General features: G+C 43.4%; 4 protein-coding genes across 10 annotated transcripts; 1 reads left to right on the top strand and 3 right to left on the bottom strand.

Moving 5' to 3' along the window:
* Positions 1 to 10,366: 10,366 nt before the first annotated feature.
* Positions 10,367 to 64,902, bottom strand: MAP3K21 (mitogen-activated protein kinase kinase kinase 21). Of its 4 annotated transcripts, XM_060035055.1 has the most exons (12): positions 63,960 to 64,902; positions 48,907 to 49,087; positions 42,700 to 42,848; positions 41,710 to 41,885; positions 32,831 to 33,071; positions 25,177 to 25,299; positions 23,054 to 23,204; positions 22,352 to 22,449; positions 18,735 to 19,520; positions 17,059 to 17,234; positions 12,722 to 12,816; positions 10,367 to 10,747 (listed from the first exon to the last, which is right to left on the bottom strand). In XM_060035055.1, exons 1-11 carry the CDS (start codon positions 64,795 to 64,797, stop codon positions 12,754 to 12,756), a joined length of 2,982 nt encoding a protein of 993 aa, XP_059891038.1. In that variant the 5' UTR covers positions 64,798 to 64,902; the 3' UTR covers positions 10,367 to 10,747; positions 12,722 to 12,753. The 4 variants fall into 4 exon arrangements, with proteins under 4 accessions (XP_059891038.1, XP_059891035.1, XP_059891034.1 ...); XM_060035052.1 differs by lacking the exon at positions 10,367 to 10,747 and having other exon boundaries at positions 12,077 to 12,816; XM_060035051.1 differs by lacking the exons at positions 10,367 to 10,747; positions 12,722 to 12,816 and having other exon boundaries at positions 14,295 to 17,234.
* A 15,264-nt stretch (positions 64,903 to 80,166) lies between these two features.
* PCNX2 (pecanex 2) lies at positions 80,167 to 354,382 on the top strand. 2 transcript variants are annotated; one of them, XM_060035057.1, is made up of 34 exons: positions 80,167 to 80,548; positions 98,913 to 99,118; positions 100,323 to 100,443; positions 101,122 to 101,158; positions 108,204 to 109,481; positions 116,588 to 116,735; positions 116,861 to 117,006; positions 119,379 to 119,472; positions 132,126 to 132,261; positions 139,701 to 139,846; positions 148,130 to 148,283; positions 148,370 to 148,402; positions 157,084 to 157,255; positions 162,435 to 162,545; positions 163,803 to 163,894; positions 187,607 to 187,716; positions 189,724 to 189,820; positions 203,330 to 203,422; positions 204,220 to 204,370; positions 232,223 to 232,364; positions 236,444 to 236,621; positions 262,283 to 262,391; positions 267,740 to 267,869; positions 294,681 to 294,739; positions 299,013 to 299,228; positions 320,002 to 320,255; positions 327,944 to 328,177; positions 331,307 to 331,419; positions 341,314 to 341,458; positions 341,908 to 342,138; positions 343,084 to 343,358; positions 344,019 to 344,206; positions 351,401 to 351,849; positions 353,361 to 354,382. In XM_060035057.1, the coding sequence occupies exons 1-34, from the start codon at positions 80,396 to 80,398 to the stop codon at positions 353,520 to 353,522; spliced, it is 6,363 nt and encodes a 2,120-aa protein (XP_059891040.1). In that variant the 5' UTR covers positions 80,167 to 80,395; the 3' UTR covers positions 353,523 to 354,382. The 2 variants fall into 2 exon arrangements, with proteins under 2 accessions (XP_059891040.1, XP_059891041.1); XM_060035058.1 differs by lacking the exons at positions 139,701 to 139,846; positions 148,130 to 148,283; positions 148,370 to 148,402 and having other exon boundaries at positions 80,169 to 80,548.
* A 116-nt stretch (positions 354,383 to 354,498) lies between these two features.
* On the bottom strand, positions 354,499 to 393,746 carry NTPCR (nucleoside-triphosphatase, cancer-related). Of its 3 annotated transcripts, none has more exons than XM_060035060.1 (5): positions 393,582 to 393,746; positions 387,505 to 387,673; positions 386,933 to 387,029; positions 367,163 to 367,368; positions 354,499 to 357,878 (listed from the first exon to the last, which is right to left on the bottom strand). In XM_060035060.1, exons 1-4 carry the CDS (start codon positions 393,613 to 393,615, stop codon positions 367,192 to 367,194), a joined length of 477 nt encoding a protein of 158 aa, XP_059891043.1. In that variant the 5' UTR covers positions 393,616 to 393,746; the 3' UTR covers positions 354,499 to 357,878; positions 367,163 to 367,191. The 3 variants fall into 3 exon arrangements, with proteins under 3 accessions (XP_059891043.1, XP_059891042.1, XP_059891044.1); XM_060035059.1 differs by having other exon boundaries at positions 367,163 to 367,372; XM_060035061.1 differs by lacking the exon at positions 367,163 to 367,368.
* A 51,355-nt stretch (positions 393,747 to 445,101) lies between these two features.
* Positions 445,102 to 525,216, bottom strand: MAP10 (microtubule associated protein 10). The gene is given in 3 exon segments (XM_060033784.1): positions 445,102 to 445,182; positions 522,301 to 523,463; positions 523,465 to 525,216. Coding segments are annotated over 2 exon segments (2,682 nt in total). The 5' UTR covers positions 525,189 to 525,216; the 3' UTR covers positions 445,102 to 445,182; positions 522,301 to 522,505.
* Positions 525,217 to 576,716: the final 51,500 nt, after the last annotated feature.

A 576,716-nucleotide genomic window follows, 5' to 3' on the forward strand; every position in this document is an offset into this window, starting at 1 on the left:
TGTCCATTGTAAATGGAAATTTCTAAGTACCTAGAGGTACCCAATAATATAGAAATTTGTTTTAGTAGCAACAGTCTTGTGGATTATTGCTCTCATTAGCCTCTGCTAACTCTTTAAATTGCCTATGTTAAAGACCATAGGCAATACAGACAAGAGTGTAGAGACCAGGGTTATGCTAATCAAGGACTCTGCACACTTGAAGGCTTTCAGGAGTTCTTACATCTTCTTTGAGGAAATGAAGTCTTTTCCCATTTAAAAATATTATGTTCTCTCTCTCTCTTCCTTTCTGTATTTAAATTGGAATAAATCTTCATTCTGAAACTATTTTGTGAATTCTATCCCATTTCTTGAGCCAATTGGAGCCTAGGGACATTTCTTTGTGTGAGTGACATTTCTTTGTGTGAGTGATCTTCTTGTATCTCTTCTTGTATCGCTCAACCTTGCATATGATTATCTTCCCCAGCCTCCTCAATAGGCTCTTCATTGCCAGCAAAGACACAACCAGATTCTCTAACATTATGGGTAATAGCCTGATAAACACCCAGAGATGGTTCTTCCACAAATGACAGCACCTAATGAGGCTCTGGCAAGAGATATTTTTGGTGATGCTGTTTTAAGGAAATGCTAGGAAAATGCCTCCTGTGGTAACTTACTAGTATGAAGAAGGTCAACGGAAAGCTTTCATACGTCATGGCAATTTTCAGATGACTAATTAGATTTTGAAATTTAAAGAAAAATAACCACTTTTGTTCATGCCTTTAACTACATGCTTAAAGCAATTTCAAAACGCCTTCAACTAAAGATCTAATTGTAGTTGTGCACAATTAGTCATCACTAGAGAACTTTTCCATTATTATTCTTTTCTCCAGGTAATTGATTTGAACTACTTGAGTTCATATGCTTGAATAGTGTCGTGAATGGATAGAAGCTTGGGAAAATTTTTGGCCCAAGAGTCAAGGAGCAGGAAAGACTGGGAAATATACTGTTTGAGCAATTCAGTAAACAAAACAGTTGAGAAAGATTTCTGTGTTGGATATTATCTGTTGCAGCCAGCAGCATTCCCACTCCTTCCTATAGTCTCTCCTGTCTTATAGCAGCTGGATGCCTGGGAATTGTATTCTCTAGGCTTCTTGATAGGAAGGTTTTAAATATAATTTTACCAATGAGATAGACTCACGCTAGCTTTAAGAAATAGAAGGGAGTTAGAACCCATTCCACTTTGTCCATCAGACGCTGTGGAAATACGGGTTCTGCATAAGATCAGTGTCTTCGAGACACCTGATCAACACTGTCTCTTGGACATGGGCAGAGGCTTTCTGCAGATTTCTGACCGAAAGGTGACAGAAGCTATGCCCTGGCTGTAACCAAGCCTGCAATGGTGGACCTGAAAGATTGTGTAGATCCCCAACTTTTACTCCTCCTGTCCTTCCAACAGTTTTGTAAGAACCTAATTCCCTATATTAAATCCCTTTCTACTTGAAACACTTATAGTCGTTTATGTTCCTCCCTCATCCTGCAAGAGATCTTATTTAAATTATTTTCAAGGGTCAAATGTTAGCCCCTCTTTTAAAGATTATTTATCATACATTATTGGGACTTCCCTGGTGGTGCTGTGGTTAAGAATCTGCCTGCCAATGCAGGGGACACGGGTTTGAGTCCTGGTCCGGGAAGATCCCACATGCTGTGGAGCAATTAAGCCCATGTGCCACAACTACTGAGCCCACATGCCACAACTACTGAAGAGCACGTGCCTAGAGTCTGTGCTCCACAACAAGAGAAGCCACCGCAATGAGAAGCCCACGCACCACAATGAAGAGTAGACCCCGCTCACCACAGCTAGAGAAAGCCCGCGCGCTGCAACAAAGACCCAACACAGCCAATAATAAATAAATTTATTTTAAAAATTAAAAAAAAAGAATATTTGTCATATATTATTAAAAGACAATCTAAATTGTTTGGAAATAATTTCATGCTGTTTGCTCTTATAAACCAGATGTTTTACTTACAAAAATTAAGCCCTTTTCTATCATTTTACTTTAACTTCATGGTTCATTACAGAATTAAATTCTCCAAGAATTCCTTCCTGACTGGTCGGATCCCTATTTGCTAAGGATGATTAAGTTTAAAGCAGTGATTCCCAAAAGGGGAAGGGAGATTTTGTCACCGCCCCCACTCCGCCTCACCCCACCAGGAGATACCTGGAGACATTTTTGGTTGTCATATTGTGGGAGAGTGTGCTATTGGCGTTTAACGGTACTGCTAAACATCCTACAATGCACAGGACGACCCCCAGCAAAGACTTCTCAGACCCAGAATGTCAATTGTACTGAAGCTGAAAAATCCTAGTTTAAACAAAGGACAACTTCCTGCAATTTTACGCCTATTGATTCTAAGCTAGGACTCTTCCATTGATTTTTTACTGTACCCTCCAAATGACTCATTTCCTTCTTGCTTTGCATCTGATAAAACTCAGCACTTTGGCTCCCACTGATTCCCACAAAGTCTGTTCCTTATCCACTTAGCCTTTCCTCTTGTGGAGACCTAGTTCCCACCAGGTATTCCATGGCCCGTGACTGCATGTTTCGTTGTGACGTGCTAATTGGGCGTGGGCAGCTGTCGTGGTAATCCACGTGGACAAGACAGAAGGAGAACTTCTTCATTCATTTCTGTGTACAGGATCATGGAATTACAGGAGGGAATCCTAGAGAATGTCTAAACATACATTCCCCCTAGGTATGAGGAAACTGAAGCCCAGAGAGGGAAATGTACTCCCCCAGAGCTGTCTATTTCAAGATTGCTAAAATTCTATCTGATAGCATTCGCAGGACTTATAAAAGCTCTCATCTATTCCAAGATAGAATGTTCCTCAATAGAAGACTTAACCAAAGATGGAAGAAATATTCTACTCAATGCCAAGTCCACTTGGGACCTCCCAAGATCATTTATGCTCCCAACACATCTCAACTCAGGATTAATCCAGCTTTGAGAGGGAGGTTCTCCATACTCTTTGGGTTAAATACACCTCTCACCTCAGGACAGAATGACAGAGAACGTGTGTTAGTTCTGAAAGCTCACCATGCCCAATTCAGACCTTGCTGTTCCTTCTCCAGGAAATCTGTAAGAACTCATTAGCTAACATTGCTCCTGCTTGAGTTTCACTCTTCTTGACTATATATATATATATATATATATATATATATATATATATATATTTTTTTTTTTTTTTAATGGAAACAACTTAAACACCTAAGAGTGGGAAAGAGATAAAAATAAGTTTTTTGTTTGTTTTTTTTTTTTGCGGTACGCGGGCCTCTCACTGCTGTGGCCTCTCCCGTTGTGGAGCACAGGCTCCGGACACGCAGGCTCAGCGGCCATGGCTCACGGGCCCAGCCGCTCCGCGGCATGTGGGATCTTCCCGGACCGGGACACGAACCCGTGTCTCCTGCATCGGCAGGCGGACTCTCAACCACTGCACCACCAGGGAAGCCCAAAAATAAGTTTTAATGTATCAATATGATGATCAGATTCGCTGGCATGAAAAAAATTATTGCAGAAGAATATTTATTGGCATGGAGGAATATCCATAATATATTCAACGTAAAAGGAAAACAGATGTTCAAAGGACATGCAGTATGATCACAAATTTGATCTTAAACAGTATGTATACTATGGGAAAAAAATACAGGAAGAAGATGAACCAAAAACACCAACAAGTAGTTATCTCTGAGTATTGTGATTACAGGTGAGGTTTTTCCTCCTCTGCACTTTTCAGAACTTTTCAAATTTCCTGAAAGGAAACTTTTGCAATTTTAAAGGAACCTTTTATTGGCCATGTTAGCACAGAAGAGGCCAACAGAATAAGGACTGAAAAGGGATACAGACCTTTGCAATCCAGAGGTCACTGATTTCCTTCAAGGCTACAGTTTGTGTGGAGAGGGGAGAAGCCAGATTTGTAAGGGATCCAAAAGCCAGCAATTAAGAAGTGGGAGAGCGACCACAGACCACAGATACCTAAGAGAGAAGTTGAAATGGGGAGAAGGAAGATGACTGCCAGAGATGGTGTTGGGGTCCAATAAGATGACAAATTTTATTTTATCTAAGAGGCAACAAGATTCACTCATCTTTCTTTTCGTTTTCTTTTTCTTGTTTTTTAAGATAGAGAAGGATCCTGTATTAGTCAAGATTCTTCAGAGAAACAGAGCCAGTAGAATATATATGTATATATTCTATCTATCTATCTATCATCTATCTATCTATCTATCTATCATCTATCTATCTATCATCTATCTATTGAGAGAAACACCCAGGATAATGTTTGACCAAATATCTGGGCACTTTGTGACCCAATCAGGCTGATGCATATAACATTAACCATTGCAGACTCAACAGATAGAAAGAAACTAAATGTGAAAAGGAAGGACCTGACTGATGGAGCAAAGTCCTGAGAGGGAAGGGGAATCACAGGGTGAGAAGTGAGGGTGAGACTGTTCAGAGGAGGTCTTCACAGAGATAAACAGAGCACAGAGAGGCAAGCTAGGGCACCTTCAAGGAAAATAAGGAGTTTTCAGGCTTCAGAATGAAAAATGTCCTTATTATTATTTTTTAAAATAAATTTATTTATTTATTTTTGGCCACATTGGGTCTTCGTTGCGCACGGGCTTTCTCTAGTTGAGGCAAGCGGGGGCTACGCTTCATTGCGGTGTGCGGGCTTCTCATTGAGGTGGCTTCTCTTGCTGCAGAACACAGGCTCTAGGTACACGGGCTTCAGCAGTTGCGGCACGCAGGCTCAGTAGTTGTGGCTCATGGGCTCTAGAGCGCAGGCTCAGTAGTTGTGGTGCACGAGCTTAGTTGCTCTGCGGCATGTGGGTTCTTCCTGGACCAGATCTTCCCAGACCAGGGCTCGAACCCGTGTCCCCTGCATTGGCAGGCGGATTCTTAACCACTGCACCACCAGGGCAGTCCCAAAAAGTGTCCTTATCTTTAGGGATGTGAACTCACTAAATTCATTTCTATTAAGTATGAAAGAAATGATTTTTTTAACAATTCATTTGCAAATCGGTTATCACAACCACAAATTAACTGTTATATTTCTTAACTGTATTCAATCTCTGAAAATGCTAAAGAAGAAGAAATGAATTATCTGTTTCCTTGAGGCTGTCTTAGATTGTCATTTTCATTAAATTTTATTTTAATTCAATGTATTTATCTAATTAAATATCATTAAAAGAAGCCTGAGTGTTCTGTTGAAATTCATCTCTAGAGCAGACCCAGAGTTCACAAATTATGACTCCAGCTTCGTGACTATTGCTACCACGGGGAAAGTTAACACCTACAAAGAATCTTCAAAGATGAGAAAATCCTTTATTTGGGCGGAGTAACTCTGAAGCATTCCTATGCAAGAGAGAAAGTTAATCAGCAAGATGATCTTATAGAATCCTGTCAAATTATCCACATAGAATATAGCTGAGCATTTTGTGCCAAACCTGCAGAATTTCTTTAGCAATTCGTCTTACTATCTACTAGCCTATAAATATCTAGCATCACTTTAAGACTCCTGCTGCAGCTAATGGGATATCCTGAGCATCTATTTTTCTGAAGAGAATAATTTTGTCACATTTGAACACTTGACCCAAGTTATAAACATAAGCATAACTCACTCCTGCATGTGTATGTTGCCTGTTTACTCTGTCCAGTTTGTTCTCTGTTCATCCCGGTTCATCAGATATAGCCTTGCAAATGGGCTTGCAGTTGCAGAGTACAACACACTCAAGCTGGCTTAAGTGAAAAGGGAACACACTGAATCACACAACTGAAAATTCTTGCTGTAGGGCTAACTTCGGACGTGGTTAGATTCAGACCTCCAACGACATAGTCAGGACTGTGTTATGTTGATACCTTGGCTCCGCTTACACTGAGTGCAGAATTCTGTTTTCAGTGTCTAACGATGGTGGGACGCCTAGTACTCGAGACATTTGATTCAATCCTGCCTATGCTGGAGATTCACATTTGGAGATTTGACCTAGCTTACGGCTCTGAAGCTCCTTGCTTGTCTCCCTCTTTGGAACAGATGTATAAAAAAAGATCCCTTTATAAAGATCATCCTTGTATAGCACAGGGAGCTATAGTCAATGTCCTGTGACAAACGATAATGGAAAAGAATATAAAAAAATATATAATAGAGATATAATAATATATATGTATAACTGAGTCACTTTGCTCTACAGAAGAAATTAACGTAACATTGTAAATCAACTGCACTTCAATAAAATAAAAAAAAGTGAAGATCATCTTCTTGTTTCTCTGTAACTGTTGCTGGAAAATCATTTTCCTCCCCTCTCCTCATCCTTCTAATACTTTCTCAAATCACATCCATTATTTTTCCTTTTTCTCCTAAGGGTATAAATTTGGCTGTAATTCTTCAAATAACCAAGCTAGGTTGGTGGTCCTTGTCTTGTGAAATAATATGTATATAGTACCATCTAGTGTCCAGAAAGCAGAAAGCCCAAAGCAAGCAAGGCAAACAGGATGCTTCAATTTTTGAAACAGCTGAGTTTGGGCAAAATACAGATTGGAGGAAAAATTATGACCAACTCCATTGATTTGACTCATGTTTATACCTCTAGAAATAACGACCTGTTCCAGAGAAAAAGGCCTGGTTGATTGAAAAATTCAATACTTATTAAACCAGAAAATGTAGAGATTTTTCTAGTTTTAGAGCTGTCCCACAACCAAGTCACATGATCAAACTTACTTAAAAAAAAATGTATTCTTGTAGGGGAATCTGTTTTTCTTTCTTCTTTTCTTTTATTTATTTTTGGCTGCATTGGGTCTTCGTTGCTGCGCGAGGGCTTTCTCTAGTTGTGCTGAGCGGGGGCTACTCTTCTTTGCGGTGCCCGGGCTTCTCATTGCAGTGACTTCTCTTATTGCGGAGCACGGGCTCCAGGTGTGCGGGCTTCCGTAGTTGTGGCACACGGGCTCAGTAGTTGTGGCTCACGGGCTTAGTTGCTCCACGGCCTGTGGGATCCTCCTGGACCAGGGCTCGAACCCAAGTCCCCTGCATTGGCAGGTGGATTCTTAACCACTGCGCCACCAGGGAAGCCCTCTTTTTCAAATAACATGTTTTCCTACAGACTTATGTAATAACATTGGGTATGTATTTCCTGTGGAAAACATTCCTTAATAGACTAAGTTAAAACTTCCTGGAGAGACAGTGCTCCAGAACGAGAAAACTACCTCCTACGTACATGTCCTCATCAGCGGTCTGTTTCTGCCTATCTCTACAGATGTGCTCTGGGGCTTTCTCCTGCTACTAAACAAACAGTGCCAGGATGAACTGACACCAGGAGGGAAATGACATTGTAGACACGGGTCCACACGCCACTGGTAAGGGAGTGGCAAGAGGCTAGATGGCCACTGAGGTTAGAAAATTAACCAGAATGTCTAAGATCAGATAATGGCAAAATATAATATTAGTTCCCTGTCCTCTGGTTTTAGGCATATGCAGAACCATGTCTGGTTTGTGCCTTTATGCTGTATCTTCCTTCACACTGTAGCAAAGCACAGAAAGGAGGAAGAGTAATGAGTAGGGGCGTGCTCTAGGTCATGGTCATGCTCATTCCTTTGACTCCTTTGGCGCCCTTGGGATTTCCCAGGGAGGCGGAACTCAATAGGGCTGCTCCTTTGAATAAAATTGTTGAGCATCCACTTCCAGTTAGGAGGGAAAGAAGTGCTGATAGCTCTAGGGAATGGAGTAATTCTGAGACAATATTAGCCTGAAAAGTTTAGCTTTATGTTCTCAAAAAAGTTTTTAGTATTTAGTTCTTTAAAAGTTGTTATTGGGCTTCCCTGGTGGTGCAGTGGTTAAGAATCCACCTGCCAACGCAGGGGACGTGGGTTTGAGCCCTGGTCCGGGAGGATCTCACATGCCGTGGAGCAACTAAACCCGTGTGCCACAATTACTGAGCCTGCGTGCCACAATTACTGAGCCTGTGTGCCACAACTACTGAAGCCCGCGCACCAAGAGCCCATGCTCCGCAACAAGAGAAGCCACCACAATGAGAAGCCCATGCACCACAAAGAAGAGTAGTCTCCGCTCGCCGCAACTAGAGAAAGCCCACACACAGCAACGAAGACCCAACATAGCCAAACATAAATAAATTAATTAAAAAAAATTGTTATGGATTAAGGGAAGATATTTGGGGAGTTTATGTTATCTTCCATTGCCTTGTAATCTTCTGGGTGTTTCTTACCTAGGTGAGCCATCCGTCCTCTTTCCATCACCTTCTGCATTTCTCACTCTTTCCCGGAGAGCCTTCTTCAGGTTTCTTCTCTTTGCCTTCCTCATCTGACCCATCCAGCATCTTTAACTATCACCAGAATTTGAATGACCACAGAATCTCTGTCCAACTCCAACCTCTGCCTCAAATTTCACCTCCACCCGACCGCTGAATGTCTCTAGAATTTTCCATCACTCAGAACTGCAAACTTTGCCTCCCCCCGCCCCGCCACCAAACCCTCATGTTATCTAAGCATCAATTTTCCTCTCAGTGTTTTATTTCTGATTGACCCACAGCTTCCTAATCGGCTAACTCTTCTGTCCTAACTGACCTCTAGCTCTTTTTTGCCAGTTGTCCCTGATTTGGAGATGGTAATCTTCATTTCTTGGGCTTCCTTTCCTCATTATTCTTTCTGTAAGACCTGATAACATCAGTGCCTCTAGTCCCCTCTCTATTTTACACATCACCGTCATATTCAATATTTGGAAGCATTTTCCAGTCTGTTATGGTACAAATTGCGTTGCCTCCACCCCCCGCCTAGATTTGCATGTTGGAGGCCATATGATCAGGCCCCCAAGATGGCTGTACTCTTGCTATCTGTCCATCTCCTGCGCGACCAGTCCCTGCCTCACCCACACCTACACACCGGACTGACCTTCCCTCTTCATCACAGAGCCTGATCGGTGAATGCCTACACACCTGCCCGCTGCTATAATTAGATAATGATAGTTTATCAAAGGGAAGTCATCTGCCCCATGAAGGTTGTTAGCCCGAGGGGCGATGAGGGACGTGCCCCCTGCTGGTTTCCCTGGTAACCGATGAACCAAGCTGACATCAACTCCCCCTGTAACTGGCAATCTCCCCCTCCCCCCGGGGGGGGCAAGGCTGCTGCAGTGTCCTGCCCGCCAGCTGCTGCACATGGTGTGGCATCGCTCCAGGACCTTCCTTCAGACGTGTAAGATGCCCCACATCCATTAAGCCACGGATGTCTCTGTCTCTGACTTCCGGGCTCTTTCTTCAGTCTCGAGGCTGGGCAAGTACAGGCTTGCAGGCCAACGGGTGCAGAAGCCTAATAGCCAGTATCTCAGAATGTGACTGTGTTTGGAGACAGTCCTTCCAGAGGTAATCCAGTTAACCTGAGTCATTGGAGTGGGCTCTAATCCAATATGATTGTGTCCTTACTAGAAGAGGAAATTGGGAAAACAGACATGTACACAGGGAAGGCTACAGGAAGACACAGGAAGAGCTACAAGCCAAGGGGTGAGGCCTCAGAAGAGACCGACCCTGCCAACACCTGGGTCTCAGGATTCTGCCTCTCGACAGCCTTCAGCTGCAGCATCAACTCTTCCCTGGGTCTCCAGCCTGCCAGCCCACCCTGCAGAATTAGAACTTGTCAGCCCCTATGGTCGTGTGAAACAATTCCTTAAAATCAACACCCCTCTCTCTAAAATACGTGTACGCACATCCTATTTGTTTTGGTCCTCTGGAGAACATTGACTAGTACACACTACAAATTAAAACCTATAACTGTTTTTTTTAATGCCAGATTCAGTGCCAGATCTTTAGACTAGTAATCCAAGTTCTTCACAATAATATCCCCAAAGTCCCATTCCAACTATAGTTTATGTTACTTTCTTTCAATTATCCTTTGATCAACCTGCTAACAATAACATTTATTGAAAAACCAACTATTTAACATTTAAGAAACATTTTTTCCTGTGGTCTAAATGCATTGACTGGACTCAGACTGGATTCAAATCCAGCAATTTACTTGATTTTTCTAAGGTTCAGTTTCTTTATCTGTAAAACGGGAATAATTCATCCGATTATTCTGTAACTAGTTATTGAACAACTACGGGTGACACAAATGCATTCATGGTGTTGCTACTTTTTTTTTAAAGCTTTCTATTTTTTAAAATTATTTATTTAAAAAAATATTTATTTATTTTTGGCTGCGTTGGGTCTTCGTTGCTGCGTGCGCGTGTGGAATCTTCCCGGACCGGGACGTGAACCCGTGTCCCCTGCATTGGCAGGTGGACTCTTAACCACTGCACCACCAGGGAATCCTCCATGATGCTGCTACTTTAAAGACTAGTCAGCGGACGTGTCCACCTCCCAGGTGCTGGTGCTGTTTACTAAGAAGAGGACTAGAGAAGAGCAAATTTAGGGAAGGAGATGAATCACGAGTTTTATTTGGACTGTGTTCAGGATGAAATCCCTCTTAAATATCCAAGAGGAGATGATAAGTAAGCAGCAGGATATGTACAAATGGAGCTCTAAGATTAGAACGGGGCTAGAGATGGAAAATGGAGAGTGATTTGCCTTGAAATGCATTTAGAGCCATGAGATAAACGACATGAATTTCGATGAGCCAACAGGAGAAAATGCTTCAGGAGTTAGTCAGCAGCTGTGCAAAATATTGAAGAGGTTCCATTATGGGATGGCTGCTTGAGGAGCTCTGAGGACCCACTCTGCAAGGAAACAAGCACAACTGCTGAAAGCTATCTTAAAATTTATTTTTCTTTTTAAGTCTCTGGAAATTGTCTTAAGGGCATACAGCAAATAACAAAATATTTGTTCAAAAAGAATACACTAGGGCTTCCCTGGTGGCGCAGTGGTTGAGAGTCCGCCTGCCGATGCAGGGGACACGGGTTCGTGCCCCGGTCTGGGAAGATCCCACATGCCGCGGAGCGGCTGGGCCCGTGAGCCATGGCCGCTGAGCCTGCGTGTCCGGAGCCTGTGCTCCACAACAGGAGAGGCCGCAACAGTGAGAGGCCCGCGTACTGGGAAAAAACAAAACAAAACACTAAATCTTGCTAAGAACAGTTGAACCTGGCATCTGAGCTATGACCTGCTCCCTCCCGCCTACTCTTCCACCCTGACCCGAGCTCAGCTTGACAGAAGCTCCGTTCCAATCAGGTTTGGCTAGAAACATAGGACTCCCCCCCCCTCCCCCCTGCCCCCCCATCAGCTCCCAATCAAGGGAAAAGCTATTTCACTGGCAGGCACAGGACAGCAGCATTTCTCATCCCCTCCAACTCTGTATTTAAGAGGCTAAATTCCTGGGAGTGTGTCTAAGAGGTCAAGGGCTCCCTTCTCCATCCAGCCACCCCACACAGGGTGGAGGCTCTCCACCAGTGAGAATGCTGCCTTCTTACATGCCCTCACACCGGTGCACCTGGAGAGCAGAGGTTCTATCTACCCTGCGAGAAGCAAGCCAAGGAGACTACAAGTTACCACTCCACCCAGGGCCCAGAGTATGGCCCAGATACACTGCCCAGAGCAAGACGCATTACACAAGAACAGAACTACCAAGCTTTCATCAAAGGAACTGACTTTATCTGAAACAGAGTGTGGGGAAGTTCAAGCCTAAGGGAACTCTCAAAAAACCCCAGCTCTTAATTAAGAGCAACAAGCGAAATCATAGTCTAGCTAGTCCACCAGATAGAATCAGGCGAAGAGCCAGCTAAAAAGAGCCCACCTGGGGTCAGAACAAGCCTTAAAGACGGCCCCCAAACTGCCCCTGCTTGAAATTAATTGGAATAGGCTGTGGAGGAATTTGTGTCCCAGGGAATAATAAAAAAAATAGAGTCATCAGCCAGCAATTATGGAAGCCTAACAGCTTGCTGTAATACCAAGTGAAGCCAGACAGCTTCACAGAGAGATCACAGGAAGAGACAGTCCAAGAGAGCTGTCCTAAAACTGTGTCATCCCAAGGTAGCTGCGTGCACGTCAAGGCTGCATCTTCTGAGGAGTGACACCAAAGGCTTCATACTGTGGGGGAAGAGATTTCACTGAAGTGGTCCAGCCAGATCACTAAACGAACAAGCAAACAACAACAAAAACAAGACCTGGAGAGAAGGTGAGGGGACTCGTGATACACAGTTGCCGCAATGTATTACCTAAAATGACCGCTTTTCAACAAAAAGTGAGACATACAAAGAGACAGGGAAGTGTGACCCATACACTGGGAGAAACGGAGGCAACAGAGATGGCCTGTGACAGGGTACGGATCTCAGATTTAATACCTTGAAAGCTGCCACTGTACCTCAGTTCAATGAACCAGAGAAAAATATGCTTGAAGGAGGAAGGTATGATGACAATGTCTGGTCAAAAAGAAAATGTCAATAAAGAGATAAAAGTTTTAAAAAAGAATGAAATGGAAATTATGGAGTTGAAAATACAATAACTAAAATGAAAAATGTCACTAGGGGGGCTTGACAGCAGATTGGAACTGAAGAAAGATAAGGGAACCTGAAGAGAAATCAATATAGCATATGTAATCTGAAAAAAAAAAAAGAGAGAAAAGAATGAATAAAAATGAACGGAGCCTCAGAGAAATGTGGGGCACTACTGAGTACACCAATATACGTGTAATGAGAGTCCCAGGAGAGAGGAAAAGCAGCAGAAAAAATACTTGAAGAAATAATGGCTGAAAAGCCTACCTTTGCTGGAAAACATCTACACATCCAAGAAATTAAACAAACTCCAAGTACGATATATGCAGAGATCCACACCAACACAGACCATGGTAAAAATGCTGAAAGGCAAAGAGGAAATCTGGTAAGTTCCAACAGAAACAAGTCACAAGCTAGTGACTCTGCAGGGAGCACTTCTCACCCAGCAGAGGTCCTGACTTCCTCCAGCTGCCTCCTCTGAACCCCCCAGGTTAGATCTGCTCTGCCAGCGCTACCAGAACAGCAACTACTTCACCTTTTATAACCCGCATTTCACGTGTAGTCAGGCTCGGCCACATAATTTGTAGGGCCCAGTGCAAAATAAAAATGAGGGGCCCCGGTCCAAAATTTCTTAAGGATTTCAAGACAGTGTTAGCAGAGCATTAAAATCAAGCTCAGGGACATCCTGAGTGTGAAGCCCAATCCGAACCCATGAAGCTGGCCACGCTTAGCTTCTCAATGTCTTTCTTACTAGATCTTAAGAGCCATGCAGCCAAGTACCCAGGTGGTGTCTCTCTTGCTCATCACTGAACTCCTTTAGTCTTTCCCAGTGGCTATCACAGTAGGCACTTAATGAGTCTGCAGCATATTCAACTTACTTATTTCTTGCTAAACAACAAGAACAACGAGTTTTTGCTCCACTGTATGTGGTACTTATTACATTGTTTCATTCACAAAAGCCTCATCTTTCACTGTGTTTTAGCATGTTGACCTTTTCAGAAGTAAACAGTACATACAGCTTAAGCCCAATTATTTTATATTTATATTGCAGTTCTTAAATAATTTCATCATATTTATAAACCCACTGAACAGAACACTGCTTTTTCTCTGAGTTGATCTGTTGGATATGCAGGTTCTAGTACCTCCTATTTCATTTCACAGTTACTGAGGAAGTATCCCGCCGTATCAGCCAGTTAGCTTCGTTTTTAAGTAAGTACTCAGCCGTTCCAGAATTTTGAACTTTTTGATGTGTAAAACACTATCTTAGCTTCGGATTCCATAGAAGCCTCCATCTTCTATGCTATATGTATGGTTACAACAGGTGTGAACAGGTAAATGGTGGTGCGTCTTTGGAACTTTATCGAACTTCTCTGTGCCCGTTTCACATCTGATGAAACAGGGATACTACTACCTACCTCACAAACTTCACTAAAGAGAATTATAGGAAGTGCCTTATATGGGCACCTAGGAGAGTCCTTAACACTCAGCAGATACACAACAGACGTTAAATTTTTCTCCCTCTTACACGATAGGGTGCTGCCTGGATCTGCACGAAATGCTACCATCTACTTTTCTAATTCACCGAAGTTTTTCTTGCTTACCAAGAATCACCAGATGTTAGGTGGGTTTTGAAATTCTTCTGATTTAAACATGCTAATAATCAACATGTCTCATTAATCACAGTGCTCTAGCATCAACTGAGATTTACTTCATACAGTAATTCACTCTGCGAAAAGGTGCGTTCTGAAAAGCTGGAGTTGCAAAATTCTCACGACGAAATGCAACGTTTCAACGTAACCAAACAACATTTTAAATAAAGTATTTCATTTAATCCCGTGGTTCATATCATGATCCTTCAGTTTAATGAATTTAGCAAGTTAATACCTGACTTACTAATAATCTTCATTAACACATTTTCCTTATTGAATACAAAATGAACCGTTACAAACTACAGCCACAGTCATCAGGAGATCAAAGCCACTGAGCAAGTAGACAAGCTATAAAAAAAACTTTATTAAAAAAATAGACAACATATGTAAACATCTTTTTCAGTCACAAAGCTTCATAATACAGCGTATCAGGCCCAGGCCTCAAATCTCTGCAGCGGGAGCACCTTAACTGTTGACTAATAGTAATCAGCTTAATTTATCTTTCAGTGAGCTATTAAGTCTATGTGAAAATAAATAACCAGATTCCGCTAAGTATACCTATACACATAGAAAATCGCAAATGTACAACAGATCTCAGCAAAAAATAACTATCTGCAGTAACATGTGAGATCGAGTCCTTATATGACAATTATCTTTTTAATGTAACTTCATTTCTAAAGTCATCATAATGTGGAGTTGACTAAAATAAAGCTAAACAGGAACAGAGTAGAGGGACCACACAGACGGACATCCATCACTCCCCTACCCTCACACAGAGTGCCACACACCCACACACACACACACGATGTTTTGGTAGAAGCAAAACTGAAAACACAGTTTCTATATTTCGTGTTTCATGTATTACCGTAGGCGTGTATTTCGTTTACTTTTACCTGGAAGTTATATGCCCTCATATGACTGAGTATGAAGTAGCCAACCACAGTTTCAAATGTGATACGATTTTGAGGAAACCAAATCTCTGTTATGTAATTCAACGACCACCCAAAAGTGAAGCCAAATCATAGAATGGACCGTAACACCACAGAATGTAATTAAGGACCTGAGATTGTGCTTCAAGAATTTCCTTAAGGCAAAATGCGCTTATATTAAAATAATCCTGTCATGCCCTGTTCATCACTTGCAGTGGCATACTTGTTAGATGACTAAGAGCTTCTAAAGTGGCCAAATAATATAATTTTCCTCCTTTTTTTTTTTCCTACTATAGGTAGATACTTTATCACACCGGATTAAATCACTGACCTTCCAGTTATTCAGTAAACCTTAATAAGCAAGGTAAAATTTTAAACGAAATATCAAGTAATGTTTGCAATTACAGTTTTTTACTGTAGGGAAAATTTAAAATGCTTATTGTGTGTCATCTGAATAACCATATTCTAGGGAGAGAAGCATAATAGATTTAACAAAAGAACCCAGGCAAGTTTACCAAGCTCCTGGATAGCCATTTCAGTAGCTTAATAACTCAGTAGTTTATTTGTATCGTAACTCTATGATTTATAAAAGTGACTCATAAAATAATTTAAAATCAACCTGATCTGCTATCCAAAGATTAGCTGTATAAACCCACATCTGAAAATAACTTAATTTCTCCATTCTATCACATCAGCTTGTCCCACCCAACAGATATCTAACATGTATCTACAATTAAGTGAATAACTACTATTCTAAAACACTTAAATTCTAACCGTACTGCTGTTTCTTGACTTTGCAGTGTTTCTAACTGTATTTGAGATTATTAGGATGATTATGCATTTAAACAGAGAAAAATAATATTAAATGACATGAATTTTCTTCGGCACGTAACGCACGCATCGATTGATTTTTAAAAACTCTACGACAAAAGGAAACGCTTTATGCTTCTGGATACCAAATCAATGGCTACTGATGAAGGAAGAAGGAAGATCCTTTCTACAGGGAGAACACACAGGTTAGCACCTCTCAACTGTATACAGTATGGTCGGAGTCAAATGTCAATGACTGGCTTTTTGAAAAATCTACTTTGGAGTTCTAATGGATAAAATTTTTAGAAGTTACATTCATTAAAACTTTTACGAGTTACATTCAGTAAAATTTTCTCAAAGAGAGAAACAGTGCATATTTTAGGTGAGATCTGGACATACTTATGCATTGTAAGCCTACTGCCGAGTTGGTTAGATAGTTCACATAGGACTCTCCACCTGTTCTAGTCATCAAATTTTTTTTACATAAACATCTTTACTTGCTAACATCACATTACTCTTGGCTTCTTGTTGCACAAATAACAAAAAAAAAAAAAAGGAAAGAAATGGAAGAAGGTAAAGGAAAATAGAAAACAAAAGGAAGGAAACAGGAAGGAAGGAAACAAAAATGGTGCACTCATTACAATTTCTGTGTGTACTAATAGACAAGGATATAAATGGGAGCGAACAAAGCATTTAAAATTGTGCTTAAACACAGATGTACACGGTTGCACATTTGTTTTACACGTGTGTAGTGTTTCAAGTTGCTAGGTAAGAATCCAGTGGAATAACAATACAGTCAGCCAACCGCAATCACATATATTTTTGGAGAAGTTAGACATCCATTACTAGTTTAGTAACATGGCCACAGCTTTGAAAACACAGCAGCATAAAACAATTCAAAGGTAGACACACTGTTTTCATTTGTTCACCTTAAAAAAAAAAATGCTTGAACAATATAAGGCACTTAAGACAGAAATTCTTTCTCCAGTTCGTACAGGGATGGTCGGCTCATTCTGCTTCTTAGCCTGCACAGAGGCACCGTGCAGTCCCTGCTCTGGCCTTCCACGTCGGCATCCAGTAAGGAAGGCACGTGGGGCTTAGTTCTCTCCTTGGCACCGAGGGGACAGTCAGGGGCTGGTTCTGGACCGCCCACCACAGGGCAGGCCTGTGCGGGCTGAGACTCTGTTCTCTGCGGGAAGGCCTTCGGGGCACCTACCTGGCTTCTTAGGTGGGGAGGACGGGGCAGAGGCACCATATGGACAGCTCTCTGTTTTTCGGGCGGGACCTCACTTGGCAGGTCACTATGGGGTCCAGGCGGCGAGGGGGACGTCCCCCAAACCCACTCAGGGGGCAGCTGAGAGGCTCCGGGGGCTGAGATGAGAGCTGCACCAGCTGGTTGAAGAGGCAAAGACAGTGTGTGATTAGAAGGACAGTGATGTCGAAATCAATGGATAGCAAGGAAAATAACCAGGATGACTTCCCTTAGGTGACCACCTTAAAGTGAGCTTTCACAAAAGAACCTGAACACAAACCTTACCTTTAAAATTGTTAGGAGAGAATGTTTGTTTTTATGGAAAAGTACTACAAGGTTGGAAAGACTGCTTGAACCCATGGAAACGACACCTATAAAGAGCTAAGTCATCATCATACACTTAGGACAATGATTATTAGAAGTGTTTTATTAACAGGATAGACTTCACAATGGGTTAGACTGGACTAAAGTTAAGACTTAAAAATGACGGTGAATATGACTGAATTCACTCTCAGATGATGATTTGAAAAAATGAATGAAAATAAGAAAGCAGATACAGTTTTACATGTTACAGCCTCCCTTTTTTGTTCTGAAGAACTGACTTACTACCACTGTAGCAAGTAATCATTGGCTTCAAACTAAGAAAAAAAGAATGTTTTTTTATGGGATTCTTGTGCTAGGGTTTCACCGTGTGCAATTATAAATTACTAATACTTTATTGCATCATAAAAGAGCAATAAACCAAATTATCTAAAGACAATGAACAATAATATGAAAAAAAATCTTGTCTAGGCGTAGCACTTAAAGAGATAAACGAAAAGATGACGCAAATGAAAGCAGTTTCAGTTTTAATATACTTTATAACCGATCCTAGCATAACATTTTACAAACTAAAAAGCATTTTTCATATACATTATCTCACTTAATCCTCATGATCTATATCTGAGGTAGTTGTAATTATCTTTATATACAAAAGGAATACTAGTCATTCCCCACACAGCACCTACTGTCCATTCGACTTTTACACCCCCTAAACTCAATCTCAACATAAACCTGGGCAGCAAAGCCAGGTGACACTGTGTCAAACGACTAGTTTTACTGTCAACTCTCCCACTAATTATTTGGTTCAGATTTTGACAAATGACTCTCCTTCCTACCACAAGGGGCTTGGGGCAGTTATTCTCCATGTGCTTTTTCTGTTTTTGTTTTTTTTTTGCGGTACGCGGGCCTCTCACTGCTGTGGCCTCTCCTGTTGCGGAGCACAGGCTCCGGACGCGCAGCCTCAGCGGCCACGGCTCACGGGCCCAGCCGCTCCGCAGCACGTGGGATCTTCCCGGACCGGGGCACAAACCTGCGTCCCCTGCACCGGCAGGAGGACTGTCAACCACTGCGCCACCAGGGAAGCCCCTCTTTCTGTTTTAATATGCTGTTATGTATTTAAGTTACTGAAACTTAATTATACTCCTCCAAGGATCCAAATGATAAAGTCAAACAAAAGAGCAGGGTAAAATTCAAAGATTTATGTGAAAACAAATCTGTAAATGTAATCGCTTGGAGAAGATAAAATCAGAGAGCCATACAATTTTACAGTCTATCCTCTACAGTGGTGTTTGGTACTTTCACCCACGAATGCAGCCTACCTGGGGTCTGAGAAGCACATCCATCAGACATGGTCCGTCGGTGACGTGCTGCTCTTTCTTTTGAAGAAGCAGCGTAAGATGCGTCCGCACGTGCTGGAACTGTGAAGGGAGGAGACAGGTTTCCCCACACACCACGATGGGTCTCCAGTCCTGGCACGGGGGTTGACTCCTGATCCCTCCTTCCAAAGGCAGGGCAAGGATCCGGAATGGGCACCTTGGGGTCACAAGGGACGTGTGTGCTGCTCTCGAAGGAATCTTCGCCATCAGTCTGCAGCAGGCACTTGGTGGAGAGAGAAGGCATGGACAGGAGGTTCGCGGTGCTGGACGGAGGGGGCGGGGATGGGCTGCTGGTGCCCTCGCCTGCGGCTGGCAGCCTAGTGGCAGCGCTGGCACTGCTCCGGGACTTAGGCGCCCGCTGGAAGATGCCCTCGCGTTTCTTCCTTTCTTCCTTGGGCAACGGGTCTTCAGCAGCCTGTGCTTTCGCGAGCTCTCTGATGTCCAGGCCCAGAGCCACCGACGCCAGCAGCACGGTGCAGCCATACAGAGCAGACTCCGTCTTCTTCCTCTGGGGGGATCTGCTCAGACTGTTCGGAGGGGTCCCCTGAGGAATGCTGGTGGCAGGGCTCACCGGGGTTCTCTCCTCCCAGCTTTCGGGTTCCACCAGATTCTCTCTCTGGCCATCTTTCCAAAGGGGGAGATCGATGTAGGCTTGGCTCGGTGATTTTATCTGCTTTGGTTTTCTGTGTTCCAATCCGTCTGGGGCAAGTTGTGGCTCTTCACATGCCCCTACGGAGAAGTACAGATACACACAGGCTAGGACCATTTTACCGTAAAAACCATGCAAGCTATACTGTAAAACGAGGCTGAAATCTAATAAATACATATTCTAAATCAAAACACATGGAGTCCTTTGCAGTTCAGCAAATGGTTCGTCCAGGAGGACCCTAAGGAAGGGGCGTCCAGGGTGCAATGACTCAGCTCCCTGCACAGGAACAGGCGAGCAAGTCCTCTGCTGTTTCCTGTCCTTCAGGAAGTGGATCTTCACTGGCATAGAAAACAGAAACTTCTATAGAAACAAAGTCATCAAGATACAGAAATGCACACGCACAGACAGCAGCAGGAGGACATGTCAGACAAAAGGTGCCCTTGCGCGTGACCTAGATAACTGGGCCACGCCCTGTTGCTACAGGAACCATCCTGCGTAGAGCAGTGAATTCTTGGCACACTTCAGACTATGGTGGTGCCCAGCAGCCTGTTTCAAGAAGCTGCCATTAAAGTGTAGGAGCCCCGCATCAGGAGAAGATTCTCCAGAGGTCAGAGCCCCAAAGGGTAACATATTCTGCTACTGGAGAGGAAGCTGTAATTCTTATCACTTAGGGCTTAACCATGAACGACTGAAACGACAAACTCCCTCTTCTGGTGTCCAGAGCATCCCCGACAGAGACACCCGTGATTTCTGCAGCCTTGTGTCCACTGCACCTAAAATGTGCTCGGTTCGCTAGACCAGCCGGATGCCAGCTTTTCTCCCAACAAGCCCGTGCTCTTCCCAGCTTTTCTCCCTTCAAGCCCAGTATCTTCCTCTGCTATCTTTCTCCCCGTGTCCTCCTCCCACTGTCCCATTTCCCTCAGACAATTCTATCTCAAAATCCTGCCTGGCCCTAAGATGGCCTGACACTGCCCTTCTTCCCACATGTGATCTTGGCTTCCGCTGAAGCCTCTCTGGTGTCGTTCGGTTTCCTCCGTTTTCTACTTTCAGGTCACAGCGGCTGTGAGCATCCCTGCAGGTTTCATCTTGTGAGGGGTCTTCCCCAAGTAGTGCCTTCATCAAGTAGGCACGAACCGCGCTTTGATGGGTTGAATGCACGGTACATGTAACGAATAACAAATTATTAAGCCATCATTTTTTTAAAAAAGAGGGTAAATGCTGTTGGCAAGTAAAAGCCATAGGTTTCGAAGCATCCTGAGCACTTCCTTTCCCACACTTTCCTCCTGAGCGGTCATGAATCTACACGGATCCATCACCATCCTTCCCAGTCTTTCTACGACTGATGGCATGATTTGCAGCCCCCAAACCAAGGTGAATATCATCAATATCTACATCAGATCCAACTGTCCTTTTAGGATTCTCTTAGGCATTCAGGAGATACTGAAGACTTGCTATGCACCAGGCCCTGGGAGTAGAGTGGTGAACAAACCAGATAAAACCTTTGCCTTCGAGGGGCTGACATTCTAATTTGGGGTGACAGAGAACACACACATTACTGGTGCCCATGCAGACCAATATGGATTTCAGGGAAGAGCGATGCATAAGTAAAACTGGGAACTAAGACACAGGGATGGGGTGAGGCACCACTGCAGCTAAGGCGGTCGGGGAGGTTTTCAGGAAACGCTTGGGCTGAGACAGAAACACTTAGAAGGATGAGGCCCCAGAGATGGAAGGTGGGAGGGGGACCGTCAAGCAGGACAGCCTGTGTAAACCTTTTGCTCAGTGGCCCTTCCAATGAACTACAGGGTTAACTTAATGGAGACCCAGCTGAGTCAGCCAAATACATCCTTTTATTTCCTCCAACTGTCCTGTGGAAGAGTTATTCATAGGATCCAAATACTCTTAAGAAAGAATAAAAAAAATTCAGGGAAAAAAAGCAAGAAGACTTTTTTCCAACAGTCACAAATAATGAAACTTGTACTATAGAATTAACAGTTTTATTACTATTAATTGTTCTTCATTAGTCCTCAAACACCATCTGATGATGAATCGTAGTGTATAATGAGAGACCCTCATGCCTTTATAGGCGAGAAAGAGTCAGAATACAGTAATGAATGTGACATCAGAAAGCATCTACCCAGGGATTACACAGCACCTGCCTTGTGTCTACCTGAAAGTACTTATGGAGATATTTACGCTGAAACCACACGCTTGTGATGAACACAGAAGAAGAAAACTAAACATGGGCAGTAGGTGATAAGGTGCTTGTAAAACTGAGCATAGTACCGATCATAAGTTCAAGAAGTTTATACCGTGTTTTGCTAAGACATCTCTAATTTGACCACAGTACCAAAGGGCTGCCTTAAATTGTCAAGGATAAAGACCAATTTGCTTTTCTTCAGAGTTACCCATCATTGAAAATTTCCAGCAACTTCCAAATCTCTTCAACCTTTTAATATCTGAATATTGAATAGGAATACTGAACACTGAAAGCGATGATGGTTCGTTTAAACTAGAGATTCCAGTGTAATACTCTCCAGCAGTAGTCTCCCACAACTAACCCGCCTGACAATATTTCATCAGGTCGTGGGGTGGGAATATAATCTCAGCAGAATTTCAGGGCGCCTACATTTTCATATTTACTATTTCCTATACTACAGTAATTTGGTTCTATATAATAAATTATACTAATTTTTCTGGTGAAGAATAAGAGTTACAAATTCCTAAGAAACAATGTGGAGCCTAATTACTTTCCGCCACGAAGACTGACAGGACAGAAGATAACTTTTGAGCTTAGTGTAGCCACTGCGACTCAGTATATGTGATGCTGCTAACCTTTCCCATGTTACTTCTAGAACTCTCAGAGGCTCAGTCTAACTCAAGCAAATTCTATTTCCTGAAGCACATTTACCTGACTGGTCCACAAATAATGAAGCCAACGGCATGGTTTTCTGATTTTTTATTAAGATGGTTGACCAAGGACTGTTGCCATCTGAGAGAGGTCTTATTCTACAAGAGAAAAATGTTTATTTTGATATAATAGAACCATATGACACACAAATTAGGTTTTGGTGGATACACGCTAACAATATTTTTAGGTAGTAAAGAGAACATATTGGCCTCTATGTTTTAAAGAGCTAACAAAGTACAGATAAAACCTTAACGAGAGACAGAGAATCTTTTTAATTGCTTAACTAAATAATAATTGATTTAGTAGGATAAACCCATCCTAGAAATGAAATTATATTCAGGCATCTCTGTATTACTCTAATTGCTTTTTAAAAGTTAGGTCTGGCCTGGGCTTCCCTGGTGGCACAGTGGTTGAGAGTCCGCCTGCCGATGCAGGGTACACGGGTTCGTGCCCCGGTCCGGGAAGATCCCACACGCCGCGGAGCGGCTGGGCCCGTGAGCCGTGGCCGCTGAGCCTGTGCGTCCGGAGCCTGTGCTCCACAACGGGAGAGGCCACAACAGTGAGAGGCCCACATACCGCAAAAAATAAATTAATTAATTAAAAATAAATAAATAAAAGTTAGGTCTGGCCAGTGCAATATTTAAAACGCACTGCTGTTTATCACAGCACACACCGGAATGCCACCAGATGCCACACAAGTACCTTTCTTTGCAGTCAGTTCTTTCTTTCATTTGAATGGAATTTGGACCCCAGGTACAACCCTTTTTCTTGAAATTCCTTTTTACATCTTCAAATTCTTCTTGTCGACAGACCATGTTCCTGCCCCAAGTTTTATTGCTTTCATCTGAGGTCACTAAACAGAGAACATCATCACTCATTAACCAATTAAAAAATTGTTAAGTTAAAATGAATCAAATCAGTTGTAAAACTACCTTAGTTGAAACGTGTCAACAATTGAGAAACATGAAAACAACGAAGAAATTATTTCTTTCACCCTACTGCTGGCAAAGTTCTATCTCTAATAACAGCAAGAAGAGTGAACTAAATTAAAAGATACAAATTTGAGGTAAATTAGCCATAGAGAGTTATTTATCTATCTATGTATTTAACATTATGCAACAGTTAGGATTTCATTTTATTTGGGGGAAAAAAGGTCAAATTGAACAGTTAACTGAAAACAAACTTAATACTTAATTTTTTAACCAAATCAAAGTTTTGAACCTAAGGAACAAAGGTACATTTTAAAATTGTAATTTAAGCCAATCTTTCATGAGTCATCACAACTGTCTGGCTTCAATTACCTTTAAAAACCTGAATGTATGTAAGTTTCCCCACGTCTTGCCTTATTTCATCCCCTCTTGGGCGGTTTACACTCACGTCTAACGCCCACATGTTGCTGACACACACATATGCCAACCCCCGGCCTCTCTGTGCACTGACAGTTGGCTTGGGAATCACTGGGAGAGTGGCTATTACTACCCACTTAGAAAACAACCCCGTCACACACCAGAGGTTCTAAAAGCACAGCTGAAAACATTATGACATACCTCCACAGGGGGTAAAAACATCCCCTTTGGGTCTAACTGAAACTCTCACAGTGCGAGGATGCCAGATGAATTAGTCTATTTATTTTTTCCACTAGGCTGAACACTCTAAAATCAAAATACTAAGTGGTATTTTGAAGGACAGATCTTCCCCGACTTATGATGGGGTTTCATCCAATAATCTATCCTAAGTTAAAAATATCATAAGGTGAAAACGTGTCTGATACACCTCACCTACGAAACATCGTGGCTTAGCCCCTGCCCACCTTGAATGTGCTCAGAACACTTACACTAGTCTATAGTTGGACAAAATCATCTAATGCAAAGCCTATTTTATAATAAAGTCAAATGTCTCATGTGACCTACCGAATGCTGTACTGAAAGTGAAAAACAGACTGCTTATGTGGGTACACAGTGGTTGTGAGTGTATGGGTTGTTCACCCTTGTGATGGTGCACTGCCCAGCATCACGAGAGAGGATGGTACCCAGTATCACTGCCCAGGAAAAGATCAAAATTCAAAATTCGAGGGCTTCCCTGGTGGCGCAGTGGTTGAGAGTCCGCCTGCCAATGCAGGGGACACGGGTTCGTGCCCCGGTCCGGGAAGATCCCACATGCTGCAGAGCGGCTGGGCCCGTGAGCCATGGCCGCTGAGCCTGCGCGTCGGGAGCCTGTGCTCCGCAACCGGAGAGGCCACAGCAGTGAGAGGCCCGCGTACCGCAAAAAAAATAAAATTAAATTAAAAAAAATTCAAAATTCGAAGTACGGTTTCCACTGAATGTGAATCACTCTGCACCACCATACAGTCAAAAAACCCTAAGTCGAGCCACCCTAAGTGGAGGGCTGTTTGCATCAGGTTGGTCAACACAGACCAAATTCAAGCTAACTTTCAAAAAGCAAAATATTTTTTTCCTTAAAAAACAATGAAACAAATGGAAGTAACCTTGAATTCCTGATTTCAGCTTTCAAAATATCCATAAAGAGGCTACTGATATAACGAGGTCACGCAGGCAGGCGTTTAACAAAATGTCTCACGATACTATTTCACTTTCTACTCTGTGGCCTGGTCACATCACCGATTGCGTGGAATCTAAAAATCATTGATTGTGAGAACAAGAAAGTGAGACTAAGGAAGATAAGACCAAATCTTGCTTTCCAAATAGTCCTGACACCTCCTAAATATCACAGGGTTAGAACCGGCTATGAATGTCTGCTTCAGTTGGATCCCAGTCAGTTAGTGACAGAAAACCGCCCAGAAGCCCCCTGTGGGGGAGAAAGCTCACGCTGTATGGCCCGGAGTCGGGGGATCACCGTGGGGCTGCTCGGTGTACTGAAGCTGCTGCTGTTCAGGCTCCTCCGTTTGTCCAAGTTGGGGGAGGCCTGCACGGTTATTTTGTGCTGGAAATCTGTCAGATACGGGAAAAAAAAAAAAGACAACTGAGAGCCCATGGTTTTCGGTTATTCTCGTAGCCCCAGCTTTCGCACATGGCAATAAAAGCAGGAACAGCCAGACAGTAAGAATACGGTGTATCTCAGAGTCTGTTCCTAGTTTCTTACTTATCTTCCATTCAGGGCTCACGTCCGTAAACAATGACTCAGAGTCATGCCGCATGAGGCACGGTGAGAGACACATGCTCACAAGGAAAGAAACTATTACTGCGTATTGCAGAACTCACGGTTTTCCGGGGAGAGAGAGTTACCTTCGTTCAGTCTGATAGAGTTGAAAACAAAATCGAGATGGGAGACACCCTGGGTTTACATGAGTCCTGGTTCTGTCACTAACGGACTACAGACCCCAAACTAGTCAGGAGCCTCTCGGCGCTGGTCCCTGTGGTTGTTGGCTAGAACAGCAGACACCTCCCAGGGTTGCCGTGGTGATTAGAACAGAAAGCGGACGGTATGCGGGGCTCCGGACATGCTACCCCAACGTTTACTACTTAGCCTGTCACATTTCCACGTGACCATCCACTCTTCATCAACCTTCCTCAACATTCAGGTCTGTTTCTTTGGGTCCTCCTTTCCTGATGCAGGCTCCCACGTCACAGAAACTTACATTAAGTACATTTTTATGCTCTTCCCCTGTGGATCGGGCTTGTGTCGGTTTAATTTTCAGAACCAGCCAGGGTCAAGAGAAACTCCCCCTTGCCTGCAGTTGAAAGCGTTTTGTGGTCACGGTACGTACATACGATGGTTACTATTACCTAACTGTAATACAGGGTAGCTCTCATGCCAGAGATATGCCAAGAACTATGGGAACATATGGAAGAAAAGTCATATTACCAGAGGAAAGAGGAGGGTGTCTGGGAAAACTCTGTTAACTGCCAGAAAAATTATCAGAAACTTGGAAGCAGGTAAAAGAAATTACTGGATGTTCTTTCAGTGCAGTGCTGAGCTTAACCTCTGACTGATGTTCTATTGACTGGGCTATTTTTACAACTCAGTAGGAGCAGAGGTTAACTTGTAGATTTTGTCTGGTGATGATGCAAATAACTGCTGTCTGGTGTAAAAGAAAATCCCAAAGGTTATGATTTACTGCCATATTGGGTTTGTATTTAGCCTAGCAATCTAATCCTAACATTTCTTTACTAAATTGACCATAAACACTTAGGTCCTCAAATTCTCATGTGAACCGATTTTAACTGGTTCCCTCATTAATTAATAAGTTGAATAAAATCATTGACACATGTTCATTTCACATAGGCAAGACAGCTATAATTTGCCTTTTTGAAAATTAAAGAACTTTAAAGAACCACTTGGTATTTGAAATGAGGAGTTCGAATTTGGTAGGCAAGACATCTATCCAATTGCTCATGCTAGGAATTTGAAACTTTTCTTGATATTGTGTTCTCCCTGACCCACCATATCCAGTCAAACACAAAATATCTTGTAAAACTCGTTATATATCCTTCTTAGAGTTATAGCTGAGAAATTTATATTCTAGGTTCTGGAACCAGCAAACTCCAGATGTGAATGAATCCCAGCTTATCACTTACTAGCCACATGAATTTTGGGAAAGTGACTTAATCTCTTTGAAGTCACAGCACCTTCATTGACAAAAATGGAAAAAATAATTATTCCTATTTCACAGGACAGTTAGGAAAAATTAAATACAAATAAATACAGAAAACACTTAAGCACAGGGCTCAGGACATAATAAATGCTCAACACACATGAGTGATGCTTTCTGTTCTCTCCATTTCCGCTGCCACCATCATTTCACGTCGAGGCTGCTACAATCCCTTGGTCGATCTTTCAGCGTCTCTGTTTGGCCCCTCTGGTCTACCTCACAGCAGGCAGATGTCTTTTTAAAAATGCATGGCTGACTATCATTCCCCTGCTTAAAACCCCTCAAAGGCTTTTCATCATTCTTAAAGTTACAGGTCAAAATCATAACATCCTCTCCAGTCCCCTGCAAATCAGAGTCTGGGCTCCTTGTGCCACCCTAGCCTCACTGTGCCCTGCTCTCCCATCAGTCGCCATGGTCTACACCAGGGGTCAGCAAACTTTCCTAAGCAGTGCCACACAGTAAATATTTTAGTTTCTATGAGCCATATGGTCTGACGGAGCGAGAAAGCATTCCCACAAACACATAAATGCGTGTGCTCCAATGAGACTCTATTATGGACGCTGCAGTTTACCTTTCCTGCAATGTTCATGTGTCAGAAAGTCGTTTTTTCTAGTATTTAAATGTTCTTAGCTTGTGAGCTATACAAAACAGGCGGGAGGCTGGATTTGGCCCAGGGGGCAGAGTCAAGCCACACTGGTCTTTTTTCAATTCCTGGAAGAAACCAAGTTTCTTCGCAGGTGTTCCCTGCCTGTTCCCCTCGTGTTTGGTAAATTCCTACTTCGAGTCTCCATTTAAATGTTTCTTTGTGAGGAAGCTGTCTGTGATCTCCTTAGACCAGGAGACATCTCTCTACTAATCACTGTCACTGGACTTTTCCTTCACAGTAGTTCATAATTACAGCAAAAAAAATAAGCATTTGTTTAATTATTAGCTTAAGGCTGCCCCCAATACAATGTCAGCTCTCTATGTTGGGGGGAAGGAGTCAGCTGCCATCACTGTGACCACCCCCAAATGTGCACAGGAAAGGTACGTGGCAAATCTTTGCTGAATCAATGTCTTCTCTGTTTAAGATTACAAGTAACACATATGCGTTAGTATACGGTATTTGTTTTTCTCTTTCTGACTTATTTCACTCTGTACGACAGACTCTAGGTCCCTCCACATCTCTACAAATCTCTGCAAATGACCCAATTTTGTTCCCTTTTATGGCTGAGTAATATTCCATTGTATATACACGTGCCACATCTTCTTTATCCATTCCTCTGTTGAGAGACGCTTAGGTTGTTTCCATGTCCTGGCTATTGTAAATAGTGCTGCTATGAACACTGGGGTGCATGTGTCTTTTTGAATTATGGTTTTCTCTGGGTATATGCCCATATATGTGGAATCTAAAAAAATGGTATAGGTGATCCTATTTGCAAAGCAGAAATAGAGACACAGACATAGAAAACAAATGTATGGATACCAAGGGGGGAGGGGTGGGATGAATTGAGAGATGGGGATTGACATATATACACTATTGATACCATGTATAAAATAGATAACTAATGAGAACCTACTGTATAGCACAGGGAACTCTATTCAATGCTCTGTGGTGACCTAAATGGAAGGAAATCCAAAAAAGAGGGGATATGTGTATACGTATAGCTGATTCACTTTGCTGCACAGCAGAAACTAACACAACATTGTAAAGCAACTGTACTCCAATTAAAAGAAAAGATTACAAGTCACACAGGGGCAGAGATCATGTTGTGAAGACAAAGTGAATGGAAATGACGTGCCAGATGGGAGGCTCTGTCCATCTACCATCTACGTGAGCAAGAAAGACTTGACTGGGCAGAGCAGTTAAGGAAAGGAAAGAATGGATGCAAGAAAGCAGCTCATCAGGGCAGATGACGAACTGAACTGGGGGGAGGGGAAGCAGGTAGGAAAAGAAAGAAATATTCTTATCCAAAGATATGAAACAGCTTAGACCGAAGCGCGTGATAAAGGTTCAACTGGCCCCGTGGTCTGTCTGCACGCTGGGGATGAGCCTCCAGCCCAGAGCAGAAGGAGGGCTGCTCTTGCAGGCCTCCGCACTAGAACACAGAATCAGGCCACGGCATCTGGATGGCAAACCATGGGGAACAAATGATGGGAGGAGAGACGCCAGGCACAGCTCAGGCAAACAGCATGGAAGGTTTTAAGACCAAGGGCGAGTTACAAAGGCACAAGACTGGACTTCCACAATCCCTAAGATCTGGAGTGCTTCCGGTCTTCTGAAAAAATCTAAAGACTTTCAGTCAGGGGGAAAAAAAGGCGCTCTGTGCTTTAGACATAAATAAAATATTCTTTATGATAAACATCCTTGTCCCTATGAAATGGGGAAAGCTTGATTCTGTCCTAGTTACACATTTAGGAAAACTTGGGCTGAACTGTTAAGGGGCCCTGGCCAATGTCCAGTTTTTCTCTGGACCGCTTGCTAGACGTGTTCTCAAGGTATCTGCTCAAGGCAGGTTATCGTGTGGGCCACAGGCTTCTGAGTAAACCTGTACTTGCGTTTCCCCTGGCAATATTTATGGACACTGACGCGGCTCGGTGGGAGCCATCGCTTCTGCAGCGGAAGCTGCAGTGTTCTTTCAAGAGTCCTGGTGGAGCTTTTGTCTTCCCTCCCTATGGGTGTGCACACACTCACTCACACTCACGCATCCCAGGCGGGACTCGGGCACTTCTGAAATGGCTCAAGTGAGAATACCAGGCTTTAGAGACACGCCGGCTTCTGAAAGCTTCAGAACCTCTTTGACCGGTTTTATATGTTCTAAAAACACAACTTTGGTTCAGAATGAACATAATACAGCAGGAGTGATACAAAGAGGTAACAATATAAAAGTATCTGCCACGAGCGTTCTTTTTCGTTCTACAAATTCCAAGGATGCACAAAATATCATTTACAAACTCTTAGATTATGCTGTCTCATTTTATAAGCATTTCTCTTCCTTATTCGCTAGCTATGCAGGATTGCCAGCAGGAAAAATTACACTTGAGTTTTCCGGCAGTAAGTCACCATAGCTATAAGTAGCCATACGATTCAAAGCTACCATCAGTGATTCTGAAGGGCAAAATTACAATACTTAGATAATTATTCACATTTAATAACAAATTTTTGAAAGATCCACAGGCATAAATATTAAGAACCAGTTTGTAGGAGTCTCAAATATGTTTCTGAGAAATTCTTTAAGTTAGTTACACATGGAAGAAAGCCTGCAAAAGGGGTTCAAGTAATTTGGTATGCTGACAGGAAAGTATCACCACCCTTCAATCTATCACCTATCAGCCGTTTCTTCCTTAAAAATGTACCATTAAATAGTACTAAAATCTGGTACCTCAAAGAATTTTCTAGCAGATGATAATATCAGAATCAGCTAACTCCCATGAACTTAATAAGGTACAAATAATTGCTTTCTCTACTCAGCAAGATTCCTGAAGGAGAAAAATAATTATTTTTTTAGTTATCATTCTTTTCTTTGGATCTTTGGGATGTTGGGCAAGTAATCCCTGGGTGTGTATGTGTGTGTATGTGTGTGTGTGGAGAGGGGAGTGTAGAGCTGGGGGATTCGAATGAGAAAAATAGTTTCCCTAGTGGTACCAGTGTCACAACAACGTAGCACCATCTTGTGGGCAGAAGAGGTAACTGCCATCCTAAACTATAGAAGCTGCATTTCATTCCTTCAAAATGGATCAGGATTAGTGGATTTTATGGGTTATGTTTTAACTAGAATCTTTTATTAAGCGGCACAAGGTAAAGTAATGTGTAACTAAAAGGACCCCTCTATTCTCAGAAATAGAAAAGGCAAATAGTACAATCCAGGAATAATATAAATCCAGCAAAAACGGTAAAATATATTCAATTGGCGCTGAATAAATGCAAGGTATTAGGCCAAGCAACATTTGAGAAGAAGAACCTCGGGAATCCTGAGATATTTTATTTAATCACTCTCCCAGGAACATTAAAGAATCACTGGAATGATTTCATTGTTTCCCCCAAGTTTATTTTCCATCAGTTTCTAATTAGCTCCCCCATCCAAAGTTTTGCAAGGCAATCAATAAATATTAATTATGGTAACATAGTCACAGTGCAGATAGAAGAATGCTGATACAGCTCAGGACTGGAGAAGAAAACTCACACTGAGCGCCGCTCTGAATTTTTCTATCGTCTATATTTAAAGCAGAAGCCTCGTCATACAGAAAATATTTTAAATTATGTCTGACATATCAGACCGTCCAGTGAATGGTCCTTCGAGTTACACTTTGGCTAAAAGCAAATATTAGAAAAGAACCTGGAAAAGTACCTTTTTTGTTCCCAGAGAGGGCGAAGGTAAAATGAATTAAGGACCCATTGCCTGTTCTCACCTCATCAAAACACATAATCAATAATGTATACTGTGTACTCCTGGCTACCCCATACCAGCAATTTTCTGATCAGTTGAGGACTTCTGCCATAACCTAAAAGATCACAGTATGCTGGCAAGGCTCCTAGGATTTTGCAGTAAGTATTTTTACAAGACAATTTATACATACTTTATATAAAACAAAACTGTTGTTACTGTTATTTAAGTCAAATTTCCACACCATTATCAAACATCTCAGGAAAACCCTAGAATCCACGAGGAGCAATCTAAGATGTAATACATACAGACAGGGACACAGAGAGAGGTAGAAACAGATATATAGACCCTACTGCACATTCTACACAGGTGCAGCCAGCTCTGAGCTCTGTCACAGTCCTTCCCTGTTAGAAAGAGCTGCAAAACACAGGCAGACATCTGGTGTCCCCTTAAGCAAAGTATAACACATAACATCAAAGAACTTGATTTCGTGAACTAACATATGTTTGCTCTTTTGCATTCTGTTTAGTTTCTCCTAACACGTATTCCTTCTATGTTATTGTCACAATGGTTTAGAAATATTTTTAAAAGTTTCCCTAGAATTACTGGTTCGTTCTCATACCTCAACGATTTTGAACCCTCAGATGAAAGTGGGCGTGTAACCGAGGCACTAGATACACTTTGCTGAGGGTGTGAATAGCAACCTTAGTGCCCCAGATCACAGCCCCGCGATCCTTGTGGAAGCAATAACTTAGTGACAAAACCTAAGTATGTTCAGATTTTAAAAGGTAATTGTAGCCAGACACTTGTGATGACTAATGAAAAGTTGGCTTAAATTACAATTTTAAAATATACATCTGTTCTTTAGGTTCACAACTTTGATCTGGTTAAAAAATTAGGTACTAAGATTGTTTTAAGTTAAATGTTCAATTGGACTTTTTCTCCCCCAAATAAAATAAAATCCTAACTGTTGTATAATGTTAAATACATAGATAAATAATCAGCTCTTTGCTGCTAATTGACCTTGCACTTGTACCTTTTAATTTATTCCACTTTTCTTGCTGTTACGATTAGAGACAAGAAGTTGGCCCTGGGGAGGGTGAAAGAAATCATTTCTTCATGTTTCTTAATTGTTTACACGTTTTGAGTAAGATAGTTCTGGGCTGGATTTTCACCATGCCGAGTGATGCCGGTTCAGTGCAATCAGCTAAAGAGCAATTAATTCTGCTTTGATTTCCAAAGGAGTACATCCATGTCTCCACTACCAGGAGAGGATGCTTGGGGTGGGAGTCCCAGCACCCACTGGCCTGCGGTGCACTCCCTCCCTAGGCTGTTTCACCCGTGAAAACTCATTAGGTCGTTACTATGACCACGAACTGAAGCAAGAGATGAAGATCTCATTCGTCCGATGCTTTAAAAGCTCACTCCCCCAGTTCTGCTGAAACAAAGAAGCGCGCGGGAGGGATGACCACCCGGGTCTTAGGGAACATGGGGATAAGATCGTACCTGAAGGTAAACTGATCCGGCGCCCGTCTTTGAGCTTCAGGCGGCTCCTCTTAAACTTGCCCTTCCTCTTCTTGACGTTGGGCCTCTCCTGGCTCAGCTGGAAGATGAGGATGTTGAGCTCGCGCTCCAGCACGTCGATCTCCCGCGCGGCCAGCTGCTGCTCCCGCCGCCTGAGCAGCTCCTCCTGTGACTTCTGCTGCAGCGCGGCCCGCGTCAGCTCTTCCTCCCGGGACCGCAGCTCCTGCCGCAGGGGACAGCGTCAGCGTCACCTCGGGCTGCCGCGTCCCGCGCAGCTCCGCCGCCCGCCCGCTGCAGGTCCCCCGGACCGCGCCCCCTGCAGCCAAGACGGGCCGCGCTGGACCTCAGCACGTCAGGGACTCGCACGCGCACAAGGCTCCCTCTGGCCCTTCTAGGGTTTTTCTGTTTCATGGTTTTGGGGGTGTTTTTTAGGGGGCGGGGCGGGGGGGGCATCCTGCTTTATTAGGGGCCGTGAGCATCATTAAGTGGCAGGTTTTGAGCCTTACCATGCGGTTTCTCAGATTTGCCCTTCTTCATGGAAGGCTCTTTACGAAATTTTTTGGGGTTTTTTTGGCGGTACGCGGGCCTCTCACTGTTGTGGGCTCTCCCGCTGCGGAGCACAGGCTCCGGACGCGCAGCCTCAGTGGCCATGGCTCACGGGCCCAGCCGCTCCGCGGCACGTGGGATCCTCCCGGACCGGGGCACGAACCCGTGTCCCCTGCATCGGCAGGCGGACGCTCAAACACTGCGCCACCAGGGAAGCCCATGGAAGGTTCTTTATGAGATTTTTACCCACCTTTTTCCAAGCCCAACTCAAAAGAAGGCAGGTAAGCACCCCTGAGGCCGAGGCCCAGCGGGCTCATCCCGGGACACGGGCAGGCTGCACCTCACCCACAGGGACGCACAGGACACCTGGCCGCAGCGTCAGGTGCGAAGAGCGCCAAGCTGTGGGCCCCAGGGCCCACCTGTCTGTGGCCCTTCTGGTTTTATGGCCCGAAAAGGGTCATCACACTTTGTTATCGTCTCTGGCTTGTACAATCACCTGACACGTAAGACGGGCATCAACACACAGCGACCAAGTACCGATGTGAAAGTCCCATTTAAAATGAAAGCCAAAAGGGAAAGCTTGACTAATGAAAGGATAGTTCTTCTCGTCGCAAAGACTGTGGCGGTTCCGATGTCTTTCCTTAGGGTATTTAAGAGTCTGCTTAGGGAATTAACACACCGTGGTGGAGAGGTTAAGGGGAAAAACAAGGTGAACGTGACAGGGGTCAGGTGAAGACCCATGAGAAATGAACACGCAACATCGCTAAAACGATAAGCTGCTGGAAAATACAGTCAGTACACAGAGAACTTATCAGGATCCCACGGATGGGTGGAAACCGTCACTTTATACACAGATATCATGAATTAGCTAACAAAAGTCCCTCTGTCGTGATACTGACTGATTAAAATGTAACTTCCTCTCGGTTTTGGTTTTAGAATGATTGCACTTGTAAGAAATAGAAAATCTATGAAGAATACTTTTATTCCTATTAATTTATTCAGTAGTAAAACTGAGAACTCTATTGTTTTTAATCTACATCCGCATTCTTGTTTCATTTCTGTTAAGTGTTCCGTCCTGTACCAGAGACATAAATATTCCTTTCTGTGCTGAACTGCTTTCTCTTCCCGACTAGCCTGCCATAAATCAAGCACTCCCATAGAAAGCCAGGCATCTGCAAACTTTTAGTTCCACCGCTCCAGACAAAGCTAATCTTAGGATATCCTAATGCCAAACACTTTGTGAGAAACTCCGCCTTCTCAGGTGGAGCTCTGGGCTGTGCGCTTTGAGAGCTATGAGTATGGTGTGAACATGTCACACTCCATTACAAGCAGGCCGCTTTCCAGAGGCCACCTCAAGAGTACTGATGTGTGAAGAGACAGTGCAAGACAGAGGCTCACGGAAGGAACGAGAGCTGGGCCACGGGACTGGAGTCATAAAGGAAAATAAACGTGGAGGGCCATCCTCCCACAGACAAATATGACAATGTCAAGAAGAAAAGGAGAGCCCTAAAAATAAAGGTTCTTTATTCAGATCGAACCAATTCTGAACTTACGGTAATTCGACCAAAGTGGACCGAAAGTCACCTCTGAAGCGTTCTTTATTTTTTCTAAACAACCTTCATAAACGAAATGGCAGGAGAAATGATTTTCTTAAGACCAACTGATATTCAAATTACTTCTGCTAATAAGCATCAGCTGATTTTTATAGAACAGTATTTCTTCATTACATTCTGCCAGATATAAATGACTATTTATTACTTGAAAGGAAAAAAAAGAAAATGTTACCTGTGAAAAAAAATTCTGGAATCCATTATTTAACTGGTGGCTTTCTTCAACCAGTTTGTCCAAATTGGAGATTTTACTGTAGTGTATTTGGGGACAGAGGCTCATTTCCAGTCAGCTTCTAATTTCTAACTCATTACCATCTGCCCTTTTGTTAAGATATTACTTTTCAGTCGTGTAGATAACAATCCAATTAGCTATTGTGAAATGAAATGGCATGAGGAAGAGATAAAGGCAGTAACTTCACTTAGGCTTTTTGTGTTACTGCTACAGTAATTGCATAAGAAACCATTTTAAATTCCAGGTCCCAAACCAAAATGTGAATCTCCTTGCAATGACTTTATAAATTAAAAAAAAAAAAAAAAATCACTTGCCTAAGACTTCATAAGAGAAAAAAATATCATCAAAGAGAAAGCAGCCAAAGGACTCTTCCTTCTGAATGAATTTTAAAACATGCAAAAGTGTGTAAAAAAAAAAAAAGTCTGGGGTGTTAGAAGCCCTTTGGATACTTTGAAATTATGAAGCACACAAAAACATTCTTTTGGTCGCTGAGATCACTCCTCAAGTACTACGTGTTTAATTGCTCGGCACAGGCCACTTAATAATGGAAAATCCAAATTCCTGGCAGTAGGTGTTAATCATTAACAGTGACAGGCCTTCGTACAGTGGTTCAAAGACAGGTGCACGCACCCAGTGCACAGAGACAGACACACAGAGATAAGAAGCCAGGAATCTGGGGAGGAACCGGTATCTATGGAGGCTACAGTTTACTGAATAACACAGAGCACGGCCAAGTCACTGACCATTAATTCCAAGTCTGACGCCTCCTACCTTAAGCAATCAGTGAACAAGAAAGGGAGATAGAGCACGTCTACTGTGCTTTTGACTCCATCAAAAAAGATGCAATTAGAAACCTTGGGGGAAAAAATAAAGGACTATATATTCTTTAATTGTAAATCAAAGGCTCACAAGATACCATAAATGCTGTACTTCAAAAAGCACTGCACAGAAATCACGTAAAAAGAAAAAGAAAAGATACCACTAGAACGAAAATGAATCCAAAGAACAACAAGGAAACTACTTTTAAGACTTCAAAATGGAGAAAGAGGAGGCATCCATTCTTTTCTTTTTTTTTAACATCCTTATTGGAGTATAATTGCTTTACAATGGCGTGTTAGTTTCTGCTGTACAACAAAGCGAATCAGCTGTACAGATACATATGTTCCCGAGTCATCCATTCTTGAAGCATGCTTTTTTTGATTTTTACACCACATATGATAAGAATGAACTCACTGAATGTGCCTCTATCCTACAGTTTCATAAATAATTATCAAGAATTAAAAATAAGAGTTTAAAATAATAATAGTTATTAATAACATTGCTTCCACACTTAAAATTCTGTGATTTCAAGTCTTATCCTTCCTCCAAGTCCTCTCCCATTCCCAAATGTTTTTACTTTGGTTATTAAACATCTAATTTTAGAATTCCCGAAAACCATTTGGGGAGGTGTATAAAAACAAAACGAAACAAAAAACAGACTCTTTCCTCTGTCATTTTAAGTCAACGAAATGTATTAAAGTATCTAAAAGACATATGAACAATATCACTGACAGTAATCCTTCAAAGAACTGCAGGATTTAAAAAGTAACGCGCTCAGCCCTTTTCCAGTATGACTATGGCTCAGAGCCCCGTTTCCCAAACGCCTGGGCCGGGGATGGGGAGGGCGGTGCTGTTGGGGGCCTGCCCGGCTTCCAGCAAAGCCACAGCTTCCTCTGCTGTCAGGCTAGCACTGTTAGCGCCTGTGAAGTGGCGCACAGGCTCTGAGCCCCGGGGGGGGCCTCACTCGTGCAAGCCCACACCACCCCGAGGGACAGAGACAGCATTTCTGTGACACTTCACTGTGGGAGGCGCTGGCAGAACGGTCTTGGTCAGCAAGTGGCAGAGCCCCAAGCCCAACGAGACAGCCTGGCTGGAGCCCTCGGTCTGAACCACTTCTCTAGACTGCTGGAGATTCCGGCATTCCGCTAAAGACGGAATATAACGAGGGGGCAGGGCCGGCCATAGGTTTGTAGACGTCCATACAGTCACCCCTGCGGTCTGCCTGAACTCCTGGAGGGCAGGGAGCAGAACAGCTGAAGCAGAGTCCACTGCGCTGTGGACCACCAGCTCAGCTCCAAGTGCTGGCAAGTTGTTGACTCAGAGACCAGATAGATCTTCATCCCTGGAGCATTCAGCCGAGAGGTCCTCCTACTTCTGGTTCTTCTGAAAACAACCTGAAACACAGTTCCTCCCTCCAAGGTCCTTCCAGCACCGAGGACAGCCCTGCGCTCCCCGCCCCTTTCTGTGTTCACTTCTCTTCTCTGTAGGCTCAGATGTGCAGGCTCCTCTCCCGCCTTCCTGGCCGTCCACCTGGGGAAGCTCTTTAAAACATGGTGCCTATAATCAAACGTGATGCTCAGGATAAGATCTGAAGAGACTCAAACGGGACTGACTATTTTTTATTATATGAACTCTATGTACTTATCAGTGGGGTCAGGGTCTAAGGTTGCATTTGCCAGTTTTGAATTTTTAAACCCACAAAATACTGAAAAATCTAAGGAAGAGAGTGAATTACCTATAAGTCTGCTATTTGAAAAATATGGCTTACCAAAAAAAAAAAAAAAGAAAGAAAAAAAGGATTTTAGCAGCTCACAGATTTCTCCCTAACCTTTATTTTTAATTTTAACTTAGTTAAAATTATGAAATATTTAAAATATACTACGATTAGAGAGAATAGCAAATACCCATGCACTTACTATCAACACCTAATAGATGCGAAATTTTTACCATATCTGTTTCAGGTCTGTTAAAGTCCTAGGCGCATCACATCTAATCCCATCCCCTCCCTCTTCAGATCTGCTGTCCTTAAGTTGGTCTGTATCCTTCCCCTGTCTATACTTTCAGTCTTTTTGTACACTTGAATAATATTATTGGTTTTTTTTAAAGTACTTGATCCATCACTACCATTTTCTTTTTGTTTTTAATTAATTAACTTATTTATTTATTTAGGCTGCGTTGGGTCTTCGTTGCTGCGCGTGGGCCTTCTCTAGTTGCGGCGAGCGGGGGCTACTCTTCGTCGTGGTGCGCGGGCTTCTCATCGCGGTGGCTTCTCTTGTTGCAGAGCATGGGCTCTAGGTGCGTGGGCTTCAGCAATTGTGGCTCGCGGGATGTCATGGAGCACAGGCCTAGTTGCTCTGCGGCATATGGGATCTTCCCGGACTAGGGCTCGAACCCGTGTCCCCTAGGTTGGCAGGCGGATTCTTTTTTTTTGCGGTACGCGGGCCTCTCACTGCTGCGGCCTCTCCCGTTGTGGAGCACAGGCTCCGGACGCGCAGGCTCAGCGGCCATGGCTCACGGGCCCAGCCGCTCCGCGGCATGAGGGATCTTCCCGGACCGGGGCACGAACCCGTGTCGCCTGCATTGGCAGGCGGACTCTCAACCACTGCGCCACCAGGGAAGTCCCTGAATAGTATTGTTTTATGTGGTTTTATAAATTTACATAATGTGATTATCCTTCTGCAACTGCTTTTTCTGCCCAGTATTATGCCTGAGACTTACTCATGTTGAAACATACAGCTGGAGTTTACTTATCTTAAGTACTGTACAGATTTCCACTATATGAATATACAGTCGTTTAGGCACCTATTCCCCTATTAATGGATATTGGGGTTGTTTCCAGTTTTTCACTATTACAAACAATACTTCAGAGTGAATGACCTTAACCTCCTTGTGCATAACGTGTGGGAGTTTCTCAAGATTATATAACCAGAAGTTAAACAGCTGAGTCGTCTGCCTCTTTCATAGCATAAGATTCAAAGAAGGACTCATGGCATTTATCCAATTTTAAATTCCCTTTTCACTTAAAAATGTTCACTTAAAAATATGACAATAAAATAATAATTGCTAATATCTCTTACCTATTAAAATACATATTAGGAACATGTTAAGAAACTTTACTTACGTATTTATTGTATTTACTGAATGTCTACCATGGGCCAAGTACTTTGTTCAGTGCTGTGGATGAACACGACCAAGAATGAAACAGTATAGTTCCTGAACTTAACCAGCAGAAAAGGCAGACCAAGGACACATAAAGACGCAGATAATAATAAAGTATGACTCAGTGTGGGCATGATAAGGGAGGCGCAGGACACTGTGACACACTTTACGTGGTACGAGAGGATAAGGGAAGGGAGCTCTGGGAGCCTGAGAATGAAGAAGCAGCACCTGTGAGGAGGGGATAAAAGCCAGGGTGGGGTCGGAGGAAAGAATATACATGAAGGCTGGAGGTCAGGAGCGTGGCGTTAAGGGAACTTGAAGGAATTCAGTCTGGCTGGAGAAAAAGTGAGGTTCAACACGGAAGGACAAGGAAGTTAATGAGGAAAAGGGATTGGCCACTGAAGTGAGGTGGGCCTGATTTGCGTTTTAGAAGGCTCACTGGTGGCGGCGAGGGGCTCAGTTAGGGGAGCAAGGCTGGATGCGAGGCACCCGGGTAGGATGCTGCTGCAGTACTGCAGGTGATGAGTGGGGACAACAGGGGTGAGGGAGTGAATTACCACTGAAGGTCTCTGTCACAGAGAAGACCACATCTTCAAGACCTTTGAGACTGGGTACCTAAGAGAACGGTAATCTCATTACTACACAAAGGAAGCAGACGGAGGGAAGGCAGAGGTTGGTTGGAAAGTGTTGCCAGTACATCAAGCCCCCTTTTAAAACCCGTCAACAAGATCCAAATCCCGAGCCTGGCCGGCAAGGACCACGCAAGGATACACAGGCTGCCACGTCCATCTGCGTATCCCAGCGCTCTAACACGCTTCCCAGCACACAGCAGACATTTAATACGTTTGCTGGAAGGAAATTCTACTGCTGGAACTCAGAAAAATGTCCCCAAAGACAAGCTCTTAAACTGTATTTTTTTTCCAGTGAACAATTTGCCCTTTGGGGAATACCTATGACATACATTGTATTCGTTCCCAATTCAGCCTGATAACAGAAGCAAGTTGCTCACGGATAGAATCTGGGCATATGATATCTTGGCTTCACGCACAGAAGTATAGACACTAGCTCAAGAAATGTTTATACATATGTATTCAAACCACATCTCTTCATGCCCTCTTTTGCCCTTTCCTCTGCCCTTAGGTTGGCTATAGGCCTTCAGTATTACTGTCAATGTGAGAGTCTAGTGACATAAAGGAGAGCCATACTACATAAGTCAAGGTAATTTAACATGGGAGAAGGACTCAGCTATGTCATAATCCCATGTTTCCATGACGTACACTGGAATAAGCAAATGGACTCTTTATTTAGCAAAGCATTACTGCCTACTGAAAAAGAATTCTATTTTAGAATCACAAATATATGAGGTATAAAAGTTCCTTTCTGGACAATTACATGGCTTTGTAAAGGTTATCAATAACCTGCAATGTTGTATTTTAGCCCAGACATTTGTTGCCAAGTACAAGAAGTTAACCTACTGAACAATTATACACCTCAGACAACCGGAATAAACCTTGAGTCATCAGAATGCTCAAGTACTACAAAACTATCTCCTAAGAAGTAAATACTGCCTAATACTTACTATGCGTGAAGCGTAGTACCATGCCCTGACCTTGGGGGCTTCAGTGACTGCTGACAGTCAGCTGTCACCAGGAGCTCACTGTACAACTACCTGCCTTCCAATCAGGTGTGCTTCTGCTTCTCCTCCTTCACACTTTGTATGTGGTTAATATATATGTAGCTTCAGCACATTTAACATTCAGGTTTACTGTCTTTCTTCTTCTTAAAATACATAAACCAACCAGAGCTTCACTCATCATATTAAGAAATTCAAAAATTACACAATTTCCCAGCTTCTCCAACAAAGCAACGCCTTGGAGATAAAGGGGTGGGGGGAAAGGAGGAGGGACTGGTATAAAAGAAGCTTTAAAAGACCTAACTGAAAACATGAAGCCCTCATTTAAATCCTGATTGGCACCAACCAACTGGAAGAAGACATCTTTGAGGCAAACTGTGACATTTGGGTATGGAGTATCACACGGTATCCAGGAATTACTTATTTTTTTAAGATAATAATGGCAAGAAAGATATTTTAAAAATTCCTACCAGTGAGAGATGCATACTGAAGCATTTAAAGGTAAAATGACGAGAGTCTAGGTTTTAAGTTAAAATACTGCAGTTAAAAAAAATGATAATGGGAAAAAGAAATGAACAAAGTGACAAAATACTGACAATTATTGAAGCTGGTTAATGTATACTAAGTGTTTAGTATGCCACTCTCTCTCCTTTTTAAAAAATTTTTTTACGTTTGAAAATTCCTCTATTGTTTTCCAATTATATGTTTTGAGTACAGTTCTGTTTCGTTTTGTTTTGCCTGGAAGGAAAGAATCAACAAGTCCGAAAATATTTTAACATAATGCTGACAGTGGTTCTTGACTCAGGTTTTCCACAATCTCCGTAAGCGTGAGCACATTATGCAATTAATATATATCACTCACCTTTTCCTTTGTTCTCAACTCATCAAACATCTGTTGAATTTCCAGCTTCCAGTCATCTTGCATGGAATGAAAAGATTCTTGAGGCATTTCAGTCATAACTGCCTTTTCAATTGCAGTCAATTGTTCAAGAATTAAGGCAAATGATGGACGAATATGAGGGTCCTGTTGCCAGCATTCTAAAATAAACAAGAACCACAGTAAGTCCATTTCTCAGCGTAGTTCAGATTATCAGCCCATGTTGACTGTGTCTGCTGAAGATTTTAAACATCAATTGATAATGATTTTGCAAATTTTATTTTATACAGTGTCTGTGTCGGCAGCCTGTGTAATAATTACTATTAGACGAGGCTCTTGTATTCTGCATTATTTGACATTAGTATGTGGATGTGTGTTTTCTCTGCCTTACCATGTACCATGAACTCTGTCCACCTAAGCTGCCCTGGCCACATGACTTACAGATACAGAGTTCTATAACTCAACCCAAGAAAACCAAAGTCTCTAAAATGGTACAGTCACAAGAGAGGTTCTAAGAAATAGTCTAATAAGTAAGGTAACTTGCTGCTTACAAAAAGAGTTACTTAACAATTTTTAAAAAATAAGATCAAAATAGATAAGGTCATGGCAAAACCATGCCAGTTAAGACTGTAAACCATTTCTGATCATTAGGTAGAATTAAAAATAGCACATATGGAGCCAATTCAATATTGTCTTTGAACTCTGCTAGTGTATTTGATGAAAAGTTTATTACCATTCAACTGAATTTTGTATAAATGAGTCACTAGATTGTTTTTAAGTTACTTAGTTCATCAAAACTTTACCTGACATCTTAGATCAAAGACATGGCTTCTAATTCTTAAAATAGTATAATCTAAGATCAACTGAAAATTAGAATCACAGAAGATACCTTTTTGGTTAAAAAAATATACAGATATTCTAATGAGCAATTCCCCTCACCCCCATAGACACACAAAAACAGAGATGCCCAAATACCTTTCATGAGCTTGGCAAACGGCTCAGGGCAGGTGGAAGGAATGGGCAAAGTGAGCTTATTGACTGCCACCCCGTAGGCCACAGCAAGACCGTCAATGCCACGATAGGGGACCTCTCCCGTGAGCAGTTCCCACAGCACCACTCCATAGCTGGAAAGCAGAGTTTTCATAGAGTTAAACGGGGTCTTTTCCTCATGACACGGTTGGCGGGAGAAACGTATCAGAGCCTTCATCCAGCCCCTAACGAGAACCTTCTCTTCCAACAAAGCCCATATGGACCCTTATCCCAACACGAGGGGCGGGTTCTTCCAGTTAACATTCCAGACACATGCAAATACACTCCTTCCCGAAATCGGTTATGCCTTCATTACAGGAAATGAAACTACTCAACGGATAGGAAAGCTTAGGAGCAGTACACGGTTGAATTAAACAGGGTCCAGAAGCAGGACACACTTGAAGAGCAATGTGGTTGTTCCGATGTTTGTCCTTCTGTCTCAATTTTTCCACACCTATTGAGGATCTTCAGGACACTGAAGATTCCAGCCCCATATGACTCACCACAGGACTGAAATCGAATCATGCTACTTTTTTTTTTTTTTAAGATTTTTTTGATGTGGACCATTTTTAAAGTCTTTATTGAGTTTGTTACAGTATTGCTTCTGTTTTATGTTTTGGTTTTTTGGCCTCGAGGCATGTGGGAATCTTAGCTCCACAACCAGGGATCGAACCCGCACCTCCTGCATTGGAAGGCCGAGTCTTAACCACTGGACCGCCAGGGAAGTCCCATGCTAACTGTTTTAAAATAGGTTTTTGAAATTGTTTCTTTCTGCCCCTCCCTTTCTATTTAGGAGATGTGTTACTAATGTTTCTACCTAATGCCTAATAGTAACGGACAAAGAAATCCTGTGGGTTTTCCTGAGCCTGCTGGGAGGACATAACAGGTCTTCTTTGAAATGGAGGAAGGTGAAGTGAAAGGAGAATAAACAAAGAACAACTGCAGCTGCCATGCTCTCCAAAGCATCAGCAGATGCGATGCAGGTTCACTGCTGCTTCAGTTTAAGGGCAAATGCGATCACACACAAGAACGAGAAAACACACAGTACAAAAGGATCTCTAAGTGAACTTTTAAAACGAAGCTAGAAGACCAAATTTCAGTATACGCCTATACTAGACAGTTTCAGACACCCCAGTTCAAGGCAATACAGAGGAGCACAGAAAAAAGCCTTGTACATCATATACGTTTATTCTCTTCTACAAAACCAGTCAGAACCTTGGCTTTCCTTTATCTTCTTCAAAACACAAAGTGCACTCCAATTATCTTTTGACATAAAACATCGGTCACTCCTGACACTCACTTGACTTTAAATTAAAACACATAAGCGTATAAGGAACAGTTATATTTGCTTTATTTTTAAGTTCTGTTAACATAACTAGTATGGTCCTTTTTACTTTTCTGATCTTTTAAAACTTCATTCGCTTTAAGTTAAAAAAAGAGCTTGAAATTTAAAGAAGTAACTTAATTCTCATTTCATATGCCTAAGGAAAGGCAAAACAGCTCAGAATAACCCCAAAAAACCCCACATCATTTAAATTTGCTTTGGAACTGATTTCTGAGTCTCATTTGATTATCTCCCGATCTTAAGAGATGTGGGGATTCACAGCATCACAGATACAATAAGCCCTCCGTGAAGAAGACCTGGCCTGCAACAGGCGTCTCTGGAGCCCAGGTGGTCACCCTGGCCATCATCACTTCATTTTCAGACCTCTCCACTAGTGCCCAGTGGACTCTGCACTACATACTGAAAACATTCAGAAAAGGAAGGCAGAAACAACAGAACGTGCCCTGAATTCAAAGGGGCCTCAGGGATCCTCCCACTGATGTTCCACGGCCCTAAAAGCAGGGGCGCTTCCATCCTGAGGTCCCTGAGCCCAGGGCTCCCTCTCCAGCAGGGGGCGCAGCAGGGCATCACTGAAAGACAACTGGACCTAGAAGCGGCACACCTGAGGCTGAGCTGTGGGACCACTACTACCTGTTGCCTATGTCTCCACTCACACGGCCCTGAAGCCGATCTTGAATCATTGATAAAGTATCAGCGACATTTCCTCTGCCATCTCAAAAGCACTGTTTTATGTTTTGTTAAAAAAGGAATACATAATGCAGAACCTGTAAATTATATAATGCTGTAACTATTAGCAATTAAGGTGCAACCAGGATTTTTCAAAGGCTGTCTGCTTAGTATCTTGAAAATTATCTATGGTATGGTGCATTAGCGAGACACATTCTTTTTTTTTTTTTTTTTTTTTTTTTTTTTGCGGTATGCGGGCCTCTCACTTTTGTGGCCTCTCCCGTTGCGGAGCGTAGGCTCCGGACGCGCAGGCTCAATGGCCATGGCTCACGGGCCCAGCCGCTCCGCAACATGTGGGATCTTCCCAGACCGGGGAACGAACCCGTGTCCCCTGCATCGGCAGGCGGACTCTCAACCACTGCGCCACCAGGGAAGCCCGCGAGACACATTCTTAATTTCAAGAGTAAGTAAACTGAACTCATAGATCAATCAACAAAACTCATCTCAGTGCAGGGGACCAAAAATTATTAGAATAACTGAAAACTGAATAACTTCAAAGAAACCTCCTTGCTATTCTCCTTAGCAAATAACAAAATTAAAACCAACAATAACAACATAACTTTGCCTCTTGGAAGTTTCAGAGAATGAATAATTCAGGATAGGTCATTTTTCCAGAGAGAGGTATTCTGGTAAAAAACAATGTGAAAAAAAAGGGAGCTATTCTGATGGGACAATTTTTAAAGTGTAATGCATATTTTTCTGCTCTCTGAAACTGGGTGGGATATAGTATAAAAAGCCCTCTCCTGGGGACTTCCCTGGTGGCGCAGTGGTTAAGAATCCGCCTGCCAATGCAGGGCACATGGGTTCGAGCCCTGGTCCGGGAAGATCCCACATGCCACAGAGCAACTAAGCCCGCGTGCCCCAGCTACTGAGCCTGAGCTTGAGAGCCCATGAGCCATAACTACTGAAGCCCATATGCCTAGAGCCCGTGCTCCCCAACAAGAGAAGCCACCGCAATGAGAAGCCCACGCACCACAACGAAGAGTAGCCCCCACTTGCCGCAACTAGAGAGAGCCTGTGTGCAGCAACGAAGACCCAACGCAGCCAAAAATAAATAAATAAATTTATTTAAAAAAAAAAAAAGCCCTCTTCTGAGCATACAAGTAGCCTAATGATTAAGGGCTGTGGTAGCAGGAACATGGCTCTTAGGCCAGGGACCAGAGTCTGCTACTCACTCACTAGTTTTACAACCCTGAGGAAATTTCTAAACCTCTCAGTGCCTTGGGTATGTACTCTGTGAAACTGGGGTGATCACAGAAGACATTGCAAAAGTTCAATGATAGCATCTGTCAAAGTTACCTCGTAGGGTAGTAATGGGTAAGGAGGAAGTGGGGCGAGAGAGGATGATCACTAAATACACCAGTATATATAGCAGCCCCCAGCACCACAGACCAGAGCCATGCTTCTTGAATGCAATTATTTCTACGGGAATATTATGAAGGAGGTTCTAAAGCAAAGGTCTGTGCAGTTCAGAGGGACAGCCTTCCCTGCCTTCTGCATCCTGACACCTAGGACTCTGCTGGGCTTTAATATATCCATGCGTTCTGCAGATGTGTGTGGACGTTGGCTCCACAACCAGGTGGTTCTGGAAGCCAGCAGATTCCAGTCCTTTTCATAGCGTTTCGTGCTTTCGTTTGCTCCTAGCGCCCACTCTGTTCTCAGCGGCCTTTTTTTTTTTTACCAGCTTGGCACCCCTCTCCCCTCTTCTGCTTAGATGCTTCTACTGAAAATCAGATAACGGAGCTCATATAACTGAGAAATAGAAATGAACAGATTTTGAGGGAAGGCCTCTCTCCGTGAGTGTCTGGACTTCAAGACCCATATTCTGGCTGATCTTAGAAATCTGTTTTTTCTTACTTTTGATTCTATGTTTACAGTAGGTGAGGTCGCTCTAAAGCATTTATATAGATTGTACAGCGTTCGTATAGCTTATAGTTACAGAGTTTATTTTAAAAGGCACACACAGTAAAATGGTTACAGTCTTAATTATTCCAAATGTAAAACTGATTTATATTTTATTAGTTTTCAGAGTCTTGAAGTATAATTTCTTAAAATAATCACCTATTTCACTGAAGTATTTTGGCATTACATGGTCAGAAAATTATTGTGATTAAGTCAAGGAAAACACATGTAATATTTTATAAAGACACATGTGGCTCAGTCTCCACCAGCAGAGTGTAAGTCATTAAGTCAGGGGTGAGGCACAAGCTTCTGTGTTTTTCAAAACGGCCCTAAGACACTATAGAACCCCTGGCACAGGTGAACAATTTCTTCACAGTCATAAGCAGAACAATTAAATTAGAAGCCTGTATTTATACGCTGCTGGTGGGAACGAGAACTGGTGGAAAACAGTCTGGCAGTTCCTCAAATGATTAACCATATAATTACCATGCGGCCCAGCAATTTCACTCCCAGGTGGAAACCCAAGAGAAATGAAAACTCATGTCCTCACAAAAACTTCTTCATAAATGTTCAGAGCAGCATTATTCAGAATTAGCCAAAATGTGGAAACAACCCACATGCCATCGACTGATAAACGAATAAGCAAAATGTGGTATTATCCACCCAATGGAATATTATTCTGCAATAAATAAGAATGAAATTCTGATACATTCTATGACATGAACTTTGAAAATACGCTAATTGAAAAGCCAGTTGCAGAGGACCGCATATTATTTGATTCCATTTATAGGAAATGTCCAGAATAAGCAAATCTAAAGATACAAAATGTAGATTAGTGCTTGCCTGGGCTGGGAGGGAAGGAGTGTTGGGGTGATGGCCAAGGGGTACATGGTTTCTTCTTTGGATTATCAAAATGTCCTAAACTGACTGTGCTGATGAAGGTAAAAGCCATGGAACTGTAGAGCTTAAATGGGTGAACTGTATGATGTGTGAACTGTATCTCAATAAAGCCGTTAAAAAAACAGAAAAATCCTGGAATTTTAATACGAGTCACACAGCATTTTATGAGCATTAAATGAAGGCAAGTAAGTTCCTGGTGCATTGTAACTATAAACAGAGTGACTTTTCTCTGTTGTTCTGGTAGGGATGGTGTCTTTACCCCCTAATGAGACACAGCCGAATGGAAAACCCAGCTAACCTGGGATTCCATTTTGGTTCAGCTCTCCATCCTCAAACCAGAAGCTTTAATCTTTAGATAATGCAATCCATAAAATGAAGGAGGTTATCTAAATTTTTTTCTCAAACTCCTTCCATGCTAATATTCTGTCTGTGAGTCATGAGGAATCAAAATTTTTGCTTAAAGTGAAATTTATGTTTATTTACCAATTGGCCTTACGAAACAGCATTACTGTTTACTCAAGTTATAACCAGTTTTAATCAAACCTCAGATTTAACAAGTTTCTCTTATCAAATGGAAGTCACAGGACAATCAAAATCTCAAGTTACCCATTCTGCTGTGATTACAACAATCTTGATCCAAACCACAAAACCTTCTTCAAAAAGGCCCATACAGATCTTCCTCAACTTACAATGGGGTTACGTCTGGATAAATCCTTCGTAAGTTGAAAATATCGTAAGCTGAAAACGCATTTGATGCACCTAAACTACTTGAACCTTAGCCTGGTCTTTCTTAAAAGCGCTCAGAACACTTACATTAGCCTGCAGTTGGGCAAAATCATCTAACACAAAGCCTATTTTATAATAAAGTGTTGAATATCTCATGGAATTGATTGCATACGATACCAAAAGCGAAAAACAGAATGGCTGTCTGGGTCCAAAATGGTTGTAAGTGTATCAGTTGTTTCCCCTCGTGATGGCGGGGCTGACCGGGAGCTGCAGCTCAGTGCCTCCGCCCAGCCTCACGAGAGAGGACTGGACCACGAATCACTAGCCTGGGACAGATCCCAGTGCCAAATCCCAAGCACGGTTCCTAGAGAATGCACATTGCTTTTGTGCCATTGTAACGTCAAAAAAACCTGTTAAGTCAAACCACTGCAGACTGGGGACTATCTGTATGGTTATGCTCAGAATTACTGAATATCTGGGGACTCATGTAAAGGATGTGTAGCAACCAGCTTCTGCAGACACCTGCAAAAACAAAATGTGTGGTGCTTACTCACCTCCAGATGTCGCTTCCCTTGGAGAACAAAGAGGACTTGATGACTTCCGGGGCCATCCAGGCATAGGTGCCTGCTGCGCTCATCCTGGTGGTCCTGTGCCACTCTCTCGCTAACCCAAAATCTGTAATCTTCAACGTCTTATTGCAGACGTCATCATGCTCTATCTTCTCCAGCAGCAATACTGAAGAAGAAAATCAAAGGTGGAATACTTTCATATTTGTATAATCTTTCAGTTACAAGTTTTCTTTGGCTTTTAAAACACAATCTTCACTGCAGTTGGCAGAGTACTGAGAACGAACCTACATTTTACCATTTTATCTTACTTACATCTTGTTTTTCATAACCTTTAGTGGGTCGTTTGTGCCTAAAGTTACAAGTTTAAAAAAAATCCACAGGGCTTCCCTGGTGGCGCGGTGGTTGAGAGTCCGCCTGCCGATGCAGGAGACGTGGGTTCATGCCCCGGTCCGGGAAGATCCCACATGCCGCGGAGCGGCTGGGCCCGTGAGCCACGGCCGCTGAGCCTGCGCGTCTGGAGCCTGTGCTCCGCAACGGGAGAGGCCACAATGGTGAGAGGCCCGCGTACCGCAAAAAAAAAATCCACAGACACAGTACAGCTTTAGCACTCTTTATGAGAAAGTAAATGATTTCTAGGGGCAATAAACATTTACTGAGATATCACAGGTAGAATCAGAAGTCTGTGAAAGTTTACCTGATAGGAAGAAAATATTTACATTGTTTTTCTTCCAAGAAATTAGGTCCTGATCTAAATGCAGTCTTTTCTACTGAATGCTTCCGAGAGTACTGCAAATAGATGGCATATTACCATAAATCATTATTATTGAAGATTATCTTATGTTAAATTGCAAATTGCTTATAGATATGTTAACTCATGAAGGTATTTTATGAGATATGATTGCTTTACCAAAGATTGAAATGCAGCAAAAAGTTAAAACTTCAGAGAAACATTATCCAGTTGCTGGTTTCCCCAGCTCCCAGCCTCCTGACAAAATACAGAACGCCCAAGAGCAGCTTTCAGGAACCGAGCTGATGCCGGGACTGCCCTGAGCTCTCTGTGCAGCAGGAGCTAAAACAACGGAGCTTCCCATCACTGCCCACCTGCACCCGCCTGCCCCGCCCTTCCCGGGGCCTTGGGTTCCTCTCTCCACTGGTTGACTTCTCTGCCTATAACGAAGCAGAAATGTCTCCCCGGTTTTCCATGAGGCTCTAATGCAGCTCCACATCCACGCTACTCCTTCCCATTTGCTACAGAAGGAGTGGTTTAAACCTACTGTTTTTTTCTAACTTATCTCCTCACTCCTTCCTTAAAATCCAGCCTTCCAACCTGCAGCGCAGTTGTTCTAGCTCAACCGAATGCCCCGCAGATGGCCCGTCTCCACTTCCCTGCCACCATGTGACTTCTGGCTTCACTGTCCCAAACCTGAATTCCAATCGTTCTCACTGGACTGGGTGCTGTCCCTCTCTCCTCTCTCGCCCACATGCCACCCCGAGCAGATTCATCTTCCTATAGTGTCGTGGCATCCTTTTATTTTTTCAAACCTCTCATGAATAAACTACCGATACATGTCACAACAGGGATGAATCTGAAAACCATTCCGCTAAGAGAAAGAAGCCACACATGAAAGGTTATGTACTATGATCCCGTATGACATCCTGGAAGAGGGACAGAAATCAGACCAGCGGTTTCTGGAGGCTGAGGGGGAAGGTCTGACGGCAGCGCTACACGGGAGAGTTTTTCCGGGTGATGCGAATTCTCTCTTGGTGGTGGTGGTTACAGGGTTATATGCACTTGTCAAAGCTCATCAAACGGAACGCCCTGGGGGGGGTGACTTTTTATATAAATTATACCTCAATAAATCTGCATTAAAAAAAAAGTTCCATGGTTCCCCATAACTCAGGGAGAAGGTTCACACACTCCAAAACCTAGGGCAATCACAGCCCCTAGATTCGCACAGCAACCTACACTTCAAACTACGCCCCGTGCCTCTACGGACGAGCTTGCTCTGCTCAAGGCAGGCCGGCTGCTCATCCAGCCCAAACGATACCTGCTCAGCGACACCTTCCAAATACCCCCAAGCGGGGAACCATCACCTCCTCCACCCTCCCGTGAGCTCTGTGTTTCTGTGACAGTTCTACGAGGCACCAGGTACCAGACTGTGTGCTTTCATCAGACTCCTCCACTGCTGTTAGCTCTGAGACAGTGAGTATGTTAAGTGTGAAACAGGGGGCGTACAAGTGAGGGAGAGACAGTGTGTGTGTGTAGGCGGTGAGATGGCAGGGAGAGGAAGACAATGGTGAGAGAGGCGTGCAATTCACGCTCACCCACGCGCACCCACTCTGTGTCGCGTCTGATTCAGCGCAGGTGCTTAGTGTTTGCAGGTGAAATTAACAAAAGGGGCCCATTCTTATGTTTGTCCTTTGCCCATGCCACTTCCTACGTAATAGAAGTAAGAACCAAGTCCTAAGAGTCACCAGCCATCGTCAGTATCCACTATATTCCTTGTACTTCACAAGTGCTATTTCATTCAAGCCTCACAAAAATCCCAAGAGACAGGTCTTCATTATCAGAGGATAGATAATTTGTACTGAAAAAAATTCAGCAACACTGAATCCAATTGAACAGTAATCCAAACTTCAGTTAACAGAATATATGTCTATGGGGCGGGGGAGAGTTGTTATTCGGGTTTCACCTTGAAAAATAACATAAAAATCAGTTTATTTAACAACATTTTTGTCATCGTTGCAACTATGCACTAACTCTTAGAAGGACAAAAACGAACAAGTGTGGGAGGTTTCTTAGACTAAATTATCCAGACAAAATTGGAGACTAGCATAAGACACTTCATGTTTGATCTGTGGAATGTGACCTTAAGGGGGACCACTTGCCCAAATGTTATAGGAATAATGAGCGCTGACTGAGCACATTCTGTCTGTCAGGTACACTTACAGGTATTTTAATCAGATAATCCCCACCACAGTGCTATAGGTGGATATTATGAATCATCTGTACTTGACAGATGAGGAAACTGAGACACAGAGATGTTGAGTAATCCATCCAAGGTCACGCAGCTGAGGCGCAGTGCCACTCAAGCAGTCTGACCCCTGGGTCCGTGGTCCTAACTACTGCCTGCACTGCTCAGGTGACAGTTTTATCAATTTTTCACAAGCGATTTCTTTATCCTTTGGAAAGCTCTCTGTATGCAGCTGCCCATGCTCTTCCTTTCTGATTTCCTGCCACTGGATACTTATCATCTGATCTAAGTGGAGGCGCTGTGGCACAGTGATGGAAGCACGCACTCCAGGGCCAGACTGCTCGGTTTGGACTCTGTGCTTCTGCTTCCTTGCCTGTCATGGGAATTATGACAGGACATACATCATAACGTTATAGAGAGGAGGAAATGAATACATGTAAAGTGCTCAGAACAAGGTCTGAGACGCAGTAAGCATTTTGTGAGGATGACGCATACGTATACCTACACACACCCTTTATTGATGGGTTTGAAAGTGTGTTTAGCAAACCTTCAAAATCACTTTCACGGATGTCAGGAAATCCTATCACTTTGCAAGGCCTGAAATTTCACTTTGCAATAGATTCACATTCGTATCATCAATTTAGACAGTCACAGAAGTCACAGAGTTAATGCAACTGGAGAGAACCAACAGGAGACAGCTGAGTGGGGACTTATTATAAGTCACCAATACTGAATAAATACTGCTGTGTTGTGCTATTCCTTTCCCCAAGCGATCTTCTAACTGTAAGACTTGGAGAGCAAGCACCTCCTTCTATCCCCCAATCACCTAACGCAGTACCTTCTACATCAAATGGCCAATGGAATAGTTTCTATTAATAATTATCACTAGTTCTAAGAAGATTATTGCCTACCATTTATTAATCCTCTTCTATGTAGAGCTGTTTCCACTCACATAATATCTCATTGGATCCTCATGCCATTCTATGAAATGGAAATTACAGTCTCCAGTTCACAGTTCAGAAATGTTATCCCAGATCATACGGCTACAATCCAGGGCCACGCTTCAGATCCCACCTGCATGACTATCTTTCCAGTCTTCGTGCTACATATAAAGCTACCAGTTATGAAAAGGGGGCAGAACAACCAGAAATCTCATTTTGTTAATTTTTGAATTTTCCTTCCTTCCATTCAGTTTAAGGAATATTTATTTCTCAGTCCTGATGCCTCATGAATATCGAGAAAAATAAATATTTAATCCTTTAAAACCCTATATACTTAAGCCACAGAAACAAAAAATAACAGATAGATTAGCTACTTCATCAGCTGTATTACATTTTTCCCCCTTATAATACATACTAATTTCACTTTTAAACAATGATATCCTTACCACCAAAAAAGACTCCAAATTAATGATCAAGATGGCTTGCAGTTCTATAAAACTTTATTTTCCAAGACACTTTCACATACATGATCTCCTCCTTCTGAAAAACACCCAAATTAGGAAGGCATGAGGAAACACTGATTAAAAGGGGCATTAAAACCACGCTGTGTCCCCAGGCCCCAAGTAAGGCCTGGCAGCCCTTAAGGAACAAAAAGCTCAGAAAGGCAACTCTAAAATAAATACAAACGGAACTCCCAGCGAGAACTAAAAGCTAAATATTTTAAATTGATCGCATTTCTCAAGCAATGCCGCGGCAGAATGCGGTATTAGCAGCCTTTGCGTCGCGGTCTTTAAAACACCTGCCCTCACCCGGAGTCCAAAGTTTCCACGGGAGCTTTCAACTAACAGAAAACAAGTTAAAATAACACTCTGAACGTCAAAAGTTTAGAGTTCCATGAAAGGCCCATTGTTCTGGATTCTATTTCAGAGGTGTTCAGCAGAATTCCTCAAATTCCTTATCTTTGGGGCAAAGTGACCGAAACCAGAAATAGCCAGTGTCCCGACAGGTCACGTAACCGGGCACCTGGCCAGGTTTCAGCCGAGGACAGGCTGGCGGTGCTTCCGCCTCCTGACCTCACCAGGAAGAGGACCTCCGGGAATGACCACGCTCAGAGGGGCACATCCACCTTCTGGGCCACAGAAATGGTCAATTCTCCTTAGCGACCTAGCGACCAGTGTTTCAGCCCCCCGCTTGTGCCACGTCCGTAAAGATTTTTGACCCCCGTCAGCCCCATTCTGTAACAATCAGCCTCTACAGCTTGTGTTTTGTCTACTTATTCAACCATGAGGCACTCGATTTTTCCGGCGCCTTTGAAGTTTCACTGTGGAATTTTCCGAATTATAGTATATAATGTATATTTTAAAAAGCAATTACAATGTGTCCATTCTATTTCCTCAACATTTATGGGAGTGCTGGTCCAAATTCCATTTGAGTCAAATAGGTTCATTTTAATTAACCTTTAACTAGGAATATGTTATCAAAAAAAAAGGTCATAAGAAAGAAATCAGTTGAGAAAAGCAACAATGTGAAAGAGTATACTAACAGAACACCTGTGTCTCAGTCTAAGACAGGAAGGTTACGCTGTGAATTTCAACTCTGAAAACAATCAACCATTCATTTACAGGGAAAAAAAATGATAACTTTCTAAGCGTGCCAAATAGCACCGATTTTCCTCACATTTCTTCCGTCTGTTCCCGCACCTACACCACTCATCTGCTCACCAGTCTCTGGAGGCCTTCATCCTGATCTTCAAGTCCCTTCTCAACCTTGGTCTCCATGATCTTTGCAGCTCTTCCTGGACTCTCCGGAAAAAACCCTACACTCTACGATTCTGTGTATTAAAAGCCACTTCTAAGAAACACAGCATTGTGTCAGTGTCTCTGAGCTCCTGGTGCCTGCTGCATGGACTGCCTTCCCCTTGCATCCTCCGCAAAACCATACCTGGCCTCATTTCCCACGGAAGCAACCGGGCACCAGCCCTGGATTCGCTGCACTGCAGCACTAACTGTGAGACTGCCTTCAAGTCCATTGGCCTTTGGAATCTCATTTTCTCCTTCTAGTAAAAACAAAACAAAACGAACAACAGAAAACAGAATGTGCAGCTTTGTCACTGTCTCCCTGTTCCAATATTATATGAGCCTGTAGATATCAACACCATGTCCCCCTGGGTGCCTTCCTCATAACCTCACTAGAAGTTCTCTGCATTTCTAACGCACTTAAAGCTGTGCCACTCCCATTACTACACTTAAACACTGCCTTATCTCACTTGTGGGTCTCACCTCTCTAACTAAATTGTAAGCAACTGGAGGAAAGAATTTGCACCCGATTAATATTTGTTTAATATTGGTTTATTTCTACTGCACAGCATCTACTTTTTTTTTTTTTTTTGCGGTACATGGGCCTCTCACTGTTTGGCCTCTCCTGTTGCGGAGCACAGGCTCCGGACGCGCAGGCTCAGCGGCCATGGCTCACGGGCCCAGCCACTCCGCGGCATGTGGGATCTTCCCGGACCGGGGCACGAACCCACGTCCCCTGCATCGGCAGGCGGGCTCTCAACCACTGCGCCACCAGGGAAGCCCCATCTACCATTTTTATACACTCAATAAACAGTTGTTACATGAGTGAGTGACTACTGGAAGGGGAAGAATGAGCAGGAAGAAGATGAATTAGTATAAGCCTTTCCATGTCAAGTCAGCTACTGATTATAGAAAACCGACTCACCTGTGCCCTCAACAGTACAGACTGTTTTAGAAATAATGACAACAAAGCAGTTATTTGGATATTGATCCATCAGCAGTGACTGACACAGCTGATCATTCTTCCCTGAATCACATCCTTCTCTGGCTCCCCAGCATCACAACATTCCCCCGTTTTCACTCCTTTTCTAGTTGCTCCTTCTTCTGGTTCCTTCCTGTCTCCGGGGCCTCTAATTGATGGTGACCCTCCAGGACTCAGTCCCTGACCTCTGGTCTTTCCTATGAGCACTCAGTCCCCAGATAATCTCAGCCAATCTCAGGGCTTTCACGCCACAGACATGCTGCCAACTCCCAAGTGATCGCCTTCACCCTGGTTCTCCGTCTGTTCTCAAAACTGCAGCCGTGTGATCTGCTACAATGGCACTCAGAGCCTGGGCCTCAGCCCAAACCTCTCCAGTGGCTGACGAGACCCTGCATGGTCTGACCCCCTTCTGACTCCCTGGTGCCCTGTGATTCCCTTTCATGATTCTCCTGTCACACCGGCCTCCTGCTCTGGGGAGCAATTTCCGTTCCCTCTACGAAGGTTTGTCTCCCCAGAGGACCCACTTTCCCACTTCTTCAGGTGTTGCTTCCTTTTCTGGAAGGCCTTCCTTAGCCATACACTCTAAGCCGTCAACCCCTCACCCTAACATTTTCACCCTCCTTTCAACTTTTAGTTTTTCTACTGAGCACTTACCACCCTCCACCATACTACATCTTTCACCATTTACGCTTTAATGTCCATGTTGCCCGCTGGCATGTAAATTCCACGAGGGGAGGAATTTGCTTCTGCTTTGCTCACCACTGACCACCCAGAGCCTGGAGCGTCCCTGGCACGTAGTACACAGTCACCAAATAACTGTGATGTGAATGAATGAGTCAGCTCGCTAAACACAAGGAGAGAGACTTCTGCAAAGTCCAGAGAGACGCGGTCAGCTAAAACACAGCCTCACGTTGCTCTTAACACCAAAAGCAAACGCCGCGGTACAAACCTTTTCATGGACACACACAACACACAGTTTTAATGAGAAAACTTCCTACATTTCATTGCGTGAAAATCTAGCTCTCTATTTCTATCAGCGGAGTATTTTCAATATTTTGTCAAGGTATGGAACAAAGTAAACTGATGAGGGAGGAATCTTCCATAACATGCTCCATTAACATATTAGTAAACGGAAAGTAATGTAGTTGATGTTAGAGTCAGTATCTGCAGAAAACCTGAAACAAAATAACTCCTGAAAGTCAATTAAGCCAACAATCACTCAAACATCCTATATACAATCAAGATACTTCCCCCAAACGGCAAGTGATTTGCTCTTTTTCAAAGAGCGTAAAAAAATGTCCTAGTAGTGAACTCTGGTAGTGAAACAGTTACAACTGGTAACTCAGTACCTCCTGCCTTCTCCCTGACCCTCAATTTATCAACCCAAGTTACAAGTAGACCTGCCAAAGCGTGCAGATGGCAGTACTCCCTAAAGGAACAAAGCTCAGGCCTGTTTCCTTGTGCCACTGGCTGGCCTGGATCAAGTGAGCCAGATGAACTAAAAGACCCTCACACCCAACCAAGATGAACAGATGTGTGACCACGTGGCACTATATTTTGCAGAATGAATAATAATAAAGTCCTTGGGTTACAAAGAATTGTAGAAAACTTTCAGGTACCAAGGAGTTCACACACACACAAATCAGGAAACATTTAAAGCCCTCAGAGAGCTTCCAAACCATATGTAAAAATGAGTATAGTCACCAGCTTACATTTAGGTTGCATCTTACAGTTTATTAAATACTTTGACAAATACCAGGGGTCAGCAAACTATATCTTATGGGCCAAATAGGAGACTTAAAGAGTTGCAAAAGAGACTAGATGGTCTGCAAAGCAATCATATTTATCATTTATCATCTGGACCTGCAGGGGAAAGTGTGGTGATGCCAGGCATATACTCTCTGACTGATCCTCACATCACCCTATTCAGAAAGTCGGGGCCCATGAGCCCATGGCTGGAGAGTAGTAGAGTCAGAGCCCAAATCTTAGATGCCACAATAGCACCATTTGTCCCCCCAGGTCAGTGGGACAAATGCTTGGATAATCCTTTCCCCAGAGACACAAGCCCCGAATAAGCCACCCGTACCCTCACTTAGTGCCTACTGTGACCCAGCCATCCAATGCCACCAGACAGTTCACTGGATGTGGGATACAGTGTGTGGCCATGGTGGAATTTCTATACCAACCCAGAGAACCATGAGAACGGACCCACACATCTGGTCCCTTGGACAGCAGCTTCCAAACTTGGCTCTGCACCTGAATCACCCAAAAGCTTTTTAAAAAAATATCTTGCTGCATCCCAAGCTCAGGATGGATTGATGGAAGCACAGGGTGAGGTTTGTATTAAAGCAACTTAGTAAAACATTAATGGTAGAATCTAGGTGGTGAGTACACAAGTGTTTACTTAAAAGCTCCTTCAACTCTGTATAGTCCAAGATTTTGAAAATAAAATGTTAGAAAAAAATTCATTGCTTGTTCCCAACTAAGGCAACCAAATCAGAATATCCGAAAGTGAGACAGAGAATTTTATTTTTAGAAGTTTATGGGGAGCTTCTGATGCTACATTAGGTGTGGGAGCAGCTACTCTGGAGTGCCATTCTCCATCAGCAGAACGGGCCATCTGGCCTAGGGGTTCTCAAAGCATGGTCCCGGGACCCGGAGCAGCCCTAAGGTGGCGACAGATTAAATGCAGAAGCAGATGTGAATGTTCATCTGTCTTCCTTTATGTCATCAAAGTGAGCTTCAAAAGAGTAAAGCAATGCCACTCTCCTCACTAAATTTGTTTTGGAAAATAAGGGTTTCCCCCTACATTAACATGTAACGGATCTATCGTTACTTTTATATTAAATACCTTTAGATTTACCATTTTAAATTTCTAATATGGTAAATATCAATAGCTAGAACCCACATCAACAAAAGCTCTTTGGGGTTCTGAGAACAAGCATCTGAGAACTGGTAACCAAGTTCTGGGATTAGAGGCCCTGGATTCAATTCTCTGACAAGTGGAGTGACCCTGATCAAGTCAATTAATCCCTGGCCTCAGTTTCTTCATCTGTAAAATGGGGATACTTAAAGTACCTACCTCAAAAGGTCGCTGTGAGGAATAAATGAGGATAAAGTTTGGACAATAGCCAGCATCTAGTAAGCATTAAACAAATGTCAGCCATTGTTTCTGTTACTACTATTATTTACTTAAAGATAAAGCAATACTTGAAGAAGATGAATTTTTAAAAATAACTAAATTCATACTGATTCAGAGTCAGTTGTACAAATTTGTTTCAGTCTCCAAAATAAAACCAGCACAGTTGGCCCAGCCTCACCAGGAACCGTTCTTCTGGCCCCTAAAACTCCTTCATTCCACCTTTTGGGAGCCCTTCAAGTACCACAGAGGGTTTGGAGACAGTCACACTGAAATTTGGAGTTAATAGTAAATCTGGTCATTATCTTCTAACTCTGGTGCCCTAAATTCGTTCATTAAACAAACAGTGATTATAAAAACTAGGCTCTGGTCATAAATGAGAAATAATTTATGCCAAACCAATGTCCAAGTATTTTATTTTCTACTTCTGCCCTGATAACCTATGATAAATACAGTCATAAAGCAAATTATCCCAAGCTTGTATGTTTTTCTTTGTAGGTGTTTGTCTTACAGCAGATCAGAGCACTTTCCTCCTCAGAACTGTCAATGGCTCGCTTTTGCTGTGAGACAGTCCACACCTCTCAGTGTGGCATTCAAGGCCATGTTGTCTGGCCACTTGTTAAACGCCTGTCTCCTTCCCAGCAAAAGCCCGTCTTGCTTTCTTTCTAGCCACACCTGACTCCTAACTGTCCCCTAAAAAAGCCACCTACTTTCATGCGGAATCTACCCAATTGCCTAGGAAGGGATAAAAAAATATTAAACAGATTTTCCCTGCAGTATCAGCAGTCAAGACTTTCAGGCTCAAGGAGGTTGTATCACTTGCCCAAGGTCACACAGCTTGTAGAGGAAGACACCAATATTCAAACCCAGGTCTGACTTCAAAGCCAAGGCTCCTTCCGGTGCTGCACTATTCTGGAAAAGTTCAACCCTCCCAGGCTAGCGTGGGAAAGCAGGAATTACAGACGGCCTTCTGAAATGATGGCGATTTCCCCTCTCCTCTTTCCATTCCCATACTTTAATGCACTTGACAGTGACTACAAAGTGATCAGAGATGCACAGTGAAAGTGAGCATAACCCAGCACTAAATTACTGCCCCTCCTTTCAACTATAAGAAATGAAAAGTGGACTCTTTATTTTTTAATATGCAAGCATAAAAATGGTAGGGGAAGATGCGGTGACCTGCTCTGCTTGCTCTTCTTTCAAGAATACATCTTTAGCCAATTCTGTTTCACAAGCTGATTAGCTCTCTGTCACCACTGCGCTCTCTGGACTGATCTCCCTGGACCCTTGGAATAGGAAGAGGCTGTGGTATGAAGCTGCACAGACAGGAGAAGGGAGAAGACGCATTTCTCTTAACTGATAGTAGCGTAATTAATAGCTCCTCCGGATCACTCTTATGAGCTTTTTAAGCACCTTATCTGGAGATCACGTTGGCTATAATTTTCTCAAATAGTTCCTTTATTAACACTGCCCTAATGAGAGAAGCTAAAACAGAATTTAGATTCCTTTTGTAGTTTGTTCTAGCAAAAGCTCTAAATTTCATTTCATAATAAGTATAACTATGTCTATTTATAGACTGTAGATGTCCTTGTAGATAATTATATAGATAATAATTACTCTCAGAGGGCTAAAAAAAAAAATCGGGATAAAAAGATGCTTAATCACAAATAAAAAGTACACAAATAAGCAGCTACCAAAGTCTCTGGCTCAGTTTGTCATGGAACGTTTATTTTCAGCTTTAAAAAAAAAAAAAAGGTAGAACACAGTAAGCAACATTAGTAAGAAAGGAACCATAAATCATGCCATGCAATTTTCTTTCAGTCCTGAACTACACCAGAATAAACAAAACACTTAGAACTAAATTCTAATAATTCAAACCCCCTCAGCAATTCACACACTGTACCATTTTCTTTTCACTCCGTCCTGGTAACTTCCCTGAAAACCACTTCCATTGCTACCGCCCTCAGTCAAGTCAGTGTCTTCTCTGGCCTGGAGAACCTCCCCAGCCTTCACTCAGGCCAATTACTAGTCCGTTCACCAGAGCGGCCAGGGTAATCTTGGAGACACAGACATCATCCTTCTCCCCTTCGCTCTCCACCCGTCACCATGCTTTCTTTTCTCTACAGCACTTCCTGATATTTTCATGACTGCCATCCAGCTTCCCTATCAGACTAAGCCCTGTGCTGGAGGGGACACTGTTTGCCATCTGCTTTGCCACTTGTTTCCCGGGGCCCAGAAGTGCCTGGTACAGGGTGGGCCCTCAAAATCTGTTGAATAAATGAGTTCCAGCTCATGATGATTTTTCTCTGCTCTGAGTGCATATAAAACTGGCCCTTTTCACAGTAACTCAAGGTTGCTCCGTCTGGCTCTCTAGTTGTGGTATACAAATTTAGCAAAGCGTTTTCTATTTACTTTGCATCTGGGAGTGACAGGGCCTAGCATATTTAAACGGCATAAATGATGCTTAAAACTTGCTAATGTGGCTCAACTTTCAATCTTTTGCTGTTAGAGAAGGGACAAAGTTGTTTGTACCATCACAAGATCAGCTTTTATTTCAACATAAACACTGTCTCAGACTATATGACAGAAAAAAAAGACCAACGAGAAAAGATAAAAGAAAACATATTGAGAGCCGTATCTTACTTTGATAACTTTAAACATTTGCTTTAAACAATAATTTCTACTAGCTCGGGTCCAAGTAGTCCTATACTGGCTCTTTGTTACAGGAGTAGACTAAAGAATAAAACTAAAATTCAATATTGATTTTTAAAACCTTGTTTACATTACCATTAACTCACTACCACCATTAGCAAATAACCAATGAAGTCAAACAAAATATACTGTAATAGAGTCTCTGCTGTACTCAAACAGTCTGAACAAGAAGTTATGGCTTCAGGTCTTCCCTGGTGGCACCGTGGTTAATAATCCACCTGCCAATGCAGGGGACACGGGTTCGAGCCCTGGTCTGGGAAGATCCCACATGCCGCAGAGCATCTAAGCCCGTGTGCCACAACTACTGAGCCTGGGCTCTAGAGCCTGCGAGCCACAACTATTGAGCCCGCTGTGCCACAACTACTGAAGCCCGCACGCCTAGAGCCTGTGCTCCACAACAAGAGAAGCCACCGCAATCAGAAGCCCGCGCACCGCAACGAAGAGTGGCTCTTGCTCGCTGTAACTAGAGAAAGCCCGCGCGCAGCAACGAAGACCCAACGCCAAAACTAACTAAACAAATTAATTAATTTTAAAAAATTAAAATAAAAGAAGTTATGGCTTCATATATCATAAGAGGGTCCCAAAGTATCTGCATTTATTCATTGAATAAATAACGCCAGATCCAAGATAAGGCAATGTCTAGATGCTGTGATCTGCACCTTTTAGGCCCCATTCAAAATGCTACATTGTAGAAATCAAAAAACTATAAAAGTGGTCATATCGTAACAAACATTTGGCTAGGTGAGTGACCTAGCCAATTAAGTCTTTTTAAAAAGTACGATACTTCAAGTGCAAAGGCAACCCTGCCTGACAATTACAGAAATTAAAATGCTCCAGGAAGTTTGGCAACTTATTCTGAGGGTGAAAAGTCTTTCGAAAACGAAGTTGCAGCATATAATCACCTTCAGATTACATAATATCTCCCAGAGACACAGTAGTCTACTCGTCCCACCCTACAAGTTTTTCTGGTGTCAATAAAAACTATTTAACCACGTTATTATTCCAGGGTCATATTATTTCTTTTCACTATTTAACAGTATTAGTCCTTTTAAAGTTTTTCACTTCTACGTTGGAACATGGATTAATCTAGCCTCCTTATGCTTTTACAAACACTAGCAAACTTGCTCTTCTTTGTGAACAGGTCACATGGACCTCAAGCATTACTATGAAACAGCCTAAGCACAATGCAAAAGTAATAGTTACAGACCCTTTAATTCTTCCATCTAAGGACGAGTCCAACCCAAAGAGTTTGCCTGTGTTGGTGATTTTTTTTGTTTTTGTTTTGGCTGCGCCCCAGGTCATGTGGGATCTTAGTTCCTGGACCAGGACCAGGGATTGAACCCGTGCCCCCTGCAGTGGAAGCTTGGAGTCTTAACCACTACACCACCAGAGAAGTCCCTGTGTTGGTGATTCGATGTCCTGAAACAGAGTAGGTCTGTAAAAGGCCGGGTTCCATGTCTATCACAGAACTGCGGCAACTGCGAACAACCAGAGCAAGCAGAATGCTCCTGCTGTCCTTAAAATACCCGGTTCTACAGCAAGCTTCCAGCAGACAAAGGCTCACAGGACTTCACTGGGGAGAGAGGCTTATGGGATCCATGGACAGGACACTCAGAATGTGAAATGATCTGCAATACTGAAGAACAAACTTTAAGCAGCTAATGCTATTATATCTTCTATACGATGAAACTTAATAGGATTTGTGTTTAGTTCATTTGTCAGTTCCTTACTGACATCTGGAAAATGCACCCTGATTTATAAACAGAGTGAATGATATAGGCCAGGTCTTCAGGATTTCAAGTACCTGCACAAGGACAATGAACTTGCTCTGAAATCCACCCCAAAGTGCATGATGGCACAAATGGTGTTTCTGGGTCTGAAGACTATTCACCCACACTCAAGCCACCGAACCAATAATGAAAACCTACTTCATGGGCAGAGACATCTGAATGAAAACTCTTTGTTAACGTCAAAGGACACGAAGCCATATTTAAAGCGGGAAAGGAGAGACCTCAACACAGTGCTTGTAAAGCTGAAGCGAAGGGCAGTTTGATGTAGGCCACTAGGCAAGACGGGGGGCCATGGGTTCCCGAGGACGGCCTCGGTTTGCAGAGTTCTATCCAAATGAACCACTTATTGTACCCAAAGGCCAAACAGCACCGTGAGGTTTCCAGAAAGCCCCGATATTTTACAACTGTGTCTTAGGCAAGCAAGTCTGATCTGCCTTTCTAAAAAAGGCACCTGAAAGAAACCCGGCAAGGTAAGTGTATCACCTGCCCCAAAGCAAGTAACCAGGGCCCAGAGGGCCCTCTGAGCCCCGGAAGGCCGGCTTAGGAGGGGCTGCCGGCGTCGGGAGGCCGAGCCCCGCCTCCTTCCCCCGAGCACCTGGCCCCGCGGAGCCCGCCCAGCGCCCGCACCGAGGTGGGCTGCGCTGGGCGCGGTTGCGTCCTCCGCTCCCCCTCCACTCCCCCCACCCCACCCGCCCTTACTTACTGTTGCTGGACTTGAGGTCCCGGTGCAGGATGGGCACGACGGCCTCCTCGTGCAGGTAGAGCATGCCCCGCGCGATCTGCACCGCCCAGTTGACCAGCACGTGCGGGGGGATGCGGCGCGCGCGGCGCGGCCCGGGCGCGCGGGGGTCCGGGGCGGCGTTGGCGGCGGCCAGCGCGCGGTTGAGCGCTCCGCCGCGGGCGAACTCGAGCACCAGGCAGAGGTGCGGCTGCCGCAGGCACACGCCGCGCAGCTCGATGATATTGGGGTGCCGCAGCATGGCGAAGAGCCGGGCCTCGCGCCGCACGCTCTCGGCCGCCGCCGCCGCGTCCTGGTCCGGGTCCCGGCGCGCCGCCTTCACCGCCACCTCCTGGCCCTGCCAGGTGGCGCGGTACACCTGCCCAAAGCCCCCAGCGCCGATGAGCTCCTGGAGCTCCAGCCTCTCGAAGTCGACGTGCACAGGCGAGCCGGGCCGCGGCGGCGGCGGCCGGGCGGGCGGCGGCGCGGGGCGGGTGGCCGGGCGGCACGGCGCCACGTAGTTGGCGGGGAAGATGCCGAGGCGCCGCTGCACCTGGCCGGCCCACCAGCCCTCGTCGCCCGAGACGTCGGCGTCCTGGGACAGCACCTCCACCAGCTGGCCGCGTCGCAGGCTCAGCTCGTCCTCGCCGCGCGCCTCGTAGTCGTACAGCGCGGCCCACAGCCCTGCTCCCGCCGAGGCCGAGGCCGAGGCCGAGCCCGAGCCGCCGGAGGAGGCGGACGACGACGACGCGGAGCCGGCGGGGGCGCCCGGCGCCGGCGACCCCGGCCTGTCAGCCGCGACCTCGGCACCCGGCAAGGCCATGGAGGGCAACGGCGAGGGCGAGGGCCGAGCGCGGGGCGGCGGGCTCAGCCCCGGGGGCGGCCGGGGACGCGCATCGTCCGGCAGGGTCACCGCCTGCGCCCGGGAAGGCAGGGAGGAGGAGTCGGGGCTCGGGGACGGCGGGTGTTCACGGGCCCACTACCCGGAGGCCACGGCTTCAGCCCCCGTTCCTCCTCGGATGCCTCTGCTGCTGCAGCGGTCCCAGCGGCCGCCGGGGCTGTCGCTCCATGGTGGCGCGCTGGGCCTACGGACGGCCTGCAGCACGCTCGGCCTAGCCGCCGCCTGAGCCCGCCCCCAGGGTCCGCCCCGGCCCCGCCCCCTGGGTCAGACACAGTCTGCGCCCGTCCCCTCCGGGTCCGCTCCGCCTCGCCCCTCCCCCTGGGCCCGCCCCGCCCCCTGGGCCAGACACCGCCTGCGCTCGCCCCCTCTGGGCCCGCCCCGCATCGCCCCTCCCCCAGGGGCCGCCCCGCCTCCAGGGACAGCCCACCTCACCTGCGCCCACTCCGCCCCCAGGGCCCGCCCCCCGCACCCGCCCCGCCCCGCCCCCAGGGCCTCAGGCAGCCCTCGAGGCTCGCGCTATGCAGCTTTGGGTGTGCCGCGCCCTTGTGTCCCGGGAGGCGGAGTCAGCCCAGGGCTGCGAGAGGTTTCGGGGAAATTGAAATTAAGCCCAAGGTCAGGCTCGGAGACTACTATTCTCCACTCTTCTCTGGAAGCCGGTGGCAGCGGGTGAAGAGGATCTGGTGTCTTAGGCGGGACGGAGAGTGGGCTGAGCGTCGCGGTGCGCCCCGGGACAGGTCCAGAACAGATGGAGAGCGGCTGCGGACCGCTCACTGGGCGGCGTGCAGCCCAGGACTGAGGGGTGACGGAGCACCGGCCAGTGAGCCGCGGGTCGGCGGGGAGCTCATCCTTGGTGACAGATAATCCCGCGTTTGTCTTTACTGTCTGCTCAAAAGGGAAAGGACCTGTGAACCCATAGGTTCGGGTGTAGAAGGCACTGGCAACCACTGAGTGCTCGAGCCCCTGGCCTTACATATTCCCTAGGGAAGGCGAATAAAGCAAGAGAATCTGTTCACAGAAAGTTAAGTCCTCGCCGATGTGCTGACTCTTCGTTTACCGGGTGTACGTCAACATCCTGGGAAGCAGGGCCTCCACCCTCCTCCATTTGCTCTGGGTAGCGATCGATCGCCTTCTGACAGTGTCAGAAAGTGAAGCTTTTATGCTTGGAGGCTAGGACAGTTTCAGGTCTAGGGATAGGAAGGAACTTTGGGATTTTCTTGTATGAACGTGTTTTCTTCTCTGTAATTTTTGCATTCATTAATTTAGAAAAACCTTCATCTTTGAGGGTTTACTGGTGATGAGGTCTGTGGAAGGGAGTACCATAATTAGTTCTGAAACAGACTGCACTGTGAGATGTAGCCAGCCTCTCTTCCTCTGCGGCCGAAAGCAGCAGTGCACAGCCCAGTGTCACAGGGCCTTTCCCTCTCCACCCTGTTATCCCTCCATGCTACCCCTATTTACAGTTCCTGCTACAATCACGACAGGCCACGATATCCACACACCCGTGGATCTCTTCTCTATATTGATGGAGATGTTGGACAAAACCTTCCAGGTGTGAATACATCTAATTTAATTGATATTTATTTAGCACTTACTCTAGCCTAGTCTCTAGGTGTAAGAGACTAGGCTAAGGATTGGAGGTTACAAAGCCCCAGATCTAGAGAGTAAGAGAGAATAAGTAAGTGCCAGGACAAAAGAATAAGCCAAGTGTCCTGGGCTCAAGGCAAAGGAACAATCCATTATGCCTGGGTTCTCTGGGGGATGCTTTGCTGAGTGTCATTTGAGCTGCGTATGACTAGGATTAATAGAAAAAAAGAAGAAGGGAATTCCAGGCAGTGTGAGCAAAGGCATGTGAGTACAAATAAACAGTGGGCTCAGTGAACTGCTAGAGGTCGAGAGTTTCCTGTGGCAGGAGGTGAGGCTACAAAGGTAGAAGAGAGTGCAACTGTAAAAATCCTAAAGAAATGAGAGTGTCCTGTAGGAGGCCAGCGTTTCCTGAAGTGTGGGTCCTTTACTGCCAGAGAACAGAGACACTATCTTGCTTTTATAAAGATAGGACATATAATAACATTGAATTGCATGATAAGAAAGTCATTGCCTTTGCAGTTTTCTTTCAGTCTTTCAAATTGTACCATTTATTGGCTGTGCGACCTTGAACAAGTTACTTCTCTGTGGCTCAGTTTTCTCATCTGTAAAATGGGAATTATATGAAATAGTACCTACCTCATAGGCTGGCTGGGAAGACTAAATAAATTAATAGATGGAAAGGCTTGCGAAGGTGCTTAGCACGTAGTAAGTTCTCAATAAATATTAGCTCTTATTGTGGTATATATATATATACAATGGGATATTAGCCATAAAAAAGAATGCAATAATACCATATGCAGCAACAGGGATGGACCTAGGAAACATCATATTACGTGAAGCAAGCCAGAGAGAGAAAGACAAATACCACATGATATCACTTGTAAGTGGAATCTTAAAAAAAACAAAGAGATACAAATGAATTAATATATAAAACAGAAATAGGCACATAGACATAGAAGACAAACTTGTGGTTGCCTGGGGTGGTGGTAGGGAGGAGGGATAGACTGGGAGCTTGGGATTGGCATATACACATTGCTATATGTGAAGCAGATAACCAGCAGGGACCTACTGTGTAGCACAGAGAACTGTACTCAGTATTTTGTGATTGCCTGTTAGAGAGTCTGAAAGGGAATGTATACATATATATATATGTAAACATATATATATATAGCTCACTTGGCCGCACACCTGAAACTAACACATCATTGTAAATCATACTTCAGTTTAAAAAAAAAAGCTGCCAGGATGAGCCGGTCACCCTGTGTGTAATGATCTAACAGTATCACCACATCAGGGTGTCAGTGACAGGCCATTACGGCAGTAAACTAGGTGTTATTTATCAGGGTATCTTTGGTGCAGATTCTGTGCATTTAACTTTTTAAGCCGCCCTCAAATCATTTGGGGAGTGAGGCTGGGAATGGATAATTACACTGAGAAACAAATATTAGCTCTTATTATTCATACCCTTTCCAATGAAGAGAGCAAGCAGTTCCTCGGATCAGCCCCTTTAGCAAACCTAGTTTCTAATTATTTTGTTTTTCTAGTATTTACATGTATGGTTGGCCACAGATAGCCCCAGGTTGCAAGTTTTGTTACCACATGAGTTTTGGGGCCACCTTACGAGATGAGTTTTGGTTTTCAGAGCTTTTTGGGTTCTAGAATTGTGGATAAGGGTTTGTGGGAAATGTTCAAGATAACCCCACCCAGGTTTCTAGCTTAAGCAATTAGGTGGATGGTAATGATGTTAAATGACCCAGGGAATAGTTTAGGGAGAAGGCTTTTTTTTTGGTCATGTTGTATTTGGGATGATTTGGGGACAACTGGTTATAGAGTAGGAATGTCAGAGAATCAGGAGATCAGAAAGGAGAGCATTTATGGTGGGAACGGAGTTTTGGAAGTAATTCTCTAAGCCAATGTCAAACACTTGACATGAACTATTCGGGCCACATAGAGAGCAGGGGGACCCAGTGTGTGCTTCTGTGTTAGAAGCCCTGTCCACACCTGGCAGACATCCACCCTGGCAGACTCTTCCTGCCCTTCACGGACTCTCTGCTGCCTTCCAGGACCTTAAGCCTCTCAAGTTCCAGAGGGATCCGTCCTCAGGGCCTTCTAAATTAGCTAAACTTGACCCCTTGCTTGACTCACACACCTGATACAAAGAGGGGTACCAAGTGGTTATCACTCGCCACACCACGATTCAGAGACTCATCCTGTGGACCCCCCTTGAACCTCCAGCAGTACGATCCCCTGAGACCTTTTCCCCATCTGGGACCTCTGAGCAGGAAACTGTCCTGGCAGGGAGTCTGTCTGTGCTTGATCCTTCCTAAAATTCATCATTTGTTACTTTCACATCTGTTTCTTTTAACCCTCTGAATCTTACAGCTGGGGAAGTAGCATAGGTGTCCTGGGCTACTCAGAGGTGAGCGCTGTAGCCACGCCCACTCTGTCTGGCCCTGCTCATTCCACCAGGAAGATAGTAACAAAAGAACAGAGTGTGAAGACAGAACTGGAGTGACAAATATATTTAAATAGAAGTTGATAAAAATAAGAACCAAGGGGGAAGACTTTGAAGAATCAGACAAAGAGGGTAACAGGTTGGTGTTAGTGAAAACAGAGGGAATGGCCATATGGATTTGCTCTCTTCAAAGAAAAAAGTTGTGGGGACTTCCCTGGTGACGCAGTGGTTAAGAATCCGCCTGCCAATGTAGGGAACACTGGTTCGAGCCCTGGTCCGGGGAGATCCCACACGCCACGGAGCAACTAAGCCCGTGTGCCACAGCTACTGAGCCTGCATGCCACAACTAATGAAGCCCAAGCGCCTAGAGCCCGTGCTCCCCAACGAGAGAAGCCACTGCAATGAGAAGCCCACGCACCGCAACGAAGAGTAGCCCCCGCTCCCCGCAACTAGAGAAAGCCCGCGTGTAGCAATGAAGACCCAATGCAGCCAAAAATAAATAAATAAAAATAAAGTTTTTTAAAAAATCAGCTTTAGTTGTGCGCAGGGAGACAATTTATAGTGAAAAAAATAAAGAGTAAGAAAGTGGAGATGGGGAAAATTAATCTAGAGCTGCCCTTGCCATCCAGGATCTTAGAGAGTCAAGATTAACAAATAGGACGAAATAGCAATGTGAGAGGGACATACTGCTTGGACTGTGTGGAACAGTAGAGCAGTTGAAAGGCAGTGGGGATCTGTGAGAAAGAGGGTGACGTACAAAGTGACCAACTGTCCCAGGTTCCCGATACAGGCCACTCAGGGCTAAAATCCCAGGATGGTCACCCTCACGGTGAGATGGTGTAACAGAGGAGAGAGAACTTTCAGGGTTGGCGGGGTAAACAAGTGGATGGTAAAGACAGGATCGTAAGAGGAAGAAGAAGAAAGCATAAGGAAGAAAGGACAAGGATTTTGGTGTTCACAGGCTATTGTCATGACTCAACGACAGGAAAGAATATTTTCTGGAGAAAAGCTGAGAAAGGAAGCTGGATTAGAAAGGACTTAAAAAATGAGCGGGGTGTCTGGACATGAGGAGAGATGAGAAACCCTGGAGGGGTGAGAGAGAGGGGTGAGGAAAAATATTCCCTCAAGAGCTATGTGTAAATTCTTTAAGACATGGAACAATCTTCCGGATAAAAAGATGGTTCTTGAATTTTTAGTTACTTTTATCAGACCTTCATACTTCTAGGTGTAAAACAGTATATTAGGAAGATTAACAGTTCAATGGAATTGCTCAAACTTTTTAAGACAAAAAGCATTTTGATTGATGCCCTGGAACTTTGGAAATGCCAGCCGTCATGAATTATTTACCTTGGATTATATTTGGGAAATGGGGTGTGTGTGTGTGTGTGTGTGTGTGTGTGTGTGTGTGTGGTGTTTCACCAATGTGGTATAATTTGGTATAACCGCAAGAGTCTGCAGACAGCCCTGGGTTCCAATCTTGACTTTGTCATTACTTGTTACATGACTTTAAATGTTTTTCCACTGTCTCTGCAAAATGGTAGAACAGTATCTGCCCCGTGGTATTGTTCTGAAGATTCATTGAGCTAGTATATTAAAGCATAGCACTGAATTAATGCTAATAAATGTTAGCTTGTGTTATTTTAATATTCATTACTATTCATAGAGGAGCCATTCGAATGGAAAATTCAACAGAAAGCATGTTTATCCTTTTTTTTTTGGCTTCCATTTGGTATATTTTCCCATCCAAGATCAACTTCACCTGCCAGAAAAATTCTAAAATTTTCACAGGGTGTTCAGAATTAAAAGTTGGGATGGTAATTTCCAAGGGTCTTGGGCATATGACATCATAAAACATAATGCTTTTTTTTTTTTTTGGCGGTACGCGGGCCTCTCACTGTTGTGGCCTCTCCCATTGCGGAGCACAGGCTCCAGAGGCGCGGGCTCAGTGGCCATGGCCCATGGGCCTGGCCGCTCCGCGGCATGTGGGATCCTCCTGGACCAGGGCACGAACCCGCATCCCCTGCATCAGCAGGCGGACTCTCAACCACTGCACCACCAGGGAAGCCCAACTTGATATTCATTCATCATGGACCATGCCACAAGAAAGCCAAGTAATAATAGAGATAGTTTGCAAAGGTAATAGAACAGAATATATACAAAAAGTAGGTTCATCTTTTTTTTTTGTTTTTTGAGTGTCAGGCAGTAATCTAGGTACTTGGGATATTAAGGTGAACAAAACAAAGAAAGTTCTCTTTTATCATGGAACTTGTATTTTAAAGGCAGTAGGTGGGAAATAGAATAAATATGCAAATTACATTGCATATTAGAATTTGATAAATACTGTGTAAAAATAAAAAGGAAAGCAAGAAAATATGCATCAGGAATGGGGGCGAAGGTGGAGTGAACTGGGGCATTTTGTGGTGGTCAACAGAGTAGACAGGATGGCCTCGTTGAGAAGGAGAGATTTGAGCAAAGACTTGAAGGAGAGAAAGGATTGGACAAGCAATTATCTGGAGAAAGATTAAGTGAGCAAATACCACAAAGGAGGTCACAATGTACTTTGACTTTCCCGTCGTCAGGGTAAGGCCCAGCTCATTACCTCAATGTTGTAGCTGCGGAGTTATAAGTGGGTGTGGTGAGCAAAAGGCAGCATGGAGTACTTTTTGTTGCTGTTGTTTTGTTTTTTACTTAGACTACTTTATTTTTTATTGAAGTACAGTTGATTTACAATGTTGTGTTAATTTCTGCTGTACAGCAAAGTGATTCAGTTATACACATATCTATATATATTGCACATGGTTCCCTGTGCTATAATCCGGTTCTCTGGCTTCCTTTTCATGAGTTTAAAGATGTGGGGTTAAATGAATAATAACAGTGATGACAATGACGATGATGATTCATCGATTATAATAAGTTAACACTTATTGGCATGTTCTCTAAGTGCTGAAGCTTTGAATTCAGTCTGTGTGTCCGGTTGCTGTTTATTCCCAAAGTTTCAGCTGGCTTTCAGCTTTGGACAGAGTCATCATGATTTTTAGAATTTCTGTAACTTTAATCACTGGACAGGACTGGCCCCTTGCCTGTTCACGCTTAAAGTTACAGATTCCAGTCAGGGCTACTCAGATGCACAATGAACTACTTCACTGAATAATATAACAATGTAAAAACCTGAGTGGTTTCAGAAAGCCAAGGTCTTTTTAAAACTCTTTACGATACCCCTTCTAAAGGAAAGCTACAAAGCTCATGACCTTGGACCTGAGATAGGAAGGTTGCCATTCCGCTCTGAGTTGCCATTTTTGTACATTCTGTCCTATCGGAATTAGCTTTCTTTTATTTGTAATTTACTAGACTCTTCAAATATAATGACTAATTCTTCATAAACTGCTAGAAAGGTTAAACAGAGGACAAAGATGATTTAAAAAAAAAGAGCAACTCATCCTCCTAAGATTGTAGTGAATAAACCATAGGCTAATGGGTTTATACTTGCTATGTTTCATTTTTATTTAGTGCCATCAGCTTGCTAGTTACATTACAAAACATACAGTAAGTTCATGTTCTTGATCAGAATGTCTAATTCTTGGACTCATGGCTCACAGACTCATGGGTCTGTTTTTGTGAGCTGACTTTTCTACTCTGAACAAATTTACTCTGTTGTGCTCTTTTATGGTATTCATTCTATGGAAATGATGGTTTCCTGCACATCAGATCTATCTTGGGGGTCTAACCTTCCTAAAATAGACTGAGACACATAACAAATTTACACCACTGACCTTTTTAGAGACCTTGAGCTTTGGTTTCAACAGCCCAATTTTTTAATCTACATATAAAATTAGAGGAATATTAACATACTCACTTAAGAATACGAGGAGTACCATGAGAATTAATGATAACAAAATTAAACAGCTCTTTTGAAATTCTTAGAAGAAAAACACTAAATAAATCCAAGAATTTTTTTTCTTAATTACTGCTTTCAGCATATGCTAATTCAGCACTGATCTACATGGTTCAAGGTTCTTTGATGAAGTAATCTCTTTCTCTAAGTCTTTTTAAATCTCTGCTGAAATTTCTTCAGAAATCTTAAATCAACCCAGCTGACCTTTTCTTCCTTTAAACATAAAGGTGGAACATACCAGTTATAAGCACCCTGCTTCCATCCATTCCTGCTGCCACGATTTCTCCTGCCTCAGTGTTAGTTTTAATTTCTGTAAGAATTTCCAGGGCCCAAAGCCACAGCATCTGCGTCATCATGTGAACTTCCTGATTTTCTGGGTGTTATTGTTACCTTTTAGGTTGGTTTTATTAACCTGAAGGAGCTGATGAATGTGAAGTACTTTGAAAACTGAAATGTGTCCTGTAACTGTCAAGTATTGTTTTGTGGTTGCTACGTACGGGATTATTTGAAGTCTTCCTAATCTTTTCTCGAGTCACTTGATAGAGTTGAGGGTTCAGTGAGGGAAATCCTCCAGGGAGTATCTATTTCAGGGAGGATTTTCTTTTCTAATAATGCTCTTGGGCAAACTGGTTTTCTATAATAACAGTAAGAATACCACTAAAAAAACAACAACAACAAATGCAGCCTCTCAAAGATTAGAAATTTAACATCTTAAAAAAATATGAACAATTATGGTATATTCAACAGGTAGAATCTGAGCCCCAGCTTCCACTTATACTGGATATTGATTTTCCTTAATATTAGGTTTGGTACTGGACACCTTATTTTTCCTTCTTTGATGGATTCTAAGTCTGCTTTTTCAAGTGAAACTATATTCTTTTAGCAGTTTATTATTCCCTTGACTAGTTGTCGCCATCTTTTAATATTTTCCATGTTTAGAATCCATCTAGAAAGAAGCTAGAAAATCTGCTATGTGTGTGTGTTCTAATTATTTTTGCAGCCATATTTTAAAAAATATTTTCTTACTGTGACTGAGACTGACATCTTTTCAGACATTTGAGTCATTTGAATTAACTTTTCTGTGAACTGTCTGTTCTTTCCCTTTGTCCATTTTTGGTTGGTCTTGTCTTATTTCTTGTTGATTTTTAGGAGGTCTGTGTGTATTAAATGACTTGTCTATATGACTTAAATATGAGGTGCACATATTTTTACTGGTGTGTCTAGATTTTTTCTCTTTGTGTGATTTTTTTTTTGCTGTTGTTGAACACTTTATTTTTATTTATTTATTTAACTGAAGTATAGTTGATTTACAATGTTGTGTTCATTTCTGTTGTACAGAAAAGTGATTCAGTTATACATATACATGCAGTTTTTTAATATTCTTTTCCATTATGGTTTATCTGTGATTTTTTTTTTTTAATGAAGATATTTCCTTTTCTTTTTCTTTTCACTTCTATGTAGTTGAATCTTTCCTTTATGGATTCCAGGTCATAGTAGAAAAGACTCCCTTAATTCTTAAAAATGATTTTCCATAAGTTTTTGTTTAGTGTTCCCCCCCCAACCCCCCTCCATCCTTCTAGCTCACTGACATTTCTGTCTACTTGTGCCCTAGGAACACAATATTATAGTATTGGTTAGGGCTAATCTTCCTCACTAATATTCGTTTCCAGAATTTTCCTGGCAATTCTTCTTATTTATCTCTACGGGACACAAACTAACATCATATGTGTAAGCAGCTCCCAGATCCAGAAACAGAGCACCAGTAGAAACCCAGGAACTCCTTGCTCTTCCTTCCAGGACTGTCCTGACATCATGAATTAGGTTTCCCTCTCTTCAAATTTTATAGAAATGGAATCATATTGTGTGCACTCTTCTGAGTTTATGGTGCTCAATAAGCTTGTATTCGTTAAGATTCATCCCTGTTGTGGCGTGTATTTTTAGTTCGTTCTTTTGGGTTTCCTAAATTGGGATTATGTTAGGTGTTGCAAACTAATTCACCAAGGCTTTGTAACATTGACTCTTCCAGGCTCACAACTTTCTATGCCCTTCCATTTGTTTAGTATTTTCGTTTGCTTGTGTCCTTTGATAGCTCTTTAAGGTTTTCGTCATGTGGATATCTTCTCTAATACTTTGACCAGTGTTCCCAGACCACATGAAATAATGATTTTGATAATGGACGTCCTAAATTTACCTCCTTTAATGGGTACCCTTTCGGTGATGAATCATCTTTGTATTCCTGGAAAGAATCTCCCTTTGGTTTTTATGTGTTGCTGCATTCACTTTGCTAATACTTAATTTGGATTTTTGCATGAATATTCATACTCATGATTGGGTATAGTTATGACGTTTTATTTGATTTTTGGAATGTATGTTATGTTATCTTCATGTAAAGGATTTGGAAATGTCTTTCTTCTTTTTCAGTGTTCTGAAACAGTTTAAATTACACTGGAATTATAAAAGTTTATGTACAAATCTGCTTTGCAAGAGTTTGGGTCTAGTGCTTCTTGAATGTGTACCATTTTTATAATATTCTCTATTTCTTCCATAAGGTCATTGTTTGCTTTAGATTTTCTCTCTTCTGGGGTGAGATTTGGTAATTTAAGTTTTCTAGATAATTACCCATTTCACCTAGGTTCCCACATTTATTTACATACTCTGTAGCAAAGTATTCCCTTATGATTATTTAAATTTCTTTGTTTTCTCCTTTTTATCTCTTTTTGCCTATTTATGCTTTCTACCTTTGCTTCTGTTCAGATGAGCTACTGATTTATCTATTTTATTGCCCTTCCCCTAACAAAACTTTTGTGGTTTTGTATTTATTTATTAGTTCTATTGTTTTTCTTTTTCCTAATGATTCATCTCTGCATTTATACTCATTACTATTTTCCATCTGCTTTCCTTGGGTTTGTAGTTGTTATTCTTTTCCTTGAGTTCAATGCTTAATTTATTTTCATTGTTTCTTGTGTTAACTAGGGTAGGCTAAGCCGCAGTAGCAAATGGATCCCCCATTTTAGTAACAACGCAATAGAAATTAATTTATTTCTATTGTAATTTATTTCCAAGTAAGAAGCAGGCATTTAGGCTGGTGAATCAGCTACGCCATGCTGAGGCCATTCAGGGCCCTGGTGTTCTGCTTTGAAATCATTCAATTATTTTTTGCTAAATGCAACCGGGAACAGTCAATGTGCACACACATTCTTTCTTTTTTTCTTTCCCGAGTTTTTTCTCCAGAGTCATAGGCTCAGTAGCTGTCGGTAGGTCATCTGAGTCCCTGAAGAGGACACTTTTACGAAATAATTTAATGCTGCATAACTTGGGTCTCCATCTTTCCAGCCTGCAAGATGTTCCTTTGCTCCTCACTTGCTCAACAGCCACTAAGCCAATGACAACTATTTTAGGTTTTATTACATTTGTACACTATTTCAAGGTAATAATTTCTGTATTAGGGTAGGTTGTGCTGCAGTAACAAGTAAACTCCCAAAATTTAGTCCCTTCACAGAATAAAAATGTATATCTTGCTTATTAAAAGAATAACTGGACAGGAATTCTTGCTTTATGCAGTTGTGTTTACAAGCAGATATAAGAATAGAGGGGTTATAAACAAAAATATATTTGTACTTTTTTTATATGTACTTGCGTAGTTACCTTTACGGGTGCTTGTTATTGCTCTGTGTGGATTGGAGTTATTGTCTAGTGTCGTTTAATTTCAGCCTAAAGACGCCCTTTTATCTTTTCATAGGGTTCTGTAGGGTGGGTCACTGAGCTTGGGATGGAGGAGGGGTGAGAATAGCCCCTGTTAAAATGTCACAGACCCTACTGTCTTACCTAAGTTCAATAGTTCCTCTTGGATGGATGATTTGCAGTTCAATCTATGGCTTTGGTTAATTTTTAGGGTTCTGAAATGATTGTTCTTAGTTGCTCTGCCTGTATTTTCATTGCTTTTGTGGGAGAGTGAGTTCACCAAGGTCCTGCTCTGATTGGAGATGTCAGTTGCCCTAGGATCTATCTTAAGGTTCATTTTTTTTTTTTTTGTCATTTTGGGGGTAGGGGCATGATGCACCCTTTTAATGTTTAGGTAAAGTCCTCTTTTATTTCTGAAAAGTTTTAAAATTAGATTTTAGAATATACTTTGGGTCCTATTTCTATTCTGTTCTTCAGGGACACTAATTTGTATATAAGGTTAAAAAATTGTTTTAGATAAATAAAGGCCACAGTGGCCTTCAGAAGACATGCATAAACTAATCAGGTGAAAGAAGAAGTGTCCTTTCGGAGGCAAGCTTTCCAGAGTATTGAATTCCCCCTCGTTTAAAGTCTTTTCTTGCTTTGCTGTGTCAGCCACGGGCTCTATTTTACTGCCTCGGATGCAGCGCTCTGGTGCCACCTAGTGCTACAAATGAGTAAAGGCCACTCTGCTTTTTTTCTTCACTGTTTTCAACAATAACAACAATAATAATAACTGGTGTTTTCTACTTCAAACTTGACTGTTTGAGTTATAATGTGCAGTTAAAAGAACCAAAAATGTGTTTTACATTATATGCTTACTCTTAGGCAGAATGAGGCATATTTGGGAAAATCTCAAGTGATCTTGGAGTGAAGGGTTAGTATTCTATTCATTAGGAATTTTTCCTAAATGCAGTCTTGTCCTTATTTCCATACTTCTTCATGCCTACTGACTGAGGATGAGCCTGTCTTTTCTCTGCTCTCTCCAAATTCTTTATGGATGCTCTATGAAATCCCTGCATCATTATAAATAATCTCTGCTTCACCTCCGACTCCTACACGAAGGACCTACCCTACGCCTGCACTCCTCTGTACTCCTTCTCCACGTGTGTCCTCCACGTCCTGACGTTATCCTCTCTACTGTATAATTCTACCTCCATTAGAAATACCTTACTTTAGGACTTCCCTGGTGGCGCAGTGGTTAAGAATCCACCTGCCAATGCAGGAGACACAGGTTCAAGCCCTGGTCTAGGAAGATCCCACATGCCGTAGAGCAACTAAGCCCATTCGCCACAACTACTGAGCCTGCACTCTAGAGCCTGTGAGCCACAACTACTGAGCCCACACACCACAACTACTGAAGCCCATGTGCCTAGAGCCTGTGCTCCACAGCAAGAGAAGCCACCGCGATGAGAAGCCCACGTACCGCAACGAAGAGAAGCCCCCGCTCATCGCAACTAGAGAGAGCCCACACGCAGCAACAAAGACCCAACGCAGCCAAAAATAAATAAATTAATTAAAAAAAAAGAAATACCTTACTTTATATTTCTGACCTCTTTAAAAAAAAGCTTTACAGGTTTATGACTTTCAAGGTAATATAAAAAGTTTCAATAATAAAACATAATCCATCTAAAAGAAGCCAAGAAAGAGATGAAGAAAGAGGCAGCCACTCCTGATTGGTAGGTGGCAGGTTTAAGAAGCAAGAGAACTTACATACGAGGCTTGTCTTGGGTGGCCACAAGACAGGTAGATCTCCACGCCTGCCCGCCAGAAACTTAAAGAGTTTATATAGAGGCCTTAATGGGGTTCAGTCAGGTATACGGTCCATATGGTCTCAACCACACATTACTCTCTCAAGGCTGCATCCTTGAAGTGGCTCCTAGCATAGGGATGGTGGGCAGGACGTACCTTCCAGCAGTATGCCTTCCATATGGGCATCTCCAGGAGGAGACATGTATTCAATTCCATTGTAGCATACAGCACATTTAATTGCAAGTCTTTGTTGATTTGCCTGTCTCCCCTTGTAGTCTGTGAACTCCTTCATGGTAGGGACTATATATTTTTTATATTCGCTTTCTCTCCTTCAACAAAATGCCCGGCACACAGAAGGTGCTCAATAAATATTCCCATGAATCAGGCATGAATAAAGGATGAATAATCAGAATGAATAAAGGCACTCCTTCAGTGCAAGAATGGACCTATTTCTTCTGGACCCAAGCACGTGAGAGTAATCCTTTAATGTGGGTCTTTTCTGTGGAGTTGATCGATTGATTGATTGATTCATTAAACATGTATAGCGTGCCTGGTAGGTTTCAAGCGATGAGTCCATATAAAACAAGCATCCTCTGTACCTTTGAGAAAATGATTCTTTCAGTACAGAAAGCAGTGTTATTATATTTTGGTTAGTCATTCCTACAGATGAATGCTGAGTGATTAAAGAGCGGTTAAAGCTGAAGGCTTACACACCAGCGTGACATCGGACTTCCACGTCCCAGACCTGCTCCTCAGGATGGCCCTCCCCTTGTTTCATTTCCGCATAAGGAGGCGTATGCCTTTACTGGGCCTGCCTAAGGTGGCCAAGAGCAAAAGCTGCTGCAGACCAGAGCGTGGCCGGGGCATATACAGGTGCACATATCAGGTGAGGTAAGCATGATGCAGAAAAGACATGTTTGGGGATCAGAGCGTCTTTCTCATCCTCCTTCTTCCCCAAAGGCCCTAACTCACACAAGCTAATGCTGCTCACACGTAAGGAAGTCGTGTTCCCTTTTATCTCCACGCGTCCCAAAGCCTGCTCGCTGCAACAACGTGAAGCTCATTTACTTTAGGTTATCAGTGACTAATAATGAGAGCTTCCTCTCCTCGTTCTAAGAAAGCAAGTTCCTCTTTATTTCTTCCCTGTCGAAAACCTGCTTTCAGAAGAGAATCTGAAATTTCTCTACTATAAAAGCTTAAAAATTATTAGTTCAGTGATACCTTCTAGTGGGTCTTCCTATCTAAACAGTATACCCGATTGATGCCTGGGATTATGTTCTAGGAAATATATAAAAAGGCAGGTAGCCTAACTGAAGCTCCTGAAATGATTCCCAAAAGGTGGTTATTTTCGTTATCTGCCAGGGTGGACAACAGCAAGGGAGGAGGAGAAAAGGTCAGGGAGGAAAAGAGATCAGGGTCAAGGGTGCAGGTAGAGCTTAGCTAGTAGAACGTCTGGGGTGAGTGGTCAGTTAAGGAGAATGAAGCTGGGCAGGCAGTGCTCAGGGCAAGAAATTACATTGAGGAATGTGTGACAGGAGCTGGAGTTACATAACTATTTTGGTGCAGGCTGCAAAAAAAGGAAAAGGCAAAGGACCATGTCCTGGTTTGTCTCTTCTGCACGAGAACATCTTTGATTTTTAAGCTTTCCACGCTCCCTTATAGGAAGATGAGGTGAAGAGGTAGGGGGGAGCTGCCAGAGGTAAGAGAAGAGGCTGGAGGGACTCAAGAAATTCTTCTCACCCTCGCGACCCCCTCGCCGCCCTCCCCCAAGGAAGGCCGACGGAGTGACTCTAGGCGGGCGCTGGGAGGAGCCTCTGGAGCATCCTCCCAGCAGCCGCCTCTGAGCACCCTGGGAAAATCCTTCCTCCCTCGGACATGGCGCCCACCTGCCCGGCGGCAGCAGCCGGCTCCGGCGCCGCGGTTCGCGGGTGCGGGCAGAAGAGCAGTTGGAGCTTCGGTCGTGGGGCGGAAGGAGCTGGAGGGGGCGGCAGCGGCGACGGCGGCGGCGGCGGCGTCCGTGACGCCGCGCGAGGGCCCGCGTGTTAAAGCTGAGAGCGTCCGGGCAGCGGACGGCTGGCAGCGGGCCGCGCGGCGCGCGCCGGCCCCGGGGCGCAGGCATGGCGTCCCGGGTGCTGCTGCTGCTTCGGCAGGGCGTGTGGGCCGCACTCACCGGGGGCTGGTACCACGACCCGGACCAGAGCAAGTTCACTAACAGCTGCCACCTCTACCTGTGGCTGTTCTTGCTGCTGCTGCCCCTGGCCCTGCACCTGGTGAGTGGCGGCGTTCAAGCCCTGGGGAAACCTCCGAGTCGGCCTCGGGATGGAAAGGATTGGCAGTGATTCCCTAAGAGGCGGTATGGGGAAGGTCTTCAGGAATTTGGGACAGAGAAAGTAAAGGGAAAGGAGAAGGGGCTCTCCGGCAGGAAAAAGAAGTAGGAAGGACTTTGGGGGCTCTGGGACTCATTAAGAATTGATGCCAGCTGTTCCGATGAGTCAGACTCTGCGTGTTGCTGTGGAAGGTTGAACCTGTTTTGTCTGTGAACAGTCCCAGGCCTCTCAGCTGGGTACCTTGTGGTAATGTTTGGTAGAAGCTGCTGTGCATGATAGCCAAAAGGCAAAAACGAAATGTTAAAAGCAAACCTGTTTCCGTTGTTGATCTTTTACCCCCTTTCCTCCTTTCTTTCTTTCTTTGTTTTTTTTTGCGGTACGCGGGCCTCTCACAGCTGTGGCCCCTCCCGCTGCGGAGCACAGGCTCCGGACGCGGAGGCTCAGCGGCCGTGGCTCACGGACCCAACCGCTCCGCGTCATGTGGGATCTTCCCGGACCGGGGCACGAACCCGCGTCCCCTGCATCAGCAGGAGGACTCCCAACCACTTCGCCACCAGGGAAGCCCCCCACCCTTTCCTCCTTTCTTGTTTTGCTTTGGGAAGGCAGGTTCTATGATTTGTTGCTCAATTTGCAATTTCCACATCACTGTGTAAAGAAATCTGTAGAAAAATGTAATGATGGATAAATCTAATGTAATTTACTTGACCCTTTAGGGAGGTTACACAGTTGAGTGCTTGCTGAGTAACTACACAGATGACCTTCTTAGGTAAACAAACCTTATTGAAACAGTGTTTAACCTTATTTGAAAAGCTCTACAAGCAGGGTGTTCCATGTCATATTAAATGTTAAGAATCTAATTTTGATATGTCTACTGAAGGTCTTTATTCCTAAAACATCATTTGATCATGTTCTCCACAGCAAAAATCTTCAGTGAGTTTGCATAGCTGACAGAGTCCCAGTTTGACATTAGAAGTTGTCTGTGATTTGGCTTGCATTCATTGTTTTTCTGGTGGTTTAGTCACGGGATCAGAATTCTGGCTCTGAAGTCAGGCTGCCTACGTGAAGTTTTGGGTTCACCTCTTACCAGTTCTCTGACCTTGGGCAAGTTACTTTTACCTTATCTGATTTTTTAAATTTTCTTACCTGTGAAATGAGAAAAACACTAGGACCAGCTGTGAAGTGTTGTTTTAGGGATTAAATAAGCACCTAAAGCTATCCATCTTTCTGGCTTGACCTGGGATTGGACTCAGACCTGGTGTAAATTTCCGTTTTGCTACTTATGAGCTGTTTGACCTGATAGTTGACCTATCTAAATCTTCGTTTTGTCATCCTTAAAATAGATGTGATAATGACCGTTTCATGGGAAAAATAAGTAAATTCCATGTAAAAAGCACTTCATACAGCGGCTAATCCATGGAGACCCTTTAATAAATGGTTTCTTTTTAATAAATGTAAGTTTCCTCTTCTGTGACCTTGTTCATCCTGTTTCCTTAGCTTATAGGGCCCAGTTGTTTTCTCTTTGTCTAGAGGGGCAGCGCAGCAGAGAGACACAAGCTTGGGTTCAGTCCTGGTTCTTCTGCTTACTGGTTGTGTGAGCTCAAGCAAGCTTGAGCGTGTAAAGCAGGGCTAAGAGTACCTGCCTTATAGGGTGCCTAGGAGGATTGAATGAATGAATGAATAGAGAACTGAATGAATGAATGAACAGTTGATTGAATGAATGCATGAAAGTACTTCTCAGTACTGACTTTATTTTTTCCCCATCATTCACTTGCCAAAATCGAAAGCCCACTGGAAAGGCCATCTCTGTCTAGGCTTCCCTGATCCCACTTATTTAGAATTAATCTCTCTTCTCTCTTGCCCTAATACCATTCTGTATTTCATGTCAGTACTGTGGCACATTTTGAATTCTGTACTTCGTTGTTGGAACATGTATTTACCTCTGCTCCTGGGTCGTGAGCTTTTTTGAGTTTTTGAGGACATGATTTTTGATTTTGTTGATTCATCTTGGTCTTCCTTGTTGTACCTAGCAAAGTGCCCTGCATTTGCCTCGCAATGATCTCACACATAATAAACTGGTAGAAATAAAATCAACCTGCCTCTCTTTCTCTTCCAACCAGCATTAGGTTGTCTACCTCACAACATATTTTGAGTATTTCCCGATAATGATCTAATCCCACTCCTTAGCAACAACCTGAGTAACATTTCATGTATATCCCTGCAGATGTTTTTTTATGAGTATGGGCTCATTTTTACATAACTCCTTTTAAGATTGGATGTAGGCATATGCTCGGAACCCTTAATTTCTGCCTAATTATGATTCACTGAGTAGCTTGATTTCTACTTTATATTTGTAAATAGGAAATTGTCCTTAGTTAAGGTCCTCTTGAATGATATTTCAAAATAATTTTTGGCTAAATCTCAAGAGTTTAGAAAGCAAAAAGCTGACACCTTAAATACTTTTATTCTTACATCAAACCGGTTATACTAAAATTTCTATATTTTTATGCCAGTGTGCTTTTAACGATTACAGAGTCATTTTATGTGAATGCATTTATGACACGGCTGCTTTTTAATATATAGCCTATCTTATTGGAAAAAATGCAGGTAGTCCTTTTCTTGCTCTGGTCTTCCGGTCTCTGAAAATAACTTTAGAAATAAAAGACCCTTCTTCCCCAAGGCAGGGTTCTGTTCTCTGGGTTTTGATGCCTAAATATATTTTTCTGCACTTCAGTGCTGCCTGTGATTTTTAACATCTTTCTCAGTTTGTTCCACTTATGAGAACTTTGTCCAAAAAGATCCCTGGCTGCTTGCTGAAGCTCTGTTATTTAAGGGGCCCTGAACTTTTCTGGGTTTTGCACAATTCGATTAAACATGTTTAGTCAAGACAGTTCCACTGCAGGGAGAATCCACCCTTTTACTTAATGGGGACCTTGAAATGTAAATTAAAATTTTATTATTAATTACTGAGGCAAACTGATCTCTAAGCCCCAGCATTTACTTAGGTCTGTTTGGAAAATAAGTTATTTATTAGCATTTATAAGCTTTGAGAAATGCTCAAAAGTACGTACCTAAAAACATTAGGTCTATTGAGATAATTTGGAAAGAGTTTTACTTTGTTTTATTATCAGCCTACTTAAAAAAAAATTTTTATTTATTTACTTGGTTGCACTGGGTCTTAGTTGCAGCAGGCGGGCTGCTTAGTTGTGGCAAGCGGGCTCCTTAGTTGTGACTCACTGGCTTCATAGTTGTGGCATGTGAACTCTTAGTTGCAGCATGCATGTGGGATCTAGTTCCCGGACCAGGGATCGAACCTGGGCCCCCTGCATTGGGAGCGCAGAGTCTTAACCACTGTGCCACCAGGGGGGAAGTCCTATATCAGCCTACTTTTAATTTGGACCAACTGAAAGATGCGTTTGTCATTAGAGATGTTTAACCTTTCATTTATTACACATGTTCATGTACTTATTATTTTGAGATAACCAACAGAGATTCATGTAGAGCTTTAGGACAGGCATGATTCTGACCCTTAGGAAGTTCTGACAGCACCAGGCTAGTGTCAGAAGACGTCCCTGCTCTACTACCTATCAATTGTGTGATCTTGTGCAAGTCTCTTCACTTCTCCGGGCCTCAGTTTTCTCATCTGCAAAATGGGGATAGCGAGTTTCGCTTTATAGATTTAAGCAACTGAGATCCAGAGGGAGTGGGTTACTTGCTCAAGGCCATCTAAGTAAGAGTAGTGATATTCAGAATTTTAGCTGAGGTCCTGTCGTCTCCAAGTCTGTGGCCTTGTCAGAGCACTGCACTGCTGACCTGCCGTGCACGAGGGCATCTGAACTCCCTGAAACAGTGACCCCTCATCAAGGGAAGTTCTGATCATACTGGTGGTAGTAAGGTCAACCTGAGTAGTGGAAAAAATGAGGTGGAGCCTTCACATTCTTCAAGGCCCCGTGTGGGGCAACGTTATCTATGATTTTCACACAGAAAACCTGTCCTTTATTTTACGGCTGTAGCTTTTGCTTCCTCTGATTTTCTTGTCTGTTAGCCAGACTTGCTGTGTTTCCAGTTCTGCTTCTTAATTTAGCCTTGGAGACTTTTTTGATGAGAACCACATCACTTCTAATTGCTATAATAATAATAAAATGGGATTATCTGTCATGGGGCCACGTAGCACCAGATATACAGTGGGTGCTCTGCACGCACTAGCTGTCATTGTCACACCTAGTTGGTGACTTTATCACGGTCTGTGGCCACTCACCATTTGGGTACGTAACTATTTTTTTTTGGTCTTGTATGTCTTTGGCCACCCCTTTTTTCACTCCTACTTCTAACACAGAAGATGAGTTTATGTGAATTATGGAAAGGTGGTCTGTCCAAAAAGACACCCTTTCCTGGCTCAGGACCTGGGGACTAGAGTTCAGCCACCATTTGACCCTGTCAGCTGGAGGCCCGTGTGCAGGATGCAACCTGACACAGCAGGCCTGGCTGGTCCGTTTGATTGTTGTTACTTTGTTGGACTGCTTGGTACATTGCGGGTCCCCAAAGCGTATCTCTCACCCTGGGCAATCCTAGCATTCATATTCAGCTTCTTCCTAAGACAGGCTTTTTCTGCTGCTGAATCATGTGGTCTATACTTTGTCTCCTTTGATTCCTAGAAGCTTATTGTCTGGTCCTTCTACTTGTGGGGACCTTAGTTATTCTCACATTGAGATGCACGATGCTCCCCACTTTCCCATAATCCACTTGAATGTCTGAATTTCCTTCCTCCTTCCCTCATCTGTCTGACACAGAGTGGGTTCGCAGCGCAAGGGCTGCAGCTTAGGGATGCTTGAAGGCATTCTTCCCCGGGCCGTGGGCTTCCAGACTCGGGCTGAATGCCATCCCATGCAGTTGTCTTAAATTTTTCCTGCTGCAGTTGGTTGTTTGGACTGTGTGTACGAAGGGCTTGGCTCCGTGGGGACTTTGCTTTCCTGGCGGAGGCACTTGTACCAGGGATGTCCCCCTCCCTAGGGCATCCTAGGGCAGTCGTCTTCAGTCTTCTCACTATGGTCTTTCTTGAGTGATGTCGCCACCCTCCTGCAAAATTCCTTCTGCCTCTCCTCATCTTCTGCCATTTAGACACATGGTTGTCTGCCAGCCAGTTGTGTTTTGTGTCTGTGACAAAAGAACGGGTACCTGCCTTGTTCGAGGATGTCGGCCTCCCCAGCACTCTCCAAAAAGAGTACCCTGTCCCCCTTTCCTTTCCGTTCTAGTATTGCAAGTTCATGACTCATTTTCTGGTGGTTAAATTTATGTCTCTGACCTCACTGGCTCTTCCCTTAATTTCTCCCAGTGAGTGACTAGTTTTATTTTGATGCGGCTGTCCTTAGATATACTGTTATTTTTCCAATCGTAATGTCTAATGCTTTATTTAATAGGCTTGGTGTGATTTATGTATTTACTTAAATTTTTTTAAAAAACGGAAATATAGTTGTTTCATGTTTTGGCTGTTGTGAACAGTGCTGCTGTGAACATAGGGGTGCCTGTGTCTTTTTGAATTATAGTTTTGTCTGGGTATACTCCCAGGAGTGGGATTGCTGGATGGTGGGATTTATTTTATATGGAAGGTGATACTTATCAGGTGATTATTGTTTTCTGATTTTAAGCATTTGGTCTCTCAGATGATTCCTTTTACAAGCCACCCAACTTTATTCCCATTTTATCTACTCTAAATCTCTTTTCTACGTCCCATGAAAGTAAAAACTGGACTAGCTCTTAATGGTATTCAGATTTTTTTCCTTTTCTTCTGATGGACTTTCCCCTTTAACATCATCATCATTATTACTATTACAGGTAATAATAACAGCCAACACTCACTGAGCACAGATAGACTGGCACTGTTAAAAGAGCTTGGCATAGGGGCTTCCCTGGTGGCGCAGTGGTTGAGAGTCCACCTGCCGATGCAGGGGACACGGGTTCATGCCCCGGTCCGGGAAGATCCCACATGCCGCGGAGCGGCTGGGCTCGTGAGCCATGGCTGCTGAGCCTGTGCGTCCGGAGCCTGTGCTTCACAACAGGAGAGGCCACAACAGTGAGAGGCCCGCGTACCGCAAAAAAAAAAAAAAGAAAAAAAAGAGCTTATCATGAACTAAAACATATCTTCCTCACAGTAACCCAGAGAGGCACTGTCATTATTCCCATTTTACAGTTGATGAAACTGGCGTGGAGAGGTTGGGTAAGAAGCTGCAGGATCCATGGCTAGTCGTGACCTAACCAGAATTAGAGGCCAGGCAGTTGGAGCTGGTACCCCTTGGCCATTCCATATTGAATACAGGTAATTTCACAACAGGACCATCTATTTTTTGCACATGGGCTTGAGGAGATCCAGAAACTGAACAGGTGCAAAGAAGTATGTAGGAAAAGTAAACTTTCCTCTCACACTTGTCTCTAGTACCTCATTCAAGAGGCAACCACCACACACAGTCTCTTGTGTGTTCTTCCAGTGACATTTTATACACATGTGAATGGAAGTGTGATGTGGGGCTGCTAGGTTTAATCCCAAAGCAGCCTTCTTTGTCATCCACTGTCCCATTCAATTTGCTCTGTAGAGGAGTTCTTTCTCTACTCTTAGATAAAAAGGTGCAAGCCCCAGGACTTCAGGTCACAGGCAATACAAAGTCTTCTAAGTTGCTTTAAGTAACAAAGCACAGACTTGCTGGGGATTTCAGAATGTCTGTTTCCATATGGTGATCCAAGCAGGAAGGGGTATGAGGATGGCAAGGTCTTTTTTCACTCTTTTCCCTCACACACTGGCTAATGTTCTGATGCCTTTGGCATAGAAGAACAGGAAGGTGCTCTGTTGACAGGCACGGTGGTAAGCTGGCTCCCGGCCCTTGAAGCGTGGCTCACGGTCCCAGCTGACTCCCTCTGGCGAGGTCCTTCCACGTGTCCTGCAGAGACCCAGTTCTCTTTTCCAGGGCTCTCCCGCCCACAGTTTCTTGGAGGAGGGCTGCTGCCTCTTTATCCCGCCTGGTTGCTTATTCTTTTCATAGTTCCTTGGCATGTGGTGGTCCACCCCAGCTTTCCTCTGCTCCAGCGAACTCCTGGGTCCATGCAAACACTCACATATCCTGTCCCCGAACAGACTCTGGGAGAGCAGGTCAACCCCAACATAGCAACTTCTCCTTCAACCCTCCATCCGAGCAGCTAGCCAGCCAGTCTCTTATCTTTTAGCTCTTCTGGGAAGAACCAGACATCAGACTCCCTGCCCAAATTGTCGGGGACCCATAGTAAGTCTTTGAGTGGCCCCACTGACGCCTTCCTCTCGACTGTGGGGGAGGGAGACACAGGGCTCACTGAGCGCCATGGTCCCCTCCAACAGTTTTCACAGGTCCCCTCATTCTGGACTCTATGACATCCTCGCTTTTGGTGAGGGATTTTAGGGTCATCGCACTCATTGTCATAACCCGTGTAGAAGTTTCTGGATGTGGTTTGTCCCGGAAGTCGCACTGAAATCTAATATCTATCCCACATGGGCTCTTTGGTCAACACTTTCGGTTGACTATTTGGTTGTATACGTATGCAACCACGTATCTGTACGTATCCTTGTTTTTTCCACTTTACCTTTTCTACTTTTTCTTGGAGAGCATTACATAAAGGTTTTCTTCATTATTTATTTATTTTTTTTAAAAAATTATTTATTTATTTATTTATTTTTGGCTGTGTTGGGTCTTCGTTTCTGTGCGAGGGCTTTCTCTAGTTGCGGCGAGCGGGGGCCCCTCTTCATCGCGGTGCGCGGGCCTCTCTTGTTGCGGAGCACAGGCTCCAGACGCGCAGGCTCAGTCGTTGTGGCGCACGGGCCTAGTTGCTCCGCGGCATGTGGGATCTTCCCAGACCAGGGCTCGAACCCGTGTCCCCTGCATCGGCAGGCAGATGCTCAACCACTGCGCCACCAGGGAAGCCCCTTCTTCGTTATTTTTAAGGTCAGCATGGTATTCCACTGTGTGAGTAAAGGGTGATTTATTTGACCCGTCCCCTTGAAGAATATTTACGTTTTTCAGATGATTTTAAACCTAATGCTAATATTTGGCTATTTGAATTGTTTCATTCAGTATTTGAACACTTATATATCAGTCAGGATATGCTGATTTGTGCTGATATAACAAAGAGCCTCAAAATCTCCTTGGTTTCCCCAAGTTTATTTTTTTTGTATTCATATTATGTGTCCAACATGGTTAGAGGGGAAGGGGAGCATGGTTAGCAGGGGATCCTGCTCCTCACAGGCATGTAGGTATCTAGGCTGATAGGACCCCCAGTTTGGGTAGTTAGGGGCTCTGCTCCCCACCATCCTCACCCCGTCACCCTGACCATTGCCAGTCACCACGGTGGATGGAGAGAGAGGGTGAAGAGCATGGACTAGCTCTTGAAGCTCCCACCTGGAAACGGCAGATACCTCTTGCACTCAGACATCTTTGTTAGGCCAAGTTGCATGGTCACATCTACCCAAGGGGAGGGGGAAGTACAGTCCTACTGTGTGTCCAGGGAAGAACTGGACCTATTCGTTGGACAACACTTATGTCTACAACAACAGACTGAGTGCCAGGTGTTTGGCTGGATGTTGGGAAAACAACAGGCAAAAGATAGATTGGTATCTCTCCTTATTAAGTTAACAGGTAAAGGTAAACAGGCGTGAATAACACAATGGTTACTGTTATTACAAGGGAAGTACAAGGTGCTATACAGTAAAGACCTTATCCTGGCTTTGGTGTTTAGGAAGGCTTAACAAAGGAAATAACTTCTAATCTGGAACCTGATGAATGATTAGTAGCTTGTCAAGCAAAGATGGTAGACCAAGAGAAGGAGTTTGAGTTTCAGTCTCAGTATGGTAAGACACATTGATGAATTCTTTTTTGGTCAAGTTTGAAGTAGGATATTATTTTTTATATCCCATTTTTTTTTTTTTTTTGCGGTATGCGAGCCTCTCGTTGTGGCCTCTCCCGCTGCGGAGCACAGGCTCTCGACGTGCAGGCTCAGCGGCCATGGCTCACGGGCCCAGCCGCTCCGCGGCATGTGGGATCTTCCCAGACTGGGCACGAACCTGTGTCCCCTGCATCGGCAGGCGGACTCTCAACCACCGCGCCACCAGGGAAGCCCCCCAATTTTTATTTTTCAAAAATTTCTAGTCTACAGAGAAGTTGCAAATATAACACAATGAATACCATATACCCTTCACTTCGATTCACCAGTTCTTAATGTTTTGCCACATTTGCCACATCACTGTCTTATATATTTATACATTTAAAATTTTGCTGAATCATTTGAGAATAAATTGCAAACATCAAGACACTTTCCCCCTAGAAGCTTCATCATGTGTCTCTTAAGGAGAAGGACATTCTCCCACATAATCATCACACTCAAAAAATGAATGTTGATGTAATGCTATTGTCTAATACATAGTTCTCTTGTAGATTTCCCCAGTTATGCTAATGATGTCCAGTGTAGCTGAGCTTTTTGTTTTGTTTTTCTGGATCTAAGATTCAATCGAGGATCATGCATTGCTTTTAGTTGTCAAGTCTCTGAATTGTCCTTTATTCTAGAACACGTTCTTCAAGTTTTATTTTTTTCTTTTGTGGCAATAAAAGTTGTTTTGCAGAAATGTCCCACAATTTGGATTTTTAATTGTATCCTTGAGATTAGGTGTCTGATTATGCATTTTTTGGCATGAATACTACCTAAGTGATGTGTCCTTGTCCTGTATCACATCAGAGGCACCCAATGTCATTGCCCCTTTGGTAGTGCCAATAAGTTTGGTCATTGGTCAAGATGGTGTTGGCCAGATTTCTCTGTTGTAAAGGTACCTAATTTCCTCTTGTATTTAACAAATAATCTGGGAGGAGAAACCTGGAGACTGTACATGTTATTGTATTCCCCCAAAATTTTTACTCATGGTTGTACCAAAAATTGATGATGCTTACCTAAAATAATTACCAAAATGATGGCTGAAAAATGGTGATTTTCTATTTATTCATAGGTATTCTTCTGTGAAGAAAAGCTATCCTTTTCCCCGCCTTGTAGTTTTGTTGTGTTTGTTAGTGTGGTCTCACAGATTCTTTTTTTTTTTTTTTAATTCAATGGATATTATTCATTCCTATCATCATTCTTTTTTTTTAATTTAAATATTTAATTTATCTCCAAACCAGATTTTTAAAAATAGAAGTATAGCTGATTTAAAATTTTATTTTAGTTTCAGGTGTACAGCGTAGTGATTCAGTATTTTTACAGATTATATTCCATTAAAAGTTACTACAAAATAATGGCTGTAATTCCCTATGCCGTACAATATATCCTTGTTACTTATCTATTTTACACATAGTTGTTTGTATCTCTTAATCCCCTACCCTTAACTTGCTCCTTCCCTTCCCTCTCCCCACTGGTAGCCACTAGTTTGTTCTCTATGTCTGTGAGTTTGTTTCTGCTTTGCTTTATACATTCATTGTTTTATTTTTCAGATTCCACATAAAATGATATACAGTATTTGTCTTTCTTTGTCTGACTTATTTCACTAAGCATAGTGCACTCTAGGTCCATCTACCTTATTGCAAATGGCAGAATTTCATTTTTTTATGGCTAATATTCCATTATACACACACACACACACACACACACACACACACACACCCCCCACATCTTCTTTATTCATTTATCTGTCGATGGACATTTAGATTGCTTCCATGTCTTGGCTGTTCTAAACAGTGCTGACATGAACAGTAGACTGCATATATCTTTCGAGTTGTTTTTTTCAGATATATACCCAGGAATTGAATTGCTGGATCATATGGTAGTTCTATTTTTAGTTTTTTGAGGAACCTCCATACTGTTTCCCATAGTGGATGCATGAATTTACATTTTCACCAACAGTGTACAACAGTTCCCTTTTTGTCCACATCCTCTCCAGCATTTGTTATTTGTGGACTTTTTGATGATGGTCATTCTGACAGGTGTGAGGTGATAATCTCTTTATGGTTTTAATTTGTGTTTCTCTAATAAGTAGCAATGACGAGCATCTTTTCATGTGCCTGTTGGCCATCTGTATATCTTCTTTGGAAAAGTGTCTATTTAGGTCTTCTGCCCATTTTTTGATTGGATTGTTTGTTTGTTTTTTGATATTGAATTGTATGAGCTGTTTGTATATTTTGGGATATTAACCCCTTGTCGATCACATTGTTTGCAAATATTTTCTCCCATCCTGTAGGTTGTCTTTTTGTTTTGACAGTGGTTTCTTTTGCTGTGCAAAAGCCTTTAAGTTTAATTTGGTCCCATTTGTTTATTTTTGCTTTTATTTCTTTTGCCTTAGGAGACAGACCCCCAAAATATTGCCACTATTTATGTCAAAGAGTGGTCTGCATATGTTTTCTTCCAGGAGTTTTATGGTTTCAGGTCTTACACTTAGGTTTTTAATCCACTTTGAGTTTTTTGTTTGTTTTTGTTTTGTTATTTTTTGGCTGCACCATGTGGCTTGTGGGATCTCAGTTCCCCTGCCAGGGATTGAACTGGGCCACATCAGTGAAAGCCCGGCATCCTAACCACTAGCCCACCAGGGAACTCCCCATTTGGGGTTTATTTTCACATATGGTGTGAGGAAATGTTCTAATCTCATTCTTAGAACATTTAGCTGTCCAGTTTTCTCAGCAGAAGAGACTGTCTTTTCTCCATTGTGTATTCTTCCCTGTTTTGTCATAGTTCAAGTGTGTAGGTTTACTTCTGGGCTCTCTAGTCTGTTCCATTGATCTATGTGTCTGTTTTTGTGCCAGTACCATGCTGTTTTGATTACTGCAGTTTTGTAGTATAGTCCAAAGTCAGGGAGTGTGATACCTCCAGCTTTGCTCTTTTTTCTCAAGATTGCTTTGGCAATTTGGGGTTTTCATGGTTCCATATGAATTTTAGGATTATCTGTTCTAGTTCTGTGAAAAATGTCATGGGTATTTTGATAGGAATTGCATGAAATCTGTTGATTGCTTTGGGTAGTATGGACATTTTCATAATATGAATTCTTCCAATCCAAGAACACAGACTATCTTTCCATTTCTTTTTATCATTTTCAGATTCCTTCATCAATATTTTATAGTTTCCAGGGTCTAGGTCTTTCACCTCCTTGGTTAAGTTTATTCTTAGGTATTTTATTCTTTTTGATGTGATTGTAAAGGGGATTGTTTCCTTAATTTCTCTTTGTGATAGTTCATTATTAGTGTATAGAAAAGCAGCAGATTTCTGTACATTCATCTTGTATCCTGCAACTCTCCCCAGTCTTTTTGATATTAAGTTTACCCAAAATTTGGCAAGTGGTACCTTTTTCCAGCAGTTTTTGAGTCCTTTGGATATGTCCTCATCAGCTTTTGAGCACTTTCTTGCTTTCTAGCCCAACAAGTTAGTCCACACTTAGCTTATACATTTTCTGCTCCAGCCCTGGAAAAACCAGTCATTACTCTAAGGAGCCCTGATCCTTTTGGTGGGAAGTGGCATTTGGAATCCAAGATTTGGGGAAGCTGTAGTTATATTTATTGCTTTGGGGTTGTCTTTGCTTCTAGGTCCTTTCAGTAGACAGAGCTAGGGGAGCATATCTACCTATCTATCTAGCAGTCGTCTACTGAGAGTTGTTCTGAAACCTTTAAAATCTGATCCAAGTTAAAGGATTTTTCTTTTCCTTCACCTGCTCCACATTTGTATCTCCTTTTTTCCCACAGTGAGAACTCTGGTTGCCAACAATATCATTTTTTCAATCCTAAAATATACACAGGAATTACTACTCCCATACCTCTACCAAAAGAAAATCTTTTGGTTAAGTCCAAGATTGTTTTGTGTTTTTGTTATTATTATTATTTTAAGAATATAGCAATAATGTGCTGTGAGAGTATTGTTTTCTAAAGTTACTTGGATTAATTATTAAAAATTTTTTTTATTGAGATATAATTGACATATAACATCATATTAGATTATGGTTTATGATGTAATGATTCAATATTTGTATAGGATTAAGTCCTTTTTAAAAAATACTTATTTTATTTATTTATTAATTTTGGCTGCACTGGGTCTTGGTTTCAGTATCTTCGTTGTGGCATGTGGACTTCTTAGTTGCGGCACGTGGGATCTTTAGTTGCAGCATGCGGACTTCTTAGTTGCGGCATGCAAACTCTTAGTTGTGGCATGCATGCGGGTTCCAGTTCCCTCACCAGGGATCCAACCCGGGTCCTCTGCATTGGGAGTGCAGAGTCTTACCCACTGGACCACCAGGGAAGTCCCTAATAATTTTTTATATCTAATTTTTGATTTGTCTTTGTTGTTATGCTATCCATTTGCTATATGGTTAGGTTCATCTGTGGGTGTTTAATTTTAGTTTTTTTCCCTCCATCTTTGTTTATTTAATAATTTTGGGAGGTATAAAACAGGTTAAAAAACACATTAAAAAGATATGCCAGTTTACTTTGTCAAAAAATGTCTCTGGCTGCTGGGCGGAGAGTAGATTCGAGAAAGAGCAGGATAGAAGTGGGAGGTTCAGAGGCTATTTTGTTGGTCCAGCCCAGAGGTGATGTTGGCAGTAAAGATGGAGAAATGTGGATCTAGTTTGATAAGATTTAGTGATATGTTCATTTTTGGGGTGGAGAAGTAAGGATGAAATCAAGGGTTATGCCCAGTTACCTGGTTTGAGCAGCAAGTGTTTGGGGTACCGTTGACTGAGGTGGGAAAGGGTATGTAGGAGAGGACAGTTGGTGACAAAGGACATGAAACTAAATACCTAATTTTAGACATGTTAGCTTGGAGTTTCCTTTTAGATGTGAAAGTGGAGATGTTGACTAGGTAGTTGGATATAGGTGTGGGGAGCTTAGATAAGCTGTCTAAGCCAGAGATATGGATTGGAAAATCATCAATATAGGGATTCCATTGACTGCCAAGGGACTGAGTGAGAACGTGTAGGAAGAGAGAAGAGGGCTGAGGCCCCAGGAGCTCTAGACTCAGACGTAAGGCAAAGAGGAGCTGTGAGTGAGGCAGGGACAAAGCTAGGAGAGTGTGGCCTCTTAGAAGCAGAAAGAGGTGAGCATTTCAAGAAGCGAGGAACTGTGTTGAGGGCTGCTGAGAAAATTGGATTGAATTGTTGTCTTTAGAGACGTTGACAAGAACATTTTCAGTGGAGTGTTGGGGAGTAACAGCCAGATTGCTGTTAACATCCATCATCCTTTTCAGAATATAATTCTGAGAAAGGTTGCCTCCTATGGTTAATAAGGTTGTGTTAAAATGCTAAGTTCATGTAAACAAGAAAAAATTGTGATTTACCTTAGAACAAGTAAACCTCTATTCAAGATCTGAATATACCTTATATCGGGGGAAAAATCTGGGATCGAAATTAAATACAAATTTAAAACTGCTCATTCATGACAGATTTCTCCTAAACCCTCTTCCTTTCCTTGCATGCATACTTATAGGAGAGAAAATTCTAGAAGCTGGAGATCTTTTGTTGACTGAGCATAATGAGGTCAGCAGAAAAATGGCCTTGATAGGAATTTTCAGTGATGTTCCTGGGAATGTAGAATTGGGGGAATATGGGCAGAGCTCTAATTATATGGCATAAAAAGGGGACATTTAGAGGATGCTAGATTCCATTTGGAGGGTCTACTGAAGGGGGAGAGGTTTTTAAAGGAATCATGAGAGCAGAGAATTTGGGGAGGAATAATGTGCCATGAGTCACGTGCTGTGAAACCTTTCCTCTCGCCAAGGAAATTTTCAGTAAAATGTCTATCTCTTACTAGGGTCTGGTGCGGTGTAGGGGCTTTTCAGTGGTGCGACAGAGTGCTAAGTGGTCCTTCGTCGAGGATGAGACAGGACCTCTTCTCACCTGGGTTGCAAACTAGTTACTAATGTTCATGTCAACTTCAACTTCAAGCTTCTTGCCTTCTCTTAATTCCAACATTACTAAGCTTATGCTGTAGCCCATATTTATGAGAATAGTGGCAAGTCAGTTTTTTTCCAAATGAATTTCCCCAGTATCCATATATAATCTTTTCTCTCTCCCCCTTCATCCCTAACCTTCTTTTCCCAATGCCTTAGGGTTTTTATCTCTAATCTTGAATGGAAGCTTCCCCATAAAATGGTACCCCCCAATATTAATTTAGGTGAAACCATGCTAGCTGCCATGCCCCAAATCTCAGTGGTTCAGTGAATCAAAGGTTTATTTCTCGCTTCTATTACATGTCCATCTTGGGTCTGTAAGGGCCTTGTCCCATAGAGTCACCCAGGAGCCCAGGCTGAAGGAAGCTCTATTATCTTGTAGATGGATCTGGAAAACGTGGCCTCTGAGATTATCAACTAAAGAGGAGGAGAGTGGCATGGAAGAGGCACCAGCTCATAATTGTTCAGGCTTAGTAGTGACACTGGCCACTTCTGCTCATGGCCCATTGGCCAAAAGTAGGCACATGGGCCCAGCCTGACTGCAAGGTAGGCTGGGAAATGTAGGAGAGCCCGTGGGATATTGAGAGAGCACTTTCCCTGCTACCCCTACTAACTGGAATACTATGAGACACAAGCTACATTATAATTCAAACAACTTATGAATATAATTTGTATATGACAGGGAATTCCTTGGTGGTCCAGTGGTTAGGACTCCGTGCTTATGTTGCAAGGGGCATGGGTTCCATCCCTAGTCGGGGAACTAAGATCCCACTAGCACAGCCAAAAACTAAGAAAATAAATAAAATAAAATAATATAAAATAATTCTCCTTTAAAAAATAATTTGTATATGACAGTTTGCTAATCTATTCTCATAGACGTTTGCTGGGGTTTATTTTTTATTAAAAACTTTTTTATCTGCCTTCTTTTTCTCCCCACTTTCACTAAGAAGTAATTGACACATGACACTGTATAAGTTTAAGGTAGACATCCTGATGGTTTGGTTTACATATATTGTGAAATGATTATCACAGCTAAGCATGGGCTTAGTTAACATCCATCATCTCATATAGATACAGTACAAAGAGAAGAAAAAAATTCTTGCGATGAATTAGAATCTACCCTCTTAACAACTTTCCTGTATATCATACAGCAATGTTAATTATAGTCATCATATACATGGCATCCTTAGTACTTATTACTCTCGTAAGTTTAGACCTTTTCACCACCTTCCTTCAGTTTCCCTCCTCCCACCCCCCCATCTCTGGTAACTACAAATCTGATCTCTTTTTCTATAAGTTTGGTGTTTTTCTTTTTGTTTTAAACTAATATAAATTTGTATTTCACTTATATTTAAATAAATTTCATGTAAGTGAGATCATACAGTATTTGTCTTGTCTTTCTCTGACTTACTTCACTCAGCATCATGTTGGTTTTAGCATTTGCTGGGTTTTATTGCTTCTTTATCAGTTTCTTCAAACTTACTCTCTAGCTTTAGCCTACATTTATTGATATTATTATTTTTTAAATTTATATTTTATTGAAGCACGGTTGATTTACAATGTTGTGTTAATTTCTGGTGTACAGCAAAGTGATTCAGTTATATATACATACATTCTTTTTCATATTCTTTGCCAGTATGGTTTATCACAGGATACTGAATATAGTTTCCTGTGCTCTGCAGTAGGACCTTGTTGTTTATCCATCCTATACATAACAGTTTGCATCTGCTAACCCCAAACTCCCAATCCTTCCCTCCCCGAGCCCCCTCTCCCCTCCTCCCCGGCAGCCACAAATCTGTTCTCTATATCTGTGAGTCTGTTTTGTAAATAAGTTCATTTGTATCATTTTTTTTTTTAGGTCCCACATATAAGTGATGTCATATGGTATTTGTGTTTCTCTTTCTGACTTACTTCGCTTAGTATGGTAATCTCTAGGTCCATCCATTTTGCTGTAAATGGCATTATTTCATTCTTTTTTATTAGCCTACACTTTTTTAGACCTGAAATATACGTACATGTTAAGGAAAAGTGATGGGGGCTATTAATGGCCTCTCCTCTCTGTCTCTCTTCAACTTGGCTATATATTCCTTGAGGTTCTTCACAACTTCTCATGAGGAGGTACATGTGTAAATGTGGAACTTATCTGCTTCCAGGGAGGGGAACTGACTTTATATATTTCTATCCATCTGATATTTATCTTATTTAATCATTCTGTCATTCACTTATTTATGAGTTCATATTTATTTGTGAACTTTTATCCGCATGAAATGAAAACAAGTCAGTGATGGTGAAAATTCTTCACTTCCGCTTTTACTGTAGGTGATCGTTTCCTCTTTCTTGGTTGTTCCTTTGGCTTGGCTATTCTGTTTTAGGAACGGTCTTACCCAGATGGTAAATTGTTAGATAGGACCAGGGCAGGTTGTGCCGGGGCTGCATGGGAGCAGAAGGGGGCCGGGCCATGTGGCCTCTGAGCCTCGCTGTGTTCCAGGTTGCAGCACTGACTGGAATCATTACTGGACTTATGAGATCCTTCTGGGAGATGCATTGCTAAAAGGGTCTCACTGTTTATTGAGGTTGTCCTTAGTATCATCTTGGGACCCTCAGGAATTCATTTCTATCCCAGAAGATAAGAATTTCATTTAGGAAGGACCAGAGAACCTGCCATGGTCCACGGTCTGTGAAAGAAATAGGAAGGGATGTGGGGTATCCTACAGAGTGGGACAATTACGTGGATCCCAGCGATTCATTTTGTTTCTTGAGGGGATTGGACAGAATTGAGCTGACGTTCACCGTGATCTCCATGCAAAGATCCTTTGCCACTTTTGGAAATGTCCCTCTGCCTTTGAGAGGCAGTACACCCTCTTATGGCCCCTGCCTACGTCATGTCACTAGAGAAGTCCATGGCTTGATGATATTAACCCAATGGGAAATCAGGGAGGAAAGCAAGGGGGCGTTATACTAACCTTTCTCCTTCCCTTTGTTCTCTGCAAGGCCGTTTGTGTTTTGTTGAAGAAAACAGCATCTCAAAGGCCCTCCTCTGGCCTTGAAGACCATATGCACGGAAGACCAGACTAGCCTGTAGAAAAGAGCTGGTAGAAATTGGAGACTCTCACTATAACGTATCTTTTGTTCTATGGGGTTCCTGTCTGCAAATCACATGTTGGTCATTGCAGCTAGTACCAGCACCTGAAAAATAAGAAAGACTTTTTAAAAAAATAAAAAGGTAGTAGCTCTTTCTCTTCAGGTATTACGAACAGGAAAAGTCATAAAACTAATAAAATTTGAAATCTCGCCCAATTTATGTTCAATAAATAGTTTTAAAATACTTTCAGATTTAAGACCGGAGGTAATCCTACAAGCAAATACATTTTTTCCTTTCTTTTCTCTTCTCTAGGCTTTTCCTCCAAATGCCATCACTGTATTTTTTTACTGCAGCTCAGTGACGATATTCTTCACAATAATCAAATTGATCAGTTATCGCCTACACCTCATGTTTGATAAAGGAGAAGTGATTCAGCAAAGGCCCTCCAGAAAGAAGGAAAAGCCAAATAAAGACAAAGAGGCCATCAGTGACCACATAACCAATCATAAAAATACAGGGTAACATTTCTCATTAATGCATTAGTTCATAATTTAAAGGTTTTAATTTTGATTAAAATAATTTTTCTCATGTATGAGTTGTTTGTGAAAATATGCCAGGAGAGGCAGACACAAATATGTACATTTTTCTTATATTTAAACATACACTTAGGCATAAAAATAATGCCTAAGTTGATAGGCATTTTATGATAATGCCTTACCGTGGATAATCCAGACGGTTTAACTGACTATTTAATATGACCTTATACCATGCTCTGAAATTCATTTGCATTAGGCTTAGCGTAGCAAAATATTTCACTTCAGTATTTTTATCTCATCATCTCAATGCTTAGTGCACGCCAGAGTATTTTCAGAAAGAACATTTGTGTTTGTTAATATAAAAGTAATACATTGCATAGAACTAAAATATTAAGAGTAATTCTCAAGTGAGCATTCATCACTATTCTTGGTCTTATTTCTGATAGTTCCTTAAGAGAGCATGTCTTATTTTAAAGTAATGTTTATTAGCTTTTAAAAATAAAATTTGTATACCATGAACTCTTCCCCTTTTTTATACATATATATATTTTTTTGAAATATAGTTGACTTACAATGTTGTGTTAGTTTCAGGTGTACAACAAAGTGATTCAGTTATGTGTGTGTGTGTGTGTGTATATGTGTGTGTGTGTGTGTATATATATATATATATATATATATATATATATATATATATATATACTTTTTCAGATTCTTTTCCCATATAGGTTATTACAAAATATTGAGTATAATTCCCTGTGCTATCCAGTAGGTCCCTGTTGTCTATCTCTTTTATACATAGTAGTGTGTATATGTGACTCCCAAATTCCTAATTTATCCCTCCCCGTCCTTTTCCCCTTTGGTAACCATAAGTTTGTTTTCTAAGTCTGTTTCTGTTTTGTATATAAGTTCATTTGTGTCATATCATAGATTCCACATATAAGTGATACCATATGGTATTTGTCTTTCTCTGTCTGACTGACTTAGTATGATAATCTCCAGGTCCATCCATGTTGCTGCAAATGGCATTCTTTCTTTCTTTTTTTATGGCTGAGTAATAGTCCATTGTGTATACCATGAATTGGACAAAGTGGAATCAAGGGAAAAAAATTGTTTAAGGACTAAGGTCAAAAGAGCCATAGTTTTATTTGATAATATCACTGCCCCTGTGTTTCTCATGGTGGCTTAGCAATAATGGGCGGATTAACAACGGTAAAAAGGAAGAGGCCAGTCGAACCCTCTCCACGCCTCCCGTCCACGGCAGCTCCAGAGGACAGAGCATAAACTCTCATCATTCATCCGGGCTCCTGGTTAGTGGTCTGTTTTCTGTTTCACTCTCCTCATGCTGCTGGAGTGTTGATCATGGAAGTGTGCAATGGTGGTGACTGCAACTTACGTGCACTGGTTGTAAATACTGGCCTCTTGGTGGCAATGACCTGAGGGGAGCACATGGACCATGAGATAAACACCCAGTCACCCGTTCCAAGCACACCCACCGGCCTTCTCTGCAGTCTGCCTGCCCTGCCGAGACCGCACCACGACCAGAAGAACCCTTAAGCTCACCTTCACTGCCCTCTCCCTGGTCCTGTCTGTCATTCATCTCAATCATCGTATTTGCAATGCCTTCCCCTGGAATCCACTCCACCACTCCACATGAAATCATACTTAAATCACCTTTATTCTAGATTCACTTTCTTGGGCTCTATTCACTATAGTCTGAAGTAGCCCATTATTTTTTCTCCTTACTTTCTTAATTGCCAAACTCCCTTTTCTCACAGCACCGTGGGCTTGGTTGGATGTCTACACTCTAGATATTTTTGTGTCCATCTTTGCTACCTGTTTTCTAAGTGGACACTCTGTTGTGTCTTTCCCATGTGCCATTGAGAGAAACAGTGGCTGCTGACTGCCTGGAAGTGGGCAGGGAGCTGAGTCATATTGATTGATTTTTTTTTTTATATTGATTGATATTTGTTCTTTAATTTATTTAGGAGCTGCCAGAACAGGAAACAGTGGAAGATCTCAAAGGTAGAGTGCTTATTCTCATCATTTAATATTTTATCACAGCATTATCTTCAGTGAAGCTAAAAATAATTTTCATAGAGCAGAATGCCAGTGAATTCATTCAGAATTAGAACTGTACCCAAGATTGCAGTTATGTTTTACCTTCATTTCTTTAGCTCTTCATTTTCATTATTTCTTATCAGAACTTGTATATCATGTCTACGTTCAGACTGTGATATTGTATTGATTATATTTCATTGTCCTTTCTGTAGTCTGTGACTCCTTTCATACAGCTCATAATAGCAGATATAAAATAGGATAAATTCATCATCGACACAGTATACTTCTTATTATAATGCTTACACTGAAAAATGACAGAGGAAATGACATTGCATTCTGTGTATATGCATTTCTGTCAAGTTACAAATTTTGTTCCTGAAATTTTCTTTTAACCCTCCCACCACAAATATTTGTTTTACTTTTTTACTAAGATTTCATTTTATTGTCTTTTTTTAGTTATTTCTGAGATACATTTTAAAGTAATAACTAGAATTATGACTTATAACATTATACCAGAACATACAAGATTTTTAGAAATTTCATGTAATGTCTGAAACATTTATATTAACATATTTCCATACAAATAATACAAAGAAAGTTTAGTATTAGTTTTTGTTTGTTTGTTTGTTTGTACTGCAGGTTCTTATCAGTCATCAATTTTATACACATCAGTGTATACATGTCAATCCCAATCGTCCAATTCAGCACACCACCATCCCCACCCCACTGCAGTCGTCCCCCCTTGGTGTCTATACGTTTGTTCTCTACATCTGTGTCTCAACTTCTGCCCCGCAAACCGGCTCATCTGTACCATTTTTCTAGGTTCCAAATACATGTGTTAATATACGATATTTGTTTTTCTCTTTCTGACTTACTTCACTTCACTCTGTATGACAGTCTCTAGATCTATCCATGTCTCTATAACTGACTCAATTTCGTTCCTTTTTATGGCTGAGTAATAGTCCATTGTATATATGTACCACAACTTCTTTATCCATTTGTCTGTCGATGGGCATTTAGGCTGCTTCCATGACCTGGCTATTGTAAATAGTGCTGCAACGAACATTGGGGTGCATGTGTCTTTTTGAATTATGGTTTTCTCTAGGTATATGCCCAGTAGTGGGATTGCTGGATCATATGGTAGTTCTATTTTTAGTTTTCTAAGGAACCTCCATACTGTTCTCCATAGTGGCTGTATCAATTTACATTCCCATCAACAGTGCAAGAGGGTTCCCTTTCCTCCACAGCCTCTCCAGCATTTGTTGTTTGTAGATTTTCTGGTGATGCCCATTCTAACTGGTGTGAGGTGATACCTCATTGTAGTTTTGATTTGCATTTCTCTAATAATTAGTGATGTTGAGCATCTTTTCATGTGCTTCTTGGCCATCTGTATGTCTTCTTTGGAGAAATGTCTATTTAGATCTTCTGCCCATTTTTGGATTGGGTTCTTCGTTTTTTTAATATTGAGCTGCATGAGCTGTTTATATATTTTGGAGATTAATCCTTTGTCCATTGATTCGTTTGCAAATATTTTCTCCCATTCTGAGGGTTGTCTTTTTGTCTTGTTTATGGTTTCCTTTGCTGTGCAAAAGCTTTGAAATTTCATTAGGTCCCATTTGTTTATTTTTGTTTTTATTTCCATTACTCTAGGAAGTGGATCAAAAAAGATCTTGCTGTGATTTATGTCAGAGTGTTCTTCCTATGTTTTCCTCTAAGAGTTTTATAGTGTCCGGTCTTACATGTAGGTCTTGGATCCATTTTGAGTTTATTTTTGTGTATGGTGTTAGGGAGTATTCTAATTTCATTCTTTTACATGTAGCTGTCCAGTTTACCCAGCACCACTTATTGAAGAGACTGTCTTTTCTCCATTGTATATCTTTGTCTCCTTTGTCATAGATTAGTTGACCATAGGTGCGTGGGTTTATATCTGGGTTTTCTATCTTGTTCCATTGATCTGTGTTTCTGTTTTTGTGCCAGTACCATATTGTCTTGATTACTGTAGCTTTGTAGTATAGTCGGAAGTCAGGGAGTCTGATTCCTCCAGCTCCGTTTTTTTCCCTCAAGACTGCTTTGGCTATTCGGGGTCTTTTGTGTCTCCATACAAATTTTAAGATGATTTGTTCTAGTTCCGTAAAAAATGCCATTGGTAATTTGATAGGGATTGCTTTGAATCTGTAGATTGCTTTGGGTAGTATAGTCATTTTCACAATATTGATTCTTCCAGTCCAAGAACATGGTATATCAGTCCATCTGTTGGTATCATCTTTAATTTCTTTCATCAGTGTCTTACAGTTTTCTGCATACAGGTCTTTTGTCTCCCTAGGTAGGTTTATTCCTAAGTATTTTACTCTTTTTGTTGCAATGGTAAATGGGAGTGTTTCCATAATTTCTCTTTCAGATTTTTCATCATTAGTGTATAGGAATGCCAGAGATTTCTGTGCATTAATTCTGTATCCTGCTACTTTACCAAATTCATTGATTAGCTCTAGTAGTTTTCTGGTGGCATTTTTAGGATTCTCTATGTATAGTATCACGTCATCTGCAAACAGTGACAGTTTTACTTCTTCTTTTCCAATTTGTATTCCTTTTATTTCTTTTTCTTCTCTGATTGCCGTAGCTAGGACTTCCAAAACTATGTTGAATAATAGTGGCGAGAGTGGACATCTTTGTCTTATTCCTGATCTTAGAGGAAATGCTTTCAGTTTTTCACTGTTGAGAATGATGTTTGCTGTGGGTTTGTCGTATATGGCCTTTATTATGTTGAGGTAGGTTCCCTCTGTGCCCACTTTCTGGAGAGTTTTTATCATTAAATGGGTGATGAATTTTGTCAAAAGCTTTTTCTGCATCTATTGAGATGATCATATATGGTTTTTATTCTTCAATTTGTTAATATGGTGTATCACATTGATTGATTTGCATATATTGAAGAATCCTTGCATCCCTGGGATAAATCCCACTTGATCATGGTGTATGATCCTTTTAACGTGTTGTTGGATTCTGTTTGCTAGTATTTTGTTGAGGATTTTTGCATCTATATTTATCAGTGATATTGGTTTGTAGTTTTCTTTTTTTGTAGTATCTTTGTCTGGTTTTGTTATCAGGGTGATGGTGCCCTCAGAGAATGAGTTTGGGAGTGTTCTTTCCTCTGCAATTTTTTGGAAGAGTTTGAGAAGGATAGGTGTTAGCTCTTCTCTAAATGTTTGATAGAATTCACCTGTGAAGCCATCTTGTCCTGGCCTTTGTTTGTTGGAAGATTTTTAATCACAGTTTCTATTTCATTACTTGTGATTGGTCTTTTCATATTTTCTATTTCTTCCTGGTTCAGTCTTGGAAGGTTATACCTTTCTAAGAATTTGTCCATTTCTTCCAGGTTGTCCATTTTATTGGCATAGAGCTGCTTGTAGTTGTCTCTTAGGATGCTTTGTATTTCTGCGGTGTCTGTTGTAACTTCTTTTTCATTTCTAATTTTATTGATTTGAGTCCTCTCCCTCTTTTTCTTGATGAGTCTGCCTAATGGTTTATCAATTTTGTTTATCTTCTCAAAGAACCAGTTTTTAGTTGTATTGATCTTTGCTATTGTTTTCTTTGTTTCTATTTCATTTATTTCTGCTCGGATCTTTATGATTTCTTTTCTTCTGCTAACTTTGGGTTTTGTTTGTTCTTCTTTCTCTTTCCTTTAGGTGTAAGGTTAGATTGATTACTTGAAATTTTTCTTGTTTCTTTAGATAGGCTTGTATAGCTATAAACTTCCCTCTTAGAACTGCTTTTGCTGCATCCCATAGGGTTTGGATCATCGTGTTTTCATTGTCATTTTTCTCTAGGTATGTTTTGATTTCCTCTTTGATTTCTTCTGTGATCTCTTGGTTATTTAGTAACGTAATGTTTAGCCTCCATGTGTTTGTGTTTTTTATGTTTTTTCCCCTGTAATTCATTTCTAATCTCATAGTGTTGTGGTCAGAAAAGATGCTTCATATGATTTCGATTTTCTTAAATTTACTGAGGCTTGATTTGTGACCCAAGATGTGATATATCCTGGAGAATGTTCCGTGTGCATTTGAGAAGAAAGTGTAATCTGCTGTTTTTGGATGGAATGTCCTACAAATATCAATTAAATCTATCTGGTCTATTGTGTCTTTTAAAACTTGTTTCCTTATTTATTTTCATTTTGGATGATCTGTCCATTGGTGTAAGTGAGGTGTTCAAGTCCCCCACTATTATTGTGTTTCTGTTGATTTCCTCTTTTATAGCTATTAGCAGTTGCCTTATGTATTGAGGTGCTCCTATGTTGGGTGCATATATATTTATAATAGTTATATCTTCTTCTTGGATTGATCCCTTAATCATCATGTAGTGTCCTTCCTTGTCTCTTGTAACATTCTTTATTTTAAAGTCTATTTTATCTGATATGAGTATAGCTACTCCAGCTTTCTTTTGATTTCCATTTGCATGGAATATCTTTTTCCATCCCCTCACTTTCAGTCTGTATGTGTCCCTAGGTCTGAAGTGGGTGTAGACAGTATCTATATGGGTCTTGTTTTTGTATCCATTCAGCAAGCATGTGTCTTTTGGTTGGAGCATTTAATCCATTCACGTTTAAGGTAATTATCGATATGTATGTTCCTGTTACCATTTTCTTATCGTTTTGGGTTTGTTTTTGTAGGTTCTTTTCTTCTCTTGTGTTTCGCACTTAGAGAAGTTCCTTTAACATTTGTTGTAGAGCTGGTTTGGTTGTGCTGAATTCTCTTAGCTTTTGCTTGTCTGTAAAGCTTTTGATTTCTCCATCGAATCTGAATGAGATCCTTGCTGGGTAGAGTAATCTTGGTTGTAGGTTCTTCCCTTTCATCACTTTCAGTATATCATGCCACTCCCTTCTGGCTTGTAGAGTTTCTATTGGGAAATCAGCTGTTAACCTTATGGGAGTTCCTTGTATGTTATTTGTCGTTTTTCCCTTGCTGCTTTCAGTAATTTTTCTTTGTCTTTAATTTTTGCCAATCTGATTAATATGTGTCTTGGCGTGTTTCTCCTTGGTTTTATCCTGTATGGGACTCTCTGCGCTTCCTGGACTTGGGTGGCTATTTCCTTTCCCATGTTAGGGAAGTTTTTGACTATAATCTCTTCACATATTTTCTCAGGTCCTTTCTCTCTCTCTTCTCCCTCTGGGACCCCTATAATGCGAATGTTGTTGCATTTAATGCTGTCCCAGAGGTCTCTTAGGCTGTCTTCATTTCTTTTCATTCTTTTTTCTTTAGTCTGTTCCGCAGCAGTGAATTCCACCATTCTGTCTTCCAGGTCACTTATCCGTTCTTCTGCCTCATTTATTCTGCTATTGATTCCTTCTAATGTATTTTTCATTTCAGTTATTGTATTGTTCATCTCTGTTTGTTTGTTCTTTAATTCTTCTAGGTGTTTGTTCTTTAATTCTTCTAGGTCTTTGTTAAACATTTCTTGCATCTTCTCGATCTTTGCCTCCATTGTTTTTCTGAGGTCCTGGATCATCTTCACTATCATTATTCTGAATTCTTTTTCTGGAAGGTTGCCTATCTCCACTTCATTTAGTTGTTTCTCTGGGGTTTTATCTTGTTCCTTCATCTGGTACATAGCCCTCTGCCTTTCATCTTGTCTATCTTTCTGTGAATGTGGTTTTTGTTCCACAGGCTGCAGGACTGTAGTTTTTCTTGCTTCTGCTGTCTGCCCTCTGGTGGATGAGGCTATCTAAGAGGCTTGATGAGAGGCTCTGGTGGTGGGTAGAGCTGACTGTTGCTGTGGTGTGCAGAGCTCAGTAAAACTTTAATCCACTTGATGGGTGGGGCTGGGTTCCCTCCCTGTTGGTTGTTTTGCTTGAGGCAACCCAACACTGGAGTCTACCTGGGCTCTTTGGTGGGGTTAATGACAGACTCTGGGAGGGCTCTCGCCAAGGAGTACCTCCCAGAAGTTCTGCTGCCACTGTCCTTGTCCCCATGGTGAAACAGAGCCACCCCTCGCCCCTGCAGGAGACCGTCCAGCACTAGCAGGTAGGTCTGGTTCAGTCTCCTATGGGGTCACTGCTCCTTCCCCTGGGTCCTGATGCGCACACTACTTTGTGTGTGCCCTCCAAGAATGGGGTCTCTGTTTCCACCAGTGCTGTTGAAGTCCTGCAATCAATTCCCACTAGGCTTCAAAGTCTGATTCTCTAGGAACTCCTCCTCCCGTTGCCGGGCCCCCAGGTTGTGAAGCCTGACGTGGGGCTCAGAACCTTCACTCCAGTGGGTGGACTTCTTTGGTATAAGTGTTTGCCAGTCTGTGAGTCACCCACCCGTCAGTTATGAGATTTGATTTTACTGTGATTGCGCCCCTCCTACCGTCTCATTGTGGCTTCTCCTTTGTCTTTGGATGTCGGGTATCTTTTTTGGTGAGTTCCAGTGTCTTCCTGTCGATGATTGTCCAGCAGCTAGTTGTGATTCTGGTGCTCTCGTAAGAGGGAGTGAGAGCACGTCCTTCTACTCCACCATCTTGGTTCCTCCTCCCATTTTATTGTCTTTTGATTGTCTTCAGAAGACTTAGAAAAGAACTTTTGGAGGCCAGAATGAACCCCTTCCTTTCCCTGCATTGAAAAACTTCTGCTGAGTTCACATTATTCTTAGCATAAAATCCAAGCTGCTTTTGCTTGTCAAGCCTTATATATCAATATTTTGGACCCTCCCTGCCTTGGTTTAGAAGGATTAAGTAACTTGCCCAATATAACGTAGCTAGTGAATAGCAGAGCCAGGACCTTTCTGATTGCAAATACGTTGTTTAAATCATACTAGTCTGCCTCCCAAGCCCACAAAAGAGGGAAAGCTACAAGCCTGAATTATTTTTTAAATATAGAGATTTCAAGAACAATTTCACAGTGGAGGAGCTATTTTTAGACTAAGCATCTTATCACATTTGTTGCTGGTGTTATTTTTAGTTTGTTATTATTCGGTCTTGCTCCATGACATTATTCATCCATTCTGGATGTGAATCGAGTTGCTGTTGTTGTTGATTTCAGGTGTCATTGTGTCAGATGACCAGCCCGTAGCACCAGTGTCATCTACATCACCTGGGATGAAAACGGAACGCTTACCTGCTTCTAAAGGGCACGTGCCGGAAACCATGACCACATCAGCAATACCAGTGAAACCAGTCGTGGCAGAAACTTGCATCAGTGATAAAGGGAAGGAAAAAGGGGGCCAGGGGCAGTCCCCCTTCTGCCACAGATCCGAGGGTGGCTTGGTGGACAAAGAAGCCGTGAAGAAGGTGCCCTACCTGTCTTTGTCTCAATACGACTTACTGGAGACAGATGTTTCTTTCCAGCCTTGGGGGAGTGAGAATTCCGTCCTGATCCCAGAACCTGGGAATTTTGCCTCTATCAGGGAACAGTTGCAAAGCAAGTCGCCTCAGGACAGCCTGAGCAGTAGCTGCCCTCAGTGTAACACCGTCATCGCCAAACCTGGGCGGGAGCAGGTTTCCCAGCAGGTGGACCCACCCTTGAACCAGGAGGTGGATGACTCAGATAATGAGGTTGCTGTCACTCTTATAGATACTTCTCAACCTGGAGACCTGTTGAGTCTGCACGAGCCCATTAAGATTGTCATCACCATGAGCAGTACCCCCAACTCCATGACAGACTTGGAAAGTTCTCTTCACCTGAAGGTGGTTGGTACTGAGGCAACCGGCTTCACGTGTGATGCCGAGCCAGTTCCCCCAGGGGCCGCTGGTCCTGAGAAACAGATGAGAATTCCCATCATCACCCTTGAGCTGTCTGAGGGTGGAGGAGGAGGCATGGTGTGTCCCGAAGGCAATGGAAGTGACAGGACGCCGGAGAGATTGATGGTGGAGGCGTCTTCCAATCCATGTTCTGGCTATGAATCTGGGGACGGGGGCGATGCCACCCAGGACCACAGTCCTTCCCCAGGAGACCCCTGTACAACCCCGCCACCCACGCCTGATGTGGTCTCCGAGTCTGAGGGGGGCACGGAAGTCCAGGCTAACCTTGACCCATCATCTTGTAGAATCAGCCAGGAAAAGAGACACTCCCAAGTCCTCAGTGTAGACAGCGGGACAGACGTCTTCTTGAGCAAAAGTTCCGCAGAAGTTATTAATGATAAAGAGCAAACAATGCCAACTTCCAAATCTGACCTGGAGGCCAAGGAAGGACAAATACCAAATGAATCCAACTTCCTGGAATTTGTCTCCCTGTTAGAATCAATTAATACTTCCAAGGTGGTGGTATCCAACCAAAAGAATGAGCTGGCAGAGGAGAGCAAAGACAGCGGGCTTCCTGGAGGTGCGGGCTTCTGTGATTTGATTTTGCAAACAGCGGGATAACTGTTGTGTAATTGTTGGGTGCTTGGTGTCGTCACCGATATTTGCTGAGTGTATCAAAACTAAGCTGTGTGATGAGCATGGATTAAACCTGGCTTATTCCACCAGGAAATTTAAGGCATAGTAATGAAGATTTGGCTTCCCTAGGCAAGAACGTTTACTTCTAAGGAAATGAGCAGTTATATTTTACCATGGTGACAAGACCCCTGAAGGTAGCTCTTCCTTAATAGAATAGATGCGGAACTTCCCTGGCGGTCCAGCGGTTGAGACTTCACCTCCCAATGCAGGGGGTGCACGTTCGATCCCTGGTTGGGGAGCTAAGATCCCACGTGACTCGTAGCCAAAAAAACCAAAACATAAAACAGAAGCAATGTTGTAACAAATACAATAAGACTTTAAAAAAAATAAATTAAAAAGTAAAGGTATGAAAAATAATAGAATAGATTCATTCTGGGAAAGCTGATTGTAAAGCAAATTTCTGTGAAAGGAATCCACTTTTCTGTTGAATTCCATTATATAATCTGTGCTGAATTCTCTAATTATCCCAAGTTGTAAACATAATTATAACAACCACACAGCTCTTAATTCACGCCGGCACCATCCTAAGGACTTTACAGATATTAACACGGGTGACCATCCGTGGTGGTTTGTCCAAAAAGGCCCTTATTAATGTGTGTTTTGCCAAAATAATTATTAATAACGCTGCCTTTCACTCTCAAAAGGGTTCCCAGTTTGAGCAATATTTTATACAGTTAGTCTCACTTTCACTCATTTAGTCTTCATGTAACTTTGTGTTATGGGTCCTGTTATCATTCCTTTTTTGCAGCTGGTTTTCACTACCTTTCCCAAGTTAGCCTAGTAAGTCTACAACTCAGCTTTGATTCCAGGCAGTCTGGCTACAGAGTCAACACTCATAAATAATAAACTATATTTCCTGTAGGAATAGAAGATTCATTCTCTTAATATCTCTGGGCTCAGTTTCCTCCCAGGCAAAGGATGTTACTGGACTAGAGTTTTTTTTGTTTTTTTTTTGTGGCCACTCCACATGGGTTGTGGAATCTTAGTTCCCCTACCAGGGATTGAACCTGGGGCCAAGGCAGTGAAAGCGCTGAGTCCTAACCACTGGACCGCCAGGGAAGTCCCATGGACTAGAGTTTTTACAAAGTCTTTTAACTTTATTTATTTATTTTTAATTAATTAATTAATTTTATTTTTGGCTGCGTTGGGTCTTCGTTGCTGAGTGCGGGCTTTCTCTAGTTGCAGCAAGCGGGGACTACTCTTCATTACAGTGCACGGGCTTCTTACTGCGGTGGCTTCTCTTGTTGTGGAGCACGGGCTCTAGGCGCGCGGGCTTCAGTAGTTGTGGCACTTGGGCTCACTAGTTGTGGTGCGCAGGCTTAGTTGTTCCACAGCATGTGGGATCTTCCTGGACCAGGGCTCGAACCCGTGTCCTCTGCCTAGGTCTCTGAGAGCGTGTCTATATGGTAGGATTGCTTGCAGGAAGTTGTGGTTCACGTGGCAGTGGCATATCTTTGTGCTATGATTGTCCCTTTGCTGCTACCTGTTCTCTGCTCTTTGGGCCAGTCAGGGGGACCCTTTGGCTGTATGCAGGCAGCTCCCAGCGACTTGCTCTTTTTTCTTTTGTCTTTCTGTTGCTCTGCCAAAAGGCTTGCCCTGCTTGTGGGTCAGTCCAATCTTGCCTAAAAATTCATTAAGTCTGAATATTGAACTTATGTAAAGTGAATGCATTCTCCGTGTTACTATGTCTGTGTATCCAAGATTTTGCATATGGAGTAACAAGAACAGGAAGGATTCAGCTAAACTTTATAACAGACACATGCAGTACAAGAAAGCATTGGTTACTTTGAGATACTAGACACTTTCTGATACAAGATTTGGATTCTCACCATCTAATTCATATAAAGGTTCACGCATCTTGACCAGCACTGTCTAATAGAACTTTCTGCAGTGATGGAATTATCCCGGATCTGCCGTCCAGGACAGCAGGCACTGGCCACGTGTAGCTATTAAATACTTGAAATGGGGATTGTGCAGCTGAGAAGTGGAATTTTTAATTTTATTGAATTTTACTTCATTTAAGTAGCCACATGTGGCCACTGGCTACTGTATTAGGTAATGCTGATCTGGGTGATGTGTTTCTTTCCGGGAAGCTGTGTGTGGGGAGGACAGAGCTCTGGGTTTGGAACTTGACAGCCCAGGGCCAAATTTTGGTTTTGCCGTCCAGCGGGGTGAGCTTGGACAACTCACCATATCCATCTGAGTCACAGTAGCTTCAGTAAAGCAGGAATAATAATACGTTACAGATTTACTGTGATGATTCAAGTAAGAAAATATGTGAAAAGTCTTGTACTTGATCAATTTCAGACTTCTCTTCTGAGGTTCCCCTCAGGCTATATGTGAGGTTTATTTGGTCTGTCTACTTAAGTTTCTGCTCTTAAACTTTTCAGCCAGCCACGTTCAATCAGAACAGGGTTGAGTTGGAAACCTAGGGGGTGTGCAAAGAGATGTGGATGCTATGAGGTTTTCTATGGAAAGGAACAGGCTTGGTTGTCGGGAACTTGCAGGTACAACAGGGAGGGAGGAGTTGGACTGGATCGTATACCTATTCCAGGCAGGGACAGAGTTTTTTTTTTAATTTAATTTTTTAAAATTACCAAACATTTGCTCTTCTTATTGTCCTGGGAATTACTCTCCTGCCTCCTATTTTTTTTTATTGAAATATAGTTGATTTACAATATTATATTTATTTCCGGTATCTAACAGTGATTTACAGTTTTTAAAGATTGTACTTCATTTAAAGTTCTTATAAAATATTGGCTATATTCCCGGTGCTGTACAATATATCCTTGTAGCTTATTTATTTTAAACATAGTAGTTTGTACCTCTTAACCCCCACCCCTGCCTTGCCCCTCCCCCCTTCCCTCTCCCCACTGGTAACCACTAGTTTGTTCTCTATATCTGTGAGTCTGTTTCTGTTTTGTTATATTCACTAGTTTTATTTTTTAGATTCCACATATATGTGATAACATACAGTATTTGTCTTTCTCTGTCTGACTTATTTCACTAAGCATAATAACTACAAGTCCATCCGTTTTGTTGCAAATGGCAAAAGTTCATTCCTTTTTATGGCTGAGTAGTATTCCATTGGAAATAGCTATACCACATCTTCTTTATCCATTCACCTGTTGATGGACACTTAGGTTGCTTACATATCTTGGCTGTTGTAGACACTGATGCTGTGAATACCTTTTCAAATTAGTGTTTTCCTTTTCTTCAGATATATACCCAGGAGTGGGATTGCTGGATCATATGGTGGTTCTATTTTCAGGTTTTTGAGGAATTTCCATACTGTTCTCCATAGTGGCCGTACCAGTTTACATTCCCACCAACAATTACTAGGGTTCCCTTTTCTCCATATCCTCAACAACATGTATTATCTGTAGACTTTTTGATGATAGCCCTTCTGACAGGTGTGAGGTAACGTCTCATTGTGGTTTTGATTTGCATTTCTCTGATGATTAGCAATGTTGAGCGTCTTTTCATGTGCCTGTTGGCCATCTTTATGTCTTCTTTAGAAAAATGTCTATTCATGTCTTCTGCCCATTTTTTGAATCGGGTTGATTTGTTTTCTTGCTATTGATTTGTATGAACTGTTTATATATTTTGGATATTAACTCCTTATTGGTCATATTATTTGCAAATATTTTCTCCCAATCATTAGGTTGTCTGTTTGTTTTGACAGTGGTTTCCTTTGCTGTACAAAAGCTTTTAAGTTTAATTAGTCCCATTTGTTTGTTTTTGCTTTTGTTTCCTTTACCTTAGGAAACAGAGGCAAACGATAATACTACGATTTATGTCAAAGAGTGTTCTGCCTATGTTTTCTTCTGGGAGTATTTTGTTTTTTGATCTTACATTTAGGTCTTTAATCCATTTTGAGCTTATTTTTGCATATGGTGTGAAGAAATGTTCTAATCTTTTTCTTTTACATGTGGTTGTCCAGGTATCTCTATGGTACTCTTTTTTTTTTTAAATAAATTTATTTATTTATTTTTGGCTACATTGGGTCTTTGTTGCTGCGTGTGGGCTTTCTCTAGTTACGGTGAGCGGGGGCTACTCTTGGCTTTGGTGCGCGGGCTTCTCATTACGGTGGCTTCTCTTGTTGCGGAGCACGGGCTCTAGGTGCATGGGCTCAGTAGTTGTGGCACGTGGGCTCAGTAGTTGTGGCTCATTCAGTAGTCGTGGCGCACGGGCTTAGTGGCTCCGCGGCATGTGGAATCTTCCCGGGCCTGGGCTCAAACCCGTGTCCCCTGTGTTGGCAGGTGGATTCTTAACCACTGTGCCACCAGGGAAGCCCTCTATGGTGCTCTTATTTCCAACCCAGGTCATCTCCACAAAGGCCTTTAAATAATTTTTAGGTCTTGGGGATATTCTAGAATTTGAGGTTATGGAAAACCACACCCTTATCGACAGCCTTTAAAGCCATGTTTTTGTTTTCTTTTGATACAGCTTTATTTTACTTTGTGGAAATAAACAAAGACTGCTCAAATGAGAAGAACTAAGGCTATCATTCAGAGCTTGCTACAGCGAGAGTCAACCACCAGCATTTTGGCAGCAACTCCAAGGCAGGCAGAGGAGTGGGAAAGCTTTGTAGTGGAAGAAAGGAAGGCTTTGGGTGTGATTGCAGGCTGTTGGCCTGGGGAAGCTGGAGGTGGGGTAATTAGAGCACCCTATGCGATTGGTTAGGGGAGCGTATTTGGCTCCTTCTGATTGGTTGGATTTCTCTGGTTGGAAGCAGGGGCAAAAATTAGGGAAGCTCTGTTATTATTCAAGTCTTGGCCATTTGGGACTGATTGTTACAGGGGTTATTATTTGGCTTTCTGAGCTATTTGCTAGAAGCAGTGGTCTGAGTTCCTGCAAGTCTGACTTGTATCGTGTATTGGTTTCTTGGCTGGTTACTGTAGGTTATGGGTTGGTTTTCTGGGCTGGTTGCTGTAGCATGTAGGTCAGAGTTCTGTATTTATATATATTGTCTGGCTATTATCCATTTGTGTACTCAGTTTCTTCTAGACTTTCTAAGAAAATAATCATGATGCACGTGAAGATGATTATTGAAGAATTATCTGGAGTATAGAAAAATTGAAAGACCCTAAATTTATAACAGTAGGGGTCTAGTTTAATAAATTATACTTTTAAATGTAGTATATACTTCAATTTTTGTATACTGTAGAAGAATATCTCATGTAATTAAATATTTATAATACTTTAAGATAAATAGAACAGCTAGAAAACAACATTTGTTTTCTAACTGTTCTATTTAGCTTAGTAAATTATATTAATGTAATATTATATAACTTCCATTTTTAGATGATGTAGATGATGTAGGAGAATGTCTAATGTCATTAAATATTTACAATACTTTAAGTCAAATAGAACAGTTCTAAATCAACATCTGGATTATGACTTAAATCTTGAAAAAAAAATGATGCCTAGAAAAAATACTGGTGTGATATGTCTCATATTGGCTCCTGTAACAGCATGGTGGGGTTAAGAGTAATTTAAGATTTTTTTTCCTTTTCTCTAGTTTTAAATTACATGGCATTCATGTATGTTATTTTTAGAAACAGAGAATTCCTATAAGCGTGTATTTTTAAAGGGAAAAAGAAAAAAATAACCCATAGGTTGACATATGTAATGTGCCCATTTAAGGGAAGGAGAGACTAAGGTATTAGAAGCGAAGCGAATGGATGGGTCCACATACATGTAGTGTCAGAAGGCAGAGCTGTCTAAACATGCCTCCCTGCAGTTTTTACGTGACGTGATCACTGGCTAAAGCTGTTTGTTGTGATAGCACTTTCTCACAAATGTGTTTCTTGAAAACTGTGAAAACTTCTATCCTGACAAGCTGTCAAATGAAAGGCAAACATTTTTGTACCAAAGAAATTCTGATCGTTTCACAGATGCACTGGGAATATTTATCTTCAGGACTCACTTGGAAGTCAGCAGTGTTTCTCTAAGTACTTCAAGTCCAAGGATGAAAAACTTTGTTGTATACATGATGATGTGATTTAGACCCCACTTCATCTTTTGAGACAGATCTTGGTGGGCTTTCTGAATGCCATGTCTTGAAAGAGCCAGTAGGTTCAAACCACTCAATCGTGTTCTTCTCTCAGGCAAAAATTTATGCAGAAGAAGATAGCTATTGGTATCTTTGGTCATGGGAATACAGAGGACATTGTGACCTTAAAAGTGGCCATTGGGTGTGTCTTTAGATAAGGACGGCTGACCCTCAGGGGTCATTCCACTTTGCATAATGGTGTAAACTAAGACCCTTGTTCTGGTCCATTATTTAAAGAGGATTCTAAAACTTCAAAAACCCGATATATACCTATTGATCTTGGAATTCTAATTCATCTTAAAATATTCTCAGGGTAAGGCATAGGCATAGTATCTCACTGAGTCCTCCACAGTGCCAAGGTGTGGTTCAAGGTCAGCTCTACTTAATGAGCACCTACTTTATGAAGAGGCCAATTCTACCTTCAGCTTGAAAATTTAGATTTTGAGAATGAGTGAGAAGGAAAGACTGATAAGGTTTTAAAACGCAAAATGAGACTTTACTCCAAAATCGCCAGGGTATTTATGCCATTATTTTCCTCGATGCTATTCATGTATGAGCTATGAACCTTTCAGGACTAAGTTAGCCAAAAGGGTGATTTTCAACTGGGTAAGCCAGTGGTCACTGGAGTATTACAGGGGAGTCCTTGAATCCATATGTAAAGTGATGGTATTTGTAGATGTCTCAATAACATGTCTCTGACACATACACACTTCTGTTTTTCAAAAATATTTAGGTACTTTCGTAATTAGTAAAATGAAAATTTATCTAAATAAAATGTATTTAATTTATTTTAAATGTATTTATTCTGAATTCATAGGAGCTATTTAGATTTTCTATCTATTCTTGCTTCAGTTTTGGTAACTTGTTTCCAAGTATCTTCCCATTAATTTCTTATTTAATATGATGTTAACACATAAAGCAATGTTTTTCAGATAACCATTCCCAGGAGAAAAAGGAGGAAATCCTAGAAAGTGAGAAGCCCAGTGGACCCAACGCCAAGCAAGGAAAACCAGACGTGCAAAGTCAAGAGCACACCAGCACCAGCCCCGGGCTCACTGAACCTGCCAAGATCCCGACCCTGTAAGGATAACTTACGTCTATAGCTTCATGCTGGTGCAGCCTCACTTACTGGCTGCTTCTTTTAATGCTTTCTTAAGGGTAAGGAGGCGTTCCACATTGTTTCTGAAATTTTTATGTATGTTAAGTTTCCAGGGCAGTAGACAGAGGCAGATAATCTACAGGGTAACTTCCCAACAAGATAGTTCTGTGTTGCAAGTCATCAGTGGACCTGAAACATCTGTGCAAGATGAGATGTCTGTGGATGCGATGCATGTCTTTATTGATGAACATGGTAAGTCTTGAGAGCTCTTTACTCATGACGTAGAAGGGGGAAGGCTGGCAGCTTTCTCAAGGTCCCATGTGGTCTCTTAGCCTGAGGACAGGTTTCCCCTCTATCTGAAAGTAGAGTGGTCCCACGAGATCTTTCCTAAACTGAAAGGGTATGAAGCAAAGAGGCAGTTACCTAAGGATGCAAAAAATACATCAATAAGACACAGATGGTCCTCATTCAAAGCTATGGCAGCTTGATGCTGAGATACTGGGTATAGTACCTGGGGAGGGAGCTTGGTGATGCTACTCTCATTGCTTGGGGTGTGCGCTGGCTGTATAACTCACTCCAAAACAAACGCTGAATGCTCTTTTCACTTTTAGCCCTTTAGAAGCAGAAAAAATTTTCGGATTTCTTTCAGTTAGCAAAAACATGTACTAAGGTAGGTCTTTCGTAAAAAATGAGGTGGCGTGAAGCGAACTTAAAAAAGCGGGGGATACCTGTACTAGACTGGAAGAGGAAGGCTTAGTTCTGCTTGCTCACACATAATGTTCTTAGAACAGAGTGTGCGCCCTCCTGCCTCAGGGCCTTTGCACATAACCGTGTCCCTGTGCCCACATTGTGCCATTTATCCTTCGGATCTCAGTTCTAAAGAAAGTTCTTCAGGAAAACCTTTCCTGGATTTCCCAGGTTTAATCAGGTTCTTCTGCTCTTTTGCTTTCCTAACACCCTATCCTTTTCCTTCTTTGAGACTGTTACAGCTTCTAATTGTTTATTGACTTATAATAATTTGATTAGTGACATTTTCTCCCTCACAGTTGTAAACTTTGGGAAGGTAATGCCCACTACCTAAGAAATATTCATTGGATATATGTTGAAAATCTGACCCTGATATATTTTTAATACCTTGTTATAAAAAAGATTTTAAAAAGTAATAGAAAGGAAGGACGGAAGGAAGAAAGAACAAGAAAGAAAGAAAGAGAAAGAAGGAAAGGAAGGAAGAACCATTAAAAGGCAAATTCAAGGTTCCTTAGATAAGGGATATAGGTCTTAGTTTTTGTAGGTCGGGTCTTGGGTTAAGTCCCTTATAGATCAATGTAAACTTATTATTCTACTCTCACAAGGATCCTGGTTTGGATAATAAATGATATATTACCCTCTCTATATAGATCAGCGGTTTATAGTTTGAAGTGCTTCTGCATCTGCAGAAATACAAAGAGACTTTTACATTATGAAGAACGACAGTAGCACTTCTATCAAAGCCTCCAGAGGGGCCGTTGGTTGTCACTGTGAATGTTTCTTTTGGGGGTACAACCTTGAAGTTGAGGTCCAGCACTACAGCCTACATTGCAGCTGCTCATAACAGACAAGGTTAATTATGCTTCCCTGTCACCCAAAACCTCTTCTGGGGAGAGACCGTTTACATTTACAAAGTGAACTGCTTTTCACACCTCAGTACCCTGAACCACTTTCGCAGGCTAATTTAGCTCCACAAATTAATTCCATCTCTTGCTTTTCCTCATCACCAGGCTGACATACCAGTCAGCAGCTGTGCCAATGCTCATCTGCAAATTCAAAGGTTGGGATGGCCCCTTGTGGTCCACTGATCAAAACCACACCCTTAATAAGCCTCTTCTGCACATGATACAAACAAAACAAAACAAAACCCAGTTACAGCATACACAGATCATCCTGACACGTGAAGAGAATATACAGAAGAAATGCACTGAAAAGAATACGCAGAAGGGGATTAGAAATGGTACAAATAAATCGATGAAAAGCAATTAAGTAATAAGTAACTGAGTCATGTGATATCACTTAGATGTGGAATCTTAAAAAATGGCACAAATGAACAGAAACAAACTCACAGACATAGAAAACAAACTTATGGTTACCAAAGTGGGAAAGCGGGGAGGGATAAATTGGGAGTTTGGGATTAACAGATTCACACTATTATACATAAAATAGATAGACAACAAGGACCTACTGTATAGCACAGGGAACTATATTCAATATCTTGTAATAAGCTATAATGGAAAAGAATCTGAAAAAGAATGTATATATATATATATATATATATATATATATATATATATATATATATAACTGATTCCCTTTGCTGTACACCTGAAACTAACACAACACCGTGAATCAACTATACTTCAATGAAAAGTAAGTAACTGAGTCAAACTTGTCTAAGCATATTATCAGAGAGGTACGTCACGATTTTCTTAGCTAAGTTACACATTCTATGGAGAAATACAAAGAATGGACCTAGTCTACCAACAATTATCATTAAAATAGTCCAAAATGAGTTCTCTCTAACTTGGAAAAAGTATACGCGGAAATGATCATATACGAATAACTGTGTAATCTTCTTTGCCGAAATTTTGCAGGGGAAATTAAATCCTGTTACTTAAAGTCTGGAAATCAGAAAGAAGGCCCTTTCCAGCATCAGCCATCAAATTATGACGGCTTCTCTCACGCTGGGTAAGTGGGGCTTGTTCTCAGGTTGGGGAAGGTGTCGCGTTGCTGCCCCCAGCAACTTACACGCAACTGACTCTGAGTGTAAATGAAGTGAAGATCCTGGTGTAGAATGAAGGTGATAATCCGTCTGTAGGCGGCAAAGCATGTGGGTTTCACGTGAAAGAAAAAGAAAATCAGATATTGTAGAATAATTGAAAATAAACAGAACCACTTTCATAGTAGCCACTTCCAAAAATGAATATAACACGTAGGCATAAATAGAGGGGAGACCTGTGCAAACAATTAAAGGAAAGGTGGTGATGCAGCTCAAGAACACGTTATTAAACTCGTCTCAAGGAACGGACTAGAGATGTGGTTAGTTCTCGTCTGCGCCGACAAGCTCTTTTGTAGATAGATGATCTAAACATCCTTTCTCTTCTCCTTTAGCGTGTGTTGAGTAACTTTCCTGATCACGTTAATTAAGTTGATATTGAATCCGCTTGCGTATCCAGAACGTACGTGGATTCACGGTGGCGTTGGGCAAGCTCTAAATCTCATCATTGGTGGACCGAATTCATCCTTCGTCCTGGACTTCAGGATTCTTTGAGGATAACCCACAGGGCCGTGCCTCAGTGGCTTGCTCTGAGTGAGGGAGGAGACTTTTCATGTACATTTCTCTAGAGGTGTACGCCTATTTGAGGATGTACGGAAGACTTGTGTCATGTCACGGGGATGCCTTAGGCTTCACATCTGGAGAAGGGAGGCGTGTAACTCAAGGGAGTTACAGGAACCCTACTTCCAGATTCTGGGGTGCAGTGTTCCTTCCTAAGGTCAAAGTTTCCTTACCAAAGTTTCCTTTCCTTGCCTGTTCCAGTGTGCCTAGAACAAAGTCTGTTCTTGCCCCTGCAGTCTGGCCTCCAGGTGGGATTCTGGCATGTGGCAGCCTTTTAGGGTGTCCTCTGGTCGCCCCTGCTGCTTCTCACCTTCTCGGGAATGCTGGTGTCAGCCGTCACGGTAGATCTGATGGGTGCGCTAGGTGATAGCTCTCCTGGCCTCACCACCCCACCTGGGCGCCAACCCTGAAGCAGCCTGCTCGGGTCCAGAATCGGGTCCAGTCCTGGGGAGAGACGGGCACCGCCTCCATCACCCACATGCCTTCCACTCTTCCTCTGTCTCCCTCAGGTACCCAAGTTCCAATCAAAACAGACACAACAAAATTCTCCTTCTCCAGCCAGAAAGCATGCAAAGCACTCATGCCAACGGAGACCCAAGAGGAGAGAGCAGGCTGCCACCCCCATCTTAGTTCCAGCCTCTGAGACATTTTGTTACAGTGGTTTGATGAGTTCAGTCATCTAAGGTGGCAGCTTTCTTCACACAAAATAATGACATGAGAGCACAGCTTGAAAAGCTGTCCTGTTATTCTACAATCCTCAGCTGAAAGCTGTAGTGTTTTTAAACTAAATTTGGAACAAAAACACGCCTCCTATTTTATCCCCAAATAAATTTACATGGCTTTTTCATGTTTATTTTCCCAGATAAATGGACTACACTTTTCCCCGAGGAAAATACTTGAACTGCTTTTGCCGGTAATGCCAGTTAGAATAAGACCACATATCCAGAGCCTTAAAAAACGAAAAATACACAGTGTGCAGATAAGAATGAAAGAGAGTGCCTGTAGGGTTTTCAATAAGTCCCGCTTCCTTAGACCGTGCCTCACCAAGAGACACCATTAACTCACTTTCTCCCCTTAATTGCTCTCTCTTTATTAGTTTTCCTCCAACTCTGCTTTCTTTGGTTTCCTCTGCATTTCTTTCCCACGTTAGAGCTCTTTTTCGTTTAACTTGCCCTCCATTTCGAGACCTGCCTGGGCTTGGCTTTGCCACGGTGCATTCACTCTGGTGAAAGAGCTGTTGCCCAGGGTAGGTTTGGGCACTGCTGGACGACACCGAATGTGTTTGTGCCGAGTTTTCCTGTCAAGCCCTGTGGCTTAGAGGAGTCCCAGAATGCCATTACGTCCCTAGATCTGCCTCTTCATGTACATAGAACAGTTAGACCCTTTCTGTTACACACGAGAGAAATCCAAGTCCAACAGGCTTCACCGAAATGGGAATTTGGAGGCCAGGTAACGGAGATGTCTTGGGTAGATGGCTTTCTCTTTCTCCGTCACCCCTCCCGTTGCTCTGTTTTGACATCACTCTCAAACAGTTCACCCTGACAGTCAAAAGATGTCTGCAGCAGCCCCACTTACGTCTTCTCTCAGTCATGTCCACTGGGGATGAGACGCTTCTTTCCCATAAACCCCAATTTAAGTCTCACTCTGTATCTCCTTCGTTCTGACTGGGCCACCTGGAACCCTGAGCCCGATTACCAAGGCACGTACTTGGCTGGCGTCTGTGTTCATACACAGAGCTGGACAGGTTCCCTCTGAGAATGCATGGGGGCAGCTCTTCAGTGGGAAATTTGGAGTTGGGTGGATGGATGCCGGGCGACAAACATCGGCAGATGACACCTGGGGCCCTCCTTCTGGGTTAAATGACAATTGAATTAATGACTGTGCTTCTTTAAAGAGAATAACAATCAAATTTTATAAAAGCAGCTTTCTTTTATAAATGTCCCTGTCTGTCTCTTACATTTCTTGTATGTGAACGTTCCGATGGACAGGGTCTTGGCCCACCAGCACCACATGCTAAGTTCTAAGTGCCTGACTCCCTGCTCTTTCCCCAAGGTAGTTTGACAGGGCATTGGCGTTAAGAGTTCTAGGAAAGAATGGCCCATAGCCACGCACATCTCTTTCTTGTGCCTCAAGATAAAAAAATAATATACCCGTCTGCTACTATATGTCTAGACTATTACTTGAGAATATACATGTCCTCTGTTCTATTACTCTTTGAAATAAGTTAGTCCTTTCGAGGGGACTTTGTTCTGGAGTACCGTGGCCTTTCAGTGGCCCATTTGGTCATAGGAGATGTATGGTGCTTCCTGTTTGATGCTCGAGCACAAAACTCGAGTCACTTCACTTAGCAAAATTATAGTGTTGAAGCTGTTCCCGGGGCGGTTCTGGAAAAGCACTTACGGGGACGCCATCTGTTTAATTCATGCTCAGAAAAAATGGCTCAGTCCTCTGTAGAGTCAGATGATCTTCTGGATTTCAGCTGCTGTCTGACAGGCTTATGGTAGATATTCCAACAGCCTCACACTCCTCCAGACTCAGAGATGTTGAAAGCCATGCCACCCATGCACGGGAGGCTAATTTCTTTGGATTTGTAGTAAGCCTTGGCTTCCATGGGAGCACGTGTTGTAGTGACGGTTTGGGTATTTTCGAATTGGTTGTATGAAAGAAAACTTGTGCTAAAATAGGATGACAGCAAGCGAGCTGGTTGAATTTGAATATATTAATCCCTGCATTAACATACCTGTGTGCGTGTGTCATCTGTTACTTTTTTTTTTTAATTTTTAATTTTATTTTATTTTTGGCTGCGTTGGGTCTTTGTTGCCATGTGCAGGCTTCCTCTAGTTGCGGCGAGCGGGGGCTACTCTTTGTTGCTGTGCACGGGCTCCTTATTGCAGTGGCTTGTCTTGTGGAGCACGGGCTCTAGGCACACAGGCTTCAGTAGTTGTGGCTCGTGGGCTCAGTAGTTGTGGCTCACGGGCTCTAGAGCGCAGGCTCAGTAGTTGTGGCGCAGGGGCTTAGTTGCTCCACGGCATGTGGGATCTTCCCGGACCCGGGCTCGAACCTGTGTCCCCTGCATTGGCAGGCGGATTCTTAACCACTGAGCCACCAGGGAAGCCCCATCTGTTTCTTTAATGCTGGAGGTAAAGACACATCAGAGCAGCACACAGTTGATCGAGTGCAGTGACAGCGGGTCAGGAATTTGTAACGTGGAAGGGCCAGGGCACTCAACACCTTACACCTGCGTTCCAGTGTGCCTTTCTGAGGGAAGCAACGTCCTGGCAGTTCCTGGCCCTGAAGGAAGTGTTTTCCTGTCATAGTTACGGTGGCAGCAGCCATCGCTTACTAAAGATGTATTTTGCAGTAAGCGCTGTGCTAACTATTAAATTACCCCATTTCATCCGCCCGACAAAACAGAGGTAGGTGATATTCACTCCATTTGACAGAAAAGGAAACTAAGACTGATGAAGAAACAGGCCCAACCTCAGTACCTAAGTAAGTGAACAGGGGACACTTAAATCCCACCCCCTGCACTGTCCCCCCAGCAGGGGCTGCAGCCTCAGTTCCCTGGCGCCCAGTCAGGTGAAGTGGGCCCAGGGTTGAATGCTAGGGATGTTGGGTGCTGAGTCCTTTGGAGGGTATTTGTCCTGCCCTCAGAGGGCTGCTACTTCTTATCTTCAGGGTGCTTATTCCAGCTTGGGAGGCCTGGGTGAGCAGATTTTCCAGGTCTTTCCACAAGGAGCTAGAAATGCCCATGTATCTGTAAAAATCTATTTTGTTTGATGTTGTCGATTTTAATTTTTTTTGAAATGCCACAGGCCACAGATGGCATCTTTGTGGCTGGCCACGGCCTGTGGGCTCCCTAAGCCCGGGCCCTCACCTGGTACTCTGAGACCAGGGTGGAGCAGCCCCCTTGCTAACACATGTGATCTCGGGGTGCCCTTATGCGGCCCCCCCGCTCCTCCAGGCCCCCTTCGCAGCCCCTGCCTCACCTCTCCTCCCCCTGAGGCCCGTGGAACCGACCTTCAGCCCTTCCTCTTCCTGGGGTCTGCCCTTCTTTGCCTAGAACGCCCTTCTCCACTCACATCTACCTTCTGGAGTTCTCTTCCTTCAAAGCACACATTACCATCTGCCTCTTTTATCCATCTTTCCCTTGCCCCTACCCTGGCAATAAATCCATCCCTCCATGCTGTCATCAGAGGAGTGCTTACCACATTCTCCCAGATGCAGGACACTCCCAGCTCTTCTTCCAGATTGTTCTTTTCTAAAGAAAAGTGGTCATGGCTAGGGGTCATTTTTAACCCCTCACCGTAGAAATCAAGGTTGAGTCTCCAATTAGGTTCTCCAGTCCCGTGTTCCATTCAATGAGGAGGAAGCAATTCTCTCTGTCCACATGGGAGGCAACTGTGATGGAAAAGCTGACATTGGGGTCCACACTTCCCTGACATCAGAAGGGTCGTGTCCTGTGGCGTGAACTTGAGCTTTCGCCTTGGACTGGCCCAGGTTCCCGTTCCTGCACGAAGAGTAACTTTCGGTTTGACGTTGAGCAGGTTTACTTAACCACCTTAAGCACCGGTTTTCTAATGCATAGATGGAAATAATACTAGTAATAAGTTCAGTGGGCGGCCTTGAAAGCGAAATGTAATAGTATACGCGGCGCTTAGCACAGTACCTCTCATAGGGGGCGCTGAGAAGATGTTAGCTATTGTTAAACTGCCTCCAAACAGAAGCAGTAGGACAGTGGCTGAAGTTCGCCATGACTTCATACAGCAAAAGAGCAAAAGGCCAAGGGAAGCCTTTCCTCTAGCGCTTTTCTGAGTCACTTTACGAGAATTTAAGGTGGTTCAGTACTTTGTATTCTCCTTGTCAGCCTGCTGTGTTGGAACATTTTGGCCTCTGTGGCAGGTTTACAGAAGGTAGTTTACTATTTTATTTCTGGCTTTTAATGCCATTACATTTAGAGTTCTTCTACTGTAGTAAACATAAACTTTGATTTTGAACTTGGAAGGATTCCTAGTTGGGGCAGTTTCTAAGCCCTTCAGCCATGGAAGATATTAGAAAAGCAGCCTTTTCCCTCTGAGGCGACTTCAGTGGCTAGGATTGCCCCTAACTAGCCATTAAACCACTGATTCTTACTATTGGCAGGAACACCATTCCTCTTCGCCATTGTTAAGCCCAGTTGCCATGTGACAGTTTTATATCCCTAACTCCCAAGTATGAATAGGGAATGGTTTGCAGTGTAACTTCCATGTCTCTTTGGGGATTCCTGGAGGAAACCAGGAGAGGAAACGAATTTCCCTCCTTGGCCTCTCTGTCATTGTGGGAACCAATACATTTCTCATTGACTGCTGAAGAAATATAGGCAGTATTTTCTGGTTGTACAATAACTGTCCAGAAAGCAGGTACCTTTGGTAACACTATCTTATCTAGTTCTGCTTTCCTCAGAAACTAGAATAAGGGAATTATGGCTTGAGTTGCAGAATTGCTACTTAAAAAAATTTCGGAGGATAAATTCATTACCCGGGACACAGGACTGATTCAGCAGCTCAGAGCCTACGATGAGCTCATCTACCCAGAAAATCAAAGTTGAAGTAGGCCGTCTGCCTAGGAGGTTGAAGGTGAAGCTGCCTAGAAGTTGAAGTGCGTTTTGTGTCTGAAGGGTTCACTGCAGAGTGGCCTTTTGTTATTTCCCCTGGAGGTCTTGCAATGAAAGCTTGATCGTTTCTGTTCTTTGTTCAGCAACGATTTACCTGTCTTTCGTCTATAAATTCTTCCAAGTAACATAGAAGAGCTTTCTCTTGTAAAAGATATATAACCATGCTTTAGTATTAGAAAACCTTTTCTAGTGTCATAAGCAATCTCATGAAGATGCACATGAAAATTGTTTTTAAATGCATATTGTCTGCTCTCCAGTGAAATCCTATGGAAAGACATAGTATTTATATTCATTTTGAGTATCTGTTCCTCATAACATAGGTTTGGTAGGCTACTGAATGGAAAGACTCATTCCGGAGCAAGTTTAGTTTACAGGGTTTTTACTGGGGGATTTTTGTACCTCAATTGTTTCTATTTAAAGAGTAGAGTAGATTACATGGGTAATCATCTACTTATTTGTCCGGATTCACTTATTTTGGGCTTCTATTTGTTTATGAATCGTTACAGTACATATCGAAACAGATATTGTTATGGTTATAAATTAGGCTTATTTTTGAAAGCTACTCTAACCTCTAAACCCATTAGGTACTATATTCCAGAGGTGGACTGAGGTGTACTTAATCTTTATGGCCTTCTCAGAGTTCTGACATTTTTGTTGACATTATTATTAGTAGCCTCTCTGACCCTGGTCTCAGTAAAGCCTCTGTTACTTACTGGGATCAGCTCTCAGGAAAGCCCTTTAAAGCCACCGTGCTTACGTGTGTACCTGGATCTCAAAGAAGGTAAGCAGGCAGAAAATTGTAAAAAATAATCACCTCTCTTAGACCTTCTTCTTAACGTTAGTCAGAAGAAATAGTGATTCCTGGTTTGCAGTAGCTCAGCCAGAACGTGGGGCGTGGATGTTAGTCAATTAGGTGTGCAAAATACAAAAGGTTGTGAATTCTCCCAATATCAGATATGCCCAGTTCTGTGTACCGTTCAAGCGTGAGTTGAAAACGTCAACTCCAACGATAAATATTTGAGAATATGTATGTAGCTGTCTCACTCTGTTGATTTGCATGATAGAGGTGTGTGTTACTGAGTTAATTAAAAAACTTCCGGGGATTCTTGGTGCCTTTGATCACCCACATAGAGGTGGAAGTATCTGGAAAAAAGCAGGTGACCATGCAGGGATGTGCCTCTGCAGAGTTCCTGCTGTCCATATGCCTGTGTCCTCTCTCTTGTTTTCCAGTTGTTACTATCAGATCCTTTCACTGTAGTCCTGCTTTGTTTTCTTAGACACACTAGAGAGATTAAACTTTCATCCAGGCACAGAGTCATAAGGATGGAGAGTTTATGAGGTTGACTCTAGAAAGACTTCTGTTCTCCGAGGCACGTTCTCTGAATCCCTGGGAAGAGGCCTGCCGCGTGGTGGGATTCTGTCCCTGTGGTCACAGCCCTGGCTGCCACATGATGGCAGTCAGATCCCGTGCTGGAGGCCCTCACAAGCTCCCAGGCTGGTGTTCCCTTTTTCTCAAAGGCACAGACGAATCTTGCTGTCCTATAAAAGAATTGTTTGCAGGCTTTAAAACAAGAATCCCTGTTCAAATTCTAAATAACAGGTTATAGTTTCCAAAACAGTGCTGCTTTATTTAAATATCCCACATATTGAACACATGGCTGGATTTTCATCTCTAGGCTTGCTCCACTGGGTGGCTTGTTTCCATGGCCCCCGAGTAAGCCTGGGAAACCAGGAAGGACAGGCAGAAAAAGAGAGGCCCTCTTCCTCGGGAGGGTGGATTGTAAGTTTTGAGATCCGGGGAAGATGAAGAATTTCAAGGATTTCTTTCCACATCAATGGGAAAACGCAGCAGCACATGCATTTCAGTTATTTGTTGCTTACAGAAGCTTAGATGAGTGAAGACCTGGGGAGAGCAATATAGCGCAATGGGGTCACTGTGACTTTGAGACCCAGCTCTGTCCATAAGAAAGTGCACCATTCTGGCCCCTGGTCCATCTTTATTTCCTTCTAGTGACTGCTCTTTTTGTAGTTTCCACCATTAATCACTATTTCTGCTGTTGCTCTGGATTCGATCTCGTTTAAATAAACTTATCTCTGCTCTAGCTCTGAACCAAACTAGTTGTCCAGAGATAAACCAGAGAGCAAGAAAACCAAGGCCAGATGTGCAACTGCTGCTCTATTGTAGTCAGAGTGTGATTACTACAGGGTTGGAAGATTTCCATTTCCATCGCTATTTAAGAGGAAGAAATGTCTCTTGAAACGTAGCACTTTCACATTATATTTATTAATATGGGGGGAAATCTCCAGCCTTAAGTTAGTGAAACAGAGACTATTTTTTGAGATTTTTTTTTTTTAATTGAAGTATGGTTGATTTACAAGGTTGTGCTAATTTCAGGTGGACAGCAAAGTGATTCAGTTATACATATATATTCTTTTCCAGATTCTTTTCCCATATAGGTTATTATAAAATATTGAGTAGAGTTCCCTGTGCTGTGTGGTAGGTCCTTGTTGCTTATCTGTGTTTTTTTTTTTTTTTTGCGGTACACGGGCCTCTCACTGTTGTGGCCTCTCCCATTGCGGGGCACAGGCTCTGGACGCGCAGGCTCAGCGGCCATGGCTCACGGGCCCAGCCGCTCCGCATCATGTAGGATCTTCCCGGACCGGGGCACGAACCCGCGTCCCCTGCATCGGCAGGCGGACTCTCAACCACTGCGCCACCAGGGAAGCCCTGCTTATCTGTTTTATATACAGTAGTGTGTATCTGTTACTCCCCAACTCCTAATGTATCCCTCCCCCCAACAGAGACTTTCTGGATGATCCTTGAGCTCACAGCCCATAGAATAACTACTATTCTCTCAGGAGAATAAGTAGCAGATGGTCTGAGAGAGATACAAGAAAAGGAAGATGGGCGGGAGTTCTTGGAGGGTAGGTATAGGAAGAGCTCTGTCCACGGAGTGATTTCTGTGACATCATAGCCTCTTTGGTTCCTGAGTGGACAAGCTGGCGCCCGTGGATTACAGCTTCAACATTAGGACCCCAGAAAACTATGCGACACGAAGAAGATAAATCTCTTTATCCTCTGGAAGCAGCGTTACACGTCTCCTCCTGGCCAAATAGGAAGCCCATATACACATGACAAGACAGGTTTTCTGGTGAGGACATACCAGTCATAAAGCTCAGGAAAGAATCTTTCTGGGACTTCCCTGGTGGTGCAGTGGCTGAGAGTCCGCCTGCCGATGCAGGGGACACGGGTTTGTGCCCCGGTCCGGGAGGATCCCACATGCCGTGGAGCGGCTGGGCCCATGAGCCATGGCCGCTGGGCCTGCGCGTCCGGAGCCTGTGCTCCGCAGCGGGAGAGGCCACAACAGTGAGAGGCCCACGTACCGCAAAAACCAAAACAAAACAAAACAAAAACAAACATGCAAAAAATTCAGCTGTATTGACACTTCCTTTTGGACCATTTTTCCTGCCAGGAGGCCCTGGCAGGAGGAAGGTTGCTCTGAAATAACTTTGTTACACCTTCCACAGTAGTCTGTTCTTAGTTTATTTCAGTTGGCAATAGAGGGCGCTGTACACTGCCTAGATTTTCTCCCATTTCCATACTGCTCCTGCCTATTTACGGTCATCACCTGCATTACCTACAGTGAAGTCAGATCAGTCTTTTGGTTTTAGTGAAGTTCTGGCATTTGCTGAGTTTTAGGTTTCTCTAAATTTGTATTAACAAGATGTTTTCGATCCTATTGTATTTAGCTATGAAATGACAGAATTACAGTCCTCAGAGGTTTCTGTACAAAGTACAAAAGCTTGAATGAACACTGTCTTTATAAATCTAAATTTTTTTCTCTCTTAGTGACACACATTACACCACTAGTATGGTCAGGAAGCAGAAGCACTCTTTATGGAACAATCATACAAATAATGGAAGGATAGGATTTTTAAGTTTTCAAAATCCATGTGCTTATCCCACCTGACTCATTTCTCAAACCCTGGTGTTAATGTACGATGTTTCCTAAGTGGTTCTTTACTTAGAAACCATTATTGAACGGTTATTGAAGGAGGCCTTTATTGAATGTATCATCAAATAGCCATAAATGTCTCAAAAATGTAGAGAAATCTGTGTGTTTGTGAGCACGTATGTGAGAATAGTGGACGTATTTTAAACACTGTTCCTGTAGAATAAGCATTTGTGTATTTGTGAATACAGTAGAAGGGAGTTGGGAAAAAGAAGGGTCTAAAAACTTGTTAGAAACTTTGCAATGAAACGTGAGATTAGAAATCAGAAGGTATTACTACTCAGCCTTAAGAAAAAGAACAAAATAATGCCGTTTGCAGCAACATGGATGGACCTAGAGATTATCATACTAAGTGAAGTAAGTCAAAGACAGAGAAAGACAAATACCATATGATATCACTTATATGTGGAATCTAAAATATGACACAAGTGAACCTATGTATGAAACAGAAACAGACTCACAGACACAGAGAACAGACTTGTGGTTGCCAAGGGGGAGAGGGGGTGGGGGAGGGATGGAGTGGGAGTTTGGGATTAGCAGATGCAAACTACTATATATGAAACAGATAAACAGCAAGGTCCTACTATATAGCACAGGGTTCTATATTCAAAATCCTGTAATAAACCGTACTGGAAAAGAATGTGAAAAAGAATATCATGTATAACTGAATCACTTTGCTGTACATCAGGAACTAACACAACATTGTGAATCAACTATACTTCAATAAAACAATAAAAAAAGGAAGGTGATGACATTAGTGCAACGTCTGCATTCTTGAGGTGGCTTGCGCGGCAACACAACTAAGGAGCCCGCGTGCTGCAACTAAGACCTGGTGCAACTAACTAACTAAATAAATATTAAAAGAAAAAAGAAAAATGCTTGAAACAATAATAAGATGTGTTATTTCAGAAACAGGGAGTCCAAAGGCTTGATCAGTGCAGGGTTGATTGGTCATCAAGAAACTAGTTTCCTTCTGTCTTTCAGCTCTGCTGTCCTCGGGCTTCTCCCTCACGATGGCAGTTTCGCTGCTGCGGCTCCAAGGGTTTTTGATAAACATAGCCTATAAAGGTCAGGAGAGAGATGGTCTCTTACTTTTGTTACCTTTTAAGAAGTAGAACCCTCCTACACTGTTGGTGGGAATGTAAATTGGTACAGCCATGATGGAAAAACAGTATGGAAGTTCCTTAAAAAACTAAAAATAGAGCTACCCTATGATCTAGCAATCCCACTCTTGGGCACATATGCAGAGAAAACCATAATCCGAAAAGGTGCATGCGCCCCAGTGTTCATTGCAGCTCTATTTACAATAGTCAGGACATGGAAGCAGCCTGGATGTCCATTAACAGACGAATGGATAAAGAAGATTTGGTACATATATACAATGGAATATTACTCAGCTATAGAAAAGAAGGAACTAATGCCATTTGCAGCAACGTGGATGGACCTAGAGATGATCATACTAAGTGAAGTAAATCAGAAAGAGAAAGACAAATATCATATGACATCACTTATATGTGGAATCTAAAAATGATACAAATGAACTTATTTACAAAACAGAAACAGACTCACAGACTTAGAAAACAGACTTATGTTTACCAAAGGGGAAAGATAGGGGGGAGGGATAAATTAGGAATTTGGGAGTAACATATACATACTACTATATATGAAATAGATAATCAGCAAGGACCTACTGTAGAGCACAGGGAGCTCTACTCAGTATTTTGCAGTAACGTATATGGGAAAAGAATCTGAAAAAGAATAGATACATATACATATATGTCTACAATATAACTGAATCACGTTGCGGTACACCTGAAACTAACATAACATTGTAAATCAACTCTACTTCAATAAAAAATAAATAAATTAAAAAAAATTTTAAAGGTAAAAACACTGAAAAAAAAAGAAGAAATAGAAAAACTTGCTCGTGAGCCTCCTTATCCACAGCTGCCTTCCCTTTGCTCTGCGGTAGCCTCTTAGAATAGCATTACGCTCCTGTGCCAGGGCTGGCCGGGGTGGTCGGAGTTCCCATGATGGGTGTGGGATGACCAGGATTTACCCCAGAGGCCAGGGAGAGACCTCCTCTCTACTGAAGCACACCCTCTTGGATGATTGAATAAAACTGGAGTTCCGTGTCGAATGTGTGCAAGATGATAGCCCTTCTGCCTGAAGGTGGCATGGCACACGTAATTTTTGACTCTGAACGGCTCATGCAAGGTGGCAGAGGCTTACCCGTGACCTGCGTTAAGGATCCCTGCTGCCCTTGTGTTTGCATGTAATAAGTAGATGACTTCTGGTACTTCCAGGTAACCGAAGCATTTGTTTTGCCCATCCTCAGAGACATACAGAGCAGCTCGTCCAGTACCACAACTTCCGAGAGTCAAGATCCTTCTTCAGGGGACCCTGTGGTCAGTGCCTTGCAACAACAGCTGTTGCTGATGGTGGCTCGGAGGACCCAGTCAGAAACCCCACGGGTACGTCCCAGCATTACCGTTTGTGAATGTTCCAGAAGCAGGGATCCTGAAACCCGTCTCCAGGTTGGATTCCCTAATAGAATTAGCCCAGTCTTGTCCTGAATTTTACGTCAGCTGGGTTGTGGCTATATCACTTTGTGGTAGTCTACTGAACAAATGTGAAAAGAAACCTCTTAGATAACAGGTACCCTTCCGTTCATGCTAACGGGATTATTACTGTCTTAATTGCTCTTCCAAAAGCATTAGAAATTCATTTACATTGATCTTTGGTTGCCGGGAGGCACAAATCCCACGAGAGCTCACTTGGTTAGGATGGCATTTTTTCCCCCCATGGTTTGGAAAATATCTGGATTTTTGTTAATTTATTATAGCCTTATATTTTAAGCATGCAGAGATTTTTTAAAGAGAATCTTGGCTTGAAGAGAGACTTTATTCTTGGAGCAAATGACATGATCATCAAGGGGCTTAAAAGATGAAGCCTTGCACTGTTTTACTAAGAGATAACTTACTGATGTCCATTCACTTATTCACTACACCTTTAATGAGACTCTGTGGGACACAGAGCAAAGAATTCAAAGAAAAGATAACTTGGGAGCAAAGACATACAACCAGTTATGAATTTAGAGCTCCAGATTCCATCAGGGCATTCGGAGAATGAGGATGGAGAAGGCTCCTTAGGAGAAGAGACATTGGGCTAGACCTTGAAGGAAGGTGGATTTCAGTAAGTACAGATTGAAGGAAGAGGGTGATAGATGGGATACTGTCAAGTTAGTGTGAAGTTTCTTTATTGCTGTGTTTACCTTCCTCCTGACAATGTTTTGATTTCTTCTAGAGAATCTCTCACCTATAAAAAGAAATAATAGTTTTATATACGTTTTCATGAGTGCTTAACCAAATTTTTCCAAAAGATGCTTGATAGGAATCTTTACACTATTTTTCAGGTGTGCAGAAAAAATGTTGGGCTATCTTCTAACTGACCACATGTTTTTCTGGAGTCTTTATTCTTGCTGACTGGGTACGAGTTGGGAGGGCTGCGTAGGGAGGACTTGAAAAAGCCAGTGAAGGGTAATCGGTGCTCTCAGGCTTGAAGGAGCTTCGGTAGGAATAAGCATTCAGTTAACTCAAAGGGTCAGTCTTCAGGGCTGTCTTCCCTTTCGTGTATTGGGTCTCTCCTACCCCTCCTCCCTTTGAAGACATCCTCAGCTTTCCAACACCCCGGGAGGCGGGAGGCGAGTGGAGGTGAGAGGGAGCCTCTGATGACTGAGCAGGGCTGGTCCAGCAGATGCCTGGTCCCTGGGCATGCTGGGTGGTCCTGCCCAGTTAGGGTGCAGCGCTAGGGTCTCCCACCCTGCCTTTAGCCTCCAGCTCTGAGGACCCTGCATTCTGCGGCCTCCCCCTCTCCCTCAGTATCTTTCGGTTCACCAGTCATTTCTATGTCTGCGTGTGCTCCCCTGGGCTCAGACCCCAGCTGCGCCCTCTGCACTCCGTGCCCTGTGTCCAGCCCCACCACGGGCGGCCAGTACTAGTTCCCACCACGGCGGCCAGTACTAGTTCCCACCACAAGCCTTAGTGCAGGGGCGGCCCTGCAGAATGTGGGTTTTCTCTGAGAAACTTGCCTTCTCCTGAGACAGGCCTGGGTAAGCTTCAGCTCCCTACCACCCTTCCCCGTCTCCAGAACATCAGTACTGAACCCACAAGGAGGGGAAGGTTATATAAAAATATTCAGATAGTTTGGGAAGATGCAAATGTCTCAGATCCTGTGGGTGGCAGAATCCTAGGGAAACTAGGAATTTCGGATTGTCAGAGATGCAAATCCATTGACTTAGCGTCTGAAAAACATCCCAGGTAGAACAGAAACTCAGAGATAAGTAAATATTGCATGGATAAAACAGAAAGAGTTACACTACTCCTTATTTTACATTTAAAATTCTGTTAAGTGGCATGATTATGTAAATGAGTATATAAAAAACCTAAATTTATGTATGTATTGTTTCCCCTTTAACACTTAACCAAATTCATTGATGAACTTCAACTTTTTAAACTTTCTTAATTTTAAGTAGAATTTGTAAACAATTTAAGTTTTACTCTAGGTAGGTATAGAGGAGGGAAAATGAAGATTGCTATCCGGGCTCCTATATAGACCCTAAATATTTACAAAGGTCTCATATCGAAAAGAATTCTTTAGTTCTACTATTTAGTTTTCCAAGTTTAATTGATGTCACCAGGGAATTCAGTTAGGTTTTGGCCACAAAATAAAAATTAAGTTGGTTTCCTGGTCATGATCCCACACACATTTGGTAAAGATTTACTGTACCTTCAGCCCTGTGCTGAGGGCGAGGTAAACAGTGGGAAAGAGCCTGAGCCTCTGCCTTCAGGCAGTCTGTAATAACTGGTCAACCAGTTCAGTTCTGTAGGATGCAGCCTGCGATAAGGACAGGCTCAGGTGCTGTGGGACGCACAGGAGGCCCCAGGCAGGACGCAGGGGATCAGGAAGGCTTCCCCGGTGAGGAGAGATCTCAGCCGAAACGCGGAGGATGAGTTGAAGGTGGCAGAGAAATAACCTGGGTGTGGCCTGCAGGTGAGCTCACTGCCTGGAGAGTGGAGGCACAGGGATAGCCACAACAGGAGGAGCTGATTCTTAGATAGTCCAGCGAAACCCAGCCCTATCCCTTAGGGCTCTGCAGACTTCCCGTCCCCCCTCCTCCCTCCCTCCCCCCCTCCCTTCTTCACGGCTGCTCGAGTGCAGCATGTGTCACCTGGGACACCCTCACCACTACTTCAGTTTTGTAGGTAAGTCCATTTGTGTCGTATTTTAGATTCTACATAGAAGTGATCTCATATGGTATTCGTCTTTCTCCTTCTGACTTACTTCGCTTAGTATGATCATCTCTAGGTCCATCCATGTTGCTGCAAGGGTACCATTATTTTGAACAGTAGATCTTTTCAGGTAGCTTGGGGGAGGGGCATGGACCTTTACATTCTTTTTAAAAAATTTTTTTATTTCTAAAGATTTTTTTTTTGATGCAGACCACTTTTTTTTTTTTAAATCTTTATTGAATTTGTTACAATATTGCTTCTGTTTTCTGTTTTGGTGTTTTTGGCACACGCACGTGGAATCTTAGCTCCCCGACCAGGAATCGACCCCCGCACCCCCTGCACTGGAAGGCGAAGTCTTAACCACTGAATTGCCAGGGAAGTCCCCTTTACATTCTTAATGTTTTAATTCTACCAAAGATTATTTCTGAAATGTACTATATACTTCTGTACCTTCTTTTTTTTTTTGCGGTATGCGGGCCTCTCACTGTTGTGGCCTCTCCCGTTGCGGAGCACAGGCTCCGGACGCGCAGGCTCAGCGGCCATGGCTCAAGGGCCCAGCCGCTTCGCGGCATGTGGGATCTTCCCGGACCAGGGCACGAACCCGAGTCCCCTGCATCGGCAGGTGGACTCTCAACCACTGTGCCACCAGGGAAGCCCTCTGTACCTTCTTAAACTGAACATGCTGATCATTATTTAAGCTGTTCTTGATAATTCAGGTTCACGAAACGGACCTTGGTATTGTGCTGTCAGTACAGATCCATATGGGGGGTGGTGAGCAAATGCAATTATCTTGTTTCTTAAAAAGGACTTGTGTTCAGTTTACACCCCGTCCCCCTACTTTTACTAATCTCTTTCTTCTGATCGTAGAATAAAACTTGCAGGCCTGACTTGCAGGCAGCGTGATGTGACTGTTCTTGGGTGAGGCTTAATTAATGAATCAGAGACAGACCCGGCCTCTTGGTTAGTGTGTCTCTGTGTTTACCTAAGTCATAGATATGGAACCCCCCTTAGTCGCCACTGTGGGTCCTCACCCCTGCCAGCTCCTTCATCACTGATGGTTGCCAGGAGCTCTGCGTTAGACCCCTTTATTCCTTTCTGGGGGTAATCACCTTGTTCGCTCCCATGGCTCACTTCTCTCTCTCTTTCTGGGTATATAGATGCAGATATAGACATGTTTATACTTGTGTGTATGTGTGTGTCACCGTGTTACACAGGCTGGTTGGCTTGTCTACTCCCCAGGAGTTCCTAAACCCCTTTAAGGTAGAAACTCTGTCTTGTTATTCTTTGGATTTTCAGCTTATATTACATATCATATCTGGCTTATATAACCTGCATAATAAATATTTGTTGGATGAGTGAATAAATGAATGATTAAAACGATGAGAAAATTTTGAATTTGAGAGACTTACCTGGTGGTCCAGTGGTTAAGACTCTGCGCTTCCACTGTAGGGGGTTCGGGTTTGATCCCTGGTCAGGGAACTAAGATCCTGCATGCCACGCAGTGCAGGGGGAAAAGAAAATTTGAATTTGAAATTTATACCAGAAAACAGGCTAAGTATAATTGCTGTGATTCACTGAAACATCGAGCCCTGTGCTTCCTTGCTATTTAAAGCAAATAATGAAATTCGATGAACCTCATTTTCTGATAAAGGAAGTTGTTATGGGCTGATTTGGGCTCCCTCAAAATTCATATGCTGCCATCGTAACCCCCATGACTTCAGAATGTGACTGTATTTGGAATAGGACCTTTAAAGAGGTGATTAAGTTAAAATGAGGTCATTAGGGTAGAACCTAATCCAGTATGGCTGATGTCCTTTGAAGAAGCGGAGATCAGGACACAGATACACATAGAGGGAAACCATGTGAAGACACAGGGAGAAGACGGCCGTCTGCCAGCCAAGGAGAGAGGCCTCAGAAGAAACCACTCCTACCAACACCTTGATCTTGGGCTTTCGGCCTCCAGAATAATAACACCTACGTGGAAGAGTTACTGTGAGGTTTAAAGATGGCAAAATTACGCCTTTAATAATCAGTGTCAATTATTAATATCATCAAAGTTTTTATTAGGTATACGGAACTCTTGAATGTTTCAGGGAGCTTGGGGGATATACAGTTCTCCTGTCTAAGCTGCCCCATCTGTGGTACTTTGTTGTAGCAACCCTAGTAAACTAACACAGAAATCAAACCGTTTTTTCTTGGCATTAAATTCTGAGATGTTTCTTAAACAAGGATTTCCATTTAAACAGCAATAAATAGCACAATATGCCAGAATCTTTAATAAGTTTTGCAGAAAATGTAGACGTAGTCTTCCCGTGATTTTTTTATACCAACCTTCCCTAAAACTGCTCTCACTGAAGGAGAGTATTTTTCTTACTATTCAAAAGAATGCTGTCACCTTCACTGTTGCTTATCCTTGACCTGTTTACACATCATACCTGAATTCCCACATCACAGAACGGTGAACCATGCTCAGCTTGTACACGTATTTCTTACTTGCTCTCTTTATCCACGGAGCCTGAGGGAAAAGGATCTCTTTTGGGGGGAAGGTTTACTCTAAACCACAAATTCATTGTCATTAAAAGAAGATGCCGTTCTTGCTGACATGACAGCAGGCAGTTTCCACGAAGCTCTCTTTTCTGTTGGAGTCGCATTCCAGACACAAACAGCACTTAAAATCTCAACTTTCCTGTAATAACACAGCCCAGTCCATCCGTATATTGCTAACCTGTATATTGCCTTCACGATGGATCGACTTTCCCTTGAAATGCCTTTTGCGTTTATAGTCTGAATAACTGTGCTCTATAGCTGAGTCAGGGAATTAGCATCTGGGAACAGAGAGATGGTAAAGTCAGCCTCCTTGGAGGGTACCACGTGGTCTCCAATGAAGCAGGTGTGCTGCCCTCATGCATGCCAGGCATTTTGACATCAGCGACTTTCACTGAATTAAGGAAAAATTATGTAGTCTGCCCAAGTATAGCCTTCTACTTTGCAAGTCAGAGAGAGGTGTGTGAGACCTTTACAAGTCAGCATCCCCTCCATGGCTGCTCTTCTGTGCTGTCTTCCTCCCTTTTCTTATTTTGGTCCTTCTTATCAGTCTCCTGTGTTTTATGTCAGTCAGCCTACAGGAAATCAGAGCCTACCGAAAATCTTTCTGGGAAAAATGGAGGGCAAAAGCAAACAAGTAAAAATACAAACTAGAATAATCCACCCATTCTACTTTTAGATGTTTATCCCAAAGAGCCTACAGCAGGGACTTGAACGGATATTTGCACGTGCGTGTTCACAGCAGCATCATTCACGATTGTGAACAGCGAATATTCCACCAAGGGGGTAGGGGAAGCAACCTCAGCGTCTGTCAGCAGATGAATGAATAAACAATATGCGGTCTCTCCATACACCGGAATTGTATTCAGCTTTAAAAAGGAAGGAAATTCTGAGACTTGCTACGTGGATGAATCTTGAGGTCACTATGCTAAATGAAGTAAGCCAGTCAGAAAAGGACAAATACTGTATAATTCCACTTACAGGAGGTCCCTTGAGGAATCAGATTCCTGGAGACAGAAAATAGAAGGAGGTTGTCAGGCTGGGGGAGGAGAGAGTGGGGGTGTCAGTGTTCGATGTGGACAGTTTCGGTTTTGCAAGATGAAAAAGTTCTTGAGATCTCTTGCAATATGATTATTGCAATATGATTATTGTCACTACTGAAATGTATACTTACAAAATGGTCAAGATGGTGCATTTTACATTATATATTTTTTTAACCACAATTATCAAAAAAAAAAAAAAAGAGAAATAGAAGATGTACAGGGGGCTGGGGCTCATGAAGTATTTGTTCAGCAAATGAATGAAGACGAATAGTTTTCAAAACTGAGTTCCTCTCCATTGGATTAGAGCCAATCAGAGATGAATTTGGGGTGAAAATGTTTTCAATCTGCGATTAAATTCCCCCATTTGTTTCTGTTTTATTGGCTTATACATTTTCTATAAATATTTTATTTTTTCTTGTACTGAGCTTCACCGAGGACCTACATATCGTCAATGAAAATATTTTTACTTATAGTAAAATTTAAATATTTATCTCAGCATTACATTAAATAACATACCTTTCAAAAATTAAGTCATTTAAGGTCTTTTGCTGAATTCTGATCTTTCGTAAGAATTATTTTCATGGCAGTTTCTTGGCCTGACAGCAGTATTTTGATATGTGTAGCATAATTTTAATGTTACATTATAATGAAATTGAAGTGAGTTGGCAAAAAAGACCTTTTCTCCAACAAGGATCTACTGAATAGCACAGGGAACTATACTCAATATTTTGTAATAACCTATAAGGGAAAAGAATCTGAAAAAGAATATATAACTGAATCACTTTGCTGTACACCTGAAACTAACACAACATTGTAAATCAAGTGTACTTTGGTACAAAAAAAGAACTGAAAAAAACGACCTTTTCTGTTGATTATCATCCTTTTCTTAGGGTACTCATTTTTTATGAACTGTGTTGGTTTCCATTTCAGAATTTGAACATCTGCTTTTAGTACTTTTAAATCAGGAGGTTTATTTATGACAATAACATGTCAATGTGAGACCCTCTCTCTGTTTTTTCTTTCGGCCTCTAAAAGCATCTGAGTCAGGATCTAGAAGACTCTTCCTGTTCTTCCACACAAGGAAAATTTAACCGAGAGCAGTTCTACAAGTTTATCATCTTCCCTGGCAAGTGGATTAAGGTCTGGTATGATCGCCTTACCTTGCTGGCGTTACTTGATCGGTAAGCTGCCGGGCACGCACGCGTACGGGTGAAAGACACGAGGGGCGTGTGGCGGCTTGCGCTCACGTGCTGATAGCAAGGAATTTGGCTGCAGGCTGAGGTTCTCTGGGGGCATTTTCAAGGTGTCCACCCTTTGTGCTGCACACCCAGAGTCAAAGCAGTGAGATCTTGACAACTGAAGAAATTGTCATTGAGCGATTACAATGGGAGCTAGGAGAACTGGGTAAAAGGGTTTAGCCTTAAGGTTAGCTTTGGGGTCCGTATTATGCCTTGGTCTGCTCACGGCCTGCCAATTCTTGTAGGAGGACCTGCGGCTCCTGTACGCAGGACAGGGCCTGGGTGCCTGGTTGTGGTGTGGGGAGGAGAGGAGGAACACCAGGTGGCTGGGGTGGTGATGTCTGGCCCTTTCCTTTCATGACTTGGGTTCTTCTTCTCTCTGTCCTGTAATTTCAGGATATCCTGATCTTTCCTTTAAAGCCCGTTACTCTTCCCCACCACTGCTCCTCAAGATGTAACGCTGTGGGAGCTGAGGGTACTGGGTGGGGAGGTGGAAGCAGAGGCTGGGGGGTCAGGTTGGCTAAGGCGTGATGGAGTTGGGGCCAGGTAGGGGACTTATCCCCACCTCAAGATACACAGAGGACCGCACTGTGGCCTTCAAAGGCTGTGGGTTTGGAAATGTGTGATGCCGTTACTAACGGTGTCATCAGCAAATGCTGAGTTTCACTGTTAAATGCCAGCCAGTGCATTCTCTACATCTGCATCTTTATTCCCGTCCTGCCCCTAGGTTCTTCAGAACCATCTTTGTTTTTTGTTTTTTTTTTTTAGATTCCATATATATGTGTTAGCATACGGTGTTTGTTTTTCTCTTTCTGACTTACTTCACTCTGTATGACAGACTCTAGGTCCATCCACCTCACTACACATAACTCGATTTCGTTTCTTTTTATGGCTGAGTAATATTCCATTGTATATGTGTGCCACATCTTCTTTATCCATTCATCTTTCGATGGACACTTAGGTTGCTTCCATGTCCTGGCTATACTCCAATAAGGATGTTAAAAAAAAGAGCCAGCCAGCGGGGCAGTGGGAGGACTGGCTGTCTGCTTTGCTGTAGTTGGTCCCCCAGGGACTACTTGTTATAGTGATGTCTTAAATGGTATGATCACGTACTGAAAAACTATAGCCATGCACAATTACAACAGTAAATTTCAGGACCTACGAGGCAGGGAATGGAGTTATAATGGTTTTTCTAACAACACTGTGTTACCCAAGGGGCACACACTTAAGACAAAGACTTCGTACTTAACTAAAATAATTCAGGATAATACAGTCTGTTAAATGAGGCAGTTTTTTGGAAATACTCATTTAAAAAGAAATTACTGGGCTTCCCTGGTGGCGCAGTGGTTAAGAATCCACCTGCCAATGCAGGGGACACGGGTTCCAGACCTGGTCCAGGAGGATCCCACATGCCGCGGAGCAACTAAGCCCGTGCGCCACAACTACTGAGCCTGCACTCTAGAACTCATGAGCCACAGCTACTGAGCCTGTGAGCCACAACTACTGAAGCCCACACACCTAGAGCCCGAGCTCCACAACAAGAGAAGCCACCGCAATGAGAAGCCCGTGCACCACAATGAAGAGTATCCCCCTCTCACCGCAACTAGAGAAAGCCCGCACGCAGCAACGAAGACCCAACACAGCCAAAAATAAATAAATAAATAAATTGAAAAAAAACAGGGATTCACACGATAGATTTTACATTTTTGACAATGAAAGCTATATCGTTATTTGAAAAGGCATACATAAATTACATTAGATATTCATCGCGGGTATTTAAAATCACAGGTGGATGAGAGAAGTTGAATTTGCCAAATGAAAGCTTAGAAAGAAAACGTATGCATAATAAAAAACAAACTGCGAGGGTTGGCAGGAAGTGGAAGAAATTGGTGAATAACAGGCACTGAAATCGGACTAGTCACTGCTCTGAACTCCCACAGGTTAAGGCCTTCTGCTCGATGTTTCTCAGCTTTCCGCTGGAATTCAGGCTGATCTTCCTTGAACGGGTCTCCATATCCTCTGATCGTAGTGGCGTCACGGGTTTCTGTGATTGCAGCCTCTTCTGTTTGCCTTCAGTTTGCCATCCATTCTGTTCAGATATTTTCAGACTTGTCTTTGTTTTCCTTTCTCATTTTCTCTTCTTTTCTCTTCTGCCATTACCCCATCTTGCAAAACACCTAGGTTTCCTTTTCATTTAATTAGTTTATCAGGTTGGCATCTAAAATCAAAAAGCTGCCTGTCTGAGCATCATTTCATTTCATGTATTCATTCATTCAACACATTTTAAAAATAAAGCAAAAATTGAAGCACCTACTCCATGCTAGGCTCTATACAGAACCCTGTGTATAGGGCAGTGAATGAAACAGACACGGTCTCTGCACTAAGGGAGCCCGACTCCACTGGGGGAGGTGGGATTTGAGACAGCAAATGGTACTGGGTGCCATGGAAGACACGGAACCTGGGGGAGGAGAGGCACGGATGTCAGGACAGGTGGCTGCAGAAGGCTTATCTGAGGATAAACAGATATGAAATACGGCAGGGAGCTAGCCACGTGACAAGTAGGGGGAAACTCACTATCATCACTGTCATGGCGAGGACGTGCTCTCGTATTTCCCATCCTTACAAATCCTCTCGACCCCTTTCCCCCCAGCTGCTGTCCAGGCTCCCTTGCAGCAGAGCTCCTCGGAGCGTTACCTATGCTTTCTCCAGTTTCTCTTCTCCCATTTTCTCATAAACCCATTGCATTCAGCCTCCTCTGATCCCAGGACTCCGTGGAGCCTGCCCTGGTCCAGGTCACTGTTGACCCTGTCGTTCAGGTCACCAGACCCTCCGTCTTGGTTTACTTTCTTGTCTGGGCTCCCAGGGCTCAGCCCTCTCTTGGTTTTCCTTCTGCCTTGTTGGGTCACTCCTTCCTGGTCACCTTTGCAGGTAACCACTTCCCGTTGGTGTCTTTAGGAGCTGCAAAGCTCTTGCTTTTTCTACCCTCTTTTCTTTAGTGATCGCATTTAGTCTCATGGCTTTTAAATCCCATCGATCCGCCAGTGACTGTCAGATTTCTGTCTCCAACTTGGACCTATTGCCCCAATTCTCGACTTGTGTCTCTAACTACGGGATTGACATCTCATGATCGGAGATCATGTTTCAGAGTCGAAACAGCTCTTCATCTCTGCCTTATCCCAAGTTTGCTCCATCTTCAGTCTCCCCCACCTCAGCTGATGACAGACCTATCCTTCCAGGTTCTCAGGTTAAAAATCTTGGTGTCATCCTTTCACACCCACATTCAACTTCTCATAGGAAATGATGTTTCCTGCTCCTTCACATGTGTCTGCTGCACCTTCCACCTTCAATGTAGCCACCCTTGTCTGAGCTGCTTTCATCTCCCATCTGAGTTACTGCAAGAGCATCTCCCGCTCAAACCCATTCTCCCTGTACGCTATTCTTTTTTTAAAAAATTTTATCGAAGTATAGTTGATTCACAATGTTGTGTTAATTTCTGCTATACTGCAAAGTGACTCAGTTATACATATATCTATTTTTTCAGATTCTTTTCCATTATGGTTTATCACAGGGTATTGAATATAGTTCCCTGTGCTATACAGTAGGTCCTTGTTGTTTATTTTATATATAGTAGTATGTATCTGTTAATCTCATACTCAATTTATTCCCCTCTTCCTCTTTCGTAGCCATAAGTTTGTTTTTTCTGTCTATGAGTTTATTTGTATCATTTTTTTTAGATTCCACATATAAGTGATATCATGTGATATTTATCTTTCTCTGTCTGACTTCCTTCACTTAGTATGATAATCTCTAGGTCCATCCATGTTGCTGCACATGGCATTATCTCATTCTTTTTTATGGCTGAGTAGTACTCCATTGCATATATGTACCACATCTTATTTATCCATTCATCTGTCGATGTTCGTTTAGGTTGCTTCCATGTCTTGGCTATTGTAACTAGTGCTGCAATGAACATTTTGGTGCATGTATATTTCTGAATTAGAGTTTTGTCTGGGTAAATGCCCGGGAGTGGGTTTGCTCGATCGTATAGTAACTCTATTTTTAGTTTTTTTGAGAAACCTCCATAGGGAACTGTTCTCCATAATGGCTGCACCAATTCACATTCCCACCAGCATCTCCCTGTACACTCTTCTTAACACAACAGAGTGAGGCTGGCCTTCCTATTCTGCACCACGCCAAGCCCTCTTCCAGCCTGAAGACCTTTGCACTGGCTGTTCCCTCCACCTGGAGCACTCTCTCCTTAGATACCTACACGACCAACCCTTTGGTCTTTTAAGTGTCTTTTCTCAGTGAGTCTTAGCCTGACCTTCCTGTTTAAAATTCCATCAGCTCCCTGCCCGGACAGTCGTAACTCCTCTCACCTTGTTCTATTCGTTTTTCTATTGCACTAATCATCTTCAGGTACTATATCATGTACTCATTTCGTGTGTATTACTTATTTTATGTCACTGCCCACTGGAAAGGAAACTTCATGATTTTCATTCACTGATGTGTTCCCAGCACCCAGAGCAGTGCCGAGCGCTTTTATTACGTGAGCAAATGACTCGACTTCCCTTAGCGAAGCAGCTCCCCTTCCCCATTTCTGCCATTAAGATCCTCTTCCCCCAGATTGAAATCTTGGAATCGTCTTTATTCTTTCAACCCATCTTTCACTGTAGATAATCCATTCAGTCACAGGGTCCTTTCTGCCTCGTTCTGTACTGTGTCTGAAAGTCACGTGTCCTTTCCAGTTCTCCAGCTGTGTCACTTTCCCAGGCCTGCCTTACTTCTCTCTGGGAGTATTATTTATCCTTTCCCCTTCAGTGCATCTTGTTAACCTCTGCAACATAAATCTTTCTAAAGTAAAGCCCTAATCATGACACTCCTTGTCCAGTGAGCAAACTTCTTAACCCAATATTTCATATTGATATACAAGGAAATGTGGGTGGGGGGGAGTGATGGTGGAGAGGCTGAGGGCAGAGGAATGGAGTCCTGGTGGAGGAGAATCTGGGAAAAAAATACTTTTCAGGAACTTTATTCTTTCCCTTTAAATAGGAAAGAAAAATTTTTTTTTTTTTTAATTTATTTGGCCACGCCAGGATCTTTGTTGCGGCATGCGGGATCTAGTTCTCTGACCAGGGATTGAACCCGGGCCCCCTGCGTGGGATTGCAGAGTCTTAACCACTAGGCCACCAGCGAAGTCCCAGAGGTTTGGTTTTTCTAATTGAAATTTTTGTTTTGTTTTATTTCCTAAGTCTTTATATTGTTTTAGGTAGACACATCAAAACGTTATGAGCACACTGAAGAATACATAATGTATTTTATGGACCTGAGCTAACAAATACATTTAGCTCTATAAAAAGTGCATTGTAGAAAATTTCCCTTTTCACCAAATATGTATTGCCCCCCCGATATTTTTAAAAATATTCCACATGAGCATCTTAATATCTGAGTTCTTCACATTTCTATACTTCTCAATTCTATATGATTGTCTGATTAAAAAATGGGCAAAAGATATGAACAGATACCTCACCCAAGAAGATATACAGATGGCAAATAAACGTGTGAAAAAATGCTCCACATCATATATCATTAGGGAATTATGAACTAAAACAATGATGAGATGCCACTACACGCCTGTTAGAATGGCCAAATCCGAAACACTGATAACACCAAAGGGTGTGGAGCAATAGGGACTCTCATTTCATTGCTGGTGGGATTGCAAAATGGTTCAGCCACTTTGGAAGACAGCTTGGCACTTTCTTCCAAACTAAACATACTAGTACCATTTGACCCAGCAATCACGCTCCTTATGTCCACACGAAAACCTGCACACAAATGTTTATGGATACTTTATTCATAATTTTTTTCATAAGTTTGATATTTATTTATTTATTTATGGCTGTGTTGGGTCTTCATTGCTGCGTGCGGGTGTTTTCTAGTTGCAGCAAGCGGGGGCTACTCTTCATTGCGGTGCGCAGGCTTCTCGTTGCAGTGGCTTCTCTTGTTGCGGAGCACCGGCTCTAGGCACGTGGGCTTCAGTAGTTGCGGCACATGGGCTCAGTAGTTGTGGCTCTCGGCCTCTAGAGCGCAGGCTCCGTAGTTGTGGCGCACGGGCTTAGTTGCTCTGAGGCATGTGGGATCTTCCCGGACCAGGGCTCGAACCCGTGTCCCCTGCATTGGCAGGTGGATTCTTTTTTTTTTTTTTGCGGTACGCGGGCCTCTCACTGTTGTGGCCTCTCCTGTTGCGGAGCACAGGCTCCGGACGCGCAGGCTCAGCGGCCATGGCTCATGGGCCCAGCCGCTCCCCGGCATGTGGGATCTTCCCGGACCGGGGCACGAACCCGTGTCCCCTGCATTGGCAGGCAGACTCTCAACCACTGCGCCACCAGGGAAGCCCCGGCAGGTGGATTCTTAACCACTGCACCACCAGGGAAGTCTGCTTTATTCATAATTGCCAACACTTGGAAGCAACCAAGATGTCTTTGATAGGTGAATGGATAAAGAAACTGTGGTATGTCCATACAGTGCAATATTATTCAGCAATAGAAAGAAAGGTGCTATCAAACCATGAAAAGACACGGAGGGACCTTCAGTGTGTATTACTAAGTGAAAGAAGCTAATCTGAAAAGGTTACATTCTGTATGATTCCACCGCGGAATCTGGAAAGGGCAGAACTATGGAGACGGTAAAAAGATGAGTGGTTACCAGGGGTTAGAGAGGAAGGATGGATGAATAGGCAGAGCGCAGAGGATTTTTAGGGCAGTGAAAATACTCTGTAAGATACTGTAATGGCAGATACATATCATTATACCATTGTCTAACCCCACAGAATGTCCACCACCAAGAATGAACCATAATGTAGACTATGGGCTTTACTTGATAATGATTTGTCCGTGTTGGTTCCTCAGTTATAACACACGTAGCACCCTAGTCGGGGATGTTGATGGTGGGGGAGGGTGGGTGTGTTTGGGGGGAGGGGCTATGTGGGAACTCTTCGTACTTTCCCCTCAATTTTTTTTGAAATCTAAAACTGCTCTTTAAAATAATGTCTATTAATTAAAAATAGAATGTTCAGGAATGCCTGAACATCCCAGGGATGAAGTAGCCAGTTGTCCCTGTCTAAAAATGATCATAATTGAATGGGAAAGACTAATATGGGGACTTCCCTGGTCGTCCAGTGGTTAGGACTCCACGCTTCCACTGCAGGGGACGTGGGTTCAATCCTTGGTTGGGGACCTAAGATTCCCACATGCGACACGGCCAGAAAAAAAAACAACCCCAAAACAATATGTACATGTGCAAACATTGGTGAGGTAAGAAATGTACTCAGAATTCTTGTGAGTGACTCATCTGAACTCTCGACCTTGTGGTCCACGCCATCCTCCCTTAACTTCATTTCGGGTGCTCCTTGCCGTAACTCCACCCTGCATCTCGTCCCCCCACAGAAGGCTTCCACCCCTGACATCATCATCCCAGCCTCCGTTCAACCTTCCCGGCCCCTCCACCTCCCTCCAGTGTTACCCCGTCCTCTTTTGCACTTCAATGCATCCACTTCCTCCCACTAGCAGCCCTTATTGCCTCCCCATGATCCAGCGTTAGCCCCTTTGCATCAGCATCTTAAAACTCCCTTTCTTGTCCCTTTGCACATCCACTGATAACAGCCCACAGCTGATGAGCTCACCTCTCTACCCTGCACCTCTCAAGTGGAGCCCCCCAAGAGAAAACCACCCCGTGAGGCTGTGGTCACGACATACTTTCAGTCGCACCCTCTGCACGTCAGCCCTCCGGCTGGAGCTCTCCTGGCTTCTGAAACTGAGCGGGAAATTCCGGCCACGGAGACTGTATCTGGAAGGGATTGCCACGCAACCCTTCCCCCATTTAGCAGAGTCAGTGAAGCTCCTTCACATTTCACGGTTGTGGATGGAGGAATTAATGGTCTTCTCCCAGTAAACCCAGTTGAGTGACCAAGGACACCCAATTGGATTATATTTCATTTACTTCAATAACAGAAAGTGGGAGTTAAATATGGGTTTTTAAAAATATAAAACACAGGACGAAGGAAAGGAAGAAGGAAACCTTAAAATCTTGTTACCAAATATAAAGGCATGCTTGGGGTAAGTACTCCCTTGTGGCCAGTCTTTTTAGAAGCATGCAGGTATTCTCTGTTTAAAACCAGACAGCCTTACCTTTTATTCCCTCCGTTTTTAATTTGTTTATTTTGCCCAGAACTGAAGATGTCAAGGAAAACGTGTTGGCAGTTTTACTGATTGTCCTGGTTTCCCTGCTCGGATTTCTGACACTGAACCGAGGCTTTTGCAAAGACATGTGGGTGCTTCTCTTCTGCCTCGTCATGGCCAGCTGCCAGTACTCCCTGTTAAAGGCAAGAGCACATCTAATTCTTACCATCACTAACGTAGCCTTGAAATCATGAGATGATGACACAGACACTTCTCATTTGTGTTCTAGAGCGTTCAGCCTGACCCCGCCTCGCCAATCCACGTAAGTGTCCAACCACGGGCGAGTAGCGTGTCCGCTCTGCTTGCGTTGAAGCTAGGGGAATGGGCAAACTAGATTCAAAAGGCGACGTGCATATCAATATCCATGTATATTGAATATATAAATAGAAATAGTAATGCATGGTGGCCAAGTTCAGGCTAGATCGGAGAGCGTGGTGGGGATGGTGGCAGGGACGGAACAGGATGGGGACCAAGGATGTGTGCAGGGCCTTTTCTACCTGCCCTGGACTTATGTTGGGAAAGACGGTGAGCCCAGACTCTGCAGTCAGGCTGCCTGCGTTCGTTTTCTGGTTCCTGTGTCTGATTATTGGACCCTGAACAAAATGTGTACTCTCCGTGCCTCAGCTTCCCTGTGTGTAAATAAGGATAATAAAAATGCCTATGGGGATTCAGTAATCCAAGTAACGGGCTTCAAACAGCGCCTGGCATGGAGAAATCGCTTAATAGATGGTAGAAACCTCAGTATGTAAGCATGCATCATTATTCTTTTTACCTGAAGCTGATCTCTTTCTCGTCCACATTTTCAAGTGTATTGTTACCTTTTTCCTCATCATTTGGGGCTCCTTCATATCTGACACTCTGGGCTCCCCAGCACTGATCTCTTGGTGCCTGGGCGGTCTTCCACGAGCTCGGAAGCACACGTAGCGTCCACTGACCCGGCTGCACCTTCCCCTGTGGTGCTGCGGCTCCAGGTCTGGCGCTCTCCCTACTGGGACCCTGGCCACGTGCCTGTGCACCGAGACCACTGCCTGGTGGATGTCCCAGCTCCTTGGGAAACCTTCTTTCCTCTGTCCTGGTGAGCTCCTGGGGGTCCCCGAAAACCACTTCCAAACAAAGAAAACTTGACCTTCCCGCTACTGTGCCTTTAAAAACGTCATATCCGTGATTTCGGACCTGCTTTTAAATCTGCGATAGCTCAGGCTTCGCTCACAGTAATTAAGAAAAGCTTGTCATTGGACACTCACCTGGCATACATTACTATCTTGTTAAATTCCTCCGTTCCCCATAATTGGTTTAATACATCTTCTTTCATCCCAGAGTCTGAATGTCAAGATAAGCAGAAGCAGCATAATTAGGCTATCACGGGTGTGTCGTTGTGATTGTGGTCAGGAATCTGGGTTAGGTGGTGAGCGCAGAGACGTACAGCCCTGGGGTGTGCTGTCCCAGCCCACCCTCGATGCGACACGGGCGTCCTCCTGCTGTGGTAAATACGCCCCGCTTCCTAGTGACAGCGCTTGGCTCACTGTCTTTCTGGGTGACCTGGGGGAGGGGTGTTGTGTGCTGTTAAACATTCATTTCCTGCATGTACTTTCAGGAATCATGCTAGGCCAGGAGGATGGCAAGTACAGCTGCATAACCCCTGTAGATCTGTAATGACTGTTCGCGGGACCCTTGGGTCCTGCTCTAAGTCGGAGTCGTATTGTCTCTATTGATCCAGTTCCTGGAGGACTAAATGCAGCTGCCCTTCCTTTATCTGAGCAAGCATGTCGTAGTGAGATAGGAAGAAACGACTTCTCTTACTGTCAACAGAAGCCACAGTCAGACATCAAACTATGTTTATGGCAGTGCTTAATTTGCTTACACAGATTTCTGAGTAGAATGAGTCCCAGATTTGAGCTGGCATTTCTCTAACTGTTCTGATGAGGCAAGAAAATATGGTAGCTATAAGATAGTTCCTCCTGCAGTGTGGCTGAGCCATGTAGGCGTTTAGAGGCTGATTTACTGTTTAGAGATGAGAAAACCTCAGAAAGGAGATGGTCAAGAGAATGAACCCAGTCTGGTAGAGAGTTGGCGCTCAAGCCTGCCACCAGCCCTGGGGCTGTCAGATGAACCAGTGCTTTTCAAAACTGCGTTACTTTGTTCGTTCCCAGGGAGGGCCGTTAATGCAGTCAGTTCTTGGAGTGATTGACTGACTTTCTCCTTTGTTTCCTTCCAGGAGCACAGAGGTGGCAAATTTTGAGCAAGTTGTTAAAACCTGAAGATAGCACAATGAAAAAAAAATTTTTTTTTTCCGTAACATTCTGTGTGCTTCAGATAGAGTTGCAGATTAATACTGGCCTGCTAATAGTTACGGTACCATTGACCCTGGGCCTGAAAGAAACGCGTCTGATTGGAAAAGAAAAGAGGTCTAGGAGAGCTTAAAAAAATGAGCATGGGGGGTAGCTCCTGGAAGGAATCTGAGGATCAGAGACTGGCAACTTAGTCACAGGCAGTGAGGCTCTTCCATGGCTTACACAGATTTATACACTGGTCTAACCAACAGAATCCACTAATGATAACCCAGAAAGCAAAATCCAGTAGCATCACTGGCATAGAGGCAGTGTCGGGGCCTCTCCCAGCCCCTGCAGGGATTCTGAGTTAGGACAGCTGGGGCAGCACTTGGGAACCTGCATTTTAACACTCCCCCACCCCGTGCTGATGGCGGAGTTGATCTCAGATCACACCTGGGAAACACCGGAGTAACTGGAAGCCTGTGGGTTTCGGGATTCGAATCCAGCCTCGCCACGTACAAACTACGGCATCTCGGTCAAGTGACTTCTCTGAATCTCAGGTTTTTCCTCTGTAAAAGAGGAAATAATAAAATAGGATTGTAAGGGGATTAAACAAGGTAATGTACATCCAGGGCTCAGCCTAGAGTCTGGGAGCACTTGACAAATGCTGGTAATTTTTGTGTGAGTAAAGTGGGGATAATAATAACAGCCTCAGCTGGATTTGGTCATGAGTGAGTTGGACAATCTATGTAATGTGCCCAGTGCAGGACCTGGAATATTCAGTCCTCTGTAAAGGTTTCTTTCCTTTCTCCTTCTGCTCTGCGGATCCAGAGGACTGAGTGTACAGTTTCCACAAAGCCCACCCCTAGGTCCCCAATTATTAACCTCTTCCATCAGTATGTTACAGTTGTCACAACTACAGAAGCAATGTGGTTACATTATTATTAACTGAAGTCCGTATTTCACTCAGATTTCCTTCGTTTTTACGTAATATCCCCCCATTTTTTTTTTTGAGGATTCCATCTAGGACATTGCCTGACATTTAGTCATTCTCTCTCCTAAGGCTCCTCCTGGCTGTGACAGTTCCTCAGGTTTTCCTTGGTTTTTGATAACCTGGACAGCTTTGAGGAGCATTGGTCAGGGATTTTGTAGACTGTCCCTCAGTTGGGATTTAGCTGGGGCTCATCTGATGATTTAACTGGGTTATGGGGGAGGAGAACCACAGAAGTAAAGCGCCATTTTCCTTGTCCTCTCGAGGTTATGGACAATCAACGTGACTGAACCACTTTTGATGTTGACCTTGAACACCTGGTTAAGGTGCTGTTTATCGGAGAAATGGTTTTTTTAAAATTTCACTAAAAAGTTTTAGAAATTGAAGTATAGTTGATTTACAGCGTTGGGGTAGTTTCTGGTGTGCAGCAAAGTGATTTGGTTATACATATACATATCTATTCTTTTTCGGACTCTTTCCCATTATAGGTTGTTACAAGATATTAAGTATAGTTCCCTGTGCTCTACAGTAGGTCCTTGTTGGTTATCTGTTTTATATAGAGTGGTATGTATCTGTTAATCCCAAACTCCTAATGTATCCCTTCCCCACCTTTCCTCTTTGGTAACCATACATTTGTTTTTCTGTCTGTAAGTCTGTTTCTGTTTTGTAAATAAGTTCATTTGTATCATTTTTTTAGATTCCAGGTATAAGTAATATCATACAATGTTTGTCTTACTTCACTTTGTATGATAATGTCTTAAGTCCATCCATGTTGCTACAAATGGCATTATTTCATTCTTTTCTGTGGTTGAGTAATAGTCCACTGTATATATATGCCACCAGGTGTGGGTCACAGAATACTTGCTGGCTAGGGTTTTACTGGGGTTCAGCTTCCTTAGGGCAGTGGGCTCCCGTCCCCAGATCTCCTTCTTTTGCTCCACACACAAGGGGAGCTGAAGTGTATAGTTAAAAATTTTCGGTATACATCCAGAAAAAATGAAACCTTTAATTAGAAAAGCTACACGCACCCCAGTGTTCATAGCAGTACTATTATAATAGCCAAGACATGGAAGCAGCCCAAGTACCCGTCAACAGATGATTAGATAAAGAAGAGGTGGTGTATAGAAACAATGGAATAATACTCAGCAAAAAAAAAGAGAATGAAGTATTGCCATCTGCAGCAACTTGGATGGGCCTAGAGAATACCATGCTTAGTGAAATAAGTCAGACAGAGAAAGACAAATACTGTATGATATCACTTATGTGTGGAATCTAAAAAATAATACAAATGAATCTTTAGAAAAATCAGAAACAGACTCACAGACAGAAAGCAAACTTACGGTTACCAAAAGGGAGAGGGGGGGAAGGATAAATTATGAGGTTAACAGATACAAACTACCGTACATACAATAGATAAGCCACAAAGATTTACTCTATAGCCCAGGGAACTATATTGAATATCTTGCAATAACCTATAATGGAATATAATCTGCATTAAAAAAACCCCGAAAACAAATCACTATGCTGTATATCTGAAGCTAACACAATATTGTAAATCAGCTATACTTCAATTAAAAAAGTGTGACTCTAAATATAAACAGGTGAATTGCTAAAGCAAACAGCAAATCCTTACTAGAGTGAAGAGAGTTCCACGTAGGTAGACATAATGTCTCAGAGGGGCTGGACAGAGCAGCAGGTAGTTATTTTTCTACACCCTCTCCTGGTAGGAGCCCTCTTCCACCTTCCAGGAGAAGCTATTACGAATGATTTCCCCCCCCCGCCACTCTCTCTTTACTTCACATGAGTAACATTCACGTCATGTGTCTAAAGAATGAGGATTGCGAATGAACTTGATCCGAGTGAGGTTGAGTGTTGGGCCTAGAAGGATCCAGTGGCCAATGCAATCACCGTCTGGGTCAGTCTGGGGAGCCAGTGGGTAGTAGCCAGTGGGTAGAATCCAAGTCCTGGCTCGGCCGCACTGCAAAGCCTGTGTGCCTCGGTTTACTCCTGGCAAAATGAGAGTAATGGTAGGACTTCTGCGAGTGGAATATTTAAAGTGGGTAGAAGAGTGCCTGAGGCACAGGAAAGCAGGACAAATGTTAGCCTTTGCTGTCTTACATCAGCTTGTCAGAAACAGCTGACCTCTGAGTGCGGCCAGACGGGAACTTGTGCAGACTCAGCAGGGGTGAGGCAGCTCTTTTCTGCCCTCTGGGCTGAGAAGCAGAGAGTTCGGATCTGCACGAAGCCTGGCGCTGGCACGGGAAACGGCAGAGATGGGATGGGGCTGGCACGTCCTGGTTGCTGACGGCCTCGGTTCAGTGCCCCTGGGTTCAGACACCCCATCTTCCTTAGAACAAAACCCTTTTATCGCTCTGTCTCCCTGTCTATCTATCCATCTATATCTATCTATCTATTTATCTATCTATCCATCTATACCTATCTATCTATCTATCTATCTATCTGTCTATCAATCTATCTATCTATCCATCCATCCATCTATCTACTTATCTATCAGCAGCAAGTTTGAAGCATCTGACCAGCCCCCTCTCTTGGTAAGAGGACAGTTAGAATGGCCTGGTCCCCTAGCCACAAGCACCACTGCTCTCCGGGTGGGGACCTGTAGGTTTGGAGAGATTCTCTCACCTTACCCTTTCCTTGCCCTGCGACCAGAGCACCGCCTGTGACATTGTATATGTAGGTGGGGTTAATGGGAGACCCAAATGCATGTGTAGACCAGCTTTTGTAAAACAGCCTGCAAGGTGCCCCAGAGCAGACACCAGCAGTGCTTCCCCAGGGCATTTGAAGGTGAAAAAACAGGTGGGAAACACTTGGACAAGTTTTAGAAGGTTGTGATCAGACTTCACCTGGAGGAGCGAGTGGAATTTTTCTATTGAAAAAAAAAAAAAGAATCCTTGGGAGGTTTTATGATTGAATCCTACGTGAAAGAAGGAACTGGAGAAGAGGGAAATTTTATTAGTGGGTGTTCTTAGGAATCAAGACAGACAAAAGTGACTCACATGCCATGTATTAGCGATATGCTTAGAATGGTTTGGAGACCCCAAAGACAGCATGATGGTGAGGGCAGCCTGTTTCTAAGGGAGCCTTAAGGTTTGTCTCAGAAATTACAAATAAAAAGAAAGCATTCCCGTGCCCAATAAATAAAGTTTGACTTGGACGATCCAAGATGATATCTTAAATTTGTTCAAAGCCATAGACTTTCAATTCCTGGAAAAAGTTATTTTTAACCTTTTAGTAGCAGAAAGGATCAGGGCAAGTGGGAAGTAGCTATTTAATTATATTTCTGAAATGGTATCAGTTTGAGGAAAGATCTCATATGCTTGCGTATTTGTATACTAAGTGGCTATCTATACCAAGCAATTTATTTTGCTATTCACTTGATAAGAAATGCATTAAGATTTCACTTATGCTTTAGTTTCAATTTTTTTTTTAATGCAGAGGAAGTATCCCCTTACCCATTAATCTATGACCTAGTTGGATTCAAAAGGAAATTTCATAAGAGTACAAAATATTCCTTTAAGACTGAGTCTGGACTCAGGGCCAAACATAGCCAGCCCCCATGGACAGCCTGTGTTTTCCTTCCTATTAAAAGATGGTCTCAGAATAAGACTATTTCTATTATAGAGGCAGTGGCAATTTAAATTGCATTTCTAAATACGTTCAAGTCAGTGACTTTAAAAATTCATATGCAAACTTGTATCACTTTCTTTTTTTTGACTTATTTCCTAGTCTTTTTATTTTATTTTTTTAACTTTTTTTTTTTTTTTTTTTTTTTGCGGTACGCGGGCCTCTCACTGTTGTGGCCTCTCCCGTTGCGGGGCACAGGCTCCGGACGCGCAGGCTCAGCGGCCATGGCTCGCGGGCCCAGCCGCTCCGCGGCCTGTGGGATCCTCCCGGACCGGGGCGCGAACCCATGTCCCCTGCATCGGTAGGCTGACTCGCAACCACCGCGCCACCAGGGAAACCCTAATATCTTTATGAGAGTATAATTGCTTTACAGTGGTGTGTTAGTTTCTGCTTTATAACAAAGTGAATCAGCTATACGTATACATATATCCCCACATCTCCTCCCTCTTGCGTCTCCCTCCCACCCTCCCTATCCCACCTCTCTACGTGGTCACAAAGCACCGAGCCTATCTCACTGTGCTATGCAGCCGCTTCCCACTAGCTATCTATTTTACACTTGGTAGTGTATATATGTCCACGCCTCTCTCTTCGTCCCAGCTTACCCTTCCCACTCCCCATGTCTTCAAGTCCATTCTCTACATCTGCGTGTTTATTGCTGTCCTGCCCTTAGGTTCTTCAGAACCCTTTTTCTTTTTCTTTTTTTTTAGATTCCATATATATATGTGTTAACATACGGTATTTGATTTTCTCTTTCTGACTTACTTCACGCTGTATGACAGACTCTATGTCCATCCACCTCACTACAAATAACTCAATTTCATTTCTTTTTATGGCTGAGTAATATTCCATTGTATATATGTGCCACATCTTCTTTATCCATTCATCTCTTGATGGACACTTAGGTTGCTTCCATGTCCTGGCTACTGTAAATAGAGCTGCAATGAACATTGTGGTACATGACTCTTTTTGAATTATGGTTTTCTCAGGATATATGCCCAGTAGTGGGATTGCTGGGCCGTATGGTAGTTCTATTTCTAGTTTTTTAAGGAACCTCCATACTGTTCTCCATAGTGACTGTATCAATTTACATTCCCACCAACAGTGCAAGAGGGTTCCCTTTTCTCCACACCCTCTCCAGCATTTGTTGTTTGTAGATTTTTTGATGATGGCCATTCTGACTGGTGTGAGGTGATCAAACTTGTATCACTTTCATCTTGACTTTTTATACTCAAAGTAGTTCATGAATTGCAAATAATATTCTCTCCCTAATTCATTTTTGTTGGTGTTTTTGAACCTTATGAATTTTGCATTGATTTGTGAGATGTAAATTAATTCTTCATTGACTTTTGCCCTGGAAAGTTGATGTTATAGCTTTTCCTTAATTTTTCTATCCATTCCAGAAGACGAATAAAACAGTGTGTCCGCTCGCCTCTTAAGAGTATTTTGAAGGTTAAGATGAAATCAGTTAAGGTTTTGGTCCTCCTCAGAGGACAATGCAGATAAATAGCAAATGTTTAAAAATTGATTATTCCACTGTGCTACACTGAGACATTTTGTGCAGTCTCTGCAGGTATAATTTGGCACCTGTATTGTCTTGCTTTCTAAGACATAAGGAAATTGAAGCCTAAACTTGTAATTCTATTTCTTGTTAATAATGGAGCTCAGCTTAGAGCATGCAGAGCAAATAGTGGTTTAAATTAGTTTGGCACTTGAAATGAACAACACAAATGGAAGTTTCACTGTGGGGGAAGCATTGAATTAGATCGAGATTTTATCCAAGGCTGGTAATTACATTTTCAGGTAAATCTTGCTGAGTCTGAGAGACATAACATTCTTTTTGATATTCTTCTTTGACAGAGTAAACATCAGGGTATTTTTTTTTTTCCCTTGGTGTTTTGTGTGTATGAATTATGGTGGGGGAGGGGTGAATTGTTATATGGTGTAAGTTGTATAATATGGTATAAATGATTGACTGTGAGGCTTTTGTTATTTAATCAAAATTAAAGGTACCATTCAGAAATTGTGTTTGTTTTCTAGGGACACAACCAAATCATAACATACAGCAGACCAATCTATTTTTGTGTGCTGTGTGGCCTTATCTTGCTGCTTGATACTGGGGCCAAAGCCAGGCACCCTCCCACTTACATTGTGTACGGCCTGAAGCTCTTCTCTCCAGGCTCTCTCCAGTCGGCTAGGGACTTCTTAATAGGTGAGTTCATTTGGGGGTTGTGGCGAAGAATATAGAGGTGGGAGGGTATTTCTCCCCGTTATTTTTTGAATCCCTCGTTGGATACATTTTCTTTATTATTGGATCAAGAGATGTGCCTTTTTTCTCTTGGCTTGCACACTCTCAGAAGACGGCCTGGGAGGCAGAGCCCCAAGCATCCAACGAGGGACTTATTCTAAAGGATGTTGATATCCCTGAGCAGGGAGCTGCAGCACCATAACATCTGAAGACTGGTGGCTGAGGTGCCTGATGTGTGGCGTCAGTGGGGCTCCCCAGGGTGGAGGCGATTTTGCCATTAGGGTGGCAGCCACAGCCCCATCTGCACGGCACAGATGCTCCGGTGACATGTGAGTGGACATGGTTCTCAGTCCAGATGGAGTCCTGGATGTGCCGTCACCCAGCCTTCCATTGGTGCACTTTACTTGCCTTAAGGTCTAGGCAGTGTTTGATGTAAAATGCTCCATGTACACAAGTGACCTTCATAATATAATGGGGTAGAGCCCCAGCTTTGGAGGCAGATGGCTGGCTGTTTGAATTCCATCTCTGCTTCTTTACTAGTTGTGTGACCTTGAGCAAAATTCAACTGTGATATGGGGACAAAAATAGTACACACCACGGAGATTGTTGCAGATTTTAGATGAGTTGGTATATTTAAACACATAGAAACGTGCCTTTAACCAGGTATTAGCTATTATCATCTTTATTATGCGAAGAGGCTGCCCCACTGTGGGCCCGCAGCTCCGAAGACTTGACTGACAAAGCTCTGAGAATTCTTGTGATGACATCCAGAGGTTTCCACACCTGCTAACTTGTGATTATCTGATCCCATTGACCAGATGAGTTGATAAAGGACAGTTACCAAAGACACCACCCCCTAGATCTGCTACTTGCCAGCCAGAAATTTTACTCAAGAGGAGATTGTCAAAGCCATCATTAGGACCAGCACAAGAGAGAAACAGGAACTGAGTACGTGTGAGGTTGTTTACCATCATGTGTCTGAAGACGCTCTTGTGCCTGTCTCGCGGAGGAAGTGGTTCTCCTCTGGCTGGTGCTGGGGCATGTGGAGTTGTGCCTTATGGGTGATAATCTCTGTTCCCCACTGCCACTCTTGGTTTCTGCTCAGACCACCAACGTACCACAGTGGAGAGAGACACCAGAGGAAGAGGACGGGCAAGGGAGACAGGAAGATCTGGTGTCTGCTGCCTTATTCTGCTCCCATGGAGGAAGGGGTTGAATGTGAACCAAGGGTAGGAGATGAGTCCACTGGCCATTGAGCAGGTGGGAAGGATGGAGAAGCTCTTTGTCCTATGTAATCCAAGAAGAGAACATCAGATAACAGAACAATAGAAGGAGGAGAAAGCACAGTGACAAGAGACAAGGAATCTGGGGGATAAAATTGGCACAAGAAGAAGGACAAAGTCAGTGGTGGGACTAGTTGCTTTTGTAGACTGAGGGGTGAATTAAGGAAATAGAAACACTCAGGGTGATAGTCTTACATAATTTATTTTCCTTTTATGATCTTTCATATATGTTCAGAATATCACTTCTCTTTCATTATAAGGAAAAAAAATTTTTTTTTTCCTCCAGGAGGAAAGTGAAGGGCCTTCTTAGTCAGTGCTCATTTCCTTTGCTGACCGCTGCGCTGAATTTTTTATTATTTTCCATTTGGGTAACTTCAGCAAAAGCCTATGAGCGAGACTGGCTTTGTAATCATCCTTTGGATGAGAAAGCCGAGAGGTCTTCCGTTCTTAGAACCGTATTTCAAGAGGAGCAGTAGCAGAGCTAGAGTGTGCCCTGCGGAATGTGGCCACATAGGCTACACTGGGTCTGCGCATGGGGCGAGGGAATAGGGGCATCCAGCCTAGAGGAGAAATGCTTGAGTCCTAGAGACACATGTGATGGCTGTAGGTGGTTGAAAGGCTGCCAGGCCAAAGTGGGAGGGATTTTGTTCTCTGTTGCTCTCTGTTGGTGTAGCCGTAGTAACTAGTCCCAGTGGCTGGTGGGTGGATTTCGGCTCACTGGAAGACTGTTGTTGTGGTTTGGTGTAGAGCTGCCCAATAGGGCCGTGGGTTGCCTAGTGATGCGAGAAGTTCCCTGACGTGGGAAGAACTCAGGCAAGATGAGACAGCCATCGCTTGTAGAAGGGTTCCATGCCCTGTATGGGTTCTTTATCAGATGTGATGGGTCCTTTTTCAGATGTGAGAGTTTGATGTTTTATTTTAGTCTTTAGGACCATAATCCCTTACCTACGCTAATGCAGCTTCAAGGATGGAACCCTTGGAGATGGTGGAGGTTTTGTAACCAGCGACTGAGATGGACCCACCCTCATCTGCACTCCGAGACTCACATTTCCATGTCTTGTGTAAAGACTTGTCTCTTGGCCCCAGGAATCCGTGTCAGCACAGTGTGCTAATACACAGATGTGGCATGTAGGAGACACACAACGTATACAGTCATACCAAGTTCATAGTCTTGGTTTTACTTCCATGTTATTTTAATTCTGCTTACCTCCCCCAAGCCCCAACCTGCAAATATAGTAATGAATATTACTCTTCACATAACGGAAGAAAGAAGCAAGTTCCAATGTTTTTATTTATGCATTGTGCTTGGAAAGAAATGGAGCTGTACCAGAAGTTTCTGCATTTATGGTAATTATTAGGAAACATGAGGAGTAGGGAAGATGTGAGAGAAAATTACAGACCCTCTCAGCAGTACGCTGAGAAAAAAAGTCTTTGTTCACAGGGAAAGTTGCCAACAACCACGGGGACTTTTTGATTTTTTACTTATGGAAAAAAGGACAAAATCATTTCGGCAACTTGAAGCGGAATTTTCTAGCCGTCCTCCCGATGCTTCTTCATTCACGTGCGCTGCACCCTGCCATTCACGCGGCCTCCACCTTCTTCTGATTCCACCTGCGCAGCTCTGACTCTAAAGACGAGAGCTTTCCTCTGTACTTCATCCTGGGGGAGACCTAGACCCTGGGCTCCCCGTCAACTGCTGTCCGTCCTGTGCCGTGTCGTCTAGCTCCTGCTCTGCAGGCACAACCAGAGAGTCTTCAGTTAGGACTTCCTCATGTCTCGTACCATTTTATTTCCCCCCAGCATCATTCATCGTGTTCCGGTTCTTTGCACTTTATTAGTTTGGGTTTTATTGCCTAATGTATTTCTTATAGAGAATACTTCTTTACCCACGTTTTGCTGCAGTTTCCAGGATTTGTCTACCATTATTACATTATTTCACACCCATACTTTTCTCTGTAGTTCTTCGTTTTTGGTAGTTTTCATTGCACACAACACTTGAGAATGTGGACTAATGCCCGTGACGAATGCAGCGTACCATCGAATCTTCATTGCTGGGTTTTGAGTCCCAAACTTAAGAAGAGAACTAGTCAGTTTGCTTAAAATCATATGAATTAAAATGTTCATGCTCAAAACTGTATGTCCTGCTATTAAGTGTCTGTTTATTTCTTATATCTTTCCTTTCATATAAAAACTGAAAAAAGAAATTGTCATATAGTTATGACTAGCAGATCCGTATTTGTGTCTTATTGCTGACTTTGTTTTTTTTTAAACTTTAGTGAAGTACAGTTGATTTACAACGTTAATTTCTTCTGTACAGCAAAGTGACTCAGTTAAACATATATATATCAGTATATTCTTTTTCTATTCTTTTCCATGATGGTTTATCACAGGATACTGAGTACAGTTTCCTGTGCTCTACAGTAGGACCTCGTTGTTTATCCGTCCTATATGTAATAGTTTGCATCTGCTAATCCCAAACTCCCATTCCTTCCCCCGACCCCCCCTTGTTATTGCCGGCTTTGATTGAGAAACGTATTACTCACAGATGCTTTGGGTTTTCACCATATAGTTAAAATCTTGCCACAGACAACATTACAACAAAATCACCATGTGTGTCAAAATATGGCTCCAATCCCAAACAAAGGCCCGTTTATCATAGCCATGTTCATTACATAAAATTTTATTTCCACACATTGTTGGAACAGTTTCTTGGTATTGTTGTAGTTGGGTTTGCCCCATTTTACTGTAGTGGGGTTAACCCACGATTAGCCAGAGAATGGGACACGTAAATACTCTCATCCCTGCAATTTCACTGTGGAAAGTTTGCGTTTCCAGTTTTTCAGAAATAGCTGAAACGCGGTCCCCATCCTCCCTACCTGCCCTTTTCACTGCATTTATACATGGGGTTTGGACATAGTTCCATGTTTAGGCGTCTTAGATTTCAAATCAAATTTCCTTAGTTTTATTAGGGTTTACCAGTATCAAACTTCATTGACTTTCCACCCAATAAACTGAGACAGGAAGGTAGACAGATGTACCGTGGTACCACTAATGGGAGTTTCTGTGTTTCTCTGAAACCCAACTCAAATAGGATCGGGAAAGAGAAGGATGGGGAAATTGCTGTAAAATGCAGCTCAACGATGCGTTATTTCCCTGAACAAATGATCTCTGTGAAACACTGAATTATAACGTATGGATGTTTCATCCAATTGCATTGTTACGGTTTGGGAAGCTGCCAGTTCTCCTCTCGTCAGGCAGGGTCCCTTTCACCTCCCAGGTGACGTGCGCCACCTGACAAGCAGGCCCTTCAGTGTCGCACCGTCATGGCTGTGGGATTTCTTAGTTCATCCCCACTCTCCCTTGCTGCTCTGTGGGTCTGAGGTTCTGACTGAAACCTGAGTCTCCACCGGGTATTTAGAGCAGAACACACACAGCAACTCAAGCCCTGGAGGTGATAGAAGCACAAAGCAAGGAGCCTTGCAGGAAGAGCCCCTCTGACAACTGTGCTTGGGTCTCGCATGATCATGTGATTTTCCTGGTCCTCTTTTCCCATCTCATTTCCCCTAAGTCCAAGTCTGTCGTTGCAAGCTGAAGGCGGATCTGCTCTCTGCCCACCATCCCCATGTGTCTGCCCAGTCCCAGGCCCGCCTCTTCCTCAAAAGCAGCGCCTTTATTATTTCCACGGGCCTGTGCGGCTCAACCTCCAGCCTCCTCCAGCGGGTAGGGGAGAGGAGGCCATATTGCCTCCAGGACCTGGGCAGGGTGGGCTGGGCTGAAAGGGGGAGGGAGGTGGGACTGCAGCGGGAACCTCGGCCACCTTTCCCGCACGCTTACCATCAATTTTGTCTGTTCACTTCCAGTATTTCTATATTGCTTCCCTGCAATCTCCCTCCTTGGGCTCTTCCCGCAGATCAACACTTTCTGCATCTATCTTTTGGAGCAAATTGACATGCTGTTTTTTGGAGGTTCTGGTAAGTCTTGTTCATTCTGTTCGTCCTGTAAAAAAGTCTGAAGTTCAGATAAGGGCTAGGTAGCCTCAGGCATGGAATGAGGTCTGGACAGTTAGGTTGTTCTGAGCCTTTGTAGGACCTCAGCTCTGGTCCGTCAGGTTGATGGTGGGCCCTTCTGGATTCCTTCATCCAAACTGAAAGTGGTCCACCCAGCTTGACACAAGCGGAAAACAGGGAAGCGTAGAATTCCATGAGCTTTGCACTAGGTGTAAGGCTCTTCTAAGTGTTCTTTGGAAAAGCCGTATGTGTGACTGTGTGTGAATGTGGGTGAGTGGAGGTGAGTGTGTGCGCCGTGTGTGTATTTGAGCATGTACACGTCTGAGTTAGTCTGGGAGCGTGTGCGTGTGACATTGTGAGTGTGTGTGGCGTGCGGGCCTGTACAGACAGGCGACCTGTGTCCTTCCATTTGGTGTGTGCTTTAGATTCCAACCAAGGTGGGTAAAGCTTCATCTAATGCTTACTTGGAGACTTTAATCAGATTGCTTACCTTTAAAGGTTACTCTTCTCTAAATGGAGACTAACGTGCTGATCTCATAGTGTTGCTGTAAGGATTCCATGAAATCTGTACATAGAGCGCAAGACCGTAGAGGCCAATTAATTACTGCTGCCACCTCCTTGTACCCACACAGACACACAGATACATACTCACACACACAGGAGTGCTTTCTTGTTCTTTTTATCTATCTATCTATCATCCATCTCCCTCTGTCCTTATCTCTGTCTCCATCTCCATCCCCATCTCCGTCTCCATCCCCATCTCCGTCTCCATCCCCATCTCTATCTCCATCCCCATCTCCATCCCCATCTCCATCTCTCTCCTTTCTTCTGTTGAAATTGCCATCCCTGAGCTTTCCGGGGCCAGCAGCTTCCAACTGTAAGCAACAAGGTCTCCCCACCTCCACACTGACTGGTTCACACAGCCTTCCAAGAATGTTATCAAAAGTTCTTTCTATCTGTGGTCCTCCTGAGTTGTTAGGTAACGGTCAGTGTCTTTCTTGTACTAAGAGTCACTCAGGGCTTTTTGACTGCCCCATAGATTGATTTTTTGCCCCTTTCACAGGCATTTTGCATTTGAAAGCTACAAACTTCATTTCTTCTTCTTTTTTTAAAATTTTTACTGGAGTATAGTTGATTTATGTACAAACTTCATGTCTTACAACATTTACTGACCGTGAGACTTGCCAGTCTAGAAGGGAACTCTTGACGTTTGTGTTCCAGCTGTTTCGGGGATGCTGTCGGCCGTTTACAGCGTGGCCCGGAGTGCTTCCGCTGCAGCTGTGCTGCACGTGTTCTGCTTCAGCGCCGTGAAGGTAGGTGTGAGGCCCAGGGCCTTCTTCTCACATCCACTGAATTAACTGTATTTTAAGTAAACAAATGTCTCTTCCAATTTCAAGAGAAATGGGATCTGAGCACATTAGCAATAACAGGGCCTGGCGGATGAAGCCTCAGTGGTTTAGAAGATGCGTTAAGATACCCAATTTGCCACGGAGCACAAAGCCCACCTGGTCTGACCCCCTGCCCCCTCCAGGTGTCTGCCTGGCTTGGTCAGTTACTGACACTGGGCGGGGCTTCTGCTTAACATGGTAAAGGGATACAGTTGCATCAAGCTTTATGGACAGAGAACGGGAATGGCTATGACAGTAAAAAAATTTTAGAATCCAGGAAACAGATGGACCATAGATTTATCCAGATGGAGAAAGTTAAAACCCAGGCTGGCAGCAAGGGAAACATACGATGATGAAAAAACAAGATAAACTTTAACTTTAGGAAAACAGCAAGAGGTATCAGAAAAGCAAATGGTACGTGCGTAGCTCAGCTGTGAATATTTTGTATCTATGGCGATCTGAATAAGAGTTATAACTGTAATGGCAGAATGGGGGAGATGAGTGTGTGTGTGTGTGTGTGTGTGTGTGTGTGTGTGTGTGTGCGCGCGCGCATGTGCCCCTCTTGGGGAGGTCTTTTTTTTTTTTTAACATCTTTATAGGAGTATAATTGCTTTACAATGTTGTGTTAGTTTTTGCTGTATAACAAAGTGAATCAGCCATATGTATACGTATATCCCCATATCCCTTCCCTCTTGCGTCTCCCTCCCACCCTCCCTATCCCACCCCTCTACGTGGTCACAAAGCACCAGCTGATCTCCTGTGCTATGCGGCTGCTTCCCACTAGCTATCTGTTTTACATTTGGTAGTGTATATATGTCCATGCCTCTCTCTCACTTGGTCCCAGCTTACCCTTCCCCCTCCCCATGTCCTCAAGTCCATTCTCTACATCTGTGTCTTTATTCCTGTCCTTCCTCTTGGGGAGGTCTTTTATTTCTTTTTTTAAGGTTTTTAAATTACCATTTATTTCTTAAAAGTTAACATGTGCATAATAGGAAAACAAAGAACACAAGAAGCAAAAAACAAAGTCATCCATCATCAGAAGTCTTGGGGAGGTCTTAATCTTGTCTTCCACATTAGAAAGTCAGCAAATAATATCTGAAGTTGAAAAAAAATCAAGAAATAACAAAACAAGCATGTTATCTGGAAATATGGAAGTAAATAGACGATGAAACAGGTGAAAGTCCCTGCCTTTGGGAAGCAGGAGTTGGAGCAAGGAGATGGATGGTGTGGGCAGGGGACCACTGCTGTTCATCTAGGCATGTAGAACTGCAGAAGGGCTATGAAGTCTGAAATCAATAGCACATATAACGTGTTAAGGGGCATCTTCAATCAGTAAACAAGTAATTAATTTATAGTATACATATTTCTTGACTTTATGGACACCCTGCCTTGAATGTGTTACACCACAAGTACCTCTTTGATAGAATAAAAATTAAATGTAAAATAGTAAATAATATATGTTCCAAAGGGTTTTAAATATATATTATATGACATTTATTGATTAACTTTTTAAAAGATTAGCTTAAAATCATATTAAACTCATCAATGTCCGTGGCAGAAAGATCATTGTTTATTCCCCTTTGTGGAAGAGAGGAATTCCATAACATTATCTTCTGATGTATCACATTTGAATTTCTCTGGGGTAATCAATGGCATAATTCCCTCCCTCACTCCTTCCATCCTTTTCATGTGGCTGTTCTTTTCTTACATTAAAAAAAGAGAGAGGGGAAGGATCTTTTTTCTAGTACACAATGGTAATGTACATGCTTGTGGCTCTGTTTGTTACCACATTTATACTGTCATGTAGAACAACAATTATATAATTAAGCAGTGTTTCGGGGTTCTTTCTTTTGAACTACATTCCTTTATTCTGTCACAAGACCCCAGGGATTTCATTCAGGAAACTCCTTAGGTGTTTTCTGAAAACCTCTTTCCACTGCCCTTTGTTCAAGGACACATGACTGCCTATGAAATTCGGGGGCACAAACTTTTCCCTTACAGGACCCTTTATAATTTGCTCTGTTGTGTTCCAGTCTCTTTTTGTTTATATATTTATTTTTTATTAATTGTTTGAAAGTCTGGTTCATTGAGATATAATTTGTATGCTGCAAAATTCAAGTTTTTAATGTATATAATTTGGTAAGTTTTGATACATGTATAGAGTCATGGAACCAATGCCACCATCAAGTTATAGAATATTACCAACTCAAAGGTCCTATTGTATCCCTTTGTGGTCTGTCTCTTCTCCCTATGTCAACCTTTGACCACCACTTATATGATTTTTATGCTTATAACTTTAAAAAATCAACTTTATACAATAAAAGGCACTAGTTTTAAATGTACAATTAGATGAGTTTTGATGAATGTGTCACCATCACAGTCATGATGTAGAACAATTCTACCACCACCAAATTTTTCTTCATTCCCCTCCCCAGGCACAGGTTCCTGCAGCCACTGATCTGCTCTCTGTCATTGTAGTTCGTTTTTTCTAGAACTTCACATAAATGGAATTATGCAATATGTAGCTTTTGAAGTACTCTTTCAATTAGTGCAATGCTTCTGAGATCCAACAATGTGTCAGTAGTTTTTTTTTTTTTTTATTGCTGAGTAGCATTTCTGTGCTTATTTCCAGTTACTGAAAATTATGAATTATATATATGCATATAACTTTATAATAACTGCCAAACTGTTGTCCAAAGTGTCAGTACTGGTTTCCATTCCCCTTATAATCTTTGAGATTTCCAAATTCTTTCTAGCACTTAATGTTGTCAGTTTTTAAAAGTAGTAACCATTCCAGCGTGCGCTAGTACCTAGCTGTGGTTTTAATTCGTGTTTCTCTAATAACGATTATTGTCGAGTCTGTTTTCATGTGCTTGCTTGCCATTTGTGAGAGATCATTGGTGAAAAATCTGTTAAAAGCTTTTACTCATTTTAAAATTGCATCGTATGCTCTTATTATTAAGATAGGAGTTTTTTACGTATTCTGGATATAAGTTCTCGATCAAATATATATTGCTCATATATTTTTTTCCAGTTCGTGGCTTGTATTTCCATTTCATTAACATTATTTTTCAAAGAACAGAAGTTTTAAATTATAGTGAAGTTAAATTTATAAGTTATTTATTTTATGGTTTGTACTTTTTATGTTCTATCTAAAAATACTTACCTAACGCAAGGTTACAAATATTTTTTTCCTAAAAGTTTTGCAGCTGTAGCTCTTACATTTAGATATGTGATCCGTTTTGAGTTGACTCGTGTGTATGAGCTGAGGTAAAGATTGAGATTCACTAGCACAGCTGTTGAAAAGTCTAACCTTTCCCCACTGAATGACCTTGGAAACACTGTAAAAGATCGGTTACTGGCTACTGGTTTATGGTCCAGCAGGTAAGGAGTTGGGGAGTTATTACACCATCCTAAGAATAAGTGAAAAGCTGAACAAACTGAAAAAAACAGAAAGCTCTTCTTAGATCCATCAGAGAAGAGAGGCAGCAGGGCAAATTCCTGCTTCCAAAACTGGAGAGACAGACAGGTGAATACAGAGGGACAGGAACCCAGGAGCAGAAACCTCTATGGGAACCAGTACCAGGGGTAGGAAAACCTGAACAGTGATTGACAAATTGCTGGACGCTCAGTGTAGACAAGTCTGAGGGTTAATAACTCCAGGTGAATCCAGTCATCAGGGAGCCCCACACTTTTGTGAGTTTCACCCCCACTGGCTCAACCAGGTTGTCAACAGTGAATATTGGAGGAAAACCCCTTCCTGCCTTCTGCAGGTAGAGGGGAGAGTAACCATTTTGCAATATACCAGAGCATTCTGTTCTTCTTAACTAAGCCTGCCTCAAGATTTTACTGGAGCCTAAACTATTGGGATTTTTTTCAGAGCCTAACTTACCTGGAGGAGGGGAAATACCAAAGTCCAGTTTGGCTACAGCCTTCCATGTGAGGGAAGGGAAATACCCAACTCCAGCCTAGTCCTTTCAAGCCATTCTGTTCCACCTAAGGTGAGGGTGGGACTCAGAACACTTGTGAAGTTCACAGTCCAGAGACACAGGGTCACCAAAAGACAGAGAACTAATCCCAGGACTGTAGAATACCTCTCCCCTCACACGTTAATACCGCATGACTAAAGGTCTGTTTACCATAGTTCCTTTTACCTGTTACGTCATGTCTGGCTACCAAGGAAAAAATTACAAGGCATACTAAAAAGCAAAAAACACAGTTTGAAGAGAAATAACAAGCATCAGAACCAGACCTAGATATGGCAGGATGTTGGAATTATCAGACTGGGAATTCAAAACAGCTATGATTAGCATGCTAAGGGCTCTAATGGATAAAGTGTTCAGCAGGCAAGAGCAGATGTTCAATGCAAGTAGAGAGGTCGAAATTCCAAGAAAGAATCGAGAAGAAATGCTGGCGATCAAAAACACTCTAACAGAAATGAAGAGTGCCCTCGAAGGGCTTATAAGTAGGCTGTACATGGCTGAGAAAAGAATTTCTGAGCTTAAGGATAGGTCGATAGAAACTTCCAAAATGGAAAATCAGAGAGAAAAACGACTGAAAAAACCCCCAGAATATCCAAGAACTGTGGGACAACTATAAAATGTATAACATGTGTAGTGGGAATACCAGAGGAGAAGAAAGAATGGTACAGAATATGACTGAGAATTTCCCCAAATTAATATCAGACACCAAATCACATATCCAGGAATCTCAGAGAACACCAAGCATGATAAATGCCAAAAAACTACACCCATGCATATTATATTCCTGTTGCTAAAAATCAAAGATAAAGAAAAAAATCTTGAAAGATACCAGAGGATAAGAACACCTTGCCTATAGAGGAGGAAGGTAAGAATTGCATCTGACTTCTCCTCAGGAGCTGCTATAGACTGAACTGTGTCTCCCCCAAATTCCTGTTGAAAACCCTAACCTCCAATGTGATGATATTTGGAGATGGGGCCTTTGGGAAATAGGTTTAGATGAGGTCATGAGGGTGGGGTCCTCATGATGGGATTAGTGCCCTTATAAGAAGAGAAGAGACACCAGAAGTCTCTCTGCCATGTGAAGACACAGAGGAAATGCAGCCGTCTGCAAGCCAGGGAACCTTCACTAGCACCTGGCCATGCTGGCAACATAATCTCTGACTTGCAGCCTTCAGAACTGTGCAAAATAAATGTCTGTTGTTTAAGCCGCCCGGTCTATTTATTGTACTTTTTTATGGCAACCTGAACTGAGTAAGACAGAAACAATGCAAGCAAGAGAAGAGTGGAATAAAATAAATTGTTGAAAGTAACACGCGCGCACACACACACACACACACACACACACACATACACACACACATCTAGAATTCTGTACCTTGCAAAATTATCTTTCAAAAGTGAAAGATAAATGTAGACTTTCTTGGACAAATAAAAATTGAGGAATTTTCTTGTGACTAGACCTGCCTGGGGAGAAAATATTTGCAAAAGACATATCTGATAAAGTACTGTTATCCAAAAAATATACAAAAAACTTTAAAAACTCAACAATAAGAAGAACTTAATTAAAAGTGGACAAAAACCTGAATAGGCACCTCACCAGTGAAGATGTGCAGATGGCAAATAGGCATATGAAAATATGCTCAACTTCATATGCCATTAGGGAACTGCAAATTAAAATGACAATAAGATACTAATGCACACCTATTAGAATGGCCAAAGTTCAGAACCCTGACAACAACAAATGCTGACAGGCATGTGGAGCAGCAGGAACTCTCACATTGCTGGTGGGGATGCAAAATGATACAGCCATTTTGGAAAACAGTTTGACAATTTCTTACAAAGTAAACATACTCTTACCATACAATCCAGCAGTTGTGCTCCTTGACCCTCTTTGAAAACTTAGGTTCACACAAAAACCTGCACACAAATGTGTATAGCCGCTTTATTTAATAATTGCCAAAAACTTGAGAACAATCAAGATGTCCTGTAGCAGGTGAACAGATAAATAAACTGTGGGGCATTCAGACAATGGAATACTATTCAACATGCCTCCCTCAGACACACATCCCCAAATAAGGTATCACGCCATGAAAAGACTTGGCGGAGACTCAAATGCATATTTCTAAGTTAAAGAAGCTAATATAAAAAGGCTACATATTGTAAGATTCCAGCTATATGACATTCTAGAAAAGACAAAACTTTTCTGCATCTACTGAGAAGATCATACCGATCTTTTTTTAGTCTGTTGACAGGGTGAATTACATTGGTTCACTTTTAAGTGTTGAATCAATGTTGCACTTGAAAGATGAACCCCAGCTGGTCATGATGTATTATCTTTTTTATAGATTGCTCAATTTTGTTTACTAATATTTTGTTGAGGAATACTGTGTCTATGATCATGAGGTTTCTAGTTCTCTGGTTTCCTTTTCTAGTAATGCTTTGTCTTATTTTGTTATAAGGTAATGGGCTCATAAAATGTGATGGAAGGTATTTCCTTCTAAATTCTAAAAGAGTTTGTATAGAATCGGTATTATATATTTTATAAGTGTTCGATAGAATTCATAAGTGAAGCCATCTGGGCCTGGAATTTTCTTCAGGGGAAGGTTTTAAACTATGAATTCAATAAGTATCAAGTTATTCAGATTATCTAATATTGAAATAGTTATTTCCTTCATGGAATTTGTCTATTTTCTCTACATTTTCTAATTATTGGCATATATATTATACTTTCAAGGTCCACAGTGTTTGTAGTGATGTCTCCTCTTTGATTGCTAACATTGGTAATTTGTACCCTCTCTTTTTTTTCGTGATCAGTTTGGCTAGGGGCTTATTAATCTTTTTGAACTTTTTATATAATAAGATTTGAGTTTATTGTTTTTATTTCCATTGATTTCTGCTCTTTATTATTTCCTTCTTCTTGTTCACTTTCGTTATAATTAGTTCTTTTTGTCCTGATTTTTTTAAGAAGTAACATACATTATTTTATACTCTCATTAAACAATCAATTATCTTATAAAGGCATTAAAAATATAAGGAGAAAAGTATCTGTTTTATTTACCTCGCCATTAATGTACATTGCTTTGTGTAGACCCATCTTTCCATTTGGTATCATACTCCTGTCTGAAGAACTTTCTTTAACAAAACTTGTCGTGCAGGTCTACTGGTAGTGAATTCTTGCAGCTTTTGCCTGAAAAATTCCTCATTGTTGCCTTCAGTTTTGAAGGTATGTTCACTGGTGTAGAATTCTGGGTTGACAGCTTTGTTTTTTCCCTTTCAATACTGTAGATATGTTGGCACATTTTCCTGGATTGTATAATTTCTGATCAAGATCTGCTGTTATTCTAATATTTGTTCCTCTGTCAGTAATGTACTTTTTTCTTTGGCTACCTTCCAGATTTTCTCTTCATCTTTTGTTTTCAGCAATCTGAAAGTGATGTGTATGGTGTTTATTTTTGTTTTACTTAAGGTTCTCTGAGCTGTCTGTGAACTTTTTTCAATTGATATTTCCAAATCCTCAGCCATTATCTCTTCAAATATGTGTTCTGCCTTGTCCTGTTTTTCTTTTCTACTTGGGCATTCAATTATATGCATATGTTAGACTGTTTTAATAGGGTTCCATGTCTTTCGGATACTATGTTCTTTTTTTTTTTTGCAGTACGCGGGCCTCTCACTGCTGTGGCCTCTCCCGTTGTGGAGCACAGGTTCCGGACACACGGGCTCAGTGGCCATGGCTCACGGGCCCAGCCGCTCCGCGGCATGTGGGATCTTCCCGGACCGGGGCACGAACCCGTGTCCCCTGCATCGGCAGGCGGACTCTCAACCACTGCGCCACCAGGGAAGCCCTCTCCCTCTTATTTTTTGATTAATGATATTATTGATTTTGTTTACATGGTCTGTTTTAAATTTTTTTATAATCTTTTTTTGTTGTGTATGTTTGCCGTTCACGTCTCTCATTCCTGTTTTCATGGTCTACTTCTCTTTATATTGTTCCTTCGTATTCTCGTATGGTATCTAGAGTTTCTTATTTCAACAAGAACAAGAAGAAAAACAACAACAAATATTTGTTGGGAAATTATGATGTACCAGGAACCTTCCATTTCATAACAACCTACTGAAACTGAATATTGAGTCACAGCTGCCCCAAACACACAGGTCTCATCATACCCTATCATCTCTTCTACCTGACCCATGATTACATGTGTTTATATCAGCTGTCTGTGCAGGTAGACATTTGAATTGTGACCCCTGTCTGGGAGTCAAGCAGAAACTGAGCTGACTTCTGTCAGAAAAATTTAAGGCTCCCTGACCAAATCTTTCTAGAGGTACCTCAGGTTTAAAATACAGAAAGAGAAGAAAGTGAAACAAAGAGTGTTTCAGTAACATACCATCAGTTCAGATATATCTTTCCCCTGGAAAAATATGTTACTCATGGGCTTTTAGGTGGTTCTGTCAGGAATCTTCATCCCAGGGATACGAATGAGATCCCTGGGACAGTGCTTGTCTTTACTTCGTCCTCTTTGCTCCAACATCCCGACCCTTGAACTGACCAGATAAAACCTGTTGCCTCCAATACGGCCGAGGGGTCCAAACGCTGCCATCCACAGATGTCTGAGTCCAGGCATGATGTTGTCTGCCAACCCCCTGGCCTGCCTTAACTCCAGCCCTTCCACCTCTGATTTAGTTGATGTCAGCAGGGATTTAGTGAGATCCTGTCCTGCTTACTTCCTCAATGCACTTCTCTCTCTCTCTGAAATAGAGAGTGGGAATTTCAGTCATGTATCAGATGTCAACATCTTCTTTCAGACTAGTCTCATCTGTAAGATAAGATCCAGCATAAATTCCTCAAAGCCTATGGCTTACGCACAAGTACTTTCTCTAGTTCCCAGTATAGATTGATGCTTCTTTCTTTTTGAATATTTATTGGACATTTAATGGGAGGAGGAAAGCTAGTTCCCTGTGTTCTTTTTTTTTAAAAAAATTTTATTGGAGTATAGTTGATTTACAATGTTGTGTTAGTTTCTGCTGTATAGCAAAGTGAATCAGTTATACATATACATATATCCACTCTTTTTAAGATGCTTTTCCCATATAGGTCATTACAGAGTACTTAGAAGAATTCCCTGTGCTATATAGTAAGTCCTTATTCATTATCTGTTATATATATAGTAAGTGTTCCCTGTATTCTTCATGCCATTTTGACCAGGGCCCAATACTTCATCCTTCTTTGCAACCTTGAGCAGCAAATGGTATCTGATGGAAATATTCTTTTCTTTGGTGAATGGAAATGGGAACATGCAAGCTCTCTGTAACTGAAGCAGGAGCTGAACAGTTCATATTCACTGCAACATATATTTCTTTGTTTAGAAAGGACTTTTCCAGGGACTTCCCTGGTGGCACAGTGGTTAAGAATCCGCCTGCCAATGCAGGGGACATAGGTTCGAGCCCTGCTCCGGGAAGATCCCACATGCCGCGGAGCAACTAAGCCCGTGCGCCACAACTACTGAGCCCGCGTGCCGCAACTGCAGAAGCCTGCGCACCTAGAGCCCGTGCTCCACAACAAGAGAAGCCACCGCAATGAGAAGCCCGCGCACCGCAATGAAGAGTAGCCCCTGCTCGCCGCAACTAGAGAAAGCCCGTACGCAGCAATGAAGACCCAACGCAGCCAAAAATAAATGAATAAATTAATTTTAAAAAAGAAATGACTTTGCCAGGTACTATAGTGATATGAGAGTAGAAACAGTCAGTTCTTTCTCAGGAGTTTAACATTCATCAAAGCTGATGACATGCTGTGGATGATCAGAAAAGAGAAAACCCATCAGAGGAGGTGGTTGTTTCGTGCAGCCTTCAAACGTTTTGCAGTTGGGCTGAGAACTTTGCCATAGACTATGTAGTCAGGCATGTGAAACAGTTTCGTCAGAGTTAGGAATGAATGATCATGGCAGATGGAGGAGATGGTAAGGATATTAACCTACTGATGGTGAAGGATAGGGATGACTGGATGTGTCAGCAGGATATATCAAAGTTACGGACAATCTTTCATGCGAGGCTAAAAGTGTCTGTTTTTGGTCCATTGGGTATGATGTGCATCACAAGAATACTGGTTGCCTGAAAGGAACTATAGCAAAAAGAGGTCATCAGCTCTAAGGTTGTTGAATGCCGTAGACGAGCTGATGGCCTCCGCTGTGATGGAAACAAGGTGTTAGAAAGTTCCCCATTGACGTCCCAAGTCACTCCATGAGTGGTCAGACCAAAAACGTTGCTTCCGGATTCTCCGTCAGCTGTCTCACCACTAAATCATAACTGTTTACTCTAAATCTTTGATTTATGATGAACCTTTGTGTCATGCTTCATGCTTTTGAGCAGGTAAACCTCATTTGATAGTAAAAAATAATTCATTGGTAATAGAATCATGGTTGAATCTATAGAAGACAGAATATTCTTCCATGCTCAGATGCTTTCCACAAAAGAACAACTCATGGGACTTCTTAGATTAATTCCTAAAGGAGAAGGTGTATGCTCTGAAAAACCCATTTCTTATAGCAAGTGTTTTTTTGTTTGTTTGTTTGTTTGTTTTGCCACGCTGCGCGGCTTGCAGGATCTTAGTTCCCCCACCAGGGATCGAACCCGGGGCACCCCCCTCAGTGAAAGCACCAAGTCCTAACCACTGGACCACCAGGGAGTTCCGTTGACAAGTGTTGAAGGCTCATTATCAAAAGTAATGTACGCTTCTGGGATTGTTAAATGACTTTTTCTTGCAAAATTCTTAGAGGGTTTTGGAAGCTGTTGAAGAATCTGGTACTCAAGAAGTTTTTTGGGTTTTTACCTAGCTGTGGGACAGATGCTGTCATTCCCTCACCTCCCCAAGTCCGACTCCCTCCTCATAGCAGACGTTGCTAATTGATCACAGCATTTCTTCTCACTGAGGTCAGCAGGGCTCCGCGGTGCCCAGACAGTAGTACAGGCAGCCAGTACGAACTGATCAGAGCTGGTCCAAGAGATAAGATCTATTTACTCTCCTGGGCTGAGACTTCTGTTTCTGTTTTTCTTTCTGTTTATGGCCTGCCACCGGCGTAAGTCACTGTTGGATCAAAGTTAATAGATTCCACTTTGAAAGCACGCTGTCAACTTTGTGATGGGACTGAACACTTCAGAGGCTCTGGGGTTTACTTATGTGTTGAAACAGGCTTTTTACCAGGTGAAACGGGGGTACTTTGAAAGATTTATTTAATCTCAAAGAGGTACTGACTTCCTTGCTCAGCACAGAACAAGCATCACTTGTGGTAAATAGTTGGATCTGTTGTTAGAGAATCTTAATGTTCTATCTATATTTTGAAACACCTTTTAGTTAAAAATAGAACAGTGTGCATTTCTCCCTTCTCATTTGTAAGTCCTGAGTTTTCTAAAGGTCTCAGATAGACTCTCCCCTTTGAAAAACAGCGCCTATTAAATGCTGTGCATTGTACGAATGTGTTTAACAAATTGGCAAGGGCATCCTTAGGAAAAAAAAGCAGCTCACCCACCTTCAACTCAACATACTTATCCAGAGCTGTGATTCCACTTCCTGTTTAACGACGCTTTTGTTTACGACTTTTATGCTTACACTTTTCGCTCCGAGAATTGACTTTTTTTCCCCTTTTATCTCTGCTGTGCCGGGATGGATTGATGGGCCCTTGTGAACCATTTCAGCGTGTCAGCTGCCTTCCCGGAGATGCGTTCCTCTATCTGGGTCTTGATATGTATTTACATCCTTGATTTTTACTATTCTCACTTGATAGAAGCAGATTGAGGGAATGGCACTTAATTCTGCTCTCTGGAATATTAATTAGGGGAAGACATTTTATTCCTCTTTTAATTTCATATTCTTTTTGACTCATCCAAGATGGTAGCAAGTAACATGTAAACGGACTCCCTCATTGACTTAACTACTTAACTACTACATCACTGTCAAGTGACGTACAGAAACAACCGGAATATTTGCTCCCTAGAGAGATGGCTCAGTAGTTAATTAGCTGGGCTTTCTGTATGTCTGGATAAACCATGATTTCTATTGCTTATTAGCCCTTATAAAGAGATTCTATTTTATTGATGGCAAGGGCGTCCAGGGGTTGAGGTAAATTATTATAATTTAATGTTTCCCAAGCATCGTTAACAACTGCTGTGGGAGAGTTTTCCCCATATCCTTTCAGGTACTACAGGGTTGCAGCTAAAACAATGGCATTTCCCATGGATTCAGGTCTTAAAATCTAATATAAATATAAAACAAACTCATAGTTCTAGAATAGTTTTAGTTCTGAAATAGACCTTACATATCCCCTGTCCCAAACCCTTCATTTTATTAGTTAAAATGAGGAAATGGAGGTCCAGAGAGCGATTAAGTGACTTAACATCACACATCGCGGATCCCAGATCTTGTATCTTTTCAAAAATCTGACTTCTGTGCCATCCTCCCTAGCACATTCGAAGTCTAAATATATTTTTCTAGGCAAAAGAACCGTCCGCAGGCATATAGGATACCTTGCAGATCGATGGTACTTTAATTTTCGGAATAATTTCCCAAGTGTTTTCTCATTTGCCCTTTATTATGGCTCCATGTCATACATAAGGAAGATCATAGCTTTTCTCAATCCAGTGGTGAATGTGAGCACAGAGTGCTGACGTTATCTGCCTAAGGGCACGTGGCTAATTCACGCTGTTTTATTTTTTCAATTGTAAAATGGATTAGTAATACCTACTTCATATGAATGTTGTCAGAGGTGAATGAAATTAAATTGATAATATATATAAAGTGTCTATAGCTCAGGGGTTTTCATTAAATGGTGTGGTGCGCAAGGTTCTGAGATTGCCCCAAGACTCCAGCGCCCTGTGTAATTTCTGCCCCTTGAGCGTGGGCAGGACCCGTTGAGTATGATAGGGTGTCCCTCTTGTAATTAGGTTACATCATCTGGCAAAGGTGGAAGGATTTTGATGTGTAATTAAGGTACCTAGTCAGTTAGCTTTAAGTCAGTCAAAAGGGAGATTATCTGGATGGGTCTGACCGAATCAGACAAGCCCTTTAAAAGAAGGACTAGAGGTCAGAGACAGAAGAAACAGCAGACACCGTCCCCGTGGCCTCGAAGAAGTAAACAGCTGTGCTGCAAATAGCCTATGCAGAGGACCCCACGTCATAAGGATGGCCTCTCAGATCTGGAGCAGATCCCAGCAAAGCCAGCAAGAAAGTTCAGTCCTATAGCTGCAAGAAACTGAATTCCGCCAGCCAGAAGTGAGGTTGGAAGAGGACTCAAGGCTCAGGTAAGACTGCAGCCCTGGGCAACACTGTGAATTCAGCCTGCTGCGACCCCGAGCAGAGGAGGCGGTCACGCCCAGGTGGCTGAGGCAGGACACCGTGAGATCATACTTTGTGTTGTTTAAGCCACTGTTTGTGGGGATTTGTTACACTGCAGTAGAAAACAAATACAAGTGGAAATTATTATTAGCATTCTTAGTTGATGGTGATGATGTTGATGAACATAATGGTGGTGATGCTAATAGTAATACGCCTGCAAACGAAATCCAAGTTTTAATTCACTTTTATTACACTAGACTCCAGATTGTATTTTATGGCTAGAACCGTGTCACTTCTAGCTGCAAGGGGATGGGAATTACAAGTCTTTCAGCTGCCTGAACAGCTAGTAAGGAAGCGATGACTGGTGGGGAGGAAGGGCAGATGGACGCTAGATGGGCGGTGAGTACTTCCTGTCACATTCCCTTCCTAGAAAGTTAAACGCGTGTCATTGATCTCCAAGCCCAGTTAACACCGGATTGTCGGGATCCTCAAGCTGGAGTTGGATGCCTCTGACAGTGGCACTGGACACTGATTTGGGGGAAAAACAGGAAGAAGAATGAGACCTCAGTTGTTCAAAATGGACTTGCAATTGCTGAGTAAAGTAAGATCTGGAGTCAGGTTTGGGTAGGAAGCAGAGAGTTTGAAAGGGTCCAATCCAAGAAATGTAGTGAAATCAGTATTGGTAGGATTCAGTGGCTGTCCAGTTTGGAGCGGGGAAGTTGGGTGGACAAGAGAATTCAGTACGAGCAGCGGTGGCCCCAGTACAGATGGAGGAATATGCTTGTGCTGTAGCCATGCCAGCAGAAGTCTACCTTCCTTCCAAAGTCCGTGGGCAATATTGTCCTTTTGGTGTTCATGTCAACACTTGTTTATCCTGAATATAATCTGTTCTGTGGGAAATAGATACTCCCACGATAACTAGTACAGAAAAGGCCTCTGTTTCCTCATGTTTAAAATGAGCGATCCCTGCCTTTAAGGTTTGCTATAATCTGAATGTGACAGTGCATGTAAAGTGGCCAGTGAAGCCGTTGCTCGATACGTCGGTGCTATTACTGTTGTTGCTCTTTGTGTGTACTTTTCTTCACCCCCAGTTTCATCGTGAACTCGTGAAGGTCATGACTGCGGTTTATATATGCTTCTTTTCATATTCTGCTAAAAGTCCGGTGTTACATAATAGATGCTCTATATACTTTGGATTGAGTAAATGCAGATAACTGAGAAGAAGGCTATGAGGAGGAAAGTAAATGTCAGTATTTTCCAAAAAGTTCGTGTGTGTGTGTGCGTGTGTGTGTGTGTGTGTGTGTGTGTGCACGCTTATTTATCTATATTTAGCTATGTTGGATGGTGTCTGTCACGTAGGTTTGGACGGTACCTGTCAGTCTTTCTTGCTAGTGAATGAGCTGATTTTCCCCTGATACCTATTCCAAAAAGTAAAACAGTCTTTTTTTAATCTAGCATTTTAGTTATTTTATTTTATTTTATTTCACTGGCCGCACCCTACGGCACGAGGGGTCTTAGTTCCCCGACCAGGAATTGAACCCGTGCCCCCTGTAGTGGAAGCGTGGCGTCCTAACCACTGGACCACCAGGGAATTCCTAGTAAAATAGTCTTGAATCATAAGCATATGCTGCTTTTGCACCAAAATGAAAGAAGAGTATGAGGTGAGGAAAACCTACTTTTAGTAGACAGTGAAGTCTTATTCATCGTATCTGTTACCCTGATCATTCGTTTATTTACTGAACACATGTTGACTGACTGCTGTGAATCAGGCTCCGTGATAGGCCATGGGGCTGCCCCTCTGGGTGTCTAGGGTCTACCAGGAATGTCAACTGGGGCTGCTACGGGCTGAGCACTGGACGCCGGGGAGGGTGCCCAGTGCATGTTTGCAAGTGCCGGCCGGCCGCATGGTGACCCGTGGCCGTGAACTATGAACAGAGTGCAGAGTACAGGACTGGGAGACACATCTGATCTTGCTGAGTTCTGGAGCTTCAAGGGCACAGATCTCCTTTCACTTAAGTCTAAGATTCCTGTCCAAATAGTCCTAGAAGTAGGACTTACATCAGAGAGAAAGTGATATGATCTAGAGCTTATTCTAGGATGTGTGGAAACCTGGGTTCAGAAATGCCTGGATATTCAATGGGCTCAGAAAAATCCATGGCTCTTCCCTTAAAAGAAAGTGTGTGAATCTGATATGAAGGGCATAGCAAAGTGAGAACTTGGTCCATTGGCGTTCCCTTTATAACCAAACCCTCAATTAGTTTGCCCTGTAAATTCCATCATAGAGATGTCTAAACTTTCGAAGGAAAAAAATGCTGAAACTAGGATTCTCTTCAGAAAGTACTTTTATACAAAGCTGAACTTCCCTGTGTATTTCCATCAAAAGAATTCCCAAATGCATATGAAATCTACCACAGAATTGTAGGACTATTAGACAGTTTTATTTCTACCTCATAAAAATATTTCAAAACCTGGGGGAGTTTTATGAGGCCAGCACTCATCTATCCATATCATTCCCAACTCAGGGACCCATGAGACACCTCTCAGAGCAATTAGGGATGTTAATTTTAAGCAAACTGTCACATGGTCTACACTTCATTATCAGTGGGTGATAGATTGTTTAAAACCTTATCTCTCTCCAAAAATAAAATATGTATTTGTGTGCATATGTGTCTGAGTAAATAAATTATATGTATATAATAAAATTCAAGACTAATGTCAATACATGGATGTTTAAAATATGAAAGTTCTTTAAAAAAATCCACTAGAAATGTCAGTCAGTACTTCCTCTCTTCCTTTCTGCTTCTCTCTGCAGAAATGAGACTCACCACTGAACTAAACCTTTCAGATAGACACCCAGTGCATTTGATCCTTTTGTTTCAAAATCTCTCTTCACGTCAGTGGTTCTCTTCTTCCTCAAGTGTCAACATTTTCTTCTTTATCCCAAAATAAAAATTAAAATAAAAACATCCTCAAATGCATTTTTTTTTACTGTATTTCTGACTCAACAAGCTCAACTCCTGCTAGAAGTTTGGTTCCTAGGTGCTCCTGCAGCTGTGGAAAGTCCCATCAACTTCCCTGTTGGTCTTTTTTTTTTTTTTCAATATTTAATTTTATTTCTTTTTGGCTGTGTTGGGTCCTTGTTGCTGTGCATGGGCTTTCTCTAGTTGTGGCAAGCAGGGGCTGCTCTTCGTTGCAGTGCACAGGCTTCTCATTGCAATGCCTTCTCTTGTTGCAGAGTGCGGGTTCTAGGCTCGCGGGCTTCAGTAGTTGCAGCTCGTGGGCTCAGTAGTTGCAGCACGTGGGCTTAGTAGTTGCAGCTCATGGGCTAAGTAGTTGCAGCATACGGGCTCAGTAGTTATGGTATGCGGACTCAGTAGTTGTGGCTCGCGGGCTCAGTGATTGTGGCATGTGGGCTCAGTGGTTGTGGCTCGCAGTCTCTAGAGTGCAGGCTCAGTAGTTGTGGCATGCGGGCTCAGTAGTTGCGGCTTGTGGGCTAAGTAGTTGTGGCACATGGGCTCAGTAGTTATGGCATGTGGACTCAGTAGTTGTGGCTCACGGGCTCATTGGTTGTGGCACGCGGGCTCAGTAGTTGTGGCTCGCGAGCTCAGTAGTTGTGGCTCACGGGCTCAGTGGTTGTGGCACACGGGCTCAGTAGTTGTGGCTTGCGAGCTCAGTAGTTGTGGCTCCTGGGCTCTAGAGCACAAGCTCAGTAGTTGTGGCACACGGGTTTAGTTGCTCTGTGGGATCTTCCTGGGCTAGGGCTTGAACGCAGGTGGGGTGACTTAGGACTGAACAGCCTGGAGAGGGATCGGGAGATTAAGGAATGGAAAAAAGGGGCAAAGCCATTTTATCTTGCTGTGTTCCCCGCCCCCAAATCTTAATTCTGTAAAATGATTCTGAAGAGTTCCTTCTTGTTCTCAGTTTATTTAGTTGTGTGTGTGTTAAATTGCAGAGATGTTAAAATAGTAATATGTTCCTACACAATGAAAGCGTAAGGAGAAAAGCTTTCATCAAGTTTCTCTTCCTTCCTTCTTTCTCAGGTGAGCTTGTCTCTTACCTCTCCATGGAAAATATCTGTGTTTTGAAATAATTTGGGAAAAGGAAATGCTAATGTTTTCCTAATTGTACCTTATTGAATCATCAATGTCAGGAAGTTCTTCCTTAAATTACATCCAGAGTCCCTTGCTGAGGTTGAAGCTTATTTCCTTTAGTTTTATCTTCAGAGTCGATGGCGCCCAGCCACCTCTCTTCCCAGTGCAGAAAATTATGGGTTGATAAACCATAAAGGTCATTTTCTTTCAGTGTTTCTTCATGCTTAACTATTTCCCATTCTTTTATCTATATATCTAGATGCTTAACAGTGGTACCTTTAGAATTGCACCAGCCGTACCCATCCTGAAGCATGTCCAGGCCATGCTTGAATGCAGGGTCCTGCAACATCGAAGCATTTTACCCTTGCATGGCTTGGAATATGGTCTTCCCAGGTTCATTCCCAATCACTTTTACAATCCAGCTCCTTGCTCAGTCATTCATGGAGCTTCCTCTGAGCTCCTCTCAGATGACTTCTTCCTCTGGGCTATCACCCTACCATGTGTTACAACAAACCCCAACACAGGCAGTTAACTGAAAAGATGTCCAGCACTATTGAATGGGGGATGATACATGAATGAAACAACCTGGAAAGCTGGAAACTTCTAATTTATAGTGATCCCAAGCCTTTTAATTTATTATTTATTTATTTATTTTGGCTGTGTTGGGTCTTCGTGGCTGCGTGAGGGCTTTCACTAGTTGCGGCGAGCAGGGGCTACTCTTCATTGTGGTGCGCGGGCTTCTCATTGCAGTGGCTTCTCTTGTTGCGGAGCACAGGCTCTAGGTGCACGAGCTTCAGTAGTTGCAGCACACGGGCTTAGTAGTTGGGGCACATGGGTTCAGTAGTTGTGGCTCACAGGCTCTAGAGTTCAGGCTCAGTAGTTGCAGTGCACAGGCTTAGTTGCTCTGCAGCATGTAGGATCTTCCTGGACTAGGGATTGAACCCGTGTCCCCTGCATTGGCAGGCGGATTCTTAACCACTGCGCCAAGCCTTTTAAATGGAAAGTCATGAGATGTCCACATACTGTGCACAGTGAGCTGTACAAGTACTTAGGGTGGTGTAAGATACAGTGCACTGAACCAGGGCTTGGTCGGTCTTGCCACCTTTGGTAAGTCTTTTCCATTCTCCCTGTCTTCTTACTTGACCAATAATTTGGTCCAGGGGTGAGGTTGGCTCAGTTGAGATCTCTTCCAAATCTAAAATAATCTTTCCTGAAGAGAGCATGGTTTTGCAAACTTTGGCATTCTAAACACGAAAAAATAACTCATGTATCTATCCAAATAGTCCTTCCTATCCTTGCTTCCCTGAGAAATTTGCCTCCTATTTTATATATTATGTAACTGTATCTGTTGAAAAAATGAACAAGTTAAGAACTTGGAGCTTGAGGGGATTTCCAGTAGTAAGCCTAAGAAGATCCTGGTGGTCTGCCTTTTTACAATCTGCCCAAGCTCAGGTGAGCCCCGGTTCTTTCTAAGAAAGAGTTGTGTGAAGATCTGAGGTTGAGGGAGAAAACACACAAAGCCACACCTGGAATATGGATTCCTCGCGATCCTTCACCCCATGCTTCTTCTTGGAAGAAGAAGTACGCCATTCTGGCGTCACCTCACTTTTACATTGTTGAAGAAAATATTCATTCCTTCTGTCCTGTCCCTGCGGCCACAGTGCTGTTCATTCATGTCTAACAATTTATCTTGAAGCTATTGGTTATGCTCAAAGAAATCACATGTATGGAAGGATGAATGTAGACTTTTACTAATACAGGACAGACACCAGAAGGAATGCAACAGATTAAAATAACAAATGAGAACTACCCCTAATAAGGTCTGTCAGTTCAGATTGTACACCTTGACATAATAATATCATATCTTGGCAAGGTCAGATTTGCATTTTGTAGAAGACTTCCTGTTTTCTTATTTTCTGTCTGTAGTACACAAACAGAAGGATATAAGGGATCTACAGAAATCATTGTTTTTCTCTTGGACTCTCAGAGAAGGACCCTACTAAAGGTCAATTCTAATTCTTTTCAGGCAATGTGATTTTGTTGCAGTCCTCAGTCCTCTTGTGTATCTGCTCTGGTCTGAATGTTTGTGTTCCCCTAAATTCATATGTTGAAATCCTAACCCCAAAGATGATGGCATTAAGAGGTGGGGCCTTTGGAAGGTGATTGGGTCATGAGGATGACACCCTTGTGCTTGGTATTAGTGCCCTTCTGAAACAGGCCAGAAAATCGCCCTCGCCCCTTCCATTATATGAAGATATGCCAGCTGTGAACCAGAAGGTGGATTCTCACCAGACACCAAATTTGCTGGCACCTTATCTTGGCCTTCCCAGCCTCCAGAGCTGTGAGCAGTACATTTCTGCTGTTTATGACATCATATGTCTATGATATTTGTTCTAGCAGCCTGAATCTACTGAGACAGTATCTTAGTAAAGCATATAGTCATAGCAAACATTCATTGAGCATTTTAGACTGGCTACTAAGTATTTTACACACAATATTTCATGCAATATTTACACCAACCGTAAGTGGTATTATCTAAGATAAGGAAACTGAGGCTTAAAAGCTTGCGTAGTATCTTTGTGCTAATAGTCAGCAGAGTTGGGATTGAAGCTGGCAGTCCTAGCCAGAGCCCATGCTTTGAACTACTGCTCTGCACTGGGCAAGACCAACCTTCTGTGTCCTGAGATACCTAAATGAAATGATCCGTGCGGTTCCCTTCTTAGGTCTGCATCATAGAGTGAGGCAGTGATGGGTGCTCAAATCCAGAGCATCAGCTCCATACATATTCAGTAAGGGCCTTTCAGGGCCTGGACCCTGCACAGGGTGCTCAGAATACACTGGGGTGAAACAGACGAGTCCCTGCCGTCAACGGGCTTGACCAGTGGAAGGATCATGGGTTAATCACACAATCTTCATACAGATCTGTAGTCACAAGCAGAGATAAATGCTGGGAAGTAGAAGGGGGACAACGTCCCTCTCCTCTAACCCCAATGGGAAAATATCTGTTTCCCATTAGATATTTTTACCTCCTCTTCCCTTTTCTACCAACTGCTATTTTAGTAGGTAAAGAGGGAGGGCCCCTCAGTACTAGGAGGGGTAGCTGCCCTTTCACGTTTGTACTGCAGGGATTTAATTAAGTAGAGAATAAATGAGAGAAGAATTAGATAAGGGGTATTGGGTGAATCAAAGTAGGTAAACTTAATTATTTAAATATATTTAGTTTGGCTTTAATTTATTCTCTGCAAAGACCATCCATCATGGGCGCTCTTTCTTTTCCAATTAATAAAAAACGAACATCGACGTACTGCTTTGCAGTGTGCAAGGCCGTTTCAAATCTCATCAAGGCATTGCAGCAATATTTCAAGAAGAGTGTCATTGTCACCTTTTTTACAGAAGCAGAAGCTGAGCCAATGCGAAGTTAAGTCCCTTCCACAGAATCATTCATTCCAGGAAGTGATGAGCCTGGAATTCACTTCCGCCGATGCGTATTCCCCTGACTTTTCCTTTGTTCCGTGCAGGGACCATTATTTCCATGGTCATGGTTACTAAATCCTTCTCATAGTGATTTTTTTCTAGTGTTTGCATTTTTTTATGGGCTGCATGTGAAAGGAAGCCCTCCGTCTTCACGAAATTGTGTCTAAAACATGCAGCAGAGGCAAACGCAGAGGAAACAGTGGGAGGAAATAGCATTTAGCAGGTTTTTCTCTTTCGGAAAACTTTTTGGCTGTGTTTTTGTAACAGCCAAGTATGAAATAAAAGGGGAGAAGCTGCAGGTGGGCGTCCGGGGCAGGGAGAGGAGGAACAGACGTGAGGATGGCTGGGGTCAGCTCCATCCACCCACGGCACCCCAGAGCCCAGCTTGGTCCTCGGGAAGCCCCTGCAGGGGAAGGACTGCGTTCTCCACGTTTCTTCTGTGCGGGGCTCCACTTAAACGCCAATCCCTGGACTCACTGGAGCCTCTGCTGCTTGCCTGGTGAGCACCCAGCAGCAGGCACCTCACCATCCATCGCCTGTCACACTTTATTACAGTTACTTATGTTCTTCCCTCCCCAGACACCTGTGCTGTCCTCCTCCGAGGTGTGCTGCTTGGTGCCTGACACATAGCAAGTGGCCAATAAATGTTTCATGAATGAACTTTCAAGAAACAATAAAATTCCCAAGTTCCAGAATAAATTGTCTGTTATTGGGGGTGCTGTTTGAATGAAAAAAATTAGTTTTCAGGTCATGAGATACCTTCCCTCTAATAGTCTAATCATTTCTGTGACGTTTCACTGCCTGATACACATTTGCTCTAAGCTACTTAATGTCTTCACCCTCTTTTCTTGCTGAAACATTTTTTTCCGCAGAGGTCATAGAAGACGGACTGGTGTAATCATGAAAACTGAAACCTTATTCTCTCAAGGACAGGTTGATGTGCCAACATTGGTGCCAAGTACAGGGAAGAGATGCAAACTGCCCCTCTGCAGGGAATCCAGAGGGGGCAAGTCCTACCCATGCCCATAACAGGAGTGAGATATCTTAAATGCTGAAGAAAACGTGTTTAACGATGGTTCTGATGCAAGGGGAGAGCTTTTATCTGCCTGGGAAATGAGGGAGACAGCACCAGGCAGGTGGGACTTCTTATACTGGGCACTGAAGCATGGGTAGGAGTTCACCAGGCAGTGGAGAGTGGACTAGGGTCAGAGTGGAAGAGCTCTCTGGGCAGATGCAGCTTTGTGTGCGAAGGCAGGGGGGCCAGGAAGCAACACATCTTTATGGTTTTGCTGCTGTGCTTCTACTAAATGTGCAGAAGGAGGCTGAAAAGTTGAACTAGGGCTGGATCCTAATTGGCTTCGCTAGCTTCCTGTGGAGCAGATTTTTTCGGTAGGCAATGAGGAATCGCTGAAAAATACTGAGTGAAGGGCAGTTGTGATTGACTTGCCTTTTATGGGTAGAGGACCACTCTTTTGTGTTGTGGAGGGTGAATCGTGGAGTCGGTGGAGTGGGGAGGGATATGGAGATTGCAAGATCTTCCCACTATGAAGCTATTAACAGTAGCCCCGGAACAAGGCAGTGGATGCCTGACCCAGTACGATGCAATGAAAGGAAGGGCAAATTGGAGATGCATTGAAAGATGTATCAGTAACACATTAGGACCAGCTGACTGTGGGGATGATGGACAGGGAGCAGCCCAGGACAGTCTGGCTCAGAGCCCTGGGTACCAGTCACCAAGAAGGGGCTGTGTTGAACCGTCTCATACCAAAAGCTTAAAGAAATGGCCCAGCATACAGAAAAGTACCCTTGCAGCAACCCCTGCCTATGTATTATTTTCCCTTTCTAAAGAAGAGGAAACTAACACGATGCTCAGAGATGTTAAGTAACTTAGCCAAGGCCACACAGCTCATCCGTGGCAGGACCAGGATTCAAATCCAGGTCTGCCCAGCTTGAAGCCCATGCTGTGAGGAGGTGCTGTACCCACGGGGGAGGGGCTGCCCCATGTGACAGATGCACTGGCTGGTGAGGAGCCTCTTGCAAGGCTGGTGGGCACCGAAGGAGAGAATAGAGCGCCATGGCTTTCCAGGGTAATGGGGGGGAGGGGGCCTTTGCATTTAATTTTTTAGATTTTATTTATTTATCGATTTATTTTTTTTGTGGTACGCGGGCCTCTCACTGCTGTGGCCTCTCCCACTGTGGAGCACAGGCTCCGGACGCGCAGGCTCAGTGGCCATGGCTCACGGGCCCAGCCGCTCCGTGGCACGTGGGATCTTCCCGGACCGGGGCACGAACCCGTGTCCCCTGCACCGGCAGGCGGACTCTCAACCACTGCGCCACCAGGGGAGCCCTGTCTACTACCTTTTGAATAAATAAACATTAAATAAACATTAAGAAATACAGTTTTTATGTGATTATTATTATATTTAATTCAAAAGAGGCAACACATGTTTAATGCTACATCTTATAAAAATCCTAAACTGAATTTCAGAAAAGGTGATGTTAATGTGTTTTCATAAATATGCACCATTTGTTTCAAATGTACCCCCGCCCCCCATAGCCAATCCCTTGTCAAAATCCATGCTTGTACATTCACAGGCTAGGTTTCTGGGGAGCCAGCAGGTGCTTGGATGCCCGTTGGCAGGAGTGATCACAGGACACTGCGTCCACCAGCTGGACCTCAGGGACACCTGCTAAGCGTTTTCTAGATGCGATCCTGCTCTTCTGCACCCAGGCGTGGAGTGACTTGGCTCTCTGATCTTTTGCTCAGGAACCCTGGAGCACGCAGCACATCCCAGCACTGTTCTCTGCCTTCTGTGGCCTCTTGGTTGCGCTTTCCTACCATCTGAGCAGACAGAGCAGCGACCCCTCTGTGCTCCTGTGAGTAACGCAGACACACACACCACACACCGACACACACCACACACAGACACAGACACCACACACAGACACACACACACACAGACACAGAGACACACACACACAGACACAGAGACACACACCACACACACACCACACACAGACACACCACACACACCACACACACAGACACACACACCACACACACAGACACACCACACACACCACACACACACACACACACCCCCCCCCACACACACACACATACACACCACACACACACCACACACACACACACCACACACACACCATACACACACACACAGACACACACACACACCACACACACACCACACACACCACACACACACACCACACACACACCACACACACACCACACACACACCACACACACCACACACACACAGGCACCACACAGACACACACACACACCCCCCACACCCCCCCAACCCCCCCCACCCCCCCACACACACAGCCGTCCCCTGGGCCTGCAGCCTTGCTCTCTCATCCAGAGCTCATGGTGCTTGGACTCTTTCCCGTTAAACCAGCTGGGTCCTGGGTGATGGTGGGAGAAATGCAGGACCGACCGGAAATGAATGAAAATCAGGGGTCAAGTTCTAGGGCACATATAACCCTTGCTCTGGTGCTTTTGGAGTGAAATTCGCAAGGCCAGGAACAGATGGCCTCTTGCACCCGAGCCCTGTCTTTGACTTTCCCTCGGTGAGTCATACGAGAAGCACCAACCTTCGCAAGTACCCTCTCTGGGTCCACAAAGTGGCATCACTGCCTTTATGCCAGGCAGCTGCCCTGGGGAGACTAGACTGGCATCTCTGAAAGGAAAAGTTTTGTTCTGTTGTGTTTTGCTCTTAGTGTGGCAGTGCCCTCTGGATTTAAAGTGGAGTGTGTGCCAAAGTTTTAAAAGGCATTTACTAATAACGCTTAGTCCCTTGAGAATATATTTTCCAGTCTTCCCTTTATCTGTTATCTCTCAAGTTTTTGATAAACATGCACTTTGGAACTGAAAACCCTTCATGTGATGCCACAGTTTCAGGGACCAGTCAGTCAATCCAGTCAATCAATCATCTCATGTAACTTCTCCACACTTAACGGGAGATATTGACTTAAGATAACCATAACTGTTTGGGGGCCGAAAAATTATAATTTTAGGCCGTCAGGTACAGCAAGATGAAAGGCGTGGAAAATGGGGAAAGGTTAAATGTTGATAGCACAAATTTTCTTATCAAATATTGTTCTGTATTTTGGTCTGACCGAAATAGAGGATCTCCATGAGCTTAGCTAGCAGTAGGCAGTCGGGGGTACCGATACCTCCTGTGGTCCTCAACAGCTTCACAGTAAGTCCCCTACACAGGAACCTTCAAGTTGTGAACTTTCAAAGATGCAAACGTGTGTTCGCATTTCCAGTCACGTCAGGCGTGCGTGAAATTGCAGCTTGCCCTCCGTCTCCTGTTGCTGATGGACGATCCTTCAGCTCTGCCATCTCCCACCTCCTCTCCCTACCCCAGTCAGGACCTCTTCTTGCCTGTTCACTCGATACCCGCCCCAGTATGCCAGGTGTTGTACTGGACTACTGTACTTTTCAAGGGACTGTACTGTAAGATTAAAAATGTTTTCTTTATTTTTTTCTGTTTTTTATGTATTATTTGTGTGAAAATTATTATAAACCTATTACAGTACAGTCCTAGATAGCCGATTGTGTTAGTTGGGTACCTAGGCTAACTCTGTTGGACTTAGGAATACCCTCTTGGAACGGAACTCGTTCATATGTAGGGGACTTACTGTAATCAGGATGGAATTTGAAGTTCAACCGTTGTCTTTGTGGTCACTTGAACACGCACCTCTTTTTCTTTATTACGAATTATCTAAAGGAGAGAGCGCTGGCTTTTGTCATTTGTGAGTGTGAGGTCTAAGGTGAAGCTGTTTACCTCAAACCTTGCAATAGGCACATATTTTAAAAACTAAAACCCGTGTGTGTTTTTCCATTTTCAGGTCCTTTATTCAGTGCAGATTGCTTCATAAGTTTTTACATCAAAATCTGGAAGAGTTGGCTGCAGACCCTCTCCCCAAGAAGATGAAAGATTCTGTGGTGAGACATTTGTGTTGTATAATGTATGCAGGGCCACCACTTGACTTGGTGTGGAATAGACCATGAGCTGCCTGCCCCGTGTGGACCCTCTGAGCCTCTGGAGGGTGGATGCGGTGCACACCTGCCACAGGTGCTCACTTGGTCCTCAACTGATGCAGTTTGCCTGGATATTCAAATGAGCCCTGTTCAGACAATTCCGCCCACTGCTGGCCCCAAGCAGCAGGTGGGATGGGCGTGAAGAAAAGCTTGTCAATTAAACATTCAGCCAAACTGCATTCTTGATGTGCCCTGCCCACCCCACTACCACTCTCCTCTCCACATCCTTGCCTTAGCCTCGTGCTGAGCTCAGGGAACTCTTTCCTGGGTCTTTTGGTTCAAGGCTGACATCTGTAAATCCCTTGGGAGGGGCGCTTGGGCTTTAGACTTATGTCTGGGATGTTGCAGAAGGAGCCACCGTATTGGTTGGAGCACAGGAGAGGGAAAGGAAGGAGGAAAAGAAGGAAGAAAGAAAGAAAGAAAAGGTTGTGAAAGAATGATGCTTTCTCTGTTCACCAGGGAAATGGCTTGGAGCAGGTATATCTCTTTGATATCAACGTCCAAACCTTAATAGTTTGAAAAGCAATGCTCATTGGTCACATAATCTCCCATTCGAGTACTGAGCTTGGAGCAGTCTGCTGCCTCCCAGCCATGCTTCTTCTGAATTTTTAAGAATGACAGATCAAAGGAAAAGCAGTTAATGGGCTATTGATTGCGAGCGCCTCTAGGAGCCATGTCTCATTTGTCCTGGTCTCCACAGTATCTGTGCCTCATGGATACCCAGTACATTCCGTTGAATTTAGATGAGTTAAATTGCAATCCACCATTTCGAGACAATATGCAAGACTCATAGCAACATGACAGCATTTAAAAGAATTCATACTCAGACCTCTGTGCCTTTGAGTGTGGTTACAATTCAAGCGAAAGCACTGAGGCTTGTCTGTCACCAAAGGGAATGAAAACACAAATCACTAGGAATAAGGGTTCGTTAATTGCTGAATTAATTTTCTCCTTCTAGTTTTATTGAGGTATAATTGACATTCAGCACTGTGTGATTGTGTCACAAAGGCTGAGATACACTTGAAAGCAAGGTGTGAGGTGAAGCTTCCAGAGCTGATGAGATGGCAGATAACAGAGAAGACATTTGACATCCAAAAGTAGCATCAACAACCTGACCTCTAATATTTACACCAGGAAACTTAGAGGGACGAGCTCAAACTCACATTCCCAGATGGATTTCTGTGAAAGTCCTGGGGGCCCGAAGTCTACCCAAGAGTTTCCCATGGATATTTGAAAAAACTATCCCCACAGATGTTCCTTGATTTCATGAATGATGAAGATGCTTTCTCATTTATTGCGGTAAAAATAATGTATAAATTACAATGAAATCTGACAAGAAATTTGCCTAGCAGACATTTCATTAGCATGATTAGCTGTGATGGGTTAGGTGTTGCCTTACTTGGTTTTAATATACTTTGAAATGCTTTGTACCATGTCGAGCGCATACCTTGTAGGTGATTTACTATGATGTGTGTGTTCCTCTCTCTGAAAAGTCTTCTCATCTCATTATAACATTTTCACGAGGCTCTCAGGTTCAGCTTCTACATTTTGATGTGTAACACCTTTCATGTCATCGTGCAGGGATGAAATTTCCCTCCTTGTTTCTGATTTTGTTTCTTTATGTCTCTCTCTGGCTCTCTTATTCTCTCTTTGTCTCTCTCTCTCCCTGTCTCTGTCTCTCTTCCCTTACATTTTAGTTTATATGAGAAACCCCTAGGGAGCCTCATTTGATCTGTTTTCCAGACCTTCCTTCTATTCTGATCCACTTGGCCTGGGGCAGGGCCTGGGGATCTGCATATTAATGAGACTGTCCACCCAGGTGATTCTGTTCAGGGGACCCACAGACTGTGCTTTAAGGCACATTGATCTAGAAATGGAGATAACCAGAGCTCTGTCAGTGGGTTTATTCTATATGAGCAACACAGGTTATGCACACAAAGTTTATTACCACAGTTCAATGGTTAATAAAAATATAAACTTTCCACTAGTGGTTTGCCAGCTTAGTCGTTTTCCATATGCCTTATTAGCACGGTCTTTCCGTTTGTACCCTTACTCATTTTCATCACTTTCAATGGTTTTTTTTTTTTTAATAGATCTTTATTGGAGTATAATTGCTTCACAATACCATGTTAGTTTCTGTTGCACAACAAAGTGAGTCAGCCATAGGCATACACATGTCCCCATATCCCCTCCCTCTTGAGCTTCCCTCCCACCCTCCCTATCCCACCCCTCTAGGTCATCGCAAAGCACGGAGCTGATCTCCCTGTGCTATGCTGCTGCTTCCCACTAGCTAACTATCGCATTCAGGTTTGTTACTTTCATTGTATCTAGAGGCAAACAAACAAAATTAATTTTTATCTGTATTATTCAGACAGCTTCTTTTAAACAATTGGTTGTATCACATAGATTTTTCCAGCCCCCATGCTGTCTAAATCTACTGGGTGTGTAGTGTTGGATCAGGGCTTCTTAAACTTCTTTTTAGGGTTGGAGCATGAAGTGTTACATAAAATGCCACAGTGGATTTAAAACATTCTGTGTACTAAGAGCTAATAGAGTCATTAGCTAATCATGCATGGATTTATCATTAAAATAGGCAACAAAACATTAATTTTATTGAATAGTGTTTTAGAAATTCTGGCTAGTGTTAAGTCCTGAAAGAGAAAGACGTGTAGATTACATTATTACATACGTAAAGAATGCATAGAAAAGTTTATTGAAGTCGACTGTGATTAATAAGAGAATTCATAAATACCACCAGAGACAAAAAAAATCAGAAAAACAAGAGCATTCTAACATATCAGAAATAACCATAGAAGATATAATGAAAACACGATTGAACTCATGATAGAAAACAAGAGCATTCTAACATATCAGAAATAACATAGACGATATAACGAAAACATGGTTGAAGTCACGATAGAAAACAAGAGCATTCTAACATATCAGAAATAACATAGAAGATATAACGAAAACACGATTGAACTCACGATAGAAAACAAGAGCATTCTAACATATCAGAAATAACATAGAAGATATAACGAAAACACGATTGAACTCATGATAGAAAACAAGAGCATTCTAACATATCAGAAATAACATAGAAGATATAACGAAAACACGATTGAACTCACGATAGAAAACAAGAGCATTCTAACATATCAGAAATAACCATAGACGATATAACAAAAACATGGTTGAACTCACGATAGCAACAAAATCTATGAGTTGATAATAGAATGATTTTTACAAGTAGTGTCAGAAATAAAGGAAGCTACAGCAGTCTATTAAAATGTAAATGAAGTTCTGAATAAGTGGTGATAAACAGACCTGATTTTGTATGGGAAGGCTGAAATTTCTTAAATGCCAATTCTTTCTAATAAATTTATAGGTTTACTGTAGTTCAAGAGAGTTCTGAAGGAATTATATTCACAACTTGGGGAAATAATTCTAAGGTTCATTTAGAAGTATAGCAGTTAATAATAGCTTAAAAAAATCTGAAAAAGAAGAATAAGAAAGAGGAACTTAGCACTTTGAGGTTTAAAGTACATTATAAAGATTGAGTAATCAGGAAAAAATATGAGACTCATCCAAGATTAGAGAATGGGGTTAGTGAGGTCAGTAAAACACAGAAACGAGACAAATTATTTATATGAATGGATTATGTGAAAATTTAATGTCACAATCAGGAATTGATTATTCAGTGTATGGTGCTGAAGTAGTTCTTTAGTAGTGGGATGTGAAAAAGAATTTCATGTGTTAATCCCTCCCCAGACACCAAGTTAGAGAGAGGGAAGGAGAGATCAAATGATACTTTTCCATCTTTGGTATTTTCCATCTCTGGTATATTGTTATTATAACCAAACTCTGCTGATTAATACTGAAAATTCTGAATAAAATACAAAAAAGTCTTTCTTAGGAGGATGGGATTAACACATACACACTACTATATATAAAATAGATAATAAACAAGGACCTACTGTAGAGCACAGGGAACTATACTCAATACTTTATAATAATCTATAAGTGAAAAAATCTGAAAAAAATACACATATACATATATGAATCACTTTGCTGTACACCTGAGATTAACATGACATTGTAAATCAACTATAGTTCAATAAAATAAAATGAAATGAAAAAATCTTTCTTAAATGTGACAAAAAACTGACAAAATAATAAGGAATTATCAAGTCAGAATTTAAGTGAAAAAGGGAACCTTCACATCTGCCTAACCAGGGGACCTTGAGCCTTGGTTTTCAGCCCTCCAACTGTGAAGAAGAGAAATAAAAGCCCAAGCCTGCCAAAGTGGGTGTCCAAGGGGAGACCATCTGCTCATCAACCTGGGACACTAAGGGCCCACTCTCAGTGGAAGAATGAACCAGAAGGAATCCATTCCACCCTCCACAGTGCCAGGGGAATGCAAGCAAACTCACTCCAGCGTTGAACAAAAGAATCATCTCCATTGATTTGCAGTACAAGTGCTAATATCTGGATGGTACAAACCCCCTCAATTTATGAATGTAGCTTAAAGTGGCCCCCAACTGGAAATACCTCATGACAGAAAAACAAAAACAAAAACATGAATCCTCTCTAAAGGATTCCTTCCTCCTAGGTCTCCAAGCATTCCCAAAACCAATTTTCTAAGGTATATGAGCAGCTTTCAATAAAGTTTAAAACTACACAGAAAAACAAAGAACCAGCAGAAATAGGTTTGCAAACACTTCACATATTGGAAGGATCAGATGTAGATTTGAAACAACTCTACTTACTGTGTTTAAAGAAATAAAAGCCTTAAAATGTATAGACAACAGAAAATATATCGAATGATCCAGAATGTTTGAAAGAGAACCAGAGAGTCCTTCCTAAACAAACAAAATGAAGCAATTAAAGTAAACACACACACACACACACACACACACACACACACACACACACACACACACACGGGAGATTAGATACCTCTGAAGAGAGAATTAGTGAACTGAAAGATCAAGACAGAAGAAAGTATCCAGAATGCAACACTGATAGACAAAAAATTAGGAAATATGAAACAGAGATGCAGAGGCATGAAGGATGGAGTAAGAAGATATACTATATATCTAATCAGAATTCCAGAAAAAAGGGAGAGAGACTGAAGCATATAATGAATATTTGATGAGATAATATTTGACTATTTACCATAACTGATGAAAGACACTGATCAGAGATTTAACAATTCTGGTGAGGGCTTCCCTGGTGGCGCAGTGGTTGAGAGTCCGCCTGCCGATGCAGGGGACACGGGTTCGTGCCCAGGTCCGGGAAGATCCCACGTGCCGCAGAGCAGCTGCACCTGTGAGCCATGGCCGCTGAACCTGCGCGTCCGGAGCCTGTGCTCCGTGACGGGAGAGGCCACAACACTGAGAGGCCCGCGTACCGCAAAAAACCAAACAAACAAAAAGAATTCTGGTGAATCATAAGCAGGATAAATTAAAGAAGAATCCACAATGAACAAAGCATAGTGAAACTGCAGTACACCAAAGATACAGACCATCTTAAATTGGTTAAACAGAAGGAACAGATTACATGCAAATGAATGACAGCCTCAGTGCTCCATTATCAAAAGCAATAGTAGAAACCAGAAGACAGCTTGATAGATTTGAAGTTCTGTAAAGCAAGTAACTGCCAAGCTAGAATTCTGTACCCAGTGAAAATATCTTTCAAGAATGAGGACAAAATAAAAATATTTTAGAAAAATGCTGAGAGATTCTCACTGAATGTAATTCTGAAGGACAGTGTTCAACAGAAAGTGATCTCAGATGGTCTAATTTGCAAGAAAGCACAAAGAGAAGAGAAAGTGGCAAATACATTAGTAAATCGAAATAAAGTTTAACTGTATAAAACTGTAGTGAGTGTATGGTTGGCTTAAAAAATTTAAAGTAGAATTGAAATATGTGAGTACAATAACATACAAGTTTGGATGGGAGGAGAAATGGACTCCAAGACTTGAAAGTTCTTAGTCATGTCCAGAAGATGAATTAAAATATTGATTAAATTTAGACTGTGATAAGTTAAGCCTGCATGTTGAATTGTCTAGTATAACTACTAAAGGAATAGAAACAAAGCATGTAAGTTCCAACCCTGTATAGAAGGAAAAAAGGAATGAAAAAAAATAGAAGTTCTTCTAAGTAACAAAATATAATAGGACTCCTCTGTTACACTATACTTAAAAGTCAATTCCAGATGGATCACACACCTAAATATGAGAGGACAAATCCTGAAAGCACTTAGAATCATAATGAAGGAAATTATCTTTGTATCAGCGTAGGAAAAAGTTTTTAAATAACACAAAAATTCAAACTCATTAAAATTATGACCTTTGATTTATCAAATAATACAGAAAAAGGACTTAAAAAACAAGCCACAGAATGGGGAACAATTTTTAAAATATATATAGTTGATAAAGCACTAGTGTCATGATGAAACATAAAATTCCTATAAATCAGTAAGAAAGCCATATATCTCAATTAAAAGTGGGTAAATATAAATGGCTAAAACATGACTATATATGCAATCTAATTACTAATCAGGAAACTCCAACCTAAAACCACACTGAGTTACCATTTCACACCAACCAGACAAAAAATTAAAGTTCTCACAATACTAAGTGTTGACAAAAGTGTGGCACAAGGGAACTCTCATGCACTGCTGGTGGTAGTGTAAATTCGTATATCTGTTTTGGAAGCAGTCTGGTATTATAAAATTGAAGCTACATACACACTACAGCCAGCAATTCTACTTCTAAATACATATTTACCCTGGAGCAAATCTTGCACATTTGTACCAAAATACACATATAAGATTGCTCATCATAGCATTTGTTCACAAGAGCCCCACACTGAAGCCACTGGAAATTCCACCCACAGTAGAATGTCCCCTTCAGCAAAGGAAAAGACCGTACTAGAGCTATATATGGTGAATTTTAACCACACAATGTTGAGCAAAGGAAGCAAGACGCAAACAGATACGTACAGTATGGTACCACCTGTTGGGGAGAAGTACGCAAACTAAGCTGCTTACAGTTACGAACATAAGTAGCAAACATTCATTTTTTTAAAGCAAGAAAATGATTTTCATCAATCAGGATAGTTGATAGGGAACCCCAAGAGGGGAAAGAAGGATTTATGATCAGGGAACCACATACAAGGGGCTTTTTGGGGGCTGGGAATGCTAGATTTCCTTCAACCAGGAGGTGGTCACTGAGGCATTCACTTTACAATTATTCTGAAATTGTACATACTTATTTTATACATTTTTCTGTATGCATGGCTTGCGTTTTTAAAAATGTAAAAGAAATTTTCAATAAAGAGCATGAAATAACATCATTTATTCAAATTCAAGAAAGCAAATGATTTTCCAGACCATGGAATCTATAAGATAAAAATAACACACACGTGCGTGCGTGCACACACACACACACAGATTTGAGTGCATAAAAAATTTTAATTTCTATATGTAAAAGGCAATAAAATGCAAATAATTTGGTAAAAATATTTGTTACGAATTTGATAAAAGTTAAGTTTCTTGTACCAACTACTTTTACAATTTGATTTTTTAAACTCTATAAGCAAATGATATTAATATATACATCTTATTTAGGAACAGTATTTAGTAGGTAAATGTATGAAGTATATTTACACTTATTATAAATAAAGAAATGCAAGTTAAAATAAGATGGCATTTTTTGTTCCACTCGATTAGCACAGGATAAATGAATGATATTGCCAATTGTGACAAGATGAGATCTCTTAGACATTGTATTTGTGTAAATTATTACAATCATCTGGTAAGGCATAATTTATCAAGAATTGTGAAATATTCGTAACCTATGAGATAGTAAATCTCTGTCATAGGTTTTCTAGAGAATTAATTCAAAATATGAAAAAAGAATTAGGTGCAAAAAGATAATGATTGCAGCATACTTCATTAGGGGAAAAAATGGAAGGCATCCTAATATCTAGCAGTTAGGAAAAGTTTGCATTCAGTTTCATTCACTAAATTAATACTTTGAGTGTCCACTATGACACTGTTTTGTGTATGTATGGGTATGTACGTGTATGGCATCACAAGATGGAAAATTATTTAGCCAGTAAGATGCTGTTAGTAAGTCTATACAATAATATTTATAATGGTTACAAAAGAAACTACTGTTGAAAAAGGTAGAAAATTATATGTACACTAAGATTAGACCTTTGTGAAACATTCACAGAAAAACCATATACATTTGTGTTTACAGCTAGAACTATGATTCAGCGTCCACAGGCAAAAATACTGGCCCAGAAAACACAGCAACAATCTCTGAGGTCCAGGTGTCTTTCAAGGTTCCTTTTAAAAAATATTTTCAAGAATACAATTTTTGGAGCAAAATAATATCTGCTCTTTGGTGGCCGTAGGAAAAGAGGGAGTCATTTCCTTTTTATTTTGCTGATGTTACTTTCACCCATATTAAGAGAGTCATCTATATTTTTATTCATTGGCACCATGAAGAAAAAGCTCAGTAATTACCATCTGCCATCTCCTTTGGTGAGTCTGTTCAAAACTTTTGCCCATGTGCAGCTAGGAATGGGGTAGGGAAGAGTTGTTGGACTTCTTATTGATCAGTAAAGTTCTTTATATATTATAGATAAAAGTCTTTTGTTGGATGTATGTTTTGCAAATGTTTTTTCCCCAAGCTTTGCCTTGCCTTTTCATTCTATAACAAAGTCTTTTGAAGAACAGATGTTTTAAATTTTCATAAAATTCAATTTACGACGTTTTTTTCTTTTATAATTCCAGCTTTTAGTGTCCTATTTAAGAAAGCTTTGCCAAACCCAAGGTCACTAAGATTTCCTCTTATGTTTTCTTTGAAAAATTCGATAGTGTAACTTAGATTTATGAGGCAGGTTGAGTTAATTTTTGTACGTGATGTGAGGTAAGTGTAAAGGAGCTTTTTGTTGTCTTGTTTTTGTAGATGGCTATTCAACTGCTCCAGAACCATTCGTTAAAAAGATTTATCCTCTACCTTATTTTGGGGAAAGGTGCCATTTTACCTTGACCTCTCTGTATTTTTTTAAGTAGTTAATTTTATTTATTTATCTTTGGCTGCGTTGGGTCTTCGTTGCTGTGCGGGCTTTCTCTAGCTGTGGCGAGTGGGGACTACTCTTTGTTGCAGTGTGCGGGATTCTCATTGCGGTGGCTCCTCTTGTGGTGGAGCGTGGACTCTAGGTGCGTGGCTTCAGTAGTTGTGGCACATGGGCTCAGTAGTTGTGGCTTTTGGGCTCTAGAGCGCATGCTCAGTAGTTGTGGTGCACAGGCTTAGTTGCTCCGCAGCATGTGGGATCTTCCTGGACCGGGGATTGAACCCGTGTCCCCTGCATCGGTAGGCGGATTCTTAACCACTGTGCCACCAGGGAAGTCCCGACCTCTTTGTTTAAAATCAATTGGCTATTTACATGTTGGTTTACTTATGGACGCTTTATTCTGTTCAGTTAACCTTGATGTATATTTTGTGCCAATACCATCAATACCTGATTACTGTAGTTTTGCACATACAAGTTCTGAAACCAGATATTGAATGTCCTCCAACTTTGTTCTTCTTTTTCAAAGTTGTCTTACTTAGTCTAGGTCCATTGCATTTCCAAATAAAGTTTTGAATGAGCTTGCCAATTTGTACAGAAGAATCCTGTTAGAATTTTGATTAGGATTGCATTGACTCTGTAAATCAATTTGGTAAGAACTGACTCCTTAACAATATTGAATCTTCAGATCCAAGAACATGGTACATCTCTCCATTTATTTCTTTAGTTTCTCTCAGCAATGTTTCATAGCTTTCAATGTACAGGTCTTGCATATTTTTTGTCCTATTTATCCCTAAATATTTCCTATTTTTGATGCTATTGTAAATGACCTTTAAAAAATTAAGTACATGAAAAATGCTCGACATTGTTAGCCATTGGAAAACGCAAATTAAAACCGTAATTAGATACTGCTATATCCAGCTTTCTTGACCTCACACTATTGACACTGAGCCGGATAATCCTCTGTTGTCAGGGATTATCTTGAGCATTGTAGGATGTTTAGCCGCATCCCAGGCCTCTACCCACCAGATGCCGGTAACACTCTTCCTCTACGCAAAATGTAACAAAAATGTCTCTTTCCAAATGTCCCTTGGGAGGTCAGATTGTCCCCAGTTGAGACAATTGTTGAGAAGGCAGTGGTCGAGAACCACTGTACCACACAACCACTGGAATGGCTAAAATAAAAAATGCTGACTACACCAAGCGTGTATCCTTGTCAAGGATACGAAGCAATTGGAACCCTCCAGACTGCCAGTGAGAATGTAAAATGGTTACAACAACTTTGGAAAATCATGTGGCAGTTTCTTAAAATGTTAAGCCTAAACCTACCATATGATCCAAACATTCTACTATCAGGTATTTACACAAGAGAAACAAAAGCATGTGTCCAGAAACAGGTCTGTGAATATTCATAGCAGTTTTATTTATAATAGCCCCAAACTGGGAGCAACTCAGATGTCTATCCATGAGTGAATGGTTTAACACTGTGGGGTACATCCACACAGAGGAATATTATACAGCACCGAAAAGGAATGGACTGTTGATACAGATAACACATGGATTAATCTCAGAATAATTATACTAGTGAGAGAAGGCAGACCAGAAAAGAATACATTGTCTACAGTTCTATTTATATAACATTCTAGGAAATGAAAACAAATTATAGTGATGGAGCAGAGCAGTGTTTATCTGAGGATAGGTGAGGAGAGAAGAGAGAGATAGATTAGAAAAGGTCAGGAGAGGAAATTTGGGGTGTGTGTGATGAATATGCTAATTATCTTAATTATGGTGATGGTTTCATGGGGATATACCTAGGTCAAAAGTCATCAAATTGTACACCATTTCTCTCTCTATATGCACACACACATACACACACACACACACACACACACACACACACACACACACACAGGGTTTTTGTATGTCAATTATATCTCAATAGAGCTATTTAAAAATTACAACAAAGGGGGCTTCCCTGGTGGCGCAGTGGTTGAGAGTCCACCTGCCGATGCAGGGGACACGGGTTCGTGCCCCGGTCCGGGAAGATCCCACATGCCGCGGAGCGGCTGGGCCCATGAGCCATGGCCGCTGAGCCTGCGCATCCGGAGCCTGTGCTCCGTAAGGGGAGAGGCCACAACAGTGAGAGGCCCGTGTACCGCAAAAAAAAAAAAAACAATTACAACAAAGAAAAGAAATGGACAGAAAGGTAATAAATAGAGGCTGTATAAAGGTTTGTATTTACAAGGGATACTGATGACACTGACAAAAATCAGTGAACTTCCTGTATATTGTCCAACTTTGGAAAAAAAATTAAAAATAATCTGAGGTCATTCTCCCTATTGCTTTAAGAAACGTGCAAATGCAACCTTTCTCCCCCCAACACTTGCCCTGGTGGCCCACTGTTTTGCCTTTAAACAGGGATGAGTGGTCAATTAAAGATGACACAATTTTAAATTAGAATATTTTGGAAAATATGTATCTCCCTTTTGGATAAGCATTCAGCAATTTTTTTTTTTTGTGGTACACGTCCTCTCACTGTTGTGGCCTCTCCCGTTGCAGAGCACAGGCTCCGGACGCGCAGGCTCAGCAGCCATGGCTCACAGGCCCAACCGCTCCGCGGCATGTGGGATCTTCCCGGACCGGGGCACGAACCCGCGTCCCCTGCATCGGCAGGTGGACTCTCAACCACTGCGCCACCAGGGAAGCCCAGCATTCAGCAATTTTTAAGTGACATAAACCATGTCAGTGAAAAATAGGAAATAAAAATTGACATATCTCCACAGGCTAAAGATGCAGTGGATTACAGAACTTTCCTCCAGAAAGGTTTGGCCTTTTGTAAGCATTTGGGATGAAAGGAGAGAACAGATTTTTGCCATTTACTAGTAGTAAATTTTCAAGAACACTTCTGATCACAAAAATTTTATAGATTCAGAATTAAAAACCAATGATTTTCCCTGCTCAAAAATCAGATTACTATTACTAAGAATAAACCTAGAATTTGATTTATCACTACGATTCCTCATCTATTCAATACTTGTATGTGAATCGTAAACGCTTGAGATTGGAAATTCAAAACAACTTTAGCAGCTAATTGGTAATTGATGTTGAGAATGTATCTCTTCACTGTATTATTGATTATCCCAACCAAGCCCTGTTGATTTTTCTTCACATGGTTCAGGTGGTTTTTATTCCATTTAAGCTGCCTTCCTGATTTCTTTCCATCACTTTGGATATCAATTCAGTCAGAAAGCCAGCAGTATGACTTGCAAGGAACTCCACATTTTAATTTTAGAAGGACAAGAAAAGAAAAAGGTCAGGGAGCAAATGTAGGTAAACGGAAATACGGTTTGTACGAAAAGAAAAAAAGGGAGGATGGAGGGAAACAGAGTTGTATATTCTGTCTGATTTTCTGGTAGATAACATTCAAAACTGTTATTTAAGAGGCATAATTCCTTTTCAGTACGATACATTGGTATATTTAATGATTTCAGAGTTTTCAAATAACAGTGTGTGATAGCTTAAGATGTTCAATAATTGTGTACTGCAGCTAATTGGTCTCTGAAGAGAGGAAAAATTTGATGATCCCTTAAGGTTCCTTTTAGCTCTATCAGTCAGCAATATTGTACCCTGTTTGAGCTAACACGCCTTCCTTCACATATCTGCAGTATTAATAACATCCTTTGGTCTAACTTTGCTTTGTTTCCCTACTGCCTGCTCACACCACGATTTTGCATGATGGAAAATTATTAGCAAGTTACCGACATTTCATTTTCTGTGTATGTGTACATAATATAAATATACTTAAATTATTTGGAAATGGCCTTTACCCAATTTGACTGGTGAATTAAAATGTAAAATCTATGCTGGGCCGAAAAAATAGGTAAACGTGTAAGAGGCCTCTGTTCGGCATACCCAGGCTGTGCGCATGTTAAAACGTAAACCACGCCAAAGGCAAGTAGAGATGATTGGCACACCTCCTTTAGCACACCTGGGCATGTTGCATCTGATCTGCTCGTAGAGAAGAAACGTATGCCTCTTCCAGAGGTTAGAAAACCTTTCTTCTCTCCCTGGCTAGTGGATGGAGGCATTGCAGTCCGCATTTCCTCTTCCTCACCCTCTGCCTTAGTTTCCCTGATATTCCCCAAACAGGAGGTGGCAAACAGTCCATCCAGTGTGTGCCATTGGGAATTGATCAGGTAAGTGATGGGCTGCAGGTGTAGTTTATCCAGGGTCAAGATCCTGTCCCCTGATTTACCTGGTCACCCGGAATAGCTGAGAGAAGCACAGAAGAGCAAACTATACCCTTGTTTTCTGTTTACAGAAGGATATCTTAAAATCGGATCTCATCATCTGCTCGGTGGCTGCCATTCTGTCCTTTGCGGTCAGCGCCAGCACTGTGTTCCTGTCCTTGCGGGTATGTATCCATGTGGCTCTGCACTCTTACCCCCTCCTTATTCTCTGTAATAAACGAAGCCCACTGTGCAGCTCCAGACTATTGACGGGATGGTGGAGCCAGGGGAGGTACAGAAAAGGCCAGTTGAGGGCTTGAAGGGATATATCCAGATGTGTTACGAGTTATGTCCAAGAGGAGCTTTGATCCACATCACAGAGTGCATTTGTACCCTTTCTGTTTCCCCAGAAAACAGAAAGACAGGGGAGTTGTCTTGTTTGAGCATTTCGTGGAATCCACCGTGAGGACAGTCAGCAGTAGTAAGACAGGCTCCCGACTCACTACTATGAGCAGAGAAGGGAGGACTCACCGTCAGGAGTGAGACGGAGGTCACAGAGCCAAAAAGATTATTGGAACATAATTTTCAGTTGGAGAAACAAAATTAGAGCGCTCCAGATGGGACTTCTGGCTGAAGGTGCTTGCAGACAGTTGCTGTCTCACTTGCCTTTCAATGAGGAAAAGTCTGTTAGCTAAATCTGTTATTCTCCATCCCTTCTTTAAAAAAAAAAACAAAAAACAAGAAAACGTTTTCTCATGGGCAGAATGTCTCAACCTCTTCTCCACCCCGTCTCGGTGGTTCTCAACACAGAGATCAACTTCCTGCGATATGGGAGAAATTTTCAGAGGCCTGAAGCAAGAACCCGGTTTGGCTGTGTATGCCTTAGGGGGAGCAGAGAGGGAGGACAGTGTTCCGTGTTCTTGGCGGGCACCCCTCCCCGTCCTTCGGGCTGCACACTGACTCTTACCCTCTTCTGTCGCAGCCGTTTCTCAGCATCGTGCTGTTTGCGCTGGCCGGCACTGTGGGGTTTGTAACCCACTACCTGCTCCCACAGCTCCGCAAGCATCACCCGTGGATGTGGATTTCACACCCCGTCCTTAAAAACAAAGAGTATCAGCAGCGGGAAGTGAGAGGTTAGTAAAATATCTCTCGTGCGAATGTGATGTAAGCGGGTGGCATCCTTTACAGGGAGGGTGGGCACAGCGGTGTGAATGAACTTCATGCCACGGAACTGTACCCTTAAACATGGTGACAACGGTACCTGTTACATTATATATGTTTCACCACAATAAAAAAAGGGGAGTGTGTGTACCTTGGAGTGTACATAGTGTTCCCAGAACAAGAAAGTTGAAGTGGGGTGAATTAGAAGTATATTTTCTAAAAACGATTGGTTAGGGCTTCCCTGGTGGCGCAGTGGTTGAGAGTCCGCCTGCCGATGCAGGGGACACGGGTTCGTGCCCCGGTCCGGGAAGATCCCACATGCCGCAGAACGGCTGGGCCCGTGAGCCATGGCCGCTGAGCCTGCGCGTCCGGAGCCTGTGCTCCACAGCGGGAGAGGCCACAACAGTGAGAGGCCCGCGTACCGCAAAAAAAAAAAAAACAAAAACAAAAATAAAAACGATTGGTTATTATTATTGAGGAAAAATTAATTTACGCCACTCAGGCTGTAACCGAAAGTGGGGTCTGGCTGCTCACTGCTCAAAAGCCAATAAAGAGGCCAGGCTGGTGGAAAGGAAAGTTTGCTTTATTTTGGATGTGGGGGTGGATGCCCGTCCAAAGGCCAGCTCCCCTGCACTGACAACCAGGGGTCAGGAACTTCTATAGGTGGAGGGAGGGGGCTACATGCAGAAACAGCACAGTCAGCTCTGGCCGTCATCTTGAAATTGGTCGTCGGTGGTCTGACCAGCGTCATCTTGATTGTTTCAGGTGCAGTTAGTCTGCAGTTCTGGGGTCGGTTTGTTTCTATTTCTTTGAGGCCAGCTCTTGGAATTGTGGCTGCTTATGTCATGGCATCTTGTAGTTAACTTCTTCCACCTGGTGAGGGTTTCAGTATCTACAAGACAGCTCCCAGGATATGGCTCAGAGTATGATTTTTAGCCCTTGAGGAGGGACTAAAGGTCCTTAACTTCGCTGAATGACTGAACTATTATTACTTAGTCTCGTTTTCCTTTGCTTCTGCATTTTCTCACTTCTCTGAATAAACTTATTCGTTGGCTAAGTTTTTCCACAGACAGAAGGCAGGCAGAGGACATGGGCTGGGGGAGGAAAGACCATAGGGTCCTGCTCCATTTCAAGACCTGAAGTTTATGTTGTTCCAGCTTCAGCTGACTGGGGACCAAGAATAGCCATCACTTGACTGCCCTTTCACCCTCCACAAAACCAGGGCAGGGATGTAGCAGAGGCTGACCTTGGAATTTTGCTCACTGAACCCTTGAATTTTGTTGCACTTGCTTTGTTCACGTAGAACTAGACCCACACACAGACCTGTACTTGATTGACTTAGCAGTTCCCTGGGCTGAGTCAGGCCACCGTCAAGTAGTAGCCTGGTAACCCCGACAGTGTTTGAGCTTCTAAATAAAAAAACTCAGGAATTTCTCTTGCTAGGTCTCCCCAGCCTCTGTGATTGAACAGATGACGGAAGGATTGATTTATCGCCATTTTCAGGCGTATCAGTCACAGTTGATGGCTGTAGTTGATAACTAGCTCATGTTAAACGAGGTGTCATCTCTACCTCCAGGAATGAGGGGATGTGAGTAGCACCACGGTTTGCTGACTCACAGGAATGTACTGGGCTCCGCCAGGTTTGTCATCAGTAACTTCAGTAGACTAGTGTGACCAAAGTAAAAGGGCAGAGGGGAATTAATTAAAAACAAAACAAAACAAAGAAGCAAAAGAGTCACTTATGATGCCGTCAGAAATAGAGAGGGCTTCTTCAAGGAACATGTCTGGGTGGCTACCAGGAGCTGCCTTAATTTGAAACAGCCAAATCAGTAAAGTGGGGTTTTGCTTAGAGGACAGACATGGCCTGATGGACCTGCTGCCAGCATAGGGTTTAGAAGGTGGTGGAGGGCAGCTGAGATTGCTCTACCCTCAGAGGCTTGCTTTTCCCACTTACGACACCAGGTGCTCGCCAAAGATCAAGCTGCATAATATGGTTCTTTTTTTTAAATTTTCCTGTTTTTAATTTTTTTTTTTTAAACAGAGAACAGGAGTATTTATTTATTTTTAAATTTATTTATTTATTTTTTGCTGTGTTGGGTCTTTGTTTCTGTGCGAGGGCTTTCTATAGTTGTGGCAAGCGGGGGCCCCCTTCATCGTGGTGCGCGGGCCTCTCACTATGGTGGCCTCTCTTGTTGCGGAGCACAGGCTCCAGACACGCAGGCTCAGTAGTTGTGGCTCACAGGCCCAGTTGCTCGGCAGCATGTGGGATCTTCCCAAACCAGGGCTCGAACCTGTGTCCCCTGCATTGGCAGGCAGATTCTCAAGCACTGCGCCACCAGGGAAGCCCCCATAATATGGTTTGTAAATGCTGTGTTCGATGTTGGGTGCCACTTAAATGCAAATTATTATCAGTATTATAAAAACGGAAGGAAGATAGACTCAGAGCAGGCGCAGTTGATATTAGTCAGTTCATTTTTCAGCCCACTTAAAGGGAAAGGTCCATTCTTGTGGGTCAGTAGAGCAACCTGAAGAAAAGACCGGTTTCTGTAGAACTTCTGCAATGTTGGGGTCACATTTCCCTTTCATTGTCTTAACACTTAGAAAGGCTAAGTTGCAGTGAAGTTAGTGGAGTATTGTTTTGGCATCACTGGTAAGCAGTTGATGGGGATTTGAGGTAAGATGCTGACTCAGGAAACGGCATATCTGTATCTATAGCATCTGTATCTGTGCCTAGATATTTAAGTGCCTTGGGGTGAGGACAGGCAAGTTGTCAAATTAAGAGAAAGGAAAATAAGACACACCAGGCGTGGGCTCTCCTTATGGTGGCAATTCAGAGTGTGGAATTCAACACTGAAAGATAAGAGTGGGCAGTTGGGATTTGTGCGTGTGTGTGTGAACGTGATTGTTTTTTTTCCCTGAATCTAACAGAACCCAGTCTAACTTAGAATCATTTAGATATTGAAATTCTGAATGACCTTTCAGTACAAGATTCAAGAACAAGAAAGGAGAGTGTGTTTGTATGTTGACTTCCCCTCTTGGAGGAGTGAGTGAGAGGGCAGCTCTGGGCCTCTGTCCTGTAGGGTGGGCGGGAGACGTTCACCCCTGGTACCACGGGCTCCAGCAGAAGCTTGGTGGGTGTTTCTCACTTGCCTACATTAGCTGTTTATAAGCTACCTGAAATCTAGCCAATGGTAATAGATTTGACAAATTAGGCCCGTAATGAAAAACAGATTGCATTTCAAAAGTATGTGTGTTGGAAGGAAAATCCAAATACTTACAATGTGTTAGTATGAACTTGTTGACGACCCCTTACCCATTTTGATATCACCCACAGCCTAAGTTTCCTTTCCTCCTCTTCCTGCCCACCTTTCTGCCTTTTTAGGTATTTCACTCTTTCTTTCTTCTATTAGCAAGAAACATGCACAGGAAATTCAAGCCGATCATATACCTTTAATGTGAACATACGCCAAATCTTCTTTCTCAGATGATCACACAATATTTTGGAAAAGAAGAGCAGAGCAGGGCCGGCAGGTCTGTGGATACCACTGTGATCCCTGGGCCAGAGGCAGACATCGCTACCCATTGGAATTGGTATATAAGACGAGGCATGTGTGCTGTGTCTCTGTCTCAGAGTTCATAGAATCCTATCCCACCACTTTACGTAGGAGGAAACTGATGCCCAGAGACATCAAGGGATGTTAACTAGGGTTCCACTAAGTTGGTGGCCAATGAGCGACCAGAACCCAGGTGACCTCACTCCCTCCGGTAGGATGCTCCTCCCCACGCTGCTCTCAGTGCAGTGGGAAGATCGCGTGCAACTTGCACGTGGCCCTAAGACTGTTCTTGCCATCGTTACCCCAAAGAACCACATCACTGCACTGGGTCCTGTAGAGTTAAACACGCCATAGTCCAGTGCTAACGCTACAAAGCTTTAATCCCTGGTTTGAAACAGACTCACCACCATAAATTCTGAACATTCCTGTGGTTTCTCAAACACACCACATTCTCCCACTACCTTCTCTTTGCTGTTCCCTGTGCCTGGGATGCTTTTCTTAAGTTTCCCTAGACTCAGGCCAGGCAACTCATCTTTCAGGTCTCTGTTCAAAAATCAATCCCCCCGCCGAGGTCCATCCCTGACCACCTAGACCAGAGTAACTTCCCAGCTGCTCCCCTGAGCCTCCTTTTCCAACATGTTCTCTACAGTGACTCTGAGCAATACATCTGCTTGCTCACGCTGGACCCCCAGTGTTTGTACTTAACTTAAGTCTCATCAGCCCTACATTTGCGAGAACAGACTTTAAACTTGGGACGTATACTTTCTTTCAGTTTACTTTCCTGTCTGCATGCCTCTGATATACAATTTTACTTGATATGTAAAATTACTTGGAGATACAAAATTAATTTTGATATAAAATTCAGACTACGATAAAATGGAACTGTGTTGCAACTCGAAAGACTGTAAATGGAAATATCTTTTTGAGCCAGTTCATTTCTTTACTTTTGAGACTAATTTAAGTAAACCTTACCCCATCTTAGCCCCAGCAAGGTGTTTCATCAATATTTAAGCTGAAAGAATAAAATTGTAGGAATCATAGTACAGTTCAGCAGTCAAATGAACCATGGTGGTGATGTGGGTGTAACTGAGTTATACTAATGGGTATGCGTAAAGTTGCTTTTTTCATTGTTCTATTCCCCACCAATCTAAGCAAATCGTGCTGAAAATAGCAGAGTAGACACCACTACAAATGGCACCATATTAGTCAAGGAGGCAACTTTTGAGCCTCGCTGTTTAAGGAGCACTGGGTTTTTAGAAAATAAAGCAAATCTGTTATCCTGAATTACGATGATGATTCTAGAAAAACGACTTCATTTATTGGCGCCTGTTGTAGAAGAATAAGAAGTTGGGTCTGTTTGAAAAATTTTTTTTTCTAAGAACTTTCCAAAGGCATTATGTTATTTCGAAAGGGAATAATGGAGTTGGGTCCCATTTTCACATAGTCCCCCAGGAAGTAATTTCTGTAATATTATCATTCTTGGCTCCTGAGAATTTAAGAAAAGTTAAAATGATCTGATTCGATGGCCATACTCTTACCATAAAAGTGGGTCTTAAAAGAGATTAAGGTATAGAATAAGTTCATTATCGGCATTCACTGGTTTACTTATTTATTCACTCAGAAAATGCTTGTGAAGATACTATTCATTGAGAAGATAATTACACAAAGGAACTTATTTACAAGATAGAAACAGACTCACAGACTTAGAAACAAACTTAGGGTTACCAAAGGGGAAAGGTGTAGGGGGGAGGGATAAATTAGGAGTTTGGGGTTAACATATACACACTACTGCATATAAAATAGGTAACCAACAAGGATCTACTATGTAGCACAGGGAACTCTACTCAGTATTCTGTAATAACGTACATGGGAAAAGAATCTGAAAAAGAATAGATATATGTATATGTATAACCGAATCACTTTACTGTACACTTGAAACTAACACAGCATTGTAAATCAACTATACGCCAATGTAAAGTAAAAATATAAAAAAAGAAAGAAAATAATCATTGAGCTCCTACATGATGCCAAACCAGTGATCCAGTGAGATAGGTTGACTAAGATGTGGTTTCTGTCACCAAAGAGTTTCTGACCTAGTGAACAAAGCTAGGGCTGTGCTCGCAAAGAAGACCCGTGATTGCTACACACAGAGTGATGAAGGGTCAGCACTGCGTTCAGCCATGCAGCAAATACAAAGAAGTAGAAGGCCCAGTGAAGAGGTTACAGTTAACTTCATGTTCATTGGTCAAGCTTTTCCAAATGGTTTGGTTGTGTGCATAAAATGGAAGTAAATGAGATTTTATAACTAAATGTTGAATTAGTGTCTGCTGCAGAGTAGCTGTTTAATAATATTGATTGAATGAATGAATGAATGATTAGTGCCTTATAAATTTCCTGAAGAAAGCGTTCCCTGTAGACAGGAAAAGCCGGGAGGTAAAGGCTTATTTGAAGGACTCCAGTCTATGTGTGTGTTAAGATACACAGAGTCTCATCCCTCTGCAAAAAATGGTTGCTGAAAAAGCTTAAGCTATAATTTTTGGATACATTAGAATAAGTGGATAAAAGATAATAGAAATTACTGAACATATCAACTGAAAAATCTCATTTAAACTGTAATTTAACCATATTCACTGTTATAAAACTAATTCACAAATGAGTCCTGAATTTGTCATTCTTAAATGAAATTTACTTTGCATTTTAGCAAATCCTGCCTGTTGATTTGCAGATAGACTGGTTTCTGCATGGGAAAGACATGGTTCTGACAGATATTGCTTTTTCTAATGTGTTTTACATTTATATCAAAGTAATACATAGTGTTAAGAACCAAAGAGAACAAGTTGTAATGAAAAGCAGCAGACCCTGGTCAACTTTTTCCCGTCTGATTCCCCCTCTCCAGGAAAAATTACTTTCTACTTTAGGTATTTCTTCTGGCATTTACCATAATTCTTCTAAATAATGTGCCTATTCGTCTATTTCTTGATATTTCAAATTTTCCTGTCTGCTGGCTTCCTGTTATGAGTAATAAAGATTTATGTCGCTTACCTTCCCTCATACATTACATTTTCCCCTTCTCCTCCCTCCCAATATAACTTTTGTTGAACACATACTCAGTTTTTTCCTATTCATGTGTGTGTATGTCCTATAGAAAGAACGTCGTACAGAAAGTCTAACTGTTGTTCATGTCTAGTCCAGTAGTGTGCCGTGACTGCATTTCCTTTCTTGTTCAGATTTCTGTTTTTGCATCTGCTAGCCTTTCCAATCACTATGTAAAATACCTCTCAGTTCAATTTTCCACCCAGGCAGACTTGTCAGATACTATATCTTGTTCCATCCCTTCCCCAGCTCCCTCTGGAACCTGCTCCAATTGTTCTTTGTTTATTCCCTCTTCTTGAAAGAAGCATATCCTCCAATCACTGCAGGGAAAGGGTGAGTGGGAAGGAAACGTTTTGAGACTTCATGTGTCTCAAAGTGTTTTCGTTCTACTTCGCACTTAGTGGGGAGTTTGCAGTGTGTAGCTTGTCAGGGTGTCAACAGTTCTTTCAGAATTCTAAACTAACGTCCCATTGTTCTCTAGCTCCCACTGCTGCTGGTGAAAAGTCTGATGTCTCCACAGCTCCTGGTCCTTTACATGGGACCAGATGTTCCCCTGCAGGAAGCTTTTGGAAAGTTCAGGAGGGAATTCAAGTGTCATGGCCCAGAGAACAGGCTCTGGAACAAAGCAGGGCTAGCTTTGTTTCCAAAGAGACGCAGGGCTAGCGTCTCTGTCCCACGCTAGTTGTGCTTAATTATTGTGATTCATCTATAACTGGGGGTTCCTACCACACAGATTTGTTGCGGAATGAAATTAATCAAGATAATACATGTAGAGCATTTGGCAGAGTCCTTGGCAGGCAGAGTATACTCCGTAAGCACATCCTGTTCCTTCTCTTCCCCGGGGTTCTGAAGTTCAATCACTTTGCACCTCCCTTTGTGTCTTGTTTCACCCATTGTGCTAGGCAGTAGGTGGCCCTTTATACTCTGGATGGACGTGTTTTGAAACTTTTGTTGGCAGGTGATAGGACTCCCTGAATGACTTAGTTCACAGAATTTCCATGGAGATGAACTCCAACCTGATGATACGTGTAAAAATCCTTTGAAATGTATATAGCACTAGGGAAAAGAATGCGGCATAACAGGCATTGTCTGAATTTAGAAGCTAATGGCTGTGCCAGGGTCTTTGGGAAGGTCTCATTTGTGTGTGTGATGGGGAGATGCCATAGTTCTGGGAAGAAGGATGTATTCCTTACTCCTTTTGTCTCCCCACATAAAAAGATGCCAGCATCGGGACATAGTTAGAGACCTAGAAAACCCTCCAACGCCTCTTTATTTCGATGTGACTCAAACCGTTTGAAGCATGAACTGAACCAGTGCTAGCTGAGTAACAGTCTCATTTGCTACGATGCTTCTATAGGAGAGAGTGTTTCAAATGCCGAAGAAGTGGCTTAGAGCTGATGTGTCAGAAAATAGCCTGCCAGTTGGCAGGCTGCCTTATTTATTCGCACTGTTATTATTTTCATGCGCCTTCTCGTCCTCTCCTTTTCTTTCCCTGCCTGCCAGCCTCTGCCCTCCTACTCCACTGGGGAACTTATCTTTCTGTGTCACAGTCTCCACAAGCCTGGAGGGGGCTGCAGGGGACCGGCAGTGAAAGCAGGCTTACATGGCGGCGGGAAAACAGACAAGTAGAATCCAGCGTCCTCTGCTTGAAGGGGAGCGGGGCCAAGAGAGGCCTAGAGAAGCACAGGCCAACCTGGGGCAGCATTAAGGGGGAAAGGGTTTGGGGACAGGGCTCAGAGGTCAGGGGCCAACCTCACACTGCAGCTCTCTCTCCAGCAAGCCACGGGGTTTTTACCAGCTGCCCACTGGGGTTCTCCTAGACTGCTGATAAATCTAAAACAATGCAGAAATAAAATAATTGCAGAAGGGGAAAAAAACTAACACTGAAAATCAGGAAGTCTTCATACGCAAGACACGACGTATGCAGGACGGCACCCCAGCAGCTTTGGGCTCCGTGGGCCCAGCACGCACGGGAAGGGCTGAACGAAGGAGGCCGTTTGGAGGAACAATGCTGGTTCCCAGGTGCAGTAGGTGAGGCCCCTGTGATGAGGCCTGACTCAGTCTCCCTGACCTGCATCTGTTGGGATCTTGTCTGAAATAGCTTAACCCTCATGGTACTTTATGATAGGATAATACACATAGATGCCAGTGGAGAAATGGAAATGGTGTTTTTAAGTAATCTTGTCATGTAAATAACATACAAATCACACTTTACTCGGGGGAGGAATTCTGATTTTGTAAATTTGCCATTCCTCAAGCCCCTGCTCTGTACTAGGCTCCGTGCTGGGTGTTGAGGATACAAAAATGAGTGAGAGGAGAATCCTTGCTCTTGGCAAGATGGTTGTTCTCACAAGAAGTGTCTTCCTTCATGTGCCCATGGTGAGAACATCTGAAAGTTTCTCTTAACCGTTTTCTTGTGAACATTTTGACCTAACCATCTTCATGTGAAAAATTGATAAATGACTTCACTAGTATTTTTAGTTTTAAAAACTATGGTTTGATATTAGTAGAGGACCTTTCTACCAAGAAGAGAGAGTACATTATTGCCTGAGTCGCCTAAGAATTTCTCCATCCCTTTGAGGAGATGTGAAGAATACATTTTTACTCTCCACTGAGTTAATGAAAACAATCAGTGAGATATGAGGTATCACCTCACACCAGTCAGAATGGCCATCATCAAAAAATCTACCAACAATAAATGCTGGAGAGGGTGTGGAGAAAAGGGAACCCTCTTGCACTGTTGGTGGGAATGTAAATTGGTACAGCCACTATGGAAAACAAAATGGAGGTTCCTCAAAAAACTAAAAATAGAACTGCCATATGACCCAGCAATCCCACTACTGGGTATGTATCCTGAGAAAACCATAATTCAAAAAGAGTCATGTACCACAATGTTCACTGCAGCTCTATTTACAATAGCCAGGACATGGAAGCAACCTAAGTGTCCATCAAGAGATGAATGGATAAAGAAGATGTGGCACATATATACAATGGAATATTGCTCAGCCATAAAAAGAAACAACATTGAGTTATTTGTAGTGAGGTGGATGGACATAGAGTCTGTCATACAGAGTGAAGTAAGTCAGAAAGAGAAAAACAAATACCGTATGCTAACACATACATGTGGAATCTAAAAAAAAAAAAATTGTTATGAAGAACCTAGGGGCAGGACAGGAATAAAGATGCAGATGTAGAGAATGGACTTGAGGACACAGGGAGGGGGAAGGGTAAGCTGTGACAAAGTGAGCGAATGGCATGGACATATATACACTACCAAACGTAAAATAGATAGCTAGTGGGAAGCAGCCACATAGCACAGGGAGATCAGCTCAGTGTTTTGTGACCACCTAGGGGGGTGGAATAGGGAGGGTGGGAGGGAGGGAGATGCAAGAGGGAGGAGATATGGGGATATATGTATATGTGTAGCTGATTCACTTTGTTATAAACCAGAAACTAACACAACATTGTAAAGAAATTATACTCCAATAAAGATGTTAAAAAAAATCAGTGGGATAGTTTTGGGGAAATGAGCTAAACATTTTAAAAAATTGACTTAGACTTTGTATCACATGAAAATCCAGATGGATTAAAGATGTAAATTGTTTTAAAGGAAAAAGAAGAAAGAAAGAACCAGAATAGCACTGCAAGAAAATATAGGTCAAGTTATGTAATCTCGGTTAGGAGAAGAGAAAAAGAATTTTTCAAGCATGATCCCAAAGTCAAAAACCACTAAAGAAACAACTAAAAAATTTTATTCCTTGAAAAATATGAACTTTAATATTCTGATTCCTGAATGTTCCCACCTTGTCTTTCTCTGAGAGGTTTACCATAATGTTGAACCTGATAATAGTTATTAAGTCATTCAGAAGTGTTTATGGAACCTATCACATGCCAGGGACCATGCAGTATGCTGGGGAAGCACTGGGGAGCAAGGCCAGCATGACCTCACCCCAGGGGCAAACCAACTGAGAAAGTGAGAGCACTTTGGCTAGAGGAGATCCCGAACTCCTACAAGGCAGGCAGTACCCCACCATGGAAGCCCCAGCTTCTCAAACTTTGTTGTATTAGGTGTCTGCTTTAGTTAATTATGTTAATGATCAGCCAATGGTCAGTGATGTTACCTGAATCTACTGAGTGGCTTCTATGACAGAGTACAGTGCTAAATACTGAATATAATGGGGAAAGGCAACCCTGGACCCCTGGCTTTAGTAGAGAAACGAAAATTCATCACACAGATTAATATATTCATAAAGTGTTTGAAGTCCAATGAAGGAAAAGTATAGGGGGCTAGGAGAGAGTTATAAAGAGATCCTTATTTAGATTTGAGGGAAAAAGAAAGGCTTCTTTGAGGAAGTGACAACTAATTGAGGCCTGAAAGATAAAGAGGGGGTTAGCCTTCAAAGTGGGAGAGAAGAAGCCACAGGCTCACCCTGAATTGGCTTTTTTGGGAATGGGAAGGTCGTGAGGACCTTGGGTTTATCTTAAGCAGAATTATCGGCTTTGAGTGGTGGGGTGGTGTGATTTGCTTTACATTTAAGAATGATGACTCAATTCACGCTACTGGTTTGGGAAGTGGAGTCTGTTTTTTAAGAAAATAAACCATGACATGTGTACACGTTTGTGCTAAGGACTTTGCAACCTGAGATTTTGCCCAGGAAGAAAGATGAGAGTGAGAAATGCTCATAGGAAAAGCAGTTGCCTATGATAAGAGGGCACAATCACCTTGGACGTGGTAATTCCATTTTGCAGGGTCTCTTTGCCTTAGCTGCCTCGGGGTGACTGGGCCAGCTGAACCGAGATGAGCCCCTATTGAAATGCTTATAAACAGTCTGGCCCCTGCGAAGCAGGAAGCCTCATGTCTTCGAAGCTTAAGTCAGTCGTATTTCAAGGTTTGAATTGGAGCAAATTATCTTCCTAAAGATAGAAGCATCCCGAGGATTTTTGATTAACTTTTAATTATTGAGAGGGTCTTGTTTTAGCAACGTAAGCATCTAAATAAAACACAACCTGAAAAGCCTTTGAGAAAATTTAAAGCATTCAGTAGTGATAAATCATATGTAAACTTGTAAACGGCAGGGTTGGTTTGCATTCTTTTTCTCAAGGGCCTAATATTCCAGGGACAAGAGAAATAATAATGCTAAAGAAATGTCTTTTTATGGTCTATTTGCATATATGGGACATTACAGAAAGGCAGTTATAAACTATCGTTGCAAAGATTTTCTTTTTAAATTGACTTTGTATGAATACTGTGACAATTTGGAGACTTAAGAAACATATTTATCATGTTACTGCCTTTGTAAGCTTTTTGTTTTATTAGCTTTCCATGGCCACCCCCATAGGGAAAGATTAAGTTTAGTCTTTTAGAATTCAGGATTCTGGATTGCATTTCCGTTTTAGCTTCCTGCTACATTATTATTCAAATATAAACATCCAGTACATTTACCATTACACGTTTTCTACAGTCTAGAGATTGTAGCATTTCTTTGGAATAAATGACTGAACTTAGTAGAAGGATTCTAGAGATATATATATAAGCATGAACATGAAATTGATTTTCTTTCAATGTGCAAGAGTAGCAGAACTTGAAGTCGGGAGTGTGGAGTTGGTGACCTCTGGGATTTTCTCTCTACTGTGTCCTTCCTAAATATTGCTTTTTAACTCCCTTTCCACATCCTTTTCCATTCCCACTTTGGCTAGATGTTGTACTGAACACCAGCCAGGGAAACTGTGCCTTGGGGTGAATCTTTACCTAAAATGTTTTCCCCTTAACATACAGTATGCATACTGGTGCTTGCTGGTGTATGCAGACAGTGTAAAATGTATTCACAGTCCCTGCATCTAGAGGTTCAGAATTAATCAGCGGGAGGCATGTGGAGCTTCTGTGTCACATTGAGATGTCAGCTGTTGTCGCTTTCATTTCCCTGGCAGCACCTCAGGTAGTAAGCTAGAGCTGGATTATGCAGTGCAACCAGTCTTTTTTGTGTGTGTGTATGACTCTAGGGCTGCTATTAAGTAGTAAAGGTTTTTGCGACTTACGAAAGAATTGATTTCTAGTTCTCCTGAAGTCCTTTTTGTCCTTCCACACTCCGACAGAGAGCTCCTTTGTAGCTATCATGTTGTTTGCTTCTAACTAGAGAACCGGTTATTAAAGATCTAGGGCCTTACCTGTCCATATGTGTTATTTCAGTCATACTGAACACAAGTCCTACAAACTCGCTGCTCCAAAGGCTGGCAGCAGACTACTGCTTACAGTCCAAGACGAAACATCTTATTGACACGCCTTACAGTCGTGTCTATGACACAGTGTCACACATGCACACAGAGGGTTAACATCTCACTGAATAAGTACTTTCGCTCTCCAGGATTTGGAAAGACATGGATGATGAATGCAGAGCTTATTAGTGATTTCTGTGTTATTTGATGTTCATTGCTTTGTGTGTTTCTGGAATGGATAAACTGAAATGCTATGGCAAACCCATATTTGTTATCGCTGTCTGCAGTAAATCCTTGTGCACTGCAGTGGGATCGTCTGCCTGCACTCCATCAGCGTTATCCCCACTTACTGGAAAGTATCATCTGCTGAAATTAAATGTGACAAGCATTTGAAAGTCTGGATTGCACTCCCCCACCCAGATGGCGCCCAGGTCATCCTTCGGTGATGAGCCACTGAAATGTTTCTTTTAATTCAGATGTTTTCCTAATAGTCCTGCAGGATGAGGTTAGCTTATATTTCTCTTAATTTACATATTTTTGCAGGAATCTAGCTAAGGTTGTCACGTTTCTCTGAATTGGTGACGAATGTTGATAGAACTCTATGAAAGTATTTTTTTTTTTTTTTTTTTTGCGGTACGCGGGCCTCTCACTGTTGTGGCCTCTCCCGTTGCGGAGCACAGGCTCCGGACGTGCGGGCTCAGCAGCCATGGCTCACGGGCCCAGCCGCTCCGCAGCATGTGGGATCCTCCCAGACCGGGGCACGAACCCGCGTCCCTTGCATCGGCAGGCGGACCCTCAACCACTGCGCCACCAGGGAAGCCCATGAAAGTATTTTTATAAGCAGGCTGAATTGCATTTGATTTGATGGCCTCAGTCTGACACTGTTGATATCTTATAAATTGAGAAATCAGAAAAAATAATTTTGTATAGAAGGAAACCGAGCTCTGACTGACTGTACTTTATGAGAGATTAAAATAGGAAATGTTGTTTAATATGTTATAGTTAAAAAGCTTTTTGTTTTGTAATCAAAAAAGTAATTCCAAGAGGCTGCTTTTCTTAAAGTCCCTCTGTTTATTTTAATTATTCAGAGTTCCCCCCAACCACTAAAAATGATAAGATGATAAATGAACATTTATTGAACCCTAACTCTAAGCCAGGCATTCTGTTAGGTACTTGAAATACTAAACTGTTTAAGACACAGCACCTACTCTTGACAAACTCACAATCTAGCGGGAAGATTAGTATTTAAATGAATACTTGCTCTGGTGTGACAGGTATTATAATTGTAGAATTCACAGTGTACAGTAATGGCTCAAAGGAATAACACATTTTGCCTCAGATCTGAAGGTGATATATACAGAATGCAGGCAGAAAGTGGGGTGCATGGTTTATAAATAATTTAAAAACAATAATAAATCCAATTAAAAGTTGGACTCCTTTTTATTACCATCATATGCTGACAGTTCTAAACAGTGTCAGTGTTAAACCCTCCTCCCACTGAGATGGACTTCGAATGCTCTGCCCCTGGCAACCATTGGTGGTGATTGTATTGGGAGCAGCGAGGGGGTGGGGAGGTGGCCAAGGAAAGCTCCAGATGGCAGGATGACAAATTCTGGAAAAAGATGAGGAGTTTCTCAAGTAGGAAATACGGAAAGGCATTCCAGGAAGGCCCCCGGCACATATATAAAGGCATATTAAACAGCATACTTGACTGTAGTACAGGGGGAAATAGAAGTTATTTTCAATAGATGGTGATGATCCATTAGCTATCCATATGGAAAAGCCATCAGTCTCAACTCCTATCTTGTAAGTGTATTCTACACCATAATCAATTCTAGGTAGCTTGCAGATCTCAATGTGAAATGTAAAACAGTTAAAGTTTAGAGGAAAGTAGAAGGTGGCCATGATCTTTGTCTTTTAAACAGAACACAAAAGTCTCTAAAAGGAAAGATAAATGAGAACTTGGAGCACATTAAAATTATTTCTTTTTTACAAAAGATACTATTAGGAGAGTTAAAAAGCATCCCACAAAATGGGAAAAGATTTTCCCAATGCATATATGTGACTAAAGACTCATACCTAGCATGTATAAAGAACTCTTAAAATCAGGAAGGAAAGACATATAATTCAGTAGGAAAAAGAACCAGGCAATAGACATGAAGAACCACTTTACAAGAGTGTATATCCAAATGGCCAGTAAACACATGAAAAGGCACTCAGCTGCATTAGTCATTATGAAAATGCAAAATAAAACCATAATATGATACCACTGTACACCCACCAGCGCAGCCAAAATGAAGGAGGGGGAAAATGTTTTGGCAAGGACGTGGAGCACATGGAAGGAAAGTTTCGCGCTGTTTGTGGGCGTGTAAATTGGCACAAGAACGTTGGAAAATTGTTTGGTGGCACCTCCTGGGCCTTCCTATATGCACAATTAATAACCTGGTGTTTCCACACCTAGATATATACTCCACAGAAATGTCCCGTGTTTACCAAAGGACATATAAAGAATGTTCATAGCAGCACTCTTCACAGTAGATACTGGAAACTAACCAAATGCCCATGAACAGTAGACTGGAAAAATTCTCTGTATATTCATGTAATAGATGACTATATGGCAGTGAGAATGAACAAATGACAACTGCACACAAAAATGTGGAGGAATCTTACAAACAATGCTGAGCAAAAGACACACAAGAATAGTAGTCAAGACAAGCCTCTTAGATAGCCTCATCCACCAGAGGGCAGACAGCAGAAGCAAGAAGAACTACAATCCTGCAGCCTGTGGAACAAAAACCATGTTCACAGAAAGATAGACAAAATGAAAAGGCAGAGGACTATGTCCCAGATGAAGGAACAAGATAAAACCCTAGAAAAAACAACCAAATGAAGTGGAGATAGGCAACCTTCTAGAAAAAGAATTTAGAATTTAGAATAATAAAGTGAAGATGATCCAGGACCTTGGAAAAACAATGGAGGCAAAGATAGAGAAGATGCAAGAATGTTTAACAAAGACAGAAGAATTAAAGAACAAACCAACAGAGATGAACAATACAATAACTGAAATGAAAACTACACTAGAAGGAATCAATAGCAGAATAACTGAGGCAGAAGAATGGATAAGTGACCTGGAAGACAGAATGGTGGAAGTCACTGCTGTAGAACAGATTAAAGAAAAAGGAATGAAAAGAAATGAAGACAGCCTAAGAGACCTCTGGGACAACATTAAATGCAACAGCATTTGTATTATAAGGGTCCCAGAAGGAGAAGAGAGAGAGAAAGGATCCAAGAAAATATTTGAAGAGATTATAGTCAAAAACTTCCCTAACATGGGAAAGGAAATAGCCACCCAAGTCCAGAAAGTGCAGCAAGTCCCATACAGGATAAACCCAAGGAGAAACACTTCAAGACACATAGTAATCAAATTGGCAAAAATTAAAGACAAAGAAAAATTATTGAAAGCAGCAAGGGAAAAACGACAGATAACATACAAGGGAACTCCCATAAGGTTAACAGCAGATTTCTCAGCAGAAACTCTACAAGCCAGAAGGGAGTGGCATGATATACTTAAAGTGATGAAAGGGAAGAACCTACAACCAAGATTAATCTACTCCGCAAGGATCTCGTTCAGATTCGATGGAGAAATCAAAAGCTTTACAGCAAGCAAAAGAGAATTCAGCACCACCAAACCAGCTCTACAACAAATGCTAAAGGAACTTCTCTAAGTGGGAAACACAAGAGAAGAAAAGGACCTACAAAAACAAACCCAAAACAATTAAGAAAATGGTCATAGGAACACACATTTTGATAATCACCTTAAACGTGAATGGATTAAATGCTCCAACCAAAAGACACAGGCTTGCTGAATGGATACAGAAACAAGACCCATATATGTGCTGTCTACAAGAGACCCACTTCAGACCTAGGGACACATACGAACTGAAAGTGAGGGGATGGAAAAAGGTATTCCATGCAAATGGAAATCAAAAGACAGCTGGAGTAGCAATACTCATACCAGATAAAACAGACTTTAAAATAAAGAATGTTACAAGAGACAAGGAAGGCCACTACATAATCATCAAGGGATCAATCCAAGAAGAAGATACAACAATTATAAATATATATGCACCCAACATAGGAGCACCTCAATACATAAGGCAACTGCTAACAGCTCTAAAAGAGGAAATCGACAGAAACACAATAATAGTGGGGGACTTGAACACCTCACTTACACCAATGGACAGATCATCCAAAATGAAAATAAATAAGGAAACAGAAGCTTTAAATGACACAATAGAGCAGATAGATTTAATTGATATTTATAGGACATTCCATCCAAAAACAGCAGATTACACTTTCTTCTCAACTGCCCACAGAACACTGTCCAGGATAGATCACATCCTGGGTCACAAATCAAGCCTCAGTAAATTTAAGAAAATCGAAATCATATCAAGCATCTTTTCTGACCACAATGCTATGAGATTAGAAATGAATTACAGGGGAAAAAACATAAAAAACACAAACACATGGAGGCTAAACATTACGTTACTAAATAACCAAGAGATCATTGAAGAAATCAAAGAGGAAATCAAAAAATACCTAGAGAAAAATGACAATGAAAACACAACAATCCAAAACCTATGGGATGCAGCAAAAGCAATTTTAAGAGGGAAGTTTATAGCTATACAAGCCTACCTCAAGAGACAAGAAAAATCTCAAATAAATAATCCAACCTTACACCTAAAGGAACTAGAGAAAGAATAACAAACAAAACCCAAAGTTAGCAGAAGGAAAGAAGTCATAAAGATCCGAGCAGAAATAAATGAAATAGAAACAAAGAAAGCAATAGCAAAGATCAAAATAACTAAAAGCTGGTTCTTTGAGAAGATAAACAAAGTTGATAAACCATTAGCCAGACTCATCAAGAAAAAGAGGGAGAGGACTCAAATCAATAAAATTAGAAACGAAAAAGGAGAAGTTACAACAGACACCACAGAAATACAAAGCATCCTGAGAGACTACTACAAGCAGTGCTACGACAATAAAATGGACAACCTGGAAGACATGGACAAATTCTTAGAAAGGTATAACCTCCCAAGACTGGACCAGGAAGAAATAGAAAATATGAAAAGACCAATCACAAGTAATGAAATAGAAACTGTGATTAAAAATCTTCCAACAAACAAAAGTCCAGGACCAGATGGCTTCACAGGTGAATTCTATCAAACATTTAGAGAAGAGCTAACACCCATCCTTCTCAAACTCTTCCAAAAAACTGCAGAGGAAGGAACACTCCCAAAGTCATTCTCTGAGGGCACCATCACCCTGATACCAAAACCAGACAAAGATACTACAAAAAAAGAAAATTACAGACCAATATCACTGATGAATATAGATGGAAAAATCCTCAACAAAATACTTGCAAATGGAATCCAACAACACATTAAAAGGATCATACACCACGATCAAGTGGGATTTATCCCAGGGATGCGAGGATTCTACAATATACGCAAATCAATCAATGTGATACACCATATTAACAAACTGAAGATGATCTATTGATCATCTCAATAGATGCAGAAAAAGCTTTTGACAAAATTCAACACCCATTTATGATAAAAACTCTCCAGAAAGTGTGCATGGAGGGAACCTACCTCAACATAATAAAGGCCATATACAACATACCCACAGCAAACATCATTCTCAATGGTGAAAACCTGAAAGCATTTCCTCTAAGATCAGGAAGAAGACAAGGTTGTACACTCTCACCACTATTATTCAACACAGTTTTGGAAGTCCTAGCCACGGCAATCAGAGAAGAAACAGTAATAAAAGGAATACCAATTGGAAAGAAGAAGTAAAACTGTCACTGTTTACAGATGACATGATACTATACATGGAGAATCCTAAAGATGCCACCAGAAAACTACGAGAGCTAATCAATGAATTTGATAAAGTTGCAGGATACAAAATTAATGCACAGAAATCACTTGCATTCCTATACAGTAATGATGAAAAATCTGAAGGAGAAATTAAGGAAACACTCCCATTTACCATTGCAACAAAAAGAATAAAATACCTAGGAATAAACCTACCTAGGGAGACAAAAGACCTACATGCAGAAAACTGTAAGACACTGATGAAAGAGATTAAAGATGATACCAACAGATGGAGAGATATACCATGTTCTTGGATTGGAAGAATCAATATTGTGAAAATGACTCTACTACCCAAAGAAATCTACAGATTCAATGCAATCCCTATCAAATTACCAATGGCATTTTTTACGGAACTAGAACAAAAAATCTTAAAATTTGTATGAAGACACAAAGACCTCGAATAGTCAAAGCAGTCTTGAGGGGAAAAAACGGAGCTGGAGAAATCAGACTCCCTGACTTCCGACTATATACTACAAAGCTACAGTAATCAAGACAATATGGTACTGGCACAAAAACAGAAACATAGATCAATGGAACAAGATAGAAAGCCCAGAGGTAAACCCACGCACGTATGGTCAATTAATCTATGACAAAGGAGGCAAGGATATACAGTGGAGAAAAGACAGCCTCTTCAATAAGTGGTGCTGGGAAAACTGGACTGCTACATGTAAAAGAATGAAAGTGGAACACTCCCTAACACCGTACACAAAAATAAACTAAAAATAGATTAGAGACCTAAATGTAAGACAGGACACTATAAAACTCTTAGAGGAAAACATAGGAAGAACACTCTTTGACATAAATCACAGCAAGATCCTTTTTGTTCCACTCCTAGATTAATGGAAATAAAAACAAAAATAAACAAATGGGACCTAATGAAACTTAAAAGCTTTTGCACAGCAAAGGGAACCATAAGCAAGATGAAAAGACAACCCTCAGAATGGTAGAAAATATTTGCAAATGAATCAACGGACAAAGGATTAATCTCCAAAATATATAAATAGCTCATACAGCTCGATATTAAAAAAGCAAGAACCCAATCCAAAAATGGGCAGAAGGCCTAAATAGACATTTCTCCAAAGAAGACATACAGATGACCAAGAAGCACATGAAAAGTTCTTCAACATCACTAATTATTAGAGAAATGCAAATCAAAACTACAATGAGTGGCTTCACTGGTGGCGCAGTGGTTGAGAGTCTACCTGCTGATGCAGGGGACACGGGTTTGTGCCCCGGTCCAGGAAGATCCCACATGCCGCGGAACGGCTGGACCGTGAGCCATGGCCGCTGAGCCTGCGTGTCCAGAGCCTGTGCTCCGCAACGGGAGAGGCCACAACAGTGAGAGGCCCGTGTACTGCAAAAAAAAAAAAATAAAAAAAAAGAAAAAGAAAACTACAATGAGGTATCACCTCTCACCAGGTAGAATGGGCATCATCAGAAAATCTACAAAGAACAAATGCTGGAGAGGGTGTGGAGAAAAGGGAATCCTCTTACACTGTTGGTGGGAATGTAAACTGATACAGCCACCATGGAGAACAGTATGGAGGTTTCTTAAAAAACTAAAGGTAGAATTACCATATGATCCAGCTATCCCAGTACTGGGCATATACCCAGAGAAAACCACAATTCCAAAAGACCCATGCACCCCAATGTTCATTGAAGAACTGTTTACAATAGCCAGGTCATGGAACCAACCTAAATGCCCATCGACAGACGAATGGATAAAGAAGATGTGGCACATATATACAATGGAATATTACTCAGCCATAAAAAGGAACGAAATTGGGTCATTTGTTGAGACGTGGATGGATCTAGGGACTGTCATACAGAGTGAAGTAAGTCAGAAAGAGAAAAACATATTGTATATTAACTCATATATGTGGAACCTAGATAAATGGTAGAGATGAACCAGTTTGCAGGGCAGAAATTGAGACACAGATGTAGAGAACAAACGTATGGACACCAAGGGGGTAAAGTGGTGGGGGGTGGTGGTGGTGGGATCAATTGGGAGATTGGGATTGACATGTATATACTGATGTGTATAAAATTGATGACTAATAAGAACCTGCTATATAAAAAAATGAAAAAAAAAAGATACAAGAATATATTGTACAACGCAGGGAATACAGCCAATGTTTTATGTTATAAAAAAAGAAGAATAGTAGGCAAAAGTAAGTAATGGTGTTCAGGGATTTGACAGTGGTTACCTTGTGGGGCAGTGACTGTAAGCAGGCATGGGGGTGCTTTGAGGCTGTTTCTTAAGCCAAGTGCTAGGGACACAGCTCTATGTGTGTGTATTTTATGCATGTGTCTTTGTATAAAAGAGTTAAACGAAAAGGTTTTTAAAAATCCAGCATCGATAATTTAGGTAACCAGTTCAGTATAGAATGTAGGTGGAAAACTGATAGAAGATGATTACGTAGAGTTACAAAGCAGCAGAATATGGAAAGCCTATATGCCATATTAAGGTATTGTACTTGGTGTATGGACAGACACAGTGGAGAACAATGAAGGCTATGAGCTATACCATGGCTAGATGTGCATTTGAAACAGATCTTTCGTGGCAACAGGACAGAAAAACAGATGGTCTATAAAGAAACTGGAGCCAAGGAGATCATTCATTTACTCAACCGATATTTATTGCATCGGTGTCAACATGGGGGATATGGCAGTGAACAAGACAAAGTCCTTGCCCTCATGGAGCTTACCTGGTAATTGGGAAAGCAGATGATAAATAACACACAAATAAAGACACCAATAAGATATCAAATTGAGATGTTTTATAAAGAAAAATTTATTACAGTAAAGAAATCGTGAAAGGAGGAGGCTGTTTTAGATATGGTGGTCAGGAGAGGACCCATTAAGGATGTGGCACTTGAGCAAAGACCTGAACAGGATGAGGGAGTGAGTCATAAAAATATCCAGAGAGGAGAGTCCCAGGCAGAAGGGACAGCAAACACAAAGCTTCTGAAAGGGAAAAAACTTGGTGTATTTAATATTCAAGGAACATCCCTGAGGAGGAGAGTGCATAATGGAGAAAGCGGTTGGAAATAAGATCAAAAAGGTAACAAGGTGCCAAATCATAAGGGTCTTCTAAAACATGGTAAGGACATTAGATTTTCTATTACTCAAGAGATAGGAGGAGGCTAAGTATCATAGCAAATACCCCCAAATCGTGGTGGCTTATTAGCAAAGCAAAAGTTTATTTTTTGTTCATGCGAAGTCCAGTGGGATGTGGTCAAAAGATTTTTCCTAGTCACTGTCCTTTGCATAGTGGAGCGTCATGGTCACTTGGGGACCAGGCTTCTTCAATATTAGGAATCCATCACCTTATGCTCTCAAGGTCACCATGGAATCCTAACATTCCTGAGCCAGCAGGTAGAAGGGAGACGAAGCATGGAGTACCATGCACCCAGTACTTAACCAGTTGACCTGGAAGTGACGCAATTCTGCTCGCATTCTCTTGGCAAGAACAAGTCACGTGGTCCTCCTGTACGCAAGGAATAACCAGGAAGTGGAATCCCCAGCTGGGCAGCCACTTCCCGATATCAGCTCCATAAAAAAAGGGGAGTGTGACTCTTTGGAGATCAGCTAAATGAAATTTCTTTGTTGCAGGTTTTATCATAATGAGGATGAAAAGCCATTGGAGACACACTAATAGGGTAGTAACGAAGTCTTGAAAATCCTCCTGGCTGCCGGCTGGATTATAATCTGTGGCTGGGGGGACATTAAAGAAGCAAGGAGACCAGTTGTAAGGAAGTTTCTTTAGGTTAGACATGATGGTGACTTGGACCAGGGTGATAGCAGCACAGGAGGAAAAATGTGGTTGAATTTGGGATAGATTTTGAAGGTGGAGCCAGTACGATTTGCCTATAGGTTGGATATGTAAGATATGAAAGAGACTAAGGAGAGGATTCTGGCCTGGAAAACTAGGTGACTGGGAGGTGCCCTTTAATGAGATGATGCCCAAATGGCATCTTGCTTCTCAAATGTCATCTTCTTAATTATGCCTCCCAGGCCACCCTGTTTTACCCTGTAGCCCACGTGAACACCAGGAGCTCTTCTCTCTACTCTGTTCTTTCACTCATCACCCATCCTTCATAATATACTGTGTAATTTACATATTTATCATTGTTGATTGTTGATTGTTCGTACTGGAGGGTAAGTTCCATCAGGGCAGAGTTTTATAATGTTCTGGGCGCTCATTTTCCCACGTGCCTAAAAAAAGTGTCTGGCAGAGTCGTCTGGCTCATGTGTGGAATGAATGAATGAATGGTGGACACGGGAGGAGTAGGTATAGGTGAGAGCATGGAATGAAGGCCCTTGCTCGAGATGCTTATTAGACATTCAAAATATGTTGGATAGTTGGATATACTGGTTTGGAGTCCAGAAAAAAGGTCGTGCATGGAGATGTATTTTTGTGTGTGTGTGTGGTACGTGGGCCTCTCACAGTTGTGGCCTCTCCCGTTGCGGAGCACAGGCTCCGGACTCTCAGGCTCCGGACGCTCAGGCTCAGTGGCCGTGGCTCACGGGCCCAGTTGCTCCGCAGCACGTGGGATCCTCCTGGACCAGGGCATGAACCCGTGTCCCCTGCATCGACAGGCGGACTCTCGACCACTGCGCCACCAGGGAAGCCCTGGAGATGTAGTTTTAGTAGTCAAAAGCATATTGACAATAGATTCTTAAGGCCATGGAACTGGATAAGATCATGTAGGGAATTATGAGAAGTCTGGAGTCATTAACTGGGTCAGACACTGCTGGGAGGTTAAGTTGAGGACTGAGACTGACCATTGGATAGCAACGTGAGGTTCTTAGCTAAACAGTTTCATGGAGCGGTTGGGATGAGACTCTGATTGGAGTGAACTCAGAAGACAAAGGGAGTTTAAGTTGTGGAGAAAGCGAGTGTAGCCAAAATTCTTTTGAGAAATTATTACCAAGGGGTGCAAAGAAATAGGGTGATGTCTGGAAAATACCCAGCATCTGGAAGGAAAAGGGTCAAGGGGGGTATGTCTTTTTTTAGGACAAAAGATATTACAGTGTGTTTACATTGTGATGAGGATGATCCAATAAAGAGAGAAAAAACAGATTATTCAGGAGAATGGGGGAGAACCACAAAAGACCCTTAAGGAGTAAGAAGTAATGTTATACAGTGCACACAAATGATGGGATTAGGGAAGAGTGAGTTTATTTGGATAAAAGACAATTACAATTTTTTTAAGATAAGAGATTGAGGATCTGAACAGTGAAACTAGAAAGGAGGAGATAGATATGTAAGAAGTAAGCACATTGAATCAACATATTCCAGTCCTGTATGGAGGAAGAACTTCTAGAACAGTGGTTCTCAAACATGAGCACGTATCAGAATCACTTGTAGGATTTATGACACACGGATTACTGGGCCCAGCCCACAGAGTTCTGATACAGCAGGTCCAGGATTGTATCTGAGAATTCGCATTTTTAACGAGTTGCCGGTGCCTCTCTCTCAAAGTACCATGTGGAGTCCAGCAACATCAGTATCCCCCAGGAGTTATTAGAAATGCAGAATGTCCAGCTCCACTCCAGACCCATCGGATCAGATTCTGTCTTTTAACAAGTGATTTATTTGCATGATGAAGTTCGAGAATCACCGTTCTAGGATAGTGTTTTTCAGCCTTGTCCCCAGGTGATTCCAACATGCAGCTATGATTGAGAACAGCTGACTCAGGGTGACCCCAAGGTATATTGCCTGCGTGACTAGGTGAATGTGAAGGGTCATCAAATAAGATAAAAGAGTCATAAGGAGGAGCAGGTGTGTGGAGGTTGACAGAGTGCAGCTTTTGACAGCTGTATTTGAAGATTCCTTTGGGACATCAGTTGAGTATTTAGATCTTGAAGCTGGGAGAGGGATGGAAGATCAATCTCACTCAATGACAGATCTGAGCGTCATCAGCATGGAAGTAATAATTCACATTAGGGGTGTTGAGGACCTCAGCTCAAGAAAATGAGAAAACTGGCAAAGAGGTCCAAGGAAGGCACATGAGCCAGGGTAGAAGAGAACCCTGCAGAGGCAGTGGGAAGAGCAGTGTGAAAGGTGTGAGCACAGGCAGGAGTTGGCAGGACGCAGAAGCTGAAGTGAGGGTTGTAGACAGAAGGAAGAATCAGTGATGTTTTCTGTCTCAGAAAGTTCCAGTAAGGCTTCCCTGGTGGCACAGTGGTTGAGAATCCTCCTGCCAGTGCAGGGAACACAGGTTCTAGCCCTGGTCTGAGAAGATCCCATGTGCCACGGAGCAACTAAGCCCATGTGCCACAGCTACTAAAGCCCGCACGCCACAACTACTGAGCCCGTGTGCCACAACTGCTGAGCCCGTGTGCCACAACTACTGAGCCTGCATGCTGCAGCTACTGAAGCCCACACACCTAGAGCCCGTGCTCTGCAACAAGAGAAGCCACTGCAATGAGAAGCCTGTACACCGCAACAAAGAGTAGACCCCGCTCACTGCAACTAGAGAAAGCCCACGCACAGCAACGAAGACCCAATGCAGCCAAACATAAATAATAAATAAATAAACAAACAAACAAATAGATTTATTAAAAAAATAAAAAAGAAAGTTCCAGTAATATAGACTGAAAAATATCAGTTATCTATCATTTGGGAAATCACAAGTGGGCTTGCCACGCACAGTTCTGGGCAGGGGTGGCTGCAAAGCTGTGGGGCAGAAGTTTTAGCAGGAAACAGGAGACAAGGAAGTGGGATTGTCAGACATGGACGACCGTTCCAAGAAGCTTGGCTGTGCTGAAAAGGACAGAGTGAGTGCTAGAAGATGTCAGTGGAAAGCAAGTTTTCAACTTGGCCAAGACCGGAATCTTGCCACTGGCCATTAGGAAAGAGCCATTGGTTAGTCAAGGGGGAAACTACTGAATCAAGATGTCGGGAAGAATGGAAGCCAGGGCATCCGTGAGGTCAGCCTCAGTAGGAGCAAGGAGATGGGTATGCATATAGATAAATTTGTAGTTGAGGGGTTGGGAAGTGGGAAAATTTCCGTTTAATAGCTTCAATTTTCTCTAGGAAGTAGGGGTCAAAGTCATTTGCTTGGAAAGAGTTGGGGGGGATCTTGGAGATTTATTTTTTAAATTTTCATGTACTTTCACAAAAGATAAAAACTCCTATCTATATGTAAAATATATCATATACCTAGATTTTAAAAATTATGTATCATAAACTTCGTTCCTTATGAAATAACCCATTTCCAAACACTGACCAGGAAAGATTACTATTAAGAACACCCAAAGATGAATTCCTACCTGATATCCTTATTTTCAACCTTAATTTTCCTCCAGCACTTCCTCCCTGTTTCACTTATAACTAAAATTAGTTGTTTTTTTTCCTGATAATTTCTCGTTGTATCTCTCTTCTGCTTGTTAAGTTAATCATTGGGGTGTTTGTTCTTGCTGTTTCCCACGTGATGAAGTGTTTCTACTCTCTCTGTTCTCACCATTCCCGTCTCATTCAAATTAATTCTTTTCAAGCAAGATTTCTGAATGCCAGACCTCTCCTTGTAATCTCAGTGACATGAAGATAGGCTTTATGTTTTTGAGTTATAATACATTCCTATATAGAAATGTAAACCACATAAAGGAGGAAGTAAAACGTCAGTTCCCAATTGTGTGTGTGTGGGTGTGTATGTTTGTGTTGCTTTCTGTGACCCTTGACATAAAGTCCCAGTCAAAGTAGGTTGGAAAGCGGTAATTTGTCTCCTAATCCTGGAGAGGAAACCTGGAGGGGATGGCCAATTTTATGTCACTGCCATGTCTCTCTGCACGGTGTGTGTCAACAGTTTCTCTTTCATGAGTTGGTCCTTGTGTCATCCAAACAGCATAAAACCTACCTGGCTCTCTTGGTTTTTCACTATAGATTATTGGGGGTGGAAGTTTTTTAAATGATAAATTGTTGAAGAGTATGATTCCAGAAGTTTGATGGAGTCCCGTTCCCTCCTGGCAGATTTAGGCTTTGAGTCCTGCCATATCTGGTCCATGTGCCCAGGTCTCTGATGGTGAGTTGGGGTCCACCGCAGCCTCTCAGTTACTAGCAGACAGAGATCTGGTGGGGAGTGAGATGGACCCACCTGAGGACCTGAACCTGGTGTGTTCTCCCCACGGAGGTGGGAAGCATAGGAGAGCAGGGATGCAGTGTTTCCCATCCCCTGATACGATGGCCTAGGGAGTCTGTGCTCTGACCGATAGGACCAGCCTCTCCTCCCCAGAGAGAGAAGTGGTAAGAGATGGGTGAGAGGCACAGTGTTACCCCATCATGGGGAGGAGAGCTGGCTTCTCCGCCATGAGTAGTAGGAAGGATGGGCGGGACACACAAAGCCGAGGACCGGGAAGATGAAAGCAGTCATTCGTGACCACACACTAGTGGATGGTAGAGTCTGAATACAAACCCAGATTGGTGTGACTTTAAACCTTAGCCTGTGTGGGAATGGACCTCACTTCCACGATGCCGCCTTCCTTGTGAAGACTCACTGGAATGTAATACATTTCTAGTGATAGGGGGTGTGGGTCAGCCTTCTCTTATGTATGTAGATGGCCAGGAATTGGACTGTGGATTCATAGACTAAAAACAGGCAGAGGAGAGCCTGGAAAGAAGCCCCAGACTCAGAAGCAACCCCAAGCTTAAGAGGGGATGAGCCCGTGAGATTGTTTCCCAGTTCTCCATCCTTCGCTTTCTAGCCTCACTCACTCTGAGATGCCTTGATGTGATGTGACAGCTCATTTCATGGGTCCCAGTAATAATTAATATGGAAAAAAGCAATTGACTTGAAAAATTGGGAAACTGGTCTATACCATATACTATTATTTAGGAACGATGTAGAAACAAAGCTAAAAGTGCCTGCCTGGGAAGAAAATTGGTCCCTCTTGTCTGGTATCTGGAGTTCTGCAGCTCTTGAATGAAGGGGAGGGGGTGGGTCTTACTTATTACCACATATACTTAAAGAAAAATAATTTGATCAGTGGCCGTTCTAAGTGGTTTTTGTGTATCTTTCAGATGTCGCCCATTTAATGTGGTTTGAAAGACTCTATGTTTGGCTTCAGTGTTTTGAAAAATACATCTTGTACCCAGCAATCATTTTGAATGCCCTTACTACGGATGCATTTTCAATAAGCAATTACCGGAGACTTGGTACCCAGTAAGTGGATAACCGTTTATTCTCATCATGATTTGGATCACCACGTTTTCAAAAGCGAGTGGGTTTCCTCTGAACAGGCTGCAGCAGAAGCCAACTTCTGTCTACCAATGATGGGCCACGTAACAGTAAGCCGTGGTGGTCTCAAACTCGCTGGAGCTAGGTGGTTATTGTAGAGGGACTGGGGGGCAAACGAAGTTAGATCTGCTTGGAGTGATCTTGTGCATAGACATCAGTAGATTTGAAAATCACCCTGCAAACGCTTAGTCAGGAGCGTTAAGAAGATGACCGAAGTGCAGTGTGATGCCAGGGTTCCTGGCATTCCAACCGTCGTGCTTAGAGCTTTATTATGAAGTACCTCTAGCACTTCACGCAGCAAAGACTCGAGCATTTTGTGTCTGAGGGAGGGGGAACTTAATCGCTGTTACTGCTCTCTTTGCATTTCTCAGGAAAAGCCTCATAATTTAAAAAAATGGACCACAGAGAGACTTCATATCCTCAAGATGCCCGTTTTTGTAAAGCATTAACAGCATATAGCTGAGTTAGTGGTTTCGTGTTTTAAAAGGAACTCTGAAATTACAAACGGAAACCTACTTGATAATTTGTGGATGTGTCGTTCTGACAAAAGGTTGACATTTCTGTTCAAATAAGTTCATAAAGGAGGATGATGTGAAAGAGATTCCTTCCCAGATTTGCATATGAGTCACTTTGCTTAAACGTTACATGCCCAAGTCAACCCTGATTCATAATCCCAAGCATGCCTCCTCTTCCTTTTGGGCTGTGATGAGGACAAATTAATTAATATTTGCCCAAGATGGAGCAAACTCAGGTAGAAGGCACGCGAATTCTCGGCTGGACCTTGAGTGGATTCATAGTTGCACGAAGCAGACACTAAATGAAACGACCCTACAGCCTTCCTGTCTTTATCAGACTCTGCCTTCCTTCCAGTCTAGAACTGTGTCAGTCAGACCAGGGCAGGAAGTCCATGCCCTTTGGTATTTAAAACCCTAGACTTCAGATCCAGGGATGAAAATTAGTCTCACTGGATGAAGAAGGCAGGTGATGAGGTTACAGACCTCTTGTATAGTTTGAGTAGGGCCCCATCCCTGAGCTAACCCTACCTCTAGAACACTGAGTGCTTTTCTAGTAAGCAGGTGTTTCCAGTGTGGTACCATCTTGGCTGACCCCGTGACGACATTCTGAAACAAGGCAGATCCCCAGTTTTCAGAACAAGAACTCACAGTCAGAACCACAGCAGTCACACATGTACCGGTGCTGCCCAGGGATAGCGAGCTAAAGGATTGAAAGTCCTCGTTTCCTAACATTAGGACTAGGGCTTCAAGCTAAGACTGCCAGTTGAGGCCAGGCAGCTCTGGCTGTTGGCAGAGGATGGATGCATGGGTTGGGAATTATGCAGAGTCAGATAAACAGTTCAGAGAGAGTCTACTTTGAAGTAAAATTAATCTCTATCCCCTGTCATTTTTTTCCAGACACTAAAGTCAGAAAGTAGCACCTCACCCGTGTACCTCCAAATAATCTTGATTTGATGATACGAACAGAATTCTTTTGCTTGGAGCCCTAAGTTGATAACTCCTTTATATTCTTGAGGCATCCATCTGACAACTTAAAAAAAATCTCTCAGGATTTCAAGCACCCCACTAGACCAGCTGTTCTCAGACAGGATGACAGGAGGCCATATGTCAGCATCACCTAGAGACCTGTTTCAAACTGTGTAAGCCCAGCCCACACCCTGCCGTCATTGAGAACCATGGGACCAGATAGTGAACTCTTCAATGACAGGCACTGTTTCTTTTTCAGCTTTCAGTACCATCGGTCCAGTAAGTGGTAGAAGGATGGATGGATGGATGGATGGATGGATGGATGGATGATTGAGTGGGGGGCTGGTACATGGTGAGTGGGTGCATCATGATAACTGGTTAGGTATTTATATTTCCCAGCCTGATCTAAAAGGATGCTTTGCACCTGTCCCAGGCCATTGTTCCCGGATTGCTACCTAATCCTTTATAAGACCTTTAGCTAAACCTACAACAATCTATGAATCGTTGAATGTAACCATTACAGTTGCAATGTTACGAGAGCCATAAACATCACTCCTTAAGAGCTCTCTTAATCTTCACCAGTCATCATTAATAAACATAAAACGAATGCTGTCCATTTTAGTCATAGTCACAGAAAACAAACTTTAGAGTTGAGCCTCATCTAGCTTTGGCCTGAATAACCTGGAAAGGCACTGATCTCCTTTGAAAACCAGAATATCCCTGGTCTTGGGACACCTTATCCTTGGGATCCCCCCAAGGGCTTTGGCTATGCCGCAGAGATTCTTGGACCCGGGGCTGTTGTCAGAGGTGAGTGGACCTGCAGTCATGTTTTCGTACTGATTTTTCATCACAGGCGTTAGTTGTCCACTGGAGAAGGAAAGGGTCACGGAGCGGTGCTCAGCCTTGCTGCAGGAACAGAGTTTACTGAAGGTCTTACCACTCTCCCCAGACCCGCATGTAATCAAGGGCTACTTTTTCTCAGAAGCCAAATCTAAGCCCGTCACACAAGGGCTTTGACCAGACCTCCTCAGATGCATCCTGGGACAGGGTGGAATCAATTGCTACACTAGGTCTGAAGGCATATAAAATATCAAATTGAGGCCAATGGAAGTGCTAACATTAGATCTTCCTGATGACAAAAATGACAGTTTTGTATTCGATAGATGCCAAGACTTGGGAAACACGTTTTGAATGCCCCAGTCCTGAGACAGGATATTATTAATGCTGATAAGGGTCTAGAGCTCAGGATCCCGCTAGGGTTAGGGAAATTCAGGCCTGCCCCCTCACCCCCATTTTCTGTACTTAGAAAAAGAAAACCTCTCTTTGTGATGAACAACAGGGTCCTACTGTACAGCACAGGGAACTGTATTCACTATCCTGTGATAAACCATAAAGGAAAAGAATGTGAAAAAGAATACATATATGTATCGCTGAATCACTTTGCTGTACAGCAGAAACTAACACAACATTGTAAATCAACTGTACTTCAGTAAAATTAAAAAGGAAAAAGGAAACCTCTCTTTCAAGTGCAACTGTTCCCTGGAAAGTATTGCCACTTTTGTCTTTCTTTTGAGTTCCCAAATAGGATGTTCTAATTGAGGGGACTCTGGCTAAAATGTGCAAGGCCTTCTTTCAGGAAGACCCCCTCAGGGTGGTAGTGGCTTGCTGTGTCCAGCTCTTCTGAGCACTAATCAGTTGCCTTCCCATCTCAAGGTGGGAAGATCATTGGCCTCACTGTCTGCTGGGACTGCACATGCTTCTGACACGTGTTAGTAACCCGACTCCCTAGACAGGAGCATTCAGGAGTTCAGTCCTCACAGCAAAGTCCTGCTGTTTCTCTGCTGGGCTGCCTCTGTCGTGCTCCTTAACTCAAAAGGCCTATGTCATGGGGGCCTGTGTCATGTTGATGATGTAATTTTCAGTGGAAAAAAAAGGGAGATCGGAAAGCTTACGTTTACAAAGACAGCAAATATGGTGGAAAACATTAGAAGTGAATATGTAAAGTGAAAATGGCATTATTGAGATAGTGGGATCTTTTTCCTCTTTTCAGAATTTAATATTAGCTATTGCTACGTCATTGATTCGGTGAGATTCTTTTGTAATAGAAAGGCTTACACTGAGCAGATGCTAACAGGGACAGCCTGCTCTGTTTTCTCACTTGCCTCCAAGCTCCCCGTGGAACCTGGCAGTGCAGTAGTCCTTCAGATAAGCTCCAAGGGAGCTCTGTGTCCCTCATTGCAAAGTCCTGGGGACGATGGTGACGCTGACTCTAGTGGCAGAGTCTGTGTTGGCGAGTCCCTCGGGATGGAGTTTCACTCCTAGCGCCACTCTGTGTGAACGTACGCTCAAACTCTGAGACGCAGTTTACTCCTCTGTACAACGAGGATAATAAAGGGCCCAGCATCTTGGCTTTTTGTAAAGGGCATAACGCACAGTTAACGCTCAAGAAACGTGAGCCATTGTCACTCACCTAGTAAGGTACGGGCTGTGAAGTGATCACTTCCTTTCTTTCCTTTTCAACAGCTGGGACATTTTCCTGATGGTCATAGCGGGCATGAAGCTGCTGCGGACCTCCTTCTGTAACCCAGTCCACCAGTTTACTCACTTGGGCTTCACCGTCATCTTCTTCCATTTCGACTACAAAGACATTTCAGAGAGTTTCTTACTGGATTTCTTCATGGTGTCCATTTTATTCAGCAAGGCAAGTAGATTAGCTCTTTTCTTCATTTCAGTATGTAAAAGGTGCATTTCTCATCAAATGCTTTAAGAGTTTGAAACATTTTCTTTTAAAAACAATTAAGGCATGAATTTACATTGAATTGCGTATGCGTGTCACACTCCTGCTGCCATTTGAGGAACATTCCCCATGGAATAGAAATATGCCATGTTATTTGCCAAAAATCACTGATTAAGATGAATTAGCCATTTGTGTTGCTTGAAATTTTATGACCTTTGTCTCTGTTAACAGTCTCATTACGGAACTTCCTCGATCTCCAAATGCTCTAAATTAAAGATTAGTCACCAGGCTAATTTTTTTTTTTTTTTAATTTAGCATTTTGCCTCTTGAGGTAAAGTTTGAGCTGTGGGACCCGAGGGCCAGGTCCCTTGGAGTATTTTCTTTCCCTTGGCTTGTCTCTGGTCAAGATTTCATCAGCTGTAAATCCACCCATGGGCAGTGAGAAACCCTAATCACAGTTCAGGCAAATATATGGGAATGGCATCTAACGTTTAACGTGAGGGAGATAAGGTCCTTGGGATACTGGTCTGAGTGTACGTGTTCTGAGCACCGTGACAAAGCTGGGGTGTGTAAACAGAAATTGGAAAAAGAATTTGGGAAACTCCTTCCTCATGCGCTCCGTTGAATACAGCAGCCATGGGTTTTCTGCCCTCGGATCGACTTAACTGTTCCCCCTTTTGGTTAATAATTTTCAAATTCTAAGGTTTTTTTTTTTTTTTTTTCCTGAACTTCATTTTTTCACCCCTATCGATCATTTCTGTGAATTCCTCTCTTTATTACCTGTCCTTCACCTGGCTTCCTCTTTACTTGTTTTAAGTGACAAAAATTCAAATATTATAATTGTCATATTACTTCAGCAGCCCTCCCCTGTTTTCCCATCTTATGACCAAGCTCTGGCTTTGGTCTTTTACCCACAAAGATCTGTTTTCTGTTTGCCTGAGTTCTGTTTGGTCTTGATAAGTTTATCCCATTTTTCTGGTGATTCAGATCACAGGCTTCCATAATCTGTTTTCCTTCATTATGTCTGAATGTCCGTGATCTCACATAATAAATGTAAAATTGTCTCCTATGAGCTTGAAAGCATTGATGAAGTTATAAATTATTTTACTACTCACAGTGGTAAAAGCTCATTCTCAGATGCAAAATGGACTGGAACAGGTTGAATTCCTAACTCTGGCATTATTTACATGTTGACCTGGTAATATTGATATTCCTTTCTGAAACGTTGTCTCCTGTAAAGTTGAAAATAATGATGCCCGTCTCACTTAGGCGTCAGGAGGATTGATTAATGTAAGTAGGAAAGAAGTTTTTAAGTAGCGTGTGCTTTCCAAATATGAGGCAGGACTTTTAAAGCCATGTTAAGTAGAAAAAGAGAAGTTACACCCCGTTTAGGACGTGAGGGAGTGCGGCTGCTTCTCTGCAGTGAACTGTCTGTTTTCAGTAGCTTCCTGTGTAAGTGAAAAGTGCCAGGTAAACAAAAGCAGAGCAGAGAGGGGTGACTGAAATGAGTCTTCTAAGTGATTCCACATTGCAATAGAACAGGGATTTTCACTTGCTGGAGGGCAGGCAGCCTCCCCGCTGAGCTGCCTGCTGGTCAGCTGGGAGCCAGCTACTGCCGAGACGTCTGGTAGGTGCAGGTGTCCAGGTCAAGAGGCTTGCTGGACGCAGAGGAAGGATTTATGCAGAGCTATTGTTCATTCTTCCTGTCCACGAGGGCACTTTGTACCGTCCTGAGCGTAATGAGTAGGGTGGGACCCGATGGGACATAGTCTGAAACTGAATCCGTAAAAACTCAGTGCTACAGACACTTGAGTTTCAGTTGCCATCATCTTTTTAAAGCACCAGTGAAAACACTGAAAATTTCAGGCAGAACCAGTGTGACAGTGTTCCTGTTTCCCCTGATTGAGAGAGCATGAGCACGTGTAATTTGAATAGTCGGCTTTTAGGCTGGGAAAAATAGCTGAGTCTAAAAGAAAAAAAAACAAGTGAGACAAAAACTAAAAAAAATCAGCCTATAGCAAGTCAGTCCTGACACACCCCTGACTCCGTCTATGGCTACTCACGCTTTATCTTGACAGAGCTGGTAGCAGGGCATTTTCTGGAATGAGAAACCGGATCTGATTCTGACAAAAAATACAGTTAAGGAAAGAGACAGCATTTGAGGTCTTCCGGGAAAGAAAAGCCAGTAGAAATTAGTGACAGTAAATGGTGGCAATGAGGGAGGTGACAGTTAATGTTCCTTGTAAAGATCCTGCCTGCTTACCCCAACTGCTGCTTCCTGTTCATTCTCCTCATTTTAAGACATCTTTTAAAAAATTGTCTCTATTAACATATTTCCTAGAGGCTTTCTAGACCTCCAGTATTTTTTACATCTTTACTGGAGTATAATTGCTTTACAGTGGTGTGTTAGTTTCTACTTTATAACGAAGTGAATCAGCTATATGTATACATATATCCCCATATCTCCTCCCTCTTGCATCTCCCTCCCTCCCACCCTCCCATCCCACCCCTCTAGGTGGTCACAAAGCACCGAGCTGATCTCCCTGTGCTATGCGGCTGCTTCCCACTAGCTATTTTACATTTGGTAGTGTATGTATGTCCATGCCACTCTCTCACTTTGTCCCAGCTTACCCTTCTCCCTCCCAGTGTTCTCAAGTCCACTCTCTATGTCTGCATCTTTATTCCTGTCCTGCCCCTAGGTTCTTCAGAACCCCTTTTTTATTAGATTCCATATATATGTGTTAGCATACGGTATTTGTTTTTCTCTTTCTGACTTACTTCACTCTGTATGACAGACTCTAGATCCATCCACCTCACTACAAATAGCTCAATTTCATTTCGTTTTATGGCTGAGTAATATTCCATTGCATATATGTGCCACATCTTCTTTGTCCATTCATCTGTCGATGGACACTTAGGTTGCTTCCATGTCCTGGCTATTGTAAATAGAGCTGCAGTGAACATTGTGGTACATGACTCTTTTTGAATTATGGTTTTCTCAGGGTATATACCCAGTAGTGGGATTGCTGGGTCGTATGGTAGTTCTATATTTAGTTTTTAAAGGAATCTCCATACTGTTCTCCATAGTGGCTGTATCAATTTACATTCCCACCAACAGTGCAAGAGGGTTCCCTTTTCTCCACACCCTCTCCAGCATTTATTGTTTGTAGATTTTTTGATGATGGCCATTCTGACCGGTGTGAGGTGATACCTCATTGTAGTTTTGATTTGCATTTCTCTAATGATCAGTGATGTTGAGCATCCTTTCATGTGTTTGTTGGCAAAGTATATCTTCTTTGGAGAAATGTCTATTTAGATCTTCTGCCCATTTTTGGATTGGGTTCTTTGTTTTTTTGATATTGAGCTGCATGTGTATTTTGGGGATTAATTCTTTGTCAGTTGCTTCATTTTCAAATATTTTCTCCCATTCTGAGGGTTGTCTTTTTGTCTTGTTTATGCTTTCCTTTGCTGTGCAAAAGCTTTTAAATTTCATTAGGTCCCATTTGTTTATTTTTGTTTTCATTTCCATTTCTCTAGGAGGTGGGTCAAAAAGGATCTTGCTGTGATTGATGTCACAGAGTGTTCTGCCTATGTTTTCCTCTAAGAGTTTTATAGTGTCTGGCCATACATTTAGGTCTTTAATCCATTTTGAGTTTACTTTTGTGTATGGTATTAGGGAGTGTTCTAATTTCATTCTTTTACATGTAGCTGTCCAGTTTTCCCAGCACCACTTATTGAAGAGGCTGTCTTTTCTCCATTGTATATTCTTGTCTCCTTTATCAAAAATAAGGTGACCATATGTGCATGGGTTTACCTCTGGGCTTTCTATCCTGTTCCACTATCTATATTTCTGTTTTTGTGCCAGTACCATACTGTCTTGACTACTGTAGCTTTGTAGTATAGTCTGAAGTCCGGGAGCCTGATTCCTCCAGCTCCATTTTTTTTTCTGAAGATTTCTTTGGTTACTGGGGTCTTTTGTGTTTCCATACAAATTGTGAAATTTTTTCTTCTAGTTCTGTGAAAAATGCCATTGGTAGTTTGATAGGGATTGCATTGAATCTGTAGATTGCTTTGGGTAGTATAGTCATTTTCACAATGTTGATTCTTCCAACCCAAGAAGGTGGTATATCTCTCCACCTCTTTGTATCATCTTTAATTTCTTTCATCAGTGTCTTATAGTTTTCTGCATAAAGGTCTTTTGTCTCCTTAGGTAGGTTTATTCCTAGATGTTTTATTCTTTTTGTTGCAATGGTAAATGGGAGTGTTTCCTTAATTTCTCTTTCAGATTTTTCATCATTAGTGTATAGGAATGCAAGAGATCTCTGTGCATTAATTTTGTATCCTGCTACTTTACCAAATTCATTGATTAGCTCTAGTAGTTTTCTGGTAGCATCTTTAGGATTCTGTATGTATAGTATCACATCATCTGCAAACAGTGACAGCTTTACTTCTTTTCTGATTTGGATTCCTTTTATTTCTTTTTCTTCTCTGATTGCTGTGGCTAAAACTTCCAAAACTATGTTGAATAAGAGTGGTGAGAGTGGACAACCTTGTCTTTTTCCTGGTCTTTGAGGAAATGGTTTCAATTTTTCACCATTGAGAGTGATGTTGGCTGTGGGTTTGTCATATATGGCCTTTATTATGTTGAGGTAAGTTCCCTCTGTGCCTACTTTCTGGAGGGTTTTTATTATAAATGGGTGTTGAATTTTGTCAAAAGCTTTTTCTGCATCTATTGAGAGGATCATGTAGTTTTTCTCCTTCAGTTTGTTAATATGGTGTATCATGTTGATTGACGTGCGTAGAAACCTCCAATATTGTTTTTGAGGGAATACTGCTCTTTAGGGGTGTTCATTGCATGATATGAAATTTTGTTTGTTCAGTAGATTCATCAGAGTCCTACTTTTGACATGTCCTCTCATTTATTGTTGCCAAATCCCTAAGCTCTTTCCCCAGCCTGGCTCCTGTTCTGCTAAATAGCAAAACCATTGTTATCCTGGCAGCCCACGTCACAGAAGGGCTGCAAGATGAATGCAGAGACCTTGGAAGGGCTCCAGCTTCCTTGGGAGAAAGGAGCTGCGTGAATAGTGGACTCATTATTATTGTTATGTCAGTTGCCCCTAATCCTTCAGGCTTTATGGGTGGAAAGAAAGACAGGATGAGATTACAGAGAGATGATCTGTGGAGTGAGATCAAAGCACCGAGGTCCAGAGGATGAAATAGATGACTTCCAGAGGGCTTGCCTGTGTGTTATTCTCTCCCTCCCCGAATCCGTGAATCCCCCCCGAGGTCTGGAAGATGAATGTTGGCTGGTCTTCTCAGTCTGCCAGATCTAGTGAAAAATGGGACATCATGAGTTCTGGGCCAGAGCACAACAGGAAGGATTTAGTGCAGCCCATGCATTGACACAAAGGGTGGGACATTCCTAGTGGATAGGCTGGGGGCTGAGGGGAGGCAGAGGGAAAGAAGCATCCCTGCAGATCCCATCCTGAGACGCGCGATGCTGCAACCACACCCCACGCGACTCAGCACCTTTAAGGAGTCAGGCCCATCCGTCCTCTCTCCCTCAGCCTCTCAATCCCTTTCCTCTCTCTCTTCTGCCCCATTGTTATGGACCAGGGTTCTTGGCCTCCTTAGTCAATAGAAATTGATCCGAGGCCAGGCAGGAAATTCAGGCAAGGCTTTACTGGGGCCTCTGCTACAGCAGGGAGGAGCGAGAACAAACAACAGGTTCCCTTGCTTGTTCGCTCCCTCAGGGGGGTGGGGCGAGCTTGTTCCTTATACGGGGTGAGGTAGGGGCAGGTCCAGGGGTCGGGCAGGAGGGCTGGCTTAGGTGATTTGCCCACGCCTTTGCTGGTGCTGTGTGCAGGGATCACACACAGTGCCTTGATTTTGCTCCCGGCTCTTCAGAAGTGGCAGTTGGGCTTTTTGGTCTCTTCGTATCTTGTTGTACAGCATTTGCCCCAACTGCCTATGCACGCAGTTATTTTTAGTCTCTTATTGTTTCTTTGTATTTTGTTGTTCGAGGGGATGTTTGTCCAGGTGCAGACCCTGCAGCAGAGGGTCCCAGGTCCCAGGTCCTAGCCGTCACCATCAGTCATTCTTCTCTTTTAAGAACCAACTAATGTAGTGAACTTGTAACATTTCTGATATGCCTGGGTCTTTGGGGGACAGGAAGACATGCTCCACGTAAGAATATGTGGTCGTTGACAGGAGGTGACAAAGGTTTCATGCTCTTCCACTGGTCCTGAAAAAGTTATCAGAAACCATCTTTTCTTGAAATTTTTAGTAATTTTTAGTTGGAGAAGCAGGACTTGAAAGAATCCTGCCAGAGGGTCATTCTGCCAGCATTTCCAGAATGTGTTACATGGGAAATTCTCCAGGCCGTTAGTTCAACGCGGCAGCTAGCACTTTTACCATTTATGAAATTAAAATTAATGAGTGAGGTGGTTTTTACATAAAGCCGTGTGAATGATGGCCCCAGAGCCACGATGAGAAGGGACAAATCTAGGAGGTAGAGCTGATAGCATTTAGTGACTGTGAGGGTGCTGGGGGGAAGTGGAGTCTAGGAGGAAGAGCCACGTCTGGGAGAGCTCTCACGTCGCGTCCTCCAGGGACTCGGTGTTGTCATTAATGAGGGCCAGGAAAAAAAGACATTTTGGGGAAAAAAAATGTCGGTTTTAGATGTGTTGAATTGTGGAATGAGACGTGACAGGGACCAAAGTAAAGACCTAGGGACAGGATGTTTTCCCATTTAAATATTTTACTTTACATAAGTGCTATAAATGTAGGATCAGTTTAATAAAGTTAGAAACATAATGGAAAATACAGAGGAAGTCCATCTTTATACACACCCCTCACTCCTTAACCCCTTTCTCTCCCTGATGATAGCCATTGTAACTCTTACAGGGTAATTCCTTCTACTCTCTTTCCCTATGTATTCACACACACACTCAAACACACACATACACCCTATACACACACAAAACGTAAACTATTAATAGGTCATTCTTTACACATGTTTACTTCCTTTTTTGCTTAAAAATATGTCTTAGAGAATTTCCACGACAGTATGTGTAGTATTGCCTCTTCCTTTTGACACCTGCATAGTATTCCATAGTAATAATGTGACTAGCCATTCCCCTACTGATAGACATTTAGTTTGTTTCCAATTTTTTTTTCCTGTGGTAGCTGGGATTTCTGTGTTCACAAACTCCAGAAACCCAAATGAAACTGGCTTAATGAAAAAGGGGGATTTAACGGTTCATATAACTGACGGGATGATTCAGCGGCTTAAACGATGGCATCGAAATTGTGTTTATTTCTCCTTCTCTCCTATGCTGGCTTCATTCTTAGATTGGTTCTATATGTATAGACTCCCTCCAGCTAGTAATCCCAGAAAGAAGAGAAAGTATCTTTCCTGATGGTTTTAGCCGAAGTCCTGGGGAGCATCTCATTGACTCCTTTTGTGTCATGTGTCCATTGAGGAACTAGGCAAGAGGGACGCAAGCCCTCTAGTCAATGAGGCCTGGCTCTTGTCTAACCACACTATAGGGACAGCGGGTCAGAGAGGGAAGAAAGGGCGGGCAGACCAGAAGTGTCAGACGCTGGTGCACATGAGTGTTTCAGGAACACAGATTCCTGTCATAGGAATTGTTGGGTGGACAAGATGTACATGATAGGGTCTCCATAGAGAATCCTTCCAAAAGACATATTGCTTCCAACAAGGATGGCCAGCATTTAAGACCCAGGTAGAGGAGGAGGAAAAGTGACTCACGAGACAAGGTAAAGTACAGTGAAATAGGAAGAAAGAAAAGAAATGGCTTCAAGAAGGAGGGAGTGGTCAGCAATATTGGCAGCTTCACAGAGGTCACAGTGCCCTTGATAGAGTGGGCCCTCCGTGTCTGTTTGTAAATGCCCAGGTATATTCATTGACCACAGGTCAGTGTATTTAAATGTGGGTATTTGGGGGAGCTTTACAGTACGCTCTTCAGTGGAGCTATATTTAAGGGAAAAATTCTGCAGTCACAACCACTTTCAGGCTGTTAATGTTTTATCAGCTTAGAAGAGGTGAATGGCTTTAGACATGCCATTCTCGTTATGTTTAAAAGGTTTAGTCCACTGCCCTTGCCAGGAATAAACATGCCATATATGTGCGATGTGAAGGGCCGCAGTACAGTGTTTACTTAACACCACCATCTCTAGGTTTGAAACGCAGGGCTTGACACTTAGTACAAGAATTGAGCTCTTAGGCATCTCCAGCCAGGAAATTATGGACAGCAAAAGTTATTTTCTATGGGGCCATTCACCTTAGCATGGCTTCCCTCTGCCCCCTCTGAGTTTTCGGAGGGTGACATCTGCGCCCACCTCCTCCACGGGGTCGTGATATGGGACAGTTCTTGCTATCCTGAAATTAAGTGGTGGATGGAACATCTCTCCATTATCTTTTTGGTTCACTAATGTTGACAGGGGCTCCATTTTCCATTTTCAGTTTATTTGTAGGTCCCTTTCCCTCACTGAGTTGAAGAATGGACTTATCAAGTTTATTGACCTTTTGCATAATTCTGGACCTTTCAGTAAGGTTGTCTCACGGTTTTCTCTCTACTAGATAAAACTCACTCCCTCACTGCATCAGCTCTTTCAAGGCTTTGCTCAGATATGACCTTCTCAGTCAGACCTACCCTGACCACCCGGTTTTCATATTACAACTTGCCCCTTCTCTGCCCTCTGCCCAGCTTCCCCATCTTTTCACCTTGCGCTGTATTACCTTTCTGCTGTGCCGTCATCACCTTCTAACATACTCTCTCCTTGACTTGTTTTTCATTTGATTGTCTCTCCCACCAGACTGTGAGTTCCATGAGGACAGAGATCTTTGTCTGTTTACTGATACGTCCTAATTTCCAGAACAGAACCAGGCACACCGTAGGAAAACAACAAGCCTCTGTGGAATGTTCAGTCGTGCTGTTTTTCATGGACAGGTTAGAAACTTACCCAAAGTCACTCACTCACAGAGCCGTACTCGAACTTGACCCTATTCCCAGTCTTCCCAAGCCCAGGCGTAACAGCTGGCTTGCAGAAGGTTCACAAAACCACTGCAGGAGCCAAGCACACCTTCCAGGCTCTCAGGGACCCATGTTCACTTGTAGCTGCCACGAGGATGGTGCAGGAGAAACATTTTACAGGCTCTGCACTCTGTCCAGAAGCGAAGAACAGATTCCAGTGTGTCTGTGTTGCCGAGAAGATTGGAAACTCCTCGAATGGTGGGACCACGGGTGTGCTTATTTATTTCCCACCTGCTGCAACATCCAACAAAATGCAGGGTCCTGGTTAGGGTTAGGGTTGGGATTAGGTCACCCTAATTCAATTCATAGTCATTAAATTCAGTTGAAAGATGGAAAAACTGGTTTGTGAGAAATGAAGTCTGAGCTTGGACGTGTGGTTGGATGATGTTTTATTATCCTAGAGAGATGATGATTCACAGCAGGGACAGGGGAGCACGTGGGAGGAGGGGTGGTTTTAGCTTGAGCATACGGGTCACTTAGAGTTCCCTCCTTGGGCTTTCCATGGTGTGTGTTTTGATTTTCTTGGCTTCTCATAAATCTCGTTTGGCTGCCTCACTGCTGTCCTGTTCACAGTGGAGGACTTAACACATGGCCAGCAGAGCTGGCTCTTCCGCTGTGAGTGTGTTGCTCTGTGCTCTGTCATCAGCCGAGCCCCTTTTGCAAAACTCAGAGGGGAAAACACAATCTGCTTCTAGCTGCAGATCTACCCCGGTGGTGACAAGCTGATGTCATCTAATTGGCCAGCTCACGGCACGTAGCCACCGCTGTGACGCCACTTTTAACTGTGTCATGTAACAGCTGAGAAGTGCCTGAACAGCCCCAAACATCCTTTAGTCAAGATTTATAGCCTCACTCATCAACTTCCTTGTCTTCCACTCCCCAGGACAACACCCACATACCAGGGCCATGGGTTTCCCTTAACTCAAACCATGCAAGTTACTGTAATTCATCTCCTGGGAAGGGACGGAGGCCCGAAGTGAATGCTAGCAGCTTCTCTGCATCTCGGCCTTCAAAGTAAGGATCTGTTTTTCCTTCCCGTTTAGGACATCAAGGCTGGTGTGCAAGAGTTATATCTTTTTTTTTCTTTTCTTCATTTTTCCTTTTTTCTCATGCCAAAGTAGACTATACTAAATACATGGATTTAGTCATGTTGTTCAAACAGCAGCATAGTCCTGTGTGTCCCTGCTAATATGTCAAAGAAGTTTTTATGGGCTCTCATTTTTTAAAAAGTCTACAGCTTTTTCTGGAGACTCGAAGGGCCACTGCTGATGAATCTTCAGAGAAGGGGGCAGTGGTGTGTTTTGAGGCACACAAAAGCTGCATGAGGGCTTCCCTGGTGGCGCAGTGGTTGAGAGTCCGCCTGCCGATGCAGGGGACACGGGTTCGTGCCCCGGTCCGGGAGGATCCCACGTGCCGCGGAGCGGCTGGGCCCGTGAGCCATGGCCGCTGAGCCTGCGCGTCTGGAGCCTGTGCTCCGCAACGGGAGAGGCCACAACAGTGAGAGGCCCGTGTACCGCAAAAAAAAAAAAAAAAAAAGCGCTACATGAGTGGCTTCAGGGAATTTAGTAGAAGTGATAAATCTAGACCCTCTTCACTGAAAGAATTTGAAAACCTTCCTTTCTCAGCAATGAGGAAGCCCTCCTTAAAGTACTTCCTGAAGACAGAGCTCGATTGGGTTACAAGCCAGGGCAACATCTTCCTGACAAGGCTAACAACTGGCGTTTGCTCTCCTTTACTGACTGGAGGCTTCCGGTTCTATAGGATTTACAGACATGAACCTGGAGATTCCAAACAGTGTCCTTTACCAGGGGTTCATATTTCAGACAAGGTCTTCGAGGTCACAGACTTTCTCATTCCTTCTTTCCTTTTGCTACCAGTTGTGGAAGTACTCTGAGTGGCCCAAACCATGGTGCTTCTGCCTCCGTTGCAGAAAGGCAGTCAGTGACACTGAGATGGTTACTATCTTAAAATATCCATTGAGAGAAAAAGGGGAAATACCACCTTTGTCAGGAAAATCAGTGGCAGTTGCAAAGATCTGGCATGTAAATGAGAATCAGGAAGTAACAAGAAAAATTCCATTGACCCCATGTCCACTATAGCCTATGAGTTGAGTTAGTAAGACACTTGAGGCTTCCTTTTACTCATTGTTTCCCTTTCTGAAGAACACTTACTGCACTTACATCCACTACGTGCCTATATTACTTACCTGCTAGAAGATAACTGTACAACTATAATAGAGTATCGCTAACAATGAGCATATGCTTCAATGGAAGATGTGGGAGAGAAAAACATAAAAACTACTTTTGAAACAATGTCATAAGGGCAATAAATAAAATAATCGATATTTATCGAGCACTTATTATATGTTTGGTCCTGAGCTAAAAACCTAACATGGATTATTTCATCGATTCTTCACAATCCATTTCTGAGGTAGGTACCATTACCATAGTTACTCTGCATATGAGAGAACTAAGGCTCACAGGAGTAAAACTTGTCCAAGATCACACAAGTAGTGAGAGGCAGAGCTGGGATGAGAACCTAGGTCTAACTCCAAAGCTTAGTCTTATAACCAGGATGTTGTACTACTTTCCATGCGGTAGGAAGTTATAAGCCAAATATTATGGGTTCTCCAGAAGGAGCAACTAATTAGGGCAGTAAAGGGAAGAGTAGCAGGAAAAACTTTGAACTACTTTTTAATTCCATTTTATTTCTTATTTTCTTTATTTCTTCTATTTCTTTTATTTCTTCCATTTTATTTCTTTATTTCTTTTATTTCTTTTTAATTCCATTTCTATTTCTTCTTTATTATTTAAATAAAGAAATAAATATTTCTTTATTTCTTCTACTGACGTATTATTTATGCCTCTTTTTTTAAAGTCATTGCAATTATATTAAGAATATAAAACTTAAATTCAGTAGAATCTACCTTCAAATTATATTATACCATTGCTTGTCTAGTGTAAGGAATTTCAGCAGTTTCCTCCCTGGCATCCTTGGTGTTATTGTCATATACTTTATTTTAACATATGCTAAAAACACATAATACGCTGTTACTATTTTTGCTTTAGAGCAGAATTGCTCTTCTAGGGCATTTGAAAATAAGACAAAATGATTTATTGTCACCTTTCCTTTCTGATGCTCTGTTTCTTTGTGTAGATCCAAATTTCCAACCTGTATCGTCTTTCTTCTGCCTGAACTTCCTGAATGATTTCTGTAGTATAGATGTATCGTCAATGAATTCTGTCAGTTTTGTTCGCCCAAGAGAGTATTTCTCTCTCATTTTTGAAAGATATTTTCACTGGGTATAGAATTCTATATTGACAGTTCCTGCCCCCTCCCCCTTTTAAAACTTTAAAAATGTCTCTCCATCACCTTCTGACTTACAGAAAGTCTTCTGTAATTTTACTTTTGTTCTTCTCTGTGTAATGTGCCTTTTGGGGGGCTGCCTTCAAGATTTTCTCTTTGTCTTTTGTTTTTAGTAATCTGATTATTATATGCCTAGTGATGGGTAGGTTTTGTTCTTGTTGTTTGTTTGTTTATTCAATTGTTTGTTTGGGTATTTATCTTCCTTGGTGTTATCTGACCTTCTTGAGTCTGCGGCTTGGTGTCTGTCATTATTTTGGAAATTTCTTGCCCATTATGTCTTCAAACACTTCTTTGTCCTGTCCTCTCTTTCTAAGGTTCAAAATATACATACGTTAGTTTGATATTGTTATATATCTCTTGGATACTCAATAATGTTTTCTTTTTTAAATTCACTCAGTTTTATCTTTGTGTTTCAGTTTAGGTCATTTTTCTTGATCTGTCTTCAAGTTCATTAATTCTTTCCTCAACTGTGTTAGTATGACAAGCCTGCTGAAAACATTCTGTATCTCTCTTGTGTGTTTTCCATTTCTATCATTTCCATTTGAGTCTTTCTTTTATACTTTCCACCTCTCTGCTGAAATTTTCCATCTAATCTTTCATATTGTGTACCTGTTCCATTAGAGCCCATAACATATGAATCAAAGTTATTTTAATTTCTGTCAGATAGTTCCAACATGTGTTTCATATCTGAGTCTAGCTCTGATCGTTGCTTTGTCTTTTAGGAGTCTTTTTTTTCTTGCCTTTTCATAGGCCTCATAATGTTTTGTTGAAAGCTGGACTTCTTATGGAGGGCCGTAGAGTATAAAGCAAATAGCATTTATGCCTGGAACCAGGCATGCCTTTCCTTCTGCTAGATTTTCAGTGCAGGGTTTGAGTTAACAAGGTTAGGAGATGGGCCAGGTTGGGGGTTTGTTATTGCCATGGTTACCCTCAGGGTACCACAGACTTCAAAACTTCTGAAGGGATACCTTGTGTTTAGGTTGGGAGTTGGTTTCCAGAGCAATGTCTGCTCAGTGCTCAGCTCGACGCCCACGCTGCTCCTCACTGTGTCTCTTCACATGTGCTTGTGCCTTTCCTGTCCCTCTCCTATCAGCATCTGGTTTTACTTTTCACTTGAAACTTGTTAGCTTGGTGGCAGGGGGAGAAGGTGGAAGGGGAGGACGTTCTCTGTTTTCTAATTAAACCTCAGTCTTAGGTCTTCACCCTGTCCCTGTGTCCTTCTCAGTTCTCCTCATTCCCCTCCAGCTGCAGTTGGGTCCAGCAGGTACTCCTGCCCCTTCCTCAGGAGTGGGGTTTTTGTTGCTGTTGTGTCGTTCCCTTTCCCCAGCTGCAGTGAGTCTTCACCAGTGCCCGGGAGATGACAGTGTTTGCTGACCTTTCCTCTGTAGACTGAAATATGTGTCCCGTAAGAGAGGTCTGGGGAAAGGGTGTAGCAGAGTTTTGTGCTCCTCCGTGTGTCTGCTGTTTGCTTCCTTCAGGTCTGTACCACATCAGACACTTCCTTAGGGTTCCCTCCGACCTTTTCTGTGAGCACCCAGGGGAGTGCATGGGGAGAAAGAGCCTGCAATTTCTATAGCCCCCAGGGGGCTTCCTGGTGTCCTACGAGCCTACCCTTGACAATCACCAAAATTCATCAGCTCTTTTGGACAAACTCTTCCTACCAGTTTCTGGTGATGTCTGCCCCAGGTGAGGGAGTACTTACCTCCTTTCTCCCTGAAGGTGCTTGTCTGTCCTTAGATTGTGGGCCAGTTCTCCAACGGGTTAAAAAAGCAGTCATGAATTTGAAGTTTGTCTGGCTTTTTCTCATTGTAAGGGTGGGAAGAATGCTCTTTTCAGCTTTCTGTGTCCAAGAGGAGAAACCAGAAGCTCTTTGAACTACTTTTTAATTTTACATGAAAATTTTGGTAAATTTGGTATATTAGAACGTTTTGATGGCAAGTGACAAAAGCTCAACTTAAAGTTGGACTGTGTTGCTTTACATAACTGGGATGCCTGAGAGTAGATCTCATTTGAGATGGGGCCATACCCAGAGCAAACTACCTTTCCGTACTCTCTCTTTCCTACTTATTTTTGCCTGATTTTGCTTGGGGTCATTCTCCATACAAGGAACAAGATAGCTTCCAGGAGCCCCACCTTCATATAGCAATGCCGATGGAATTAACATCCTGTACCTGTTGTCTGTATCACGAACTGTGCTTACCCCTGCATCGGTTATCATGGACAGAGGGGGATGTCGTGACCGTCCCAGTGTAGACCATGTGCCCACCCAGTGATCAAAGTCAGGGGAGTACACTGTGTTAACAGCCACTGCACTGGCTTTCTATGATCTCTTAGATAAGTGTGTGGAGTTTTCTTCAGCAATGGTTTTAAATTAATTTTTGCAGCCTAGATATCTATCAGTAGTATAATGATTCAATAGATTGGCCAAACAATGGAATATTATGCAGTTAATTAGATGTGAGGGAGAGCAATTTATACCAACACTGAACAATGCCCATGATCTATGAAATAGAAAAATCAAGTTTCAGAACACTGTATATTGCTAATTCAATTTAAATAAAAAAGACACACACACACTCACATGCATGTATTGCACAGGTGCATGTGCAGAAAATTCCAAGTCCTGGAAGTTAGGTCAGAATGAGGTGGGTTACAAGAACTTTCACTTTACAGTTTAAGCAATTCTGAAGGATTTGGTGTTTTTAAAGTGAGTTTGTATTATTATATTCGTATAAAAATCAATAAATTTAGAAAGTTCAGGTGCTTAAAGCAGAGAGCTACTGTTATTTGGAACACCACTGTATGAACCACCTTATTTCTATGTGTATTAGATGGATGAAATGTTTTTGCAAGTATAAAGTCTCAGGAGAGTACATGAGGTAGATATCCAGGAGGTGTGGGAGGGATGGGATATCCGATCAGGAGGACCTTCAGAGAAGATGGAGAAAAAGCTGCTTCGTAGCTACAGATATCAGCATGATATGTTTCTCTTACTGAAATGCTACATGGGTAAAAGCAGCAGCATGATAGGAGGCTTATGAACTTGGCTGTCATACGCTCTTCCTAAAAACTGCATTTGTCACCCTTACGGTTATAATGAATCTTCGAGAGGGAAGAAGCCCCCAAAAACAGAATCTAGAAAGCTGCCTTTTCCCCATAGGGAAGAGTAAGCTAAACAAAAGCCAAAACAAAGATGGGAGACTATCCTACATACAGTAATTGGATGAAAGGTAACATAAGGAATTTGGAGGGGACTAAGGAGCTGAAAAGGAAGGCAGAATGTGTATATTAACTGTATTGTTTCTACCACTTCACTCCAGGCTCCATTTGAGCAAGATACTTGAACAAAAGGTAACCCTCTCTCCCTGGTTACTTTTATCATCTCCTGTTTCTTCTGTGTTGAAGTCCACCCTTGCCTCCTTCCCCAGTGACCCACCTCCCAACACACCTGAGCCAGTACCCCTCTGTCTACCACAAGCAGAAACACACACACAGATGCAGCATTAAATTTAATTCCCAATTCTCAGGGGTCTTGACAAGATTTTTACTTTTGTGCATTTCTACCTCTTGGTAGATTGTAAAGTTTAAATGTGCATTGGTGACTTCATTTGCATTTATGGATACCCTCATTAGTGGTTATGAAATATGAACCTAACTAATATTTTGTGTCATGTTCTCCTCGGGGTCTGAATTTGTTTTGCTGCGTAAAGCTGGCTAATCAAAGAATCAGGCCTGTTGCTTTTCCCTTTATTAGCTGTGCATTCATCTGCCTGAGTAGCCTACACCTGCTGAGTACACTCATCCCTGTATCATCCCTGTTTCTCTTCTTAGTTATTAAGTGCAATTATCCAAATTGTACTTCACAGGTGATACCTTATTATCCCAGGTTCCTTTCTCTTTCCTTAGATTTTAGTCTCCCTTAATGGTTCTGTTTTCACTTTTCTGTTGTAGGTTAATCAGATTCATCTTGCTTGATACATCTTGCCTGAATAATCCTGAAATTTTACATTTTACTATTAAATATGGTGTTTACTTCAATCCAGCACTGCTACCTTTTAGCAGTGTAAGAAGAGCTTTTATATTACTAGGTCGCGAGGGATTTTTATGAGTGAGTGCTGAATTTTATGAGTAAGTGCCTCATTCCTGCATCAGTTGAGCATCATATGGTCTTTCTTTTTTTTACTTTCTTATTTTTGTGAATTGCACTGACTTTTTTTCTAATAAACCATTATATGATGAACCACATTTGGTCATGATATATTTTTATATATTTGTAGATCCATTTCGTAAATGTTTTATTGAGGAGTTCTGCATTTACATTAATAGATCAGAATGTCTGTATTTTCTTTTCTGACAATATTCATTTTTTGTAATAAAAGATTGACTGCCAATATAAACTGTGAAGGTTTTCTAAGATGCACATTTTAAGGCTATGTCTTTTACTCTACAAATTGCTTTAGCTGAGTCCCACAGGTTGTGATTGGTATTACTTGCTTTTCATTATCTTTCATTTTAAAGCATTTCCTAATTTTGATTATCATTTATTCTTAGTTAATTCAGTGTCATTTTTGTTGTTATTATACCTGAGTGCAAAGTTTGTGGTTGCTGCTGCTATTGTTATTTTGCTGTCTTTTTATTATTGCCTTCTAACTTAATTGCAAAGCAATTTGCATGATATCAATTCTTAGCATCTGTTAAGACTTCTTTTTAATTTACTAAGTCATCAATTCTTGTAAATGTCCATATGCTTGAAAGTTATATTCTTTCTCTTTTGGTTGGCAGCAAGGTTCTAATACACATATCTCTTAGATAAAGCTTGTTAATTCTGTTGGTCAAATATTTTATATCTTTATTAATCTATAGTCTAACCAAACCATCATTTTTCTGAGATGCCTGTCTTAAAATCTCCCCCTATGATGTCGATTTGTTAATCTTCCCTTGTAATTCTGTCCATTTTTACTTTAGATATTTTGAGACTTATGGTCAAGTACATACATTCCAATTATTTTATCTTCTGGTGACTCTTTACTTTCATCATTAGGTACTGCTTTTTATCCTTTTTCGGTAAAATTCTATTTTGTCTAATATTAATATAGGTAAGCAAGCTTTCTTTTGATTAAGATTTATCTGCTATATATTCTTTTCATTCTGTTACCTGACACTTTCTAAGTCATTTTAGTATTTCTTATAAAAGCATTTAGCACAATTTTTCTTTTTCATACAGACTGAGAATCTCTACATTTTAATAGACAAACTGTATCCATTTGCATTACTCTGATTACTGATATGTTTATACTTTTTTCTATCATGGTATTTTGCTTTCTATTTACAATGCTTTTTCTTTGTCCCCCCACCCCTTCTTTTTTGCCTTCTGTTGAATTGAATAAATTTTATTTGATCTCTTCTTTCCCTCTCGTACTTTGGAAATCGAGTATTATATTTCTAGTCCTTTAGTGCAATGCATCTCAGTGTGTGGTCCCCAGAGGAAGCGTCGTCAGCATCACCTGGGAGGTTATTCCTGGCCTCCATCCTAAACTTACTGAATCAGAACCTCCGCAGGTAGGAACCAGAATCTTTTCTTTACAAGCTCTCCAGGTGATTCTGATGCACATTAAAATTTGAAAACTTTAGTGATTTAGTGGTTACTCAAATTATTAATAAGCACATTTGATTAGCCTATGAAGTTCTTTAAATGCAGTTTTGTTCTTTTCTTTTCGGCGTTTAATGGGAGGTCTACGTATTCTGGTTGTGGAAGTGTCCCTGAAGACGATCAATACAAGAAAGTTTTGTCATCCTTCACTCCTTTTAATGTTAGTCTCTCAATTTTGTGTTCCTGCTCTTTTGGAATAGTCCACATTTAAACTCCACTCCCCTGCCTTACAATGGCTTTGGCATGTTGTGGATGATAGATTTTTATCTACTCTACGCCAGGCAGAAGGAAAACTTTCGTGCTTTCTCCCAGCTCTGGTAGGTGGGCCTTTTCTAATTCACATTTTGGTGGGCACCGCTGCCCTTCAAGTCCATTAAAATCCAAGTCCTCAGCTCCTGCAGCCCGTATTCATGCCTATGTCCTCTTGGGGTCATCACGGTGTCAGTTCAGACTTAGCATTCTCATTTAAAATTCCCTCTTTGGTTTTGACTGTTAGAGATTTTTCCTTCTTTGGAGTTCAAATATTAATTATATTTTCTTACAATTTTTTAGATTATGTATGATATTTTTACAGTGGGATGGTAGCCCTTCTGCATTACCATGCTCCCTGAAGCCCATCAATACTTTGTGTATTATATAGTGTGTTACATAACAGGCTCCCGACACACATTGTGTATCGAGATAGAATCCATTTCTCACCTTCTGAAATACGATTGTGTAACCACTGCCTGAATACGTTTATTTAACTTACACAATTCTAACTCATATTGTCAGCCCCATTTGAGAATATTTATGTTTTAAAGCTAATATCCCCAAATTTATCAGCTTTGCTGTTAGCAGCCAGTTATTCTATGAAAGTAGTGCTCCCCCTTCCCTAAAAAGTGGTATCCCACTTTCGAAATGTCACTAGCTTTACTTTTTCCATTCCTTCTCGAACATTTTTTTTACTCCCCAAATCCCTACCTGTGCATCGAAATGTCTGACAGTTTTCCCCAATTCTGTTGTTCCTACCTTTCAATCCCTCAGCTGGGCTCCCACCTGAATTCATCGTCTTGTTGCCCCTTGAACCTGCAAACGTCTTCGCATCTGTTTACCTCCTTTCCAAGCACTCTGGTCTCTGCTCCCTCAGCGTTCTCTCTCGTTTTGAACTCAGTTTACCTTTAATCCAACAGCCAGTCTCTGGGACTCCTTTCAGCCTTGCCTGCCTCTTCAAGTTCGAACACTGATAATCACAAGTTGCATATTTTTCCGAGAGAAAAAAAAAAAATTCACTGACTTTGACAACAAAATGCAAAAAAAAAAAAAAAAGTGGCAAATGATAGAGCTAATCTGGGAGACTAGTGAGGCTGGAGCAATAGGATAAAAGGTAGTGATTGGGATTGGGGGGGGAAATTACAATTTAATCAAATGGAATAGCGTATGGGCAGCTCCCTAAGATAGTGCCCAATATAAGAGCATTCAATAAATGGTGAGTTATTTCATTGGGGCAGGAGGGAGGAAGTCCCCAGAGAAAAGCTGGCCTGTGCTTTCTTTCAGAATGTATCAATATTAGCAAGGAAATGTGTTAGAGTCATCCTTATTGGGTGACACTTCTGTTAAGATAGTTTGTGAATTTATGCAAATTGCATTTCCTACCTAGAGCAGAGATACAACAGCATGTCTAGGCCTGATTGAAAAGATATTTCTAAAAAGGGTTATTTGAAGCGAGAGTATTTATGTTGTCTTTCTTTGGGAAACAGCCAGAATTATTCCACTGTGAGTTCCTGTCGTCTTTTCTGAGTGTTTTCAGCGAAAAAGACCCCAATGATTTTCTTTTCTCATATAGTCATACTTGGGTAGTTGGGGAAGTTTTTCATGCTTTAATAGGCATATTAAAGCATAAAGTGCTGAGATTTAAGATCTTAGCAGCAGAACATTAGGAATGAGTTAAGCTTCAAAAAAACAGAGACCTCGAACTGTCTAAGGAGATGCAAGTTCACAGCTAATGGAAATGGATTTCTATTTAAAGTACTTCAATGTGTACATGTCAATCCCAAACTCACACACTGCTATATATAAAACAGATAGCCTACAAGGACCTACTGTAGAGCACAGGGAACTCTGCACAGTACTCTGTAATAACCTACGTGGGAAAAGAATTTGAAAAAGAATAGATACATGTATCTGTATAGCTGATTCACTTTGCTGTACACCTGAAACTGTTACAACATTGTTAATCAATTCTACTCCAATATAAAATAAAAATTAAAAGGACTTCAGTGCAGTGCTGTGCCGCACGTGGCAATGTTAGTGTTGTTTCCATTCACTCATCTTGAGTGTGTTATTAATTTATACACAATGGCCTAACACGGTACGGAAAGCGCCTCCTGTAATGCTTCTCATTAATGATCAATATTTAAGCTTCCTTTTGTGCTTAGACATCAAGTTTTGGATACCCACAAATTTTTCATTTTTTTTTCATCTGACTTAGCCATAGAAGAGAAGGAAGACGTGTAAAGGGAAAATCTGAAGTTGAGTCTTTTAACGTGGCGCACACCTCCCCCCACTTTTAGGAATAAAATAGGTCAGCCATGTCCATCTTCTTGGAGGCATCCATTCTTAAGAAGCACAGGTAACCCAGCAGCCTGCCTTGCTGAGACAACTTGAATGTCACTGGGCTTGCTGGGCGGTGTCATCTTTCATTCATTGGGCGTTTGTACTGAAAAGGGCATTCAGGGATAGGTCGTAGCCCTCCATCACTGTGTACATGGAGAGAGAAGAGGTCCCCGATAGTGACAAATCCGGCAGCTCCGATTTGTCACCTTCTCACTTGTGACCCTGCCCCATTGCTGTCAGCAGGAAGGTGTAGGTAGAGGAGGCCTTTCCTCAGCTGCTTCCTGCTGCTGTCCTTCCAGGAAGGCTCCTGGCCTCAAGGAGACATGGTAAGGTTGGGAGGTAGAAATGTCTATCACCAGGCAGAGAACCAGGAATTTCAACCTCTGGGTTTAGGGGCCAGTGACTCACGGTATGCCCTAAGCAGCCCACTTAGCCTCTCTGAGTCTGGTTTCCTCCTCTGAAAAATAAGAGGTCCTGGTTTTAGTTAAGTTTCAGTTGCTTAGAGGAGGGGCCCTAGAATTTCCTGACTGTGAGCAAATACATCCTCAAAATAAGATATCCACCTGCCCTAACATGTATTTATTAAACTCCGCACTTGACAAAGATGAAGTCACTTAATGCTCAAAATGACAGTGTGGGGAGGATCTATTATCAGCCCCGTGATAGGTGCCAGCTGGGATTGAAACCCAGGCAGCGTGCCCTCAGACTCATGCTCTGTGCTGTGTTGACATCTGACACATCCCCAGCACATCCTTTTTCTGGTGGGCTTCCTGGAGGATCATTAAATTACGAGTTGTGGAGGAATCATTGGTATGTAAAGAACTAGCATTGGGGAGATCTGGCTTCAGTGATTAAGAACAGCAGAGTCTATTTGATGAGCTACATATTGAACATCTTTTGCAAAGCTTGTATCTTATTCTTCACAATGTTCATAAACAAACAAAAAACGAGGCCAAGAGAGACATAGGAAAAGAGCAAAGATACCTGGGGCCTTGGCTGCAATTAGAGCATGAGAGCACATGTGTCTGATTACTGGTTTTGCTTATGTGTAAATGCAAGTCGCTGTGCTAAGCAGAAAATAATTGTAATATGTTCATTTACTCATAATGCAGCAAAGTTGAACTTGTTAGTGCTTTAAACTTTCAGATGAGGCTTTCCCTGGGGCTGCCTGTCTGACTGTAGTTGCAATGCCTGGACCGACTTATCAGCTTTTCCAGGAGGCGGCTTAACAGCCTCCCAGAATATAGTCATACACTGAAAACCCAACAGGAGTAACTTTCCAAAACCCGTGATTCATTTTCAGGGCAACTAGGGGGTCATAAATCACATAAGATCATCTTGCTTATGCTTGGCAATTTTCACCTAGGCATGAGTCACAGGACTAATTCTTAATAAGCAGACTAAGAATTCTTAGCAGTGTTGTGACTAGAATATTTCAAATCCAGAGGCATTTGCCTGATGGAGTTGGGTTAGGGCATAAAGGAGCAAGTTAGTACAAAAGAGTCCACCCCCACTTCTCAGGACTTCTGCTTTCCATGGAATCTAGAGTCACGTGTTTGAACGTCTTCTGTTTTGTAATTAGCTTGCTGCTCCTCTGGTTGAATTAATGGTGCGAATGAATGGAAATGATATTGGCCTTTAAAGGAAATCATATCTTTTAAGAGAAGTGAGTCAAGAGTTTGAGTCCAGGGCTTCCCTGGTGGCGCAGTGGTTGAGAGTCCGCCTGCCGATGCAGGGGACGCGGGTTCGTGCCCCGGTCCGGGAAGATCCCACATGCCGCGGAGTGGCTGGGCCCGTGAGCCATGGCCGCTGGGCCTGCGCGTCCGGAGCCTGTGCTCCGCAACGGGAGAGGCCGCGATAGTGAGAGGCCCGCATACTGCAAAAAAAAAAAAAAAAAGAGTTTGAGTCTGTGTTAGGCCTGTCTGCCCAAGTCACCTATGGACTGGTGGGAAATAAGGTGGTAGGGAGTGATTTTTCTAAATTTTTATTTTATATTGGAGTAGAGTTGATTAACAATGTTGTGTTAGTTTCAGGTGTACAGCAAAATTATTCAGTTATACAGATACATGTATCTATTCTTTTTCAGATTCTTTTCCCATTTAGGTTATTACAGAATATTGGGCAGAGTTCCCTGTGCTCTACAGTAGGTCCTTGTTGGTTATCTATTTCATATATAGTGGTGTGTATATGTCAGTCCCAAACTCCCAATTTATCCCTCCCCCACAACTTTCCCCTTTGGTAACCATAAGTTTGTTTTCTAAGTCTGTGAGCCTGTTTCTGTTTTGTAAATAAGTTCATTTGTATCATTTTTTAAAATTCTACATATAAGAGATATTATATGATATTTGTTTCCCTGTCTGACTTACTTCATGTAGTATGAACATCTCTAGGTCCATCTGTGTTGCTGCAAATGACATTATTTCACTCTTTTTTATGGCTGAGTAATATTTTTTACATATATATATATATATATATATATATATATATATATACACACACACACACACACCCCACACCTTTATCCATTCATCTGTCCATGGACATTTAGGTTGCTTCCATGTCTTGGCTGTTGTAAACAGTGCTGCTATGAACATTGGGGTACCTGTATCCTTTCAAACCATGGTTTGGGAGAGGACTAATCTTTATGTGAACCTAAGAGATACAGCCTCAAGCTGACATAAGAGAGTTAACTACTCTTCTCTCAACTGTCAGCATCTCAAAAGCACTGGCAGCTGTGGAGTCCCATCCAGATCCAGGGTTCAAGAAGCTTAAACCAACCGCAGGATTAAAACTGAAGTGGCCTTTTTGAAAGAACTCAGAAGCCAGTTGAAATCAGGTCTCTGGTGGGTGTCAGTGAGATAGAGGGAAGAAAGTGAAAAGGTACTAGGAAAAAACCATTTGTTTTTCTTTCTCAGAATTCACATTCCTTCGCAGTTCTTCTGGTCCGATCACATCATCTTCCTCCATTTCACCCCCTTTTTTTTTTTATACTCCCTTCATCCTCCCTAATGTCTCTATTTCTTTCCTCTCCCTCTCGCTCTCTCCTCTTTCTCTTTTTCTCTGTCCCCCTTCCCTTCCCTTCTCTCTGCCTCCGATTCTTCCCTGCTGGGTTTGTGACTAGGGTCCCCAGAGGACACATCTAGACCCCAGGCTTCTATACACAACCAGATGCCAGTCACTTCTTAAGAACTCCAAGTTAAAAAACAAAAAAAAACAACTCCAAGTTTGCTGTGCCTTTGAGAGAACGTTTATCCTTGGTTCATCTTCTGTAGCCAGTCCAAGGATGTTTACAGTTATTCTCCAAACCCAGGATATGGATGAGAATGTGGTGAGACAAGAATAGTGAGAGGAAGACTTGGAGAGGATTCTAATCAACCTCATTTTTCCCTCATGACACTTTCATGAAACAGTTCAGGATAACCTCACCTTTTGTTCCAAACTTACAAGACTGACCTTTCACTGAAAGGCTAAGTTACCTTGATTCCTTGAACCGTTCCTCAGTGGTCCCGTTTTCCAGCCTTTGTCTTTTTTCATTGTGGTCTTCTGATGTTCTGTGTAACACCTACTGAGCCTAATTAAGAATTCTATCTTTTTCTCTTTTCACATCATGGCTCTGGTGAATGTATTTCACGGTCTCGTATGCTAACCAGTCTAGGAACAAACATATCATGCCATTTGAAGTTTCCGTGATTATGAAATATTACTCAGCCATAAAAAAGAATGAAATAATGCCATTTGCAGCAACATGGATGGACCTAGAGATTATCATACTAGTGAAGTAAGTCAGACAGAGAAAGACAAATATTATATGGTATCACTTATATGTGGAATCTAAAAAAAAAAAAGATACAAATGAACTTATTTACAAAACAGAAACAGACTCACATAGAAAACAAACTTGTGTTTACCAAAGGAAAGGTGGAGGGATAACAGATAGGAGATTGGGATTAACATATACACACTACTATATATAAAATAGATAACTAATAAGGACCTAATGTATAGCACAGGGAACTCTACTCAATATTTTGTAATAACCTATATAGGAAAAGAATCTGAAAAAGAGTGGATATATGTATATGTATAACTGAATCACTTTAAACTGTACACCTGAAACTAACACAACTTTGTAAAACAACTATGTTTCAATAAAAAAAAAAAATGAAGTCTCCATTATGGATGAAGAGTGAATGTCAAGTTCCGAAAGCTTGTTGGTAGGATACTTCCTGACTGCGTCTAGCAGTGACAGCTGTAGAATTTCACATCTGGGGTCCATCAGTCACTTCTCTCCACAAGCAGGGGTCTACAGCCGGGGACCCTCTCCATCCTCCTTGGCACATTCATAGTCTGGATCTCCAGCGCAAACCACTGAGCATGTTTCCCTTCATGTTCATCCTTAGGCCACATAAGGTCTCTTCTCTCCATGCACTACTTCTCTCCAGAACTCAGCTTTCTCCTGTGCAGGCTTGTCTAGCAAATGCAACGGCTCCCATATCCTATCTTGGCTTCTAAAGCGCTTTGTAACTTGCAATGTTACAAAGCGGTATGGGGCGATTTTCTCCAGCAAGAGTGGCTGAAGAGGAAAACTGAAATCCATACACAAAAACTTGAACGATGTCCATCGCCATGGGGTTTTGTACGAATCTCCTGAAAGACCCAATATGAAGAAGGAAGGACCAAGCTGTGAGTGTTCCTCTAAGAAACACCATATTTATGGGCTGAAATCATTAACCTGGTGAAATTAACCACACAACATTACTTCTGATCATCTTGTTGCTGTTTGAAAATATCCTTAAACAGCTGCCTTGCTTATGGGGCGAAGGAAGGTACGAGTAAGAGGACAAGCAATAGTCTCATTGCCCCTTCCTAACTTTAATGCAGGCACTTTGACTGTGACCCAGCTGTCACTGTGGTTGTCATCACTGATGAATCTCTGTCTCTTCTTTTGCTTTCAGCTCGGGGACCTGCTCCACAAGCTACAGTTCGTCATGACCTACATGGCTCCCTGGCAGATGGCTTGGGGTTCCTCATTTCACGTGTTTGCTCAGCTCTTTGCAATTCCTCGTATCCTTTCTGCTTCTGTTTTCACCTCCGAGCTGAGATTCACATTTTACCGATGCAAGCTTTTCACTGAACTCTGGCAGTAAAAGGGTTTTAAAGTCTTTAAGATCACATCTTAATGGGGACCCGGGGAGGCACTGTGGATTCCCTTTAGGTACTTAGCCTTCAAAGAAATTTCTTAATTTGGAACTCTTCCTGTTTCTTAATGCGTATTCAGGCATGGCTTGATTTCTTCTGATTTTTCCGTTTCCCATGACCAGATCTCCGTTAAGAGATCATGTCTTTTAAATGGAAAGTCACCGCTTAAATGATTTGGTTGACTTGTGCAAAACAGTGCAAACTGATTTGCTGTTATCAAACTTTGTGGATAGGATTGATATATTATTATCGATCATATAACATTATATTATAATATAGTTTGGTTATCTTATACGTAAGGAATGTTTAAAAACCCAGAATTGGGCACAAACAGAATTACGCAAATATTTTTGAAGACAAAAAAAAAAAATTTACGGTTTTGTTATCATTAGCCAAGGAGCCTAATTTTATCATTTGTAGTTTTGTTTGGTTTCTTTGTCTATTTTTAAGTGTTTCCATAATGATAATTAGTTTTAATTTACTTCAAAACAACTTGACATCCTCCTTCTAAAGATCACTTTGACACAGACAGCTAAATTGTATGTGCGTGTGTGTCTGCGTGATGTGTTTGGAGAGAGGGAGAAAGAGAAAAATCAAGAATACTTTTGAAGAGAGAGAGATTAAACAGAAATATTCTTTTTTTTTCTTTTTTAATTTTTGGCCGCATTGGGTCTTTGTTGCTGCGCGCGGGCTTTCTCTAGTTGTGGCGAGTGGGAGCTACTCTTCGTTGCGGTGCGCGGGCTTCTCATCGTGGTGGCTTCTCTTGTTGCGGAGCACGGGCTCTAGGCACGCGGGCTTCAGTAGTTGTGGCACGTGGGCTCAGTAGCTATAGCTTGCAGGCTCTAGAGCACAGGCTCAGTAGTTGTGGTGCACGGGCTTAGTTGCTCTGCGGCATGTGGGATCTTCCCGGACCAGGGCTCAAACCTGTGTGCCCTGCATTGGCAGGCGGATTCTTAACCACTGCACCACCAGGGAAGTCCCCCCAGTGAATTTATACTTTCTGAATTTGTATTTCCCGAGATGTGGTTCAGGGACTCCTTAGATCAGAATCCCTGGAGGAGCTTGTTTAAAAAAGTAGATTCCTGGGGTCAGCACATACTTTTAAAATCACATTTTGCGGGGAGGACCCTGGAATGTCCATCTTCACAAGCCTTTCTGGGATTCTCATCCACTGATGTGTGTGAAGCGCAGTTCTTGGCTGGCATCCACTGGGGGTGCTGTGAGCCGGTTTTAATGGCCAAACAGAGCTTTCTTTCCTGAAGGTTGCATAAGGCTCCTGAAGACAGTTCTTAAGGAACCCCTGGGTCTCAACTTTGGGTACAGGGATAGAAACAGACATGGGATATTCATTGTGATAATACATTCTAGATTTTTAAAAAATGCTGTCCTTCCAACTTATTTTTTTTTTTTAAATTATTAAGCATACCCAGAGCTGTCCTCACAATGCACATTGTTCCGTGTTCCTGTTCTTAGACCTGCACTGATATTTGTAAAGTGTTTCACGGTTACTTGGAGGAACAGGCTCAGGAAAAATGATCACAAAAGCGTGAGCTTGCGTATCACCCCTTTCCTATAACGTTTTCTAGAATGCCAGTCATTTTAGTTTTTCTAAACGGAATCCCTTAAAACAGAGCGAGATGAAAGAGTGAGGGGATTTTTGTTTATTTCTGGTGTGTGTCTCGGGTATCCTGTCTAGAACTTAAAGCCTGTTTATTAGATGAAAATGATGAGATGGGTGTAAATTTGCAGTTGAGGAGTTGCACTAAGAACTTAAAACTTGAAGTGGTGGTTCCCAATTTTATTCTAACTTTGGTCTCACATAGATCTGTAGCGTTTCTTGTGGCCCCTTTATGCCTTGTTGGATGAGTCCGGGAATACTAATTACTCCTGTAGTTCCGTAGCCGAATTAAAACTGTTCTGGAAGCTGTAACTTTCAATTACCTGACCTTTATGTGTGTCGAGGGGTCACACACAAGCACATGGTATCTGGCGCTTAAGATCTCCGCTAAGGATAAAGGCAGCCCTGGGGTCCATCTCAGACTGAATGCAGCGGGCGTTAAATCTAAGCACTTTCGCGATGGATGGACTGGTTCTCGTGAGAAATTGAACACATCTGAGATGCAGACTTCATTGGGCATTTAGTTTTAGAATACATTTGATCCCAGTGCTTTGTGCCTAAAACTGTTCCCGTCAGTGAAACCCACCTCCTGCCTCTGCTAAGTTATAGACCCTTCGAGCTGGCTGTGGAGCCTGACCACTGCAGTTGTGTGATGGCTTCCAGGGCTTCCAGCGCCCCTACCCCATCACCCAGAGACACTTCCCCATCCTGCATCAGTTGTGAAGGTAGCTATTTGCTATGTGGGGCCCAACATCATACCGTGCAGAATGTAATGAGCTCGTTTAAGAAACCAGATATAGGGGCTTCCCTGGTGGCGCAGTGGTTGAGAGTCCGCCTGCCGATGCAGGGGACACGGGTTCGTGCCCCGGTCTGGGAAGATCCCGCATGCCGCGGAGCGGCTGGGCCCGTGAGCCATGGCCGCTGAGCCTGCGCGTCCGGAGCCTGTGCTCCGCAATGGGAGAGGCCACAACAGTGAGAGGCCCGTGTACCGCAAAAAAAAAAAAAAGAAACCAGATATATATGCCATCAAGACAAGGCCATCAGGTTCTTAAATGCCAGCCCTGGATCTTGACTAATTTTGAAATGTTAATGAGTTTATCACTCTATTAAGAAGCTGTGGGTTCCATCCTGGCTTTGAGAAGGGGCTAATTTGCTCCATTTTGGAATTGAATCAACTTTCAGGCCAGCGGGGCCCTGTTTATTAAATTGCTTTTTCCAGTCCTAGCATGTTTTCTCCCTCGGTAGTCTCTGTCAGTTTCTGAGCTTGTAACCTCCAGGGAAAGATAGGCATGCTCACCCTTTTAATATGTGTAGAGACCATGCAACACCATTGTTTTCTAATAATTAGACAGGCTTAGCTGTGTTAGCTCTGTTAAATGTGCGTATTGGAAAGGCCGCTCTCTATTTGGTATATCCTTTCGAGCTTCCAGTTATTTTTTTTAAGTATTAACGTTGATATTTTCATTTTAAATGTACTCAGGTAAACTTGAAGCTTTTTAAGGAGTCTCCGTCTAGCCCTTTGGCCCACCTCTTGGCTCTCAAAAAATAAAGAAGGCTGCCTATTTCTCGGGACTGCCTTAGCCATTACAGTCACGATCTTGCGTATTTCCCCAAGAGCGCTATATTCCTTTTCTGATCTCCCCTAAATAAACTAACCTTTGAGGCCATCTATTCACTTCTGCCCTACCTCTGACCTGTTAAGCTTCATTTCCTTTCCTCCCAAATTTGAACTTCATTTACAGGCTAGCAGTATTTTCCTCGTTTCTTAATTTCTGGATAACTGTTTCTGGCATTTAAAAAACGGATAACATAATCTTTGGGGAAACGTTTAGAACCCAAAAGAACGGCAGTGCCGGCCCACGCAGCCTCCTACCCAGCCCCAGTTCCACTTAACTTTGTCCTGGATCTTCTGCAAACCCCACAGTGCCCCCTGTCACCTTCCCCTCACCCAACACCCTCCTCAGGAATCTCCCCTGTGACCCCGCTCTGCTTTCTCAGGTGTTTTCAGTACCGTCCTTCGATGGCATCTCCCATGAAGTTCTTTTTTTCTTCCTGTGACAAGGGAAATAGTTACACTGGTATGTTCTGTGGCAGAGGTATTTAGATCTTTCCAGCTTCCCGATGAGGAAGAAACTGTTGGGTGACGATAGATGTCACAGTAGCTCCTTATTCTGGAGTTCTGCATCTGAACCCAGGTCAAAATAAAAGGAATCGGAGTGAAATTGTAGCACAGTCGAGATCTTTTTGATACCCAGACAGTTCAACACTATTAATGGAGGATGTGTTATTTCACTTCTGAAGATGTTTGGAAATAAATAACAAATGGAAAAAAAAATGACACAGCTACCCCTGAAGGAAAACTCTGAGCTTAAATCTATGCAAATGCACTGGGAAGTGCCTGTAGACAAGCAAGGCTCCCTCCCTTCTTTGCGTTTACATGTAAGTGCGGCTGTGAGGGTCCCTATCACATAACTAAGCCCTGCCACTGATAATATGGGAAAGCCCTTCCATGCTCTGGTAGGTAATGAAACACAGAATCTTCCTATCTGTGACAGACATTTAGGCATTTCTTACTTTCTGCCAGAACTTTTTAAACATGGGCTAAAAAACAAGACCTCCATTTGTGCAGCCACGTCCCCTTCCAGGTGGGAAAATCAGCCTTGTAGGAGATCAGGTCAGACCTGCAGCAGAACCCTCCCAGCCCTCACCCTGAAGGACAAGGAACCATGTGCATATGTAAAACCTGGGCTGTCTGGCCCCCCCGCTGACCTCTGCCACCTCTGGCTTTAACAAATCAAAGGCCCCGTGATTGACAGCCGGGAGAAGTTCTCCAATGATGGAGTGAGCCTGGGGAGGGACCAGCCCTTCTGGCACCTCCCCCAGATTTCCAGAGATCAATTAGTTGGGCTTAAGCCCAAAGTGAGGGCCATACTAATTTTAATATTGAACAATTACATTTCTGATCAGAGTGTGTGAAACTGAGGCATGCCAAGAAGTGGGAAACCCGTACCGAGTGCCAGGGTGGTGGCTTAGCCCACGGCATGCTGGGACGTGAGTACACATTTTTAGCTTATAAACCAGACATGAGTTGAATCGAGCCATTGGTGTTCAGTGTATGATAAAAAAGATACGTATTTTTGAACAGTGGGAAAAGATTCTTTGAGGAATAGAGATGCTATCTTCCCAAACAATGCTATTTATTTACTTTCCAAGTGTAATTTACTTTTAATTATTTATAAAGCTGCTTGATACCTTAGTAAATGTACCACAGTGTGTTTGGTTCAGCTAACAATATCTCAGTAAAAAGAAACTGTTCTTTTCAAATCTTAGATATTAAATCTTTGCCACGAATCATGCTGAGACTGCTGGGATTTTTATGAGAATCATTTGGTTTTCATGGGGGTGAAATGAGACCTAGCAGGATATTATTGAAAGTTTTATATTTCCAAATATGTACATAGAGAGATCACGGGGAGGCCCTTCTTTCTTTCCTTGGTGAGAAAATGGCTTTCATATAAACTAGTCAAAATTGCAAATACTATGTGGAAGAATAATCATGAACACTTCTTTTTTTTCTTTAACTCAAAATCCTCAGATTCTGCCATGCTTTTCTTTCAGGCGTTTGCCACGTCGATCTTTTCTACTCCACTGAGCCCGTTTCTTGGGAGTGTCATTTTTATCACATCGTATGTCAGGCCAGTGAAATTCTGGGAGAAAAACTACAAGTAAGATCCTAAAATCGTTGCTGACTTGCTTTCCTAGGATTCATGTTCAGGATGCTCCTTGACCTTTTCTATGAAAAGTCCAGGCTTCATGCTTTGCCCTCCTGTGGGGCAGCCCTAGCAAACTCCCTCCACCCACCCAGTTATCCACTCAGCACGGGGGCTTCCAGGCTCTGGACCAAGCCTGACCGATGGCAAATTTGCAGTCAGGTACTAGTCTAGGTTTCACCAGTTGTGAAGGAAAGTGAGATATCACCACCCACTCTCAGCAGTTGCCCTCAGAGAGGTTGTCTCAGGAGCCGAGGTGAGATTACCCCTGGGGGGCACGGCTCCCTTCTGTGGGCCTTTGAAATATACATGTCATGTACAAGTGTACCTGCGTCACAGCTCAACACAGGAGAGCATACCATTTTTTCTGAGCATCATTAAACTTGTAGAAGATGATTTCTGCACTCTGTCTTGACTGTTTAGACCAGTCAGTCATGGATTTCCTCAAGCAAACAGTGATGGAGCGAGGGCAGTGATGTTTTCAGGAGTGGTGGGGAGGGAGGAGTGATGGGTAACTGAGTAACTTTCAAGAGTTGTTAATGATTTGTCGGGGGAGGGCCTGAGAACAGCCAGAGGAGGAGGTGGGGCGGGCCAGCCTGTCTCCAGCTGGGGTCGTCTTCCGTTGCAGATCTCATCTGCCCTAATTTACTAGCCATATCTGGGCTATTGTATCCAAGCCCTAATCCATCTTCTGTAACGTGTCTACCTTTTCTGCCGCTCTGCCACTTTACAATGCGCCCTTCACGTCTCACAGAGGCCAACGTTAAGTTAGGGGAACTGTGTGGTTAGATGGTTTATGTGCACGGAAGATGCACGTCCTTCTGGGGCAGGTGGTAGGGCGTCGTGATGAAAACACAGCCTGGGCCGCCAGCCTGCCTGGGCTCACACCTCGCCTCCCCCCTCGATGCTGGTGACCTCAAGGCCTCTCTCCTCTTCTGTAAAATGGGGGCAAAGGAATAAGGCCTACTTCACAGCCTTGTGGGGAGAATACGAGTTAATAGACCTAAAGCACCTAGAACAAAGTAAGCATCATGCTGGCCTGCGCTGGCGGGATTCTTCTCTGACTGCCCTGCCTGGAAACCCTGTCCCCACCTGACCCATTCTAACAGGTATCCCATCCCCAGGACCTCACATTTACAGGTCCTGGGGAAATCCAACCAAACCGGAGCACCCCAAGGTAAGCCAGTGCTGGGAGACCACCAAGAGGTGGGGAAGGCCCCTTGTGTGTCCCACAGGCTTTTTGCTGTATGAGTGAAGCCGTCTTGAAATATGCGCGTAAACAAGAGTCCTCTTTGGCATTTGTCTAAAGAGATGCGGTGCGTATTTACAGAGTCAGAAGGAAAAGAAAACCACCGGCGCTGGCTTGTCTTTATGCTTTTTAAGGAGAAAACAATTTGGGGGAACCTTTGTGGAGCTCTTAAAAATCGCACTTCTGGAAAGTGCAAACGCTTGTGAATAAGAAGTGTGGCAATCTCGTGTGCTTTTAACTATGCAAGAAAGTGCAAGATATTTTAAACGTGCTCTGTAACACAAAAGATTTCTTTTTGTCTCCTATTCTCAGAGAAGTTAGGAACCAGTTTTTTTGGCGGGCGGGGGGGGGGGAGAAGTTGATAAGCAAATCGCATCCCCTTTGAGCTGGAGGGGGTGTGAAGCTTCCCCAGTAGAAAGGGGAATGGAGAAATCTTTGTGAGACGCTTTTACTGAGGGGAGACATCCTAACGCCTGTGCAACGCAAGTTTGGGATTTTCTTATTTAGCCTCCTCCCTGCCAAGATTCAGCTACCTGCTCGGCACCGTACACCGAGGTCTGAATTGTCGGTTTACGTGGGTTACTTATAAGTCTGGGCTACTGGAGTGTTTCCTTATTCAGTCTCACAAAGAATTGGTGATGTTGTGATCCATTCTTTCCCCCAGTGTAGCACTCCGTTGCATGTCGGGGCTTTGGTCGGCTGTGCTAGGATGAGAAGGGGACAGCAGAGGCTGTGGCAACGCATAAGGACATCCTGCCTTTCCTAGGTCTCTCTGAAGGAGCCAAGGTGGGGAAAATGTTCAGTCCCACTGAGGGGTGGGGAGAGACGCTGATGCCGAACGCAGCCAGCTGGAAGCCTCTTGTCAACTTGTGTTTAAGCTCAGAATACAGAGCCCTGTGATCATCTGCTTAAACGATCAGTGATGGGGCTTCCCTGGTGGCGCAGTGGTTGAGAGTCTGCCTGCCAGTGTAGGGGACACGGGTTCGTGCCCCGGTCCGGGAAGATCCCACATGCCGCGGAGCGGCTGGGCCCGTGAGCCATGGCCGCTGAGCCTGCGCGTCCGGAGCCTGTGCTCCGCAACGGAAGAGGCCACAACAGTGAGAGGCCCACGTACCGCAAAAAAAAAAAAAAAAGATCAGTGATGGAATTCAGGACAGTAAGAGTGGTGGGTACCAGGAAAGGAAATGGCAGGAAATCTCATCTGGATCCCTGCAAGCCCTCTGGAAAGCCCATTCTCTGTATCTGAAACTGTTGGTTTTTATTTCAAACACTAATGACTTTTCCTGTTCTTATTTGTGAGTGTCTCTGTAGCTGCTCCTACCATTTCTTTTCAGTCCGATACAGAGAAGCAGTTGTTAGGGTAATTGAGTGTTTACTCGCCGTCCCACCACTGACTGAGAGATATTCTCCCTTCTCACGACAGTGACCACGATCTGCCAGTGGGTGCCATGGTCGCCAGCCCCACCCTGGGGGTGTGATGAGGGGGCACTTGCCATCCCCTCTCCTGGCCTCCTCTTCCTTTCCACCCCTGCTCCTTCACTTTCCAGTCCTTTGATTTTTCTTCCAAACCTCCTAAGCTGCCTTTGGTTTTTGCAAGTCTCCAGCGAGCCGTGTACCGTAACGGAACCGTTTTCATACTCTATGGAACCGATAAGTAAATCACCAGCTACCTGGTGACTCTGGCCCGTCTGTTTTCCCGAGCCTGGGCTGTCTTGAAATCTGCAGACTTTTTGTCCTCCAACGCCACTCCTCACTGGGGGCTGGTGACAAACCTATCCTCTGCCCACCTAACTAACCTGCTCCCTGGTTGATTCCCCAGACACAGCACCAGGTCCCACTGTCTCAGAAGCCCGCGATGGGACACTGCTGCCTGGGCGACAAGGAGACGTACCTCAGAGCCCAGCACTGACGTAAATGCTCTGTATCTACCTTGTCCAATACGGGAGCCCTCCCAGCGCTTGGAACAGGGCTAGTGTGGCTGAGGTTTTAATTCTATTGAATTTTAATTCACTTACATTTAAGTAGCCGCATGTGACTCGAGGCTATCATATAGGAGCACAAATATAGACCCTGAGTCCTAATCTCCCACAGTACTATTTCATACATCGCATATTGTGAGTTTTTCATTCCCAGCCCGCCCTCGGCTGTGCCCTTCTCACCGAGTGCCCTTCCCTCCCCCAACCCCTCCACTTCCACCCACGCACACACAGACTCGCAAAGAGGGGTATCATATTCCACCTCCTGATGGATGAATGGAAGGTTCAGGAAGCACTTGTCGGATGAGAGGTACTGTAGTGGTCACCTTTGGAAGATAAATTTGCTCTGTGACCATCAGTAACTTGTACCAAGGATTGGTGTGGACTGACTCTACCTCCAAGCCTGGACTTGTTTTTATTCATCTTTGTGTCCCTACGGGGTCACGCACACAGAAAATGTTCTGTAACTATTTCTTAAATGAATTAAATCCAACAATATTATGTAAAAGGGAAAGGAAATCGTAATCTGGATTTCATTCACTACCGTCAGGCTGTGCACTATTAAACTGTTATTAACTAAGAAGGTCTTTAAAACTGGTCTTGATGAGTCCTGCCTGCTGTCTCCATTTAACTTATAGGCAGCAATAGCAAATGCACTGTAATAACAGTGCCTGGTGTTTATAAATCCCCTTATGTCAGAGTATTTTTTTTAACATTTTTATTGGGGTATAATTGCTTTACATGGTTGTGTTAGTTTCTGCTGTATAACAAACTGAATCAGCTATACGTATACCTCTATCCCCATATCCCCTCCCTCTTGCATCTCCCTCCCACCCTCCCTATCCCACCCCTCTAGGTGGTCACAAAGCACCGAGCTGATCTCCCTGTGCTATGTGGCTGCTTCCCACTAGCTATCTGTTTTACATTTGGTAGTGTATATATGTCCATGCCACTCTCTCAACTTCGTCCCGGTTTACCCTTCCTGTCCGCCGTGTCCTCAGGTCCATTCTCTCTGTCTGCGTCTTTATTCCTGTCCTGCCTCTAGGTGCTTCACAACCATTTTAGACTCCATATATATGTGTTAGCATACGGTATTTGTTTTTCTCTTTCTGACTTACTTCACTCTGTATGACAGACTCTAGGTCCATCCACCTCACTACAAATAGCTCACTTTTGTTTCTTTTTATGGCTGAGTAATATTCCATTGTATATATGTGCCACATCTTCTTTATCCATTCGTCTGTCGATGGACACTTAGGTTGCTTCCATATCCTGGCTATTGTAAATAGTGCTGCAATGAACATTGTGGTACATGACTCTTTTTGAATTATGGTTTTCTCAGGGTATATGCCCAGTAGTGGGATTGCTGGGTCGTATGGTAGTTCTATATTTAGTTTTTAAAGGAAACTCCATACTGTTCTCCATAGTGACTGTATCAATTTACATTCCCACCAACAGTGCAAGAGGGTTCCCTTTTCTCCACACCCTCACCAGCATTTATTGTTTGTAGATTTTTTGATGATGGCCATTCTGACTGGTGGGAGATGATATCTCATTGTAGTTCTGATTTGCATTTCTCTAATGATTAGTGATGTTGAGCATTCTTTCATGTGTTTGTTGGCAATCTGTATATCTTCTTTGGGGAAATGTCTATTTAGGTCTTCTGCCCATTTTTGGATTGGGTTGTTTGTTTTTCTGATATTGAGCTGCATGAGCTGCTTGTATATTTTGGAGATTAATCCTTTGTCAGTTGCTTCGTTTACAAATATTTTCTCCCATTCTGAGGGTTGTCTTTTTGTCCTGTTTATGGTTTCCTTTGCTGTGCAAAAGATTTTAAGTTTTAATAGGTCTCATTTGTTTATTTTTATTTCCATTTCTCTAGGAGGTGGGTCAAAAAAGATCTTGCTGTGATTTATGTCGTGGAGTGTTCTGCCTATCTCTTCCTCTAAGAGATTTATAGTGTCTGGTCTTACATTTAGGTCTTTAATCCATTTTGAGGTTATTTTTGTATACGGTGTTAGGGAGTGTTCTAATTTCATTCTTTTACATGTAGCTGTCCAGGTTTCCCAGCACCACTATTGAAGAGGCTGTCTTTTCTCCACTGTATATTCTTGCTTCCTTTATCAAAAATAAGGTGACCATATGTGCATGGGTTTATCTCTGGGCTGTCTATCCTGTTCCACTGATCTATATTTCTGTTTTTGTGCCAGTACCATACTGTCTTGATTACTGTAGCTTTGTAGTATAGTCTGAAGTCTGGGAGCCTGATTCCTCCAGCTCCGTTTCTCTTTCTCAAGATTGTTTTGGCTGTTGGGGTCTTTTGTGTTTCCATACAAATTGTGAAATTTTTTGTTCTAGTTCTGTGAAAAATGCCATTGGTAGTTTGACAGGGATTGCATTGAATCTGTAGATTGCTTTGGGTAGTATAGTCATTTTCACAATATTGATTCTTCCAGTCCAAGAACATGGTATATCTGTCCATCTGTTGGTATCATCTTTAATTTCTTTCATCAGTGTCTTATAGTTTTCTGTATGCAGGTCTTTTGTCTCCTTAGGTAGGTTTATTCCTAGGTGTTTTATTCTTTTTGTTGCAGTGGTAAATGGGAGTGTTTCCTTAATTTCTCTTTCAGATTTTTCATCATTAGTGTGTAGGAATGCCAGAGATCTCTGTGCATTAATTTTATATCCTGCTACTCTACCAAATTCATTGATTAGCTCTAGTAGTTTTCTGGTAGCATCTTTAGGATTCTCTATGTATAGTATCACATTATCTGCAAACAGTGACAGCTTTACTTCTTCTTTTCTGATTTGGATTCCTTTTACTTCTTTTTCTTCTCTGATTGCTGTGGCTAGAACTTCTAAAACTATGTTGAATAATAGTGGTGAGAGTGGGCAACCTTTTCTTTTTCTTGATCTTAGTGGAAATTGTTTGTTTTTCACCATTGAGAACGATGTTGGCTGTGGGTTTTCATATTTGGCGTTTATTATGTTGAGGTAAGTTCCCTCTATGCCTACATTCTGAGGATTTTTTATCATAAATTGGTGTTGAATTTTGTCGAAAGTTTTTTCTGCATCTGTTGAGATGATCATATGGTCTTTCTCCTTCAATTTGTTAATATGGTGTATCATATTGATTGATTTGCATTTATTGAAGAATCCTAGCATCCCTCAGATAAACCCTGCTTAATCATGGTGTATGATTCTTTAATGTGCTGTTGGATTCTGTTTGCTAGTATTTTGTTGAGGATTTTTGCATCTATGTTCATCAGTGATATTGGCCTGTAGTTTTCTTTTTTTGTGACATCCTTGTCTGGTTTTGGTATCAGGGTGATGGTGGCCTCGTAGAATGAGTTTGGGAGTGTTCCTCCCTCTGCTATATTTTGGAAGAGATTGAGAAGGATAGGTGTTAGCTCTTCTCTAAATGTTTGATAGAATTCGCCATTGAAGCCATCTGGTCCTGGGCTTTTGTTTGTTGAAAGACTTTTAATCACAGTTTCAATTTCAGTGCTTGTGATTGGTCTGTTTCTATTTTCTATTTCTTCCTGGTTCAGTCTCAGAAGGTTGTGCTTTTCTAAGAATTTGTCCATTTCCTCCAGGCTGTCCATTTTATTGGCATAGAGTTGCTTGTAGTAATGTCTCATGATCCTCTGTATTTCTGAAGTGTCAGTTATTACTTCTCCTTTTTCATTTCGAATTCTGTTGATTTGACTCTTCTCCCTTTTTTTCTTGATGAGTCTGGCTAATGGATTATCAATTTTGTTTGTCTTCTCAAAGAACCAGCTTTTAGTTTTATTGATCTTTGCTATCGTTTCCTTCATTTCTTTTTCATTTATTTCTGATCTGATCTTTATGATTTCTTTCCTTCTGCTAACTTTGGGGGTTTTTTGATCTTCTTTCTCTAATTGCTTTAGGTGTAAGGTTAGGTTGTTTATGTTAGATGTTTATTGTTACTTGAGGTAGGATTGTATTGCTATAAACTTCCGTCTTAGAACTGCTTTTGCTGCCTCCCATAGGTTTTGGGTTGCCGTGTTTTCATTGTCATTTGTCTCCAGGTATTTTTTGATTTCCTCTGATTTCTTCAGTGATCTCTTGGTTATTTAGTAGTGTATTGTTTAGCTTCCATGTGTTTGTATTTTTTACAGATTTTTTTCCTGTAATTGATATCTAGTCTCATAGCGCTGTGGTTGGAAAAGATACTTGATACAATTTCAATTTTCTTAAATTTACCAAGGCTTCATTTGTGATCCAAGATATGATCTATCCCGGAGAATGTTCCATGAGCAATTGAGAAGAAAGTGTAATCTGCTGTTTTGGGATTACAAATGGAATGTAATTCCATTTGTAATAGATGGAATGTCCTATAAATATCAGTTAAGTCCATCTTGTTTAATGTATCATTTAAAGCTTGTGTTTCCTTATTTATTTTCATTTTGGATGATCTTTCCATTGGTGAAAGTGGGGTGTTAAAGTCCCCTACTATGAATGTGTTACTGTCGATTTCCCCTTTTATGGCTGTTATCATTTGCCTTATGTATTGAGGTGCTCCTATGTTGGGTGCATAAATATTTGCAATTGTTATATCTTCTTCTTGGATTGATCCCTTGATCATTATGTAGTGTCCTTCTTTGTCTCTTGTAATAGTCTTTATTTTAAAGTCTATTTTGTCTGGTATGAGAATTGCTACTCCAGCTTTCTTTTGATTTCCATTTGTGTGGAATATCTTTTTCCATCCCCTCACTTTCAGTCTGTATGTGTCCCTAGGTCTGAAGTGGGTCTTGTAGACAACATATATATGGGTCTTGTTTTTGTATCCATTCAGCCAGTCTCTGTCTTTTGGTTGGAGCATTTAATCCATTTACATTTAAGGTAGTTATCGATATGTATGTTTCTATTACTATTTTCTTAATTGTTTTGGGTTTGTTATTGTAAGTCTTTTCCTTCTTGTGTTTCCTGCCTAGAGAAGTTCCTTTAGCATTTGTTGTAAAGCTGGTTTGTTGGTGCTGAATTCTCTTAGCTTTTGTTTGTTTGTAAAGGTTTTAATTTCTCCATTGAATCTGAATGAGATCCTTGCTGGGTAGAGTAATCTTGGTTGTAGGTTTTTCCCTTTCATCACTTTACATATGTCCTGCCACACCCTTCTGACTTGCGGAGTTTCTGCTGAAAGATCAGCTGTTAACCTTATCGGGATTCCCTTGTATGTTAATTGTTGCTTTTCCCTTGCTGGTTTTAATATTTTTTCTTTGTATTTAATTTTTGATAGTTTGATTAATATGTGTCTTGGCATGTTTCTCCTTGGATTTATCCTGTATGGGAATCTCTGTGCTTCCTGGGCTTGATTGACTATTTCCTTTCCCATGTTAGGGAAGTTTTCAACTATAATCTCTTCAAATATTTTCTCAGTCCCTTTCTTTTTCTCTTCTTCTGGGACCCCTATAATTCGAATGTTGGTGAGTTTAATGTTGTCCCAGAGGTCTCTGAGATTGTCCTCAATTCTTTTCATTCTTTTTTCTTTATTTTGCTCTGCGGTAGTTATTTCCGCTATTTTATCTTTCAGGTCATTTATCCGTTCTTCTGCCTCATTATTCTGCTATTGATTGCTTCTAAAGAATTTTTAATTTCATTTATTATGTTGTTCATCATTGTTTGTTTGCTCTTTAGTTCTTCTAGGTCCTTGTCAAACATTTCTTGTATTTTCTCCATTCTGTTTCCAAGATTTTGGATCATCTTTACTATCATTACTCTGAATTCTTTTTCAGGTAGACTGCCTATTTCCTCTTTTTTTAAAGTATTAGTTTCTTTTTTTTTTTAAATAAATTTATTTAGTTATTTAGTTTTGGCTGCATTGGGTCTTTGTTGCTGTGCACAGGCTTTCTCTAGTTGCAGCGAGTGGGGTCTACTCTTAGTTGCAGTGCGCGGGCTTCTCATTGCGGTGGCTTCTCTTGTTGTGAAGCACGGGCTCTAGGCACATGGGCTTCAGTAGTTGTGGCTTGTGGGCTCAGCAGTTGTGGCTCACGGGCTTCAGTAGTTGCAGTGCACGGGCTCTAAAGCACAGGCTCAGTAGTTGTGGCACACGGGCTTAGTTGCTCCGTGGCATGTGGGATCTTCCCAGACCAGGGCTCAAACCCATGTCCCCTGCATTGGCAGGCAGATTCTTAACCACTGTGCCACCAGGGAAGCCCCACCTATTTTCTCTTCATTTGTTTGTTCCTGTGGGTTTTTACCTTGCTCCTTCATCTGCCGTGTGTTTCTCAGTCTTCTCATTTTGCTTAACTTACTGTGGTTGTGGTCTCCTTTTTGCAGGCTGCAGGTTCGTAGTTCCCATTGTTTTTGGAGTCTGTTCCCAGTGGGTAAGGTTGGTTCAGTGGGTTGTGTAGGCTTCCTGGTGGAGGGGACTGGTGCTTGTGTTCTGGTGGATGAGGCTGGATCTTGTCTTTCTGGTGGGCAGGACCACGTCCGGTGGTGTGTTTTGGGGTGTCTGTGACCTTGTTATGATTTTAGGCAGCCTCTGTGCTAATGGATGGGGTTGTGTTCCTGTCTTGCTAGTTGTTTGGCATAGGGTGTCCAGCACTGTAGCTTGCTGGTCGTTGAGTGGACCTGGGTCTTGGCATTGAGATGGAGATCTCTGGGAGAGCTTTTGCTGTTTGATATTACATGGGGCCAGGATGTCTCTGGTGGACCAATGTCCTGAACTCGGCTCTCCCACCTCAGAGGCTCGGGCCTGATACCAGGCCAGAGCACCAAGACCCTGTCAGCCTCATGGCTCAGAGGAAAAGGGAGGAAAAAAAAAGAAAGAAAGGAAAAAAGTAAATAAAATAAAGTTATTAAAGTAAAAAATATTAAAAATTAAAAAGTAATAAATAAAAACAGAAAGAGAGAGCAACCACACCAAAAAACAAATCCACCAATGGTAACAAGTTCTAAAAACTATACTTAAAACCCCTAAAAAAACAAAAAACAGACAATCAGAACCCTAGGAATAATGGCAAAAGCAAAGCTATAGAGACAAAATCACACACAGAAGCATACACATACACACTCACAAAAAGAGGAAAAGGAAAAAAATATACATATATGTTAAAAAAAAAAGGAAGAGAGCAACCAAATCAGTTAACAAATCTACCAGTGGTAATAAGCTCTAAATATTAAACTAAGCTAAACATAAAACCAGAAACAAATTAGATGCAGAAAGCAAACCCCAAGTCTACAGTTGCTCCCAGAGTCCACCGCCTCAATTTTGGGATGATTCGTTGTCTATTCAGGTATTCCACAGATGCAGGTACATCAGGTTGATTGTGGAGCTTTAATCCGCTGCTCCTGAGGCTGCTGGGAGAGATTTCCCTTTCTATTCTTTGTTCTCACAGCTCCCGGGGTTCAGCTTTGGATTTGGCCCGGCCTCTGCATGTAGGTCTCGGGAGGGCGTCTGTTCTTCACTCAGACAGGACGGGGTTAAAGGAGCAGCTGCTTCGGGGGCTCTGGCTCACTCAGGCCGGGGGCGGGGAGGGAGGGGCACGGCGTGCGGGGCTGGCCTGCGGAGGCAGAGGCCGGCGTGATGTTGCAGCAGCCTGAGGCGTGCCGTGCGTTCTCCCGGGGAAGTTGTCCCTGGATCACGTGGGGACAGTTTCTTGCCTTTTGGGAGGTCTGAGGTCTTCTGCCAGCGTTCAGTAGGTGTTCTGTAGGAGCTGTTCCACGTGTAGATGCAGTTTTGATGTATTTGTGGGGAGGAAGGTGATCTTCACGTCTTACTCCTCCACCAGCTTGCGGTGCCTCCTTTAGAAAGGAGGCTTTAGAAACACATTGTGATATTGTGATTCATCATCCTTCTCTTTACATATAAACAATTGCTAAATAACCAAACTTTGTTATTAACGTGAAACAGATGTTTAGGCTGGAAAGTATATATGTGACTCATGGCCCTGGTTACCTTAGCCAGTGTCTCACTCCTAAAGGAGTCAACTGTCTTCAGCCCTAAAGAAGGAAAAATCCCGTTAACAATGATTTTGCTTTCATACATCAAAAGTCTTCTATAAAATGTTAAATACCATAGCTATGAGGAGACACACATAGCAGCTACCTGAAGGGCAAATAGAGCTTCCTGGCTGTTACATTTCTATTATATCCTCTGGGTTGGTTTTAAAATGTTCAATTGTTCTGGGCATTATCCTTGTCAACAAGTATACGGTAAGCATGTATGTGGGCCACCGTGCTGGGCTTTAAGATAGGAATCATTCTATGTGATTGGTCTGCAAAAAACTCGACTCTGCATTCCATGCCCTTGGTCTCAGCCTAGTCAGCAAGAAGATAATCCGTGTCACTTCATCCTCAGCTCTCCCTGAGGCAATGACGTTCCCTCAGAAAGCACCAGCTTTGCGGTCAGTCAGACCTTGAATAAAATCCCAGCCCGTATGCTCGGTTAGGTGTTTGACTTTCGGAAATTATTCAGCCTGTGAGCCTCAGTGGACTCGTGTAAAATGGGATGACGGTCTCTATGTGCCTCCCAGAAGTCGTGAACACCAAATTAACCCTGTGCCCATTTTGTTTTCCTTCCCTATATTTCTGGGTGCTATCATTTCAACTTTTAATTCCGTTAAGTCTACACATATGTTATGTATCCTTGCAACCTACCTGAAATCATTTCTGAAATGGCAGGACACAGTCAACCCATGAAAGAATACACGTGTAGACCACGGAGCATCACATCCACAACCAGCGTGCCGTGAGATGCCCCATAAATACTAGTCTTCACCATCAGGTGCTGTGTTTATTCTGAGGCCTTAGCCAGTCCCAGAGCCCAGGTCCTGTCCTTTGAGCATCACAGCTGCCTTAGTGGAAAAAACAAGATCTTCAGAGTGCCACTCTTTTGTGGTTTATCAAACAACAAAAGAGATGGTCAGAATACTTCAGCCAGTCTCTGAGCTCTCATGGGTCTTACTGTGCTACTTCCCAGCCCCTTCCTGGGTCTGTAATATAGAAGAGAGACTAGCATGGACCCTTGGAATTACAGAATCCCCTCTGGACCGTCCACAGAAGGGCGACCTCCTCCTACTCGGGGTGGAGCAGGACTTGTGTCTCACTGGGCAGCCCGTGTGGTATTTGTCAGTCACAGCTGGGGCTCTGGTTGCTCTGAATCTGCTCCTTGTGGCATGACCCGGATACCCCAGTCACCTGGATACACCTGCTGATCCTGGAGCAACCCGCATCCTGGGGCCTCCTGTACATTCCGTCCTTTACCAGTTTGAAGGCAGCTCTCCTTCCCTTCTCAGGTCTCTGCTTCAGGCTTAACAGTCCTATCTGTGTTTTGTGTGAAATGGTCCAGACCTTGAGCATCTCAGCCGTCCTCATCCAGTTGTTTCCTGGGTTGACCCTGGCTGTGCCCTCCTTAGACTGCTCCAGGTGTCACCTACTCAGCTCATGGTAGGGGGACCTGTTACTTCCTCTGAGTCCTGTGTTCTGCTCTCATTTATGCCTCTTAAAATTGCAACCCTCGCAATTATTTTACTCAGGTATTACCAAGCCAAGTCTTCATCATCCCACTCTCATGCATGTGTGTTTTACTGAAAAGCCAAAAGTTACATTTCCTCTATCAATTCTCAACTTCTTGGCTTTAACTCAACATTCCAGTCCTTAGAGGTCGATGTCACCGCTGTCCTCCATCATCTCTCCAGCCCCCTCACTTGTGCTGTGTGCACGTGGGCTTGCCTGTCACCATCTGGGTCTTCGTTCATGATTTGCTAATGATGATGAGCTGTACAGAGCCATGGATGCCTGACTTGGTTCAGGCAGTCAGAAAAAGGAATTCTCAACTTCACGCTTTATTTTCTGCCTTTTTCAGAATGGGGAGGATTTTGCTGGATATCCTCTTCCCAGTGAGCTGTTTTAAGCATAGTTTGTAGATCTTTGTGCAAAGCATTGAGCATCTCAAAAGGCATTCTTTTTTAAGTATAAAGCAGGAAGCTTATATGGCTTGTGTGTTAATAGTAAAATGCAGCACCGTAATTCAAATTTGCAGTTATGCTGGGAGGAATTTATATATTTCAACTCGCGATTAAGCTACCCCCCAATTTATATGGATATGTTTTCAAAGCACCTGGACAAATTTACTGTGGAGAGAAAGTCATGAAGCTCCCTTATCAGATGTCTTAGGGCTGTTAGAGCTCTCGGATGCACAGCTCGGATGCCCAACAGCTCTCGGAGTGTGTTGGGCCCTGGATATGTTACTATTAAATGTAATAAAGGCAGTAGGAACGATGCAGCAGTAACAGGAGTGATCGTCGTCTTTTTGTATTTAGTGAACACCTGCTCACCTGCTCAGACATACTCATTCCCATCCTGACACCCACTTTGGAAGTACAATTTCATTTTTCTCATTTCGCAGATCAGAAAAAGGAGACTCAGGGAAGTTCAGTAACCTGCCCAAAGTCACAGAATAAGGCAGTGGCCGATGCAAGATATTAACCAGGTCTGGCCTTATTTCAAGCCCTCTCCATTGTTTCCCGAAGCCTCTCAAAATATCTCCCACAGCAAAAAAAAAAAAAAAAAAAACAAACCAAAAACCCATAAAACAAAAAAACCAGTGACTGTCAGTGAAAGCATTTGCTCTTGACTCGAGAGCCCGTCTGGAAGGGAAGGCGGCTGCAGCCCGGGGCCCGGGGTCCCTGTGTGCCTCACTCCAGAAAGGCCTTCTCTGGGTCCCTAGAGGAGATCTGCGCAGCCTCTCTCTGTGGGGGGCAGCAGCAGGTGTGGCAGAGGTGGCCATGCGCCCTGTCGCCTCCTCAGAAGCAGACGTTGGTCCCAAACCTCTCCTCCGCCCTCAGGCAGGTCCAAAGTGACCCAAGTCAAAACCAACACGACTCTCCCAAGGCCACTCTCCAGTTCATCTGCTGAGCTGTCTCACTGATGACTAGACCACAGGAGCCTTGCAGCCCCTCCGCAGGCTCGGCAGGAGGTGGTGAGGGGCCACCTGGCCAGGTGTGGACCGTCGCCGGCGAGTTTGTCTTTTGCTGATTCTGCGGGGACCTTGCGATGCTCCCGCATTCCTGAGCGTGGTGCCGAGGTGCTTCTCCCCGAGGTCCCGGTCGGCCGGGAGCTGCAGCCCCGCCTGCTTCTCCGCAGCCCCGGACCCTGAGCAGGGAGGCAGAGGGGCGGCCCCTTGGGTGTGGCCTGCTGCCTCTGGTATTTCCAGAGCGGGAACTGGGAGCCTCTCCCACTGGGAGACCCAGGACCACCAATGACGTGAGGCACCAGGGTGCCCAGGTTCCAGACCTTGCGGGGCTGTTAAGTAACTTGATAGGCCTGTGAGATGGATCGGGAAACACCCTCACTTTTCCTGGGGGCTGATGGAAGGTCTTAGGGAATCCTCCCCCCGGAAGGGACTCCGAGGCTGATGCGTATATGAATCTGGGAGTTCTGAGCAATTTAAAAATGCCTGGGAGTCACTTTGAGGTTCCACGTGTGTGTCTATTGATCCACGAGGCGTGTTTCGGGATTGACACGGTTTAGGACACGTGTGAGGAGGCAGTGCATTCCGGGACTTACAAGCACAGCCAGGGTGGGAAATCGGACCAAGTCTCGAACTTTCCAAAAGCGATAGAGGTGAAGAGAAGCCAGCAAGAAACATTCTTAGTTATGCAGCACGAAGTGGAGATACCAGGCAGACTGAAGAGCCACAGAAGCTCAGAGCTTAGTGTCAGTAGATCTCAGCCAGGCGGCTGGGGACACGTGGGCTGAGTCTGTGATGTACAGCCGGCAGCCTGCCTCACGTTTCATTCCACTCTAGTAAAACTGAGCCCTGCATAAACATTTTCCTGGATTTCAGGCCACAGGTAAGCAAGAAACAGACGAGCAGGTGAGACCGTGGCCAAAAAGGCAAGAGAAAGGCAAGGTGTGAAACCCAGAGTTCCAGAGAAGGATTGTTTCTGCCTGGGACTTGGGATGTGGCAGGCCTGCAGGGGAGGAGAATCATCTTTCCCACCGGGCTTCGTAGTGTGAGATGCAAGCCTAATGCTGCTGGCAGCCTTTTTGTCCCCATGAGGTGTGAACTGGCCTGAGAACACAGCAAATGGGCAGGGCCGAGGGACGTGGAGGATGATTCCTGATGACACCATGCATCCTAGCCCCTGAGTCCAGCTGGGCTCCATTGACCTTTCAGCTGTGTGAACCAGTGAGTTCCAGATTTTGCTTAAACCGTTTCCAGTTGGGTTTTCTGTCACTTGAAATTGAGAGACTTGTAATAAGAGCAAGTGATGGCTTTTATCGAACAGATCCTTCCTTCATAATTCTATTTGGAGGGATGACAGCACGAAGGTAAGACCTTTAGCACCGTAATTCTGTGAGTCTAAATAGTCTAGAATTCCAGAGAAGGGTGGAGTGGCAGACAGGAGTCTGAGCCTCCCTCGCTCTCTGGCTGATACACCCTGTGTCTTCATCAGTCCTTCCACCTCCCTTCTCTGCCTTGGATCTGCTCAACTGGAAACCCAGGTCTATGTCTGAATGCTGTTATGTCTGCAACACTAAATGATGAACTTGGCCCCATCCTGCTGTTGTGCTGATGGATGAGAAAGCTCACACACACGTACCCAGGGGTAAGGGTTGGCACTTTGGGTGTGGTGATGAGCGATTATGCAAATGTATTCCAGAAGCATGCCGCTTTTGAGGAACTCCAGTGTGTGGAATTTCTCAGATAGCGCTGGTTTGAGCTTATTATTCATTATGCTGCAGTACATAATTTTACTCAGAGTCCTGTGCCATCCTGCTGAGCAGTTACGGAATCTAGAAAGTGCAGAGTAGGGAAGTTGACCAGGCGCCTGCCGGAAGGGCTGCACCTGCCCACCTGCTTCCGGCCGTCTGGTGCTGTTGACTGGACATGTCAAGGTCACCCGGGAGTCAAGGTCACCCAGGAGTGAGGCTGTGTGGCAGAGTCCGGCTGATGGGTGGTCGCAGGGAGTATCAGCCTAGCACACACAGCACAAGGGCAGAGCCCTTCTCAGGCCTGGCAGCTTTTTCAGCTTTTAAGGATGTGTTGGAGATGGGATTGATTGATTCCAAACAAAGGAAGGCAGAAGGCTTCAGCTTTTCAATCTGCGTTGCCTCAAGCCCTTTTACCGCAGGGCTCACAGGGTCCTGGCGCAGGAGATCTTCTGGGCAGATGGAGGTATCTGCACAGTGAGGGTTCACTCCCCAGCACCAAGAGCCCTGAGCCCTTTCCAAGGCCTTGCTTGTGACCAGCCAGCACGCTAAGTGCACGTGACTGGCCACGCCGTCCCCGTTGCCGACAGAGACATGGGAGGACCCATATGGGCTGTGGGGTGACCCCTCTGAGTCCTGGGGGACCAATGCATTTCAGGCTCTAGCTTAAGACTCACTCCTTACCATTGCAGTCATGGGGTAGGGGGCGCTCTTTAATCTTGTTACTGTCGACTGAAAACAGGCACAACTGAAAAGCTGAGAATTATGTTTTATTCTGAGGACTTTCTGAGGACTTCTGTGTTTCTTGCTAATGCACCCTTAGAAGATATTAGTGTTGGGACAGGATCGTTTTGGCCTCATTCCCTTACCACCCCTACACCTAGGAAGCATATACTATATTGTAAAAGAATATTTGGCCAGAAAAATTAATGTAGGAAGCTTTCAGTATTAGTGATATCACCTGTCACTATAGGTCATACAATCCTTTTTGAAGGTTCTTGGTATTTGGTTTTATTGTTCCTTTTTTTGCCTTCTCCTCAGAGTTCATTCCCCAAGGGGCCCTACTGTTTTTCCATGCAATGCCCCTAGCCCAGAGCCCTGAAGTCAGCCTCTCAGATGGCTCCAAAGAGGTAAGGGGGGAGCCAGGATATAGAGGAGTTTTTTGCAAGAAAAACCAGGTAGTCGGAACATCAAAGGGTTACTGTTAATTAAAGCAAAGCAGACATCTCAAGTGAAGGAATAGAGCGCTTTTCTCTATATGGGCAGATGAGAGAGTCTGTGCTCACAGAAATCAGCCCTTCGATATGCACCTCAGCTATCTGGGGCCAGCGTCCTGTGCTTCCCCATCCTGAGTCCTCTCAGGGCATAGGGTTGGGGGTGGCTGCAGCGGCTGAGGGCTTGGTGGTGGGCGTCCTGCTTCCGTCCTGAGTTCCCTCCGGGCGCACCGTCGGGGCGGCTGTGATGTGATGGCTCGGTGGCTGCCACATCCTTTGTCTACTGGTATGGCAGGTGGCACTTTTCATTCACAAAACCCTGAGTGTGTTTCCAAGGCTGGCTTCAGTCCCTCACTATTGAAAGCCAGGACCTGACCCAGGCTTTGCATGTGGTTGCTGTTTCGGGGTTCATGGTACTATCGGCTGATGAATGAAATTAATGCATTATGTGAACATAGGAAGCCGTGCTCTTTTTTCCTTGTCGCTTTGGAAACATTCTGCTGTCGTCACTCCATAGGGTTTAGAATGCTCTTTCGTGTCTGGATTACTGTGTTTGCCTCTCTCTGTAAAGGCAATTAAGTAGACAGATGCTCCCCATCAGGCTTGTTTAAATGAAAAATGACCAATAATGGAAAAGTAATCGCATACATGAGAATTAGAAAAAATATTACCCGATAAGAATAACGGCAATTTAATGTATTATATTCTTTTTCTGATTTGTAATGTCTTACTAAGTTACATTTTAAAAAATTATTTGTTTTGGAGGTTGTGTGGTTGGAGCTTAATTTCCTAGAGACAGGGAAGGCTTTGGAGAGAGGTGTACTTTGAGGTTTGAGAGAAAGGAGAGAAAGTTCTTAGTGGATTTTAAAGAAAATTGCATAGAAAATGAAATTTTAAAAACGATTAATTTTAAGAGCCGTCCAAACATAATAGAACGCTAGCTTTCTAGCTAAAGTTATCATGGGCAAAGGAGAGCCACTTGGGAAGCCTTCTGAGGAGGTTTTCTTGTCATTGTCACACTGTCTGGGGGAAAAGCTGGGGCAGGTGGCAGACACTTGGAGGAGGTGAATGAACTCATTTTCTGTTGACTCTGGTCCCTGTGCTCCCAGAGCCAAGATTCAACACAATTTTAATATTTAAACTCAAATTTGAAAAACACTGTCAGGATAAAAATAATACTATTTCTTTTTCCCCATTAAAAAGTACTGATGTGGTGATATCAAGACTATTTTCTGTTCATCCATTGTCAATCATGATGACCCTGGGCAACAGGCCTGTTACAAGGTTAAAGTGATTCTTAGTTTAGTTTTGTAGTAGACGGCCATAGAAAGGACTCTGTATTTTAATTTCCTACCCAAAGTGCTATGTTTTAGTTGCGATTTTATGCACTCAGAAAACTGAGGATCAGAAGGATTATGTGATTCTCTCCTTTACATCCCTCAATAATTTAATAAGTCATAAGGCAAGTGAGAAACAGAAATCAGATTTATCAACGTAAAGTTGGGGTCTCATTCTTGGGGCTCCCCTGCCTTATTGTTTGTGTATTGTTTCCAGGCCGAATTATTTTGCATAGGGTACACCATCATTAAAAATGCAAACATGAGGGCTTCCCTGGTGGCGCAGTGGTTGAGAGTCCGCCTGCCGATGCAGGGGACACGGGTTCGTGCCCCGGTCCGGGAGGATCCCACATGCCGCGGAGCGGCTGGGCCCGTGAGCCATGGCCGCTGGGCCTGCGCGTCCGGAGCCTGCGCTCCGCAACGGGAGAGGCCACAGCAGTGAGAGGCCTGTGTACCGCCAAAAAAAGAAAAAAAAAAAAATGGAAACATGAGATGTCAAACCTGCATAAATACCTTTATTTATAATTTTAGTCAGTGTAACTGATTTGACCAGGTGCCACATGGTGATGGTAGAATTAGGAGCATCCTTTCCGTTGAACTTGATTTTGTAACAGTTCTGAAGACTGAGTGCGGGTGAGGTACAATGTTATACTTTAGGAGTGAATAAAATAGCAAAGGAAGAGTGTAGTCCATCTCAGCGGAAAGCAGAGCTGGTGTGATTTTAATAAGTGCCACGTCCCTTGAGGACTAAACAGCACCGTGTCTTAACAGGCTTCATGTTCGGAGAACGTGTCTTCTCGAGTTGTGTCTCTCCTGACACAAGTGGCTGTGAAAACGGAAGGATCTAGATGTAACTCATCAGGGCTGCGCATGTCACTGCAAAATCCTGCAGCCCCATTGCCAAGGGTTGACGTTTCTTTTTGCTGTGTGCTCATCTTGATCCAAATTCTGTGCGTACCAGTGGTAACTAATGAAAAAATAAATGTGTCTTCATCCCCAGGAGAAATAACACCCGGAACTCTAAATAAAACACTGTCAAATCCGTTTTATAAATGCTGCTCTAGGTTTTACAGCAAATCACTCTAATTCTCTTTATTTATTTATTTATTTTTTGGTACGGGCCTCTCCCTGTTGTGGCCTCTCCCATTGCGGAGCACAGGCTCCAGATGCGCAGGCTCAGCGGCCATGGCTCATGGGCCCAGCCGCTCTGCAGCATGTGGGATCCTCCCAGACCGGGGCACGAACCCGTGTACCCTGCATCGGCAGGCGGACTCTCAACCACTGCGCCACCAGGGAAGCCCCCCCTGGTCATTTAATCCTTACGAATCTGCTACAGTCCTCTGCATCTCCATCTTTTCAGTTCCCCATCTGGCTGACTCTTTGCCCAACCACATGCAGCTAGATTTTTTTATTACTGTTTTTATAGTTGCATTTGCAGAAAGAGAAGAAACACTTTTCACCCCCTAAATATTTATGACTTCCCAGTGAATGAATAGTTGGACTTCTTCTCCTGTATTTGGAGTGCTGGAGAGTCTTGGATTTTTCTGACTGAAATGGGAGAAGTGATCCTAATTTGTGACGCAAGCAAGTTAGGGTGAGAGATGAGAATCTCACATGAATGCATTGTAGTCACGGAATTCAGGCCTGCTATTAGCTATGGAGATTTTCTTAATTAAACTTTTTTTTTAAAAGCTAAGTATAGATTCACATGGAGTTGAAAGAAAGAATAAAAAGAGATCTCCCCATGTACTCTTTATCCAATTTACATGTGTTAACGTCTTGTAAAACGATCACCAGGATATTGATGTTGGTCCAGTCAAGATACAGACCAAGTCCATCCCCACAGAGACCTCTCCTGCTGCCCTTAGATAGTTACACACTCTTCCTTTCTGCCCCTCCCTCCTTCTTACCTCCTGTCAACCACTAATGGGTTCTCCAACTCTATAATTTTGTCATTGCAAGAGTTTTATATAAACGGAATCATATAGTGTTTAAACCTCGTGGGATTGGCTGTTTTCACTCACTGTAGTTCAGTGAAGATTCTTCCAGGTTGTTGTATGTCGGCAGTTTGCCCCTTCTAATTGCTAAGCAGTATCCCATAGTATGGAAACCACAGTCTGTTTAACAACTCGCCCACTAAGGGACATCTGGGTTGCTTCCAGTTTTGGGGCTATTATGAATAAAGCTGCCAGGGACATTTGTCTGTGGGTTTTGGGTGAACATAAGTCTTCACTTCTCTGGCATAATTGCCCAGGAATATAATTGCTGGGTCCCATGGTAGTTTTTTTAAAGAAACTGCCAAACTTTTTTCAGAGGAGCGACACCATTTTACATCCCCACCAGCAACGCGTAAGGGTCTAGTCTCTCCATATCCTTGCAAGTATATTGATGTTTTCACTATTTTATACTTTAGCCATTCTAATGGGTGTATAGTGATATCTCACTGTGGTTTTAATCTTCATCTCCCTAATGACTTATGACATTGAACATCTTTTTCTGAGCTTATTTGCCATCAGTATGTCCTCCTCAGGGAATTGTTTGTTCACATCTTTGCTCACTTTCTAATTGGATTCTTTGTGGGTTTTTTGTTTGTTTTGGTTTGGTTTTCTTACTGCTGAGTTTTGAGGGTTTTTTATATATTCTAGATACTAGCACTTTGTTGGATATGCGGTTTGCAAATATTTTCTCTCAGTCTGTACCTGGTCTTTTCATCCTTTTAATAGAGTATTTTACAAAGCAAACGTTTTTAAAAAGACGTTCTTGTCAAATGCACATGGACAATTCTCCAGAATAAACCATGTGTTAGGCCATAAAACAAACCTCAATAAATTTAAAAGGATTGAAATCATGCCACATATGTTCTTCAGCTACAATGGAATGAAATCGGAAATTAACAGCAAGATGAAATCTGGAAAGTTCCCAAAGAAGTGTAAAGTAAAGCTACTTAACCAATGGGTCAAAAAACAAATCACAAGAGAAAATAAAAAATATTTTGTGATGAATGAAAATGAAAACATAATATATTAAAACTTACGGTATGTAGCTAAAGCAGTGCTCAGAGGGAAATTCATAGCTGTAAATGCCTAAATTAAAAAATAAGAAAAATCTCACATCAATAAATTAGTCTTCCATGTTAAGGAACTAGAAAAAGAAGAGCAAACTAAACCAAAGCAAGCAGACAGATGGAAATAGTAAAGATTAAAATGGAGAGAAATGAAATAGATAATAGAAAATCAATAGAAATAATAAATTACACCAAAAGTTGATTCTTTGAAAAGATTGACAAAATTGAGAGGCCTTTACCAAGAATGACCAAGAAAAAAAGAAGACTCAAATTACTAAATCACAGAAGTGGGGACATTACTACCAACATTACATAATTGAAAGAGAATTCTATGAACTACCATGTACCAACAAATTAGATAACCTAGCTGAACTGGAGGAATTCATAGAAACACACACCCTACCAAAACTGACTGAAAAAGAAATGGAAAATCTGAATAGACCTATAACAAGTAAAGGGAATTAATTGGTAATCAAAAAACTCCTAACAAAGAAAAGCCCAGGATGAGTTGGCTTCCCTCTGGAATTCTGTAAAATGTTTATTTTATTTATTTATTTATTTATTTATTGCGTTACGTGGGCCTCTTACTGTTGTGGCCTCTCCCGTTGCGGAGCACAGGCTCCGGACGCGCAGGCTCAGCGGCCATGGCTCACGGGCCCAGCCGCTCTGCAGTGTGTGGGATCCTCCCGGACCGGGGCACGAACCCGTGTCCCCTGCATCGGCAGGCAGACTCTCAACCACTGCGCCACCAGGGAAGCCTGTAAAATGTTTAAAGAAGAATTCACATCAGTCCTTCTCAAATCTCCCAAAAAAGAGTAGAGGAAGGAATAGTTCCTAAATCATTCTGTGGGTCCAGTATTACCCTGATACCAAAGGCAGACAGAGTCATCACAAGCAAAGAAAACCTTAGACCAATATCCCTTATGAATATAGATGGAAAAATCATCAAAAAATACCAACCCGGATGAAACTTGTGTATATATTCAACTTAAAAGGTGACAGTGTCCTTCTTTAGTGTCTGGCTGCCTTCTCGATGTCCAGATTTCTCTAATGCTGCCTGCAGCATGAAGAGAACTGCTGCAGGAAGGGGGACCCCTTCCAGGGCCAGCGAGTGGGCTCTTGTCTAACACTCAGAAATGTGTCTGAGGAGACAGACATGCTGACAAAGCAAGAGACCTTATTGGGAAGGGGCGCCCGGGCGCAGAGCAGCAGCGCAAGGGGACCCAGGAGGACTGCTCTGCCACGTGGCTCGCAGTCTCGGGCTTTATGGTGATGGGGTTAGTTTCCGGGTTGTCTCTGGCCAATCATTCTGACTCAGGGTCCTTCCTGGTGGCCCGTGCATCGCTCAGCCAAGATGGATTCCAGCGAGGAGGATTCTGTGAGGTTGGTAGGACATATGGACTGGAGTCTCCTCTCTCCTTTTGACCTTTCCTGAATTCTCCTGGTTGGTGGTGGCTTGTTAGTTCCGAGTTCCTCACCAGGACTTCCTGTTGTAAGAGAACTCATGCCAGTGGCTACTCGGGTGCCTGGCCAGGGCGGGCGGGTTCAGTCTGTGGTCCCCCTCCCAGAACTACAGTCCATCCATCCTGGCTTTGCCGTATCAACAGGCTTTCCAGCCAGTCACACTTCCCCATCAGAAATGGGAATACTTCTCCCATAAATTGTCTGTGTCTGTGCTGAGAAACTGGAACCTGAAGCAGTAGAATTAAGTAAATTACTGTTAAATTATTTAAGCTCCTCAGATGAGGCCACATAAGAGAGAAGGTGCTGGACTTAGATGAGGGAGGCAAAGCTTGAAGGGAGGGAACCAGCCCTGCCGTATTATCATAAGAAAGGGATGCTTTGAGTAAGTCAGTTTCTCTGGGAAGACCAATGATATTACTGGACTCTCGGCCTGTGGCGCTCAGGACAGCGTGGCCTAGCAATGAGCCTTGGCTTTGCCAGGCAGGGGCTGAGAGCACACACCGCAGACGCCCACCTGGCCACACCAGCATTCTGTACTTCTCCTGAGATTGTGGAATGAGTCGGGAGCCCGCTGCTTCTCCCTGAGCAGCAGAACTGATGTTCATGCAATAGGAGCGTGAAGGCAGAAATCCAATTACTGAGCTAATTAGCACCTCTGAGTGGTAAGCACCAAATTTACAGGAGGAAAGCACTGGAGATAAGCTCAGAATACCCAGTGTGGTTGACAGTTGGCCTTCTTAGAGAGTCTGGTGGCGAGCCAGAGGCCCTGGGGCACACAGGCAGCATAGCTTAGTTACCGCTGATCAGAATTTAGCACTCTGCAGCCAAAGCCTTTTGCAAAGATAGCCTTCCAGTTAACATAGCTTTAGAAGGTGTTTTAATTCCGTAAGGAGTTTGGTAAATGGCTTTCTTTTGGCGCAGTCCCTCTTTAAAAATTGTTTATTCTGCTGCTGAAAATTCCATTTGTCCTGGGTCTTAAGGAGAAATTAAAATTCCATTTGGGGACTAACTATGCCGACATGGCGTTCCAGCCTTCATTAGAAAGAATTTTGTTGTTTGCTTTATTTTCTGCCACCCCAGGCTCTTTTATTTTCCAAGCCCGTCTGAGGGTATTTGCAAGGAAACTGAAGCAGTAATAGAACATGGTGCTGGGGTTAGTGGCCTTTTTGAGCTGTAACAGAATATTCCTCCTTTCCAACCCATCTGTAGAGTCTGTTTTACAAAACTCAAATAGGATCCTGCCTAGATGGTTCTCAAATATCTGAGACATAGGAGGAAATGAGAATACTTTTTTTTTTCTGAAGACAAACTTTCTTATTTATTTAAAATACAGATGCATCTAAGCATCTTTTTAATCTGCTCTGATTCCCAAGAGACAAGTTCACGACTAAGCACTAAAAAGTGCTCGTCATTTAGTTAATCACACTCAGTATGTCAACAATCACATTGAAATGTTATCTAGAAGCAGTCTCGGTTTTTCTTAGCAGGTGTTATCAGAGAAAAACACTTCAGAAGCAGTATTATCTTTGACTATTCATTTATTTTGTCAACAAATGGAGTGACTGCTGCGTGCCAGATGTCAGCAAAATGGTACCTCACGGTCCTTAGGGTCTGATGTAAGAGGCAGAAGTAATCAAATTATCATGTGAGAAATGGAATATTGCTGCGTATTTGGGCCTACTTTTCAAATTAATAAATGCAATATTCTTAAAAAAAAAAAAAGAAAAGGAAATGGAATATTTCCTGCCATGTCAGTAAACAAAGGATGTCACAGTCATCAGCAATTGATGGTGAGCTGGTGAACCCTGAGGGAACTCAGGAAGGAAAAGAATACCTGCCACCTAGCAGCCATCAGACTGCAGGCTTTCCCTACAGTGAGCCCTGAGGAAACTCAGGATGTGAAAACACAGGATACTGGCCCGAGATAGCTGAGGTACACATCAAAGGAATGATATCAGTGAGCCCAGACTCTAGCATCTGCCCATGCACAGAAAAGCGCTAAATTCCTTAACTTGAGGTATCTGGTTTTCTTTAAAGTTCAGACTCCCTGCCCTTTGTTGCAAAACTTCTATATATCCCGGCTACCCCCTCGCCTCCTCGGAGCAGTCTATCAGGTTTACTTGAGATGCTGCCTCCCTGGCTTGAATTCCTAGAAATTCCCCCCAAATAAAACATAACTTTCAACTTTTAGGTTGTGAATATATATATTTTTTTAGTTGACACACGCAAAGATGAGTATGACGTAGAGTGAAGGCTCCAGAGGCCGCCCACCTGGGTCCAGATCTCGGCTAGACCACTCACGAGCTCTGTGACTTTGGACATTTAATCCACGGTGCCTCAGGTTCTTGCTCTGTGAGAACAGGTATATTCACCTAAGAAGGTGGTTGTGAAGATGCAGTGAGTTCATACACGTGAAGTGCTTACATGAGTAAGTGCTACGTAAGTGGTAACGGTCAGCCTTAGTAGTTATAGTAACTGTGACACGTGCTCCGAAGGAGAGGTATGAAAGTGCACAGCACACGTGAATCTCACCCAAAGCGGGTGCCAGGAAGGCTTCCCTGAGAAGGTGATTCTTAGCTGGACGGGAAAGTTTAGAGGAGTCAACAAGGAAAAGTGGGTGGAGCTGGAAAGGAAGTCTTCCACACAGAGGACACGACAGTGTAAAGGATGCAGGGGAGGGAGGGAGGGAGAAGGAGGTCAGGGCATGTTGAAGGTGCGGAAAAAGAAAGCCAGGGTGGCTGGAGCACAGAAAGCAAAGGGCAGAGGGATGGCAAAGTCAGGGGCCAGACGTGGTAAAGATCGGACCCTCATTATGTTCAAACTTGTATGGTTTAGCCATATGAAATGGCCGTTTTTGCAGGTCATAAACAGTTGAATATCATCAACTTCATGTGGTTGACGTCAGTTTCACATTTCGTCCTTCAAAGGATGACGAGACCACCACTCAATGTCTGAAATAAGTCAAAGCTGGTCCGGCACAGTCCCTCCGAGCAGAGCAGACTGTTGCACTGATAAAGGGTTTTCGGGACATCTGAAGGTCAAGGGCCGGTGAATTTTACAGACATACATGGGCTGATACCCTCTGCAGGGCAGTCACTTGGGGAGTGACTGTTGACCCCTGAGAGGTCTGGACTGAGTCTGTCCCTCACCAGCTGACTTTCAAAAGCAAGGGGCCACCATGGGCTGGCTGGCTTGCTTACCAAAGCTGTAAGTTGAGGTGGGTTGTCATAACTGAAAAGGTTTAAAACTGGTCCTGGCGGCCACTGGTTACCATGGCTACAGGCCATCCAGCTTTTCCTAAGCTTGTGAGAGCTGTTTTTATTCTTGTGGTTCAGCCTAAGAAGGGTCTGTAAGAATGGGCCCAACTCTTGAAAGCAAGTGGTGGAGACATAGACTACTAATCACGAATTTTCTGGAATCAATTTGAAAAGAAAGGTAGCTATGTGTGCACTGCTCTGAAGTTCTGAAGGTGAGTGACAGTCCATTGGCCGTTCAAATGCTTGCTTTCATTTTGTGGACCGGGTGCTCAAAACTGATAAGATTGAAGGCCAATCTCCCATATCCTAAGTGCTAGTTATCTCTTCCCTCTGTGTGTTTTCTGTATTTTTCCCTCCCTTCCAACCCCTCCTTCTCCCGACAGCCTTGTCGAAGTGGAGCAAACACCCTAATATGTGAGCTCCATCTCCCCTGCATTTCCCACTCACACAGCTGATTCTGTGAGCCAACTATCATTTGGAGGGATCTAATCAGGACCTCTTCCCCTTTTGTGGCCCCCTTCTAGTACAAGACGCGTGGATAATTCCAACACAAGACTGGTGGTCCAGATTGAAAAGGATCCAGGTAAGAGGATATCTTCCTTCTCTCTTTTTATTTATTTACTTTGTTGCGTAGGTGGATTCCTTCAATCCAAAAAGGGGAATTAAGTACTCACTATTTTTTAATCATTGTGGAGACAATGCATGCTGATGGTAAAAATAAAACTGTGCAGATAGAACTGATCAAGTCTCCTGATTTGGTTTAGAAATGCATTCCTCCCTTATTTAGAAATGATTAGATATCTTTTCAGTATTGAATGACCCTGTTAATGCATTTTAGTTTGTGTATGCTAAACGTCGAATATGGACAATAAACCTTGGTATTAGTCTTCCGGCAAAAATTTTTTTTGAAAAATGTCAGTGTTATGATGTCCTTAAAGGCAAGCAATTCCAGGATCCAGGATCCAGAAGTCTTCAGAAACTTTGTACCACATTAAGCTATGGAAAGATTTACCTGCCAGAAAAGTACTTTTTTCTTCCGGTAATCTATTTCACTTTTAACCATCCGACCTCTTTTTTCCTCATATCAGTATGCAAATTTCAACTATTCTGTATTTTTATCCACCTCACTCTCTCTCTCCCTTGGGCCAAAAATGGTGTCTAGGAAGAATTGTGTCATGCTTATTAGCTATGTTTGAATTGCGTATACAGAATTAGTTTGAAATCATAATTTGGAACTTGAAAATACCTGAAGAGGCAGGTTTATCTTTTGTTTAACTTTACGTCAGCCCAACTTTCAGGGGGCATGGGTTGGGGTATAAGTATCTCTAACGTGGATCTGTGGGACTCTGTAACTTTGCAGGGCCATTGATATTAGGCATACGGACAGTTTCATAGTGCGTTGCACCTTTAGTTGTTCGTAATTTTGTCTCATTTTAATCTAATTATACAGATGCGTGGTCATGGTGTTCTAAGCTCTCCACTTTTAGTGGTGTAAATTCTTTTGTTTTATTCGAATGTCAAACGGTTTGAACAATTAAGCAAAAGTTAATTCTCTCATTCAAGCCTTTCCTTTAAAAGTGCTAGAGACTCAAAGTAATCTCTCATTAGTGTCTCAGGATGCATGCTGGTTCATCATAGAAAATGAAAAGCATGGCAGGTCAGGAAGGCTTCATCTGCATAGAAAGTTAAGCATACTGATACTTTATGAGACAGCATGACCTGACTCAGTCCATAGGACAGTTCAGTTATTTCCGTTCATCACGATTAGGTTGTAAATGCACTAATTTCAATGCAGCTTTTAACTGGCATGAATGCCTAGCAATGGTATCCGTAGTTTGATAGTGTTATTTTGTAGATTTCTTAGCGGTGGATCAGTGATCTTCCTTATGCGGATGCACTTGGGGCCACTCTGCACCTTCCTGCACCTCCAGTCATGCTCTGGTTCCCAAGGGTACAGAGCAGGGAAGCTCCGTTCAGATCTCTAGGCTTTATCTCGAACTTTCCTGAACTTCTGTCGCTACTCCAATAGCTGGAAGGGGTCCTTGAGCTTTGCCTTAGGCCTTTTCTCTTTGGGGCAACTCCATGCTCCTCTGACTTTCCAGAGCCAGAATCTACTCCCCAAAGAAAAGATGCTCTTAAAATAAAAGCACTGATGGCAAGCTTTCCTCCCTGCCCCTCCCAGCACTTCTAACACCCCCAAGACCACAGACCAGGAGGACTTCCCAGTTTACCCATTCTTCTCAGAAAAGGTTCTATCCTTCATCGTGAGAGATCTGACAGAGGAAATAAAAGGAGTCTGGGCCCAGCAAGGAGATGACAAGAAATGCACTACAAAGCCCCAGTTTCACACCCCTGAAACACACTAGCCTTCCACTGGGAAGCAGGGCAATCCGTCACTCCATCTCCTTTGCTGTATCCTTCCTCCTTCTTGGGGTCCTGACCCACCCGATTCGAATGGCTCAGGTTAAACAAACAAGCAACAGTTGACAATACCAAGTCCTGGCCAGGATGCGGAACAGCTAGAATTCTCAGTCCCTGTGACGGGGCTGCAGAACAGTCCAGCCACTTTGGAGAACAGCAGTGCCACTCCTAGGGGTTGACTCAAGCGCAATGAAAACGTGTTCACATAAACTTCTCTTCATGAGTGTTGTGAGTGGCTTTACTCATCACCAACACTGGAAACAACGCAAAGGTCCTTGAGCTGTTGCATGGATAAGCAAACTGTAGTAGCTGCATACAGAAGAAACAGAACAGACTGCTGCTGTATACCACAGTATGGATGAAACACCAATGCATCATTCTAAGTGGGGGTTACGTGACTAGAAGCATATGTCAAGACTCATAGGATTGGACACTAAAAAGTGTGAATTTTACTCTCTATAAGTTATTCCTCAATAAGTCTGAGTTTGATATACATATATAACTTAAAAACAATAAATTGCCTCAATATAGAATAATTTAGGGGGCTTCCCTGGTGGCGCAGTGGTTGAGAGTCCGCCTGCCGATGCAGGGGACACGGGCTCGTGCCCCGGTCCGGGAAGATCCCACATGCCGCGGAGCGGCTGGGCCCGTGAGCCATGGCCGCTGAGCCTGCGCGTCCAGAGCCTGTGCCCCACAATGGGAGAAGCTACAACAGTGAGAGGCCCGCGTACCGCAAAAAATAAATAAATAAAAATAATAATTTATATCTATGTATATAATATATAAAATATAGGTTTGTATGTAATATATTTAGATTTGTGTATAATATATAATATTATATATAGATTTGTATATAATATATAATACTAGAAATGGTTATGAATATTGTTGAATGTATGTATATATATACTGTTTATTTTCTGTATATAATATATAATACTAGCAATAATTATTTATATTGTAGAATATATGTATGTATGTATATATATGTGTGTGTGTGTACACACACACACACACACACACACACACACACACAGTTTATTATCTGTAAATTATATCTCAGTGAAACCCTGGAGTCACTCAATGGGAATGTTCTCAGAGGCAAAATTTCTCTTAATGAAGCTGTATCATCTATGGTGTTATCTATTATTCAACAGATAGTTAGTGATTCTCTACTACGTGTTAGGAATTCTGCCAGTATTGGGATACAAAAATAAGCATATTCAGTCTTCCTTCACTGTTGGGTGCATTGGAGAAATGGAATGTTAACCAAATAACCATACATACATATACACACGAAGAAACAGAAGTCAAATTCCAACTGTGACAAGTGCTTCAAAGCAGAGGGTCACAGTCCTGACAGCCTGTAACAGGGGACTTGGCCTGGCGAGGTGGTCAGTGAAGGCTTCCCTGAGGTGGCCGTCGAGTGGAGGTCTGAAGAATCATAGCGGTAATAAGCCAGAGAGGAATGGAAGGAAAACCCAGGCGGAAAGATCAGTGTCTGCAAAGGCCTGGGGTGGGGGGGGCCTGGGAGTCACTCAACCGAGAGAAGTTCTGTGTTGCTGAGCATGAAGGATGAGGAAGGGGTTAGTGGGAGGTGAGGATGGAGAGTGAAGTGGGGAGCAGACCGCACGGCGCCCCTGGTGTGACCGTCCACGCTGGGTTGATCAGGGCTGTCCTAGCTGCTTCCTATGAAGGATAACTTATGGGACCCTATTACAGGCGATGTTATAAAGTCGTCTCTATCTTAAGAGCCCTGAGAAACCACTTTGAATCCTGGGCTGGGGGGTCCTGGACGGCACCTTCCCCTTTTCCGTCTGGAAAGCTTGTTCTGGCTTTGAGGTAGAGAATCGGTGAGCGAGCAGGTCCCAGTGGAGATGCGTAGGTGAGTCACATGGCCACTGTGGTCACCTCCTTGAGAAATCGTGGAGCTTGGAATAGGGCAGTGGTCATGGGAATGGAGGAAAGTAGGAAGATGCAAAACAATACTTGAAGAAAGTGAAATTGAGAGGCTTGGGTGGGAAGGAGTGGGAAGAAAGATCCCTGGGTTGTGGCCGACGGGATGGTGGTGCCGTTGGCCGAGGTGGAAGCGGACGTGGGGACCTGACCTGGACCACTGCAGGGGGAAGCATCTGAAACATACAAGAGATGTTAGGTCCACGAGGAAGTAGATGGGTCGAGGGCCCAGGCCAGAGATCTCAGCTGGAGGTAGGAATTTGTCAGGTGTCTCGTTTAGACAGGAACTCAATCCATTTGTGCAGATGACATTGACCAGAAAGAGTATAGCGGGAAGAAATAGGAGGGTGTCACCACCTTGACGGGCGAAGTGTCTGAAGATCTGATTCACCCCTAATCAACAGACAGCTCCCTGTCTCCCAGGTCAAGCACGTTGGAGTCAGACTCACTGGGCCTGTTATTTCTCGTCCTGTCTTCAGGGAGCGATGGCAACAACCTCAATTCCATCTTTTACGAACACTTGACGAGGGCCCTCCAGGAGTCCCTCTGTGGAGACCTCGTCCTTGGCCGATGGGGTAACTGCAGCTCTGGAGATTGCTTTATACTGGCTTCAGACTACCTCAATGCTTTCGTTCACCTGATTGAAATTGGCAATGGCCTTGTCACCTTTCAACTTCGGGGACTGGAATTCCGAGGTAAGAATCTCTTTATTGTCGAAGTTGTCGGCAGTCAGTCATTTGAGTTAATTACCATGCGAAGCTTAATAAGAAATCACCCTTAAAAAGGAAGAGTGGAGCGCCTGTCCTACCGGATGAGAATTGGGGAACTTGCTACAATCACTTTGTTCCATGTATTTGGATATAACTAAACCCCAGTCATCTGAGGTAATAATAAGGTGAAACGTCTGGTGTAAACCTTCAGAGGCGCAAGTCAGGGTTTCGGTTTCATTCCTTCTGGGAAAAACTCAGAAGCAATAAGCGGGTGTGGACCATATGGAACCTGGTTCCTTGGGTTACGAGTGTCATGGTCTATTGTGGGTGAGTCATTTAGTGTCTCTTAGCTTTTTTTTTTTTTTTATCATCTGTAAAATGATAATAAGAATGGCTGCCTCATAAAGTCGTTGTGTGATTTAAATGAGATCACGTACGAGCAGGCACTACACGAATGCTTACTGCCCTGTGGTGACTGAGTTGGCCTGAATCTTGGAAGTGTGACTCTGTTTTTTCCATGAATCAGACGCTGCAGTTGTGTCGCGATCACGCAAGGATCAGCGTCACAGATGTACTCATGGGCCCGTCTCCTGGGTTCTTTGTTTATCCTTGATTCATGCACGCCTTTCTCCAATACAGCCCTCCCTCTGTGTCAGGCAATGTTCTAATGCTGGGGATGCAGTGGGCACGTGACCTTGAGTGTTACCCTCGTGACGTGGAAAATGAACAAGTAGACAAATGAGCAAGGCAGTCACAGCTTGCAGAAAAGGTATAAGGAGGTGAATAAGGGTCTGTGACCGAAATCACTGCAGAGGGTGAGGAAGTGGTACATGAGATGGGATCGTCAGGGAAGGATCCTGAGGAGAACAGGAAGAAGAATGTTCTAGGCCCAGAACTGGGAACTGCTGAATGTCTGAGTCGGGAGCAACTGGGGAGGAATGACTTGACCAGAGAGGGTGGGAGGCCGGGTCATGGGGACCTCCTGGCCAGGGGAAAGGGCTGCATTTTTCTTCTGTGCACAGTGGGGAGCTATGGAGGGTTCTGGAAAGGGGGATGACTGACCTAGTTTGCACCTGAAGAGCTCGTTCTGGTAGCCGTGCGGAGAGGGTGCCAGAGGGGACGAAAGCAAAAAAGGGGGGACCGCTTAGGAGTGTCCTGTAGTCACCCCAGCAGGAGAAGATGCTGGAGGCACAGACGTGCTAGGAGGCTCGGCGGTGGACGGGCCCACGTGTTGGGGTGAGGGAAGCCGGAGTGCTCAGGCTGCTCCCCGCTTTCTAGGTTGAGTGCCTGGTGGGCAGGGGTGCGTTTACTGAAGCTGGGAAGCCTGAACGAGGAGCAACACGTTTGCATTTGAGGATGCAACCAACAGCTCCATTTTGGGTACTTTCAAATGCGCTTGATTCATCCAAGTGAATACGTCAGGTAGCTAGTTGGGTGTATGAGTCTAATATTCACTTGGGAGACATTTATTCAGCACTGCTAGTGTGTCAAGCACAGGCTTAGGTGCTTCGAGTACAGAAGTGAAGGCCCCACCTTAAGGAGCTTGGAGCCTCGTGCAAGACACGCAGACACGCGATGGGCAGTTACGGCTCAGCGAGGTGAGTGTGAAGGTGGACTGTACATGGGATGCTTGGGGGCCAGAGAAGGGGCACTGCAATCGGACTGGAGTCTGGTCAGCTCGACAGAGGAGGGAACAGCTGGTGTGATGACAAAGAGGCACGAAGGAGCCAGATGTGGTTTCCAGGTGGTTTGGGAAGAAGGGGTCACAGAAAATGCTAGAAGGGTAAACAGGAGTCAGGTCATGGCCATCCAGAACCTCACAGTGACTAAAGGACACCTTTCACCCAAGAACAGTTGGCCATTTCTTCACTTTTTAAAAACTATTACCTGAAGAGGATTCTTGTGCATCCTTAGAAATTCTAGGAATCTAATTTAGGGAGATTATTTTGGAAAAGGTTTTTGGGCTGAGGGAGTAATGATCAGATTGTACAGAAAAGAGAGGCGGTGTTTCCCCGGCATTTTGCACAAATACCAGAAAATGCCACGGAAGGTGGTGGAAATTGTGTCTCTGGTGCAATAATGCAATAGAATTGCCTATTTTGACAGCTTCCTGTTTTTCCCGAAATTCAAAGGAAGAACTTTGAAGGTTTGCTGAGTTAAATCTGAGTTACTCTTATAGCACAAGTTCTATGTGGCTTACAGCTTTTTTCGCAAGTTAACCCATCTTTGAATTGAAGGGGCTCAAAGTTAATTAGATTCTAGAAGTCAGCCAGCCCCTCATCACCAACAGGGGTTCTTTTTTTTTTTTTTTTTTTTTGTGGTACACGGGCCTCTCACTGTTGTGGCTTCTCCCATTGCGGAGCACAGGCTCCGGACGCGCAGGCTCAGTGGCCATGGCTTACGGGCCCAGCCACTCCACAGCATGTGGGATCTTCCCGGACCGGGGCATGAACCCGTGTCCCCTGCATCGGCAGGCGGACTCTCAACCACTGCGCCACCAGGGAAGCCCAACAGGGGTTCTTTTTAAAAAAACTTTTTATTGACGTATAGTTGATTTACAATGTTTTGCTAATTTCTTCTGTACAGTAAAATGACTAAGTAATACACATATATACATTCTTTTTTATATTCTTTTCCATTATGCTTTATCCCAGGAGATTGAATATAGTTCCCTCTGCTATACAGCAGGACCTTGTTGTCCATCCATTCTCTATGTAATAGTTTGCATCTACTAACCCCAAACTCCTAATCCGTCCCTCTCCCTCCCCCCTCCCCCTTGGCAACCACAAGTCTGTTCTCTATGTCTGTGAGTCTGTTTCTGTTTGATAGGTAAGTTCACTCATGCCATATTTTAGATTCCACATATAAGTGATATCATATGGTATTTGTCTTTCTCTGTCTGACTTACTTCACTTAGTATGATAACCTCTAGTTGCATCCATGTCACTGCAAAGGCATTATTTCATTCCTTTTTATGGCTGAGTAGTATTCCACTGTACATATGTACCACATCTTCTTTATCCGTTCGTCTGTCGATGGACATTTAGGTTGTTTCCATGTCTTGGCTGTTGTGAACAGTGCTGCTGTGGACATTGGGGTGCTTAAGTATTTTTGAATTATAGTTTTGTCCGGATACATGCCCAGGAGTGAGATTGCTGGATCATATGGTAACTCTACTTTTAGTTTTTTAAGGAATCTCCATACAGTTTTCCATAGTGGCTGTACCAATTTATATTCCCACCAATAGAGTAGGGGTTTTTAATCTACCACAGTGAATGTTTTGGTCTCACCTCATACGAATTGTTTTCTTTTTTGACTTAACCATTCATGTCTAGGGCTGGCTACCAGCCCTGGCCCCTTCATGCGCTCAGCCTCCAATGGGCGGGATGAGGCATCTTCACAGCTAGGTGGTCTCCGGGCTCCAAAGGGGGGAACACAAACACTGCAAGGCCTCTTATGGCCCAGCCTCCAGGACAGGCACCAAGTCACCCCTACCATCTTTCATCGACCCCAGCCAATCCCAAATACAGCTCAGATTCAAGTGGTAGCAAAGGGGCCCTGTCACACTGCACGAGTCACTGGGGGCCAATCTTATAACAACATACCAGACTCCAGCAACGCCACTGGGTGAAATATGGAAGGAAGCTGGGGACCAACATAGATGTGTTGGGCGCAAGACAGAGGCAGTGATCGTGTAAAGTGATTGCCCAGGAATGATGTCTTGAGAAAAAAAGCCAGCTAGCCTTCCCCGACGCCCCTCACTCTTGTACAATACCTTTTCCTTGATCTAGTTCTGCTGGAGTTTGGAACACAGGGCTATTGAGAGGTCATATACCTTGACAAAATCTAAATTATGCTTTTGTTGCAGGAAGAAACCAGTTGACCTAAAAAGCCCGATCTGTTTTCTATCTCTTTGCACCATCCAGTACCGTATTCCCAGGGAAGATCTTATTTTCTTTTTCCTCTTTGGGTATTTCTGCAAGATATATTTTTAGAACTTCACTTTTCTTTCCGTTTTCCCATCTTCCCAAATAGCAGGCTTTATTTTGGTCAAATTTTCGCCTCCTTCAGCACAGCCTGGGGCAGTCAAAATACAGATGCGTTAGGCCTCTCTCCCGAAGCGTACCAAAGCCACCAGTGAACAGATGAGCTGCTCCCAGCACACGTCAGCTCTGACTCAGGAAGTGAACAGTACACCCTAGAGGAAGCGTCCGCAAGGCCGGGGGGCAAGAACGTGCATCCGTCTTTCTCTCACTGAAAGGGATGCATTTGTATCCCTAGGAATTTTTAGTTGCAAATGACAGAAATCATCTCTGGCTACTGAAGCAAGAGAAGGGTTTACTGGAAGCTGCTACACGGGGCACAGACTCGCCGAGATGGCTGGGGAAGCAGGCGTGGTGGCTATCACGCGAGAGCCTGAAATCGCACGGCGGCGCTGAGCCTGTGAAGGGGTTGCACATCGGCTGGTGGACCCAGCACTGCCCTCACGTCACTGACGTCATGACCCTGGATATTGGATGCTACTGCTGTTATCACTTCTGCCCCCAAAACAGGATGAATGGCCTCTGCCACCACCTCCCTTCCCTTCCAGAACGCTTTCCACGCGAGCCCTGCTTCTTTGTGTCACTAGCTCATGCGTCCGCATCTGGTGTGGGTGTGTCTGACGGATAAGATGCTGAGGTCGCACGCATGTGCTCTAGATGCAAAGGAGAGGAGGACAGAGAGGGTCTGACTTTTCAGTTCCTGTAGCAGGAGGTGACGACTCTCTCTCGCCGAGACTTATAGCATGGGTACATTCGTTGCTGTCCTGCTAGTTGCTGTAATAGTTGAGTCCCAGATCTCAGGGGCTGACACAATAGATGTTTATTTTGCATTCACATAGAGTCCGATCAGTGAGAGGAGGTGGTGGGGTGAGGGGCTGGTACCATTCCACGCTGCCAGGGATCTTGGGCAGTAGAAGTTCTGCCTGTTCCCTAGCGCACTGCTTTTGGGGTCACCCTGGGCTTCAGTGTCAAGCTGGCAGAGAGTGGAGGATTGCGTGAAAGATTGTTATGGGCCAGTTCTGAACCTGGGATGCATCATTCGCTCTTAAATTCTGTTGTCCAGAATTGACATGACTATTGCGTTGGCCGAGAAGTTCCATAACATCTTATGGAAAAACCCGAACGCACTTTTCGGCCAACCCAATGTAAGAGAAATGTTGTCTAGCTGAGTACCCAGGAGAAGAAGTAAAAAGGTTTGGTGAACAGTTAGCTGGTCTCCGGCACTGTGGGTAGTTTCCAAACAGAATAGGGGTTCAGATCCTGGGTAGCCCAAAAGATTGATCAGGGTTCACGGTACATCCTATTTCCACTGGATGGTACTGTAGTGAATGATTGATACCAGTTCAAATCGAGAATACAGGCAAAGAAGCCACATTCTCTTCTCCTCCTTTGGGCCTGTGCATCCCAGAATACAAATACAATTTTTTGTTGCCGAGCGTGTAATGAAGCAGGACTGCACAGCTGCTCTTGGGCTCATGGGTATCCCTCGCATTTACCCAACCAGAGAGCCTTGAAGGAAACCATTCAAGAGTTGGCTTTAAATCTAAGTCGAGGAAACGGATAATGCACTTTAGAAGGTCCACAGTGTGAGGGGCACCAAGTTCAAGCCTTTGCAAAAGAAACGGAATCCGTTGGAATGGAAAACGCATTTAACCATAATCTGAGTAGGTGGGCACAGAAAGAAGGGAAGGTGCGAACTGATTATCTGTTCAGTCCATGTCTGTTCTCTGTTAGTCACCCAGGTGACCTAGGTGGATGGCTTATTTCTCTAAAAGTGGAGAAACATGAATGAGGAGGAGAGAGCTGCCATTAAGAGCAGTCAGGCAATTTGAATACTGTCTTTAGAAACGAAGAAGAGAAGAACCAAGCATAGGAGCAAAAATAAGGGCATTGCAGGGAATCCTTTATGACATACAAAGCGCCCTCTCACCTGTGCAGGTGACCTCTACCCTCAGAACGGCCATAATCCCAACGCTTCCTCCCCTTTAACTAATGGGGAAATCAGGCTCCCGGAGATGAATTCTCATCCGAGGCTCACAGCTACTTAGTGGTAGAGTTGGGCAAACCCACACGACTCTCTTAACTTCTCTTTCTACCTGATCATTTCCTGTTTTTACATTCTACCTTTCGGGTATTTGTTTGAAATTTGTGCTATGGTGTTCATTCGGTTTACTAAACAGTAAGTAACTGGGGTATTAATGCCTTCAATCACTTGTATAGCCTTGCAAAAGTTCCATATCATTTTCCCAGTTGCACAGAAAACGCCACTTTAGGTCAGGATGTTCAACTGGGCACACACGCGACTTGGCTTCTCAGAGTGTCAGTTCCTTCATCAAAGCCTCGGTGTGATTATAAGTTCTTTCCAGCTCTGACGGCCCATCAGTCCAGGAGATATAAAATGCTTCCACCATATCATGACTGGGGGAAAGTTGAACTTCTCCCTGCTGGAGTTTGTTATAATTTCCTCCCAGGGAAAGGGTGTTGCTGGTAGATAGCCCAGTGCTTGGAACCACGGCTGGTGTCAAGGGGGGACGTTAAGTAGGTGCTGGCTTCCTGCTGGTACAGGGTCACCAAAGGCAAGGTGGACATGCCTAAGCGTTAGTCCACCAGCTGAGGATTAGATCGGGCATCAGAAGCATTTCCGTGACGACGAAGTGGTGTGGAGGAATTTCAGGCCAAGGGAAGAGGAGGGCTTGCTATGTGGCAGGTGATGGAATCCGAAGGGCTGGGAGGATGGAACCCACGGTGGGGCGTTAAAGAAAAGGCGTGAGCGTGGGAGGAGGATGGGGTAGGGAAGTAGTCCATCCCCAGCATGAAGAGTGCGCTTGAGATCAGTGATCATGACTTTAAAAGAAGACCCGTTAAGATTGCTCGTAATTTTCCCTAAGCCACATCCAGCTTCATGGGTGCAGGTGTGAAGGGCAGAGGTGGAGTTAATCAAGGCTGGGGTTGAGCCAGGTGAATGTCGTGAAGGCAAGGACAAGGGTGTGATAGTGATTTTGATGCCTGGCCGTGGAATGTAAGCTGAGAAAGAAGGGCAGGGAGGGTGTGAGAGAGGTGGAAATACCACCTGGGGAGAGGACTTCCTGGATCTGGGGAGGGTACCAGGATGGTTGAAGTTGAAAGGGTGAAGGAAATGGTTGCTGGAGATGACGAGGTTTGGAACAGATACTTAAAGAGGGGAAGCACTTTGGGGTAATCCGGGTCCAGGGTTACGGTCGGGTGGAAGGTGAGATCATCGGAGGGTGGACATCAGGTCAGGATGTCGGAAGGAGCATCTCGGTGGATACTGAAGTCCCAAGAGTGATGGCAGGAGGTACGTTGCAGAGTGACAGCGAGCCAGAGCCAGCATCTCCACGGAAGGACTGGACGTAACCTAGAGGGACTGTACAGGATGTCAGCAAGAGAGGGTGGGGCAGGTCCAGTGTGTCCCCTGAAAGCATCAGCTGGAAGTACTCCTGGGAGGCGTGTTCAAAGCAGTCCATCCCACTGGGGAGAACTGCAGACCCACTGGGCAACAGGAGGGGCCGTCCTTCCAGCCGAGCGCCTAGAAGAGAGGGGAGTACATTCAGAAAACCTGGGAAATATATCTTGAGCCCCAGGGGGGCACAGAGAAAGAATTTCAAGGGTCTGTGGCCTGGGTGCGGAGGAGGTGATGATTACGATGGGGTCAGAAAATGTAACTTCTAGAACAGTGTGGGAATTCGACTGCAGGGCTCCCTGGGCAAATGGCTTGAGCTGCAGTGAAACAATATTTTCTTATGGGACGATGAAGCGGAATCTGTCATCTGAGGCTGCGTCACGTGCGTGGCACGTTTCGAGGCTGCTGAAATGAAATTTATTTATGCATGTAGGTATGCCTGCAGCCTTCAATATCCTTGTTAGTATAGGACTGCTACGTTTTATCACAGTAAGATCTGTTTTCCAAAAATCATCTTAGGGGAGATATTAGGAAATTATGTGTATTTATATACACAGACATATATATCACATATGTATTTATTGTATTACATATAATAAGTATATATTTAAGAGTCATTTGATAAAGTGGGTTTTTGGAACACTCAAGAAAAATGATATCAGAAATGCATTACGTTGTGTGGACATTTACCTCTCCTATTATTTGTGGAACTACATTTTTCTCTGCTGATTTATTCATTTCTCACTATTTCCTTGCAATGAATGATACTGCATTTGTATATATTTTCTACGTTCCCATGTGATCAAATATTTCCAGTTTTTGTTCATATCCTAGTTCAAACAAGAAAACATAACCAATGCAGATTACTCTGTCCTTTTATTTAAAACAGAGGGGCAGTGGTGAAAACGACGTTTGCTCTTAGGTGTTTGTATGTGTAGATTGTGAATCTTTGCCATCAGGACGAGATGCTGAGCGTGTGGCCACACATGGTGGGCAGTCAGTCAGTGTTTGTTGATAACAAAACAATAAGTAATCACTTGACAACCAAAGCCAGTTTACTTTCAGTGTTCTCGCACAGTTTGTACATTCAGTTTTTTATTCCTACAGGCTAGGAAAAATTGACTAAGCCAGGTTCTAACCGGTTGTGGGACCCGCGAAGGCTGGGCCTCCTGCCTTTCTCCCCGTGCACTGACGGGCTCATGGAGGTTGGTAGAGGTTGGTAGAGGTTGGTTGAGGGAGGAAGGAGAGACAGTCCGAAGTTTCTTGAGCACCAGTTATGTGCCAGGTACCATAGTAAGCCCTTTGCGTATATTATCAGAATATTCTTCGTAAGCAGTCTATACAGCAAGTAGGTATTATTATCTCTCTTTTAGACATGACATAATTGGGTGAATGAGGTTTAGTAAGTTGCCCAAGGCCACAGAGTGGCCAGTGGTGGCGGAGGGGTAAACGCCTAGATGTGGCTGACTCCAAAGTCCATGACCTTTGCAGTAAACCCCTCTGCCTTGGAGGGAGGAGGGAGGAGGGAAGGAAGGAAAGAACGAAGGAAGGAAGAAAGGAAAGATAAATAAGGAGACGATGTGGGGAAAAGAGAACAAGTAACCATTTTTTGGTTGTTGAAATTCAAAATTAAAACTTTTACCTGAATATGCGGCCAAGTGTTAACATGGCATCGCCTCTCTTAGCAGCTCAGTTTCTTGAACTGCCAACTGCCTTAGCAAGCGTGAAAGCTGGACGGCTCCTGCAGAAGGAACGTGGAAAGCAAAGGCATAGCTAGTTATCAGGACGTAACCCCACATTACCACTGGGTCTGGAAAATATCCAAAAAAATGAGATATATGTTCCTGTCTGTGTGCAATGTTATCAGCCCTTTCATAGTTAGCCTAACACCCCATAATCACCAGCCTGCGGGGACATTTTAAAAATATCTGGGTAACCTAATCTTATCTAAAATTAATCCAACCCAAACGCTTATCCTAACCGGCTAATCCACGTAGAGCCATAGCTCTCACTAATCTTGGAACTAGCTAGAATTCTGTCTTCTCTATGGCAACATCTAGGTCATTAGCAAGTCTTTACTTCTTTTGTCTACCCAGCTTGAGGAAGCTGTTAGGTCCCTAGGTTCCAAACTTCACCCAGGAAATAATAGGTTCTCCACTCAGAATTCCTCAACGCGTATTTTCCTTCATTTCAAATTGTGTGACATGTTAGTAAACGAGACAAAGCGCTGCTTGTCCAGATAGCAAGTCTGGGAAAGGAGAGGGGCTTTCCTGGTGAACATTAACAGAGTCTGCATGCTTTAGCTTTCAACACTCAAAAAACAGAGTTTGTGGGAGAAAAGCCAGATAATACAACTTTGAATTAAATATTAATCAGAAAGGGACCAACTCAGTAAGGTTGAGTGCATTGGTTTCCTCACGGAAATGGACCAGGCGTGGAGGGAAACATGTCATTCACAGGTATCATTATTATGTGTATTTCAACTTTTCTTACGCTTCATACCTGCCCAGTGTAAGCCTCCCTGTGCACTGCGTGAGTTTGTTTATTTCATTTTCTCCTGTGGGCCGGTAGAAAAAAGTAAATTCAGGGAACTTTTGCTTGTCATTGGTCAAGGCTCGTGAGACACTGTGTGATAAGGGGAAAATACTGATTTTTAAATTCAAAAGACCAGACCCTTCTACTGGACAAGTTGCTTTTAAGACTCAGTGTCCTTATTTTTAGTAGAAAAAATTACGTCTGCATAACCAGGTTGACGTGTGCAATCAGTGAGATGCTATCAGAGAAGTCACTTTTTAAGTTGGTACGTATCCCGTAAAAAGATGAGGTATTGAAATAAAAATTCTCCGAGAAAAACTGTTAGACCACATTCAAACTCTATCCTGCCAAACAGGTCATGAAAGAAGTTGTATTCCTATGGACAGATCTTAAAGCAAATTGAGGGGCCTTGGGAGAGAAAATTGTTATAATAAAAAACCTCTGCTATCCCCACAAGATCAAACATGCTATAAACTATTTTAACATACTTTTCTTCCACCGCACACTGAGTAAATACACTTCTCCTAGGTTCTCAGTGTGACACTTAAAAGACACTCGGGTCGAATGTGGCCGAAGGAATGGAAATTGGGACTGGGGAGAAATTGTCCAGTAAAAGAATAAAAAACGAAACTCATCGGTGTCTCGACAGGCCAGCCCTGTTCCTTGTTTTAGTTCTGCTCTGTGGCCATTTCTCCATCTTTAAGGTTAGATTAATTTAAAGGGGGTGATTATCAAATGGATGTTTAGCAACTAGCAAGTAGGAAGTGTAATGGGACAGATTTACATATAAACAGACTATTGTTATAATAAGTATTTCTTTCCAGAAATTAAATCTGGTGATGTCTAGCAGATACAGGGTCATCTCCCAGGGCAGGTCGCTGGGGATAGATGACCTGCATGTTCCTGTAGCCTCATGTTCTAAGATTCCGTCCCAGAGAACTAGCATGGGGTGGAGGAAGGGCTGAGAAAGCCATCTCCATGACATTGAAGCTGCAGGAGAAATTTTGGGGAAAAAATTCCACCGTGACCTTCTAGAAATGTCAATCCTTCAAAAATTTTTAAACAGCTTTCTCTGACACTATTTCATTTGGTCACAAAATGGCCCTTGATCTAAGCAACTAGCAAGAAGTAACGATAGAGTTCCAGCCTGAAGAAAAATGTTCTGGAAGTCCTCGTTATGACATGTATTACATGTATTACGGTATTATAAGGGGCACTAAGAATGCGTCTCCAACAAGCGCTTGCAGGGCTAAGCCCTGTCTCTCACATCTTGTGTTTCCAACGTGCAACGCACGCTGGGCTGTGTGAGGTCCCAGTGTTCAGGGAAGTGGACTATTTTGTACTTAGCAATGACTATAACTGATGGCCTCCTCCTTCTGTGGCCCTGTGGCCTCAGAAGGAAATACGTTTTATTTAATAATAGTCCAACACACATCCCAAAGTGTGTGTCTGTAAATCCCACCCGAAGCCTGAAAAGCATTGGCTTAACCGCATCTATGCCTACTTCTCTTCCACTCCATGAGCAGGGACTGGTTGTACTTGCAGGACAATCTAAACCGCTCTCTGTCAGCCCCTCCTGGTGACCTCATTGCTTGGCATACGGAAAACACCAGCCCGGTACGTTGGGCTGATGAAGGCCGTGGCCATTTGAAAACTCAGCTCAAATAAATCTCTAGTACAGTTGTTTTAAACCATTATTAGTGGATAAAACTAAACGTAACAATGTTGGTGATATTTGGGGTTTTCTGTGGAATCCAGTTGCCAGAGTCTTTGGGACAACGTACATCAGCTAAGGAGAAAAACCGTAGGACTGGGAGGCCCAGTCTTTAAAATAGGTTGTGCGTTTGGGCTTTAAGGTGCCTGCTCTTGCTGGAAGGTTCTAAACAAGCTGACATTCTTTGAGCGCAGCCTTGCCGCTTCAGGGGACCATTTTTAATGCATCCCTTTGAAGTCTCTGTCACGTAATGGCTCCCCGTCTCCATCATTTTCTCCGACCTCTTGGTAAACAGCCTGGACCCTGGTTTCAGTCCCCAGCGCTTTTCACCTGAAATGGGACTGTGGGTGGCTGATTGCCCTATCTCCAGTCTCTCCTCTTTACTCCCCCAAGGCTGTAGGGGAAGGTTTCTTAAGTGCAACTTTCTTCCTGTTTCCTTGGGATTTAAAAGCCCTTGTGGCCTACCTGTCACCTAGAGAATGAAGTTCAAATGTCTCCGTAGGACTCAACTTCCCACTCCAGCCGGACTGCCCTGAGCCTCCCCTCCCCGCTTCAAGGATCCTGGCCCAGGCTTCCCAGCCAGGAGGGCACCTCCCGACTTTTGTTTGCCAGCCCTCCGTTTCTCACATCGCACAGACGTTCTCCTTTGGCTTCCCAGCTTTCCCAGGAGAATGTCACCTCTACCTCCGGCTTGGTGGACCACTGAAGCAGGCGTGCCTACGCTAACCAGCGCGCAGAATAGCTACACTCCTGTGCTTGTCAGAGAGGGCGTTGAAATTCACTGCCCCTCAATGCACAGTAACTGTCAAAACTAGCTGGAGATTGGACCTTCCCGGCGGTCCAGTGGTTAAGACTCCATGCTTCCATTGCAGGGGGTACAGGTTCGATCCCTGGTCTGGGAACTAAGATCCCGCGTGCCGCACAGTGCGGCCAAAAAATTAAACAACAACAACAACAATAAAAAACTAGGTGGAGAGAAATGGTCCATATCAAGGGTTTCCTGAAAGGTGTGAAGTTGTCCCAGTCCTCCTGCATCCCCACCGTCTACCCTCGGGTGACGCCAGACCTCTGGAGAACCATATAGCTAAAGCTGAATTATTTTGGCCACCTATAGAAATTGTTTAATTGTACTTTGGCCATATTAGAGCAGCTCTGGAACATCGTGACTGTACCTGCCATGCAGTGCCGAGAAGGATGATGGTCTCCGTACTGTACAATGTTCTCTCTTATGAAGGTCCTGGGGATGTCATCTCTCTGGTGTCTTAGCCAGAAATAGCTATGACCCTTCCAAGCAATTATCTTGTTTTGGTCTTAAGGACACGAGAAGCTCAAGTTATCTTTCTACAGTGCTTGCTAGAAAGCCTGAGTGAAATCAGTGGCCCACCTTTAGCAAATATATAGGACATCATAGAATGAAGTGAAGGTCTCTTGACATCCTTCTGGCTTCATTATATTTTTCCTGTTCCCATTGCCACTTAAATTTTATCATTTGCTTTTGTACTGTGTATGCCTTTTTATTATTTATTTATTTTATAAATTTATTTTTTATTTATTTATTACTTTTGGCTGTGTTGGGTCTCCCTTGCTGCGCGCGGGCTTTCTCTAGTTGCGGTGATGTGGGGCTACTCTTCGTTGCGATGCGCGGGCTTCTCATCATGGTGGCTTCTCGTTGCGGAGCACGGGCTCTAGGCGTGTGGGCTTCAGTAGTTGTGGCTCACGGGCTCAGTAGTTGTGGCTCGTGGGCTCTAGAGCGCAGGCCCAGTTGTCGTGGCACACAGGCTTAGTTGCTCCGTGGCATGTGGGATCTTCCCGGACCAGGGCTCAAACCCGTGTCCCCTGCATTGGCAGGTGGATTCTTAACCACTGCTCCAGCAGGGAAGCCTCTGTGTCTGCCTTTTAGAATGGACTTCATTCCTTTTTGGAATTTAGTAAGAATAAATAAGCCAGGCCTGGCCAGTCACTGGTAAGGATGCCCAGTGGTGCTTAAAGGGGGGCAGTCTTGCCCCTTCGGCAACAGGGAAAGGGAGGAGGAAAGGGTCAGGTAGCCAGGAGAGGGTTACCTCGCACAGCCGCAATGGCTGCACTCTGGAAATTGATGCATATCCTGTGTGCAAAGTATCTGGGATCTACTAGACACACTGTCAGTTCAATTTTCACAGCTTTCACGAGGCACGCTCATCTATTAGGATGAAGAGACTCCAAGATACTCTTAAAATTCATTTTAAATATTTATTTATTTATTTGGCTGAGTCAGGTCTTAGTTTCAAGACACGGGATCTTTGTTGTGGCGCACAGGCTCTTCGTTGTGGCATACAGGCTTCTCTCTAGTTGCGGTGCGCGGGCTGAGTTGCCCCCATGACATGTGGGATCTTACTTCCCTGACCAGGGATCGAACCCACGTCCCCCGCATTGGAAGGCAGATTCTTAACCACTGGACCACCAGGGAAGTCCCTCAAAATTCATTTTAAAAATGGTTAATATGTATAACTGATTCACTTTGTTATAAAGCAGAAACTAACACACCATTGTAAAGCAATTATACCCCAATAAAAATGTTAAAAAAAAATGGTTATTGAATGCCTTCTATGTCCCACTGACTTAGGCCATGAGAACACAGCAACGTGAAAGGTGCCAAGAGTTCGGTTCCATGGAAACTCCAGAGACAGCCATCCGGGAAAGGTCACAGTGTAGGGGCAGCAGACCTCTGGTCTTCCCTTTGGAGGGAATGTGCTCTAAACCCAGGGAGGCTCTCTGAGAAGGATATGGGCCTGATTTGCATGCGAACAGCAAAATTAGCGCCTTTGCAGACATGACTGGGTTTCATTATTTTCATATTCTTTTACAATGTGAAGCCAACTATGAATCTTTTGTTCCAGAGAAAAGACACCAAGACCTACCTGAACTGAATATTTATTAAAAACCTCAGGCAGCTGCAGTGTCTCTACCAAGCCTAGCAGTCCTTCACAGCAAACCCCTTCCTCAGTGGTCCTCCTATCAGTGTAGAAATGAGCCCCTGCTTCTCACAAAGGACGGTGCTAACTTATTTCCTTCAGATGGTAGAAATCCAAATTCTGCGTCATCTCATGTACTCATAAACACACACACACTCCTTCCAGTTTGATGTAAAACAAACAATGCTGGCATCAGCCCAATACGATAAAATGATTGACCTGGCTGGAGAAAAAGGAAGGAGGAAAAAAAAACCCTCGAGGCATGTCATTTAATGTCATTTAAACAGTTTTGCTAATCTATTTGAGGTGAAGGTCCCCCTTTATGCTTCTCCTTTGTGAGATCAATTACTTCTTTCACTGGAAGAGCGTTTCTTCCCAAATCATATTATTAACTAGCAGTAAACCAGTGTTGTTTATTGTGCCATTGGGGTGGGATGAGACCTCCCCCACCCCTGGAGTCTAACGCCCGGGGGTCCCAGTAGGTGGCTCAGTTAGGACGCAGTGGTAGTTCGTTACTCACTCTGGGTGCCCCACAGTTCGCGATCTGAATTACTCACTGCTTGTGTTTCACCTGTGTATTTCTGCACATCTTTCCCAGAGGGAATAAGAGTTTTGTATTACAGAATGAGCAAAGAGATCCCTGAAATGTATAAAAAAGAGTGCTTTCAGCTAAGATCCAAAGCAATGAGGTCTTGGAGAAAGACGAATGGAATCCTAAGACCTGGGATCAGTTCTTCACTATTTCACTTTATGTTACAACAACCTGCTTGCTCTCCCCTTCCTGATCTTGACTCCTAGTTCATAGACTGTTATCCTAAGAGTTCTGCGTGTACATTTTTATCTGAAAGTTGCAGTTTCTCATCTCTGATGTATTACGATCATCTCACGTATGGGTTCTATAGAGAGGCTTAGTTTAAGCATTGCTTTTCTTTATCTTCCTCCTGTAATGTAACAAGAGTCTGTTGCATCTGCTATGTATTTTCTCAATAGGGTGTCTGTTGCCTGTAATATAGTGATCTGGGTAAGAATTCTTTCATTTGTTCATCCAGCTAGTCCTTCGATCATTCCGCCAACCACCTTGTTATCACCTACTAAATACCAGGCATGGTGAATAATGAGATGGGGTCCCAGGAAAAATGAATGGTGTGGAAGTGGGTGTAGGGACAGGTTTCATGTTTGCATTAAGTTTCAAAAGACACGTAAAAGGATTCAGAGACTTGCTTTTTTGGCCAAGACCGAGTAGCCAGTATTGGAATATCCTTCCTGCCACAAACAATGATAAAGCTAGAAAAAACATATTAATCAACTGTTTTCAGATATTGGACAATAGACAGTGCAAGGCTCTGATCATTGAAAGAGGGGAAGCATACAAAGTGAGCTCCCACAATTGTCCCTGCTTTCTTCCCAGAGGCGCTTTCTTATCTGTAGCAGCAGGGAGGTAGAACCCAAAGAGAACGCAGTGGTCTTGTTTAGCTAGGGAGGTAGAATCAGAATCTGGGGGTCAGAGTACTAGGCAGGAGTGAATTTCACAGATGAGGAGCTACAGAAATCAGTATAGGGATCCCCTTTCGTGATTGAATGAATATTAATCTGCTTTGTATAGCAAGAGCCTGTATCATCAAGACCTGACAGAGAACAGTAACTGGTGAGGTGAGCTAAATAGAGAGGACAGAGGCCACACCGTGCTGAGAGATGTAGAAACTCCAATTAGCCAGTGGAGAGACCTGGCTGAACATCCCAGGAATTCACCTGAGGTCCAGAAAGACCAAGCTTTAGGAGTAAAGATATTCTCACCCTAGAATAAGGGCTACTGTAGACATTTCCAAACCAAGATTAAAAGCAAGTTTCAAAAGGATCAAGCTAACAAGCTGACGTGCAAATAAATTGACTCCTTAACAGAACATAACTCTCTCTAAAGGAAGAAAAAAAACAGTCCCGACTGTCAATACGATAACATCAACAATACCCAGCATGTAATAAAAGTGTGTAAATATGTAAATAAGCAGAAAAAAAGTGACCCGTAACCAGCAAAACAAAACAAAATAGAAACACACCCAAAGATGTTGGAGTTAACAGAAAAGAAGTTTCAAACAGATATTACTATGTTTAGGAATTCAAAGGAAAATTATCATAATGAATGAATTAATTGAGACTATCAATTGACAGGAAAAAAAGTGAAATTCTGGGAATGAATAAAACACAGTGTCTGAAATGAAAAACTTAGAGGATAGGCTTAACAGGAAAAAAAAGGATCAATGAACTTGAAGACAAGGCAATAGAAACCATTCAAACTGATGTGCAAATAATGAAAAGATTAAAGAAAATAGAGATTCAGTGATGTGTGAGACAGTATTAAGCATCCTGACATATGTATAAGTGGAATCCCAAAAGGAGAAACAATAAATAGGGGCAGAAAAAATTGAAGAACTAGTATTCAAACATTTAAAAAATTTGATGAAAAATATCAATTCATAAATCCCAGGAGCTCAGCACACCCCAAGCAGGATAAACACAAAGAAAACCAAACCTAAGTGCACGATCATCAAATTGCTGAAAATTAAAGAATAATTATAAGAGCATCTGAGATATTTTATTGTCATTTTATCGGGACCGTGAGAAAAATTTAAAAACACATAATATACTGGGAAACAACTATGTGAGTTAATCACTAACATCTCATTAAAAAATAATGCAAGCCAGAAAATAATGCAATGATATTTTTTAAGTGCTGGAAGGAAAATAAAACTGTCAACCCAGAATTCTACATCTAGGAAAATGAAGGCAAAATTTAAGTTTTTACAGATAAAGAAAAGTTGACATAATCACCAGGTAGCCTGCGCTGCAAGAAATATTGAAGGAAGCTCTTTCAGCTGAAAGAAAATGATAGCAGATGGAAAACTGATTCTACATAAAAGAATGAAGATTGCCAGAAATGGTAAATATGTAAGCAAAGATTTTTTATCCTTGTAAGCCTTTACGGAATTGATTGTTTAAAGCCAAATAATAACAAACTATTGTGGGGTTTAAATGTTAATATACATTAAAGTAAAATGCTTGAATAACACAAAGGACATGAAGGATTAAAAATACCATTGTAATAGTCCTACGTTACAGGAAGAGTAGTACGAATTTTACCCATGTGATAGGGTAAAAATGCACATTATAATTCCTAGAGAAACTGCAAAAAAATAAAACAGAGTTATAGCTAACTGATTTAAAAGCTGATACACAGTAAATCACTAAACGTTATTCAGCACGCTCCCCCCACGCCCAAATATCGGAAGGAATGCAAAGGAAAAAAATGGACGAATTAAAGAAACTGCAAGATGGTTGATTTATACCCAGTCATATAAATAAGCACGTTCATGTAAATGGACTAATCACTGTAATTAAAATGTGGAGACTTATCAAACTGATAAAAAAGCAAATCCTAACTACGTGTAGTTTACAGAGATATGTTTTAAATACAAAGACATGGATAGACTCAAAGTAGAATGATAGAAAGTTTTTTTTTAAGATTTATTATTTTTTAATTCAATTTTATTTATTTTTGGCTGCGTCGGCTCTTAGTTGCAGCACGCGGGATCTTTTGTTGGGGCACGCGGGCTCTTCATTGCGGAGTGCAGGCTTCTCTCGAGTTGTGGCATGCAGGTTTTCTCTCTCTAGTTGTGGCGCGCAGGCTCCAGGGCACGTGGGCTCTAGTTGAGGTGCTCAAGGTCAGTAGTTGTGGCGCGTAGGCTTAGTTGCCCTGCGGCATGTGGGATCTCAGTTCCCCAGCCAGGGATCGAACCCGCATCCCTTGCATTGCAAGGTGAATTCTCTACCATTGGACCACGAGGGAAGTCCCAAAAGGACAGAAAGTTTTATCCCTTACAAACAGTAATTATGAGAAAACTAGAATAGCTGTATTAATATCAGATTCAAGACGAGGTATATTACCAAAATACAGATATTTCATCATGACTGAAGAGTCAATTCATCAAGAAGACAAAACAGTCCTAAATATGCATACACCTAATAACAGAGTTGTAAGGAATAAAAACTGAGTAGGTGAGTTACAAAACAATTTACCTGAATGAAAGTTTTAAACACAATATAAAAAAATTGATGGAGTACAACTAAAGCAATTCATAGAGAAAAACTTACTTTTTTTTGTGCTTCCTTTTTCCTTCTGTTAATAACTAAGGGCTCAATTATCTTGATAAAGATACAAACCACCACCACCACAGCCAATAACAACTACCCCAGTTGATTGGCTGTCCTTCCTATCTTCTCTCTTACTTCTTTTCTTCTCTTCACCATGACTTTGGTTTAAGTGGTCTGTACTTATGGTTATTAGCACCTGTTACCACTGTCCTGTCACCACTAATTCGTTCCTTATCCTCTTATCCTCCTAGGGCAGCCCGTCTCACTGTGGAACTCATAGTTGTTAAAATGACCTTTGTTATAGTAAACGCTATACCCTGAAGCTTTTTCCCATTGGTCATAATGATGCCCTCTGGGACTGCAGAGAAGATCAAGTTCACATTTCCACCACAGCCCTTCAGATAGTCATTGAAGACGACCATTGTCTCCCTCGAAGTCTTCTTTTATGCAAAGTCAAAGTCCCTGGATCTTCTAGTCATTCTTCAGTAACATAATTTGAGTTATTTTACAACCCTGTAGCTTTCTTGACATGTAACTAACAATCTGTATGATCTTGTTCAAATCAGTATTATTATTATTTTTTAATGGAGAAAGTGTAACTTGCCCAAATCATCTAGTTTTATTTCGTTTTATCAGTAACCCTTTATGTGTAGCATCCAAAGGAATAACACGAGGTCTCTTCTGACTCTTGCTGTCCCTTTGTTTTGGTCGCATCAAGATCACATTCAGTTTTCAAGTGTTATCCTAGTTCGGGTTCATATGTTCAAAGAAATTACCAAAGTATTTGTTAAGTATGCTACTATATATTAATGAACTGTGTGCCTGGTTTTTTGAACCAAGATGGAGGACATTCCGTTTATTTCTACTAATTTTCTTTCTTTTTTTTTTTTTTTTTTTTTTTTTTTTTTTTTGCGGTACGTGGGCCTCTCACTGCTGTGGCCTCTCCCATTGCGGAGCACAGGCTCCGGACGCGCAGGCTCAGCGGCCATGGCTCACGGGCCCAGCCGCTCCGCGGCATGTGGGATCTTCCCGGACCGGGGCACGAACCCGTGTCCCCTGCATCGGCAGGCGGACTCTTCTACCACTGCGCCACCAGGGAAGCCCTCTACTAATTTTCGATGTATTAGTTTCAGTCTGCCAAAGCCGTTTGGCGAGACGTCCTTAGATTGTAACTCTGCATTCCAGGAGGCACCAGTAATCTCACGTCATTAGCATACTGTATATGTTTCCCCTCAAATCATTAACAAAAATATGCAAAGATCAGCAAAGATCATTGACACCCGTTATCCTATGTTTTTAGAACTATCTCCTTTGGAAATGTGTTCGGCTCACCCAGTGCTCACAGACGTGGGAGATGAGGTGGTGCGCTTTGGCTGTGAAGCTCTTCCAGGACACCCCTCCTGGTAACACTTCAACATGCACCTAGCTGCTCTCAGACCTTTCCACCTGCCGCTTTCTTTAGCCTCCTGTCTGCTTAGCCATGACCTGCAGGTTTCTGGAAAGGGGAACTCAAGGATATAACCATCCTGCATTTTGGCCATTCTCGTCCACGACCACCATGAGAATGTGTCTCTTCTAAGGAGATGAGAATCAGAAGGGATATGGATGAATAAAAGAATTAATGATTATGGGACTTCCCTGGCGGTCCAGTGGTTAAGACTCTGTGCTTCCAGTGCAGGGGGGTGTGGGTTGGAGCCCTGGTCCAGGAACTAAGATCCCACATGCCGCGTGGCCAAAACAAAAAAAAGCAAAAGAAAAAAGCATTAATGATTGTAAGATCGGTGACTTATTTGGGGGTACTTGTTTGAACTAAGAACTACACAAATCTCCTGATTTCTAAACTCTCTTCAGCACCTTTCCCTCAATAAGGGCAAGGGGAAAATCCATTCGAAACGAAGATTATCCTACGACCTCTTTACAACTGCCATCGTGTCTGTTACTCTGCCAGGAACCTACTGCCAGCAGAGGGAGGTGGAAGCCATCACAGAGGGCGACGAGGATGACAGAGGTTGCTGCTGCTGCAAACCAGGTCACCTGCTCCACCTGTTGTCCTGCAATGCCGCCTTTAACCTCCGCTGGCTCACCTGGGAGATCACGCGAGCGCAGTACATCCTGGAGGGCTACAGCATCATGGACAACAACGCGGCCACCATGCTGCAGGTTTTTGACCTCCGAAGGATCCTCATCCGATACTACATCAAGGTACTGCTCCGGGTCCCAGACTCTTGTCTGAGTAATGATGCTGGGCTGGCTCCAGAGGCTCCTGGAAAGCTTTGGAAAGAGCTTAGGAAGCTTCTCCACAGCCTGTGCATCAGAGGCTTAGCTAGGTTTCGGGGCCACCGGTTTCGTGAAAAAGCCTCGAGGGCTTTGGGTTGGCCTGACGTGCATGCCCCAAGTCCTATCCTAAGCCTGGGCACGAAGAGGTAGTCTGTTTTCTTGCCTGGACCTTCTTCTCCACTTTTAACATCCCATGAGTTGCTTGACAAATGGAAACATCCTGGAAATATGACCAGACCTCAATGTTTACGAGTTATAAGGATCAGTTTAGAGGCTCTGCAAATTTTTACCTTTTAGAACCAGAGTTAATTTTTTAAGCTCATGATACAAATGCAAAAATAGAGTTAAATGATCCAGTCAGGATTAGCTATGACAGCCTTTTCTTACTTACTTGTACGGGGACTAGTACATTTTTCAGTTGCTCGGTACCTACATCTGCTCAACTTGCATTCAGCCTCAGAACATGTGCTGCTTTTGAATAAGTCTCCTAGAGGAGACTTACGTGAGACTTGACCAAGGATGCAGCGTGATAATAGGGGCGAAAGTGTTTTCTGAGGGGGACGGGACGGGCGAGGGTGTCTGTGGCTGAGGGTGTCTGTGATGGTTCCTATTCTGAGGGACTACTTTGCATGGTGAAAGCCCTGGGTGGTCCTCAGAGGGGTCCACATTTTAATGCCGTTCCCAAGGAAGAAGCTCATCCACCTGACACCCCAAACTCTCTGCCAGCTGAGGCTGAGACAAGTGGTCCAGCAGAAACAAGGAAAGAACAAAATGGAAAGGTAACATGGGCGCCTGAAGTTTCAGGAATTTCCATCAACTAAAAAGGAGGACGTTTAGAAATTGGAAATAACTCCCGGGGGGAGCCCCAGTGTCTGCAGCAATAGCTGCGAAATTGTTCAGGAAGTAGCATTCAGATGATGAAAATCAGAAGGTTAAAGAACTCCTAATGACTACACCCCAAGGTCATTGCAACAAGAGATGTTGGTGCGACAGAGATGTTCTGGGGCAGAATATTTAAAACAGCTCGAGCAGTTCATGCTCACCACCTTCGTGTGTGCTAGAGGGATGCAAAACTTTACATCCAGACCTCACACAAAATGATGAATGTTTGCCCAACCTCACACAAATTGGGGAAGATTTGGGAAGTGAATCAGGAAGTTGTGATCTTTTGCTGCGCGACTCCATGTTTGTTCCTTTGGCCGTTATATCTGAGACCCAAGAAGTTTTTCATAGAGTCAGCTCTTGGGAAGTTGGGTCTGTCAGCTGGTATTGACTTGGCAGTGGGCCGTGAAATGCCAGTGGCACACGCACGCAGGAAGTGTGTTCCTCTCACACGTAAAAGAAGCTCTTCTCCAAGTCTTCAGGGATCAAGGTCCCTTCCAGCTCCCAGCTCCACCATTTTTAGTGTCTCCCCCATCTTAAGGCTTAAATGGATGGAGAGAGGGACACAGAAAGTGAAGGCCAAGGGCATGCACAAGCTATTCCTTAAGAAGTTTCCTGAGGGACTTCCCTAGTGGTCCAGTGGTTAAGAGTCCGCACTCCCAATGCAGGGGGCCCCGGTTCGATCCCTGGTCAGGGAACTAGATCCCGCATGCGTGCCACAACTAAGAGCCCGCACGCAGCAATGAAAATCCTGCATGCCGCAACTAAGACCCGGCGCAGCCTAAATAAATAAATAAATAATAGATTTTTTCTTTTTTCTTAAAGAAAAGGAGGTTCCTGAAAGGTACCACAGTACGCTGTAGCTGTGTCCCATTGGCCAAAGAGATTGTCATATGCCAGCTTCGAGGGGGATCTAGAAAGGGTATTCTGGGCAGCCATGAACCCAGACAGAAACTGTGTGTCATGGAAAAAGGGGAAAACAGATGTTAAATGGCAACCAGCTCTCTCTGGTGCCTCCCTCCCAAAGGAGAGGGTCCCTTGAGGACCCACTTTAGTTCTAGGGGGCAACAGGATGGGGTCATTGCAGGGGGGCTAGATCCAGGGGCCGACAGCAGCCGTGCCAGGGCTGGGAGCTTACTCCGAGGTGGCAGCTGGGGACAGCAGTCTAGATGGGCCAGATGGATGAGCCCCGGAGCCACGTGTCTCCTTGGTGCCCCAAGAACAGGGCAGAACAGAAGGGGCAATTCAAGATGGCGGAGGAGAAGGACCTTGAGCTCAGCTCCTCTCGTGAAAACACCGAAAACACAAGCAAGTGCTGAACCGCTATCGATAAAAGAGACTGAAGGACAGGACAAGGCTGTGTGTGCCGCCAGAGCCCTCTGGCTATCTCTGTCGGGCTTTCCACTCCCCACCCTTTCCTACGCATGCGTGGCTGCATCCCAGCCCCCTCTTCCTGCGCTGCTCTTTCAACCTGAGCTCCCAGGGCAGCTCCCCCTCACATTCTCCATGGGGTCCGGGCTGCCATGTGCCTCCCTGTCCTCTGAAACCTTTTCTCTTTCCCTTCTGGCAACTCGCTGCTCCCTCTGTGGGTCCCCAGACCTGAGTGTGATGACTTACCTGTGGAGGTGCCCGTAGTTTTTAGATGAACGAAGGTTCCAGGTAATGCAGAATCTGAGCCATCCAGTCTGGACGGACGAGATCCCGGTGTAGGCAAGAGTCTGCAGGATCTGCTCCAGGCGTTAGTGGTGAGGATGGAGTTCAAGACTGAGCCACGTCCCTGTGAAGCTGGAGCTCCCCGTAGACGGCTTTTCCATGGGCCAGACGTGTGGACAGACAGGCCTCACACGATGGGGCCAGCAGGTCGCCGAGTGGGTGAGAGGGGAGAACGAAGAGCTGAGGTGCCCCCTCGGGGGCCACCTGCTTGGCTTTTCCGGAAGCCTGGGGGTGCTCCATGCCAGGACCTGCCTTTGATGTCTCTCACCCACTCTTCACAGTCCTCCTCTCCTAGTGTTACAGGGAAGAGCTAAATCGGACTCCACGTTGGATCTGTTTCTGTTACTTTAACCTTTGCTTTCCGCTGCTTTGGTTCACTGAAAGGATCCTGTCTGTACACAATGGCCCGCCTCAGGGAACCCTGCCCCTCTGCCTGAAGGTTAAACCAAAGTGCCTTTGTTCAGGGCAACCTCCGGCCCCTGTCCACCTGTGCATGGCTGCAAGAAAGAAGAAGTTAACGCACCCCCTGCCCGAGGCTGGCCATTCCAGGGGATATTGGCAAAACTTACGGCCTTTTTACTTTACTTCCTCACCCCTCCCCCTCTCTGTGCTCTAAAAGAAACTGGCATCCAGACCCCGAGAAGATGGTTCTTTCGAGACTTTAGTCTGCCGTCTTCTCAGTCTGTCAGCTTTCCGAATAACGTCGTCTTCCCTGCCTCAGCACCCTGTCTCCCGATTCATTGGCCTGTCGTGCAGCGAGCAGAGCGAGCTTGGACTCGGTAATGCTAACTCCTGGCAACGTGCCTCCTGATTCCCTATACGTTTTCTAAAATGACAGTTTGCAATCTGATAAACAAACCCAGGATAACGTGTGAGTGGTGGAGGGCTGAGGGAGGCCCCCAGAATCCGCCGGGAGACGGTGGGCTTGTGGGAAGACTGTCCATTGACCTTGTTTTCTATGAGCGGGCAGTGATGCCGACGTGAGAGCTTGGCGGGGGGGGGGGGGGGGCGGGCGGGCAGGAGAGGCACACAGGGCGATGGTTTGTCACCCATCAGGTGATTCCCAGGAGCCAGGGGACAGACCTGCGGCATCAGGATCCCCCAGCCAGCCAGATCATTACAGATTGCCACGTCCTACCCAGAAATTCCCATTCTCTGCACCTGGGGAGTGCCCCGAACACCTATATTTTGAACTAAGTTCCCTAGGTGAGTTGATATGCAGCTAGGCTTGGGGACCACTATAGACATTTGTGCTCAGTGGAAACAGAATCAGTGCTCAGGAGAGGCTGAGATTTGGGGGCAGATAGATCTCATGGTACCTCCTGGTAATTCACATCAGCACCAGTAAGGCCTGTTCACACGAGACTTTCTGTAAACATCACGCTCAGTGCCTTCCTACCCTTCGGGGACCGGCAGCTCAGAAAGTCTGCTCATCTCCCTGGTACAGTTAGTTCAAGGAAATTTCAGGAGTGCTGAGTGCCTGTGACGACTGAAAAAACAGCACTTTAAGGTAAAACCAAATGAATATATGTCAGTCCACTGTATAGCACAGGGAACTATATCTCGGTGCTCTGTGAAGACCTAGATAGGTGGGATCGGGGTGGTGGGAGGGAAGGGATATACGTTTACATACAGCCGATTCACTTCGTTGTACAGCAGAAACTAATGCAACATTGTAAAGCAATTAGACTCCAATAAAAAAAATTCTTTTTCTTCTTTGGCCTAGGCTACTCAGTGAACGAAATTGCCTTTGTAGCCCTGAACTGCTTCAAGTTTCAGGGGTTTGGTTTCATTCTTTTTATTATTTTTATTGGACAGAAAGAAAAGCTTGGAATAATTCCTTTGCACAAAAGGATTCTTTTTTTTTATCTTGTAATAAACTGGGTCAGTTCTCACCACCCTCTATGAATATATTTGAAATCATTTCCTTTCTGACGACTGGAGGTCTTCCCTGGTGCCTCGTCCATCTCTCCTGCATTCATTAGTGATTAAAACCCTCTAGCCGTCAAGAAATCAGCTTTCTGCGAGGGCCTGCTTTCCCAGCCACCATTGTTTCTGCACAGCTCTTAGAAAGGAGATACGCTTATCACCTGCCCTGCAGGATACGGTGGAAAGTACCCAGGGATGTGGGCCTGCCTGCCAGGTCCCCCTCTTAGAATGCGCTGTCTGGGAGAATATTGCTGATCTACGATGAAAATGAGAGGCCAGGAGGATCCCTGCTAGAGGAGCCAGATATAGTGAATTAATTCAGAAGAGGCCCTGCTTTCAACACGGATCAGGTTCCATGCAGTCAATTCGTGTCACCATCCTGACTTAGCAGTTTGACTTAGTGTGAGATCCGTTTCATCCTGACAGATTCTGAAGGATTTCACACCGTTCATTGACAGAATTTCTGCTTAAATAAAGGGGAAATGGGGTACGGTTTGCAGCCAGTTGGAGTGGTTCTGTTTCCTCCCAGTGAGAGGAGTTGGTACTGACTCCGAGGGAGAGCCAAGCGTTCCACTCAGAAGCCAGCGCTGCAAGTTTGCCAGAACTAGAGGAGGGAGTTTGAGCCTCTGGGATTCAAAGTCCTTGTTAACTATTCTGATTTCATCGGCGGAGGGGTTATTTTCATTCCTCCCTAGAAACGAGTGAAAAGGTTAGCGCTCAGCTTTCCATTTTTGTTTGTTATTTCTGTCTGGTACACGTGATTAGGACATATCGAGGAAAAACTCGACCAGATGTTTGCTCGAGCCAGGTGTTTAGACAGACCAGATTTCTGTCTTGCTTTTGTAATTGTCAGCTGAGAAGCCGTGCCTTTGATCACGGTCACGTTTCCTCTTTGGCTCGTGACTTTGGACCGAGCACTTAGACCGTCTACCTCATAGAAGCTTTAAGTTACCCCGCCAGCTGGTAGAAAATAGAACACCCTCCAGAGTCTTGATTTACGTATTTGAATATTAGATGTGCACTCTGGTGACCATGGGAGATTCAGCTGTCTCCTCTTTTCCGAATGCCCTGCTCGAAACCTCTCCTGAGCTCTGCTACTGCTGCCCGCCCTGGGCCTCAAGCTTGCGGGGTAGGTAAGTCATAGATGCCAAAGATAGGAAGATGGTTATGATTTTTGCACATGTCCCATGTGCCAGGCCAGGTGCTACCTGCTTCATATGCATGATCTCACCCTCAAAACAGTGATGAAGAGTGGCCGTGATTAGTGCCTCTGTCTTTTGCCCCTCTGCTTTCAGCTTCCCCTGGCCTCTTCCTCCTTTCCTCTTTCCTTCCCTCCTTCTCTCCCTCCCTCCCTCCCCTGAAGGGGTTTCCTAAGGCCAGCAGTGCTGCTTGGACGCAAAGCTGCAGAGGTTGGGGAAACATGTGAGCTACTGAATTTTGCTGTCTGCGGACTTCATGCTTCCGCTCCCCCGCTTGGGGGTCAGGTGAATGATGGAGCCTAACAGAGATTATGCCCCAAAGAAGGAAGACCACACATCATGAGCCACAGATGAGCCTTCTCCAACATGCAGGCTGCGCTCGGTCCTAACAGCAGAGAGAGGCTGAGTCAGGCATTTGCCGTGGTTTTGCCCAAATCCAGAGACCGCTTGTGTCTGTCGGGTCAGCATTCAGACTCCTGCAGGAACCTGAAATCAGGCGCCTCGGCAACCTCTGACCTTGGTGCTCTGGATTTCCCGTCCCAGCTAAAGGGAGGAAGAGAAGGAGAGCTGGGGGGTGCTGCCTAGCAAAGAGCCCCTCTGCCCACTCACCTCCGTCGCCTAAGCCCTGCTCACGTTCGTCCCGTGTGCATTACTTTCTGTCTTCTCACCTGGCCAGAATGCCTTTTATAATCGGAAAAGGCATCAGTGAAGGGTTGGATTCTCTGGGAGCATGAGCCACTGCCTTCTTTGCATCAAACGCCGCCCCTGCCTCTCCCGTCACTCTCCGTTTGCATACAGGATGTGAGCTGTGTTCCCGGACCCATCTCAGCCCTGGTGGCACCAGCCACTTCCCTTTTCCTGTGATAACGCAAGTGGAGTGGGGTTGCAAGGGACTTGTCCGTAGATGCTACCGTCTGTTCCTGATGTGTCCACAGCAGACTTGGATTTTTCTTTTTCTCTGTCACATGTTTACTTCTCCAGGCTGGATGCTAGCCTTCTTGAAGGATGAACTCATTCAAAAACTGTGAGATGGCTTTCAATAAATCTGTAACTCAGAATCATAAAGCCCGAAGGTGGCATTTTCCCCATTTGGATTCATAAGTGGAATGTCTGATGAAGGAGGACACATGGGTTATTTTTGAAGACATCACAGATGTCCACTGTCTGGGTACCCAGGATTATGTATACGTGTGTGTGTGAACAATTTTACGTCCTAAGTACTTTCCATAAGTACCTTGTTGCCTTAGCTCATGACACACTCTGGCTGAGGCCCTGGAGGAGGACGTGCCCTGATCTCTCCGAGCAGCATCAGCCCAGCCTGGCCTCCAGGAGCCTAAAGAAACCACGATGCTTTTGTGTGCGTCTCTCAGGAAGGATGGCGCTGGCTGCCATTCTTTCACACCAAGGAGATTCTGTTCTAGTACATTCTGCTAGCATGCTCCTCTTCTCACGTCCCTCTTCCCTCCACTGACTCTCAAGAGAGAACATTTTAAAACATCTCCAGTGGGTTCTGTGCATTAAATCTAGCAGGGGGCTTCCCTGGTGGCGCAGTGGTTAGGAGTCCGCCTGCCGATGCGGGGGACACGGGTTCGTGCCCCGGTCCGGGAGGATCCCACGTGCCGTGGAGCGGCTGGGCCCGTGAGCCATGGCCGCTGAGCCTGCGCGTCCGGAGCCATTGCTCCGCAATGGGAGAGGCCACAACAGTGAGAGGCCCCCGTACAGCAAAAAAAAAAAAAAGAAAGTCTAGCAGGAAAAACAAATGATACCACCTGTGGGGATCTCATGTCTCATACCTCCCTGATGTTGATTTACTCTATGAAGTATCGTTGGAAAAGCCTTTCTGGCTTTGGAATGGCTATAAGGGCTCAAAATTTTGCTTTCTCTTGGCAGAGTATAATATACTATATGGTGACGTCCCCCAAACTGTTTTCCTGGATCAAAAACGAATCCCTTCTCAAGTCCCTGCAGCCCTTTGCCAAGTGGCATTACATTGAGCGCGACCTTGCAATGTTCAACATGAACATCGATGACGACTATGTCCCGTGTCTCCAGGGGATCACTCGAGCCAGCTACTGCAACGTGTATCTGGAGTGGATTCAGTACTGTGCACGGAAGAGGCAAGAGGTAGGCAGGGGAGGTGGGGCTGAGGAGTCGAGTGTGAGTTTAAAAAGGAAGGAGCCATGTAAAGACCATCTCTTTCTTTTCTTTTTTTAAAGTTTAATTTAATTTATTTTTTACACGGCAGGTTCTTATTAGTTATCCATTGTATACATATTAGTGCATACATGTTAATCCCAGTCTCCCAGTTCATCCCACCACCTCCCGCTGCCGCTTTCCCCCCTTGGTGTCCATACGTTTGTTCTCTACATCTGTGTCTCAATTTCTGCCCTGCAAACGGGTTCATCTGTACCATTTTTCTAGAGTCCACATATATGCGTTAATATACGATATTTGTTTTTCTCTTTCTGATTTACTTCACTGTGTATGACAGTCTCTAGATTCATCCACGTCTCTACAAATGACCCAATTTCGTTCCTTTTTATGGCTGAGTAATATTCCATTGTATATATGTGCCACATCTTCTTTATCCATTCGTCTGTCGATAGGCATTTAGGTTGCTTCCATGTCCTGGTTATTGTAAATAGTGCTGCAATGAACATTGGGGTGCATGTGTCTTTTTGAATTATGGTTTTCTCTGGGTATATGCCCAGTAGTGGGATTGCTGGGTCATATGGTAGTTCTATTTTTAGTTCTTTAAGGAACCTCCATACTCTTTTCCATAGTGGCTGTATCAATTTACATTCCCACCAACAATGAAAGAGGGTTCCCTTTTCTCCACACCCTCTCCAGCATTTGTTGTTTGTAGATTTTCTGATGATGCCCATTCTAACTGGTGTGAGGTGATACCTCACTGTAGTTTAAATTTGCATTTCTCTAATAATCTCTTTCTTATACTATAGACTATAATGAAATAGAGGCAAGGAAGGATACTAGTATTTGCTTTTTTTAATATATATAAATTTATTTATTTTATTTATTTTTGGCTGCATTGGGTCTTCGTTGCTGCGTGTGGGCTTTCTCTAGTTTTGGCGAGCGGGGGCTACTCTTTGTTGCAGTGCACAGGCTTCTCATTGCGGTGGCCTCTCTTGTGGAGCATGGGCTCTAGGTGCGCAGGCTTCAGTAGTTGTGGCACACAGGCTCACTAGTTGTGGCACATGGGCTCTAGAGCGCAGGCTCAGTAGTTGTGGCGCACGGGCTTAGTTGTTCCGCGACATGTGGGATCTTCCCGGACCAGGGCTTGAACCCGTGTCCCCTGCATTGGCAGGTGGATTCTTAACCACTGCGCCACCAGGGAAGTCCCAGGACGCTAGTATTTGGATAAATGTTTGTTTAACAATTAAGCAAAATGAAATGGAAGAATTCATATACCACGTGTCCAGTGAAGGGGCCTTGAAGGTACGTTTTCCTCTTTACTGTGTTCAGCGTCAGTGCAGTGTTAAGCCTCCTTCACGGTTTTAAAACTCTGGACAATTCTTTGTTTAGAGCTACTTTTTGAGATTTCCGTACCGAGTATATCGGTGCTGAAATGCGGAGGATTTGCCGAACGTGTTGAATCGTGGACCAGCACACTCTGTTTAGCAATCAGACAGTCCAAGCTACTCCCGTAGGTTCGTGTGTGTGTGCGTGCGCGCATCGTTGCTCACGTGCTGAGGACACTTCTGGGGATGAAAGCAGCCTCTTAGAAATGAAACCAAGGCCAATGACATCTTAGAAAAGGAAGACAAGGAAGCAGACAAGGAGGAGAAAGGGGAGGTAGGCAAGTGGAGGGGGTCGGTCACCTCTGCTTCTCTGGATTTGGCAAGCTTCTCGCAATGTGTTTTTGAAGGAAGTGGTAGATCCAGTTGAAATGGCCTTCTCAGCAGCTGATGGGGTGTGTCGTGTGACCTGTAGAGGGTAAGCCAAATGATGACACTAGCCCAGGTCCTTGACCTTTGCATGAGTGATGGAAAACAGGTGGGAGAAAGAGTAGGCGGCAGAGTCTGCTTCCTCCAGGTGCAGCCAGAAGAATGTGTGCTGAGATCCTAACCCACGCTGAGCCTCTCCTGGTGGCTGAAATGGTCAAAGAATCTACTGATTTTCCTGGCTATCCCCACAATGGCGGCACTCCTCTTTGCTCAGCTGGCTCATAAAAATGAAATTATTTCTCTTTTCTTGCAAAAGAGACTTTAAGTTTAAATTCCTTCTGCATCTCCCCATGCCCCTCTTTTTAAGCTATGGATGACGCCCTTCATTTAATTGTTGGAGTTATGGTCAGCTCATGGGCTTCTTGTTGTCGAGGCAACAGAAAACCCTCATTTGCACTTGATTCCCATACTTCTCTCCCTGCTGGTGTGCCTGTGCCCTGCATTGGACACGGTTAAGGTGGTCATTGGACAGGGTTAAGATGGGCGTTGAATAGGGTTAAGGTGGGCGTTGAATAGGGTTAAGGTGGGCGTTGAATAGGGTTAAGGTGGGCGTTGAATAGGGTTAAGGTGGGCATTGAATAGGGTTAAGATGGGCGTTGAATAGGGTTAAGGTGGGCGTTGAATAGGGTTAAAGTGGGCGTTGAATAGGGTTAAGGTGGGCATTGAATAGGGTTAAGATGGGCTTGGACAGTGTTAAGGTGGGCGTTGCACAGGGTTAAGGTGGGCGTTGCACAGGGTCAGGTGGCGGTTCATTTGACTGCAAGCTCTCACCATCTTCCTGACCTCGAGGTACCATATGCACAATTCCAGGGAAACAGTCCAGCCAGCCTCGTGTTAGTCCCTTTACTTCCCTAAGGTAGTTTCCCCATTTAAATTTTTCTTTTTCTTTTCTTTTTTTTTTTTTTTTTGCGGTACGCGGGCCTCTCACTGTTGCGGCCTATCCCGCTGCGAAGCACAGGCTCCAGACGCGCAGGCTCAGCGGCCATGGCTCATGGGCCCAGCCGCTCCGCGGCATGTGGGATCTTCCCGGACCGGGGCACGAACCTGCATCCCCCGCATCGGCAGGCGGACTCTCAACCACTGCGCCACCAGGGAAGCCCCCCATTTAAATTTTTTTTCCACGTCCAACCTCAAGAGAAACTCAGGAAGCAGAGTTTCCCATCTGTCAGGTCACTTTAATGGGGCCCGGGTGACCACCGTGGGTGACACAGGGAAAGCCTCTGCATTTATAGTTGTCTGTTGGTCCAGAACCCACGTGAAAGCTGAATTAACATCCTTGTTCTTCCAGCCCTCGAAGCCCCTGGACAGTGACGAGGACTCTCCTCTGGTGACTTTGTCGTTCGCACTCTGCATCCTGGGCAGGAGAGCTCTGGGGACTGCGGCTCACAACATGGCCCTCAGGTACCTGGGGAAGCAGTTGTCACAGACACCAGTTGGCATTTTATACGTTGGACAGATTTTTGTCCATCGTTTTCTTTATTTTAAAGTAGACTGCTCCTACTTCTTCCGGAGTGTTTTCTCCCTAATAAATCACGTTGGGCCTCTGAGAAGACTTTTTAACCACAGTGATCTGGAGAATTAGATGTGGAAACAGCCGTAACACAGAACAGTCAAAACCCCAGAATTCTGGGTCTAGGGCGTTGTTCTATGTTACAAGGTTCCTTGCAAATTTTCTGGGAAGATTAAATGAAATCATGCATGCAAAGCGCCTAGCCTGGTATTTAGCGGAATTAATGCTCAAAAGAACGTTAGTTCCCTTCCCCCGTTTTTCTTCACAAAAGAAAATTGTCACTTCTGTGCTTTAACGCCAGCCTCTGCCCCACCCTGACTCCCTGGGGCTTTGATGACTGGATACTGCTTCTCCTGTTTTGTTTCAAACTCTCTTTCTGCAAGTCTCTCTTCTTAAAGAACAAAACAATTTTGTGTTTAGCCTTAAACTCTCTCCTGGCCCCTTCCACCCTCCTTCACCCTCGGTCCCTGAGGTCTTGCCTTCACACACAAGCCCCTGAACTGGCATCGCAGATGGAGCTGTGCTCTTTGCCCCGACCTCCTCCTTCTCCAGGGAAACCGCCCTTGTGAATTTCACAGTCACCTGCTCATGGCCCCGGCTGGTGGCCGTGTCACACGCTGCCCCTTTGGTAGTTAGCGCTGTGCACCAGATGTTCCAGATTCTGCCTGTCCGTCAGAGGCCTCTTGATTGGCGCACATGAAAATCTCCCGAGGGGCTTGTACATATCCCGATGCCCAGGCCTTAGCCCAGGACAGAGCGATTACATCCCGGGCCCTGCGGGTGGACCACGCGTCGGGACATTTTTAGGGCTCCCCGGGTGCATCGACGTGCAGCCGAGGCTGAGAATCATACAGACCCAGGGAGCTGAAAAAGAAAGAGCTTCTAGGTAGTGGTTTCTCCTTCACTTGGACTTCCTTCAAGATGTCTGTGTTGTATCGTTGATCCGGTGCTCTGCAAAGCGGTCCTTCTGATACCCTCCTTGAGTGTGTGTGGGGGTTATTAGGTGGGATGACAGGCTGCTTAAGGGCAAAAGCCACATGTGTGCTTGTTTAACAGCCGTCACAGTGCCTGGCCTTTGGGTGAACAAGTCCAGGGAGACTTGTCAAAGGTGTTTCCGAATGCCCTTCCTGCAGGGGATGGCTCTGAGTCATTCCTGTTGGCGAGCCCTGGACAGGCGTCCTCCGTGACGTGTGTGCATTGGTAAGGGGTGACGTGATGTGGTTGGCAGTCCCTCCATCCCCCTCTGGAGGCTATAGCCTTGAGTCACTAAGAGGAAAAGGTGAGAACCAAGGTGGTTGGAATTCGTGACAGCTAGTCTTTCAACACCCACATCCCAGAACTTTATGATTTTCTTCATAGATGAGAAATGCTCACCAGTTAAAGTATTGTGTTGATCTGTGTTCTAGGAAATACTCCGGGGAGGAGCTGACCTGCTTCTAGCCCCTCTCTTCCCTCCTACCTGACTCAGCCTCATACTAGACCCAGGCAGTTCCCTCTGTGGTCATCTGGGACTGAATCTGATGATTGAAAGTCTAGCAGAAGCCTCCTTCGTGGGCTTTGTAAAACAGTCCCCTATAATCTGTACATAGGGAATACTCTTTGAGAAGGGCCTCAGAAGATTCTGGACTCCACATCACAAAATGAGTCGTCAGATATTCACAGCATCCAAGCACATGATCTTTTGTTGGATCAATGAGAAGGTTTTTCTTTTTTCTTTTTTTAATAAATTTCAAATTTTCTTTACAAACTGCAAAAAAATGCTTCAACGATTTCACTCTTTCCATTCCCGTACAACATATTTTCAGATTTCTTCCATCTTGTTCTTTGTGTTACTTGTTCCAATATTCCTGATCCAGCTGTATCTAACTTGGTCTGTTTTATTTATTTTTTCCTTGAATAAGCACCGTGCCTAGCAGCTGCTTTGGTCAGCCTTGCTTTGATGGGATTTTTTTTTTGTTTCAAACAGCTTCTCATACTCCAAGTCGGCTCTGCTTGTTGCAAACATAGCGATGAGATAAATCTGGGAATGATACTCTTGCTAGTCTAGGGAAAGATTTGATTATCTGGGACTGAGTCACTTCACTGAGCAGTCCTGTACCGTATTTCAAGGTGCACTTGTTTTTATGGTGGGCCTGCTACTCCTCATTTTCTCCTCAGGTGAAATTTAGACTCATATCTTATAAAAAACCTCATTTGGAATTTTGATTTAGAATATATTAAATTCACAGATTAATTTGGGGAAAGAACGGACATCAGTCAATAATATGGTGTATCTTTGTAATCATTCCGTTTTTTAAATGTCTTTCCATAATAGTTTATCATTTTTTGGGAGATTTGTAATCCCTAATGGAATTGTCTCTAGGTATTTTATAGTTTTATTGTGATCATGAATAAGATCCTTTTTTTCCTGTCACCTTTTCTAATTGGCTACTGCTGGTATACAGGAAGGTTACAGTAAGTCCCCTACATACGAACCTTCAAGTTTCAAACTTTCAAAGATGCGAACATGCGTTTGCATGCCCAGTCATGTAAGTTAGTTCCCGTGTCTGGCGTACATTGTTACACGCGTGCATCCTCTGCAAGTGGTTGTGCTTTTGTGTACTTTACTGTGTTTGTTTTTTATGTATTATTTATGTGGAAAGTATTATAAACCGATTACAGTACAGTACTATATAGCCGATTGTGTTAGTTGGGTACCTAGGCTAATTTGTTGGGCTTACGAACAACTTGGACTTAACGAATGTGCTCTTGTAATGGAACTCGTATGTATGTAGGGGACTTACTGTATTTAGTTTTTTATACCGATTTCATCCTGGGCACCTCTACTGAACTCTGTTATAAACATTATTTCAATTAGTTCTATTTGATTTTCTGCTGAAAAGACATATCTGCAAACAATGACAGTTTTGCCTTTTTCTTTCCTGTATTTCTACCTCAGTTCTTTTTCCTGTTCCGTTGGCTCTGACCTCCAGTTGGAGGTGGGCGTCTGTGTTAGTTTCCAGTTGCTGCTATAACAACTTACCACAAAGTCGGTGGCTTACAGCAGCATACATTAGCTGTCTTACAGCTCTGGAGATCAAAAGTAGAAAACGGGTTTCACTAGGCTAAAATCAAGGTGTCTGCATTCCTTCTGGAGGCTCTGAGGGGAGAATCCATCCCCTGTTCTAGAGGCCGCCTGCGTCGCAGCGACCCCTTCCTCCATCTTCCCAGCCAAACGTGTAGCCTTTTCCAATCTCTCTCTGACAAACTCTACCTCACCCACTTCCTTCTTTTACTTATGAGGATCCTTTTGCTTATCTTATTATCTGGACCCTCCCAGATAATCCAGGAAAATCTCCGCATCTCAAAATGCTCAATTTAATCACATCTGCAAAATTCCTTGTGCCCTGTAAGGTAACAGAACCACGGGTTCCAGAGATTAGGACATGGACATGTTGGGGGCCATTGTTCGGTCTAACACAGCATCCTCACGTTAATCCAGACATTAATGGGAAACAAGTGTCGTATTTCAGCGTTAAAAAATAAGGTTTGTTTTAGGATTCTGTTAGACCATTTTCATCGTCAGGAGTGTCCTCCTCTTCCTAGATTGCTAAAGCTTTCATCAGGAAACAATGTGGAATTCTTTCAAAGTTTGAGGGCTCACATTCAGATGAAATTCTTCTTAAATCTATTAACGTACTAGGGTATATGAATAGATTTCTTCATTAAAACATCCTTACAATTCTGAGATAAGCTCTTCTTGGTCACGATACATTCTATCTATGCAATGATGGATTCACTTTGCTAATATTTTATTCATGTTCAAAGTAGGAGTGGCTTATGATCTGTGTGTGTGTGTGTGCGCGTGCGTGCGTGTGCGTGTGCGCGCGTGCGTGTGCGTGTGCGCGTGTGCGCACATGCGCTTTATCCTCGTATAATTTTAACTCAGGAGTATGCCCTTAAGTATACTTTCTGAGACCTAACAAGTCATTCTCACATATTTAGTATTAAAGACTAACAGATGATTTTTGAACCCTTACTCCACAGATAAGTCTTATATAGCAGCCTAGCGTAAGTCACAAGCTCTGCTTCATTTGATGGGTTTCTTGGGGAAATATTTTGTCTTCACAGCAGTGACATAGCTTTGATAGGCTATCCTCAAGGAAGAAAAATACACGCATGAAAAGTTAGAGAGGATGAGCAAATTGAGAATCAGCTTACATGATAAGCTGAACGCAAGGGAGCAAAGGAGTACAGGTATGTACAATGTCTTCAGATAAGATGTCCATATGTTACGGAGATAGGATGAGTTAATAGGGTTGTGACAAGCAAACCCTGATGATGGTTTTAATTTGGAGTTTGGGGCCTATCCCCTTCGTAGAACTGTGTCTCCTGCTGAACAAGAGCACACAAATATAAAGGCATGTTTAGGAGGAAATCAAGATAGTTTCACTGACCACAGGGGCTAAAAGATGGCTTGGTGACTGTCTTCAGGTACATGAGAGGTGATGAGTGGATCCTAGCTGATGGTCCATTTATAGAGATAAAAGGTGAGAAGGTGGCTGTATCCACAGCAGCAACATGTTTGCTTGAAGAGAAATTTTACTGACTCTTGGAGTAACGAGGCTTCTAAGAGAATAGAACATGTCAAGATAAATGTAAGCTTGAAAAATGACAAAGAGTCCAGCCCTAGATGTCCTGTGCTGGAGGCTGAGAGCCCTTACAGATGACCTTGTGGCAGGGGGTCACTGTCCTAGTCTGGGGTCACATCTACCATGTCCACACTGCTCTCACCCACAGCGGACTGAGGAAAATCGCGTTCTTCAAGAATCCCGGACATAATCTCAGTTTCCCTGCCGACCTTCTACTGGAGACGAGATGCCAAACTAGGGCCAGACGTCATAGTGAATCCTCTTGCAGACAAGACTGAGGTCTGCCTGATAGACTGGGGTAGGAAACTCAGAAATCAGGATCTAGAAGAGAAATAAAGTAAACACGACGCACGGTCCTGAACCAGAGATTAAAATCAAGTCGTCCAGCTCAGGTCAAGATGGTGGTGTAGGAAGATTCTGAGGTCACCTGTTCTCACAATCACACCAAACCTACCACGTCACGTAGAACAACGATCCCTGAGAAGACTAGCAGGACAGATTTTCTGCAACTAAGGATATCAGAAAAGGCCAGATCGAGAAGGGTAGGAGGGGCGGAGACACGGTCCAGTCAGAACCTGCACCTCCAGTATGACGACCCACAAGTGGGAGGGAAGTCACCACCGACGGGGTCCCCCCTGAGGAGCGAGGGGTCGGAGGCCCACATTGGGCTCCCCAGCTGGGGGACCTGAAGCAGAAAAACAAGCCCCATAAAATCTGGCTTTGAAACCAGTGGGGCTCACGTCCAGGAGAGCCCGAGGGCTGTGGGAAACCAAGACTCAGCTCTGAAGAGCTTGTGCCCAAACTCACCTGTTCCGAGCGCCAGCACACTGGATTGAAAGGCACCTGGATTGTACATCGATTAATCTTAAGGCACTTGCCAGAGGGGCAGGGATCTGGCGGGACTTTCTCAAGGGACAGAAGCGCTGGCAGGCGCCTTTTTTTCTTTTTCTTTTAAAAATATTTACTTATTTGTTATGGCTGCACCAGGCCTTAGTTGCGGCGTGCGGGATCTTAGTTCCCCAGCCAGGGATCGAACCTGGGCCGCTGGCACTGGGAGCACAGAGTCTTACCCACTGGACCACCAGGGAAGTCCCCAGGTGCCTTTTTTCCCCTCTCTTTCCACGTCGCTGGCCGGGTGCTGGTGGGCATCATTTCTGTCCCTCTCCATCCCCCAGCTAACACCGTGCACCCTGCCCTGGACCAGCCTTGCCCAGCCTGCCCAGGCTCCCTGAAATGTCTGGGTGTTCTGGTCCCCAGAATCACCCCTGGCGCCTCAGGATCACCCGAGCAGCTGAGTCAGAATATAGGCCCCAGGCCCCAGCATTAGACTTGTTTCCACCTGAATCCTCAGGTTCACTGGCGCTGCACCCAAGGTAATGACGCATTGTCCAAAACTTAAAATCTCTATCTTGAAGGCTACTTTTTCTTAGAGAGCAGGGTTTCTCAGCAGTGGCACTATTCACATTTTAGGCTGTGTGGTTCTTTGTTGGGGGGGGACTGTCCTGGACGTTGCTGCCTGGCCTCTACCCACTGGGTGCCAGGAGCATCACCCCCTTAGGCTGTGATGTCCAAAATATGTCTCCAGATATTGTCAGATGTCCCCCGGGGGCCAAAATGTCCAGTGAGAGGGTGCATGTGAAAACTGGGCTGAGTTGGTCAGTGATTTTGAACAAAAGTAGGGCTTCGAGGGGCTTAAGGAGCATCTGGCCTGCACAGAGCTCTGAGGACTCCTCTGTGGATAAAGAAAGATGCGATACAAGGAGTGAAAACAACCTTTGCTTCAACTGGCCGTCCTCAAGCTGTCGTTGCCGTGAAAGGTGATGGGTGAGAATGCTGAACTGGGCGGGACCCGTTAAAGCATGAGCCTTAGGCTAACCTGGGGCTGGAGTTTCCGCTGGCACTGCAGGCAACAGCCGGAGCCTCCAGCTGGAACGTGGCCATTTCCACGAAGGCTATGAGTGACTGTGCTCCAGTACTGGTGGCTCCAGCCTCTCATCTGTGCAGCACCAGGGGTTATGTCATCGTAGAACAGGAAGCGGGGTCAGAACCAGAAAGAATAGGAGGCGGTACAAGCAGAGTGTCGCGAAGACCCGGCTTGGTGGTCGTTGGTGTCTGCTGGGGGTGGAGAGTCACTCTGAGGTGGAGGCTGGATCATCCTTTCCAACACACGCATGAGCACACACGCGTGTACCCATGTAAATGCACACATGTACACACATGTACACACAAACGTGCACCCATGCTCATGCACACACACAAATGTGCACCTATGTACATGCGCGCACACACACATGCACACGCACACACAGATGTGCACCCGTGCTCGTGTACACACACACACACACACATACACACGTGCACACACAGTTATGAAGGCGACGTATGATTCAAGTCCTGACTCCGTGGAACGTGGGTTGAGTGCAGCAGAAGAGGTACAGAAGGCCCTTTATAGAGTTTGTCGCCAAGCAGTCCTCAGCGCAGGGACAGTCTCTACATCCACAGGTAGAGAGCCAGACCGCAGCACCGAGATAAGCCCGGCCTTACATGGCACTGCACACGTGCTAGAAACTTAGTAAATAAAGGCAGCGCTGGGGGCCGGGCGGTGGCTGTTCTGGTCCCCACGAAGGCCAACCTTGATCGACTCAGATGTAACCCTGTTTCCCCGCTCCAGCTGTTGGCCTGGGGGTGGGAGCCTGTCATCTCTCAGTAGAGTTTTAACAAGACCAAGCCCGATGGTGCTCCAAGTCAGCAATGTGCTGCAGGCAACCTGGAGACCTGTGCTCTCCCCGCCAAAGCCTCCCAGCTCGTCACATCTCTGCTTTCCTCCTCCTCATCCTCCCGAGATTAAAAGGCAGGTAATGAGACACCCTCACTTTGAGGATGCCTGTACCTTTAAGGTGCTGGGGGTAATGCCATCCATCTAGTGGAATTCTACCCGAGGCTTTGTTTTCTACATGGAGACTCATTAAAAAAAACTTGTTTTTTAAATTGAAATGTAGTTGATTTCCAATGTTGTGTTCATTTCTGCTGTACAGCAAAGTGACTCAGTTATGCACACATATACATCCTTTTTCATATTCTTTTCCGTGATGGTTTATCACAGGATACTGAATAGAGTTCCCTGTGCTCTACAGTAGGACCTTGTTGTTTATGCATCCTATAGATAATAGTTTGCATCTGCTAATCCCAGACTCCCAGTCCTTCCCTCCTCCTCCCACTCCCCCTTGGCCACCAGCGGTCTGTTCTCTGTGCCTGTGATTCTGTTTCTGTGTCATAGATACGTTCATTTGTGCACTGAGGCTCATTTTAATGGAACGGCAGTAAGCGTCACGAAGTGTCATTTTCCTCTGAAAATAGAAAGGGCCGGTAAAGCATCTACCGTTGGGGCCCTGGGGTGGGCTCACACTCACTCAGGGCGGTCCCGTGGAAGGGCCTTTTCCCGACCGCGCAGTCGGGCCTATGGCTGCTTTCACACGGCGCCGAGCAAAGGATGGGCTGACTCTCCGGGCCTCCTCTTCCATCTGCCCATGTCGCCCTGGGCATCTGCGCAGGTCCCTCTATCTCCCTCTGCCACCGTCCCCAGCCCCACCTCAAGAGGAGTGATTTCTCTGCGCCTGTGTGCAAGCAGCGAGGCATGCTTCTAATCCTTTCCAGAAAAAAAACCCACCCACGTTTAACCCCCTCTTTTCAGGACTTCACCCCTATCTGATGACAGGGGCATTTTGGACCATTTTCAGTGACAGCAGTTAGCACCGTTTCAAAGCTTCCCTCCCTGCATCTGCACTGCTCCAGCCTGGCTCTGCGGTCCACCCCTCCCCTCCCAGGACCGCAGGCAGCTCCAGGAAGTCTCTGTTCTGTGTCGGGGGAGCCTGTTCAGGAGGGCTGCCTCCTGGACTCTTTCTGGAAGGTTCTGGGCTCCTCGAGGCCACAGCATCTGCCCCACCTGACCTGCCTAGACCCTGGCTGCTCCCGTTTCCCACGGCCTGCTCTGACTCCAAGCCCCGGCATCCCTCTCAAGGGAGTTCTGGAAGGAGGTTGATGATGCTGGGGTGTTTCGCAACGACGTGCTCCAGCAGCCAACAGTGGAGCTATTTCCCTGACGTGTGGGTCTGGCGTGCTGCGTGGGATCCAAAGTCTTGCTGGGCGAGCCAGCTCATTAGATCCTTCTCAGTTCCATCCTCGGAGCGTGTCTTCCGCACACTCGTTCTGTCCCAGTTCAACCCCGTCGGGGATGCTGTTTCTCGTACAGCTGCCCACACTCCCGCTCAGGGATGTCAGAGGCCAGGGTGTTTAGAGGACGCTGGGACTGAGTGTATCACTGGAACTCGAGGCGACGAATGAGGGAAGAACCATTCTTTCCCTCCTCATAATACAGGGTGAGTCGCTTTCCCAGACCCACTCCCTGCGTTGACCCAAAAGGTAAAGGACCCAGACCGTGAAAGATGTCCCTCGGGCACCTCTCTGCTCTCCACCCAGGCGATGCTTAATTACATGCAGGAAATGGAAACAAAGCCCAAAAGCCTAGAAACATAAAAACCTGGACAGCCCGAGAAATCCTTCCGTCATTCATTTTAATCCCCTCTATCGTGCCTCATCCTCTAGTCATTAAAAAAAAGGTGGGATTGGGAGCTGGAGGTTCTCTGAGAATCTAAATGGCCAGTTTGAGATTGGATTTGGTGTCATTTTCTCTCCATATGGTGGGAGAATCCAATTTTTATTATGAGTGACATAGTCCGAAAGCGCTATCCAGAAACACAGAGACGACCAGTGGAAGGGCCTGGGTTCTTGCCCTGGCCTCCCTGCCTCCCTCCCAAGAAGTGGAGGCCCCAGGGCTCCTGGACCAGACGGCCCCGTGTCTCAGCACTCACTCTGCCTGTGGACATAGCAGGCCAGCTTTGACCAGGACCTCCACCATCACACTCAGGGACCCAGAGCATCAGGGGCTATCCCTGAAGGTGACCGTTACAGCAGTTGTCACGAGGGTCCGAATACGGCCTGCAGTGTCAGGTGTTCGCTGGGACCTCTGCTGGATCAGCCTAAAGACAGTAAAATCCTTCCTGAGGTGACACAAGGGAAACTCAGGCCAGCTCAGGGTGACAGGAGCCTGAACACCTTTGCTCCGTATGAACGGACAAACTCGACTTTGTTTCGCAGCCTGGATTCTTTCCTGTACGGCCTCCACACCCTCTTCAAAGGTGACTTCAGAATAACAGCCCAGGATGAGTGGGTGTTTGCAGACATCGACCTGCTGCACAAAGTTGTTGCCCCAGCTCTCAGGATGTCCCTGAAGCTGCATCAGGTAAACATTCCTTTTTTTAAAAAAAGTGTAAGCCTGAAACATCAGGGGAAAAAATGACCTTTCAAAAACGCAGTCCCCTTCCTCGGCATGACATTGATGAGTGGGCTTCTGATTTAGTAACTAAGCGTTGAGGCATCGCATATTCTTGACGGTGTCCGTGACAGTGTGTCCTCAAGACCCCTAGGAGGTGGCGATCTCCCACTAGGATGGAAGAGGGGACTTGGCCAGAGAAAATGACATCAGAAGTGCCCACGCTGTCTCAAAAAGTCATAGGCACCTAAGCCACACGCTCCTTGCCTAGCACAGCCCCGAGGCCAAGGGTGCTGGGTTGGCAAGGTGTCCTCCATCCACTCAGGGCCACTGTGAGACGTGCAGGTGGGCTTGGCCTTGCACCCACCCGGGGCCAGCTCTCTGGTCCTCCTGACCCAAAGATGGACTTCCTTCCCCAGGACCAGTTCACTTGCCCCGACGAGTACGAGGACCCCGTGGTCCTCTACGAGGCCATACAGTCCTTTGAGAAGAAAGTGGTCATCTGCCATGAGGGCGACCCGGCCTGGAGGGGCGCCGTGCTGGCCAACAAGGAGGAGCTGCTGACCCTGCGGCACGTGGTAGACGAGGGCACGGACGAGTACAAGGTCATCATGCTGCACAGGAGCTTCCTGAGCTTCAAGGTGATCAAGGTACGGGGCCCATCCTCCCAGCTGGGGGGAATGTGAGAAGAAATAGGATGGATTGGCACCGATGCCCTCGCCCTGGGCCAGCGTCCTCCGTCTAGACCCACGGTCCCAGGGTTGGGGGGGCAGCATTGCCCAGCATGCAGGGCACCCCCGGGGCAGGCGGTGCATCTCCTCCAGGGCCCTTTCCCACCCAGAGAGCCGGTGCCCAGGTGACAGCTTTGGCAAGAAGTCCTGGTAGGCTAGACACACATGTCGCTGAGGGTCAGGATCTAGCTTATTCTTTTTTTTTAATTAATTAATTTATTTATTTTTGGCTGCATTGGGTCTTTGTTCCACGCAGGCTTTCTCTAGCTGCGGCGAGCGGGGGCTACTCTTCGTTGCGGTGCACAGGCTTCTCATTCTCTTGTTGCGGAGCATGGGCTCTAGGCACGTGGACTTCAGTAATTGTGGCACGTGGGCTCAGTAGTTGTGGCTCGTGGGCTCTAGAGAGCAGGCTCAATAGTTGTGGCGCACGGGCTTAGTTGCTCCACGGCATGTGGGATCTTCCCGGACCAGGGCTCGAACCCGCGTCCCCTGCACTGGCAGGCGGATTCTTAACCACTGTGCCGCCAGGGAAGCCCCTAGCTTATTCTTAAAGACTTTACAGTTCTCTAAAATTCCAGACCTTCCTCTCATAACCTGTTCCTGAACCCGAGAACTCCCTTCCCAGAGATTCTCTTCTTCCTATAGCTTCAAACCACCGCGCTGAAACAAAGCCTTCCTTCCTTTTAATTTGATCTCTGTGGCCCCGTGAAAGTGGCATCACATCCACCTTACGGGGCTGCCATTCGGGCTTGACTATGAAAGCTTCAGGCCAAAGTATTGCGGTCCCAGGTACTCAGACCCAGAACCAACATGCTGGCGGCCCCCGCCATCTGCTTTTCTCTCCGCGTCTTCCCCGCCCTGCAGGTGAACAGAGAGTGTGTCCGTGGCCTTTGGGCGGGGCAGCAGCAAGAGCTCATCTTCCTCCGCAACTGCAATCCCGAGCGCGGCAGCATTCAGAACCACAAGCAGGTCCTCCGGAACCTGATCAGTTCCTCCTGCGACCAGCCCCTGGGCTACCCCATGTATGTCTCCCCGCTCACCACCTCCTACCTAGGGACCCACAGGCAGCTGAAGAACGTCTGGAGCGGACCCATCACCTTGGACAGCGTCAGGGCGTGGTTCCGAGCCAAGTGGTTAAGGTGGGTCTTGACAACAAAGGCCATTATTTACCCGGATGCTGGATGGGGCGGGGCTGCGACTCCAGGGCTTCTGGTTGGAATGTCACTGTCCATGGCTCTTTCCTCCTGAGATGAAAACTGCCGTGCCCAAGTGCGCCGCAGCGCATCCTTTGTTTCATCAGATGAGTCCGTCTCCCTCCCCCTTGCATCCACGGGCTGAGACTTGGGCTTGAGTCCTTGCGGTACTGCCGAGGTCATGGGTCTTTGGGAGTGGCTGTTACACATCTGTCTCAAAGAACGGGGCTTGAAATCCCTCCTCCCACCCGGCACTCATCTCTCATCCCGTTAAGTCTTCTCACCCCGTTGTAACGGTGTCCCTGGTGAGTTGGAACGAATTCTAAGATGTTCTGTCTGAATCTGGCAGAGCTCCATGTCAGGCCCCAGAGCTGAGGGTTCCTGTGGCTGGTGGGACCTGCGGCTTCTTCATCCGGGCGTGGTGTATTCGTTTATCAGACTCTGAGGTTTGGGGAACGGAAGCCCCTCTCTCCACCGATGTCCCAGGTGTGCTGCTCACCTGTAGAGTCCGGTCTGCCACCCTGATTTGGACACGAATGTGATGGGGCGTTTGGGACAATCAGAAATGTTTTGGTGAGACCCTTGAAGCGTTTCTCCCTCTCACAGGGTGCGGAAGGACTGCGATGCCGCCGGCCAGCCCGGCGCTGGCAACAGCCAGGATGCCGACGGCGGGGGCGCCCCGCCCGTAGGCGGCAGCAGCGCCCCCAGTGGTGAGAGTCGGGAGAGCAGCTCGGAACAGCCCAGAAAGGATGGGAGCCGCCACCGGTCACCCCCTGAAGGGACAAGGACGACAGGTGGGTGCAGCGGGGGCTTCGTGTTACTGATAAGGCTCCTGTCGTCCCACTGGCCAACACTGTGGGTTGTGTTGTCGTTCTAACCTCTGAGAGCCCCTTTTTGCAGGAAAAATCAGTGTTGGGACAAAAGATGCCCCAAATATCCACGACTCTTATAGGTTCTACTCAGAAAACAACTCTCCATGTGTTAGATTCAGCATTTAACCTTTATCCATCTGTCTATCCATCACCTCAGCCAGCCAGCCAGCCAGCCATGTGTCTGTCCGTTGGCCCAGCGGTCACTCCCTTCCACCCCGTCTCTCACTCATTCAGTGCCTATTGGCTCACGTGCCTTTGTGTCGGGCTGTGTTGTAGCTCTTGATCTATGATGGTGCCTCCGTCTTTCTGTGAGTTGAGCCGCCGTCTCCAAGTCTGTGGCGAGGGAGCCAGGCTCCTGCTCTCCGTTGCCCACTGTCTACAGCTCTCCCCTTCCTGCACTTACACCTGACATTTCAGAGCATAAGAAAAGAGGGAAGGGGGCTTCCCTGGTGGCGCAGTGGTTGAGAGTCCGCCTGCCGATGCAGGGGACGCGGGTTCGTGCCCCGGTCCGGGAAGATCCCACGTGCCGCGGAGCGGCTGGGCCCATGAGCCGTGGCCACTGAGCCTGCGCGTCCGGACCCTGTGCTCCGCGGCGGGAGAGGCCGCAGTGGTGGGAGGCCCGCGTACCACAAAAAAAGAAAAGAGGGAAGAAGGGTGGCAGCAGGTGTGGATGGCGGGGGTGGCTTTGTTCACGTTTGGGCTGAGTTTAAAGTTTAAAAGCAGTTAGGCTCAACCAGATGGATGAAGTCCCAAAACCCCAGTCCACTGGGAGGAGGGGGCTGCTTAGAAAAGATGACCCCGAGGGCCCGCAGAGGACGCACCCGGGTGGATGCGGGAGAGACAGATGCTTGGCCCTGGTTCCTGCTGGCACACTGGCACTCAGCTTTGCCCTTCAGAACCTGTTAGTGGCTTCGCCTTTTGGCCTCAGTGCTTTTACCATCCAGAAGGGTTCATTAAGTGCCTTTTTGTGCGTGTTCCCCTGCCAGCTCTGCACCGAATGAGTAATGAGGAACGGTCCCTGTCTCCTGGAAGCAAGGCTGAGGATTTCACTGAAATAGTGAGGATTTATACAAAGATGGGCAAGATGGTAGATAGATGGGGAGACAGAGAGGCAGACAGATGATGGGTAGAAGACAGATGATGGATGATAGATGGATGGATGGATACATGATAGATAGAGATGAATCAATAGATGATAGCTAGGTAATAGAAGATAGATGAGAGATGGAAGGAAGGGAGGGAGAGGTAGATAGGTAGGTAGATGGGCAAAGTGATTGCCATTAGCTGCTTAGGGGGAAGAAGGCCGCCTTCCCCGCCCCGTGCCGTCTGCCCCAACCCCAAGCAGAGCGGTCGCCCAGCCAGAGGCCTCCAGTGTTGGGCTCTCAGGCCAGGAGTTTCTCATTGCTTAGTTAACAGTTGTTATCGCATGAGAATTTTAAGTTTCAAAATCACATAAAGGGATCTTCCAGGTGGGAAAATGCAAGGTGGGTTCCAAATGGAGAAATTCCTCAGCGCTTGGCACGTCTAACCAGGTGACCTGTGGGAACCACAGGGAGGCTGGAGTCTGGGGGTTTCTGGCTGGCGGGGCCGCAGGCTTTTAAAGAGCCGAAGATGGGCGTGCTGGACGGGCTCTGACTCAGTGAGCTGCCTCTTCCCTTTCGTAGAAGTGAAGCTGTGCCGGCGCTTGGGGCTAGCGCTGCTTCCTGTCCTAAAATCCAGGCCCCATAGGTTGTGAACACCCCCCCATTCACCGCCGGAGCCTGAGGCTGGGAGCAGTCACAGGTTTTCGTGGCAGATGTCGGAGCTGCATCTTCCAGAGCCCAAACCAGCTGTGCATTTTCCATCGTTGCTTTTTTTTTTTTTTTTTTTGCGGTACGCGGGCCTCTCACCATCGTGGCCTCTCCCGTTGCGGAGCACAGGCTCTGGACGCGCAGGCTCAGCGGCCATGGCTCACGGGCCCAGCCGCCCCACGGCACGTGGGATCCTCCCGGACCGGGGCAAGAACCCGCGTCCCCTGCATCGGCAGGTGGACTCTCAACCACTGCGCCACCAGGGAAGTCCTCCATCATTGCTTCTTAAAATCGCTTCTCCCAAGGCCACCAAGAGTGACCACCTTTCAGACCATCTGGCTTAGAGTCCCAAGGGGGCCCCAGTGGGCTGAGAGAAGCTGGTGGGGCGTGAGTCCTGGAGGGGGAATGACATGACAGATGGCCCCTTCTGCCCTCCAGCCCTGCCTGAAGCCTCACCATCCCCCTGCCTCAGTGGCTGCCCAGGGCGAGGCTTTCCTGAAACTCACCAGGGGGCATCACAGCTGGTGGCATAAGCCAGACACCCATTCTGCGGGGCTGGACAGGGATGGAGTCCAAACTTGCCTTCAAAAGGATGAAACACCATGAGACAGTTGGCTTGAAACCAGCCACTGGGACTCACAGCCACGCCTCAAGGCAGCAGGGAAATCTCGGGACGTCAGGGCACAGCAGGCCCCTGAGAGACATCTAGAAAAGCTCGAAGCTGGCATCAGAAGGGGACAACCTTACTCCCCACACCCAGGACACAGACACCTCCTCCTGCCCCTGGAAAACGGAAATGTCCCCTTCTTTTTACTACCACTCTGGTTAAAGCCATACGGGGACATGGCCACCTTTGGCTTGGTTCACTGCACGCGCTCACTCCCTGGGGAAGTTCAAGGCCAGGACCCCTGTCCCTTCTCTCCACGTCCCTCGGCGGCAGCTAGAAACACGCCCCACCTGTGAGTAAGCACCGTGTCGGAACCCCGGGGCTTGGAGAACAAAGCCCAGGAGGGGGTAAGCTTCTGGTGGGATCCCAGGCTGCATCCCTCAGCGCCCGATAAACGCAGGTGCTCACACGCGTCCACGCTGCAGGCTAGAGGAGAGCTGCCCCCGCCCGGCTCAGGCCTCCACCCACAGGCCGCCGCCCCTGAGCCGGTGCAGAGTGGGGATGGGGTAGGGGGACTCCCGTGCCCTGACAGGGCCAGGCGCAAAGCTGTCAGTTACCAAAGCCCCGAGTGCAGTAGCCCTCGTGACCCCAAGGACACCGGCCCCAGAAGGAGCCGCACATGGGGAGGGGGACGGCCCTGCCCGGCGCCACCAAGGACTCTTCCCAGATGACGCAGCCAGTGGTGAGATGCCCGAAGGCCCCTGGAAGAGGGAGGGCGGCCTGGGAAGCCACCCCCCCCACCCGCTGCCATTCCCAGCAGGACGGCATCGCCAAAGGGGCCTCTGTGCTGTGCAGTTGCTGGGTTTCCTTCTAACCTCTGGCTTCTCTGGCCGCCTCCTCGCCCTCCCTCCGACTGAATCAAACCATGGTGCCCGCAGCTTCCAGAAAGCAAGCCAGGAGGTCGGTCTCCAGTCCTGGGGGGGATATTCCTGATCCCGTATCTTTGTACTCGACCTGGAAGACTCACCTTCCCAGCTCCTGTTCCGTAGCTCGCCTCCCAGGCTACAGGGGAGGCCCAGGGCCCAGTCTGCAGGGGCACACGGGTCGGGGGGGGGGGTCTCAGTGTCTAGGTCAAGGCACTTTTGAAGCTTCCCAGATGGTTCCAATGGCTAAGGTTAAGAAGCCCTTGGCCAAACCCAAACCGCCTGGGGCTGGCTCTGTTCCCAGTCAGGGGTTGAAGAAGCTCTGGGTTTCCGTGCGAGGTGAGTTTTGCAGGTTGGGTCGTTGTTTCCTGGTCAGTGTGCCGCGTGCCGAGCCTGTCGATGCGCCGATGCAATCAGAGAGGAAGGGCGGAGGGTGGAGAGCACCGCGTGATGCCACGTAGGCAACCAGTGATGACCAGTGTGCTGTGCCCTGTGGGAGTCCCTGGGGCCGAGGTGAAGGACCTGACTTCCCGGGCAGGGCATGACAGAGAAGCCTAACTATGCAGCAATGATTGAGCCGCTCTCAAGGGGGAATGTGAACGAAATTCTAAGAACAGACTCTTGTTTTACTCACAGTGCCCAAGGCTCAGTGCCCATAACTGGAGTCCCAACTGCTCCCTCGCTCCCTGGGTCCCTGCTTCAGTCCCCAGCCGAGTATCCCCATCCTGGCCCTTGCCAGATTCCCAGAGGACTGCAACCCCAGGTGGGCACAGTGTGTGGACGCCCAGCACCTCATGCCTGACTCGCGGGCCCTAACGCCCTACGGCCAGGAACTCACTATGCAGCCCTAAGTGCGGCCTGACAACCTGCAGACTTCTTGCTGGAAGGGGACTCAGCCCACTGGTGGAGGCTGGTGGGCTGCTTGCTGAGGAGAGCAGTTAGGAATTTGTAACTAATCTGAATCCCATATTGCACAGGAAGGCTATCTCTTCTATCCTATTTTTTTAATAGTTTAGTGTTTTATTTTGAAATTTTTTACAGAAAAACTTCAAGAATAAGGCAATGAATACCTACATACATTTCATCTAGATTCAATAGTTAACATTTGATACATATAATTTCTCTCTTCTATCCTATTCTAAGGATTTGCACCACCACCTTTCAGATAACAATCAAAGACAAAGGAATAGTGCTGGGATAATGAACAGGGGCGGGTAATTTACATGGCACTTCAACCCAGGTCCTAAGGAGGTTTTTCCTAGAAACGCTCCTAATTTGATAACGAAGTAACTGGCAAACTAAGTTAAACTACAGAATAATAAGTAGCATAGATGTATTTAGCTTGGTTTCGTACTTGTTCCATTTGCAAAATTAACTTTTAAAAAATCAAGAGCGACAAAAAAAAAAAAACCCAAGAAAATGTGAAGCAGTGAAATCGGGGCAGGGGTTACCCCATCTTGCATGGAACACGGACCATTCCCCTTTGTTACTGGAATGAGCTAAGTTCCCCCACTAAGTACGGGTGGTCTCTCCAACATCAAAATCACTGGCTTGCGGATGAATGTGGACTATTCTGGGGCAGCAATCAGCGTTACCGTATAAATCACAAGCAGATGTTTGGCCTTGCCAAGCTCTGAATAAACTAACAAATCACCATCTCTGTTCTTCATTCTGATTCGTCAGGGTCCCTTTCTCCCTCTTTCTTCCTCTATAAGAGTAACATACTCAGCTCTGCAGCGGGACCGTTCAGATGGGCCCATCCCCGGGGGGAGGGGGAGCCCCATGCCGGGGAGCTGCCTGCACTCACCCGGGGAGCCTGATCCCAGTACCACTCTGTGAGCAGCATTGCGGGGGGGGGGCACCCCGATTTCTCAGCAGACGGGCAGGAGGGAGCCAGGTGGGAGCACCAGTGCCCTCTGGAAACGGGCCCCCACCACCACAGTGGGCACATGGCAGTAAGGTCAACGTGAGGCAGGAGGGCCCTTTCAGCCAGTCCGCCTCTGTGGGAAGGGCAGGGCTAGAGAGGACCCGGGGAATGTCCACAGTAACATCTGTGCCCTAAGGAGTTACCTCGCAAAAGACGTGTTCCCATAGACAAACGTAAATATTTCAGAATCACCGGGTGCCCGGTTAATCACTTGGGCCTTTGGGGTGAGGTGACATTCCTTGGGGGTACCCACCCTGCAGCCCCCTCTATTTTTACCCGTTGAATGTAACTGTACCCACTCCTGCAGACACGTCAGTAGGGCAACTGGTAGCACCGTGACGTCACCAGCTGCCCCCTTCAGAATAATATTTTATTGATGTTTATTTTTTAAACTGAAGTACAGTTGATTTACAAATGTTGTGTTAATTTCTGTACAGCAAGGTGATTCGATTAAACGTATATATACCTTCTTTTTCATATTCTTTTCCGTTACGGTTTATCATAGGCTACTGAATATAGTTCTCTGTGCTTCCCAGTAGGACCTTGTGGTTAAAATAATATTTTAGAATTAGACCCTGGTGAGTACTGAGGCTTAAGTCAAGGAACTCGGCGTTCCAGCAATTCCAGGCTCGTCCACCCGCCTCGTCTCTAACGCCGCAGAGGTAAGTCAGGCACAAGACAGGCGCTTTAAGCCCGCCTTCCTCCAGAGATGTGCCAGGACCAAAGAAAGCCTCGGGCGGTCCGGTCCCTTGGGTCCAAAATGGCCTTGTTTTTCTCTCTCTCTTTTTTTAGATTTAGGCCAGGGTGGTTATATGTATATGTATAACTGATTCACTTTGCTGCACACCTGAAACTAATACAACGTTGTAAATCAACTAGACTCCAGTAAAAAATAAAATAAAGGCCTCGTCTCAGCAAGTCTCAGCAAGAGCTGGGCCAGGAAGGACCCCTGAGGGGAGGGACAACTGGCCAAAGGGAGCTGGGAGCCCTGACAGACGTGGGAACCCGGGCCGTGCACGCCCGAGTTGGGCCGGGGAGGGCTTCCTCTCAAAGACCTTGATCTTAAGGGAAAACTTTTCTAGAAAAAAAAGGCCACAGCATGTGGCTCAACCCGTTTTTCCTCTTTAGAAGGCAACTAGACATTATGCAAACCTGCATGCTTTCCCTTCATCACTGCTTATCAGAGGAGCCCGGGAACCCAGTCCCGAAGCAGGGACATGATGGGATTTGCCTGATGAGGCCACGTTATGGGTTTGCCTAGGACAGGGGCTCCCAGGGACGAGGGGCTTCAGTGCGAAACCCAGGACAGGCCTGGGCAAACCGGACGGGCCCATCGCCCTGGCCTGTGGCCCACACCAACGCCCCTGCCCCATCCTTCAGTTCTCAGGCCTCAGTGGAGCCCCGAGCTGGGCTCCCAACCCTCCATCCCAGCCCAGAAGGTGGGAGGCCAGCCTGGGTCCCTCGGGCCCCGCAGAGCAGCCCGCCTGCCTCAGCACGCGGACACTGACATGGGCAGCTGCCTGCCACGGCAAGCCGGTCTGCTCTGCTGTTTTTTTTTTTTTAAATCCCCCTTTTTAGAAAGCTCTGGTTGACTAGATAAGTGACTTTTTGAATGCCCTTGCTTTTCCCTCTTTGTCTTTAATTCCCACACTTATGTGTTGTTGTTTTTATTAAATTAATTTATGGTGGGTTTACGATGTCGTGTTAATTTCAGGTGCACGGCAAAGCGATTCAGTTATCCATACAGATATATCCGTTCTTTTTCAGATTCTTTTCCCACATGGGTTATTACAGACTATTGAGTAGAGGTCCCTGTGCTCTACGGTAGGTCCTTGTCGTTTACCTATTCTGCTCTGCTTTCCTTTAAAGGCAGGAGAAAAGGCAGGACTCAGTCCGTCCAGGCCCCCAGGGTCTTAAGCCAAACGCCGCCCATCCCGCGCTCATCCGGCCCCACCGTGGACAGCCACCCGGCCTTCCTGCAGACGTCCACGTCGGTCCACGAGCTGGCCCGGAGGCTCTCGGGCAGCCGGCTGTCCCCGTGCACCTCGGCGGCATCCCTGCGCTCCCAGCCCCCGCCCGCCCCCGCTGCCGGCCACCTGAGCGTCCGCGAGCGGGCCGAGGCCCTCATCAGGTCCAGCCTGGGCTCGTCCACCAGCTCCACCCTCAGCTTCCTCTTTGGCAAGAGGAGCTTCTCGAGCGTCCTGGTCATTTCCGGGCTGTCTGCCGCCGAGGGGGGTAACACCAGTGACACCCAGTCCTCCAGCAGTGTCAACATCACCCTGGGCCCCTCGGCCAGGACCACCAGCCAGCCCGCACGGGTGAGGAGCTCGGGGGGTGGGGGGCACTCCTGGCCGATGAGCCCGGTCCCCCGGGCCTGCAGGCTCCCATCACCTGCCCTGTAGGGTTCCCAGAGTAACAGACAGGCAACGAGACGGGAGCTGGACTGGCCGCGCTCGGAAGCGGACAGGATGTATGGCACGTGTACCGTAATGACGACGCCCAGGCAGGCGGTGGAGGGAGCCGGTGTCAGAGTCCCCTTCGCCCTGAACCCAGGATGTCGGGGGCGGGGGGGGGGGCATGTCCTCCACGGGTGCAGACAGAACCTTCTCTTTCCACGTTCCTCTGGCTGAGGGAGAGGAAAGGACACACGTCAGCACTGCAGGCAGCTCACCATCAGTTCCGAGCCACTAGATTTAATGGTGGCTCCTGAGATGGCTTTCTACTTTTACGCAGTTAAATGTTAGAGAGTTTTGAGGACTTTGCCCAAATAAACAGTTCCTTATCGAGAATCCCAAGCTGGCTGGCGCTGGGTGAATAACTGGGCTTCACAAGTTAAGTACGTAAGTAAACACCCAGCCGCTCTCTTCTGTACTGTGGTAGGGAGGGAGAAATCGGAGATGTTAAGGCAAAAGCCGGCATCAGGTTGGAGACTTCCACGCTCCGTTTGAACGGTCACACGCCGTCCTGCCCGCGATGGGGCAGAGCCGCAGGCTGCTGGCCTTCTGGTCCCGGGCGTGGCTTTTTGGAGGTGGATGATGGGGGCTCTGCCCTTACCCTCTTCCCAAAGGGAGAAGCCCTACAGGCCGGCGCCTGCCCCCGCCCGCAGGAGAAGCCATACAGTGGCACCTGCAGCCACCCTGAAACCAGGCCGGCATGCACCACCCTTAGTAGAGCCGTGGCGTTGCAGCGATGGTGCGCTAGCCTTCAGGGTGGGTTATGAGCATCCCGGAGCCCCGGGTTACTTTAGGAGTTTAAGTTAGATAGCTAAGCATAAACAAACTTCGCTTTTTCATTTCCTCAGTAACGGTGCACAAGGTATCGCAGCTCTCTGCCGCCCCCAATGTGTGTTTAAGACAGTCTGTGGATGCAGCTCTGGGATTCTGGCCAATTCTCTCTCCCACAGGGATGGCTGGGTCCTTGGGACCGCGTGCAGCCACAATAAAAAGGCCTCGGTCATACTGTTTGGCGTCAAACCTGCAGGACTGAGCAGCTGTGCAGGACTCAATGTATATGAAGTGACATTGACCCAAACTCAGGAAATCCAGGCTCACAAGCGACCTCTTGCCCAAGGTCATGTTTTTCCAGGTTACCCGAGAAGAGGGCCCTGTGTGCAGAGGCGCCTCCCTCTGCCCGTGGCTCGGGCTGCATGCTCTGTCCTCAAAGACCCCCCCCCCCCGCTTTGGTCCTCTGTAACTGGACCTGACTTTAGACTCTGACCCCAGGTTCCTGCCACACTGCTGGCTGGTACCTACAGCCGTGGGGTGGTCATCAGGGGAAGCAATCAGCTTTGCTGAGCCATCACTTGTTGCTTCTGTTTTCTCTTTGGAAGCACTTTTCCGAGCCGTGCGAACCCACGGAGGCCACCGAGCAGGGGCTGCTTCGAGATCGTCACGTGGCCGAGAACCTGCGGGTGATGTGCAGAAGGGCAAGCCAGGAGGACATGGGCCTGGACGACACGGCCTCCCAGCAGAGCGCTTCCGACGAGCAGTAGCTGAGCTCGGGCCGGAGAAGCCACGCCGTTGGGGAGGGACGCAAGCCCTCCCCAGCTTCTCCCCTGTGCTCCCCAAACTAAACAGCACAAAGAATGAGAGCCGGGAGATCCATCCTGTGGAAGATGAGTGCTGTGTACAAAACAGAATAACTTGATCTCAGGTTCTTGAAAAATATCTCACGTGATGAACACAAACCTTGACACCAGGCCTCCCTCCTGCTCTGGCACTCGCGGCCCCAGAGAGGCGGGACGCGGGAAGCACCCCTCCCAGAACTGGAAAATTCAGATAAAAGCCATGTTAACATCTTAAGACAACTCAAATAGAGCACATAAATAACTCCTTCCGGTCCTGATGAAAATAAGACAGCTGCATGCTAAACAACTGGCATTCTGTATGCCACTGTTACTGTGGAAAAGAGGCGGACAGCGGTGCGTATCACACCAGCAGCTGGTCCAATGCGCTGATGTCCAGTCTACATACAAACATCTCACTTCTTTATAATAGTTATGCAGATGTTAAGTAAGTATAAACCAGTGGCAGCTTTACTGCAAAAAATGTGATAGTGCATGCAGTCACGTCCAGAGCATCCTGTGAAAGGAGCCAAGCATCCCCAGCAACGTGAGTGCAGAAGTCTAGTTGAGGCAGGTCACGGAGGGCCGCCTAGGCATGATGGTAACTGCAGTCACAGCAACGTCCTGCAAGAAGCCAGGCCCCGTCTCGCCCAGCGCTCCTGTGTGCTTCCCAGGAATGCACGCCTGTTTCCAAGCCAAGCAATCCTTACCGCGTCACAGGACATTTGCACATACCTTTGTTTTTGGAATTAAAATGTTTACAGTTATTGCTGTGTCCAGTTGTTTGAGTTCTGCTGAAACTGTTGTCACTTCTAAAAAAAAACCAAAAAACAACAAAAGAAATACCACATCCTTCACTGTAAGAATGATTTAGGCAACTTCTTTTTAAAAAAAAAAATTATTTTTTATTGAAGTATAGTTGATTTACAATGTTGTGTTAGTTTCAGGTATACAGCAAAGTGATTCAGTTATACACATATATATTCTTTTTCAGATTCTTTTTTTTAATTGAAGTATAGTTGATTTATAATGCTGTAGGCAAATTCTGAGACAGCTTTTCTCATCTTAAGATTCCCATCAGGTAGAGCAGAAACCTGGCTTCTTCCTGACACGAGGGAGGAAGAAGGGATCGTAGAACACAGCCCATGGAGAATATCATCCCTGACCTGGCGAACCGTCCCTTTTGGAAAGCCCTAAATAGTTAGGGATATGCAATTTGGAAACAGTCACACAAATTTCTTAAAGGTACCTGGAGTTTGGAAGTGTAGGCAGAGGGGAGGGTATTGCAGAGAATTCCTTACCCCTTGGAAGTAGATGGCAATATTCTTTTTTTTTATAAAATAAGAATTAGAAATTAATAACAATAGGTAGACTCTGTATAATCGGAGACACAGTGCATGATTCTCAAATCAGCAATCCCTGGAGGTGCACGCCTTCTTATTTCTGATGGATTTGCAGACATCTGTCTGAAGAGAAGCTGATAGAACCTCACCGCAGTCCTCCAAGTCGGCTCAAGCAAACCTGGCTGGCAGTTCCCGAAATTCTTTTGGGCAACATTGCAGCCAAGCCCTCAGGTAAAGGGCAGCCTTGAGCTGTGAGCATGGCCTCCCCATATAGGGTGGCCACTTGAATTAGGTAAGACAATGACCCACGCCCAGCAGCATTCAGACTGGGCACTCCTCGGGCCTCCACAGGTAAGAAACACAGAGTCACCGCTTCCCCAGCCAGTGAGAGCTGCTCAAAGAGCTGGGAGAGCAGTCTGCAGGGACAGCGCGATGCAGGTGAGAAGGCAGACACGACGCGGGTACTCCTGCCACCGGAGATTCGAGAGCTGCTTTTCCGACTGCTGGGTTACTGCTCATCCCGCTTCTCTGGCAGCCTCTTGGGACGCAGCGGGAGAAGGAAAGGTGTAGTTTACCCACATCGGGGCCAGACTCCTCAGACAGGGATGCCGCCCTCTGCGTTGTCTGTGGCAGTAAAGCCACCTGAGTGTACGCTCTGAGCGTGTGCACACGTAGACCCACGGGTGAGATCGTGGCTGGATCCCCTCCAGGATTCTTAACGGACTGTCAACGACGCGGCCACGTGACTTTTTCAAGTGTTGCAAACAACTTTTATATTTACAACTCATGAGCTTGTTAATCTGATCTTCAGCGAGTCAACTGTTTATCAGAGCGTATTCCTTGCAAAATACTGTATTATTAGCCCCCATTTAGAGGAGATTTTCCGAAGGTGACATTTCTTGCTGGAGTTATTCACCTGTTCTGTCAGAACACAGCTAAAGAGTTATTTATTTTCTACATTTGGACACTGAACAAAACTGCTTCTCCTCTAAAGATAATATAAACTGTAGTGCTTGGCCTTCTATAAATCACGGGGCTAACCTGGCATTACTGATAATTCATTTCTGCCCTGTGTGTTAAAGCCACCTGCCTGGCAAGTCGTTTTCTAAAACCGCTTTGGTGCACTGACCTCTCCTGGCCCATGAAACGGGCATCGCAAGGCCTGTTCCCCAAGCCCTCCTCCCAAGCCTGCTCCACTTTCCTACTGCTTTGTCCCAAGTCACAAGCACCTGCCATCAGCTGCCCCCAGCGCCCCTACTCCCACGCGGTCTTCCCAGACACAGCATTCTACGAACACGAGACAGACGGAGGAGGAGGGGGGAGGCCCATCCCACTTTCCTGGGCCACCACTGCTCCCCGCCCCGCACCTGACCACTTACGGCTTGACGGTGCCCCCTCTTCCTCAGCCACCACAGTCAGAGAGTTCACAGGCCATGACTTTAAAGGACCATCTCCCTGACACGTGCCAATTCAGAGAAGAAAAGAAACCATTTGGGGGACTTCCCTGGCGGTCCAGTGGTTAGGGCCCCAGGTTCGATCCCTGGTCAGGGAACTAAGATCCCACATGCCCCTCGGCTTGGCCAAAAAAAACCCATTTTTTAAAATACTGCGTGTGTCCTGCCCCTAGGTTCTTCAGAACCATTTTTTTTTTTTTTAAGATTCCATATATATGTGTTAGCATACGGTATTTGTTTTTCTCTTTCTGACTTGCTTCCTGCACTGTCTGCTGCCCCAGGGCCCAGCTCACGGGACACCTCGCTCCACAGATGCCCGGACCGGGCAGAGGTCATATTCAAGGGCACACCCGGCATTAGCACCAGCTGGGCTTGTAGCTAAGGCTAAAGAAATCCTGGTAATTCATAGTTCTTCACCAAAACTGGCCTAAAGACACTGCACTGGTTATCGTCACTGTGTCCCATCAACCCCTGGGAGGGCAGCTGTTATCCTCTGTGAGCTCTGGGGCTTCAGTGGTCTGTCCCACGGGGCCCTGCCCAGGCTGCACCTTCTCTCTCTGCACCGTCTTCCCCGCAGCCCGGGCCCCGGCCCCGGGCGCCCCCCAGGGGATCACGAGGACGCCTGAGGGTGGTTTCCTTCAGGCTGTGGCGACGCCTTCCTTTGATGGTACCCACTTCCCTCTTTTCTGGGAGGGAAACGGGGCCCAGGAAGGTTTGCGAACTTGTCTAAATGAACGGGGCCAAAGTGCGGCTCTGATCTGAAGCCCTGCTGGGTACCCAGCACTACCAACATTTCTACAGACTGCTCGTCCCTCCCACGCAGGGACCCACATGCGTGCAATCATCACATCTACCTTTATTTTATTAAGCAATAAGCAAACAGATAAACAATAAGAGATGGGGAGGGGGGAGGACCGAAAATGGCTTTTTTTGAAATACTGATTTTTTAAAAAATCAAGTAACTGTTATCACTCTAAGTTGCGGGAGACTCCAGCTGCTCCTGGAGAGGGATTTAATTTTCCTGACATGCAAAACTGATTAGGCAGTGAACGCTTTTCTCCCCCTTTTCCCTGAACACATTTATAAACTTCAATCAATGGGGGCAAATTCCAACTAATACTCCGAAAACCATTTCTCATTTCATAATTTACCCAAATCATATGCACAACTGCAAGAGGAAATAAACAGAAATCTCTCAGCATGAATAAGCCACAGTGGACTGTTAATCTTGTCAAGTCAATCCAGCATTAAGGCTAATTTGATCTTTTAAACATTTTATGGAAAACAGCTGTCAGGCTTTCTTTGGAAAAGCCTCCAAGATTTCATAAACCCGAAGGCCAAAAACCTGGACAGGCAGGGAACTGAGGCTCCTCTCCAAGAGATGTGTTCACGTGCAGAAAAGCAGTGACAAGTCGTCTTCACTTCCGGCCACTCTGCACACACGTCACAATCTCTGGCAGAAGGTGGTTTCTGTTTTCCTTGGTGACCTGTGGGAAGAAGCAAGAAAGCGCGCTTCAGAGTCCCTTTCTTTTCCTTCAATTACCTACTCTGCCAGGTAATATTCTAAAAGAAGAGCCTGAAAGGTGAGGGGTGTTTTAGAAAGTGTGACCCAGGCGAGGTACGACCAAGGGAGGAAGCCCAGGTCCTCCAGAGCACTCTGAAAACTGGGCCGGTGGACTCGAATCCCACCACCATCTTCTGTGAAGCTGCGGCTCAAACAGTGACAGTGGGTTTTGATGACGGAAGGATTTTTAACCGGAAAAGGGCTACGAATTGAACCCTGGGAGGGATGATGGGAATGCAGGCTGGGACGTGGCCCCTGAGCTCAGCCTGACCTGGAAAGAAGGATGCCTGAGTGAAGCCGGGAGAACCTTCTTCAGGTGGGCACTGGAGGTGGACCCACTGGCGCTGGGTCACACCCAGGGTTCTGGGATGCTCTGAAGGTCAGTAATCTACTCACCTCTCCGTGAGCTTAGCAAATTTGCACGTTGCAAGAAACCTCCGACACCAGTCAATGTGAATGACGAGGAACCAGGAGCCCAGAGAAGGGCAGGGCTTTTCCTGAGCTCTCAGAGGTAGCGCGGGCGCAGTGCAGACTAGGACACAGGCCCCTGCATCCCGGTGTGCTACCTCTATGATCAACAGTTACAAAAACAAACAAAACTAACAGTTTATTCAAGCTCTCTCCGATGATCTGTGTTATATTTTTCTTTCTGTCACTACCACAGGCCCATGGAGTATAGCTCGAGCATCCAGACGCCCCCAGGCAGCTGGGTGGGGGGCTGCGCCCCGAGCACGGGCAGAGCCGCCTCTCCTCCCATCACCAGTGCCTTCCTCGGTGGCCCACACAACATTCAGCACGCTCTGCTGGTGGGCAAGGTGCTGGGGATGGCGAGACTCAGACCAGGACCTTGACCTTACGGAGCCCGCAGACCAGACGGGGGGCAGACGTGGACAGCAGTGAGAGCAGGGTTGCAGAGGAACCGCAGGAGGTTATGCCCGAGTTGCATCTGACAGGTGGACGCCGGGAGAAGGGCACTGGCAGAGAGAAGGGCCGGGCAGAGAATCACACGGAGAGGAGGTGCGTGTGGCCGGAAGACCTTGAGCGGGTTCGGGGTGCGAGGTCCCCGAGAGGAGACGGGCCTGGTCCCGCTACAGGCCCTCCCCCCGCCGCGGGGGGCAGGGGCCCCGGCTCGGGAGGTGAACGCGCGTCTGGAGGAAACGCGCAGTGGACCTCACCGCCTGGGGCTCCTGCATCCCACATCCTTCTTGCAAGAGCGCGGCGCCTCTGCCGCACCAGAGCTGCCCACGGCCCCGGGGACCTCCTGACCATCTGAGTCCCGAAAGGACGGAGCCAGGCGGCGGAGGCCGGTCCCCTGACGGTGGTGTCCGAGGATGCCGCCCACTGGACCCCGGGCAGCCCTGGCTCCACCGAAAGGAGGACCATCCGCCCCGTCTTCGCCTTGATGACGAACCGCCCATCCGCATGAGGCTTCGTTGCCGTTCTGGCCTACACTGGCCCGAGCCCGTTCTTGCGGAGAGCATCCGAGGGAGTCCCCGCCGTGGACGGAGGATCGGGGTGGCAGCGGCACGCAGGGAGGGCAGGAGGACACGCGGGCCCTCGGCCCCCGCCTCCGCCCTGGCCTCACGAGGAGTCCCCGAGGCTCTGCCATCAGGGTCCCTGAGGGCTCACTGCAGGCCCAGAAGGGCCACCTCCTCTGATGGGGACATTTCATCACCCCCTTTACACACGTGAGAGAGACGGTGAGATGCTGAGCTGGGAGAGGAGGAGAGAGACGGACCCAAGAGGGAAGAAAAACAGGGGCAACGGTGGCAGCGGGGGTGGGGGAGGAGGGGCCAGGCACCGCCCCGCTCCCTCGGACATCCCCAAGGGGGCCCCGGCTCCGCCATCCAGCTCCAGAGGAGCCGCCGCTGGTGGATCTCGGGCACCGGAGGTCGGCAGGTCCGCACTGGACACTTCTGACGTCGTTCAAGTGTAAACTGAAGCCGGTGCGATGAGACACGTGAAGAAACAGGGTCTGCAGGCTGCTGGTAGGATTTCTTCCCCTGGGTCATCACTAAGGCTTCACTTCCAGTCTTTGAAGACCTCAGCCCTCGGAAAGAATGGCTGGGGCGGGGGGCTGAAGGGAAGTGAAGGGTGACGAGGTGGAAACCCCGCTACCCAAGACCCCGGTCCTGGGGGCAGGCTGTTCAAGTGGCCCAGCGGAGGCCTGCAGAGAAGCAGGATTTAACAGGCGGGAGGCTCAGAGATGATAAAAGAAGAGCCCCAGAGAGCACCGCCAAGCTGCAGGGCCACAGTTCCGTGGTCACGCAGGTGTCCTGCTGGAGCCCCGCCCACCGTCCTCCGGGAGCTTGCGGGGCTGCAGCAGGGACAGGGTCCACCCGCCCCCAGCGCGCAGAGAACGTCTCCAAGCCTTGCACAGAAAAAGAACAAAGGATAAAAACTAGAAAAGACACATTCTGATGACTTCTCACTAAAAACTGGTGAACAGAATACTAATATTCCGCCGCCCCCTTGGATTTTTCTAGGATGACTTCTGAAGATTATGCAGTAAGATCTTCATGCAAAGCCGTTTACAGCGTTCAGTTGCCACGTTCCTTTCCAGCCAAGACAAACCCTCAGATGCGAGAATAAGCACAGCATCGTCTGTCAACTCAGGGACGCTTCCCTTTCGGCAGAATTCTGGTCTACTTTTTATTCTACCCCCAGACTTTTGGTGGCAGAAAAGCCCTTCCTGAGAGGCTAACGAGAAGAGGGCACTGGGGGCTGGGAGGGAAAAGGAGGTGAGGACGACTGCAGAAAGGACCCCGGCGTCCTCGCCCTCTCCTCCCACCATGCCCTGCCCAGGGCTGCAGGAGGTGCCCGGCCTCGGGCCCCTAGAAAATTGGACGGCGAGTTCCAGGGTGACAGGGCTGCGTCACATTCCTCCTGCGTCTAGCACAGGGTGGGTGCTCCGTCAATGCTTCTTATATTCTAAGCAGAGGAGGGTCTTTGAAATAGAGCTGAGCGGTTAAATACAGATTATGAAGACTCTGGCCTATTAGGCATCTGAGTGGCTCTGAGCCTCCTGGGACCAGGGAAGGGCCTAAGACTGGCCTACCAGTCAATGACTTGGGCGCCGTAACGTCAGGAAGGCTGTGAACATATGGACAGAGGAACAGGCAGGGGAAAAAAATGCCTCTTCATGTATACACTATGTGCAAGAAAGCAAAACAAAACCACATACATTTCCTTGAAACTGTGTGGGAAGTACCCTGACAAGTTTTAAATAAGCAGGGGATTGAAAAAAGAAATTAATTTGACAATGCTCATTATTATACATTAACACATAACAAAAGGATTACTAGTCTCTCCGTTTCACATTGTCTCCATTTCATTTTATTGAACCTAAAAATAGGCTCATTCATGAATTCAAACCCTCTAACCCTACTTTCCCTTGAAGTTTAAAGGCTCTAAACCAAGAATTATTTTGCCAGTGGGGTTTCGGGAACCCAGTGCCCGTGGGATGGGACTATGCTTCCATGGCAACGCCGCTTCTCTCAGGAGGGGCGCAATGGTTCTTTGTTTCCATGGCAACGCCACTTCTCTCGGGAGGAGGAAGGAGAGGTGATGGTTCTTTGTTTGGGTGTCCTGACTTCTGCGTTGAGTGTACAGCGTAGCTTTACTGAGCTATAATTCATATACCAAAAAATTCAACCTCGGGCAGAATTCGGTGGCTTTTAGTAGATTCCCAGCCGTGCAGTCATCAGCACTATCTATCTGGAGTATTTTCATCACGCCCTCCCCGCCCGCCCCCAATTACCCTCACTCTCAACCACTACACTCACTCCTTCCCCCCAGGTGTTGGCAACCACTAACCAATTTTTTTGGTCTATAGATTTGCCTATTCTGGACATTTCGTGCAGATGGAATCGTACAGTGTGGAATCCTCTGTGACAGGCTTCCTTCCCTTGGTGTCACGTGACGTAAACTCCTCCACGTTGAACACACGTCACCACGGCATTCCCTCTTACTGTCCAGTGATGCCCCATCGTGTGTGTACCACATCCTGTTTGTTTGTTCATCAGCTGATGGACATTTGGGTTGTCACTTTTTGGCTGCTATGTACACCAGTGTACGAGTTTTTGTTTGAACACACGTTTTCAATTCTTCTGGGTACACACTTAGAAGTGGAATTGCTGAGTTATAGGGTGATCCCACGTCTACCTTTCTGACGAACTGCTGCATTTTTACAGTCCCAGCAGCAGGGTATGAGGCCTCCAATTTCTCCACATCCTCACTGACACTATTTTCCATTTCTTTCCTTTAATTTCATTATAGCCATCCCAGCAATGTGCAGTGCTAGCTCACTGTGGTTTTGGTTTGCACTGCCCTAAAAACTAATGGTGTTACATTTTCATGTGCTTATCAACTATTTGCCTATCTTTGGAGAAACGTCTTTTCAGATTCTTTGCTCCTTTTTTAATTGGTTTATTTGTTGTTTTATTATTGAGTTGTAAGAGTTCTCTATGTATTCTGGGATACACAAAGTCCCTTATCAGATATATGATTCTTAAATAGTTTTTCCCATCCTGTGGCTTGTCCTTTTACTTTCTTGACAGTGTCCTTTGAAGCACAAAAATTTTAAATTTTGGTGAAGTTCACTGTATCTACTTTTCTCTCGTCACTTGTGCTTTTGGTGTTGGAACAAATAAGACTCTGCCTAACCCAAGTTTACAGAGAATTACTCCTATATTTTCTTCTAAGAGTTCTATAGTTTCATTCTTACATGTAGATCTACGGTCTGTTTTGAGTTAATTTTTGTGTCTGATGTGAGGTAAGGGTCTGGCTTCATTCTTTTGGATGTGGATGTCCAGTTTTCCAGCACCTTTGGCTGAAAAACAATTTTTTCTTCATTAACTTGTCCTGGCACTCTTGTTGAAAATCAGTTGATCGCAGATGCAAGGGTTTATTTTTGGACTTTCAACTCTATTCTGACAATCTACGTGTCTGTCCCCTGTGCCAGCACCACACTGTCTTGATTCCTGTAGCTTTGCAGTAAGTTTTGAAATCGGGAAGTATGAGTCTTCCAACATTTTATGATTGTTTGAGCTGGGTCCTTTAAATTTCCATATGAATTTTAGGATTACCTTGTTAATTTCTACAGAAAACCCTGCCTACTGACTCTTGACCTAAAGGTCGGCAGGTGTATGCTCATTCCTGTACCTACAGGAGTCTGTGACCCAGAAACAGCATCAAATTCCTGGTGAGATGAAAATGGTTTATACCCTGCTTGGTTAAAAAACCCATGGCCAGGCAGAGTAAGAGGAGGTCTAAAAATTTCCAAATTGGAGGGAAGCTGGGACGTAGTTCCCATTTTTCTTGTGATCTTGCAATCCACGGGCAAAAACTAAAAGAAGAAAAACTGCTTTATGGACTAAAACAAGTTTAAGTGGCTCTGAATTCAGAACAGTAGAACAGATTTTAGTTACAGTAACATTTTTCTAAAGTAGAAAGACCAAGTACTTTCCAGGGATCTTAGATTTCAAATCATCTGAACCACCCCTACCCACGAAGGTAACACACATCAGGGCTACGGTAACGCTCAGGCTTGGGAGTCAACAGACCGAGGTCTGAATCCTGGCTGTGCCCCTACTAACCGAACAACCTCGGACAAGGCCCGCCAGCTGTCACTGATGACCAGGCTGCCGTGACGTCCCCGACGCGCTGATGGACCTCAGCACCTCCCCCAGGTGCCCCAGGACTGGCGGCCACCCTGGCAGCTCAATCCCCGTTCCTGAGACTCCGGGCGTCTCTCCTCTCTCCTGTCCCCTCAGGGGACAACATTCTCCAGCATCTTCATGAAGGAGAGATTTCACAGGAAATCAAGTGAAATATGCTTTGGAAATGCCACCAGCACGACCAAGCTCACATTTTTTTGTTAGAAGTGACAGGCAGGGAGAGACATATTTTTTCACGTTGTGAGTCAGAGAAGGATGAAAGCAGTACGAGAGCTCCTGCTGGAATCTGGACCCGTGAAGGTCTTCACCTCTCGTTTCTGTGGCACTGACATTACCATTAAATGTTTTCTGACATGTGGTCTCCCATAACCTAATATTGAAATAAATTTATAACAGTTTTCAGTGGCTACACTTGGCATTAAACTACAGAAGAAATTAGGAAAACATTTAACCAAATTTCTGAGAGGGAAACATAATTTTCGGGAAGAGAAGCTTCGACGCCTGAACCTGCACCAGGATAGAAGTTTCTATATTACTGAATTCCAGAGGTCCCTGTGGCCCTGGATTTTATTTTTTCAGTCTGTTCTTTCCTGGGCAGTTTCTACCGTTTCACCCTCAGGTTCACTGACTCCATCCTCTGTCATCTCCATTCTGCTGGCGGGTCTACCCACGGACTCTGGCGTCAGTTACGCTATTTTGCATTCTAAAATGCTCACTTCATTCTTCCTTACAGCTTCTGTATCTTTGCTGAAGCTTTCAATTTCTTGGCTGAGAATTTCTATTTTTCATTTGTTTCCAGTGGGTTTGTAATTGCTCACTGAGGCATTTTTATGATGGCTGTTTGAAAATCTCTGCCCTATAATTCCAACATCTATGACGTCTTGCTGTTGGCATGTCGGCTGTTTCTCTCACTCTGGCTGATTTTCCTGGTTCTTGGAATGACAAGTGATTTCCAATCGTGTCTCTCGTGCTCTCCCTGGGGTCCCTGGCCAGTGCGCCTTCTTCCCTCTACCATTCAGGTCTTCTTATGTCTGTTTTATGTACAACGTCCAAGGTTTTTATCTGACTTAGGAGGAGCGACAGGGAGCAGTGTGTCTATCCCACTTTGTCTAGGACTGGAAGTGTCCTCAGGGGTTTTTCTGAAAAGTAAGGCTCTGTTTACCTGACCCTGTTAAGAAGAACAGTCTAGATAATGTGAATAACTTCTGAGTTATTGTGAATACTTTCCCAATATCATGACCTCAGTCCCATCTCCACATCATCTGTCAGCACAGGGAAGCTGCCCTCCGCATTTTACATAGCATAATCCTGATCTGGAATGTTCCTTCGTTTCCCCACTTCCCCCTTCAAAAACCCAGCCAAGAACCACTTCCTTCTGGACAACTCTCCCTACTCCTGTTCACACAAATCTCTCTTCCCACCTCCAGATTTGGACTGTCCCTTGGTCTGTTTTTCTTGAGGGAAGGGAATACACCTCACGTGTGCTTGTACCATGGACTAAGCGTCGGATGCAAAGGATGCTCTCAAAAATGAATTCAGGTGACTTTGCTGCATATTAGAAAGGGAAGGGACCAAAGAAGTATCTAATCCAGCCCCTAAATTTGCAGATAAGGAAAATAAGATTCTTCATTTATAAAATACGCACCAAAAGATCACACGAGCCCCAGAGGAACACAAGACAGACAAGAATAACGGGGTCGCTTACAGAATTAACCAGAAGCTAATCACTTTACATCATTAGGAGCCAGGATTACCTTGCCTAGAGAATAACCCCCTAGCTTAGAGAGGAGAAAACGTGGTGGTGTCTTAATATACAGCACTGGTTTCTGGACGTGAGAGTCAACCGCAGTCCCACTGCTGGGTTATTAGTCTGCAGAGACAGCCAGGCCTTGGACTTTAGCATCAGCGCTTCCCCAGCCCTCCAGCCTGGAAGCTGTCTGACCTGAAGACTAATTGTCTTTCATGATCTCTCATTATCCATTGTCTCTATTTCCACAGAAACTCGACAATCACAACCAAAGACTCTAATACGGAAGCCACGTGAAATAACGGATAGAGGAGGTGACATACAACTCCGCAGACAAGGCCCATGTCCACCGAGGAAGTGACCCTGCCTGGCTCTCAGGCCTCCCCGGTTCGCCACCTCCTCCCCCACCGCCGGTCCCCAGGGACCACCGTGCCCTGGTGTTGCATTTATCCACATCTGCCATTGCCTACATGCTTGCTTGCGTTTCTCTCATCGAGCCCCTCCATGAGAATGTCGGCTCCATGAGGACAAAGACGCGGTCTGTCTGGTTCACCACCAAGACGTAGTGTGAGGCCGGGCGCACAGGAGATGCTCAATCCATATTCACCAAGTGAGAGGATAAACGAACGCAGCAGCGCGCACAGACTCCTCCAAGTCTGGCTGGGCTAATCATCCTGGCGGCTGTCTGCTGCCCCAAAGGTACCCTGGACACCTGGGTGACAACGTGGGGATGTCCCCCTGGGGCCAGTCGGCCCTGGGGACAAGTAACCAGCGGTGTGAGGCGCTCACTGGCTCTCTGCAGCTAGAGCACACGCCCGGCCCTCCCACAGAAGTGGCCCTGCCAGCCCCACTGTTTCACCTGGCGCCGGCAGAGGGCTGGCGGAGAGGGACAGCAGAGCGACGTGGCCGCACTGATGCAAACCAACCGAGGCGGCACAGGGAGGACAGTGCCTGACAAAGAGGGGCACAGAGAGACGGCGGGAGAGACGGGCAGGTCTGCGGGCAAAGCGCCGGCAGTGCCACCAGAGCCCCTGACAACCGGCCCGGACGCTGCCCCTGACGTACGCGTCCTCCACACATGCTCCACCCCAGGGCTTCTCCCACTGCAGGGGCCCCAGAGCCCCCGAGGGCTGGCGAAGACAAGTTCCTGGGCCGCGCCCAGAGCCTGATTCACCTGTTCTGGGCAGGGTGTCTCACCAGCTGGGTACCTGACACGTGGCCACTGTGACTGAGGAACAGATTCCTCTAACTTAATTCCGTTTAGTTTAAATGTAGATCGTCCCGTGTGGCTGATGGCCACGGCACCGCACGCTGCAGACGGCACACTTCCACCCTCGTGGACACTTCTCTGGACGGTGCTACTCTACAGCATCGGAGACTGTGCTTCAAACTGTAGCCGCAGCTTCTCCCCACAGCAGGAGGCAGCCAGTTTCAGAGGGAGACCTTTAAAAGGAGACGGCACTCACTTGCCTCTGCACCCTCATCGCCCTGGGGGAGATGCGCTCAGGCCCAGAGCACTGCTGCCTGCCGCTGATGCTGGCAAGGCCCCGGTGCCCGGTGAGGAGGGCACCGCAGGAGGGGCGGACGCCTCGGGCGGCTCCCCGCAGGCACGTCTGCTTTGGCATCCAGCAGAGGTGTAACTTCGCTTCTATAACTCACCTATATTCTGCCGCGAGAGGAAAAAAATACCACTAACTCAAAGCCAAAGGTATATCTAGAGCCATGTGCTGTTTCAGGGCACCCGCTCCACGCCTGCGGGTAGAGAGGCCCGGGGGTACTCACACTGAACACCTTAATGTCGTTTCGGGTTCTTATCTCTTCCACGAGGGCCAGCGGTTTTCCTTTGGGTACTGGGATGGTGCCAAGGACGACAGTCCCCAGGGTGGACAGCACCTGGCGAACGGCCTGGATGAACGGCTGACTGAAGAGCTCCATCTTCCCCACCTCGTCGATGACACACACGCTCTGCCCCGGGCCACCTCTGGGACCTGCCTGAGGATGACAGAGACACTAACTGGGACACCAGGTCACATGAGGCAACGGGCCCAGGGGTCCCCCTCCCCCGCCACTCACCAACTGACCGTCAGAGCAGGGAAGGCAGCCCCACTTCGGGAAGCAGGAGGCCGTCTCTCCGTCCACCCAGAGCAATCAACTGGTGGGAGAATCCAGGGGAGCTCCCCTGGAGACCACAGCACCCAGAAAACTCCGTTCCCTGAGCACCCAGTCTCCCTGGCGATTTCCGCTCTTCTGGAAGGGTCCTGATAACGACCAAGCTTTGTATTTATAGACACCCAGGCAATAAGCAGGCTTAGAGGAACTGAGGCAGCAGGCCTGGGAGCCCTTGTCAGTTGTTTCGATTTTGAGTTGTATGATGGCCTGTCTGCTGGGAGGGGGTGACCGCTGCGGCCAGATGCCTGTGTATTTCCCAATCTGCGCTACGAGGGTCGGTGGAAAGGAATGAAAATGAAAAGAGAAGGAGTCCTGGTTAAAAAAAAAAAAAAGTGAGCACGTTGTGTGCCCTTTAATCTCAGCTTCCCCTGCTAGTGTCTTTATACCGATGCACTTCCACTATGTCCTTGAAGAACCCTCTAGGAAGAGGTGGGGCAGCCAGCCTCCAAGAGTCCTCATTATTCCCAGCTCCTGGGATGTGCACCCTGTGCAGACCCCTCCCCACAGTACCAAGGTGGGTCTGTGTGATCACCAGAGACTGACAGCACGCAAAAGAGACTGCTGTTTCTGTCTTGGTCTCAATCTCTATCCATTCATCCATCCATCCATCCACCTATCCTGGATCACCTGCTCACAGGGAAGATGCCTGCCATGTTGCGAGGACACGCAGGCAGCTGACGGTGAGGTCCAGGTGATAAGGAACTGAGGCCTCATGTCAACAGCCAGGGAGGATCTCAGGCCTCCCAGCAACCATGACCGTGAACTTGGAAGCCTCAGGGCACTGTAGCTTCATGAGAGACCCTGAGCCTGAACCATTCAGCAAAGCCGTTCCTGGATTCCTGATCCAGGGAAACTGTGAGATTATAAGTGTTCGTTGTTTTAAACTGCTAGATCTTGGGGTAATTTGTTACACAGCAACAGGGAACTAATACACATGTCCTCTCTAGAAAGCCTTCCCAGAGAAAGCTGATAGGACTTTCAGTAGTTTTTCCACAGCAGGGACACAATAGAACATACAATAAGCACTTCAGTGAATGCTGAGTGACAAATACATTTCTATATCTTTATATAAATGATTATTTTGAAAACGGTATGTAAAGCTGATTTACAAAGTACTTTTCACTGTAAGTTCTCAGATTCCTTAAATACTAACATCAATACATTCTCAGAATGAATGGCTAAGTTAAGCTAGATTTTGCTCCAGTTCTAAATACCAAAGCTCTTACACAGTGTGGCCATGGGTGGCGTGCATGTGGTGACCAGTGACAGATGGGGCTGAGGGCAGATCCTGGAGCCTCGTATGGTGCACAGAGGGGTGGGATGCTGTCCAAAGGCTGAGACTCAAAGTCAGGATCACACATTGTGCTTGAAAGGCTGCTCACTGTGTGGATTCAGGAAGACAGGGGGGACTTCTTTTGGAACAGACAGCATGGGATTGGAGGGAAGCCTTAGAGCAGTGGTTTTCAAACTTTTCTGTAAGTGGTACTCTTAATTCTCCTGCTTATTATCAAATACATATAACATATTTTTCCACTCCTTTTATTGGCAGAAAGACCAGGAAGGGGCCCACTGTCGTCGTGCGAGAGAGGTCTAAACAAGCACCCAGGCTTCTGTGTTGCTCATCACTTCCCGTTCACCTCTGGGTGGACCTGCGTGCGTTTGTATACACATAGCTGCCCCGTCTCCCCGCTAGAGGCAGAGATGACGCTGTATTCATCTTTTTCCTTCCCATGGAGTTGAACAGCGCAAAGCTGGGCTGAGGCAGCTGATGTGGCCCTGCACTGGCAGGGCAGCTAAGCGAGGGAGAGTGAGGGGTCAGTTCCTATTTCAACATTTTCTTCAAAAAATGAATGCCAGGGCTTCCCTGGTGGCGCAGTGGTTAAGAATCCGCCTGCCACTGCAGGGGACACGGGTTTGATCCCTGGTCCGGGAAGATCCCACATGCCGCGGAGCAACTAAACCCGTGCACCACAACTACCGAGCCTGCGCTGTAGAGCCCGTGAGCCACCACTACAGAGACCGTGCGCCACAACTACTGAGCCTGCTCGCCTAGAGCCCGTGCTCCACAACAAGAGAAGCCACTGCGATGAGAAGCCCGTGCACCGCGACAAAGAGCAGCCCCCGCTAGCTGCAACTAGAGAAAGCCCACGCGCAGCAACGAAGACCCAACGCAGTCAAACTGGGGAGAAAGAAAACAGCTATCGGCCACCCGTGTGTCAGCATAAAAACAGACACTCCCACAACAGCGAGCCATCCCAACTGACCTGCCTCTGAGTAAGGAGTGTCTGGGGCATTTTGCTGCCCCCAGAGACTATGAATACCTGTGGACGCTGTCTTTCTGGAGGCTACAATCTAAACAGCAAACAGAACTCCACTCCAGCACATCAGAACGACAGTTTTGAAAGCGGTTAGTTCCGAGAGAAACAACATCAAAGCATGCGTGAGCACCCATGGCTCTGTGTTTAGTGGGTGCACGTACGCGGGCGGTCAGATACACGTGAGCAGGCCCACGATAAAGCACACGGCTCCACAGCCACCCTGCCTGCCTTTCTCTGCAACGTGCACCAATGAGAGCTCACCTACATCATTTAAACTTCCGGACACACACGTAGACATTATTTTCTACCAACTGGAAATGCTCATTTTAAAACCTTAGCTTATATAAAATCCCCATTCTGTCCAGAATTAGGGACTTTCTTTATCCAGAAACTATAGGAATCTCAAAAAGGCTGGGATTTTTAATGAAAAATTGAGTTATTCACGCTCAGTTGAGACAGATGTCAGAGGCTAAGCCACTCAGACACCTGTAAACAGTCAGCCTGTTTTTCTGAATAACACATGAACATATATGAATGAGCTTAATAAAAGAACTACAATTATGTTCAGAATTGTTTCCTTTCTACATGGAAAGAAATTGTTTCAATTTTAAAAGGAAACAAAAAAAACTCAGTGACCATTCACCCTGTTTTCCATTATTCTAAATGCTCTTCTGAGTTGATGAAGACACAGGGGTACAGCACTAGGGCCCAGGTTTGAAAACCATCAGTAGCCTGGCTCCGGCTTCCCCGTTTCCGGCCGTGGGTTCCAGCCGTGGGTACGGAGTAAGGAGCCCGTGCAGGACTCTGGGTGGCTCTGGGCCACGTGGTTAAAAGCACTGAGCACACCCTATGGGAGCAGCCGTTCTCCGGGCATCCCCTCCCCGCAGAAGACAACTCAGGCGGCATCACTGCGGTCCTCTGTGCCAATCCCCACGCTCTGCTCCTGTGCTTGCATTTCAGCTCGTTATACATTTTCACTGTCACAAAGAGTGGGAAAACCTTCTCTGTGTAAAGCATATTTCAGTCCCTATGTTGGTTCTGAGGGAGAAGATATTTTCTTGGGATAGAGTCCTAACGTTGATAAGCCAGGAGTGAGAGAAGTTATGAATAATGTTATAGCTTTGGTTACACCCAGCTAGCTTGCTTTCCAGAAAGAGTAAATCAATTTAGAGCGACAATGAAATACCTCCGTATCAGCTTTGCTGGAGAGCTGAAAAACAGTGTGATTCTTTTGGTCCTTTGTTTCATCCTTATGTGGACTTTTAAGGATACAAAGAAAATGTAAACATAAAATAAGCAATTTCCTTCAACCAAAATACTGAACGAAGAAAAAGCTAATTAAAGTTGCCTTTGCCTTATTCTGAATTATTTAAATAATACATATTTCCAGTGGTATTAAGGTTGCCATTTGTTTTTTTTTAAACATCAGACACAGACTGGCTTCTGAGCTCGCCTGTCTGGGACAGCAAGTCTCAGAAGTGACGGGAGGGAACCAGGCGGCCGTCGGCCAGAAGGTAGACAACAGAACTGGAGCCCTGCCCCCTGAATAGCCACAAGTTCTGGGGAAGCTGGAAAGGCAAATGGTGCCAACAGCGGCCAAGGCTGAGCAAGTTCCTCGACCCTCTTAAGTCATTAGCTGTAAGGCAGGGCTCCAGTTAGACTTTTATGTGTGTTTATTCCAAGCTTTAAAGTTTTAGGATCCCTCAGCAGTCTGGTGGCATGTCGGCTGCGTGTCCCCGGGGAGTAAAACGCCAGGCTGGCGGCCAGGACGAGGCGTTCAGGCGGCCCTGTGCGCCCCGCGGCACTGAGCACGCGCGGGGCAGAGCTGCTCCCACCACGTGCCGGAGGCTGGTCCTGAGGCTCTTCCTGGTGTCCCCACGGGCCTCCCCCGGCTCCACACCAGCACCTGACCGCAGAGCGCCTTGGCATCTTCCAAGCTACGAGAAGGACCCTGGGGCTGACTGTCAGCCCAGGGGGATCAAGAACCCAGTCCCCCTCGTGATCCCAGCGCCGTGGGACCGGACTAGATGTTTGGGCTCGTGGGTCCCATGACGGGCCCCGGTTCCCAGCGAACACAAATCAGACTGTTGATGTGACGTCCTCCCAAGGTCCTGCGCCCATCACCTCCCTCAACTTCTCAAGAAAAGTGACCATAACCATCCCTATGCTCTGCACCTCCTGGCAGCCGGGACTAACACACTTTACAAGCATGACCGCCTTCAGTCCTAATAACTTCACGTAGCAGACATCGACATCTCTGCGCTACAACGAAGGAAGGGAAGCCAGGGGGTAAGTGACTCATCCAGTCCCCGAGCTCCCAAGGGACAGGGCTGGGGAGGCTGACCCAGTATCACCCAACTCCATGGCCTCTGCCACCCACCGTAGGCAATTCCATCTGCACAGTTTCCACATGAACTAAGGAAAGAACTGAGTCTCAGAAAGTCATCTCACCATGAAGAAACCACTTTTCTCGCCAATGAGAGAAGGAAGAGTGCCTTAGTTTCTAGGGCCCTACAGAGGTATAGCCACAAAAACGCTATTTTTTTGGATTAATTATATTACTCAAAAAACCCTACCTATTTGGGGTCCCAGAGCAAAAATATCACCAACCTCATTTTATCACGTACAGAGAATGGCCCTGCAGGTGAAGGGGCCTCTACCCTCTGCCAGGAGCTCACCTCTTTGCACACAGTAGAGAAGACAGGAGCGGGTATCCCAATGTGCACAGGCTTACCTCGGCGAGATGCGGAGCTCGCTTCCAGGCACCCGGAATAAAGCCAGTATCACACTAAGGTGAGTCGCATGAATTTTTTAGTTTCTTGGTGCATCTAAAAAGTGTGCAATCGCATTATGTCTAAAAGAACGATGTACGTACCTTAATTAAAAAATACTTTATTACTAAAAACTGCTAACCATCATCTGAGCTTTTAGCAAGGAGTAATCTTTCTGCCGGTGGACGGTCTTGCCTCAGTGCTGAAGGCTGCTGACCGATCCGGACGGTGGTTGCTGAAGGGTGGGGTGGCCATGACAATGTCTTAAAATAAGACAACAATGAGGTCTGTCGCATTGATTGGCTCCTGCTTTCATGAATGATTTCTCGGCAGCAGGCAATGCTGTTTGACAGCATAGACCTTCTTTCAAAATTGGAGTCAATCGTCTCAAACCCTGCTACTGCTTTATCGACTAAGTTTATGGAATACCCTAAATCTCTGTTGTCATGTCAACAATCTCACAGCATCTTCACCAGGAGTAGCTTCCATCTCAAGAAACCTCTTTTCTTGCTCGTCCATAAGAAGCAACTCCTCATCCATTAAAGTTGTATCCTGAGATGGCAGCAGTTCAGTCCCATCTTCAGGCTCCACTTCTAGTTCTCTTGCTGTTTCCACCACATCTGTGGTTACTTCCTCCACTGAGGTCTTTTTTTTTCAATATTATGGCTTTTATTAAAACGCTGCACAGAATATCCTTATACACACATTTGACTCTCTCATTAGGATGAACCTCCAAAAGTGGAATCACTGGATCATCCACTGAGGTCTTGAACCCCTCAAAGTCACCCATGAGGATTGGAAGCAACTTCTTTCAAATTCCTGTTAATGTTGATATTCTGACCTCTTCCCATGAATCATGAACATTCTTAATGGCATCTAGAACAGTGAATCCTTTCCAGAAGGTTTTCAATTGACTTTGCCCAGATCCATCAGAAGAATCACTATCTCTGGCAGCTATAGCCTTACAAAATATATTCCTTAAATAATAAGACCTAAAAGTTGAAGTTACTCTTTGATCCATGGGCTGTAGAATGGATGTTTTCTGAGCAGGCATGAAGAAAACATGAATCTCCAGCTTCTCCATCAGAGCTCTTGGGTGACCAGGTGCATTGTCAATTTTGAAAGGAATCTTTTTTTCTGAGCAGTAGGTCTCAGCAGTGGGCTTCATATATTCAGCAAACTATGTTGTCAACAGATGTGCTGTCACCAGGCTTTGTTAGTCCACGTACAGAGCACAGGAAGAGTAGATTTCGCATAGTTCTTAAGGGCTCTAGGATTTCCAGAATGGTAAATAAACACTGGCTTCAACTTCAAGTCACCAGCTGCACTGGCCCCTACCAAGAGAGTCAGCCTGTCCTTTGAAGCTTTGAAGCCAGGCATTGACTTCTCCTCTCCAGCTATGAAGGTCCTATGTGGCATCTTCTTCCGACAGAAGGCTGTTTCTTCTACATTGAAAATCTGTTGTTTGGTGTAGCCACCTTCATGAATATCTCAGCTAGGCCTTCTGGAGAACTTGCTGCAGCTTGGGCATCAGCACCTGGGGCTTTACCCTGTACTTTCATGTTATGGAGACAGCTTCTTTCCTCAAACCTCATGAACCAACCTCTGCTGGCTTCAAGCTCTTCTTCTGCGGTTTCCTCACCTCTCTCAACCCTCAAAGAACTGAAGAGAGTTAGGGCTTTGCTCTGGATTACGCTCTGGCTTAATGGAATGTTGTCGCTGTTTTGATCCTCTCTCCAAACACTAAAACTTTCTTCCTATCAGCAGTAAGGGTGCTCTGCTTTCTTATCATTTGTGTGTTCACTTTTAATTCCCTTCAAGAACTTTTCCTTTGCACTCACAGCTTGGCTAACTGGCACAGGAGGCATAGCTTTCTGCCTGTCTCGGCTTTCAACGTACCTTCCTCGCTGAGCTTAATCATTTCCAGCTTTTGAAAAGTGAAAAGACGTGCAACTCTTCCTTTCACTTGAATGCTTGGAGGCCGCAAACCTTCAGTTTGTAAAAAAAGGCAGTATCTGCAAAGCACAAGACAACGAGGTATGCCTGTACTAACTTCTAAATCCTCCTTATCAGCTGATGGTGTTTACAATAACTGTTTTTTTTAAATTTCAATTGCTTAGTAAAAATTTTAATCACTACTTAAGCTTTTGATAAAAGTTTGGTATTTTTGATGCCTGATAACCTTCTATTAGAAATTCTCTGAAGGAGATAAAAGTTGATAATTTTTGCTACAGTGAAATGGTGACGACTTTTTTTTTCTAACTAATGAGGTAAATGGATACAAAGAGAGGAGAGGAGTACAGCTTAGATCAGGGAAAAATCAATCTTTATGGATTTGTCTTGTTCAGTTTTTGAATGTACAGTGATTTTATGTTTGTTTCACCTTGCTATAGAAAGTATTTCAAAACGGGGTAGCTAAATTTGCTTTCCAGTTGAAGACTCAAGAGAAAGTTATTATCTTAAGATAACCTAATAAAGTTTATAAAGTATTAGAAAAGGGCTTCCCTGGTGGCGCAGTGGTTGAGGGTCCGCCTGCCGATGCAGGGGACACAGGTTCGTGCCCTGGTCTGGGAAGATCCCACATGCTGCAGAGCGGCTGGGCCCGTGAGCCACGGCCGCTGAGCCTGCGCGTCTGGAGCCTGTGCTCCGTGACGGGAGAGGCCACAGAGGTGAGAGGCCCGCGTACCGCAAATAAATAAATTAGAAAAATTAACTGGGAGAAATTGTGCTGAGGAGGATGTGCTTGGTCATAAACAGCTCCCTACTCACAGCTACTAGTTCAAAGGAAAAAAAGAATAAACGTACAGGGAAGAAACTGGTCAATTCCTTGATCGGGTAATCAAATTACCATCACCAACCATCACATGCCTCCAGATGAGAGGCCAGGAAGGATGCCTCACCACACACTACAGAATTCCAGCTGAACCCAATCACAAGGAACCATCAGAAAGCCCCAAAAGAGGAACATCCTATTAAAATAGAGCTGCACTCTTCAAAAATGTCACTGTCACAAAGGACAAAAAAAATGACTGTGGAAATGTTCCACATTAAAGGAGGCTATCAAGACACGACAACTAAAGGTAATGCCTGGCTCTAGACTGAAGGAAAAGAAATGTTACGAACAACACTGTTAAGTCAACTTATAAAACCAGCATATGAGGGGCAGGGTAGATCAAAGGATTTTCTCAGTAAACTGACTGAGGTTGACAACTGTGCCAATTACGTAACAGCACATCCTTACGCTTCGGGAAAAATACTGCACGTTTAGGACTTACGTACTGTGATGATTACAACATACTCTCAAATGGTCCTCCCCCAATTTATATGTTTATACAAACATACAGACACACACACACACAAGAAGAGAGAGGGAATAAACAGGGCAAATGTTAAAAATAGGTGACTCTGGATACCAAGTCCACAGGGGGTCTTGCACTATCCTTATCTTTACAAGGTTCTCTAAGAGTAAAATTATATCCAAATAAAGTTTTTAAAAGTTAAGACTCAATACAAAAAAGGAAAACACTCACATGCATACTTTCTCAGTATCTGGTTCAAGAAAAGCACCAACTCCTGGCATGAGAGCTTCCTTCTGACGGCGCACAGGGCTTCAGACCAATGTGCACAGGACAAGGGCCAGGAGGAAGGACAGAGCGGGTGGTCAGAGGGAGAAAGAAAGGCCAGTCGCACACATCCTTCTCCAGGCACACTTCCGGAGCACGTGACTTCCCCGTGCTTCTTGGGAGGGGGTGCAGAAGAGTCACGCGAAGGAGAGGAAACCCAGGGCAGCAGCCGGCTTGGCATCTAACTGCACAGAACTGCACCCCGGCCGGCAGTGGGAAGTGATGAGCAGCCCACCTGCCCGGTGGAACCCGGGAGATCACTGGAAGGGCGGCCACGACAAAGCCTGCACGGTGAACTAAGGAGCCAACCTTATACGATGCTTGCAGTTCTTCTTCCTATTTTGATTCACTGCAGGAATGCTTTTACTGAAAAATTTTTACGTTTCATGTCTGCACCAGATAGCTTCTAATTCCCCTTGCTGATCTTGTAATACGTATGTGTGATCGTGAGGTACAGAAAGTGGGGCGGAACCAAGAAGCGAATGCCAGGCTTGCTAACAGCGAAGGAGATTCTAAAGCATGCTTGGGCTCTTGTCAGCCTTTCAAGAACGGCTCCTGACTCGATTTTTCTAAATTCTTTCTAAAGCTCAGTGGCCTGAAATACTAAGTGGCCTTTCCAGGTCAAGGTATGAAAAAAAAGAACCTTTCCCTGGACAGTTGATCTCGCACCTTCAAATGAAGTTTCAAAGATCTGAAGCAGACTCTTCTTTCAGAATCAAAAGCAGATCCTGCTCTCAGAAAGAATATGCACTGAAAGCCATATTTTGAACAAAACAGAAAAACGCAACCAAGCGTGTGGGTTTTCAGTGGGTATTCTGGTTCTAGCTCATTATCCCTTCCACGGATCTTTATCAAAAATGACACTGCTCAGCCTAAAAAATAAGGCTTTGAGTAGACGTCTCTTGTTCTTCACAACCTTATAATCTGCTGTTATCGTTTTGTGTGAGTAGGAGATACACCGGGAACCAACAAAATGTTAAATCCTATACTGCATCAAATTCTAATAAAGCATTCAAGGTGGCTGTCAAAAAGACCATTATGCAAAAGGCCAGCGTTATCCTAACAGCCTTGATCATTAGAAAACTGAAAAAGCAATCTTAATTACAGCAGCATCAGAAAATACAAAAGATCTATGAATAACCTTACAAAAAATTTTTTAAAAGAAACGGAAAGAGAGAGAGATTCTGTTTTGGCTGTAGAGAATGAAGACTGTCTGGAAGATGAGGATGTTCTTTATATTATAATAACTACATTTTTGTTAAATTCCAGTCACTTCATACAAGACTTTTTGTAACAGATTACAGTTCATACCAGTACTGCTGCTTATAAGCTGTTTGTCGTTGGGCAAATTACTTTCTATTCTATGCCTCAGTTTCCTCATCTGTAAAACAGGAAAACAGTGACAGTGTTGTCCTGAGGATTAAATGAGTTAGTGTCTGAAGCATAATTTGAACTCAGTAACTGTTTACCACCATCATTACTATTATCACCAACATTGCCACAATTTGGAAGAACAAGCAAACAAGAACGGATAAGACATTGTTTTGAAGAAGAGTAATACAAGTAATTACCAGAGTACTGATGCAAGCATCAAACAGATCAACGAAAGAGAACAGACAACCCTAAAACATTATACACACACAGGTATTTTTTTAATATAATAAATGCAGCATAATAAACTAATGAGAAATGAGTTATTAACAGACGGTTTTGGAAAACCAGCTAAGTATTTGGAAGAAAATCAATTGAGAGTCTCATTGAATATTACATTCCAGATAAATCCAGATGGATTAAAAAAATGTCAAAAAAAAAAAGCACACAGAAGAAGAAACATATAGGTAAAAAATTTTATATTAACTTGGAATAGGAACAGACTTTCTCAATATTAAAAAAGAAAAAAAAAGGAAATCACCAAAGCGACAAACTGAGAAAGAGAATCAATAAAAATAAAAAAAGTTATTTACCTTATAAAAGATCTCTTTAAGCTAAAAGAAAAAAATGCGGAAATGAACAAACAACTTAGATTCTTAAAAATACCCAATAAATAACTGAAAAACTTTTAACCTCATTAGTACTTTAAAAAGATAAATCAAAGCAAAGCAACGTGTTTTAGTATCAAAAGTCAGTATAGTGCTCAGTGTTGGCAGAAGTGCAGCAAGAGAAACACACATGCACATGGCAGGGGGTGCAAAGTGACACAACTGTCACACACACACAGCAACACCCTGGAAATTCACACCCCTCCACCCCGTATTCCACCCGTAGGTCCCCCACAGGGAGACAGTCACGGCTGGATTAAGGATGATCCACAAAGAGGGCTTCCTGCAAAGTTACCTGCAACAGTGATAAATAAATTCAATGTCCGACACTGAGGGAGTAACAGTTAAATCAGAGATGGAAATCCATACCACCATATATTATGCAATCATTAAAGTATCACAGTTGTTGTTGTTGTTTTTTTGCCACACCGCACCGCTTGTGGGATCTTAGTTCCCTGACCGGGGATTGAACCCATGCCTCCTGCAGTGGAATCATGGAGTCCTAACCACTGGACCGCCAGGGAATTCCCAAAGTATCACAGTTTTGAAGATTATCATGTTGTGAGACCATTCCCATGTCACTCAATTGTATTAAATGAAAAAGCCCAAACCTATAAAACTATATTTGGCATTTTCCCCAATTTTGGATGACTATAGTAAAGAAACGAGGTATAGAAAAAGGGCAGAAACAAAATATGCTAAAAGTGGTTAACTCAGTGATAAGACTGAGTTATCCATATTTTCTTTTCTTATTTTATACTTTTTACATATTTTCTACCTTAAGTATGTAGAACTTCAATACTCAAGAAAACAGTAAATGTTGTCAAATGAGGGAAGACGTAGCCATGGAATGAAAAGAAAAATCAACAATAGTAAAGTCTACAAGGGCTTTCTAAAAGCCTTACTGAGTCTAGAATGTTTACCATCTATTCTGTGTCGATTTCCCATGTGCCCATGGTGGTGGGCTGGCCTCCACTCCTGCCTGGGGAAGAGCAGCAAGAGCCCCACAGCAGGCTGGCTTCTGCCTGGCCTCAGGCTGCTGCTTTTTGGCTCCCAGACCCATTCTTACTCCCCAACCCACAGGCATGGCCCTGCTGGCCCAAAGAATAATTTTTCTTATGTTTTTCACAGTACCTAAAAAAAACAACTCAAAATATTTTTCAACGATAGTGAAATTTCTCACACATAGGAAGCACTTAATAGATATTCCTTAACTTATTGTCAGAGTTTGTGTTTTCATATACCCTGGGCACTAGAAGCTAACCCACTGTCTGTTTAAAGGCTCTCACCTGCCTGGAGGCATAACCCTCCCAAACCTCAGACTACACTACAAAGCTACAGTCATCAAAACAGCGTAGTGTTGGCACAAAAACAGAATACGGATCAATGGAATAGAATAGAGCCCAGAAATTAAATCTACACACTTACCCAATTCCCTGGCAGTCGAGTCGTTAGGACTCCTCGCTTTCCCTGACAGGGGCCGGGGTTCAATCCCTGATCCAGGAACTAAGATCCCATAAGCCACCACCAAAAAAAAAAAAACAAAAACCCCACACACTTATGGTTAATTAATCTTCAACAAAGGAGGCAAGAATATATCAATAAAATGGGAAAAAGTCTCTTCAGCAAGTGGTGCCGGGAAAACTGGACAGCTGCATGTAAATCAATGAAGCTAGAACGCACCTTCACACCATGCACAAAAATAGACTCAAAATGGCTTAAAGACTTAAATATAAAACAAGACACCATAAAACTCCTAGAGGAGAACACAGGCAAAACATTCTATGACATAAATCATACCAATGTTTTCTTAGGTCAGTCTCCCAAGGCAATAGAAATAAACACAAAAATAAACAAATGGGACCTAATCAAACTTACAAGCTTTTGCACAGCAAAAGAAACCATAAACAAAACAAAAAAACAACCTACAGAATGGGAGAAAATATTTGCAAACAATGTGAGTGACAAGGGCTTAATTTCCAAAATATACAAACAGCTCATACAACTCAACAACAAAAAAACAAACAACCCAATCGAAAAATGGGCAGAAGACCTAAATAGACATTTCTTCAAAGACATACAGATGGCCAATAGGCACAGGAAAAGATGCTCAACATCACTAACTATTAGAGAAATACAAATCAAAACTACAGTGAGGTACTACCTCATACTGGTCAGAATGGCCATCATTAAAAAATCTGCGAATAATAAATGCCGGAAAGGGTGTGGAGAAAAGAGAATGCTGAAACACTGTTGATGGGCATGTAAGTTGGTGCAGCCACTACGGAAAACAGTATGGAGGTTCCTCAAAAAACTAAAAATAGGGCTTCCCTGGTGGCACAGTGGTTGAGAATCTGCCTGCCAATGCAGGGGACATGGGTTCGAGCCCTGGTCTGGGAAGATCCCACATGCCGCGGAGCAACTGGGCCCGTGAGCCACAATTACTAAGCCTGTGCGTCTGGAGCCTGTGCTCCGCAACAAGAGAGGCGGTGATAGTGAGAGGCCCACGCACCGCGATGAAGAGTGGACCCTGCTTGCCACAACTAGAGAAAGCCCTCGCACAGAAACAAAGACCCAACACAGCCATAAATAAATAAATAAAGCAAACTGTCAACAAGTAAAAATAAATAAACACTATTATATTTAAGGGCAGTCTATTCCTTTTAAAAAAAAAAAAAAAACTAAAAATAGAGTTACCGTATGATCCAGCAATTCCACTCCTGGGCATATATCTGGACAAAACCATAATTCAAAAAGATACATGCGGGGCTTCCCTGGTGGCACAGTGGTTGAGAGTCCGCCTGCCGATGCAGGGGACATGGGTTCGTGCCCCGGTCCGGGAAGATCCCACATGCCGCGGAGCGGCTGGGCCCATGAGCCATGGCCGCTGAGCCTGTGCGTCCAGAGCCTGTGCTCCGCAACGGGAGAGGCCACAACAGTGAGGCCTGCGTACCGCAAAAAAAAAAAAAAAAAAGATACATGCACCCCTATGTTCATAGCAGCACTATTTACAATAGCCAAGACATGGAAATAACCTGAATGTCCACTGACAGATGAATGGATAAAGAAGATGTGGTACATATACACAATGGAATATTACTCAGCCATAAAAAAAGAACGAAATAATGCCACTTGCAGCAACATGGATGGACCTAGCGATTAGCACACTAAGTGAAGTGAGTCAGAAAGACAGATACCATATGATATCACTTATATGTGGAATCTAATATACGGCACGAATGAACTTAGCTACACAACAGAAACAGACTCACAGACATAGAGAACAGACTTGTGGTTGCCAAGGGGGACAGGGGAGGAGGGGAAGGAAGAATTGGGAGTTTGGGGTTAACAGATGTAAACTATTACATAAAGGATGGATAAACAGCAAGGTCCTACTATACAAAACAGGGAACTGTATTCGATAACCTGGGATAAAACATAATGGAAAACAATGTAAAAAGAGTGTCTATATGTGTATAATGGTGCCACTTGGCTGCACAGCAGAACTTAATGCAACATTGTAACTCAACTATATTTCAATAAAAAATAAAAAAGCAACAGAAAAATAAAGGCTGTCACCGGCCTAAATGTGGTTTCTAAAACTTTCCGCTTACTTTAGTCGGTCACTCCAATTGCCAATAATAGAACCCGTCCCTCTATAATACCCTATTTTTGCTGCCTGTTACTTAAACTTTCTTTTCTTTCTTTCTTTCTTTTTTAAGTATAAAGGCAAAACACTAATTCCTTTTCCTTTCTTTGTCCCCAGTAAAATACAGGAGATGGGAGAAAAAATTCTGCTTCAGAAAAGAAACCCATGGATACGAACCTGCAGCCTGGGAAATTTTCCTACCTAGAATGTTGGAAGTCTGGGTTTGGTAATCAAAGTATAAAATATTGGAAGAGTCTGCTTTTCTTTCTTTTTTAACTAAGAAAAAAAAGCGATTCAAGTTCTTATTCCGGTCAGTACACGATTTCTTATATAATCCTGCAGATAGACGTCAAAGCCGTATGTGCACACTGCTCTCCGAGGACTGTCTGCTCTAAGCAAGGTAAGTAAAAATCAATTCTTTGGATGGATCCAGTACCCAAAGCCAGAGTCATCATCTGGAATTTGATTTGAAGTATTTCACTTGCTTCTTGAGCATTTAAGTAGAGAGGTAGGTATTTGACGGGAAAAGAACTAGAGAGAAAAATATCATGCTTCCTGACTGTTTCCGCACAAGACAACAGGCACGAGAGTCCCCAGTGCAGGGAACGAAAGTTCCTAGAGGAAGAAATCAGGAAGAAAGGTGAGGGGAGCAGGCGAGGGGGGGCGAAGCCAAGGAGCAGGTGGGCTTGGAGGGGCAGCAGCCGCTACCAACACAGTGCAACATCCCGCCAGCCCCGGGAGTCAGAAGCTGCCCTCAGCAGGCAAACCTGACCTTTCCAGCAGCCAAAGCTTTGGCACCTGCCAAAGCCCTCACCGCCCCTTTTAGCTGAGCCCTGAATGAGCAGAGAGGCCAAGATATGAGGAGCCTGCCAACCACAGAAACAGCAGTGCCAAGGGCGGAAGGCTGGGGGCCGGGCACAAGGGGAACAGGCTGAGCTGGCAGGCGGGAGATGGGGAGGACGGAGGGCAGGAGGCCCGGACAGAGCCGGCCTTCCGGGCCCCGGGGAGGACCTTGGACTCGACTGCTGGTACGACGGAGACCGCCGCAAAGTTGATAAAGAATTGCCTCTTGAGACAGGTCCATACTCTTCAATCTTCACGACAGTATTATAAATCAATGGTGTGAGTCTATAATAGATGATATAAAACCCATATTCCTTAACAGGCGCCACAAAACCCTGCATCATGGGACTCTACCCGGCTCGCCCACCGCACCTCCCCCACCTGCTCCTGCCCAGGGCCCCCGGCCTCGGTGTCTCTGCTTCTATCATCCGTGACGTTCTCCCAGACACCCCCATACAACACCCCAGGATTCCCTCCCGGAAGGGACGGTGCCCTCTGATCTTTTCATTTCATCCAAATGTCACCTCCTCAGAGCTCTTTCCTGTCACCAGATCTAAAGTCAGTTCCTCCTCCTTCTCTCACAGCACCCTGCTTTTCTTCTTGGCTGCATTTATGACAATTATACATTTATTTGTTTAATGTCTACATTTCCCACTAGAATGAGAGTTTGGGGAGAGTAGAAAACATGTTTTTTTCCTGACTGTATATCTGGGATTTGATAAATATTTGATGAATGAATGCAAAAAACAAGTAATACATAGTCAACAAAACCGAAAGTTGGTTCTTTGAAAAGAGCAACTAAATTGACAACCTTTAACTATTACTGAAGTCCATAAAGAGAGGACTTAAATAATTAAAATGCATGAAAGAAGGGAAAATACCACAGACCTTACAAAATAAAAAGGATTATAGGGGAATATATAAACAACCGTATGCCGACGAATTAGATAACTTACTATCTAATGAAACGGTCCAATAAATTACTAAAAGACACAAATTACCACAACTGATTCAACGTGAAATAAAAAAATCAGCAGACCTATAACAAATAAAGAAATTGAATTCATAATTTAAAAGATTCCTATGAAGAAAAACCCAGGCCCACATGGTTTCACTGGTGAATTCTATCAAACATTCCAAGAAAAATTAATACCAGTCTTTTACAAACTCTTCCAAAAATTAGAAGAGGAAGGAATACTGCCTAGCTCATTCTACAAGACCACAATTACCCTGATATCAAAATTAGACAAAGATACTACAAGAAAAGAGAGCTACGGTCCACATCCCTTATGAATGTAGATGCAGAAATCCTCAACAAAATACTAGCAAACAGAATCCGGCAACATATAAAAGAAATATACATATGCCATGACCAAGAGGGATTTATTTCAAGAAAACAAAGTAGGTTTAACATCCAAATACGAATGTAATATACTATATTAATATAATATAGGATAAAAATCACATAGTCACCGCTATAAATGCAGAAAAAGGATCTGACAAAACCCAACACTTCTTCACTTTAAAAAACAAATGTTAAACCACAAGCTAGAAACAGAAAGGAACATCGTCAACCTGGTGTTAGCCGTCCACAAACAACCTACCCCTAACATCATACGTGACGGCGAGGGAATGAGAGCTTTCTTCCTGAGATCAGGAACGAGACCAGGAGGTCCACTTGCGACGCTTCTATTCATCACTGAACTGAGCTTCTGGCTGAGGTGGTTAGGAAAGAAAACAAAATAAAAGGCATCCAAAGTGGACAGGAAAAAGTAAAATGATCCCCGTTTGCAGATGATATCATTTTGTAACTAGAAAATTCTAAGGAATTCATTAAAGAACTATTAGTTTGACAACTATTAGTTTGCAGGATACAAGGTCTATACACAAAAATCAACAGTATTTCTGTACATTAGTAATGAACATTCCAAAAATAAAATTAGGAAAATAATTCTATTTACAATATCATATCATATCATATCATAAGGTATAAATTTTTTAAAAAGAAGCATAAGACTTATATGCTGGAAACTACAAAACAACATGGCTGAACGAAATTAAAGACACTCTAAGTAAATAAAAAGACATGTCATTCATGTTCATGGATCTAAAGATTTAATATTGTTAAGATAGCAATACTCCCCAAATTGATTTATAGATTCAATACAATCTCTATCAAAATTCTAGCTTCAGTAATCAAACAGTGTGCTTCTGATATAAGAATAGATGGAACTGACATGAGGATAAACAGAATAGAATTGAAAATCTAAAATCAATCCTTATACTCATGGTCAATTGATTTCTAAAAGAGTGCCAAGACAATTAAATGGAAAAAGAATAGTCTTGTCAACAAATGGTTCTGAAACAACTGGATATTTATATGCAAAAGAATGACTTTCGATCCACACCTTACAACATATACAAAAATCAATTCAGAACAGACCACAGACCTAAATGCATTAGTAAAACTGTAAAACTCTTGGAAGAACACATGGGAGTTAATCTTCCTGAAACTGTGTTAGTAAAGCACCAAAAGCACAAACAACATTAAGAAAAATAGATACACTGGACTTTTCAAAAATAAGAACATTTGTGGCCTTTCCTGGTGGCCCAGTGGTTAAGACTCTGTGCTGCCACTGCAGGGGGCACGGGTTCAATCCCTGATCGGGGAAGTTTTGCATGCCGCGCCACGCGGCCAAAAAAGTTTTTAAAAAATAAATAAATAAAAACATGTGTGTCATCACATCGAGAAAGTAAAGACAACTACAGAGTTGATGAATACAGTCGTCCCTGGGCATCCGCAGGGCACTGGTTCCAGGGTCCTCCCCCACACACCGAATCCACGGATGCTCAAGTCCCTCAGATAAGATGGCACAATGGTCCCCCATATCCATGGAACCCCTGGATACGGAGAGCCAACTGTATACCTGCATATCACATCCAGATGGCCAATAAGTACATGACACGATGCTCAACATCAGTAGGTCAATAGGGAAATGCAAATGAAAACACAGTGCGACAACGCTTCACACCTACTAGAAGGGGTACAGTTACAAAGACAGTAACGATTAGCAAGGATGTGGAGAAACTGAAACCATCATCCATTGCTGGCAGGAATGTAAAACAGCACAGCTAGTTTGGAAAACACTCTAGTCATTTCCCAAAAAGTTATATATAGAACTACCTCATGACCCAGCATTTCCACTCGTAGGTATATACTCAAGAGACCTAAAAACAGATGTCTACCCAAAAACTTGGACACAATTGTTCAGGGCAGCATTATTCATAATAGCCAAAAAGTAGAAACTCATCCAAATGTTCACCAGCTGAAGAATAGATAAATAAAATAAGGTATATCCATATAATGGAATATCACACAGCCATGAAAAGGAACGAAGCACTGGTATGCACTGTGATGTGGATAAACCCCGTAAATATTATGCCAAGTGAAACAGGCTCGTCACAGAAAGACCACATATGGTATCATTCCCTTTCTAGGAAATCTCCAGAATCCTCAAATCTACAAAGAAGCAGGGTAGTGCCTGCCAGGGGCTGGGGACACAGGAATGGAGACTGCTTCATGGGTGTGGGGTTTCTTTTCGGGATGACAAAAATGTTCTAAAATTAGGCTGTGTTAATTGGTTGCACAATCCTATGAATACCTGAGAAAAAAATGAACTGTATATTTTAAATGGGTGAACTGTATGGTATGTGAATTATATCTCAATAAAGCTGTTTAAAAAAATACAGGTAATACAGTGATATAATGTGTTACGTGCTTACCATTATGTTCATATGACATTTTACCTTCCTAAATGTTTATGTGCTGTGCTGTGAAAACAGGGTTAAGATATACACAAGGGGAAAGCAGAGGAAAGACTCATCTTTGGGGACCATGGTAGCTAGGCATCAGAGCCCTCCCAATGTAAAATACTTACATATGCTGAATTTCTGTAACAAGGAGTTTACTTGTAGTTCGGAGTGACAGTAAATTATGTGGCATATCCTTACTAAGGCTCAATCAATTGAAGACTTTTAAGCTGTAAATGCAAAACTGGCCTCTCTATAAGAGCGAAAGCCAGCAATTCCCACAAGGCATGGAGAACAGACGGGCTCAAAAAACCAGAAACACGCACTCACATTCCTCAAGACAGGAAGCACCAGCTGCTCGAAGGAAGTCAGATCCACCACATACTGCCCAACACAGCACTCACGCTTTCCAGGCGGAAGCTCTGACCTGAAAGAAAAGATAGTACATCCTTTGTCGAAAGACCCCTCTACTGATTTCTGGGTTTTAGCTACTCCACTGAGCCTCTGGCCTTCTGCGTGTGCTAAACCAAACAGAAAGTGGCAGTGAGCAAAGCTGACCTGATTCCACACCCTCTCCTGAGAGCAGGGCTAACACCGGTGGGCACACCACCACCCACGGCCCGGCAGCTGCCTTCGGGGAGCTGGCACGTCACCTATCTTAGAAGAGTGACGTGAGAAACAGGGCTACGAAGTACCAAGTGAGAAGAGCTTACTACTCAGTGGAGTACGTTCTAAGTGGAATATGATATTTTCAACTTTGTTTTTTATGTGATGATTTCAACCTCTGTTTTCTTTTTCCAAGAAATCCGTAAAGGCTCAGGATTCTTCAAGATAGAAGAGATCACCTGGCTCAGCCCTGGGCCCAGGGAGAATAAAACACCACGGAAATGAAGCTGCAGTACCCAATCCCAATCCTGGATAAAGGTCCGCGGGCGCCAGACAACGTGACAACATCGAACCCTATTCTTCTTCCTCCCTGTCTGACTTCTTCTGTATAGAACCCGTCGACAGGCACGCCAGAGGACTTTAAAACTTCACTGACTTTCTGGATCAACGTTGTTTTTCCAACCCCTAAAAAAAAAAAAAAAAAAAAAAAAAGCCCATTAGGAACCACTGCTTTGCTGGAGCACAGGAATCACCAGGAGGAGAGAAACAGGCTGCAAATGGATTTTATGAATGTTAATGTCACTTAATTTTGACTGCTCCAGGTGTTAAAACTCTTGAATTTCAAGTAGAAACAAGCATAATAAAAATATGAATGGTATCTTGAAGTTTATTTTTAAATTCTGAAACAGTATTGGTTTTGTCACATACACCATCCCAGAACCAGGTGAGTGGTTTGCTGATAAAAATCTCAAGTGCAATTTACATCCTAGGAGACGAGCTTCTACTTTCTCCTAGGTTTACTCTCCTTGGGGGAGCAAACTTTTTCCCCTAGAAAGTAAAGCTGGTCAAGCTTCGGTCAAAGGCTGCATGCTTTAAGTTAGGATTTTAAGACACTCTGGACCACCATTTAACAGTGGGAACCTCACTTCAGTCCTCCACAAACTTACATTGTGTGTGTCCCGAAAGCAGGACTCTCAAATACCACGAACACCACTAGAAATGGCAGCTTTTCAACTTTTTCCACAAGAGCAATCCCATCAGGGTGGCCACCCCTTGGAGTGTCACTAAGCATTCCTTCTGCTTGCCCACAACCCCTTCCCAGATTACAGGCTGTGCACTTGCACCTGCCCAGCCTCCACACCCAGGACCCCTTCCTTTCCTTCCGGCCTGGCCCCTGGACTACTCGGATTAACTCTTGGGTGTTTACAAGTAACATAAGGATACTAATCACTGACACCGTGGAGCCAGGCCCTGGTCTCGCATGCCTCGCAAGCATTTTGTTGGTTGAATTCTCACAACCACCCTCTGAAGCAGTTACCATCCTTGTCCCTATTTTACAGATGAAGAAACTGAGGCACAGAGAGGTTAGGTAACTTGGCCACGGTTACACACCTAGGAAGGACCATACATTTTAACAGGGGCCTTCATCTGCCACCATGACTTTGTTTATAGGAGACTTGCTCCCATACAGATTAAAGTCAATGGCATCATGATTACCAAAAAAGGGGGACAAAAAGGTCTGTAACAGAGCTATTCTGAAATACAACAGGGTTGCAAATCATATTATTTCTATGGCTGCCCAGAGCCATCAGGGATCCCCAACGGGCCTTTTAACCTTCCTTGAAATAAAATACGATCTGTCATTTAAAGCATCTCTCCTCCAGACTTCATACTAGCAAACAATGGCACGTGGCCTTCTGGAACACGAGCAGCAGCCCACGCTCCCGTGACTAGGAAAGAACTATGCAGGGTCGTGACCCCAGCTCTGTCCTTTGGTAACTGCCGCTTTAGGAGTCGCTGAAGAATCTGCTTAATGAAGGCAAGCGGCCTTGAGGGATGTGTAAGCTGGGACTTTCCCGAAGGGCCATTTCTACCACAGTACACGGCAATGCCACAGCTAGGAATTCATCCTCAGCAATGAATCTGACAACGGTACAGAGACACAAGGAACCGGATGTTCACGTCAGCATTCTTCGTAATTGTGCAAAACACAGAAACAATTTAATGTTGATCTGTAATGCTGACTGTTAAATTATGGTATCATGTGTGTAATGACACAAACACACAGGAATCTCATGCAGCCATTATTAAAGAGAATACTCTTTACCTATGGAAACAGTTTACTGGTTAGCATGGAAAACAGACCACAGTGTATGAAAATAATATATGGAGAAGAAGCAGGTTAAGAAACAGCAGACAGGGCTTCCCTGGTGGCACAGTGGTTGAGAATCTGCCTGCCAATGCAGGGGACACGGGTTTGAGCCCTGGTCCAGGAAGATCCCACATGCCACGGAGCAACTAAGCCCGCGAGCCACAACTACTGAGCCTGTGTGCCACAACTACTGAAGCCCGCAAGCTCTAGGGCCTGTGCTCCGCAACGAGAAGCCACCGCAATGAGAAGCCCGTGCACCGCAATGAGGAGTAGCCCCCGTTTGCTGCAACTAGAGAAAGCCTGTGCAGCAATGAAGACTCAACGCAGCCAGAAACAATAAAATAAATAAAATAAATAAATTTAAAAAAAATAAAAAAGAAACAGCAGACACACATAGTAGTATTCTATTATATATATATGTGTGTGTGTGTATATATATATATATATATATATATATATATATACATTTTTTTTTTTTTTGCGGTACGCGGGCCTCTCACTGCTGTGGCCTCTTCCGTTGCGGAGCACAGGCTCCGGATGCGCAGGCTCAGCGGCCATGGCTCACGGGCCCAGCAGCTCCACGGCATGTGGGAATCTTCCCGGACCGGGGCACGAACCCGTGTCCCCTGCATCGGCAGGCGGACTCTCAACCACTGCGCCACCAGGGAAGCCCCATTATATTTTTTAAAGGCCACAAATAACAAATGTTGGTGAGGATGTAGAGAAAAGGGAACCCTTGTACACTATTGATGTGAATGTAAATTGATGTAGCCACTGTGGAAAACAGTATGGAGGTTCCTCAAAAAACTAAAAACAGAACTACCATATTATCCAGGAATTCCACTCCTGGGTATATACCCAAAGAAAACAAAAACACTAATTTGAAAAGATAAATGTACCCCAATGTTCATAGCAGAATTATTTACAACAGCCAAGATATGGAAATTTCCATCAACAGATGAATGGATAAAGAAGATGTGGTACATATATACAATGGAATATTACTCAGTCGTAAAAAAGATTGAAATTTTGCCATTTGCAGCAACATGGATGGACCCGAAGGTTATTACGCTTACTGAAATAAGTCAGAGAAAGACAAATACTGTATGTTATCACTTATATATGGAATCTAAAAAATAAAACAAACTAGTGAATATAACAAAAAAGAAAAATATAAAGAACAAACTAGTGGTTACCAGTGGGGAGAGGGAAGGTAGGAGGGGCAAGACAGGGAATAAACAGTTAAAAACTACTATGTATAAAATAAATAACCTGCAAGGATACACTGTACAACACAGAGAATATAGCCAATATTTTATAATAACTATAAATGGAGTATAATCTTTAAAAACTGTGAATAACTATGTTGTACACCTGAAACTTATATAATATTGTAAATCAACTATACCTCAATTTAAAAAAAAAGTGAAGTATGCATATGTTTATTGAAGAAAATCTTGAGAACACAGAAAGGTTTACAGCATTTATTTCTGTATGTTGGAAACCCATGTGATTTCACTTCTTTAAAATTTTTCTTGATTTCATTGTTTTTTTTTTGGTCTTATAGTGAGTGGTTATTACTATTAATTTAAGAAAAAACAAAGCTATTTACATTATGCAAAATACAAAATGGAGCAGCTGTAACAAAAGGGGACATTGTGGGTCCGATCTGTGAGGGAGAACATTATGAAGCAAGAGGAGGCCTTGGGCTCAAGTCCCTTTCTTCCTCTTCGGCTCTAGAAACCTTCCGGTGAATTTTTCACCTCCGTTAATTAAGCTACTACCCTAGTGTTGTCTACACTGGCTAAGAAGTGGCCTGTGTGAGAAGGAGACCCCAAGCTGAAAGGTCCACACCATGCACAGACAAGAACAGGTCAGAAAGCTCCAGAATTATGTTGGCTCTGGTTCTCCCATAAAGCTGACCCTGAAATAAAGACTCAAATACAGGCAGTTTAAATTGGGAAGCAACACCCCAAGACGACATGCTGGTAGGAAGATAATCGCATTATCAAGTAAGTTACCACTGTGGGTAGCTTAATCCCACTGGGAAATCCTAGGACACAGTTCTGGACCCAAAGCTCCGAGTTCTCCTGTCTGAGGGGTGAGGAAGTAAGGAGTTTACCTGCTCACTTCCATCTATCATGGGTCAAGGCTGCTCCTGAGGGAAGGCATTCCCTGGCCCTCAGGCCTGCCCTGTGCAGGCAGAGTGGGCTCCAGGGACCAGAGAAAGCCCTCCAGGATGGGTCAGAGGCTGTATAGTTGGAAGCTGGAAAAAATGCTAAGTGCCAAAGACACATGGGTGAGGCCCTGACAGTGTAGAAAACAAAAAGTGACCTCTTTGAGAAGATACCTTACCCGATGGTCTGAACGTGTAGAGATTGATTGGTTGATTGATTTATATTTATTTATTTTTTACACAACTTTATTGGAGTATAATTGCTTCACAATGCTGTGTTAGTTTCTGTTGTACAACAAAGTGAATCAGCTATATGCATACATATATCCCCATATCCCCTCCCTCTTGCGTCTCCCTCCCACCCTCCCTATCCCACCCCTCTAGGTGGTCACAAAGCACCGAGCTGCTCTCCCTGTGCTATGTGGCTGCTTCCCACTAGCTATCAATTTTACATTTGTGAACACGTAGAGATTTAGACCGCCGGCAGAGTTTGGGATTGGGTTGGTGAGAGAAAGAAACTAAGTCAATGAGAAAACAACATTAGACAACAACTCCAAAGAGAAAAAAAAAATTGTTCACAAAGGGAAAAGAAATGATAGATTACTCCAAGGCTCTTCTGTGATTAGCTTTTGCTAATAATACTGTAAACACTGACCACTGAGCTAATTAAAATTACAGGATAACTGCGTTATGAAGATTAGGAGGAAGAGAAGGTGAGTGGGTTTGAGGACAGGCTTAAGAGAGCTATACTGTAGGAATGAGTCTTCCAATTATGTGTATGTACATAAAACTTTTATGAAGAAGGAAACAGAAAGAAGAACCAGTATTGGCCAGGCGAGCCTCTGTCCCCACCCACCTCCGGGACGCAGCCAGGTACCATCACAATAACAAGCCACCTCTGTTATGAAACACATCGATGTCTTGGGGCCAGCCTGCTGAGAAAACTGCATTCCAAGTTTCAAATAAAGGACTGACAAATCAACTTTCAGAAGATGGTCCTTTACCTCTGGGTATCAGAAATTTCTCACAACACCTCCCTCCTCAGCACTCCCCCACTGCCTGGTAAAAATAAAATCCCAGAATCTGCAATATTAAGTTAGCCTTTGCTCCTGAAGGCTAAAAACGATAATCATTAAAATAAAGTGAAAGAGAATTTCAGGCCCAGGGTAACAATGGTTGATATCTGAACCCACAGCTAACTTGAAAACTGCAAGGAAGCTGAAGAAATCACTTTCTGCTTAGGCCCATCTTTTTTTTTTTTTTCCCCCTTAATGTATCTGATGCTGCTACAACTTTTCTGCCTCTTCTTTCAATAATGAGTTATCCACGTGCGGCATCTTGGCTTAAAAGGCATCTACGTCCTCCCCCAGACTCTCATTTGAAAGCACACTATCTCCTTTCAAAGGTGAGACCTTCACAGCCCGAGGGCTGAGGGATCTGCATTAGAAGAGACAGACGCAGACGCAGGCCCTGGGTGGGCGGTGCCCTGTAGGTACCAAAGCTCTTAACCTGCGGCCTCACTCATGGAGGGAATTCAGTGGGTCGGTGAACGTGGATGGGGAACACGGCAGCATGTTTAGTTTCACTACCCTGCAACTGAAATCCCGCTCTTCCTTTCATGATGAGTGCAGGTTAGGAGCACGTGTATCTATCGACAGAAACCACACACCTTCGATTCCACCGCGGTGGTGGTAGAGATTCTGAAATACCTTTCGTGTCCATCACAACTTCACAACTGCGGGAGTTATTACTGCTGCCGCCGCCCCTGCTATTTAATATTTAAGACCGAAGCCCGGGGGCGACCCCATCACAAGCTGGTTCCTGTTCTCCTGTAGTTGGCCTCATTTCACTTATCTGATGGACTCACAGTCACGTTTTCCGGGAAAAACACGCAGGCTTCAGACCACCAAGCGTGTAACTTACATGGGGAATTTTAGAGGCCACCGGCCGGAGCCCCTTGCCCAAAGCACCGGACCGCCCCCAGCCCGCGCACCCCTCACGTCCACCCCTCGGCCTCCCGGAGGCGCAGACCCGGGCGGGGTTACCTGGGGGTCCCGTCAGGAACACGTGCCGGGCCATACGGGTATGACCGGGTGGGGGTCACGGCCCGGGGGGGTCGGGGTCGAAGTCGCCGAACGGGGCAGGGGTCGGGGTCGCGACCCAGAGTCCGCCCCGCAACGCCGCAGTCCCCACCTCCGCCGGCCGGAAGCACCGCCCTCTCGGCCGCGCATGCGCTCTCCCCATTCAGCCTCGGCCCGCGCATGCGCCCTCCGCTCTCAGCCCCGGTCCCCGCGAGCGGCGTCCGCCCGTCTAGGGTGGGAGGATAGTGGTCCGGTCTTCTGCGCGTCCCTGTATTCCAGCCTCGGTGTTAGACTTACGTGGGGTGTTTGCGAGGAGATGTGCGTGAGAGCGTGTTACTAAACCAGTCCTGCTCCAGGTGGGCGCCGTTGCCCGAGCTCTGTTCCCGGGATGGGACCTGCGAGCTGAAATTCCCCCGGGCTGCGGGGATCAGCCCTTCTGAAGGAGCCTTGGTCCCTGGAAGCCTTCCCCAAAGAAGGAGGCTTTGCTACCGATTGGAACTATTTACCCAGTGTTGTCAGCCGTGACGGCAGAGTAGTATCAACTGGTTAAAAGTGCCTGATGCCTGGGCTCCAACTCCAGACATTCGGAGTGATTGATCTTGGGCGAGCCCTGAGCATCTCGAGCTTTTTTGCTGTTGTTGTTATTGTTGAAACTCCTCGGCAGTTTCTAAAGGCCCATCTTCAACCGTGCACATGAAGACCAATTTTCCCTTCTTGTCATCATCCGATAAATGTAAACCAACGCAAGACCCAGCTGTTGGATCTCCCTGTGCAAAGCATTAAGTGGCTTTCCCCCCCCCCTCACTTCACCACTTGAGGGGTTTCAGCCCATGAAATGAAGTGGCAATGGCTTTGGGCCAGAGTTACCTGTAAACTCTTTCAGTCTAATATGTGTACAGTTTGTCTCCTGATCGATCATCTCCGTTCAGAGAAAGCAATTTCAGTGAGTGCTCAACTTAACTGGTGTGCGCCCATCCAGGACCTCCACGGCTCCCTTTAGCCTGGATATACACCAGTCAGATGGCCTCTGTTTCTTGCTGCTTGAAAAGGAATCATCTAAAAGGCAGATTTGTACAGTCGAGCTGTCACCATCATTTCTGCAACATTTATAAGGCTGCATCACTGGTAAGGTAGCGCCTTCCACCCAGATTTCTTTCACCTCCATGCAAACTGGAATGAAGAACAGCTGATGTAGCCAAGTAAACCCACAGTAGTTTCCAAAAGAAAGAAACATGTACACAGTCATATGTACACTCTTCTTTTTATTAAAAAAAATTTATTTTAAAATGCTAACTATGTAACATTTCCATCACTGAAGCAGTTTGTAAGGCTCACCAGATGATGGATTATTTTGTTTTGATGTTATGCCTGGAATTCTCGTAGCTACCAGCAGACATCAGTTTAGGTAACTCAAGGAACATGTAGACTCCAGATGTAGAGAACTGATGTTTCAGAACAAAAAGAAAATTCTTCCAAAGTTGGATATTCTTTTTCCATTGGAGGATCCGCCCCTTTCAATCCCAGGGTCGGGACCTGAGGGAGGGATGTTCCCCAAAGAGGAATTGAGGCGCTATTTCCACAGGGGCGACTGAATGCCAGGCTGGCAAAACACGTTCACATTTGTCTTCTCCCCCTCTTATATATTTTCACATCCCCAGTAACCATATTCTTGGTTCTGTTTTCTGGTACTCAGGACTTAACCCAAGTTTAAATTACTGTACAAATACACTTAGGAGTAACAATAGTGCGTGTGTGCATGCTCATTGCACGTGTATAGGTTTATGGGTTTGGGGAATATTCGTATACAGCCCATCTCATTTGACCAGATGCTGTACACTTGTGGGCACCATGTCCTGGTGTAGGGATGGGGAAAACAGAGCTTTGCAGAAGCTCTGGCTCATAGTAAGGGGCAGTGGGAGAACTGGGTATTGGGGACAGCTTTCTGACTCTCTGACTGTGGTTTGTGTCCCTGGCCCTGGGCTGCAGTCCTGGCACACCCATTGGCTGTGCTGTGTGCTCTTGAAAAGTGTGGCTATGATCACAGTAAACGTGGAAAACCAAGCAGGTGAGAGTTGGGTCACCGCAAGATTCCAGGAAGAATGGTGAACCAGCAGAAACAGGGCGTTTAGCCTCCTAACAAATAAGGGAGTAAACGAGGAAGGTTGTGAGAGTGAACCGCCAAGGACAAGCTGAGAGGCACGGGGAAGAGGGGCAAAGCTTCTGTTTGGCTTTGTCGTTTCCTCAGGAATGCTAACACTGCACAGCTTTGTTTTGTGCAGGTTCACTTTCATTCATTTTGCTCGGATCCCATCAGTGGAGAATCTATTGTTTGCAGAATAATATGACAATCGTTCTGGTTTGAATCAGCCTCTGATGTGTAGGAACCAAAAAAAAAAAAAATTGCTGTATCTAATGAATATTCAACACCTGATATAAATAGAGCTGGTTATTTAATATATTCACCCCCCTTCCCTCCCTCCCTCCGTCCCTTCTTTCCTTCCTCTGTTTTATTGCAGAGACTATGTACTGTGATACACAGTAGGGATCAAAGGTACATTTGAATAGCTTCTGTCCTGAAAAGACTAAGACAATCAAAAACACTGGTGAGTAGGACTTCCCTGGTGGCACAGTGGTTAAGAATCCGCCTGCCAGTGCAGGGGACAGGGGTTCGAGCCCTGGTCCGGGAAAATCCCACATGCTGTGGAGCAGCTAAGCCTGAGCGCCACAACTACTGAGCTTGCGCTCTAGAGCCCATGAGCCACAACTACTGAGCCCACATGCCACAACTACTGAAGCCCGCACGCCTGGAGCCCATGCTCCACAACAAGAGAAGCCACCGCAATGGGAAGCCCATGCACCTCAACAAAGAGTAGCCCCCGCTCGCTGCAACTAAAGAAAGCCTGTGCGCAGCAACAAAGACCCAATGCAGCCAAAAATAAATAAATAATTAATTAATTTTTAAGAAACAAAAAAAATCACTGGTGAACAGACTCTTATACCTAAGGTCCAAATTTTTAAAACTATTAAATATCCATGAGCTACTTTTTTTCATTCAAAATGGAAATACCTTTATCTGAGCTCCTGGGGGGAAGAATTCCTTTCCCACCCCTTTAGATTACCTACCTTACTGGATAACAATTACCATTGAGAGAGCTGGCATTGCATTTTGGCCACCAACCTTGTAATACTTGGACATACTTAACAAAAGATAATAGCTAACATTTACCTAGTGTTTCCCAGGTACCGAGTTCTCTCAGAGCACAAGAAGACAAATACTGATTCCACTTATACGAGGTGCCTAGAATAGTCACATTCGTAGAGATGGAAAGAAGAATGTGGTTGACAGGGCCTGGAGAGAGGGGAAATGGGCATTATTGTTTAATGGGGACAGAGTTTCAGTTTTGCAAGATGAAAAGAGCTCTGGAGACGGATGGTGGTGATGGTTGCACAACACTGTGAGTGTACTTAACGCCAGTGAACCATACGCTTCAAAATGGTTAAGATGCTACATTTTACGTTATGCGTATTTTACCGCAATTAAAAACTTAAAAAAATCAACATATGGAAAGTGACGAAGAAGAAGAGAAATCAGTAAAGGCTGGAGTGGTCAGAGTAGGGGTTTTGGAGAAGGTGTGTTTTGAGCTGGGCCCTGGAGGATGCATCGCTTGACTGGGAGAGGATGAGGGGACCTTCGCTGTTGCAGAATGACTCTGATGTCCCAGGGTGGATCTCATCCAGGAAGAGCTTTCATTGGAGCTGGAAACGTCGCAAACCAACATCTGCAGTTAAGGGCTAGTGAAGCTTCTTGAGAGGAATGCTCCGGGGCTCCTAATATGGTCCCACAGGCCTGGTTAGGATAAAGAGATGCCCATCCCCTCTCTGTTCCTAGGAAACAGCCCCAACTAGAGACTTCAACACTGATAGCTGGAAGACCCAGGATTGTCCTGGGCCCTGTTCTGCTCCTTTCCTGCAGCTGCCGCAAGTCTGATTCTGTCTACGTGGCTGACAGATGGCCCTGGAGGACCACTCTCCCAATTATGCAGACTGGGGAGTCAAGGGAGCAAAGATGGAAGGGAAAGCAGGAAAGAATAGGACCAAATGGTGTGACGGTGCTTGAGCTTGTTGGTGGAAGGAAAATTGGGCTGCGCGAACGTCAGGTCTGTTTCACATAATTGCACCCAACGCCAGGTACGTGTACAGCCCACCACCCCACCCCAGATAAGCAGCCCCCCTGCCATCCCACAGACCTGAGGCTTAGTAGGAGGGACCCTGCCCATCTTTACCCGAGAGGGTGTGACACTCCACACCTGCATGAGCAAAACCAGGGCCTTTTGGCCTGGCCTCCTGCCACAGGAGCACAAGTGACAGCTGAGCGTGGTCGCTTTGGGTAGGCATAAATACGCGGAACCATGAAAGGAGCATTAAAGTTCGAATTCAAGTCGCTGAGCTGAGACCAGCTTGTTATGTTACCCTAGACAAGTCGTGCGACTGCTTTGGGCCCAAGTGTTCACAACTGAAAAAGAAAAAGGAAATTCCTGCCCTGCAGGACCCTCAGGTGTGCTGCAAGTATGAAGTGGGATTATTTATGGGGAAGCTCTTAAACGGTATAAAGTCCATCAGGCAGTATTACCATCTCCCAGAGCTCCTGTGAGGCTGGAAGGGGAACCTGCCAGATGTGTAACTGTACCTTCTCTGAGCGCTTGCGTTCCTCTTAGAAGCATTTCTTAAGCTTGTTTTCTACTTCAGGGGTTTTGCTTTTTCCTTTTTCTTCTTTTTCTACATTTTTATTATGTAAAATTTCAAACAGGTACAAATGTGGAGAGAATAGGATGGGATAATAAGCCCCCTGGACACAGAGCCAGCTCCAGCAGTTACCAGCTCACGGCTGGTCTTGTTTCATCTGCAGCTCCCCATCTTAAAGCCACACTGGGTTTCTTTCGAGCAAAATATCAGATATCATATCATTTCATTGATAACTATTTTAATACGCCTTTCTGAAATATTAGGATACTTTTAAAAATGTAACCACAACACCATTGCCACACCTCAAATATTATTTTTTTTTTCTTTTTTTTTTTCCTCTTTGCAGTACGTGGGCCTCTCACTGCTGTGGCCTCTCCGGTTGTGGAGCACACGCTCCGGATGCGCAGGCTCAGCGGCCATGGCTCACGGGCCCAGCTGCTCCGCGGCATGTGGGATCTTCCTGGACTGGGGCACGAACCCGCGTGCGCTGCACCGGCAGGCGGACTCTCAACCACTGCGCCACCAGGGAAGCCCTATTTCTCGATACCATAAAATACCAGCTCAGTATTCAAATTTCCCTAATTAATTCAGTGATATTTTTTAGTTTGACTAGGATTTACATAAGGTTTATACATTGTAATTAGTTGAAATATCTTGCATCCCTTTAATTTAAAGGACCCCTTCCATCTCTCTCTCTCTCCCTCTCTCTCTCTCTGGTAATTTCTTTGGTAAAGAAACTGCCGGTTTGTCTTAGCCAGTTGTTCACAGTCTGGAATTTGATGAGGTGTCCCCTCCCCATGGTATGACTGAGCCTGCCCTTCTGTGGCCCGTGTTTCTTCTATTCTGCTATTCCATCAGGAGACCTGATTTGACGGCCCGCCCCTGGGATGCCTCTGGATGTGTCCAGACATAAGGCAGATTTGTAGAGTTCAGTCTTCCTCAAGTAGAAACTTTTCCTTCTTCCCCTCTTCCTCCTCATGAAACATAAGCTTCATTCAGCTCACTTCCTATGTGCCAGGCACATCCTAAGCTCTTACACACATTATCTCACTGTTTTTCACAGCAATGTTATGAAACAGCATAGTTCAGCTTGACATTCATTCTAGCTGCCCAGCATCTAAACCCTTTCCTGTGTTTGGGGAATGGGTCACCTCTTTGCATGCCAGAGATCTCGTTTCCAGCCTCCTTTGCAGCTAAGGAAAGGAAAAGGCAAGGGCCCGAAGCTACACCTACCAGATACTCCCATCCTTGGCCTGAGTTAGGTGCTACTGATGCGATGACACATGGAGCCGGAGGCCATGGTGATTGCAGCCTTGGTCCTGGCAGGGCGCTCCATGCAGCCTGGGGACGGGGCCAGGCCCAGGATCCTGCAAGATTCCTCTGGGTCGTTCCTGGACCTGCTGCGTCCACCCTCCCGTGAGATCCCCCATAAACACGTGGAGCCCAGGAAGAAGCTGCTGTGCAGAAGCTGCACTGCAGGTGCTGTAGCGGAGAAACAAGGAACCCATTCCCTGTAAGGAACCTGTGAATCACCCTCACCCAGAGCCCACCCTGCCTCAGGGCTTGTTTCCAGTGTGCCTTCCAAACTGGGGAAATCACCAAAGGGTGGGTTCAGGACCCACTGAGTCCACTATGAAATGGATTTCTATGAAAACTTACTCACCAGGGGCTTCCCTGGTGGCGCAGTGGTTAAGAATCCGCCTGCCAATGCAGGGGACACGGGTTCGAGCTCTGGTCTGGGAGGATCCCACATGCTGCAGAGCAACTAAGCCCGTGCGCCACAACTACTGAGCCTGCGCTCTAGAGCCCATGAGCCACAACTACTGAGCTCGCGTGCCACAACTACTGAAGCCTGCATGCCTAGAGCCTGTGCTCTGCAACAAGAGAAGCCACTGCAACGAGAAGCCCGTGCACCACCACGAAGAGTAGCCCCCGCTCGCCGCAACTAGAGAAAGCCCACGTGCAGCAACAAAGACCCAACGCAGCCAATAAATAAATAAAAATTAAAAAAGGAAACAAAACTTACTCACCTGCCCTTCATAAGCCCCCATTCTGCCTGGCAAGTGGAGCACAGTGGTGTTTTGGCTCCAGAAACTCGTTTCAGTTTACAGCCACTGTCCTGTAATCCTGGAAAAGTCTGATTATTCACCTTTCCTCAATACACAGTCACTCTGGTAAATGGCCACAGGGCCTTCTGGAGGAAGATTTACAGTCTAAACATTTGCTGTGTAGCATGATCCTTCCTCTGGAGGGCTTGGCCTCCCTTTCAGGCAAGGGCCTCTGTTGGCTGGGGCCCGGGTAAGGAAAAAAGGGGCTCCGGCACAGAATTAAAGGCTCTCAGGTCCTGCAGGGGCGATCCTGCATTTTCATCATCTAGGAGGTAGTGCCTTCTCCGATACTGCACTCTAGGGATCTTTCTTGCCGCCCTCAAGGCCCAGCCCTGGGCTGAACTTGAATGACTCAAGTCTGGGAACTGGTTGACAGGCTGTAACAGTCTCTCATGGTGACTCAGCTCACACTTCTGTCCAACAGATGTAGAGCTTTGCCATGTACACAAAATAAGACTTTAGGTAGTTCCCAACTCTCACTTCTAGGGCCACCGTGACCAACACCAAAGACACTGCAGGTCAGACTATTCTAATTACTGCATGGTCTGTGTTAAAACGAAAACCACAGGCCCCAAATAGAGCCATATATGCGAGGCCACACCTCCGAACCAGGGCTTAATACTGAACCTAACTGAAGCTTCAACCTCCCCTAGAAATGTAGTCTTAACCAGTCAGGAATTTTCTGGTCAGTACCAATGAGGTCATCTGTCACATGGGCCCTTTCTAGCCCCCAGAGGAAGATGAGATAAGCCACCTAATCTCATGAATCGTTCAATAAAGTCAATTAGATCTTCACAATTTACTTGGTTGAGTTATGTTTTTTCACATTTGATGACTGAATAGCTTTGGCTCTGCTGTCCATTGCCACATGTCCTGATCTGTGACTCGAAGTTTCTGCTTAACACCAACACCCCAGGATCCCGAAATCCCTGGTGAAAGCAGGGAGTCTAGTTCAATGACAACTGTTCCCACTGTCATTTCTGGCCTAAAGATAATTTCACCACTATATTTCTCTGTCTAAAAACCAGGCATCAAGAAATAGTGATTTAATAAGCTTACTATAGGAGAAGTCTAAAATGGTACAGATGCACGGTCTACAAACCATTGCATTTTGTGTAAGTGGAAAGATGAGTCTTTGCTTTGTTGCACACACAACATATTAAGTTTGCAGCTCAGCAGTATTGCCATATTGACCCTTGACACGTATAGCGCCGTCTCATTGCCTACGAGTATTGCACTGCTTTGCAAGGGCTCAGCCTTTCCGAGTAGCCCAGGCCTCTGGAAACGTTAACACATAGAAACCACAATTAAATAGAGTTGGAAGACCAGAAGGGGGCGCTCTCATGCCCTATGCTGATAGCGGAACCCAACAGTCCTTTCATGGCAAGGACTCAGCCAATGAGGGACTATTAACGCTCAGCCAATGATAAAACATGGACTCTTTGTTTACTCCACTCTCATCCCAACTTCCTTTTCCCCTCTATAAAAGAGTTCTCCCCTCCATTTTTGTGGGGGGATTTGCACATGGCTCACCATGATTGCAGACTCCCAATTGTAAGTCTTTGCAAATCTCCAAATAAACCCAATTGTGCTAGAGAAATAACTGGCAGTCTATTTGTTTTAGGTCAACACACCTGGCTGGATTAGGGGACACCAACTGCCCATGATGGAGCCCAGGGCTCATCCCCAGCACGCTTTGTCCCAGAACTAGTTGACAAGACAACAAAATGCCAAGGCCTGGTTGGCTCAGACCCTGGGGTGGTCTTGGGTGCATCCTGGGGGACGCATCTGTATAAACCCAGCTACAAAAGCTAGAGAAAAGAAAAAAGAGGTGGAAGGAACACATGATGACCTTGCACAGGGTTCAGAAATTAATAACTCTATGAATTTATTTCAAAGAACTTTTCAGAACAATTTTTATACCAAGGAATATGGCAAAACTCTGCATTTTTGCTCTAAATCTCTGAGTCCTTTTTGGATGAGATAACCACTCTCAGATTCACCTTTCCACATTATAAAGGCTCACTTAGTTCTCCTCTGGGCCAGGTTTGATTTGTTCCAATGGTCTCTGGATTTCAGAGTATCGAAGCATCTATGCACGTTGATATGGATATAAATTACTTTTAAGCTACTCAGGAACTTTAAGCCTGCAGTTCGTTTTGAAAACTGAAGGGCTTTACTAAGCTACTTCATGGTCTCCTATTGTAATTTAAACAAACAAACAGACAAACAAGCTTTTAATTAATGCCTGTCTTGCTTTATTTAAAACATGTTTTGTTAAATTGCAAACTTGGAACGTGCACATTTTGCCTGCCTACTAGGTCTTACAAATAATTGGTAGTCTAATTCTACAAACAAAGACACTATTTTAAGTTGGAAAGAAAATTAATCTTTCTTTTCTTCTTATCTCTTTAAGAGAAGCTATTTTCCTTCTTCCCCTTAATTCATTTCTCTTGAAGCTCTTAGACTTGCTTTGATAATACACCAAGTCTTTGGGATTTGGGGAGAAGTTTTAAATGGACAGATAACTTTTACAATACATGTTTTTCTCTAGCTCATTATAGTTTCTACTTTGAAACCAGAAGTTTCTAATACTACTTCAGAAATAAGGCCAATTATGCATGGGCTCTATGCTTAATGTTCTATAGGCATCATCTCATTTAATCCACATAACCACACTACTGAGATGGACACTTAAAAAAAAATAAAGGATACACACATTTCGATCAGTTTTGACAAATGCATGAGAGAGAACATTTTCATCACCTGAGATAGTTCTCTTTTGCCCCATCTCAGAGATCCCACTGCCATACATACACATACTGATCTACTTAGAGCTCTTCTGCTCATTGAAAATTGGATCAGTTCTTCTTTGAGATCAGCTTGAATGTTACCATTATCAACTATTTTATATGTATTTTCTTCCTGTATTTTCTAATCTTAAATGGTGGTGTTCCTGAAACCCGAGTACTGATTAGAAGCTTAACGCGCTAAAATATGTGATACTCCTACATGCTTCTATGAAGAAGGAACCTTTTAGAGAGGGGAGAAAAACATTAGGCTGCTTTCCTTTTTCTCTGTTGTCCTAAAGCCTTCAAAGAGCTTCACTGTTCTTTTCATGTAATATACTTAGATATAAAAGTGTCTCATAGTATAAAGAATTTCATCATTCCTAGTTTTTTCAGATATCAATAACACTACCCCTTAGGGCAAAAAAACAAAAAGAATACATACACTGACTTTTAGCAAACAGTTTAGTTTTTCCTACTTAGCATGCTATGTAGTATGTATTTTTGTGTGTATTTGGTTTTATTAACTTATAATATTCATGTTGTTGATTCCATGAGTTACAACCTATATAAACTCTGTATAGGCTCATCTATATACACTCAGCTGCAAAGCTAGAGAAAACAAAAAGAGAAAGAAGGGGAACTTCCCTGGTGGTCCAGTGGTAAAGAATCCGCCTTACAATGCAGGGGACGCGGGTTCCATCCCTGGTCAGGGAACTAAGATCCCACATGCCATGGGGCAACTAAGCCCGCACCACAACTACTGAGCCCGCAGGCCTCAACTAGAAGGCCTGTGTATTGCAAACTACAGAGCCCATGTGCCCTGGAGCCTGCGCGCCACAACTAGAGAGAGAAAACCCGCACACCACAACTAGAGAGAAGCTCACGTGCCGCAACGAAGAGCCCACATGCCTCAACGAAGATCCTGCATGCCGCAACTAAGACCCAACACAGACAAAAATAAATAAAATAAATAAATAAATAAATAATAAATCTTTGGAAAAAAAAGAGGAAGAAGAAACAGAGGCTGACATTGCACAAGGTACAGAAATAAATAGCTCAATTAACTTATTTCCAGCAGATTTTTATTCATTCTGTTTTGCTCCTTTTTATTGCTGAGTAGTGTTCTGTTGTGTGGGCATACTGGAGTTTGTTCATCTGTTGATGGACATTTAAGCTGTTGCTAATTTGAAGCTGTTAGCAAAAAAAAAAAAAAAAAAAAAGCTGTGATAAACATTTGTGCACCTATCGCTGTGTGGATATATATTTTCATTGCTCTTGGGTATATACACCTAGTAGTGGAATGGCTGGGCCATGCGATAGGTGTATGTTAACTTTGCAAGAAACTGCCAGATAACCGATGCAGTTGTAAAATTTTGCATTGCTACTGGAAATGTACGAAATTTCTAATTGCTCCACATCCTTGCCAACACTTGGTATTGTCAGGTCTTTAAAAACTTATATTATCCATGAAATGAAATCTTGTGGGGTTTTTTGTTGTTTGTTTGTTTTTAATATTTATTTATTTAGTTAGTTGTGCTGGGTCTTAGTTGTGTCACGTGGACTCCTTAGTTGTGGTATACGAACTCTTAGCTGTGGTGTGTATGTGGGACCTAGTTCCCCGACCAGGGATCGGACCCGGGTTCCCTGCATTGGGAGCACACAGTCTTAACCACTGCGCCACCAGGGAAGTCCTGAAATCCTGTGTTTTTAATTTGCATTCCCTGATGATGTTCAGCATCTTTCACATGCTAATTGGCCATTCATATATCTTCTTCTGAGAAATGTCTATTTAATTTTTTCCCCATTTTTTTCTATTTGACTGTCTTCTTGTAACTGAGTTTTAGTACTTCTTTGTATATTCTTTTTTTTTTTTTTTTGGTACCTGGGCCTCTCACTGCCGTGGCCTCTCCTGCCATGGAGCACAGGCTCTGGACGCACAGGCCCAGTGGCCATGGCTCACGGGCCCAGCTGCTCCATGGCACAGGGGATCCTCCCGGACCGGGGCATGAACCCGTGCCCCCTGCATCAGCAGGCGGACTCCCAACCACTGCGCCACCAGGGAAGCCCTCTTTATATATTCTTGATACAAATCCTTTGTCAGATAAATAGTCAATGTTGGCACTGGCACTTAGCTGCGCTAGAATTGAAACAAAGCATTAAATAGACATATTGGAAATGTTGAGATCATTATCGATGAAACATTTACAGACCAAAGATTATACATCGCAGGCGGGAGGAGTATTAGACAGCAGTCAGAGTTACCAATTCAGACTGCTATGGGCTTTCGGTAGACAGGAGGTCACAGGCAGGGCCCACTGCTGCTAAAGTGAAAGGTACTGACTCACACCATGGCCATATGTAAGTTAGATGAGCAAAAGATCATTATGCAAATACAATCTGGTTAAATCTAAAGCAAGGGGGGGGACTTCCCTGGTGATGCAGTGGTTAAGAATCCGCCTGCCAATGCAGGGGACGTGGGTTCGAGCCCTGGTCCCGGAAGGTCCCACATGCCTCAGAGCAACTAAGCCCGCGAGCCACAACTACTGAGCCCACAAGCCACAACTACTGAAGCCCGTGCACCTAGAGTCCATGCTCCGCAACAAGAGAAGCCACCGCAATGAGAAGCCCATGCACCGCAACAAAGATTAGACCCCGCTTGCCACAACTAGAGAAAGCCTGCGTGCAGCGACAAAGACCCAACACAGCCAAAAGTAAATAAATAAAATAGATAAATTAAAAAAAAAAACTAGAGCAAGGGGAAAAGCTGCCTCCAGGAGGTCAAAGCATGTAGCTGTGTAGGAAAGCACACAGAGAGTAGGTAGTTTCTATCTGTATCCTTCAGAGACTAAGCTGAGAGAGATCATCAAATGAAACAAAGGTGCAGTGGGATAGCCCCGTGTGTGCACAGAACAACGCACATGACAACCCTTGTCTACACACCTAACATCCCTGTGTGTGCACATAACAACCCCATGTGTTCATATAACAACCCTGTGTACATACATAACACTCCCCTGTGTGCATATAACCAATGGGGGACCAACAAGGGAGTCATTCGGTAAAAAATTATAAAATAATAATAAAATGACTTAATCTTAAATGTGGTGGAGACAAAATTGAAAGGCGCAGGCACTACCCATTCTTCTACTCTAGAAGCCATTTACCAACGATTAGATCCCTTTTAAAGAAAAGAATTGCCTTTAAATATTCTTGAACCTAGACTTCCCCTGGACGCCTGTAGCTCTCTTGTTTGAGCAAAAGACTAAATAGAATTTTAAGGGTGATTTTGACTGTGCGGATTTATCTTCTCACACTGTGACTTTAAGGGTTACGGGCTTTTACAAAAGGGTGGAGTTTCTTCGTTCCTCGCTGAATCTCTGGTCCGTAGACTGGGACGAAGGATCAGCCAGAAAATAGAGGATAGGAAGCATGGGTTTGTTAAACTGATGTAAGGCATTGAAAAAGGACGACCTCTCATGTGGAAAACGGTATATTTTCTTTTCCTTTTTTTTTTTTTTTTTTTTTTTTTTTTTTTTTTTGCGGTACGCAGGCCTCTCACTGTTGTGGCCTCTCCCGTTGCGGAGCACAGGCTCCGGACGCGCAGGCTCAGCGGCCATGGCTCACGGGCCCAGCTGCTCCGCGGCATGTGGGATCTTCCTGGACCGGGGCACGAACCCGCGTCCCCCGCATGGGCATGCGGACTCTCAACCACTGCGCCACCAGGGAAGCCCTTCTCCTTTTTATGTTATCACTCAGATCTGGCCTCCCAGATTATATAATTTATAATTTTTATAAATTATATATTTAATTAAAATAACATTGTTACAAATAAAATTAAAAACCTGTGATCATTTTGCAACATCACACTTTTAGCTACATCACTCTTCCCATGGGATGTATTCTGTCTATTTACATTGGTCTCACCTCTTCTTGACGATCCACACCAGCATCCAGCACTGTGCCACTTTACATGAACACCTGTGAACCACTCAACCTCCTCTGCTGTACGGTGAGCGCTGTTTACGCGATCAAGTGCTGGGTGTTATAGGAAGACATGGCCCGTGTCTAGCTTGATCTCATTCTCCTACAGGTACCATCATGGTGCTGCTGGATCCTGGGGGAGCTTTGTGCTTTTAGAAGCGTTTTCTACCACCATGCTTCTCAAACTGGGTGCCCATATCTTTAAGGGAACCTAAGGACAAGGACAGCTGACAAATTGAGCGTTTACCGTATGCCCAGCACTGCCCTAAGCACTTTGATGTATATCAGGTCATGCTGCCCTCATCCCAAAGGCTTAGGGGGTGGGTGCCATCCTCAGCTCCTCTTAGAACAGAGAAAATAGGTCACTATCTACCTGTGGTTTTGAATGATCGATCCTGGGCTCTTCCTTCTGCATTTCCATATATCAAAGGTCACTTGTTTTCTATTTCTCCCCTTGAACTAAAACCATTTAGTCTGTTGTTGGTCCACACTGATGATAGAGAAGGTTAGCTAAGCCCATTCTTTCCCCGAGGCAGGAATGCGCTTCCCTCTTCACGGTGACACCGTCCTCGGTCTGGCTGTACTTTAGGAGGCAGGATCAGAGATGTATGGAGTGCAATTCCACAGCCTTGACCTTCAGTGTCCCAGCTTGCACAATACACTCCTGATTAAGTTTCAACCAGGGAGTTTGGTTTTTAAAATACCATGTAAAGAATTTATACCACGTATTAACTGGGTTCTCCTTGGGCAGTAGATTCGCATTTCCCTCTCCTGTCACGGACCTCGCTGACGGTTCAACTTCTACTTTGGGGTCCTGTGTCACCTTGGCCGGCCCTGTCACCTCCATGGATCTCGAGTTTCTTCACCTGTAAAATGAGAAAACCCTCTGCTCCTCTGCTAAGGCATCACTGGAATGCAGGCATTTCTTTAGAACGCTGAGAGAGAGGAACGTGCCCCAGGAGTGTCAACGGGTAAGTCTACCTGATGAAGAGGCGGGACTCTTGGCATTGTCACAAGCCTTCAGCCACTGACCCCTGCCCACCCCGGGGGCCTCATCCTTCCCTCTCCAGGGAAACAGCATTGGAGCTCCCACCACGCACCCACCCGCCCAGCCTCCGTGGGCATCCCCTGACCCGTCCACCCAACTATAGATTCCAGTGTTTTTTATTGAATCGCCTGCACCTAGCCCAGTACTTGACACGTGGTCGGTGCTCATTCAATAGTATTGAAGGAAAGAAAGAATAAATGGATGAATGTAAGTTTGGAAAAATGTGGGTTATTGACACTTCTCCCAAGAGAGAGACAGACCAGAGCTCCATAAGTGTCTATTTAGGACAAGAGCTAGACAAGAGCTCTGTATATGTCCATTTTTGTGAACCTGGAGAATTACCTGGGAGACAAGGAGAAGGGTCAGGGCAGGAGTTGTGGGCGGGGGGGAGGGACCTGAATCACAGCGTGCATGGGCGTCAAACCAAGCAAGCATGTGGGCATTCTTCTGAGTCAAGGGTGGAGGGAGCTGAGCTCCACAGTCTAGGCTTTGCTGTGTGGCGGGGACAGTTAGTCAGGAAAGCCACGCGATCACATACGTGAATCTGAAAGGCTGTTGGCCTTGCTGCCACCCAAGGGCAAGACCGGTCCACTGTTCAGCCTGTGTTTTCTTTTGTTTGTACTGGATCCTATCACAAAGGGATTGCTGTCTGTGACAGTCAGGTGGCTCTTAACTCCGTAATGAGACTAATACAGCCTTACTTGTTCACAAGAGAGGATGCTACCTAGAAACTAATACTACCCAGTAAAGTCCAAGCCAACCTCTACTGGGAAAGCTGTTCCCAGTCTGACAAGTCTGTCCCTCTCCGGGCCCACAGCAGATGCACCGTGTCGCTTAGTGAATCCCTGTACTGGATGATCTCTTCCTGAAAAAACACTGCAGCCTTCATTCTTTCATTGCTGACACTTTCATGTTTGAGCGAGCCACCCAGGTGATAAAGGAGTGGGGGGAAAGTGACAGTCACCCCTGAGAGCAGACCTTGCCCAGCCCTTGGCTTCCTGCCCGAGGGGGTGCTCAGTAAAGCCAGCTGATCTAATTCCCTCCGTTCCTCTCTGTCTCGCCCTGCATGCCTCCCTTTTCATCTCCTGTTTGGTTTAACAGCCCTTTCTTAAAATGAGTGCATTTGCTTGTGTGAAGTGCGGAAACCCATCAGGCCGGAAGGATTCAGCTTTTTTTACCCCTCCCCAGGCTCCGGTCACGGGCCCCGCCCTGGTGGCCCTCTGTCCTTGGGTTCTGCCAGCTCGCGTCAAAGCGAGGTCCAGCCTTTGGAACAAAAGGCACCGCACGCCAGGCCGGAGGACCCTGCAGCATCACCGGACATGACGGCGCCTGGGAACGAGACACCGACTCCCCCGCTTGCCACGGGGCAGCGCTTCAAGGGCCTTGGGGGGCGGCGAGGAAATCTCCCCTCCTTTTCTCAGAGCTTTGATGTGCCGCTGTAACCAATGCACGGCGGGCGCTGCACCCTGGTTTGAATTTAAGCCGTCCTGTTGAATTTGAGCTAACCTCTCTTTACAGGAGAATTACACAATAACCACGTCACAGGGGAGTCATCACTGCCAGCACAGTGACATGGCCCTAAGAGTCCACAGCCTCCACTGAGGAAGCACAGATGTCTGGGCGAAGGAAGAATTTTGTTTGTAAGCTGCTCGGGGTCTGGACTTGTTCATTGGCTCCTTAGCCATCTACTGGAAGCAGCCATTTCGTCTCCACCCTGTAAGAGCAAACCCTTCCCTTGCCCTTCCGGCTTCCTGACTGACCAAGGAAGCCTTGGTCTATTTCAGTTGGTTAGTGGAACACCGTCAGTTTGGCTACCTGTGCTTACGCAGACCTACCGTTCCTAGAGGGACAGTGCAGTCTTTAAATAAAGCACAGAGTCGGGTGTTCAGACCTGGGCTCCGATGCCTGCACTGCCACATTTAGCTGTGCGCTCCTGGGTAGGTCATTACCCGGACTGCATGTGGTATTGCCTCTGGAAAAATCAAGAGTGGGACCCAGCAGTCTCTGTGGCCCGTTCCAGCTCTAACATCTCCCTTGAGAATGTCTCTGGGCTAGAGAATTGCTGGCAAATTTCAGCCTAACTCATAGCATCCTGACATGGCATCTGTCCCTCGAGAGGTAACACAGGCATGTAACAATTAGCTGCAAGATTTCCTCAGTTCATTATAAATTGCCAAAGAGGGTTCATCAGGCTCCAGACAGGACTTTTTTTTTTTTTTTTCGGTACGCGGGCCTCTCGCTGTTGCGGCCTCTCCCGTTGTGGAGCACAGGCTCCGGATGCGCAGGCTCAGCGGCCATGGCTCACGGGCCTAGCCGCTCCGCGGCATGTGGGATCTTCCCGGACCGGGGCACGAACCCGTGTCCCCTGCATCGGCAGGTGGACTCTCAACCACTGCGCCACCAGGGAAGCCCCAGACTGGATCTTGGCTAGCTCTGAGTAGTCCGTTTTTATTGTGTGTCTTAGAGACATTCATGAGATATTTTCCATGTGCATTGCCCTTGTGTGGTATGGTCTCTGGGAGAATTCAGGTGCAACAAAAGCAGACGTCACAGAAATGTCAGGTCATTCCGACTCACTGCAGTTTTTGCCTTTGCAGTCGTGCACAAGGCACAACCCAGAAGTACAGAAATGAAGAAGCAGAAGAAATTCAGACCCACCGCCCTATGCCTTGCTCGTGCAGACCAGGCAGTGAGACGACTCTGTGACCCCCCACCCTGGATACTTTTGGTAGCCATGTCACTGGGATAAAGGCATGTCCACGTTGTCTTGTCCTGAACCAAGGGGAAAATGCTTGAAATCTCAACCTCTTCCTAATCCCCGGGAGTCCTTTCATGGCTCAAGCAATGCCGTCCCCGATTGAAATGGAAGACGGTGGTTGGTGGTCATTTTTCACTCTGTGACGACAAAATCCAAGGCCCAGCCCAATGCTGTTGCTTTGGGAGACCCTAACTACAGTGTCTGAATTTATAGACACCTGTGAAAAGTCTCTGGGGCCTCAAGGTCACATCAAGTCAAAGTCTTCTTTGCAGTTGTGAGCGCAGTCAGGCAGCCAAGGAGGAACTCTGCCCACACAGCTCCCAGTTCTTCCCTCCTTTCTTTTTTCTCATTACATCTTTATTGGAGTATAATTGCTTTACAATGGTGTGTTAGTTTCTGCTTTATAACAAAGTGAATCAGTTATACATGTACATATGTTTCCATATCTCTTCCCTCTTGTGTCTCCCTCCCTCCCACCCTCCCTATCCCACCCCTCTAGGTGGTCACAAAGCACCGAGCTGATCTCCCTGTGCTATGCGGCTGCTTCCCACTAGCTATCTATTTTACGTTTGGTAGTGTGTATACGTCCATGCCACTCTCTCACTTTGTCCCAGCTTACCCTTCCCCCTCCCCGTATCCTCAGGTCCATGCTCCAGTAGGTCTGTGTCTTTATTCCCATCTTGCCCCTAGGTTCTTCATGACCTTTTTTTTTTTCTTAAATTCCATATATATGTGTTAGCATACGGTATTTGTCTTTCTCTTTCTGACTTACTTCACTCTGTATGACAGACTCTAGGTCCATCCACCTCACTACAAATAACTCAATTTCCTTTCTTTTATGGCTGAGTAATATTCCATTGTACCTATGTGCCACATCTTCTTTATCCATTCATCCGATGATGGACACTTAGGTTGTTTCCAACTCCTGGCTATTGTAAATAGAGCTGCAATGAACATTTTGGTACATGACTCTTTTTGAATTATGGTTTTCTCAGGGTACTTCCCTCCTTTCTGAACTGTGTTTTGATGTAGCAAATGGCTTCAGAATAAAGGACGGTTTTGCTCACCACCACCAGCTTCCAGAGGCTGAGATGGTAGCTGGAACCCAGTCCACACGGGAGAAGAAAAGAGGGCAAGATGGCGGACCTTTGGGTCGGTCTCTGGTGAACTCTAACCTCATTGGTCCCTAACACCATGTCTGTGCCTGACTTGAGTGACACTGATCAGTGTCATGGAATCTGATCCTGTCATCAGGAGCCACACCTCTTGCGGAAGAGCAGTCCTCCACCTTTACTTTAACCTCACCATAAATGCCATCCTTCCTGACTTCACAGCCACAACAGAGAAAGAGGCACCAGCTTAGTACCGCCTAGGAAGCCTTGGGTGGGGGAATGGGGCTGGAAGTTTCCCTTTGCCACTGCAGGGGTGGCATGTGTGCTCACGCTCAGCAGACAGACGATCAAAGCTGAGTGACTCAGGGTCTCCCCGGGACCCAAGGGACCTACGTAGCCATTTACCAGATGGGGCCAGAGACCCACTGGAAGAATCAATGGGCATCTACCGTGGCTTGACTTGACTTCCTGATTCAGCCTTCCATACCACGGGAGTCTGACCCAAGATTTGTCAAGTGCTTTCACATAATATAGTTAAAAAATAAGTTCCCCCAGAATCCACTTAATACTGAGGAAGATACCCATTTTTCAAGAAAGGAAAGCCCGTACTCTTGGTCCGCTATCCACCTTGCTTAAGATACAAAAGGAATATGCGATGTATCATTGGGTTGGCAGAACTTGCCATCTTTGGGCCAAAATACGAATTCCCTTGGGCTATTAAGTCTACAACCAATCAAGTCAGGAAATTAAAACATCACTTAAACTTTTTACTTGACTGAGTTGTCGGGCACATTCATTCAAGACAATCAAACTGCTACTCCTGAGAAGATACATACACGATTCCTCTGAGAATTTGATCCCTCCTACCTCCATCTCTAGTAAAATTAGAAATTCTTGGACTCAGAGCCCATCTGTGTTGCCTAGTTTTTAATCTCTCCATCTTCTGGCAGGGTGTGAGGTGTGCAGTAAATTGTCTTAAAATGCTTTTTGCTTCCTGGAAAGTTAAATGCTTTGTCCCAAGATTTTACCGCAATATTCTATACCCAGGAAGGGACTCTGAGTCTGGAGTTTATTGTAAGAAAAGTGACATTGGTGAGCAGGTTATTAAGTGGCAAATGAGGTCACATTTTTACAACACAACTCTTTTCCTTCAACGTTGTGGGTATGTAACAGTTCTCCTCTTTGCTAGTTACTTAATGCCTTTAATTTGCAGAACTTTTTCATGGTCTAATTGGCACCTTCATTGGAAACATCATAAATCTTTTTTTTCTCAGAGGAGCAATAGCTTTAATAATGGAATAAAAGCATTGTGACCAGAAACATACCTCCTCTCCCTTTCCTCATGTCAGGAAGCCCTTTAGGGTACATGAACGTGAGTCACCGTATCATGCTTTATAATGAGTATTTTTCTCTCTTTTTTCCTCCTCTAATGGGACAACATTGCTTGTAGCCTCCATCAGTCACAAGAAGATGTAAGCAGGCCAACTCCAAACACAAATCATAGGAACAACTGTGAATAACTGCAGTGAACCACATCCAATCCCTCCTTTAATTTATGCTAACGTGACATTAGAGCAACACAAATGGCCATGACCAGTTTCTCGGTACGTAATTTATAGAAAGTTGCAACACCTCCAGCTATAAGCATTAGCGTGGCCAAGGCATCGGCTTTCAAAATCGAGCTCACTGAGTTCTTAAGGCGACAAAAGGAATCCCAGGGATGGCAAAACAGGGCACCTGTGATGCCTGTTATCCCTCAATGCCCAAGGAGGACACCACAAAAGGGTCCCTTTCCCTTGGAACCCAAGTGCTTCTCAGACCCCTTCCCACACAGGAGGGCTCCAGGCATCCACCATCACTTTACCCGAGTTGGCTTATGAATTCAAGTCTCTTTGTCATCCCTTCCCTATATGTGTATGTAAAACTCTTTCTAGTAATGGAAATGAATTGATTTTATAGCTCATCTTCAAAAAGTTTCATTAAACCCCCGTAACTAAGATGTTCTTTTCACTAATAGATGACACTGAGGCTCAAAAACACAGACAGCTATTTCTGTTTGTGCAAAAGTCCTGCAGCTTCTAGTAGATTGCCCAGCACACAGTAGGTGTTCAAAGTTATTTACAGAATAAAGAAAGCAGAATTAGTATTACTAACCAGAGCAAAAGATGACAATAACCAATTAGAGGCCCAGCCTTATTCATGGACAGCATAGACAGCCAGGGACATGATCTATGTATTAGTCAAGAATCTCCAGGGAAAAAGAACCAATAGAAGATATCTATGTGTGTGTATATATGTACGTACATGAGAACTGGCTCGCAGGACTGTGGGCCCTGGCACACCTGGCAGGCCGCAGACCCAGAGAAGAGTTGACAGTGCAGCTTGAATCCAGAGACAGTCTGGAGGCAGATTCCTTCTTCCTTGGGGGTCCTCAGTCTTTTCTCTTTAAGCCTTCAACAGATTGGATGAGGCCCACCCACAATAATTGGCTTTACTCAGAGTCCACTGATATAAATGTTAATCTCATCTGCAAAAATACCTTCACAGCAACATCTAGTTGCAATCTGGATCAACATGCCAATAGAATTTCGTGAAATTTCACAAGCTCCTTCGAAAATTTGTGTGAAAACGCAAATGGCCAGTAACAGCCAAGGACATCTCAGGGAGGAGCAAAGCGCTATTTTCGCTGCTGGGTTTTGAGTTTATTAAGAACTACGGTAAATTAAGAGAGAGGTATTTGAGCAAGGAGGGACAAATACACGGAGAATCTAAAAATCTAAAAATAGACCCACTCATGTATGGACACTGGCTTTATGACCAAGATGACATTGCAGAGCACTGGGGAAAGGATGGTCTTTCAACAAAGGGTGAAGGATCAATTGCATATCCATATGGAAAAAGATGAAACTTGATTCCCACCTCATGCTATGCACAAAAATCAACTCCAAGCGGATTTTAGAACTAAATGTGAAAGTTGGAACAATTAAACTTCAACAAGTTAATACAGTGGAGTATTATTTTTTTGATTTTTAAAAAAAATTGTCCCTTTTGACAAAGGGTGTTTTATTTATTTATTTTTTAAACATCTTTATTGGAGTATAATTGCTTTACAATGGTGTGTTAGTTTCTGCTGTATAACAAAGTGAATCAGCTATACATATACATATGTCCCCACGTCCCCTCTGTCTTGCATCTCCCTCCCTCCCATCCTCCCTATCCCACCCCTCCAGGCGGTCACAAAGCATCGAGCTGATCTCCCTGTGTGATGCGGCTGCTTCCCACTAGCTATCTATTTTACATTTGGTAGTGTATATGTCCATGCCAATCTCTCACTTCATCCCAGTTTACCCTTCCCCTTCCTTGTGTCCTCAGGTCCATTCTCTACGTCTGAGTCTTTATTCCTGTAATATGGTAGAGTATTATCAGGACTTTGGGAGAGGAAAAGATGTGTTAAGCAGGATACAAAACCAAAACCAAAACCCACTAATCATAAAGAGAAAACTGAAAAACTGTAATGAGTACATTAAAATTAAGAATTTTTATTTATCAAAGACACAATACTAAACAATAAAAGGTCAGACACAGAGTGGGAAATAGAACCACAACCTATATCAACAAAGGGGTCCTATCCAGAAGATATTGAGTCATTAAGAAAAAAAAAAGACAACCAAGTAGAAAAATAGGCAAGAGATTTGAACAAGCATTTCATGAGATCTCCAAATAGCTAATAAATAGATGAAAAAGCGTTCAACGTCGTTAGTAATGAGGAATGTGCAAATTACAACCACAGTAAGATACCTCTCCACACTGCCATTTAGACATTTTAAAATGGAAAAGACAGACAATACCAAGTATTAGCAAAGATAAGGAACAAATGAAACTCTCATCCACTGTCAGTAGGAGGCTAAGTTAGCATCACCCTTGGAAAATGGCTTAGCAGTATCTACTCATGTTTGATAAACTCATGACCTAGGATAGCAGTTTTACATACTTGTGTGTGTGTGTGTGTGTGTGTGTGTGTGTGTGTCTGTAAGACTTGTACAAGAATCATCATAGCAATGCTGTTAATAATGGTCCCAAACTAAAAACAACACCCAAATATCTCTCAACAGAATAGATAGATATAACAAAATACTCTAAAGCAATTAAAATAAATGAACATTTGCCACTATATGCAACAACATGGAAGAATTTCACAATCTTAATGTTGAGTGTGAAAGAAACCAGGAGCAAAAGTCTTCATACAATATAACTTCATTTATATAAAGTTCAAAAGTAGGCAAAATTGAACTCGGGTGTTAGCAGTCAGAATTTCTGCTACTTTTGGAGGGGAGGGAAGGAAAGCACCCTAGAGAGAGGACTCATGGAGACTTCTTGGGTGGGGATGTGGTTCTATGTCTCGATAAGGTGGTAGAGACAAGACGTGATCACTTGGAGGTGACTTGTCAAGCTATATACTTAGGATTTTATGTCACACTTTAATAAAAAGAACTTTTAAATTCTTGAGCTGATTTGGTAGAAAAAGTTGAGGAAATCTGAAGTAGAGAATAAAGTGGCAAAGAAATTTTAAAAATAGAAAAAGCTAAGGAAGGTAAAGGATTAATCTTGAGATCGACATCCAAGTACTAAGAGTTCCAGAACAAAAGGTTATAGAAGAAAAGTGGAGGAAGACATTATCCAAAATATTTCAGTGGAACTTCCTAGAACTAAAATTCAAAGTCGCCTCCTAATCCGTTAAGGCACATCACAAACAAATTTCAGAATACCGGGGCAAAGAGTAGATCCTAAAATCTTTCAAAAAGAAATAATATCCAACTTCTCCCATCCATATAGGAGCAGAGCCTACAACATTTGCAGAGCAAACAATTTTCAATGTGGAATTCTATACCCAGCAACACTATCAATTAGTGAAGAATAAAGACTGTTTTTTTTTTTTTAAGATTTGACTGCACCGCGAAGCTTGCGGGATCTTAGTTCCCTGACCTGGGATTGAACCCTGGCCCTCAGTGGTGGAAGTGCAGAGTCCTAACCACTGGACAACCAGGGAATTCCTTAAACAAGATTTCAGAATGCTCACTAGAGTTTGGCTAGTTAGGCTAGAGTTTGCTCCCAAATAGGAAAACTGTGTATTGTTTTGTTTCAAAAGGTTACAAACACAGTGCTTGAGAAATGCAGCAGGTAAGCAACAGGACTAGCAAAGTCTGTTTTTGGAGCTGTCTGCCAGCAGACAAGCAGGTCTGTCCAGGAAGCCTTTTCTTATGAGGGGGCTTGAAGGAAGGTTCTGTTTACATCCCACCCTGCCCTTCTCCCCTTCAACCACCCTCACTTCTTTTTTCTTGAACTTCTCATAGTGATGGAAATTGGGGGCATTGTCCTTAGCAGGACTCTTGTGGTTAGGGATGGGGGGGACCCCTTCTCAAAGGGCAAGTGTTGGGCTCTTCCTTGTTCTCCATTTGGGGGCATTGAGCGCCTCGTGATAAGATCAGTGGGCTGCTCATAGTCTACACACTGCTGGTGAACACAGAGGATGTTTCATTGTCTTTCTTCTTGTTCTGCTGCCCTGCCAACAGATGTTAGCATCCTCCGTGGAAATAGTTTTTATTTCAGCATCACGCTGGAGGTCCACCTTGGGGATGCCGCTCAGCGTCTGGTTGGGAGACATCTCCATGGTCTTTGCTGAGGATGCTCGCTGCAGGTCCACAGAGACCACATTCTACAGCTTGACTTTCTGCTTTCGTGGTCTGCATCTCTTTCCTCTTCTGCAGCTCTGTCTCAAAGTTCTCCATCATGTGTGCGACCTCGTGCCTTTGGTTGGTTTCTGCACGAGCGACGTGCTCAAAGGGGGTCTTCCTCTTCATTGATCTCTTCTGTGCCCCTGTTCTTCAGTTTCCTCATGTCTCCACACCTCCTGTCTTCTGAGTGGTCTCCCCTTGTACTTTCTCTCTCACCAGCAGGGCCACGGCACAGGCCATGAGCCCCCTTCCCCAAGTCCTGCACCCCTCGGGGCTCCTCCAGCTTGATAAACTTCTTCTGAGTCCAGCTCATCTTCCCACAACTCTGAGTGGGTCCAGCGTGGGTGGAGAGTCTCCATGATGGCACAGACCCTGAGGTCCAGCTGCGGCAGTCAAGACATTTTTAGACATGCAAGACCTCAAAAAACAAAGACAAGACAAAAACAAAACAAAAAAGCCCCTCAGGCACGCTTTCTTATGAAGCTACGTATGTACTCTTTGAAAACAAAGAAATACATCTAGAAAGAGAAAGATATTGGCTCCAGAAACCAGGGATCCAACAAGAGAGAAGGGAAGCGGTCCCCAGGAGATGCCGAAGAGAGGCCATAAGATGATCTGCACGTTCGACAGGAGGGCAGAGGGGTCCAGGAGGAAGGGCTCCGTGAAAAAGAAGGAAACTGACAGACAACCTCTGTTACAGTATTGAGGCAGGCTTATACCTCCAGCAGAGTCATTTACTAAGTCCAGGGAAACCATCATTTGTTCAAGAAAGGAAATATGATCAGAGCTAAATAGCTAAGCTACTATTTACAGGGGCATAATGAAAATGCTAAATCTAAAAATTACTATGTAACTTAATTGAGTGGAAGGGAACATAGTGTGGGAGGGAAAAGGTGTGAGTTGTGTGGGAAGAGAGTGAGACCCTGACTTTCAAAATGGCAAATGGCAATCATTTCTAAGATATTAAAATATCAAGAAATGGCAGTGTAAAGCCAGCTAAAGGGTTACAATGGCTGCGTGGAGGATGTGAAAATTGGAGAGGGGAGGGGCAAAGTAGACGACTTCTGGTTTTCTTTTGCAGAACTGTAAGCAGCTTTCGGCAGGAAAGAGCTCTCTACAGCGGCCCCCTTTGTCTTGTCACTACCCTTACACCAGGTGCCCGTCATGCTCTACTCATCTCCGGCCCTAGAACACCTTTCACATCTTGTGACCACACGGTACCTTGCCTAACCTGTTGGTTCTTTCCATAGATCAAAGAAGTAGCAATGAAGAATAAGTAATTAACAGATGACCAGATCTCTACCCCAGCTTCCCCTTCAGTAATCCCGTGAACAAACTGTGTGAACAAGACGGCATCTAAAGAGAGATCACGACGAATCAACAAGCCTGCACACACGCCTGCACGCGGTGGGGTATGGCGAGGACTCTGACCCCCTACCTCAATGATTCACTGAGATGACCTCCCTGTTTCCCTTTTTAAAGGCTTTCATGGCTGAGCAGAATCTTCGGAGACGGTTTTTAGGAGACACTGAGTCCACCATCTCCCCAGATTGCTGGCCTTCTGATTAAAAGCAACTTTCCTTTCTACCAACATTTCTCCCTCTCTCTCTCTCTCTCTGTCACTTTCTTGTATTGAGTTTTGAGCAGTGAGCAGCTGGGCCGGATTCGGTAACAGACCTATTTGACATTCTAAGCCAGGAGCCTATAACCTATAAAAGCCAAACAGCTGGGTACAGGCAGCTAGGCACTGTATTGCACTTAGGTAAGTCATTTGCCTCTGGAAGAGGATACGCAAAAGTGTCCGTGGCTGTGCTAGCCTGGAGAGACTGCTGGGGAAGGTTGCTTTGCTTTAGTCTTACAGGAGAAGCTGTAGCAAGAAAGACACAGGCAGCCGGGATGGGAGGAAGCCTGGACCCACTCTGCTCACCAGTGGGCGGAAGCTTGAATACACATAAAGGACAGAAGTGGTCTTTTCTACCAGAAGGAATCGCTAAAAACGATGGACTTAACAAGGAGCAAGAAGCTGAAGACACAGGTAGGAGAGTCCACATGAGAGCGTCAGGTTAGGGTCTTTTCTTTGAGGGAAGCTTTACCTTGTCTGGCAGTATGCCCCGACTGCAGTAGGCACTGGAGGACTCAGGCTACAGAACCCTTCCTGGGAAGGTGGCCTATCCACTTGCTAACCCACATGTGAACTAACTAGCACAAGTCCCTCAGGCTCACCCATCGCTCACCCATCCAGGCAGCTGTCCTGGCTCACAACATTGTTGAGCCCCGGGTGAAAGTGGATACATCAACAGGCCTCCCCTGGGTGTTCTTTGTTAATCCCTTGAAGGACTCTATTTCACGAGCAATTCCCAAGCTGTTTGGTATGACAAGGTAAATTAACAGAGCAGTTGTTCTTTCTGTCACCCAAGAACATTGATAACAAGAGAGGAGACGGAAGGTGAGACGGGGGTCTGGTTTCTGGTCCTGGTCCTGTCTTTTTTTTTTTTTTAATTTTTATTATTTCTTGGAGTATAGTTGATTTACAATGTTGTGTTAGTTTCAGGTGTACAGGAAAGTGATTCAGTTATACATATACGTATATCCATTCTTTTTCACATTCTTTTCCCATGTAGGTTACTACAGAGTATTGAGCAGAGTTCCCTGTGCTATACAGTAGGTCCTTGTTGTTGATCTATTTTATGTAGAGTAGTGTGTATATGTTAATCCCAAACTCCTGATTTAACCCCCCCTTTCCCCTTTGGTAACCATGTCTGTTTTCTATGTCTGTGAGTCTCTTTCTGTTTTGTAAATAAGTTCATTTGTATCATCTTTTTAGATCGCACATACGGGTGATATCATATGATGTTTGTGTTTCTCTGTCTGACTTCACTTAGTATGATCATCTCTAGGTCCATCCACGTTGCTGCAAATGGCATGATTTTGTTCTCTTTTATGGCTGAGTAATATTCCACTGTATCTATGTACCACATCTTCTTTATCTATTCATCTGTCGATGGACACTTAGGTTGCTTCCATGCCTTGGCTATTGTAAATAGTGTTGCAATGAACAGTGGGGTGCATGTGTCCTTTTGAATTATGGTTTTCTCAGGATATATGCCCAGTAGTGGGATTGCTGGGTCATATGGTAGTTTTATGTTTAGTTTTTTAGGGAACCTCCATACTGTTCTCCATAGTGGTTGTACCAATTTACATTCCCACCAACAGTGCAAGAGGGTTCCCTTTTCTCCACACCCTCTCCAGCATTTATTGTTTGTAGACTTTTTGATGATGGCCATTCTGAGCGGTGTGAGGTGGTACTTCACTGTAGTTTTGATTTGCGTTTCTCTAATAATTAGCGATGTTGAGCATCTTTTCGTGCGCTACCATCACACTCAACGGTGAAAAGCAAAAAGCATTTCCTTTCAGACAAGGATGTCCACTCTCGCCACTTTTATTCAACATGGTTCTGGAAGTCCTAGCCACGGCAATCAGAGAAGAAAAAGAAATAAAAGGAATCCAAATTGGAAAGGAAGTAAAACTGTCACTGTTTGCAGATGACATGATACTATACATAGAGAATCCTGAAAATGCTACCAGAAAACTCTTATAGCTCATCAATGAATTTGGTAGAATTGCAGGATACAGAATTAATACACAGAAATCTCTTGCATTTCTGGCCCTGTCTTAATGAACACAGCTGTTAATTGTTCTCTGACTCAGGTTACCATTCATTTTCCCTTATAGGTTTGGACTTCCTCAAGGGAATAAATATTATTTTATTCATCTTTATTTTTTCTTTGATGCCTACAAAATTGCCCATAACCAAGCAAGTGCTCAGAGATATTTCTTTTTGAATTAATGAACTGAGTGCACTTAGTCCCCGTAGCAATCACATAAACATAACTGCCTCCCCCGACGTGTGGAGGGCAACATTCAGGGGTTCCATTGCCTTTTATTGATTCAGTTCTCTGTTGATTCTTCCTCCTCCTAACTCTATGTCCTTCTCTGTTGATTTATTTTTTCCTCTCTTGGCTCTCTGGGTCCCATTCGTTCTTTCAAATATTGCCTTGAAGCTGTGATTCTCAGCTATGCAATAACTCCCATGATGTCAAAGTCTCTAAAAATGTTCAGAACAGTAACAATTTAAATTTCCATCCATTACATTTTACATAAATAAAACATGCCTAACTTGGGTGGAGAGAAGTGGAAAAGAAGTTAGGGAATTAAATAAACAAGAGGATGTTGCAACCTCCAGAAAGCTGGGAAAGGTCTGTCCCAGAGGACCAGAAACCATGTACTTTTATTAGTACTGGGCCTGACCATCTGTAGCAGACCCTGATAGAAATAAATCTTGTTAAAGCAATATTTTTCAAGCTCTGCTGCCCACCTGGTTTTGTTCTTACTGGGACTTGGAATCACAACAGACATGGTCACAGAGTGGACTCATGGCTCAGGTGGTCATTTTAAGAATAATCAGAAGGGCTCCTAAATGCAATTACTCTGAAGTTAACAAAAAGTTGACTTTTTTTCCCCAGGAAGTGGCTGGGCTGGTGTCCTTTCAATTTTCCTATATGTCACTCTCATTAAATCTAGCTATAAGGTATCTCGACTCTGGCTGGCATTGGCTGAGAACAAATGCCATGCTTTGGGGGGATGGGTTAGGTTCAAGGATAGGATCAGGGAGACTAGTTAGAGAGCTACTGCAATAGGCCACAGCAAAGGAGAGCACAGGTAGTGGGAGAGATCAGATGCTGGGTGTACTTTGCAGCAGAGTGGACAGGACTTGCTGATGGTTCAGATGTGGAGTATGGGAGATGAAGATTCAAGAATTTTTTACCTGAGAAACTTAAAGAATGAATTTGCCACTTACTGTGATGGGAAAGGACTATGGGGGGCATGTTTCTGGATAGAAATAGTTTGGCTTTGCACATGTCAAATTTGACAAGCTTATAGAACCTCAGGGGAGATGTCAAGTATGTGAGTGTGGAATTCAGAAGACAGGTCCAAGATGGAGAAATAAGTAGGCAAATCTTCCTCCTATATATGTCTTTAAAGCTGTGGGGCAGCAGGGAGTGAGCAGAGAAAGAACAAAAGACATATTTTAAAGGACTCTTTAACAAACGACAAAGAACTCTGGATTCCGGCGAAAGCCAGTTCTTGGAAGTAGAGAAGAGGAGGAGAAACTGCTGGTGAGACTGGGGCTGAGAAGGAATAGGGGCCACAAAAGAGGTGTCCTAGAGCCCCAGGGAGGAAGTCTATGGAGAAGGCAGGAGTCATCAAAGACGGAGACACTGACCGCTGGATTCAGCAACACACAGGTCACCTGGACGAGCGCAGAGCTCGAGGAACGGGAGGAATGAAGGCCTGGCCAGGGTAGGTTCATGAGACAATGGGAGAAGGGGAAGAGGAAGAGGCAGGCGTTGGAACTAACTCTTAGGAACGTCGCTGGAAAGGGAAGCAAAGAAAAGACGCAGCCTGGGGGAAGGACATGGGATCAAGGGGGTTTCCTTGGAATCGCAGTGCTGTGTTACCATCATTGAGATGGGAGCTGGCACGGCGTGTTTACACGATAGAGGGAGAAATGAACGACAGGAGAGGGGCCTGATGGAAACGGAGGGCTTGGGTATCACATCCAGGCTGTGCAGGATAGGGACAAAGGCAGGCAAGGCGGAGGACTGCATGGCGAGCTGTGTGGAAGTTCTCTTCTGATACTTCCATTTTCTTCTCTAATATACTCTTGAAAACGCTGCTATTTAACGAGTTAATGGGATTTTTCGTGGGCAGATCTCCATTTCTTTCTGTGCTGTTGTGATGGGAATGATATTTTCAATCCTGTTTAGAGGAAAAATCAACTCAATACAACTCAATTCAGCCTCTCTCGGCAGAGTGCCGTGTGCCACGTACTTCCAGCCAGGTGTCCGAGCTACGGGCTGGTCCCCATGGACAGTGCCATCACTGGTTTTTATGTAACACAATTAAATGCCTCCTGATGGCAGCAGCTGTCACTGCTGCTCTTTACTGCACTTTACTGCTCAACCAACACCGGCCCGGATCACCTGGGCTATACCAACAGTCATGGTAGTTCCCCATTGTATTTGGAGGGCCATTTGCCTCAGAGGGAAAAAGAGAAAGAAAGAAAGAAAATAAGCTTAGGTGACTTCTCCTCATTTTGTTCCTGGCTGGTTATTTTGGAGGGTACGGGACTTCACTTTGTCTTTCTTTTTTTTTTTTTAAATTTTATTTTATTTATCTTTTTATACAGCAGGTTGTTCACGTTGTCTTAAAGAGAAATAAAGATTCAATTTGCTCTCTATATTAGCCCCAGGGACAAATTTTGTCAGAGACTTAAAAAGCACCCTTTAAAAAAGTAGACAATGGGGACTTTCCTGGTGGTGCAGTGGTTAATGCTCCGCTCTCCCAATACAGGGGGCCCTGGTTCGATCCCTGGTCAGGGAAATAGGTCCCACATGCATGCCACAACTAAGAGTTGGCATGACACAACTGAGGAGCCAGCGAACTGCAACTAAGGAGCTCCTGAGCTGTAACTAAGGAGCCCATGTGCCACAACTAAGGAGCCGGCAAGCCACAACTAAGACCCAATGCAACCAAAAAAAAAAGTAGACAGTGGGGACTGGATTTACGTCGCTTTGTACCTACTTACAACTGCCTGCTGCCATCCAAAAGCATGAAACAGTTTTAAAATTACAGTTTTGGAAAAGGCTATCCTTGATAACGTATCCTTTTGTTCATTACTGAGACCTGAAGTTAAAGGCATTTGAGAATGTTTCTTTTGAGTAATGAAGAGAGAGAGAGAGAAAGGAAAAAATACAAGTTGATCTGTTTGATTAGGGGCAAAAACTGTTTAGAAGAGCTGCAGAGAAAAAATATGGAGATAATAAAATAGCTGTTGGAAAGTGGACTCATCATGAATAATTAGAAATCATTTAATTTACTAATGAAATAGCTACACTGCGGTTGCCATCACGTATGCAGAAAGGAAATATTTAACTCGTAGGTACCATTAGCACTATGTAAAGTTGCTTTTTTAAGTCAAGTAACAAAAGCACGGAAGGAGCAAATTAAAGCACTCGAAAAAAAGAAAATTCAATTTGCGCTGAAATTTTCCACGGAATGATTCTGCTTCCCTATATCCCAAACCTGCTGATTTTTTACGAGCGTGCTGCTCCCACCCAGATTTATTCCAAATTCAGTTGTGGTTTTCATCGTTGTAAATGCGGATTCCTGTCATGCAAATAACTCAACGTTAAGAAAGAAGGAGTAATCCTGGTCCCCAAATTATCGAGTGAAATTGCCTTCCCCTAAGAGCGCACGGCATTTGAGGAATAAACACAGGAAACAGAGTAACTCTGCCCACCTCCCCATCACTGCCTTAGTAAGAAGGGACTGGGGAATTCACTCCCTCGGGGAAAGCATCACACGCAGGTCAGTGTACATCCGCAGACCTCCTGCGCCCGGCACTGGGTTTTCATCAATTTCACACGCACCTGCGGGGCCAGCTTTGTGCCAGGCCTGGGGAGGACGCTGGGAGGTGATGTGGAGCTGACTGACACCTCCCTGTTTCTCAGGGGCTCCCGGAGTAGATGGCAAGATCACCACGTATATACGTGACCACAAACCAAGGGTGATACGGGCTTCCTGGGAGACACAGGCGCAGTGGAGGAGAGATTCTGACAGGGCCAGCGGACGAGGCGAGATCTGAGTAAGGACGGGTGCTGTCGGCGGCTCCTCGACAAGCACGGGTGCTCGAGAATGACATCGTGCCCTTCTGGATAACCACATCTCCTGGTTTCTAGATGTGATGCTTTGGCCTCCAGGGCCTGAGAGGGGACTGCCCCTCCCAGAGCCAGCCAGTTCCTACAGACAGTAAACAACGCAACTGGGAGCTCACCTTTCACCTGCCAACCAACCCATCTAGAGCGGGCACCCCACCACCTCCTCTATGGGGTGCTCACTCCCCTCCCCTGCCCTAGTCACCCAGGGTCAGGTGCCAGACACCTAGGGAAGCCCCTATACCCAGAGCCCTGAAGTGATCCAAACCAGCTGGTCCAATGCAGTTTTCTGTAGTCTTAGCGCCAACGTGCATACGTGAGGGTGTAAGACTGTCTACGGTGCGTTCAGTCACTCATTGTATTGTGTTTATCGAAGTTTAAGTTAAAGAAGCTTCTCAAGCATTCTTAGTTAAATATCTATATGTAGATATAAGTGCCCATACTACAAATAAGATACAATGAGATTTTGGTATAAAGCTTATTCCCTTCTATGCTAGTTAAGAACAGATTCAACAGCAAGCATGGCAAAGTCTCCAGTAAGAATAACTGAAATAAGGTAGAAGCTTATTTCTCTCTCACATTCAGTCTGAAAGTAGGTGGTCCAAATCCGGCAAGTTTCCTCCACTTAATAAAATACCCAAGTGACCGAGATTCCTTCTATTTTGCCATTTTATCAAATGTGGTCCTCAATCCCAGAGTGGTTTCATGGTCCACTGTGGCTGCTTGAGGTCCAGTCATCACATCACAAACTCATTCCAGACAGCGGGAGCATGGAAGGGAACAATAAGGGCATGTCTCGGCATTTTAAGCACCCTTTCCAGAAGTTTCCATCAGCCAGAATTTAGTCATATAGCCACACTGAGCAGCAAAGGACACTGGAGGCTGTGATCTTTCACTCTGGGCAGCCACATGGGCTAGCATAAAGTCCGGGGCTCTATTAGTAAAGGAAGAGGGGACAGCTCGCAAACTCTGCCTGCCCTTCTCACAAGGAATCACTGGGGCCTTTAGGAAGATGTGACAAAGTGCAGTCCGGCCCCTCCACATTCCTATTTCTCCTCATCCTGGTTCTGTATCTCAGCGGTTCTCCTCTGCATCCTCTGGGGAACGGTGTCCATGGCCATGGGCCCTGGAATGACATTTCCCAGTATTTTCAAGAGAGAGAGGAGTGTGGCGTTTTTTAAAGCGACATTTCCCAGCCCTCGCCTCACTGTCAGAGGCACGCAGGTTGTCGTGCCTGGAAGGGTTAAGCTGGCTTGGAGGCCCCAGAAAGGGCAGAGTCTGGTGACTTCTCTTCCTAAATTAGCAGCCTCAAGTATTAGAGATGCAAGCTTGGCATTTAAGGTTTGCTTTCCTCCCAAGGATTTGCTCTAAAGTGAAAGCTTGAGTTGCTTATGACCAGGAAATGGTCTCCCGCCTTCCCTCTCTGTTCTGTCCCATCTCCTCCCCATAGTGGGATGGTGACAGGGGCTGCTCTGGCTTTTGACAGAGAGGGAAGGCTTCTGGGTCGTGGAGCACCTGAAAAGGGCTCGGTCACTTTGTGGAAGCTTTGACCTCTGTGATGCTTGGCTGGTTCAAACCAACAACCAAACATCCCTCAATTTCTTGTGACTTTGTTCTTTAGTTAGCATGTGCACATTATACATACACTATAGGGATGCCCTTGCCTTGGAGAGTTAGCCGGGCAAACCTGGAATTCCATATAGAGCTGGAAAGAACACTTATGCACCAACAAGGAGATAGATCATGTTTCCAGGTTCAACAGCGACCCCGCCTTCTCAGAGATGCCCAGAGCACCGCACCTCGATGCCACACTCAGCTGCCTGTCGTCTCTCATTAGACGCTCACGCACCGCAGAGAGCACAGCTGGCAGCTCCCACTACTTGTATGTGGGTGATCGAAACATCCCTACCCCCGTATTCCTTCTAGCTTTCCAACCACAGAGTGGCGGAGTGGGGAGGGTCGAGCTCCCTCCAGGGTCCCACTAGACCCTGGGGAGGGAACTGCAGAAAGATCAGGGCCCCGGGGCTAATCGTGGTCACCACCCTGTCCCCTCAGGGCCTGCGTTGTAAGCGACTCCTCAGTACGTATAGCCCGAGGGCTTATATCCAGTCTCCTTGGGAAGCGGGCTGAAGGTCAGAGCTCTGACTCCTTGCTCTGGTAAACTGGCATTAAGTTCCATAAGAAAATCCTTTTCCCCTTCATAATTTTCACGGGGTGAAGAAAATCACCCTACTCTTTCCTTACAGCTTAGATTTTCCTAAGAGATTTAAAGTCTCTGATTTTTCAGAGCACAGCGATTGCGTGGCTATATTTCTATATAGAAATACCTCAGGGATATATTTCTACCATTCCCCGGGCTTATCTGTTGATTCTCTGAAAACCGTATCAATTAATTTTTACTTCAACCCCTGTCACCAGAACTTCTTCATGGTATGGGGATCATATTTTCTGCATCCCAAATGGTTATCTAATGCACGTTTAGACCACAAACAATTTAAACTGTGACTGATCTGGAAAACCTGGGACACTTGGTTGACAATCCCTTGGGTCCAGCCAGACAAGGCGGAGTTTTGGGGAGACTGTGCTCTGTGGCATGTGAGTAACAGTAACATTTATTGTGTGCTTTCCGAGTTCCAGGCAGTGGGTGAAATGCTTTCAAGACAGAAACACATTACTGGCTTGGGACAAGTGACGTGAAATGGCACCAGCATGCCAAGTAGGACCCTTCCCTTGTCTTTCTGTAATTTAAAGGAGGGCAGCCAACAGCAATCTTCCCAGACTTCCTTGCAGCTAGGGATGACCACGTGACACACTTTTGACTAATGGGAGATAAGCTGAGATTTCTCCTCCTCTGGAGAAAATAACAAAGCTTCAGAGCTGCAGGCTTTGTATTGTCTGTCTTCCTCCCGGTTGGAGGACAGGACAGACAGGAAGCCTAGACGGGCCTCAGGAGGATGAAAGTTACAAATCAAAGATGGTGGAAGAGAAAGAGCCCCAAATAGATAACAAACAAGGACCTGCTGTAGAGCACAGGGAACTCTGCTCAATACTCTAATGGCCTATATGGGAAAAGAATCTAAAAAAGAGTGAATATATGTATACGTGTAACTATTTCACTTTGCTGTGCAGCAGAAACTAACACAACCTTGTAAATCAACTGTACTCCTATATAAAATAAAAAATTTTTTTAAAAGGGAAAAAAAACACCTTTTTTATTGGACACTGGGCAAACATGACTAGGATTTTCCATGTTATATGTATATCATAATCATTTACTCAATAAACAAGTATTATTTAAACAAAAGAAAGAGCCTGAGTCCCTGGTGACACTGCAGAGCATACCAGCCCTAGACTGCACACCTGGGCCTTCTAGCTGTGTGAGATGAACAATACCCGTCCTGCTTAAGTTGGATTAATTGAGTTTTCTGTTTGCTGCAGCTAAGTAGTAGCAAATACGTTAAGTCATTTTCACCGAAGGAGTCTGGGGTCCGAGAGATTGTCCCCTGCCCAGTGCCACCAGTGATGCTGCTGGGTCCAGGTGTGCCCAACTCCAGTGCCTGTGCTGGACCAGTGTACTCTTTCCTCCTTACGAGCTAGGGATCTGGAGTCATGCAGGGCTTGGGACCTTTCTGCGACAGCCCCACCGTTTCCCTCCCTGTTCCCTACGTAGTCCTGTGGCTTTAGCTTCCCTGCTCTCCCTGCCACCCCCCTACCGAGATGCGGTCCAGAACCTTCCCAGAACTGGTGGGACAAATCTCTCCCGTCAGTTAGTTGTCTCTTTTCTAAGGAGAGGAACCCAGTTTGGGGGGACCTCTGAAGAACTGTTGGTACTTTGTTAAAAATCCCGCAGGGGTCCACGGGTTAGAACCCTCGCTGATGGTTTCTCTATGCCCTTGAAATAGACTGGCATATTCAAACCCACCGAGCCAGGTCTGTCTGTTCGGCCGTCTCAGGCATTAGGGCTGAGGACGCCCATCTGTGTCACACCAGACCTCAGGGGTTCCTGCCTTGCAGCGCGATGACACGGGCCATCACAGTATTTGCATCAGGAAGTCGGCGAGGACCCTGTTCACAGCATTGCAGGGCATCCTCGCTGTAAGGACCCTTGGGGGAAATGGGTTTCAAAGCATAAGAGTAGAAAGAAATGCTCTTCTCCTGAGGAACTAACTGAATTCTATTTCGTGAACACTGGGACTCATATACTTGGTTGTATTTTTCTGAGCGACTTGCCTAAAAGTGTGTCCAATTAGTGTTTCACTAATTCTTTTTGCCCTTATTTTTCCCTTCACTCTGATTTACTCTTCACATTCTGATATACCTATATTTTTGGAGGCCACCTGAAACCCCCTTTTGGGAGCACGGTGTGTACAGAAGTAAAATGCCATTCACCCCAGGACCTCACTGGCTGCTACTATAGCTCAGATGCTCCTTTTTCATCGCCAGCTTTCCTCAAAACTAGGAGAGTCCCTAGGCACCTTCCAAAATCTAACGGACAGTGACAGCTTTTCCCTCGCTCACTCAGACGGAAGCCAGCATCAGCTGAGAGTCCTGGATCTCGGAAAAGAAATCTGAGGGCACCCGTCGAAAAGAAAGATGGACACGAGGTTTCTCAAAGGCAATGAAGTGTTCTGACAGGCAATTGTTTTTCTCATTCAGCCTCACCTAAACATTCAGAGCTTGGCAGTTGGTGTGTGGGTAAAGCATTCTTGCTCTGATCAGCGGAGTGCCTCTCTGACACCTGGCAACTCCAGCCACTGGGGCTCGGGGATTAGAAATGGAGTCAGGGGTCTTGCCAAGTAGGATGGTGGCAGCCAGAGCCCAGGAGAGGCCCGTGGAATCGTGCCCTGCCCCAACCAGCCCTGCCATCGAAGTGGGTTTCAAAATGTACGGTTGAGACCCTAGGCTTTTAAGAAGTGGATCTAAAAAGAGGGGAGAAATAAGAACAGACGTCTCGATACAGTCACCATCATCCATTGTTTTATTTCAAGAGCATCTCAGCTTTCCATTGTAAAAGGGACCACGTATCTTTCAGTCAAACGATACTGTAGGAATTCTGTGTCTCTTTTTCATGGGGTGGGTTATTTAAGCATGAATGCTTTGGATAGTACTTTAAGATGCTCTTTGCATGTTAGACTGATCAAACTCACCGTCAATGTCAAATATTGCCAAGGAACACGTCCTTGTCTTTGGGCCACGGCTGTTTCACTTTTAAAATTGGGCTAGATTGCACGAATGGTCATGAGGTCTTCCTCGCCCCCAACCTCCATAATTCACACCCTGGCATGTGGTTTCATAACTCCTTCCAGCAAGAGCTGGGGTCTCACTTTGTTATAAAGCAGAAACTAACACACCATTGTAAAGCAATTATACCCCCAATAAAGATGTTTAAAAAAAAAAAAAAGAGCTGGGGTCTTCCTTTCTCCCATGTTTGGGTTGACCACGTAGCCTTCTTTGGACAGTAGCAAGTGTGATGCAATCAGAGACTTGAAAAGCACTTGCCCTGCCGCTGTACTTGGAACCCTTCCGCCCCAAGTGAGTAAGCCCAAGGAGGCCTGCTGGATGATGAGGGACGTCACAGACATAGGACATACGACCTTTCATTCCTATTGCCCAGCTTAAATAGCCCCCGCCTCCCGCCCCAGCACGGAAACTACGAGCTGCATGGGAGTGGATGGACCACAGACATGTGAGTGAGCCCAGCCAAGTCCAGCAGAGAAGAACCAGCCAGCTGAACCCAGCCCAAATTGGCAGCCCTCTCACCTGGAAAAGAAAATCGCGGCATCAATTCTTTAACCCCATGCTAAAGGATGCCCTGGCTCTCTTCACTGAAGCATATAAAGTGTCTAGTCTGGAGTCTGGCACAAAGGAGTAATTTAAAAACATGATTGAAATCATTGCATCTCTTCTCTTTGTCATCAGAGGCTCATCTGATAGCACAATGGTTCAGAAGAGTTTTTTTTCTTTCCATTTTTATATTGTGATAAAATACATATAAAATTTACCGTCTGAACCATTTTTAAGTGTACAGTTCAATGGCATTAAATACATTCGTAATGTTGTGCAGCCATCACCACTATCTATCTCTAGAATTCTTTTCATCCTATAAAACTGAAATTCTATACCCATTAATAACTCTCCAACCCCTCCTCCCCTCAGCCCCTGGTAACCACCATTATACCATTAGTCTCCATGATTTTGAATACACTTAAGTACAGCCATCCCTCAGTATCCAGGGGGGATGGGTTCCAGGATGCCCTGTGGATACCAAAGTCCCAGGATGTTGGAGTCGCTTATGTAAAATGGTGTAGTATTTTCTACGCAGCCTCCCGTATACTTTAAATCGCCTCTAGATTACTTATAGTACCTAATTCAATGAAAATGTGCTGTAAACAGTTGTAAATACAATGCAGATACTATATAAATAGTTGCCAGTGTGCAGCAAATTTAAGTTTTGCTTTTTCGAACTTTCTGAATTTTTTAAAAAATATTTTTGATCTGCAGTTGGTTGAATCCGTGGATGTAGAACCCACAGATAGGAGGGCACACTGTACCTCCTGTAAGTGGAATTACACAGTATCCGTCTTTGGGTTCATCCATGTTGTAGCAACCTTTTTAAGGGTTTTAAGGTTCCATTGTGTGTATATACCACATTTTGCTTACCTATTCACTGTAAACGGACCCTTGGGTTGCTTCCACGTTTTAGCTATTGTGAATAATGCTGCTAGGAACATGAGTGTACAAATATCTCTTTGAGACCTGCTTTCACTTCTCTGGGTATATACCCAGAAATGGAACTGCTAGATCATATGGTAATTCTGTTTTTAATTTTTTGAGGAAATGCCATACTATTTGCCACATCAGATGTACCATTTTACATTCCCACCCACAGTGTACAAGAATTCTAATTTTTCCACATCACTAACACTTGTTATTTCTTGTGTGTGTGTGTGCGTGTGTTTTGATAGTAGTCATTCTAATGGGTGTAAGGTGGTATCTCATTGTAGTTTTTTTTTGTTTTTTTTTTTTGCGGTACGCGGGCCTCTCACTGTTGTGGCCTCTCCCATTGCGGAGCACAGGCTCCGGATGCGCAGGCTCAGCGGCCATGGCTCACGGGCCCAGCCGCTCCGCGGTATGTGGGATCATCCCGGACCGGGACACGAACCCGTATCCCCTGCATCGGCAGGCGGACTCTCAACCACTGCGCCACCAGGGAAGCCCCTCATTGTAGTTTTGATTTGCATTTCCCTAATGATGCTGGGCAGCTTTTTATGTGCTTATTGGCCACTTGCATGTATTCTTTTGAGAAATGGTTATTCAAGTTCTTTTTCCATTTTGAATTGGGTTGTTTCTTTTTCTGTTGTTGAGTTTTAGGAGTTCCCTATATATTCTGGATAGTAATCCTTTTTTTTTTTTTTGATCAGATATGTTTTATCAGATATGTGATTTACAAATATTTCTTTCCATTCTGTGGGTTGCCTTTTTACTTCCTTGATGGTGTCTTTTGATTACATTTTAGTGAAATTCAGTTTGTCTGTTATTTCTTTTGTTCCCTGTCCTTTGGTATCCTATCCAAGAAAACATTGCCAAATACAATGTCATGAAACTTGTGTTCTATGTTTTCTTTTAAGAGTTTTATAGTTTTAGGTCTTACATTTAGGTTTTTAACCCATTTTGAGCTAATGTTTGTATATGGTATTAGATAAGGGCCCAGCTGACTCTTTTTCATGTGGATGTCCAGTTTTCCCAGCACCGTTTGTTGAAAAGACTGTTTTTTCTCCCAATGAATGTTCTTGTCACACTTGTCAAAAATCAAGGGTTCACTTCTGGGCTTTCAATTCTAATCCATTGGTCTATATGTCTATTTTGATACTGTCTTGATTATTATAGCTTTGTAATAAGTTTTAAAATCAAGAAGTGTGAGTCCTCCAGCTTTGATCTTCCTTTTAAAGATTGTTTTCGCTATCTGGGGTCTCTTGACATGTCATATGGATTTTAGGATGGGTTTTCTATTTCTGAAAATAAAACATATTTGGAGTTTCGATACAGACTGCTTCGAATCTGTAGAACACTTTTGGTAAATTTGATATCCTAACAATATTAATTCTTCCGGTCCATGAACATGGATATTTTCTATCTATTTATGTCTTCCGAAACTTCTTTCAGCAATGTTTTGTAGACTTTACTGTACAAGTTTTCACCTCCTTAGTTAATTCCTAAGTATTTTATTCTTTTTGATGGTATTGTAAATGGAATTGTTTTTGTGATTTCCTTTTCAGATTGTTTATTGTTAGTCTATTGAAATGCGACTGATTTTATATGTTGACTTTGCATCCTGCTACTTTGCTGAATTCATTTATTAGTTCTGTTTGTGTGTGTGTGTGTGTGTGTGTGTGTGTATGTGTAATCTTTAGGGCTTTCTACATATAAGATAATAACATCTGTGAACTGAGATAATTTTATTTCTTCCTTTCCAATTTGGATGCCTTTTATTTCGTTTTCTTGCCTAATTGCTCTGGCTAGGACTTTCAGGACTATGTTGAATGGAAGTGGCAAAAACAGGCATCCTTACCTTTTTCCTGATCTTGGAGGAAAAGTGTCAGTCTTTCACCATTAGAATGATGTTCACTGTGAGTTTTCCATATATGGCCTTGATTATTTTGAGGTAGTTTCCTTCTACTCCGGTTTGTTGATTGGTTTTATAATGAATGGGTGTAGAATTTTGTCAGACACTTTCTTTGGCATCGAGATTATCATATGTTTATTCCCCTTTCATTCTATTAATGTGGTGTATTTTGTGTGTGTGTGTGTGGTACGCGGGCCTCTCACTGTTGTGGCCTCTCCTGTTGTGGAGCACAGGCTCCGGATGCGCAGGCTCAGTGGCCATGGCTCACGGGCCCAGCCGCTCCGCGGCATGCGGGATCCTCCCGGACCAGGGCACGAACCTGTGTCCCCTGCATCAGCAGGCGGACTCTCAACCACTGCGCCACCAGGGAAGCCCTAATGTGGTGTATTATATTGAGTGATATTTGTATGCTGAACCATCCTTGCATTCCAGGAATAAAACTCACTTGGTCATGGTGTATAATCCTTTTAATATGCTGCTGAATTTAGTTGCTCATATTTTATTGAGATTTTTTTTCATCAGTGTCCATAATGGATATGGATATTGGTCTGTAGCTTTCTTTTCCTGTAGTGTCTTTGCCTTTTGTATCAGAGTAATGCTGGCCTATGGAATGAATTAGGAAGTGTTCTCTCCTCTTCAATTTTTGGTAAAAATCTGAGAAAAATTGGTGCTATTTTTTTAAGTGTTTGGTAGAATTCACAAGTGAAGCTCAGTTTCATGGCTTTTCTTTGCTGGGAGATTTTTGGTTACTGATACAATCTCTCAAGCTTACTTAGATTTTATATTTCTTCATAATTTAGTCTAGATAGGTTTTATGTTTCTAAAAGTTCGTCATTTCACCCAGGTTTTCCAATTTGATAGTGTATAGTTTTTCATAGTACTCTCTTATAATCCTTTTTATTTGTGTAGAATTGGTAGTAATGTCCCCACTTTTATTCTGATTTTAGTAATTTGAGTCTTCTCTTTTTATCTTAGTCCTACATAACAGTTTGTCAATTTGTTGATCTTTTCTAAGATGCAGTTTTGAGTTTTGTTGATCATCTCTATTCTTTTTCTCTTCTCTATTTTGTTCATCTCTGCTTGAATCTTTATTATTTCTTTCCTTCTTCTAGCTTTGGGTTTACTTTGTTCTTCTTTTTCAGTTCCTTAAGTTGTAAAGTTAGATTATTGATTTGAGATCTTTCTTCTTTTTTAATGTAAGCATTTATAGCTATTAATAAAAGTTGTGTCCCACAAGTTCTGGTGTAATGTATTTTTGTTTTTATTGTCTCCAAGTACTTTCTAATTTCCCTTGTGATTTCTTTTTCTATCTGTTGGCTTCTTAAGAATGTGTTGTTTAATTTTTAATACAGTTTTCCTTTTGTTACGGATTTCTAACTTTAACCCCTTGTGGTTGGAGGAGATACTTTGTAGAATATCTATCTTTTTTTAATCTATTGAGACTCAATTTGTGGACTAACATATGGTCTATCCTGGAACCTGTCCCATGTGCACCTGAGATTAATGTGTATGCTTTTGTTGTTGGGTAGGGCGTTTGGTATATGTCTGTGAAATCTAGCTGGTTTATTGTTGTTTAAGTCCTCTATTTCCTTGCTTTTCTCCGTCTGCTTGTTCTATCCATTATTGAGAGTGGGGTGGAGTATTGAAGCCAACAGCTAGTGTTGTAGAACTGTCTGTTTCTCCCTTCAATTCTGTCATCTTCTGCTTCAATTATTTTGATGGTCTACTGGGTGCATAAATGTTTATAATCATTATATCTTCTTACTGTATTGAACCTTTTATTAGTATATAATGTTCTTGGTCTCTTGTAAATTTTTTTTACTTAAAGTCTATTTTGTGTGATATTAGTGTAACCACTCCTGCTCTCTTTTGGTTGCTATTTGCATGAAATATCTTTTTTCCATCCTTTCACTTGCAAACTATTTGTGTGAGTCTCTTTTAGATAGCATATAGTTGAGTCATGTGTTTTTATCCATTCTGCCAATCTTTGTCTTTTGATTGGAGCAGTCAATCTATTTACACGTAAAGTAATTACTGAGGAGGGACTTAATTCTGTATTGTGCTGTTTGTTTTTTATATGTATTGTAGCATTTTTGTCCTTCATGTCCTGCATTATTGTCTTCTTTCTGTGTTTTAGTTGATTTTTTTGTAGTGAACATTTAAACTCCTCTCTCACGTCCTTCTGTGTATATTCTATAGCTATTTTCTTTGTGGTTACCATGGAGATTATACATTTAACATCCTAAGGTTATAACACTCTAATTTGAATTAATATCAGGTTAACTTTAATGACATACACAAACTCTGCTCCTTTACAGCTCTGTCCCACTCCCTTTGGTTGTTGATGTAACAAAATTACATCATTATACACTGTGTGCCACAAACATAAACTAAAAATTCTTCTAAATTTATTCGTTTCTTAAATTCTGTAGAAAACAAGATTTGGAGTTATAAACCAAAGTTATAATAATCCTAGCTTTTAGATTAATAATTATTTTTCTTTAACTATATTAATCTTTTAAATCATGTAGAAAACAAAATGTGCCTTTACAAACCAATGTTACAATAATACTAGCTTTTTTTTTTTTTCGGTACACAGGCCTCTCACTGTTGTGGCCTCTCCCGTTGTGGAGCACAGGCTCCGGACGCGCAGGCTCAGCGGCCATGGCTCACGGGCCCAGCTGCTCCGCGGCACGTGGGATCTTCCCGGATCAGGGCTCGAACCTGTGTCTCCTGCATCGGCAGGCAGACTCTCAACCACTGTGCCACCAGGGAAGCCCAATATTAGCATTTTTGACTTGAATTTGCCTTGACTGAGTTCTTTATTTCTTTATATGGCTTTGAGTTGCTCTCTCATGTCCGTTACTTCACCCTTTAGAACCTCCTCAGACGTTTCCTACAAGTCAGCTAAAGTGATAATGAACTCCTTCAGCTTTTGTTTATCTGGAGACATCGTAGTTTCTCACTCACTCTTGAGGAATAATTTCACCAGATGTAGGATTCTTGGTTGACAGTTTTGTTTTGTTTAGTTTTGTTTATAGCACTTTGAATACATCATCCCACTGCCTTCTGGTCTTTAGAGTTTATGGATGTATTAGTTTCCTATTACAGCTGTAACAAATTATTGATACCACAGCTTAGAGCTTCAAAAAGCACAAATTTATTATCTTACAGTCTGGAGGTCCTAAGTCCTAAAAAAATCAAGGTTTCAGTAGGGCTGTGTTCCTTCTGGGAGCTCTGAGGGAGAATGCATTTCCCTGCCTTTTCCAGCCTCTAGAAGCTACTTGCATTCCTTAGATCACAGCGTCTTCCTCCATCTTTAAAGCCAGCAGTGGCAAATTGAGTCCCCACATAACCTCACTCCAACCTTGCTTCCAGCATCACATCTGACTCTCCTCTTCTGCCTCCCTCTTCTACTTATAAGAACCCTTGTGACTTCACGGGGCTCACCCCAATAATCCAGAATAATCTCTCCATCGCAAGGTCATCTGATTCGTAAATTTAGCTCCGTCTGCAACCTTAATCCTCCTTTGCCATGTAACCTAATGTATTCACAGATTCCAAGACATGGACAGCTTTGGAGGTCATTATTCTGCCTACCACACTGGACAAACCTTGTTTTAAGAATCCCTTCTTCCTCTCAGGCGCTGAGGCCCGGAATTTTATGTCAGAGAGCCATTCTTTTTTGGCAAGGTGCCCCCGTAGGAGATACCAGTGAGCCTTCAAGAACCTTGAATTTTTTAGCTCCTATAATTCTGATTTCCATATTCTAAGTCACTCTGGTGATAGAAAATTTCATCTCACACTAGCGAGTATAGATGAAATCCTATTTTTGTCCAAGATTCATGATCCTTCAGCCCCCAGGCTTGTAAAGCTATTTTTTTGTTTTGTTGATACTCTTTGTTGCAAACTGTTTACAATCTGTGTGTCTTCAGCTCTTTCAAGCTTGTATTCGAGTCTGGATCACAGAACTGTCAGGATAGACACAAATTGAACCAGATTGCTCCTACTGAAATCCTAAGAATTCTAACTGCACCTTTAAACCCTATATTGCTTGCAAGTCAGAATGATATTGTGGAAGAAGCATTCATGTTTGAGGCTGAACGAACTGAATGGAAATCCATCTCTATGACTGATGACTTGTGTGACCTTTGGTCAGTTACTTCTAGTTCTCTCAACTACAGTTTCTTCATTCGTAACGTTATTTTTTTACAGACATTGTAAAGTTGTTAGGAGGATAATAGATGGTATAATAAACCACTTCGCATAGCCCATGTTGAACATATAGTAGCCATTATTACTATTTAATCTCCAAGCATATATATATGCACCCAGTAGACTATAGCCAACATCCATGCTAGTCTCTGGGAGGAGTTCAAAGCAGGAGGCAGGTGGTCCCGAATGATAAGAGTTCTCAGTGAAAACAAAGAAAGGAGGAATATGATCTTGACTAGTTTCTTTTTCTTTTGTGCTTTTTTTCCTAATCTAAAAAATAATCAACTTAGATTAGATGATCTTTAAACGTTCTTCCCGTGCTGACATTCTGTGGTTTTCAGAAGCGTCCTGACTATTGGTAAGTATGACTAATCCAGGAAATAAATAGGATTTTCACCAAAGGTATGTGTAAAAGAATGCAAAGGTATCATGTCCAGTACTGACCTCAGGACCGTGAAAACAACATAACTGTCATTCAACCACATCATTTTGAATGTCTCCTTTGGACACACAATGTATCTTCAAGCCAAAAGGCACCATGAACTAGAACAAAATGGCAGACATCTGGTTTGAAGAGAAGTTTCACAAAAAACACAGAGGTGGCAGTCACTCTGGCCACGAAAATGGACCAAAAGGAAAGCATTTAATACAACTGGCTGAATTATAGCCCTTGGAATTCCAGCAGTCTGGAGGTGGCCATCCAACACTAATGAAAATCTTCCATTTGTCTCCAGTATTTTCTGCTACATTTTGCTTTTTGTCCTTCTCTTTGGGAAATAGCAGGAGGATTTCAGCTTGGGTGCTGTTGGCTTCAAGGCTTTCTTTTAATGTACAATTGTCAACCAGATCACAGCAAGAACAAATTATACGTCAGCCAATGATTGCATAACAGAACTCATTTCCATTTGAAGAAAGGGATGAAGGTGACAATGTACCCTCTCTCAGGAACATCCTCTCATGCAGAGTGATGGGCTCAAGTACAAAGCTTAGGCAGATCCAGCTCAGAAACAGCCGAGAGAGACGGGCTGTGAATTAGAGGCTGCCCACGGTGACAGCTCTGTGACAGAACAGGAAGGGCAGGAAGGATGGGCCCAGGGAGGGCGGCCGACATTCGTTTGTGTAAGGACTAATGGGAGAGCCAGCAAACTCAAACTTCATGGAAAGAAGAATCTGTGTCTGATACCCACAGTTACAGAGGAGGTTGTCATAAACGTGGGACTTAAATAGTTTGGGAATTCAGAGCTCTTTATTGATAGAGATGCCCATTAAATGCTAGCTGAGAAATATTTGCAGACCATGTATTGCATCAGCCCTTTTGGGTTGTCACTGGGTGTCCCATGGGAAGGTCCTGGTATCGGAAGCGACCTGCCCAATATTCGGAGCAAGATTTTGAAATATAGAGAAACAAAGCAGATTTTACGGTCTTCCTTCTACACGTCACCTTCTAATTCTTTTATGGTTAACGATGATAGGGAGTTGACTGGAAACTCTGAAGGTGTATCAGCAGAATTAATTAGAGAGACAACCTATATTTCCCTGTCTTTGGGGTTTTGCCTCTTCTGTGACCCAAGTTGTCACTTTTCATTTGTGTTGAGGTGTTTCCAGCTTAGCCCATGTGGGAGTTCTACTTTTAAAGCTAATTGCATCTGCTCTTTTCTGGGTTGGCAATGCCAGTGGGTTGTTGCACGAGCAGTAGCTTATAGCTTGATCCAGGTTGGCACGAGTCAACAAAACTGGCCTCTTTGTTTCTAGTCGCTTCTTCCCCTGGTTCCATGGGATGCACAGAAGTTTATTTATCCTCTCTTTTTTAAGGATTCAAAGAAAGATGCAATTGGATAAGAGTGAAAATATGAACATTTTGAGGGCTTGCTTTGCAGAGTTGGTCACAAATACATATGTATTCAATGAAAGAAAGTGGGAAAAGGAAAGAAAGAGAGAACAAAGGAAACAAAGAGCAGGGAAGGAAGAGGGAGAGAGGCAGGGCGGGAAGAAGGGAGCACTTAGGGAACTGGGCGACATCTCACCTAAATGTAATGGCTTCCGATCACCATTTAATGGAATTCTGGTATCATCTTAAGGACGCAGCCTTCAATTTAATCAGAACCACATTTTATGCTGGAAAGTCCACTGGACTCAGCTTGACTCAGTTCCGAGTCTTATTTTTATCTAAGGGAGCTTTAACGTCAAAGCCTCTTTGACTCCTTACCTTCTGCTGTCCAGGAAGCAGATATCAAGTTCCCTGCATTCCTTCCTTATTCACCTCTTTCTAATCTTGTGTCTCTTAATCTCTCAATTATAGGCTGGAGGATGGGGCGGGGCGGGGGCGGGCGAGTGAGGGGATGGTGGGGGAAGGCCCTTCCTGGTAGGGTTGCTAGACAAAATATATCAACTTAAATCTGAATTTCCGATAGAGGGTAAATTTGTTTTTTAGTATAAGTACGATCCAAATACTTGGGACACACTCAGACCGAGAGAGTATTTGTTGTTTATCATTTGTTGTTTTGGTTTCTTTTGTCAGTAATCTGAATCTGAAAGCACACATATGTAGACGCATCTGAGCTTTTAAAGAACAGGGTATCTCTGTCCCAGTGCCCTTCCCCTTGGTGGCTGTGCTGTGTCACAGGGTTCACCCAGCAGCTCTCTGCTCTACCCTGAGCGACCACCAAGACTGTTTGTACATAGCCCAGGATGCAGCGGACTGCACAGTCTCAAGATGGGAAGAGAGAACCGCCTGCTAGGGGCCCCTCGTGTCCCTAACTTCCGTCTCGACAGGCGCGTGAAAGACAGACTCAGCAGTTTGCTTCCTCAGTGGGAAGGAATTATTGAGACATAACATTATTTTTACCAATTTACTGTCTATATAAACTATTCATTAAGAGTGGCATGAACATAAACAGTCAACAATTTGCTAATATTTGTGAATAAAAAGCTACACACATATATCTCAACAGACCCATCTGCATACGTATTTCCTCCTTCTGAGATGGTCCATTCCACAGACAGATGAATAACAAGAACTTGAAGAAGCCAAACATATACAGCTCCCGCAGAGGATTCTTAAGGGTGAAGATGAGAGACTGCAAAACGAAAGGGCTCAGTGACTATTTCTTCACTGGGGAGGATACGGAAGGAGCAGCTGTGCTTGAGATCGGTCACCACAAGTTCCCACTCAGACTGAGAAGCAGAAAAGCTGATGGGGGTCTGTCTGCAGTGACCCTGGAGCCACGATGCCCTGAGTGGACAGCTGACATGAGGCATCTTGGGGAAGAGAGATGCTCTGTCCCCCGGGCCACAGCAGATGGGTGGTGCTCGCTGAGGTCATCAGACTTGGGCAGGAGACAAACCCTGCACTGGAGGTGGGGGGGTGATGCCGTGGGGGGAACCCGGGCTTGGAAGGCAGACCTTTTCGGATCCACCACCTCCTAGGACTCTGACCTAACCTGAATCTGCGGGTAGTTTGATGAGAACCGGTGAAATAAAATAAAAAGAACAGAAAACAGGTAAAACCTCTTGCACCAATTCGGTCAGAGGAGCCAGCCTTCCAAACGTGAGTAGAGACGGAGGGAGAAGCTGGTGACCCGGGGCTCAGCTGGCTACTAGCTGTGGGTCCTGGGACAGACCACTCAACTCAAGAAGACTCCGAAGCCTCCTTCGCAGAGGAGCAGGTGTTGTGAACAGCAGCTTCTGGGGGGGGGGGGCTGAAGGAGGCGGTGAAAGGAAAGTTCTAGCTCAGTGCGCGGCCTGCAGGAAGCTCTCAAAAATGTAATGAAGGTTCTTACATCCAGGATGTGACGGGGTCCCTCATATTCTGACTCTAGCGGTTACCTGGTCACTTATGGGGAGCAATCAGGAGGCGGCGGTTACACAAATGGCAAATTGCTTACTGAGGGGGAAGAGTTAGGCTCCCGCCGCCCCCTCCACTCCTAGAGCTGCGTCGTCAGCCCAGATGCCTGTCACCTCCCCGTTTTGGGCATCTTTTTCTAAATTTGCATGATGGCATTTACATGGCCCTGGAATGAAGTAGCCCCCAGCGCCCTGGAATCTTATCTGGGAGAGGAATACGATTTTGCCCCTCTTTTCCCAGGTGCCTCTGGCTTTCCCAATCTCCCAGGTACAGTCCTGTTTTCCCCAATACACCCCCATCTCCATACCCGGCCACCAGAGTGGTGGGAACTCAACGTTCTCTACTCAAGAGATGGTCGGATCTCCAAGCAGATGTTATAACTTGGTCCAACGTAGTCATCCCCTTGCACCCCAGGAGAGCAGGGACCCACACCCTGCAGGTTTGGAAAAGAGGGCACCTCTCAGGTCTCTCTCTCTGCAACACCGCTTTCTTTTTCTACAGCTCCGTCCTTCCATCCCTCAGCCTGGTGTCCTCCTCCCTGCCCTCAGGAAATTCCTCTCTTTCCCGGAGGAGGAGATTCTGAAGTACCCTCCTCGAGCCTCTGGTTTGATGCCAACGAGTCCCTTTTCCCCTAGTGCATCCTGCAGTGGGAAAGGGGCGAGGAAGAGGGCTCAACGGAGTCCCAGAAGCTGGAGGGAAGGTACCACTTCTGCATCTGCTTCCTGACCAGCAAGACTGGGGCCACTTTCCTCCCAAATCTAAGGAGAAGCACACAGAGGCCAGCATTCATCCTTTCTGGGAGAGGGCACAGTCTAGTTTCGCTCTGGGAAAAGAACATCTCTGTCATTGTCATGGATGGGAACTTGCCCCTTGTGAAATAAAAACCCAGCATTATTAGGGCTAAAGAGCACGTGAGTCTTTTCTGCACCTGGTTTCAGTGCTAAGTAAGAAGACGTTAGGTGAAATGGCACGCCATCTACCTGCCATCCTGGCTGGGTGACCCAGCTCATGTTAGATTGTATGTTTTTAATTCCAAAGTAGTCTTCCTCGTCAATGGGCTTTTAGATTTTTCCTCTAAGTTTATACTGCCACTGTTACTGACAGTTTGCCAGTAACCTACAGTCCATATACTAAGAGAGTCTAAGGAAGATGACAACTCTTCTTTGCCTAACGGAATAGAGATCACCCCTGGCAATGGTCTGAGCGCCACCTGTAAAACAGGGCGAGTTACCACCTCCTTCGTGACCTCCACGGGCATAAAAACAATGAAGGCAAGGAGGTGGAGATCTGGGGGCTCCTCAGAGGACCATGGAAATGTGAAGGGTCGTGGCTACTGAGGTAAGGGATGGAGGCTGTGTGCGCCACCCGCACGACGCTGTTTACGACGGAGGGCAGTGCCTGGGCCAAGCTGCGTGCTGACAGGAATTGTGTCTGCAACCTGATAACCACTCTGCCGAGTGACCTGGACTGAGGGACGTGTTGGAGGAGGAGAGTCTCCCCAGGGATTAGAGGGGCACCATTTTGGGGGCCCCCAGTGTACAGACCTCCCACTTATCTTGTGGAGTCTCCTCAGCACAGACTCTGGACTTAGCTGAGTGACTAGCGTTGGCCCATGGGACCTCAGATAGCCTGAGGGAAGCAGAGTCTGAACTCAGCCATTCTGCATGAGGAAGCCCAGCAGTCATGGGGAGAGGCCCACGTGGAGGAAAACCATAGCCCCTGGTCATGCTTGGCTCCCAAGACGTTAATGCACAGGTGTGGCCCTGCCCAGCCAGCCATCCCAGCACTCCGGCAGGAGTACAGAATCACGCAGAACTGCCCGGTCAACCCACAGTCATGAGGAATGGTCAATTGTTGCTTTGGAGTGGGCTGTTGTTTTTTTTTTCCCCCAGCAATTATGAATGATGACTGAAACACCCTTCTAGTTAATTCAATTTAACTGGCGTTTCTTGAGTGTTTACTATGCACGAGGCATGACTCCAGGAACTGTGTGTCTACTCACAGCCAGGTGCCAGGCCAGGGAGGATGGGCAGAGACAGGGAGAGATGGGGGGCTCACGTGGAGGACTGTGGGGGTCCTTGGTCGAGCCAGAAGAGCAGATTTAATGACCATACAGAGCTTTAGAGTGAAGATCTAGAGCTACAAAGGGGCCATTTGCTGACCATCTAACTAGATGTAGAAGCAATTTTTTAAAGTGAGACCAAAATCCAAGCCAGGGTCTTAGCACCAGAATGATTGGTTATTTAGGGACGGTTCTCCAAAAACTAGGTGAGGTCGACAGGAGGAGGTCAAGATGTAGCCCCTGGTGAGGCAACGTGAGCTCCGTGTTGACCTGGACATCTGAGCCTTCTAGAACGACTCAGACTTCAAGGTTTGCTTCATTTTTTAAAGAAATACATTTATGTATTTATTTATTTATTTTTGGCTGTGTTGAGGCTTCGTTGCTGCGCACGGGCTTTCTCTAGCTGCAGCGAGCAGGGGCTACTCTTCGTTGTGGTGCATGGGCTTCTCACTGCGGTGGCTTCTCTTGTTGCGGAGCACGGGCTCTAGGCACGCGGGCTTCAGTAGTTGTGGCACACGGGCTTCAGTAGTTGTGGTGCATGAGCTTAGTTGTTCTGTGGCATGTGGGATCTTCCCAGACCAGGGCTCGAACCCGTGCCCCTGAACTGGCAGGTGGATTCTTGACCACTGCGCCACCAGGGAGGTCCAAGGTTTGCTTCATTTTGATCATTGTTATCACACTGGTGAGGCTGCCACTGGGCAAAGTTGCGGGTGGATGCAGCTCAGGAAGAAACAGCAAAATGCAGGGTGACTCCTCAACACAGAGGGAGCTGAAAGCAGAAGGGCACTGGTTAGCCATCTTTGAGAAAGACAGTGAAGCTGCTTTGGGTGCTGTTAGGAAAACACAGTACAGAGATTATCTAGCGGGTGAGTGTAGCGAGAAAAGACAGAAAGCTGTAAGACGCTCCAATATTTCTAGGTCAGGGAGATGAGAAGGAGCTTACAAAGGGGTCTGAGAAGTAGCAGCCAGAGAAGCGGGAGAACCAAGAGAAAGCGGTCCCCGTGGCTTAAAGGTGCTAGAAGGGAATGGTTGCTGAGACGTGAGAAAGACAGGATTTGGCGATGTTGGTCATTGGCAGTCTTGATGGGAGGGTTTCCTTCCGTGATGGGTATGGAGGTCTGACTGGAGAAGGTTCAGGAGAGAAGAGGACTTCTAAAGGAAGCTAGCCATCCAAGGGAGCAGAGAAACGTACCAATAACTGGAAGACAGGGGCATATGTTTACTTAAGACGTAGGGTACTTCAGCAAGTTTGCGTGCTAATGGGAATAATCTAGCAGAGAGGAAGCGATGGGAAGGGAAAAGTTAAGGGTTAGGGTTGGGGTTAGGAGCATTGTCCTTGAGGAGGTGAGAGTACATAAATTTAGGGGACAAAGGGTCTCTTAAATAAAAGCACACACAGAGTGCTTGGAGTTCCCTGGTGGCCTGGGGGTTAGGATCCCAGGCTTTCACTGCCGTGGCCTGGTTTCAATCCCTGGTCGGGGAACTGAGATCCCGCAAGCCACGTGGCATGGCCAAAAAAAAGAAAAAAGAAAGAAAAAGAAAAAAAGCGCATACAGTTTGCCCTTCCTGTGCCTCTGTTTCCTTATCTGTGAACTAAAAATGATAATGCATTCATCACACACGACTGTGATGAGGGTTAAGTGAGTCAACGGGTGTAAAGCACTTAGAACTGTGCTTGGAATAGTAAGCACTCAATAAATGTTAGTTCTCTGTCCTCTGACCATTATGATCCGTTGTAACAGGAGGAAGAGAGAAGACGGGACCAAAGGATACAGGATGGGATCAGAGGATACAGATGGATTTGCTGATGGGTGGATGAAGACATCTCCTGTGAGCTTCTGCTTTCCCAATGACATAGAGCTGCAGTGAGAGGAGGGGTCGCGCTGCCGGTGGGGTGTTGTAGGATCAGGGGTCGTGCTGAGGGCCCACTCGAGCTCTGTGGTGATAATATCAAAGAAAGACCCCTCGGCGTGGCTGGGTCTTTTCTCTGTATCTATATTCAGCTGCTCAGACGCAGGTGTGCTGTAGGTGGAGAGCTGGATTTAACTACATTTGGGGTTTCTTCTGGTCAGTGGGATAGGGGAAGAGAATGGTAAGGGAGCTGCGGTAATAATAACAGGTCATAGAATCTAAGTTAAGTAGGAAGGAAGTGAGGATATTAGGGGAAAGGAAGGACAGAGAAGGGGACAGTGGTGGGCTCCGTCAAAGGTCCTAGCAAAGAAGTGTTGGAGAGCGAAGCTAGGGCAGGTGAGCCCCAAAGATGACAGGCTGTGATCAGAGAATCGGATGGTGGAAAGCAAGAATTCAGAGCTGATGCCGTTTTGGTGATGACGAGATAGAGCGTGACCTTGAGGTGGGAGTCTGGGGTGGGAGTAGGAGATGGCGGATCAGAGTGGGTGAAGGGGGGTGGTGGATGGGGGAGTTACCAACGTGCATGTTGAATTTGCTGAGAAGCAGACAGGAATCAGTGGGCCGGGTGTAAAATCATTCATGAATAAGGGTGCACGGCCACAAGTCGGCTGCACAAAGGAGGAGCAGTGGCCGACGGAATAACCAGATAGCACGTTCTCTGAAGGAGCTGGATTGTTTTTTTGTTTGGTTTGCTTTGCTTTGGTTTGGGAGGACAGAGAAGCAATGCTCTGGAAGTGGCAATGAAGACCCAGGAGGGCTTTTATGATACTCCAAGGCCCAAGTACATGGGAGGTGGGAAAAACTAAGAGGCATCACTTAGGAGGCCTACAGGGGAAGCAGTGTCTTCCGAGGGCGGCCATGTATCCGTTGAAGCGAGAAGGGAGACCGCTTTCACTGAAGCAGTCACAAATATAGACGACTTGACTGAGGACGCACCTGAGTTCCCCAGGGCCCAGGGGAGAGGTCTGGGGGATTGAAGAGGGCAGTGTGAGGTAAGTCTAGGTGTCAGTGGGGGACCTGGGAGGCTTGGACTGAAGCTGACTGAGGCTAACTGCGAGGTAAGGCAGGTGGTTTCTTAGGGCATGATTAGGAAGTTTCCTTGCAGCCTGCCATTCGCCAACGCACCCAGCAAAGATGGCCTGCAGATCTACCTAAGCAGCCTGGAGATCAAACATGCAGGTATTGCTTGCAATTACCAGGCGACGTGGCCAAGGGAAGCACTGACAAACGGAGTCCCAGGTAACTGTATTAGAGATTAGAGAGTTTGCAGTGAAATGCGCATGGGCTGTAGCTGCAGTCAGGTTTCCATGCAGGAAATGCTGTGACGCCTTGTGACTCCCTGTTCACTCGGTGTATTCGTTTTGGGTCATCAGACCCTGGGCACAAAAGTACTGGCTGGAGTCCCTTGCAAGTCCAGGGGTTGGAGTACTTCCCTGATGAAGGGGGTTTTCCATCTTGACTGCAGTTGAGGCCTCCCATATTACTTCATTTAAAAACAAACATTGACAAACTGAACCATCTTGGTTAATTACGTCTTTGGAATTGAGATCGCACAATGGTCTTGAGACAGGCAGACTTTCTTTTTTTTTTTTTTGGTATTAAAGTTAGTTTAAGTTTATTAGTTTATACAGACATGTCTTTAGAGTCATCAGCATTAAGTATAATACTTTTATTGTACCTAGGTTTACTGGAAGTCAAATAAGAGCCCATCTCTGTTACAAAATTGGTCAGCAAGAAAATGAAATTGGTATGATGAAATTTTTATAAGTAAATTAAATATAAATGAGATTTTTTAGGTGAACTCTTTAGGAGTAATTATGTTTCACGGCATGTCTACTTCAAAATAGTTGCCCCAGATTTTTAGTAACTTAAAACTTTAAAGTTTTGCTAAATTAAGTTAGACGATGAAAGTTTATTGATGACCTAGATCATTGTGAAACAGGAGGGGACCGGGCAGGGCACAACCTTTAAAAGAATGACATAGCCCGAGGACACGACATAAACTGATTAGAACCAAATGGGTCCAAGATGGCAGATGAGTCACCTTCCACTAGACCTTTAGCCTCAGTATAGGAGACACTGCAGACCTTTAAAGTTTCTGGCAGTGACTTCCCAGAACAGTAGGGTGGAGTTGTCAGCAGTAAGTTTTGTCAGAATTAGACTATAAAGGGAAGTTAGGAACAGAATCTAGGTGTTGGGGCCACACCCTCCATTTCCCTCCTCGTCAGTTTCAAAGCAGGTAGGACACACATTCCTACGGGGTGGGGGGTGGAGGGGTTCTAGTTCCCATGAGTCTGCACCAAAAGGCCAGTATGGAAACCAGCAAACCCCAGAATGGGTAGAATAGGCAGGCGGTGGCAGGTGGATGCTGAGAGATGAAGACCTTTCCAGCTGGAGAAAAGGTGTTTAGCAAATGAACAAAAGTGGGGAGGCTTAGGGTGTGTTTGGAAGAATGGAAGGAGCCTTGTCCTGTTGCCACAAAGTCTGTGAAGGAAGACAGGAGTCTGGATACGATTCAGAGAGCTTGGAATGCAGGGTGTGGCCTTTCTATTTATCAGTATTACAACCTCTGGCTTTCTTCCCGGTGTGGGAGTGATCCAGATAGGGAGGGGGAGGGAAAAGCCTGGAGTAAGTTGCATTTCAGCCTGTGAAGTTAGTTTTCAAGTCCAGTGAACCGATCTCATAGTAACAGATCCCACAGTAATTTCTTTAGTGGTAATGTGTGCTCAGAGCTGAACTCAATCCCTCCTGGGGCCAGCGAACCTGGAGGGAGGGAATGGATTCTTGGCCTCTTCTCATAGAGCCAGGATAAGGTGGAAACCTTGATACCTACTCAGGAAGGATTAGATGGGGAGTGAAATGTTGGGGGCAGGAATGTGGGAGGAGGGAAGAGGATTAACAACGGGTGACTCCAGGGGTTTTCAAGCTATTTTGAGCAGCAGAATTCCCTTCCCCCAGTGAAGCTTGCACAGAAGCGCAGTACAGGATTGATGAAGGCTGCTGCCCAGGGTTCTGCTTCCTCCCCGCCCCCTGCCCCCGCGACCCCCTGTGGTCACCCGGCAGCGGCCGCTGAGGGTCTCGGTCGGCCCTTAGCGCAGCTGACAACCCACTGGTTTTCAGCTGGTTTTCCTCTTAGCAAAAGGAGCAACATTTTTAGAATTTTGAGCTTCAGTATTCTGTGATTTATTCAGCCTTAAAAAGGATGGAAATTCGGATACTTGCTACAGCATGGATGAAGCTTGAAGCCCTTACTCTCCGTGAAATAAGCCAATCACAAAAGGACAAATACTGTATGATTCTCGCCTGGGTTAGGTCCCTAAAGGAGCCAACTTCATAGAGACAGGAAGAAGAGGGTGGTTGCCAGGGGCTGGGAGGTTGTTTCTTAGGGACAATCTGAGTCTGGGGAGATGACAAGGTTCTGGGGATGGAGGGTGCTGAGGACGGTCGCCCAACGACGTGAATGTACTGAATACCGCGGAACTCTACGCTTACCTGAGGATGGGAAATTGTATGTTATTTCTATCTTACCCCAATAAAACAAAACCCGCGGACGGGAGCTGCCGAAGAGTATAAGGGAGTGACGGCTCCAATGTCACTTGAGAGCTCCCCTCCAGTGACATTTTCAGAACTGAAACAGATGACCCCTGGGCCCGCCTCCTCTCAAGCTTCCCACCGCCCGGCTGCAGGGGCGCGAGGGTCCTCCGCGCTGTCAGCGGACCCGCACCCGGGCAGGAGGGGCGAGCGCCACCTAGAGGTGATGCACCCCGTGCAGCCCACGCCTGGGGCCAGGCTCAGACCGACACAAACAGGGCACCATCGCCCCTCTTCCTTCTCTCTCTCTCTCTCTTTTTTTAAAATCGGTTGCCGCAGGCTGGGGGAGGGAAAAATGGGAAATGACTACTTTTAATGGGCAAGGGTTTTTTCAGAAGGTGATGAAATCGTTCTGCAAATAGATAGTGATGATGGTTGTACAACATCGTGAATATGCTTCCGAACTGTACACTTTAAGATTGTTTAAATGATGAATTTTATATTACGGAAATTATTTTTTATTGAGGTGGAATTCACATAACATAAAATTCCGCATTTTAAAGTGTACAATTCAGTGGCATTAAAAACATTTACAAAAAAAATAGAATAAAATAAAATATAAATAAAACATTTACCAGGAATGTGAGGGAAGACTACACTCACATGTAACATGTGGAAAGAATGTCAGCCTTCCCCCCCTGTTCCTTCTCTTGCTTCTGCTATTGCTTTTCTCAAATTCTGTGCTGGATTTGGAGAAGGTTCCCTGGGATTAAATCAACATCTGTTTCTAGCTGTCATTCGATTGGTAAGCCCCCAACACCCAGAGGTGGCAGGTAGAACCCCGTGTCTAGAACCCCAACTGTCCTAGACCCGTTTTAAAGTCTCCCCACGAGAAGCCAGCAGTGCCTCCTGCGTGATCAGGACACAGAGCTGGAGACTGAGGCTTGGGCGCTTCCTGGGCAGAGGGGGACAAGCCCTGCCTGCTGACAACTCATGTCCCTAAACTACAGACCTGCTACATGCAACCGGACATGGCACACCATACAAATCATTCTCCAGAAGTACTAAAAAATACAAAACCTTTTTTAATGGAATTTTTTATTGAAGTATAGTTGATTTACAATGTTTCAGGTGTACAGAAAAATGATTCAGTTATACATATATATTCTTTTCTTAGACTCTTTTCCATTGTAGTTATTACAAGGTATTAAATACAGTTCCCTGTGCTATACAGTAGGTCCTTGTCGTTTATCTATTTTATATATAGTAGTGTGTATATGTTACTCCCAAACTCCTAATTTACACCTCCTCTCCTCCCGCCTTTGGTAATCATAAGTTTGTTTTCCACATCTGTGAATCTTTCTCTAGTTTGTAAATATGTTCAATTGTAGCATATTTTAGATTTCACATATAAGCGATATCATATGATATTTGTCTTTCTCTGTCTGATTTGCTTACTATGATCATCTCTAGGTCCATCCATGTTGCTGTAAATGGCATTATTTCATTCTTTTTTATGGCTGAGTAATAGTCCATTGTACATTGAAGATTGTACCACATCTTCTTTATCCATTCTTCTGTCCATGGACACTTAGGTTGCTTCCATGTCTTAGCTATTGCAAATAGTGCTACTATGAACATTGGGGTGCGTGTATCTTTTCGAATTAGAGCTTTCATCTTTTCCAGATATATGCCCAGGAGTGGGATTGCTGGATCATATGGTAACTCTATTCCTAGTTTTTAAAGTAATAATACAAAACCTTTTTTAGACTAGTTGGGGTATATCCTATTTGAACAATCAAAATTTTTAAATTTGGGGAAGCATTTTATTACTTTTGAGTTTACTGACTACTAGCAAGTCGCTGCCCCAGATTCTGTGCAGCGCTTAGGACTCTCTGCTGCAGGCGCTAGAGAACCACGAGCCCTCTCGGCTTAAGGAAAAGAAAAGATGGTGTGTTTTCTCACATAGCTCGGAAGCTGGATGGTAAGGCGGGCTGGAGTTGCCTCTTGAGACGGGCGCTCAGCTGATGCTCCCAGGACCCTACGCTTTGCCACTTTTTAAGCTCTTACAGAAAAAGGAAAAGTGCGTGAACCATGCACACGTTGGGAAATAAAATTTATGTGCGCTATTTACTCAGCAGCAATGAGAAATGTACACCATGAGGCATCAACGTAAAACAATGCAATACAATGTAAAATGATAATCATTCCACATCAACAAAGAAAACAAAAACAGGTACCCTCTGGAAGAGACCGCTAACACCACAGTCAGCTCTGGAGCTCTCTACCCTGCTCTCATGATTTCTCCTCCTGAAATAAGGGCCACCGGACCCTACCTGTTGCCCACTGACTGGTCCCTGGGACTTATCTCCAAGTCTCCGTCTTGGCTTGGCTCCAAGACACTCAAAGGCAGGGGAGGTAGGAACTGACAGGGAGGGCAATACGACGGATATACGGTGTCTTAGCCTGGGTTCGTCAGAAAACACCTCCTGAGGCCAAAGCTAATAGGTCACTGTTTCATTAGGCACTATACTCCCAGGGGAGCAGGAAAGAGAGGCAGGGAAGGATGGAGAGCCACACCAGGATGCATGGCCCGTCAACCTCCACTGAGCGCTTGTCACATGGGACCATGCTCCCTGGGGCTGTGAATATAAACACGTTTCAGAGCAGCCGCTCCAGAGGAGAAGAATTATCCTTCGGCTCTGGTCCTGTGGGACATAACTTTCCCCACAGGTGTTAACCCTCCCACACTTTGGGCTGAGCAGGTGTGGGCACCCGGTGGGTCATGTAGCATCTCAGGCAGCAGCACTGAAGGGGACGCAGGCCACGGGCACAGGCGAGGCACGGAGGACTGTACCACGTGGAGTTGGTCAGGGCGTGTGCAGTGCTGTGTCTCCTGGTGACTGGTCAGAACAGTGGCCAGAGGCCCCAGAGGAGGCTGAGGTCAAAACGTCGGATGTAAGAGCTGTGCGACTCACAGAGCTCTCTAAAGAGAATTTGCTAGAGAAGTGATGGATGTGGGGTAAAGGAGGCACAGAACTGCCGTGAGGATCACAGGAGGGAGGGGGCAGGGGGTGAGCCCTGGGGATGGCGAGGGAAGGTTTTAAGAGGAGGAGACGGAAGCGGCCCGGCATAACTTGTGGGCCAGACACTCCATCTGTCAAGGGGCTGGAACCAGACCCCAAAGCAGGGATAGCATTTTGGCAAGTCGATCTCTTTATTAAACTAAACATCCTTGTAATTTTGTTGTCAGTATTCATTTGTTTTGTGAAAACCTTTCCTCATAAAATAGAAGCCACAGTAAAACTCAGCTCGGCCCAGATGGAATTATTAGGAATTCCAAACCAGTGAAATCTGAATCACAGGCACACACAGAGCTGGGTCACGGGGACGCAGGGGCCCCAGGGGACGCAGAACTCACGGTGGTGACCAAGTCAGGGGGAGCTGGACGAGAAGAGAGCTCCTCAAGGGAGGAGCGTGCTGTGCCGAGCTGAGATGGGGGAGGTCAGGGATTGTTAGGAGGAAGCTGGGGGACACCCAGCCTGTGGAGGAAAAGGGCCCGAAAGAGGCGATGCTACAGGCCCCCTTCTGGCAGGGAGAACTAGTAATTTTCTCTTAGAGATGACTTCAGGAGATAATCTAGCAGAGTGATCTAAACTGGAAACCAGATGAATACCAGGCCGAACAACTTTCTTTTGTGTCGCTGCTGTCCTCTCCAGGCCCCTAGGTGCCCATCAGATGGCTCTCAGCCCTTCTTTCTTCATCTCAGAGAGAGGCTGCGGTGAGGCTCTCAGCTCAAGGCAGACTACATCGACTGGCAATTTGGGAGTTTCTCAAAGGAACCCCACAGCTACGTCTGTTCCAGGAACACAGAGGTAAGGAGGCCCACCCGTATCCCTTGTGTACAGTCCCCAGTGAGATCGCGGGGCCCCCGGGGAACCAGCATTTCTCGGCAGAGAGTGACAGGGGCGGCCACCCAGGTTGTCTCTGGCGAGGCTGTGAGGAAGGTGGGGCGTATTTGGTGATCCCTGGACCACCTCTGCTGAGCCTCTTCCTAGAGTGACTGACCTTCCAGTTGACTTGGAACTTCGCTGGTTTTAGTACTGGAAGTTTCACATCTCAGGAAACCCCTCAGATCTGGGGAAACGGGGACCTCCTACCTCCTCCTCCTTTATTCCAGAAGTCCTTTGTTTTGTGAGCCCAGAGACTTGCCCTTCCCCCCGCAGCTCAAGGAGTCCCTCAAACTAATTAAAGGTATGGTTCACAGACGCCAATACCAACAAGGTCAGGGAGATAATACAAATGGGACATGTACATCATTTATCATTATTTATACTAGCTATCAGGGGTAGAAATGTCCAATCTGTTTCACAAAAGCTCCTTAAGTTGTGTGCTTTCAGTACTGTCTGTCTGCATATTAAACATGTATGAGGGCGCACGGGATCGCCCTTGGGCTCCATGTTGGGAAGACGCCCGAGAACAGTGGGATTGAAGCACGCCCCTGTGGGAAGGGGTGCCTGTGGGTTACTGCACGTGGGAATGGCAGTTCTGGGGGACCAGGCTTCTCGATTCTTCAAGAGAAGCTGGCATTTGCAAATGTTACGTGAAATCTGTTTTGAAATAGGGACGCACAATTGGATATTTTTAAAAACACAGTGTGACCCAACTTTGTTGGGGAAAACCAAAACACGTCCACGGGTCACGTCTAGCCCACAGGCTATCTGTTTTCACACTATGGATTAAACTCCCTGAGCAGTTATTGCAATTTTCCTCCCTCCCCAATCCCTGAATTGTGACATTAGCACCTTGACGTTTTAGTCTTGTCTGCAGACATCTGCTAGTTTTCAGAAATGGTCACTGCAATGGCCCCGGAAGGCAAAGCCTCAGCCCTCACTCTACTGTGGGCTCTCCCACTGTGCTGTCCTTCCCCAGGGACAGCCGAGGATGCACCCACAGCCTCAGGGCACACCCGCTCTTTCCACCCTGCATTCATTCCTTCAAGAGCCAGTCAAAGGAACAAAAGGATGAGAAATGAATGATCCGTCTTATCTCATGGGGGTGTTCCCATCACCAGTCATCTCCCCTCCCTACTATCTGTAGAGATGCGGCAGAACTGACGTCAGCTCGTCAGCTCCTCGGTGAGAGCACCCACCTCCAACTGAACTGGGAGGGTCATGCCTCCAGGGTAAGCAGCTCAACAGTCTGGAGAGAAGTGATTTGAGGATACAGCTAGGAAGGTGGCATGGAGGAGACAATCTTCTCTGGATATTCTAGCTTAAGGTAGAAGGGAGCAAAAAGGAGACTTTGCACTTAAATGCAGTCAAGAGAGTTTCTTGTGGAAATGATCTCCGGTTGGGGTAGAAGGAACTATGTCCTCTAGCAAAATGGTACTTATCACCACCATCATCATCCCAGTCTGGGATTGCTTGGCTCATGGGCCAATGTAATGGGCTAAATATCCGTGGCTGCTTTGTAAAAATAATCATTAAAAACTCATTTCAAACATCACATCATAACAGGAAATTAGCTTATTATGCTGTGTTAACTGGGATCTGCGTCTTATAACGGGGAGCCAGTAGTTACGTCATGATATTTAATGAGTTAGTCTAATCGGATCTAAAAAGCAAGGATCAACCTCCCATGGTTGTTAACCCATGCTCAGATCTGTGCACTGTCTTTGTTCATAAGAGGCTAAAACTTTCTGCCAAAATCCTCATACTTGTCTAGGAAAAATGTCCCTGTGTGCGGTCAGCTGTCACTGAAGCCAGCCCTCCCTTGATGTATGTAGGGAAATGAGACCCAGAGACTTTCCCCCCAGCGTCCCGGTCCAGCAGGCATGTCCAGCAGCCCAGGTATTTTCTTGTAGGGTTGAAGGCCACTCAGTCCTGCAGACTGCCATTCCAGGCACGGTGCCCAAACTCCCAAGATCAGATTGGACGACCACTTGGCCATTTTGTCAGCCTTCCCCTTAAATTTAGGCTTCCTCCTGCAATCTCCTTTGAACACATCAGCCTCTTTCTGTTACTACTTCAAATGCATTCCTGACAGACAAGATCTTCTCTTGGTATTTTTAAATATGTGATATAATTCCCTCACTTGCAAATAGCCTAATGTATCGTTTGGACTAATGATAGGTGATAGCCTGAGTGGGTCAAATATTTTAAGATTTATTTGAATTCAATGGATATTTCTGCATGGATAGGTTTGCATTTTATGCCACAATGACTGGAAAATTGAGTGAATGATAAATTGAACATCAGACGAATAACAATAAACCAGGTCAAGCAACCTCAATTCTGTGTTACTGTCACCGTCACGAAATGCAGCTTGAGAGAGAGCCAGGAAGTCATGGGGTCTCCTTTAGTCTGGAATAGGTCCCAAAGCTGAATCTGGTTTTCTCTCTCATCTTGTGTGCATGTATGTACACACCACACACACACACACACACACACACACACACACACACACACACACACGCTCTACTATTCCCTTTATCAGATGCTGAGTAAATACAGATACATTGAATGGATCGCGGAGAGTTATCAAGCAGATATGTATCTGATGACTGAATCACACAGTAACTGCACTTCATTAAAAAACCCAAGAGCCATTCTTTAACATGCCAGGTATTTACAGAGCACTGTGCTATGTGCTACGGTGAATTCAAAAACAAAAACAAACAAACAAAAAGCATCGCTCTTGACCTTAAGGATTTGGCGGCTGTATCAGCCAGGGTTTAACCAGAGGCAGAACCAGTAGGATGGAAGATAGATAGGTAGACAGAGAGACGATGGATATTGGTCAGACAGACAGATAGAGGGACCCATGGATCTACTATAAGGAATTGGCTTATGCAATTGTTGGGACTAGTGAAGCAGATCCGAAGTCTGTTAAGGCAGGTCATCAGGATGGCAAGGTCAGGAGTAGCTGGGAGCCGTCGGGCACGGGCTGAACCCGTTGTCCAAAGGGAGGGATCTCTCCAGCTGATTGCCTAAGGCCTACCTAGGATAATTTCCCTAACGTAACAGTCAGATGATTGAAGACTTCAGTTCCAGCTGAAGTCTTCATCCCTTCACGGCCCTAGATGTGTGTTTGATGAACATCTGGGAGAAGGGGTGTGTGCGCTACAGAAAGCCTGCAGCTCCCCTTCCCCCCTCTCAGGAGACAGTCTCTCTCAGCCCAGTTTCTCACGAACTTGAAAGGAAATTCTGGGGTGTGTAATTTAGCCCGGTCAAGCAGACACGCCACAAAACCAGCATAAGACCATAGTCTAACAGAACAGAAAACAAAATATGAACACCCAAAACAAGACAGGAAATAGCTCAAGGCCACGGGCCTACCAAAATGAATGGCGTCTGAAGTGGATGCGCGTACACACTGACGTGTCCCGTTTGTGATCTCGTTTCCTCTGGTCCTTAAAGGAACAGGGGCCCCTCGGTCGGGCGGACGTGAGGGATGGAAGCGCCACAGTGTTGGCCACACTCAGAAGGCAACAGGCTCACTGAACTCCAGCTCGACCATCTGGGATCCTTGCCGACGGGGAGCAGACGGTTGTCATTTTGTACAATAACAGTCATAAACTATATAGTGAAACGTATTGAAAATGTCCACAACGGCTCCACTGGGCACGGTGAGATCTACCAAGCATGAATTTTTCTCAGCAAACTGCATCTCTTCCTGGTTGGAGCACGTCTGTCTTCAGTTTTGTGCCAGGCCAGGGATGGAGTGTTATTCTTCTGCTAATCGGCCCCGGCTGTTGATACCAAGGGTTGTTGAAACTTGTCTGTTGCTGAAACGTGAATCCAAAGACCAATTCTGGATGCCCGGGCCTTGGACACACCCACTCCTGCGGCGGGGTTGAAGGGAAATGGTACCACTGCATTCCTCGTGATTAAATCCTCTATCAGGTCATCGAGTTCAAACAAAACACTCACAACAGGGAGAGGCGGGAGAAACCACAGCTCTCCCCGCTCGGGATAATTATTTCTTAGCGCACGCTGGAGTATCCTTGCTGAGAAAGCATGGCGGCATTATTGGTTTGCCCACTTGCAAGTTTTTGGAGCTCACCCTAGCCTAATGAAGTGTCTGTTTACCCTTAGGCCTGGCACTCTCTCTGGGTGAAGCAACAGCTGGAACGCTGCAAGCAGCCACACGAAGGGCAACATATTGGTTGGTTGCTGTTTTCAGCCTTGCAGAGTAAACAATGAGGGGCTTAGCCCTATCGGCTCATTAATCTTCAGAGATGCTGGCCTACACGTGTCACTGCTCATGGTCTGAGACCGTGGTGTGGGCTTGATGAAGAATACAGGTTGGGGGAAGGTGCTGGAGCTGACCTGTTCCACCTGAATCAGAGGAGCCGGGGGGGATTACATGTTTGGTCCTATTTAAGCAAATGTACAAAGCAGTGTCGTCAGCCTTATAGTGTGTACAGGCACCACCTCTAGGAATTCATTGACATGTGGATTTTTGCTGCACCCTCAGAGGTTCTGAATCTGGTTTTGGGGGACACAGGACTCTGCATTCTTTTTTAAGTTCTTTTTTTTTTTTTGATGTGTACCATTTTTAAAGTCGTTATTTAATTTGCTACAATATTGCTTCTGTTTTATGTTTTTGGTGTTTTGGCCACAAGGCATGTGGGATCTTAGCTCCCAGACCAGGGATCGAACCTGCACCCCCTGCATTGGAAGGCGAAGGCTTAACCACTGGACTGCCAGGGAAGTCCTGGAATCTGCATTTACAAGCATTTTACCATTTGATTCAGATGAAGATGGTTTGAGAAGTACTAGTTTAAAGAATAGAGAGTCGAGAATGTTAGAACTGAATATAATCCTGGAAGACTGTTTCTAATTTTAAAGATAATTTAACATTTAGCAGCAAAGGGACAGGACCCATGAAAGCAAGCTATACAATCTTATTGAAAGACGCAAAACAAAAACCAAAAGAAACTGGGAGGTTTACCTTGTGTGTGATGGGAGACTTTATAATCATCAAAGAGAGAGAAGCAGAGACAGAGAGAGAGATTTACATACATAGAGTCATGAAAGCATGCACTCCAAAGTGGTATCTTCAGATAAGACTGAAGGAGAAACAGATGAGATTAGTAACCTTCTTCTTGGTTAGCTTTAGATTCTAGGCATCATGCATGAAGAGACTTGTCAAATTTTAATATGAGGGTTGTCTTTTCACTTTGTTTATGGTTTCCTTTGCTGGGCAAAAGCTTTTAAGTTTCATTAGGTCCCATTTGTTTATTTTTGTTTTTATTTCCATTTCTCTAGGAGGTGAGGATCTTACTGTGATTTATGTCATAGAATATTCTGCCTATGTTTTCCTCGAAGAGTATTATAGTGTCTGGCCTTACATTTAGGTCTTTAATCCATTTTGAGTTTATTTTTGTGTATGGTGTTAGGAAGTGTTCTAAATTCATTCTTTTACATGTAGCTGTCCAGTTATTCCCAGCACCACTTATTGAAGAGGCTGTCTTTTCTCCATTGTATACTCTTGCCTCCTTTATCAAAGATAAGGTGACCATATGTGCGTGGGCTTATCTCTGGGCTTTCTATCCTGTTCCATTGATCTATATTTCTGTTTTTGTGCCAGTACCATACTGTCTTGATTACTGTAGCTTTGTAGTATAGCCTGAAGTTAGAATGGGAGAAAGTATTTTCAAACAAAGCAACTGACAAAGGATTAATCTCCAAAATATACAAGCAGCTCATGCAGCTCAGTATCAAAAAAACAAACAGCCCAATCCAAAAATGGACAGAAGACCTAAATAGACATTTCTCCAAAGAAGATATATAGATTGCCAACAAACACATGAAAGGATGCTCAACATCACTAATCATTAGAGAAATGCAAATCAAAACTACAATGAGGTATCACCTCACACAAGTCAGAATGGCCATCATCAAAAAATCTACAAACAATAAATGCTGGAGAGGGTGTGGAGAAAACGGAACCCTCTTGCAGAGTTGGTGGGAATGTAAGTTGGTACAGCCACTATGGAGAACAGTATAGAGGTTCCTTACAAAACTAAAAATAGAACTACCATATGACCCAGCAATCCCACTACTGGGCATATACCCTGAGAAAACCACAATTCAAAAAGAGACATGTAGCACAATGTTCGTTGCAGCACTATTTACAATAGCCAGGACATGGAAGCAACCTAAGTTTCCATCAATAGATGAATGGATAAAGAAGGTGTGGCACATATATACAATGGAATATTATTCAGCAATAAAAAAAATGAAATTGAGTTATTTGTAGTGAGGTGGATGGACTTAGAGTCTGTCATACAGAGTGAAGTAAGTCAGAAAGAGAAAAACAATACCATACACTAACATATATATGGAATCTAAAAAAAAAAAAAAGGTTCTGATGAACATAGGGGCAGGATAGGAATAAAGACACAGACGTAGAGAATGGACTTGAGGACACACTGAGGGGAAAGTGTAAGCTGGGATGAAGTGAGAGAGTGGCATGGACATATATACACTACCAAATGTGAAACAGATAGCTAGTGGGAAGCAGCCGCATAGCACAGGGAGATCAGCTCAGTGCTTTGTGACCACCTAGAGGGGTGGGATAGGGAGGGTGGGAGGGAGGTGCAAGAGGGAGGGGATATGGGGATGTATGTATGCATATAGCAGATTCACTTTGTTATACAGCAGAAACTAACACAACACTGTAAAGCAATTATACTCCAATAAAGATGTTTAAAAAATATTTTTAATATGATTGAAAACCAGTGACAAGGGTGGAGAGGGGTCTGGAGACCATTATACTTTCCCCATAAGGATGTGTGAGAATGAAAAGAGACAACCCAAGGAGAACACATAGTAAGCACTCAATAAAGATTCACTTAAATTGGTTCAAAGCAACTACAAGTTTAACCTGGAGGAGAGAGAACATTAGAGAGAGACCCAATCACAGTTTTCTAACATTTGAAGGATCTTCTGTCCACTTTGAGTATGGTTGCAGGACAGTAGGTTGCAAGTCCATAACAGGAAGGATTTCCAAACCTACGGCGACTTCCCACCCTTGCCTCCATCCCCATCACTAACGGGGCTCCTATGGCGATGGCCTGTCAAGGCTGTTTCATGGGAGGTGGACAAGCCTGGTTTGGAAGGTACCTTCCAAGTCAATCTTCACATCACTGTGAATCAAGTCAAAATAAGCTGGCTGATTGGAAAGCTGGTCACAGACTGGATTGGAAAGCAGGTCACCCCATACTTATCCATTCCACGTCAAGGTCTGTTGACTTGCCTCAGACGGTTCTTGTCACTCTGATAGTAAGCTAGTTAACATATACGGTACTATGGTATAAGTTAGAACCTGAATATTATATATGAGATTTTAAAAATCAAAGGTCCAAAATAATTTATTAATTGGGTGGCTTTGCAACTAAAAGGATAATGAAAAGATAGTCCTGTAAAGAGTCTGGAGGGCATTTACTTCCCAATGTCAAGAGAAATCATGATAGGAAAGCACTAGAGAAACAGCAGTTACGGGTGACTGACAGGTTGTCTGTGTCACATCAGTCTGCCAGTTTTCTCTAGAAATTGGGAAACAATGCAGTGGGGTAGAGTGGGAAGAGCTGCAATTTTTAGGATCAGTTCAAACCCGGGCTCTGTCATAGGTCAGTGAGTCACCATGAGAGACTCCCTGTCACTTTCCTTATCTGCAAAATAGGAATGATACTAGATAATGAAGGAAAAATGAGACAGCGCACACATCAACTACCCAGGCCATCAAGAGACACTTACTAAACATTAGTTTCTCTCTATTCTCTTTTTTTGATAGTACATCCCTGCCCACCGCTATTTTCCCAGGAAATCGAAGTGTAAGATGGCGATGGCTTCGTCTGGTCCCCAGAGCACCCCTTCCTCCGTGCCTGCCAGGGCTCTGCGGCAGCGGCAGTGGGGACGGGTAAAACAGACACATGACGCAGCTCAGCTGTACGCCCATGGGAGAGACAGACACGAGGCTATCTTTCGACTCCCATAGCTTGTATAACTGGGGTAGGCACGCATGATTTATACTCACATACAGATCCCACGTTCAGTTTAGAAAGGGTTGTTTCAACATTTCTAAAATTATTACACAAGTAAAGCCTATTCTGGGATAAAAATTTAAAACTATCAAAAAGAAAACAGGATGAAGTAAAACGCACCGATAATTATACCACCTAGAGAGAATTACTTTTAACATTAAGTAGGTATCCTCTGATATATATATGTATAAATAGAAATATAGTATCTAAACTGGTATATGATAATATCTGTAATCTAATTATACATGTACTATTTGATATGTATCCTGACTTAAAAATACAGTGAACAGGAAGTACAAAAAATTCTGTCTCTGGGAAAATGTAATCTTTTAAAAAAAATTTTATTTTATATTGGAGTACAGTTGATTTACAGTGTTGTGTTAGTTTCAAGTGTACAGCAAAGTGATTCAGTTCCACACATACATATATCTATTCTTTTTGGGAAAATGTAACCTCAATGATACGTTCACCTATTATCTCTCCATTAAGTGCCAAATCTGAGTAATGATTTTCAATAGGGAGAGAACAGAGAAAAATTACTATGTGTCCTTTCTGTAGCCCAAGGGTTCTTTTTTCCCCCTTATAGAATGTGGTTTCTTCTTACTGGCCAGACTGTAGTAGGGCTAGAATTTTTGAGTCTAGAAATAGTGGAAAGTAGGCTTCCAATCAACAGTTTATGGTATTTTTATTCCAGGAACTTCCTTCCTGGCTCTCTCTGAAGACAGAACAGAATTTCAATGTTCACTAGGAGTGTTTAAGAACATATGAGAGCCTCAAAGGAGATGGTTCGGGGTATTACGTAGAATGCCAGGAGGCCATCTGCCTCCAAATATGCTGCAATGGCTGACAACCAGGAATAACCATTTACACGATGGATAGGCAAATAAAATGTCATGACAACGTGGAGAAAGCCCTGTGCGCTCGGTGAAAAATGTTGTCAGAGACAAATAAGACAGGCTGATTCATGGAGCCCCTCGTATTTTAGCCATAAAGATGGGCTTAGTGACCAGGATAATTAACTGTCCGTGTTTGTGACTAATCATCTGATAGCATATGGGCATATATCCTGTGAGGTGAGTATTTTATATACTTAAACTTATTAAAACAGCTTGGGTGAGTAGATTCCTTCATGCAGTTTTAAAGCATTATTCTATATCCAGGAAAGCAAACATCTTCTGGCTATTGTGTGAGCAGATGGGAAATGCTGAGAAAATCTGGAGATCAGACAACTTGGCAACTATAGTACCCCATTAAATTGGTTTATACAATGATGGATACTCACAATAAACTAACAAGGGGTTTTCTGGTGTTGCCAGAACTTGTTTTTCTGGTACTTCAATTATAAAAGAGGTACACATATTCTGTAGCTTTGTCTTTGGGTGTGTACTATAAAGGGAGAGAAAGAATAAGGGAACTCAAAGGTCCTCGCATAATTCTGAGGTCAGCTTTGCCCTGATTACAAGTCACCCTTTCATCTGCCTTTTGCTGCCCAGCCTTCCTGCTACTCTTACTCAAGGAAGTGGTGCTGTACCCAGCATTCAACTTCAGAAACCAATCATTTAATTCTTATTAATTATTAAAAGAACAGAACTGTGTCATTGTTAAAGATAAGAACTGCTTTAGAACAAATCTGTCCACTTCTAGAGCATACCTAGAGGTATAACATACCTCTTATGTTTAACTATCTAATCAGAGGTCCAAGGTATCAATGGTTGCTGATGAGGTCTAATGTGATCAATACTATTATATTCCATTTCAACGGTTAATCCTAGATGGAAGCCAAATGCCCTCTGCAATACATTCCATTGAGTAGAAAACGTTAATCACTACATTGATTCTACCTTTGTATCAAGCCATTGACTTAGCTGACCCTTCAAAAGGATCATCAATGGGTATGAGAGATTTTGGAGAATCCAGGGTTGATTCCCGAATAATCATGACCCTGCTTTATTTTATACAGAACTTAGCAAATCACGAACCCTTGGTTCCGTCCTAGCTGCATAGAGCCAAGAAGGAAGTTACTGCTTAAATATCTGCGTTTGGAAGTTAAAAAGATTATACACAGTTACTGGAATCCACTTTCCAGCATTTCTGAGGGTCAAACCTCCAACACCTCTACAGGTGGCGCCTGACTAGAATCTGCATTCGATGAGGGGAACATAGAATTCTCAGGCTACTGGAAATCTTACATAATAAACAACTATAAATTAAATGAGGATTAGGATTTTGGAAGAATGGCATTCCTTAATAGAACACTTTCTGATTGGACATTTGAGTATATTCTCTGGCTTCTTTGAGTGAAATCAACCATGCACCATCGTACACAGACACCAGCTCTGGCCAGTGGTTCAGCAGTCACTGCTAGAATGAGGCTTAGTAGTCAGGGATTTCAGACGTTTTTCTGCCACTGGGCACTTTTGCACTTTCAAGGGATAGACGGGAGAAACAAAACGTTGATTTGCCGCTGTATAAACTGCCAAGTAAGAGTCGTGACATTTTATCCAGCCTGCTTGGTGAAGATATCTGCAAACCCTATAGAGACACTGCCAGCTTACTCCTGGATCTCCACCCCATGACTCCGCAATTATTCCTTCCCCCTCATGGCTGGAGCCAGGCCATCCTCACCAGCAGGTTTAGCAATGTGCTCCGTCCTCAGAATCAATTTTAGTGTGAGGTAGGAAGCATTAGGCCAGTTTCCTAAGGTGATGTTCTACATAGATAGATAGGTAGATAGACAGATGATAGATAGATACCAGATCAATGACAGATGATGGATAGATAGATAGATGATAGATAGACAGATAGATACCATATGAACAATAATGATGGATAGATAGGTAGATAGATGGATAGATAGATGGATAGATAGGTAGATAGATAGAAAGGTAGATGGAGAGATAGATAGGTAGATGGATAGATGATAGATAGATACCAGATGAATGATAGATGATGGATAGATAGACAGATAGATGGAAAGATAGATAGAAAGGTAGATGGATAGATAGGTAGATAGATAGAAAGGCAGATGGATAGATAGGTAGATGGATAGATGATAGATAGATACCAGATGAATGATAGATGATGGATAGATAGGTAGATGGATAGATAGACAGACATAGATAGGTAGAAAGGTGAGGATATGTGTGTACGTACATTTTGCTGCTTGCTGCTAGTTTGCCCTGATGCTGTGGTACCCCAGGTACACTAAGCGAGCTTCTCTCTTAGCCTTACTTTAAGGTGCCCGTCTAGGATCTCAGGGCCCTGCCAGTTCTGGGTCTCTACTTGGATCTCATTAGGCCTTCTCCAAGGACCAGAGCTTGCAGCCTGCTGACTGTCCTATGTACTGACTACTGACCAGGAAACTTCCAGCATTGCACACCAGAGCACCTTCCTTTCATGAGCACTTTTTTTTTTTAACATCTTTATTGGAGTATAATTGTTTTACAGTGCTGTGTTAGTTTCTGCTGTATAACAAAGTGAACCAGCTATATGCATACGTATAACCCCATATCCCATCCCTATTGTGTCTCCCTCTCACACTCCTTATCCCACCCTTCTAGGTAGTTGGAAAGCACCAAGCTGATCTCCTTGTGCAGCTGCTTCCCACTAGCTATCTATTTTACATTTGGTAGTGTATATATGTCAATGCTACTCTCTCACTTCATCCCAGCTTACCCTTCCCCCTCCCGTGTCCTCAAGTCCATTCTCTACGTCTGTGTCTTTATTTCTGTCCTGCCCCTAGGTTCATCAGAAGCTTTTTTTTTTTTTTTAGATTCCATATATATGTGTTAGTGTATGGTATTTTTCTCTTTCTGACTTACTTCACTCTGTATGACAGACTCTAGGTCCATCCACCTCACTACAAATAACTCAATTTCATTTTTTTTATTGCTGAATAATATTCCATTGTATATATGTGCCACACCATCTTTATCCATTCATCTGTTGATGGAAACTTAGGTTGCTTCCATGTCCTGGCTATTGTAAATAGTGCTGCAACGAACATTGTGCTACGTGTCTCTTTTTGAATTATGGTTTTCTCAGGGTATATGCCCAATAGTGGGATTGCTGGGTCATATGGTAGTTCTATTTTTAGTTTTGTAAGGAACCTCTATACTGTTCTCCATAGTGGCTGTACCAACTTACATTCCTACCAAGAGTGCAAGACGGTTCCGTTTTCTCCACACCCTCTCCAGCATTTATTGTTTGTAGATTTTTTGATGATGGCCATTCTGACTGGTGTGAGGTGATACCTCATTGTAGTTTTGATTTGCATTTCTCTAATGATTAGTGATGTTGAGCATCTTTTCATGTTTTTGTTGGCAATCTGTATATCTTCTTTGGAGAAATGTCTATTTATGTTTTCCGCACATTTTGGATTGGGTTGTTTGTTTTTTTTAATATTGAGCTGCATGAGCTGCTTGTATATTTTGGAGACTAATCCTTTGTTGGATCAGTTGCTTCCTTTGAAAATATTTTCTCCCATTCTGAGGGTTGTCTTCTCGTCTTGTTTATGGTTTCCTTTGCTGTGCAAAACCTTTCAAGTTTCATTAGGTCCCATTTGTTTATTTTTGTTTTTATTTCCATTTCTCTAGGAGGTGGGTCAAAAAGGATGTTGCTGTGATTTATGTCATAGAGTGTTCTGCCTATGTTTTCCTCTAAGAGTTTTATATAGTGTCTGGCCTTACATTTAGGTCTTTAATCCATTTTGAGTTTATTTTTGTGTATGGTGTTAGGAAGTGTTCTAATTTCATTCTTTTACATGTAGCTCTCCAATTTTCCCAGCACCACTTATTGAAGAGGCTGTCTTTTCTCCATTGTATACTCTTGCCTCCTTTATCAAAGATAAGGTGACCATATGTGTGTGGGTTTATCTCTGGGCTTTCTATCCTGTTCCATTGATCTATATTTCTGTTTTTGTGCCAGTACCATACTGTCTTGATTACTGTAGCTTTGTAGCATAGTCTGAAGTCTGGGAGCCTGATTCCTCCAGCTCTGTTTTTCTTTCTCAAGATTGTTTTGGCTATTCGGGGTCTTTTGTGTTTCCATACAAATTATGCAATTTTTTGTTCTAGTTCTGTGAAAAATGCCATAGGCAGTTTGATAGGGATTGCACTGAATCTGTAGATTGCTTTGTGTAGTATAGACATTTTCACAATGTTGATTCTTCCAATCCAAGAACACAGTATATCTCTCCATCTGTTTGTATCATCTTTAATTTCTTTCATCAGTGTCATATAGTTTTCTGCATTCAGGTCTTTTGTCTACTTAGGTAGGTTTATTCCTAGGTGTTTTATTCGTTTTGTTGCAATGGTAAATGGGAGTGTTTCCTTAATTTCTCTTTCAGATTTTTCATCCTTAGTGTATAGGAATACAAGAGATTTCTGTGCATTAATTTTGTATCCTGCTACTCTACCAAATTCATTGATTAGCTCTAGTAGTTTTCTGGTAGCATCTTTAGGATTCTCTATGTATAGTATCATGTCATCTGCAAACAGTGACAGTTTTGCTTCTTCTTTTCTGATTTGGATTCCTTTTATTTCTTTTTCTTCTCTGATTGCTGTGGCTAAAACTTCCTAAACTATTTTGAATAACAGTGGTGAGAGGAGCAACCTTGTCTTGTTCCTGGTCTTAGAGGAAATGGTTTCAGTTTTTAACCATTGAGAACGATGTCCGCTATGGGTTTGTCATATATGGCCTTTATTAGATTGAGGTAGGTTCCCTCTATGCCTACCATCTGGAAAGTTTTTATCATAAATGGGTGTCGAATTTTGTCAAAATCTTTTTTCTGCATCTATTGAGATTATCATATGGTTTTTATCTTTCAGTTTGTTAATATGGTGTATCACAGTGATTGATTTGCATATATTGAAGAATCCTTGCATTCCTGGGATAAACCCCACTTGATCATGGTGTATGATCTTTTTTTTTGGTGGTATGTGGGCCTCTCACTGTTGTGGCCTCTCCCGTTGCGGAGCACAGGGTCCGCGGCCATGGCTCACGGGCCCAGCTGCTCTGTGGCATGTGGGATCTTCCCGGACCAGGGCATGAACCCGCGTCCCCTGCATCGGCAGGCGGACTCCCAACCACTGCACCACCAGGGAAGCCCTAGAGTATTCTTAATTTCAGTAACTGTGTTGTTCATCACTGGTTGTTTGCTCTTTAGTTCTCATAGATCCTTGTTAAATGTTTCTTGTATTTTCTCCATTCTGTTTCTGAGGTTTGGATCATCTTTACTATCAGTACTCTGAATTGTTTTTCAGGTAGGTTGCCTATTTTGTCTTCATTTGTTTGGTCTTGTAGGTTTTTACCTTGCTCCTTGGTCTGTAACATATTTTTTTGTCGTTTAATTTTTTTTGATGTGTGGTGCTGTATTCTGTCTTACTGGTTGTTTGGCCCGAGACGTCCAGCACTGGAGTTTGCAGGCAGTTGGACAGAGCTGGGTTTTGGTGCTGAGATGAGGACCTCTGGGTGGCCTCACTCCGATTGATATTCCCTGGGGTCTGAGGTTCTCTGTTAGTCCAGCAGTTTGGACTCGGAACTCCCAACACAGGAGCTCGGGCCCGACCTCTGGCTTGGGCACAAAGATCCTGCAAGCTTCGTGGCAGGGTAAAAAAATAAAAAGGAAGAAAGGAAGAAAAAAGGAGCAGTAAAGTATCAAAGAATTAAAAACAAAATAAAATTAGAAAGATAAAAAATATATTAGGAAAAATAAAACTATAATTGAAACAACTGCAACAAGGTAGAATAAAACCACAACAGAAAAAAGAAAAAAAAAGGGGGTGGGTGAACAAGCCAAAAGGAGAGATCACTAACAAAATATAAAGAATAAAATAAAATTAGAAAAACAAAAGATTTCTTAGGAAAAATAAAAAAGAATCAACAATAATGAATCAACAAGGTAAAACAGAACCCCAATCTAAAAGAGGAAAAAAGAAAAAAGAAAAAAAAGCCTTGGCTATAGGGGTGGGGTTTAGGCAAGGGGTGGAACTTAGGCAGGGGCGGGGTTTAGGGTGCAGCAGGACCTAGGCGGGTGGGGGGCGTGACGTTTCAGTGTGGGGCGGGGCCTAGGCGGGGCGACGTTCAAGTGTGGGGCGGGGCCTCTGCTTAGGACCTGCGCAAGGGGAGAGGCAGCGCGTGGAAAGACGCCCTCCAGAGTGTGGAGTTTCAGAGTTTGGAGGCAGGGCCCTGGGTGAGGGTGTGTGGGTGGGGTTTAGGCCCAGCTCGTCGGAGGGGGTCTCAGCGGGGGTCTCCGCGTGTAGAGGTGGGGCCCTGGGTGGGGGGTGGGGTGGGGCTTGGGCTCTGCACGGCAGGAGGGAGGCTCCGAGGGCAGAGAATTAGGCCCTGGAGCCCAACACGTTCCCTGGTGCCTAAGTGGACAGGGAAAGCGCTGGCCCCGTTCCCCTCCGTTCCTTTGCGCCCCTCCCCCACCTTCTCCCCCAGGGCCTCCCCCGTCGCCACTGGACCCCTAAGCGTGGGTGGGTTCCGCTGGGTGTAGGAACTCCTCCCCTCCCTCAGCTGCCCCTCATGGGTGCCGGTCCGGGAGATCCAGTCTTTACTGTTGCTCCCCCTTCCTTCCGTCCATCCCACTCCCTCAGGACCCGCGCGGCTGGAGGGGGCCTCGGTGGGCAGAGGATCAGGCCCGGGCATCTCAGCAGGTTCCTGGGGGCCCAAGTGGGCAGGGGAAACCTAGCCACGCTCCCTTTTGATCCTCTGCCCTCCCAATGGTCCCCCAATTTCCCCCTTCGGGAGTGGGATCCTTTCTCTTCTCCCAGCTGCCCCTCAGGGGTGCCAGTCCCATCCCACCTCCACTTCTCTTCCCCCTTCACTCTCTCTGCACCCCGCGTCCTACCCGGTCGCTGGGCGTTCCTCCCGTCCCCTTAGGTGTCCGTGGTCCCCCACCGGTGCTGGGTAGGTGCCCTAGTTGTGCGGAGACACGAATTCCGTGTCCTCCTCGTACGCCATCTTGACTCCGCCCCCATGAGCACTTCTTATTAGGAGACTGGCATCTCTGTTGGAAACCATTTGAACCTTGTGCTCACAGTGGACACTGATGGCTGTACCTAGTGGACAGTCTGTCTTTCCCATCAGACCACCATATACTCAGCTGCTTCCATTCATCTGGGCACCCTGCCGAGTCTGGTTCCATTACTCAGCCATTTCCCACCTCCAAGACTAGCACTTTAGAAAATATTACTAGAAAGTCACTGGGAATAAGAGTTACCAGATTTAACAAATAAAAGTAGAGGAGGCCCAGTTAAATTTGAATTTCAGGCAAACAATGCATACAGTTTTAGTATAAATACGCCCTATGCGATTCTAAAAAGTTCTTCACTGTTTACGCAGAGTCCACATTTATCTGGGTGTCTGGTTATTGATCTGGCAGCCATAGTTGGAATGCCAGGTTGAGTTCATAAATGCCTTTTGAAGATGGCAACCACTGGAGTCTCTCCTGTTACTAACGTTTTCTTGTTGAACTCGGCTCCACCGGCCTCCTCTCCACCGGCCTCCTCGTAACCTCCTGCAGGAAGAACATGGTCTGCCTGCCTGTTAGCCATTGCTACCCTGGGGAAGAAATCTTTGTTCTTCAAAACTTATCTTGCTTTTGGATTTGTTTGTTCTCTTTGAAATTAACAAGATTCTCAAGATCGTTGTCTGAAGGAACCATTGTCCACTGTGGTTTGACGTTTCTTAGGAATCCCCTCTGCTCAAGGAATTCCAACCATATTCCAGCTCCTTTGTTGTGTCTCTGGGCTTCGGGGTGTTGGAAAAAGGAATGTTCTAGCTCTCTTTCCCACTTTGGACAAAATGTGAGCAATCTTCGGCTATTCAGTCTGAAACCCATCATGTCCTCCCTTGTGCTGATTTTCTCTGGCCACCTTTTCCACCAGTCTCATCTCTGTTCTTTTGTCACTGTCAGTTCTACAGGCAATTTTATTTGCTGTCCTGCTTCTCCCAAGGCCATGGTTCTGAACTCTTTCTGTAAGCCGCAATAACCTAGAGACGTTTGAGAAAAGAGATACGCCTGGTCCCCAAAGATGCTATGTAATTGGTGTAGAATGGGCCCCGGGCACTGATAGGTGTAAAGGCTCCCCAGGTGATTGTAACATGCAGTGGAATGTGGAAACCCTGCCTTAAGTCATCTTTCCAGAATGAGGATTCCCAGGTGCACCTGCAGTCCAGGTGTCGGGGCAGCCTGCTGATCCAGCACGTTACAGCCGGCACATTCCCATTTGAGCACGATCACTCCCCCCACGATGCCATTACAAGTGATTTCTGACGATATTGGCAAACACCCTCAAATCCGTCCCAACAGAACAAAAGCAGAAAATGATAGAACTACAATCCTTTAGCATTTTTCAGTAAAATCCTGTGCAATCTGGGTACACTTGTTCAAGTTTTTGGTATTGACTAAACTCCATATCTGCGCTTGCAATTCAAGACTGAGCTTGCGTTGTCAAAACAGAACGGAAAATAAGATACCTAATCCTATAGTAATCATTACATTCTAAATTGTATCTAATTATATATTAAAATTAAATCTTTATAGTTCAATTCACAGTCCTCTATTGTACTGTATTATTTTCTATTTCAGTCTCGCTCACTTTCTGCCATTTAAAAATATTGCTCTTCAAATTGGTTCACCAAAATTAATTCATGATTTCCCAGGCTCGTTGACCTTTTCATCTAACCCACGGAGCATTTCTCTTCACACAGGGCTCTTTTATAACTTTCAACAGCCTCAAACACTTACGGAAATATTCTTCTGCCTGCCCATAAAGAGAGGCGGAGAAAATTCCTGGAGATAACCTGCTCTCAACCCAGCTGTTCCCTCGAGTCTCCTTGCCAACCATGATTAGGGACGACTTTCTCCCCTCTATATACAATTATTCAAGTAATAAGTTCCCAGTCCTATCCACTGCACATGTCTCCACTCCTTTCTGCTTCTGAGGCTGAAGGATTTCTGGGCAGTTGACTGCTGCATAATACTGTTTTTGTTTACCAAATATGGGGGAAATATTGGAAGGAAAAGGAAGGAAGGAAGGAAGGAGAAAGAAAAGGAAGGAAGGAAGGGAAGAAGAAAGGAAGAAAGGAAGAAAGAAAGAAAGAAAGAAAAAGAGAAAGAAAGGGATCAAGAAAGGAAGGAAAGGAAGGAGGAAAGAAATTTATTTAGCAAAACCTGAAAATGAATAATAAACAATAAAAATAAAATGCAGTTTTTAATGACTTCTTATATTCCATCCCTAGAATTTTAGCATTCTCCAGAAATGTGTTTGGGTTGAGGCACCTAGAATTATCAATGTCCCTTATCTGAAACATTAAAAACCTCTACCAGTTTCACTAAGAAAAGTAATGGGTCTTCCAACGAATTAGCCAAAAGCTAAAATTCCAGCACATTACACACAGTCTTTGCCACACGAGCGTAAATTCAAAACAGAAATGGCTATCAGTCTACACTCACATTTTCAAGCCAGTGCATAGCACATTAAAGATATTCAGTGTTTTTGAATAAAAAAAAAACTGATTATATCTTACCGTCACTATTCCTTCCAATCCACCCTCTAGATGTTCAAAGACATCCTTCCAAGGGTTGCCCCTTTCTTAACCCGGTCACTTCAACTTAGATCCTTTGAGAACGTATTGGATTTTCCCATGCACTGTCCCTTTCCTTTCTGATTTTCCTCTAGAGAATACCTGCGCCATTGTATGCAGTCCTGTTGACCAAGGATTTCTGCTCTATTCTGACCAAGGATAGAACACAAACTAGGCCAGGGCAGTCAGACTCTGTTCTTTTGGTAATCTGAGATTTGAGAGGGGTGAAATCGTTGCCATTCTGGCCAACCTAACCTCCACAACCCATCCCAAGACCTTGAAGCAAATTTTATTTCAGGCTAGCTCTGCTGAACCAGCCGGCCTCACCTAGCTTGCTGCCCTTAATCAAGAGGAGCTATTATTGTTTTCAACACCTCCCTCAGGTGTGAACTCCCCACAAATGCAGTCAGTTCCTTTGGAGGGCTTTAAAGTTCTCTTCTTACTGCTTGCTTCTCCCCATGGACAAAACATCTAAGCCACTACTCTGCATGCTGGCTGCGAGAGCTCTCTGGTCTTCCTGACTTTCCCCTCCTGATGCAGAATCTTTATTATCAAGGTGGGGTGAGACAGTCAGGGCCCCAGGATTTTCAGCCGGCCCTGCCTATGGTAGAGCGTCCATTCTCTGAGTGTGGACCCTCAGTGGAGGAAGGTAAGCCCCAACTTCTCAGCCACACTCACCAGGAATTTAACCTCTTCAACATGCAGTTGGAGGAGATGATGAATGACCATAGTCTGCCCCTCCCAGTGGCAGGTCACCCTTGACTGGGAGCTGAGGGGAGAGGGAGCTGCTTGGAGCTACTTGGAGAGGAGATTCTATCAGACTGAGCTGAGTGCGGGTGAGGGAGAGGGAAAAAGTGGGCTGTTGTTCAAACACCACAAGAGAACACTCTTGCTGTTCTCACCGAGTTTTAGTAGATTTTCTTGAATAAATGTTTACTTGCTGTATGCTCTTAGGAAAGTTTTCAGAAACTTTAAATGGCTTGGTTTTTTAAAAAAATGATGTTCACCAGTTTGGCTTGTTTCCCTGGGGGGTGGGCCCATAGAGCTCCTCACACTGCCCTCCAGAAGCAGAAGTCCCTGCCTGGAAGTTTTATTTCATCATATGCCACATGGGTTACGGTCTCAGGCTTGGGAGTCCAACGCATCTGGTTTGGATTCCCATCATGGATTTGATGCATGGCTCTGGAAAGATACTTACATTCTCTAAGCATTAGTTTAATCATATGTACGTAGGACTAATATGAATCCTTGTTTCAAAGAGTTATCACAGCAATGTAAAATGATAAAAGATTAAAAATACAGTGCCTGGCACATCATGATCCCTTATTACGTATCAGTTGTTATTCTAATCTTAAAGGAAATGAGAAGCCATCGAAGGACTTCAAACAGGAAAGTGTCATGAGGAGATGTGCATTTTAGAAAGTTCACTCTCAGGGCATAGGTCAGGTGATGAGGAAACCAGAATAACGCACGAAAGCCGGGAAGGAATCACTGGAAACTGAAGATGGAGACACGAAGGAGGAAGAGTTAACAGGACTTGGGGTCCAGAGAGATGCCGGGAGAGGGAAGTGAAGAAAAGGGGTATGAGATGACTTCTGGGCATCTGACTTATGTGGTTGGACACTCTAGACCTCTTCTCATGAACCAAGTCTTACTGTTTCACAGCGGTGGCCTTCAAGGGCTTGACTCCTAAAGGACTTGTGCAAACTTCAAATCTAGGTTCTTTATTTTCAGTCTCTAGACCTTAGACCTCTTGAGTTCTCCCTGTTGTTTAGTGCATTGAAAGTAACTCAACGTCTACCTCCTTATTTGAGAGACTACAATAAAAACATCAAACGGTGAGGATATGGAGAAATTGTGCGTATGTAAAACGGTACAATCAATTTGAACACTGGAAACTTCTTAGAAAGTTAAACATACATCTACCCCATAACCCAGTAATCCCACTCCTAGATATTAATCCAGCAGAAATAAAACATCCATAAAAATCTTATAAAAGGCTACTCATAGCTTCTATACTCATAATAGCTCCAAACTAGAAACAGCAAGTGTCCATTAATAGAAAAACAGATGAACTCTCTATCGGTTTATTTTTACAGAGCAGAATATATTCCTCATCCACAGAAAGGAGAGAACGACTGTTACGTGCTACATGCAACATGGATTAGCCCCTAAAACCTCTTCCATAGAAGGAAAGCCTTCTTCAAGAAGAAGCCTCACACAAGAGAGTACAGCTGTATGATTTCATTTACATGACATTCTACAATAGGAAAAATGAATCTGCATTGGTCAAAATCAGATCAGTGGTTGCCTGGGAGGGGGCAGCAGAGGGAGTGACTGGAAAAGGGCACAAGAAAACTTCCTGGTGTGATAGAAATATTCTCTATATTGACAGGGGTGTGAATTACATGGATGTATCATTTGTCAAAAATGACTGAACTGTAGACTTAAGATATGTGTATTTCACTCTTTGTAAAGTACATCACCATAAAAAAATTCTTAAAAATTAGTCAAAACTCATCTGCAATCTTGACACCTGCCTCTGGTGCACCCCAATACTAGTCATGGCCTTAGGGCCATGTACATAGTGTACTATTTTTTCTACCTCACCTCCAAAAAAATGTAGACTTAGTCTCCATCCAAGTAAAAGTTTACTTTCCTTGTTCTTGTCATCTGCCCATTCTTACGCGGGCCTCTCACCATTGTGGCCTCTCCTGTTGCGGAGCACAGGCTCCGGACGCGCAGGCTCAGCGGCCATGGCTCATGGGCCTAGCTGCTCCACGGCATGTGGGATCTTCCCGGACCGGGACACGAACCCGTGTCCCCTGCATCGGCAGGCGAACTCTCAACCACTGCGCCACCAGGGAAGCCCTGCCCATTCTTTTTTAAAAGGCGATACCAAAACAAAAAAGAAAAAGCCACTCTTCATTAAGAGCTAGAAAAGCTGAATTAACAGTAAAAGTCACTGGAGACTTTACTTTCTGGGATATGATATCCATTCAGTAAACTTGAAATGTGGAAGAATCTAGGCCCGGAGGGGACAGGTCACCCAGGCTGCAGATGCCTCTGGTATGTCCCATCCAGCGCTGGATTCTGGCTACTGCATCACACAGACATTACTCAACAAAGGTCCGGGAAGAGTTCGAATAACTTTCCAAGGGTCCCAGCTGTAGGTTATGCCTTCTATGATGAATTACCACTCTACTTAATTATATGTTTTTCAGAAGTGCATGGAAAAGAAATGGCTTGAGATTATTTTTAGCTTACTTTATGGGAATGAAAATTAGACTTCTTTTTGACAACTCTCCAAGTTACTACTTGAACAAGTAGAATTTTGGTGTGATTTCTTTTTTCTTGACTATCTGCAACAATAATAGACATTAATAATGGTGACAGATTAGGAAATGAGGACCTTGCTTGTTGAGTGATGAGACACATTTCACTACTAAAAACCACAAGCCCATTTGCTCTCCCATTCATAATCCAGACCCTGGTCCTGAGACTTGCTGACAGTGTCCAATGTTCGCCCTCCTGGAACGATTCAACCACAGTCAAACCACTGTTGGATCATGACGTCACTTCCTCAGAGCTGTGAACTGGTCTTCAGGAAATGGATACATGACTCCCAGCAAATCAAAATTTATTAGAGACTGTTGAGATATGATTTGTGTTCCCCCCCTTGCAAATCATCCTTTTATCAAATGCATGATTTAATTCAGTCTCTCCAGCTAAAGGGGTGAATCAACATTAATCAGACAGCTCTGGACCGTGTCGCACAGCCATTCTAGTTTACCTTCCATATGGGTATCACTTTAAAAACAACGGCCAGTTTCCAAGACCTGGTGGACAAACACATTATTTACAAAGTCTGTAATCAGGGAACCTGATCCAACTCATTAACTATATGACATCCCACTCTTTATTTAGACAGTTTACTGGCTATGGACTTCCGTATGGGATCTGTCATTTACACTTCCTCATAATAAAACTTAATTGAAATTTCATTCCTGTACAAGCGAGATGCCAGTTTAACAGATGGTCTGTACTTGTTATGTCCACATATTTTACATAGGATGGTATCACACACAATTTCACACAACTGCTATTCATTTAAAGGCTGGGTTCATTTAAGGCAATTCTTTCATATTAAAAACCTTACTGTTTAATATGAGTGTCAAATCTATCATTGAAATGAATCCGTTGAAATTGACAAAAATGATTAAAACTGTCCTACTGAAAGTAAATAATAATGAATGATTCAAACCTGAGCTGTATTATTGAGCACAGTGAGAATATCTGTACAGAAACATCTAGGTTCGTGTGTGTGAGGCCAGAATTGACACAGAAGGGCCGAGTATATGCCGAGTGTATCATACTTTAACAAGTAATCTGTCGCGCAATTTTAATTCTCCTTTGATCATTCCAACATCTTTTTATGTTCTTCTTAAATATTGATTTGGGGTCTGCTGACTTTAGTACTCTGTATCCAGAATGCCAGGAATTCTCACCCTTAAGATTGGGATGGAAAGGGGTCTGCAGGAAGGAATACATAAGAGGCCCTGAATATACACAGAGGAATTCCAAATATTTTCATGTAACCCCAGTGTCATCCTATCCCAAGTGTTAGAGTCAGTGGAATTTGAGTACTTATGATTAGGCTAATTTTAATTGTTAATGTCATGTTTAGAGGGTGTTTTAAAGGAACTTAGCAATATAGTCTGAAAGTAAATCTAGTTCAGCTTGAAAGGCTGACTTTTTCTCCTTTGTAACGGCAGTAACATCCATCTCCCTTCTCTATCTCCTCTCCCAATAACTGCAGTTACCTCCTGCTCACAGTTTTTCTATCTTTCGCACCCAAAACTTATTCTCAGAAAAGAATTAAATAAACTCACTCACCCCTATATAGAAAGGACTTATAAGACTCAAAACAATGATTTCCCCAGGGGTATTTACACTCTAGCCAGAGTACACACCTTTCCGAGACAAGACTCTCTAAGTACGAAATATCGGAAATTGATGAGTAAGGGAAGTCCCAGAGTCTCCCAAATGGTACCACACCCCCTTGGTGGCTTTCTTTATGTATTCCTCCATCTTACCCTGCTGTCCACATTCAAGAAACAAACCGCTTAAATAAGGAAACACCCATCATGCTCTTCTTGGAGGAAAAGGGGAAGAACAGAGTAAACAGAAAAGGTGGGACAAGTGAAAAGGGTCTACAGAAGGTCCTGAAAGTCCACTCTGGAATTCTCAGAGAAATGAGGCACCAAGTGACCAAGAAAAAGGAGAGAAACACAGGGAAATTATTTGGAAATATTTTCCACCTCGCATAAGAGCTCGCTGTCTGCCAGAAGATATTCTAGAGACATTACTGCAGTGCACCTCTACTTGTCCAGAATGGTTGTGAATGGAGTGCTCTGGTGGTTCCCTTTTCATTTCCTGCTTGGATGTGAGTTGTCGTTTACTTCCCAAGAGGGAAGGAGACTGTGCTTGTCTTGGTCACCACTACGTCCCCAGCACTTAGCATAATGCCTGGCACAGAGTAAGTATTCAATAAATATTTGCTAAATAAATAAATGAATAAATGAGGGAATGGCTTGACAGTTACCAAGAATTATAACACAATGAAACTATTGTTTTATTTTTAAAAAATATAATTATAATTAATTATTATTCAGCTATAACAAGGAATTAAGTACTGATACGTGCTGCAACATAGCTAAATCTTGAAAAATTATGTTCAGTGAAAGAAGTCCGTCCCAAAGAACAACATACTGTATGATTTCTTTTACATGAATGTCCAGAACATGTAATACAGAGGCAGAAAGTAGGCTAGTGGTTCCCACGACTGGGGAGAGAGGTGATGGAGAGTTTTTTGGTTTTGTTTTTGTTTCTTTGGCCAGGCTACGTGCAGCTTGCGGGATCTCAGTTTCCCGACCCGGGATTGAACCCAGGCCATGGCAGTGAAAGCGCCAAATCCGCTAGACACCAGGGAACGCCCCAATTTGGGTTTCTAAAAAGTTTTGCAGTTAGATAATGTTGACATTTACACAATTTAGTGGATATACTAAAACTCAGTTATATACCCTGGAAGTGTGAATTTTATGACATATGAATTATGTTTCAAGTTTTAAAAATATGTGGAATTAAAATGATACAGCCATTCAAATCCAGTACATAGAAAAGTATATCAAATAGATGATCAGGGTTTTTTTTTTTTTTTTTCTGACAAATGAACAGCAGTTAAAAAACAACAAGGGGAGGGGAAACAGTCATTTGTTACCCAAATGCAGTGGTGGACTTTGATCTTTATTTGAGCAAACCAACTATTAATTACAGAAAATGACATGATACTAAGAAATTTTTTATTAATTTTTTAGGTGTTATAATGGTATTATGGTCATGTTAAAAAATGTGTTCTTATCTCTAGCATTATGTATTGATGTATTTATAGGTAAAATAATATGATGTCTGGGATTTGCCTTAAAGTTGTTCACTTGGGAGAAAGGGAAGGTTGGTATTGATAACGATGGGCCATATATCAATTATGTTGAAGCTGGGTAATGGGTATGGAGAATAATTATATTGTTCTCCATTTTCATGAACGTTTGGAATTTCCATAATATAAAGTTAAAAAAGAAAAGAAAACAATAATAATAAATCTTTCTGTTCCAAATTACCAACTTAATCCTACACAGCAGGAAAGACATGACCCATGCTCTCTTAGAGTTAACATTTTGGTATGGGGGAACAGAATAAACAAGTAAACACAGAAAGTAAAAGAATTATTGCCTTTGTTCATCATTTAGGGAGAAATCAACAAGATAGATAACAGAGAATAGGAAAGGTGTTTTATATAACACGGCCATAGATGGCCTCTCTGAGGAGATCGCATTTAAGTTGAGACATGAAGTATTAAGATGACATATATCCATTTGAAGAGCTGGAGGACACGCCTGGGCTAAAGTAAATACACTCTATTTACCCCTCTATGCCCTACAAATATTATGGGTCTACATGTGCCAAGGCACGAGAACCTTTGCTGGAGGAGTGAGCAAAGTGGGGCAGGGGTAAGAGGATGCTGGAAAGGGGAGGGGCACAGATGCCATCAGAAAAGGATAGATTCTGCAGAAACTTAAAGGCCCAAATAAAAAGTCTAGATTTTATTTTAAGTGTAGTGAAGTCAATGAAAAGTTTTAGGAAGCAAAATGATTTATTCATTCATTTGCGTATTCACTTAACAAATATTCTTTAGCCTCTGTTCTACCTCTTTATTTACATTTTCAACAGTTCACTGGGGTTATTGTGCAGAGAATGGATAATAGTGAGAAAAAATAAAAGCAAACAAACCAAAAATTCTCATAAATCATTTTAGCTGCCATGATTTTAAAACCACCAAAACCAATAACTACAAAATAAAATTTCTGAGGACAATTTTCATTTGTCTGTGTCCAGTTGAAAGAATATAAGAGAAAAACTGGATTAAACAACACACTTCTCATGGCCAAAAAGGAAGTCACAATGGAAATGAGAAAATATTTTGAAATGAAAAAGAGTGAAAACACACTATCAAATTTTCGGGATGTAGCTATAGTAGGACTTCTAGGGAAATTTATAGCAGCAATGCTTATTTTAGAAAAGCAGGAAAGTCTATGATCAATGATTTAAGCCTCTAAATCATTAATCTAAATGATTAAATCTAAATTAGAAAGTAGAGAATGGAGAAAACATTTAATCTGAAGCAAGCAAAAGAAGAAAGTAAGATCAGAAATGAATTAATGAAAACAGGGAAACAAAGTAAATGAAAAAGCTGTGTTTTGAAAACTGACAATCTACTATCTTAGTATCTTTTTTGTTGTATCTGTTCTTTTTTCTCTTTTTCCTCTTTCTGCATGCTTTTGAAGTAGAAAGATAATCTTTTTTTAATTTAATTTAATTTTTATTTTTGGCTGCGTTGGGTCTTCGTTGCTGCGCGTGGGCTTTCTCTAGTTGCGGTGAGCAGGGGCTACTCTTTGTTGCAGTGCATGGGCTTCTCATTGCAGTGGCTTCTCTTGTTGCGGAGCATGGGCTCTAGGCGCATGGGCTTCAGTAGTTGTGGCACGCAGGCTCAGTAGTTGTTGTGCACAGGCTTAGTTGCTCTGCAGCATGTGGGATCTTCCTGGACCAGGGCTCAAACCCATGTCCCCTGCATTGGAAGGCAGATTCTCAACCACTGTGCCACCAAGGAAGTCCCAAGATAATCATTTTTTATTCAATTTTTTCTTACTATTTAAATACTTCTCAGTGGTTGCCTTAGGGTTCCAATACACATCATTAATTAATTACACTCCACCTTTAAGCATTTTGTACTTTTCCCATGCAGTATTAATGCCTCACAACTATATAGCTTCAGTTCCTCTCTTCTATCTTTTCTGCTATTGTGGTCATACTTTTTATCTTCTGTATGCTATAAACACACAAGACACTGCCACTATTTTTCCTTTATACAGTGAACTATATTTTAGGGTGATTTAAACTAGAAAGAAACAAATCTTATGTCTTCATTTTCATTAGTTCCAGCTCTCCCCATTTCTTTGTGTAGCTCAAAGTGTCTGCATAGTACCATATTTCTTTTGCCTGAAGAAATTCCTTTATTTCATGTAAGGAAGGTGAGATCCTAATGAGTTTTTTCAAGTTTTGTCTGAACACGTCTCTATTTTTTCTTAATTTTTAAAATGTATTTTCTTCCTTAAAAAACTATAAATAGAACTACCATATGACCCAGCAATCCCACTACTGGGCATACACCCTGAGAAAACCAAAATTCAAAAAGAGTCATGTACCAAAATGTTCATTGCAGCTCTATTTACAATAGCCCGGAGATGGAAACAACCTAAGTGCCCATCATCGGATGAATGGATAAAGAAGATGTGGCACATATATACAATGGAATATTACTCAGTCATAAAAAGAAACGAAATTGAGCTATTTGTAATGAGGTGGATAGACCTAGAGTCTGTCATACAGAGTGAAGTAAGTCAGAAAGAGACAAATACCGTATGCTAACACATATATATGGAATTTAAGAAAAAAAAAATGTCATGAAGAACCTAGGGGTAAGGCAGGAATAAAGACGCAGACCTCCTAGAGAACGGACTTGAGGTTATGGGGAGGGGGAAGGGTGAGCCGTGACAGGGCGAGAGAGAGTCATGGACATATACACACGAACAAACGTAGTAAGGTAGATAGCTAGTGGGAAGCAGCCGCATGGCACAGGGATATTGGCTTGGTGCTTTGTGACAGCCTGAAGGGGTGGGATAGAGAGGATGGGAGGGAGGGAGACGCAAGAGGGAAGAGGTATGGGGACATACGTGTATGTGTAACTGATTCACTTTGTTATAAAGCAGAAACTAACACACCATTGTAAAGCAATTGTACACCAATAAAGATGTTAAAAAAAAAATAAAATAAAATAAAACAGGTTTGCTTATGAAGAAAAAAATGTATTTTCTACCGGATACATTATTTCTTTGTTGACAAGTGTTCCTCTCAGTACTTTAAAAATATCATTCCATTGCCTTCTGTTTTACAGTTTCTTATGAGACATTTACGGTAATTCTTGTCTTTGTTCTTCTGTATGTAATTAATACGTCTTTGTTTTCTTTGGCTGCTTTCACAATTTTCTCTTTAGTTTTGTTTTTTGGCAATTTGAATATGTCATTTCTAGTTTGTGTGTGTGTGTATGTGTGTGTGTGTGTGTGTGCTGTATTTATAAGGCTTGATTTTTCTAAGCTTTTTGGATTTAGTATTTACCTTTCATTTGATTTGGAAAATTCTCACCTACTGTCTCTTCAAATGTATCTTCTTCTTCTCTCTATTCTATTCCTGAGATTCTAGTTATGTATATATTAGATTGTCTGATATTGTCCTACAGGCCTTGGATGTACCATTTTTTAAACCTCTTTTCTCCTTTGGTTGGTGTGGTTCCTACTGGCTTGCCCTTCAATACACAGATGATTTCCTTCTGTGTGTTGATTTACAGATGAGTCCATCCAAGGTATTCTTCATCTCTGTTAACTCTTTTATTTCTTAAATTTGCTTTTTTAAAAAAATCTTATTTTATTTATTTTTTTATGCAGCAGGTTCTTATTAGTTATCCACTTTATACATATTAGTGCATATATGTCAATCCCAATCTCCCAATTCATCACACCACCCCCCCACCCCCTCTACACTTGCCCCACTGGGTGTCCATAGGTTTGTTCTCTACATCTGTGTCTCTATTTCTGCCTTGCAAACTGGTTCTTCTGTATCATTTTTCTAGATTCCACATATATGTGTTAATATACGATATTTACTTTCCTCTTTCTGACTTACTTCACTCTGTATGACAGTCTCTAGGTCCATCCATGTCTCTACAAATGACCCAATTTCATTCCTTTTTATGGCTGGGTAGTATTCCATTGTATATATGTACCACATCTTCTTTATCCATTCATCTGTCGACTGGCATTTAGGTTGCTTCCATGACCTGGCTGTTGTACATAGTGCTGCAATGAACACTGGGGTGCATGTGTCTTTTTGAATTATGGTTTTCTCTGGGTATATGCCCAGTAGTGGGATTGCTGGGTCATATGGTAGTTCTATTTGTAGTTTTTTAAGGAACCTCCATACTGTTCTCCACAGTGGCTGTATCAATTTACATTCCCACCAACAGTGTAGGAGGGCTCCCTTTTCTCCACACCCTCTCCAGCATTTGTTGTTTGTAGATTTTCTGATGATACCCATTCTAACTGGTGTGAGGTGATACCTCATTGTAGTTTTGATTTGCATTTCTCTAATAGTGATGTTGAGCAGCTTTTCATGTGCCTCTTGGTCATCTGTATGTCTTCCTTGCAGAGATGTCTTTTCTGCCTATTTTTTGATTGGGTTGTTTGTTTTTTTAATATTGAGCTGCATGAGCTGTTTATATATTTTGGAGATTAATCCTTTGCCCATTGATTTGTTTGCAAATACTTTCTCCCATTCTGAGGGGTTTCATCTTGTTTATAGTTTCCGTCGTTGTGCAAAAGCTAAGTTTCATTGGGTTCCATTTATTTATTTTTGTTTTTATTTCCATTACTCTAGAAGATGGGTCAAAAAAGATCTTGCTGTGATTAATGTCGAAGAGTGTTCTTCCTATGTTTTCCTCTAAGAGTTTTATAGTGCCCGGTCTTACATTTAGGTCTCTAATCCATTTTGAGTTTATTTTTGCGTATGGTGTTAGGGAGTATTCTAATTTCATTCTTTTCCATGTAGCTGTCCAGATTTCCCAGCACCCCTTATTGAAGAGACTGTCGTTTCTCCACTGTATATCCTTGCCTCCTTTGTCATAGATTAGTTGACCATAGGTGTGTGGTTTATCTCTGGGTTTTCTATCCCGTTCCATTGATCTATATTTCTGTTTTGTGCCAGTACCATATTGTCTTGATTACTGTACCTTCATAGTATAGTCTGAAGTCAGGGTATCTGATTTCCCCAGCTCCATGTTTTTTTTCCCTCAAGATTGCTTTGGCTATTCGGGCTCTTTTGTGTCCATACAAATTTTAAGATTTTTTGTTCAGGTTCTGTAACAATGACAGTGGTAATTTGATAGGGATTGCACTGAATCTGTAGATTGCTTTGTATAGTCATTTTCACAATATTGATTCTTCCAATCCAAGAACATGGTATATCTCTCCACCTGTTTGTGTCATCTTTGGTTTCTTTCATCAGTGTCTTATAGTTTTCTGAGTACAGGTCTTTTACCTCCTGAGGTAGGTTTATTCCTAGGTATTTTATTCTTTTTGTTGCAGTGGTGAGTGGGATTCTTTCCTTCATTTCTCTTTCTGATCTTTTGTTGTTAGCGTATAGGAATCCAAGAGATTTCTGTGCATTAATTTTGTATCCTGCAACTTTACCAAATTCATTGGTTAGCTCTAGTAGTTTTCTGGTGGCATTTTTAGGATTATCTATGTATAGTATTATGTCATCTGCAAACAGTGACATTTTTTTTGTGTGTGTGTGTGTTTTGTTTTTGAAATTTATTATTATTTTTAACATCTTTATTGGGGTATAATTGCTTTACAATGGTGTGTTAGTTTCTGCTTTATAACAAAGTGAATCAGTTATACATATACATATGTTCCCATATCTCTTCCCTCTTGCGTCTCCCTCCCTCACACCCTCCCTATCCCACCCCTCCAGGCAGTCACAAAGCACCAAGCCGATATTCCTGTGCCATGCGGCTGCTTCCCACTAGCTATCTACCTTACGTTTGTTAGTGTGTATATGTCCATGACTCTCTCTCGCCCTGTCACAGCTCACCCTTCCCCCTCCCCATATCCTCAAGTCCGTTCTCCAGTAGGTCTGTGTCTTTATTCAACAGTGGCATTTTTACTTCTTCTTTTCCAATTTGGATTCTTTTATTTCTTTTTCTTCTTTGATTGCTGTGGCTAAGACTTCCAAAACTATGTTGAAGAATATTGGTGAAGGTGGACATCCTTGTCTTGTTCCTGATCTTAGGGGAAATGCTTTCATTTTTTCACCATTGAGAATGATGTTTGCTGTGAGTTTGTCATATATGGCCTTTATTATGTTGAGGTAATTTCCCTCTATGCCCACTTTCAGGAGAGTTTTTATCATAAATCGCTGTTGAATTTTTTCAAAAGCTTTTTCTGCATCTTTTGAGATGATCATATGGTTTTTATTCTTCAATTTGTTAATATGCTGTATCACATTGATTGATTTGCGTATATTGAAGAATCCTTGCATCCCTGGGATAAATCCCACTTGATCATGGTGTATGATCCTTTTAATGTGTTGTTGGATTCTGTTTGCTAGTGTTTTGTTGAGGATTTTTGCATCTACATTCATCAGCGATATTGTTCTGTAACTTTCTTTTTTGGGGGTATTTCTGTCTGGTTTTGGTATCAGGGCCCCATAGAATGAGTTTGGGAGGGTTCCTTTCTGTACAATTTTTTGGGAAGAGTTTGAGAAGGATGGGTGTTAGCTCTTCTCTAAATAGAATTCACCTGTGAAGCCATCTAGTCCTGGACTTTTGTTTGCTGGAAGATTTTTAATCACAGTTTCAATTTCATTACTTGTGATTTGTCTGTTCATATTTTCTATTTCTTCCTGGTTCAGTCTTGGAAGGTTATACCTTTCTAAGAATTTGTCCATTTCTTCCAGGTTGTCCATTTTATTGGTATAGAGTTGCTTGTAGTAGTCTCTTAGGATGCTTTGTATTTCTGTGGTGTCTGTTGTAACTTCTCCTTTTTCATTTCTAATTTTATTGATTTGAGTCCTCTCCCTCTTTTTCTTGATGAGTGTGGCTAAAGGTTTATCAATTTTGTTTATCTCCTCAAAGAACCAGCTTTTAGTTGTATTGATCTTTGCTACTGTCTTCCTTGTTTCCATTTCATTTATTTCTGTTCTGATCTTTATGATTTGTTTCCTTCTACTAACTTTGGGTTTTGTTTGTTCTTCTTTCACTACTTCCTTTAGGTGCAAGGTTAGATTGCTTATTTGAGATTTTTCTAGTGTCTTGAGGTAGAATTGTATTGGTATAAATGTGCCTCTTAGAACTGCTTTTGCTGCATCCCATAGGCTTTGGATCATCGTGTTTTCATTGTCATTTGTCTCCAGGTATTTTTTGATTTCCTCTTTGATTCTTAGGTTTTTTTCCCTGTAATTTATTTCTAATCTCATAACATGGTCGGAAAAGATGCTTGACATGATTTCAATTTTCTTAAATTTACTGAGGCTTGATTTGTGACTCAAGATGTGATCTATCCTGGAGAATGTTCCAGGAGCACTTGAGAAGAAAATGTAATCTACTGTTTTTAGATGAAATGTCCTATAAAAATCAATTAAATCTGTCTGGTCTATTGTGTCATTTAAAGCTTGTGTTTCCTTATTAACTTTCTGTGTGGATGATCTCTCCACTGGTGTAAGTGAGGCGTTAAAGTCCCCCACTATTATTGTGTTACTGTCGATTTCCTCTTTTGTATCTCTTAGCATTTGCCTTATGTATTGAGGTGCTCCTATGTTGGGTGCATATATATTTATAATTGTTATATCTTCTTCTTGGATTGATCCCTTGATCATTATGTAGTGTCCTTCCTTTCCTTTTGTAACAGTGTTTATTTTAAAGTCTATTTTATCTGATATGAGTATTGCTACTCCAGCCTTCTTTTGACTTCCATTTGCATGGAATATCTTTTTCCATCCCCTCACTTTCAGTCTGTATGTGTCCCTAAGTCTGAAGTGGGTGTCCTGTAGACAGTATATGGGTCCTGTTTTTGGATCCATTAGCCAGCCTGTGTCTTTTGGTTGGAGCATCGAATCCATTCACATTTAAGGTGATTATGAACATGTGTGTTCCTATTACCATTTTCTTAATTGTTTTGGGTTTGTTTTTGTAGGTCCTTTTCTTTCTTGTGTTTCCCACTTAGAGAAGTTCCTTTAGCATTTGTTGTAGAGCTGGTTTGGTGGTGCTGAATTTTCTTACCTTTTGCTTGTCTGTAAGTTCTGATTTCTCTGTCAAATCTGAATGAGATCCTTGCTGGGTAATCTTGGTTGTAGGTTCTTCCCTCTCATCACTTTAAATATATCATGCCACTCCTTTCTGGCTTGTAGAATTTCTGCTGAAAAATCAGCTGTTAACCTAATGGGAGTTCCTTGTATGTTGTCATTTTTCCCTTGTTGCTTTTAATAATTTTTCTTTGTCTTTTTGTCAATTTGATTGCTATGTGTTTCAGTGTGTTTCTCCTTGGGTTTATCCTGCCTGGGACTGTCTGCACTTCCTGGACTTTAGGGGCTATTTCCTTTCCCATATTAGGGAAGTTTTTGTCTCTAATCTGTTCAAATATTTTCTCCGGTCCTTTCTCTCTCTTCTCTTTCTGGGACCCCCATAATGTAAATGTTGTTGCGTTTAATGTTGTCCCAGAAGTCTCTTAGGCTCTCTTCATTTCTTTTCATTCTTTTTTCTTTATTCTGTTCCACAGCAGTGAATTCCACCATTCTGTCTTCCAGGTCACTTATCCGTTCTTTTGCCTCAGTTATTCTGCTACTGATTCCTTCTAGTGTATCTTTCATTTCAGATATTGTATTGCTCATCTCTGTTTGTTTGTTCTTTAATTCTTCTAGGTGTTTGTTCTTTAATTCTTCTAGGTCTTTGTTAAACATTTTTTTCATCTTTTCGATCTTTGCCTCCATTCTTTTTCTAGGTCCTGGATCATCTTCATTAGCATTATTCTGAATTCTTTTTCTGGAAGGTTGCCTATCTCCACTTCATTTAGTTGTTTTTCTGGGGTTTTATCTTGTTCTTTTGTCTGGTACATAGTCCTCTGCCTTTTCATTTTGTCTGTCCTTCTGTGAATGTGGTTTTCGTTCCACAGGTGGCAGAATTGTAGTTCTTCTTGCTTCTGCTGTCTGCCCTCTGGTGGATGAGGCTATCTAATAAGGTTGTGCAAGCTTCCTGATGGGAGGGACTGGTGCTGGGTAGAGCTGGGTGTTGCCCTGGTGGGCAGAGCTCAGCAAAACTTTAATCCTCTTGTTTGCTGATGGGTGGGGTTGGGTTCCCTCCCTGTTGGTTGTTTGGCCTGAGGCCACCCAGCATTGGAGCCTACCCAGCTCTTTGGTGGGGTAATGGTGGACTCTGGAAGGGCTCACACCCAGGACTGCTTCCCAGAACTTCTGCTGCCAGTGTCCTTGTCCCCATGGTGAGCCACAGCTGCACCCTGCCTCTGCAGGAGACCCTCCAACACTATCAGGTAGGTCCAGTTCAGTCTCCCATGGGTTCACCGCTCCCTCCCCTGGTTCCTGATGTGCACACTACTTTGTGTGTGTCCTTCAATAGTGGAGTCTCCGCTTCCCCTTGTCCTTCTGAAGTCCCACAATCAAATCCTGCCAGCCTTCAAAGTCTGGTTCTCTGGGAATTCCTCCTCCCGTTTCCAGACCCCCGGGTTGGGAAGCCTGCCATGGGGCTCAGAAGCTTCACCATTGTGGGTGGACCTCTGTGGTATAAGTGTTCTCCAGTTTGTGAGTCACTCCCCCAGTGGCCATGGGATTTGATTTTATTGTGATTGCGCCCCTCCTAACGTCTCATTGAAGCTTCTCCCCTGTCCTTGGACGTGGGGCATCGTTTTTTGGTGAGTTCCAGTGTCCTCCTGTCGATGATTGTTCAGCAGTTAATTGTGATTCCACTGCTCCCGCAAGAGGGAGTGAGCCCACGTCCTTCTACTCTGCCATCTGCCCCAAACTCAGTTCTAGGGCTATGGATTAGGAGACATAAAATAGATTTATATTCATAAATAACTTCTTTCCTCTCCAGATCTCTGGCCCTTGAAACTCAAGGTTAAGTTAAAATTAATTTCCTTTAAATTGTTTATGATTAGTTTTCAGCTATTCTGAGTGTAAATATGGGGCAAAGGGCTAATGTATATTGAATGTCTACCATATGCTAGACCAATGGTTCTCAAGCTTTGGTGAGTATCAGAATCACATGGGACTCTGGCAATAAGACAAAGAGTCTTCTCCTACCTCAGTGCACATGGGCTTCTGTATTCTTTACTAATTTGTAGGTGATTAGGACACACATCAAGTTTGAGAACCACTGTGCTAGGCACTTAATAAACATGGTCTCATTTAATCCTTTATTCTACTAAAGTAAATAGTGTTACACTTATTTTACAGATAAAGAAACTGAGGCTCAGAGTGACTACGTAGCCAGCACAAAGTCACAGAGCTAATAAGTGGCAGATGTAGTGTGGAAATGCAAGTGGGTCCGTCTCTACACCCATGCTCTTTCAGTTCTACCACGCAAGGATGCAACACTTTCACTATGCGCTTCTTAAAGAGGTGGTAAAGGGCAACCTTTCCCCACTGAGCCTGTGAAGCAAACCAACACTGCTTTCCAGAGCTTCTAACAATTATTTTGTTTTGCCTTTTTAAAAATGCAAACATAGTGGATTATAAACATCTTCTCTCCTAAAGGATCCATTAATTGCATCCCCACTGCACCGCTATCCATATGTCTACGAGAAAGCTGAAGGATTTTTGGAAACACATAATTAAGACCCAAAAGGGAAGCCAAGAATGAAGAAAAGCTTCCAAAGGATGGAGTGACTGCCAGCAAGGCTTCCCAAGGAACTGCCCTGAGACAAATGAGGTGTGAACATAGGTGGTTTTCTTATAAAACTACCAGGAAGGAAGAGGGATAAAGGGTCCCTAGGAGTATAAACAACATCAATTAAGGACAAGAAAGGAAAAGGAGATATTGCTGCCAGCCAGAGGGATAAAGGGAAATAAGATGCCCTTTTACTCTTGTGCCAGGAGAGAAACCAATGCCAGAGAGGATCATTCTAAACCTATTAAGAAATAAAGGGAGAATTAGATCCACGGGCCCATTTGGAAGCTAAGACAGCAAAATGGTTTGTTGTCTGCCAGTGGGAAGACCAACAGAAAACTAGAACAATTTATAAACATGTTTATCCAAGAGATTTGGACTGCAAGGAACTGTAAAAGATTGGAAGAAGAGACTGCCATCCAAAAAAAAAACTGAAATATGAAAAGCTCGGTGTGATTAATGTTTACCCTCAAATTCAATTCAACCCTGTCCTAGATTAGAAGGCCCATAATATACTTTCTGCCAAAAATAAAAACTCTTTTGAGATTTCTGCAGTATGCTGGCATTATTTTGAGTTATCAAAATAATATTTAACTGATTCCCACACCTAGAGTCCCTAGTAAATTTCCTAAAAAATGTTCAGAGTTCTGTGTTTTGATATATGAGTACCACAAATGCCCTGGCAGGTTTAAATGGACCATTTTCACAGTTTGTCTGAAGTAACAATACCTTTCCTCCATATGTATTGCATTTCTATGTGTGACCATTTGGTGAGCTGCTGGAAATTTCCCACTTTAAGAAAAGCTGTACTTCACTATGTTCTTCTAGAATGTATCCTGCTTATTTTGTCTCATTTGATTATAGTTAATTGATTATTTATCTCCAGATTGGTGCTTTTCAAACTACAGGCGGTGACCCATTAGTATCGGCCAATCATGAAATCAGTTTAGTGAGTCCCCGCCAGCACTGAAAAAAAATGAAATAGAATACTGCAAACAGTAACTTCAAACCGTATCATACTTACTGTTATCTAGTATCTTGCTTTGTGGCACACGTGTGCATGTGAGTATGTGTGAGTGCATGCTGAGTCACAGCATAGCACATATTTCTCACTGGACACAAAAGTGTCTCAGAGCTGGGGCTCTGTGTTGTGCTCTGCAAGGCTTCTCGATGGCTGCCATCACTCTAGCTTCTCTCTCCTAATTTGTCCTGCACCCTACTGTCAAACTTATCTTCTTTACAACTATGTGTTGATTATGCAATTCTTATCCGTTCATTCATTGCTTCATTCAGCAGATGTTCAGCAAGTATTCATTCTCTGCCAGACCCTGGGCTACCAGAAACAAGTCACAACTGTTCCATCCCCACTTCCTTCCAAGGGGACTGCAGCCAGAGCATCAGGGCTAATTCCCAGTGCAGGGATCGGCTCTCGTTCCCCGTTCCCCTTTAGACCAAGACTAAACTCTTCTCATCTATCAGGCTCCTCTGTGATCTAGGTTTACACTCTCCATCCAAACTTCTTTTCCACTGTCAATGCTCGTGAGAGCTCACCTTGTCTACAAACCTGAAAATACCTGTCTGCACACCATGTGAATTCTGACTCTTGTGTTCCTCCTCCATCACTGACGCTGTCTTTGCTTCTCTCCTCCTAAGCAAATCCTCTTCAGGACCTTCCTCCCTTCCGAGCACACAGCCTCTCTATGGGCCACATGTGGTCACCATCCCAATTCCTACTCCAGCTGTCAGTGCAGAATTCTTCTCTGCAAAGTACTTTCGGGTCCATTGTCGCTTTATTTAGAATGTCTCCGGGGACTGTGTTTCTATCACTTGACTTGAAAGCCTATTTCACAGTCTAGTAGGTCTCACAGTATAGAGAATTTTTCTTATCTTCCTCTGGAAATTGGTCTTTTTAAAATTTTAATCTATTATTCCTAGTTACACCACTGACGACACCATCAATAATACTTCAGATTTTGGCAAAATAAAATCTCTTTTCGTGGGCTCCCCTGGTGGTGCAGTGGTTGAGAATCCACCTGCCAATGCAGGGGACATGGGTTCTAACCCTGTTCTGGGAAGATCTCACATGCTGCGGAGCAACTAAGCCCGTGTGCCACAACTACTGAGCCTGTGCTCTACAGCCCGTGAGTCACAACTACTGAGCCTGCGTGCCACAACTACTGAAGCCCACGTGCCTAGAGCCCGTGGTCCACAACAAGAGAAGCCACCACAACGAGAAGCCCGTGCACTGCAACGAAGAGTAGCCCCAGCTCGCCACAACTAGAGGAAGCCCGCGTGCAGCAGCCCAAAATAAATAAATTAAAAATAATTTTTTTTAAGTTTACAAAAAATTTAAAAAAATAAAATCTCTTTTCTTCGCTTAAGACTGTGTGTTTAAATTAATCCTCAGTCATCGGTTAATTTCATTGCTTATTATTGAATTCTAGCAGTTCATCATCACACATAATCCTGAAAACAGGGCAACTCAAGCTAAAAGCAGCTGCAGTCTAACATGAGAACTGTCATCTTTCTCTTTCTGGAAGAATCCAGGAATCAAAATGGACTATACAATCTTTGATGACCTGGCCTCATTTGTTTTCCTTCTCACTTTATCATAAAAGGAAATAAAAACATGTAAGTGAAACATTTAAAAATTTGCTGTGATGTCTTTAATTTGTATGTCATCATCTGCCTGCTTCCTTTTTGTATCTGGTAACACTTATTGAGTTTCTACCTGGTCCCAGGCCCTTTATCAAATGCAGGGGATCAAAGCTGAGTTAGAGCACTCAAGCTGCTCACTGTCTAATCGGGGAAACAGATTTGTCTGGCCAGCAGATCATTACAGCCCTGTATTACACAGCTTCAAATGGGATCAGAAGAATGGTTGCGGTGGTGGGAAAAAATCAGCTCTAGTTATGACAGTCATGACAGTTTTCCCAGGAAAGTTGATATTCGCACTGGGTCTTGAAGGGATGAGTAGAAACTTCTTAGATAGAAAGAGGAAGAAGAATATTCCAGACAAAGGAGTACAGCACATGCAAATGCGCAAGAGACCTGAAAGTTGCGCCATACCCGGGGAGTAGTGAAAAAGAAGGCTGGAACCACTGTCCATAACTAGGTACATTTGGAAATGACCTTGAGTATCTGTGAAGGATTTTTTTTTTTTTTTTTTTTGCGGTATGTGGGCCTCTCACTGTTGTGGCCTCTCCCGTTTGCGGAGCACAGGCTCCGGACGCACAGGCTCAACGGCCATGGCTCACGGGCCCAGCCACTCCACAGCATGTGGGATCTTCCCGGACCGGGGCAAGAACCAGTGTCCCCTGCATCGGCAGGCGGACTCTCAACCACTGCGCCACCAGGGAAGCCCTGTGAAGGATTTTTTAAAAAAATATTTATTTATTTGGCTGCACGGGGTCTTAGTTGTGGCATGCAGGATCTGTTAGCTGCGGCATGCGGGATCTAGTTCCCTGACCAGGGATGGAACCCGGGCCCCCTCCATTGGGAGTGTGGAGTCTTAACCACTGGACCACTAGGGAAGTCCCCTCTGTGAAGGATTTGACACATGCTAAGGAGGTTATCATCCCTTCTGAAGCCAACTGCGAATCAGTGGAAGTTTTTTTTAAGGGAGACAGAGCGGGGGCTCGTCCAGGTTATTTTAGGTAAGCCATTGTGAAAGCCATATAGAGAGCAGACTGGAGAGAGTTTTATACAAGCAGGATCAATTCAAAGACTGTTGCCGTACTGCAGGCAAGATAATATTTTATAAAGAAAAAAACTCACATAATCTACCCTTTGGGGGAAAAAAGTTATTTTTTAAAAAAGAGAAAGTAACTGCTTCTTTTCAAAAGAAATTTGTTCCATGGGAAGAGCATCTTGAAAATCGATGTTCTGAAATGTTTCCATTGCTGTGTAATTTTATTGCAGAAAGTGTGTCACCTATAACAACTCTCTTTGGGTATAAAATTTTCCAACATATTTAAGGATGTTCCATTTGAAGAATTGCAATGGGTTTTAAACACATCTTTGTGTGCATATGTGCACTTGTGCATGTATATATGTGTTTACACACATACTGAATAAGAAATACACACATACAAAAACATATATAAACTTCTCTCTCTCTCTCAGATCCATCTATAACATAACTGATTCATATCAGAGGGCACAGATTAAGACAAATACTGTACACAAATTGGTAGGTAGGATAAAAAATAATTTAAAAATATCATAATGTTCTAAGTATAGCCCACAAGGCATTACCTCCATTTGGATGTATCTGTATTCATGCAGTAATTTTTTCAGCTACAACAGGGATTAAAACCCATTACTAAAGTGAAAACCTACAAGGAGAATTTTGAAGACCTCTGTTTAATTAGGATGTAGCAAATCATGTAACTTTGGCCCATGATGACAAGAAAACCCCAGAAAAGCAAAAATAATACTTGTCTAACACCCTGTAACAAAGAGTGTTGGACACGGGTAATACTGGATGAATGGAATTCCAAAGAAAACCAAGCCCTTTATAGCCAGCAGGACAAAAAGCTGGAGCAGCATCCTTTGCGGAGGGTGGCAGACAGAGAAGCAGGCCCGCCATAGATAAAAATGTTTTGGAGGACAAGGAGAAATCACGTGAGCCTTAGATAACCGTGTAGGCTAGCAGGACATGTGGGGCTCTGGAAGAGCCCCAAATGTAGAAACAAATTACCCAGTCTAAAAATTCCCCCATTCTACCCCAAATTATGCCAAGAACATGGCAATGAAGCGTAGTTCTGCACCTTCTCATGTTGTGGCAATATAAGTTTCACTCAGCCTCAGTGAAGAGATCTTGGAAAACTAGAGCACTGAATAGAGACCCAGCGGGTCGTACCTTAGTAGCACGACAAATCTACTCCTAGAATAAGGACTATGCTAGAATTACAATAACAAGGCATTAAAAACAAGCCTGGAAAAGAGTAAGCTGACCCCCCTGCTCCAAGCAACTAAACTCACTGCCCAACAACATAATAAAGGCCATCTATGAAAAGCCTGCAGTAGCATCGTACTCAGTGGTGAAAGACTGAAAGGTTTTCCTCCAAGATCAGAAAAAAAGGCAAGAATGACTGCTTTCAGCACTTCTAATCAAAACATAGTACTGAAAGTTCTAGTCATAGCAATTAGTCAAGAAAACGAAATAAAAGGCATCCAGATCAGAAAGAAAGAAGATATACAGATAGCCAATAAGCACATGAAACGATGCTCAACCTCACTGATTATTTAGGGAAATGCAAATCAAAACCACAATGAGATACCATCTCACGCCCACTAGGAGGACTACTATCAAAACACAGAAAATAATGTGTTGACGAGTATAAAGAGAATTAGAAGTTTATGCAAGCTTGGGAGGGAGGTAAAATGGTACTGCTGCTGTGAAATACAGTACGGTGTTCCTCAAAAAATCAAAAATAGAATTACCATAGGCTTCTGCAATTCCCATTTTCGGTATATACCCAAAAGAGTTGAAAGCAAGGTCTTAAAGAGATATCTGTATACCTATGTTCATAGGAGCATTATTCACATCAGCTAAAATGTGGAAACAACCCAAGTGTCCATCAATGGATGAACGGATAAGTAAAATGTGGTGTATGTGTATAAACAAGGGTATGTTATTCAGCTTTAAGAGGAAAGGAAATTGTGCAGTATGCTACAACACGGATGAACCTTGAGGACGTTATGCTAAGCGAAATAAGCCAATCACAAAAGGACAAATACTGCATGATTCTACTTATTTGAGGTGTTTAGAAGAGTGAAAGTTGTAGACACAGAAAGTAGAATGGTTGCAGGGCCTGCAGGAGGGGAGAATGGGGAGTTATTGCTTGATTGGTATAGAGTTTTACAAGATGAAATGAGTTCTTGAGACAGACAGTGGACATAGTTGTACAACATTATGAATGTATTTAATACCTTTGAGCTGTACACTCAAAAATGGTTGAGATGGTAACTTTTATGTTATGTGTATTCTGCTACAATTTTAAAAATTGAAAAGAAAAAATAAGCATTAATAAAGAAAAAACATAACTGTGACAAGTTTTTATGCATCGAGCTATGCTCTTTAAAGAACCGAAATGTGGGCTTCCCTGGTGGCGCAGTGGTTGAGAATCTGCCTGCTAATGCAGGGGACACGGGTTCGAGCCCTGGTCCGGGAAGATCCCACATGCCGCGGAGCAACTAGGCCCGTGAGCCACAACTACTGAGCCTGCGTGTCTGGAGCCTGTGCTCCGCAACAAGAGAGGCCGCCATAGTGAGAGGCCCGTGCACCGCGATGAAGAGTGGCCCCCACTAGCCACAACTAGAGAAAACCCTCGTACAGAAACGAAGACGTAACACAGCAAAAATAAATTCATTAATAAACTCCTACCTGCAACATCTTTAAAAAAAAAAAAGAAGAACTGAAACGTATACAAAAATAGCTCAGTAATCAACAGAAGCAAACAAAAGTGTCAGGAATCTGATGATCAAACACCACATCTTTCTCCTTTACTTTTATAAAATTAAAAATGAAAATTTCTAATATCTGTAGGTCTTGAATGGGAAAATCTAAATATGCAGAAATTAACTTTCATTATTATTTAGGCTTGTTTTAAGATTTGGCAGAAACCTAGGTTTATAAAGCTATATACCCAGTGTTGGTGTGTTATGAAGCTAAAACAATAATACCGAATTCTTTTTCCCAAATTGAGATGAGCTTTACTAAATGATGGTGAGTAAGGATGAGTTTTACCAAATTTGTATCACTTCATACTAGAATGCACTTTGTTGATACTGCTAGTCCTTAAAATTAACTTATAAAGTAAAATCCCCTTTGTACATCAAGGGTTTTGACTATTTGGGGATAATTATGCAAACATACCTCAGGCAGTGTGCTGACACTCGTACCCCTCACTGTGTTTCTAGTAGACATCTAGCCCACTCCTATTACAGAACTGTGTCTTCTCAGAGGGGCCATCATTTTTCCTATCTTACTGAACATCACTTTCTCAATCTATCCTAAGAACCATACCTTTCAACTCTGATCAGTGTAATGTTACAAAATCACACAGCATATCAGTTTAGGTGTTATCGTTTTGCTGTTTTTTAACTCATCTATGGAGGGTCCTTAAAGAAAAATACTGAAAGAAACAGCTGGTAGGTAAAGAGAATACAAAAATGACTAATAAACATATGATACAATGTTTACATCACTAGTAGACAAGGAAATGCAAAGAAAAAGTTAGGTATTTTCACCAATGTCAGAGAATTAAAAAAAAAATTATTAATGCTGTTTAAGTTTTTGTGAGATGGGTCCCTTATACACTCCTGGGGGTGAGGAGTCTAAATCTTTTTAGGAAGCAATTGGAAACTATCTTGCAATATCTATCAAAATTCCATTTCCATTCTCCATCTCAGTGGGCACAAGGCTAGAAGAGCCCCCAAACTTCCTCCAGGGCCGGTGCTGGGAAATGTAAAAGGGCGGGGGCACTGGCCTGGCTCTCCTGGCTGGGGTGGGGCGAGCACATCTGATGAGCGTGATGCAAGTGGGCTGTACCCCGAGTCACCAGCTCATGGACCGTGGCTATGCCCCCCGTTTCTGTTCTCGTCCTGGAGTACAAGAATTCACCACAGCCTACCCCTCCCATCCAGCCTGGAGTGTGCCCAGTTCATGGACACTGGTGCCTACAGTCCGCCAAGAAGAGAACCAATTGTTCCCAGCATCAGTGTCCTGTTTAGATGTCTGTCCTCTTGCTTCTCTGGACTGTGAGCTTCTTGAAGGCAGGAATTAGGTCTTCATGATTGTATCTCCTGTGTGTAGAACTGTGTGGCCCAGAGGAGGAGCTGAAGACCTATTAAATTTATTTCATCAGAGCTACCAGGGCAGCACGTGGGATGCCAAGTCAGGGACGTGGGGCAGAAGAGGAGGACACGAGATAGAAGACATGCTGTGGAAATGGGAAAAGCTCATTTCCAACAGATGTTATTCTTAGGCTGAGGAGAAAATATGCATTTAGCCAAAGTAAAACCACAAAAGAAAGTCTAATAAGACTTATTAGGGAGGCCACAAAGGGAAATTATTTGACATGGAACAGGATTAAGAGAGAGGTTTACTCGTTAAGGATGAGAGGGGGTAAGAGGAGAGGAAGGTCAAAAATGTCGCTCTGGGTATTGGCCACACTGACCTCCCTGGGCCAAAGCCGAGGTCAACGAAAGACAACAAGAACCAAAATCCCTCTATCCTAGAAAACCAAGAGAAGCTTCAACTACATTTTTAAAAAATCAGTATTTTGGGCAACACTAGAATGTACTCTAGGATGTGGGAAATACTAGGATTTTGTCAAGAATGTTACAGGCTGAGACTAGGACTAAATCAATTGTCCTTGATGAGCTACAACTGCATTTCTTCATTCCTGAATCGTCTTCATTCTTAAAATCATCGGCCCACAGAATAAAACATGGTGGTAAATAGAGAGGGTCACGGGAGGTTGAGTGGGGCTCTCGTCATTCTCAAGACTCAGATGTAAAAGTGAGACAGAGAAGCCTCGACTGCGCTACATTCTCAAGAGAACTGCCAGCAGGGGGCTCTGGACACGTGTGCTAGGGCTTGCTGAGAGGTCTTCCATCGGCTCTGCTCCCCTCACTGAAACTCCCTCCTTCTCTGCTCCTCTGCAGTCATATAAGCAGAAACCCTGGGGTGGGATGAGCGGGGAGGGTGGTGTCAGGAGAGAAGAGCGTCTGGTCCTGAGTCCACCACTTGGTGCAGGGAGATGGGCTTTCCGCTCTCCTCTGCGTGGGACGTTGGCACAGCAAACCAAACGGGGGATGCTCTGGGGCAGGGGTCAGCAAACCACAGCCCACGGCCAAGTGCAGCCCACTCCACGTACTCGTTGTAGGTGGAGTCTTGTTGGAACACAGCAATGCTCGCTCGTTTTCACATCTTTGATGGCGGCTTTCTCACTACAACGGCAGAGTCAAAGCACAAACTAGATGGCTCGCAAAGCTGAAGTGTTTACTCTCCGGCCCTTTACAGAAGAAGGCTGCCGACCCCTGCTCCAGGACAGTTACTTACAGAGGGTACGGGTGCTGGGAAAGGGGAGACTGGCGCCACTCAGGTTGGACGCCCGCTGAAGCCGCTGTCTAAACAGAGGAAAGGAGGAGTCGAGGGAAATGGCAGAGGGTTGACAGGTACAGCCAAGGAGTCACTTCCTGGCCTGGTAAGGATGGGAGCATTTCCCACGGACCAGGTGGAACGATGGAAGGCTGTGGAGCTTGAAGCCATCCTGGTCCAAGGCAAGGGGTCTGTCCTCTGGCAAGAGCAGGTGGGGTGTCTGACTGTAGGGGGTACCTGGAGAAAGGTGAACTGACCTCAGGGATGTACGCACTGGGAAGGTCCCCTTCATCCAATGAGGCCCCGCAAAGGGGAGCTAACTTTGCACACCTACTATGCATGGGCCCTGGCGGCCACCTAGCTCTGGCTAGGAAAGCAGGGACAGCCGAAGGAGGACTACAGCGGCGGCAACTACATAAGGGACGCTGTGCTTTCCCAGACACCCACTCCACCCCAACCCAGAAGCGTTAGGACCAAGAGAAGGAGCAGGGCAGAGTGAAAGAGACAAGCCCTTCCACATCTCACTTCAAATACCGCCTGCAGAGGCCTGGCTGGTACTGGGGGAGGAAAGAGGCTGAGCAGTGATTGGGTGATGGGATTGGACCACTTGTGGTACAGGGTGAGCCGTCGCTGAGACACGCGACAGGGGGATTTGACGAAGCACAGACAAACACAAGGATTGTTTATACCCACTCACCCAACTCTTCCCTTCAGGAATTTAGACTCTAAACGTACGGGCGACATTGTCTGGATTTTGTTGAATGATTTATTATAAACTTTCACTTATTTCCCTTACTAGTTTTCTTGGTTTCCCAATTGGGTTAAAATAATTTGTTTTCATTTCTAAACTCGAAGTCCGCCTTTGCATACCTAAATTAATCAATTTTGAATTTGCAGTTGTTGAATACCTGGCACCCAGTAGCATATGGTGCTTGAAACCAAAGGGCAGAGCAAAATTCAATTTTAAAAGCTAAGATTAAAAAAATAATAATAAAACTAAGGTAAAAGATAAGAATTCTTGCAATGCCTGCCTCCAAAAAATAAGAGTTGGTAGCTGGGGCATCATACCACCAAATGCTGTACAGAATATTGTATACCTGGCTTTCATCTAGAACCCCTAGAACAAGAATAGTATACATTAGATTTCTTTCATATTAATCGGCATCTAGGAAAGGTAGGCCACAGGACTTCAGGCAGGTTGTTGTTGTTTTTTTAACCTATTAAATTAAATGATTTAAGCTTTTAGAAGATGGAACTCAGAGAAACTTACTGCTTCTCAGAAAATATGTATTTAAACCCCCTAATACAGAAAACTCTCTTTGAGGAAGGCCGTTTTGTGCTTAGCTTCTTGAAATGGATTTTTCAAACTATTAAACAAGATAGAAGGTCATGTTGACCCTTAATTCATTCTATCCTGGTAAGGGTTTTGCAAGATTAAAATCGAGCACTCATGACACAGGAGGAAGGCCGCAGTGTTTATAAACGAGGTGGGTCCGGCACACCAGAGAACGCTCTGATCCCGACGGAGCAACACAGACACGTACTACCTATAAGTGAAATTATGTTTCACTCTCTACACTCCCCCAAAGTTAGGCAAAAAAATAATAGTGACTTAAAAGAAATATCTTCTTCTAACTTGAGATGCTTTCTTGTAGTTACTTTTTTTAAAAATTAATTAGTTAATTATTGGCTACGTTGGGTCTTCGTTCCTGCGCATGGGTTTTCTCTAATTGCGGTGAGCGGGGGCTACTCTTCGTTATGGTACACGGGCTTCTCATTGCGGTGGCTTCTCTTGTTGCAGAGCACGGGCTCTAGAGCACAGGCTCAGTAGCTGTGGTGCATGGGCTTAGCTGCTCTGCAGCATGTGGGATCCTCCCAGAACAGGGCTGGAACCCGTGTCCCCTGCATTGGCAGGCAGATTCCTAACCACTGCGCCACGAGGGAAGCCCTGTAGTTACTTTCTAATGTTACAAAAGTAGCCAACACTAGAAGCTGAGTTTCAGTGAAGGATACTCTGAGCATATTATTCTAATCACTTGCTTAATTACCTGTATCTTACAGTGAATATAAACCGCATGAAAGCAGGGACAGTGTCTGACTGGCTTCCTGTGTATCCCTAGTGCCTTTCACAGCATCTGATATGTGGGAAACACTCTATATTTGTTGAACAAATTAGTGATGATGAGCAGTACTGAGAGTAGGTACCTTGCCTAGAGATAGCTGGAGTATTTTAAAACTCACAATTTACCCTACGTTGCTTAAACATCAGGATAGCTAAAAAATTTGTAGCTTATTCATGTGACTATGTATCTCTTCAAATTGTCCTTTCAATGAGAAGAGTCCTCATATTCAAAATAGGATATTTGGATTTTTCACATCTAGGGGTTTTTTTTCTTTCTTTCTGAATGACTCTTTACTAAGCATGGCATACCTCTATGAAATAAAAATACTCTAAACTCGAGGATCTCAGCACTAGAAAAATGTTCAGGGAAAAATTTTAAAGGAAATTTCCTAGACATAGTGCCAGGAAAATTCAATCGAAGGAGAAACTTTTTCCCACTGGGCAGTATATCTACTGTTATCAGAACTTAGAAAATAATAAGCAAAGTGCATTTGAATGGAAAAAAAAATACTTTTCTTCAGTAATTCTAACTTTCAAAATGTGTATAGGAAGACATTCAGAGCTAATGGATTGATTTTAGTGAGCTAGGCAAAAACTGATTTGGATAACCTGCACTTCAATTAATCTGAAATGAGAGCTGTTAGGGCAGAAAAAGGATACAGCTAATAGAAGACATTAAACTCATGCTTTTACTAATCCAAGAAATAGAGAAATAAAACTACCCTTCACAATGAGAAAAAAATCTGAATATTTTTCAAAATAAAATTTGTTTATATAGAGAGCTGAATCATGCAACCTTTGGGGAAGGTGATTTGGCAATACGGATCAGATTTTCAAATGTGCCAGCTATTACACTTCTTAAATTTTACTCTTAAAAAATTACATACATATGTGATGATTTGTCAACCTCATTTATAATACTAAAGTTAGGGAATCAATTGGGATGTTCTTTAACAAGGGGGGAGTTTTAAAAATATACTATGGTATATCCATACAATGAATACTAAGTAGTCATTCAAAATTATAATATTTATATATGTTGACATGAAAATACCATCACTTTTTTATTATTAAATGAAAAAAGAATATAAATGGGGTGACTTCATTTTTCTCATTTAACAAAAAATCTCTACATGTAGAAACTGTCTAGAAAGATATATGTCAAAATATCAGTGATTCTCTCTGGGGATGGGATTACAAGAGATTTTTCATTTTCCATTTACACATTTAAATCACTTATTGTTAAACAAAAGTATGTATTGCTTTTCAATTCTGAAAAATCCATTCTAGTTTCAAATAGCTTTAGATACTTTTATAAGGCACGGTATCAAACTACATTGACCTGACTGATTACAAACATAGTTGTTGACAAAAACAAAGAAATGTATTTCTAATTTTCTGAAAGATTCTTCAGAATTAATAAATACCTCCTAAGTGTAAACAGGTATAAAATTCAGAGATTTACCTTTTTTTTTTTTTTCCAGAAGTATCAGAGGGACAGTTTTTCAGACACCAGGACTGTCCTGGAAAGTCTCTGGTTTTCAAGCAGAGGTGTTTGCCCCAGCATAACTAAAGAACACCCATCATGGCAGAGACTTAGTTTTCCATCTTAATCAAATTGAGAGGACTTTTTTAGATCTTTGTACGAGGCCTGGAAATGAAGAGGGAACTGGTAAAAAATTAATCAAAAGCAATAATAAAGTACCTACAGTGTATAAGAATTGTTTTGGTTGCAATGGACAGACTTACTAATTCAAAGCTGTCTTGATTTTTTAGAAGTGAATTTACTTGCTTATGTATTGTAAGAGTCCATGAATTAACTATTTGCAGATGTGTGAGCAGGACCCAGATTCCTTATTTCTCTGTCTGAGTGCTGGCTCCATCTCTAGGAAGACTCTCTCCTGATTGCTTCCAAGATGGCTTACAACACACTTCATCATTCAGACCCAGTGGGAAAAAGAGAGTGTTTCTCCCAGAACAGTTTTAAAACATTTCCTGATGTGGAATCGTATGCCCATCCGATTATTGTTGCCTGGGAGAGGAAATATGCTTGTTTTAAACTAGCAGTGGGATTGACCTCATCAAATCACATTGCTCAAGAGCGGGGGTTGAGGGGCTGCCCCAGAGGAAAATTATGGTAAATATTTTATCCGAAGAAAAGTGAATGATTCTGGGTAGTGAGATTCATAGATGTTCACTATAGCCCTCCGGAAGATTATTTAGACAATAAAAAGAAGTTTAAAACACATCCTTAGCCACAAAAGTTACCACAAAGGCAGTGAGGAATAAACCACAGACACTTGAAAAAATAATTGCAATTAAAGACTGACCATACTCAGTGGTAAGTTAGTTTTATGAATAACAAATGTGTCTCAGAGGAGGAGACATTGCTGCGTGTTTAGGTAGTTATCCAGATGTCATCCCTTCATCTCACAGTTCTAGTAACAGCATGATGGTATAAAATATTCTTGCCCAATCCAAGTTTTTTTTTTTTTTTGATTCTTGACTTTTTGACCACATTATTAAGTGATTAGTCTTCAGGCTTTAGACTCACGATCTGAGGCTTTGAAATAATTTTTCTAGGATTGCAATAAAAGTAATAATTCGATTACCACTTGAAATGCTTTTCCATTGGGTTTTCATGTCTTTCCTTTTTTTTCTTTTTTCTTGAGCATATATAACAGAAAACATCTTTGCGATTATCCCCAAGTGCTGAAACGTTAATCTCCATTGTGTACTTGACATTTCCTCTGCAGCTAAGTGTTTTTTCTGGATGCTCAATAGGCTAAGAACATCTAAGTGCTGATCATTCTCTCAGGGGGAAAAAGGGGAATATATATATACAAAGTCTCTCTCTCTCTCTCATTTTGTTTTTTTTTTTGTTTCTTTTTTAAGAAAATTATCTCTTTGGTTTCCATTGCCATTTATCATGAACCTCTTAAGGAACCACTACTTTTTTTTTCCCATTTGAATATTTAAATATCTACTCATTGAACAAATATTTCTCAAATGAAATTGCGTGCCAGAATACAAAGGGCTGTATTAAAAACTAGGTATATAGTGGTGAACAAAACAGTCATAAGTCTGTCACACAAAGTTTACAGTTGAGCGAAGAAGACAGAAAATAAATAAGCAAAGAAACTAGACAAACAGAAAAGACTGCTACCCTACATACTTACACCTTGTAATAAAGGCATCAACAGGGGGCAATGATGGGAAACAATGGGGCGTGGGCGATGTGGGATGGGAAAGCTAACTTGGTGGGACTGTCACAAGGCCTCTCTGAGGAAGTGATCTGTCAGCTGAAATCTGAAGGATAAGAAGGCATGGGTGCAGAGTAGACTAATCGTGTTCTACAGAGGGGATCATGAGATCTTTCCAAAGCGAAAAGGATGAGCAAAGGTCCTGAGGTGTGGACAAGTTCACCGTGTTCATGGAACAACGGGACGACAATGTGCCTGGAGCATCAGTGTGCAAGCTGGGGCCACTGCGCAATGGATTCCGAGAGGGAGACAGAGGTCCAATCGCACAAGGCCTTCTAGGCCCGTGACAAGAAACTTGTATTTTACTCAAAATCTAAGAGAACACCGTTAGTGAGGTTTAAGCCGTGAAGAGATATGACGTGACTTATGTTTTTAAAAGATCTGTGCAGTGAATAGATTGAAAGAGATGAGAGAAAATTGGGGAGACCAGGGAAGAGGCTGCTACCTAGTCCTGGGGAGGGGAGAAATGGCTCATTTCAGGATGTGTGTAGGAAGCAGCATCCACAGGGTGGATGGGGGCGGAAGGGGGACAGATGGGAGGATGCTGTGGGTTTCTGCCTGGAGCCCCCCGAGAAGTGAGAGGCGGTGGCGATTGAGGCTGGACGGTCCCATCAGTCAGGGTCTGGGCACTCGAACAGGATGAGTGAGGAAAGCTGAACGAAGGAGCTACTTAGGAAGGTGTGGCCGGCTTCAGGGGGACCACGGCAATGGTGAGGGACCCTGCACCACAACGGAGGAGCCATCAGCATCTGTAGGCTGGAAAGGGCAAGCAGAGCGGTCAGTTCCTGGGACTCAGAGACCGTAGAGTGGTAGCCACAGCTGCAGAGGAATGTCCCGTGGAAACCGTGACCTGCCAAAGGCTGGCCCAGAGAGAGTCAGGGAACCTGGCAGCGTGGCAACTTTCCTCTTCCTCCCGCTCTCACACCTGCTGCGGTGCCGCCGCTGACTGACCCCAAACAGGAGCCGAATCCGGTTTGTCCGCAAAGGCAGCAGAGCCAGAGGAGAGAGGTGGAGTGCGTGTGAAGGTGCAAACATAGAAGGTTCAACACAGAAAGCTAACCTGGGACTATGTCGGGGGATAGGAGTCAGGTCACGGTTTGCACCTGTTAAGCTGAAGATACTCTTCTGAGGCTGGGACCGGATGTCATCACCAGCTAGGTAGTTTTGGAAGTGTTATTTGATAAAAAAAAAGAATGAAATTCACATTCAAGATGGCAGAGTAGAAGGATGTGCGCTCACTCCCTCTTGCGAGAGCACCGGAATCACAACTAACTGCCAAACAATCATCAACAGGAAGACACTGGAACTCAACAAAAAAGATACCCCACATCCAAGGACAGGGGAGAAGCTTCATCAAGATGGGAGGAGGGGCGCAATCACAATAAAACCAAATCCCATAATCAGTGGGTGGGCGACTCACAAACTGGAGAAAAATTATACCACAGAAGTCCACCCACTGGAGTGAAGGTTCTAAGCCCCACGTTAGGCTTCCCAACCTGGGGGTTCAGCAACAGGAGGAGGAATTCCTAGAGAATCAGACTTTGAAGGCTAGTGGGATGTGACTGCAGGACTTCAAAAGGACTGGGGGAAACAGAGACTCCATTCTTGGAGGGCACACACAAAGTAGTGTGCACAGCAGGAACCAGGGGAAGGATCAGGGACCCCACAGGAGACGGAACCAGACCTACCTACTAGTGTTGGAGGGTCTCATGCAGCAGCAGGGGGTGGCTGTAGCTCACTACGGGGACAAGGACACTGACAGCAGAAGTTCTAGGAAGTACTCCTTGCTGTGAGCCCTCCCGGAGTCCATTAGCCCCACCAAAGAGCCAGGTAGGCTCCAGTGCTGGGCCACCTCAGGCCAAACAACCAACAGGGAGGGAACCCAGCCCCACCCATCAGCAGACAAGTGAATTAATGTTTTACTGAGCTCTACCCACCAAAACAACACCCAGCTCTACCTACCACCAGTCCCTCCCATCAGGAAGCTTGCCCAAGCCTCTTAGATAGCCTCATGCACCAGAGGGCAGACAGCAGAAGCAAGAAGAACTACAATTCTGCAGCCTGTGGAACGAAAACCACATTCACAGAAAGACAGACAAAATGAAAAGGCAGAGGACTATGTACCAGATGAAGGAACAAGATAAAACCCCAGAAAAACAACTAAATGAAGTGGAGATAGGAAACCTTCCAGAGAAAGAATTCAGAATAATGATAGTGAAGATGATCCAGGACCTTGGAACAAGAATGGAGGCAAAGATCGAGAAGATGCAAGAAATGTTTAACAAAGACCTAGAAGAATTAAAGAACAAACAAACAGAGATGAAAAATACAATACCTGAAATGAAAAATACACTAGAAGGAATCAATACCAGAATAACTGAGGCAGAAGAGTGGATAAGTGACCTGGAAGACAGAATGGTGGAATTCACTGCCACGGAACACAATAAAGAAAAAAGAATGAAAAGGAATGAAGACAGCCTAAGAGACCTCTGGGACAACATTAAATGCAACAACATTCACATTATAGGGGTCCCAGAAGGAGAAGAGAGAGAGAAAGGACCTGAGAAAATATTTGAAGAGATTATAGTTGAAAACTTCCCTAACATGGGAAAGGAAATGGTCACTGAAGTCCAGGAAGCACAGAGAGTCCCAGCCAGGATAAACCCAAGGAGAAACACGCTGAACACACAGTAATCAAATTGACAAAAATTAAAGACAAAGAAAAATTATTAAAAGCAGCAAGGGAAAAACAACAAATAACATACAAGAGAACTCCCATTAGGTTAACAGCCGATTTCTCAGCAGAAACTCTACAAGCCAGAAGGGAGTAGCATGATATACTCAAAGTGGTGAAAAGCAAAAACCTACAACCAAGATTACTCTACCAGGCAAAGATCTCATTCAGATTCGATGGAGAAATCAAAAGCTTTACAGACAATAAAAAGCTAAGAGAATTCAGCACCACCAAACCAGCTCTACAACAAATGCTAAAGGAACTTCTCTAAGTGGGAAACACAAGACAAGAAAAGGACCTACAAAAATAAACCCAAAACAATTAAGAAAATGGTAATACGAACATACATATTGATAATTACCTTAAACATGAAAGGATTAAATGCTTCAACCAAAAGACACAGGCTTGCTGAATGGATACAAAAACAAGACCCATATAGATGCTGTCTACAAGAGACCCACTTCAGACCTAGGGACACATACAGACTGAAAGTGAGGGGATGGAAAAAGATATTCCATGCAAATGGAAATCAAAAGCAAGCTGGAGTAGCAATACCCATATCAGATAAAATAGACTTTAAAATAAAGAATGTTACAAGACACAAAGAAGGACACTACACAATGATCAAGGGATCAATCCAAGAAGAAGATATAACAATTACAAATCTACATGCACCCAAAATAAGAGCACCTCCATACGTAAGGCAAATGCTAACAGCTACAAAAGAGGAAATCGACAGTAACTAAATAATAGTGGGGGATTTTAACACCTCACTTACACCAGGGGACAGATCATCCAGACAGAAAATTAATAAGGAAACACAAGCTTTAAATGACACGATAGACCAGATAGATTTAATTGATATTTACAGAACATTCCATCCGAAAACAGCAGATTACACTTTCTTCTCAAGTGCACATGGAACATTCTCCAGGATAGATCATATCTTGGGTCACAAATCAAGCCTCGGTAAATTTAAGAAAATTGAAATCGTATCAAACATCTTTTCCAACCACAATGTTATGAGATTAGAAATAAATTACAGGGGAAAAAATGTAAAAAACACGAACACATGGAGCCTAAACAATACATTACTAAATAACCAAGAGATGACTGAAAAAATCAAAGAGGAAATCAAAAAACACCTAGAGACAAATGACAATGAAAACACGGCAATCCAAAACCTGTGGGATGCAGCAAAAGCAGTTCTAAGAGGGAAGTTTATAGCAGTACAATCCTACCTCAAGAAACAAGAAAAATCTCAAATAAACAATCTTACCTTATACCTAAAGGAATTAGAGAAAGAAGAACAAACAAAACCCGAAGTTAGTAGAAGGAAACAAATCATAAAGATCAGAACAGAAATAAATGAAATAGAAACAAAGAAAACAATAGCAAAGATCAATAAAACGAAAAGCTGGTTCTTTGAGAATATAAACAAACTCATCAAGAAAAAGAGGGAGAGGACTCAAATCAATAAAATTAGAAATGAAAAAGGAGAAGTTACAACAGACACAACAGAAATACAAAGCATCATAAGAGACTACTACAAGCAACTCTATGCCAATAAAATGGACAATCTTGAAGAAATGGACAAATTCTTAGAAAGGTATAACCTTCCAAGACTGAACCAGAAAGAAATAGAAAATATGATCAGACCAATTACAAGTAATGAAATTGAAACTGGGATAAAAAATCTTCCAACACACAAAAATCCAGGATGAGATGGCTTCACAGGAGAATTCTATCAAACATTTAGAGAAGAGCTAACACCCATCTTTCTCAAACTCTTCCAAAATTTTGCAGAGGAAGGAACACTCCCAAACTCATTCTATGAGGCCATGATCATCCTGATACCAAAATGAGACAGAGATACTACAAAAAAAATAAAATTACAGACCAGTATCACTGATGAATACAGATGCAAAAATCATCAACAAAATACAAGGAAACAGAATCCAACAATACATTAAAAGGATCATACACCACGATCAAGTGGGATTTATCCCAGGGAAGTAAGGATTCTTCAATATATGCAAATCAATCAATGTGATACACCATATTAACAAACTGAGAAATAAAAATCAAATGATCATCTCAATTGATGCAGAAAAAGCTTCTGACAAAATTCAACAGCCATTTATGATAAAAACTCTCCTGAAAGTGGGCATAGAGGGAAGCTACCTCAACATAATAAAGGCCATATACGAAAAACCCACAGCCAACATCATCCTCAATGGTGAAAAACTGAAAGCATTTCCTCTAAGATCAGGAACAAGACAAGGATGTCCACCTTCACCATTATTCTTCAACATAGTTTTGGAAGTCCTAGCCATGGCAATCGGAGAAGAAAAAGAAATAAAAGGAATACAAATTGTGAAAGAAGTAAAACTGTCACTGTTTGCAGATGACATGATACTATACACAGATAATCCTAAAGATGCCACCAGAAAATGACTAGAGCCAATCAATGAATTTGATAAAGTTGCAGGATTCAAAATTAATGCACAAAAATCTCTTGCATTCCTATACACTAACAACGAAAGATCAGAAAGAGAAATGAAGGAAACAATCCCACTCACCATTGCAACAAAATGAATAAAATACCTAGGAATAAACCTACCTCAGGAGGTAAAAGGTCTGTACTCAGAAAACTATAAGACACTGATGAAAGAAATCAAAGATGACACAAACAGATGGAGAGATATACCATGTTCTTGGATTGGAAGAATCCATATTGTGAAAATGACTATACTATCCAAAGCAATTTATAGATTTAGTGCAATCCCTATCGAATTACCAATGGCATTTTTTACAGAACATGAACAAAAAATCTTAAAATTTGTATGGAGACACAAAAGACCCCGAATAGCCAAAGCAGTCTTGAGGGAAAAAAACAGAGCCGGAGGAATCAGATTCCCTGACTTCAGACTACACTACGAAGCTACAGTAATCAAGAGAATATGGTACTTGCACAAAAACAAATACATCAATGGAACAGGATAGAAAGTCCAGAGAAAACCCATGCACCTAGCGTCAACTAATCTATGACAAAGGAGGTGAGGATATACAGTGGAGAAAAGACAGTCTCCTCAGTAAGTGGTGCTGGGAAAACTGGACAGCTACATGGAAAAGAATGAAATTAGAACACTCCCTAACAACACACATAAAAATAAACTCAAAGTGGATTAAAGACCTAAATGTAAGACTGGACACTATAAAACTCTTAGAGGAAAACATAGGAAGAACACTCTTCAACATAAATCAGAGCAAGATCTTTTTTGACCCATCTCCTAGAGTAATGGAAATAAAAAGAAAAATAAACAAATGGAACCCAATGAAACTTAGCTTTTGAAAAACAAAGGAAACTCTAATCAAGATGAAAACCCTCAGAATGGGAGAAAATATTTGCAAACAAATCAACGGACAAAGGATTAAACTCCAAAATATATAAACAGCTTATGCAGCTCTATATCAAAAAAACAAACAACCCAATCAAAAAATAGGCAGAATAGACATCTCTCCAAAGAAGACATACAGATGACCAAGAGGCACATGAAAAGCTGCTCAACATCACTAATTATTAGAGAAATGCAAATCACAGCCACAATGAGGTATCACCTCACAGCAGTCAGAATCTGCATCATCAGAAAATCTACAAACAACAAATGCTGGAGAGGGTGTGGAGAAAAGGGAACCCTCTTGCACTGTTGGTGAGAATGTAAATTGATACAGCCACTATAGAGAACAGTATGGAGGTTCCTTAGAAAACTAAAAATAGAATTACCCTATGACCCAGCAATCCCACTACTGGGTATATGTCCAGAGAAAACTATAATTCAAAAAGACACATGTACCCCAATGTTCATTGCAGGACTATTTACAACAGCCAGGATATGGAAGCAACCTAAATGCCCATCAACAGATGAATGGATAAAGATGTGGTATATATATACAATGGAATATTACTTAGCCATAATAAGGAATGAAATTGGGTCATTTATCAAGACGTGGACGGACCTAAACACTGTCATACAGAGTGAAGTAAGTTAGAAAGAGAAAAATAAATATCATATATTGATGCATATATGCAGATTCTAGAAAAATGCTGCAGATGAACCGGTTTGCAAGGCAGAAATAGACACACAGAAGTAGAGAACAAATGTATGGACACCAAGGTGGGAAGGGGGGGTGGGGGTGGGGGTGGGATGAATTGGGAGATTGGGATTGACATGTATACACTAATATGTGTAAAATAGGGAATACGAACATGCTGTATAAAAATAAATAAAATTTTTAAAAAGTGTTATTCATGCTCACATGTAACGGGTTTACTAATGTTGCTTTTGAATGAATTCACTACACATTTTAAAAGCTTCACACTTTCAATTTCTAGGAAATGTTGATAGAAATAATCCCCATAAACAAAAGCTCTTTGGAGTACTCAAGCATTTCTGAGAGTTTATAGGCTTCAAGAAGTTTAGAACTGCTTAGCTTAGACGACAAAAAAAAGAAGAAGGGAGTGGACTTGCCTTTCTAGATTTCAGTAGTTATGGTAAAGTTACAACAGTTAAACATAGCAGTGAAAATGAAAATGTCTGCTCTTTACCAAGTTTCGTGATAGAATATGAAGAAAGAGGTGTCCTCACATGCTGGTGGCGGCACAGTACACTGGTTCAACTACCCTGGAGAGTGATCTGGCAGTGCTGAAGATGTGTACACCACAGAACCTGGAAATTCCAATTCCAGGTATAAAATCCTAAGGAAATTTGAGCACATGTGCACAGAGGGACAAGAATGTTAATTGCAGCATTGTTGGTAATAAGAAAAATTTGGAAACAACCTACATGCCCCCTCCCATGGGAATGGGAAGGGTATACAGTAACCCAGAGTAACGGGTACCCCTTGGAAAGGAGGGCAAAGAAATGGAGAGGAAGCAAAGGGGCTTTCATTGGTAGCTGTATGTTTTGTTTACGAGAGAGAGAGACACAGAGAGAGAGAGAGAGAGAGCGAGAGCGCAGTGCAGGCAAGCAAGCGTGGCACAACGCCAGCACGGGGTTAAATCTGGGTGATGTGTACACAGGACCTGGTTGTATTACTTATTCTTCTCAATGTTTAAAATATTACACAATAAAAACAAGTGAATGGGCCCACAGATTGGAGACCAGACACATTCATTCAAACACATTCTTGTTCTTTAAAATGCACACGGTGAAACTGGCTGCCCCTAAAGAGAATGTTAAAAATTTAAATTCAGGTACAAAGTGGTCTAGATACACACCATAGTCTAGCTCTTCCTAACACTTTGAGTGTCAAAGGAAGTGTTATTTGTTGTGAGTTTTATAACCAAGCTATTTCGAGAAATGCAGTCGAAGCACGGAGATCAGAATACTTCAATCTTCTGGTGCTTCTTAGGAGGTGCCATATGTTGGAATAGCTGTCAGCCAGAAAAGCATCCGCTACACAAATGCACCCGGACTCTGGGGAGTCGGCTTGCATAACCGATCTGAGAGTAAATCTGGAGAACAAGGTTGACATCAAGGATGAGCAGGGTATCTTCCTGGCCTGTGGTCAGCTCATTCTTAACCAAGGCGGACCTAAGGATTATCAGCCGAATGAACTGGTTGCAGGAATCAACCAAAAGCTTTGATCCTGATTTATTACTTAGGATCACAGCGGATGAAGTAAGTTAGTTTCATGGGTCACTGTTCCCAGGGCCCCAGCCCCCAAATTTCCGGGTGGCAGAACTCTTAGCTAAGTGGTGAGGCAGACAAAGTATACAAGACCCTGATTTGTAAACTATGAATAGATGCAAGTTTTAATTACTGTTTCTATTCAATTCCACCAACATCCATTAAACACATACTTTACGAAAGGGGCTGCAGTAGGCTCCTCGCTGGGTATGAGGGAGGAAAACAAAACTGAATAAGACATTCTCAACACATACACATGTAGAAGGTGCCTGGCACAGGGAAAGTCACTTTTATTTATTAATTATTTTAAGCCAGGGCTGCCGATTGCTTTTCCGTAACGGGACATAGAACATCCTCCAGAAAAGTTCTTGGACTCTTCTCACAACACTACAGAGGTCTCTGTTATGTAAACATAAGTATATACATCCACAGGCCTTAAGAATCAGATCCGTTTTTTGATTCGGTGGAAACTGAGAGAAAAGAAGTAGATTTTCACGGGGTTCACTAGGTTTCAAAGAACAGAATCCAGCCCATGACTCCTTCCCTTTAGATGTCTGAAATAATTAGGAACTCTGATGTTTCAGGATTGTTTCAGTCAAAGTTCCCTGGCAGGAAAGGACCCTGAAGACCCCACAGCAAACAAGAAAAGGTTCTTAACCTGTCGTAGTGGCCCTTGCTCTGCACAGAGTGTCTAGATCATCAGGGGGAAGGGCTTTAAGACAACTCCAGATCCAGCCACTCTGAATGCGAACCTGTGCGCAAAAACCAAAGTAACTTGCACCCTCGCAAACTGTGGTGGAATCAGGACCACGGAAGCATCTGGTCTTCGGATGCCACACTTTGTCGCCGCAGTAGGAACCATGGCAGCTGAAAACCAAGGCCAACTAGTTAGCAGGTTGGCCTGGCATTTGTAAGCGGGAGAGGCCACTTAAATAAGACCAAGTAAGCATCTCAGGACCCCGGTCCTTTGGGATGGCAGAGTTCATGAAAGTTTGATGCTGGGTTTCCTGCTAACATAAATATGTGGAGCTGGCACAGTCTACGGGAATATAATAGGAGAATCATTGTATTTGTTTTCCAAACTAGAGCTGTGGGCCATAGTGGTTACACACACATACCCCCAGATCATCTGCAGAACGAACCATATTGAGGAAATGGCACGACTGCAGAAGTCTGCAACTAGTGCTAAAGAAACATTATGGAGAGAGCCAGTCCTTTAAAAAAGCCGTAGAAATTATTTTAACTGACAAGAATAAATAGGAAACAGTTCATAAATGGTTATGTATTGTTCAACCATTTTTGTTATGCACTAAAAATATTGTATGCAGAATTACATTAGTTCTACCTCCAAAGAATTGCTACGAGCAATTACATATAAAAGTTTCAGAAGCCAAATTTATCACTAGCGTGAAATGTACGCATTTTCGTTCAGACTGTACATTTCAAAATTTGAAGATAATATTCAGATCCTACAGAGGAAATATGTAGCCTCCACAAGGTATTCCCAAGTATGCTACACACCAGCCGTGTCCAGAAAGGCTGTGCTAAAGCCTATGTGCACTGCAGAGTCAAGTAGAAAGCCTGTAGGCCATTGGCTGTGCCTCTACCAGCCTGGAGTAACAGCCAGGGCCAGCTGCAGAATCTGGGGGGCTCAGTGAAAAGTAAAGATGCAGGACTTGTTCAAAAAACAGGGAGTGCCTAAAATATAAAGCTTTTCCCTTTCTTCCAAGGTCTCCCTCTCAACTTTTCACAGTGTTTTTATTGGTTATTTGCATTAATTTTTCTATGGCTGCACGACAAATTACCCCAAACGTAGCAACTTCAAACAACACCTGTGTACTACCCCATGGAATCTGTGGGTCAGGAGTCCAGGCATGTATAGCTGTGTCCTCTGCCCAGGGTCTCACAGGCTTCATCTAGGTGTTGCCCAGGGCTGGAGTCTCATCTGAGGTTTGAGTCCTCCTCTTTCAAGCTCATGCTGTTGTTGGCACAAAGTATTTTGTTTGTTCAGCTGCAGGACTCATGGTGCTTGTTTCTTCAAGGCCAGCAGAAGAAAGAGTGTCTCGCTTCTAACCGCTTTTAAAGGGTGTGCCTGATTAGGTATGGCCCACATAGGGTAATCTCACTTTGATTTACTTTATTTTTTAATTTTATTTATTTTTGATTTTACTTTAAAGTTAACTGATGAGGGGCTTTTTAAAATTTTCCATGTCTTTATTTTTATTATTTTTTTACATCTTTATTGGAGTATAATTGCTTTACAATGGTGTGTTAGTTTCTGCTGTATAACAAAGTGAATCAGCTATATGTCTACATACATCCCCATATCCCCTCCCTCTTGTGTCTCCTTCCCACCCCTCTAGGTGGACACAAAGCACCAAGCTGATCTCCCTGTGTGATTAGGGGCTTTCATTCCATGTGCCGAACTCTTTCACCTCTGCCATATTCTATTAGTTAGAAGCAAACTACAGGTCCTGCCGACATGCAAAGGGAGGGATTGTACAAGGGCACAGGTCACTGGGGGGTCATTTTAGAACTCTGCCTCACTGTTTAATGTCTTTCAAAGTAAAGAAAAATTAAAATCTTACACAATTAACATAATTTTTACTGTTCATCTTTATATTGTGCAACATCAGCTTTAAATATGAATAGAACATTTACTTGTATGTGGAATCATCAAAATTACACAATTGGCACCTTGTAATGTTGACGTGCACACAGACAGTGGAAATGCGGCCCCAACTAAACTAACTCAAGTATTCTATTTCACTTCTTGATACCTGCACATCCTACCAACACCCTCCACCACTGGCTTTCTGATGACTAAGGAAGAGCTGGAAGGACAAGGAACTCTGGGTTGCTCTATCTTTCTCTGTCCTTCTGTGTCATCATTTTCAACATCAGTGGTCGGCTAACACAGGGAAGTAACACGAGCGAGAAAAGATATGATGGGGTTCCTTGGTCATTCATGCTTCTTGGCACATCACTGCCTTCTTTCTGAGCTTGAAGCCAGCTCTGGCTCACACAGAGATCCTGCCTCCTGGGGCTGCCCAGTTGTAGATGGAATGCGCTCACCTAATTTGTGTTAAGTCGCACTGAGCTCCCACATGCAGTGAGTCCCATGGAATTTTGTGCTTTCGGGGTTCCACGAACACTATGCAAACAGGGCAGCAAAGCGATAACTATACAGGCTGTGCCTCTTTACTCTGGCACATGTGCCACTGTCCCATCAGACTTGAATTTCCATGTTTACACAACACAAAGAGAAAACTGTTAAGAATTTCAAGACAGTGATAGCAGGACCTTAAACCATATGCAGTGCCCTTCTGAGTAGAAGGTAATTGTCTACAGAAGCCATACAGCTAATCTATGAGTGGGGTGGGAAGCAACAGGGTGGACACACACATGGCGCACATCTCCCCTGCTGATGTGGATGCACTGCTGTCTCATTAGACTTCCCTCAAAAACACAAGCGCAAAGAGAAAACTATTAAGAATTGCAAGATGACAATAGCAGAGCATTAAACCCAGTGTGAGGCTCCTCTGAGTGCAGGGTTTATGCAACTGCATAGGCTGCATTCCCGTGAAACCAGCCCTACCTACATGTTTCTGAGCCCCTCCTTTTTAAGGGGACATCAAGTACAGCTGGGTCATTCTTTAGGTTGCCCCCCAGGAAGGCTAACCCATGGCTATCCGTGTACGTGTCTAAGAGTGTGGAAGTTCACGAGGCAGCTCCTCTGACCTACCCTACTTCTGATGAGCCATACCTGCTGCTGCCTTCACAGTTGTCGAGAATCTATCTTCTTTTCTATAACATAAGCAGGTTCCTCACTTCTAGCTGAGGATCAGGCAATAGGGCATGGGATGGAAGGTGGGGCTTCTTTTTCTTTTTTTTAATAAATTTATTTATTTATTTTTGGCTGGATTGGGCCTTCGTTGCTGCACGCGGGCTTTCTCTGGCTGCGGCGAGCGGGGGCTACTCTTTGTTGTGGTGAGCAGGCTTCTCACTGCAGTGGCTTCTCTTGTTGAGGAGCACGGGCTCTAGGTGCACAGGCTTCAGTAGTTGTGGCTCACGGGCTCTAGAGCGCAGGCTCAGTAGTTGTGGCTCATGGGCTTAGTTGCTCCGCAGTATGTGGGATCTTCCTGGACCAGGGCTTGAACCCATGTCCCCTGCATTGGCAGTCAGATTCTTAACCACTGCACCACCAGGGAAGTCCAAAAGGTGGGGTTTCAACGGCGAAGTTCATCAAGGAGAGGGAAGTATAGCACTGAGCTGACACGGAGATTGGCAGTTAAATTCAGGAGGCCACTGGGTTCATGATGTCCTTTAGTTAGAAGGACTCATGTGTCAAGTCGTCCGGTTTCCGGCAAGTACGGGTGGTACCCATGTGTCAGAAGTGCTGCTATTATTGTGTCTCACCATCAGGAGAACATCTTCTGGTACACATCCCCTACCTGGACTTGACCTGCACTGATGCTGAATTGATACTGAACATTATTAAGAAAGTCATATTGGATGATGTCACTATTGCTGCACTTTCGGCATGATGATTGATTTCTCCATTTTATAGGTGTGAAAACTGAGTCCCAGAGAGACTTGCCTAAGATTAACAGGTGAGTGGAGGAGCCAGGACTCTTAACAGGTCTGCCTGACACCAAACACAGATGCCTTCCCTGTGGCACAGAGGATAAATTCCCACATCTCTAAGTCAGTTCATTTTTTGGTTAGTGTTTTCAATATGAATGTTATAGAAAGTCTGCCAGACACACAGTTTGGGTTTGCTATGACCCCAGTCTGACACATGAAGTGGCACCTTCTAATGGAAAGAGGGGAGCAAGAGAGTAGCAAACTTCATTATTTGGGGCCACATTCCTTATTTATAAAATGAAGGAGCTGAACTAAATGATTTCCAAAGTATCTTCTAGCTCCAAATTCCTATGAATTCAAGCTTTCTTTTCTGACTGTAATTGTCTAAAAATTTCAGCTGCTTTTTAATACCACACTGGGATTCAGTATAATCATATTCTCAGCATAGGGACGGGTATTTCTTTGTTGATGCAGGAGAGCATACCTTTGGTTTAGTAAAAACAATTGAGTTAGAGCTCTAAATGCAAGACAGTGCCATCTGAAAATTAAAAAACGTGCCTCCCTAAATATCTGGTTTCTGACTACTACAGAGGGAGTCAGGGATATGGAGAACTTTGCTGACAAGATGCCAGCATTCACACTTGGAACTTTTCCAGACGATTAAAAAGATCTCTTCCCCCAGGTTAACAAATACTGTCCCAAAGTACTTGGAAATACTCTTAAGAATTCTGGATATGCAAGCAATCATTTTCAGACCAACTCTTCTGACAATAGGTTCCTCCGCATCTAAAGCAATCCATTATTTTTTTATGTCATTCTGAGTCCAGAATTCCATCCCAATTCTCTCCACAGCCTTGACACCAAAATCACAAGTTATGAAATACATTCCTCCAGGCAGTTGCTGGGTGTGAAACTCTCTGTAACTGAGCAGCTTCCCTTAATGAGACGAAAAGCAAAACCCTCCAAGGTTTCTAGGAGATAAAAGCTGAAGGAGAAATCTCTGGGTAGAAAAGGGGTTGTCTTTTTTTCTCAGTCTTTCACTATGTAGACCCTGGGGGTTTACTGCTCCTCCTTTAGGATTTCAGCTCAATTACGAGTCACACTAAATCCATTTGCAATTGCTCTCACAGCTCAACTATAAGATCCTTCAAAAAGAACTATATTAAAACCAAGAAGAAAACAGAAAATAAACGAATAAAACAAGGTATCCTAAATAGTCAAGCTTGCAAGTATAGGTTTCTGAACCTGTAATAAGTGACTCGTATACTGACTCATGGACCTGTTCCATTCCACATGCTTTCTTTCACCTCATGACCTTCAGCTGTTATGTTGTACCATTACTTGGGAGCTTATCTAATCTCCCATCCTGGCCTGCTCCTGGACAAACACATTCTTTATTAAAACCCAAACCTTTCCAAGGATTCCTGCTGCCAGGGGTTCTCCCACTCAGTTACAATGTCAAATAGAACGTTTGTTTTAACCATTTGGAAGGAAGAGTTGATTTCCTGACTGAGGTTTTATTGAAGATATATCCCCCTAGGGCAGGCACACAGATACCGTGGTGCATTCTCTGTACTATTAAATACACCAACACTCCCAGGCACATTCACTGTCATATATGCTAGATAAATGGTATTTGATTCAATCCCCAACCTAATCCTGTAATGAAGAAATAATCTCAGAAAATCATATAACACATGATCAAAGACGCAAACACCATCCATCTGCCTCCAAAGACCAGGGTTGTAACGCTTTAATTTGCCACTAGGGTTAGTCGTCTCTCCAATAAAATTCAGAAAGGCCCTGTTAACATGTTTTGCTGTCCAAAGCGAAAATATTCGTTTTCCTCTGTGGCCCCAGCACCTTTTCTAGTAGATAACCTTTAGCCCAGGCCCAGCCTCTCCATCACGCTCAGGGTTCAGTTTCTACCGCCGGTGTCCCATGACCTACTCCTTCCCAAGGCCTGCTGACTGAATTTGACGTTTATCTCGGGCTCTGTTAAAAAACACCATCTTCTCATCTCTCCAGCAGCAGCTCACTGGGCAATGTTGAAGAGTAGATTTCTAGTCCATTTTTGGCCAACCTAATCCCATCTGCTTTGTATCTTCCAGATCTCTGGGGCTACTAAGGGTTCATTCTTATTTTTACATCTCTTCTCTCATTTCAGTGGGATTTTGAAAGGAAAGGACCATAACCTTCCCTTAATACACAATTTTAAAGCAAAAACAAAATTCTTATCTGAATTTTCTATTTTTTTCTAGAATTTACATATATTATTTGTATAACAGAGATATAAGTAATATTTGGAAAATAAGGAAATATTTCTACTACTATGGCTTGGCACTGCAACCTAATAATGTTCGTCCTGAAGTCTATTATTTCCTGGCATGACAGTTAGATCTCTGGAGAAAAACATTAAAAATGCCTTGGTCCTTAACCAAGTAAATTATCCTGGTACTGTTTTAGGTTAAAAATGAGAAGAGGAGAATCCAGCAAGTCTTGGCTCACAAACTGTCATTCTGTACAACTCTCTAGATACTTTAACCCAAATTAAAACACAAATAGACTGAAGGATGGCTATATATCTAGGCCCAAGGACAGTTTATGAGTAGGCAAATATAAATACTATTTATCTAATAGACATATAAATATATTTATCTTATTTAGATGTTGCTTTGTTATGAAATTTCTTTGCCTTGCCAACAATACAATGTGATAATTTTAAACTTTTTTAAATTTATAGTCTTGACCTATATGTTTGCAACAAATAAAAGTCTGGTTTCTAAGTCTCCATAATAAATGCACTGCTTGTACAGGCAAAAAAATTAAACTGAGATGCGAACGGGTGGCTCTCACCAGAAAGCCACAAGGGCTTGAGAGTTCAGTACCATTGTTCTTTGTATCTAAAGATATCCTCAACAGCATGCACGTGACTGGAGGAAAAACCAACATATTGGATGTACGCATCTGCACAGGCCCCTTCAAATCTGCTTATAGTAACGGTTCAAAGGACTTGTCATCACTGACTGCTGCCTCCTAAGCTGCAGGGTAGGCCCTACCCTTATTTCTGTGGCTCACCCCCATTCAGCTCTGCCCACAGCAGTTTAGATACCTAAGATGCTCAGAAAGGCTGGATTGCAGGAGCTTAGTTTTACCAACAACTAAACGACAGTCTCCCTTATTTATGACCCTGAAATACTATTTCATGTTTCAATGATTCTAAGGCATTAAGCAGATAAATAAGGCTTCAGAAGTAGTATCTATTATAGTATTCTTAAAGAACTAAGTTTACAGGTTTTAGAATTAAAACATGAAGTACAATTTGAAGACAGGACGCAAAGAGGAAGTACTAAATACACGGGAACAGGTATTTTCACTAGAAGTAAGCTAGAAAATCCTCCACCACAATTCTAGAAATAAGTATTCATGGAATAACTCAAAGAGAAGCTTATTCAACTACTCTATTTGTAATTTAAAGTACATTAGTTCTTTAGTCTTTGTTGTACCTTAAACACACTGAATTCATTTCCCTCACCTATTCTCATCATAGACAATGACTTACTCTCAATCAAATGAAACAGTTTTTAAAGAATTATTTCCCTCATGATTCTGATATTGCTTATATTTTGTCTCCTCCATAATAATGAAAACTTGCTGACAATTTACAGACCAAATTGGTATCATTTGACTATCTAGCTACAGCCCCCACCAGTAAATCATTTTAATTTTGTGAGATGATACACTATATGCTTTGTATTCACCGAAAAATTAAGACCATAAACCATTAGCCATTAAACGTATTTCAAAACTTCCACTGGTAATAATTTCTGTACCTCTAAGAAATTATTTCAGTAATTTAAAATATTCAGAATGTCATGACTACTTACTGGCGCTCATTTATAAATTAAAATACTCTACCGTGTCTATGACTGTGCTTGACATTTGAAGCTCCCTACAATCTGGGACTTTTCTTACTCAACAAATTTTCTTTCGACCCCTCTGTAGTATGACTCTACCGCTCTAATCAAGATAATATTTTCCTAGTCTCATGAATACATCATGCTCATTCTCATCATCATTCTTTATTCATACTGTTCCTCAAAATATAGCATCTTCATCTCTTACCATCTATCGAAATTCTACTTTTATGATCATTCAAAAGATAACACCTACATAATTATTTAATTGCTTACAAAGGAAGGAAAATTAGGGCCTCACCTCATACATCCAAAAATATTCGCTATATTAAAAAATTAAGGGTAAAAATTAAAATATAACAATATTTACATAGAAGAACACATATGTAAATATCTGAACACAAAATAAGGTCTAAGTATAAAATCAATGGAATAAATTATAAAGAAATGATCACTAGACTTCATAGAAACGAACTGTCCTATATTAAAAATAACTTGAACAAGCTGAAATGCCAGTAAACTGAATTTCTATACAAGAAACTGCATAGGAAGACACTTTTTTAGTTCCCTTCTCCAAATACTTCAGAGAACACCTAAGGGTGTTCCAGCAAAACAAAAATACTATAGTCAAATAACCACGTCTCCAATAAGGATATTCTTAGGGTTTCTGCTTGTTTTTACTGCTCAATTCTAATCCCTCCCGTTAGGTATTTTCAATGCATGGCCATCATTTATTTGTCCAACAAATGCTTTTTGAATCCCAGCCACATGCCAGAGACTGTGCCAGATACTAAGACCACACTGGTGCGCAAAACAGATACAGTCCCTTCCACCACAGAACTTAAACCTATCATAAGATAAACATTAACCAAGTAATCACACACACAAATTGTGGTTTTAAAGAAAGCATATAGAGCACTGTGACAGCATATAAAAAGGTCTTCACCTACTGGAGATATGGAATGTGTGTGTCCAAGAAGATTTCCCTGAAGAATTCCTATCTATATAGAACAGTAAGCTCTTACAACTGCTGGCACTATATCCTAAATTCTTTTGTATCTTTCTGCATCTCATACAGTAAGTCTTCTATATTCGGTAAACAATTTATTGCCATTAAAACTTGAAGCTATCTTTATTAACTAGCCTTTTCAATGGTGTGCATGAAGTCAGCTTTAGGATTCTTTAATAGAGACAGTTTAGGAAGATACTTTTATTCTTAGAAGATTAAACAACTGAAACCTTACCTGGGTTATAAGGTGATCCCATGATCAATCTTGTCAGATTTAATGGTAGAATCCTATTTAAACAGCAAAGGAATGACAAACACTTATATTCTGAAAAATTATATACATAAATTTATGTACTAAAAATAATGTACAGGTATTAAAAATTGTTTCACTTACACACAGGTTATAAAACAAATTAAATGTTATGTAAAAGCACATATTTTTACACTGTATATCCTGGAAGTTTATTTATTACTAATTTGCAAATAACTCTGCATTGCTTGGAAATGTTTAGTGAACCAAGGTCATCACTGACTTCTTCAAAGTGATCTAATGTACTGCTATCCAGGACATTAAGTTCTAGTTCTGACAAATTAGAAGGCAGATGAGAACTCACTTGAGATGTCCGAGGTGACTGGCTTTTTTCTGAGGACTTGCAACCTGTTCTTGTTTTAAGTTTAGTAGGGATGTCTTGATTCCTCTTTAGAACTTTAGAATTATGCATACTATTTGGGTCTCTCTGGTTTTCTTTTCCCTCAGTCCAGTGTGATGAAGAGAAATCACTGGTAGAGATATTAGACGCTTCCTCCAAACTTTTATCTTGAGTCTTTGAAATATGAAATCTTTTATATGACAGTACTGGGGATCCAGCTGAAAAAGGTGGGCTAAGAATAGAACTCTATTCACTGCTATTTTTCCTTATGGACAACCTTGTTTCACTGGACTTACTTGTCTGTTGACTATGTTTTGGATTTTCTGTCCCCGGACTGCTATCACGAGCTTGTAAACTTCTGCTGGTGTCTTCAGAACAGCAAGGACTGGTGAAGTCATCTGAATACTTTAGTTCTGAGATGCTTTCAGAGCAACTACTTGTACTTGGATTATTTTCATTCATATCAGCAGTAAGAATGTCGTTAGAAGTGATTTTGACCTGTTTATCGTCTATTTCTTTCTCTACTACAATTCTGTCAACTACTGTGACCCGTTGGAAATCACCTGGACTTTGAACTTTCACTTCCACTCTTCCACCCAAAATATTTGTATGAATAAACCTTTCTGAGACAATGGAATTTGCAGGACTCACCATTTCTTCCGGTAAATCATCAAGTGTCTTTTCAGTTGCACATTTCAGTTTAGTTTCTTTAGTTGTGCTGGGGTCATCAAAAACCACACTAATTTGAGGTATTGCTATTTTCAGCAAAAGATGCATCTGAGTCTAAAAACTCATCTTTAGGCAGCTGATGTGGCTTCTGATGTTGTTCTGCAAAACTTAGTATCTTAACTTTGGATGATGGAATTCTGAGTTTTGCACCTAACATTTGTGCTTGCGATTTTCTGTACTCTTCTCTCTTTTCGTGTACTACCAACATATCAGGATTTGTTTGCTTTAAACGTAGCTTAAGTGTGTTTGTTAAGCCATAAAGTAGCTTCCCCCTCGGAACTCTTTTGGGGGGGACACCACCTTTCTTTTCAAAATATTTACCTTTCTTAAGATTTTCAGTTTGGTTCTTTTTATACTGAAGACTCACTGACTTTTCCTTTTCCCCCAGAGAAAGTGTATCCTTAGATTCAGATTTACATGTGGAGTTGGCAGAAGGTTCTGGTGACTTCTTGTCCTCAGTTCTATATAACCAGGCTAAATGAGGATGTGTATGAGTAGGGCTTGCCATGGGTTGGTTGTATAACAAGGACAACTCAACCAACAAAGCACTTAACAAAGGCAGCTGCCTTACGGTATTGATCCTATTTTGTTCAGTTTGAGGATGGTAGGTAGTTTGGTTACTTGCTCCTACATCCTGAATATGTGCAGGGTGTGTAAGCACTGGAGGCCTCTCATGTGTTGCAAAATTTGTATGTTCTGGAGGATTCGTTTGTGTTGGGGGATTTACAAGTTTTTCTTCCAGAAAAGTACCATCCGATTCCTCAGGTGCATTCATTTGAGGCTCAACAGTGATTTCACCCTGTTTAGGAGGTGTCTTTTCTTGGGTCACGTGAGTGTAATACATAGGAGGAGGGCAAATTATGTTGGTTTCAATGTCTAACTCTGTGACTTCCCGATGTGGGGGGCTAACATTCCTCTCACTGCTACCCTCTGAACAAATAACGGAGTTGGTTTTGCCATTCTCCACGGAAGCCGTGTAATCAGAGTTGGCCCTGCTGTGGAAGACTCCCTCCTTCAAATCCTTCCCTGCCGTTGAGACTTTTACATCCACCAGAGGCTTATCAGCATCTCTTGGGCTTGGCTCTGAGTCTGGCTGCCGCAGCTGCTGGCTTTCCTGCAAGGTTGGGGGACTGACCTCCACACCCTCCACTCCACCCCCTGTGGAAGCCACTGGCCTCTCCAGATGGCCCAGCAAGCTGCTTCCCAGGTCAGTCAGGCGGTAGCCCAGGGCAATGTGCCCAATCCGCTCCCCCTCTTGGTTTTGCAGAGGGAAACTTCCCCGATGACCCTGGGAGCAGCCGGAGGCGGCGGGCCCCAGGACCCTGTGGGCCGCGGCGGCCAAAGAGATGCTGCAGGCCCCCAGGAGCTGCGGGGCAGGAGTCGGGCGCCCGGGGGGCAGCTGCAGCAGCAAGGTGTAAAGCGGGATCCGAAGGAGCAGGCGGTGCAGGCTGGCGGGCTGCAGGCGGAAGAGACAGGACTTGCCGCGACCGAAGTTGACCAGGACGGGCCGAAGTTCCGGGGCGGGGGCAGCGGGGCCGCCGGGAGGGTAAACCAGCAGCGTGGGGAAGTCCAGCAGGCGGAAGGCCACGGCGGGGCACAGGCCGCGCAACGACCGCGGCGGCGACTCCTCCTCCTGCGCCGCCCCCGCCGCGACCACGGGCGGCGGCGGCAGCCCGGCTTCAAGACGCACCCAGTCTACGATCAGGTCCAGCAAGAAGAGCCGCTCGGACAGCGACGCCGCCATCGCTGTTGCCCAGGGAACGCTGTGAGCTGGAGGCTGGAAGTCCATGGTTCTCGCGAGAAACAGGGAGAGCCTGGCGCTTGTTTTGTTCTCTCGCGAGACTTGCTAGGGCCCCCCGGGCAAGTCTGAGCTGTGGCAGCCGTGGGAATTTTCGCTGCTCAGTGTGTCTTTGCTTTCCAGACTGGTGTTAAAACAGTACTTATGATAATACTGAGGCTACGAATGGAAAAAAAAAAAAAAGACTTATTTTTTGGTTTGGGTCACGTTTTATCACTGCAGGTCGCCTGCAAGTTTGGAGCCAGGTCAGGTCTATCAGAAGAATATTAAAAGTAAATCAGGGCTCCCTTTCCAATCTCCAGGCTAAAGAAAGCCAGCTAACTGCCCGCAGCTGGCCTTCTCTGCTGCTGGTCGACTCAAAAGATGCGGACATGGCTCTGAAGCGGCTTGGGAGCTCTGTCTGAGTGTGGTGGCACTGGACACGCACAGTGGCCACATTTCCAACCGAGCCATCACCGTGTAGGAGAGTGATGTCAATGATTCCCATTCAACAAAACTAATGTATTTACATAAACACGGGGGTGGAGGAGATCTTACAGCCCTATCCCAGATTTTCAAGGAGACATACTTCTACCCTCAATAAGCTAGCTAGGTTGAAACCAAGGTTGATAAGTGGCCTTGAATGTCATAGCAAGGAATTTGGACTTTATTCTGTATAAGTTGTTTTGAGTGACTAAATGTTATTATACCTATGTTCGGAAATGTAGCAGTACAGATACAAAGGAGGATTCTGCTAATAAGAAATTGAATTCAGAGCAGTCTTTCTGGGAGGCTGTTGCAGTGGTCTAAGGAGAGAGAACTGTGGCCTGAACGTGGTTAGGGTCAGTGGAGTTGAAAAAGAAGTGATGGATATAAGAGGTATTTGTGATAGCAGCGTTTAGAGCTTGGTGACCCTGAGAGAGAAGTTATGGGTGAAATTTTCTGCTTCTGTGGGAGAAAAAATTGAGGAGGCATAGATTGGATTTTTCAAAGTTGCTTTGGGTTTTGGGGATATGTAGAGTTTGAGATGCCCGGGGGACATTATGTGAATATGTTCCACTTTAGGCAGCTTTATAATTTATAGTTAAATTATATTACATTGAATGCAAAAACAGCACTGAGAAGCTCAAAAGCAAATGCACAATTGGAAGGGCTTGGTGCTTTAGAGTGAACTCGTGAGGGAGCTTTCATTGCAGTATGTAAGTAGAAGATACTGCCTTTGGCCTTCAGAATCTTACTATCTACTTGCAGAGGAAACTTATCAAGTGACATGCTTAATAGATGGATGACATAGAGCAATAAATTACAGCATGTTTACAAGTAAAAAGCAATGAGGTATTGAGTCCATGTGTGCAGACAAACACACTAGGTAAAATTCCTCATTGAAGACATCCTGCAGTAAGTGTTTTGAGTAAGGTTAATAATGTGGAATATTAGCACTTTTATGTCGACAGGGAAACCAATGTACCTCCTCTATAAGGACATTATTTCTATAATATATAAGGTTTCTACAGGGCTAATAATTTCTCTGCCCAGACACTCTACATCACTGGTATTACAGTACATGAATAAGATTTTATAACGGTAAATAATGTAAATAATGTTAAATGTAGTGAGTAAATGTTTAGCTATGACAATTAAAAATTTTCTATGTTCATAGGCAAAACATGGAAAAATAGCACAGAGCAGTGGATGAGAGCCTCAATTTTGTAGGCAAACTACCTGGTTCAAATCATGGCTCTGTGACCGCATACTAGTTTCTCAACAGTTTGTGAATTGTTTCCTCATCCCAAAAAATGAGGTAGTTATAGTGTAAACTTCATAAATATAAGTATTAAGTGAATTAATAGTCACAGAATTCTCAGAAAAGTGCCTGGCACATAGTAAATACTTGTTAAAATAAATGTTATTTTATTTATTATTTGCCGAATAGCAGACACTTTTTAAATTGAAGTATAGTTGATTCACAATGTTGTGTTAGTTTCAGGTGTACAGCACAGTGATTCAGTTATACATATATATATACATATTCTCTTTCAGATTCTTTTCCATTATAGGTTATTACAAGATATTGAACATAGTTCCCTGTGCTATACAGTAAGTCCTTATTCTTTATCTATTTTATATATAGTAGTCTGTATCTGTTAATCCCAAATTCCAAATTTATCCTCCTCACCCTGTATCCCTGTGGTAACCATAAGTTTGTTTTCTATGGCTGTTACTTCTGTTTTGTAAATGATTTGTATCATTTTTTTGAGATTCTGTATATAAGTGATGTCATATGATATTTGTCTTTCTGTCTTCACTTAGAATGATAATCTTTAGGTCCATCCATGTTGCTGCAAACAGCATTATTTCATTCTTTTTCATGGCTGAGTAATATCCAGTTGTGTGTGTGTGTCTGTGCATATATATATATATATATATATATATATATATATATATATATAATTCTTTACACCAGTGCTTCCTTTTCCCCATCTAAAAGAATAGAACCTACAAAAAGCTTACAGCTAACAGCAGACTTAATGGTAAGAAAATAGAAGCTTTCTCACTAAGATCAGGAACCAGGCAAGGATGTCCCCTTTCACCACTTCTTTTCAACATCGAGCTGGAAGTCCTAGCAATAACACAATTAGAAAAGAGAAGGAAATAAAAGGTCTACAGATTGAGAAAGAAAGAATAAAATTGTTTTTGCAGATGACATGATTGTCTTATGTAGAAAATCTGGAAGAATTGACAAACTCTTAGTATTAATCAACGACTATAGCAAGGTTGCAGGATATCAGCTTAATATACAAAAGTCAATAGCTTTTCTATGTAGCAGCAATTAACAAGTGGAATTTGAAATTAAAAACATAGTATCTTTACATTAGCCCCCAAAATGAAGTACTTAGGTATAAATCTAACAAAATATGTACAAGATCTGTATGAGGAAAACTAGAAAACTCTTAACCAAGGAAATCCGAGAAAAACTAAATAAATGGAGAGATAGTCCGTGTTTACGGATAGGAAGATTCAATATTGTCAAGACGTCACTTCTTCCCAACTTGATCTATAGATTTAATGCAATGACAATCAAAAGTCTGGCAAGTTATTTTGCAGATATCAACTAACTGATTCTACAATTTATATGGAGAGGTAAAAGACTCAGAATAGACAACACAATATTGAAGAACAAAGTTGGAGGACTGACACTCCAGGACTTCAAGACTTACTATACAGCTACGGTAATCAAGACAGTATGGTATTTGCGAAAGAATAGGCAAACAGATCAGTGGAACAAGATAAAGAGCCCAGAAATGGATCCACATACCTACTGTTAACTGATCTTTGACAAAGGAGTGAAGGCAACACAATGGGGCAAAAATAGTCTTTTTTTTGCCTATGGTCCTGGAACAACTGGACAACAAATGGTCCTGGAACAACTGTACATCCACATGCAAAAAAAGAAAAGGAAAAAAATTAAGACAAAGGCTTTACACCCGTGACAAAAATTAATTCCAAATGGATTACAGACCTAAATGCAAAACACAGAACTATAAAACTCCTAGAAGGTAATAAGAAAATATCTAGATGATCCTGGGTTTTAGTGATGACTTTTTAGATACAACACCAAAGGCATGATCTATGAAAGAAAGAATTGATAAGCTGGATTTTATTAAAATTAAACAGTTCTGTTTAGTGAAAGATACTGTCAAGAGAGTGAAAAGACAAGCCACAGACTGGGAGAAAATATTTGCCAAAGTCATATTTATACAAAAACTGTTATCCAAAATATACGAAGAACTCTTAAAAGGCAACAGTAAGAAAACAAACAACCCAACTATAAGAAATGGGCCAGGGGCTTCCCTGGTGGCGCTGTGGTTGAGAGTCCGCCTGCCGATGCAGGGGACACGGGTTCGTGCCCCGGTCCAGGAAGATCCCACATGCCGCGGAGCGGCTGGGCCCGTGAGCCATGGCAGCTAAGCCTGCGCGTCCGGAGCCTGTGCTCCGCAACGGGAGAGGCCACAGCAGTGAGAGGCCCGCGTACCGCAAAAAAAAAAAAAAAAAAGAAAAAAAAGAAACCCCCTCAATAGACTGAATCCTGCCAGCCAAGACACCAAGGCCATTGTCCTGGTTCAGGGAAGACTGCCTGTAGGTTCCTTGGCCTGGATACCCTTCTGCCTTCAGTTATGGGGGAGGGCTGAAAGATATAATTTAACTTATGAATTCTTTCTTTCCCATGCAAATCAACACTGTTGGGCCTTTTGGCCTAGACCATCTTGTCAAGACTAACGTAAGTAGATGCTCTCTTTAATGGAATGGGGTTTTAAATTGGGTTTATTTTAAATGGCAACCCACATAATTTAGACTCCACCAAAAGATAACCAGCTGTTGTTTCTATAATTAGTAAGATATTTATCTTTTAAAATCTGGGAAATAAACCAAGTCTTGATAACTTCATCAAGCAGACAGGTCCTTCAGGAGATTTTGACCATAAACAAGCTGGATGTACACTAAAATAACTCTCTAGAAACTTCCTTTTTTTTTTTTTTTTTTTTTTTTTTGCGGTACGCAGGCCTCTCACCGTTGTGGCCTCTCCCGTTGCGGAGCACAGGCTCCGGACGCGCGGGCTCAGCAGCCATGGCTCACGGGCCCAGCCGCTCCGCGACATGTGGGATCTTCCCAGACCGGGGCACGAACCCGTGTCCCCTGCATTGGCAGGCGGACTCTCTACCACTGCGCCACCAGGGAAACCCGAAACTTCCATTTTTGTAGTGCTTCTTCTGTGTGCTTGCCACTAGATTAGATCCTTTACAAATTATCTCTATTTAACCTTCAGAGCAATCCCATGAAATTATTGATAATAAAACTAACTTGGAGAAGTTAAAAAATGTATACAAGTATGAATTTACACAACAAGTAAGTGGAGAAGCTGGCATTAAAATTCAGTTCTGCCTATCTGAGGGGAAAAAAAAGCTTACGTTCATCCCAATAAATTCCCTTAGCTTATTCATCTCTGCTCAAAGAGAGTATTAATATATAGAAAATTGACAATGTCCAATTCAGAAATGTATTTTGATACGGAGAAACAGTTAAATAATACCACAAGGAAGCCAAGAGGCAAACACAGGGTGTGGTATGTTCTATGAGATAACTGACCCAGTTTAAACAAGTCAAGGGCACAGAGAAAGAGGAAGAAGAGAAGGAGGCTGTTCCAAGTTGAGCTGTAAGAGACAGAACCACCGATGTCAAGTGTGGACCTTCTTTGGATTCTTATGCAAAGTATCTAAGAAACTGCATGTTTGAGACAATGGGGCCATTTGAATGTAAATGCCTATCATTTTAGATGATACAAAAGAGTTATTGTTAACGTTAAGTGTGTGAATCTCGTTAAGATTATTTAAGAAAATATTCCTGTGTATGAGAGATGCTCGCCGAAGTTGTAGTAATGAAGGGACAATGCCTGGAACACTTTATAATGCCTCAGGATTCTTCGGAAAAATGGAATAAGTAAAGCAAATGTGCCAATCTTGATAATTATTGAATCTATGTGATGGGTATGTGTGAGTTCATTATGTTATTTTCTCTACTTTTATGTATGTTTTGAACCATTTGTAATAAAAAAAAATATTAGTGAGTTTTGTTTCCCAGGTTTCTTATCAGATCAGCCCTGCGATCTGTGAACTTACAATGGTGTCGTTCTGGGTCTTCAGTACTGTAGAAATTAACCACGATTTATAAGAATGTTTCTTGGGGGGGAACTTCTTTTCGTTGCTGGAGTTGTGAGCTTCTGGACTGCTCAGAATTAAGTTCTGATGGCTGTCCCAAGTAGCCACTTAAAATAAGGAGTATTTGTAAGTAGGTTACATATAAATAGCAGGTCTCCTATTTATAGATCTTAAAAGGGCAAGCATGTTTGGAATTCCTTCTGACCTTGCCTCATTTCTCAACGCCAGCTGCGTATCTACAGCAAGAAACCCCCCTCCGCCTTTCCTGTGTATGTATATGTTATCTCTTAATTACTGCTTTAACTTTCCACCAGCTATTTTAAGGTAACAGGCACAATTTACATTTAAAAGTTTATTTTTCCTGAAAATATGCGTGTGTTTATCATGTCTTGAACTGGAACTTTCAAAGGGAAATTTGGCTCTGTAGGTAGGTGTCTATGTATCAATCATAAAATGTTAAATACACAGTGACGTTTCCAAATTTTAAATAGCAACACAGGAACCTCTAAGACCAGATCTCAGCCAACTTTCTCACCTTTATTTCTGTTTATTCTTTAATTTCAAAATCAATTTTATTGCAGCCAAAACAGTGGAATTAACTATATATAGTTAATATATATATACTATATATATAACTTAAAATATAAGTTTTAAGTTATAGGGAATAAAGTTTACTTTGGCAGAGAGTGTTAAAATTAAAGTTGCATGTATTACTAACATAACTGAACATCCTTAATTTGGTATAAGTGTGACTCATTTTCTTGTTTTCCTATGCTCTTCACCTATGAATGCCTCCCTTCCCCACCTCCCCTAACCCTTGGCAACTACTGATCTTTTTTACTGTCACCACAGTTGTGCCTTTTCCAAAACATAAGGTTGGAATTATAGGGTGTGTAGCCTTTTCAGATTGGCTTCTTTCACATAGCAATATGTAGTTAAGTTTCCTCCATGACTTTCCATGGTTTGATTGCTCATTTCTTTTTAGTGCTGAATAATATTCCATTGTCTGGATGGACCACAGTTTATTTAGCCATTCACCTACTGAAGACTGTCTGGGTTGCTTCCAGGCTTTGGCAATTATGAATAAAGCCACTATAATTATCTATGTGTAAATTTTTGTGAGTATATAAGTTTCACCTTGTTTGGATAAATACCGGGGACCATGGTCACTGAATCGTATGGTAAGAGTATATTTAGTTTTGTGAGAAGTTGCCAAACTGTCTTCCAAAGTGGCTCTACCATTTTGCATGCTCGCCTTTATTTCTGTCGTCCAAACTGAACCGTTTACTTTTCCTCTTTTATACACATAGTTTCCTATTCTCAGTGCCAGATTTATGGTCTGCTTTCCCTCTGCCTAGAATACTCTCTCTCCTTCTCCACAGGCCTCAAACTTGAGCTGTCTTTAAAGTCTAACTCAAATACCATGTCCTTTTTGAAATTCTTTTCTGGTGGTCCTGGCTGGAAGTGATCTTTCTTTTCCCAAAGCGCTGAATCTCTTTTGCAAACTCTTTTTCTGTCTTGGAGTATTCTTCTTACACACATGAGTTACTGCCCCTCGTTCCCCATAAGCTCCTTGATAATGTTTTTTCTTTCAGTAGAGCCCTATTTCTGTACATTGGACTTGGATATATTTGACATATTTCTAAGTGAAGACTATAATCCCTTATATGACTTGCTTGTGCAGAGCACAAAGTTTGGAAAATATCCTGAGCTAAAAACTTAAAAAGCAAATAATTAAAGGAAAGCTCTGATTCCTCTCAATTTGCCGCGTTCTTCTTTGTGTGTAATAGTGTTTCCTAGGGCTTCCCTGGTGGCGCAGTGGTTGAGAGTCTGCCTGCCGATGCAGGGGACGTGGGTTCGTGCCCCGGTCCGGGAAGATCCCACATGCCGCAGAGCGGCTGGGCCCGTGAGCCATGGCCGCTGAGCCTGCGCGTCTGGAGCCTGTGCTGCGCAACGGGAGAGGCCACAACACTGAGAGGCCCGTGTACTGCCAAAAAACAAAGCAAAACAAAAAAAAAAATAGTGTTTTCTAGAAACCAAGGATAACCTCACAGAATGTGTGGGCCTTTTCAAAGAGACCCTACTGCATTCAGTTTGCCTTAGATTTTGAAGTCATCGTTGACTGAATCCAAGGCCCTAGGTATTAGACGAAAGTAAACAGGATAAAGTGCTCTTCTCTTCATGCCAATTTTATGATACGAGGGCTTCTCTGCAGGTTTCCTTTCTGTCGAGGCACCGGGTGTGAACATTCTCTGAAGACTGGTTGGTGCCCACCCGACAGTAAGAAGGCCAGGACCCCTGCTGCTGCCACAGCTGAGGCTGTAAATGATACCAGGCAATTGTGAGCTCTGCTGTCTTTGAAATGATTACTCTTAATGTATGCAATGTCCGAAGGAAACTGTAATCCAGCCCAGCTAAAATAGACTCTGTTCACTTAGCTCAGATTTTCTTAAATCATTCCTCCCTTTCTTGGAAATGTCAATCTTCTCCTTTGTTTCTCCACTCCCCACCTGCAAAGCCTGGCCTATTGGGGCAATACTACTTGCCATAAATACAAAGAATTCAATATATAAGGGTGGCTACTCAACTCATGTTGCCCAGGCCCCACATAAAGATCACACTTCACACCCATGGCTACTGTCAAAAAAAAAAAGGAAAAGAACATGTATTGACCAGGATGTGGAGAAATTAGAACCCTGTGCACTGTGGGTGGGATTGTAAAATGGTGCAACCGCTATGGAAAAGAGCATGGCAGTGTTATACGGACTGACTTGTGTCCTCCCAAAATTCATATGTGGCAGCCCTAACCCCCAAAGTCACTGCTTGGAGGTAGGGCTTTTAAGGGGTAATTAATGTCAAATGATGTCATTAAGGTAGAGCCAAAATCCAATAAGACTGCTGTCCTTATGAGAAAAAGAAGAGACACCAGGAGTGTGCACACACAGACAAAAGGCCATATGAGGACACTGAGAAGGTGGCCGTCTACAAGCCAAAGAGAGAGGCCTCACCAGAAACCAGTCCTGCCTGGACCTTGATCTTGAACTTCCGGCCTCCAGAACTGTGAGAAAATAAATGTCTGTTATTTAAGCTGCCCAGTCTTGGTATTTTGTTATGGCAGCCCTAGCTGACTGATACAAGTAGTTCCTCAAACATTAAAACTAGAACTGCTTTATGATTTATCAATCCCACTTCTGGGCATATATTCAAAAGAATTGAAAGCAGGGTCTTGAAAAGATATTTGCACACCTGTGTTCATAGCAGCACTATTCACAATAACCAAAAGGTAGAAGCAACCCAAATATCCATCAATAGTTGAATGGATAAACAAAAGGTGGTCTATCCGTACAATGGATATTATTCAGCCGTAAAAAGGAAGGAAATTCTGGCACCTGCTACAACATGGATGAATGAGGCATAGATGCTTTTGCTTTGCTTTATGATTTCATGATTTTTCCTAAGGAACACTTTATGCTCCATCTTGTGGGTGTCTGTTGTATATATGTCATCATGAAAACATCTGCTCTAAATTTGTATCGCAATTTAGATTTCTCATGATTTTAGATTTACGTCACAACTAACTCCTAAAGCCTGATGACCTAAAAAGCACTAACTTAATGTATACTTAGAGGAAAGGGGGAAAGGTATAATCTGGGATATTTTTCTTCCTAAATATTACCAACTCAACTAACAAGTGCTTAGTTGAATAAAAATCACAAAGTCTGGGTTTTTATTCATGCATGCTTACTTGTATAAAAACCAGGAAGCCTGAGTCCTTTTATACTGTTGTTTCCCTCAAAAATTCAGTGTATATTGATAGACGGAATTGTCTCAAAGACTTTCCCCAAATAGTATCTCTATTAGGTTTTCATACATAAATGGCAATCAATGCAAAAATCATTGAACTTGGCATTCACTGCAAATTAAACAAAACAAGTATTTAGTATTTTGAAAAGACACCCTGGTAAAATCTAAATATGTAAAGTGAACACATTTGCAAAACTTGGGGGTTGTAAACATGTTAAGAACCTCACATTTTATAATTGAATTGTTCTCCTTTATCTGAAATTCCCAGTTCCTTTCCTATCATCTTCTGTTTGTTTTTTTTTTTTAAGATTTTTTTGATGTGGACCACTTTTTAAAAAGTCTTTATTGAATTTACAATATTGCTGCTGTTTTATGTTTTTGGTTTTTTGGTGGGGAGGCATGTGGGATTTTAGCTCCCGACCAGGGATCAAACCCGCACCCCCTGCATTGGAAGGCGAAGTCTTAACCACTGGACCACCAGGGAAGTCCCTCCTATTATCATCCTTTGATCAGAATCTGTGGGTTTCTGATCTGTGCAACATAAGAGCCAGTGACACTAGTTTGACCACTTTTTATTCTGAAATGTGGTGAGCTTCCATCATCATTTTGTAGAAGTGTTAGAATTAATAACAATAGTTTGTTTTTGTACATATGTGGGATAGATTCTGAGTAATAGAATACTTGGGTCAAAGCGTACTTACATATTTAGTTTTGATAACAATACAACAAAAAATTTTAATTTCTTTAAAAAATTTAAAAAAAAATTATTGAAGTATAGTTGATTTACAATGTTGTGTTAGTTTCAGGTGTACAGCAAAGTGATTCAGTTACACATATATACATATATATGCTTTTTCAGATTCATTTTCATAACAGGTTATACTGAATATAGTTCCCTGTGGAACTATACGGTAGGACCTTGCGCTTTATCTATTTTATATACAGTTGTGTGTATCTCTTAATCCCAAACTCCTAATTTATCCCTCCCCTACCTTTTCCTTTGGGTAACCATAAATTTGTTTTCTATGTCTGTGAGTCTGTTTCTGTTTTGTAAATAAGTTCATTTGTATCATTTTTTGAGAAATACACCAAAATTAGTATCCAGAAGAACCATATCAATTTACACTCTCACCAGCTTCAGGTAGTGTCAATATTTTTGTTTTTTTGTTAGTGTTGTAGATAAAAAATGGTATCTCATTTGTTTCTAATTTGCATTTTTCTGATTACTTAATGAAATTAACAGCTTGTAGTACGTTTATTATCTCTCGCTATCCTTTTGACTCTCTTCCCGTGGATCATTTTCTTTTTCCTATTAATTTATAGGAGCTTTTTACAAACATATATGTGTTTATGTGTATGTGTGTGTGTGTGTGTGTGTGTGTGTTTAATATTTCCAGTTTGTGGATTATGTTTTCACTTTCTTTATAGTAAACTTTTATGGACAGCTGTTCTTAATTAAAGTGTAGTCACATTTATCGTTCCTTATGTTTTTATTAGTGATTTCTGTGTCTTGTGCAATAAATCTGTACTCTGAGGTCATAGATATTTTACCCTGTATTTTCTTTTAAAATGTTTTGCCTTTTACACATGATTATACTTAGAAGTGATTTTTTTGTATCTAGTGTAAGAATCTGCCTGCCAATGCAGGGGACACGGGATCGATCCCTGGTTGGGGAAGATCCCACATGCTGCAGAGCAACTAAGCCTGCATGCTGCAACTACTGAGTCCACGCGCTGCAACTACTGAAGCCCGTGTGCCTAGAGCCCATGCTCCGCAACAAGAGAAGCCACTGCAATGAGAACCCATGCCCCGCAACAAAGAGTAGCCCCCATTCGCTGCAACTAGAGAAAGCCTGCACGCAGCAACGAAGACCCAACGCAGCCCCCCAAAAAAAGAAATGTAAAAATAAAAGTCCATTCTTTCCCCTGCTAATCTGTAAATGCTGTCCCTGTCATATATCATTTTATTGCACTCAAAGTTCTGTTTCTTAATTTTCTACTCTGTTTCATAATTTACTTTTATCTGTCCTTGTGTCAATACCAATACTGCCTTAATTACTATAATTTCCTTAAAAAAAAATCTTCGGGCTTCCCTGGTGGCGCAGTGGTTGAGAGTCCGCCGCTGATGCAGGGTACATGGGTTCGTGCCCCGGTCCGGGAAGATCCCACATGCCGCGGAGCGGCTGGGCCTGTGAGCCATGGCCGCTGAGCCTGCGCGTCCGGAGCCTGTTCTCCACAACGGGAGAGGCCACAACGGTGAGAGGCCTGCGTACCGCAAAAAAAAAAAAAAAAAAAAAAAAAAAAAAAATCTTCCTATCCAGTAGGGAAAATCCCATTTTCTTCTTCTTCTTAGAAATGCCTTCTTTAATCTTGGGCTTTTCTCTTGGGTACATATTTCAGAGTTGGTTTAAATCCCTGGAAAAGCACTATTGAGATTTTTGTTGGAATATCTGCATCAGTTTGGGAAGAAGTCATGACATCTCAACATTATTGAATCTTTCCATATAATAACATGCTATATCTCTCCATTTATGTAGACTTTCTTTAATGTCTCAATAATTCTCCATAAATGTCTTGCACAGCTTTTCTCAGATTTATTTCTAGACACCCTATCTATTTGTTTCTATTATAAATACTTTTTTTGTGGTATGCAAAAATTCTTGATATAGATTCTGTTTATTATATATAATCTGCTTTCAATTCTTTTGAATATATGCCCAGAAGTGGGATTGATAAAGCAGCTCTAGTTTTAATTTTTGAGGAACTACTTGTATCAGTCAGCTAGGCCTGCCATAACAAAATACTAAGACTGGGCAGCTTAAATAACAGAAATTTATTTTCTCACAGTTCTGGAGGCTGGAAGTTCAAGATCAAGGTCCAGGCAGGACTGGTTTCTGGTGAGGCCTCTCTCTTTGGCTTGCACCTTCTCAGTGTCCTCATATGGCCTTTTGTCTGTGTGTGCACACTCCTGGTGTCTCTTCTTTTTCTCATAAGGACAGCAGTCTTATTGGATTTTGGCTCTACCTTAATGACATCATTTGACATTAATTACCCCTTAAAAGCCCTACCTCCAAGCAGTGACTTTGGGGGTTAGGGCTGCCACATATGAATTTTGGGAGGACACAAGTCAGACCGTATAACACTGCCATGCTCTTTTCCAAGCTTTAAATGACACATTAAACAAGATGGACTTAATTGATATTTATAGGACATTCCATCCAAAAACAACAGAATACACTTTCTTCTCAAGTGCTCATTGAACATTCTTCAGGATAGATCATATCCTGGGTCACAGATCAAGCCTTGGTAAATTTAAGAAAATTGAAATCAAATCAAGTATCTTTTCCAACCACAAGGCTATGAGACTAGATATCAATTACAGGAAAAAGTCTGTAAAAAAGTACAAACACATGGAGGCTAAACAATACACTGCTAAATAACCAAGAGCTTACTGAAGAAATCAAATAGGAAATCAAAAACTACCTAGAAACAAATGACAATGAAAACACGAGAACCCAAAAACTATGGGATGCAGCAAAAGCAGTTCTAAGAGGGAAGTTTAGAGCAACACAATCCTACCTCGAGAAACAAGAAACATCTCAAATACATAGCCTAACCTCGCACCTAGAGCAATTAGAGAAAGAAGAACAAAAAAAAACACCCAAAGGTAGCAGGAGGAAAGAAATCATAAAAATCAGATCAGAAATAAATTAAAAAGAATGGAAGGAAACAATAACAAAGATCAATAACACTAAAAGTTGGTTCTTTGAGAAGATAAACGAAATTGACAAATCATTAGTCAGACTCATCAAGAAAAAAAGGGTGAAGACTCAAATCAATAAAATTAGAAATAAAAAAGGAGAAGTAACAACTGACACTGCAGAAATTCAAAGGATCATGAGAGATTACTACAAACAACTATATGCCAATAAAGTGGACAACCTGGAAGAAATGAACAAATTCTTAGAAAAGCACAACCTTCTGAGACTGAACCAGGAAAAATAGAAAATATAAAGAGATCAATCACAAGCACTGAAATTGAGACTCTGATTAAAAATCTTCCAACAAACAAAAGCCCAGGACCAGATGACTTCACAGGTGAATTCTATCAAACATTTAGAGAAGAGTTAACACCTATCCCTCTCAAATTCTTCCAAAATATAGCAGTGGGAGGAACACTCCCAAACTAATTTTACGAGGCCACCATCACCCACATATGAAAACCAGACAAAGATGTCACAAAGAAAGAAAACTACAGGCCAGTATCATTGATGAACATAGATGCAAAAATCCTCAACAAAATGCTGGCAAACAGAATCCAACAGAACATTATACACCATGATCAAGTGGGGTTTATCCCAGGAATGCAAGGATTCTTCAATATATGCAAATCAATCAATGTGATAAACCATATTAACAAATTGAAGGAGAAAAACCATGTGATCATATCAATAGATGCAGAGAAAGATTTTGACAAAATTCAACACCCATTTATGATAAAAACCCTCCAGGAAGTAGGCATAGAGGGAACCTACCTCAACATAATAAAGGCCATATATGACAAAGCCACAGCCAACATCGTTCTCAATGGTGAAAAACTGCAACCATTTCCTCTAAGATCAGGAACAAGACAAAGTTGTCCACTCTCACCACTATTATTCAACATAGTTTTGGAAGTTTTAGCCACAGCAATCAGAGAAGGAAAAGAAATAAAAGGAATCCAAATTGGAAAAGAAGAAGTAAAGCTCTCACTGTTTGCAGATGACTATACTATAGTATAGTACTATACATAGATACTATACATAGAGAATCCTGAAGATGCTACCAGAAAACTACTAGAACTAATCAATGAATATGGTAAAGTAGCAGGATACAAAATTAATGCACAGTAATCTCTTGCATTCCTATACACGAATGATGAAAAATCTGAAAGAGATATTAAGGAAACACCATTGCAACAAAAAGAATAAAACACCTAGGAATAAACCTACGTAAGGAGACAAAAGACCTGTATGCAGAAAACTATAAGACACTGATGAGAGAAATTAAAGATGATACAAACAGATGGAGAGATATACCATGTTCTTGGATTGGAAGAATCAACATTGTGAAAATGACTATACTACCCAAAGCAATCTACAGATTCAATGCAATCCCTATCAAACCAACAATGGCATTTCTCACAGAACTAGAACAAAAAGTTTCACAATGTGTATGGGAACACAAAAGGCCCTGGATAGCCAGAGCAATCTTGAGAAAGAAAAATGGAGCTGGAGGAATCAGGCTCCCTGACTTCAGACTGTAATACAAAGCTACAGTAATCAAGACAGTATAGTACTGGCACAAAAACAGAAATACAGATCAATGGAACAGGATAGAAATCTCAGAGATAATCCCATGCACATATGGTCACCTTATTTTTGATAAAGGAGGCAAGAATATACAATGGAGAAAAGAGAGCCTCTTCAATAATTGGTGCTGGGAAAACTGGCCAACTACATGTAAAAGAATGAAATTAGAACAGTCCCTAACACCATATACAAAAATAAACTCAAAATGGATTAAAGATTAAATGTAAGACCAGACACTATACAAAACTCTTAGAGGAAAACATAAGCAGAACACTCTGTGACATAAATCACAGCAAGATCCTTTATGACCCACCTCCTAGAGAAGTGGAAATAAAAACAAAAATAAACAAATGGGACCTAATGAAACTAAAAACTTTTGCACAGCAAAGGAAACCATAAACAAGACGAAAAGACAACCCTCAGAATGGGAGAAACTATTTGCAAACGAAACAACTGACAAAGGAGTAATCTCCAAAATTTACAAGCAACTCATGCAGTTCAATATAAAAAAAAAACAAACAACACAATCCAAAAATGGGCAGAAGACCTAAATAGACATTTCTCCAAAGAAGATATACAGATTGCCAACAAACACATTAAAGGATGCTCAACATCACTAATCATTAGAGAAATGCAAATCAAAACTACAATGAGGTATCCCCTCACACCAGTCAGAATGGCCATCATCAAAAAATCTACAAACAATAAATACTGGAGAGTGTGTGGAGAAAAGGGGACCCTCTTGCACTGTTGGTAAGAATGTAAATTGATACAGCCACTATGGAGAACAGTATGGAGATTCCTTAAAAAACTACAAATAGAACTACCATATGACCCAGCAATCCCACTACTGGGCATATACCCTGAGAAAACCATAATTCAAAAAGAGACATGTACCACAATGTTCACTGCAGCTCTATTTACAATAGCCAGGACATGGAACCAACATAAATGTCCATCAACAGATGAATGGATAAAGAAGATGTGGCACATATATACAATGGAATATTATTCAGCAATAAAAAAAATGAAATTGAGTTATTTGTAGTGAGGTGGATGGACCTAGAGTCTGTCATACAGAGTGAAGTAAGTCAGAAAGAGAAAAACAAATACCATACACTAACACATATATATGGAACCTAAAAAAAAAAAAAAGGTTCTGATGAACCTAGGGGCAGGATAGGAATAAAGACCCAGATGTAGAGAATGGACTTGAGGACACACTGAGGGGAAAGTGTAAGCTGGGATGAAGTGATAGAGTGGCATGGACATATATACACTACCAAATGTGAAACAGATAGCTAGTGGGAAGCAGCCGCATAGCACAGGGAGATCAGCTCGGTGCTTTGTGACCACCTAGAGGGGTGGGATAGGGAGGGTGGGAGGGAGTGAGATGCAAGAGGGAGGAGATATGGGGATATATGTATATGTATAGCTGGTTCACTTTGTTATAAAGCAGAAACTAACACACCATTGTAAAGCAATTACACGCTAATAAAGATGTTAAAAAAAATAACCATTCCCCCTTTTTAAAAAATCTAAGTAATATGCACGCTTCAGTATATTAGCCTTTATGTGTCAATTCTAGGCTCCTATCAATACCCAAGGAAAGCAGCATGGGGTTTTGTAATCAGGATGCTGTTGCCATAGGTACTCAGCCACTCATGAGTAACAGAGTGAGGCCCGGCACCCAGAAGATGAGAAATGCATGATATTGGAGAAGCCTTGACAAGATTATCTAGCTGGTGTTCCACAAACTTATTGTATTTGGAAACCCTTATTTATCATGTGGAAAAATGTACTGCATCCCCAGTGACGGCAGCTGTTACTTCACTTAAGAGGCCGTATCGTGAAGCACAGTGGTTGCCAGATGTGGTCCCTGAACAGCATTATCAGCGTCACCTGGAAACTTGTTGGAGATGCAGATATTCTGTTTCCACCTAAGATCTGCTGCGCCGAAAATTCAGGAGGGGGGCCAGTCCTCCAGGTGATACTGGTGCACCCCAAAGCTGAGGACCACTGGCGTGGTGATTAATATCATGGGCTCTGCAGTGAGGCTGCCTAAACATAAACCCTAGCTCTGCCAACTCACTGCCTGGATTATGTTCTATGCCTTGGTTTCCTCACCTAAATAACTGGAGTAATAACTGTATCAACAATAGGGTTGTTATGAATTAATTCACATAAAGTGCTTTAAAACAGTGCCTGACACGTAGTAAGCACTGATTCCATCAATGCTGAGTATTATGAATTTTTCAGGATAAAAACAACGCTTATAAGTCTACTTATAGAGCAAAACTGCTTTTTGCTCTCTCTGTATCCCAGTGATCTGCATTTGGGAATCCTTGAGCAGAGTGTCACAATGAAGTACATCTGGCTGTGAAGGATGTAGCAGGAATGTCAAGGTGTTGGGAGGATTAGCACACAGTAGGGCAGCCAGGAGAGCATAGTCAGTCTCCAGGCGCAGGTGCTGAGGTGGACTTAGGGGTGCAAGGTGTTTACGAGAGATCAAACATGTGAGAGGAAGGGGGTATGCTTTAGTCCATTACAGTTACTAAAACAGAACACCACAGACTGGGCGGCTTATAAACAACGTTCATTTCTCATAGTTCTAGAGGCTGGAAGTCCAAGGTCAAGGCGCCGACAGATTTGGTGTCTGATGAGAGCCCACTGGCTGGTTCATGTATGGCCGTCTTCTCCCTGTGTCCTCACGTGGTGGAAGAGGTGTGGGAGCTCTCTGGGGTCTCTTTTATAAGAGCATGAATCCCATTCCTGAGGGCTTTACGCTCATGACCCAATCACCTCCCAAAGGCCCACCTCCAAAGACCATCACTCTGGGGATTAGGCTTCAACATATGAATTTGGGGGCGACACACAGTCCCTAATAAGGAGGAAGCAGGCATGAGCAGAGGAAGGTGTGAACTGTGATGCAGTCCCAGGGAACCCTGGGCTGACTTGCCAGGGAGCTCCAAATCACGGAGCGGTCCTCAGAGTGTCCCTGGCTGGCCAAAATGGTCACCAGGGGCAGGATATTCCAGGAAAGCCATGGACCTCAGGCCAGACAGGTTCTGTGACCGAAGCAGACCCTGCAGAAGCAGGCAGCTGGGCAGCAAGTTCTTCCTTGGAGGAAGATCTGGGCCGCCCACTCCCTGTCTACCACGGTCAGTATCAGGAGATTCAAAGTAAACGGAGAGGTGGAATTGAGAGCCAGGAATGCAATGAATAGAATTGTAGATTCAACTCAAGTTCTTCTCTGCATTTTAGCAACTAGACCATATGTAGACTGTTGTGTTTAGTTCTGGGTGCTATACTTAAAGGGGTTGGCATTCAAAAGCCGTGATTTCTGCCCTGTTATCCACCACGGTACTCTTGAGGCCCATCAGATAGTCCATTGTGAAAGCGATTACTGTGGCAGCGGTTCTCAGCGACAGAGACTGCATCTCCTAAAGGACATTTCAGAGTGCTAGGGGTGCCTGCGGGGCTTGACAGGCCCGTCAGGTGATTCTAATACACACCCCCCCCAAAGAACACCGCCCTTCATTCGGGAATCCTTAGTCCAAAGGAACTCAAAACTCTAATCATATGAAACAAGATTGAGGGAGTTCTAGTGTTTAGCCTCGAAAAAGAAAGAGTGGATCTCAGACGAAATGGAGATGCCAGCAAGGCTTTTCAGAGTTAAGTATAGCATGGATCTCTTAGAAAGGAAGGAGTCAAACAGTATTGACTAACATCGTTTTTACTATAATGTTAGCGAAATACATAAACCAGGTGTGCAATTACCTAACAAATATAAAACAAAATATATACTGATTAAATACAGAAATATCCAGTAGAAAACAAAGGAACGAACAAACATTAATGTGGTGCTGATAGAGTTTTAGTGGAACTGTTAAATCACATTAGCAGTGTGAACATGATACTGATGCTGTAAAGCTGTCGTTTTTAAAGTTGGCGTGCTACCAGGTGCCATGAGATCGTAATTTTACCACCACTTCTTTTTATTCAAACTACTGGGAAACCTTTAATTACAGGCCATGCTGCAATGCCATCGGGCATTCATTTAGCTCAAATGCATCACTTCCGATTGGTCTGCTCTGTTCTCCTTTGCCTATGTACAGAGCGTCAGTTGATTCTCTTCTTCCTAATGTCCCTTCTCTTACGTAACTGTCCTTCCCTACCTCCTGCATGATGATAAGCAACAAAGCTTACTAACCCACCCTTCAAAGGAGTGCCCATGTGACCTGGATTTGGATCCTAGTATCCATCTCTCTGGCCCTATGGATGGACAAATGACCCAAGCAGGTAAGAGCCCTACCCTGGTATTTTATACATGGATACTACAAGGACGGGGCTCTTTCTTCTTCTGGGGTGGCTTCATGTGGCTGTGATAAGCCTTCTGCTCTTTTTCTTTTAAGTTTTATTGAAGTGTAGTTGATTTACAATGTTGTGTTTAGTTTCAGCTGTACAGTAAAGTGACTCCATTATACATATATATACATTCTTTTTCATATTCTTTTCCATTAAGTTTTATCACAGGCTATTGAATATAGTTCCCTGCGCTCTACAGTAGGACCTTGTTGTTTATCCATCTTATATATAATAGTTTGCATCTGCTAATCCCAAACTCCCAATCCATCCCTCCCCCACGCCCCTCCACCTTGGCAACCACAAGTCAGTTCTCTATGTCTGTGAGTCTGTTTTTGTTTCATAGATAGGTTCATTTGTTTCATATTTTAGATTCACATATAAGTGGTATCTGTGGTATTTGTCTTTCTCTTCCTGACTTACTTCACTTAGTATGGTCATCTCTAGGTCCATCTGTGTTGCTGCAAATGTCATTTTTATGGCTGAGTAATATTCCATTGTGTGTGTGTATACATATATATATATATATATATATATACACACACACACATATATATATATATCACATCTTCTTTGTCCATTCATCTGTCAATGGACACTTAAGTTGTTTCCATGTCTTGGCTATTGTAAGTAGTGCTGCTATGAACATTGGGGTGCATGGATCTTTTTGAATTATAGTTTTGTTCAGATATATGCCCAGGAGTGGGATTGCTGGATCATATGGTAACTCTATTTTTAGTTTTTTAAGGAAACGCCATACTGTTTTCCATAGTGGCTGCACCAATTTACATTCTCACCAACAGTGTAGGAGGGTTCCCTTTTCTCCACACCCTGTCCAGCTTTTGTTATCTGTAGACTTTTTAATGATAGCCATTCTTGACTGGTGTGAGGTGATAGCTCATTGTAGCTTAGATTTGCATTTCTCTAATGACTAGCGATGTTGAGCATCTTTTCACGTGCCTATTAAGCCTTCTGCTCTTATGTGGCCATCATCACCACACCTCTCCCTTGACCTACCCCCATCTTTGCTGGAGAAAGTCTGTTCTCAGTGAGGTCCTCACACAACAAGCAACAGAACTGAGAGGCAGACAATCTCCGTGACATGGATTAGGTCTCTGGAGTGAGCTCCACCTGCGGCCTTCCAAGTTAGGGGAGCCAACAAAGTGCCTTTTAGCTTAAACTAGTGAGAACAGACAATTCCAGGTAGCCTTGGAGGTTCATTTCTTACGCCATGTCAGTAGCTTAGCAGAGAGCTGGCGTTGAAGATCTGAGTAGGCTTAACAGAAGAACAGGCTGACACTAGCCTCTGGGACCCAGAGGTTCTCCTTTCCTGACAATTGCAGTTTCCCGAGCAGGAAGCTTCCACTGTTTTCATAGCCACATAGATGTGCCCTGCCTCTCCCCTTATAAAGATGTCGAGCAGTATAGGAATGGGGCACCTCCCTAGTGGGACACCTCATGCTTTAAGAAGTCCAGCACTGCCTGACCCAGGCACGTCTCTTGGTGGGATGAGAGCTCGGGCGATTGTGTAGATTCTGTTACTTCTGACTTGAAAGGCTGTCCACAGTTAACCACATGGACATGGGACTTGTGGTGTAGGGGTCCATGGTGTCCACATCTCTTTTACAAGGCTGCCAGGTTTGAAATGGGTTTTCCACATGGGCAATGGAATGGACTGAGTCGGTCCACAGTAACTCAAGCGCCTCTACTTAGCTGCAGTCATAAACCCAAGGAGAAATCCAAGCACTGACGTTGCGTGGTGACACTTAAGTTTAAGATGACCCTTCATATGGTCGAGAACATGCATCGCACACAAATATGGCTCAGATTACCATCCCGTGAAAGCACGCGCACACATCCACGTATACGTGTTCACACAAAATCCTTAGAGAGCTCAGAGCCCTACATGCCTGGTTTGAGAAGTCCTGAAACAGAACACGTTGTGCCTGGGGTTCTGATGGAGACACTGAGTCACACTCATCCAAACGTCAAGATAATAATTGTCCGTGAACTTACACCTTGTAGCTGTTTAATTTTTTCTTAGCTCTTTCTAAAGTATAAACGCTCCTACTTTACAACATTTGGTTTAGGAGACTTCTGGTCGTATCAAGCTAGATAGATTTCAGAAATTCAGTTTATGAGATTGTAAAGTTATTTGCAGCTGTGGGGAGATGTGGTTTAGGAAGACACATCTTTTTTTTTTTTTCAAGGGCAAGAAGACAAAGTTATGTTCCTAAAGAAATGTCTGTGTTATAATGTTAGGATGTTAAGAGTTGGTTCAGTGCCTTGTGGTGGGGTGGGAAGTGCTTTCCAAGAATATACCAGAGTTCTAAGCCAGGGTTGGACAAAACTGGCAGGAAATTAATAATTTGAAGCTTTCCCTCTGATATAACCTTCAAGTCAATTTAGGGGGATTCTAAGCTATTACCAGTGTGCCTTTAGTATTAGCCTGAAATCTAAAGTTCAGTTATTTGTGGAAATAAGCTATTTCTAAGTATAGAGTTTACAGGAGTGGAAGCTATTAACCCAGTCGATCCTGGCCCAGTTCTAACTTGAGGATATATTTGGAAGGAAAAGGTCAATGAACTAGCAATAAATGCATCTTGAAGTTAGAAAACCGCAATTATAGTTCTCTTCTGCTACACACAACTGCGGACAAGTCACTTAAACTCTTAAGTTGGTTATTTCAAAATGAGGGGGTGGAATATGTCCTTGGGATGTGACCCATTGGGGTGAGGAAGGACGATATCAGAATCTCTAGTTACATCTATCTTCGTCGCATCGTTTAAAAGTTTAGTATGTGTGTTGTGTTTTACAAAGTACATTAAAATTTAATAAATAGTACACGAATATGATTCAGAAATATATATATACATAAATACCCCTTTTTATTAAGATTGTGAAATAAAAAATATTTAGAGACTATACTTCTAGCCTCAGTTTCTTCCTTCATAAATTAAAGGTGTTGCATTAGGATCCTTAATATTTGGAAGAAATACACACACACATAGTCATTTATATATATTATATTTATAAAATACATTTATATATTCTACTCTTTTAATTAGCAAGAAAACCAGGGTTTCTATGGTCATAAGAAAATCATGTACTACATAACTGAGGTTACTTTATGGTCCACACCCAATCATGGGTCTCCCCAGTAAAAACTGACTTAGTTCATGATTTTGTAGCTTATAAGAAATGTGATAACTTTTAGATGAAGCTGTTGATACTGAAATTAAAAAACAGCATTATATTTGATAAATGCTTTCTCATGTGAAAGACTAAAACCCAGAACTTCTTCGTATGTCTGACCTTCCTGGGGTCAGTATTTTGAGAAAATGGCTTCCAAGTGATAAAACGTTTGCCCCTGTGGTTTTAGTTAAGCCCAGGCTTAGGGAAATATATTCATCTCTTTTGTGTTTTTGATAAATTCTGGCAACTGATTTAATTCTACTACTTCCTGCACTTATAAAACTTTTAAACTTGAATTGAAAATCCTGGTGGTCCTGACTCGCATATGTACCTTTATCCACATGGCAGGAAGCCCTTGTACAACAGACTACTTAGAAAGATAAAGTTGACTTACACCAAACACCCAATAAACGTTGACTTACACCCAATAAACTGTAGATGGATTAAATGTGAAGCCATAAAAGTACTCGTATTTGACTACGTAAGAATTTTGCCGTTTTTCTTAATGTTCTGACAAGCCCATTGGGAAAATGGACAAAATACAAAACAAAGAATTCCTCAAAGAAGTAATAATAAGCGATATTTTATGAAATATGAAAATGTTCAATCTCATTAGTAATTAAAGAAATAAAAATTAAAACATGTTGCCATATTTGCCTATATAAATGACCAATTTAAAAAAGCTCTGAATTATCCAAAGCTGGTAAAGAAAGGTATGAAAATCATCTCATATACCTCAGGCAAAAGAGTCTTTGCTATATCATTAATATCCCCTGATGAAAGCTTATGGAAATACCTATCAAAAATTTTATGAATATACCTTTGATTCAGCTACTTCATCTCTAAAATTCTGACTTAACCAGCACATCATAAATGCTTACAAAAATTTATCTACACGTACGTTCATACCAATATTTCAAAAAATTAGTTACCGTTCATTCAGTGCTTACCATGTGCCGTGAACTTTATACATATCGTCTCATTTGAGCCTTGTAAAAGCCTCATGAGGCACTCTGTATCATTTCCATTTGACAGGAGAACACTTAGTTTTAGAGGTTAGGTGAGTGAGCCAAGAACGCACCAGTAGTAAGTGTACAAATCCAAACCATGAATCTCAGGAGCCTGCTGTAACAACAAACGACGACCAAAACGGGGGCTTCCTTAAAGGAATTACGGCCCATCCAATAATGGATGACTAGGAGGGCACTGACAAATGATAGTGCAAAAGAATAATTGAGAACACTGGGAAAATGTTCCCAATTTGTTATAAAGTGAAAAAGGGTGATCCAAAATGATATATGCTTTGTAACCTTAGTGTTGATAAAATATGCAATAAAATGCTATGACGTTCTGGCTCCAGATGTGGGTTTACAGGGGATTTTTACTTTTCTCTGTACACTTCTCTGTATTTCCCATTTTCTACAATTATATGTATGGCTTTTATAGTTAGATACCGTGTTACTAAAAATAAAATGAATGAATTTGTAAATAAAGTAAAAGAAGTATTCATGGACTTGCTCCTGGGATACATTCCAAAGTGTCGTATATTAATGCAAAAATGGGGAACCCTGAAGTCCAACATCTTCATACCCAGACTTTTCTCCATGTTTGACTTGTGACTTTTTTATTAATATTCAAATCTTTCTTCATTTCTTAAAAATGTGTTATAATTTTTTTGTTATTTGAGAAGAAATATATACACATCCTAAAAGTAAAAATTTGACAGAAGGGTACAAAATCAGGTAGAAACTGTCCCTTCAAACTCACCTCTGATCCATCTGTTTTCGCTGCTGCACGTGGGCTTTCTCTAGTTGCGGTAAGCCAGGGCTACTCTTGGTTGCAGTGCACAGGCTTCTCATTGCGGTGGCTTCTCCTGTTGTGGGGCATGGGTTCTAGGCACGCGGGCTTCGGTAGTTGTGGCACACGGGCTTCAGTAATTGTGCCTCGCGGGCTCTAGAGTGCAGGCTCAGTAGTTGTGGCACATGGGCTTAGTTGCTCCATGGCATGTGGGATCTTTCAGGACCAGAGCTTGAACCCGTGTCCCCTGCATTGGTAGGAGATTCTTAACCACTGTACCACCAGGGAAGCCCCCAAATAACCTATGCTTTGTAACCTTACTTTTCTTAAAATATACAACACAGTTTTCATAAGAGCTATCTCCAGGTGTGGAATTATAGGGAATTTTTACTTTTTCTTTGTCTACTGCTCCCTATTTCCATGTTTTCTACGATCACCAGGCCCAGACAGTTTTATAGACAGTTTATTTCCAAACACAAAAAACTATAGTTGACATTGAAGAGATTATTGTAAATTATCTGAGCTGAATTCCATAAAAACACAAAAAACAAAACCAATCCCGCCCCTCCATCTTCTATCTATCTATCTGGAGCCCAGACTGCCACAAATTAAAGCAGAAATAGAAATACAGTTATTGTGGAAGAATTCTTCATATCAATGATATCAAGTAGATTTTTAAAAACAGGATGTTGAATATTTTAACATATTAATATGACATTGTATGTTTGGAGTGATAGCCCAAATACTTAATGACTGATGAACATTGACTAATCAGGACACAAGCCTGTCCAATCAGAATAATGCTGGCCAGGACATCCTCACTAGGTGTGTCAATCAGAGTTCTGATTTGAGTCTGGTTATAGGTCTAGAAACAGTGAAAGGTGGTAGCGTAGTCCTTAGGAAGATTACCACTCCTCTCGTCAAGGCACCTGCCTCAAAGGAGGTCATTATGGGTTCTTCAGGGAAGGAGAGACTCAATTCTTTATAAAGGATGAGTGTAACCTCCTGCTTTTATTCATCAAGGAGACCTGGCAGAATTTAGGGGTTCAAGAAGGGTGGTGACTAGAGTGTAGCACCTGCCTTGGGTGCAAAATTGAAGAGGGCGCCAAAAATTCTGTAATCAAAATAAATAACATTTTAATGTAATATTTAAAAAATCAAAGTTCACGCAAAAAAATCTATAATGAACAAAATATCAAAATTTTTAATAAAGACAGAATCAATATTACTGACTTTATCCTTTGGTTCAGACTCCAAAATGGCTCAGCATGGCCCTAGGTTCAAGGTCGCCAGCTTCATTAAATTGTTCATATGCTCCCAAACCAATATTCAGGGTACCACATCTTCCCAACCAATGCTCTAACTTGAAAATAAGAGCTCCTGCTAGATTAGGAAATCAGTGTGTGTTGTAATTCAGCCACCTGATAGATCAGACTTCGGGTGTGGTTTTCGAAATTTTAGTCCACTGGCTACAGAATAAGGGTTTCCTTTAGGGCAGTTGTGAAAGCTTGCAGGTTCCCCACAGAGACCTCAAGGTCTCTTTAAAGCCCTGACATTATTATTTCCTTTGCCTAAGTTCTCCAGAATACTTTGGAACAACCAAGCAAGGCCATTTTACTCCTGTTTTCACCAAACTGCTCTGCGGCAACAATTACTCGGTCACTTGGAGTCTTGTGTTTTCTAGGCACTTGATTGCCGGTGTCTAAGAGTCAATAACGCACATAAATGTTGTGGCACTGCATGCCGTGGCTCTCAGAGTCCCCTTACCACTGGAACTAGGGTCATTAATGACTTTAAATCAGATCAGAAAATGAATTCAACAGGACCCAGAATTAGTTCCATTAAACCAGAGAACTCATCCTTAAGGTTCTATTGTTTTGGAACTACTCAATACCAAAGGACGTATCAGTCACAGTTCAATTAGAAAAACAAAATATGGACCATATAGAAAATAAAGGCTCTATTATAGGGAAAGACAGACAGTTGGGAAGGGGAGATAGACATAAAGTGAAGGAGGAACAGGAACCAGGAAGGATGAGCTGGAACCCACGTTGGCTTCTCACCACGCTCAGCTCCAATTTCAATGATGCAGGTCTACTGGCTATAAAATCAGTACGCTTCACCCTGGAGAGGTACACCAACCTGACCAAGGATTCAGGAGGCAGAGGAGGTCTTCTGGGGGCTGCAGGAGCTCTGAGCACACCTGCTGCCCCACACCAGTAAGGCGAGTCAGCCAATCACGGCAATGCATGCGAGCCAGCCTTGTACCAACTTTACATCAACCTTCTGAGTGTCACACGGCTGCTGTTTCACTTCCGCCTTCCAAATCCTGGGCTGATTTCTTCTGTGGCCAGTGCTGAGCTAGACCATGCAGGACTGGGAAGTGCTGGAAACATGCTTCATACAGCTGAGCTGACACAACACAAAGCCATGCACACTGTGTCACAGGGAGGATTAGCATCCCTGAACAATCAGAATTATGTGCTCTATACACACAGAATATTCCTGTAAAAAACTGTATGAAGATTTACAAGAGTTGATTATCTCAGAGTTTACACACATGCATACATAACACACATACACATTCACAACCCTGAGCTTCATTTTGTAACGACTCTATGTTAAAATGACAAATTAGCCAAGATTTAAACTTTAAGAGTCCAGCACTTACAAGCAGAAAAATTCATCTCAATAATAACTTGATTTAAAAAGATAACTGGTCACTTAGGGGTTAAAAAAATTCGAATACTTTCTGTAAAAACCTATGAATTCAAACCTATACTTAGGTAAATTCATAATCATGGAAGATTTTATTGGTTTAAGTTAACTAATTCACAAATAAATAAAATACTTGCATAAAATTAGGAAAAAAAGATAAAAGAAGAACTGAAAACTTAAACGCAACCAACAGAGAGAAAATAATGTAGAGAAATTAATAATGAGGGAAAAATTAGCTTGATAAATATACACAAGAGTTTTTTGTTTTGTTTTTTCAATATATTAGATTTATCTCTGATAAACCTAATTTGGAGGAAAGAAAATAGAAGTTTATGTTAGAAAAAAAAAGTTTATGTTAGAAAAACAATACATCTCAGAGAAGGGGATCTTAAAACCATAACAATGTATGCATCTCTAAACCATTGTCAAAACTTTCCATTAAATAAATATTTTCTGGAAATATATGAATTGCTCAAATTGACCCAAGAAGAAATAGGAAGTATTAATAGACTTATAATGGCAAAATATAGTTAAAATTACCAAATAATTACTTCCAAAGGGGAGCTGTAGGCATTTTATCGGCGAGTTTCCACACTAAAAGCATTGATTACCCCTTCTCCATCAGCACTTCTGGAGCCTAGACAGATGAAAATCTCTCGAATTAATTTTATTAAATTAAATGATCTCAGTTACACAAACTTGACACAGTACAAAAAAAAAAAAAAAAAAAGAAAACCATGGACCAAGTTTACTTATGAATACAGGTGTAAGAGTCCTAAATTGAATACTATTGACTCCCATGGGGGTTGGGAAAGGATGGAAGTGGGATTTGGGGGCTTTCTCTCATCCTTCACTTTTTTTAAAAAAATTTTTATTTTATATTGGTTAACAATTGATTAATAATATGGTGATAATTTCAGGTGTACAGCAAAGTGAGTCATTTATGCGTATACATGTATTTATTCTTTTTCAAATTATTTTCCTACTTAGGTTGTTACATAATATTGAGCAGAGTTCCCTGTGCTATACAGTAGGTCCTTGTTCACTCTTGGCTCTTAAAACAACTAGTAACTCACAAAGAGGTGCTAAGGGGTTGAATCCCGGGAGCCTTATTTCTCTCAGTCTCCTGTTTGTGTGAATGTAGGTCCCACAACTACAAAATCACCAGCAGTCACACTTAGCCAGGTGACTGCCCCTGTCCCAAGGGCTTATCTCCTATCTGACGCTGGGACAATTCAAAAACCTTAACTGAGATGAGCCTACTTGGTGCTATCGACTGAAAATAGAATGCACAACCTAAAAGTTGAAAGTTATGTTTTATTCAGCAGACTTTCCGAGGACTTCAAGCCCAGAACACAGCACCTCAGATAACACTGAGAAAAGCGTTCAGAAGAGGAAGCAGGGGAGCCAGGATATATAGGAATTTTTGCAACAAAACATCAGGTAGTCAGAACATCAACAGATTACTGTTAATAAAAGAAAACCAAGTATCTCAGGTTAAGGAATTTGGTGCTTTTCGAGGTAGGGGAAGATGCCAGAGTCTGGGCTCACTGAAATCATGCCTTTGATATGCACCTCAGCTATCTGGGGCCAGCATCCTGTGCTTTACCATCCCGAGTCTCCTCAGGTGCACCCTCAGGGTGGCTGCAGCGGCTGAGGGCTTGGTGGTGGGCATCCTGTTTCCATCCTGAATTCCCTCAGGACTCAGCCTCAGAGGCTGTGATGTGATGGCTTAATGGTTGCAGCATCCTTTGTGTAGTGATACGGCAGGCGGTATTTTAGTTCTCAGTGCCAGCTGGTGAAAGTGTGGGCGAGAGCAAACACCAAAATGTCATGAAGTATCACTGTTAGGGACAGGCTTTGTTGGAGGACTCCCGAGGATTGTACAAGTTCTGCATTCCACACCAAGGCTGCGCGTCTAAGGAGCTAAATGACAAACCGAGGACACCCTCTCTCCACCCACTACTCTTTGTACAGTAGCAGCCCCGTATGGCCTTGTACAGGGGCATGTTTACCATCAGAGGTAGGCACCAAACTATCTATCCAAGTTTTGACGCCAGCTCTTCTGGGAATGGTCAACTGTTGGAACTTTACGGTTTAAGGCCATGGGGAGAGAGCGCCCAGACCTTGGGAACTTGAGTTCTGCCCCTGCCCCTCCCTCTGTGGCAGAGACATCTCCAGTCCTGGTGCGCTCCCAGCTAGACAACCTGAACTTTCAGCCATCATTCATGGACAATCCTACTCGTTTCTCAGAATTACTTTCCTTTTCCAGAATCACCTACCTATGTTTACCTGTTTATCTTTCCCAATAAACTTCAAACAACCTAGTTTTTTTTTTTTTTTTGTACAACCTAGTTTTATATTTGGAAATGCTAAGTACAGTCTGAAAATATTGATGTTATTTTGTCACTACCATTCCAATAGCTCTTATTTTTATATCAGGTTTTATTGCATGGACTAGAAATTCCAGAACAACCTTAGAGGATGATGGGGAAGAAGAGTAGCAGTGTTTTGTTTCTAATTGGAACTGGTATGCTCAAGCTTTTCCTTTTATTTGTTATGTATTTTAGCAGGTAAGTATGAGACTGGAAAGTGTTTTAAAATATTCTTTGTGTCCAGAAACTATCCATTAGTTTGTTAAAGAATTTTCTTTAAATAAAAGAAAGTTTAAATTTTTGATTGCTTTTTTAAAAAGATACATTAAGTTGATTCTGTGTTACATGATTTTCTTTTCCTGATGATATAAGGGTAGAGAAGTAAAACTGCACATTCATGTATAAAGCAGACGTCATGCTTGTATTCTAAAAAGCTAAAGGAAGAGGAGGCAGGACCCCTTTCAGGTCAAAGCCTCGCTGTGCGACCAGAGGTGCCCTGGGCACGTCTCTGGGGTGCTGACATCACTGGGAGCCACGTGCGGCCTCCCATTGAGCCTTGGCTTGTACGGTCCCCCATAAAGCCTGTTCCTTAAATTTCACAACATTGTGGCAATTTCCCTCACTCACCTTGCCACCGTAATAAAAGGAGACGTCCCTAATTTAAGGCTACAGTTATTAAAAACAATATCGGATGGGCGCTAGAATAGACGGATGACTGGATCAAAATGTTACCAAGTCCAAGCTCGCTCTGCTCGCCGCACAACAGGCCGATGAATTGGAGACGAGGCGTTGAGGCAGGGAATACGACTTTATTCAGACAGCCGGCAGACCGAGAAGATGGCAGACTAAAGTCTCGAAAGAACCATCTTATCGGGGTCTGGATGCCAGTTTCTTTTATGGCACAGAGCGGGGGAGGGGGTGAGGAAGTAAAGTAAAAAGGCCGTAAGTTTTGCCAATATCCCCTGGAATGGCCAGCCTCGGGCAGGGGGTGTGTTAATTTCTTCTTTCTTGCAGCCATGCACAGGTGGACAGGGGCCGGAGGTTGCCCTGAACAAAGGCACTTTGGTTTAACCTTCAGGCAGAGGGGCAGGGTTCCCTGAGGCGGGCCATTGTGTACAGACAGGATCCTTTTAGTGAACCAAAGCAGCGGAAAGCAAAGGTTAAAGAAAAAAACTCAGATCCAACATGGAGTCAGGTTTGGCTCTTCCCTGTTACAAAAATATAAAATTCTGAAACAGATCCTAGAATAGAGAACCAGTGTATAGAATAGGATGATGGTAGTATCACTAATCATCAGGAAAAGCAGGAATTGTTTTATGAATGGTCCTTAAGAAGCAAGAAAAATGAATTGTTTGGCAAAATAATTTTGAAATCTTTTATTGTCCATTCATTCACTGAAATAAGAAGAGCTAGATCAATGAGTTAAATGAGAAATGTAAAAATCATATAAAAGGGAGAAAATATAATGTCTATAGTATAGGGAGTGTTTTTTTATTAGCTAAGACAAAGGAAGACACCACCCAAAAAAAAACCCGTAATGAAATTGACTACATAAAAATGTTTGCCTCAAATAGAGCCAAGAAGCCCCAGAAATCAATAAAAACGTGTTAATATTCCAAAACGTAACTGGAAAAAGGATATGTATTATTAATATAAAAATCCAAAAATAGAATAGTTTAAAGACAATAGAAGTTTCTTTCTTGAATAACAGCCCTGAAGTTAGTCGTCCAGCAGGTTGAGGCTCTGAGACCAAGGTTACTTCCAGATTGCTGTCCCTCCCCAATCACGAGGCATTTTCCCAGTCTGCGTGGCTGGAGGGGCTGTGGATGTATTGGTTTAGCGAGCAGAAAGAGAAGGACATCTCCTCCTCTGCCTGTGAGGTGAGAGTTGCACACATTGTATCTCTGAGAATTTAGATACAACGGCACACTCAGCAAGGGAGACGGGGAATTGCAGCGCTGAGCTGTGTGGCCTTGCGCCCAGCATCACTGTTCCGATGACAGGGGAGAACAGCAATCTCTGCATTCACTACGGAGGGATACACCTTGTCAGTAAGCATGGGGGAAAGCAGAGAGCCTCATTACCAACCAAAGAAGCACAAATTAAAACTTACAGGAGATAACATGCATCAAGTAAGCCAAGGTTCTTTAACATAATAATGCTGTGTATTTGTGAATGTGAGATGTGACACTCTGATACACTGCCTTGAAAGCAATTTAGCAATTTAACCAAGACCCTTAAAATATTCATACCTTGAAGGAATAGGCAAACATATCTGTATCAGTGGATGATATAGAGAATTCAAAACTAGACCCATGCATGAGAATTATGTTAATAAATGCTAACTTTTATTGAAGGTCTACTATGAACCAGGATTATTACTACGTACTCTACATGTATTACCTAATTCTGAAACCAGGCTATGAGATACTACTATAGTATCCCATTTTACTGATGTGCATATAGGCTCAGAGAGGTTAAGTAACTTGCCTGAAATCACAGAGCTAGTGGATAGTTGAATTGTGATTCAAATCCACGTCTTTCTAACATCAGAACCCTCGCTGTTGGTAAGTTAACATTTTACATTACTACAGAAAAGGGTGGGTTTTCAATGCACAGTGTTAGGAAAACTGGCATTTCCTTTAGAGTAAAATTATCTCTTAGACCAATGATTCGTAATCATTTTCAGTTCATGAGCAACTTAAAGAATCTGATGAGAGGCATTGATCCTTTTCACACACACACACACACCACAAACACACACACATATATACAAATAGTTGTATATATATGCACAGTTCTATGCAGTTCTGATGGATTTTAGAGCCAAGGAGCTATGAACTTGAAAAGAACCCCTATCAGATGCCAATATAAATTCCAGATGCATTGAAACTTTAAATCTAGAAATTAAACGTAAGAATAGCCTGTGTGTGAATAAGGAGATAAGGTACCAAACCTCCAGCCTTGGTTCCCTAATCTGGAAAAAAACGAGGGTAATAATATTTACCACAAAGCCTTGTTGCGAAGATGAAAAGAGAAAGTACACAAAATATTTAACAGTGTCTGGCATATAGAACTTATTTGGTAAGATTTAATTATCTCTCTTTTTACACACATGCATATATATACTATATACATGACATATGAATATGTATGTATTCTGTAAATATTTCCAAATAGACATATGCATTTATGAAAATATCCTCATAAATTTGGAGTTAATAATGAATTTATAATCATAACACCAAAGCAGACACCCTAGGGAAAAAGATGAATAGATGTAATTATTTTATTTATTTTAATGATTAAAATTCTTTATTTTTGTAGATGAACTAAGGATACATTTTCTTGAATTTCTTGATTAATATTACTAATCAACTATGGAATCGATGTAATTATTTTTAAATGTAAATTTTGTTGTTGTTGTTGTTGTTATAAACTTCATACACCAGTGCATCTACTTTTCTCATGTAACAAATACTTACTGAGCATTGATTATGTTCCGGGCCCTGTTCTAGGTACTGGGGACACGAAGGTCAACAGAACAAACCCAGGTCGGTGTGGGATTGACAGGCAGTGGGTGGCCGAGCCCAGGGCCTGCCGTGTGCCCTGTGAACGCAGTAGGGATGCCCCCTGATTCAACCTCGGCACGTTACAGATGAGGGTAGAGGACATCTTGTGGGCTTTGTCCCTCGAGGCTGCCGAGGGGACAGTTCACGACAGGCAGGGTGGCAGAGGGAATTGGAAAACAGGGGACACAGTGGGAAGCGTGCAAAATGGGACAGGTGGGAGCCAAGGAAAGGGTGGACGCTGACTGTTGAGTCTGTACTGTGCGCGCACAGACAGTTTGTGGTAGGCGGGGCCCAGCTTCAGATGCGCGTGCTTCCTGGAGGAGGTTTGCAGGCCAGGACTGTTGGGAGGAGAGAGGTTTGGGGTTAGAATAGAGCAACCTAGTCCTGGATAATAAACTCAGATTTCAGACTGGAATGTGCTCGGGACAGTGCAATTTACTTGTTACAGAAACAGTGCTTGTGGAAGAAGATGGGAAAAGCTTTACGTGAGCCTTAATGAGTTTGGTTATATAGGAGTTTGATTTCCATCTCATGAATAATAAACAACCCTCAATATGCTAATTCCAGCTTCCCTTTTGATTGCTCTTGCCCGTCCTGCAGAGAAAATAACCAAGAAAAATATGGGAAATGCCATCTCCCTGTTAGAATGAAACACCTCTTGGATGGCACAGTATTTCAGCTCCAGGGTTTCGAAGTTTACTAACTGTCTCTGCCTCATTGGTTTTTCTATGTAGACAATTCCTCCCCCATAATCTAATCAATGTTAAAGTGAAACATGACTTTAATTGAACAACGCGTAATAAGATTTGTTAAGTTTGAAGTAGAATAATATGACTAAGATCGAAACAGAAACAAACTGTGAAATTATTTCTCTGTATTTCCTATAGTTACATATCTTTACTGATAATTTTTCTTAACATTTTTTTTTCCCTTTGGATCAACTAGAGTTCCTTTTATTTTTGAACATTTTTTTTAAATTGAAGTATAGTCAATTCACAATGTTGTGTTAGTTTCAGGGGTACAGCAAAGTGATTCATTTATACATACATCTATTCTTTTTCAGATCCTTTCGCATTATAGGTTATTACAATATATTGAATATAGTTCCCTATGCTATACAGTAGGTCCCTGTCGTTTATCTATTTTATATATAGTCGTGTGTATCTGTTACTCCCAAACTCCTAATTTATCTCCCTTCCTCCCCCCCGCCGCTTTCCCCTTTGGTAACCATAAGTTTGTTTTCTATGTCTGTGAGTCTTCTTCTGTCTTGTAAATAAGTTCATTTGTCTTTATTGATAATTTTTACTGTGGTATCTTTTTTTTTTTTTTTTGTGGTACGCGGGCCTCTCACTATTGTGGCCTCTCCGATTGCGGAGCACAGGCTCTGGACGCGCAGGCTCATCGGCCATGGCTCACGGGCCCAGCCGCTCCGCGGCATGTGGGATCTTCCCGGACTGGGGCACGAACTCGTGTCCCCCGCATCGGCAGGCGGACTCTCAACCGCTGCGCCACCAGGGAAGCCCACTGTGGTATCTTTTAAAAGAAAGATATTCAATGTGTACAAGGGATAGATTAACTTCATCATGTCACTTGGGAAGGCAATTTAGATGGAGAGACAGGAAATCACTAGGTCTTACTTATTTTTTATTTCCCCAGTATTTGTCCTTTTCTCTTTGCCCCAGTTCTCCTACCCAAGGTCAAATCAAACTCCCGAGCCTGCTGTCTATTCAAGTCTTCGTGATCCACCTCCACCCTTCTTGCCGGTCATGTTGCCCACATTTAATTCACCTGGACTAGTTGTGTGCTCATGGAATACGTGTAGCTCCTCAAACAGGATTTGCTCTGCTATCCTGTATGTCTCTGCGCGCACAGTTTCTTCTACCTGAAAGTCTCACCTACCTTCTCTCTGTCCGTCTCATAGGGTAAAAATTAAGAAGATGCTAGTTTTGGAGCTCGATGGTCTTTATCCAAATCCCTGGGCTGCCACTGCCGAGCTGTGTAAGCTTAGGCGTGTTCATCTCTGTGAATCTCATTTTCCTCATCTGAAATTGGAATAATAAAAGGATTCATTTCATGGCGTTGTTATGAAAGTTAAATTAGACAATGTGTGTGATTGGCCCGGTGCAAAATGCATTCCAAATACCCAATACTGTTTCACCGTTAGTATGAATACAATGTTTATTGCCATTTTTTAAAATTAATTTTTATTGGAGGATAGTTGATCTGCAATGTTGTGTTAGTTTCCGCTGTACAGTAAAGTGAATCAGTTATACATATATCCCCTCTTCTTTAGATTCTTTTCCCATACAGGTCATTACAGAGTATTGAGTAGAGTTCCCTGTGCTATACAGTAGGTCCTTATTAGTTATCTATTTTATATATGGTAGTGTGAATATGTCAATCCCAATCTCCCAATTGATTACCATTTATCGATGACGGTTCTGGTTCTCCTCTCCGTGTAGCAATCTCGTTTCCTAGGGGCCAGGGGTAATAGATTCAGGAGGAAGGGTGGTAAGACACATTTCGAAGGTGGGTTCATCGAGGCCCTGTCTAGTCCCTGTGGCGGCCCAGGAAGTCCTAGAGATGTAGGCAGTGGGGATAGCAGCTGATTTCATTTTCCTGTCTTTCCTAGCACTCCCCTCTACGACCAAGCCAGGACTTGGGTCCCCATGCTCCTCCGGAATACAAAGAAGCAGCATCCTGCAGTGAGGGGAAAGCTTCCAGACTGAAGGTAGGGAAGTCTGACCTCCACCTTTAACTCATCCAATAATCGGGTGATATCCTTGGACAAATGACTTCATCTCCTTGGGACCAGCTCCTGATTTATTAAAAAAAACAAGAGAGTTACCTTATGTGATCTCTAAGTATCTTTCCAACTCTGGGGTTCTGTGGTTCTAAATGGGGAAACTCACTGTGTATCTGCTGTCTGCAGACTCAGGAGGCGTCGTGGGGTGTGCTGAGTCAGGCCCGCTCCATCTGGGGATACGGTGAGGCCACTTGGTGTCACTTCTGCCTGGCAGAGGACAGGGGCTTCAGAGTCTGTGGGAGAGGAGTGGAGTGCCCCCAAGCTTTCTATGTGTGTGTGTGTGTGTACACACATATATAATATACATGTTTTAAAATGAAGCTTGATACCATGTAACCAAGATTGAATATTTATCCTCTCATAGAAGTTTCCAGACTCTAAAGAAAAAAAAGACGGTGTATACAGGAGAATGCCAATATCTTTGACATTTGATTCCGTTTTTATTTTACTCTCTATCCACTTAGCAGTCCCTTCTCAGAAGGAGCAATACAGATGTTTGATCACGCTATTTAAGACACAAGGAGTCAAGACAAACAAACAAAAACATACAAGAATAACAAACAACTTCTACAAACACTTCTAAGAGGCCAGTAAACTACCTTCCTTCAAGGGTGCAGAAGCTTTCGGAAGCATGAATTTCCTATCAGAGTTCCTTGATGTAGGTTTTCTTGGTTCTAACAAAGAAGAGTGAAAAACCAAAAATAGAAACCACTCTGAAGAGAGTCGGGGGCCCTAAGCGCAGGTCCCCCTGTAAGACATCTTTATTAACACTCAGAATCCTCCAAGGTCCCTCCCCTACAGTGATGACGCACACTTTTGAAAGTCTCACCACAGTGGGGAGACATCTGTAGATTTCGTTCCGCACTTCTTAGAGTTTACAGAAACTACACAAGTAGCTTCCACTGTATTTATCAAGCAAAAAGTAATTGAAAACAGCAGGTAGTGGTGCCTTAGTCACTGGAAAAAGTTGGTTTGCCAATTGACCCATGGAGTGCTGAGGTTGGGAAGTCCCATTATAGCTCCTGGGTGGTATTCAGGTTCAGTAAATCCCCTGCGTGTCTGGGTAACTGGATTCCTAAATCTTAAGACTATTTTCATCTGCTAACGAAAGAACTGAAGTAGAATGGAATCAACTTAGAAAATGCGTTTTGCTTCTAAATATTTTCTGAATTGAAGACTATCCGTGTGACTTTGGAAGATCTTATTTGGCTGTACATTGAAAAAAAAATCCTCTTTCTGTCTTAGGTAGTAAGATTCAAAACAAAATGCAACATAACAAAGTGTAGCAATAAGATCCACAGAAACACAGTTGGAGTAGCATATGTCACAGAATTTCCAGGCCAGTCCTGTTTCCAACTACAGTTTTGGATACTGAGGTCTCACCAGTTCTTAGAACGTCCAAGAAATTCTAATACAACAGCATCTAGACAGTTTGCTTTAGGCTGCCTCTTACATACAAATATGGTACTCAAATTCCTTGTTTAACCTTTTTCCCTGATGTGAGATTCAGAAAAATATGGTCACCACAATGGGAGACCAAGAAAGTAACTTTGGCCAGTCCCCTAAATGTACTGATGAGGGGAATTAAACCTTAGCCCTTATGGGTTTTAGGGTGAACCAGGGGAGAGGCAAAAACTGACTAAAGAAATTGAAAGCTGATTCTAAGCAGCAAAGCTGAAAGTCTTTGGGATATTTAATCTAGAAAAGAGAATATTTTAAAAGATGTCTAATAATTTCCACAAACAAATATTACTGATAATGAAACCTGTAATTTTGATTATTAACTTGATGTTTAGAACATCAAGAATGTTCTTGATGTTGTTAATGTTAGAAACATTGTTAGAAATGTTAGAAACAATGTTAGAAATGTTAGAAACAATGTTAATGTTAGAAACATTAACACAGTAATGGTTTTGCGCAAATTCATATACATGCTTTCAAGCTGGACCGTGTATGACTATACACCTACCAGAAGGTGGAGGGATAGGATCTCTGACTCTGGAACAGAGATAGATGTACGTGCTCTTCAGACGCTGGATTCCAGCTTTACAGACAAGATGTTAATTACACAAACAGTGGGTCTCCATTCACATGTAAGTATAGGGAAAGGAGTTATGGGATTCACTACAGCAGAGAACATCAACGTTAAACATTAAGAAGAAATTCTTGGCCATGACAACAGCAAAATGCAATTCCAAATGTGATGAGGGATTTCTCATAGAGTACATAATTGCCCATCACAATGGAGGAGGGAGCAAATCGTTCTGAGGGTCACCTTTGACCTTATGCAGCTGTGATATTTTGCGGAAGAATGAATACAACCTGGGACGAAGTTCACTTAACAAACAGCAGCTCTTGATCACATTGCCTCGTTATCTGTGGCTGATTTTGTGGAGAAAGGACAATTAGAACCAAATTCAAGAGAAAAGCATCCTGGGAGAAATATAGACCCAAGGGGCTGAAGAAAACCAGGCTCCCCTCCATCAGAGGAGTTTGAAGAAAAAATACTAAGAGCCCAGTCCAATCTGAAGAGCCCATCTCATTATGGCTGTGGACCAATATTGACAATCTGGTGCCAGAAATGCTGGTGGGAGCACATTTCAGTCTATGTACACTCCGCATGTTAAACATAAACAGTGCTTTAAGCAAGGTTACTAACCTCAGGTGGGATGTGCATTTTCTTAAAAAAGATGCATGTTAAGCTTAAATGCAATTACGGATGGTTTTTCCCTTCAAATCCGGCTTTCTTACTTCTGATTTTGGAAAGTTCTCCCCAGCCTCTGCCCCAAAGCCTGCTGCATAGTTCTTATGGCTCACAGCTTTCTAAGTCTCTTAAGACTTATGACTTAGGGCTGGGCCTGGGGTGTTCTCACTTCCTGCTGTTGGTACTGCTCCCCACAGATCTGCCTTTACAAAGGGACAGATCCCCAGGACCTTGCACCTCTTGCCCTGGGGCTGAGGGTGCTTTGCAAACAGCTATTGCAGTCTGCTTATCCATTAGCCCTTTAAACCATACAATAAACTGAACAAAGAATAAGAGATTCAAAAAACTTCTTTAATTTCAGTAAACCTCTTTACAGATACAGGCATGGGAACTTTTCAGAAGCTTTTGGGAAAGAAGACTAGAATCTAACTTCAGTAAATGTGTCAGGAAAAAGATACAGTGATACCTCTACTGCAGACCCATTGGCTGTGACTACTGTTTTGCCTTCTAATACCTGTGTTACTTACTGAGGAAATGAAACCCCTCTGGACCTTCCTTTTCTGTCCCCTCTGGCTTCTCTGTCTGGGTCCTCTGCCCTCTTCCCCACCTTGACACACACAAATCTGACTGGCCTTCCAGACTTGCTGGGCAGCCACCCCATCCCCAGCTCTCCCAGTTAGAAGTCCTGACTGGTCCTTTGAATTCCAGCAGCTTTCTAGCTGGATCTTTCTGTCTTGCTTTAGAATTAGTGTTGTCTTAACTTCCCTTGGAGATGATTCACTCCTTAAGGCTCTGGTCTGGATTCTGTCTGATTCATTTTGTACCTTCTCAGTTTCCCAGTGCACCATGAAATATCTGTTATGCAAATTAATATGCCTGTGATATTCTTCTTGTGGATGGCCTTAAAATAAACTATTGGGGAAAAGCAAAATGACAAACAAAGCATCTGGGACTTCCCTGGTGGCGCAGTGGTTAAGAATCTGCCTGCCAATGCAGGGGACATGGGTTTGAGCCCCGGTCCGGGAAGATCTCACGCGCCACGGAGCAACTAAGCCTGTGCGCCACAACTACTGAGCCTGTGTGCCACAACTACTGAAGCCTGTGCGCCTAGAGCCTGTGCTCTGCAACAAGAGAAGCCACCGCAATGAGAAGCCCGTGCACCACAACGAAGAGTAGCTCCCGCTTGCCGCAACTAGAGAAAGCCCACGTGCAGCAATGAAGATCCAACATAGTCAAAAATAAATAAATTAAATTAAATTAAAAAAATAATAAAAACAAAGCATCTCACACTAGCAGGGGCCCCATTTGCCCAGAGGATGTTTTGTTTTCTCTTGTTTAGAAGATTTATTGCAGCTTAAGAGCCAGGGTATGTTTTCTCTCCTGGGTAAGTTATATGTGTGGTTCCCGCAGCAACATCTCCACTAGATGTTGACTTACTGCTGAGAGCAGGTGAGGAGGATGGGGGACAAGCCCAGAGGAATGTCACAGGTGCGTTTCCAGACACCTGCCACCTGCCCCATGGGGGGCGATGTGCCCACCAAAGGCCGTGATCACCAGTCAAACCACACAGGAGAGTGCTGATTTCGGTCCAATAACACTCTAGGACTCAAAGTGGAAACATGAACCAGAAACTCATGTTGTTTAAAAACATCAGCACCATGGGAGTTCCCTGGTGGCCTAGTGGTTAGGATTCTGGGTTTTCACTTCCGGGGCCCGGGTTCAATCCCTGGTCTGGGAACGAAGACCCTGCAAGCTATGTGGCCAAAAAAAAAAAAAAAAGGAAACATTGGCACCATGTCTTTTTTTTTTTTTTTTTGCAGTACACGGGCTTCTCACTGTTGTGGCCTCTCCCGTTGCGGAGCACAGGCTCCGGACGCACAGGCCCAGCGGCCATGGCTCACGGGCCCAGCCGCTCCGCGGTACGTGGGATCTTCCTGGACCGGGGCACGAACCAGTGTCCCCTGCATCGGCAGGCGGACTCTCAACCACTGCGCCACCAGGGAAGCCCGGCACCATGTCTTATAAATGACGAAGCCCCAGAAAACTCAAGAGTCCTTTTCCACATTGACCCCAGTACAGGCCCTTTTCATTCAAATCACTTCACATCAAACAGTAAATACAAAAGAACTTGGCACAAACAAGAAGACAGAACAGATCTGTATAGGAAGGAGTGGGCGAAAAATTACTAAAAAAAAAAAAGGAAAAGGGACTTCAAGCTATGGCTGGAGCCTGAGATTTGCTTCCACCCGGACTCACTCCTCTGGGCCCTTCCTCCCACTTATTGTTTGTTTCTGGAAGTGATGCTTCATGAAAACAAGGTTCTATTTTATTATAATCTGTGATTCAGGGTGTAGATTGGACCACTTTTTATATCCGGGGTGTAGTTTCCCATCTAGGAAGTGGACTAGTAAAATCTGCTGTTTACCAATGTCACAGAGGTAAGGAGGTGGCCTCCAGCTCTATGTGAAAGGGACAGGAGCTCTTCCAGGCTTCAGGGTGCCTGTTAGTGAGTTACTTAAGAGTACTTAATGGCATCCTGACAACCTGATTGCTTTCGAAAATAGGAAATGCACTCTAGAGAAAATCCTTCTCATTCTCTCTTAGTGGGGAGAAAACATGCTTCTAAAAAGTTCAACTTCAGCATGAGATTTGCCACATGCTTCCCCCGGCTGAAGGTCGCTCTAGTGATTCATTAGGAGCATTAAGTTAATGTCTTACTTGCAAATGCTGCACAGTGGCTGAGGTCAAAACGTCCTGTTTGCATGAGTTAATTTGCTGCAGGTTAATAGTTAAGTCATTAGAAAACTAAAAATAGAACTACCATATGCCCCAGCAATCCCACTACTGGGCATGTACCCAGAGAAAACCATAATTCAAAAAGACACATGCACCTCAATGTTCACTGCAGCACTATTTACAATAGCCAGGACATGGAAGCAACCTAAATGGCCATGGACAGAGGAATGGATAAAGAAGATGTGGTACATATATACAATGGAATATTACTCAGCCATAAAAAGGAATGAAATAATGCCATTTGCAGCAACATGGACAGACCTAGAGATCATCATACAGAGTGAAGTAAGTCACAAAGAGAAAAACAAATATTGTATATTAACACTTCTATGTGGAATCTGAAAAAATTGCTCTAGACGATCTTATTTACAAAGCAGAAATAGAGACACAGACGTAGAGAATAAACGTATGATACCAAGGGGGAAAGGTGGGGCTGGGATGAATTGGGAGATGGGGTTTGACATATATACACTATTGATACTATGTATAAAATAGATAACTAATGAGAACCTATTGTATAGCACAGGAAACTCTATTCAGTGCTCTGTGGTGACCTAAATGAAAAGGAAATCCAAAAAAGAGGGGATATATGTATACATACAATTGATTCACTTTGCTGTAAAGTAGAAACTAACACAACATTGTAAAGCTCCAATTAATACTCCAAAAAAAAAAAAAAGACAGAAAATTAATGCCCACTAAGAGAACTGAAAGAGGAGGTCCTGCTTCCCAAAAGGTCAGTTTACTTCTGGGAGTCTAAATTGCACACTGGAGAAACGGCCAATCTTGGAGCTATTGGAAACACTGTGGGTTTCATGCTTTCTGCGTCAGCATTGCTCCTCCCAAAAAGGCACAGCGGGTGATGCTGAGGCTGGGTGATGTGAAGGCAGAATGAACACCAACTGGCAATATGACATCGCTGCAACAATTATGATAACCCATTTGTCTGTCCCAGTGCCTTCTGCTGGTTTTAGATCATTAACTTTAACTGTAGCAACATGTTCCCAATTATGAAACTAGTAGGACTGAAGAACATCCCACCACAAAAATGCTCTAGGTTCATGAGGTTCGCGCCTGATAGGAAAGCTCCAATCCTAATAACCCAGTCTCAGGGCTTCCAACTACCAAGAGGGCTGGAGGGAAGACTGGGAAACCCACAATTAATAAAACGGAAGTTGAACAAGAACTCTGCACCCAGATATTGCCAGACTAAGCCCCAAAGTCAACAATGTCCAGTTGCCTTTGCTGGAGAATTAAAAAGCAGAAAGAAACCTCAAAGAAGAACCCTGAACACACACACTTCCCCGTACTCGGTTCCCATCCCAAACTGGCAATTCTCCCCAGAATTTTTTCGAAAGCAAGATTGGTGAGGGTAAGCCAGGCTTTTCACAAAGACACTTTCTACCTGGTTTTGGTTGACATTGTTGCAAAAACGTACAAGGATGGTATTTGGCAGACTGGCAATACATGTTTAATAATCAGCTCACCAAAGAACAGTCTGGATAATTGTTAAATACTTCATTACCTAATAGAGAGAGGACAGTCTGGGGGGTGTAACTCTATCTTTGCCTGTATGGAGAAGGGAACTAGACATTTACAGTAATGGACAAGGTAGGCAGATTAAATGACAATGCAATTTAATGTTTTTTTTTTTTTTTTGCGGTACGCGGGCCTCTCACTGTTGTGGCCTCTCCCGTCGTGGAGCACAGGCTCCGGACGCGCAGGTTCAGCGGCCATGGCTCACGGGCCCAGCCGCTCCGCGGCATGTGGGATCTTCCCGGACCGGGGCACGAACCCGTGTCCCTTGCATCAGCAGGCCACCAGGGAAGCCCCAATTTAATACTTTTTTTTTTCTTAAATTATGCAACAATATAAAGTGTTAGTGTTAGAGGTTCTTCCCCTGTTCTTGAACTTCTGCCTTCCAACTTCCTAGAACAGAAAAATACAGATGGGGGAGGAACAGCACGATGTGGAAAGAGGTCTGTGATTCTGAAGACCCTGCTTCCCCTCTAACTGGCTCTGTGTCTATTGATAACGCAAATAGCCTCTCTGAAATGCAATTTTTCCATCTTAAAAAACCTCACAGGGATTAATTAGATGAGGCAATCTAAATCCTTTCTGGTCCTTTTTGTAAATTTCTCCAAGCACTGTCTTTAAAAACAATGATGGAGAAGCAAACAGGCAGGTTCTCAGACAGAAACCAATTCCTCATCCTAAATTCTCCTTTCTCAAATCACACCTTACTTGACTACTTTGCTCTTTGATTCAGGAGCAGAGGTTCTAACCTGTGATTTCAGGATCAGCTAAGAGATTTTAAAGGAGCATGGGGTAAAAAGAGGCTGTGCTGAGAATGACCTCACCTTAGGAGATGGTGGTTTAAGAAATCACTGTCACTTGAGCAGCTGAGTAAATGCTTTAAAATTTTTTTCCTAGAAATATCTTGTTGGCTTCTTGGCAAAACAAGAAGAGGCACTACAGCCTATAGAGAAGAAACGAGGGAAAATTTTGTCAGGGAACTTAGTCTTACAGTTGAGGGTTAGTTTTGAATCTACCCGATGGCTTCAGGAGAATAGACTTCTAGCCTGGAGTTATTCAGGGAGTTAATAATTTAGCTTTTTAATCTCATCTCTGCCGGCAAAATGAGGAGGTCAGTTCCAGACTGGGAGCCTAAGAATAGCAGAGTTATTTGATCTGAGATGGATGATACCAGGAGGGAATGAGCCTGATTTGTTTGTACGTTATGTGCCTTGGTCAAGTTTTGTGGTTTTCTCCACGTAGATCCTTCATATTTCCTAAGACTATTTAGGTCTTCTATAGGTTGCTGATATGAATGGCATCTATTTAGATATTTGAATGATTTCTTTGTTCTCAGCTATATTTGCCTCTGCTACTGGATTGGCAGGCAGAGACAAGAAGAAAATCGCAACAAAGAAAATCCCGTGTGATCATCTCCATCTTTTAGCCTCTTCATAATGTGTTATTTCTTCTTAAATTTCTTTTATCAAAATTTTCATTCTTGATGCTATGTATTTGTTTTTCTCTCTCTTCATTAATAAGTCTTTAAAACTTGTGAATGTTATACTTTTAAAAGTTAATGGAAAGTCTTTTTTCAATTTAAAAAATTCGGAAGTTATTCTTTTGGATACTCATTGATTTTCTTGCTAACCAACACGTACAGTGACACTCCTTGACTGCAGTGTCCATGATCTGAATCTGATTCATAGAGGGAAATGGAAAGAGAAGAGTTCTTGAATATCCACAAAATTTCTTCAGGAGCCGGCTGGGATGGTGAATTGAATGGGGGTAAATACGGATAAGTAAACAGGTAAATTGTGGTTTAAGATAACATAGATTTGGGTCCCAAATTCCCGTCTATGGACAAGATGCCACCTGTAGTGAAATTCCCTCAGCACCATTGCAAAATGAGAATAAGGATATTACTGAGAGTTTTTAATACATTTAAATGTTTTTGAGTTAAAGCACTGTCCTTCTTCCATAACTTTTGTGTTAAAAAGTCCTTTTTTATGAGCTCATGATGATAATAGATGACAAGTTTCTCTTCCTTTCATGTTATTCTGGGAATAAAAATTGAACAACCCAATGGTCGTTGTCAGATTATTTTTTGAAATTTCACTCAGGTATAATCCAGAATCTGAGAACCACAGCCACAGACATAGGGAGTTACGTGTGTTTATGCAGCGCGTTTTCATCTATGGCAGGTGTAAAGGGATACTGTATCAGACTCCTGCGTCTGCTTTAACAAATTGCCATAAACTTGGTAGCTTAAACAGCAACGTATTCTTTTGTAGTTCTGCAGGTCAGAAGTCTGAGATGAAGGTGCCCTCCGGGCCACGCTCCCTCCAGGGCCCTGGGGGAGGACCCTCTCTTGCTTCTCCCAGCTTCTGGGGGTCGCGGTTCCTGGGCTTCCTCTGTGTTCTTCATCCTCTGCCTCCGTCCTCACGCCACTGCCTCTTCCGTGCGTCTCTCAGGGTCCAATCTCCCTCTTTCTTATCAGGCTCATCTTTCTGTGTCTAATCTCCACTCTCTCATACGGATAATTTCCATGATCTCCCTTGTCTCTAGATCCTTAGCTTAATCACGTCTTCACGGACCCTTTCCCCAACTAAGATAACATTTACCTGTTCAGGGATTAGGATGTGGACATAGCTTTGGGAACCACTATCAGCCTGCCCCAGGCATCCAACCTTACTTATTCCAGCCAAGGTCACTCCCAGGTCACCTTGGTGTGGCCAGGGCTAGAGAGAGGCAGATTTAGGTGCTAGGGTGGAAATTTCTTCAGGTAGTACCATAACTGGCTTTTCAAATGTCAATTTAAAAATTTTCTATTTTGCATTAAATATTGAATTAACAGAGAAAGAAATATTCTTCCATATTCCCACTAATCTATCATGTCTTTTTTTCTCTGTCTTCTCTTCTAGTTTTTATTCATGCTTATACATATTTTAACATAGCAATAATTCTAATTATACACACTTCCATTATTTTTCTGTGCTAAAACTGTTCTCCAATGTTGCTACCTAGTCTTTGTAATTAGAATTTCAGCATACTTTAAAGAAAAAAAAAAAGAAGAGTTTTCTATTTTGGTTATTTCTGGATGGTGAAATTAGAGAGGGTTTCTTTTCCCTTTCAAAAAATATTTTTATTTTAATATTTTTAATTAAAAATATTAAATAAAATGAAATAAATATTCAATAATATTTATTATTATTAAATAAATATTTAATTAATATTATTGATTATAAAATATTAAGTAAATAATATTTTAACATATTTTAACTTTAAAATTATATTCCTGTCACTTAAAATGTTTTCATTTTAAATTTTAGATATTTTTAGTAAATAATATTTAAATAGTATTTTTAAATAACTATTAAATAAGATTATAATAAATATTATATTAATAATAATATACCACAATTAATGTGAGTATATTTGTGATAGCAGTAATTGATAATTTAAAAAATTATGTTTAAAACATACTTCAAGCAGTTATAATACTAACTTCAATTTATGAGTGAAAATGGTAAATTGACTAGAGATGAAGCAGAAAGAACTCTACGTTTGCCTAGGCTAAAGGAATATGCAGGAGATGGGGGGTGGAGGTAGAGAGGGGTGGAGAGAAATAAGCTGTTTATAAACCTATCCAACGTATATATTCTAACATTCCTCAATTTAAAAAAAATTTATAAAATTGATGACCAAGGTCCCCATGTGTAAAGCTAAAACAATCAAAAGTCCCTGTCAACTTTTAACCCCTACCTTTCATTCCTATGCCCTCTGACCTCCAAAGGTAATCTCTATAAAATAGTCCATTCAATCTTCTCAGAAATTTTCAATGCTTAACACACATACACAATTTGAAAATGTTTGACATTTAACCTATTTACAATTATTGTAATTTTTAATATGTCATCTTATTTTATATTAGTCTTTGTACCATGATTTCTTATTTATTTTATTTCCCTTTTCCTTCTTTTGTTAGACAGTTAAATTTCGGTCCCTTTTTCTTTTTTTCCTGTAGTAGGTTCAGAAGTTATTCCGTCTATTTTCCATTGGGTTTGTGACTATTCTTACATTTTTAGCATGCCCATTTAAACATGTATTAATCTATAAACTTCTAAATTAATTTTTATCTCCTTCTTTACCAAAAGGGCAAAATCTTAGCATACTATTATTTCTCCCTTCTCTCTCATTATTTTGTATGTCATATCACTTAAGAATTTAGTTTTAGATTTGTAAACTTTATTAATTACTATATATTTCACGTTATACGTTTTACTGGGATCTTTTCTTACTTCTCTTTAGCCTGTATTTTACATAGGTTCTTACTTAGGTTGAATTTTCATTTTGCTGTAAATCATACTTGAACAAATCTTAACTCTAGAGCAGGTTTGTTTCTGAGTGCTTGCATGTCTACAAGCTTTTAGCAATTTCTATTCTATAGCTCTGAGGCTTCATAAATACATATCAAGATATATCTTGTCAAGTTACATTTCTCCTACATGGTACGAGTGGCCCTTCCTATGTGAAAATCTGTCTTTCTTCAGCTATGATAAATTTTCATTTATTTTTCTTTATATTTTCCTCCAATCTTCTATGTTTATGGAATTCTTATTAGATATGTTGGAACTCTTTTTTTTAAAAAAAATTTTATTTATTTATTTGGTTGCGTTGGGTCTTAGTTGTGGCATGAGAACTCTTAGTTGCAGCATGCATGTGGGATCTAGTTCCCAGACCAGGATCCAACCTGAGCCCCCTGCATTGGGAGCACGGAGTCTTAACCACTGCACCACCAGGGATGTCCCAGATATGTTGGAACTCTTGAAATGAGTTTCAACTTTTTAAAACTCTTTCAACTCTTAACTTTTAACTCTTCTAAACTTTTTTTTAACTCTTTTAACTCAACTTTTAACTCTTAACTCTTTTCTCAGTCTGACCGTGTACAGAAGTTTGCCAACCTCTGTTTTAGATCATTAATTTTTGTGTTCATCCTTCCATTTGCTCCTTCCATTAAATCTTTTGCTTTTGTAATTTAAGAATCCCAAGAACTCTTACTTGTTCTTTGCTTCTTTTTCCTAGAAGCATATTCTTGTTAATTGTGCAACATCAGAATCTCTCTGACCACGTTAATTTTAATGCTCAGAAGTTTATTTCCCTTTCATGAACTTTCTCTGGGGTCAAGGTTCTGTCTCTTCCTTGTTTTTTATTTTAATGGTTTTCCCCAGTGTCTGGTGTTCTTTCTTGTCCATTTATACCCAGTGAGTAAGAACTAGATGAATCAGTGCCCTGGGGTAGCTGGCCTGTGTTTGCTTTTCCGCAGAGGAGGACTTAGCTGTAACTGACCGGAAAGTAGTTCTTTAATTACCCTGACAATTGTAGAAGGACCCTCTGCTCTAATTGTTGACACTGAGCTTGGGGTTTCTCAACATCTGCTCTTATCTTCCTAGTAGTTTTTTTTTTTCTATGCATATGTTGGGCTGTGGTTTCCTCAATTCTAGACAATTTAATCCATCTGCTTTCTATCTTTTAGGAATTCCCCACAATTTCAGGACCTTGCCGTGTCACCCCCTAGGTCTCTCAGTGCTGTCACGGATTCAGTCTTTAAAAGACTTCTTTTTCCTGTCACTTAAAAGGATTTGGTGGGGGAGAGGTGTGGGGTGGTGGACACGTGTGGGCAGCTAACCCTTTTCACCCACTCCACTACCATCGCAGATAAAAAACATTATATGGAGTAAGCTCTTTTATTCTTCAGTTTTATGAAATAAGCTATTTCCCATCAAAGAATTTTATAACTAATTAAACCTTGTTATCCAAAAATAAAAGCTTTAATGATTTAACCGTATTGATGTAAATTGCACTCAAACACACATTCCTTTCTCTGGTTTGGTAAATGGGGGACCCTCCACGTAACCAACCACGTGTTTACACAGAGCATCGTGACAACATATCCTACTTTCTGGGTGGTAATAATGGCCTAGGCGCTTTTCATTCCTTGGTTCCTTTGGTCACATCAAGCAGTTTTCTGCTCTTTGTTTACAACCGCCAGCACCCTTTGTTCTCTTTGAACTCTCCACTCCTAATTTTCTGCAGGATGGGAAACCACATAGCTAAGCATCGTACAAAAGCATATACTGTAGATCATGGCCATTGAGACTGAGGGCTAAAGAAAAGAGAATGTGGCTTTTTGTAAACGATTTCAGACATGCAGTAACTTTTCGCTTACTTCTAGACCCAGGATTTTTCACCCAGTAGATAAGTGTTTACTAGAAGTCTGACTTTTACAAACAGGGATATTTCTGTGCAAATAGGTTTGTCATTGAAGAAAAAGAGTTATCACTGTATGTATTCTATGTACATATCACAAATAATTATGTATCATATATTTACATATACAATATTGTCAACTATATACAAGATCATACTTTATATATTATGTAACATATTGAATACATTTTACATAATATATACTATATATCATATAAAAACACATACATACCCTCTCACAAACAAAAAAAAGTAGCCTGCTTCTTGCTAAAGCAACCACCTGCAGAGAAAAAGGATTATTTTCTACATATTTAGTGTAAATCTCTTAAATCTCTACTTACAAAGTGTGAATGAGTGACTGGAACATTAAACATCCAGCATTAAAGCATAATGTTGATAAAAATTCTTGAAGGTGCTCCTAATGTTGTGTTTTGTCTCTTTTTACAGATTAACTACCTTTAATAGAATCTATATAAGAATCATTTATAACAAGTGTAGCAGTGTGCATATGCACATCGACTCTCTTTCAGAGACGCGTTTTCTTTTTTTGCGGTACGCGGGTCTCTCACTGCTGTGGCCTCTCCCGTTGCGGAGAACAGGCTCCGGACGCTCAGGCTCAGTGGCCATGGCTCACGGCCCCAGCCGCTCCACGGCATGTGGGATCTTCCCGGACCGGGGCACGAACCCGTGTTCCCTGCATCGGCAGACGGACTCTCAACCACTGCGCCACCAGGGAAGCCCCAGAGACACGTTTTAAAATTTTTTATTTTATTGATGTGTAGTTGATTTATAATGTTGTGTTAGTTTCTGCTATACAGCAAAGTGATCAGTTATACATATGTATAGATTCTTTGCCATATTCTTTTCCATTATGATTTATCACAGGATACTGAATCTAGTTCCCTGTGCTATACGGTCGGACCTTGTTGTTTATCCATCCTGTATATACTAGTTTGCATCTGCTAATCCCAAACTCCCAATCCATCCTTTCCCCACCGCTCAGAGACACTTCCTAGGGGCAACCAGACAGGTGGAGGTGATGCCCAGCAAGGGTCCAATTCAGTATGTTTCCTGCTTCTAATTTTTCTCTCTTCTAATCCTTCCTGTGTTCTAGAGCCAGACTCATGTTAATCAATAGCATCTTGAGTGTTCGTCCCCTTGAAGCCCACTGTGGTAGGCAGTGTGTAAAATAGATAGAACACTGCTTTGGAACCAAATTAACCCTGGTTTAGACTTCAACCCCATCACATGTGAATTTGGTAAACGTTGACACGGTACTTAACCTCTTTTAACCTATTTTCTCAAGTACAAATTTCGGAGAATAAAAATCACTGCAGTACACTCCAGTCTGTAACCTCGTGTCCAAAGCATACAGTGCAATCTTCCTGACCTGACATACAAGGCCTATTCACTCTGTCACCCATGTATCTACCACCACTCCCAATATAAACTCGCTACTGCCACGCTACCGTGCATAACTTTTGGGGATTTTTTAATACATTTATTTATTTTTTTTTGGTTGCGTTGGGTCTTCGTTGCTGCGCACGGGCTTTCTCTAGTTGTGGCGAGCGGGGGCTACTCTTCCTTGCAGTGCGTGGGCTTCTCATTGCGGTGGCTTCTCTTGTTGTGGAGCACGGGCTCTAGGCACGCGGGCTTCAGTAGTTGTGGCACACAGGCTCAGTAGTTGTGGCTCGTGGGCTCAGTAGTTGTGGCTTACGGGCTCTAGAGCGCAGGCTCAGTAGTTGTGGCGCATGGCCTTAGTTGCTCTGCAGCATGTGGGATCTTCCTGGACCAGGGCTCGAACCTGTGTCTCCTGCGTTGGCAGGTGGATTCGTAACACCTGCGCCACCAGGGAAGTCCTACCATGTGTAACTTTTATATCTACCTCTGTCCTTCTGTTTGTGTGTTAGGCAGAATAATAGCCCTCCAAAGATATCAGATCTAATCCCTGGAACTTATGTGGACTTTATGTGGGAAAAGCATCTTTGCACATGTAATTTCGTTAAGGATTTTAAAATGAGGACATTGTCCTGTATTATTAGAGTGGGCCCTAAAGGACATCGCAGGTGTCCTTATAAGAGAGCAGCAGAGGGAGATGACACACAGACACAGAGGAGAGGGTGACATGGAGAGGGCGGGGTAACGCAGCTAAGAGACAAACGCCAGCAGCCCCCACCTGGAAAAGCCAAGAAACAGATTCTCCCCGAGAGCCTCTGGAGGGAGTATGACCCTGCTGGCATCTTGATTTCAGCCCAGGGATACTGATTTCAAACTCTCCAGAACCAAGAGGGAAGAGCTTTCTGTTGTTTTAAGCCCCCAGGTTGTGGTTTTTGTTATATCAGCCTTTGGAAACGAATCCAGTTTGGGTTTCCCCAGAAGCTGACCCTGAGACAAGGCTGTGAAGGCAAGCATTATTTGGGAGGTGACAGTAGGAGCCACTGCGGGGGAGCGGGAAACAGGGCGAGAAGAGGAGAAAGCCAATAAAGGATGTACTGGAAGATGGCTGTGCTGTA

Source organism: Delphinus delphis, chromosome 16 (assembly GCF_949987515.2).
Source record: "Delphinus delphis chromosome 16, mDelDel1.2, whole genome shotgun sequence".
Classification (NCBI taxonomy): Eukaryota; Metazoa; Chordata; class Mammalia; order Artiodactyla; family Delphinidae; genus Delphinus; species Delphinus delphis.

Coding starts and splice junctions, on each gene's coding strand:
- MAP3K21 (XM_060035051.1), bottom strand. CDS start 64,797: ATGGCCTTGCCGGGTGCCGAGGTCGCGGCTGACAGGCCGGGGTCGCCG. Junction 42,849..48,906: donor AAGGGAAGCGACATCTGGAG/GTGAGTAAGCAC, acceptor TCTGCTTTCCAG/CTATGGAGTGGTGCTGTGGG. Junction 41,886..42,699: donor GTTTGCCAAGCTCATGAAAG/GTATTTGGGCAT, acceptor TGTTTATTTTAG/AATGCTGGCAACAGGACCCT.
- PCNX2 (XM_060035057.1), top strand. CDS start 80,396: ATGGCGTCCCGGGTGCTGCTGCTGCTTCGGCAGGGCGTGTGGGCCGCA. Junction 100,444..101,121: donor ATCATTCATCCGGGCTCCTG/GTTAGTGGTCTG, acceptor TAATTTATTTAG/GAGCTGCCAGAACAGGAAAC. Junction 294,740..299,012: donor CCAGATTGAAAAGGATCCAG/GTAAGAGGATAT, acceptor TCCTGTCTTCAG/GGAGCGATGGCAACAACCTC.
- NTPCR (XM_060035059.1), bottom strand. CDS start 393,615: ATGGCCCGGCACGTGTTCCTGACGGGACCCCCAG. Junction 387,674..393,581: donor GTTCCTGACGGGACCCCCAG/GTAACCCCGCCC, acceptor TTTTTTTTTTAG/GGGTTGGAAAAACAACGTTG. Junction 387,030..387,504: donor TTATCCAGGATTGGGATTGG/GTACTGCAGCTT, acceptor CTTTTCTTTCAG/GTCAGAGCTTCCGCCTGGAA.